Source organism: Eublepharis macularius, chromosome 10 (assembly GCF_028583425.1).
Source record: "Eublepharis macularius isolate TG4126 chromosome 10, MPM_Emac_v1.0, whole genome shotgun sequence".
Taxonomy (NCBI): Eukaryota; Metazoa; Chordata; class Lepidosauria; order Squamata; family Eublepharidae; genus Eublepharis; species Eublepharis macularius.
The window spans coordinates 89,571,962-90,148,677 of record NC_072799.1 but is presented as its reverse complement, the minus strand read 5'-3'; the positions used below and the strand labels follow the sequence as shown (position 1 = coordinate 90,148,677).

The 576,716-nt window shown below is 44.1% G+C and overlaps 7 protein-coding genes and 1 pseudogene across 12 annotated transcripts; 6 read left to right on the top strand and 2 right to left on the bottom strand.

The window, feature by feature from the left end:
- The first annotated feature begins 4,883 nt into the window (after positions 1-4,883).
- Positions 4,884-26,276, top strand: NIPAL1 (NIPA like domain containing 1). Its single transcript, XM_054990011.1, has 6 exons — positions 4,884-4,961; positions 13,506-13,769; positions 15,325-15,381; positions 18,366-18,456; positions 19,878-20,038; positions 25,059-26,276. Exons 1-6 carry the CDS (start codon positions 4,913-4,915, stop codon positions 25,646-25,648), a joined length of 1,212 nt encoding a protein of 403 aa, XP_054845986.1. The 5' UTR covers positions 4,884-4,912; the 3' UTR covers positions 25,649-26,276.
- A 6,655-nt stretch (positions 26,277-32,931) lies between these two features.
- Positions 32,932-114,221, bottom strand: TEC (tec protein tyrosine kinase). Its single transcript, XM_054989987.1, has 18 exons — positions 114,029-114,221; positions 87,439-87,621; positions 66,071-66,172; positions 64,025-64,106; positions 56,942-57,070; positions 56,235-56,275; positions 54,794-54,975; positions 52,546-52,611; positions 50,794-50,848; positions 50,215-50,294; positions 48,221-48,354; positions 43,642-43,716; positions 43,144-43,315; positions 41,930-42,146; positions 38,839-38,903; positions 38,428-38,546; positions 35,036-35,193; positions 32,932-34,023 (listed from the first exon to the last, which is right to left on the bottom strand). Exons 2-18 carry the CDS (start codon positions 87,574-87,576, stop codon positions 33,952-33,954), a joined length of 1,887 nt encoding a protein of 628 aa, XP_054845962.1. The 5' UTR covers positions 87,577-87,621; positions 114,029-114,221; the 3' UTR covers positions 32,932-33,951.
- Positions 114,222-137,481: 23,260 nt separating this feature from the next.
- SLAIN2 (SLAIN motif family member 2) lies at positions 137,482-184,579 on the top strand. Of its 3 annotated transcripts, XM_054989541.1 has the most exons (9): positions 137,482-138,113; positions 148,253-148,401; positions 151,818-151,982; positions 153,833-153,994; positions 156,438-156,797; positions 163,062-163,199; positions 169,222-169,299; positions 180,183-180,498; positions 181,828-184,579. In XM_054989541.1, exons 1-9 carry the CDS (start codon positions 137,680-137,682, stop codon positions 181,892-181,894), a joined length of 1,869 nt encoding a protein of 622 aa, XP_054845516.1. In that variant the 5' UTR covers positions 137,482-137,679; the 3' UTR covers positions 181,895-184,579. The 3 variants fall into 3 exon arrangements, with proteins under 3 accessions (XP_054845516.1, XP_054845517.1, XP_054845518.1); XM_054989542.1 differs by lacking the exon at positions 169,222-169,299; XM_054989543.1 differs by lacking the exons at positions 163,062-163,199; positions 169,222-169,299.
- Positions 184,580-229,110: 44,531 nt separating this feature from the next.
- On the top strand, positions 229,111-233,783 carry SLC10A4 (solute carrier family 10 member 4). Its single transcript, XM_054990533.1, has 3 exons — positions 229,111-229,599; positions 231,036-231,246; positions 232,959-233,783. The coding sequence occupies exons 1-3, from the start codon at positions 229,190-229,192 to the stop codon at positions 233,475-233,477; spliced, it is 1,140 nt and encodes a 379-aa protein (XP_054846508.1). The 5' UTR covers positions 229,111-229,189; the 3' UTR covers positions 233,478-233,783.
- Positions 233,784-235,489: 1,706 nt separating this feature from the next.
- Positions 235,490-239,972, top strand: ZAR1 (zygote arrest 1). Its single transcript, XM_054990518.1, has 4 exons — positions 235,490-236,242; positions 238,083-238,175; positions 238,491-238,565; positions 239,829-239,972. Exons 1-4 carry the CDS (start codon positions 235,490-235,492, stop codon positions 239,970-239,972), a joined length of 1,065 nt encoding a protein of 354 aa, XP_054846493.1.
- Positions 239,973-248,208: 8,236 nt separating this feature from the next.
- LOC129337139 (lysosomal enzyme trafficking factor-like) lies at positions 248,209-248,587 on the top strand (annotated as a pseudogene).
- A 3,913-nt stretch (positions 248,588-252,500) lies between these two features.
- FRYL (FRY like transcription coactivator) lies at positions 252,501-518,395 on the bottom strand. Of its 4 annotated transcripts, XM_054990361.1 has the most exons (64): positions 518,237-518,395; positions 505,632-505,815; positions 423,751-423,950; positions 407,880-407,933; positions 405,959-406,098; positions 405,544-405,640; positions 404,016-404,095; positions 401,877-401,957; positions 400,929-401,097; positions 399,642-399,734; positions 397,073-397,171; positions 394,691-394,792; positions 391,164-391,208; positions 383,580-383,683; positions 382,665-382,773; positions 381,662-381,748; positions 379,867-380,038; positions 378,151-378,283; positions 377,469-377,576; positions 376,027-376,264; positions 375,038-375,223; positions 374,844-374,930; positions 368,750-369,018; positions 367,977-368,172; positions 365,101-365,225; positions 362,874-362,931; positions 361,237-361,328; positions 360,165-360,337; positions 358,107-358,267; positions 356,558-356,668; positions 355,926-356,080; positions 355,523-355,622; positions 348,743-348,911; positions 343,242-343,501; positions 330,051-330,191; positions 323,787-323,955; positions 322,821-322,905; positions 322,437-322,549; positions 321,035-321,185; positions 319,925-320,028; positions 316,183-316,368; positions 313,337-313,538; positions 308,711-308,832; positions 308,203-308,393; positions 305,568-305,662; positions 304,004-304,611; positions 303,646-303,743; positions 299,033-299,203; positions 298,014-298,154; positions 294,437-294,634; positions 292,736-292,897; positions 292,491-292,565; positions 291,939-292,115; positions 289,297-289,500; positions 286,143-286,313; positions 282,743-282,996; positions 280,067-280,271; positions 277,941-278,090; positions 276,312-276,410; positions 264,218-264,286; positions 259,339-259,356; positions 258,369-258,479; positions 254,477-254,673; positions 252,501-254,354 (listed from the first exon to the last, which is right to left on the bottom strand). In XM_054990361.1, exons 3-64 carry the CDS (start codon positions 423,868-423,870, stop codon positions 254,099-254,101), a joined length of 9,096 nt encoding a protein of 3,031 aa, XP_054846336.1. In that variant the 5' UTR covers positions 423,871-423,950; positions 505,632-505,815; positions 518,237-518,395; the 3' UTR covers positions 252,501-254,098. The 4 variants fall into 4 exon arrangements, with proteins under 4 accessions (XP_054846336.1, XP_054846337.1, XP_054846338.1 ...); XM_054990362.1 differs by lacking the exon at positions 259,339-259,356; XM_054990363.1 differs by lacking the exon at positions 391,164-391,208.
- A 26,132-nt stretch (positions 518,396-544,527) lies between these two features.
- On the top strand, positions 544,528-576,410 carry OCIAD1 (OCIA domain containing 1). The gene is made up of 8 exons (XM_054990635.1): positions 544,528-544,624; positions 551,259-551,343; positions 552,980-553,033; positions 553,252-553,299; positions 554,196-554,322; positions 570,581-570,783; positions 572,751-572,903; positions 576,233-576,410. The coding sequence occupies exons 1-8, from the start codon at positions 544,607-544,609 to the stop codon at positions 576,268-576,270; spliced, it is 726 nt and encodes a 241-aa protein (XP_054846610.1). The 5' UTR covers positions 544,528-544,606; the 3' UTR covers positions 576,271-576,410.
- The last annotated feature ends 306 nt before the right edge of the window (positions 576,411-576,716 follow it).

Below are 576,716 nucleotides of genomic sequence, written 5' to 3'. Positions count from 1 at the left end.
AAATTGTCTCTGGGTTAGGTGCAAAATCTTTACATAACCGGAATGGCCTGCTAATTTTGCATCATGACAGGCCTTTAACACTTCCCCTCTCAGACTGGCTGGGACGTACAGTTTATCCTTTTGGTACCAAAGTCCATGCACGCTCTATTCCAGTTCTCCCTTGGGGGCGCCATCTCCTTCTTTTTCCACCTCCTCCTTTACCCTCCTCTCCCATTCACTGGGTTCAGGGGTGGTTTTTGAGCTTTGCGACTGGCTTCTGGTGGTAACCACCGCCCCCCCAACTGGGTGCATGAAAACATGGTATCCACCACTTCCTTTCTTTGGCTGTCATGTTGGAGTAATCGTGATAGGGCATCCGCCAGGAAGTTGGACTTGCCCGAGAGATGTTTTAACACATAGTTGGAGAAAAATTCAGCCCATCGTAATTGCTTAGCACCTAACCTGTGGGGCGTACATAAAGCCTCGAGATTTTTATGATCTGTCCACACCTCAAAAGGCACCTTGGCCCCTTCGAGCCAATGCCTCCATGTACTTAATGCCAATTTAATGGCGGAGGCTTCTTTATCCCACACTGCCCAGTGGCGCTCTGCATCAGAAAATTTTCTAGAGACATAAGCACAAGGGTGCAACCTCCCGTTCTCATCCTCTTGCAATATGACCCCCCCATCGCTACATCACTCGCATCCACCTGCACAGTGAATTTGCAGTTTTCATTGGGGTGTCTTAGGATGGGTTCTGATGTAAACAATTGTTTTAGTTGCTCAAATGTGTTTTGGCAGTCTTTTGTCCATTCTAGTCTAGCTCTAGGCTTCACTCCTTGCGGCCCTTTCCCTTTTGTTTTTAACAAGTCAGTCAATGGCAAGGAGATCTGAGCAAAGTTTTTTATGAAGGGTCTATAAAAATTAGTGAATCCCAAGAAGGACTGCAATTGTCACCTAGTCTTCAGGGGGTCCCATCCCACAACTGCTTGTACCTTATTAGGGTCCATTTTCAATCCCTCCCCCGAAATTCGATACCCCAAGAAATCTAATACTTGTTTATAGAATTCACATTGAGACAGTTTAACCGGCAGGTGGTGGTCCCGCAAAGTCTGTAATACTTCCCATACTAACTTCACATGTGACTCATAGTCTTTTGAATAAATTAAAACGTCATCAAGATAAACCACCATCCCCTTGTACAGGTGCTTGTGTAGAACCTCATTAATTAGGGTCATAAAAACCCCTGGAGCCCCTTGCAATCCGAAAGGCATGACTCGATATTCGAATTGCCCGAATGTTAGAATTTATCATCTTTTTCTGTTTATAACAGGCCTCCTAATTTACAAGTGCAAGGTCATTTATGACCAATGAAGATTGAAGTTACATTGTACTGTATACCACCAATTAGTTTCTGAATTCCTGACTTTAAAATTTGTACAAGGTTGCTTGACTGGTGAAGATTTATACATTGAAACAGGAATGCAACCACCACCCTGTCCCGTTTGCAGCCTGTTTATTCCTTACAGCTTGTGTCCAATTGTAATAATTTATGTTTTTTGTAATTTTGTATTTATAATCCTTTTTACAATTTTTGCTGTTTGCAGCTTGTCAGTTCCTTATAGCATATGTCCAATTGTAGTCATTATGGTTTTTGTAATATTGTAATTATAATCCTTTTTACAATTGCCCGAATTGGGTATTGAACGCTGTCTTCCATTCATCCCTTTTTTTTATTCGCACCTGGAAGTACGCATCTCGTAAGTCCAATTTTGAAAAAATCTTCCCCTGGGACACCACCCGAAATAGATCCCGGATGAGGGTGAAGGGGTAAGCATTTGACATCGAGATTGCATTAATCCCTCGGTAATCCTTACAAAGGCTGAATACACACTTACCAGCATAGCGCTAAACTGTTGGAATGCCAGCATCATCCTAGCGCCATTTCTGATGTCATCGCCCCACAATGCCACTCTTGTGGCACGATGACATCAGAAATTACACCAGGAAGACGCTGGCATTCCGACAGTTTAGCGCTATGCGGGTACGTGTGGATTCAGCCATAGTCTCAATCCGTCTTTTTTCTTGTGGAACAGCACTGGGCAGCATGAGGGAAGCTGGCAGGCCAGATAAACCCTTGAGCCAAGTTCTTATCAATAAATTTCCATAGTTCCTCTCATTCCCCCGGGCTCATAGAATATAACTTCTCCTTGGGGAGTTTATGACCAGGAATCAGTTCAATTGCACAGTCTGTAGTCCTGTGGGTGGGTGGGTGGAGCTAATCAGCCTCTTTTTCATCAAACACTTGGCTCAAGTGTATTCTGGAGGAATTTGCTCCTTTCCCTCCCTAGTCAGTAGGGCCACGTCCTGGAGGGATGGAGCCCCACTCTGGGTTCCATTTATTTTCATGGCAACTCTCCCCAGCAAAACATAATTCCCAGCTTCACCACCTTATGTGTGGGTCGTGATCCCACAGCCATCATATCCCTAACACTAGCGGGAACTTAGTGGCGGCGCTCACCAGTCCAAGCTTCCCAATGATTCCCCATTCCCACTGGAGTACGTTCAGTCTCGTAGCTGGAGGGGTTCCCCTTCATCCGGGAACCGTCCATCTGTTCAAATACAATGGGGTGCTCCAGCTTATGCACACTTAGTCCTAATCCTGTGACTAGCGCGGGAGCTATCAGGTCCCGAATGTACCTTGAGTCAATTAAGACTCGCACTCGGATGTGGGTTCCTCTTCTGGGGTTAACTAGCATGATTGGCACATAAAACAGTGCTCCTCTAATAAAGAAACTTTTACTGGATTCTTGAAGTGTCTTCAGTGATGTAACTGGGGATCTAACTGGCACAGCCTGATAGACTGAGATCCCAGACCTATGTCTATCATTTTTAGGGATTTTTCAATAAGAAAATACAAAATTGTTGCATAAAAATCTTAAAATCAAAAAGAGTCCTGGAGCACCTTTAAGACTAACCAACTTTATTGTAGCATAAGCTTTCGAGAATCACAGTTCTCTTCGTCAGATGCACCACCTTATGTGTGGGTCATGATCCCACAGCCATCGCATCCCTAAGACTAGCAGGAACTTAGTGGCGGCGCTCACCATGCATCTGACGAAGAGAACTGACATGCATCATGACGAAGAGAACTGTGATTCTCGAAAGCTTATGCTACAATAAAGTTAGTTAGTCTTAAAGGTGCTACTGGACTCTTTTTGATTTTGCTACTACAGACTAACACGGCTAACTCCTCTGCATCTATAAAAATCTTATAATCTTATCTCTTACACTTTTATTTCTGCCACAAGACTAGAAATTGCTAGAAAATGAAAAAGAGCCATAAGTTTTTTGGTTGAATCTTGGTACAAAATGTCAATTGTTATCAGCAACATCATCATCCCCCCCACCCATGGCATCCAAAACAATAAACTAGCAAGACAGACAAAAGATTTTAAATAGATTAGCTACTTAACAGACAGCAACGAACCACTGCAAGGGAAGGAAATCGATCTTCCGGTTGGTCTCTAAAGTGTTACCGTACCTGACTCTTGCTCTTCAATTACAGACCAACATGGCTACCCACCTGAAACAATCTTCTCTTTGTTACAGTGGTATTGAAAGCCAGCGTTGCATTTTATTGGTTTACTAACACAGCTGCCCTGGTTTGTAGACACAGGAATATTTACTCTACATCTACACCTCACTGTCTTGGCCAGCAGGGCTGAAGCAGAAGCAATAAAGCAGAAGCCAAAAAGAGGCACACTCCAGCCCACTGATTCTGCTGGGTGCATTTGAATGTCACAGTACACCTGGTAGAAGAGAAAGTGCAGTCTTTTCCAGTTTCCTGAATAAATACTCATGCAAAAAGCCTAGGAGCCAGGTTTTTAAGGGGACAGTGTTCCATCCTCCTGTTCTTCATGAATGAAGAACCCAGCAGACAGGGAAGAGTTTTGTCAAACGAGAGAGACAAACAGAAGGGCAGCTCCTTCCTCGGCCATTTGCTTTCATCCTCTGTGTGACCCATCTACAATCCTGTTTACTATGGCTTGGACGGGGGGGGGGGGGGATCTAAGTGGCAAATCATTTTTGTTGTACAGCTATTTTAAAATAAAAAACAAGATCTACATTTCTGCCAGGAAAATTGAAGTAGACAATGTCAAAATGCATAGCTGATGTATGATGGCAAGGAGATAATAAAAGAACAGAGGAAATGTAATAATTAGAAGCAGCTTTCTTCTTGTTTGGGGGGGGGGGTGCCACCTCCACTGGTGGGAAACCGGGCAAACCCCTGGAAGTTTGCCTGCCGCTGGTGGGCAACTGGGAACCCTACTCTCACCCTCTGCTAGATTACAAAGACTTCCCCCCCTCCTTGTATCTGAGGAACGGAGCGCTGAGTCAGAGCTCAGAGCCTGGAAATCTAGCCGGTCTCTAAGGCGCCGCGGGACCCAAATCTTGCTCATCCCAATCTCTGCTAGCGATTGTGAAAACAACAAGAAGGCTTTCAAAAGTATTTCCCAGCATGGTGTGACGTTCAGAGCGGCTGACCAGACGCAGACAGACGCGGGTTCGAATCCCTGCCCCGCCGTGGCCCGGCGGCTCTTTCTCAGGTTTCCTCGCAGGGTTGTTGCTGCGAGGAGGAAGGAGGAGGGGGAACCGAGGGGTATATCCACGCCTCAGGGCGCTGGCTCAGAGCCGCAGCACGCGCCCCGCCGGCTCCCTCCCGGAACAAGCCTTTCCCCCGCAAACTTCCCTCCGTTGGGCGTCCCAAGCGTCACACCCCGAGGTAACCAGGGCCGGGCCGGTCCCTTCCCGCCCGCCTCTCCGCTAGGATTGGCCGCAGCCGGCGGCGAGGGAGCGGCCGCGAGAGCGGGGCAAGGGTCGCGGGCGCGTCGGGCGCAAGCGGGTGCCGGGTTTGGCAACGCTGCGCAGCCATGGGGGAAAGCGCGGCGGCGGCGCGGCTCCAGGAGGCTTGCCACGAAGGTCAGTCGCTTGGCAGGGGGGTGCCCGAAAGGGCTCGGCTGCGCAGCGCCCTCTGCACGTGCTCAGAGGCTGGCGCCGCGCTCGCGCGCGCTCTCTCTTTGCGCGCGTCCTTGTTTCTCGGCGAAAGCGCACAAAAGCCCTGGGAAGGCTGTTGCGCGCTCGTTTCTTTTTGCGCGTAACCCTAACTAATGTGGGTCCCCCCCCCAAGTCCCCCTCCCCAATCCCGTGTTGAGTGGCAGAAATTCAGCTGGTAGAACTTTCCACGAGGATGAGAATAGACGCCTCGTGTTGACTCTCCTTCTGCTCGTTGCAGAAATAAAAAGGCGAAGTCGCTCTTAAAGACATTCAGCCTTGGCTGAGTGCTGCGGGGCTTGGGCGAGCCCGGGGCGGAGGCAATAGCTTGAGTATTCCCGGCTTGGGTCGCCCACACTCGACCGTGCTAGCGACCGCACGTTGCAACGCTTGGAGCCTAGTTATAATCGCTCGCTGTTGGAGGAACTTCGGTCTGGACGTGCTCAGAGCAAGGCTTGTGCAGTTGAAAGTCTACCCTCTGCTGCATTATCTGTCGTAGTCCTTTATGAACCTTTTATCCATTTGTTCAGCATTTTTCCTATGTTCCTTGGTTTGGGTTCTGGGATCGCACAGGTATAAGATTTCTGCTTGCTCTCAAATTTCTGCACTCCTTATTTACTGAATTCCCCAGTCACTGATTCTCTTGACTTACACTGTACAATCCTCCTTGATAAATAAATAAATGTAGGTATATTGAAGGAAGTTAAATCTGCATATACTGGAAACTGGGTCGGTGACCAAATCCTGGCAAAAACCCAAGCCGTAAGAATTGTAGTTATCATTTTACTTATTTATAATCTGCCTTTTCTCCTAATGTTGCTATGCAGAGGAAGGCAATGGGAGCCACCTCTGTTCATCTCTTGCCTAGGAGCCCCCCCCCCCATGAATTGTAACTCATCAGCAGGGTCCTCTTCTTTCTGCTGGATGGGGGCCCATGAGGCTTCTGTCATTCTGTTCTTCATTTTATCTTCAGAAAATCCTTGTGTGGGAGGTTTAGGCTTAGAGGGCCAAGCTAGAAGTGACAAGTTACACTTGAATGGCAAGTGAACAGACTCACGTGCATTCCTCTCTGTTCATTTGCACTCCACTTGCGCTCCACTCAGTCACTTCGTGCAAGTGGAGTGCAAGTGAACAGGGAGGAATACACGTGAGTCTGTTCACTTGCCATTCAAGTGTAACTCGTCACTTCTCGTTTGGCCCAGAGTGATCCGAGATCACCCAGTAAGCTTCTCAGAGTGAGGATAATTGAACCGGGGTCTCCCAGATCCTAGTCGGACACTCTAACCACTACACCACCACACTGGTTCTCACTTATGTGACTACAGATGCAGAGCAAACAGCTGCTTGAGAGCTTCATTGGTGGGAGAAGGGAGGTGATAAGGAAATAGTTATGGAAGTGAAAAGAAAATGGAGTGGGACAGAAAATCCAGGTGCACGGGCCATGCTTTAAAGGGATCGGTGCATCAGGGCTTAACCCGTACCATGTGCAGAGGGACTTGCCCTCTCTACAGTTCTTGTGGCCCCTTCTTACATGCCCAGGGTAATGCTGATCACCACATGGGGTCAGATAGCAATTTTACCCAGACCAATTTGGCTAGGGATCCCGATGGTGTTTTGCCATCTTCTGGGCATGGGGCAGGGGCTACTCGGGGTGGGAGGGGGAGTTTGTGAATTTCCTGCATTGTGCAGGGGGTTGGACTAGATTCTATGATACAGGTCTGTGAGATGGTGTGGGGGATAGGTTTAATCTGAAATCACTGGTGGGGGGGGGGATATACATTATAACCGCTTTTTGTTGCCCACACATAGCCCTAAAACATGTAATAAATCACACCTCTTGAGTATCTGCAGAGTGTCTTTTCACACACTAAACTCAACCAGCTATCCCTGCCCATCTGTGGATTGAACAGAAGACATTAGAAGGTAAAATACGAAGCGGGTTTCACCTCCAGAGTCTCTCGGTGTGGAAATGAAACAGATGATTAAAGAGGATCCTAATAGCACTGCAATTATTGCCAGATGACTGTCTGGGGATCTGCCACTGAATTAAGCATGCTGTTGTTATTGTCATGGATAGGCATGACTCTGGCTGGTCCATATTGGATGAAACGTAACATTCGTGCGGGGAACAGGTGTCTCAGCAAGGAGAAAGAAGGCCTAAGGCAGTCGGGTGCTGCAGGCAGATAGTTCAAATGTATAACAGTACAATAATAAATTAAGGCCTTGCATCCAGTATACATTGAGGCATTATACTGGGGTGTATTGTGTGGATTGGTCCATTTTTTTCAAGGCAGAAGGGAGATTTCAGATTTATAGGTGCCGTGTGGACTTTGAAGATGAATTTTGTTCATATGTTAACTTCCATAACCATTCGTTCTGGACTTCCCAAACTATTGCCAGTTATCAACCAGTCTTTGTTTTTCTTCTGAGGGAGTTACCCAAGAATGGAAACCAAGATACTGACTTTTTATAGGATGGCTGTTGCTTGTTAAAACGGAATGCCCTTTTAGAGCAACTGAGTGAACTCGTTGGAGTTAATTGCTTAAGAAGCATGTTCCTTTAATGGTTGGGCACAGCATCCATGCGTTGCTGAAACTCCTGGTAGCATTTTCATGCCTCGTGGGTGCTGCACCCCAGCAGTGGATGAGGATGAGATGATGTATGTTACACAGACTTGATCAGCAATTGGGGCCTTGGATGTGAAGCCCAGTTTCGGAGAGTGCAGCACTCTCTTCTGTTGTGGAGGCAGCCTTTGGGCAACAGGCACTCTGCTTGTGCAAGACCAGTGTCAGCTAATGAGCTGGAAAGCACCTAGCTGCAGAAGAACATGGTCTGCGGCAGAGGACCACCTCCACACAAAAAATCAACTGGGATACAAGCAGGGCTTTTTTTCTGCTGGAATGTGGTGGAACAGAGTTCCGGCAGCTCTTGAAAATGGTCACATGGCCGGTGGCCCCACCCCCTGATCTCCAGACAGAGGGGAGTTAAGATTGCCTTATGCGCCGCTGAGCGGCGCGGAGGGCAATCTAAACTCCCCTCTGTCTGAAGATCAGGGGGCGGGGCCACTGGCCATGTGACCATTTTCGCCAAGGGCAATTTTAACTTTTCAAAACTCCCCCCTTGTTCCAACTGACCGAAAGTGATGTCATTGTGCGGTCCTGAGTTCCATCACCTCTTGTCCCAGAAAAAAAGCCCTGGGTACAAGCAAAAAGTAGACTTAGAATCTGACCCCATATAGTCATTGGGGGAGGAGCTCTGGATCCATGGAAGAGCCTCTGCTTCGTATACAGAAGGTTCCAGGTTCAATCCCTGGCATCTCCAGTACAAAAGACCAGGCAGTAAGTGATGTGAAAGACCTCTGCCCGAGAGCATGGAGACTAATATAACAAAAGGGGTGGCAACTTCTGAATAACAGGAAAAAGGAAGATACTGAGAGTCTCTCTACATGAGACGTCTAGGTGCATTTTCATAAGGTCCCAGGAGACACAGTGTTAGCTGGGAAGTGTAATTTTAAAAGACAGAGCTGGCGGAGATCATTCTGGAGGGGACGGATTCGCTTATAGCCCTCCACTGCCTCTGGCATGCTGGACTTTCTCTCCTTCTTGAGCTTTTACCCTGCCGCCCTTGCTGCTTAAAAATTTGAATTAACCAAGCCTCGGCAGAGCACAGGCTCCGGAAGAGGAGACAGTCTGGCACATCAGAGGCGGCAGAGGGCTGTGAGAGAATCTGTCCCCTCAGGAGAGATCTCCACTGGCTCTGTCTTTTAAAACTACGCTTCCTGGCTAATATTGCGTCTCCGACATGTGAAGAATACATGTCAGAAGTCTTGTGTAGAGAGAATCTGCGTACTAGAGGTCTGAGAAAGAATGTGAAATATATAAATAATCTTGAAGGTACATATAATACAAAAATGCAAGAATTGTAAAAAAAAGATTATAATTACAATATTACAAAAACCATAATGACTACAATTGGACATATGCTATAAGGAACTGACAAGCTGAAAACAGCAAAAATTGTAAAAAGGATTATAAATACAAAATTACAAAAAACATAAATTATTACAATTGGACATAAGCTGTAAGGAATAAACAGGCTGCAAACGGGACAGGGTGGTGGTTGCATTCCTGTTTCAATGTATAAATCTTCACCAGTCAAGCAACCTTGTACAAATTTTAAAGTCAGGAATTCAGAAACTAATTGGTGGTATACAGTACGATGTAACTTCAATCTTCATCGGTCATAAATGACCTTGCACTTGTAAATTAGGAGGCCTGTTATAAACAGAAAAAGATGATAAATTCTCACACAATTGAAGCAAACCATAATTTTAAATATATAATGTAAAGTAAATTGATCGACCAGAGATTCAAAAAATAATTCGCTGTCCAGATGGAATATTTAGCTCACACATTGATTTTAAAAAGTATGTTCTGTTGACAGCGAAGGTCTTCATAGCTGGTAAAAAAATGCACTTCTCTCTGAGGCAACTTCTGCGCATTCTGATAAATGTAAACACTGAGCAATTGTGCCGCAGAGCTTGCTTCGACTCCTCCCTTGGCTTTCTCTCTTCTTCCTTGTGTACATAGTAAATGTAAGTTAAACAGATGAGTTTATCATGGACAACAGTCAGTTTGTGTGTTTGTTTTTCCCACCATCTTCTCATTTGCTTTTCATAAACCCTTTCTTACATTGGTTTATGCTGTAATACACTGGTTCAAGCTGAGTAGTTAGTTCCAGGGCTTTTTTTCAGCAGGAACGCAGTGGAATGGAGTTCCAGAACCTCTTGAAAATGGTCACATGGTCAGTGGCCCCGCCCCCTGATCTCCAGACAGAGGGGAGTTGAGATTGCCCTCCGCGCCACTCAGCGGCGCGGAGGGCCATCTCGACTCCCCTCTGTCTGGAGATCAGGGGGCGGGGCCACCAGCCATGTGACTATTTTCTCCGAGGGCAACCCACTGAGTTCCACCACCTCTTTTCCCAGAAAAAAAGCCCTGGTTAGTTCTGTTGCTAGTAGCCACTTGAAAATTGGTAGGCCATAGCACCGTACGTGCTCTTCTATTGTATCACCTGCCTCTTCCCTCTCTTTTCTACAGTACACGAAATGGTTAGCAAGGACAGAAAGAGATGCTGTCATCCATAAAGAATTCAAAGAGATTCTTTGGCTGTCTGTAAAGAGGATGATAAACTGAGTATATGAGAAAAACTTTAGATATTCTACTTTTCAAAAGATAAGAAAAAAATGAATTTTGGTCAAGTAACAGGCATTTTTTTTGAATTTATAATACAGATTATGCATTGCTACAGTCCCCATTTGCTGAAAGTTTGTTCAAATTAAATGGTGTAATACCACTTCCAGAAGACTGTCTTGGTATTTTCACATTTCTGTACTTTAAAGGCGTTCCTATGATTTTTAAAAACCCTTTTTATTGTACTCGTCTTAAAACACAAGTGCTCAGAGAAGCAAATTATGGCCATTGATGCAATTAATATTTGTGGATTTTTTGTTTGTGTATTAAATGACAGTCTTACTAATTAGGAAAGAAAAAACTACTATACCAAATTCATTTTAAAGATATTAAAAAGATAATTACCAAACTATTCAGATGGAAACATACTTGTTCTACATACAACTGTGCTTACATAGTTATTCCAAGAGAAAATCATTGGAGCCCATGATTCTAGTAGGTCTCACTACTATCTAGTCACTCCTTAAGACAAGTTAACTATTTTACATTTGATTCTGCTTGTACCTTTCCCTCATTTGCAAAATAAATATGAATCAGCAAGAAATTTGTTTTAAGCTTATAAACCAATCCTATCTGTTTTGTGTACTAGTAAAACCCTTTAAATTGAGTGGGATTTACTTCCTGATAGGTATGGTTTTGGATAAACAATTTTTAAATTTGTTTTGTATTGTTTTGCTTAGCAAGGTCTGTGGAATAGTGGCTTCTTAATATGCAGTCATAGTCGTAACTTTTATGTACTGTAGGTGATACCTACCACTTAGCTGAGCAAAGTTTGAAGCATTCCTTCATTTTGTGGGTGATGCTGATTGACTGCAAAGTTACACTTATATCCATCCTGTGTAGAATCCTGCCTAAAGTGGCAAAATGGCTGTACCACTTCATTCATAAGAGGTCCACCTATCCAGTATCAAGCAATGTAATCTGTTCTTTTTAGAATGCTTAAAAATCAATATTAATCAATGTAAAATCCGCTGAGTGAGATTGTCAACAAAATTAAGGCTTGATGTTGTGTTCTTTTGACACTTTGATGATAATTTGATAATTGTCTGTGTTTTTGTATTTGCATAGAATGTAGAGGAGGTGTTACTACAGTATAGTAAATAATCTAAAGGTTGTTTTCAGGTGAACAGGGATCTTAAAGATTGCCATCTTTTTAACATTCTCTTACATTGCTGTAATGGACAGCAATAGCTCCAGCTCCACCTTGCCTGAAGAACAGCCAATGAGAGCTGGCAGAATGTTGGGCTTGGGACAGTTGGAATTTGTTAAGGCAGGGAAGGTTTTGGAGCTGCTGAGGAGTAGCCAGTATAGCTGGTTGTTGACACCTGTTAATTTGTAGTATAACTGATAATGCAGAAAATTCTGAAGATGAATATACAATTTAAACCAGGAGCCTTTGTTGGGACTAATGGACAAACAGCTGGAAAATAAACATGGTATCTTATTTCCATATATGACAACAGCAGCTAGGCTTCTATATGCACAAAAATGGAAAAGTACAATATTGCCTTCAATGAATGACTGGATTGTGAAAATGATGGAGTTAGCGGAGATGGGGGCTTTTTACTCTTATTAATAAAACAATAAAGCATGGAAATATTAATTTATAGTATAACAATCCATTGTTATAAGAGTGTGGGGTTATATGTGCACCTCCTAACACCAATATTTCTATGTATTTTAAATCATTCACTCCTATGTTAAACTTATTATGAATAAAATTTTATTCCTGTTTCTGTGTTCACCCTGGCTGGCTTGAAATTGTTGGCTGAAGGGAAATAAAACACAAACATGAACATCAGGCATTCCGGTCATCATGACCAGTGGGCTTTAATTAATTAAATGGTGGCAGCGTATAGAGGGAGTAAACACTGAGCTCCCTTGTCTTAATAGCCTTGGGCTGTAGCTGGGCAAGGAGTTGTGTGAAGATCGGGAGCCTGTCTGCTGGAGCCTCTGGGAAGAGGAGAGGGGAGGACCCCGTGTGGATTCGGGTCACGGCTCTCAACCTGATAAATAGAGGTTAGACAGGTGGTCTGTTATGACTGCTCTTAACTACCTGTGGAGGGAGGTTTAGGTGGGTGGCAGTGTGTAAGGGGGGGGGGTCACAATTGCATTTAAGGAGAGTGGAAGTTAATGCTCAGTAGTAGAGCATGTGTGATGTATGCCAAAGGTCCACATTCAGTGGTTCTCCACAGAAGCAGGGCTAGGAAAGAACCTTCCAAGAGACCCTGGAGAAGTTCTGCCAGTTAAAGTACCCAATATGGGAGAAATGGAACAATGTTCTTTCTCAATGAAAGGCCAGCTTTCTTATATATTCATATGCATCCCTAAAGACAAGTAAAATGCTCTACTTCCGTTGGGAAAAGGAATGTTGAGATTCCCGCCTCCCACCATCATTGGTTCATCTACTCTGCTTCCATAAGCAGTAGTTCTAGAAATGGCTTTAAAAGATTAGTTTCCTTGTAAGGGGACAGTACTGGAAATTTGTGTGTTTTATAGAATGGAGAGTGCTGTCAAGTCATAGTGACTTATGGTGACCCCCCAATGGGGTTTTCATGGCAAGAGACGAACAGAGGTGGCTTGCCATTGCCCACCTCTGCAACCCTGGTCTTCGCTGGACTCCCATCCAATTACTAACCAAGGCCGACCTTTCTTAGCTTCTGAGATCTGACGAGATCAGGCTCACCTGGGCTATCCAAGTCAGGGTATATCCAGGTTAGGGTACCATCTCTTTAAAAATATGTAGGTTGAGGCAATGACTAGCCACTTTTTTATTTATGCAGGGCTGTTGGTGTGTATAAAGCTTTACATAACACAAGATGACTAGCAAAACCAGTGTCCATGTAGGATGGTACTAATCCCAGGCAATACCATTCCAGCATCCCAATGTCCTAGCAATGAATACAGTGTCCGGGCAAGAAATCTCAGCAAAGTTCTCTGACTTCCTCCAAAACATAGATTTTTTTCCCGTTTGCTGTCCTACCAAATAGAAGGTTTCAAAACTTGTCTGTTCAGCCCACCACCAAAGTATATAGGGTATGGGACAAATTCTGGTGAGTTGAAGTTGCTGCTGCCTTGAAGAGCCAAGCTTTACAAAAAGTTGCAGGGGCAAGGAATTGTGCCTTCCATAAAACAGTCTTTGTTGGTCATTGAAACATTTATTTCACAGTCTTTTCAATTTGGCATGTTTCAACAGAATAAGTATTTCTCCCCTCTTTCCTAGGTTATGTGTTTCCTCTGATTTGTGCCAACGCCCACGCATGGTGCCAAATCTTCAATGTATCTGCGCTGCAAGTACCTTTCTTTCCTTATTCTAGTGGATACCTCAATGATACAAAGCTGAATGTTTCTGCACCCACAAGAAGCAAATACAGCTTATTTTTAGGCGCAGCCTTGGCCATAAGCTCCAGTATCTTTATTGGTTCCAGTTTTATACTGAAAAAGAAGGGCCTTTTGCGATTAGCTGAAAAAGGAACCCTTAGAGCTGGTAAGAAATGTTTTCTGGTTTACAACGTTTAAAGAAATATCCTTTTTAAAAATTCAGAAATCAAAAATCACAGTTTCTGTTTGTTTTGAAATGTACCTTTAAAGCTCAAGAGCTGTATTTGTGTCAGGATACTGTGTAACGCGAACACCTTCTGGTTTTTACAGTGTTCTTAAACCCAGCGTTACCTGGTGTTTCTCTGTAGTGGTAACTGGGATTTTGAGAGTTGATGTAAGAAATAGGTATTACTTCCCCCTTATAGAATCCCATGAAGAATGCATTATGAAAGTTTAGCTAGACTTTGGTTCATTCTTGCATCCAGTTTTTTCCCCTACATTTACATACCAATGGTTTACGCTCCAAGACAGAAAAAATCTCACTTAAATATTCCTTAGGAACCAAAAATTAACCTGTTACTATATAAAATTAATATTAAATATACTGGCAGCAGCAAAATTAAATATAGGTCAAGATCTACAGGCGTGTTCTGCTGGCAGAAAGTTTCTTGCTTCTTCCTCCCCCTAGAGCCCAAAATACTGTGCTTGACCCTCGAGAACAGCACTGGGGAACATACTGGGTTGCAGTTAGAGATAAGAAATTTGTACTCCACAGGTGGAAATACTTCTAGCCAGTTTGGTGTGACAGCCAGTTTGGTGTAGTGGTTAAGAGCAGCAGGACTCTAATCTGGAGAGCCAGGTTTGATTCCCCACTCTATTAATGGACTATTAATGTTGCACGTAAAGCACGTTAATCAGTTTTAAAAAATCAATTCTGATTGGCCAGTTTGGTGTCGTAGTTAAGAGCGGCAGGACTCTAATCTGAAGAACTGGGTTTGATTCCTCATTCCTTTGCTTGAAGCCAGCTGAGTGACCTTGGGTCAGTCACAGCTCTTCCAGAGCTCTCTCAGCTCCACCCACCTCACAGAGTGATTGTTGTGGGGATAATAATAACACACTTTGTAAACTGCTCTGAGTGGGTGTTAAGTTGTCCTGAAGGGTGGTGTATAAATCGAATGTTAATTTAATTAGTACCCATGGAAAACCCTCTGGTGGGTCTGACCCCCTAGCCTCCGACCGGAAAATGCATGTTCAGAAACATACGGCATACGGCATACAGCATTTATGATGAAATAAACCTATGATGTAAGAATCTAAGCAGGACAATAATATAGCTAATACACTTAAAAGAAAATTGGTCAAAGATAATATATCAGAATTTAAAAAATAAAATACTAAATTTAATCCAAATATTCTCTTCTGTTAAGGAAGACTCGCTTGGGAGTATTTGAATCTAACTCAGAGTTGTGCATATTTATTATTTTTGCCTTTATCATATGCATTTATTAGGACTGACAAGGTTCACTAGCTAATTTGATTACTTCACAAGCTAATTTGATTACTATTTAAGTTTTTACAAAATATTTCTGAATGACAGTCGTGCTGGGATAAAGAATCAGTTAAGGGCTGTCATTAAAAATGTAAAACGTTCAAGAGGTGCACTTCAGGGCCCTGTTCAAAGTCTTTCTACATTATTTTAATTGAAAATAATTCTTTTGCAGGACAGGGTGGATATTTGTACCTGAAGGAATGGTTATGGTGGGCAGGGCTTCTGTCAAGTAAGTATTAAAATAGCTCCTTTATGTGTATTCATTGTATCTCTGGAAGGGCAGCTGCAGATGTTACAGCGGCTACCCAGTCTTATAAGATCTTGAGAGCTAAGCGGGATTGTTATTTAGTACTTGGATCGTTGGTACTTGGATAAAAGATGGCCAAGGAAGTCAAGGGTTGCTAGCTGAAGTAGTAAATGGTAAACCACCTCTGTTAGTCTCTTGGAGTTGAAAACCCTGTGGCCCCCTTAAGCTTGCTGCAACTTGATGACAGTTAACACACACACATAGGAAATGCCAGTGTTTCTTGCTTGGCAAATCTCTCTCAACCAGGTTTCCCGAACAAGTGTGAAGAAGTGTGTACACATATACCATATCAAAAGGTTTTCTGCAAGAAATCTGTAATGCTTTACTGCAGCCAGGGGTCATTTCGTAGAAAAAGAACTGCAGGAACTCATTAGCATAACTCATTAGCATATGCTACACCCCTTGATCGGGCCAAAATGGCCAGGATTCGGCTGCTGTCAGATGGGGGAGTGTTCCCCCACCTGGCAGTGGCCTGATCAGGGCCTTTGCCCCCAATCCAGGCCAAAACAGGCCCAAAATGGCCCAGATCGGGGTGGTGCCGGGCAAGGAAGGGGTCCCCCACCTGGCACCAACCCAATCCTGGTGGGTTTGGTCCTGATCCCGGCGAAAAAGGGCCCCAAATGGCCTGGGCCTGGATCACAGCCAAAACAGCCTGGACCAGATCAGTGCTAGGCAGGGGAGGGTTCCCCCACCCTGCACCAACCTGATCCTGGCTGTTCTGGCCCCAATCCTGGCCATTTTGGCCCTTATCCAGGCTGAAACGGGTCCAAAATGGCCATTTTAGGCCCGTTGCGGCCCCGATTGGGGCCATTTTGGCCCCAATCGAGGCCTAAACGGCCCAAAATGTTTTAAAGTCAGGTGGTCAGGGCCACTTGACTTGGGGGAACTACCGGAATGGTGTTCTGGTGTGTTCCCCCTCGAAATGAGCCCTGACTGCAGCTATTTGAACATGTGAAGCTGCCTTATAGTGAGTCAGTCTATTTGTTTGTCAAGGTCAGTGTTGTCTACTCTGCCTGGCAGTGGATCTCCATGATCTTTCACATCGCCTGCTTCCCGATCCTGTTAACAGGAGATGCCCAGGATTGAACCTGGGACCTTCCGCATGGCAGAGCAGCTGCTTTACCACTTACTCACAGCCCCTCCCTCAGCAATAACAGAGTTGCCATTAAACATTACCACTTCAAGAAAATATAGAAATGGTCTTGCTTCAGAATTTTTCTGTTGTGTTTAAGTTGGCAAATGAACTTCTGGAGTAGGAGGTATAAAAGGAAATATTATCCAAACTTCTTTTTAGACTTATCCCTCTCAAAAGTTACTTCCTATTTAGGCATGTGGTGGCATTACACTAGCAAGCAGCTTAATTCCTCTTCAGGAATCAAGCTACCCTGAACCCCAATCTACAGGTAAGTCTGTGACAAAAAACCTCCTTCTAATGTGCCTGGCCTGGCTCCCAGGGAGCCAAAGGTGGGCAGGGAAAACCTAGTTAAACTAAATGCACTAATGGGCGGCCTATTTCTCTATAGAATTTAAGTAGAACCTGAACTTTTCTTAATTCCTACACAAGCCTATTAAAGGGGCAGAAAACTCTCTTTGGTCCCTAAAAGCTACCAATTAAGTTTTGCTTTACAAGACCTACAACTAGTCTAGCTTAAAAACACTTTTTAAAAGTTCGCACTTCCCAACCCTCTCAGGATACCCAAAAAGTACACCCAAATACCACTAGGTAATTAAAGCTAAACTAAACCAAGCACCCCAGAAAAACATGCCCACCTCCCCCGAAGAACAACCCTGGACCAACAACAATTGAACACCAAACCAAACTTATGGCAACAGAAAATGGAACCCAGCAAAAAACACGAAGCAAAAAGCAGTGAGCAGCACCCCAAGCCCCAACAATAGGGGGGAACAGCACCCCCCCCCACACACAAAGAACAACCTGCAAAAACAGGTGCATTTAATAAAATTTCCTGGAACTATAACACCAAGCAACCAATTATCCACAACAGGATAAAACAAAAAAGACATATACATACCCTGAAGAACAAGCAACAAAATGAACTGTAACTAACTTCAGTACGCACAAAAGTTCAACCAAAGCGCTCCTCACACAGCTCCTCACACAGCAAAAAACTCCCCCTCCAACCCTATCCCTCCCAGACACCAGGCTAACCCCCTCCCCTCAAAGAGAGAAAAAAACCAGTGAGTCTACGACTCTCAAACTGGGCAGCAGCAGAAGTCCTCCATGAGCAGGTCTCAGCAGGCAGCAGCAGGAAGGAATCCACTGGGCAGCAGGATCCACTTGCAGTCCACATCGAGTCCAAAGCAGGCCAGGTCCAGGCCAGACTCCAGAGAGAGAGAGAGAGAGAGAGTCCATAGGCAGCAGCAGGTAGAGTCTCAGATCTCTCCAGGCAGCCACAAAATGGAGGCTGCTCTGAGACAAGTCTGCCTATTTAACTCCTTTCAGGGCAGTTTTAAAAAGGCACTCTTTTTCTAGAGAATCCCATTGGCCAGAGAAGGAGGGTGCCTGCAAGGATTGGCCTCTCACTCCCCCTTCCTTCCTTCTTCCCCCCTTCCCCCATGTAGTTAAAAAAAAGGCAGGAAACCGTGTTTCTTTGCTGTTCCTTAGCAAAGGGTCAACCCAGCCGCTATTACTGAAGTTTACCAAATTAACCTGGATTTGTTCAGTGAACTTGACTTTGGGAATACCAAAGCTGATTCGGTATTCCCTTTCGAGTTCGGTAATACTGAATTTTACTGAATCAGGTAAAATTCAGTATTTTAAAAGGAATACTGATCCTGAATTGCACATCCCTATATATTAGCACTTCCTTTTTATCTGATGGCAACAGTATGCTTTTAACTATTGACAAATCAACATTTTTAATGAATGCACGTTTCTTTTGCAGTGGGAATAGGAGAGGCAGCAAACTTTGCTGCTTATACCTTTGCACCTGCAACTTTGGTAACGCCACTGGGTGCGCTGAGCGTTCTTGTAAGGTGGGTACAACCTAGTGCCAAAGTTCATTTTTCTTGTCTGCATGTCCAGTACATTATGTTAAACACTATGTGGTTCAGTCCAGGTGGTGGATTTATGAAGTGGATTTATGGTGGAGTTATGAAGCTGATGTGCTAAAGGGTCATATTACCAGTGTTGTATTGACCAATCAATCAAACTTGTGCTTGGACTGCTTGCTTAATGGAATGTTATTGGGCCTTCCAAAAACATTTGGCTGGCCACTGTTGGAAACAGAAGATCTAAACGGATCCCTGGTTTGATCCCGTAGGGCTGTTCCTATATTTTTATTTATATGTTTGTTTCACGTTATTTATAGTTTTCCTTTCTCTCTGAGATTCAAGGTGGATTACACTAAGTCAATGCAATAAGTTATGGAGAGGTGGTGTGCATTTGGTTGTATAATCCCAGAATGCACATTTGTCTTTGCAAGTAATCTACACACACACACATGCTCACACACACACACTTCTTTCATCAAGTCTTCACACATTTGTTCCATACGTCCCCTGAGAGTGCCTTTTGTTTCCTGTCTGAATTAGATCAAGGATCCTATCAGCTTCTGTAATGAAACAAATGTTTTTTCTAGCACCCTTTGCATTCCTTGCTGTGTAATGGAGTATTGCAGCATTAAGCACCACATTAGAATGATGTGATCATCTCAGTTTAGTCTGTATAATTAATATTTGAACTAGAGTACCTAGAAGTCAATGAGAAGGTGAACCATCTGGGCGTGGTTCACACAGGCACCTGGCTCCAATGTGTATGTTAGCAGAGACTGTGGAGGGATCCAGACTAAACTGTCCATTTTTAGTAGCTCCCTCTTTCTGCTGCCTACCCCCGACTTTCCATCCTAAAGAGTTCCTGTCTCCCAGGAGCAGCATTTGGTGGTGAACAGTGAGAGGAAGGAGGCAGGAAAATTCTGTTCAGCTATTGGGAGATGCACATGTGCTCATGCCCACCCGTCCCTTCAATAATTTGCATTTCCTTTTCTTGTTGACAGATACAAACTAGCATTTCTGCAGCTGCAATGATTTTGACCTGAAGACTTTGGTTTTCCCCTCCTCCTGTGGCAGCCTAAAATGTCCCCTGAAATACTGTTTTGAGGGCCCCATATTACAGGGGGGCATTTCAGGCTGCTGTGGAAGAGGGGGACAAGGAACTTCGGCTCCTCGGGTGGAAATCCCTGCCCCCAGGGCAATGCTTGTCTGGATCTAAGCCATTGGGTAGAAATATGTCTGGTCATAGTGTCTTTAAGATGTTCAAGCACATGTTTTAAATAGGATGTTTACTTGGCTCTTAATGATTCTAACAATTCTGAATTTACAGTTTGTTTTATTGTTACGTTTAGTGTTCAGTTTTTGTGTAATACATCTTGCCTTCCTTTCTTTAAAAATCCAAACAGCGCATTGTTATCTTCCTGGTTTTTGGATGAAAAGCTCAATATTCATGGGAAAATGGGCTGCGTCTTATGCATTTTGGGGGCCATTGTAATATTAATTCATGTTCCTAATGAGGAAGAAGTCACATCGTTGGAGGAGATGGAACTAAAACTGAAAGATCCAGGTTGGTCACTTGTGTAGTCTCTTTGGCATGAGTAAATACTGTGAAAAACTTTTACTAAATTTTCTAGCGTCATCCAGATTTGTTCATTCATGTAGAACCAGTAGATGTCCCTACGCTTATTGGACTTGACACGCAGAGCCCAGTTGCAGTGTCATTGTCTGGCATTCCTGATGGCTGGCCAGGCGTATTCCTATAAATAGGCATATCAATGAGGGCTTCCATCTCCCCACCATGCACAGACCTTATGCAGAGCAAGTCTTGTGTGATCCCATCCATAAACCTTTATGCCAGGCACCGATACTGGCCCACAATGTGCTTTCCCCCCATTATATCACCTTCACATCAACAGTGATGTGCAGGGCTTTTTTTCTGGGAAAAGAGGTGGTGGAACTCAGTGGGTTGCCCTCAGAGAAAATGTCACATGGCTGGTGGCCCCGCCCCCTGATCTCCAGACAGAGGGGAGTTTAGATTGGCCTCCGCGCCAATCTAAACTCCCCTCTGTCTGGAGATCAGGGGGCGGGGCCACCAGCCATGTGACTATTTTCAAGAGGTTTTGGAACTCCGTTCCCCTGCGTTCCCCCTGAAAAAAAGCCCTGGTGGTGTGGTATGGGGAGGGTTCTGCCCTGACACCTGAACTTGGCTTATTGGGCAGGGATCTTTCTTAGCCCATCAACTTGGCATTTTTTTAACCAAAGATGCCAAGACCTTCTGTATGCAAAGGATGGACACTGTTGCTGAGATATGGTCCCCTTCCATCTTTGCTTTGACTCTTAGAGCCAAGCTACAAGTGACGCCTTGCACAGGTTGGACACTTGTCAGTTTTGATGGGAAATGTTTTACAACTTGGCTTTCCTTTACAGCTGCAAGACCAGGATGCCTACATTTCCCATCAAACTTGAGGGAAGCTGACAAGTGTCCGACCTGTGTCAGGCATCACTTGTAGCTTGGCTCTTAGTGAGACCCACAGTGCCAACCTAAGCAGGCTCGCACCCTTCTAAGTCCGTTGACTTCAGTTGACTTAGAAGGATGTTATTCTGTGTAGAATGATGAACTGTCAGTCATGTGAAAAAGGTAAATGTAAATTTGAACGAATGTCAGTAAAATAAAATCAAGCAAATTTCAAAAATAATCTCAGTGCCTTTGTATTCAGTGGCCTGAACACTGGAAGATGGGAGCAGGTTTACATTTTACAACATGGGTTAAAGACAACATGCATTTTGTTTGCTTATTTCCATATATACAAGGACTCGAGATTTACACATTTATCAAAGGCTAAATATTCACAGAAGGATCTGGGATCTCTCTGGAAAGTGGACTTCACAAAGACAAGTTCCAAAGAGACAAAATGTAGCATCTGAGAACAGCAAAAATAATGTTTGCTGAAGCGTTTTGGTCAGAGTGGAAAAGAAATAGCTGTGCCAGTCTTCTCAGGCAGCTGCCCCACAAGGGGGACCTTTTGAGATGCCAGCTGCAAATGGCGCTTGCTTTCTTGTTTTATTTTAAATGACTTTATTCTTTTGCAAATTTAGCTCTCAAGATTCTTTTATCAATGGGTGGATGTGGGGAGGGAAACTTCAATCTTATCCTTCCTTGCCATTTTCTCGCTTGGAAAAGCCATGTCCCAGTGCTGTTACCTCCACTAGGGGAAAAAATATACAGGTACCCGCAAGCTCAGGGGTTGTTTTTTCCAGTGAGAAAATTGCAAGGAAGGAAAGGGTTAAATCTCCTCCCTCCAATTTCCTGCTTGACAAAATAATTCTGGCAGCTAAATTTGCAGAAGAAACTATAACTTTGGAGGCCATGAGTAAACATGTTGGCATGACATTTTCAAAGCTGTATGTCAGATTTTAGAAACCACAAGACCAGAGGTTAAGTGCCACAGCATACATATTTTTGGGGGGTGGGGGGGAAACCATCCTGGCTGGGGAGAGTTGTCTAGAAAGAGTTGAACTGCAGATGTGCTCTTGGTTTACAGCTGCTTAAAAATGCTAGCCTGAGGCTGGTTCCACACTATAACCTTTTTGTGTTGCTTTCTCCTTCTCCACATCAAGTGGAATTGAAATGGGGGTTCCACCCAACATTTAATAGGCCAGGCAGGGTAGCCAGAAGATCCCTCAGGAGTGACCAGTCACTCTCCAACCAATTAACAGGAGTTCTCCACCCACCCTTTCCTATTGCTTCTGTAATCACTGTCTTATCCTTCCCTTTAAAGCAGTTGCATCTCTTCTCTTTCTCTTTTTTTATGGAGGAGGAGGAGGAGACAAGCTTAATCATGCACCATTCCTGTGGATGGGGAGACAACAACGTCAGCATCCTTTCCCATCTGCCTCTCCTTTTCCTTCACCCATGCATCCTTCTCTGGATGAGAAGAGAGTATGCTATTAACTCTTTCCCTCTGCCACAAAGCTGCTATTTGCTTTTTCCAGGGGAAGCATAATAGTAAAAAGTCCAGTAGCACCTTTAAGACTAACCAACTTTATTGAGGCATAAGCTTTCGAGAACCACAGTTCTCTTCGTCAGATGCATCTGATGAAGAGAACTGTGGTTCTCAAAAGCTTATGCTCAGGGGCCATTTCGTAGAAAAAGAGCTGCAGGAACTCATTAGCATAAGTCATCAGCATATGCCACGCCCCTTGCCATCACCAGAAGTGCATCATTGCCATAACTGATTTGCATATGCCACACCTCCTGACATCACCTATCCTGGCTGTTTTGGACCCAATCCTGGCCATTCAGGGCCGAAATTGGGCCCAAAATGGCAAAAAGACTGAAAATGGCTGAAAAGAGTCCCAAAATGGTCAGAATTGGGCCACTGCTGAGCGGGGAGAGTGATCCACCACCAGTCAGAGGCCTGATCCTGGCCATTTTGGGACCAATCCTGGCTGTTTCAGGCCCAATCCTGGACATTTTGGGTCAAATCCAGGCCGAAATCAGGTGGGCGGAGCCACCTGTCATGTGACCTCTTTGGAGAACTACCGGAACTGCATTCCTGTGCGTCCCCCCTCTAAATGAGCCCTGCTTATGCTTCAGTAAAGTTGGTTAGTCTTAAAGGTGCTACTGGACTCTACTATTTTGCTACTACAGACTAGAGATGGGCCCGATCTGAATTACGATTTCAAAAAAACCCCGATTTTGGTATTTGCGCCATCGTGACTCAGCTAATCGGTTCCATCCATGGCATCCGATCCAGCGTTCGGGAGTTTGCTTGTTCGGGACTTGATCAGATGGGTCAGTTTCTGTTCGGAATTGCAGACACTCTGGCACCAGTAATTTATTTCCGGGGCAACAGAGTCAGGTGAACGGTGTGGGCAGCCTCCAAGCCACTAGCGCTGCCGCCAGCTCCGCAGCGCACCAGGACAGCCGGCTTGCTGTGTGGGCGGGGGGGGGGCGACCCAGGAGCGTGCATGTTCAAGAGCCTGACTACAGTTTCCCTGGGCGCTGGCAACCATAGATTCGGCCCTGGGAATGTCCCCTCCTTGAGGGGAGGCGGCTCGTTGCCAGGTTAAAAACTCCCCCCCTCTACTCTGTGTGTGTGTGTGTGAATGTCCCCTCCCTCCCTGAGGGGAGGCGGCTCATCACTACCTCCCCCTGCCCACCGGGCCTGGCGGCTGCTGCCACCATCCACCGTTCCTATATCGCTGGAAACAGAGGGGCGCTCTCCCGCTTTGGCCTCCCCGATTCCAGACCGGAAACGAGACTTGATCGGTTAGAATCGGTTACCTGCGTTCGGCAGGTAGATCGGAATTTTTTTTGGATTGTGCCCATGTCTACTACAGACTAACATGACTAACTCCTCTGGATCTATGACCAGAGAAAGCATAGCGGTAACTGTATATTTCCCCTTGCATGGCAAGTCACAGTTTTGGGGTGTGAGAGTGGCTTGGTTTGGGAAAACAGCAGAGGAAAGGTTTCCCCTTCTGAGCACTGCAGACCTACTCTGAAACACTTTACTTTTTGTACATGCTGCCATTTTGTGATTGGTTTTACCTCTGAGCCACTGTAGAGTGACTGGTAGCTTCCTGTGCTTTTGAAGAAAAACTAAGTAGCTCCCAGAAAAATAAACTCTGCCCTTCCCTCTAATAAATATGTCCCATAAAAACCCATGCTTTATGCACATGTGCCTTCTTTGGCTTGGTGCAAAGGTTTTAAAAAATCACTAGTCATTTTTAAAATTGTGCTGGATATTGTTATAACAGTATTTATAAAATAATAATAAAGGGGAAGGAGAAGTTCAGTGATTTGGCTTGTTGCAAAGTATTTCCTTATAAAAAAGGGTTTCACTGTCACACCCAGTTGGTAAACAAGCATTTGTGCATGAGTACTGGGTAAGAACCTGACAAACTCTGGAAAGGGGGAAGTAATTAATCAAATGGGAAAGAGATTTGTTTTGTTAAAGGGGCAGTAGCTCTGGGAAGTCTCAACAGCACTTTGCTCTTCAGACAGAATAGTTTGATGTGGCAACTGTGTTTTTAATAGGAAAAAATCACCACAAATGAAGTCTTCAGTATGGAGAAGCAACACAGAAAACACTGGCGTGTGGCATGTTAAAAGTCTTGCTGCATCTGCATGTTGTAAATATAATACACTGAGATACTGCCTGTGGTCTAGATCCTCATGCACGCACCCAACTCCCACTGCAAGCTGTGGCAAATGTTGCACATACACAAAGCTAGCCAGCTGGGTGACCTTGGGTCAGTCACAGCTCTCTTGGAGCTCTCTCAGCCCCACCCACCTCACCAGGGTGATGGTTGTTGTGGGGATAACAATGACGTACTTTGTAAACCGCTCCGAGTGTCGCATTAAGTTGTCCTGAAGGACAGTATATAAATTGAATGTTGTTGTTGTTATTATTATTATTCTGTAGCTGGTAGTAAGGAAACTTTATTTGTCAGCATGGGGCTGTTTTGCTGTGATGCTTTGGACAAAATGCAATTGCCGTTGCTGGTTAATGTTGAATTCGCATTATGTAACATCCCTTCTCTCCCCCCCTCCCCCCGCTTCTCTTTCTCTCCCCAAACAGCGTTCCTGACATTTGCCATTATTATAATGGTGATCTCACTGGTGCTCGTTTGTTTTGTTGCTCCCAAGTTCGGTCAAACGAATATACTGGCCTACATCTCCATTTGTTCGCTGGTTGGTTCGTTCTCCGTCTCCTCCGTCAAGGGCCTGGGTATTGCCATTAAAGACTTCTGGTCTCACAAACCTGTCTTCCAACATCCACTTGTATATGTTTTGGGGGCGGTATTGGTCCTGTCTGTCGGTACACAGATTAACTACCTCAACAAATCGCTGGATACATTTAATACATCTCTGGTGACACCCATTTATTATGTCTTCTTCACAACCACTGTGGTGATCTGCTCCGTCATCCTTTTCAAGGAATGGAGTAGCATGGCGCTTGGTGATATCACTGGGACCTTAAGTGGATTTGTCACTATAATTATAGGCATTTTCTTTCTTCATGCTTTTAAAAACATCAGTGTCACCTGGAACCAGTTGACTTCTGCTGCTAAAAAAGATCCAGTGTTGCCTCTCAGTGGTTACCATGTTCATCATGCTTTATTGGAGAACACTGAGACAGGTGACGAGGACAATGCCCTGGCTAGCTGAGAAAACGAGTGAGAGGATGTCCACCATTAATGCACCCCTAGCTCCTGAACAGCAACTGGAGAAAATAAAGCCTGGGAAAATTAACGTCATTCCTTTTCCTCCACTGACCCTACAAATGGCAGCACTTGTGTGTATGGAGCAACAGAGAACTAAGGTTTTGGGAATAACGGGGGTTCTTGCTGAGGTAACAGAAAAGGAAGTGTAGTGACGGTTTTCCATATTCTCCCACCAAAACTTTGGCAGCATGTGGACTTTCCTGTTAAAGAGTGGTGCTGCTAAAGAGTTTCTTTAGCCAAATTGTATATAAAGCATCTTGTCATGTAGCACTCTATGGTTTTGCTGTTTGAAATGAGTGCTTTTACAGCTATCTCGGAGGGTATATGTGGAGCGGGGGTGAGGATTATGACCTTCCCAAAACCTTAGTTATTGAATTTTGTGAAGATTTTCACCTAGAAGGTATCTTGAATGGAAAAAAACTTCTGGCTTTAAATTATAGCAGAGCATTGTACAGTCTCCTGAAGAGGATCTTTCATATATCAGGTAGCACTGAATTTTGTATATGTATTCTAATTCTTATTACATGTATATTTTTTACTGGATTTTGTACAACAAAGTTTGTTTTCTCAGACTCCTGCCTGATAACAAATTCCTGGGGCACAGATCTAATAACTAAGTCTCTTGGTGTCTTCTTTGTGGTTTTAGGAATATAGTCCCAAGCCTTTTTTAAAATGGAAATGTATCCTGCTTTACTTAACTGGACTGTTTTGGGTTGACCACAGTTTTCTAAGATTAGTCATAGTATTCTGAAATTCAGTTTCTCAAAGTATTTCTTCTTGCTATTCAAAAAAAAGGAAAATGAAACTCAGGAACATTTTTATTAGATAATGTAAACAAGCTATTTGATGGATACTGGGGCAGAACTCCAGAAATTGCATTATTTCTGGAATATTAAAGATTTCTGGATATGTGCCTACATGAATGAGCTTACAGCTAGGATCAACAGGTATTCTGCAGGGCCGGCGCGCCCATTGAGGCCAGGTAGGCAGTGGCCTCAGGGTGCGAGGGCACTGGAGGGGCGGCGGAAGGGGGTGTTGGGGGCGGAGGCGCGCGCCACGGAGCTGGCGTGGCTGGGCCGCAGCTGCTGCAGCCAGCCAGCCCCATGTCGCCATCGCCACACGCTCCCAGCCAGGTGCAGCAGCCACGAGCCGCTGCCGGGGCGGAGCACAGAGCAGCCTCCACCTGCCACCCCAGCCATCCACTGGTCAATGCCCCCGGCTTGTGCTGCGTGATGATGCCATCGCGTGATGACATCATCACACAGTCCATGGCGCGCTCTGTGTGCATACATGTGGAGGGGTGGCCGCAGGCACCAGAAACCCTGGCACCAGTAGTGGTCTTTTGACATACTTTTTAAAATACCTGAATTAAATTGGAGGTTGGGCTTTGTATATTTGGTTGTAAGAATCTTGCTGTAATTATTCCTATTGCTTATTTGTATCCTGCTGTGGTAATTCCCTACATAATTTGGTTAAATTACTGTTGGTCAGCTTGTTATTGTTAGTTGGTAATGTTCTAGGAATGAGTCATTTATGATTTCTCAGGCTGGATGAATTAAGTTATGAAGTAAGTTTCTGAAGTTCTACCCCCAGCAATTTGAAAGGTTTATATGGAATTGTATTCACATGCTTTGTAGTACAGACAGCCTCCTTTCTTTGCTTTGATCACCTTCTTCACCAGGGTGTGAATCAGAAAGTAACCATAGGTATTAAGCATCAGTTCTTAAGTATAGGCCTGAAATGGCGTTGCATCAGTAAACAGTCAGAATTGTCTGTAATACATTCTGGGCCCTGCAACATTAGTTGTTAAATTCCAAGACTGTTCATAGAAAAAAAGACGCTGAAGGAAAAATCACTTTAGGGTTGAGCAGGTTGGAAGAGTACAAAAGTTATGCTTGCATTATCGGAACGAAACAAGTATAGGCTTTGAAATGTAATTGCCTCAGAGAGCAAAGTCTAGCTACATTAGCTTTATATGTTTGTTTTTGGTGCCAGGCCTTACCAGGAACTGTTTGTGTGACAACCCCATGGGGGCAAGCTTGGCAGTTTCAGTGGAATTTCCCATACTGAGCAGTCCAGAGAGGTACAGAAAAAGCCACTGATGATAACCATATCAACGATGTATGTTTCTTGCTATTGACCACCAGCGGCTCCTGTGCAGCGCATGCCTAACAAGTCTTCTTTTTATGTGATATAAATAGAATTGCCAGCCAGATTCAGTTCAGTTCTATTTTTATGCCAGATCCGGGGGAGATCCTGCAATTTTAGACTCATTTCAGATAATATGGTTGGAATGACTTATTATTCTAAATGGGCCTTAAAAAATGAGCGCACACCGTTGGCGGAACACCAGTGCCTGGAGGCTTGTACCTGCAGGGCCCTTCCTCTCAGGTAATTCAAAGGAGGGCTTGTCAGGAAGCCTTATTACATGGAAGAGGACCTAGTGCATCCTCAGTGATCACAAACGTGTCCAGAGGCCTCCAAGCTGGACACCCAATCTCAAAGTTGAGTCTCTCCCCCCCCCCCAAATTGCATTGACGTGTGTAATTGCGTGGTGGCTTGAAGTGTTCTTGTTGCTTTGCTTTTGGATTGAGTTGTTTGTTTGTTTTTTTAAAGGGATTTCCCCACATAGCCCTTCTGAACAACTCATAAATTACTACTTTCCCTGTTTTTTGGGGGGTGGGGGGAGAAAGGCCGAAAGACAAGGTTCCTGAAATGTGGCTTATTGGTCGCAACTCGCAAGTACTAATCTTACATTAGTTGTTGTGGATTTTCCGGGCTGTATAGCCGTGGTCTTGGCATTGTAGTTGCAATGCCAAGACCACGGCTATAGAGCCCGGAAAATCCACAACCACCATCGTTCTCTGCCTGTGAAAGCCTTCGACAATAAATCTTACATTAGTCTTTTGTTGTGAGAAGTAGCCAGTAACTACGGCCGTTTTCACACGTCTTACTGGCCGCACAAAATCACGCAAAACTCCCAGAATAATGGTTTCTTTTGCGCAGCCAGTAAGACATGTGAAAACAGCCTACCTTTTGTATCTATTTTTAAAGTAAGAACTTGGTATCTTCTAGCTGTTGCCTGCTGAAATGGCAGGCTGTGTGTAAAACCATGAGGCGTGATTTACTGTTATATTCAGAAACTGTGGCATTAGGTCTCAAGCGATGCAGCACAGCTTTTTCAAAATGACACCCTTCGTATGGCACTGGTTTGTGTATGTAAGTGTGTGTGTGGTTTTCATATTTATTTACTGCAATTTGATGCTTGTCCAAATACCCACTAGGCCCTAGGTATATGTTATAGGTTTTTGTGTTGGTATCATATTTGTCTATGTTAGAAACTTGCATATGTTTGTAATTGAAAGCAACATTGGATTCCTCTGGAAAGAATTGATGGTTTTGCCATTTGAATTATGTGCCCAGCGTTGATAGCCATAGTGGGATAAGCACAGAGGAGCATTTTACAGAGCGACCCTCTGGAGAGTCACTCTAGCCCACCCCTGTGGAAATCAAGGGAGTTAGTCTGGAGTAACTCTACATAGAAATGTTCTGTTCATCAGGAAAACCTTTAGCGTTATTTGGGAATGTAACTTTAAATGTTCCTAAAGTATTTAAATAAAATACTATTTTTAAAAACTGTTTCACCCTCTGATGAAAGGGTAAGGTTTATTAATGTTGGACAAGGAATAAAGTATAGGGTTTGTTTGTTTGTTTGTGTGTGTGTGTGTGTGTGTGTGTCCCTTTAAGTGGCATGAGTAATGTTTCAGTGTTAGCAGTCAGACCCTATACTTTATTTCATGCTAATAGAAGGCTTACGAATATGGCAATATAAGCCCCTCCCCTTGTGCGTTTTAAGCACAGGAACGCTGCCTAGCAAGGCGGGAAATGGCTGCCAGTCCTGGCCGGGAGCTGAAAATTACTGTCATGTAAGTCACCAGGCGACTCGCTTTCAGCCTCATACCCCCAGTAATGTGCGAAGATCCTAAGACAAGAGGATCTTCCAGGAGTCCCTGAATTCATCCCCTCAACACACCCTACAGATCCTTTCCTTATCCGCTACCCCATTCCGGGCTGTTCAGGGCTCCGATAGCTGCTCTCATCCAGGCCATTGTGGGTTATCAGTCATCATTGATAACTTTAGTTTCACCTGGAAAAGCTTAATCAAAGCTTTCCCAGTTCTTTATCTCACTCTGGAGACAGCCATAAAGTTGTTTTTGGGCTAAAGAGGCAATCCTGCCCCAGGGTATGTTCTACACTACCCTGCTGCCCTATTCAGTGTGTGTTCTTGACTTATCCCTGTATCCTCAAACTGCATATCTAAGCCCCTCTTTCTTCTTGACCCAAAGCGTTGGACGCTGAAGCTGTTTCCCTTCTAGATTGGTAACCAGGGCTTTTTTTCTGGGAAAAGAGGTGGTGGAACTCAGTGGGTTGCCCTCAGAGAAAATGGTCACATGGCTGGTGGCCCCGCCCCCTGATCTCCAGACAGAGGGGAGTTGAGATTGCCCTCCACACCATCGAACGGTGCGGAGGGCAAGCTAAACTCCCCTCTGTCTGGAGATCAGGGGGCGGGACCACCAGCCATGTGACCATTTTCAAGAGGTTCCGGAACTCCGTTCCAGTGCGTTCCAGCTGAAAAAAAGCCCTGTTGGTAACTAGAACACAAAAACCCTGAAACTGTATCCAACCTCCTCTCTGCTTTTCCTAGGAAATTCTGTATGTGTGTGGTGTATGTTCTTGCATGACTGCTTTTGATACCCTTTAATAAAAATCATTCTTTAAACACCCGCTTGGTCATTTCAAGAGTCCTCTGAGGGAAGGGACCTGGTATACATTGGTGAAGATCCCTGTTATGCCTCTTCTCGCAGTCTCTCGCATGCTAATTCTCCCAACTCACAAGGAGACCCTCATTTAGGGTAACATCTGGAGTGGGGCCCATTTTTTAGAGGAAGAGTCTGTCATTAAAGCATTAGCTTAGAATAGACAGCTAACATACTCAAAATAAAGTGGGGCCACAGTAGGAAAAAGTCCTTGTTCAAGCTGCTCAGATCTAACCTCTCTCATCAAGGGGAAAGTCAGCCCAGTTGCAAGGAGTGAAGCATTCTTATGGGTTGGGGCAGTCCAGTAAGTGTGTGGGTTCTAGTCTATACATGGCTTTAATCATCAAAATCATCACAGAGAACAACCTGTACAGTGCAGATATTTACCTCAGTAATATGACTGGACCTACTTGTTCCTATCAACAATTAAATTGCTGAGTTTGAAGTTTCTGAGTTGCCTTTAAGGTCAGCTGTACGTAGACTATGTTGCAGTAGCCTGTCCTTGGGTGTACAGTAGCAGAGGTAAATGCCGCCAGATCAGCTAAATGCAGGAAAGGGTACAGCTTCTGAGCCACCTGTAAGTGGGGGAAAAATATGCCTAGCAATATGTTGTGCAACCTGTGTCCAGGAAGACGTCGCCAGTTATCTGGATATACCAACCTCAACAGTACCCCATCCAAAATTGGTAGAATAATCCCCATAGCACCCATTTTTCTGACAATCATCCCCTCCACTGTTTCCAACTTAAATTCTTGTTCTCTGTTAGCTACCATCACTTCCATGCAGGGTCCACAAACCAAGACAACAGCAGTTGGTAGCTTCGATGAATGCATCTCATTAATGTATTGATTGTACCCAGTTCAAGAACTATGCGCAATCTCAGTATCTTACACTGTTACTGAATGGCATTGGGGAGAGCTCAGAATCCCGGGGCTTTCTAGGAGTGTGAACTCCTAGGAACTGGTGTCTGAGGACAGGACACCAAGCAGTGATCTAAACATGACAAGGGAACTATTACCAACTTCTATACCAGATCTCTAGAAATCGGTTATGGTACAAAAAGAGATCAAGCGTATGGCTAGGGCTTGCCAGGTCCAGGTTGGGAAGTTCCGGGAGATTTGGGGCAGAGCCTGATAAGGGTAGAGATTAGGGAGAGGTGGGGAGCTCAGCAGGGATGTGATATCATAGTGAAGCTGTCATTTTATCTGGGTGATCTCTGTAGTCTGGAAATCAGTAATAATTCTGAGAAAACTCCAGCCCCCACCTGTGTCCTTTCCCATATCTGATATAGTCCTGTTGCAGCCATGAAGTTCTAGCCTTGGCCTGACAAGGTGGCCTTGGTTCTAGTCCCTCACCCACAACCATTAATCTGAGGAGCTCCAACACTAAAACCCAAGATAATCTCTGTCGGGTTGGCAGAGTATTCCCCCCCACAGAAGCCCTGGCCTGTCCCAGGTACTGTCACAAAGAACATACCATCAATGCCAGCTGCTGTCTGCACTGGGAACCTGGAGAACATGGGATATCTTAGCCACTTCTCACCCCTGTCCTGGGTTGATGAAAGGCCATCTCCAGGTTGGTATTAGTGAGTCAGAAAAACATCATGTGACTCCTTCAGCCAGGTCAACCTGCTCTTCCAAGAGCGGTTCATAAATTACAGAGATCTTATTTTTCATTGCTCTGGCATTGCACAGTATCAAAGTGAAGCCATCCTCCCTCCCCGAGACCAGTCTAGGAAGGAGGTGGGATAGGTCCTCACCTGCCCTATATCGCCCACTGCCACTTGCTACTAATATCTTGCCAGTACTCTCCAAACCCAGACATCCCCCACACCAAATCAAGCAGCAGCATTGTTGCGCAATCCCCACCAACTACCATGAAAAAAAGAGACAAAATTTTAATGCCAGAGCTCCGTACTGGAATTCTGCTATTAATTTATTATTATTATTATTAAACCATTTTTGAGACTTTTTCCCATTGGGAAAGTGCTGTTTTCTTTCAATTAGTTGTTCTGGTCATATGTGTTCTTTAGTTTGGATTGGTGTCTACTTATTTTATTGTACAGTATCTGCAGCATTTGATGCTCTTGGATGTTGCAAAAAATCTTGGGACCTAGAGCGATAGTGTGGAGTAGAAAAAGGTAGCAAGTATTGCTAAGGCTAAATTCTGATGGCAGTACATAATCTGAACATAAAAATGAACAGTGCAGCATGAATCAGGATGTCCAAATGAAACACACTTTGGTTGTATAATATTTTGCTATCAGAGCTATAAAGTGCATGTAATATGCCAAATTTTAAAAAAGAAAATTACAAGCATTCCAGTGTATAGCAAAATTCAAAGTACATTTTTCTCTTATACTTACAAATGCCACATATCAAAGATATGGCTGTGATTTCATATGTCCATTTCATATAAATACATGTTTAGTCCATCTATTTACAATCATCAGGCTATATAAATTGCTTTTAAAACGCAATCAAAGTCCATCCTCTGGTTGCTTCCTTATTGGTTTAAGAGCCCTACCTTACAGCAATGTCTGGTCCAGCCAATCAGAACTTGCACTATGTACACTTTTACGACACTCTGTATATTAAATGAACTGTCACTATGAACTATGAGGCCTTTAGGTTTGCCAGTATCCCACTTAAAAATTTTCTAGGAGACTTTGTGATAAAACATAAAAGCACAATACTTGATGTGAGACGAAGTTGCTGTCTGATCAGTTCCCACGATTTAAAAGGTGCATTTAAAAAGAAGGAAAACTTGGGCATCAAGAACTAGCAGCAATATTTATAGCTTCAACCAGCCACTGAGAGATACTGGATTTTCAAGGCCTCTCCCCAAAGCAATGTTGCAGCCCTAGTTGGCCCTCACATGAGAGTTGTGGTTCTTCATTTTATTTAATTACTCCGTGTATACCCTGCCTTTCACCCCAATGAGGACCCAAAGTGGCCGACATCATTCTCCTGTCTTCTATTCTGTCCTTACAGCAACCGTGTGAGGCAAATCAGGCTGAAAATGTGTGACTGGCCCAGTCTCACCCAACAGGCTTCCATGGCAGAGGGGATTCAAACCTGGGACTCCCAGGTCCTAGTCTAACATTTACTAACCGTTATACCACACTGGTCCATCATGCCCGCATAGTGGTAACTACTGTCTAAAACTAGAACTAGTGGTCAAATAAGGGTTTCTGGCCTACTTTTTTTCCTTCGCAACTCTCATGCACGTCCAGTTCAGAGAGAGTATTTCATAAGTAGTAAAAGGAACTATGGCTCTCTTGGTAAAACTCTTCTTACAAAAATAGTATTTGCTTTGTTCTCTTTGTGGTCCATTCAGCAGCATCCGTGATCTGGCCTCTAACAAGAAAGAGCACCACAACGTCTCGGCCCGGCTCTACGGTGACCTGCAGGGCTTCTGTTGTTTCTTCTCAAGACATATCCTCTGATATAGCACAAATTCTTTGAAGGAGGTCTTGAAATGTAGGACGTTTTTCTGGGTTCTAGAAATTTAAAAATGAGCTTTGTTAGAACTGCTAACTCTTAAACTCTCATTACAATAATGCACTGAAGCAATAATAGGCAAACATAGATGCATTAGAAATAGGCTAGATCATTAAGCTGCTCGACGTTTTGTTCAAACAGAAATCAAATTATAAGTTCAATTTATCATTTTCTATAAAAACAAATTTTAAAGTCACACATGGAATATTAATGGGTGAATAGTGAAAAAAAATCTACGAGAGAACACAATCTGAATGGTAAATAGTTTCTCATATTTACAAGTGCTGACAAATCCTATGGTCCATCCTTCATCTATTGTAAGAAACTCAGTACAGCATTCTTGCAATCATGAGTTCTATCATGTACTGTATTACATCTGTATGAAAAACTAATTAAAATTTAAAATATTGTGATTAATCCATTGACAGCAATAGAAAACGCTATTTTGTTTTGGGTATTTTGTTTTGCTAGTCAGTAACTTTCATTTAGCTAAGACAAAAGATTCCTGACCTTCAATAAAAAGTCCCCAAGATGGCTTACAACGTTTTTTAAAAAAGAGGTTTTCCTTGAGAACAATGTTGGCCTGACTCTGCCTCTCTTAATCCAACAAATAGACTAATTGTTTAAAATCAAAAATGTTTGTAAATAAAAGGTGACCAAGCTGTACTCACAAATGTGTGACAGACATGATTCTAGAATGTAACAACCACACATCTTGAACATCCTTAAAAGTCTCCTGTTGGTTACTCATTTACAAAGCAATTTATTCTCTGGTTCAAAAACTCTTAATTACTACTTGTTTTTCTCATTTTGCATTTCTACCCCACAAAAAAACCCAAACCCTGTTTGTTTCCCTCTCCTCATGCTTGTTTTTTTCAAATGCTCTCTGATATCCAAAAACTGCAATCCTAAACACAGATAGACCCTTCTAAGTTCACTGATGCCCTGTAAATTGCTCCTTCTTTGTGGCTGATATTCTGAGAAAAAGATTGAGAGTATACAGTACTGTACCTCTTGCCAACATATCATCATCACATCATAAACATTCTTAGAGGCTAACTTGGGCCGAAACAGACGATGCCCTTGACTAATCATAGTCACCACTTCATAGTTTGTGTTTGTCTCAAAAGGCATTTTTCCTTCAGTAAACACTTCCCACATGATAACCCCTGGAAAATTAAAAGACGCATAATCTGTCAGGTTAATGATCACAGAAATTTTCAACAAGAACGCAAGATTTGTGTTATAGAATAGCACATATGTTAACATATATTGATATGTTAATCCTAAACAGGGCTTTTTTTTCCTGGGAAAAGAGGTGGTGGAACTCAGTGGGTTGCCCTCTGAGAAAATGGTCACATGGCGGAGGAGGGCGTGCGGAGGGCAATCTCAACTCCCCTCTGTCTGGAGATCAGGGGGTGGGGCCACCAGCCATGTGACCATTTTCAAGAGGTTCCAGAACTCCATTCCACCGCGTTCCAGCTGAAAAAAAGCCCTGATCCTAAAAGTCTAACCGACAGAAAGCAAAGCCAGTAGGACTGAAATAAATAATTAGACATTAGAGAAAAAATTTTGTTATCTCAGAGGAAGTCTGAGGGCCCAGTCACATAATCTTGGGCCGGCTCTGGCCCCTTTTTTGCTCAATCTCATTCCATACCCTACAACTCCCACCCCACATGGCTTTTGTCCATGCAGATCCCATGTTCCCCAGAACAGCCTTCTTGCCAGGCAAAGAAAACCTCATCCTTTTTCACCAGTGGAAAAGGAGGTTGGATTCATCCTCCATATTTCTAATATTACACCTTGGTTGTGTGAAAAAGCACAGGTAGAGAAGTGAAGGCCAACGGGAGGGGGGAACAATTTTTCAAATGGAAAAACTGGAAATTTGCAGGAACACTGGGGGTGGAGGCACCTGAAATTAAATATTTTCTCTTTTAGAATGAGTGCAATACTTTCTAAGACAAATATTTTCTAAAAAATCAATACATAATATGGAGATTTTTTAATGTAAGACAATTACAGTATTGTATCATTCTCATGTAAATATATGATATTTTCAAGGTTATATTTGTTTAAATGTGATTAATGATGTCCACAATTAATGTGCTATAATTGTATGATGATTGACTGTTTAATAGATGAATGTTTTCAATATTATAAATTTGCTATCCCATTAAGCTGCTAGTTCTATTGTGACTGTATGAGACTGTTTCTGTCCAAACAACAAACTTTCTGTTTACATCTTTTATTTTTTTTCCAATTTGTCAGAAGGCAAAAAATAAGATTTATGTGCTAAGGTAGTATTTTGCAACTCTTCTCTTTAGTGCGTACAATTTTATTTGTTCAAACCTAAGGCATTAATACTTGAAATACCATATATTTGTCAAATGGCACAATTTTATATGCTTAAGTTATAGAAGATACATTTTATGTTGTTAAAGCAGTAAACTATAAGCCTCATAAGAAAAGCTTTCCCCCAAATTTCTTTTTTCCCCATGGTTTCAAATTTTGTAGAATCTATTCATAGTTTTAATTAGTATTAATGGAGCTGTATCATATAAATGCAGCAGCTGGTAATGCGAGATGGGTTTTTAAAGTTACCTTATCATAAATAGAGCTGAACAGGGCTTTTTTTGAGGGGGAATGCTCCGGAACACCATTCCAGCAGCTCTAGAATCTGACCACGTGATTCCTTCCTCCTTCGGCCCTGCAGGCTCTACAGAGGAGGCTAAGCTGCTTTAAGTTCATTCTGCTTTCTTGAATGAGTGAGAGAGAGAGCGCGCGCACACGTGCAAGCAGATGCTGCTTGGGCCTGGTGCTGGCTCTGCAGATGGTTTAGCTGCTTTGAGTTCATTCTGCTTTTTTTCCATTCCTCTGTGAGTGAGAGAGAGAAAGAGAGAGCTGGGGCCTGGCACGGGCTCTGCAGAGGAGGCTTAGCTGCTTTGAGTTCATTCTGCTTTTTTCCCATTCCTTTGTGAGTAAGAGAGAGAAAGAAAGAGAGAGAGAGAGTGTGCAAGAAGAGCTGCTGGGGCCAGCTCTGCAGAGGAGGCTTAGCTGCTTTGAGTTCATTCTGCTTTTATTTCATTCAGGGGTTTCTGTGTATGTGTGCTGCTTTGAGTTCATTCTGCTTTCTTTTCAAGGGGGTGGGTGGGGCTGTGTGTGTGTGTTGCTTTCATTCTTTTGTTGACTGAAGTTGACATTGTTATGGTTCCCACAGCTTTTGAATGCAGGTTAGTTCTGTGTTAGTTAAATATATCACTTATGGTAATTTGTATTAGTTAAAATAGCAGTTATGGTTATTCCAGTTTTATGCTAGAAATGGATAGCTGTGTCCAAGTCACAGAAGGCTTTCATCAATATATTCACCAGCATATAGGTGTTCTTATGTCTTAATTGCTGTAACTCAAATGGTTCTCCCCACCCTCAGCTGATTAACATCACTGAAATTGCAGTGGACATATGGGTGTTAAGGAAGTTTTTATGAATATTGTTTGTCTGGGACATTGGAATATTTATGAGCATTTCACAATGTCACCACGGCTTAGCCATTGGTAAGGTAGAGTTGGCAGTCAACAAAAAAAAGAGGCCGTTTTAAACTAAGTATAAATCTAATGCAGCTAAAGTTGATTATCTAATTTTGAATTGCTCCAGTAAACCAAAACCCTCCCTGAAAATTTGAAAATTTAATATTCATTAGATTAGGAATTTCAGACTCTGTAGAATTTTGAGAAAATTTTGGATTTTTTTTTTCTATGCTGGCAGAGGGAATCTGTTAGAATTTAAATTTGTGAGATGAAATGTTTGGGAAAGGGAATGGAAGATTTCACTTTTTTTAGAGAACACAGAAAGGAAAAAAACCCTTTCTCATAAGAGTATAATTTTCCAAGCCTACTAACATTTATCTTGTAATGCATTGTGCTGGGTTCCAGGAAGCAGCGTCACTTCTGGGAGTGATGTCACTTCCGGAAGTGACGTCATCACACATTTCTGGGAGCGTGCATGCGCTTTGCGTGTGCACATGTGATAACAGAAAGTTCCACCACCTCTTTTCCCTGAAAAAAAAGCCCTGGAGCTGGAACAAATGTAAACATTAAAAACATTAAAATACAGCAAAGGAACAGCAGTGTACAAATGTTAAAGCAAATCAAGTTTAAAAATAGGACATGAAAATCTGAAACATGGATTTTCAAATGCCAATGTTCCTGACAAAAAACCCTGAAGTTTAGAAAGCCTTAAACATGGTTTTCCAGTAATGTTCATGCGTATGATTAGCAATTCTCTATTTCTGTTTTAGGACAATTTATTCCTAACTGTATTCACTGACCATTTAAGGAGGCTATAGTTATATGCTATGAATTGGGGGTGGAACCCTACACTATCCTCTTATTTAAAAAAATCCTTACCAAAAGACCAGACGTCTGACTTGCTGCTGAAACGGCTATAATTAAAAACCTCTGGTGGGCACCACTTCACTGGAAACTTAGCACCTGAAGAACTTGTATACTGATCATCAAGTACGTACCTAAAAAATAAAAAACAGCGATGGTCAATCCTGTATGATGTTATTTTAGGAAACACATAAATATCCAATCAAATGCTAAGCATTGCCAGCAGTGAAAATTGTGATATATATATATCCCCACCCCCACCCCGGCAAGATAATCAATCCCCCCCCCAAAAATGCATGAGTAAAATAGACTAGAAATATAAATGCTGAAATAAATAAAATATATATATATCACCTCTTCCGAGACCTTTTCTAGGCAAGTTCTCACAACATAAAATGAGATAAGAAAATAAATATTTTTTTTTACCTTGTCATTCCAAAGTCAGACACTTTCACCACACCTGACTCGCTCACCAAACAATTCCGCGCAGCCTAAAAATAAAAACCTTATTATCAACAATGAGAACTTCCTCAAAGTTCTCACCTTAAAGCTGGATAAAAGTAAATACAAAGCAGCATATAGTGCTATCCTTACTAAAGTTACAGCCTTCTAAGACCACTTAAATTAACATAGAAACGTGCATGTTTGCTTACGATGTGCTGCATTCAGAGCAATGAGATGAAATACAGTTTCTTCACAAAGATCTTGCTTGGCTCCTATTATTTTCAATAAACTCTGCAGGGAAATGCCAAAATGTCTCAGGCCAGATCTAAGGGGGTTTCAGTATTATAGGAAAAATACAAAAGGTAGATTTCTGATTTCTCCCCCTCATTTTAATATGGACAAAGGTCTCATAAGTAGAGATGGGCACGAACAACAATATGAACAAAAAAGGCCACAAACAGCCCAATCTGCTGTTTGTGAGCAAGCTGTTTGTGAGGCCCCATTCCCCACGAACATGTGTTCGTTCCAAGCTGTGTTCATGGTGTTCATCAGCCATTCATAAAGCCAGACAATCTGGCACCATCAATCAATTCCCTTGGCAACGTAGGCAGGTACTGTCTGAACTCTGTCTGAACTCCTTCCATTGCCCTGAAAACCCCAATCTAAGACCAACTTACCTTGATAGGCAGGTCTCCCTTCCAAGCATGGAGCTCCCATTTTGTTACATGGGAGCAAAGAGCAGGGGGAGGGGGGGTCTTCTGAAGCATGAGAACACCAATCTCATCCCTCCAAACCCTGTTAGGCAGTTCTGACCACCAACCACAGACCTCCTGTATTTCTCTATGGGACCTCTGGTTGTAAAAGGCACTGTGCTCCCAGCTCTGGCTTTCAGTTTTAGCAGACAGTTAAGTGGGAGAGAGCTGTTGCTAGCATTTGAGAGAGAAAGGGAGAGTGCATTGGAGCTTGAATTTTTTGTGTGTGTGGTGGGGTGGGGCTCTAGTCCCTCAGGTTCCAGAGCTGCTGCCAGGCTCTGGGGCCAAGCTATTCTTTATTATTATTACCTTTCCTGCTGCCTGCTCAGGTCAGGTTTCTGGGAGTGGTGGGGTAGGGCTGTACCCACCTTCAGGTTCCAGGGCTGCTGCCAGATTCTGGGGCCAAGCTATTCTTTATTATTATTACCTGTCCTGCTGCCTGCTCAGGTCAGGTTTCTTGACCAAACTTGGATGATGGCTGGAGGAGAGCCTTCTGAACACTCCCTGCAAACATGGGCTCTCTAAGTCCCAAGGGGGCCGTTCTGGCGCCAACGAACATCCAACCATGAACATGTTCGTGAACAGGTCGTGTTCGTTGATGTTCGTGAATGGCAACAAACAACAAACATCGTGTTCGGTTTTTTTCCCCCTGTTCATGCCCATCTCTACTCATAAGTCTTTTTTTGAAACCCAACTCTTAAAAAAAAGCAAATGTCTAGTTTGCCTTACAAGTGTGGGCACTTTCCTAGTTTATGGCAGTTTTAGTACAAGGACATCAGAAATTTGATAACTGTTATAGAATTTGACCTCTATCCTATGTAAATTTTTATAATTTCAGAATGTTAGTTTGCTGCAAAATGAAACAGAAGTAGCACCTTGAAGACTAACAAAGTTTATTCCAGGAGAAGCTTTCATGAGCCAGACCTTCAGATGCATCTGCAGAAGTGAGGTCTGACTCATAACAGATTATGCTGAAATAAATTTTGTTAGGCTTTAAAGTGCCACTTGATTTCTGGTAAATTTTGGCAGGCTGTGCCTACCACAACCAGATGCAAAGGAGATCGAAGTTCCTATACTCCACTCATTTATTTGTTTGTGGTCAATGACCATTAAGAGCCATTAACATAAATTTACAACAGTCCCAAATAAAATGGGAACCACATAAAATTCCAGCACATAAAATGTGAGGTATAATAAATACATAATACAATTTAGAATACATGTTAAGAACAAAATCATTGAGATCATGCCAAAAGGAAGGAAAAAGTAGATCTCTATGTATGACCTTGTTAATTGCTATGGTATTTTATCACAGGAACACAAAACTTGGCTATTAGCCTGGAGATAGTTTTCATCTAGTTATTTGTCCCTGGATGGAGAGCGTGGAGAGCACCCCCACCCTTGTTCTTACCTTCATCCCTAGGCAGAGATGGCGGGAGCAGCCTCCACCAAAGCCCTAGGGGATTCCCTGGCCGCAGCACCAGGGTAAAGCAACCCTGCGAGGAGACCCAGGTTGGAGGCAGGCAGGTGATGACAGGTGGCTCCACACCACCACATGCCCAGGCCTCAACAGCGCCAGGAGAGGAGTGATCTGGCACGGCTGGCCTTGCACCATGGCTCGCTGCAACAGGGTCAGCTCTGGTGGGACTTCAGGACACCAGCTCCACTCACAGAGAGGGAGAGGCAAGGCAAGCCATTGGGTTGCTGGAAGGGGCAAAGGCTCCTCTGACAGGGAGAGCAAGGCAGGATGTGCACAAGTCAAGCTAGAAGGGGCCAGCCAGCCCTGCCTTGCAGCAGGGCTTTAGCGGGTCAGAAAGGGGAGGAGTCAGAGGGAAGACCCATGGCACACAGATAGGCCCCCTGCAGGATCAATCAACCAGGGAGGAGGAACCTTCTCCAGGCTACTCCCCGGGAGAATGCTTCAAAAGGGAGTCTCCAATGGACATCCATGGAGGAAACCACCAGCCCAGGTTCCACACTGCAGGGAGCATGGCTTGGGCAAGGGAAAGAAAACAGAGGGTGCTGTAAACAGCCCTTCTTCCTGCTTCGAGGGCTACCTGGAAACACACCTCCGACTCCCTTGCCTCACAATATTTAATAGTTTCACAGAAGAAAATACAACTTGTGAAACATGGCAGCTACTTCAATACTGTCTTCTCAAAACATCTCAAAGGCCCAGACATCCTGTCTTTTTTTGTCTCTACTCACCTTTACTACATAAGAGAAAATTATGAACTGGAAAATGTGTTTGCACAACAGCTTCTAACTCTTCTAATTTATAGATGTTTTAAAAAATAGGAGCCCTTCAGTATGTTACTTACCAGATCTCGGTGGATAAAGCTGTTTCTCTCTAGGTACTCCATTCCTTCACAGACATCCTGGCACATTGTCAGTAGGTTGTCATTAGTAAAATGGCCACGTCTTTGCCGAAGGTAATTCAGAAGGCAACCGTGCTCCATGAATTCGGTCACTATGTAAATAGGTCTCTGCTGAGTACAGACTCCATACAACTGTACCAACTTAGGATGGGTTAGCTTCCTGGAAGGAATTAAAATACAAGTTAATGTTCCTTCAGCAATGAAAAAATACACACGTTGGCATTTGCCAAAATAGCTTTACTTAAAAGAATATTAACAGGGCAATCTATGCAGCAGAGACTGGATTAACTTTGCATAGGACCGCAGTGTAATTACCAAACATGAGAGGGACCAGGGCTTTTTTTCAGCAGGAACGCGGGGGAATGGAGTTCCGGAACCTCTTGAAAATGGTCACATGGCTGGTGGCCCCGCCCCCTGATCTCCAGACAGAGGGGAGTTGAGATTTCCCTCTGTGCCGCGGCGCGGAGTGCAATCTCAACTCCCCTCTGTCTGGAGATCAGGGGGCGGGGCCACCAGCCATGTGACCATTTTCTCTGAGGGCAACCTACTGAGTTCCACCACCTCTTTTCCCAGAAAAAAAGCCCTGAGAGGGACCTTAGAAGGTACTGCACTTAAATTTTCAAGTATCTGCTTTGCTTAATCATTATTTCATTAAATCTAAAAACACAGAAGCTAAAGCCTGAAAGCTGTAAGAGTCACAACAGAATAAAACAGCCAAACGTGGTAACACTCTAGCGATTAGCAGGGCAATCTAAAGCAGAATGACACCTTTCTAAGTCCATTGAAGTCAATGGGCGTTGAAGGGTATAACTGCTTAATTATTTATTAACAAGATTTTTATGCCATGTTTCTGCCTCAACAGGGCCACTGAGGCAATTAACAAATTAAAACATTCAGATTAAAATCATCTTAAAAACTGTTAAAACCAGTGCTTAGAATTGCACTATAAAAGATCCTCACAAATGTGCTAAATGGAACTAAGAAAGGGGGCTGGCAGGTGCATCATAGAAAAGGCTTTCCTTCATGCTCCAGCCAGTCTAATTGCCGTAGGAAAGGGGAAACGGGGTTTCTCCAAGTATTAAAGATCAGAGACGATCATATGGGACAAATTGCTCTCTCAGGTGCAGCTCTCTCAGGTGCAGGCATCAGTTACTTACATCATGACTTTGGCTTCCTCTATGAAGTCCTCCTCGTACATTGCACCTTCTCGGATTGCTTTGATAGCCACTTTGTACTGCGCCCTCCATTTGCCAAGACGCACCACGCCAAAGAGACCACTGCCCAATTCTCTCATAAAGGTGAGCTCTGCAGGATTAATTTCCCACTTCTCTACAAGGAAAGGGGGGGGGAATAAAACAAAGATTGTTCAAGCAACACCTCTGAAGATGCCAGTCACAGCTGCTGGCGAAATGTCAGGAACTACAATGCCAAGACCACAGCGATACAGCCCGGAAAACCCACAACAACCATGGATTAGATCCTATGAACCTTTCTGCTAATGGTGATGATTTCTTTTGACAGAATAGATGCTTGAGCCTGCAGAAGAATCTCTTGTGCCAGTGAAAGGCTCCTTGTTTCAGATGGAATGACACCATGAGTGGAAAAGGTCTACAGAATCCAACCTTATGCCTTTTTCTGTGGACGTGTCAACATACCATAACTGAATCCTGCAGTAGCCGGTGTGACTTTCTTCTTTGGAGTAACTGGATATCGTAGCCTTGCCACAAGTCCTGAGTGCAGAGAAAATTCATATGGAAAATAGTTTACCTCTGAAATTAGGATGGTAAACAACTATTTGAACTATTATTAACACAAACCATATTGAGAATTTCCCTTATTTCAAAAGGCAGAATAATAAAAAAAAAAACACCTTAACACAGAGGGTCAGATCCCATCTAAAATTTCCCGGTATGAAAGGATTTCTGTGTGTGTGGAAGGGCAACTTCCTCATCTCCCCTATCCTGCAGTCCAAAATACCCCTGCAGGACAGGGGATTCACACATTACAGGGCACACAAGTTGCATTGGGGGGGGGGGTCGCCACCCTCTGTTAGACAGGGGTCTTTTCAATTCTGCGCATGCAATATCCAGTTTGGATCAGGATCATGGCATGAGCGAAGGAGTGGCTTTAGCTGCCCTCCCTGTGCCGTTTTCCCAATCTGAATCAGCCGGTGGGGGGGGGTACTATTTAGCACACTGGAAAAACACCTGTTCCCTGGGATACTCATGGGTTTCCCTAACACTGCACCCCTGTACCACTACATTGGAGGGAAAAAGCAAGGGGTGTTGGGAGAGGCGAAGCACCTTCTCCAGGCACATCACATTCCAGATCCAATGTGTGCATCACACATAAAAGAATTGGGGAAAACTCGTGACTCACATCTGACTGTGATATACAGCACAGGGTGGGGACCCAACATCCAACCTGTGTACTTCATAATTCTTGGATTTAAAAAATAAGAGCATTCTGGGTCTCCAAAAATTATCATAATTAAAGAATTAGTTACTAGCAGACAGTCAAAAATATAAAACTTTGAAGGTAAGAAAACAGATAAGGGAAAGCGATATAATAAGTTTATGTGTTGTATTAATGCCAGAACTATAGCAAAGCCTCATGGTGACACAGAGGGCAGGATCCAAACAGATGTACAGCTAGTTCCATGGGTCAAAAACAGCACTTTTTACAAAGGTGCTATTTCTTGAACATTGCAAAAGACATTTGAAACTGAGAGCAGTTGTAACACAAGTCTTTGAACACAAGAACAGAAGCTCTTTCATCCTGCAAGATCCAGGTCCAATAGCACATTTAAGGTGCTACCGGACCCATATCTTGCTCTTCAACATGGCTTCATACCTGAAACTATTTTTCATTCTGATTACCATATTTAGCACACCTTACAGCTGCAATCCTCCTAATATACTTATGTAGAAGCAAGACTCACTGATATCCTTAATAATGTTACCCTGTAGGTAATTTCCCTGGAAATAAATGGGTCTTACTTGGAAATAAATTTGCTTCGGTTTGGGGCGCTTAAGAAACGCTTCTTCATGCAAGTTGTTTCCGGTGGGTAGCCATGTTGGTCTGCAGCAGAACAGCAAGTCTCAAGTCCAATAGCACCTTAATGACCAAGAAGTTTTTTGAGGTGTAAGTTTTCAAGAGCCAAAATGGCCCTCCTCAAGTCTGATGAAGGGAGCTTTGACTTTTGAAAGCTTATGCCCTGAAAATCTTTTAAGGTGCAACTGGATTCAAATCTTGCTGTTCATGCACGTCATAATTCTTTTCTAGAACCCCTTAACATGGGATGTGATAATGGCCCATTGTTTAACTGGGTCTGGGGTCATCTAGTCCAACCACTTACATCATGCAGGAAATGTACAGCTACCTCCCCTACCTCACCTCCACCAGTAGCTCTGCTCTATGCCCAGAGGAAGGCAAAAAACCTCCAGGATCCCTGGGCCAATCTGGCCTGGAGGAAAATTCCTTCCTGACCCCAAAGTGGCAATCAGTATTACCCTGGGCATACAAGAGTGGGCCACCAGAGCCCAGCACCAGCCAATCTCTCCATGCCCTCCCTCTCCTGATCTGCATACATTTATATTGAGAGACATAGAATCATCATAGCTGTCGGGTGGCCATCTAGCCTCTTGTTAAATACCTCCAAGGAAGGAGAGCCCACTCCACTGAGGAAGCGCTCAGTCAAGAAGTTCTACCTAATGTTTAGCTGAAAACTCTTTTGCTTTTAATTTTAACCCACCGGTTCTGGTCCTACCCTATGGGGCAACAGGAAACAACTCCACTCCATCCTCTATGTGACAGCCTTTCAAATATGTGAAGACAGCTATCATATCACCTCTCAGTTGCCTCCTCTCCAGGCTACACATGCCCAGCTCCTTCAGCCTTTCCTCATAGGACTTGGTCTCCAGAACCCCCACCATCTTTGCTGCCCTCCTTTGGACACATTCCAGCTTGTCAACATCCTTCTTAAACTGTGGTGCCCCAAACTGAACACACTACTCCAGGTGTTGTTTTTAATGAATATGAATTTTTATTGTATTTTAATTGTATTTTTAATATGTTGGTATCCGCCCTGAGCCTGCTAGTGGGGAGGGCGGAATACAAATTTGAAATTAAATAAATAAATAAATAAATAAATAAATAAATAAATAAGGTCTAACCAGAGCAGAGTAAAGCGATACTATCACTTTGTGTGATCTGGACACCATACATATGTTGATACAGCCTAAAACTGCATTGGCCTTTTTAGCTACTGCATCACACTGCTGACTCATGTTCCGTGTATGATCTACTAAGTCCCCTATTGCCAAGACATGCCCCCCCCCCCGCATCCTATAATTATGTTTTTGATTTTCCGTACCTAAATGCAGAATTTTACATTTTATCCGTTGTCAAGATCATTCCGAATCTTGATTCTGTCCTCTACTTTATTTGCTACCCCTCCCAACTTAGTATCATCTGCAGATTTAATGAGCATCTCCTCTGTGAGCCTCCGCTGTCGCCGCTGTGCCTGTCGCGTGTTCACCTCCCTCCGCCGTTCTCCCAGGTGCTCTGACGGGTGGGTTCCCTCGGCCTCAGACGTGGCCGGGGGAGGGGTGGTTACTTCACCGCGCCCCTCCGCCTGCCCACCAGGTTGTGTATTTGCGCACTCTCTCTAGCCAGCTCACACCTGACTTCTCCTCCCCGGCCTCATTGGGAACCCTGCCCTTTATAGCACCTGTCCAATCCCACCCCTGGGGGCCAGCCAATCGGCTCTCCCCCCTCATTTCCTCCCTATCCCCTTCCCCACCCTCACCTGAGGGCGTCGTCCATGGTTGGTTTTGCCCTTGTCCCTCATGCCAGCCTTCCTTCCCTCTACCCCCCCTTGGCCTGCCCCTGGCCCTCCCGTCCCTGGAGGCCCTCCCCAGCCATTGGCCCAGCGGCAGTCCCTCGCACCAGGGTTCCCTCCCCTGCTGCTCTGGGCCACTCAGGCGCAAGGTCGGGCCCTCGGCCAGCCCCACCTCTCCTCTGCACTTCCTGGCCCTCCCTTGGCCGGGCGTTGGCCGCGCCACTTCCCGGCTTCTCTGGCGGCCTGGTGCCAGGCCGTCAAGGCTCATCGGGGGTGGCGGCATGCCCCGCTGGGACTGGTCCGGCGGCGGGGTGGTTGTGTCACTCTTCGGCCGCCTCCCATGGCTCGCCTCTTGCCGCGGCGTCTCCGCGCCTCCCAGCTGACTGGCGGGCTTCCTGCCACGGTGGTGGCGGCACGGCTCGGGGTGGCTTGTTCCCTCACGGGTCTCCCGGCTCCCAGGTGAGTGGGGTGAGGCCTGCTGCCCGCCCGTTGGTGGGTCCAGAGGGGCAGGGGGCGCCCCGGCCCAGTCCGGGGCTGGCGGGGCTGGCTCCGGACATCCTCTATTCCTTCATCCAAGTCATTTATAAAGATGTCGAATAACACAGGACCCAGGACAAATCCCTGAGACATTCCACTTGTCACTCCTCTCCAAGAGGATGAGGAACCATTTCTAAGCACTCTTTGGGTGTGATCTGTCAACCAATTACAAATCCACCTAACAGTAACAGGATCCAAACCACATTTTACCAACTTGTCAATAAGACTATCACGTGGAATCTTACTGAAATCAAGATAATAAACTATATCCACTGCGTTATGCTGATCCACCAGAGGAGTAGCTCTCTTGAAAAAGGAGATAAGGCTAGACAAATCTCTAAAAAATGGCTATGCAGTCACCTGATCAAAAGAAAATCCTTTGCAAATACCCTTTGCCAGAGCTTTTTTTCTGGGAAAAGAGGTGGCAGAACTCAGTGGGTTGCTCTCGGAGAAAATGGTCACATGGCTGGTGGCCTCGCCCCCTGATCTCCAGACAGAGGGGAGTTTAGATTGCCCGTGATCTCAACTCCCCTCTGTCTGGAGATCAGGGGGCGGGACCACCGGCCATGTGACCATTTTCAAGAGGTTCTGGAACTCCGTTCCACCGCGTTCCAGCTGAAAAAAAGCCCTGCCCTTTGCCCTGCAAGAGTTCAAGTGAATTGCATTGTGTTATTCACAACAGCTCCTGAGATAACAGATTGATAGATACATATAAGAGAAAGCAGGGCACACACTTTGCATGCAGAAGAACCTGCTTATGGGTACAACCTAGTAAGGTTACTCTTGCTTGCTATTAAGTAATCGATCTGGTTTGTTAAAGCAGTGCACGTTCAAATTAATTTAGACTAATTTACCTGCAGCATTGTGCTTATGATATTCAATCAACTCTGGAATGGAATCAAAGAGATGTTTTTCTGCGAGATAGTATTGCTTTGGTGAGGTCACTGTGTCTTTGATATGGTAATGTCTTATTCCAGATGATCCCTCTCTGAAAAAAAAGGGTTTTTTAAAATATTTGCACATTTTACATATCTTAGACATACAATATTTCATTAAGCATTTTGAGATGTCCAGTGAGCAATGTCCAGCCATTCAGGAATGTGCTTTGTCTTGGAACAGTTACTCAAGTGAAATACATTTTGTTATTCATAATGGCTTGCATCCACCACAGTTTTTCTGCAAGGGCAAGGATATCTGCCCATGGAGTGAGACTTTCTCACCTCCCCTGTCCTGTGGCCACTTGAAATGCCCCCCAATCCTGATCTGGGGGGGAAGGGGGGGAGTCCTGTCCCCACACAACAACCTCTAAGGTTGCCATAGGAAAAAGTTACACTCCAACACTTGGGACAATGAAGATACTTTGGGACATAAACTCACAGCTTCGCTTAAATTGGGATAATCTGCATCTGCCCACACCGTAGACCAATTCTACCCATTGTCACAAGGCACTAAGTCCTATTCGGATATATTCAACTAGTTTTTATGCTGATGAAAAACAGAGGAAGGGTTTCCTTTTACCATCTATTAAGGTTCTGCTATTGATCGTGGGACATGGATGGACAAACCTGTAGTAAGGAGGAAAGCTGGGAAGGACTAAGTAGTAAAGCTGTAGTAAGCCCTCCAGTAATTTCAATAGGACTTACTTCTAAGTAAGCATAGGTTACCAGGTGCCTAAATACATCCTTCCTGGTGGATTACACTGGTAAAAAGACAGGCACTCTAAACAAGACAGCCCGTCTGATCAACGACAATGATCTGAACAGTCTGAAAGTTTTAATAGTACCGGCTGGGGGTGGCTCATTTATTTACAAGATTTCTACCCTACCTTTCCATCCCAACAGGGCCACTAAGGTGACTAACAAATTGAAAACATACAAATTAAAATCTCATCATAAAAAACACTAAAGCCAACACGTAAATGCATCATTAAAACCATTTCAAAACCAGAGTTCAAAATAAATACAAAAGATAAAAGCGACAGTTGGGGAGAGAGGAGAGTAATGAAAATGGTCCCACATCTGAAAGAAACCGCCTCATCAGCATTGTCTACAAATATTATTCAGCAAATAAATCTCCTTAATATCTTGTAACATTAACTTTTGATTTAAGCAAGCATTTTTGAAAACCTGAATTTAAAAAAAATTGAACTTTGAAACCATCCGCAAGTGGAAAGCTTTCAGCTGCGGAATGTAGAGATTTACAGGTAAATGAGGAGAGGCCCAAGTTAAAGAATCTCATGCAGCAGAGCTGGGACATCTCTGCCCCAGACTTTGGAGAGGTGGCAATACTGAGAGTCCCTCTACACAAGACCTCTTACACACGGACGCTCAAGTGAAAGGGAGACTTAGCCAGGAAGCATATTTTCACCTCTCTAAAGCTGGCAGAGATCAGTCCTCAGAGGGTTTGTTAATTTCATCTTCACTTCTGTCAATTTCACCTCCCCTTTTGGTTACTTCCTGGCTAACTTTGCTAACAGTTTGATTCAGTATAAAGCAGCTGCTTCGTATTTTCAGAAGGAAAGCAGATCTCTGATGTGGAGCTTGCTTTTGACCTAGTCCCCACCAAGAAAAAAAGCCAGTTTATTGTATCTGCTTCTGATTGCTTAAGATTTGAACCGTTATTTTTACTCTCTAATAATAAGATCTGAACTAGGCGGTCACTTGATTTAACTAGTTAATCAACATACCTCTTTGGATAAACAGAAGTCCAATCTGTCATTTTACCTTAATCTCCTGGAAACATTTGGGTGGTAAAATATAAGATTTTCCCATGAAAAGATTGGATGCTTGTTAATAAGCAAGAAAGAAAGAGGTAAGGACAGCTATAATCAGTGATTTGAGTGACTTACCCTCCAAATTTTGCATAAAGTGATACTGTATATAAACCTGGTTGACTGGAGTCCCTCACTACAAAACCACCTTCTTTATCCTAAAAATCCAAGAAAAAATGTTTTATATACAAAAAAAATTACAATTCTTAAACCAACATGATTAAGCATATGAAATAATCATCATGAATTATACAAATAGTGAAGTCTACATTCACTGGTTGTTGGGGGTTTTCCGGGCTGTATTGCCGTGGTCTTGGCATTGTAGTTCCTGACGTTTCGCCAGCAGCTGTGGCTGGCATCTTCAGAGGTGTAGCACCAAAAGACCTTTTGGTGCTACACCTCTGAAGATGCCAGCCACAGCTGCTGGCGAAACGTCAGGAACTACAATGCCAAGACCACGGCAATACAGCCCGGAAAACCCCCAACAACCATCGTTCTCCGGCCGTGAAAGCCTTCGACAATACATCTACATTCACTATTTGTATAATTCATGATGATTATTTCATATGCTTAATCATGTTGGTTTAAGAATGTTTTATAGTCTTTTATTCTTCTTAGAAATACAAATAATAACAGCAATACCATACAAGTGCTTACCTCATTTCTCAAGAGCTGTTCCGCCTTACTTCTGTTCAGGTTTCTACAATACCACCTAAGGAGAGAGAGAGAATTTCTGGCACTGGAATGGTTTTTATGTTAACTTTCATCCAGTGGGCACAAGGAGATTACAGCTAAATTGGATGTTCACTTTTTAAAAAAAGATATTTGTACTCCACTTCCCCTTCTCAGTGGAGACCCAAAGTGGCTTGCAACATCTTTCTCCTCTCCTCCATCGTATCCCCACACCAATCTGTGAGGTAAGTTACACTGAATGACAGGGAGTGGCCCAAGGTCACCCAGCAAGATTCCATGGCAGAGTGGGGATTTGAACCCAGGTCTCCTGAATCCTAGTCCAACACTCTAGCCACAATGCAATGAAGGCACTTAACTCCGTCAATTATTTTAACCAGGGCTTTTTTTCTGGGAAAAGAGATGGTGGAATACAGTGGGTTGCCCTCAGAGAAAATGGTCACATGGCTGGTGGCCCCGCCCCCTGATCTCCTGACAGAGGGGAGTTGAGATTGCCCTCTGCACCAAGGGCAATCTCAACTCCCCTCTGTCTGGAGATCAGGGGGCAGGGCCACCAGCCATGAGACCATTTTCAAGAGGTTCCGGAACTCCGTTCCTCCGCGTTCCCCCTGAAAAAAAGCCCTGATTTTAACACAGTTGCCAATATACATGCACAGGGATTTGCAGAGGGTGTCTCATTTTCCCTTTTCCTCGCTGTTTCTTCTTTCCCTTCCCTGAAAGCCCCTATACCATCTCCCTCTTCCTTCTCTCCTTCCCACTCATCAGCCTGCCTACCTTTGCCCCCCTGTCTTCAGATTTCCTTCCTTCCCTCCTCCTCTAAGTCTCTACCTGAGAAAACTACAGTCCAGGTCCAAACCACAAGGGCTTGTGGGGGCACCTCACTTCCCCCTGTATCCTCCTCTCCAAACTATTTCCTCTTCCCCTCCTCCCAGCAACCCCCATATCCTCACTTTTCCCTGCTTCCTTTTCACCTACCAAACAACCTACCTTTTATCTGTCACCCCCATCTTAAGCTATTTTTATTTACTGCATTCATACCCTGCCTTTCTCCCCAAAGGGGACACAAAACAGATTACATAATTCTCCCCCATTTTACTCTTACAACATCCCTGTGAGGTTAGGTTGAGCGTATGTGACTGGTCCAAGGTCACCCTTTGAGCTTCCATGGCAGAGTAGGGATTCAGGCCTGGGTCTCCCAGATCCTAGTTTGAGACTCTAACCACTACACCACACAGGCTTTTGTGGGGTAGCTATTGTTAAACAGTACCAGCCAGTCCTTCTGGGTAACTCATGCAAGCTGTATAGCAGCAAGTCACCCTGTGGTTGTTGCCAGGCTGGGGCCCAATGAGCACTCCCATAAAGACTAAAACAGCCCTAGAAAAGGCCCTTCCCCTTCTGCATGCCTTTTACTGGCAGAAACCAAGACTTGAAGGTTGGCCATTCTGTTGTGGTTGCCTAGCAACATCCACTGAGGGCATTCATTTCTTAAAGCTACAGATGCTGCTTCTATAATTTGGAGGAGGTTTTAACTCCCCAATGTACTTTTTTTCAGATTTCAAATTTTTCTGGGCCATTTGTCAGGTTTGTAGAAAGGTCTGTTTTGTCTGCCCAGAGCTCCAGTCCCTAGATTTAAATCCTTACAGATATGGCCACATTGAGAATTAGATTAACTGATTTGAATTTGTTATAACGATCAAATATAGATAAACGTATACTTACTCATATTGATCAAGATCATTGGACTTTTTTCCTGTTACATAGTTGCTTGGAATATATCCTGTGTTTCTAGAGGTGAGCGAAAGAAATTACATTCTTAGATGACATACATAATTAATAACAACAACATTTGATTTATATACCACCCTTCAGGACAACTTAACATTCACTCAAAGCGGTTTACAAAGTGTGTTATCCTCATAACAATTAGCAAATTAAAATGTCTGGGTAGTGAGATACTATTTGTTATATTGTTTTAATCCTACTCTTCCCTCATGACATTTAAAGCAGCATACATGGGTGTCTCCTCCATTTTGTTCTCACAACAATCCTATGAGGTAGGCTGAGAGAGTGTGCAACTGCTCTAAGGTCACTCAGTGATTTTCACAGAGGAGTGGGAATTGGAGCCTGGGTCTCTCTAGCTTTAATAATAACAATATCAACAACAACAACACTCAATTTATATACTGCCCTTCTGGACAACTTAACACCCACTCAGAGCTGTTTACAAAGTGTGTTATTAATATCCTCATGACAATCACCCTGTGAGGTGGGTGAGGCTGAGAGAGCTCTGAGAGAGCTGCGATTGGCCCAGCTGGCTTCAAGTGGAGGAGTGGGGAATCAAACCAGGTTCTCCAGATTAGAGTCCTGCTGCTCTTAACCACTACACCAAACAGGCTCTCTTATAGTCCAATGTTCTTTTTAAAAAAAATAAAATAAAAATAATTATAACACAACATAAACACCATCGAAACTACAGACATAACATTCAGAGTTACATAAGGGAATAGAAAAAGAAAAACATATATGGTAAAAGAAAAAAGCTAAAAAAATTAAAAATCGAGAGAGAAAAGATAAAAGGGAAGAAGAGAAATAAAATAAACAATGTTAAATCAACCTATTAACGGAGGACTTTTCAACTTTATCTTGTACTAGATAGAACTCAGAGAGGAAATTTTTAGTGACATTTTTCCTTTTTTCAGGTATATTACTATTCTAGTCTCTTTTCCACAGTCTGAGGAAGGGTTCAGAATTCAGGTAAATGTTGGTATTGGGTACTTTTCTGGTTAGTATATGTAATAAAGTCTTGCCACGTTTCATAAAAATCCAACATTTTAGCATTATCTTTGACAGCTCTGAGTTGGTATATCAATTTTTCCACCACTGCAATTTGTCATAATTCAAAGTATCAAAGATGCACTGATAAAGACTCAGCCAACTTCCAGCACATTGCTGTCCCCTTACATGCTGCCATCAGCATGAACTCTATTAGCCCCTTTGATGACACTTTTTGATTTTATTCTCCCAGACTGTTAATATTGCCAGGGCTTTTTTTCAGCAGGAACGCAGGGGAACGGAGTTCCGGAACCTCTTGAAAATGGTCACATGGCTGGTGGCCCCGCCCCCTGATCTCCAGACAGAGGGGAGTTGAGATTGCCCTCTGCGCCGCTGAGCTCCACCACCTCTTTTCCCAGAAAAAAAGCCCTGCTAATCCATAATCCACTAGTGATAAGTGGGAGAATTTATTTAAATGGGATTGGATTTGGATCACAATCTATATTTCACATATACCTTTAGCTCTGGGTGGCTCCTCCACGTGTTTTGTTTTTTCTTTTACTATTGATGCGTCTGATAGCATTGGCTCTAGTCCATAAAAGCTTATGGACTTATCAAAAACATATTAGTCATGAAGGTGCCACAGGACTCCTGTTTATTTTTAAAGGCATAGTAAGTTTCCACTGCTCTCTCATTTAAAGAAAATCAAACCCAGAAACGCGACACCAAGTACTCTTCACATAACAATATGTATAAGTTCACACAGGTAACCAGACAGTATTGTATAACATCCACATTTTCTTATTTCATACTACATTTTATGTTTATACCAATGGTTTTATAGCAGCAATTTATCTCTATAGCAGTATATTAGGTAGGTCAGGCTAAGCTATAATGATTTGTCCAAGGACATTGAGCAAGTTTCATAGATAAGCAAATTTGAACAAGACCTAATCCAACAGCTTAACCACTATATTACATTGCCCTTTCTGAACCTTCACAGAATTGCTTACGAGGCATGATTCACCCATATCGTAAATGTTACGTATCTGAAAATTTTTCAGTTTAACTAGAGAAATACTTTTGATTCTTATCAATAAGCCAACTATGATTGTTATAACCAATCTTATGCACTGTATTGAAGGAGGAACTTAAACCGCTGCTGAAAAGCTAAAAAAGAAGCCCGTGTTCTCACCCTTGTTTATCTCTAGCTTTCCACCAATGAATGTCGTTTTTTTCAATGACTGTATATTCTTCACCTCTTTCTAGCCTTAAGTCATGACCTTCTGTGGGCTGGAAGTCATACATGGCTATGACTATTTCTTCATCTTCCTCCTCTTCTTCTGGGGGAATAGGCGGTGGGGGCCTCCTTGGAAACTTAAAACAAAATTATTATGATAAATATTGTTTCTTAAAATGTTCAAAAATATATTTAACTGAGATTGTTTATTAGAGATTCTGAGGCTGTTATGTTCATGGAAATCGTCATGATTATACAAATGAATGATACAAATGGTCACATACTTGGGAAAAATGATTATGAGATACTTTTCAAAAGAAGAGCCCAGGAGCACCTTTAACGATGCATCTGACGAAGAGAGCTGTGGTTCTCGAAAGCTTATGCTACAAAAAAGTTGGTTAGTCTTAAAGTTGCTGCTGGACTCTTTACTATTTTGCGACTACAGACTAACACGGCTAACTCCTCTGGATCTATTTTCAAAAGAACTCACCATGCCATCTTAAACAGAGATACACTCTTCTAAACCAACTGGCTTCAATGGACTTAGAAGGGTGTAACTGTACTTCCAATGGCATTGTCAGTTACCTTCATAATTGAATGTGGGTATGAATGTGGCCTACCTACTTCTCAAACAAAGAAAGACTTCAGTCATGGTCTCAGCTTAGCTCTTCATAAGTACTCAAGAGACTGCACACTTTCAGTCCAAGCGGTCACACTTCAGTGAGGCCATTAAACTACAGATTATCAATGGTACAAATTGCAAAGGGTTTTTTTTTGATATGTTAGTTCTTTGGCACAATGCCCTTCCATTAATAGACTAGAAACTCTGGATTAGATCCAGACTAAACCGGCAATTTCCACCAATTCCCTCTTTCTGCTGCAGACTCCCCTTGCGTAGTTTCATAGGGCCCCCTGTCCTCACGAGCAGCGTTTTGTGGAGACCAGAGAGCTGCAGTGGATGCAGGGAAGTAGGACCAGTCCCTTCTGCCACTGGAAAATCTAGTCTGGACCCAGTCCTCCTGCCTCCACCTCATAATATGTGGTTCTGCTCTATAGTCAGTGAGACTGAGAAAGCCGACAGGGCTGGATGTAAAGCAAGCCACCATCCCAGTAGCCCACAAAAAGAAATGGTGCTCCTGCTACCTCTTAAAATTGGGGGCTGGACTTTTAATGGGTAACAACTATGGATCTATTTTATTACATAATTAATTGTTATGAGACCTACAATTATGTGGTAAGTAGTGGCAGCACTAGTGGTAAGTGGGAACTTTTCTTTAAATGGACTGGATTTAGATCACCACAACCTACATTTTATTAGAAAAGGAGTCTGGTCTTTTAAAAATACGGAAGGCAATATTATCAGCAGGAAAGCATCTGTTCAGATTTCTCTCCATACCTTATTTTTATCTGGTACTGGTACAGGCAAGGTCCTTATGCCTAAAACAGACAGCGGAAAAGAGGAAGTTAAATTTACAGATTATTGTGGAAAGTTTATAGACATAAAGATAAAATTTTTGAAAGATCATAATAAGACAGGTATTATATACAACAGGGGTGGGCAATTGTTTTGGCTCGGGTGCCACTTTGTGGGAGCGGAGGTTAGTGGAGGGCTGCACCTTTTAAAATGATTGCATTCATTAGTTAACTTTGCATTTCAGAAAAGGTATAAATTGCATCATAAAAGTCAATAAATATAAATTAAATAAAATAATGGTAGTTTTGTTCAATTTATTTATTGTGTGAGGGAGAAAAGCTGCAGAGCGTTGCTCTTTCGGTGCCAGGCACCCGGTAGGTGACTGCCTTGGCGGGCCGCATGTGGCTCTGTAGCGGGCCGCATGTGGCCCGCGGGCCGCAATTTGCCCACCCCTGATATACAGCCATAATATTGATGATTGCTTAGTCACAAGCTCATACTTATCCTCCCCCCCACATCTTCTCATATTATTTGTTTATTTTATTCGATTTATACCCTCCCCTCCCCACAAATGGGCTCAATATCCACAAAACACAGAATAGACAGTGACTAAGCCCCGAGAAGGAGGTATGTCAATAGATGCATGGATGAAAACTATTCTGAGCAGTATAGGAAATATGATTATTTACCATTTTCAAAGAGGTTGTATTTTTCACAGCCAGGTGCTAATTTTTCTGTTTGTCGGCAACACTGGTAGATTCCATCAGTCCAGAATTTAGGATGATATTTAACCACTATATTATTATTGTTCTTTATTTCTACAAAAAAAAAGTAAACATCTTTAAAGTACTAGCATTTTAAAGAATGACAATAATTTCATTATAATTTCAACAAACTGTTAACATTTTAGCCCAAAGGAACCATGTTTTCCATTCATCAAAGATTAACCACATCTTAACTGCTGCATAGACAGACTTTATTCTCCAATTATTTAACAGTCATATGGTTAACACCAAAATATATGTTCACTTGGTTTTGGATTTTTCTCCAAATGCTGTCTTAGTTTGGGAAGGAGAAAGAGTGAAATATACTTTTGTTGTTGTTTTGCTGCTCTCATGATACAAAACTGATTAGATGGGGCAGGCTGTTAACAGTCCCCAAACTTAATACTTAGCAATATCTATACTAGAAGCTTTTTTATCTGTCCTGTCATTTCTGCCATAGAATCTTGGAAATTGTAATTTGACAATATTCTGAGATTTGTCAGTAGGGAATTATTTAGCACTTAAGAGAACTGGGTTACTCTTTTGAGCTTTCTAAGCAACTGGAATACACCTCTGCTATGTTTTGACAAATAGAGCTCTTGTTCAGAGGAGTTAGCCATGTTAGTCTGTAGTAGCAAAGTCAAAAAGAGTCCAGTAGCACCTTTAAGACTAACCAATTTTATTGTAGCATAAGCTTTCGAGAATCACGTTCTCTTCGTCAGATGCATCTGACGAAGAGAACGTGATTCTTGAAAGCTAGAGCTCTTGTTGAAGAGCTCGGGGGATATGCTCCTTGTATTATTTACCTCTACCAACTCCAAAGCTTCAGCTTGCTTGCTTAAGCTGCTAATAGTTCCCAAATGTCAGATTTTATCTTCCAAAGCAAGACTAAAGGCATTGCCACTGGGGGAATTATTGGGTAGGTTTGAAGGGATTCTATTCTCTGAGCAGCTATGTGATTGTAAATTTGGAAATTGAGATACTATTAGGCATTTTTTTATTATTGATTGTAACAAGTACAGTTCCACTCGAGATAAGTGGCTCATGGATTACATTCAGAAATGGACCCCTGCTTCAGAGACAGAGATTGTAGTTAAGCTGTTAGCTGATGTTAGCTCATGTGACTTGCAGTAGTAAAATTTTTGTCTGTGGCATTTAAATAACAATATTTTATAATGTAAATATTGTACTTGTATTTATATACCTCATTTCCTTTTTCCTTATTCTGTATGCTTTTGATTAATTGGTATATAAGCGTTAATAATAAATGAATGAACGGGAAGAAAACAAGGTTGCACTTACCTGTAACTGTTGTTCGTAGTGTGGTCTTTCGTGCAGGCACACTTGGGAACTGTACATGCGCAGGCTAATCGCTGATGTTCTACAGCTCCTAAAAGTGTGAGATGCTCACCCATTCTTTTTGCATGCTTTTCTGCCCAAGTGCACCTATAAGAGGGCAGGTGAGTGGCTCCCTCCCTCAGTTTTAAGGGCCAGTGCTAAAAAGGAAGAAGAGCTCACAGTGGGGTCTGACGGAGGGATGTGTGCCTGCACAGAAGACCACTCAATGAACAACAATGAAACAATCCATTTCGTCATTGTGGCCTCTGTGCAGCCCCACTGGAAGACGAGCAAGCTGACTTACCTGGAGGAGGAAGTGAAGCTCTTCAGTTGAAAAGACTCTTCAGGACTGCTCTGTCTACTGCTGCATCTCGTCCGGAGTCAACATCAATGGCATAATGTTTGACGAAGGCTGAAGGAGTTGACCAAGTGGATGCTTTACAGATATCAGCTTACCCTATCTGAAGGCAGAAGAAACAAACTGGGCTCATGTGGAATGTGCCCAAAGGTGAAGTGGGCACAGCTGGTTAGATGGAGCTAGTCGGTCTTGATGAGCCACTTTGGAAATGGTTTGAGGAGTTTCTGAGTTTTCTTGGATTCAATGAAGGCCACAAAGAAGTTAGGGTCCTCGTGGAATAAAACTGTTCTATTTAATTAAAAAAGATAAGCCATATTTGACGTCGAGCACGTGGACCAGTCTTTCTTTATTGTCCTGTGGTGTTGGGAAGAACACTGACAGTATAATGTCCTGGTTGAGGTGGAAAGCAGAAACTACCTTAGGAAGGAAAGGGAGTCTAGATGGGAGGGCAACTTTATTAGGGAAGATTTTAAGAAATGGCAGCTCGGATGTAAGGGCTTGCAATTCACTCACCGTCCTAGCGGATGTGATGGCTACTAGAAAAGCTGCTTTAGAGGAGAAAAAAATGCAAAGGGCACATAGCTAAAGGTTCGAAGGGTTTATCCATGACAGCAGAGAGGACCAGGAAGAGGCTCCACTGGGGAGGTGGCATGGAGGCCGAAGGGTAAAAATTGGCCAAATCCTTAAGGAGAGGTTTACCTTCAGACTGGGTGAAAAAAGACTGTAATAGGCAGAAATGGCTTCCAAATGAATTTTTAAAGACAAGTTAGCAAGCCCTTCATCCTTCAAGTGAACGAAATAATGGAATCGTTTGGATGGGGAGGAAAAATTTCAGATCAGAGGAGATTTAAGCCAGGCTGTGAGCACAGGGGGGTTCAGGTCGTGATGCAGGATGGCCCCTTGATGGAGAGCATTCAGAACCAGAGGCAGCGAACATGTCCTGCTGCTGGCCATGAGAGAGAGAGTGGCAAACCACGTCTGCCTAGGCTCACAGGGTGCTATTAGGCTTGCTGATGACTGGTCCTGCTGATAGAGGGGGTGAGAAGAGGGAGAGAAAGAAAAGTATAGAAAAGACCATGTCCATTTCCACACGTCTTTAAAGGGACAGCCCACTCACCGAACGCTGGTGGCTTTTCTCCTTCACTCCACATGTCTCTGATTTCAAAGCGGTAGCAGGCTGTTTGGCTTCTGTTTTTTGAATGCCTTTTATGAGAATGCAATTTCCCTCATTTTCCGAAAGACAGGGAGAGGGAACAGGAAGATTCAACAAGGGTGGCATATTTAAACTCTACACAGTAACCCTGACTGATGAGAGACGGAACCCATAATTCTTGAGTAATGAGCTCCCAGGCTTGGAAGGAGAGACAAAGGTTGCCTGAGAGAGGGAGGCCTGGCACACCGTCAAAAATTCTGCTAATTAGGCCTCGGCTGGCCCTTAAGAGAGCAGGTGACATCTTTAGGTTTGCCTCTGAAATATCTCCTGTGAGACTGAGAGGAAGCCGAGGAGATGGCAAAGAATTCCTAGAGCAGGAATGAGGTTGCCAGGAGCCACACCCAGGATATCTGGTATAACTGGAATAGCGATAAGAAGGAACCCTGTGTCTAAGAGGGTTAGGGTAAAGTGGTGTTATACCTAAAGAGTGAGCTGTCACCTTGTCACCTTTAATTTTCTTAAGGGCCTCATCAGTAGTGGAGGCGAAGAGGCCAGAACCTTCAAAAGGGAAGTCCTCTACCCTCATTCTATGGTGAAGCCCAAGAGCTGTGGTTCTTCTGAGTCAGAAATGCCACCTAATAACTACGGCAGAAGCTATAACCCTTGGAGTACAATCCACAACATGCCTGGCTGTATTGGCTGCTCAGAAAGCTTCAAAACTCCCTTTGCAAAATCTTAGCTAGCCTTTTCTTCTTCTCCTCAGGAATAAGATCTAGATAGGTGCCTGATAACAAGCCATAACGGCCTCACAGTTACCAATACTTTATTTATATTGTTAAAAGCCACATGGGCTACAAGAAATGCACTCAGTACAGGGTTGCAAAAAACATTGCCATACAAAAGGTAACATTACAATCAAAATCTTAAAAGATGCCAACTAATCTTAGATTCATTTATCTTACTAGACTCCAGAATTAAAGAAAATAAAGGCAGAAGAAACTTCTTCCTAGCTTCAACTCTGAATGGACAATCAAATACAATATGTGCTACAGTCTCTATTCTTCCTGCAGAGCATGAGCAATTTCTTTCAGAGTAGGAAATCTTCGTGTAATGGCCAGTTTACGCTGCTGATGGTAAAGCACCCATCAGGTCTATCATAAAGGCTCACTGTAGCTTGGGGACCCCATCAATGTATATAAACATTTTGGTATATTGTGCTGAAAAGATAGTCCCAGCGTAATAGGAGAACCAACTCATTGGGCATGGAAACATGTACTATTATAATCCAGTATTAAAATATGATCCTTTATTCTTTTGTAATGCTCATTTGCAGATGAACTGGCAATCACATCCATCGACAAATTCAAAACAGACAATTTGAAGTCCATAAGCTTTTCCCACGATGAGAGTTACCAATACAGAAGGCCAAAGCTGAGGAAGCATACATCTTGCAACCCAGTAAGTCAGGCTTCCTACCTTCCTTAGCAAAGGGTGTTAAATGACAGAACTCTTTGGGCAGCCTTTACTCTGGAGGGCTTCAGAGCTGGGAGGAAGGTGAGTGAACAGAAAACCCAAACCTTCTTGTTTCTTTGATATAGCAGCCGTTAAAGCAGACCTGGCCCAAACATCCTTGGTTATATCAAGCATGCCTTGCCTGATAGGAAATGCAACAGGTCCCACTGTCTCCAAAACACCAGATCCAAAGATGTTGGAGCAGAGCAGTTGACCTCTATCTTTAGTGATGTTGCCATTCTCACCATCTGAATGGTGTACATGCGGAGGTCCTTGCTTGGAGAGACAGAGCAGACTCCTCGGTGACTTCCTTAGGTGGAGATGGTTCGGATGCCAGAGCATCAGACTGGTGGTTGGTTCTAGAGGCGGGTTCTGGATGGTGATGGCCTCGGACACAGAAAGTGGAACTATGGAGGGTTTGTCTATGTCTTGGTTCCGAGCAAGAAGATATATAAGGATCTTCGCCTGATAAGAGTAATGAGGAGGAGGATAGCGGTTTGGAGACCCTTCATATGAGTAAGTGTAACAGCAATGGTAAGGAGTGTCAGGCTATGGATGACAGGATATGGTAGACTGGTCCCTGTACCACTGCAACAAGAAGTCCAAACTCTTGGTTAAATAGTTTTATTCAGAAATCAAATCGTTTCCATATATATATGTCCATAGGATTACTCAGAAGCAAGGTAAGCATCTAAGCAGTAAGAGCAAAAAATTGACAGGAATGGGAAGTTGTGGGAAAACCCTTTCTTTTAACACATACGGTTGCTCCTTCCCCTTCCCGACAATAAACATGATTCTAGCAGGCACTTTGTGTGAGAACATCTCACATATTTGTACTATGTACTATTTGTACTATGAAGTTGAGTAACTGGAAAGCAAGACATAGCAATGAACAGGAGCAGGTAGTATGCAAGGTCATGAGGACTGAAAGCTTCTAGAGTTTGTTAGATAAACACCTGCAATCATTCTGTGAAAGAATTAAACAGAAGAAACATTTATGGCACTGGCAATAGGACATCAAGGTACAGCATGAACCAGCATTAGCACTGGCATGGATGAGGCTCAGACATGACAAGGAGAAGCAAACAGTGAATACTGGAACTGATGATAGTGCCTTTGAGGGTATGACTGCTCTATCTGGTTATTAGGATTGGCCAACACTGTAGACTCCTTCTGAGCAGTGGGGAAATAGCCACAGACGTCTCTATAACCCCAGGGATCTCACCTTCAGACAGTGAAGTTGGTGAGGCAGATCTTCATCTTGGAGTTGAGGAGGGCATTCTAGGAACCATGGGTGGATCCAAAAGGCCCCTTGGAACCAAAATCAAGACAGGTGATTTTCTTTTTCTTTTCTGCTGAAGTGGGCTTCTCAAGATTCTTTGCTTTGCTGTTCATTTTCTTTGCTTTCATTTTCACCTTCTTTGCAAGCTGTTCTGATGGAGCTGCACCATCTTTAGAACCAGCAATGGAGCCATACGATGGACCGAAGCAGTCTGGTCATGGCGCTGTGGTTCCTTGCTGCTGGTTCCTGGTTCCGACGGTGTGGCACCCTTGAGGACTGTCTCCAAAAGGACAGCCTTAAGCCAGGACACCCTTTCATGGCATGTTTTCATTGTGAAATGCTTGCACGCAGTGCACCTCATGGTGTCATGTGCCTCGCCCAAGCAAAATAAGCGTTTCTCACGGCCATCCAATGGGGCCATCTTCATTCCGCAGTGGGAACACTTCTTGAAAAGCACCTTCAGCATCATAGATCCAAAGACCTCAGTTTGCATTCAGAAAGACTGGAACTGAAGAGGAGAGTTGGAGAGGTCCTTCACCAGCAGTGGCAAAAGAAGAACTGAGAGAGAGAGAGCCACTTGCACTCCCTTTGATAGGTGCACTTGGGGGGGGGGAAGTGCACAAAAAGGACAAGTGAGCGAATCTCACACTTTTAGAAGCTGCAGAAGGTCAGCATCTGTCCTGCGCACACACAGTTCCCATGTGAGACTGCAGAGATGCCACAACGACGAACTTCATGTTTCCCTCACAATGCATATGCAGGGGATGGGAGGCCATTTTCAGAGGACAAACAACAAGATGGAAGGGGATGCTTGACCACTCCTGCCATTGCAAATACATCAATCAAATATTTTAATTCCCGCCCCCCCCCTCAGTTCAGGCTCTGATATCAGAAAAAACACAACTGTGATTTAAAAAAAAACCCAGGAAGAACAGAACTTGCAGATGAGAGTCAACAGGAGCAGAAACAATTAATCAAAGCCTACAGATGCCACCCATTTATTAGTGTTAACCAGCAGATAAGTAATTATACCAATAAGCACAAATTTTCTAATGGCGAATTCTGCTGACAGGTTCCCCTAAGGAGAAGGAGTAACTGTGGAACCTTCTAACATCCGGGGCATGGCTTGTCATGGGCCCTTTCTCACTCAGCTGCACACTTATTAAAAAGTCTTCAACCTACTTTTAGCCTGAGAACAGTATACCATTTGAAAATGGTGCCATTCTTGCCTTTATGAATACATAGGCTGAGGACTTTTAAGCATTTATATGTGGGAAAGCTCTTAGTTGGCCCTTTGCATTTAGATCCATTCTCCATCGCCATTCACATTTTTCTCATATAAGCTTCATGTGTAGCTCCCATTACCTTCTTTCAAATGCCGTACCCACAGGTCCCTGCTGTATGGAGTGGGAGCAAAAATATAAAGTGTGCTATTATCGTACACAACCTAGAAAGAAGGAAAGGCAAGACAAAGGTTATTATGGCAACAACTACTGCACCAACATTTAGGTAGTTTTTAGGGGTGTGCAATCCAATTCCAGGATTCCAAAGGAAAGCCGGATTTTTGCTGATCTGGCTACATCTAGCTTTCCCAAATCAAATCAGAGAATCCCAGATCCAACCCAGGAACTCAAATCCACACCACCAGATAAATCCGGGTTAATCCAGGAAATGGAGCTTCAGCCTCTTGGCTGGCTGTTTCCCTGGTATCATCTCTCTCTCTCTCTCTCTCTGTGTTTTTTTCCAAAAGGCAAGGGGGAAGGAGGAGGAGGGAGGCAGGGAGGGAGTGGCCAGTCTCTGCAGCAGCTCCCCTGACAGCCTGGCTTCTGTGAGTGATGCTGGTTCAATTGGGCTAAATTGCAACAGTGTCCCTGTCCCGATACAGACTCACACTGGCAGCATGCGAGGGAAAACTCCCAAGTTGTCCGAGCAGGGCAGCACCCAGTTCCACGGTTCAGGCACCAACTGGGCACACTCACGGCTTCAGGTCCAAAGGGGGATTCCAAAAACACATCCACAGGAACAGGCCAAGGTCAGGGACAAGAGAATCAATTCCAAACACGGCAGCAAGGTCAGTAGTGAGCGGACTCGTTGCTTCCACGCAGCCACTCCCTCTTCGGCTGCTTTTAAGCCTCACAGTGCTCAGCACCTGCCAGCTATCTCAGTCCTGCTCCTGCGAGCACTCATCATCACTAATGATGCTGGGCCGGTGCTGTGCTGCTAGCCTGGCACTGCGCCTTCTGACTTGGAGGGCTCTTCTAGCCCTCCTCTGGCAGCGCTCCCGAGGCTCTGGTGATGAAGGGGGAGAGCTGGCCTGCACCTGGCTTTCTGTTGCCTGCCCAGGGCTGGGAAGCTGAGGAACCGATGTGCTGGGACCTGGCTGTGGATCAGTATCTGAGCCTTCAGAGCCTGCCTCCTCCTGCAGTGCCTCTGCCACTGGCTGTGGATCTGGGTCAGGTTCACCAGCTGCCTCTTCCTCAGAGGAGTCCTCTGAGTCTCTCTGCTCCACTGGGCCAGGTTGGTCCATGACAGTCCCTTGCTTCAGTATGGTTTGGCTGAAATCCGCTCTTTTGACATGATTCTCTGGTTTGATGTTGATCCTCTTGTTCCACTTTGGTTCTGGGGAGAATTTATTCCCTTGCTTCAGTTTGGTTTGGGTGGAATTCTCTGTTTTGACATAATTCTCTGGTTTGAGGTTGGTCTTGCTTCGCCTGGTTCTCAAGGGGATTCCAGTCTCTTGCTTCAGTTTGGTTTTGTTGGGCTTTCTCTGGGTTGAGCTTGCATTTGGGAATGTGCCTCTGGCCAACAGCAGCCTTGCCCCTGTGCATTTCTGCCTGGGAGCCAGCTTAGAAACTTTCCTGCCATAGGAAACAACGGACAGTGGTTGGGCAGCTTGCTCAGCGGAGGGGGGGGGGGTCTTTCCTTTGGCTGTGTTGGGCTTTATGTTTGTTGCACTTGCATTTGGGATGTGCCTTGACCATGGCAGCCTTACCCCAATACGCTTCTGCAGCAGGAGATTGGTTTGACTTTTTCTCACAGGAAACAATGGACAACAGCTGGAAGCATCTTGTACAGGGGCCTATAAAATTAGACCCTGGGGTCCAACCTTCCTGAACGTTGGGGGAAGGGGTCTAATAAAGGACAGTCAGGAGTAGGTTCCCTGCAAATTTGGTGGAGTTTGCTTAAAAATGAGCCCCAGCCCTCCAGATAGTCCTCTCTCTCTCTCTCTCTCTCTCTCTCTCTCTCTCTCACACACACACACACACAGAGGTTGATGCATACCCCTAGCAGTTTCCACAGAGGGAGGGGGAAAGCCACCTCTGCTGTATAACTAACTGAGAGAGTAGTAGAGGCAGGCAGGATGAGGCCTCTGTACAGAGCTGACTGATTTCTTAAACTAAGCAAACTTACCTGAAATGGATATTTATTTTGACAGGGAATAACACCATCATTCTTCACAATTTCTACACATTTAATTTTGAAAATATCAACTGATCCTTTTCGGTACTTTTTCTGTAAAGTAAAATAAAAAAAAATGTGGTATCAGGACGAATAAAAAGAATAAATGCAATGAATTTCAGCACCAGAGCAGAGATATAATCAAGTTCAATCCATTAACTATGCCAGGAGAGGGCGCAGTTGTGCCAGGCGTACTGCTGAGCCATGTGGAAATATTGAGTGGTGCCAGTCCCAAAGGTCTTCGAGGGATCAGAAACAGCAGCAGAGGCGGCAACCGATGGAGCAGAACCCCAGTGGTGGAGGAGAAACTTAGATGAAGGGCACAGGAAAACCACATAGAGCTTTGGTTGTTGTGGGTTTTCCGGGCTGTATTGCCGTGGTCTTGGCATTGTAGTTCCTGACGTTTCGCCAGCAGCTGTGGCTGGCATCTTCAGAGGTGTAGCACCAAAAGACAGAGATCTCTCAGTGTTACTGTGACACTGAGAGATCTTTTGGTGCTACACCTCTGAAGATGCCAGCCACAACTGCTGGCGAAACGTCAGGAACTACAGTGCCAAGACCACGGCAATACAGCCCGGAAAACCCACAACAACCATCGTTCTCCGGCCGTGAAAGCCTTCGACAATACACATAGAGCTTCATTTCTCATTTGGGCCACTGTCTTGTTGCAATTTTCACCCACGGCAGTGCTCTTGCAAGTTCCTCCTGCCAATTAAAACTAATAATGTAGGAAAGACTCAGATATGAATCGTATTTGAAGACCAGCACAGGTTTGCCAAGAAGATATCCGAATAGCCATGTTTGACTCCGAAGCAGTTATGCATTCGACACCTTTCCTATATGCCACAGTTCTACCTACAAATGCTGATTTTTCTAGAATTCAAATCCTAGATGGAATGCAGTCCCCACAAAATGCAAACATTCACATAGATGCTGCCTAAAATCATAACCCATGTTAGTGCAAGGAAGTTGGAGAGCAACACTGAGAAAGAAAGAAAAAATCTGCAGGCGCACACGTGCCCCAGCTTCGGCATAACCACAAACAATGCCCTGTATAGACTCTGTCCACATGATCAGTTTTCCATGCAATAAGTGTGCACTTGTTTTCCGCTCACCACGTACAGTCTGCGCATCTTCCTGAAAGTACAGATGTTTCATTTTCTGTCTTCCCCAAAATAAAATATTTTATACCTGGGAAAATGTGATGTGAACCCTTGAAATTCTGTGGCAGGAGTTCACTTCTGCACTGTACAGCTCCTGTGTGGGAGCATACATTGATCCTTTTTAAAAAGCAATGCAACTATCCCCTTACGTACTCCAGTATTATCATGGAAAAGTCACAATACTGCTAGGGAGTACAAATGTTCTTGTGGCATGGGTGATGGAAAAAAGTTTAGCGGATGTTACTTAGCAGCACTCTAGAATGCAAAAAAAATTAGAATGCCGTGTAGTGTAAGTTCATGCTTTACTGGCCAGCATCAGGAAGAATGTCAGGATGTCTGAATCTAGATAAAGCTAAAAATATGCCTGAGAAACAGTCTACACTTCTGAAAATTTAAACAGTGCTGTTCTGAAGGTAAACACACAGTAGCCTCCTCGTCATCAGAAAACATCTCGTGGCATTTTAGCATTACAATAGATTTTTGACCTAGTGGATTCTGCTTCAAAGGAAATGCTGCACTTTTTCCCCTTGTAAAGTGCTAATATAAATATGCATCCGTCCCACTGATACACTGACCATCTTAATCAGGGCTTTTTTTCAGGGGGAACGCGGGGGAATGGAGTTCCGGAACCTCTTGAAAATGGTCACATGGCTGGTGGCCCCGCCCCCTGATCTCCAGACAGAAAGGAGTCAGGGGCGGGGCCACCAGCCATGTGACCATTTTCTCTGAGGACAACCCACTGAGTTCCACCACCTCTTTTCCCAGAAAAAAGCCCTGCTCTTAATAAATAAGTTTGGGTGAAGGATGGAGGTATTTCTACATGTTCTATACAATTTCAGTTTGCTGCAGAGAATTATAAACAACACAAGGAAGGCTCCCCTGACTGTAGCAATGCGAAAATCCAAAAAAGAACGATCAGGAGTAAATGACCCTCTATGAAAATGTTAATAAATATTTACTTGTAAAATGACTATGTATGTGCTCATGCAAAGTGCCAAGAAAATAAAAATACAATATCAATTCATAGAAAATTCATAGAAAAATAGACCTATATACAAAACTGTAAAGCATCCATACAATAATAAATAACCATGAAAACACGTAACAAGTACTTGTCCACCCGACTGGCAGCATATAAATCTTCACAAACGCTGTCTCTTTATATCTCTCAAGATCAAGCTGAGGAATGAAGCTCCACTGAAGACATGCAAAAGCAGGTGAGACAGATTATACATGCGGATAAAGTTCATACATCTGTATTCTTCTCATGCAGAAACAAAGCGTGGAACTAGAGATGAAGACAGTCCAAGCCCATCAGTGCCCTGCCCAAACTGGGGCCGGTTTGCTTTTCAATTTTCGTCCCAGGTTCAGTTGATGCCGTTCCTCAGAGATGAGTTTGAGTTTGTAATTACATAAATGAGGTGTAGTTTGGTTCCTTGCCCCAGTCTTGGGACTGTCTTCATCTCCCGCACTCTTAAGCACCACTACACCAAACTGGCCCTCTAGTAGAAATTGTGTAAAGTGTTTACACGTTATGAAGGCCTTGTGTTTGTTGGGTGATGATATGAAGAATTTGCATCAGAGGGTCAATGGAAGTTTCTGTGCTTTTCTGACTCACACCTGCTTTTTTCTCCTTGCAATCTGGGCATGTGGGTAGAATTGGTGGCTGCCTTCTTGTGTATGTGTTTGATCCTCCTTGAAGCATCCCATGGAGCTGTGAAACTTATGTGCAGCCACATGACATATGATTTTGCAAATGAAGCCAACAGCAGCTCCACGGGATGCTTTAAGGGGGAAGACACAGCACAGAGGAGCAGTCTGCCACCACTTCTGCCTGTGCGCCCTGGTTAGTTTGGTGTGGTGGCTAAAAACGGCAGGACTCTTATCTGGAAAACCAGGTTTGATTCCCCACTCCTCCACTTGAAGCCAGCTGGGTGACCTTGGGTCAGTCACAGTTTCTAGGAGCTCTCTCAACCCCACCCTCCTCACAGAGTGATTATTGTGAGGATAATAACAACACGCTTTGTGAGTGAGAGTTAAGTTGTCCTGAAGGGCAGTATATAAATAGGTGGTGGTGGTGCAAGAGTCTGGAAGGCTCAAAACTCCCATTGAAAATCTCATTCAAAGTCCTTGTGTCATTACCAGGGCTTTTTTCCAGCAGGAACGTGGTGGAACAGAGTTCCGGAACCTCTTTAAAATGGTCACATGACTGGTGGCCCCGCCCCGATCTCCAGACAGAGGGGAGTTGAGATTGCCCTCCCCGCCACATGGCGCGGAGGGCAATCTCAACTCCCCTCTGTCTGGAGATCAGGGGGCGGGGCCACCAGCCATGTGACCATTTTCTCCGAGGGCAACCCACTGAGTTCCCAGAAAAAAAGCCCTGGTCCCAGAAAAAAAGCCCTGGTCATTACCCAACAAATATGAGGACTCTGTAATGAGTAGAGGGTCAAATTATATATTCATTTGAGTTTGGGCAGAGGCAGAGATGATGGTTGACATAAGTAACTTGGGCTGCAGTTGCTCTCTTTGGGAACCTGATGCAAGATTAGGAGTTGTGATGTCTGGTTTAGGATTCTGTTTGCTCACAACGTGTTCTCTTGTGTATTTCTAAAATAAACAAGTATTACAAAGACAATGTAAGGCTCTAGTGCTCTGTCATCCAAAGGAAAAGACACCCTATAGGGCCTCCCTAGTAATTAAGCACTCAAGGAAAAGGAATGTGTAACAATCACACGGTTTTACAGAAGCACTGCTGAACCTGGAGGAAGTGATTCAACACAACCCTCAGCTGGTATTGTTATTTCAAGGCTTCTTTGCTGTTTTGAAAATATTAGGGGATGCCAATGAATACATATCGGCTGCTTTGTGCCAGTATTGGAGATACAAAGCAGTTATAAATCTGGTTTAATGATGTTGCCATGTTTACAATGCAGTTCTGTCACCAAAACAAAGAAACGTCATGAAACAATTGAATCCATTCCGTGAAGTTTATTGACCAAATTTCTATTAACTGTTGGGTCAGAATTTACTGAAGCAGCCTTGTATATGTCTCTAAGAAGGCAAACAAGCTACTGTGGTTGTGGTTGATGAAAAACATTTCACGATAAAGTTAGTAGCAGACAGCAAGTTGAGCCCGCTGTGGTTACGGCCTGTCAAGTCATTAGAGAAATGTATGTCTTGTTTGTAATGGGGATACAGCCACAATCCTACAGTGTTTTTACAAAGCATACAGACTTTCCTGAATTCTGGCAAGGTGCTTCTGGAGACTGCAGGAGGTGGGGAGGGTAACTTAAAATGTGTGAGACCCATGTTAAGATGACTGCAGCTTGTACCTGGACAGTATTTCGTTTCCAGCCTATTAGGATACCAGTTACATTAATCCTTGCAAATAAGCCCACAAAAACACATATTAGCCAACATGTTCCCCCTTCCACATGTGGATTTAAACATTAAAGAGCCAGTTCGGTGTAGTGGTTAAGAGCAGTGGGACTCTAAACTGGAGAACCGTGTTTGATTCCCCCTCCTTCACTTGAAGCCAACTGGGTGACCTTGGGTCAGTCACCATTTTCTCAGAGCTCTCTCAGCCCCACCCACCTCACAGGGTGATTGTTGTGAGGATAATAACACACTTTCTTTTTTTTTTATAAATTTTTTTTTGGATTAGACACATATAATATTTATTACAAACACATTCCCTTAAATTTTCAATTCCAATTCTAACCCCCTCCCTTTCCCTCCCTTTGGTTGACTTCCAACAGTTTTCCAACCCCTTATCTATCCTCCCTCTACTCATTTCAAACTTATTCTACTTATTATAATATACTTTCAAACTCTTCTAAGCCTTATCTTCTTCAATACTAATAATAATAATCATTTTAATGACCTGTACTCTATCTTACTTTTTCTAATTACTTCAAAATGGGACAAACAAACAATTTGTCCCGCCTTATACCTAACTTCAAATACTTCTATAAACATTGCATACATTTATTATAAATCAATCAATTTGACTTATACTCTATATATTACTCTTTGTTTTCTTTTGTCCGGGGTCAGCAGCCCAGCCCCCGGACTTGCTGGCAGACAGCGGCAGGGGGCAGCCGGGAGACAGCAGTTCAGCTGCTCTGTCTGGCAAACAGAGCCAGACCCTGCCTACTCCAGGGGGAAGGGGCAAAAGGCCAAAGCCTCAGAAGGCTGGAGGGAGCAGGGAGAAGCCAGCTAGTCCCACCCACCATGGGGGAGAAAGGGGGCTAAGCAGGCTAGAGGAAAAGGGCCAAGGCAAGGGGAACAGGGACACAGCAACAGCCCAGACAGAGCCCTTACCTTCCAAGGAGGAGAAGCAGCCACCACAGCCCAGAGCCACACCCTGGCTAGAGGACAGCAGCCTGGCTCAGGAGGTGCTAGGAGCCAAGCCCCTCCAGGTGGAGCTGCCACAGGCATTCTGGGGGAGGAGATGGGTAGCCCCTCCCAGCATCAATGAACAGGCAGCACAGAAGCTGGCCAGGGCAGCTCCTCGCGAGCAAGGCCAGACAGGCTCAGCAGCACAAAAGCTGGCCAGGGCAGCTCCTCGCGAGCAAGGCCAGGCAGGCTCAGCAGCACAGAAGCCGGCTGGGGCAGCTCCTCGTGAGGAAGGCCGAGGAGACCTCAGCTGGGGATGGCTCGCATTCAACCCCACCCTGCCAGCAAGGCAAGGAAGCCAAGAAGGGATTAGTGGTAGGAGGGAAACACCTGAGGGAAGGCACAGCTGGGCCAAGTCAGGAGAGGGAACAAGCCTAGAAGGAGGGCAGGGCGGGGAAAGGAAGCCCTATATAAGGTGGCTAGGAAGAGCTCTGAGGTGGTGGGTGTGAGTGAGGAGTGATGATGTGGAGTGAGAGCAGTAGGATGCAAGGATGGTGGCTTGGAGGAGAGTTCTGGAAGGAGGAGATGAAGGAGGATGCAGAGGGTAAGCAGGCCAGGTTGAGCAGGCCAGCGAGCGGACTGAGAGGGAGTCTGGGTGAGGTATACCGCCCCTCCTTCCACAGAGCAGGGTCCTGCAGAGTCCCTGGCCCCCCTGTGACGTCAGGAGCAGACTGCCCAGTGCCACGCCCAGTGGCAGCCGCAGTAAGCCCTGACAAGTTGGTGGCCCGTACGGGGAAGGTCGTTCCAACGCAGGCGCCAGGCGAGGGGATGCATCCCAATGCCACTGCAGAGCTCAGACCATGGCTAGAGGCACACCTGGACGAGGTGTGGAGGAAGCTGGAGGCAACCTTCCAAGCAGCTCAGGTGAAGTTAGCACAGGCGGTGGAACACCAGATACAAGCCTGCACCCCCACAGCCACTTCACCAGTGGTATGCGCATTCGCGTGGGAAATTAACCCACCAGCCGGCAAGGCGGTGCAGGGGCTGTGCGCCACCGTGAGAATAGGACGGCAGACCCTACAAGCCCTATTGGACTCAGGGAGCGCAGTATCAGCAATTCGTTCCCAACTTATCCCAGCTGACACCCCAGTGCATCGCTGGGTCCCGGTGACAGACGTGATGGGCCGCACCCAGCCATACCCTATGGTCTGGATCACAGTGGAATACCTGGGAGCGCTCCGCCGCCTGGAAGTGGCCAAGGTAGCCCACTTACCGCTCCCTATGCTGCTGGGGAGAGATGCCCCGGGGTTCTCCAGGCTACTTAGGGAGGCAGCCGAGGGACTGGCAAACCCACAGGTTGCCCCAGCGCTGCAAGTGGAGGAGGCCCCCGACCCGGATGAGGGTCCCTCTACCAGACCAGGAGCAGGCCCGCAGGCCAAGGAACCAGCGGGACCCCTGGCTGACCGCCCCTTCTGCAGGGCCCAAGGGGCAGATGAGTCCTTACAGCGCTTGCGGGAGACAGCAGCTCGTGAAGAGGACCGAGTGCAGGATGAGCGGAGGTCCCAACGGCTTCCCCGCATTGAGAAGCAAGGAGGGGTGTGGGTCCGCCTAGCCCGTGCCCCAAACGGCCAGGGAGAGATCCGCCAGCTACTGGTGCCGGCAGCTTACCGGGCAGAAGTCCTCCGCACGGCCCATGAACACGCTTGGGCCGGGCATCTGGGGCACCACAAGACCCTGAAGAAGATCCTCGAGCAGTTCTTCTGGCCCTCTGTGAACGCGGACGTGAAGGCCCACTGCCGCTCGTGCCCCACCTGTCAGCGGGTGGCAGCCCGGCGCCCACCAAAGGCCCCCCACTCCCCGCTGCCCGTCATGGAGACGCCCTTCCAGCGCATCGCGATGGACTTTATCGGCCCACTGCCACGCACGCCCCGGGGCCACCGCTTTGCCCTGGTGATTGTGGACTATGCTACACGATTCCCTGAGGTCATCCCGCTTAAGACGATGCAGACCCCGGGGATGATACGAGCCCTGTCCAAGCTTTTTGCCATGGTGGGACTGCCTGATGAAATCTTGACAGACCGGGGGGGGGGCCGTTCCGGGCCAAAGCCATGCGTCAACTCTGCCAGAATTTGGGGATCCGGCAGGTGTTCACCTCGGCATATCACCCTCAGACTGACGGTTTGGCAGAGCGTCTGAACCAGACCGTCAAGGAAGCCTTGAGGAAGATGACACGGGACAAGCCTCGACAGTGGGACCTATACATCGACCCCCTCATGTTCGCCCTTAGGGAGACCCCGCAGGCGTCCACTGGCTTTAGCCCCTTTGAACTGCTGTACGGGCGCAAGCCGCGGGGGATGCTCTCTCGGCTGGCGGAACAGTGGGGTCCCCGCACCAGCAGCCCTGCTCCCCCCATACCGGAGTACATGAGCCAGCTCCGTGGGCGGGTGCAGCAGTCCCAGGCTGAGGCCAACCGCCAGCTGACCCACGCCCAGACAAAGCAGAAGGCGGCCTATGACCGGGGCGCAAGGATGAGGACCTTCCAAGTCGGAGAGAAGGTCCTGGTACACCACTCGGTGTTCCCACGGGAGGAGGGGGACCCATGGAGGGGCCCTTACCAAATTCGGAGGGTGCTGGGCCCCACCACCTATGAGCTGCAGTGCGGGCCAGGCCGACGCCGACGGAGAACCCTGCACGTGAACCTGCTCAAGCGGTGGCATGAGCGGCCAGAGGATGGGTGCGCCTTGGCCGAAGACCCCTTAGACCTCCCAGACAGCGAGCTGCCATGGACCGCTGACGCCCCGGAGTTCGAGGAGCCGAAGGTGGATCCACAGCTCAACCCTGCACAGAAGGCCCAGCTACAGGCCCTGTGGAAGCAAGCGCCCGGGGTCTTTTCAAGACGCCCCGGGGTCACGAACCTGGTGCACCATGCCATCCCCACCCAGCCGGGGCAATCTGCACGGGCAACCTGGCGACCCATCCCCCGGAAGCAGTGGGAGGCGGTGGATCGGGAGACGGAGGAAATGCTGCGCCTGGGGGTGATTGAACCGTCCCGAAGTGAATGGCGCAGCCCCATCGTGTTGGTGCCAAAGCCAGACGGGTCGACTCGCTTCTGCATCGACTACCGGGAACTGAACAAAGTGGCCAAGTTCGACGCATACCCCATGCCGCGGGCGGACGTCCTAGTGGGGCAACTGGGGCCGGCCCGGTACTTGTCCGCCCTCGACCTGACGAAAGGGTACTGGCAGGTACCAGTGCGCCTGGAGGACCGGGAGAAGACGGCCTTCGCCACCCCCCGGGGCCTCTTCCAGTTCCGCCGCATGCCCTTTGGCCTCCACGGGGCAGCGGCTACCTTCCAGCGGCTGGTGGATCAAGTCCTGGGGGACTGTCGGGACTTTGCAATGGCTTACATTGATGACATCGTCATCTTCCGACTGGCCCTCCCACCTACAGCACCTGGAGAAAGTCCTCACCGCACTCCAGAAGGCAGGGCTGAAGGCCAACCCCAAGAAGAGCCACTTGGGATTCCAGGAGCTCAAGTACCTGGGATTTGTCATCGGAGGTGGACAGATCCGACCCCCGCCTGAAAAGGTGGCCTCCATAGGGGATGTGCCCCAACCACAGACCAAGCGTCAGCTCAGGAGGTTTCTGGGGCTTCTTGGCTACTACGGGCGCTTCATCCCCCATTTTGCGACCCGCTCAGCCCCCCTGACGGACTGTCTGAAGAAGGGCAGCCCTAGTCGCCTCAGCTGGACGCCGGAGCGGGAGGCTGCCTTCCAGGACTTACGCACTGCACTATCGGACACCACCAAGCTCTGGAATCCGGACTTTGAGAAACCCTTCGTACTGGCAACTGATGCATCGGCCTCAGGCCTGGGGGCGGTCCTGATGCAGGAGCAAGATGGAGGGAGGGTGCCCGTCTTGTTCCTGAGCCGCAAGCTCCAGCCAGCGGAGCAGAAGTATGCAACCATTGAGAGGGAGGCCCTTGCCATCAAATGGGCCGTGGGGGCTTTGCGGTATTATCTGGCGAATAACCCCTTTACATTGGTGAGAGACCATGCACCCCTCCAATGGATGCACCGGATGAAAGAGCACAACCCTCGCATCCTGAGGTGGTACCTGTCTCTACTGCCATACCGGTTCACCATTACCTACCGCCGGGGGACCAGCCATAGGGATGCGGACTTCATGTCACGGCTCTTCGAGCCAGACCCCCCCGAGCCAGCGTCCAGGCTAAGAGGGGGTGTGTGTCCGGGGTCAGCAGCCCAGCCCCCGGACTTGCTGGCAGACAGCGGCAGGGGGCAGCCGGGAGACAGCAGTTCAGCTGCTCTGTCTGGCAAACAGAGCCAGACCCTGCCTACTCCAGGGGGAAGGGGCAAAAGGCCAAAGCCTCAGAAGGCTGGAGGGAGCAGGGAGAAGCCAGCTAGTCCCACCCACCATGGGGGAGAAAGGGGGCTAAGCAGGCTAGAGGAAAAGGGCCAAGGCAAGGGGAACAGGGACACAGCAACAGCCCAGACAGAGCCCTTACCTTCCAAGGAGGAGAAGCAGCCACCACAGCCCAGAGCCACACCCTGGCTAGAGGACAGCAGCCTGGCTCAGGAGGTGCTAGGAGCCAAGCCCCTCCAGGTGGAGCTGCCACAGGCATTCTGGGGGAGGAGATGGGTAGCCCCTCCCAGCATCAATGAACAGGCAGCACAGAAGCTGGCCAGGGCAGCTCCTCGCGAGCAAGGCCAGACAGGCTCAGCAGCACAAAAGCTGGCCAGGGCAGCTCCTCGCGAGCAAGGCCAGGCAGGCTCAGCAGCACAGAAGCCGGCTGGGGCAGCTCCTCGTGAGGAAGGCCGAGGAGACCTCAGCTGGGGATGGCTCGCATTCAACCCCACCCTGCCAGCAAGGCAAGGAAGCCAAGAAGGGATTAGTGGTAGGAGGGAAACACCTGAGGGAAGGCACAGCTGGGCCAAGTCAGGAGAGGGAACAAGCCTAGAAGGAGGGCAGGGCGGGGAAAGGAAGCCCTATATAAGGTGGCTAGGAAGAGCTCTGAGGTGGTGGGTGTGAGTGAGGAGTGATGATGTGGAGTGAGAGCAGTAGGATGCAAGGATGGTGGCTTGGAGGAGAGTTCTGGAAGGAGGAGATGAAGGAGGATGCAGAGGGTAAGCAGGCCAGGTTGAGCAGGCCAGCGAGCGGACTGAGAGGGAGTCTGGGTGAGGTATACCGCCCCTCCTTCCACAGAGCAGGGTCCTGCAGAGTCCCTGGCCCCCCTGTGACGTCAGGAGCAGACTGCCCAGTGCCACGCCCAGTGGCAGCCGCAGTAAGCCCTGACATCTTTTACCTATCTCATCCATTTTAATTGACTAATTTCTTCATTATAAAACTATCTAACAAAGATAGACAGTTCATGCACGTTTAGCATAAGTCTATCAATTAGACCCACATTCTGTATGCTAATGTATATTCATTCTCCATTGTACAGTTATCTACCAGCAAATAAGATTAGTTAAATTCTATCCTTATGATCCTTATAATCCTTATAATAATAACGCTATTAATACCCAACTATACATACTAGTCAAATAAAGTAATTGCTTAGAATTTTTCCCTTAACTCTCCCCCCCCCCCGGTATAGTCACTCCCCTCTCCTTTTGTCATATTTCAGTAGTTTTCGAACTGCCACAGTCCTCCCACCTCCCATTTTTTCACCAGATATTGTTTCAGCTTTTCCCAGTCCGTGTTAAACTGTCCTGGATCAAGGTCTCTCAATTTTCTTGTCATTTTATCCATCTCCGCCATGTACAGCAATTTATAAATCCAATCCTCAATAGTTGGCACTTCTTGTACTTTCCACTTCTGCGCATACAAAAGCCTAGCTGCTGCTGTCATATAGAATAACAATGTCCTGTATTGTGCTGGAATGTCCTCTATTCCCAAGTTCAGTAGCAGGAGTTCTGGGTTCTTATTGACTTGAAATTGTAAAATCTCATTCATTACTCTTATTATTTTCCCCCAGTACTGCCTAGCTACCTCACAAGTCCACCACATGTGATACAAAGATCCCTCATGCTTTTTACATTTCCAGCATTTGTTAGACATATTCAAATTCCCTAGCGCAATTTTCTTTGGTGTCAAGTACCAATGGTAAATCATTTTGTAGAGATTCTCTTTGATATTGGTACATGTCGTAATCTTCAATGTATTTTTCCATAAGTATTCCCACGCCTCCATTGTTATTTCTTTATTAAAGTTTATAGCCCACTTCACCATTTGCACTTTAACTGCTTCATCTTCCGTATACCATTTTAACAACACTTTGTAAATCTTAGAGATTTCCTTTTTATCTTCTTGTAAAATTACTTTCTCTAAGTCTGAATTCTCCATTCTTATCCCTCCCTTCACACAGTCCGAGTAGTAAAGATCCCTGATTTGTCTATATTGAAACCAGTCGTAGTTTGGAGACAACTCTTGTTGCGTCTTTATTCTTATTTTAGAAGATTCTATTCTTGTTATCTCCTTATACGTTAAGCACTGTTGTTCATTATCAACCGTTCTCGGATCTATTACTTCATATGGAACCACCCAGGAGGGAAGGATAATAACACACTTTCTAAACCACTCTTAGTGTGGGGTGTAGTGGTTAAGAGTGCGGGACTCTAATCTGGAGAACCAGGTTTGATTCCCCAATCCTCAATTTGAAGGCAGCTGGGTGACCTTGGGTGACCTTGGGTAGGCCACAGCTTTCTCAGAGCTCTCTCAGCCTCACCCACCTCACAGGGTGATTGTTGTGGGGATAATAATGACAAACTTTATAAACCACTCTGAGTGGGTGTTAAGTTGTCCTGAAGGGTGGTATATAAATCGTATGTTGTTGTTATTCAAAATCTAAAAAACCTTGCAATCTCATAACCTGAAAAAATATAATTTTAAAAAATCAATACTATCTTATAGTCAAATCAGACTATACGTAGGAGTGAGGCTACAAACTCTTCTGAAAATCATTTATATTCAATCAAGTAAAACACACAGGCAATGGCAAACCACTTCTGTTAGTCTCTTGCCATGAAAACCCCACCAGGAGGGTCACCGTAAGTCAGCTATGACTTTAGGGCACTCTCCACACACACACACACACACACACACATATACACTCCCAAAGAAAAACTATGACTCTGCTGGTTATAGAAAAAATTTCTGAATTTGTTAGACATGTGATCAGACTCAATATAAGGCAGCTGCACATCTTCACATACAGAACTTACCCGGTTTGGGACTACGTATTGTATGACATGCCTTCCTTCATTGCTGAGTAAACATAGGGCAGAATAAACTAGCCTTTATATAATTCCAATCACCTTCCCTTTTAGGTATGAAGAGCTTCTTTGTTCATGAAGGTAATTATCTTAGGACCTTGACAGTTCTCTTTACAGTAACTGACTCAGGCCTGATCCGCACGTGACTCCAGGGACTTTATGCTTGCACAGTGTCTATTTTTAAATTGGACTCCTAAACTAAACTGCAGGACAAGCAGGAGATATTGAACGAAGGAACGTAACTGAAAGTAGATGCTGCAGGAAAAACAGCATACAAATAACCGTCTGCAGAAAACTCCTGATCTGAAAAGCTGATTTGCCATATTTTTATGTCCCATGGATATTTGCAAAGTGGTAACGTGGTGAAGAGCTGCTGCAAAAGATAAGCTTTGGGTCAACTGGATGGATTAGGGACAATTTCTATTTGCCCCATGAGAGAAGTCAAGTGGTTCATTCCATGCCCAAATTATTCAGAAAAATGAACCCCCGTAAGTGCTTTCTTACTTGCAAGGTGGGGATGCCAGACTTCGGGGTTCAAAAAGGTGTTCAAGACCCAGAAACAAAAGCTGAACATTTTGGAATTAAAATAGGTTCCCCACCCCACACCAGAGGTTTATTTCATTTTTTCCAAAAGGAAAATGGGAAATGCTGAGAAATACTGAAACAAAACTTGTATGAAACATTTTCTCTTTTTGGAATGAGTGAAATATTTTTAAATATGAGTTTAAATAATGTTTGGTTTTATTTAACATATTTTCTAAGAATGCTGTGGAATGAATATTTTTATGTATGGCAAAACATTAGATAATCACAATTCCTCTGATCATACTCAAGCTTATATTCAGAAATATACTCAAATCCTAAAAGGACCTCTGCACCTAGCAGGCACTGCCACCTTCATGAGTGGAGTTTGTATAATGCTGTTTTTATGTATTTAATTATTTATTTTAAACATTTATTAGCCATATTTCTGTTACAGGAACTCAAGGTGGCTTACAATCAGGGCTTTTTTTCATCAGGAACGCGGTGGAATGGAGTTCCGGAACCTCTTGAAAATGGTCACATGGCTGGTGGCCCCGCCCCCTGATCTCCAGACAGAGGGGAGTTGAGATTGCCCTCCGCGCCGCTCAGCAGTGCGTAGGGCAATCTCAACTCCCCTCTATCTGGAGATCAGGGGGCGGGGCCACCAGCCATGTGACCATTTTCTCCAAGGGCAACCTACTGAGTTCCACCACCTCTTTTCCCAGAAAAAAAGCCCTGCTTACATTGTAAATAAAATAACAATAATAAAATGAATAAAAACAAAGTTGTAAAACACAGTTTAGGAGTGTCAATACATATAGAAACAAAGTTAATTAAAAGCAATAAAGGAAAAGTCTAAATAAAAACATCTTCAGCTGCCTCCTGAAGATCAGCAGTGAGGGGGCAGGCGCACCTCCCTGGAGATGCAGTTCCATAATGGTGGGATTGCCACCAAAAATAACCTCTCCTGTGCACACAACAGGGGAGCTTCTTTAGCTGATGGGACAGTCACAAGGGTGTCTCCCTGTGATCTTAATTCCTAGGCAGGAACATATGGGAGAAGACAGTCTTTCAGATACTCTGGTGCCAAACCATGCAGGTCTTTAAAGGCCAAAACCAACCCCTCAAATTGTGCTCAGGAATGGATTGGTAGCTAGTGTAGTTGGGGTAATATCGGTGTCGCATATTCCGAAACCTGATAGCTGGCCTCAAGCACCAGTCTAATCACAGCAGTCTGCACTAGCTTTTCCTGGGATTTGGGGGGAGGGGGGAGAATGCTTTGATTTCCTGTGTAGTATGGAACTTTAGGGTAACTTTGATATGTGATCTTTGAGTGAGATGATGCTGTTCAATGTTTGAGTCAAAACAGGGACTGAAAGAAACAGGTCTATCCTATTTTGAGATTGAAGTAAACCATGAAACTCCATCTCACAGAAGATAGATCAAGATGGGTAGCTGTGTTAGTCTGTTTGTGGCAGCAGAAAAGAAACAGAGTTCAGTAGCACCTATAAGACTAACAATATTTGTGGTAGGGGATGAGTTTTTGTGAGCCACAGCTCACTTCTTCAGATACAGGTACAAACAGACATTTTCTCAACAAATGCAGAAGACTGAACGTTATACTTGTTATGAATTGCTTGAGTAGAACGAAGGCTCCTGATGCCTACAAAGCTATTGGTGTTTGGGTGCCGGCACGGCCAATCAGAACTGTTGCTTTGTAGTCCAATCACTGTGTTCAAAAGTAGATACTTGTATACAGTTAATGCAAACGAAGGATTCTAGCTGCGTACATTGTATTGGTTGTTGTAAAAGTGGGAGTGGTTTCTACAAGTATAAATTGGTTACTGTTGAGCCTGAGTAGGGGTGCCAGACCCCCGGTGGGGGTGGGGGATCCCCCACCCTCACCCCCACACACCCCGCCCCCACTTACCTGGCCAGTGGGGGGGGGGTGCGCACCCTCTCTGCGCGCTCCCCTGTGGAGCTGCGCGCTCCCGTGGATCAGGCCCATTTTGAGGTGCTGCGGAGTGCAGGAGCGCTCCTGCGCTCCATAGTGCCTCAAAATGGCCCCGTTTTGGCCCGGATTGGGCCCATTTTGAGCCATTGCGGAGGAGTGCTCATGTGCAACGCAGCACCCCAAAATGGGCCCGATCCGCACCAAAATGGCTGCAGATCGGGCCCATTTTGGCATGGATTTGGCCCGTTTTCGGACACTGCAGAGCGCAGGAGCGTTCCCGCGCTCCACACCAGCTCAAAATGGGCCCAATCCAGGCCAAAATGGGGCTGTTTTGAGGCGCTGCGGAGCGCTCCTGCACTCCACAGTGCCTCAAAACGGACCCGATCTGTGGGCGCGTTTTGGACGACTGTGGAGTGCAGGAGCATTCCTGCACTCTACAGCAGCCCCCAACACGAGCCCCTGTGGAGCGTGAGCATGCTGGGGGGGGGTGCGTGCACAGCGTAATGACATCACTTCCCGGAAGTGACGTCATCGCATTTCGCGGGAGCGCACCCCCCCCCTCGGAACAGAGGTAAGAGCCAGGCCCCGATCCCCCACTGGGAGATGGAGGGGGCCTGGCAACCCTAAGCCTGGGAGCCAAGCTACAAGTGACGCCTGACACAGGTTGGACACTTGTCAGCTTCCCTCAAGTTTTGATGGGAAATGTAGGCATCCTGGTCTTGCAGCTGTAATGGAGAGCCAAGCTGTAAAACCAGGATGCCTACATTTCCCATCAAAACTTGAGGGAAGCTGACAAGTGTCCAACCTGTGTAAGGCGTCACTTGTAGCTTGGCTTTGAGTCTTCAGTCTATCTGCTTCCAGTTTCCAACAAAGATGTTTATTATATTACAGAGAGCTGTTAATCTCAACATACAATAATACCAAAGGGACTGGGAATAAAATACCCTCTGCAAATCCACTTACCTCACTAACTATGGTGAGAGTTTGTGTCATACATTTTCCAAGACGTTACTGAAACATTTGGCCAGTGTCTTGTACCAGAAACAGAAACTGATCAAGGATCAACTCACTGAACTTCTCTGATCTACAGGATCAACGCTTTCCAGAGCAATTTCACAGCAGGAGACAAGGCATCTACAACACGCAACTTACTTCTCTATAAAAGCAGAAAGACAAAAAACTTTCCAACATTTTACAAGCCACAACTAGTCATAACAGCAATCCTAGCAGCAATATTGTTGACCTTTCCCAGCATACCCTCAGCTTAGCAGAGGATTCTGTTCTTTCAAGAGGATTATCCTTCCATCCCACTAACCCTACACAGACAATACAGCTCTGTGGAGACCTGGAGGCCTTCTTCCGCCACCTACACTTGAAGGAATACTTTCACCACAGCACAGAACAGAACACACTCAGACCGACAGCCTCCTCACAGCTTCCACAATCCACTGCTGAACAGCTGCCTCCTCGCCCTTCCACCAATGAAGAGTATAAGGGTGACCAATTAGCTCCCCCTTGACACTACAGAAAGAAGGACTCCATGTGGACCCCTCCTGAAGCCCTCAATCCTACACTAGATGTATACATAGAATGCGTCTGTCGCTGAGCCCAAGCTGAAATAATTAACAAAAAATACCAGCCGCTCAGAGAGAAATGCCATAAGCAGCCTGAGAAACAATCTGGATATTATAATAAAGAAAGCTGACAAGGGAGGAGCCATTGTCATGATGGACAAGACAGACTACATACAAGAAGCTCCAAGACAACTCTCCAACACCAGTTTCTACAGGCTGCTAACCTCAGATCCCACACATGAATACCAGCAGGCACTCAACAAAATCATGAAGAAAGTCCCAACATATATACAGGAACAAATTTATACAGATGCACCCTGGGAACCGCAACCGGGCACCTACCTCTTGCCAAACAGACACAAACTTTACAACCCTGGATGTCCCATTGTCTCGAGCATAAGCACCATCACAGAAGGAGTATCAGGATTTATGGACTCCAGCCTGAGACCATACGTTATTAATACCCCAGCTATGACCATGATTATCACAGACTTCTCCTTACAGCACAATCCTAAAAACGGAGGCCCGAAAGCGCTCAGGGAGCCGACAAGCCCCTATGACCGTGTATCTGACATTTATGTCACTGTAAACTTCGGTCACACTGGCAGAGTTCCTTGGTGGCACCCTGCCTGAGTCTGACAACCGTGGGGGGGCTGTAGTGGTCTGGTGTCGGCAGATCTGGAGCATAAACTCTGTGCTAGCAGGGGAGGGAGTGGGTCAGGGGATGAGTGAGTCGGTTCCCTAAGCTACTTCAGCCTTAGGAATGCCCCCAACTGCCACAGAAAGTTACGCCATGAAAAAGGTGGCGTAGCCCATAAAAGTCCATGTTATAGAAAAAGTTGGCTGCCACCCCCACCTAAATGGCCCAGAGGAGCGCAGGATAAAGACTAAAACTGCGACCAATCCGTTTGTGACCCTGCAGAGTCCAAGCGCCTTCCTCAGCTCCCAAACACAAACCCCCCCCCCCGGCTCCTGCCAGGGCACCCATGAACTCAGTAAGTAGGGACGAGGCATGAGGTTTTGCCCGAGAGCTCCCTACCATGGAGACTGAGGGCCAAGCTACACATGACGAATGACACTTGAACGGCAAGTGGATTGAGTGGAGGGCTAGTGAACAGGGAGAAATACACTTGCCGTTCAAGTGTCATTCGTTATGTGTAGCTTGGCCCGTAGAGAGCACAGCACCTCAGTGGCAGGAAGAACACCGAGTGGGCACTTTGCAAAACAGGGTGAGCAATTTCCACACACACATGGGCAGTGGGGAGCAAAGTCCAGAATGTCCGACGGACATCTCCTATTACAGAACCTTTACACAAAGCTCGTCTCCAGTGTCTTGCCTTGAAGGGACGAGGACGCACTGACAGGTGAAAACGAGCAGGGCAGCCTAATGCTCCAGCTCACTCATCCTCAGCGGTCTCTCTCTCATTCCCCTCACACATGGGCTGGTGCCTCCCCTCAAATGGTGCCCTCTAGGATTGAAGCTGACAGCAAGGGGGGAGGCCAGATCCTCCCCTCTAGGCACCTTGCCCTATGCCTGACAAAGAGGGAACCACCCAGGCAACCGTGATCAACAGAGCTGCCTTAAATGGGGAGGGGGCAGGGGATGCCTGCAGCTCATGACCGAGTTGCACACAGGCTCCCTCAGCTGGACTCCCACCCACCCTCTGGGCAGAGGACAGAGCATGGCTGTGGGCCAGGGTGCCCAGGTACTGGCTCTCCTAACTTGCCTTTAAAGGTGGCCTGGAGTGTTTCCCTTACAGGCGCTCCATTCAACCACAGCAGCAAGACTGCCTGAGCAGTGAAAGAGCACTTCCTCGCTGGAGGGGTATTAGTCAATCTATTACGGGTAGCCCCTGTGTTGATGGGGCCGCCTCCTCCCATGAGCCATGAACACTCCCCCAAGGTGCTGAAGACATGGCTGTGGCTTGCCATCGCTGCGCATGTCTCCGTTTCCCTTTCAGGCAGCTGGCGATCCATCAGGGAGGCTTGGGAGCATGGCTGTTGTAGCCACCGGCTCTCCTCTAAAACTGCATTTCCAGCCTGGCTCCAGGAGTGGTTCCCCAGGCAAGGAAGAAAAAAAGGGGGGGTACCTCACAAACTCAACCCAAACAAGCAGGGGAACAAAAGGGGTTAAGTAACAACCTAAAAGTGTGTGTATGTGTGTGTGTGTACACACACAGAGAGAGAGAGAGAGAGAGAGAGAGAGAGAGAGAGAGAGGTCATTTCCTAGAAAAAGAACTGCAGGAACTCATTAGCATAACTCATTAGCATATGCCACACCCCCTGACATCACTGGAAGTGTGTCAGAAGGCAACATCCACCCCTCAGGCCCCTTTTCACAAAAGTCTCCAGGTATTTCCTTAACGCAGAATGAACTCAAAGCAGCTTACCCTCCTCTGGGGAGCCAGCCCTGCTTGCACCCACTCACTCACTCTCTCAAGTCACAAATGAAAACAAAGCAGCATGAATTCCAAGCAGCTTGTGTTCCTTTGAAGCTCAGCACCACTCGGCTTGCACTCACTCATTTTCTCTCCCCCCCAGTCACAAATGAAAGTAAAGGAGCACAGCAGAAGAAATCAAAGCAGCTTACTGTTCCTTTGGAGCCCAGCACCACTCATCATTCACTCATTTTCTCTCTCTCTCTCTCCTCTCCACCCCCCCCCCCAGTCACAAATGAAAGTAAAAGAGCAGAGCAGAAGGAATCCAAGCAGCTTACTGTTCCTTTGGAGCCTAGCGCCATTTCACAATAAAAAACAATACAGCCCCAAATAAGAAGACTACTCTCTACTCCGTCCACATAACTGAAGGCCTTTCTTCCAATGGGTTCTTGTTTTTTTACCATAAAGCACTGAATCATGGATGTCATGCTCCTCCTGTCCCCCGCCCCTTATTCAAAATTACAACTTCTAAAGAAGCGTCAAATATTGGAACAGGCAAAACCTTTTCCTAATACTGAATTCACACAGGGGCCTCCACTTCTTTTATTTTAATTTCTTTTTTAATGAGAGAATGTTTACCCCACCCTAGCTCCAAGGAGCATAGGGAAGAGTCAGGGCTTTTTTTCAGAAGGAACACGGGAGAACGGAGTTCCGGAACCTCTTGAAAATGGTCACATGGCTGGTGGCCCCGCCCCCTGATCTCCAGACAGAGGGGAGTTGAGATTGCCCTCCGCGCCACTTGGCGGCGCAGAGGGCAATCTAAACTCCCCTCTGTCTGGAGATCAGGGGGCGGGGCCACCAGCCATGTGACCATTTTCTCCGAGGGCAACCCACTGAGTTCCACCATCTCTTTTCCCAGAAAAAAAGCCCTGGGAAGAGTACATGATTCTCCTCACCTCCATTTTATTCTCACAACTCTGTGAAGTCAGGCTGAGAAAGAACTTGTCCAAGGTCACCTGAAAAGGTTTATGGCAGGTGTCGAACCAGCAACTCCCCAGTCCCTAGTCCAACATTCTAACCTCTACACAGTAGCTTCTGAAGGCCCTCCTCTTATCTCTGTGCTTTTGAACAGTGATAGAAACCAACTTAAGTCTACCCATTTCCACTTCTTCAGCCTAAAGAAATTACCCTCCCTTGTCAAGCTTCACTGCTCCTGTTCCCTTTACCTTACAACTCCCAGACAAAGGGACCTAAGCAAGTCTTCTCAGAAAGAAGTTGCATTATATTAATGGGGCTTACTCCCAGGAACATGTTCTTAGGATTGCAGCCAAACATTTGTACCATGAAGCTGCCCTAGCCCAGATGGTTTCTGAGCGACTCAGGTAACACCAGAAGCCCCAGGCTATGAGAGAAACCCAGGTCATGACTCCTTTTTCCACCAGTCTTTCCACTCCCAGAAATTGGATCGACATTGGTATGGATAGGAACCACAATGTGGATTCCTCTTGCATGTCTTGGGGCTTTTCACATTACCTGAACAACATAAAAAGAGCTGTGCAGCAGCTTCCATGTTGTGAAGATAATGTGAAAAGGGGGGTGGCCTTACTGCTCATGCTCAGAGGTTGCACAACAGGAAATCTGAAACATTTTTTGATATCCGTAATGACATCTGTTTGTAACCGGTGTGCCACAGCAACTTCTGTAATATTCTAGACTGGGGGAAATAGGTTGTGTTTCAGCCTGCATTTTGGAAAATCAAACATAAACGTAACATACTATATTTTATTCCTCTGCAATTAGTAGCAATCCAATTACTATGTATTGGTATGAATGCCATACTGCATGGGAAAAAATTATCCCTGTTCTTTCCATGTTCATATTGATAAATATATTTACAGTACAACCTAGTTTGTTCCAGGGAAGAGGTAAGTTTCCAGTATAAAAATTTTAATTTCTCCCAACTTGCTAAGATACCTCCACCATCAATAAAAAAGTTCAGAAAACAAAATTAAATCAGAGCAAAAGCAACTACAAAAGCAAATCTCCTCTCAAGGACCCACCAAAGGGGAAGTGAAATATAAAACCCGGCCACTTACCTCTGGTCGACCTTCGTAATACGCCAACATGGATTTTGTAAGCACAAAAAGTCTCTCTTTGTAATTTAAAGGAGATGTCCTCTTCTTCTGTTGTGATCTTTTAATCAGAATCTCTTCTAGGATAGTGTTCGTATTCATTTCAACCACTTGCTCAATCTTGCCACAGCCATTGACGATCCAGTTCTGCCAAGGGTAAGCGAACATGTTATGTTTTGCGGGGCCACTGATGCATGGTGGTAAAAATAAGCTTGCTGGTGAACTTAGCAACTTGCAGTGAAGCCCAGGAAATTACATTCCTAACACAGTAACTCGGAAATTAACAAGGGTTAAACATTAGACAAAAAGGTCAACACTTTGTTCAGCTAAGGTCTGCAATGGCACGTCACCTGTAGCCTGGCTGGTATGAAGAACAGGACATTCCAATGTTTTGCAGTGCAGATCTAAGCACGGTGATTATACTCTTCTAAAGTCCTCTGAAGTCAATGGGCTATCAGCATTCTAGCACCTCATTCTGCTGACTGTGTATACCAAGCCTTAGTGAAGCCTCTTTAACAGAAGAATCTAAGAGCTAAACCACACAAGACGCTCAACGCGTGTCATGTTCCCACAAGTTCACCTGGGAAGTGTAGTCAGGCCTCGCTCAGGTTTTCCTCTGGGAGCTCAGGGGCGGGGCCCAACTGCACTTTCCAGGGGAACTTGCGGGAACCTAACATGTGTCAGGCGTCTCATGTAGTTTAGCTCTGAGAAAGACAGCAGCGTCTGTGTGAGTGGGTGTCTCCTTGCACACTCTGTTTGACTGACTCGACTTCTTTCAAGAACCATTTTCTTCAGACATAGAAAAACATCTATTTTGGAACTAATATTTCCAGTTTCTTTGTATGAACTCAGTTAAACACTCCCTTATAAAAATGAAGGGTGGAGCTGAGGATTTGTGGGACAAGGCACATACTTGTCATAGTATATGGTTGGTTGGTGGGGGGAAAGGCACGCTCCCAGGGGCCAGTGCTGATGTCTGCCAGTCCTAGCAGAGAGTGGAATCCAGTGTGAAGAGTTGAGGGACGGAGTCCTAACGGAGAGAGCGGTTTTAACACGGGCAGGAGGACTGAGGAAAGTTGGCAAGGAGGTTTGAGAAGTGAGTGCAGACTCTGAAATGGGGCAAGGAAAAGAGGATAGATCTTCTAAGGAGGGAAGGGCTCCCAAGCTTCGCAAATCAGCTCGCAGCAAAGCACGCACATGCTCCTCAGCCTTGCGCAATGACATCGTTTCCTGGAAATGACATTATCGTGCAAACACAAGGAGTGTCACACAGCACCAGGAAGGTAAGAGCTGGGTCCCCCCATCCCACCAGGAGAGTTAGGGGACATGGAAACCCTACCACCCTTTAACACAAGTCATTTTCTCCAGGGAAACTGATCTCTGTCACCTGGGGATAAATTGTAATTCCGGGAGATCTCCAGCCGTTACCTGGAGGCTAGCAACTGTAAATAGGGGCAATATAACACATACTGCAGTGGTTCTCAAATTGTGGGTCATGATGCAAAAGTGAGTTAAGACTCTCTTACTAGTGGATTGCAAGGCTCAAACTCCTGGGCTGGAGGAGAAAGCTCCGGGCCCCCTTCTCCCAGTACTGGAAAAAAGAGAAAAGACAGCAGAGCTGCCATATTCTCTCTTCCCCTCCTTCATCCTGAACTCCCATTCATTCTCACCAGTTTGCCTCATTCCCAGCCACTTGAGGCACAGCAGGTGACAGGCACAGCCTATGCCCACAGCCTTCCAAACCAATACTGCTGGCCAGCTGCAGAACTATGTCGTCGAGTCGCAAAAGGTAGAATAAATTTAGAAGTGAGTCCCACTTTAGAAAGCTTAAAAACTATTGATGCTGAAATAAAAATCTTCTCTCATAAATACACAATGATGAGTTCTGACTTGGGTGTAGCTGCTCAGCAAAGAGAGATTTTGGGATCATTGCTTGCCATAATAACAAAAAGTCATATTGTTTTATGATGCACCTACAATATACTTTTGCCAAATAATAAGGTAGAATTGGGAACAGCAGGAAAAGACTGAAAAGGGTCAGTTAAAACTATCAAGAGGAATGGATAGGCTTCCTTGTAATAAGGGATTAAATAATACTTATTTTTAAATCAGAAGAAATAATGAGGAGGGACATAATTTACAAAGCCATAAGCTTGTGTGGAGAATATAAAATTTCCGTAAACACAGCACATTTAAGACAAAGGTACCATTTTTATATCATATTTAAACTATGAAACTTATTTCCATATAACATGAGGTCCTCTAGCAGAAGTAATTACCAAAAAGGTTGTACATCTACCTGGAGGACAGGAGTACTGGTAGGTACTTTCCATGACAGCCAATTATACAACCTCCATATTCAGAAACAAGATACTCTGTTTACCAAATTCTGGTATCAACAACAGGGAACAGACATCCCCCATCACAGTTCGTCTCAAACTCAAACAGACATCCACTCCTGATATGCCAAATGTTGAGCCGATATGCGACTGACCTGGCACAGTATGGCAATTCTTATGTCAAATCAGCTTTGCCCTTTATCACAATTCTCAATCTAAGGCACCTGAAGAGCTCATCTCAAACTCTGAGGGAAAAGCAGTTCTTAGAAAATTATCCTGCACAGCCAAACTCACCTGTGGAAACAGACCTCAGTCTCGATACCTCCGTTTCAACAATGCTCACTGCTGAACTATCTCCTCATGTGGCAACAGTACTCATTAAAAACATTCTTTAGAGACTGAGAGGCCAATGGCTCATGTTGTCTGCAATAGCTGTGGGAGTTTCAAACTGTCATCCCTCCCAAATTTCCATAATACCAATAGTCAGAGAGCTCTCTCTGCCCCCACCAACCCTCGCTTAGCCAGTCTGTCAAGCCAACAGACCGAGAAGGCACAATCTCAACTAAAGAGAGAGTTTCAGGCACTCGGCTCTTTGGTTTGTTAGGATATTTATGCCTTTCAGCCTTTCACTCAGTAGTCAGAACAACATTATACACATCTAATGAATTTCCACAAGGCTACCAGTATAATGTTTTAGTAGAGGAATAATACACAAAAGTCACAATAATACACAAATGACACTTCAGCTTCAATGTGGATACCAAGTTCATTAGGCTACTTCTGTAGTAGATAGAAAGGTGAAATTTGGTAGATAGAAAAGTGAACCACACCATTCTAAGCCCATTGAAGTAACTGCTTAAACAGCACTGTCTCACACAAACATTACCATATCTTGATTACTAGAAAAGCCTGAAAACGACTAATTTTGTACCTCTCATACAAAATTTGCAATGTGAAGGTCACCTCAACAGCTTTCTAGAGAATAGATAGATACACCGTAACATATAGGGATCTGGTTAGGATTGCCAGGTCCCCTCATGCTCCTGGTGGTGGGGGGACGGGACCTGGCATTTCACACCAGGCTGATTTGGGCCCCAAATGGGCACGATTCAGCCCACTTGGGGCCCAAATTGGCCTGTTGTGAAGCACAGACATGCTGTCAGGGCAGTGCGATGACATCACTCCTAGACGTGACATCCAGGGCTTTTTTTCAGCGGGAACGCGGTGGAACAGAGTTCCGGCACCTCTTGAAAATGGTCACATGGCTGGTGGCCCCGCCCCCTGATCTCCAGACAGAGGGGAGTTGAGATTGCAATCTAAACTCCCCTCTGTCTGGAGATCAGGGGGCGGGGCCACCGGCCATGTGACCATTTTCACTGAGGGCAATTTAAACTTTAAAAAACTCCCCGCTTGTTCCAGCTGACCCAAAGTACGTCATTGTGCGGTCCGGAGTTCCATCACTGAGTTCCACCACCTCTTTTCCCAGAAAAAAAGCCCTGGTGACATCGTTGCGCCACCCCAGGAGTGCACCTGGGAGGCCTGTTCTCCCGCCTTTTCCCCCTGCTGGCCAGGTGAGTGGTGGTGGAGGGTGGCGGGTTGGAGCCTGGGATTCCCTCGCCCCCACTGGGGGAAAAGCAACTCTAGATCTGACACCTCACACTTTTCAACAACCCTCTGGTTATTGGTGGGGGGTAGTGGTGGTAGAGGCAGCCAGGAACATGCCACACATTCAACAAAATGGGATGGCATGGGAGTCAACTAACAATCCTCATGTTGAAAGGACAGCCAGGAATGTATCTACACTTGTTCACGGCAAGGTGGATTTATAGGCATGATTGCAAATAGAGACAAGAATCCCCCTGACCTACCCGCCCCTTCCTTTCATTAACCTACATACACTATTCATGCCTGAGCTTAAGCATATTCATTTCTACATCTCAAACCCTGCTTTTCTAAAAAAAGATCATATCAGGATTCTCATTTTCCACATGGGGAAACTATACCATCGGGAGGCTGAGTCACCTGATCTCTGTCATCGGGTGAGTCAATCGCTTTGTCAGTCCTCAAAAACTGGTCCTTTTGTCTCCCACTCAAAATATTTTATGAACTACAGCAGAAAAAACAATAGATAAGCCTACTTGTAAATGTACAGGAAAAAATCACTACGAACACATAACAGAGAAATTATGTTAACGAACCTGCCTAGCTCAATATTAAATTCTATGCCTTTTAACAATTATTTAAAAGACGTTAATGAAGACAAAAGAGGGAAGATGGCATGGTGCGGCCAAGATCTCATTAGATCTTGGAAGCTAAGCAGGGTCAGACGAACTTGGGTGGGAGACCACCAAGAACGACTGGGCAAAGGCGAACCAACTCTGCTTCTCGCTCGCTTCGAAAGCACCTTCAGTTGTGACTTGAATGCACGCACATACATAATGAACACAAGAAGTCATTTTGCTCCAATGAAGTCACCATTTTAGACAACGGGGAGCAACTAGACCAGGGCCGTTTTCACACGTCCTTAGCAGCGCAATACTCACGGAAGGCTGCCGGCTTCCTTGCGCAATTTTTGCCGACATCCATGATGATGGCGCTTTCATGGCCGCCTGCCTCTGATTTGTAAACAGATGGTGTCGAAGCTGGCAGCCTTTCAGTATTGCGCTATTTTAAGAATGTGTGAAAATGGCCTAAATCTCGCCCATTGACAGGTGCCGCCAGTTTGCTTTTAGCTGCAGATATTGTGGCTACAAGGTGTGGAGAAAATGGCAAAAGAGGGGGAGCCTTTGCATTCACAGGTGACAACAGAAGGAACACAGAAAATCGTCGCTGTGTGGATTCAGCTTCCGTTTGAATCCTGGTCCCTCTAACTTGGTCAGGAAATGGCTTTCTGTAACAGCCTAGGCAGAAAGATCTTTCTCAGCACCCAAGACCTTTTAATTGGAGACTCCCAGGAACCGAACCATGGACTTCCGGCATGTAGCCACAGATCCTCCCATGGACTGTAACCTAAAAATGATCGTTTATTTTATGCAGGGCTTTTTTTCTGGGAAAAGAGGTGGTGGAACTCAGTGGGTTGCCCTCGGAGAAAATGGTCACATGGCTGGTGGCCCCGCCCCCTGATCTCCAGACAGAGAGGAGTTGAGATTGCCCTCCGCGCCACTGAGCGGCACGGAGGACAATCTCAACTCCCCTCTGTCTGCAGATCAGGGGGCGGGGCCACCAGCCATGTGACCATTTTCAAGAGGTTCTGGAACTCCGTTACACCGCGTTCCTGCTGAAAAAAAGCCCTGATTTTATGATTTAGGGAAGAATGATCACCTGTTAGTATGGTTTAGGTTATTCTGAAAATAAATCTATTTTTCTATAGGAATAAGAACATAAAAGAATCAGTTAACACTGTTCGAAGATTACTCACAACAGAAAACATTGTTCTCTATCTACTGGAAAAGAAACATGTTAAATTAACAACTTCTCTTTACACTGTCCGAAACAAAAAGAAAGTATATATTCAAAACATCTCCTTCCTAGGAAGCATGGGGTATGTTTACACTACAAATATTAACCGGCTAAACTGCCACTGGTCCCACCCAAAGAACATTAGGAAATGTATTTATATGTATGGCCCATAGATAAACCTCTTCCACAGAATTCTCAGGACCTCAAAATTCTCTGCATTTCCTGTGATTTCTTAGAACGGGTGAGGATAAATGAACTAGCATAAAAGTAGTTTAGGTTTGCTGTGTCAGGCTGCATCCGCAAGGATTCTCTGTTTTCTGTCATCAGCATTCATGAATGCAGAGAGCTTCAATAAAAATCTCACACATGAATTTTGAGCATACTTTCCTCTCTCAAATGCCACTTCCTCTGCATTTTGTCCTAGTATGCCAGCAAAAAGCTTTTTAGTGTAGTGGTTTGTGTTAGACTAATATCTGGGAGTCCCAGGTTCGAATCCGAACTCTGCCATGGAAGCTTTCTGGGTGAGCATGGGCCAATCACATACTCTTAGCTTCACCTTCCCCACATGGTAGTTGTGAGTATAAAATAGAGAAGGGGATAATGTTTTAAGAAACCTTGGATCCTTGCTGGGGATAAAAGTGCGATATAAATTAAGAAAATAAATAAATACAAAACAAAATTTAAAAATCAGTAATTGCTTTCGTGTTATAGCACAACTTTATAATAATAATAATAATAATATTTCATTTATATACTGCCCTTCAGGACAACTTAATGCCCACTCAGAGCGGTTTACAAAGTATGCCATTATTATCCCCACAACAAACACCCTGTGAGGTGGGTGGGGCTGAGAGCACCAGAGAGCCGTGACTAGCCCAAGGTCACCCAGCTGGCTTCAAGTGAAGGAGTGAGGAATCAAACCCTGCTCTCCAGATTAGAGTCCCGCACTCTTAACCACTACACCAAACTGGCTCCCAGTTTATAACAATCTGTTGCTACAAACTACTATTTACCCCGAATGTTCAGCTTTCTTTTTAAAAAGGAAAGTTTCTATCTCTTTTTGTTGCAGAGATTCTTTAATTGCCTTTCCCCTTGGAACTCCACAGGCAAAAGACTTAATTTTTTAATGAAAGCTGCGAATTTAGAAGAGCCAGCAGACTGAGGCACTAGATTGCTATACCATTATTGCACCATATCACAATAGCGATTATATATACATATATTTTTAAAATCATATAAAAGGGGCATATGGTGAGGAGAGAAACAGCAACTTCTAAAACTGGCAGCCTTCCCATTCAGACAGCTTGCTAATGTGTCTGGATTGCATTCTTTCTACTAAGATCATACCAGGGCTTTTTTTCTTGGAAAAGAGGTGGTGGAACTCAGTGGGTTGCTCTTGGAGAAAATGGTCACATGGCTGGTGGCCCCACCCCCTGATCTCCAGACAGAGGGGAGTTTAGATTGGCGCAGAAGGCAATCTCAACTCCCCTCTGTCTGGAGATCAGGGGGCGGGGCCACCAGCCATGTGACCATTTTCAAGAGGTTCCGGAACTCCGTTCCACGGTGTTCCAGCCGGAAAAAAGCCCTGGTTCATACCAAACCAAGTTTGAGAGAGTATGTACCAAGAATGAGGAAGACTAGAAAGAACATGATTATAGAACAACATAATGTGTAGGTCCCCAGCTGCAATTTGGAAACCAAGGTGACAAACAACTACCACATGGAACATATGGTAGAGTGTCACACCAGATCTGACAGACCCAGGTTCAAACCCCCAATGTGTCAAGGAAGTTTGCTGGATGACCTTTGGCCATCAGTCTCTCTCTCTCTCTCAACCTAACCTACCTCACAAGGTTGCTATTATGAAGATAAATTGGAAAAGAGAACAATGATGTACACCACTCTGGGTAAAAAGCAAAGGGGCATAGATATCCCAATAAGCAAGCAGCCAAGTTCTGCCAGGAGTCATGGGAGGGTGAACACTGGACAAATTCTGCAACAGAGCACACCAACAGCCCAAACTCTAAAATAACAGCTTGACTCTATACAGGGCTTTTTTTCAGCGGGAATGTGGTGGAACGGAGTTCCGGAACCTCTTGAAAATGGTCACATGGCTGGTGGCCCTGCCCCCTGATCTCCAGATAGAGGGGAGTTTAGATTGCCCTCCGCGCCATGCGGCACAGAGGGCAATCTAAACTCCCCTCTGTCTGGAGATCAGGGGGCAGAGCCACCAGCCATGTGACCATTTTCTCCAAGGGCAACCCACTGAGTTCCACCACCTCATTTCCCAGAAAAAAGCCCTGACTCTATAACACATAATTATAAGGAATGAAAAACATGCTAATTAGCTATCAACTGCCAATTCATCATAAACTTCTTTCTTCTGTTCACTGCTAGTTTGTACAAAAAAATTCTATAAAAATCTTTCTAGCAAAATGTTACTTAAGCAAGAACTGCTGTTATTAACTGGAAGTTCAAAAATGTATTCAAAGGAAATGTTCTAATGTATTATGGGATACAAAAAAGAAGAAGTTACAACACATTCACCTATTTCTAGCAGAAGGAAACACTGTCCAAAAATGTCCCTCATTTGGTACATATGGTTTTATTTTACAAATGAAAAAATTGTATGACTTTTTGGATACTGTTCTGACTTTCTGAGGTGCCATAGAAACAGTCAATATTTCAACACAAGAGAATTACTGCTTAACGTTCTTTTTAAGTATATCGATATATATAAAGACAAGTGTCCTGACTGACTCATCAACGCCCAGCCCAAACCCCTGGACCTAGAAACGTAACATTTGGGGAGAATGTTCCTTTTGTAATGTAGAGGCTCACTCACTAAGAAGGGATTTTAAGAAATTTGCACCCTAAGGGGGTAAAAAAGGGTAAAATGTGTTTTCCCATAGGGATACAGCTTCCCTGTGTGGCTGACAGGCTGCAGCCTGCTCCCACCCCCCACTCCCAACTGCCAGCTCGGCCACTCTTCCCTGATTGGGCTGGCCTTTCAAGGTCATTTGCATATGCGGCCTGATTGGGGCTGAGCCCAACATTCTAAATAGTATGCAGTTACTAAGGGAGTCATTGAATGTGTCCTGAAGTAAAATGCACCTCCCAGTCGACCCCTAAAAGTTCACTAGGGTTGCCAATCTCCCTGTCATGTAGGGTTGCCAGCTTCCAGGTGGTGGCTGGATATTTCCCAGAATTACAACTGATCTCCAGGAGACAGAGATCAGTTCCCCTGGAGAAAATGGCTGCTTCAGAGAGTGGACTCTATGGTATTATATGTGTGTGTGTATGATTATTTTTACCCTGTAATGCAAGTGTATGTGCACGCCATCTTGTTCTTTAATAAAAGTTATCGTTTGACCTCAAGAACCAGCCTTGTTTGCTATTTCGGAAGGGACCTGGTACACGCCGGTGATAGATCCCAGAGTTGCCGGCCTCTTGCATAGCCATTCTCCTTGCTTGCTAACCCCCCACCCCCCAATCATTTATTGCAAGGAGGCCAGTTCTGGTAAAACAAGTGCCAACCCTACTTAGTTTTTGAAATCTGACAAGATTGGGCTAGCCTGGGCCACCCAAGGCAGGGTGAACATAGTTATAGCCAATTAAAATGTTCTGGGAAAAGAAATGATCTTATCTGGATTCTAATATGTAGGATGAAAAAAAAGAAACAACTCCCTACTTATGGAAACACAGCACATCACCTGGTCTTTTCTTTGACATACTAACTTTCTATAGGCAGCGGGATAGATCCTGTGATTCTCTTTGGCGGGAGGGGAGGGACCTGGCACTTACCTCGTGTTGCTTGCATGGTCATTCTTCACGCTCGCCCTGAGGCTTAGGCGATGATGTCACTTCCAGAAGTGACGTCATCATGCCAGCCATGGAAGCACTCCCGTGCTCTGCATGGGGTCGATTCAGCCCGTTTGAGGCCCAAATTGGCCCCAAACAAAGTGTGAGAATGCTCCCATGGCTCCCATGACATCACTTCCGGAAGTAATGTTGCCCCTCCCCCTGGGAGCACGAGCACCATGTGTGTTCCTGTCAATGGAGAATGGCGTCCTCTGATGAGACTTTGCTGAGGGAAATCTCCCTCTGTTGGAGGAAAACTTAAGGCCAAACTAGATTAGATGTGGGTGGAGCCACCATTTTAAAGCCTAAAACGGGTGGTTTAAAAACGATGCGAGGAGGGCCCGTGTTTCCCCCTCTGTCTTTTCAAATACTGAAACAGACACTCGGTAGGGGTGTCGTGCCATTCCAGCACTTGAAAAGTCATGGGGCGGGGGCGGGGGCGGGGACAGGAGCACCTCATCTTAATTTGTCCCTCAAAGCATTTTAAATTGCCCATTTTAGTCTTTCAAATGGCAATAGTAACCCTGTGTGGACCAAAGGACACTATCCTGTCTAGTATGGCCCTTAGTGGAGGGTAGGGCTGCCAGCCTCTGGGTGGAAAGCTGGAAATCTCCCAGAATTACAACTGATTTCCAGGCAATAGAGACCAGTACCCCCAGAGAAAATGGCTGCTCTGAAGGGTGAACTCTATGGAATGATACCCCACTGAGGCCTCTCCAACCCCCAAACCCCGCCCTCTCCAAGCTCCACTTCCAAAATCTCCCGGAATTTCCAAACTTGGACCTGGCAACCCTAGTGGATGGGGGTGTCATAGAATCCAACCCAGTGTATTTGCAGGACAGTGCTGGATGGGGGAGGATGGGGGTGGGGCAAGGTGACAAAAACACAACAGACAACAGTGCTGGAATTGAAAGAGGCCACAACATTATTGATATTACAGTTCGCAGCGCACTGGTGCTGCATAGGGCACTGATCCGAGCATCAGCTGACCCGCCTGCCAGCCAATGACCCCCACACCCCCTCAGACCTCTGCTGAGGGGGGGGACCATGGGATGTCAGTCAGTGGGATGCCACATGGGTGAACCCCCCTGTGTGGATTCCCTGCCACCTGGGAGTGAGGTGGATCTCCAAGCTGGGCATGCACCTGCCATGTCTCACCTGCCATGCTGCCCCAGACCCCTTAAGGGGATCACCATAATAGGGAAACTGAGCTCGTGGGCCCTGTTTCCCCCAAAACGGATCGGTGCCCAATGCCCACTCCACCTGCTCGCTCCAAAGTTGTGACAAAAGGAAGGGCTAGCCGGGATGCCAGCCAAGTGCTAAGGAGCGGGGGCCAGCTCCCCAGGGCTTGCAGTGGATGTGCGCAGCTGTGCCTCCCAAGCCACCTGCGCTTCCCCGCCCCGCACTGCACATGGCGGCTGCCATGCCCTCCCCACCCTCCTCCCCCTGCACGGCCCGTAACCTGGCTCCAAGGTGAGTCTGAGGGCTGGTGTTTCTAATGGAAGAGGGTACTACCTTTTCCCCCCTTGAACCATTTCTTAACACAATATACTGTATTGAACAGGGCCTGATTATTCCAGCAGCTGTTTAGATTCAAGACTTCAGGTCACAATGACTCTATGGAACTAGCAATCCCATTAACTTTATCCTCTTGTGGGAAATGGATTTAATGAAAGAGATTTTATATACCCTTTCTGTGCCTTTCAGTATTATACACTTTTACTATTCTCAGGAGCTAAAGTAGAACTTGTAACGCAACTTGCAAGAAAATGAAACTTGAAACAAAAGACCAAAGCAGAATGATGGTTGTTGTGGGTTTTCCGGGCTGTATTGCCGTGGTCTTGGCATTGTAGTTCCTGACGTTTCGCCAGCAGCTGTGGCTGGCATCTTCAGAGGTGTAGCACCAAAAGACAGAGATCTCTCAGAGATCTCTCTGAAGATGCCAGCCACAGCTGCTGGCGAAACGTCAGGAACTACAATGCCAAGACCACGGCAATACAGCCCGGAAAACCCACAACAACCATCGTTCTCCGGCCGTGAAAGCCTTCGACAATACACCAAAGCAGAATGTATGTAAATCACTGTGAAAAGTAAGTTCAAAGCACTGTGACACTTGCTATCAGTAGATTGTGCTCAATACGCTAGAGGAGCACCTGTTTGATTCCTGACACCTGTTACTTACTCGATATAGAAATCCCCTTTGAAGAACTGTCTATGCAAAATGTAGCAATGAAATCAAGCTAAGATTGGAAACATCTCTCAAGGCTGAGAAGAGAAACCACAAAAATGAGATGGGGGGGGACTTAATGTAACCACAAGCACATTCCAGCTGTTTTCCACCCACAGACCCCAGCTCACTTGAAGCCCCCAAGGTTGCAAGAAGCGACACTGGGGCACCGTTGTTAAATGTTACAATTGACCAAAGGAGTGGGCATGAATGAGAAGCCCATGAGAGAGATGTGTGAGAAAGGAAGGAAGATGTTCCTTCCAGAGATAACACCAAGGACAGATAAGAAATTGCAATCTTGTAATGCTGTAACTATGCTGTTGACCTAAGTTGTATCTTCCAATCAGAATACTCCTAGACACTTGTATCATGACAGGTGGTCCCCCTCCTCTTCCAATGAGGGACCACTGTATTCTTTGAGCCAATAAGATAACAAATATTATAATTAACCAAAAGGTATTAATTAATTACTTTGTACTGCTATTGTAGCTCTGATGAGCTTCGGGCACGAGGAGACCTTTTTATCCTTTTTTAACTTCGCTTATCCATTGTTTAATAAACAATTTTAGATTACTTCATCTACAGGACTCCGTGTGTGTCTCTTATCATGATTGGCTAGAGGGACATCCAGGGTACCAAGATTTGTACCACACGCTAACATTCTTGGAGATTTTAAAATCAATTCCCAGTAAATGAAAAGTTTGCCATAGGAAAAGAGTCACACACTGCAGGTCATTCTTCTTGAAAGCAGAGACTTGTTGAAAACAAGATCTGTACAACTTCTGTCCCACAAAGCTTAACAGAGCATTCAAGTACACATTGTGGTATGCGTTGTTGCCTGCCAGGTGTCTGACAACTGATTTCTACAATCCTGTACAGGAGGCAAAAATTGTTTTCTCAACCCCCACAGGTGGACCAACACAAATGGTTGGTGAGTTGTGGACAGTTTTGGCCAACATCACAAACCCTTCCGTGTTTCTGGATCCCTATCTGTTTGCCTTTCAGCTTGGGTACAATACTGAGACTATCTTCCTCATTTAGTTGAGGATTTAGGTCTGGATACAGAGAAGGGAGCTCAATCCTGTTACTTCTCCTGGACCTCTCAGCTTTTGATTATCGTTGACCATGGTCCTCTTCTGGATTGCCTGGCTGGGATTAGGAGGCACCATAATACATGGTTCTGATGGGTCATAGAAGGTGGTGAGACTAGCAGATTGCTGCAGTTCCCCCAATCTGGTGAAGTTCCTCAAGGCTCCATCTAGCTCCCATTTAGCATCTACATGACAACGCTGGGTGAACCTGCCTGACACCCAACTCTACCTCTTGTGTACATTATATCGTAAGGAGGCAGTGAACTTACTGAACCAGTGTGTAGACACAGTGATGCATTGGATGAAGGTGAACAAACTGAAACTTAACCTAGACAAGATGGAAGCGCTATTGCTTTGAGACTGCGCTATTGGTTGGGGATTGAACAGAACTAAGTGGCATTCAACCTGTTTTGTATGAAGTTTCATTGGTTCCCATTTAATTTTTAGGCCCAAGTCAAAGTGGTTGTTTTGACCTTTAAAAACCTAAACGATTTGGTGCCAGGATACCTTCAGGATTGGCTTCTGTAGCATGAGCCTGCCCATATGCCAAGGTCATCTAATGAGGATGTGATTTGCGAGGGGCTGCCATCAAAGGTTCAGCTGGTGTCCGTATATGACAAGCCCATTTTGGTGGTAGCACCGAGATGACGGAATTCCCTCCCCGTAGATGCACATGCTCTGAATTTTCAATGGACCTTTTGGTTTTGTGAACTTTGTACAGTACAATCCTAAATTCAGAAGCAGGTCCCATTAAGCTCACTGGGACTTACTCCCTAGCAAGTGTGTTCAGGATTTTTGCCTTTATCTAGGACAGCTTTGGATGAGACGCTGGGTTTCTTTTTTCCTGGTCCCGCTGTGGGCTTCTGCCACCATCCTCCTAAGTTACTTTTATCTTGTTTCTTCTTGGTAGCTTGGATGTTGTTGCATTGATTTATGAATTTTGAAGAAGAATGATTTTGCTGATGGTTGGATTTACGGAATCAATTCTAAGTTGTAGCTGAGTTTTTATTATGATACAAACCTCTATGGGGAGCTTTATACTGAAAAGCAGAATCTAAATAGTTTGATTAATATTTTCAGGCATTGAAATTAACACAAACATTTCTATGCCTTAAAGTCCTAAGTATTTTGATTTGGATTCCATGAACCATCAGTGGAAGGCGCTGACAGCTGTGGCCTTTTCTCATGTTGTCTTCTCACCAGCAATCTTTCCAACCCAGGAAAGTTAATTTCTAGGATCATGGGACCCACTTGGTCACATGTCCCAAGGTGCAGCGCAGAGAGGGAACAAAACTGCCTTCTTTACTGAGGGGAGAGCGGAGAAGGTGATTTCGTCACTTGCCACTCCCCACTACAGCCTCCCAATCCATGTGGCTCCCATGAGCCCAGGAAGAAACAGTTAGGGAGAGTAAACGTAAGCATAATCAGTCCGGAAACTGGTAGCATCGGTGAAGGAGATGACATTCACAGTACCTAGGGATGCCCGGTCCCCTTAGCCTCCTAGCAGGAGCGGGAGGTGGCCAGTGTTTACCTTTCATCACTTCCCGGGTGCTCCTCACATGGACTCCCGCACCTATGCAATGATGTCACTTCTGGGAAGTGATATCATCGCACAGGCACGGGAGCCGGTGCACATTTCTCAGCAATTTGTGTCCCAAATGGGCCCAATTCAGCCAGTTTGGGGCAAAAATTAGCCCACTGAGAAGCACAGGAGCACTCTCGGGGGCGGTGCAATAACATCACTCCTGGAAGTGATGTCATTGTGCCACCCCAGGAGGCCTGTTCCCCCATCTTTCCCCCCACTGGGCCGGTGAGTGGAGGCAAGGGGCAGAGGGTGGGAGCGGGGAATACCTGTTTTGGCCTCACCGTATAAATTGAAAATGGATGTTCCTGCAAAATTATTACTTGCAAAAGCCTCACTTGACTATGTCAGGAACATGCACAGACCAAAGCGCTAGTTCAATGCCTGTTTATCACGTAGTGGTAGCAGCATTAAACAACAACATGCATGTTACCTCGTATCATCTCAAATAGTGAAAACGGTTCAAATACTCCACGGACAATAATCAGAGAAATTAAATTATGTAAAATGTACGTGTGTACCAGCCTAAGGAAATGTCCACATGGTAACTTTCCATAGCCTCAATTCAGCACTAGAACAGGAAGTGCCTCAAGGAAAAGGCGGGTATCTTTCCCCAGAGACAGGCCCACAACAGCATCCGGAAGCCAGCTAAACAGAATCTGTCCACTGGATCCTGCAATGACCTTCTGTCTATTGTGTGCAAGAGCTGGGAAACCAGGGCACACGGGAAAACATTCCTGCTCTGCCATGCTTCCCATTCAACCTACTGCTCAGCATCTCTTTTTAATGGCTCCTGAAGACCTTAGTGAACATACCAGAATAAACATTTAAGCTTGAATACGTACAGCAATTAATGTGGTATCATAAATAATATAGGTGAATAATATAGGTTTTTGAACTGGGCTAGTTGCTAATCTACTTTTTGCAAGAACAGAATGTGTGCTACAGTAACAATGTCACTTGTGAAAGGAAGGGGAAATAGAAACAAACATAATGAAAGGAAACTAGCTTCTTCAGAAGGGCTAAAGAACCATTTGGTGATTTTTCTTTCTGTTTCAAAGAAGCTAAAGGCCTGCTGTCACGTAAAAACAAGCTTTGTTTGAATAATGTGAAAAAGATAACATGAAAAAGCTTCTCCTTCTTCCTGCCTTCACCAGAGGCCTACTTGGATAAACCTCTGTGTAAAGTGCTGTCAAATCACAGCTGACTTCTGGCAACGCCCAAAGGGTTTGTCAAGGTAAGAGACACGGAGATGACTTGCCTGCCTGCCTCTGCATAGCAACCCTGGGCTTCGTTGGCCGTGTACCACCATGCAGTTCCGACCCTGCTTAGCTTCTGGGATCTGACAAGATCAGACTAGGCTGGGCCATTCAAGTCAGGATGCAAGATAAACCTGCACCATTCTTACTTGTTCTGTGTTTAATTATGTTGGGCTAACATAGCTGCTTAAGAGGCTTGTCTTGCTTCTTTAGGGGTCCAAATAAAATGGGCGTCATCCAGCCAAAGTTTCCATACAGGAAAGTTAAGCACTGCTTAGTTGCTTCTAAGGCAACCAATTGTTCTTATATAAATTGGATTGTGCCCCAACTAACCTCAAACAACTCTTTTATGGCATTAAATAAAATTACTTCCTAGTCTACTTTCTGCAAGTTTGACAGTGTTATGTGACACTTCACCCACAGAGTATAACACTATTGCATGGTGAGGCAGTACTGCATTATATCCATATATAGCCTTTAAAAGCATCGAGTCCTTTCATGCTGTCCTCTGAAGTGCAACAACCTTGCTACAAAAAATATTATAGACAATCAACAGTTCTTTATGATATTTTTATGATATTTCTTTATATTTCTTCTAGAACTTGCTTTCATCAGCGGTTATCTGTATTATGTATCAGAAAAGATCTGAGAAATCTAAGTTATCCAGCAGCCAAGAAGGGAAAACAGTCTCTTTGGCAAGGTTCCCTCTTGGAAAGTTCCTTTACATTAAATGTTGAGTTCCTTTACATTAAAGCTAAGTAAACATTAGCCAAGTTCTGCTTCTAAATGCTGTCCACACAATTGTGGTAGTGGCAGATAAGCTTAATAGAAGCTGTTTTTCCAAGGCCTTTTTGAATTGTTTTCGTAACAGTATCAGCAAAAAGTTACTACAGACTGCTAAAATACGCTGAAATGACTGCAACTGTAGTTTCCTTGCTTTTTGAAACACGGCTGAACATGTGCACTTTCTCACTGTCCTAAAATAAACTTAACAGAACAGCCACCCACGCACAAAAAAAGTCTTGACACACTTTACAGACCATAACATTTGTATGCATTAGAGAACAGTCCAGATCAAAGACAGCATAAGATACACAGACGTACAGTTTTAAGAGGCATTAGGTATTTCTAAAATATGGAAAAAATGCAAATCAAATATATCACAGGCAAGGCTTCACAGTACATAAAAATATCATGATATTGTCATTACCCTGAAGTTAGTGTTGCCAGCTACAAGTGGGGAAATTCCTGGAAATCTAGGGGGTGAAACCTGGAGAAAGTGGGGTTTGGGGAGGGAAAGGACCTTGGCGTGGCATAATTCCATAGAGTCCACCCCGCAAAGTAGCCATTTTCTCCAGGTGAACTGATCTCTGTGGCCTGGAGACCAGTTGTAATTCTGGGAGATCTCGAGCCACTACCTGGAGGCTGGCAACCCTACTTGAAGTTCAGCAACACTAAATGCAAGCTGAAGCATAGTTTATTATTCAAAGACAAGACAAAGCAGGCACCAGAAAGCATAAGCACCTGCCTTCACAAAGTCTGCAGTTCCTGAGATCCAAGTAAAGTTTCTACTACCAACAGAACCCAAGGTCAGGGTGCCCGCCTTCTGATTTGTAATGTAGTCAATGCATATACAATGGAATGTATATCCAGAGGACTTAGCCATGTTAGTCTGTAGTTGCATTATAGCAAAAAGCCCAGTGGCACCTTTAAGACTAACCAACTTTACTGAGTCATATAAGCTTTCGAGAACCACAGCTCTCCTCAACAGATGCATCATCAGAAGAGAGCGGTGTCAGAGGCATCTTATTCCTCAATAAAGCTGGTTAGTCTTAAAGGTGCCACTGGACTTTTTACTATAATGCAATATACAGCAATTCATCTTAATGAAAGACAGAAAAGCCTGGAAGGCTTAACACCATGAATATCAGAGGGGTGGGAAAGGAGGAAAACGAAGGCTCACTCACCTTTCTGCCGGCCCTTTTTTGCCTGCATTGGTGTCTGAACCAGCAAATCATGAGAGCGGCACATACGGAATGGCCACTCCATGCACAGGGCAGGAGCCCACACCGAGCAGGGTCACTCTCAGCTAAATAAGCCTCATGCAATAGTTCTTCTTCTACTCCAAAAGAGCCATCCGCAAAAGGACATTATAAAAAGGCAGAGCAGATCTCTGCAAAACTGGGATTAAAGGAAAAAAAGATGAAGGGGAAAAAGGAGGAGGAGGAGAAATCATAGAGGAGGGGGGAACCACCACTGGCCTACCCTGTGACTGTGAAAAGGAGGAAGTGGCACGTGACAGACAGAAGGGGAAACAGCTTAATTCAAGACAGACCATCAGCACTTTAGGTATTTGAGGGTCCATATGAAAATTACATATGACGGCACAATATCTCCTTTTCTCTCAAAAAAGAGGAACGTATAAAATACGGACAGTAGCAAACATAACCTTCGATATGCTGAGGAATTTGCATGAAGTGAAATCTAGGAAACAGAAATCTGTAACATGTAAAACATATGACAATGTAAAAACCTAGCTGCAAAATAAGTTTAACTACATAATCTATATATATAAAGACAAGTGTCCTGACTGACTTATCAACCTGGACCTCGAAACATGACATTTGGGAAGCACATTCCTTTCATGATGTAAACATCCACTAAGAAGGGATTTTAAGAAATTCACCCCTTAAGGGGGTAAAGAGGATAAAATGTGTTTTCCCAAAGGGATACAGCTTCCTGTGTGGCTGGCAAGCTGTTGCCTGCTTGGGCCCCTGCCCACTGCCAACTCAGCCACTCTTCCCTGATTGGCCCAGCCTTTCAAGGTCATTTGCATATGTGGGCTGATTGGGGCTCACAACATTCCACACTTCATCTCCCCCCCCCCCAGACGGTTGGAATACAGAGGTAATTTGCATATGCGGCCTGACTGGTCCTCACCCCCCACATTTGAAACAGTCTGCAGTTGTTATTGGGAGTCATTGAATGTGTCCTGAGGTCAAATGCACCTCCCAGTCTTCCCCTAAAAGTTCACTAGGGTTGCCAACCCCCCTAAAAAAGAAAAAAACACAAACGAAAAAAAGTTTACATACCCATAAGTATTATAACTGGATTTAAAGTAGTTAAATACCATAGCGAAGCACAGGTATCAAGGTAGTTAAAATACATGTTTCATCATCTACGCACAAAACGTCTCTCACAGTGGTTAAAAAGGAAATGTCTACAGGGTGCAATCAAAAGAAGAGCTTATTGTCTACAGCCACAGGCCGTCACAATTCACCAAACATCGACTAATAAACAATTAAATCCATTATCACAGTTTGTACAGGTTACTAAAATTAATTAAAACAATACAGTATGTCAAACTATCCCAGGAGTCACTAAACAGCCTCATTCAGTACCACCTTAGATCTTATCTTTTTGGCTGCAAGAGCAAACTGAGAGACTCTATAGGACACATGACTATCCGTGTCAGATAACAAAAACACAATCTTCACAATTTCAGAGTATGTGTTTGTCACTGATAGGATTCTGACCAAAAATTTAGCTCTGGGTACACTATATAACGGACAGTAACGTAGGTAGTGGGGAAGGTTCTCCACTGTAGGTAATCCACGAATGCAGGTGCGATGTTCCATAGGGGCGTGAGAATAACTACAGGGCGCCATCTATTATTGTAAATTCGTAGAGTCTGTGTAATCCACCGCTAGGTGGGCGAGCCTGTTGCAAGCTTGCAGGTCGTTCCACTGGAGCATCCCCACCCCCACACTGAGCCTGTTGCAGCTTAACTAGCCTCTTCGATAGCAGCCTTATATCTGAGGTAAGGTCACTGACCTTCCCTACCATACGTCCCATATTCTTAAAGAGACGTTCAACTGTACTGGCAATTAAGCCAAGAAGGGAATATACAGCAGATGGAGATGCCTCTTCATTTGAAATAGTCAACTGCTGCCTTTGCTGTATCTTTAAGGACCCTGCCCCTGTAGAGGGCTCAGCGTCTTCTACATTCCCCTTGTCAAGTGAACATATTGGGTCCCCATCTCCTTCGGTGGGGGGGGGGAGGTATGTCTTTCCAAAGGAGAAAAGTGGTTAGATGCTTCAATGGTAAATTCAGGATAAGCCAGCTCAAATTTGTTTCTAAGGGGGAAATAGTCTCCTATCTTCATCTGTTTGTTACTAGGCTGGAGGGGCGACTCCCCCGTATCTCTTGGCCGCTGGCCCAAAGCCATTAAGCCCAGGAATTCTTTGGAGCATTGAATAACACCCTTCAGACACAAGCGTCGTTTAGAATGTCTAGCAGCCTGCAAAACTCCTAAGCAGCCGACAATCAAATGTATAGCAATCTGTACATTAAAGAGATAGCATCAGACAAAGCAGTATAGTATATCTTCCTATCTATCTCTATTGTAAGCCCCCTCTGTAACCTGAGACCGGGAACAAGTGTGGGGGGGGGAGCATATGGTCCATCTGCCCCCCCCCATGCCTGAGGAGTTAGAGTTTCACCAGCCCACACCTCCACCCTTTTCTTACCTTGTGTATGGTGGGCAGGGAAAGGTGCCCCATCTGGAACGCAGATATCCATGTTTGCACTGAGATGTTATTTTATTGGTTTTATCTATTGTACCTTATTTATTATTGTAACCCGCCCCGAGCCTGCTTGCGGGAAGGGTGGGCTAAAAATCTAATCAATCAATCACAGTGTACAAGTCTATCACTATTGATGTGACTGAAGTCTGCTCATTCCCCCTTCCAAATCTTTCCAAAGCCGATAGGCTGAGAGGGGTCTCCCTTGCAAGGACCTGATTGGCAGGGAGACATGACAATGCTGTTGCCCAGATAGGGCTAGGAAAAAAATGCACTAATGAGCATTGTGCACATCCCCCCCCCTTCTGCCAACAGAGTTAATTAATAACATAATGGCTCTCTCCCCTTCGGACCCAGCTGGTGAATACCGTTAAGCAGGGCTTTTTTTCCTGGGAAAAGAGGTGGTGGAACTCAGGACCGCACAATGATGTCACTTTGGGTCAGCTGGAACAAGGGGAGAGTTTTTAAAAGCTTAAATCACCCTCGGCGAAAATGGTCACATGGCCGGTGGCCCCGTGCGGCGCGGAGGGCAATCTGAACTCCCCTCTGTCTGGAGATCAGGGGGCGGGGCCACGAGCCATGTGACCATTTTCAAGAGGTGCCAGAACTCCGTTCCAGCTGAAAAAAATCCCTGCCGTTAAGGAATGTTGTGAGCTAAGAGCCAAAACGAAACACACACACTTTTGGGTGGAAGTGTGCCATAATTTGGCTTCCCAGATTTGGTTCACTGTCCCAGAAGCTGCTTTAGCAAAATGAAACAGTTTGAAATACTGAAACAGTATTTTGTTTGTTTCATTTTGTACACCCCTAGTAGGTAGAAAGTGCAGCAGAAGCCTTAAACTCACTCTTCAATTTTAGAGCATCAGTTTTCTTGCTATGTATACTAATTGCTGGAATTAGTAAATCTGTTCATTGCACCGACCTCGCCATCCTTGCTTAACAGAATAGTGTTTTTTTTTTAAAAAAAAAATATCAGATAAAACAACTTTCTTAATACATACTATCAGGGCTTTTTTTCTGGGGAAAGAGGTGGTGGAACTCAGTGGGCTGCCCTCGGAGAAAATGGTCACGTGGCTGGTGGCCCCGCCCCCTGCTCTCTAGACAGAGGGGAGTTTAGACTGCCCTCCACTCCAAGCGGTGCAGAGGGCAATGTAAACTCCCCTCTGTCTGGAGATCAGGGGGCGGGGCCACCAGCCATGTGACCATTTTCAAGAGGTTCCGGAACTCCGTTCCCCCGCATTCCAGCTGAAAAAAAGCCCTGCATACTATTGTCTTGAATTCTAAAACTTATTTTGTCTGGAAGCTAGATCTGGATGACTCATTCAAAATATGGACAAATGTCATTACCACATGTGATGCTTAAATCAGCTTTTCCTTATTTATCTGGAGTCGGCAAAATAGAAGCTGCTGGTCACAGCTGGTCTCTTGAGAGGCACCATTTTGTCCCCTAATCGAGAGATTAAAATGTGAAGAAAGTGACGCTAGAACATGCCAGCTGTACCTTGCTTGCTGTGAAGACAGCAGCCATTCACGCCAGGAAAAAAAACCAGCATAAGAGCAACCAATAGGCTTGTAACTAGCCAAGATTCTTGCTCCTATCCATTTATTAAAGACATGGGAAGCTCTGCCCTGAATTAAGGTTGGCAAACGTTATGTGGGAGACTGAAATTCAGACCCTAATGTAGTTGGTGGCTAATGCAGAGAAGTCTCAGCTTCTGTTCTTAGCTTTGCCCAACAGCAGGGCTTTTAAAATGTGGAACCGGACACACAACAGGCAATTCCAGGTCAAACATGCACTTCAAATAAACACTGCAGTTCAAAAATTCAAGATATGAAAAAGCTGCAGAAGTGACTGATAACGATGTGAAAAGTGGGTAACCCCAGCTCCTCTAGAACCTCAGACCATGGTCAAGCCACTGATGTCTCTTTCCCCTGACTAAGTCAGAAGTCAGTCCCCACAGCTTCCACTGTTCAACAACGTTTCAAAGCTAAATAAATCTAGAACACGATCGGATGAAGCCCGTATGTTCTAAGCAAGTTAGAAATTGAGCCCTTTGGGCTGCTGTAATATATTGGTGCACTTGGGTTTTAATCCCCTTGCTATGATATAAAAAAAATATGTCCCTCACACCAAATAACGTTTGCGGGAGTTTACGGTGCCTCTTCTGCATTACTGTTGCTCATCTTCCCCGTTCTGATGATTTTCTCCCACTCAGTATAGGCTCTTTTAATAGTGCTATCCTAAGCAGATCATTATAATGGATTTAGAAAACATTGTAAATGTCATGGAACGTGAGTCTCATGCAGGGCTTTTTTTCAGCAGGAACGAGGTGGAGTGGCATTCCGGCACCTCTTGAAAATGGTCACATGGCCGGTGGCCCCGCCCCCTGATCTCCAGACAGAGGGGAGTTTAGATTGCCCTCCGCACTGCGGAGGGCAATCTCAACTCCCCTCTGTCTGGAGATCAGGGGGCGGGGCCACCAGCCATGTGACCATTTTCTCCCAAGGGCAACCCACTGAGTTCCACCACCTCTTTTCCCGGAAAAAAAGCCCTGAGTCTAATCAACAAGGCACGTGCATGCACACAAGAAAAATGCACAGGTGTGTTGTAGCAATATGTACACAATGATTACATGCCACTGTTCAGTTCCAAATGTACCTGAAAAAAGCACGGCCCGACAGGTTACTGATCCAGAGAAGTTAGCCGTGTTAGTCTGTAGTTGCAAAACAGTAAAGATTCCAGTAGCACCTTTAAGACTAACCAACTTTATTGTTGCATAAACCTTCGAGAACCACAGCTCTCTTCATCTGATGCATCACAGTCAAAAACTAGTTTCTGATTATCAAATTGCTGGTCTAAATGCCAGAAGAGAGTGAAGAAAGTGGCACTTGTGACAACAGACACTGGCATTCATCAGCTTTCGAGAACCACAGCTCTCTTTGTCAGATGCAGATGCAGTAACCTATTTTGCAACAGGTTACTGTGAAGGTAAACAAGACCCTACCCTGGATACCCCAGGCAAGCCCGATCTCATCAAATCTCAGAAGGAGAGTCAGCCTTGGTTAGTAATTGAACGGGAGATCTCCAACGAAAACCAGGGTTGTGGAGGCCACTTCTGTTAGTCTCTTGTCATGAGAACCCCACCAGGGTCACCATAAGTCCTCTGTGACTTGAGGGCACTCTCCACCACAAACAAGACCAAGTATGATTCCCGAAAAACTAGTTTCTATCAAATTGCCATTCTAAATGCCAGAAGAGAGTGAAGAAAGTGGCACCTGTGACAACAGACACTGTTCAATCAATATACAGGTATGTGGAGTAGCAAGCCACTCCTCGCTCCCTGATTTAGCCATTTTGGAAAACAATTTGCTGATTAGTGATATAAGCTCAGTGGACACTGATGGAGCTACAGAATGAACAGGGAAAATATTAAAACTTCTAAAACAGTCACCATCCCAGTAAGATTCCTTTGGCTTTAACCTCACAGGCAAACATTCAGCTGGAGCAGCTGTTGATCTTCTTTCTGCTGAGCTCTTTGTTTTTCCAACAGACTAAGACGTAGCAAAGGAAGCTTTCCCAAAACACAGAGATGATGAGAAACGCTTCATGTTGAACCTTTTGTCTGTCCAGCAGCTGTTAAAAAATAGGCCTAATATTCGAAAAGAGTCCAGTAGCACCTTTAAGACTAACTAAATTTACTGTGGCATAAGCTTTTGAGAATCACAGTTCTCTTCGTCAGATGCATCGCACCTTTAAGACTAACTAACTTTACCGTAGCATAAGCTTTCGAGAATCACAGTTCTCTTCGTCAGATGCATCGCACCTTTAAGACTACCTTTACTGTAGCATAAGCTTTTGAGAGTCACAGTTCTCTTCGTCAGATGCATCGCACCTTTAAGACTAACTAACTTTACCGTAGCATAAGCTTTTGAGAATCACAGTTCTCTTCGTCAGATGCATCGCACCTTTAAGACTAACTAACTTTACTGTGGCATAAGCTTTCGAGAATCACAGTTCTCTTCGTCAGATGCATCGCACCTTTAAGACTAACTAACTTTACCGTAGCATAAGCTTTCGAGAATCACAGTTCTCTTCGTCAGATGCATCGCACCTTTAAGACTAACTAACTTTACTGTAGCATAAGCTTTTGAGAGTCACAGTTCTCTTCGTCAGATGCATCGCACCTTTAAGACTAACTAACTTTACTGTAGCATAAGCTTTCGAGAATCACAGTTCTCTTCGTCAGATGCATCGCACCTTTAAGACTAACTAACTTTACTGTAGCATAAGCTTTCGAGAATCACAGTTCTCTTCGTCAGATGCATCGCACCTTTAAGACTAACTAACTTTACCGTAGCATAAGCTTTTGAGAATCACAGTTCTCTTCGTCAGATGCATCGCACCTTTAAGACTAACTAACTTTACCATAGCATAAGCTTTCGAGAATCACAGTTCTCTTCGTCAGATGCATCGCACCTTTAAGACTAACTTTACTGTAGCATAAGCTTTCGAGAATCAGTTCTCTTCGTCAGATGCATCGCATCTTTAAGACTAACTAACTTTACTGTAGCATAAGCTTTCGAGAATCACAGTTCTCTTCGTCAGATGCATCGCACCTTTAAGACTAACTTTACTGTAGCATAAGCTTTTGAGAATCACAGTTCTCTTCGTCAGATGCATCGCACCTTTAAGACTAACTAACTTTACCGTAGCATAAGCTTTCGAGAATCACAGTTCTCTTCGTCAGATGCATCGCACCTTTAAGACTAACTTTACTGTAGCATAAGCTTTCGAGAATCAGTTCTCTTCGTCAGATGCATCGCACCTTTAAGACTAACTAACTTTACTGTAGCATAAGCTTTCGAGAATCACAGTTCTCTTCGTCAGATGCATCGCACCTTTAAGACTAACTTTACTGTAGCATAAGCTTTCGAGAATCACAGTTCTCTTCGTCAGATGCATCGCACCTTTAAGACTAACTAACTTTACTGTAGCATAAGCTTTCGAGAATCACAGTTCTGTTCGTCAGATGCATCGCACCTTTAAGACTAACTTTACCGTAGCATAAGCTTTCAAGAATCACAGTTCTGTTCGTCAGATGCATCGCATCTGATGAAAAGAACTGTGATTCTCGACAGCTTATGCTACAGTAAAGTTAGTTAGTCTTAAAGGTGCTACTCGACTCTTTTCGATTTTGCTACCACAGACTAACACGGCTAACTGCTCTGGACCTAATATCCGAGTCTCCCTGGCAGTGCATGTGAATCCACACTGGAAGAACGAGGGTAAGATCTTTCACTTGAGCATCCCTGTGCTGTTAAGGGGCCGACAAGCGGGACACAGAGGCCAAAGGGCTCCCCCTGACGGTGCGTCCTGGCACCGCAGCTCCAGAGGCTTCCTGCCGCTCAACTGGAAGGTTCCCCGCAGCCACCAAAGCTCGAAGACGTTGCCGGGCCGACCCCTCGGCCACGCCCTGCACACCTTTGGGAAGCCACCTGTGATCGCGGCCTTCGTTACCTTAACTGGGATTGAATCCCGCCATTGAATTACCCACCGAGTTCAATCAAGATGGGCAGCCGTGTTAGTTTATCCGTAGCACTCAGAAACAGCAAGAGTCCAGTAGCGGCTATAAGACTAACAACATTTGTGGGACGGTGTGAGCTTTCGCGAAGCACAGCTCGCTTCTTCACTTCTTTTGAAGAACTGAGCTGTGGCTCATGAAAGCTCGTCCCCTGCCACAAATGTTGTTCGTGTTACAGGCGCTGCTGGACAGGACTTTTCTGCTGCCACTGAGTTCAGAAGTGTTTTCTTGGGTCTTGCCTGACTATCGCCCATCGCCCTCGCTGGGCGCCTCCAAGTTTCCCGGGAGAAGGAGAACAAGCTCTTTGGCCCGCTCGCCGTCCCGCGCTCACTCACGCGCACACGCCTTCCACCTTCGCCTCTGCCACGGCAAAAGCGCGACAGGTCCGCGCGTCCCCGTTTGTGAAAAGGCGCCCGGAAGGCGCCCCGAGCAGCCCCGAGCGTGCGCCGCCGCTGCCGCCTTCCTCTCGGCTGCTTCAAGGCTGCGCTGCCGACTGGCCCGCCGTCGCCCCGCCCCGCCGCGCTGCAGCCTCTGCTCTTCGCAAGGCCAACCCGCCGGCCCTCGCCTTACCTGGAAAGGTCTCCGGGGCAGCTGGGGCGCGCCAGCCCCGGGCGCCCGGCTGGCTTGGCCGAGGCTCCCTCCGAGGTGTCCGGAGGCTGCCGCGAAACCAGCCGCCGCCCCTGCCCCCTTCCGCCCGCGGGCAGCGAGCGAGCGAGCGAGCGCGGCCTTCCTCTTCGCCCTCTTCTGGCGCGCCCGGCGAGGCTCGGCGCTGTTGCGCTCCGCTCGGGGGCCGGACGGAGGTTGCTGCAAGAGGCGAGGAAAAGGAAGCCGCTGCTGCAACCTCCTGGGCGCCTGGCGCGGCACGCTCCGCCTGGCCCCCGTTTTTAAAGGGACGTCCTGGGAAGGGTCCCGAAAGAGGGCCGGGCCAGGCCAGGCGCGCGGCGGGAAACGCTCCGGGGAGCCTCGCCGGGGAATGTTGGGGGGGGGGGGGAGAGGTCACTCATTTGCATTGGGTGAAAAATGAAATCCTGCGAGTATGGATGTGCCAGAGTCACGGAGGCAGGCGTCTTTCTTTTTCTTTCTTTCCTTTGTTGGCCGCCTTTCTCAGTGAGACGCGAGGCAGATTACACAGTATGAGTCAATGCGATCCATAAACTGCATTCAATAAACAATACGATAGGAATTTCAAATAAGCAGAAATGCCACACAGAGCTGAAACGAAACCTAAGCAAATTGACAAGCTCTATTAAATGACAACCTGTTGTATATGGCAGGGCTAAAATATAAGGCAATCATGAGCCTGCTTGTAAACGTGTGCAGAAAGCTTTTCTGTAACCACAACCAGTTCGATGGCTGTTGTGGATTTTCTGGGCTGTATAGCCGTGGTCTTGGCCTTGTAGTTCCTGACGTTTCGCCAGCAGCTGTGGCTGGCATCTTCAGAGGTGTAGCACCAAAAGACAGAGATCTCTCAGTTTGACACTTTGGTGCCAAGACCACGGCAATACAGCCCAGAAAATCCACAACAACCATTGTTCTCCAGCCCTGAAAGCCTTCGACAATACAACCAGTTCCATTACACATATGGGATTAGTCTCTCTCTACACAAGACATCTGACACATGATCTTCACCTGCCAGGAGATGCAGTGTTAGGCAGGAAGCATAGTTTTGAAAGACAGAGCCAGTGGAGATCTCTCCGAAGGGAACAGATTCTCTCACAGCCCTCCACCACCTCTGGTGTCTCCCCTTCCAGAGCCTTTGCCCTGCTGAGGCTCAGTTAATTCAAAGTTTTAAGCAGCGAGGGTGGCAGGGTAAAATCTCTGGAAGGGGAGACCGTCCGACACAGAGGGCTGTGAGAGAATCTGTTCCCTCTTGAGCGATCTGTGCCGGCATTGTCTTTCAAAACTATGCTTCCCAGATAACATAGCGTCTCCGCCCCCAGACCTCTCATGTAGAAAGACTCTTAGTGATACGGGTTTGCTGAACAGTTAAACTGGCTTCTGGGTAGGCTTGAGAATCAATAGGGGTGTGCAAACTAATGCCAGCTAACCCAAACTGACTATGCCCCAATCTTGAATATAGTTGTTATATCAAATTCCCCTCCTGCCTCCGCAAAAGATTTCTGTGTGCTCCATTTCGGTCAGACACTGCACTGCTTGGAAGACTTGGTGAATTCCATTTAGAAAAAGGCAATATAACCATTATTTTTTCCACAGGGACTTCTTTCTCTGAGGGACTCTGCATTTATAGATTCTTGGTCAATTCCTTCACATGGCTGTTGTTTTGTAATAGCTAACCTGGATTTTAAAAAAAAAATACAGTGGGAATATTTCTTTTTATTATTATTATTATTTTACTAGCAACAAAGACAGTTGTGGGGGGGGGATACAATGGCCTCTAGAAAGGGGATGGTGGGCAGGTGGGCATTGCCTCCTCCTCTGTGACTGATCCCAGCCAGGTGAAGGGGGGGCAGGCATTGCCTCCTGCTTCACGCCTGATCCAGGGTAGGTGAAGGGGGATGGGCATTGCTGCCTGCTCTGAGCCTAATTCCGGTGGGTTGAAGGGAGAGCCGACATTGACACCTGCTCTGCTGAGTGAAAGGGGGAGCAGGCATTGCATCCTGCTCTGCGCCTGATCCCAACTGGGTGATGGAGGGGGGCAGGGATTGCCACCTGATCCATGCCAAGTAAAAGGGGGTGGACATTGCCACCTGCTCCACTCCTGAGCCCATCTGGGTGAAGAGGGAGCAGACATTGTGTCAGGCTATGGATGACAGACAGATCTCTGGCCGTTTTGCAGTAAGATGCAAGTACTTAGTCAAATGGACTGTATTCAGAAATCAGATCATTTCCATATACAGTTTCATAGGACTACTTAGAAGCAAGGCAGACATCTAAGCAGCATGAGTAGAAGTTGACAGGTATGACATCATGTGAGAGAAACTTCTTTTTTAACATTATAGTTTACTTCTTTCTCCCCCCCCCCTTCCCAACTGTAAAGAATACTTTGGCACTCTCTTTGTGTGAGAACACTTCACATATTTGTGATAACACAATGAGTTACACAGCACTGTCTGGGAATGAGCACAAGGTCATAAACACTGGAAGCTGTTACAGTTCAACAGACGAACACCTGTGAAAGCCTGAGAAAAGAATAGTTATGACACTAGCAAAGTGATATTGAGCCATAGTTAGATACACTCTGTTCAGCAGAATAGAATCAAAATTGGAATGGATGGGGCTCAGACATGACACATTGCCCCCTGCTGCACGCCTGACTCCAGCCCCGTGAAAGGGAACGAGTATTGCCGCCTGCTCTATACCTGATCTCAGCTGGTGAAGAGAGTGAGCTTCCTGCTACAGATTTACACATTAAAGGTAATTTCAGTATGTATTATAAAGATAGATTATTGTTTTATTATGCAGAAGTGGCCCTAGATAAGACAATGCTTTCTTTCTGAAGCAAAGCAGGCAACGTTATTGTTTCCAAATTCATGACATTGCAGTGAATTAGATTTTCACCTCTTTTAATACTCAGTGTGCATTTGATTTCCGTAAGTGAAACAACAAGAAAGGGAACTTGCTTTTTAGTATCAAGTTCTTAGTGCAGACACTCTGCAATCAGCTCCTGTGGTGTAATTATTTTTATCTCAGTGCTAATGTTTTTATTTTGTTTATTTAAAATATTTATATGCCCACCATTCTCCAGAGCATCTCAGGTAACAACATTCTGCATTTGATAGTTTTATAACTGATTCACACCGTAAAAGCTGTTCTTCAAATAGCCAACTCCTTAAACCATTTAAGCCTTTAAAATTCAACACTAGCATTTTGAATTGTGCCAAGAAAAAACTGGAAGCGAGGGAAGGCCTTTGAGTACCAGAAAGAGATGCCCAGTGTGGCAAGTCTTTGTTAACAATGCATGCTTTCCTCTCTTTCTACAGATCTCCATCCCCAGGTTCCAGTTATAACCCTCTTTTTCTTATTCCTCTCTCACAGGTTACTCCTTGTAATGGGTTGCTGTTTGTTTTTAAACTTTTTTAAACCTTTGCCTTTGGACCTTTAATCCAGCTCGTCCTTACTTTACCTTAAACTTATACCTCGGGAAGGCTTCAGTCACAACCAACACTCCTTTTTATTTCCACCCAGACAGAGCTTCAGGTGTTCTCTACTTTATCCAGCCTTATACCTCAGGAACACCTTCCTTTTTTTGTTTTTTTGTTTATGTGGCCTCCCTAAAGTTTTTTGCTGCCACAAAAGGCTTTTTGCCTTAGATCTCTTCTGCTTAACTGGTATTATAGGAAAGCGTTGTTGTAGATGGTCGTTTGACAATGGGAAAGGGATTGTGAGGTGAAAAAAATATCTTTTTTTCCCTTAAAAGTAGAATATATTCATAAGTACAAAAGCATGATGGTTTCAAAATAGTTCTTAAGCTTGGTGGTTTCAGAAATAATTATATCTTCTTAAAGGAATATTCACAGTCTTGGTCACACAGAGTAGTTTTCCACACAGATCTTCACCAACGAGATAAACTCTAATCTCATTTACACAGACGTAGATTCACTCAGGCCCTTCCACACAGTTTCCCTGCTGTAGATAGATTAATCTCTCTCACAGAGTCTATCTACACAAGTCTTCCGACGTGACGAACATGTGTCGGGAGATGCAATGTTAGCTGGGAAGGGTAGTTTAAAAAGACAGGGCCAGTGGCAGGGCAAAGGCTTTGCTGTACACTGGAGCTGTGTGAAGGGGCTGTGAAATGCCAGAAGGGAAACTTCAGCCCATTAGAACCTCTCCAGGTCCAAGCCTGGCTCTGGAAGGCAGCTCCAGCCCATTTCCATTCCTTGCTGCCCTCTGGTTGCGATCCCACACAGTTTTAGACAGGAGAGGTGAAATTGACAGAGCCTTTGGGCAGGAGAAGATGAATTGACAAACCCTCTGAGGAGTGATCTCAGCCAACTCTGTCTTTTTAAACTACCCTTGTGTAGAGAGATGAAATTGACAGAGCCTTCAGGGAGGTGAAGATGAAATTAACAAACCCTCTGAGGTTGTTTTAAACTATGCTTCCCGCCTGACATGGCGTTGCTCTACACTTGATAAACACGTGCTGAGGCGTCTCATGTAGAGAGAGACTCAGATAAACACAGACTTTTAAGGCAAACACACAGTTTGCCTGAATTAGACTGAATTTCTCAAAACACCATGCAGATTCACTGAACTTGCTCTGCCTGGGACCGACTGCTCTGCCTGGGACCGACGTATCTGCGGGACCGTCTCTCACCATATGAGCTCCAGAGGACTCTTCGATCTAGTGGAAAATATCTTCTAAATGTCCCTGGCCCTAGGGAGGCCCGCCTGGCGTCGACCAGGGACTTTTCGGTCCTGGCCCCAGCCTGGTGGAATGCTCTGCCTTGCGAGACTAGGGCCCGGCAAGATTTGCTTGCATTTCGCCGGGCCTGTAAGACGGAGCTATTCCACCAGGCATATGGCTGATGCCGGACGGTGCACCCCCCCTCCCCCCGTGGAGGGGGGCGGTTAAACTATTCCCCCATGTGAACGCAGATGCTGCTGCCACAAGGGGTATATTTTATTGTATTTTAATGGATTAATATAGTATATTTACAGGGGAATATAAGTATGAGTAATAAGGTTATAGGGAGTATATGTGAAATATAGATAATATAGTTAATTGGTATGTAAGGAATAGTATGTTACATATATATATATATATATATGTGTGTGTGTGTGTGTAGGGTTTTTTTTAGTTAGTATATGTACCTATAATTACTTATATAATTCTTATATTTTTATCTAAGACAAGTAATATAGTTAGTGTAGATAGTTAAGATAAGTAAAGAGATTTGATTAGTATGTATAATATAGATATACATTATAGATTTTAAGAATTTATATGATATACTTTTTAGATTAAGTTGGGTATGGAAAACTGCTGGGAGTCACCAGAAAAAAGGGGGGGAAGGATGGGGGGAAATGCAATGGGGTGGATAATGATGATGATTTTTATGTCTATGTTTGTAAACCCATCCAATAAAAATTCTTTAAAAAAAAAAACAGATGCTGCTGCCACACTTATTATTACAGTATGGATTTGCTCTGGTAACACTGCTGTGTGATACACTAAACATTTGCTATGTGCTGCTTTTATAATTTTTTAAAATTATTTATATGTAATAGATGTAGATGAGATGATTGTGTTTTTAAGGTGTTTTTAATGATGTGTATATTTGTATTATGTTATCCGCCCTAAGCCTGCGAAAGCGGGGAGGGCGGAATATAAATACAATAAATTAAATTAAATTAACTTGACAGAATGAGACCCCTTTCAGCCTGAGCTTCCCCACAATTTGCCTGTTTTGACCAAACTAAACACTTTTCTCTCAGCTCCCTGACCAAAACTGCACAATTCACTCCATCCCCTCGGGTACAGCTACTGTCCAGTCAGATTACGCTTCACTCCCCTGTCCAGCCCCCCTCCTCCTTTCCTTAGGGGCCTGCATTTAAACTCACGGCAACAATTTTTAAAAACCCACGTTAGCAAGCAGAAATAAAACACACAAACTAAATTACCTGCAAAACATTACATTCTCCTTTTCTCTCTGGACTCCATAGCACTCTTCCCTGCGTCCCCTTCAAATACCGTACTGCTTGCAATTTCCCAGTGCCGTACAGCTGACCCAAACTTGGCCAGGATGAAAATGACGTAGTACTGCCAACACCAACACCTGCATAGCTAATGAGAATTACTATTGATCTCTATAAGACCCTTTTAACCCTTTCCCCTATTTGAGGGGAGCAACATAACAATGAGCAGAGAGAGTACTGGCTGGATGACGATGTGCACAGTGTGCACAGCTCTCTCGTTCCCTGCCACGGCCTGTCACTCTGCTTGCATGGGCAGGTACAGAACAGGGCTGCATCGAGCCCAATGGCTGAGCCGCATTTGGGAACTGAGCACATCGTGTGAAGGGGCAGTGAAATAAATGGAATGATTCCAATTTGAACATAATAGGTATTTGCATTTCGGTGTTTGTTGTTTCACATTGATGTGAATCATCTCACACAGGTTTCTTGGTTGCTGCCTGGCTTCATAATAATAAAAACTCTGAATAATCCCACTGTAAATTAATACGCGTGGTAAGCACTCAACTGCCCTGTGGTAAGCAGTTGTACAAAATCCAGACTAGATGGCTTGTGGTTCCAAAACACTCCCACGTTTCTCTCAGATCTGGATCTTTTAAGGCTGAAGACTACCTCCTCTTAGGAGCCTGTGCAACTCTTTATTTCCTCACCAACTCTCCTCTCCTGACACTAGGATTGCCAGGTCCCTTTACCCTCTGGGCGGGAGGCGAGAGACCTGGTGCTCACCTTTCCAGAAGTCTGGGTGTGAGCAAAGTGTGTGTGTGGTCCCAGGCCACACAATAATGTCACTTCTGGGAAGTGACATCATCACGCAGGCCATGTGCTACTCCCAGGAGTGCTCCCACGCCCCACAGCAGGCTGATTTTGGCCTATTTAGAGCCAAAATCTGCCCACTGCGGAGCACAGGAACGTTGCCGGGGCAGTGTGACAGGCCCTGGAGTGCTCCTGCTCTCCTCAGTGGGTTGATTTTGGTCCATTTTGGCACCAAAATCTGCCTGCGGTGGAGTGCAGGAGCATTGCTGGGGTGCCATGATGGGCACTGGACTCCTGCGCTTCGCAGCAGGCTGATTTCAGCCCACTGTGGAGCACAGGAGCGCTGCTAGGAGGGCCCTGGCAAGCTCCTGCACTTCACAGTGGGCCAATTTAGGCCCCAAACAGTCCCAAAGTGGACCCCTGTGGCATGTGGGAACACACCACACCTCCCAGGAGTGCACCCTGGGAGTCACGTCCCCCTGCCTTTTCCCCCACAGGCCAAGTAAGCAGAGGTGGGGGTGGGTGGGGGTGGGAGTGGAGAATCCTCTGCCCCCAGCAGGGGACTGGCAACCCTAACTGACACGCAGATACCTACCTCTGGTTCCTTTGTGATTTCTCTGCATGTTTCAGGAAAGCTTTCAGCTTTTAAAATGTTTTATTTCAAGCTCCCAGCATGTCTTTCTATTTAAGCATAGATTTGGTCCTTTTTTAAAAAAAATGTTCTAAAACTTGAAGCCTGGCTCTGGACAACTGGGAGGGGGGAGGAGTGATTCGGTGATCACTACAAGAGCCAACCAGTCGTCCCTTTGTACAGCCAGAGTGGAGGTGGCAGGAGAGTGACCTTAGTTATCGCAGGAGCTATGTAGCCAATCAGCACCCTGCTCAACTGGCTTCTTCAGAAAACAGAATCAGCAGCAGCTCAATTCAGTTCACAAACGTGTTCCTTTGTCCAAAAAGGGGTGACAGCAGCTCTTCAGTGGGCACGCCACCCCTCAGTGTCTGTCTGTCTAATGGCAAAGGCTTATGCCAAAATAAAAGTGTGTTAAGGTGCTGCAAGATTCCTGTTTATTTTTGCTGTAACATACTAACATGTCTACGCTCTGGAATTATCACTTTTCAGTCTTTCTGCAATTACAGAGCTAGCTAGGTGTGAAAGCCTTATAACATGCATATGTGAATTATTTCACCAAGCTATATAGAATCCACATATGATTTTTCGTACAGTATAGATATCACACACAAAAAATACTTCAGAAGAGAGAAGGTTGCAGCTTGGTAGAATCAATTTTTTCTGTTAAACAGGCAGCTTAAACTTATTATTTCTTCCTGTAGTGTAAACAAGTAGAAACATTTGTATTTTGTTAGTAATTTGTTAAAGATGAGAATGCATTCATTTAGCTTTATATAATTATTTGCAAGTCCTGTTTTGTTATTTAATATACAATGAAATCAAATGTAAACATTCAGTGGACAATTTAAATATACACTAGACTTAGTTCTAAAAGCAATTTCAATATTTTCTGGTAACCGGGCAACTAAAAACTGGTAAATGTGCATATGGAAAAAGTTAATTATATGCTGAATTTCAATATAATCTCAATTTCAGTATTAACTCGCATGCCTTTAAAGATCATATATACTATTCAGACAAGTTGACAGTAATGTAGTGGGAACATTGCCATATGTTTCATTATTGCCCCAACAAAATTTCTGCACTTTAGTAGAATGTTTAGCTTTGAATCAAAATATTCTCCTCCTTCATTGTTTAGCATTTATCAAAGGCTGTAATTAGAAGCAAAACTGCTCAAAGATAATGAAGTGGAACAATTGTTTTGTACTTACAATTCCTCAGAATGTTAAATATAAGAACCCTGGAAAAAGTGCTCTTTAAAATGGTGCGGTGGCTTCTCAACTCCGTGTGATTCTGGATAAGACAGATTATCTAGATTCTTTCCATTTTCAGGTTCAGGTTCAGATAGAGGACAGAAACCATCTTAGTTTCTCTGATTAACCATCTCATGTCAAATCTTTTCCCTTGGTCATCCAACAGGGGTTGTTCATCCCTGTTAGTTCTCCTGGATCAGTCAATGGCTTTCAATACTGTTGGCCATAGTTATCTTTCTGTATTCTGGGAATAATAATAACCTCGTGCTTATATACTGCTCTTCAGGACAGATTAGTGCCACGCTCAGAATGGTTAACAAGTCAGTGTCACTATTATCCCCACAACAGACACCCTGTGAGGTAGGTGGGGCTGAGAGAGCTCTGAGAGAGCTGTGACTGACCCAAGGTCACCCAGCTGGCTTTAAGCCAGCTCATACACTAAAGGATTTACCTCATTATGTTCTTTTCTGCCCATTTCTGACCCCAGATCTAAGTTTCTGGCAGGAATTTTATTTGGCCTAAGCTTATACACAGACGTGGAGAAAATCTCTTTTACTTTTTTATTTTTTATTGTAAAAAAGTTAAAAGACAGAGCAAAGAAAAATCTCATGTTTACTTTCTGATGTTGATGCATACGTTTCATATAGAGTTTCACTTTTTGCCCTTACTGCTATGAAGATAAGGTCTAATGAAGCAGAGGACATTAACTGAATTTGCCATTAGTTTTAGTGGAATTCTCCCCATATTTCTGTAAATCTGTACTCTATATATAATACCATTTTACCTAATTTTTATCTCATTTTATGGGGATTTTGTAATTTTGTGATGGCCTATGGCTATACACAATAAACTGTGAACTGAAAATTCTCTTGTTTTGATATGCAGTTGTGTTGTTGGTAGCAGATATCTGTAGCAGTCCTTGAGTAGCTAGCTTGTAAACAATAGTAGGAACTTAACCCAAAGGAAATACCTCATTCTTGCCAACTTACTCACATTGTTTGTGCCGGGAAATCTTGTAAGAAGGAAAAATGGCAAGATTTTCATAAAAATAAGAGCAAGCTTTGCCTTTGATTCTGCTACAGAGAGTTTGGAGTAGGGGTGTCATTTTATCATGTTATTTTAAATTGTATACTAATTTTGGAATATAATGCTTTGATCTCCCTCCTGAGGAAGAACAACAAAAGATGTCTACAAATTCCACTGAACAGAATGTTATATTCCCTTTCCCACATTGGCATTGGCTGTTTTCACACGTCTTACCGGCCATGCAAAATCACGCAAAACTCCCGGAGCGACAGCATCTTCCTGGCGCGATTTCCCGTCATGACTCCAGTTTGTGGCGCAATCACCACAATTTCCCATCATGACTCCGGTTTGTGGCACGATTGCGCCACAAACCAGAGTCATGATGGGAAATCGCGCCAGGAAGATGCCGTTGTTCTGGGAGTTTTGTGCGATTTTGCACGGCCAGTACGACATGTGAAAACAGCCATTATTCCATTGTTTGTCAGAGGCACAATATAAATTAAGGCATGTCGAGGGCGTCATTGAGCCACTCCGATCTCTCTCTACTAATTTCCTAGGATAATGATGGAGTCCACACGACATCCCCTGGTTGCGTTTGCTCTTTGTTTCTGGTTTGAGGGTGTTGTGTATGAAAACACGTTACTCGTGAAAGAGGTCAAGACTTTTCCCATGACCAATCAGAAGCATCACCTTTTCCAAGATATTGCTCCACACCTTCATAAGCATAACCTTGTTCATTTTTATTATGGTGAACATAGAACCGTTTATCACTAAGACCTTGCTAATTCCATCTGTTAATTTATTTTCAACTTCTTTTAGTGGAAGTCAGTCACACTTTTAGGACTTGGGTACTTGCAAGTCCATCTCGGGTCACCCCCACTTCCAGCATCTGGTAATATAGGGCGCTGTAGAGCACATATTCACATATTGAAAGCACTGGAGCATGTTCTATCTAAAATTAAGTATGTTTAATACTTCTTGATTTCTGTGCAAGTGTTGCACACTGCCATTCTGCACTTTTCCTGAAACTACCTTTCTAAGGCCGTTGACTTTCCTTGATTCAGCTCCCCAGAGCCTCCATTTCTCCTTGCCACAAAAGGGCTTCTCCACCTTTTAAAAAGTTGGTAATTGCTAGATAGCTATAGCACAATAACGTTATAACAATCTATTGCCATGATCTGCTATTTCTTCTGAGATTCCAACTTTCTTTTAAAAAGTAAGCCTCTAACGCCAAAGACAAATAGATTGCTATAACGTTTGTTTGTTTGTTTGTGATATTTCTATGCAGCCTCTTCAGAGTCCTGTTGAAGGTGGCTTACAATTTTAAAAAATGTAACAAAATAAAACCAAGCTTTAAGAACAAACCATTGGACATAAACAGCATTGAAATTATATTAAAACCAGAAGCCAGCCATAATATAAAACCCCTAATTTAAAAGCCTGGGTCAAAAGACGTATTTTGACCTGGCACTTAAAGTAAAGCAGATGCCAGGCAGGTGTCAAGGGGAAGGACATTCCAAAGGTAAGACCCTGTCTCTAGTTGCCAACTGCCTTACCTAGGGTTGCCAGATCCAGGTTGAGAAATTCCTGGAGATTTTGGGGGTTGAGCCTGGAGAGGGTGGGGTTTGGGGAGGGGAGAGGCCTCTGTGGGGCATAATGCCATAGAGTTCACCCTTCAAAGCAGCCATTTTCTCCAGGGAACTGATCTCTTTGGCCTGGAGATCTGTTGTCATTCCAGGAGATCTCCAGCTACCACCTGGAGGCTAATGTGAAAGAGAGTAGAATACTACACATGAAGGATACAAGTTAACTATATACATATAATAAAGATGTGGTTTACTGGCTATAAAGTTGAACGGTCATTCAATATCTATCAGTGTCAATTTCAATCAAACATTAATAAATCCCAAGTATAATGAACAAACGCCTCAAAAACTCAAGCCGCTAATGTGCTTGGGAGTCGGGACCTTATAAATGTATACCTTCTTGTCCATGTGTCATGCAAAGATACTTTGGCTGTGATCTTTCCAAGAAAAGTGTGTCAAATAATGTTTTGGGAAAGATTCCAACAGAGAGGAAAACCTGGAAGGTGGATGATTAAGTAGACAAAGATGGAAGATGCTCCCCCCAAATGCTTCCCTGCTTTGGAGGCCAAAAAGAAGCAAAACCTCTGTACGATTCAGCAGCATATTGCCACAGGTATACCTGGAATCTCACCACTCTCTCCTTGTAGAATAGGTCTATCTATTAAATGAACGAATACATTCAAGATGTTTTGTCATGGAACTAAGTGAAATATATGAGATATAACTCTACGTTGCTCATGTTACATTTTGCAATATAAACTTCTACATACTTCTACATGTATAAAATTTGACCCCCTAATGGCAGCATTGTTTCAGGATGATAGGGAGCCTTCCAGATTTTTTACTGGGGGCCAGGGGAGGCAGGCAATAGCTATCTAGGAGGAATTGAGACCAGGAAGACAGCATGGGGAAACAATGCTTCCTGTTCTGTTGAGAGAGTCTGTATAGTGACCAGAGTTTTGTATTAGAGCCTGAGACACCTGCTGGCCACCAAAAATCACTGGGTGGACTGACCTATCCAACAGGGTTGTTGTGGGGATAAAATGGGGACAGAGAATGTATATCGCTCTGAGTTTTGTGGCGGAAGGGTGGGATGATAATGTAATACAAATGTGTGAGTGCTCCTATTTGTAAAACGTTGGAGACTGTTAGATAGAGGCCGAATCCACACTACCATCGTTCTCGCGGCAGTTTTTTGCTTCTGCAGCGCCATTCCTTCATCTGTTCACATGCATCGTCTCCGAAGCTGTCATTAATTCGGCATGGCGTCGCCACTGTCAGATCTGTGGCTAAATAATAATTGTAATCCAGACTACCTTCTGCAATCAGACAAGAGTCCGTTGTTTCCAAAAGAATTTACTGAAAAAGCAATCATTATAGTCCACTGGCCCAGATGCAATCTCTGGTTTGGTACACGTGTATTGTTACGAATGACAGGCAAAGCATGAGGTACAAAGTATCAGATCCAGCAGACCCAACCTCCCCCCATAGTTCTCAAAACAATCTCTTTGAAGCTGAGAAAGCGAAAGTTTCCCAAGGCTGGAAAAGCGATAGCCAAAACAATCCTCCTCTGTGAGATAGTTGCGTGGAACATCTTGGCACCTGTGAACAAAGCACTTAGAATACTGAAAGAATTAATATGGAGTCTCTTTGGTTACATATTCAGGGATAACATTCTAACCCTGACAGCCACAGCCCATTGCACTTTCGCCGCAGGATATTTTTTGATGAATAACTGCCCTCCGTTGAATTCTGAGCCTCTCTTGACCCGCCTCCCAATTAAGGAGTAATTCTCCACCTTTGTCCCCACCCCTTTTTTTAAAAAATAAAAGAGTACCGTGTCGATATGGCGACACCTCATCATATTAATCTCATTTTAAAAAAGCGGGCAGACCTCAAATATCAGAGGAACAATTTCATATGTTAATTCAATTTATATATTTGGGGGGGGGCATCCACATGATACTGAAATCATGGCTCATGTTACGCCCCGACACAGACTGTGCCGACGAGTTAGGCACAGATGTCAATTTTCCAAAGACAAAATGAAGCTCTGCTGTGGGATGCTGCTGTAGGTGATATTGACCGCTCACCCATTTCCGGATAATTTCAACCAGCAAGCAGGCTGTGATGTTCCGAGCGCTCATCGTAAGTGTCTCGGGTGATTTTTTAAAATATATTATATTAATGGTGTCGTTGTACCATTGAACCAGGATGCTTACTCGTCGATATAGCGTCAATTTGTCCTTTAAAAAAAAAAAACGCAGGGCCGTTCGGGTTTTTCCCGCCCCTTTACTCGTCTTTTTGAAAGGGGATGTGATCAACGGATTGCGCAGGAGAAGCGCTATTCAAAGGGTGATGTGGACAAACAAGCAAAGAATGCACAATAACAGATGGAGCAATCATTGCACAAGAAAAGCGAGAGCTAAGGTAGTGTAGAATCGGCCAGAAAGATCAATAGACAGAATTTGCAAACCCTTATTGGTGCTTTTAAAAATCAGAATTCTCATGAATCTCCAGTACTATTTTTGCTTTAGAACTTATACTGTGTTGAGCTTAAAAGCATTAGGATACAAGGAAATATTTAAGATGAGTCATTCAAGTCCAGGCAAAACTCTGAAATCACAGGCTTTGCAAACGAACATGCTACTATTTAGGACTGATATGTTACCAATTATATCAAAATACATTATCACTGGATTATGATTGCAAGAAGTTTCTCCATATTTCATCATGTAATGCATTGAGATCCAGTGTGCCATAGTGGGTAGAGCATCTGGCTAGGATCCTGGGGCACCTGGGTTCGAAACCACACCTCTGTCATGGAAGCTTTCTTGGAGACTGTAGGAATGTGACTATGTTCTTTGAGCTTAACCTACCTCACATGGTTATTACTGCAAAAAATGGAGGAAGAGAGAACAACGCATCTCCGTTGGTATGAAAAGCAAAACATAAATAAATGCAAAATGTAAAGTGTACGTCAGATTCAGCTGTCAGATATAAATTCTATAAGGTTTTAGGCAGGCAAACTTCAGAAATGTATGATACTGAGCAGTGTGTTTAATCTAGAAACCTGTTTATGATTTATTGGCTTATATAAAGCTCACACTAAACAAAATATTTTTTCTTCTTACGGTACATCCTTCAAATTAAATTATTTAATATCAAATAAAGCTCCCTGTTGAAAATCACCATTAATTTCTGTTGCCATGGATATGTTACTACTGGAAAAAATATATAACGACATGTTTCCTATAATACAATGCCTTACTTTTACCTCCAAATGTCTTAAAAGGTCCTAGGGATTCACTTTTGTCCCATCAATCAAATATGCAGCGTCTTGATCTTAACTTGACACAAGAATAGCAAGCTTTGGAGGGAAGGGAATCATTTGATCTATAAAGAGGAACGATTATAGTTTCTTATTTTAAAAGACTTTATTCCTTCCTTTTCGTATCATTTGCAGGCTGACACATGTGCATGTGTTGCAGTCTCTGTGCATGCGAAAAAGAAGCCCACATGCTTCATCTGGTTACAATGGTTTAACAGTAAGGGTTGCCATATTTTAACAGAGCCATCCTGCCATTTACTTTGCAAGGCGTGCCAAACAAGCATAACATCAAGGGACTTGTTGGGGTTGCTATATAATAAAAGTATCTAGTCACCTTCTAATTAGTTTAATTGGAAATATGAAGTTGGAAAACAGATCACTAATACCCAGTGGTCATTATAGCCCCCTTACTAACACACACCAATTTCAACTTTCAACAGAATGATGAACAGAATAACATGATCTCTTATGTTAGTCTACTAAACAACCTGGCCACTCTTAAGTGAGTTTTTTTGACAGCAAGCTGGCTGTTGTTCTTTACTGCCTCCAAGAGGTCTTTCCCATAAATATATATTTAGTCTGAAGACAAACACACTTAAGTTTGTTCTCACAATTCTACCTTCCTAAAAATATGGACAAGTTCTATCCTTGTGGTTTACCTAGGGTTGTCAGATCCCCATAGGCTCCCAGCAGGAGGAAGAGCCTGGTATCTACTGGAGGAAGTGACAACATTGCACTGGCTTTACACGGGGCTGATTCCTTTAGAACTTGGCCCCTGCGAAGCATTGGAGCATTCCCACAGCCAACACGATGACATCACTTCAGGAAATGATGTCGCCAGGAGTGCACATGCCATGTGCTGGCCTAGATTGACTGCCAATGGCAGGCAATTGACAGAAGCTTACCATCTCCCACCAGGACAAACCGCCAGGCACTTGCCTGCTATTGGTCGGCACCTGGGAACCCTAAGTTTCCACTTAGGGTGGAACTCCTGTAACATAAGCTATAAAAATGACCAATCTGTGTAAATCTTAGTACCATCTTGAAACATCATGATTTGTGACAATGGTCTGAAGCAGTGGTGATAGAGTTGCCAGGCCTCCTAGGCAACCCGCAGGTGGCACTTACCAGAGCTCTTTTCTTCGTGCACGCAAAATGTGTGTGCTCGCCCAGCCTTGGCTGGGAGACCTCACTTCTGGAGATAGGGTTGCCAGTTCCTCTTACTCTCCTGGTGGTGGTGGGGGGGCTGACACTCACCTTCTGAGTGTTCCCTCTCACACGCACTCCCAGTGCAAAGGAGCAAACTCTCCTCCCGCACCACATTTCAAATGAATCTTCTTCCTGTCAGCTTTCTTCAGTGTTCAGCTCACATCCATACTTGGTAATGGAGAATAATACTATAGTGCGGATTATCTTAATCTTGGTCCCCGGTGACCCATTTTAGTGATTTTTTCTAGTTCCTTCATGGCTTCCCTTCCAATTCTCAATTTCCTTCTGATTTATTGGTTGCAGTCTCCATTTTGGTTGAGTCAAGGATTAAAAAAATCTTTTAACAATTTCAGTTTCTTCATTGTCCACCTTGTGTATGTGTGGTGCCTTCAAATCAGAGTTGACTTATGGCAACCTCTAGTGGGGTTTTCATGACAAGAGACTATCAGAGGTGGTTTGCCATTGCCTGCCTCTGCAACCCTGGGCTTCAGTGGAGGTCTCCCATCCAATTACAGATCCTTTTGGGGAAAACATGGCTTGTGTGCACTAGCTGAGGATCCCCTTAAGGGATATTGGGAGTGAAGCAGAACAAGGATAAGACCAGCTTGGGGGCTGACAGGGCATGCTTTTTTCTAGGTGACAAGGAATACTACACAGAGGCGGGATTCCCAGGTGGAATCCCACTTACTGTCATCTCATGGTGTCCCCCTCAGTTGGCAGGCTAAAGAAGAGAGGGTGTCATTGGCTGGTTGGCAGGCCAGCCAATCTTGGATCCATGCCGTATATGGCACCACAACTTTAGTGAAATGTAAGCAATAAAGTTGTGGCCTTTTTAATTCCACCTGTGATCTCCGTGTCTTCCTAGCCCCTGCCCTACCTTCACACCTTGAGCTGGCCCTGCAAAGATCTTTCTGTTTAAGAAGGCTGTGTCAAAGCTCATGCTTGGCAATCTGCATGTGCTCAGAGGCTCACCAGTGCCAAACTGTTAGTGAAAATCAATTTGGTGGCATCAGGTCCAAAAGATACATAGCCAAGGGGAGAGAAGGTGTGGGGATTTGCTGTCTTACAAGTAAGCAAGCGTACTCTCTGCTGTGTCTGTAACAGTTGCCTTTTCTAATTTATTATGGTGAAATTTAGTACCCAGTAAACTTAAGTATTAACCTTTGTCTTGTATCCATATGGGCAAACATTTCATACTACTTTGTACTTCAGCCTGTTCTCTTCCACTATCAAATCTATTTTTTTATCTTTTAAAAAAATTCCAACATTTTGTACATGCTCTCTCCTTCAACAATACATTTTGATAACATTCATGTTACAACCCCTTTCTTTCCGTTGGGTAGATTTGGCCTTTAAGCCTTTTATTCTTGCCTCCTCTTAGTAGATTGCTGCCACCAGGAATTAAATTCCAGAATAACTTAAATTTCCCCTTTTAGTAGCGTGCCTGAGGGTCAGGCTTTTTTGTGGTATTATGTGGCCCTGAGGATAGGAATGGGATATAGGAATGACAGATATTTTGGGACATAAAAAACCCAAAGTGAACTTTTATTTTTATAAGAAGTGTATCGGTTTGATATTATTTCCAAAACTTGATGGTTGCAAAAGAGTAGTTCTCGGTTCTTAAAGTAACTTTACTTAAACCCAGTCACACAGATCTTCTCTCAAGCTTCACACACAACGTGCCTGCTTTTGATATTAGTATCTCTCTCAATTACCAGTAAGACCTTTTCTCAGGCGCACACACAGTTTGCCTGCTTTTCCCTGACTGAATGTTCCTCCACAAACACACAGTTCAGGCTTCCACACAGGTTATATTTCTCTCAGACAACAGACTGCTTGCCTGCTTTCTCCTGACTCAATATTTTTCTCAGAAATGCTTAAACAGGCTAAGGCTGCACACAGCTGGCCTCTCCTGCCCTAAATATTTTCTCTCCCCTCTCAGTCTAAAACTGCCTTCACTCCGCCCACACTCTCAGTCATCAGCCAATCATATCACTCACTCATCCCTTTCTTTTGCCCCCACTCTTCATCTACATCACACCAAGCATTTAAAGACACACACACACACACTTACTTAAAATCATTACAATTCACAACTTGGTTCTGTTATGGAATATGATGGTTGCCAGGTATGTCATTACAGTTAACATAAAGAACATACTGGTAACAAACTATATCATATTCAAACTAAAACCAGAAAATGCTTTTTATTCATATAATTTTTATTAGTGGTTCAGGGTAAATGACACTATAAATTCTTCCCACTGGGTGGTGCTGGGTTGCTATGAATGTCATATTTGTACAGGAAAATATGAGGACTCCTCCTAAATTATCAGGTTTGTTGTTTGGGAGTGTAGATGGACTCTTAAGTATTGTCACACTAACAGCACAATCCTAGGCACATAGTTTCAGGTGGACAACTGCGTTGGTCTGTGGCAGAGTATATGACAAAGAGAGATCTGGTTTTTAACGTGCCACTGGACCAGTCTAAGCCCACTAATTGTAATGGGCTTAGACTGGAGTAACTCTTTTTAGGATTACATGTAAAATAACCTATCTTGGGAAACATTTTCACAGTTCAAAATGTTCAAGTTGACTTGGATATCATTAGGAATAGTTGACTGGGCACATTATCCAGCTTAGATAAAGAAAAATAATTCTGATTGAAACCAACACCCCAATTCATGTGATTTTCCAGGTGGTATAACCAAAACACGCACCTTCTACAATAACATAGCCCAAATTTTCCTGACGAGAAACCAACAGTGATTTAAAAGCTATAATTTGACTTATGCTGAAGCAGCCATCTCACCTGGATTATCTCAGAATGCCTGTAGATGTGTTTGTGGAGAGATGTCATTTATTTGAAAGCACTTTCACAGCAAAACCACATGGCAAATGAAAAAATTACATATCAGGAATGAAGACTAAGTTAAAACGTGTCTCTGTGATGCCAGGTTTTCACATAATTTTCATGCACGTTCACTCAAGCAGCATTCACATGGGTTCTGACGTGATAGCCATGTGAGAGAATTGTACCACATCAATGTAAAACTCTGTATATTTGAATCGGCCATAAAAGGCTACAGAAATGTAATCTGCTAAGCTTCGGCAGATGTAGGTATTTAACCAGCATTTACATTAGTCTGAATTCAACTCCACCTTATTACTTTACAGAATAATTATTTAGATTTCTGATTAAGACACTGTTGCTTCCCAACCCTCCAGGGAAGTTTTCAACATGCCAGTACTTGTTCTTTTATGCATATGAGTGTTTAGCTAAATCCCCAAGTAAAACCTATTATGAATTTCAGAATACATCTGATTTATATCTGCTTTTATACAACTGAATGATCTCATTTAGCACTTTACTGTTGGAACTTGTACAAGACCCCACCCTTATGAAGCAACTTTCTGATCACACCCCATGTAGGCTTCTAGTGTTCTGAGAAAAAAGGAAGACCTAAAACAAGATAGCTGGACTCAATAAAAGAAGCCATGTCCTCCAATTTGCAGAATCTGAGCAAGCAAGTCTGTTAATGATAGGACGTTTTGGAGGTCTTTCATTCATAGGGTCGCCATATGTCAGAGGCAACTTGACGGCACATCACACAACACACACATACCTTGAGAACACTTTCCCTGTTTTGTTTGTGTGACCTATATGTTGCTGTCTTCTACAAAAAGTGGAAGACAGCAGAAAATGATCTTATCCTTGGTAACCACTAACCTAATCTCAGGTGGGTGTACCCACAGCAGGGTAATTGGTGAGGATATTCACTCATGGACAGTTTCATATGAGAACAGGCAGTCCCGCAAATCTCCGTATCAGATCTTTTACAGCTTTCTAGCTCAAAATCAACATTCCAAATTGTGTCTGAAACACCCATAACCAATGAAGTTCTTTAGGAGCAGGGCTTATTTCGAGGGGAACGTGCAGGAATGCAGTTTTGGCAGTTCCTCAAAGAGGTCACGTCAGGTGGCCCCACCCACCTGACTCTCAGCCATTTTGGGCCCATTTCAGCCTGGATTGGGGCTGAAACGGCAGATCAAACCTCTGATGGGTGGTGGATCACTCTCCCACACAGCATTCCGGGCCATTTTGGGCCCCTTTTCAGCCATTTTCAGCCCCCTTTTGCCATTTTGGGCCCAATTTCAGCCCTGAATGGCCAGGATTGGGTCCAAAACAGCCAGGATAGATGATGTCAGGGTGTGTGGCATATGCTAATGAGTTATGCTAATGAGCTATGCTAATGAGTTCCTCCAGCTCTTTTTCTATGAAATGACCCGTTTAGGAGGTACATGCATTTCTAGGCAATCCAACAGAAAAGAGCAAGAGTCAGCAGCATCTATAAAACTAACAAAATTTGTGGTAGGGCACGAGCTTTCATGAGCCACAGCTCATTTCTTCAGATACCTGTATCAGTTACCTGTATCTGAAGAAGTAAGCTGTGGCTCATGAAAGCTCATATCCCACCACAAATTTTGTTAGTCTTATAAATGCTACTGAACTCTTGTTCTTTTCAGACAAGTTAATATGGCTACCCATCTTGATCTAGGCAATTCAGCATCTGCATATTCTGGAAAAGCTGAAGTTTCTGGATGATCCTCAAAAACATCCCCCTAGATTACACCATACAGTAAACTAATCTGTAAGGTACCTAAACATGGATAACTGAGGTCAGTTCTGCCCCACCCAGCCCCCTCCCCAGGAAGGGCCATAGCTAGTGTACAGTGCCATCCTAAGCAGGTCTACTCAGGTCACAGTCAACACACTTTTTAGTCCCACTCACACAGAGCTTAGGTGTACTTTACCCAGGTTTATACCTCAAGAACACCTTACCGGTTTTGTTGTGTGATCTGTATCTTGCTGTCTTTTTGCTGCCACCCAAGACTTTTGTCTTAGAACTCTTCTGCTTAACTGGTACTACAGGAAGGCATGGTAGTGTCAGATACACCCCAGCATTATCTTCCATGATTGTTTCTAATGTTCTGATCTTCTGAGAATGTGTAAAGGGAACTTAGTTGCTGCTTGGCTGTTAGTTGCCTATCTTGCAGGTGTTTTGCTTTCACTTTCCCAGCTGGCTTGAGAACAAGGCCTTGGAGTGCCGGCTGGAGCCGGTCCTCCCTGAGAACTGTGATGAACTCATTCCTCCCTTCGTGACAAAACCCTATCAGTCTCCAATTCCCAGGGGTGGGAACGTTCCCCTATAATTAACACTGCTCACCTACCTTGCGTCACACATCACTTCTGCCAATGACCTTGTCTGAGTACCTTGATACTGATAGATCTCTTTAATAAATTAACTTTAACTCTTACACCTGAGTGTCTACAGTGAAGTGCTTGGGGGATTTATCTGGCAAGACCTGACAGGTAGTTTGTCAGAATGGTCAGCACATGAGGGTGGTTGTGAGCAGGGCTTTTTTTCTGGGAAAAGAGGTGGTGGAACTCAGTGGGTTGCCCTCAGTGAAAATGGTCACATGGCTGGTGGCCCCGCCCCCTGATCTCCAGACAGAGGGGAGTTTAGACTGCCTTCTGTGCCACAGTGCAGTGCAGAGGGCAATCTAAACCCCTCTGTCTGGAAATCAGGGAGCGTGGCCACCAGCCATGTGACCATTTTCAAGAGGTTCCAGAACTCCGTTCCACCACGTTCCAGCTGAAAAAAAGCCCTGGTTGTGAGGTAAACAAGGAACTCAGGTCTATTCCATGGGGCTTACTATTAATGTGTGCATTAGCAGTATAATGCATAACAAACTGTGGACCATCCTTACTTAAGACAATGATTATTGCCGGTACAACGTGAGGAAAGATGGAAGGCAGCAGGAAAAGAGGAAAACCCAAAAGAGGAAAACCCCAAATGAGATGGCTTGACTCAATAAAAGAAGCCACAGCCTCCAGTTTGCAAGATCTGGGCAAGGCTGTTAATGGCAAGATGTTTTGGAGGTTATTAATTCATGGGTCACCATAAGTTGGAAGTGACTTAACAGCACATAACACACATACACACCAGTTTTTACTGCATTGTCTTATACCTTGTAATCCATCTTCTGTTTTGCTTCTAGCATACCTTACTTTAGATAATGATACTGCTTGCGTTGTTTCCTCATTCTGTAATCCTAGTTCTATTGCATTGTACATTGGTTGTTTTATGATGTCTGTCTACATTGTAATCCACCTCAAATCTCAAAGGACTATAAACAAAGTAAAATAAATAAACCAGTCATGGAAGAGTGGTCTTATGGTCACAGGAGCAGAAACTGTTGGCTTACTTTGATCTAACGTTAAGTCTTAATGCTTATTGAAGAAATTATGAATGCTAAGTACCAATATAATTTTCCTTTATTCAACATATTTATAATTGGCAATGTTGAAAATAATTCACAATAGAAGATTATCGTGTATTACATTTATTATCCTGCCCTTCTTCCGCCATGGGACATGGCATACATTTGGGTTCTACGGGGGTCTTCCATCCAAGCAATGAAATGACCTGACCCACACCTGCTTAGTTCAGGCACAGACTGGAACCAGTCTGGCAAATGAGGGAAAATGGGAATTATATAACAATAAGAAAACATAAAAAAATTCATGGTGTTAAAATAAAACAAACTTTTATTTTAAAGTATTGGGGATTTATAGTGAACAGTTGTGTTCTGTGGGGCTTGGCTTTCCATGATAGGCCTTGTGGGGATTAGAGCCTATTACAAAAGAATGTTAAGATTCCTTAATGGCTTCAGAGCCTAGTGTGGTGGGGTAGAGGGCTGGACTGGGATCTAGGAAGACCCAAGTTTGAATCCCCCCCCCCCCGTTGCCAAAGAAACTCGCCGGGTGACCTTGGGCCAGGCATACACTTTCAGCTTACTGTATCTCACAGGGTTGTTGTGAGGATAAAATGGCGTAATGATGTACACTGCTTTGGGTCCCGACGATGAAACAGAGCAGGTGAATGAAAGGCACTTGGCACATGTTCTGACACCACCTTACCTCTGCCAGTGGTATCCATCACCAGGGCCCTTGTGGAAACCAACACAATTGACGAAGCGTCTAATAATATAAGGGAGTGCCCTCAAGTCACAGCCACCGTAGGGCCGCCCCTGGGGCAGTTTTCGTGGCAAGAGGCTACCAGAGGTGGTCTGCCGCTGCCCAGGTCTTTCGTGGAGGGCTCCCATCCAGCTGCTAACCAAGGCGGCCCCCGTTTGACTCCTGAGATCTGACGAGACCAGGCTCGCCTGACCAGGGCAAGAACCTGAGCGCGAGGCTGCGCGGGGGGAACCAAGCAGCGGCGGGCAGGGCGGCGGTGGGCGCGCGGCTGCCCTCCCTCAACGGCCAACAGCCGGCCTCGCGCGCCCTGTGTGAAATCACCGCCGCGCCCGGCCCCCATTGTCTCCCTGGCGCCGCCCCTCACGGCCCGGCCTGGTCGCCCCGGGGGAGAAATCGCCGGGGGACCGGGAGAGCGAAAGAGCCGCGAGGGAGGGACGGACATGGCGCCCGCCGCGCTGGCCGAGGCCGCGGCCGGATATGCGTGTCTGCGACGGGCCGCGGCGGCGGGCGTCGCTGACTCGGCGAGGCTCAGCCCCTGAGCCGGAGCGGCGGCGGCGGCGGCGGCAGGAAGAGGCGAAGGCAGAGCCCGAGCTGCGCTTCCCCGCCCGGCCATGTAGAGGGGGCCCGCCGCGGAGACGCCCGCTCGCTCGCCCCGGCGTGAGGGAGTAGAGAGGCAGCGGCGGCTGAGCGGAGGGGCCCGAGGAGGGTCGTGGCGGCCCCTCGCCCGCCCGCCATGGAGGACATCAACTCCAACGTGAACGCCGACGCCGAAGTGCGGAAGCTGCAGGAGCTGGTGAAGAAGCTGGAGAAGCAGAACGAGCAGCTGCGCATCCGCAGCGCCGCCGGAGCGCCCGCGGGCAGCCCCAAGCGGCTCCTCGGCACCGGCGGGGCGTCGGGCGCTTCCACGCCGCCGGCCGCCGCCCCGCCGCCGCCCCCGTCCCCGCCGCCTTCGTCGTCGTCCCCCGCCGCCCGGAGCAGCCCGTCGCTCTCGGGGCTCGAGGGCCGCTGCCCCAGCCCCAAGGCCGGGCCCCGGCGGCCTGGGCCGGGGGAGGAGAGCGGCGGGCGCGGCGGTGCGGCGGAGAACGGCGGCCTCCTGGACGAAGTGGAGCCGCTGAGGCCCGACGAGCTGGAGAGGCTGGCCGGCGGCGAGGAGGACGAGACCGGCTGGTGAGCGGCGGGAAGGGGTGGGGGGCTTAGCGGAGACAGCCAGGCAGGCCGTGCCCCTGGGTGGAAGGGAGTCGCCCCGGAGCCCGGCCGGGGCTGGGGCTGGCCTGCCCCGGGGAGTGGGAGAGGCAAAACACGTTTAAAAATTGTATAATTTTTCATTATTATAAATGGAGAGTCCCTTTGTGCTCTCCCCACTCCGCAGCGGCTTCGGCGTACTTTTGTTATAACAACCCAGAATCACAATGGCTAGCTCGGGAAGGAGACCCGTGCGGATTGGTTGGGCCGCGCTTTCTGAAGCATCCAGGGTTTGTTTGTTTGTTTGAACGTCATGAGACCTGGGCGTGTTTGGAAACCGAGGACTGAAAGAACTGCCGTAAATCACTCCTGTATTAAGTGCAAGAGCCCAGGAGCACCGAGAAGACTAACACAATTCCTGGTAGGGTATGAGCTTTTATGTGTCACAGCTCACTTCTTCAGGCATCAGGTATCTGAAGCTGTGACTCACAAAAGCTCAAATTTTGTTAGTCTTATAGGTGCTCCTGAACTCTTGCTCTTTTCTGCTGCTACAGACAAACATGGCTACCCATCTTGATCTGTCTTCATGTATTAAGTGTTCAGGTGTACTTTTTGAGGCGCTGTGATATTTACCTGGTTTCTGTATTTTTCAAGAAAGCTGTTAAAATCTTGTCTTTAGAGATATGCTCATACTTTGATTACTTATCCCAGCATTGAGTTTTACTGCTATTTTCTCATAAGTCGTAACTACTTTGTTTTATGAGCTTCGGGGTATCTGACCCTTTTCTGGATCAGAGATCTTGAGAAAATGCTGAGCCGGTATTATGTAAAACATTGGATTTTAGTGAGGGGAATACTCCTGAGGATTAAGAAAATGTCTGTAAGGGATCTTGAAGATAAAGTAATAGACTAAATCAGTTTTTCTTTAAGACTCCCCCTGCAAAGAAGTAGCGTATATATTTAAGTTATTCTCAAATGGTTGCTGTTAAGTATGTTAATCCTGTCTGTCTGTCTAAGACATAGACATATAGAGATGGGCCGGGTAGGTAGTGCTTATTAGGATAACTTACATTTTATACTCCAGTACAGACACTTTCTCTGCAATTCTAGTAATATTTTCCTGTTGAGTAAACACCATTGAATAGACCTGAGTAGGATTCTGAGGAAACCTGCTTAGGATCGCTCTCTTTGTCTACAGAATACCATGTAGGTTAACAGGAGTGCATGCATGTATAAAATAGTGGCTTTTCACTTTAAAGTATGTGTCTCCCTTCTGTCTGCAATTCCACTTGTATATATATTTTAAGGGAAGTACAATTTGTGGGTATTTTGAGGGAAGTGCAACGTGTCTGTATGTGGCTTTTATGACTTGTTCAATACTTGTACTTGGTATCTGTACCAGAATACAGAACGTAAAAAGTGATCCTTAGAAGGAAGAAGTAAGAAGAGAAGTTAACTTTTTGAACAGAGAACTGTTTCTAGAACAAAGTTTAATAGTTCGTAGATACATGACTACTCTAAAACTGCGTTGCAGATTACACAGAATAACAAGCAATTGCATAGTTTAATCAGGAGGGAAGATTGAAAAACTAGCCAAAAAGTCATGCTACATTTGGAGCAAAATTATAGTCAACTTTATGTAGCATATGTTTGTCTCCAGTAACATCCTCTTCTTTAGCTGCTAAGGCAACAGAATCACTCATTAAATAGAATGATTAGAAGTGTAACTACGTAGATCAGTGGTGCTGAAAGCATGAGGTGAATTTCTGGGCATAGATGGTTGCTGTAGTGGTACAAGTTCTTACTTCCCCCTATCTAGCCCTTTCAGTGGGAGCAAGAAGGTTATGTGCGCAGTCCTATGCAGAAGAGCAGGATTTGGGTCCAGTAGCAAAGGCCAACTAGATTTGCAGGGTATGAGGTTTTGAGAATCAAAGCTCCCTTTGTTAGACAACAGGAGCTTTAACTCTCAAAATCTCATGCCCTGGAAATCTAGCTGGTCTTTAAGGTGCTCCTGGACCGAAATCTTGCTCTTCTACTACAGATCAACATAGCTTCCCTCCCCCCCGCCCCCGAAACAGTTATTCCAGTCTAAGCCCACTGATTTCGGTTGACTTAGACTGCAGTAACTTTGCATAGGAGCACTGTAAGTCTTTTGAATCTGACTGTCCAGCAGTCAACTCTCATCTCCCCCCTCCCCGTTTTTTCCCCTTCCCTGGTGAATCTTCTTCACCATCCCCATACTGTTCCTCTCCTTTCCTTTGACCCCCATCGCCTTGGGCCCTGACTAGAGGGGTGAAGTATCCATACTAATTGCAGGTTTTTATCTTTGTTTCCTGGAGAGAAAAATGTTTGTTTTTAAGTATTTCTAAGTGGTTGTGATGATAATGCAAATCAACGTGTTTAATTGAGGCTCTTCCAGATTTGTTTCAAAGACTGCTGTGCATCTTCTACCGAACCTTCTAGTTCATTTGGCCCAGTTCCTGTATGAATTGTGTGTGTTGGGTGCCCTGACGGTGACAGGCCTCTCAGTGTGAAATCCCTGTTGAGATGCTTATTATGGATGATTGTGCCAACTCCCTAGTATAGATAAGTCATTATCCATTACAAGTAATCACAAGTATTTTGGAACATGTTAATTGTACCCAAATAAAATAGTCCAGTTTTCTTTGAGTAAGACCAAATCATAGCTTTAGCGGAGCGATATGTGCAAACTTTAGTGGGAGGGATACAGGTAAATAGAATTCACCAGTTCTTAATCCAATTTAAGAGCTGTGTGGCCTGCTTAAACAGAAGTTGCATTTCTTGGCCTCATTCCTAAGTATAGTGAAATAACTGTTCAAACAACAATGCCAATATAACAGCTATCCTCTTAAAAATTACATATTTTTAAATTTGTCCACCTTCTAATTAGACAAGTTTATAGTTTGGGTATGGGAGAAACTGTCCTGTCTTGATAGGTCATGTGTAAGATGACTCACTCAGCTAATTTAGGAGTTATGAAGTATATGAGGATAAGTTTAAACAAAAAAAATTCTGACTCTTTGCTTGATGGTGGTTATCAGTGTGGCTTGAACCAGGTAGTATTAAAAAAAAATTATACCCTGTTAGATTTAACACGTCAAGAGGAACATGCAGTGGTAACTGTCAGAATAACTTTAACTTTTTGATGTTGGTTAAGAACATATTTGCTTTTAAATTAAATTACCTGTATGTGTAGTGATGTCACATTATCAGAACTTTTTTAGGAAAAACAAATCTATGTGACAATCAGTTTCGTTTAAAAAAGAAGCAGCAGCAGCAAGTTTCTAGCTGGGGGTGGGTGGGAGATGAAATTGAGGAGACGAGACCTACTGAAATCTCAGATGCTAGCCCCACCTAAGTGGGATTTCCAGTACTCTGAAAGAAGAATGTCAGGGCTCTGCATAGCTCCTGGATCTTTTGTAGGACTAGCAGAGACAGACAAGGTAAATGCAGTTATTTACACTAATCAGAGATACCGAGTTTAGTTGCCTTAGATGTGAATTGACTTTTTTGAGCACACAAACATGTACTTAAGATATCTTAAAAATATAAGATATCATTTCTGAAAATATGATTCATAGTGCAGTGTGCCTTCAAGAACTGCATTAAGAGATTTGCTGTTAACTTTTCCTTCTCCCCACCGAATACAATGTCCATTTGTCCTGTGTACATCCATCTCCTAAAGAGGGTTCAATCTGTACAATGGCAGTGGAAAAAGATATCATGGAGTTCTCTCACACCCTATTTTTCTGCTCTTAGAGAAGATAACTTCCCATTTTGTTCACCTGTGACTACAAACTAAGGTGGAAAATTTGTTACCCTCCCCTTGATGATACAGATAGTTCTGTACTATGTTATTATATTATTTTATTTTTTTGTAATTTATAGTCTGACTCACTGGGACTCAAGGAGGATTACACAGAGTATGTCAATATACTCAACAGGATGGGACATCCAATAAACAATGCAATAGGATTTAAATTTTAGAAATCTGGAAATCTGAAAACAGAACTGAAACAAAGCATAAGTATTAACATGACATGTTAAATGATGCAAAAATTACATAGTAGTATCCTACATACAGCAAAAGGCAGTATGAACTATACACAATAGTATATAGACCTCTGTCCCTAACCACATCGGACGAAGAAAACTGTGATTCTCGAAAGCTTATGCTACAGTAAAGTTGGTTAGTCTTAAAGGTGCTACTGGACTCTTTTCGATTTTGTCCCTAACCGTTTACCCAAGTATCTAGCAGAACAATTTTGTTACAGTATATCCATGTTAAAGGTAAAGGTAGTCCCTTGTGCAAGCACCGACATCCCCCCAAGAGCCATGGGGGGGGGGAGTTGCATCACACCGTTTTCTTGGCAGACTTCTTACGGGGTGGTTTGCCATTGCCTTCCCCAGTCATCTACACTTGACCCCCAGGAAAATGAGTTCTCATTTTACCAACCTTGGAAGCATAGAAGGCTGAGTCAACCTTGAACCGGCTATCTGAACCCGGCTTCTGACAGGATCGAACTCAGATCGTGAGCAGAGCTTGGGCTGCAGTTACCTGTGTAGAAAAGTCCTCTTGAGTGATCAACCCAGGAGAGTGGGAGCCTTCCTGACCTCATGAGGCCATACCATAAAGTAGGAGCCACAATGGAGAAAGTACATGTATGGGCAGTTGTTCACTTTGCCCATTTGCATTCTGTTCAGATGAGTAACCAATGTAAAGTGCATTACAGTAGTCTAGTCTGTGTTATTGTGTCATGGATCCAGCTGGCCATATCAGCCATATCAAGGTAAGGGGCCATCTTCTGGGCTAAACTGAGTTGGAAGAAATCTTTATTGCAGCTGCATTTACTTGCTTCTCTAGCAGCAGTGCTGGATCCAGTATAACCCCTAGGCTCTTAACTGAGTCTGCAAGGGTTAACTGAACCCAATCAATAGTGGGAAGCATAATGTCCTTCAAGATCTGCGGCTTCCTCTCACTTTTGTCTTGTCTGGGTTCAGTTTCAGCTTGTTTGCTTTCAGCCTGATTAGAAGCCACCTTTACTGCTCAGCAAACCTGTATCACTAATCTAGGACTGCCAACCTCAACAGGAGTCAGCTGAAGATCATCAAAAGTGGGAGCACAATGTCTTCAAAATCTTGCCTTCCCAGTTTGTGAAATAAATCACAAATGTGCACATTCATTTTACTTTGACTTCGGTTCTACGTTGGCCATCACACTTAACTTTATCTAGCACTGTAATGCTCCAGATACTCTAATATTAATGTGGAATGTGGAAAATTCTTGAATAAACTATGCATAGGCAGTATTATAATTAATAATATCAATTGTTTTAATCCAGTGATGGATAAGTTTGTTCGGGAACTTAATTGAATAGTGCCACTTTATAAAGGTTTTTCTTATTCTTTGCTAATATTCAGTATATCATCTCAGTATTAACTGGAATGTTGTATCCATGTTTAAAATCTTGCCATTGCCTTTCTTGAGCCCTTAGAAGGAGGAGGGAGAGAAAACATATTCAAGCTACTCTTTGGTTATACAGCCACACATAAACAGGTTTTTTTATTTCTTGCAGCACTGATGTTTGTAGCTTTTATGTTAAAGCACTTCATAAAAGTGCATTTCTCTGTCGTTAATACTTTTATCTCGACATATTATCTGTGCTTTAGCTCCGTGGCATTTTCACTCATGAGGAAACCAGATGGCACGGTCTTCAGCATAATAGAAAGTGAAATCTAGTAAAATCATAGCTAGCCAAGAAATAGGATTATTAAAACCATGTTTTTAAGGTTTGAATAATAACTTTTGATAAGATGGTAGTATATGGAAGCAAGTCTGGTGACACCTTTATGGGATAACTAGCTGGAGCCTAGTAAAAGTCATGAGTAATTTCTCCTTTGTTACTTTGGTCTTCAGTGCAGCGAAATGCAGTGAAGCATTTATAGGGACAGCTAATGCAGATTTTATAGTTGCCTTCATTATGTAACAGCATCATCATCTTTGGGGAGTCAGAAAGTATTGATTCTCTTATATGCAGATGACATGGTATTGGTGTCCTTAACTTGTATCTGTTTAAGGAGGATGCTGAATAAACTGTAACAGTGAGGTCTTGAACATCAACTTTGCCCAGACTTATGTAATGGTCTTTGGGAAGAGGCCTCGAGGATTTAAATATTCAATAAATGGCAGTCCCACTGCAAAATGAAGAAAAGTGTCTTAGGGTGATGTTTAGTGAAAGCCCACTTGGCAATAACAGAAGCCTCAGTTTTGAGAACTACTGGGGCCATCTTTAAATTTTACACTTTGAAAGGAGGATTTTTAGTTGAGCCGGCCTTGAAACTATTCTAGTGTAAGGCCATCCCACTGCTTCTGTATGGTGCGGAGATCTGGGGTTGGAATGAATCTTGACCCTGGAACCAACCCAAATCTCTTTTTAAAGAGAATTCTAACATTTCCTCATGGCAGGCCCTCCAGCTCCTTTAGTGCGGGCTGATCTTGGGTTGCCCTCTATCAGAGACCGTTTGCACTTGGCCTCTTTTTGTGAGTCTGCTCTTAAGGCAAAGCAATGCAGTGCTGCTTTCAGATGCCATTTGCACACCTGGCTTTAACAGTATCCTTCGTCATTATTCTCTAGTGGATGACTTTCAGGGTATCCCCTTGCCTGGTCTCAATATACGAGACTGGATCTTTAAGATCAACGCTGCATCAGACAGAAGTACAACACTCTGTTCCAGATTTTCTCTCTGGTTCAAGTTGTTCAAGAGGGGCCATGGCAGAGCCTCTTATTTGACAAAAATAACTTTTCCTAGTTTCAGAATGTCTTCAACTTCTCTGAAGTTTCAAACCATGTTCTCAGCCATTCTAGACCATCATTATACACAAATACCGATTGCTGCCTGTTTTTGTATTTGTGGAGCTTCGGTCCCGAAAGACCTTCCACACTATATTTTGTACTGCACTTTGTATACAGAAAAGAAATTTCTTGATGGTATTTTTAAAAGCATTGATTCTTCTCCTGTAGTGGAAAAACTAACACCCCCCCTTCCTATTTGGATCAATACATTTCTTATAAAATAAACACAGTTTGCCCTAGCTGCTAAAAAAAATCCATGTTTGAGTTGTGCTTAACGTTTGAGATTCCTTCACCTGTGAATAACAAAGGTGCTAATGTATTTTAATGTTTTAAGTACTAGCTTAAATCTGCAATGCTTATATACTAGTTTTAATGCCTTAATTTGATTGTTGGATGTTATTTTCCTTATTTATGCAGCAGTGTGTCCTCATAAAATTAAATTAGGACTGAGCTAACCCTTTTCCTTGTACATGCACGTAAGGCAAGTATCAGGTCAAATCTTGCAAGAGTGGGAAGGACCTTCTTTGAGGGCTTTTCTGCACAGTCGACTTATTCTTGGTTTTCTTAGCAGTCAGTCCCCAAGAGTTGGGATCGGTCGGGTGTGGTTCTTCTGCATGTCTGTCTTCCCCTTGCATTTTTACAGTTGTGGAGTTGGTTTATTTTGTTCTGCGTATGCTTTAAATAATGATTTTTCAAGTGAGAGTGCTGCCATCATTGGTGATGTCACAGCACCTCCCCCTTTTATATTTTTTCATGCTTATGTTATGTTGCTTATGGGCTACATTTTTGAAGAAGATTGAAAATGAACTCATAGAGAAGTCTTTTTGTGGGGAAGCCTAAAAGGGGATCAGCTCCCCCACTTAAGCCCTCCCCTCTGCAGTTCAAACCAGAGAGCGCTGCCCCGGCTAGGAGGTGGAGGCTGGCCCCAGCTGGGCAAACTGTTGGGATGGAGCCTGGAGCAGCAGTGGCTGTGCGCTTTCAAATCACACTGTTTTTCTGGCACCAGAAGTGGCTACTCCCCCTTCCTTGGGTCCTAGGCCTTTTGCAATTTTTTTTAAAAATCATAATATTTATAGAGTTATATTAACCTAACACTGTAGTAATACATGCAGCAGATTCTCTAAATTCCTAGCTTTCATTTTTTAAAAAGTAAGTCTCTGGCCCCTTCCCTCATAGAGATAGAAGGAGAGAGGCATATCTCTGGAAATGAATGGCTAGAGATTTTTTTTTTTTAAGAAATGAATCTACTGCAAGTGTTGTTACAACAGTGTTGAAATAATGCTATGAAAATTACGATTTAAAAAAAAAACAAAGCTAGAAAGGGGAGGAGAGGAGTGGAGGGAGGAGTGGTTTGATGATGATGAACATCCAATCGTTGAAAAGTGAATTGGAGGTGGGTGGGACAAACAAAACTGAAAGAAACATTATCCATGAGGAAAAAATCTGCTCAAAATCAGCTTCCACAAAAAGATTGAGGTTAAAGTGGTCTCAAAAGAACTGGGGGGAAACTGGTGCAACTTTTCCTCCTGTTTTGTTTACGTATTATGACCTGTCTCTCAGAACATGGAGTTGTCATAGATTAACTGCTGTGGATTTATACAGTCGTCATTTACATCTTCTGATTTTGTAATCTATTAACACATTGCTTTTATGTATTATACTGTTTTATTACATGTTTTTTTTAATTATGTAGTTCTGTCTTGAGTCTCAGCAAGATAGGCAGGGTATAAATGAAATAAATTTGTCTGTGTTTATATAATGTAGATCAGTAATAACTGATCTAATAATGATTGTTATATGAAGAGAAAAATATTCAATAAATCAAAACAGTATCTTTAAAGGAACTTGGCTAAAGCCCCAAAGCGTATTTTTTTGTATCATTGACTTTAAATGGGAAGTCTTTTACGCTGCAATTTAAAGAATATGATCAGGTAAGACAAGTTCCCACTTGATTGTTTACTTTTCTGGGCCTGTATTTAAAGCCTCACCACACAGACAAACCACACTCAGGCTGCAGTTCTAAGCACGCTTACTAGGGAGTTTCCCCTGAGTAAGGTTTATTTGAGTAAATAAACTATTTGAGTAAATAAAATAAATTGTTGCAATTTAGATCCTGTAATTAGATCCAGTTCGGATCATGCATCTGACGAAGAGAACTTGATTCTCGAAAGCTTATGCTACAATAAAATTGGTTAGTCTTAAAGGTGCTACTGGACTCTTTTTGATTTTGCTACTACAGACTAACATGGCTAACTCCTCTGGATCTATGTAATTTCATAATTTGTGTTTAGGAGGACTCATTGTGACATTCTCTTATCTGAGCTCAAAAACCAGGCTTGTTTTGAAGGTGCATGTACTTGATACTTGTTTGAGGGTTCCTAACTTGGAAATCGGACTCTATTTCTAATTTTTTATGTGCCTTTTTTAGTTTAATGTACTTCAGCTTCAAGTAAACATTTCACATCAAGATTCTGAAGCTATAAAAATCCTTAATATAGTTTCAGTGCTCCATTTTTAGGAGTCCAACACTTGATGCATGCAGGATTTAGTGCTACACACCGGATGGTTTGGGGTGTGGTTAGTGAGTTACTAAGGTTCACTGTGTGTGTGTGTGTGTGTGTTCACATATAGTTATGGGATCTTCGTAACATTTTGTATGAATTAAGGTTTTGTGTTTGATTTGATTTATGAAACCTAATAATTTTTAATACTGAAATTAGTATTGGATCTGATTTTTTTTCCTGGAAGAACTGCAGCCATCAACTTGTAATATACAACAATTCAGAGGAATTCCTTTCTGTCTCAAATCAAAGTTGCACAGAGAACTCCTTAAAATGCTGATTAGTCTGATCAGAACCATTCTGAATCACAAATCCATAGACTTTTGAGAGTTACATAGTTAATGAAATCACCAAGATTCAGATTGTTTGGGTACATTTCAATCCATCTGTATCTGGGCATTTTTCTGGTATGGGAATTTTGTGTTGTCATCTGATACTCTTCCAAGATAACAGGAATGATTTACTGCAGTCTTAAACATCATTTCTTGCCTGTGTTTGTGCTGTGACAGTAAATATGCTCTTGTATACTTGACAGTTAACTTGTTGGCTCAGGAAAGCACACTTTAAAATTAGCAAGCTTAACCTTTGTGCCTTTTTATGGTATTACAGAAAGCTATAATTTAAACCCTTTAGGGTACTGGAGCTTATATATCGTAATTTAACAGTATATGCTTTTGGTCTTCCTTAGGTTATATACCTCACCAAAGAAAAAAGTTACCCCAGTCCAGAAGTCGGTTAGTCCTCTAGTTTGGTGCAGGCAGATATTGGATTACCCAACTCCAGATATCGAAAGTGCTAAAAAGTCATTGATCCACAGGCTTGAACAAACAATGTCAGGTGAGTTTGTGCATCAAGTGATTATTTATTTATTTATTTATTTTATTTCTAGCCCGCTAGGGCAAGGTACAACATTGATTAAAATACAACTTAAATTCAGTCATAAAAACAGCAACAGATAAAATACTGTACCCCTTTCGGGGCAGCCAGCATGAGTGGACTCTCCATACCCCTTGTAGAGGGAGACCGGTGGAAGGCTCGGCAGTGATGGACTAAAATTAGCCTCGACCATATGCCTGGTGGAACATCTCTGTCTTACAGGCCCATCTAAATGATACAAGATCCTGGTGGGCCCGAGTGTCCTCACACAGAGAGTTCCACCAGGTTGGGGCCAGGACCGAAAAGGCCCTGGCCCTGGTGGAGGCCAACTGAGCCTCCCTAGGGCCAGGGACCACCAGTAGATGTTTTCTGGTTGAACGAAGTGCTCTCTGGGGCACATACAGGGAGAGACGGTCCCTTAGGTATGCTGGTCCCAGTCCGTTTAGTGCTTTATACGTCAGAACCAACACCTTGAACCGGATCCGGAATTCTACTGGGAGCCAGTGAAGCTGCTGCAAGATAGGCGTAATGTGTGTCCTACATGAAGCTCCAGTTAGGACATGCGCAGCAGCATTCTGGACCCATTGAAGTCTTTGGATCAAGCCCAAGGGCAGCCCTGCGTAGAGCGAGTTACAGTAGTCTAACCTGGAGGTGACCGTTGCCTGGATCACTATGCTTAAGTAGTATACAGAAGTGTGGAGTTTGCTAACAGTCTGTTTTTTAAATCTGTATCTTGTGATACCTAGCCAAAGGCGTTTTAAGCCCTATTGACATTTGTAGTGATACTAAGCACATTCTTGATTTTTTTCCATCAAAATAAAAAACGAAGTGTTTTAACTTTGACTGTATCTTATTCATTACATTTAAATTTTAACAGGGATTTGAGCAAGGCAGTTCTCTTGGGGCTGCCTCATACATTACCGTTTTGGCCTGCATGAATTCCTGTTTAGGGGTGTTCACATGTATTGTTCGGTAACATGTGATGTGGGATGTCTGTGTTTTTTCACCTGAGTACTCAGATCAGACAACTACCTGCTTTGATCTGCAAACATAAAATTGTATTGTATAAAGTAAACGTCAGTTGTAATCCTTTTCTTTGAAAGAAAAATTGTTGTTTTCAGACCAGGCACATAACTCACGTAGTAGAGCCAATGAACGAAACTTTGCTGCCAAATTGTAAATGAAATGTGGAGGTGTGCAGTGATGCATAGTGGGGCAAAACAAAATCTTTTTACTGTACTTACACAATGGTGAGGTTTTAACTGGTGATGACTAACCAGTGATCTTGGATAATGGTAGATTATCCAATGAAGCCTTTAGCAAACTGCAGGAGAGTGAAATAGGAAATTCTATGCAAGATATTACTGGGAAAAGAATTTAAAATAAAATGCTTAGAACTGTAACTCCACTTGGAATACTTTGTACTGTTATAATCACAACATTTCAAAAAGGATATTGTAGAGCTGGGAAAAGTGCAGAAAAGAGCAGCCAAAACGATCAAGAATTTGGTACTTTCTTATTAGGAAAGACCTCTGGGGCTTTTTAATTAGGGACAAGATCACTAAATGGGAGAGCAGGGGACGTGACAGTTTTATCAAGTGTATGCATGATGTAGCAAAAGTGGATAGAGAAAACATTTTCCCCCTCTCCCAAAATACAGAAGCTCTGGATTATAAATCCAGAGGAGTTAGCTGTGTTAGTTTGCAGTTGCAAAATAGGAAAAAGCCCAGTAGCACCTTTAAGACTAACCAACTTTATTGAGGCAAAAGCTTTTGAGAACCACAGCTCTCTTCGTCATATGCATCGTCAGACTGTGGTTATGCCTCAATAAAGTTGGTTAGTCTTAAAGGTGCTACTGGACTTCTTACTATTCTGGATTACCAAATTGTTTCGCAGTAGACTCGGGGCACCCTGACATGGATGGCCTAGGCTAGCCTGATCTTATCTGATCTCAGAAGCAAAGCAGGGTGAGCCCTGATTAGTACTTGGATGGGAGACCACCAAAGAAGGCCAGGATTGCTACGCAAAGGCAGGCAATGGTAAACCACCTCTGAAGTCTCTTCCCTTGAAAAGACTATGGGGTTGCTATTAGTTGGCTGCAACTTGTTGGCACTTTCCATCACCACTACAGACTCAGAGTAGAGAAGGGATAGTTCTTCATGGAGTGCATAATTTAAGGGAGTTCCCATCCCATGATGTAGTGATAATAAATTGCTTCGATGGTTTTAGAAAGAGAATAGGTAAATGTTCAATGGCAGTGTTTCGCAGAATACCAGCTGTTGCTGGCATAAGCATTGAATGGTTACTGCCTTTATTTTTATTAATTGAACTATTGATACCACACTTTTTTTGCGGCTTAAAGTTCTAAAGTAAAACTATCCATAATAACATCCCATTGGTTCCCCCCCCCATACATAGTGGCAACTCAGACCCCATTTTAAAAACCTTAGCAAAGTATGGCATCCTCCTCAGGCAACATGTTCCATGAAGTGTGAGCCACTAGAATAAAAGAAGGGGCTATGATAAGTGCCAGCTGGGAAACGACAAGTGGGGGGGGGGGGGTTAGACGGTAATCATTAGAACAGTGTAATTGGTGTATGGGGTGAGACAGTTCTTAGGCTGTGCTTGTGGGTTTTCTGGAAGCATCAGATTGGCCACTGTTAAACAGTATGTTGGAATAGATAGGTCTTTTGTTTGATTCAGCAGAGCTTGATTTATGCCATGGCTGTGTGTAGCTATTTCACCTTCTGGTCTGGGTCTCACTAACAGCAGTGTTTCCATATGTCATGATGCAACACAAGAGTTCTAGACGTATGGCACACAGTCATGTGATGTTGGAGCAAGAAATAGGAGTCTTTGTATGAGAGGTGCATGCTCTGGATGCTTCAGAACAGGATTGCTTAGTGATGCTGACCTGTAAAATCTTAGATGAGCATGACTAGACTAGAGGAAGGAAATCCAGTCTCAAAGTAAACGTGACTTCCAGAGCAACTTGTATTTGTCGTTATAGATTAGGCTGTGCGTGATGCAAGATATTTTAATGCCACTGTTACAGATCACTGGGCTAATGGGGAGAGGTTGGTACAGAAACTCCAGTGTGTGTGCTTGGTGATGGTGACTGGAGTGTGCCTAAAACTATGGTACACTTCCTTGGTATTATTGGCTGTGCAGCTTCTGTTCCAGGTGTAACCAGGATCCTTCATCCTTCTACAAAGTTTCTGTAGGTTTTCCTCCAAGGCAATGCAAATAAAACTGCAAGCAGTAATCTTTTTTTTAAAAAAAGGTGGAAAATCATTTATACTTGCAACTGCAAAGCATTTAAAGTAAACAGTTTGTGCTATAACTTATTGTGTACTGTTTTCTGCTTCTTCATACAGCCCTCAAGAGACACAGTCTATACAGTAATCCATTCAGCGCTGTCAATTACACAAACTCTTACAGTCCGAACACTGGCAGTCCCTACAACAGTAGCTACAACTCCCCTTCCGCCACACCAGTGAAACCTCCTTTAATAAAACAGCTCATTCTTCCTGGAAACTCAGGTAAGCATCTCTCTAAATAAAATGGCCACATTTTAAGTTGCAGGTGATGTGTGTCAAGACAGGCTTATAAACACTTAACATTTGTTTCATTAAATGTATTGGATTAAAGTTACAGTCAGATTATGGTAAATGCTGTGCCCCTCTGCAAACTTATTTTCTGTGATGTGACAGAAATCTCTCAAACATCAGTTGGTGCCACAGCCAAGTGAAAAAAAAAAAGATGATTTATGTTGTTCCACATGGGTTGGTCTGTGGCTGTTTCAAAGACCAACATTGTCAACTTTTTATATTATGTAGCTTGCGGGGCTGTTTCCTGGGTTATTCCCGTCAAAAGAACATTGCCATGTGTTCTTACATGGTGGAAGAAGCCTTAAAAGTAACTGAGAGTGACTGTAGACACCATGACTTGGAGACAGTGATATGCTGAAGTGAGCTTCCTATGAATCGGGGCATCTCCAAGTCCAGCCCCGGCGCCAGAGCATGCGCGCGCCGCAGGCTGCGTGATGACATCATCACGCAGTGCTGCTGGCGGGTGGCAGGGGCGGAGCGAGGAGGCCGCCCATGTGCCACACACCGCCCCGGCCGCCTGTCGTCCCTGGCCTGTAGCTGCTGTGCCTGCCCAGGGGCGGGCGGCAGCGGCACAGGGCTGGCCGGTGGCGGTGCGGGGCTGGCCGACGGTGGCGCGGGATGTGCACCTCTGCCCCCGGCACCCCCTCTGGCGGCCCCGCGGCACCCACGGCCCCTCCTCCAACAGTGGCGCCAGCCCTGTCCAAGTCCAATACTGTCCAACCACATGAGCACTTTTAGAGAAATAGCACAAAGCTGCTCTCTGTGATGAAATACAAGTGTGAGGGGGAGATTTGATGCTTATGTATTCATTTTTTTGTCCTGTGGAATATGCATATTCCAGTACTGTTCTCCCATGGTGGCAAGCAATGGGAGTGGAAGACAGTGGTACTTGAACACAGTTTATGGCTAGGAATGGATGGAGCTTCAGAGTTAAACTACACGAGACGCCCACTATGTATCGGGTTCCAGCAAGTTTACCAGGGAAATGTAGTTGGGCCAGCAGCAGCAGGGCCAGAAGGACGAGAGGGAAAGAGTCAGTGAGGGGAGCCTGAAGAGTGCTGAGCCCAAAGCTGGCAGGTGGGTGGCAGTGGTGGAAGGAGCTGCTGAGGCCGCTGCTGCTGCAGCTGCTAAACGCAACCATCCCTTCTCACAGAGAGGAAAATCTCAGCAGCTCCTTCTGCCGCTCCTAGCCGCCTGTCAGCTTGGGGCTCGGCAGTCTTTGGGCGCTGCTTGCTGACTCTTTCCCTCCTGTCCTTCTGGCCCTGCTGCTGGCCCGACTACACTTCCCAGGTAACTTTGCAGGAACCCAACATGTGTCAGGCGTCTCATGCAGTTTAGCTCTATGAACCATAGATCCAAACGAGTAATTTATGACTCTGTAAAGGTAGATCAGTTTAAAGTGTTTCCTGAGATCAAATTAAGTGATCTTTAGCGCAGTCCTAAACAAAGTTGCTCTTCTAAGCCTGTTGACTTGAATGGATTTAGAAGGGTTTAACTCTGCTTAGGATCGTACTGCTAGTGTTTCAGCCCACTTTCTTTTATTTCTTCAGTGACAGTTCAGTTAAGTCCTGTTTAGATGTCCTAAGCTAGGTTAATGTTATCTGACAGATTGTCTATTTATCTGCACTCAGCCAAGGAAAAGAAAGAGGGTTGTGTGCGCCAGCTAGCTTGAGTTGCTTCTTATAGCACAGTTCATCTCCACCCGTTCCCAATGTTAAATTGTTTATACAGGTAAGTTGTCTTTTGGATTTCCTCCCCTATTTTTTCCCCTTTCTTTTTAGGTCATTTCAAAAGTTCATCAGATAGAAATCCTCCACTTAGCCCACAATCCTCTATAGACAGCGAATTAAGTGCTTCAGAAATGGATGAAGACTCAATTGGATCAAATTACAAACTAAATGACTTAACAGATGTGCAAATTTTAGCACGGATGCAAGAGGAAAGTAAGTATTTTTCACAATAAAGGGCTGACACTTTTTTTTCAGTCTCCAGTCTTGATTACTTCTGTTGAAGGTCTGATTTTTTTTTGTTAACTGTAGAAAATTAACATGAAAAACATCTGTTATTAAAAGAAAAATGGTACACAGTTGATACTTGTAGGCACATCAAATACTGTAGATAAAATTAAGCCTCTCAAGAACTTTGATTTCTGTTTCCTTTAAGCAATCAATATTGTGCAATAGGACATCAGCTAATCCCTGGCCTGCCAATTTATGGAATGCATTACTTTGTCCTATATGCTCGGCAACTTTCTAGTACCTGATAATATTCTAGTGCGTTCATGGGAGGGCGGGGGCTTCAGTCTCAGGTGCCTTATGGGAGAACTTCAAAGATGAGATTTGCAGGGCAATCACATGGGCCTCAATACCTATAGTCCCCAGGCATTTTAAGATAAAATTTACCTCAGTTAAAGCTACCTTCAGTAAAGTCTTGCGTAGCCTTGTTGGATAAACAGGTGGCAGCTTTGGTGAGCCTGCTGTGGCCCTTCCTAGGAAGGAAAGATTTTGCCACTGTGGTACACGCCCTGGTAACATCTATAGTAGATTACTGCAGTGTGCTGTATGTGGGGCTGCTCGCGAAGTCTGCCCAGAAGCAGACAGAATGCTGTGACCAGAATGCTGACTGGAATGGGCCAGTAACATAGAGACCATGTCTTGTTCCATCTACACTGGCTCCCAGTTTGCTCCTGGGTTCGTTTCAAGGTGCTGGTATTGACCTTTAAAGCCCTATATGGCCAGCATACCTTAAGGACCGCCTTCTGCCATGTGAACCTCCCCGTGGTGGCAGCCTGAGAGGTCCTTCTCAGTCATGCCGCTCACTTCCCAGAGAGATCTGTCTTTCCCTCTATTGTTGTCTTCTGTCAGCTGATGAACACTTTTTTGTTTTGTTTGGCATATCCCCAATTACTGTTATTGTCCTCTTCCCCATTCTTGGTGTTGTGTTGAATTATTTTATACTCTTTTAAATGTTGTTTTAAGTTTAAATTATTTAAAATGTTTTAATTTTTTAAATATTTGCTTACTTGGGCACCCTATTTGGTAGAAAGGCAGCATACAAATGTTTTAAATAGATGATGCCATGGGATGAGTGGCGTTAGGGGGGATGCCTTCCTTGGGATGTACTGCTTTTTATCATGCCTGATGCCCCGTTGACCTCAAAAGGAGGAAGAGGAGTTCTAGAGTTAGCTTTGACTTTCTGTTCTTGAGAGGAGGGTGTCTGTGCCTTCCCTTTCTTTTGCTGTTGGGAGGGATGAACATTTCTTCTGACCATGGAGATGAAGAACTATGTCTGGGTTCAGCCCCTTTCTCCTTGAAGCAGCATGGCTCACGCGTAATTATTTTTACATGAATGAGCCTGGAAGATCTTCAGGCTAGGGTGTTCCTTACCTCTTTCCTTTGCATGTAGCTCAGTAATAACACCTCTACTTTCATAAAAAGCGATAGTTTCATTCCATCCAAACCACAAGTAAATCTCCCTATTCCTCCAAAGAGGATTCAACACAGGATTAAACCAGAGTTGTCATCTTAGTTTGGAGGGAGAAGAATAAACCATAGCTTCAGATCAACTGCTTTCCTGTGAAAGCAGAAGTGTTTAATTTGGCTGCCGTGTGGGAGGATGAGAGATGTTTGTGAGGCTTAAGATACCTCATGTAATGTAATGATGAGCAATCAAGTGTTTTCTTCTCAATACCGAGGGTACAGGAGTTGGTTGTAGTGTACAGAGGTTGAGGACAGAGACCCTTCCTTCACACGTCTGTTCTGGCATATAGGAGGGGTCTAATCTCCAAGATTAGCTCTCCTTTTATTATAGTAACAACAACAACTGTGCTTCTGTGCTGCTCTTCTAGACAGATTAATACCTCACCCAAAGCGGTGAACAAGTTAGTGTTATTATTATCCCCACAATACAGCTGGGGAGCCGGGGCTGAAAGGGGTGGCTTACCCAAGGCCACCTACAGACCTCGTGGCAGTAGTGGGATTTGAAACATTTCTATTTCACATTATCTCCTTAGTCTCAGTGTAGCTAACAATGCAACAACCAGGTTGTAAGGACATAAATTATAACAATCTGGATTAACAAAATAAAAGTACAGTTTAAAATTCACAAATTACATATTTAAAAGCTCTCAAGATGTAAAACATATAGGAAGAACAGAAATTCAGTGAGATCCACATGTCCTCCTTTGTACTAATTTAAGATGTATTACAGAGCACTCCTAAGCATGTTTACTCAGAAGTAAGTCTCTTGTTATTCAATGGGGCTTACTTCCAGGAAAGTGCGCTTAAGATTGCAAATGTGATCATACTTGCAGACATGTTTTGTTCATTTTAAATACTTGTAAATTTAAACAGCTGAATATCAAATAACGTTCCTGATTTTTGTCAGGTCTCCGGCAAGAATACGCTGCTACTGCTTCTCGCCGTAGTTCTGGTTCTTCATGTAGCTCTATGAGGCGAGGCACATTTAGTGATCAAGAACTTGATGCACAGAGTTTAGAGGATGACGACGACAGCTGTCATCACACCGTGCACCCAGCTGTGAATCGGTTCTCTCCATCACCACGCAACTCACCACGGCCTTCGCCAAAGCAGTCTCCGAGGAATTCTCCCAGGTCTCGTTCGCCTGCTAGAGGAATAGAGTACAGTAGGGTGTCGCCTCAGCCAATGATTAGCCGCTTGCAACAGCCTCGTCTTTCACTTCAAGGTCATCCCGCTGATTTACAGACGACCACTGTCAAAAATGAAGGTAAAGGGCTTTGTCTCAAACGTGCACAAAGCATTGGTAGTGATAGTGGCCTAGTAAGTACTTCGCTTAGTAGGTAGTATTTAAAACCAGCTGCATGGTGTGGCATTATTGCTGAATTGCTGAGGAATGTGCAAGAAAAAAGTAAGATAAGCATCTTGACCATTCTTTTCATTAGGGCATCCAGAAATCAATAAGCTGAGTAAGTTATATGAACCTTACTGAGTTAGGGTTAGAAATGTAAACCACTGCCATTCTGTGGTTGCATAATATTCAGTTTGTGCAGATGTGGAAAATTCCATCTGAAAGGCAGAATACCATTCTAAGTTTCAAGGCTATGAGAATGGTTGTTTGTGTCAGTACAATTTATACTTCTGTTATAATTTTTGTCCATTTAGTGTTTCATTAGGAACAAAACTTGCAGCATGTTGCTGTTCTGAGATGGGATCCATGAAGAATGTACTATGTGATTACTTGGAAAAAATGTGTGAACTGCTGAACTATTCTAGTGGAGTTGTCATTTTCTAAAACATACATACAGGAGGGGGTCCTTTTAAATATGTTGTTGCCTTACAGTGTTCGCGGATTGAACAAATTATTCTTTGTAAAAATAGAAAAACCTGTTAGATATGCCATAGGTATGACAGCTTCAATACTCTTCATTTAGTTTTAAGTCACTTTACTTTAGCATAGCTTTAAAGACAGGCTAGTGTAACTGGAGTAGCTGTAAGATCCAGGGCTTTTTTTCTGGGAAAAGAGGTGGTGGAACTCAAGACCACACAATGGGTCAGCTGGAACAAGGGGGAAGTTTTTTAAAGTTTAAATTGCCCTTGGTGAAAAGGGTCACATGGCCGGTGGCCCCACCCCTGATCTCCAGACAGAGGGGAGTTTAGATTGTCCTCCGCACCCTCGGCGGCACGGAGGGCAATCTAAACTCCCCTCTGTCTGGAGATCAGGGGGCTGTGTTCATTTTTAAGAGGTGCCGGAACTCCTTTCCACTGCGTTCCCACTGAAAAAAAGCCCTGGTAAGATCTAAGTGTCACACAGTCTAAGGTAAAAATTTCAGTCTATATGTCCCTTTGGGAAACATTGCATGAAGGTTTAAATTATACACTGACCTCATTGAATCTGTTTGTTTAAAAAAATGTAGAAATGTCGAGTTAGCTAAATGTATCTTAATGCAAGGAGAGACATTAACTGACCAGATCTTATTTATAAGTCAGTCTCTAAAATGATCCTGTAGCTTCCTAAATAAATTTCTCAAATAGATTACTCCAAGGAAAGCATAGAAGTAGTATACTCGTGCTAGTTTAGAACTGGCTGTGCTATCCTTAAAACAGAATTTCATTAACAACAAAAAGTACGGTGCTTTTTATGGCAACATTTTTATTTAATGGACGTTGCAGTTTTATATGGTGCTTAATGAACTATGTAAAACTAGCATTTTCTTGGTGTCCACTGAATTTGGCTATCTACCTGTTGTGGAGGATTCCAAACTGAGTCTGCAGAAGGAGGTCCTGCAAACAATATTTGGCGCTGTTGTCTTCCTGTTGTTGTTGTTGCATGTGCCTTCTGGGCTGTTCACCTGCTCTAGATATCTTGGGGAATGTCTTCAGATATCTTGCATTGCTAGCTCCGCTTTGTATAAGGGGGTGGGGAGGCAGATCAGCGTGCGTTCATTCACTCGGCTCTTTAAAACTTTTCACATTCCTGCTCATTCCCATTCTTTGTTTTAATGCTTCTCCTGAGTTGTGTACATCCTGCGCACCAATACACAGCTAATTCTGCATGTTGCTAAACGGCCATTAAGGCAGGAACGGCCTCGATAGGTGAGACCTTGTGAAGACTGGTTTTTCTTCCTCACGCTAGTGCCCATATAAGCCACTGATTAGTCGACTGCATTTTTTTTAACTGATCTGTTGATCCTTTGAGTACAAGACTCAAGCTGAGGCGATCTGATTGGAACTGTTAACCCAGCGAGCACTGCAAGAGAGCTAGCATGTGCTAGCTCCACCAGATGCATGTTCCAATCTCCCTGGAGTGGTATTCTACCAGGAAGCACCTATGCAGGAAGGCCATGGCCCTCCTCCCACGTCTTCCTTTTTCCAGTCGGAATGGGGGCGGGCAGCCACCTGTCCAGACCCCCACTTTCACTCTTTAACAGAAGAATCCCACAGGGGGCAGAGAACTGCCCCCCTGCAGGCATGTGTTCATGGCCTGTGGATGCCTCCCTCCCATCTTCACACCCCTAGCTACTGTGGCTATCTGCCTGTCATCTCAGACCCCTGCAGCTCTGAGTGGTTGCTGATAACCCCTCCCCCTGCACGTGGGCAAGACTGTGTCCCACCCAGTTTACCTCGCCACCATGTGAGGGGGGGCAACCGTGATGGAGGAAGCATGTGGCGGCAGCCCCCATGGGTTCGATGGACCCCCGCTCCATTCGGGAGCCTAGTCACCCACCAGGGCAGAGCAGCTGGTGGATCCTCAGGGCTGCCTCTTCCCTGGTGGCTCAGGGTTGGGGATCATCCCCAGGGATATGCTGTGGGGCTGCCCTAGGAGGGAGTGGGGAGTGGGGAGTAGGGGGGAGGGGTGAGCAAAGAGGCAAGAAGGGACCAGTTGTTCAATACAGACTTTATTGAACTGCCAACAGTGAAGAGGATGTCTGGCCATGTGTTGCCAGCTGCCCTCAGCTAGGATGGGAGTTGTGCCTGTTTGAGCAGCAGTCAGATCCATTCCTCATGCAGCCTTTTCAGGAATGAGGTTGAATCGTGGGCTGCCTGGGGAACAGCTCCGTGGGCAGGGCTTGGAATGATAGCCATGAAAGATCACTGAATGCTGGAACAGCCATGCTCTTTGGCCTCCCTGACAGGTCGCAACCTGCCTGAAAGAAAAACAGACATGTGTGTGGCAGGGGACTAGGCCACTTGCAGATCACGGGCCAGGTCTGCCACGACCTGGGAGATGCTCCTTGGCTAGGGGTGGCAGCAGTGGCTCCATTGTCACAGGTGCTGCTGGCAACCAGATGATGGATGCTCTTCTGGCGGAAAAGAGTTCCTCGCCTGCATCTGCTTGGGATTCTGATCCTGTGAGTGAGACTGTCAAGGGGTCATGTGGTCCCCATCACAGGGGAGTTGCAAATGTGAGTGCCCAGTCACCTCAATCCACGGCTGAGCTCTCTCCTCTGCCTGAGGGGGAGACCCCAGCTAAGGGCTCTGAACAGGGGTTGTTAAGAGTCAACCCCAAAAGAGCTGCGTTGAGCACAGCTTCCTGGGCAACTGCCTCTTTGGCAAGCTTGAGCTGCACTGGCTGGAGGTTATGTAGGGAGGGTGGGGGACTGATTCGCTGCTGCGGGGGGGGGGGGGCGCTCAGCTGCCACAAGGACATGAGCAGATTGGTCTCCATGGTAGTTGGCTCTGCTGGGCTGCTTGGGTGGGGTCAGGCGTGGGGGGGGCAGTTGACTTCTCCCATACAATGGGCACCTATGGGCTTCTCCGTCTCTTTTCGTGGCTTAGCTTTCTGCCGCTGCAGGGGGCGTTCTCGTGCCTGAAATGGAGTGGGAAGCTAACTAAATTATGCCCAGCCCCCTGGGCCGCTGGCACAGGGACAGATGACTCAGTTATACCTGCACCCAACCACTGTGGTTGGGTGCTGCACCCAACCACTGCTGTGTGTGTGTGTGTGTGGGAGGGGGTTATGATGGTGTAAGTTCAGGTGTAAGTTCAGGATATGCCGGCGTAACTCCCAGTCAGCTTCCAGGGCACTTTCCCACCCCCCACCCCCCCCAGGATTGCGCTGTTTGTATCTTTTGTAGTGCTAGCGCTTCAGAAAACTATAGTTTTTCTGAGGCTTAAAAGCTGGCTTTTTTCTGAACACAGTCTCAGCACAGAATGGAATAACGTTATAGACTGTAATAGAGGGTTCTTGCAGAAGTCCAGTAGAAAAGGTTTCATAGTTACGGAGTGTGCTTATTCTTTTCATGGATCCTTGGAAAACCCATCCACTTATAGTGGGTGGGGCCTTTCCAGTCCCTTCGTTGAGGAATGGTTCTCCCATTCTGCACTGGCTGGCTTTCTTATTCTCTTGCAACCAGTCGTTTGATGGCCTTTTCAGACGTGCTGCTTGTGATTAACTTTAGTAGCCTTTGCTATAGCGCCATGAATGAAGAGAGCCCAGGGGTGTTTGGAACAGAGAGCTGGAAGAGAAACAGCAGAAACTTTGGGAAGGTAAATAGGAGCAATAGGGCAGCCCTAGGTGTGGAAAGGGACAAGTGTTCGTGTTCTGCAAAGGCCATCAAAGCTTGCTGCGTTTTATGGCTCTCAGCAGCTGTGTTGTAACAAAAGTAATAGTGTGGCTGAAGAGCAAAGCTTTATCACTCTTCTGTAAGTTTGGCTAGCATTTCTCATGCTTTTCTGCATGCATGCATATCCACGTGCCAGAACTAAGTGGTTGGTTGAAAAGGAAGGGGGAAAGTGTACAGGAGGCTGGTTGAAGACCTTCAGTCTTGAGAGAGCCCCAAAGGCAGCAATGAAGTTTGCTTCCTTCTCCGCATTTTCACTGGATTCAGCACAAACGAGATGACATGTTGCTTGCATTATCATTTAGTTAAAATCACGAAGTGCCCAGCATGCTGAATGCTGGACTGAGAGGCAGTTTCTGACCTGGAAAAGATGGGATCCACTGCCCAAAGGCCAATTCCTCACCTATCGCAAAAATAGAGCAATGGAATGGAAACCGCTTCTGCTTTTTGCCCATAAAGGTGTCAGTATTCTCTCAATTGTGATGTTCCCAGATGTTTTCCTGACACTGCTTTTGTAAGTGACTGTCATTTTGTTTTAGCAGTGTTTCATAGTTGTACAATTACATGGGGCAAGAAAGCTACCAAGCGAGTGGGCTAGGTTTATGTGCATGCTAATTAAGTGCTTTTAACCTTCTAAAACAAAGCCTTAGCATATTTTCTTACCCCAGATGAATGGAGCTATTTTCTTGCCCTTGCTTGCATTCTTTTCCCTTCATTTCTTTTTTTGTTCTCAAAAGTATGGAAATGCCAACAACCAACAAGACACATTGCTAAGGGCCCAAACGGACAGAGTGCAGTAAATTGGTGATAGGACTCTCCAGCATTCTAGTTTTAACTTAAAAGCAGGGAAACATGATGGACTATTCCAATTGGATTGGAATAGTCATACTAGAGAGGTTTTTTTAAAAAAAGCCAGTTCCTCCTGTGCTGCTTCCTAATCTAAATTGTATTCTCCCTTTCACTCCACTCAGCTGCTATTAGAATGAGTGTGAAAAAGTCATTTTTCCTTCTATAGGAATTAATAGCAGCTTCAGGAGAGATTTAGATCAGGAAACTGGTGCAAAGGGAAAGAGCTAAACTATCCTCCTCTGATGTCTGTATCCCCCCCAATCCAATTAATTGGCCCACACACCTGCATCACATCTGGTTTGATCCAAACTCAAATCACAACTAGTATATTGCAAAGCATGTGTTATCTGTTTGAAGAAAATAAATCCTCTTTAGTCTTAGAGCTGTATCAAAAGCTGCCAGGGAAGCTCAACTCCTTTACTATCAGTCTGTTGAATAAGAGATAATCTGCATTCATATACCTTAATTAGGATGGCTAATTTGGTGGCAGCCGCCTATCTTGATAAAGCAAGATCCATCTGTTGCTATTCTTGGTACAGCTTGAACTGATAGAGGCTCAGGATGCTGTGTTCTTCAGAAGGATGTCATTTTAATATTATGCCCTCCTATAACCATCAAGATCAGGTTATTCAATTTGTTATCAATTAGTTGATCAACAAGACTTTTTAATGCATCGCATATATTATTTAATACCTAAATCATCCTGAGTATCTACATAGTGTGATCAGCTTTCTAAGAATTTTCACATGGCATACAAATATGTTTGTATTTAGCCATTCAAAGGGGCAAATGCCATATACGAGCCCGCTGAAAATCACTTCTCTTAAATTTAATGTAATGTTCATTGGACTATTCATGTCAAAAATGCTTTTCAGTTTCAGCCAGATACAGTATTTAATACACTTTAATAATTACAGAAACAAAAAATATCACACTTAAATATTAGTTTCTTAAATATAATTTTGGTAATATATTGATGGACAATCATAGTTTTTGCTACGAGTGTAGCAATTTTGCTTTTTCTCAGGACCTTTGGACTTCGGATCACCAAGGTTGGTATTATAGTTGAGTCTTCTGCATTAGATGGTATGTTGTGGTGTTCTTATCTTTTCTCAATACAGAAAAACTAAGGCGTAGTCTTCCAAACCTGTCCAGGACATCTAACATCCAAGTTGAGTCTGTGAAAAACAGTAGAAGTGACTCAAACTTTCAAGTGCCAAATGGAGGAATACCTCGTATTCAACCTCAACCCTCAGCCAGTAAGTATCTTTACAGTGATGCTGTAAACACAGCTTCTGAAAATTGGCTGCAAACAGTAGCTGTGTTTACAGTTTCATAGTAAAGGAATTAGGCATTTCATGCTGATGTTGATCCCTTGGCCAAATCTAATGTATTTTAAGCAAGTGAGATGTTTTCCAAGTGCAGCTCTTCACTGTGGTTTCCGGTGGGTAGCTGTGTTGGTCTGCAGTAAAACAGCAAGATTCGAGTCTTGTATCTCAGGGTAACCTGCTACAAGAGAGGCCCAAATGAAGCAACAATAGAACATCACTGGTGGTCACATACAGCTCAAACCAGTTCAATGCATCATTAACTATCTGCAGCCTATGCCAGACAATGATACTCCTCTCTCACAAGCATAGAGAGGTAAATCTTTTCTTGCCCATGACAATTTCTCACTCACAATAATGTACTGCCTAACATGGACATAAACTTTGGGACCAAAGCCTGCAGTAAACTAAGATTCCAACTCTGTCTTGATACTCACTCTAACACACAATTGCTGGACCTGACACAAGTTATACCATCTCAGTGTTATAAATGCTGTCTAGTGACCGCAATGCCCTTCCACTCTCTACATTGATCAAAGAGGTCAGTCCTTATGCAAAAGAATAAATGGGCATAAATCTGACATTAAAAATCACAGCACTCAAAAACCAGTGGAAGAACATTTTAATCTTCCAGGACATTCCACTGCTGACCTAAAAGTGGCTGACCTCAAACAGAGAAGCTTCAAGGGGAGATTACAATGTGAGATTGCTGAATTTAAGTTCATTCACAAATTCAAAACAATGACACACACACGCCCAGTGCTGAATAGGGACATGGGCTTCATCCTGACTCACTTTCAGGGATCTACATTCCTACTTGTATCTGACAAAGGGAGCTTTGACTCTTGAAAGCTTATATCCTAAAAACCTTGTTGGTCTTGAAGGTGTTACTGGATTCGAATCTTGCTGTTCTTAATGAAGTGTGTATAGTGTTGTCCCAAGTACTTATCATTTTTTATTTATTCCTTACAGTCTGGTTTTCTTTGTGGAAAATAGAAGTAGAAAGGTTATTCCCCAATTATAGACCTTTCCTCAATCATTCCATAAGCATTGGATTTTTAAACAAGTGTGACTGTCTCATTTTTATATTAATTTTCATTATCATACGCTGTCTCGAAGCAAGGAATTGTAAAATACAGTGAATTGCCTCCTGCTGTGTTTCAGTTTGCAGCAACACACTATTTTATTCCTTTATTACAAAAATGAAAATGTATTGATACATTTTCAGATCTCCGTCTTATCAGTGCTCAGTTTCAGTGTTGCATGCCAGCTGTTGAGCTACACCGATATAAAGAGAAAGCCTTGGTTTTTATTGGCTATGACACCTTCCCTTCAGCAGGCGGGAGGTTGAAAATTCTGATGTCAGAACTTGAGCTTAGCTGCCTTGTGCATCTGTCATACCGGAAGATGAAATACACATTTTAAAATAGTTGGGATATCATATTGGTCTTCAGTATTTATGTTCGAGAACTGATTGGAACAGCCCCTCATCAATCACCTGAATGAGAGATTATTATGATTTCATTTCCATCTTGAGTCTCTGTGGGAAAGGTAAACTATAAATGAAGCAAATAAAAATTAATATTTTTATGAATGTAGTGTTTTCACTTTTTAAACTTCTTTCCAGCAAGGGAGAAAAATGCTATTCCTTCTTCCCCTGAGACAAATTTTACATTATTGCGTGCAGTCTTTTGGGCTGAAGGCAGTAATGTGACTGTGGGATCAGACAGCAGGCTCTCGTTCAAACGTGCACTTTGCTAATAGCCAAGACGGAAAGGACTCGGGAATTTTGCATAAGCTTGTACTACAGAGAATCAGCCTGTCCTTAAAGGGATTTGTTTTACGGGTGTATTATCAGAAATACCAATCTGACCATTCAGTTCCTTGTCATAATTTATTTAAAAAAGGGATACAAGTCTTGTTATACAAAAATTGTAATATGCCTGTATATTATAGGAGTAAGTTTTTCTTTGGAAGGAGCACACAAATATGTCCTTTGACTGTATACATTTTTCTTATATGTGTTTTCTAGGTCCTTATTAGATTTGCTTCTGCAAACACTACATGTGGTGGTCTTTTTACTCTTTTCCTAAACTGCCACTCTGCATGAGTTTAACTTGGCAAGGTTGCTTTTGTTTCCATCTAAAGCCACTTTTGCTTTACTTGTTAACCCCTAATTTACACTTTGGGAAGCTGCAGTTATTAATGTTTTTAGTGACCAGCCTCTGTATAAAATACAAAGTGTGTCAGTATTGCATGCTGTTTTAAACACAAACATATTTCATTAACACATCTTGTAGTGTCCAGAAAAACAATTTTCAAGCTTCTTGGGGCTTTTAATTGACAATAGAGTTCAGTTTCAGTGTTTTGTGCATTGTTTACCTTTTAATTATAACCAGTTATAAATATTGCTACTTCCTAAAGTCATCTCCCCTATTTTTCCTCTTACTGAATGCTGCCAATCTGAAAGCATTGATTAATTCCATGTTACTTTATACCCCCTTGAATTTCTAAGGCAGAGAGGGGGTATTAATTCATCTTTTGAAACTGATTTGAGTTCATAGAACGAGGTCTTGGTGAACGGTGTGTGTTAGTGTAACCTTGCCCTGCATTCCCTTGATAGTCCTTAAACTTACATGGAAGTTACTGCTAGGGTTGTTATTTTTTCTGGGAGTGGATAAAGCAGTTTGCTGTTCATTGCAGTGGTTTAGAGCCAAGCAGCTTTCTGGAAAGATGGAATCCCTTTTGATTACCCAAAAAGGCTATAATGGGGGGGGGGTCATGGGACCTCCATAAACAAAGCCATGTGGGATGGGGGCTGTAGGAAGGAGGAAAATTGGGCAAGACTAAAAAGCTGGCTGGATTCAACCCAGTGAATGGAAATCAGCTTATATGGAGGCAGAGGTAAAATAACCCTGACTGCTGCCTACCATCTCTAACCCTGGTCAAGCTGATTTAAAGCTAATGCAAATAATTATGTAATTATAGAACATATCAGTGCCAGTGCCAAGAAGAAAGAGGAGGTAATTGGATAACATGCCACAGAGAATTTTCTGGGAGCCTTCTTGGTAGTATGTCATAAAGCTTCTGTTTTATTTTTTAAAAAACACTGACTCTGATAGGTAATTGAAGTGGGGAAGTCCTGTTCTTGTCATGCCAGTACATTTGATATTCCCAAGAGTGATTTATTTTAAAACTCTGTTTAAGGTGTTAAATACAGGAATGATGCACAAATTGTGCCGTCTGCCACCAACTGAAGCTTGTGGTTGGCTGTGCCCAAGGAACAGCTTTGATAGAAAGAAGGCTCTCTGAAGATCAGGTTTGTAAACTGTGACAGTTCAAAGGACAAATTCAATGCTAGGAATTAATCATAGAATCATAGGGTTGGAAGGGACCTCTAGGGTCATCCAGTCCAACCCCCTGCCCAGTGCAGGAACTTCACAACTAACCCCTGCCCCAAAATGCCCCAGAAGGGTTTTAAAATAGAAGTTATAAAGCAAAATATAAATAGAAAATATAATGCAATATAACACACATTTTTGAAATACATAAAAGGTTTTAGTTGCTCCTTCACCAGAGTGTGCTTCAAATCTAGAATTGGATGACAAAGATGATCAGAATTGGACTTTTTAATGAGTTCTTACTAATTGAGAAAAATATTAAGGAAAAAAGTATGACGAAGAGCCATAAATTGGTGGTATGGAGAAAGGGAAAAGAGAATTATTCTCTGTCAATGCACCAGAATTTAGGATTACTTGCAAGTTACTGATTTACCAATAGGTTCAGGACATACAGAAGGATGTATACATTCATGCAATGTGCCATTCATTTATGTAATTGTCTCAGGATGGCCTGCTGGATGATTTTTAAACTTGTATGCACACATGAGTCCATGGAAGATAAATCCATCTGGTTTTTATAGTGATAAAAAGGAGCCACTGTCTTCAGAGGCAGTAAACCTATGCATATCAAAGAATGGAGGGAAATGAGGCAGCCATTCCAGTCATGCTGGAGAGTTGCCTGTGTGAATCTGTTGAAGGCAGATTAGTGTACCGGTTGGACCTTTAATTTTGTCCAACAAAGCTACCCTTACCCTCTAATGCTGGATTATGAACTGTTTTTACTTGTTACTTAAAAAGAGAAGCCGTTGGCTGTGTGACATGTTTCTGGCTGCTTGTGCTGGATAAATGTAGACTGTGGATCTTATGTTCTGTATTTGTGATAGGTTGTTAGGGACTGTGCCATATTAATATTAATGTTAAAGATCTAAAAATGGATTTCTGAAAGATAATATTGTGTATCTGAAAAACGCATCACTTTGTACTTTACCATAACAGTAGGGTTTTCACAGCTTTTTTCCTGTAGTATGTTATTTGTATTTTTCTCAGTTCTCCATGTAAAGAAAGTTTCTTTCTACCCTTGTTGAAGAGAAATCAGAGATAAATGAGAGGTGCCTGGTATAAACTCTTTAGCATTTTCACAAGCATAGCACTAGCCAAACCTAATTTTTGCTGTTAAGTTTTACTGAGGTGTTCCTCTTCTAGCTCTATGTAGCATTGCTTGATGTAAGCATGAATCTAGGGACGTGAGGGGCAGGTTTAGTCTCTGAGGTCTGGTTCAGACTGAACCCAGGTTAAAGGATCATGATCAGGCTATGGGATCCGCCCCTCTTCTCAAGTTGGCTGTTGTGTGAGCAGTGCTGTGTTAAACTTAAACTGTATATGCTCATAAAACCATGTCAGAATTTTAGTCAGAATTTTCAAGGTCTAGGAGTGCCCCCAGTTTCATTTTGAAGCAGGCTGTGCCCACAGGTTCTCAGTCATATCTAAATATTCTTCAAGATTTAATATGCCTGTATAATCTTGACTTTCCAAATAGGCAGGTAATAGTTTGTTGGATAACTTAAAGACACTGCCAGCAACATTCTACGAATACTTTCCTTGAAATAAAAGCCCCACTGAATTAGACTGAGTAGGATTCTGAGTAGACCTGCTTAGGATTTCTCTCCACACCTTCTTTTGGTTTATTATTTTACTTTTGAGGCTTTGTGCCTTCCTCTCCTCTATGTGGTGGAGAGTGCCCTCAAGTCATAGGTGACTTATGCCAACCCCGGTAGGGTTTTCATGGCAAGAGACTAACAGAGGTGGTTTGCCATTGCCTGCCTTTGCAACCTTGTTCTTCATTGGAGGTCTCCCATCCAAGTTCTAACCAAGGCCGACCCTGCTTAGCTTTTGAGATCTGACGAGATCAGGTTCACCTGGGCTATCCAGGTCAGGGTCCTCTCCTCTATAGAGGAGGTCAAAACCATTGTTCCATTTTACAGTTCAATGAACTGCAGTGCTAGATTATTTGTCATACACTTTAAGGAAGAGAACATCAGGTAAGGAAGCATGCCTGAAAAGCTAGAAACCCACTTTTTTAAAAAAGTCTTATTTTTAAAGAGACTTTTGGGGAGTGAGGAAGTTCTGAAGAAAGAAACTACTTTCTAAAGATGGTTCTCTGGAGTGAAGCTGGGGGTTGTCTCTTAGGTTGGGAATTAAACCTGGCAGCTCATTGCGTTGAGTTGTTGAGTGTCCTCTTGCACTGACCTGGCTGTGGCATGCTTGGCTGGTGTTTTGTGCTCCCTTTGGGTGTGTGGACATTTTTGCCTTCCTCAGTTTTGGCCTGCAAGAAGCTTTTTGCCTGCTAAAACACACAATGCATTTTGTTCTACAAAGCTTCTGACACTTCCCTTTGCAATCCTTTTTAGTGCGGTGAGCATCACTTCTTTAAAACAAAATTTTTTTCAACTGCTACTGCTGAAGCTATAACAGCTTTGGAAAACTGTTCTGCTGTTCGTCAGTGTTTTGCTTCTGCGGCAGATATAGTCCCAAAATCTTTAATGAATTTTGAATTGTATCTCAAAGACCTTATCTTCTCTTTAGACAAATATAACATGTCTTTGTTTTGACAGCTCTGCAAAGGCAGAAAAATTTGCCCCGTGTTGCCTTCAAAACCAAACAGCTACTTCATGCTCCAACTACCAAAGGAGGTAATCAGTTTATAGCCAGCAAAACTCAGAAAAAAACTTTTTGCCTAAACTTCTGCACCTCAAATAATGCATGTGGAGACTAACAGCGCATTTGTTGGTGAATGTAATGTCACAGGTTATTAAAGCGATTGCCCATCAATCTAACGCTTTCTTGATATGAGCCAAGTGCAAGCCTGCTGGACCACTCTGCTGTTAATGATGCATATTTACAGAGTTGGAGCTAGGCATCCACAAATGTCACAGCTGTAATAGAACGGAGTTGTGCAGCCTTCATCTTCCTGTTATCCCACCCTACCTAAAAGCCATTCCTGAGTGTCAGGGGGCCTTTGAGAACAGCATATGGAGGCATTGACAATATATCATTTCACAACTCTTGTTTCACTAGTGACAGTAACTAAATAACAAGGAGAAGCAGAATTTCCGCCAGGTTTATTGTCCTACTGCAGCTACCCCTGCTGCAGCTCATAGTATTCTGAGGATTCCCCTAACTACTGCAAGCATTTTTTTCAGTGGGTGCAGAAAGAAGGGAAAGGTGGAAAAGATCCTTTCCACAAGCTCTACTCAGCTCATCTTACCCAATATGCATAATCTCTAAATGTAACTTGTTTTTCTCAAGGTTATAAGTAAGATATTTTAAAGGCGCTTTGTTTGCTGTCGTTCTTCTGTGCAGCCCTTCATTGGGGGGGCCTGCTCCGGAGAGAGATTTCTAGCTCTGTAGACCTCAGAAGGGGCACTACTGTCCGACTGCGCATGTGTGGCTTTTCCCGCCCAAAGACTGCTCAAGACTCGGAGCGCCCCTTCAGCCCTCAGTTCTCTTCTCGCCGCCAGTGAGAGAGGTCGTATTTCTCTCTGATCCTCCCTTTCCGACCGTTATCATTAGACTTAGATAGTTGTAGTTTTTATAGTTATAGTTGTAAGTTTGTAGTGATAGTTTTCAGTTGTGTATATAGTTCTATAGTATAGTATATTTAAGATAGATAAGCGGTTCGATCCAGAACTGTTCGTTCTTCGGCCTACTCATCTTCCTAAATACTGCCTTTTTTCCCTTATGTTCACTGCCGATATGTCACAGAAGGCACTGTTTACAAAGTGCGCTAAGTGCGAAATGAAGATGCCACACTTCGACGAACATGCCTTGTGCCTATTATGCCTGGGCGAATCCCACAATGTATCCACCTGCCATCATTGTCAGAGGTTTACTTCCAAAGGCACACAGTGACTGGGCAGCATGCCTGAAAACGGCCCTGTGGTAAATGGTGTTGTCGGCCCCTTCTAAGCCAACAGGGCTACCGACCGCTGATTCGTCTCCGGCCTCCCGCTCTGGAACCGCCCATCTCGGAACCGGGCCAACAGGAACCTGCAAAAATGCCGGTCCCCCTCCCCTTCAGATCCAATGGTCAAGGGAACCGAGACTCAGTGTTCCGACTCTACAACGAAAAGAAAGTCGGGTTCATCAAAGCGCCACTCACCGGATCCGGCTGGCATCGAACAAACCTTGTCGGAACCCGTTCCAAAGAAAGCCAAGGCCAAGGCTAAACACTTGAAGAGGCTAGCCTCCACTCCCTCTCACAAGGGAAGGTAACATTTGGTGGCGTCTCTCTCTCATAATAGAGTAGGAAATCCTTCAACCAGCCTTCACCCCTTCTCCCCCTCCCACTCCTACCTTTCAGCCAGAGTATGGCGGAGGTAGTCTTACTGGTGACCCGGATCCAGCCTTTTCAGCAGCTCCCTATTCCACCCCTCTTCAGTTGGATCCGAGACCCGTTATCCTGCCTTCCGTTCCAGTAATGCAGTCTACCTACTTGCAGCCGACTCAGCAGGACTTGCTATACCCTTGACCTCCTCAATCTTTGGCTCCAGTGGCATCGACCACGTTCCAAGCTGGCCCTACACACCAGCTGTCCAGCATCCGGCATCTGTCTGGCACGAGTTCATGTCCTGGCTGCAAACTGCACCAGTATTGCATCCTCCTGTGGCTCAGCCACCCATTGTGCATTGATCGGTAATGGAGGCTCCTGGCCCATCCTTGCAACAACCTCCGATCCAAGTACATTCTGCCTCTGAATCGGAGGACTTAGACACTATCTCCCAATATGACAAAGCCTCAGATTTGGCTTCAGATCTGTCTCCAGAGGAGACTGTAGGGGACCCTGTTTCATCCTCCCCTACAGAGGACTATAGGTTGTTCTCTGAACAGATGTTGTGGATGGCCAAGGCTCTTGAACTGGATGTCTCTTCTGTTGCCTCCAAGATGCCTTCCAAGTTCCATGGGACAGGGGGCTCTTTTATGCTTTCCCCCCATTACCTCTTTTGCCTTGGGTGTTACGCCGGGCCTGATACTATCAGACACATTGCATTCTCATTGCACCTCTTTGGCCCCACAGAGAATGGTTTCCCCTCCTCTGGCGGTTGGCCAGGGGCCAGTGCCTCAGATTACCATCAGCTGCGGATCTTTTACACAGGGGGCGTCTCATGCACCACAATGTCAAGACCCTCAATCTAATGGCTTGGCTTCTGTCCCCAACTCATTAACATTCTCCAGGGAAGTCACACAAATTTTACTGAACGCCAAGAAACCCTCTACAAGGTTATCATACTATTTTAAGTGGAGCCAGTTTACCACGTGGGCAACAGAAGGGGGCTTATCCCCTTTCTCCTGTCTCATACCCTCCATTTTTTACTATCTTCTCGCCCTACTACACAAGGGTCTTTTGGCTTTGTCTATTAAGGTCCATTTAGCTGCTATTTCAGCCTTCCATGAATATGTGGACGGTAAGACCCTCTTTTCTCATCATGCATCCAAGCAGTTTTTAAAAGGAGTGCTCCATACTTTTCCCCCTAAGAGGGCCCCTACTCCTCAATTGAGTCTTTCTCTGGTCCTGGCTCAACGTATGCTTCCCCCTTTTGAGCCGCTGAGACAATGCCAAGTGGCCTTTCTGTCCCGGAAGACAGCTTTCCTGGTCGCCATCACTTCTTTGAAGAGGGTTGGGAGAGTTGGGTGCCCTTAAGATGGACAGACCCATTCTGCAATTTTTTTTCACAGAAGGTGGTGCTCCATTGTAGTCTTAGGTTTACACCCAAGGTAGTTTCGATTTTTAATTTGAATCAGAGAACTTCCCTCCCAGTCTTCTTTCCCAATCCCACTTTGGATGCAGAACGCACACTGCCCACTTTAGACGTAAAAAGGGCTTTATTGTATTACATAGACAGGACAAAACCATTCCACAAGTTGAAATCCCTGTTCATCTGTTACGCTGGTCCGAGGAAGGGACTACCCACATCAAATCAGTCCTTTGTCTTGGTGGATAGTAGCAACTATCAGAAAATCTTATGCCACAGCAGGGACTCCATACCCAGGGACAGTCAGGGCACATTCGACTAGATCACAGTCCTCCTCAGCAACCTTCTTTCGTGGGACCCCCCTTTGGGACTATGCCAGGCTGCTACATGGTCATCTAAGGACACCTTTATTAAGCATTATGTGGTGGACGCCTACTCAAGATCAGATGCAGCTGTGAATACTGCCGTGCTCCACTCGTTGTTTTCATAGGAGTCTCCTCACACCTGCCTCCACTGGTGAGTAGCTTTTTATACTCTCAATGTGGGGCTGCACAGAAGAACGATGATGAAAACACACATTCCCTCCCTCCTACCCCGCTGTGAGGAGAATAATATCTCTGGTACCCTCTGGTGGCGTAGGAGAACTGAGGGCTGAAGGGGCGCTCTGCGTCTTGTGCAGTCTTCGGGTGGGAAAAGCTGTGCATGCGCAGTCGGACAGGAGTGCCCCTTCCAAGGTCTACAGAGCTAGAAATCTCTCTCTGGAGCAGGCCTGCGCAAGTGCAGTCCCCAATGTGTGTCTGCACAGAAAGAACTCGACGAACAACAGTTACAGGTAAGTGCAACACTGTTTTCTGACAAGCATTTGCATTTGCAAAAAAATCACTTGTGATTTTTGATCATTAAGGGCCATATGAATTATTGGCATTATTTTGAATTTGATCTTTTCAGGATACTTCTAGGCTTCTGAAAGCTAATATGTAAATATCATATCTTGACCATTGCAGCATACATTTTTAAGTTTCAGGTGGTGAGAAAGTTTTCAGATATTTCCCACACTGTTGGAAGAAACAGATGATAGAGAAAAATATTAAGCAAGAAGATAATGATTTTCCCTGTATCAACTCTTTAGTTGATACAAATGTGCGGTGAAATTGTCATCCATTCCCATTCATATAACTTAACAAATAGAAAATGACTTCTCCAGTGTTCCTACAGTAATCTCAGAAAACTCTCAGGTCCAGGGTTTTAATCTTTATAAAGTATCAACTATCTTTTGATAGTTGCTTGCCGCTTAATAGGGGCTTGCCACTTCGGGATTCTGGTATTCAGCTCACTTCGGTATGCTCCGTAAAGAAGTGAAGTGAAGGGGAGCAAACCCCCCCCCCCAGGGCAAACCCCTACCCCACGCCCCTACCCCACTTACTGGCAGGCAGGAAGAAGGGAGGCTGATGATCAGCTGGGCGATATGGAAGCGCGGAGCCGGCTCCTGCGGCGCCCGCACCGCCACTGCAATGGCCCTGCAGGGTGGCGGGGAAGGCCGGAGCTGGCTCCTGCAGGACCCGTGCCGCTGCCTCAACCACCACAGTGGCCAGCTGGGCAGCGTGGAAGCACAGAGCCAGCTTCTGCGGGGCCCGCTTCACTGTTGCAGCAGCCAGCTGGGCGGTGCGGAAGCGCAGAGCTGGCTCCTGTGGGGGCTGCGCTGCCTCCTCTGCTGCTGTGCGGGGCAGCGGGGAAGGCCGGAGCCACTGCCTCCACCACTGCTCCACCTCCTCTGGGCCTGCAGTGGCCCTGCAGGGCAGCGGGAAAGGCTGGATCCGGCTTCTCTGGCCCTTTTTGCCCCTCAAATGGCCGCCGCAGATGAAGAAGGAAAGACCTTCTCCATCTACTCCGCTGCCGTGCAGCCCCGCAGGGCAGCTGGGAAGGCTGGATCCAGCGGTGTGCGGCCCTGCTGCTTACAAGCAGCAGGCTCCTTTAAACTATCGGCTGTCAGGCATAGGGATCCCCCCCCCCCCCGGCCGCCTGCCAGCTGAAGTTTAAAGGGACCTGCCACTTGCAAGAGGCCAGGAAAGGGCCCTTTAAACTCAGCCCGAAACAACCCAAATGCTTCGGGGAAGCTTTGTTTCGGGATTTCCGAATTGGGGGCAACATTCTGGCCCCGATTCGGGAGTCTCAAATCTTTACAAATCGGGTCCGATTCAGGCGTTTTATCTGAATCGGAAACCCAAAGCACACATCCCTAATTGTGTTCTTGCTGTATGCTTGGTGATTAAATATCTGTTGCAGCTAAGGAATATCTTTGCTAATATTCTTTCTAGGGTTCTATTATTATATGTCTTTTTGTATCTTTACATTGTCTCATGGAGAATAACTAAATTAAATTCTTAAGGAATAAGGTGGCCTTGTTCAAGGTATATTAGAATGAGATTCTGTATTTCATTTTCTTTTTGCCTAAAGCTTGCACACAACCATTTAGTTTATCACTGATATTTTGAACTAAAATGGAGTTGTTTGTAAAATATCTAGAAAGAGACTAGGAGTGGAGTTGATTGAGATTTTTGTAGGTTACTGGCAAGTAACTGAAATTTTCTTTTAAAGCTCAGCACTACATACAACTTCAGAAAAAAATAAATGTAAATTCATTTAGCCCTGGTTTTGCAGGGATACATACCACACACACACACACACACCACCTATATTTATACTCCACAGAGTAAGATATTTCTGTTCTTCATACTTCAGGAGTAGGGGAACTGAATTAAATTCCATTGTCTGTGGACAAAGGATAAAAATGTGTTTATGATATGGCTTACCAGGTTTAAACCAGACACATTTTTCTTTAGATTCCAGCTATAGTTTCCTCCACATTTGCCATTAGCTTTGATCTTTTGCTTGGTGTAGAATTTAATTTTAGGAACTCAGCAAAAATAACCTCTTTTTGCTAGGGTCATTCACAAACTTATGATATTGGTTCTTAAGCTGGTATCTAGCTGTGATTGTTGGTGCTACCATAGCACAATCATATATTTTCTAGGTCAATGAAACAAATTTAGGGGCTGCATTAAGCCATACAGCAAAACCAACATCCCAGGTATTGTCGAAGGCTTTCACGGCCGGAGAACGATGGTTGTTGTGGGTTTTCCGGGCTGTATTGCCGTGGTCTTGGCATTGTAGTTCCTGACGTTTCGCCAGCAGCTGTGGCTGGCATCTTCAGAGGTGTAGCACCTCTAGCACCTCTGAAGATGCCAGCCACAGCTGCTGGCGAAACGTCAGGAACTACAATGCCAAGACCACGGCAATACAGCCCGGAAAACCCACAACAACCATCCCAGGTATTGTTTACCAGACTGCTTAAAATCATAGTTTAATGAGTGGGACTAGAAATCACATTACTAGAAATGATACTGTTTTGGGCAGCTCAAACCCCCCCCCCCCCCAAGCAGACTTGAGATTCTTGACAGTCCTGTCCACTGACTGCATAACAAGTAAAAATATATTTGGCTTTCCCATGCCTAAATTCTGTTATCATGTAGTTTTGGTCTGTTGTCGAATTGACAACCTAGTTAAATAATCTTTGGAGAGGCTTCCATCACACGTGCATTTCTAGGCCTGTTTTAAGAGGATCTCTTAATCCAGTATGAAATTTAGAAGTTGAGGCTTAAAGGTGCTGCTTAAAGCACCTTTAAGACTAACCAACTTTATTGAGCATTAGCTTTCAAGAACTGCAGTTCTCTTCGTCAGATGCATCTTAATGCAGAAGGTCTTGAAACCATAAGCAAAAAGCTAAAGCTAGTCTTCAGACTATCAGCCTAATGAATCAGAGTACTTCTAGTAATCTCCCATTTTTCCTTGGGATTTTAACTTATATTAAACTCTTTGAGGTTCTGAGGTTTAAGCAGACGTACTTGGTCGTTCACAAAGCATCGTCACACGTTTGCCGTTTCCCTTCCCATAACAGAATTTTATTCAGGTGTTTGTATTGTCATAGCAACTGAAGCCTTCTTCCTTTTCTCTTTAGAATGGATAATGGGTATTAACATTGCTAAGGTTCTTGGTATGGTATTAACAGAAGATGTCCTAGATCTTGTTGTTCCTTCCTGTTTTGGGAAGTTGCTTACTGCTCAGTAGTGTGTGGGGTATGAACACAAAGTTTGCTTCTTGGTTTTGGATTATTCAAGATGTCCTCTGCACGCTTCTCATATTCCTTTTGGCAAGTCCTGCCTTCAGCAAAGCGCCACAGCCCAGTGCGCCGTGTGATTCTTGCCTTCAAGTCAGTGGTGCTGAAAAGGAGCAGTGTGGACATGCAGATGTTCTCTTTACAAATGTGCGTATTAATAGATGTTTCCTGGCAAAGAACGTGTATTTTGAATGGAATTAACTAGGGAGTCTGTTAATAATTACATCATGCTGGTCATGGCTTGGATCTCAAAGAGATTCTTTTTTGAGCCATGCGCCGCCTCTTGCAAAGACCTTTTTGTTACAGCAAAGTTCACAGCTGTACACAATAAGTGGGCAGTGTGGTATGAGGATAACTGAAGTGTTATACAAAGTCAGATCAAATGTGAAGGCCTATTGAGAGAATAGCCTGGGTCATATGAAAAGAAAAGGGAACAGAAATCTAAATTTTTATTTTAGAGGCTACATTATCCAGGAAAAATCTCAGATTTTTATCTTGATTTTTATTCAGTCAGACCCTTTATAAGTATTTGCTGTATTGTTCAACAAGTTTGTATGCTTAATCTTTTGTGAGAAATCTCTTTGTATGGTGGTGGAGGTCTGTGTCATCTCATTACAGATGCAAGAGTTTAATAAACCTGCAGTTACATATGAGAACACTCAGACATACCACTTTCTTCATTCAGAAGTTCCTGTAGTTCATGGAATTGTCTCTTCAATAGCACCTCATCGTGCTTGGCTTTTTCTGCCTTAATCAGTGTGATATTTCATAATTCTGCTATAAAATAATTCCCCCAGAAAGACTTACCATCTACACTAATGTCTTTCTACAAGATTATTTTCTCCTTTAATTGATGTTTTATTTTAAAATGGTAAATTCAGACTTCCTCGTGTGACGTCCTGCAGAAGGTGCTCCTGGAGCTCAGCTCCTAAGCGATTTCTGTGTAGGCGTTTGCAGTGTGTAGCTCACTTCCCTGGAATGTTGGCCAAATAAACCATGGCCATTCTCAGTGGGCGGATCTCTTAAAGGGGCGGTGTTCCATATTGTCTTTGTGATTTGTCTGCTGCACTGTGGTAATTGTCAAAGATCACTTTAAATTTAGATTGTAAGTATCCTGTGAGTCCCACCTCTAGTCACAGGACTTTTACAATCTAAATTTAAAATGATCTTTAACAGTTATACCCACCATAGTGCAGCAGGCCAACATTCACATATTTATACAGCTTCTACATTGAATTTAGATGTCATTAATAGCTGCAGCTAATTCTGTACACATAATCAAAATTTCTGGAGTACATTAAAAATAAAAGCATCTAAATTTACTACATTACCTTGTGAATATATAGTTCTTTGTTTTTCTGCCACCATAATCACATCATAACAGGTAATACAAATAGCAGGAAAATATCCAGTATTGATAAAATGTTGTGGAAATGGTTGAATTATGCACTTCTAAGACAGTGGCCACATTTGCTGAAATGAAGCAGAGGACCCTTCCGTATGCGCGTCTGGTGTACTCGGGAAATGTCTCCCTTTAGATCACGTATGAAAGGAGCAAATGAACTGCATAACCAAGTCCTACACTAATCTACGTAAAGCCGCTGTTGAACTATCAATGTAAGATCATGACACAGAATGAAATAGTAGGGACTAGAGATACGAATCGTAACCATCTGCTAAGCTCTTTTTTTGCAAGTTAAAACTGCCTGGTTCTTCACGGTCTCTCTATGCAGGCACACTATATTTGGACTCTGCTGCACCATTTGCCGAGCGAAGTTCAGAGCCTTTTAGCGCTAAGCTAAAAGGAATCTGGTGGCTAGTTGAAGGGAAGAAACACCCACAGGCAGAGCCATGCCTTCCAGCTCAGTTTTTCAACCACTCTGGCAGCATCATTATTGGGATTTTTTCCTGTTAAGAACTCAGCTATTCGTTGTTTTTCTTTTCTGAGGGTCCCTTTTCGTCCACGAGATGGGTGTTGCAGTGTTGCAGTCCACCTTTATGATTTATCTGTTGTCATTGCAGTGTGCTTCCTTTTGAGTGTTCCAGTACCGCCAGAGTTTTCATGAGATGCATACTGATTAGAGCCATGTACCTCCAACACTTGGGGGATATCAGCCTTCCTCTACAGAGATGGCTGCTCCTTGTAGCAAATTCCCATCCTCTAGCAATACATGCTTAACACTCTGTGCTTGCTTGTAGACCTGAAGTTCCATTTTGATGCCACCAAATCCTGTCCTTGCCCGCCTACCACATACTGTTCATAGGAGTGGTCCGCAGTTCAGTTTGGGCCAGAGCATTTTTATCCTTTGGCACATGGCATTCACCTCCATATTGCTGCCAGGTTGAGCTCCTGAACCTGACAGATCAGGTCCAGCACCTTCTGGGTCTTACAGCTGCTACCATTTGGTTGTCCCCTTTGATTTGTCAGATGAGGGCTCTCCAGCACCCCCACATTGGTGGGCAGAACCCTTGAACTTAGTGCAGGAAGGGTCCTCCCCCCCCCCCAACTCTTCATCCCACTGTTACAGCCACACCTCTTGGTGAGGTGGTGCTGACAGTGTGAGGTCACGGCCCCCTCGTGAAGCTGTCACCAACACCAGTGCATTGGAGCTTCCTGTTTTTTTGCAAAGCCTTCACATGAGATATTCACCTGCTATTTCTAAAGACAGCATTCTCAGTTGCAATAAAGTTTTCTGCAAGGCAGCAGTTACCAGCTTGTGTACTTGAGCCAGAACAAGACTACTCTATACTCTGGTATTTTTCTCCCTAGGATCTCCCACTTTCATTTTAATCATTTCTCGTTAGATTTTATAATAAGTTGGCACATCTTCCATTCCTCAGTTCAGTTTGGGCTCATTCTAGAAGGGTAGTTGCCCCGTCGACAGCCTTTCATAGAAGCAGCTCCTTACCAGATGTGTGGTTTAGCGGCTTGGCCTCTGCCACCTTATTTTGTCAAGGACTGTGTTCTAAATGTCCAGGCTGAAACGAATGCCATCTTTGGCATGAGAGTGCTTAACTCTCTGTCTTCGTCTCCCTAAGTCTCTTGCCAGGTATGTAAGCTTAACTGTTTCCCCATTGTCGAAGGAATGCCACGCTGCTTAACTGTAACTGATCATCGTTGAGTCGTCGCATCCTCCTTCCACGCAGCCGTTGTAATCGGCTCGCTCTGTCGCTCTGGGGGGAACTGGGCTGGGTGGGCGTGCGTTTGGGTGCGCCTTCCCTCCCTCAGGTTGGGCAGGCTGGCTTCCCAGTTGCTTTTAGCTTAGCTCTGAAAGGGTCTGAACTTTGGTTGGCACAGAGTTCCGGCAGTGCGGCTGCACAGGTGACCGCTCAGAAACCACCCCTTACAGGTAAGGAGCCTGCTCTTGCTGAAACCGTCAAGTCAGACTGCAGCTGTGACTGATGGACACTCCTCTTTTGGTACCGCCTTACATCAGTTTGCTAATCCTGTCCAACTGAGCTCTGTAAGCACAGAGCAGACCGAATGCTTCTTTCTCAAAAGATGGCTAAAACTATTAACCCCTTTATGTTGTGTTCTGTGTAAATATGTAGCATGCTGTAGCTGCCTTTCAGCTTCTGCTGTTTTTTAAAAATGTTATCTTGTTGCTCTGCCTAGGAAATGACTTCTTTATTTAATGATTTTTTTCAGTACCTTCTCCCAGTAAATTCCGGTCTCCAGCAGCACCATCTCCTCTGGCTCTGAGACAGCCGGTCAAAGCATTTAGTAACCACGGACCTAGCTCTGCTGTTCCAGAAGCCACCCCGTTTACAAACAGCAGTGCTTCACCAGGGCCTTCAGCAGCTCCCAGTTCAGTCTCTCCGAGCCCAGTCAACAACATCAATAATGCGACGCTTACTAGACCCGCAGGAACAACAGGGATGAGGAGTGGTTTGCCAAGACCTAGTGCCCCCTCCAGTGGGGGCATACCAGTGCCTCGCAGCAAGCTCGCCCAGCCTGTTCGCAGGTTAGTCTGTTGTGCTCGATTGGCCTTTTCTCGTCATAGAAGCAGTCTTTCAAGAGAAGTGTGTGTGCGTGAGAGAGACAGACTGTAGTATGGCATATTAGCCTACACTCCCTTCCCCGCCTTTTCTTAAAGCACTCTTGCATAGAAGGTTGATCCAATCAGCTCTTTGGCTGAAGGGAGTCACCTTTGACTACCCAGGAAGCCTGTGCTGGAGACCCTGTGGAACGGTGGTTGTAGTAAGGAGGACAATTGGGAAAGATTGAGCTGAAAAGTTAGCTGGATCCAACGGGGGATTGTAAATATGAGTTCAAGATATAAATTCCAGTATATTAGATTTCCTGCTGAACTGGGGACTGACAAAATGAGTCGGTGTAGCTCATGGATCGTGTAGAAGTCTCTGGATTATGGCCCCTCTTAATATCCTCCGGGTTATTTAACTGCATACTGTTTGCTGTACGCTTTGGGTACAAAGTCTGAACTAATTTTGCCAGATGTGAAAAGTAGGTGGTATATATGGATTCCTTAAAGCCGCATTCCAGAGCAGTAGTCGGGCTCGTCTGCTGCAGCCAAGACCACAGTGTCTTGTGATACCAAAAAGGCCAATAAATTATTTGTGGTTTAAGCATTCATGAGGCAGAGCTGATGCATTTAATGAAGTAGGTTCTAGCTTATGAAAGATTTTGTCACAAAAAACTTTAGTCTTTAAGGTGCCACAAGTCTCTCTCAGATGCCCTAGCAAGGTTTTGTTTTATTTTTTTTTACTAATAGCTCAGCTATAAAACCTTTCCAGACGTCTGTTTCAGATGTCTCAGCACCTTAAAGGGAGTCTCCGCATGTTCTGCTTTGAAATGGCCATCTTGTAAAGGAACTTAGGACACAATGTCTGCATGGAAGATCTGGGAATCCAGTGAAAGCTTCCTTGAGTCGCACAGAGAAAGGAAAAGTAGGAAGCATTTTAATGCTTGGGCTAAGGGAAAAGAAGCGGAGCAGCCTCTCTCCTCCCAACCCGAGAGGAAGCTGCCTGCCTGGTTGCTCACCTGTTGGGGAAAATGTTATTTGGCAATATTGATAAGAATTCTGTTGCTGGTACATCTTGTCCTGCATTCTGTTTCCATTTGTAACCAGCAGATGGCTCTAAATATTAACATTGATGAAATCTTAAATATTACGTTTGCATACCTGTCAAGATGTCTTGTTAAATCAGACTAGGCATAACTTCTTGAATTAAAAAGTAGCTGGTGCTGATGTGTTAAAGTAATTGTAACCTCGAAGAAGTAAGCAAATACACTTTTCATGGTTATGCTTTCATATGAATACGTTCCGTTTCAGAACATTGCCAGCACCCAAATCCTACAGCAACATGAAAGACGAGAGCTGGAAGGACGGCTGCTACTGAATTGCAAATGGCTCAGCAAGAACTCCTTCACCAGGCTGAATGACAGGTCAATACACGGACCGATCAGTTAAGACTTGGGGGGGATTGTAAATCCCTAGACCTCTGTCCTTAATTAGCACAAGCTGGCAGAGATTATAAAACAGCACTTTAATGACATTAACATCAGATACTTTGTGATCACTCAAATCATTTTTACATGATTTTACATTTTTTCACCTCTCGAGAGCCCCTCCACCTCTTCTTGCTTCTTAAAAATTGTTGTAAATGCTCACATGGATAAAAGGGCCAACATCTGGGTGTACACCTCACTTAACAAAATGCCAAAGAAATGTCCATCCTGGGGGAAAAAGCAGCATGCAAAATAGGAAACTAAATTTTTTCAAAACATCACATGTGACTTGGTTTGGTTTGATTGCAGCAAAATGCGTTGTTTGGAGACATAGCGTGTACACGTTAACATATTAATCAAAGCAAAAAAAATTTGAATTGTCACATATTACTGTGCTAACGAGATGGGTTAAAACCATTGTGGACAGTTCGGGTAGCCACAATAAAGCAGTTGCCTCTGGAGCCCCACTGCAAGGGTGGTAGGGAAGCCATGCTATTGTTTCACCTGTTAGAAACAGTTTGGGTGCCGTTGGTCTTGCCCTAACCAGGGTGGGATCTGTTGCACCCTTTCACGTTAATGTATCTGGTTCTGTGCTATTCTATTTAGATTGCCAAAAGGGCTTCCTATCAGTTGTACAATCGTTCATAACTTTACAGTTCCTGGCTCAGGAAAGATTGCCTTTGCTGTCACAGCCGCATTCTTTAACACATGGCTTTATGTTGTTTTGAAAAGCAATTTTTTTACAGGGAGTTTCCTTGAAAAAGAAAAAAAGTGTCCATTCAGAAATCACACCACAGTGCTTGTCGCCTGGAAGTCAACTGAACATGCCTATTGTTTAACATGAAGAAAAGACAACTATGCACTAGTAATCTAGAGGCTCTAAGGAGATAAGCTGTACTGTTGATATCAAATGATAGATTCATGTAGGTATCGTTTTGTGGTATGAGGGAGTTTTCTGTACTCTTAAAATTTTGGTTTCCTACATTTGTTTTTTTTATTGTAAATACTTCTACAAAGTTAATGCCCTTGTTAGTATTTTTAACTATGTACTTTGCCTTACCTGTATTTTACATTGCTGGTAAACCTGCCACATGTGTTTACAAGGTGTTCATTTCTTCTAGTGGCTTTCCACACTAGCCAATACTTACCACTGTCTTTGCCTATCCTTGTTGGAAGGATACCCCATCTAGCAGAAAAACTGCTCCTGTTAATATCCAAAGCCCCCAGCCCTCCAGTTTGTTGTTCCTACCTTATATGGTGGGTGACTGCAGGCTGGGCAGTTATCAGTTTCAAAGAGAAAATGCCTTCGATTTAGAGGCTGAGAGGGCTATCTCTCTATAACTGCAAGTAAGCAGAAGTCACAACGTACATAATGAAACAAGTAGCTACTCATGCGATCTTTTATGTACTGACTGACAAGCATCCCACTGGTATGTTTGGTAGGTCTTTATCAATGCCTGCCTCTTAAAATGAACTTCTTAAATCTTTACAAAGAGGGTACTTGAGATTGAATTTCACAGCACTCAGATTTTTATCTAGAGTTCATAGATTAGTGGATTAAAAGCCATGCAGTTCTACTTGAATTGGAGACGCAGTTGGGAATGCTGTACCACTTTCTAGTTTTCTGCATACACAAATCTTGAAGGTAGAAAGAAATTCTTCCTACGCTACATTTTTATGAGTGATTTGCAGAAGCATTCTTGTAGATCAAAAACATAGTGTGCAAAGTTAATTATAAAAAGTTCTTTTGATCTTCACACCCAGTGAAATCTACTGATCAGGGATGTCTTCCAAAATTTATGTAACTAGTACCATGGGAGGGAGGGGTATGATGGAGACATGTTGTGCAATTAGTCCCGCGCATCATATTTAAAGTGCTGAGCAGAAAACAATATGAGGTACCCAGTTATTTTGGGTAAATCTACCCAGCCTTATTAAAGACTTGGCTCTAACAAATCACATGTCCCACTCTTCAGAAATGAAGAACTTCTTCTAATTTGTCATTTTATTAGGCAAATATTTAACTGGTTTGTTTTACTCAGAAAACACAGATGTTGCCTTCTTAACCAAGCTACATAACCGTATTTTATAAACCATTTTTATAAAACTCAGCCATTGTGATCATTTTGAATTTAGGCATATTACATTCTGCTGCTACATTGTAACAGACATTCAACAAATAAAAAATTCTGGAAAAAAACCTGCCAGTTTACTAGGGGAGACTTCTTGATTACTGGGACACCTTAGGGCTTTCTGTGTTTAGAGGTTTGGGTATGCTGAAGTGTGGAAACATGAATTTGATAAACTAGTGCCTATGATTTACTTTTAATTCATGTTTGATAATAGTAGTAAGGGTTTTATGAATGTGGATTTTTATTTGTTCTAACAGCTCTGAATTGTTGTATGTATGTAGGCAGAAAAGAGAAAGTTCTGCTTCCAAAGTTATTTAATTTTTTCCTCAGTGTATGAATGTTTTTTGTAAGTGTTAATAAAAGTTAAAAGGAAAAAATATAGATATTATTTACTACAACACCCTGACTTCTTTGTTAAAGAAAAAATAAAATTTGTATGCAAAAGGAACTTCCTGAATTTTCTTGAGGTAAATAAAACTCTGTTCATCTGCACTGTTTAAAAATGGAACCCATTCTCTCTCTTTGTAGCATCAGTTTCAGATATTGGTAGAATATAACCACACTAGACACAGCAGCAACCTCTTTTGAAGATGTGGTTCTGCCCTGGTCAGGTGTAAAGTATGGGTTTGGGATCCACAGTCTGTCCCACAGTATCACTTCTCTCTTAGCTGAGCTCCAGTACTAGTTGGGTCTTGCTGAGGGAAAGATGCCCATGGTGTACTCTGTGCCTGGGCCCCTTTGCTCTCTTCGTGGTATTCTTTAGCAATGAAAACATCTAATTGAGTGGAAATTCCTTTGCTCCTTTTTCAGCCATCAGTGATCTGTTTGCCTTCATTTATTCTTCAGTGCAGGGGATAAGGTGATTTATTTAAAAGCCAGCTTTAGGCTTCAGTCCTAAAAATACTTAGTTGGAAATAAGTGTAACTGCATTCAGTAGAACTACCTTCTAAGTGCTTTTAAGTGCTTGGTATGTAGGCCCATTTCACCTGTGCAGTTTAAAAAAACAAAACAGCCCTCTTTCTTGTGTCAAAGCTGTAGCTGGAAGTAGAAATATTTAAATCAGTTGCATGTATGCCAGTACTTCAGTTGTACAGATGTTACTGTGTCACGTGCATTGACATGTTTTAGCACACTCTCTCCTACAAGAGCTTGCCAGGTAATAACAAACTCTTTCCGAGCATTTATCAATATATATGGATTTTTTGTATTCATTTTGGAATTTGCTGCAGAACATCAGAGTTTATGCACTTCCTATAACTTATCGAAAGATTCCTATCCCTTTGACCATGTTTAGTTGTTGCACTGATGTTTATATTCTTGAACTATGCGGGAAGACACTGTCTGCACACCTATCTATAGGCACCATGGTCGATACTACCCATATCCTAGCTCTCCACTAAGCAAAGTTTACTTACTTACTTAATACAATGTTAGTGACTCTTCTGTTGGAGGAAAATGCACATAAGTGGGAGGAAGGCAGGAGGAAGGCTACTCGGAAGATGGTTAGATCCATTCCACCATTTGTGTAAGCAAGAACAGATGGAATGGGAAGCGCAGAGCTTCTGATCTGTTATTTCTTTTATTGCAAGTTAAACAGTGCTCTTTTTCAGCACCCGGGAATTTGTGTTCTGAAGAAAGCAAAAGCAACAATGTAGCTGGCATGCTGGGAGAGCCGCTGGCCAAGAGTGCTCATCTTAAAGTGTAAAAATGGCTGCCCTGATGTAAACAAAGATTTGGAAAATTGGCTGTCCTTTGGGTACCAACAAATGCCAATAGGCAATTCAGAGAAAGGACTCTTCATATATTGTAGATCCAGAGGAGTTAGCCGTGTTTGTAGTAGCAAAATAGAAAAGAGCAGTAGCACCTTTAATGCATCTGACGAGAGCTGTGATTCTCAAAAGCTTATGCTACAGTAAAGTTGGTTAGTCTTAAAGGTGCTACTGGACTCTTTTCTATTTCATATATTGTAGTTACCCTTGAAGAATACAGCTGAGGTTCTAATGGAAGTAAAGACTGTTCTGAATGTGGATGTAAATGGACCCAGTCCAGAGGAATGGTCACAGTTGCTACCTCTGGAAAAGTACCAAGTGTCTTAAACCATATTGAAGACTTTCATATTTATTGTAAACTAGCAATTTTTGATAATTCCTGAAGTGTATTTAAATTGAGTTTGTGTATAAAATATTCAGACCTAGCATTTTATTTGCTCCAGCTCCATAACTGTCCAGAAGTTTTGGATTCAAGAGTAAAAGCCAAGAGGAAGCTATTTTAATTTAGGGATATTTCCTTTGCTGTACCTGGTTTGCTGTACTTCTCTTTTATTCAGAATGGATTGAAACTTAATTTATGAGACTTAATCTAAACAGTTCCCTGCACTTTTACAGTAGAGGATGTCCTGGGAGAAAAGCTACTTACCTTTTCTTGTAATGTTTTCAGTTGGGTGGGGCAGGACTGAGGGTTCTTACGCACAACGGTTCTTTAAAGAGGAAAGAGGTGCTGCTCTAGAGTGACACCTGCTGGTGTCTTTGGTCTGTTACTTTGATAATGTCAAATTGAACATTTAATAGAGACTCAAAAGACATTTCTCATTATTTGTATTAAGTATATGAACAGTAAATAAATACTTTGGTTGACTCAGAGAAGATGGAAAGCCTGAAAACGTGTCCTGAATTGAGATGTACATTAATAGCTTAATCATAACACAGTTTCTGATTTTGCAGAGTGAAGCAACGATGAAAAAAAATACTTTCAGCCACCAATTGAAGCTTGCAGAAATTCTGTACTCCTTATTTTTATTCCAACATAGTATATCAAAAGTAAAAAAAAAAAAACCCTTCTGTGTCAGTCAGAGTTTATCATCTAAAGCCATAGGCCGTCACAAATTTTCCAAACATCATGTCAACTAATAAACAGTAAACTTCCAGTATCGGTAAAAACTTCCAGTAAAAGGTTAATTAAAATGAATTAAAACAGTACAGTATACCAAACTATCCCAAGAGTCCCGAAACAGCCTCATTCAGCACCACCTTAGATCTTACCTTCTTGGCTGCGAGTGCAAACTCGGAGACACTGTAAGACACATTCTTTCTGATGTGGAGATCAGTTTGCTTCTGTAAAGGTTCAGAGGACTTAGCTGTGTTAGTCTGTAGTAGCAAAATCAAAAAGAGTTATCTGTGTCGGATAACAAGAACACAATCTTCTCGATTTCAGAATATGTGTTCGTGGCTGGTAGGATTCTGGCCAAGAATTTAGCTCTGGGCACACTGTATAATGGACAGTAAAGCAGGTAGTGGGGGAAGGTTCTCCACTGTAGATGATCCACAAATGCAGCTGCCGTGTTCCGTAGGGATGCGAGAATAATGCCCTGCCGAAAGGGCTGATTGCATCGTCCGAAAGCGCAGAGCGGTGAAAGACACTCAGATTATAATGAGAAATGCTGGCTAGGTAGGTGGATCTTAAATGATCAGATTTAATTAATTTATACCAAGGAGCTGCCTGGGATTTTAATATTGATAGCTGGTCCATCACTGCATCTGACTTGTAAATCCACTCCCTAGGTGGAGAGTTGTTGGCTGAGACCCTTAACAGGTCATCAGGGATGGTATACATTTGGCAAATGGTGGAAAGAAAGCCAGGGTGTGTGGGGTCTTTAGATAGTAAGAAATTTACTGATTGGCAGCTTAGGGAGTCAGAACTGGTAAATTTGATCCTTTTCCGGTACTTTAAAACTGCAAGGTGTACCCACGCCCTAAGGGAGGGGAGTCCTGTTTCGGTTCTCATCAGAGCAGCAGGAGCGCCTTTGGGTAAAGCCAAAATCCGTCTCAAAAATGGATTTTGGATTACCCCAAGACTGGTTAGAATATCCTCCTTCCAGCCCCATACTTCAGCTCCATATAGGAGGTGTGGAACAACCTTGCTCTTAAATAATTTAAGTGCTGGATCTATCAGTCGACCCCCCCCCCCCCTTTGTATGAAAAAAATGTATGATTGTCCCTACAATCCTTAACGCTGAGGATTTAACCATCGCCAGATGTGTCTTCCAACTCAAGAGTCTCTTTAAAGGTCACCCCAAGGTATTTAAAGGAGCTGCATTGTTGGATTGGGTTGCCAAGGATGCTCCAGAGTATATCAAAAGTAAAAGAAAAAAAAAACCACCTGTGAAGATGAGTAATCTCAGGGAACAGCTATATGTGTTTAATAGAAAATGTCTAGAAGGCTATATGGCACTATAAATGGGTGTCCAGAATGCTCAAGCAAAGTCTGGTACAGGGGAGACTGTTACCAGAACTGCTCTTTATTATAATGGGGAATTAGCTATAGCAGTCTGTAACTAAATATTAAGCGCGGATCATAACCTATGTTTACGGAGGTCCCGATCCCAGACACTCTAGTGAAAAAGAGGCAGACAACAAATAAGTTCCAAACACGTGTATTTGGTGTGGCGTAAGCCTAACTTGCACAATCATACAAGGAACACACAAGATCTAAGAAATACAGAGTAGGAAATACAGAGACGTTCGCATTAGCGGGTTCCCAACGATGATAAGGGAAATACTCACAATCCTGGAGCGAAGCAGAGACTCAGCAGCGAGGGTGATGGTCCAATGCCAGCACTGGAACCACAGACGGACAGCAAGGAAGTCTGGATAGGGAATGGCCGAGGCCACGGACAGCAAAGGGGGGGGTCTGGATAGGGAATGGCCGAGGCCACGGACAGCAAAGGGGGGGGTCTGGATAGGGAATGGCCGAGGCCCCGAGTGGTCTGGGAGACCAGCTTAAATACCCCAAAACGTACCCTGGGGCTGGTGCTGTACTTGGTGGTTCTCACAGATTAAAACAAAGGGTCTAATGGGCTACTGAATGGCTTAGATGGGCCACTTTAGTAATCAGATTGTGATAAGTGACACCTCAGGAAGAGGGGACAAAAGAGGGAGGGGGAAATCCAAGTGGGTTGAAAGGATGTTCCAGCGGACAGGGCTTGTCCTGATGTCATCAGCTTCTGGAATGCGGAGGTTTCTTTGAGATGCATTCTCTAAGTGCTTGGGATGGTCAGCACTTAGTTCTTCTCCGGGGCGGCTCCTAAGATATGCAGAGCGGGGCGAGGGGCTCTCGCTGCGGACGTGGTGTGCCCGCTTCGCCGAAATGGCTTCCCAAAGCAGTCTTCTTCCCAGGGTCTTCTGGCTGCCTGAGAACATGGATGCCGGCTGGGCATAGCTGGGACTGGATTGCAGGCTGCCCGGTAGCGAGGGCAAGCTCGGGGACCGGCTCGCGGGAGGCTCCAGGCGGGAACTGACCAGGGAGCGCCTAGCCAGGCTCGCTGGAGGTTTCCCCGGCAGGCGCCCGGCTGCTAGCAGCGGCTTGGGCCCATATGAGGCAGGCTTCCATGGAGGCAGGGGGAACAACACTTTAAAACGCAGTTCAAAGCAGGGAACAGGCACGGTCCGTGGCAGATGGCAATGCAGGCACGGGGCACACTTGTAACACAGTCCAAACACACACTGGAAATCCAGATACAGGTCAGGGCAGGGCTGCCCAGAAAGAGAGTCCTTTGTGCAGTTAACCAAACATGGAGTCAGTAAACTACACAGTCTATAACGGCAGCAAGGCAATTGACACGCAGGCAGGAAACTGACATGTGTATTAACACACACACGTGTAAAGCAATCTTTGATGTAGCAGTGAAACAGCAATGCAGGAAACTTTAACACAGTTCATGGCAGGCTTTAAAGCAGGGGAGGGGGCCTACTTGGCAACAATTCCCCCCCTCGGAGACCCCGTGACGTCAGGCGCGCGGGTCTCCGAACTTGACTTCAAAGGCGAGGTGGTCGGCAATGTCCGGTGGTCGAGCTTCGAGCGAGGAAGGAGTGGGAAGGGAAGGGGGAGGAGGCGTCACTCAAAAATTTAGTTTGGAGAACCACCTAACCGAATAAGTGCAATTTAGATCAGCCAATGGGCTGCAGGTCTCTGGGTTCACACCAGGGGGTGTGCTAAGTGCAATCGTCAGAATAAATAGCAGTAATTCATAGGTAATAGCAATTCATAGTGATACAGGCAGCAATGAGCAATTCATGCATATAAATAGCAATAATTCATATTTGTGTACATCGATTAATTCATGGATGAAGGTAGTTCATACGTAATTCATGATGGGTTAAAAGCACTAAAAACCAGGAGCAATTCATATACATGGATTAATTCATAGGCATAAGATTAAAAGCAAAGGCAATTCATGGGTCAATTCATGAATGCAGGATTAAAAGCAATTCATACAAGGTAAAAGTGAAATGTGCAAGCAAGGCATAGACCAATTCATCGAGGGTGGAACAATTCATGGGTGATTAAAACCATAAATACATATATATAGGGTTAAAACAATAATTCAGGAGGTTAAAACCAAATTCATAGACGATAGCAGCAATAGTAAAAGCAAGTGCGGGGGAACAATTCATGAGGGGGGGGGAGCGACGGAAGGGCTCATGGGGGACAGAAAAATAAACTTCGCAATTAAAAAGGCTAACTCATGCAGCCAGATTAAAACCAAATTCATAGAGTCTAAAATCAGGAATAAAATAACCTTTAAAAGAGACTGCTCAGGAGAAGTCCCGGATAAAACCCAATTCATACAATAATAGATAGACTAGAATTACCTCGGCGGAGGGAGTCAGGTTAAAAAGGCAATTCATAAGGTTAAAATCAAATCCATAGGGATAAAGTTAATAGGGGGTGATAAAAGGGTCCCAGTTCATGGGAAGATCATGGGCGCACTTGCAGTAAATAGAGGGAGGGACTAGTTCGGGGCTAAATTCATGGGAGTAAAATTCATAAGAAGCAATGGCAAGAAATTCATAAGACCATAGAGCAACAAAGATCACAGATGGCTCAGTCCGCAGTACAGCTGCTAGACTGGGTTGCATATTTACAAGAACAAGCAAGCTTAGTCCATGTGTCCCAAAACACGCTTCCACCCCCCCTTGCTGTCTGCGTCAATCCGCAGAGCAGGGTCGGTGAGCGGCGAGAAGGGCTTCAGGCACACAGTTCTAGTCCTCATGGAGGTAGTGCCGCTAGCAGTCGTTCGTAGGCGGGCCGTGGGCTGGGAGGCAGGGAACTATGTCCCCCCCTAGTCCACAAGAGGGCCTCGGAGCGGTGTCCGGCAGCGGAGCGTCCATGGGGCCGGTGCAGGATCCATACACACAATAAACATAATCATAGTTCATAACACCATAAACAACAAAATAAGCAAGGAATAGAAATGGGGCGCCAAGAACAAACATTAAGGCAAGAGGAGGTCGGGGTTGTAGTGATCCAAACGGTAGGACAGTTGGAGTTGCTGGAGCTGTCGGCGGCTCCAACAGCCCAAATAAAGCAGTGAGGCGCACAACAAAACTTGAAAGGCCAAAATAACGATGATCGGGTGCAAAGCCAAATTGTAAATTCCAGTGGCAGTGGGGCTCCAACCAAAGAGGGTTTCCCACCACGAGTGCTCTCCGGTGGTCTTAATCCGCTGGACAAGATCCAAAATTTCCTTGCCGTTGTGGGACACAACCAGAGCAGTAGTGTCCCCGTCCCTCTGGATGCTCTGGAGGGTGCGGTGGAGCTGCGGGTGGGCCAGGAGCTCGTGGATTAGCTCCAGACCGATGCCGAGGGAGATGGGCTTCACATGTCGATAGATGGAGGGTGCCACCAGGATCTCTTCTTGGGTCCAGACCGGTACCGTGTAGGTGAAGTCGCAGGCTGCCACCGAGGACAGGTTGCAGAAGCAGCGGTTGACTCCCGGGATCACGGGCTTGAGCTGGAACGAATTCAGGACCACAAAGTCGCAGGCCGTTCGCACGCAGGCACATCCTTTCCCAAGGTAGACCACAGCGGAGCTGTTCTCCCGGACGACCTCGAAAGAGCACTCGTTGAGGGCGTCGACTTGCGGGGCTACACAGGGGTGATGCGGTGCAAAGGCTTGGTCCTGGCAAATGAAGCCGGTCTGGTCTCGATGCTGGCACCCTTGGAGGCTGACAAGCTGCCATCCGGTCGGGGTGAAGCGGGCCCAATGGTCAGGGTGGCGGGCGTAGAGGACCTCGGTGTCGCTAACTTGGAGTCCCAGAGGCACGACTGGATACACATGGAATGACTCGTGCGCACTGGCCGTTAATAAAAATAATTTAAGCTCCTGGGTGGTCGGTGAGAATGAGGAATTTACGAGAGACCACCAGGATTCAAGCTCCAGTTCAATGGGTGACAATTTGGGCGTAATCAATCTTTTAATTTCCAGGGGCAAGTGCCCGTCTGTGGCTTGCCGAATTAGCCCCATGGCCACAGCCTGATTTAATTGTTGGGCTTGCATACATGCCATGGCTATTGACACGTTGCGTTCCACAGACTGCGTTCCTTTGAGCAGCAGAGAAAAATCTCTTTCAATTTGACTCTCCCAGTTAACTAAAATGGAGCTGATCTCGTGTTGCCCATTCGAGATGGAATTTAGGGACTGCACCACCGGTTTACCTAAGTCGGAGATGCTAGTCGTGACATGGGCAAACTTATTAGCGAGAGTCTCAATGTTGACCGAATCCATGATTGCTAAGCCTCCGGCTGCAGGAGCAGTCCAGTCGGCAATGCTTCGTCTGGCACGCGAGAGAGAAGGAGAGGGATCGATCCACAGTTGTAGCCATGCATTCCAACCCTTGCTACCGGCCTCCAGATAGGGAGCGCACTGCGGCAGCCTCTGGGTTATATTTAGCTCAGCTAAGTCTATGCGGATCTCTTTTAAAGACATTTGCGGGCGGACTAGAACTCTCTCTCAAATGTCAGTTTTCAAAACATGGGAGCCCACTATATGCGTGCCGCCTTGGCTTAATTGTTCATTGCTAGCAATCAAAGGGTCAATTTGGATGGTGTGGGTCTCCTGGGTCCGGATCAGCAGGGAATAATTGCCTGGTTCGTGAGTCAAATTTACAAAGAGCAACCCAAGCCGGTGAAATTTCTCTACTAGGGGCTTGGTTTGGCATTCGGGCGTTTGTTGAACCAGTATCCAATCGGGTGGGCCATGTTTGGCTAGGTCTTCCTCTTTTACAATCCAGGTCAGGTTCTCCCAGCGTTCTATAGTAAAGGAGAGAACTGTGCCTGAAGGGGGCGTGATAGTGACAGATGCAGACTCAGTGGTAGTAGTGCCTAGTAGGATGGTCATTCTAAAGGGGTCTCCTGCCTTCCATACTGCGGCCGACACTAAAATAACTTCACAGTATGGTCCGAAAGCCTCAGTGACAAAGGGCGAGGTTTCGACATTGGCAGGGGTGGTATATTTGTCTACCACCGGGACTGTGGTGGGGGCTGGCCTTATACGGGGAAGAAACATACATGGAATCGGAGCGAGTGGTGACACTGTGTCAGTAGTTGAGTAGCACACTAATTCTTGGGACATGGTTTTTACTCCCACACATAAAATAACAAGCTCTGGGGGTCGGATCCACTGCTCTTCACAACTGCGGAAGTTTGTGCGATCCGTGGGGGTGGTCATATTGCTCTGCTGCACAACCTTGCAGACCATCATTTCATTTCCTGACAGGGTATTAATACATCTCCAATGGGGGTAGGGCATTAATTTGGACGGGCGTCCCTCTATTAGGGTGCCTGCCAGCACAAGCAAACACAGGGTAGCCAGGTGCCTCATCTCCTGGCCTTCTTTTCCTTTCTGTAGTGAAAATATCCTGGGGAGACCTGTGGATATAAGTACAGGCTCCCTGAGTTTGTTGCAGCAAAAATAAAATAAAGTGAAGTGGGGGGAAAAGGGAGGGTGTTTTTCTGCCAGCACTGTCTATTAGGCGGGGTTCGAACGAGAAGTCCCAGGGGCACTAAGCGAGCCTTCCAGCTTGTTGCTCTGGGGAACTCCTGTGCGGGGGCTTCTTCCTAAAGCATGTATATTTCAGGGGAGACGTCTTTACGTCGAGCAAGGGTCAGCTGTACGTTAGGCGGGATTATGCAAACTCGCCCCAGGGGTCCCTGGGTGCCTAGACTATGTGGCCTTCAGGTGCCCCTTGCTCGGTGGCGGGCTGCTTTTATTTTGCGGGCTGAGAGTTATCGGTCCGGCTCGGCCTGGCCTTGCCGTTTTAAAAGGAAAAAAACTAGAGAGCGGTATCCAGCAACTATACGGGTTGCTGCAAACGGGGACCTTCGCTTAACTTCCTAAAAATGGGCTTTCATCATATGTTTGCAGGACAAGCAATTTTTGGAGGGACTCCCTCGGGAGGCCCCATTTTCTGGTTTAAAAAAAAAAGATACACCAAAAAGGAAAATACACCGAGCAAAAAGAAAAATACACAGAGCAGAAGCTCCCGGATGTGGGATGCTTTTAGGTTGCCCCTACTTGGAAGGCCTGGCATGGCTTCATTATATCTTCAATATGTCTCCCCCACTTCTTTTCCCTTATACGGTACGGGCAAGGGAAAAGATTACATCGGACGGGGTGGGCGGCTGCTGGCGGAAAGGGCCGAAGTGGAGCCGAAGGTGCTCGGCGGCGTTTATCGAAAAGCGGCGGAGGCGGCCGAGATCTGCCGGCGCCACTGGGTCTGGGTTATTCGGGGGTCATCTTGGCGCGGGGGATCCTGGCTATGTAAATGAGGCACGCTGCCCCTTGTGCGTAGCGAACGCACCTCAATAACATATTCCAGAGGTAACATATTTACAGAATACTGGCGGGTCTCTTACCTTTGCACTAAAGCGTACTAGATGGTGGCGCCGTATAGCAACTCACCATGACGAGTATGAGCATTAGTAAAAGAGGGATGTTGGGCTATCTGGGGGTCCTTTTCCAGGGGAGGCACGGCCCTCAAAGCCAAAGCCGACCATCATGCGAAAGCGTGGGTCTGGCAGGTGAGACCCCGAATCTACGTAGATGCGGGATCTTCACCAGCACGGCGGGTGAAATGTTTTCAAACAAAGAAATCACCTTTTTTGGTGGTTTCAACGTTGGAAGACTACATTCACTTTTGGGCTAAAGCCTCTCCAAACACTTTCACACACAGCAAATCTCTTTTGCCTGTGCAATTTTTTTCCGAACATGCGGCTTACAATCCAATTAAGAATCACTCTCGGTGGTGGTCCTATTTGGCTTTGGTTGCCGTGTCTTCCCCAAGGGTCCCAACTGTGGGGCCCGCCTAATGAAGTTAAAGAATAGAACTGGAAAAACTTTTGACATTCACACCTATATCTACATATTCTACTGTTTCTTTTATACTAAGGCTACAAAGGTCTGGTCTAAGGGGACACAGGGTATCTCCGGCCCAGGGTGAAGGGATATCTGGCGAATCACTGGGCAGAGGGGGGCTGGGCTGGTGGCGGCTCCCCCAGGGTCATACACAGGAGGGGCGGTTTGCAGCGGCTTCCCTTTCCATTCTTTTAACTGAGAGGCGTGAAAGTATTTTAGCCATGTGCCTCCTGTCTTTCTCTGGATAGCTACCTGATAGACGGCTGGGGAGACTCTTTTCGTGATGGGGACTGGGCCTTGCCATTTGGCTGCTAGCGAATGCGCCTTTTGCGAGAACTTCCTGTACAGAACGAGCTGTCCTTCCTCCCACTGCCTGGGGTTCCTGACCCATCCTAATTTGCGGTCCATATCTTTCTGAGCGGTGCCCAACTTCTGGGCCACTTGCATGTGGACAGCGTGTATGGATGAGAGCAGATCCTGGACCCAAGCGTCATTAATCACTACGGGCTGCATATCAGAAGGGAGCTGCGTATCTAGCCAGAAGGCTTCCGGAAGCTGCATTCTTCGCCCTGTCATTACCATATGGGGTGTGAGCCCGTGAACTGCGGTAGTGCCTCTAATGGCCATTAGGATTATGGGGAGTTTTTCATCCCAGTCTCTCCCGGAGGAGCGAACCATCTTGCGGAGAGCCTCCTTGAGGGTCCGGTTGGTTCTTTCTATGGCGCCCGAAGCTTGAGGGTGGCCGGCTATGTGGAAGCGTTGCTGGATGCCTAGCGCCTTGCAAAGCTCCTGTGTGACTTCTCCGATGAAGTGTGAGCCTAAATCAGAGTCCATGACTCTCACAATGCCCCATCTTGAAAAGACATTGTTGAACAGTAGTTTGGCTGTGGTGGCTGCATTGTTGCGCTTGCACGGAAACGCTTCGACCCATTTGCTAAAGGGGTCTATGACAGTGAGACAGTAGCGATTGCCGCGAGGAGTGGGGGGAAGGGGGCCGATAAAGTCAATTTGTATGCGAGCCCATGGTCCGTCAATTCTCTGATGCTGGAGGGGAGCTCTAGGTCCGGTGGGGTCTGCATTGACCATAGCGCAGGACAGACAGTTGTCTACCCATTGCGCTACTTCGGTGCGCATGCCAGGCCACCATCCAACCTCTTTTACCCTTTCCAGAGTCAGGTCCTTGCCTCGGTGTCCCTGCTCGTGGACGAACTGAATTAGGTCGGCCCTAACTTCCAATGGCACTACCCAGTGGCGTTCACCGGCTGTATCTACTGCCCAAACTATGCCTTCTTCTTCTCTGATCATGAGTCTCCCTGTCTGATCTCTTCCTGCGGCTAGGAGGTCGGCTATTTCTGGGTCAGATAGCTGCAGTTGTGCTAGGTCTAGTGTTTCCGTAGTTCCCTGAGCCTGGCTGCGGGCTTGTGCGCGAGTGGTGACAGGGTGTAAGGGGCAATCGGTAGCTGGTTCCGGTAGGGGAGCATTTTCAGTGGCGGCTGCCTTGGCTGCGAGGTCTGCCTGGTCATTCCAATAAGCGGTCTCTGAGTTTGTCTTCTGGTGTCCCTTGACATGGGTAACCCGCGTTGGGCCTGAGCGGGACTGAAGGAGTGCTGCGACTTGCTGCCATAGTTGTAGGTGGGCTACGGGTTTCCCATCACTTGCTCTCCACCCCTGATTCTGCCACACTGGGAGCCAGAGCGTGGCGGCTTTGGCCGTCCAATCCGAGTCTGTGTAAATGGCAAGCGGGCTTTCTGGGGGCTCAAACTCAAGCACTGCCAGAAGCGCTTGCACCTCAGCCGCTTGGCTGGAATGGGGGCGGGCTGGACCTTTGAGAGTATGGGCGTCGCTCACTCGCACGGCGCCGTAGCCTGTCCGAGGGGAGCCTCCAACGTGAAAGGAGGAGCCGTCACAGAACCAGCATGTGAAGCCGTTCTGTCGGGCTTCCTCTAGCGGGACTCCCCAAGTGACTGGCCACACAACCTGCGGTGGTGGGTCCAGGGGGCACTCGTGCTCGGTCCCGGTTACTAACAGGCCATAGGGGGCTGGTGGCTCAGTGGTTTCCTTTTTGAATTCTACTCCGCGGTTGACCAGGGCCAGGGTCCACTGTGCTATGCGGGCGTTCGAGACTTGTCCATCTTGTATCTTGCCAGACAGAATATATTTGAGGGGCGTGTGAGTCGTCTGAACTATTGTACGTGAACCTCCTATGATAAATTCCCAATGGGTCAGACTCCAAACTAGAGCAAGGCAAGTCTTTTCGCATGGGCTAAACTTGGTCTCTACTGAAGTTAGATTGCGAGAGGCATAGGCTACTACTCTAGCGGTTCCCGCTTGCTGCTGGGTGAGCGTGGCTCCTATGCTCTTGTCTGACACTGCTAACTGAATAAAGAATGGCTGGGTGACATCTGGATGGGCTAGGGCCGGGGCTGCGGCCAGACTGCGTTTCAGCTCGGCTAAGGCTGTCTGTTGCTCCGGTCCCCACTCCCAGGGAGTGTTCTTCTTGAGGAGGGCGTAAAGGGGGCGAGCTTTGTCTGCAAAGGACTCGATGAAGTCTCGGGAAAAGTTAAAAGTTCCTAGAAGGGCTCTGAGGGAGGGGACATCGGTGGGTGCAGGCAGCTTGGAAATGACCTCCATTCGCTGGGCATCCGGGGTGCGACCCTCGGGTCCCAGGGTCAGACCCAGGTACTTGACGCTGGTCTGAACCAATTGGGCCTTTTCCCTGCTTGCCTTGAACCCAGTCTCGCGGAGGAGTTCCAGGACTTCCCTGGTGATTTGGCGGGCTAATTCTTCCGTGGGGGCGTGGACTAAAATGTCATCCACGTAGCTCAGTACGTGGGGCCTCGAGGAGGGTTGGAGGCGTTCCCACATCTGAACTACATGGGCATGACAAATACTGGGGCTGGAGTGGAATCCCTGGGGTGTCCGTTTGAATGCGTATTGCTGGCCGCGGAAAGTGAACGCGAACTTGTACCAGCAAGACTCATGCAACCGGATGGAATGGAAAGCGTTGGCCAGGTCTATGACCGAGTAGAACCGGGACCCAGCGGCAATGGCCGTTAGGATCTCATTGTACTTGGCCACAACCGGGGCAACTGGAGGGGTGGTGGCATTCAGGGCACGGAAGTCGACCGTCATTCTCCAGGTCACTCCATCTGCCTTTAGAACTGGCCACAATGGGGCGTTGCAGATGGACTGCATCGGGAGTATGACGTCCCACTCAAGGAGTCCTTCTATAGTTTTGGCTATCCCTGCCTCAGCTTCCGCTGGGTACTTGTACTGTTGTTGGGGAGGGGGGTCCTTTCCTTCAATCAGGACGCAGGTGCCCTTCACTATCCCACACTCGGCCTTGTCTGTCACCCACACTTCGGGAAAGTCCTGAACCCAGGGGTCTCCTGTGATGGGGGCGAGAGGAAGGGGGGCCTTAAGGGCTGCGCACCGATGGATTGCATTGACGAAGTCTGGGCCTCCTGGGATGCGCCACAGGAGCCCATTTGCTAGGTCGATGGTCAGTCCCTCGGCACGGAAAAATGGCATGCCCAAAAGTCCATCATCCTCTCCCCGGTTTGCGCATGCCGAAATCCGGGTGGCCAGGTTCCCAACGGAGAGGGGGATATCCTGCCAGACCTGTGATTCCTGCATGCCGCCTCCAAAACCGGCGAGCTGCATGGTGGTGGGGGTCTGAGTTCCCTTAGTGACTAAGGTGGGCCGGAGTATATTAAGTGAAGCTCCGGTATCTATGAGGAGAGTGGCAGGCTTCTTCTTTTCCCCGGGAGTCCCGATCCCTGCCTTCACTGTCGGTCTCCCCCATGTGTCCGGCTTTAGTTTGGCAACTATGCCCACGGAGGGAGACTGGGACTCGGGGCGACCCTATTCTGATCCTGCACACTGGTCGGTGGAAGTGGCGCTTCCTCTAAAGGGGTTGTTGGGGCTCGGGCGTTCCCGGACCGCAGCTATCGGGGGACTCGAGAAGGGAGGGTCTGGCGGTAAAGGGGGCGCTGACGGAGGTACTGGGGGCTGCTGCTGGTCTTCCCACTCCATGATCGCTTTCATTAGAACGGACGTGGGCTTTCCATCGAATAGCTCCATGTTCGCTCCAATGTTTTTGAGGCGCATCCATAGTTCCCAACGGAGGGGGTCCCTGGACTGGGGCGTGCTGCCGCGGTCCCGGTAGCCCTCGTGGTCGCCCTGCGATGCTCCCCAAGCGTTAGACTGATCTGGAGGCGGGTAGACCTGATGATTGTACGGGTGTGATGCTCGAGAGTGAGAAGGGGCTAAGGGCGCATCCTGTAATCGGGGCTCGTGGGGTCCCTGCTGGGAGGAGGAACTGTAACTCGGGGTGGGCGCAAAGGAAACTCCTGGGCGGTAGTCCCTTGGTCCTCTTCCCCGGTTAAAGCTACTGCTCCTTCCCCTCAGGATCCCTCCCCTTGCCTCCGGGTACGGGCTGCGTCCCTGCGGTCGGTACTGAGAGTGGGGGCCATGATTGGCATAGGTGACTGCACTTATCGGCTCGCTCTCCTTTCTACGAGAGGCCGGGGACTTCACATGGCGGATGGCGCCGGTCTCTCGCAACAGGCCAGCAATGCTCCTGATGCGGGATTCCAGCTCTCCCCATGTAATGCTCCCGGGCTCGACTCCTGCTAGGGCCAGGCGAGTGGTGCTGTTGATTCCATCTATGACTGCCCTCCTAAATTCTAAGTCGTCGAAGTCCGGCATGTCGCTCAAGTCTAAATCTACCTCGTCTGCTAGTTCGGCTAGGAGCTGTTTCCTGGCTAAATATGCCTCTGGGTCCTCTCCGGGTTTTTGAGATTCTGCTATGTATAAGGCCTTCAAGCTCTTGGTAGGCCATAGGAAGGCGCACAACTCTTTCATGGCACCATACTGACTGCGGGTGGCTAGTCTCCGGTTACAAATGTATGCATTAAGAGAGGTGACTATTTCGGGGCTGGCACAATGGCGGGCCAGCTGAGCTACATCGGAGCCACTGGCGGAGGGCTGGGACATGGTCACGTGTGCAAACCATTGTATAGCTGAGTCTCGGTTCAGGGGTCCCATGCGGTCAGCTATGGCTTGGAGCTCATCGGGCCTCCAATTGCGGGTCTCTTTAACTATTCGGTCTGTCTTCCTGCCATCATCGTCTGTGGTGACAATTTCTTTGGTAGCTATCGGATGGAGGGGCTGTGGAGCTTCCTCGGGCTGGGGCGAAGGAGGTGACCAACTGTCGGTACTCCCTTCGGGGAGGGCCAAGAGGGCTGCGGGATGCACGGCGGAAATTACGGCCTGCTGCATCCCCAGGTGCTGTTTTAGGGCATCTAGCTCCCTCTTACAAGCGGAGTGGTCTGCTGCGGCTATCTTTGCAACTTTCTGCTCTGCCATGAACTGGGCGGCATGGGTTAATTTTGCAATCTTCTCCTGTCCTTCAATTACTGCGTGCTCAGCCATATCGGCACGAGCGGTGGCTACTTCAGCCTTGTGCTGGGCGTCTTGGAGGGCAGTGGTTAGTCCCTGCTTCTCCAGCATGAAATTAACGCGTTCTGATCGCCACTCGGCTGCTTTCGCCTCATGTTCCTTCTTTTCTTTCCTTAACTGCTCTATCTCCTGTTCCTGCTCTTCTTGAGCTGCCTGTAGCTTATTAATTAGGGACACGCTGTCCTGTAGGGCGGTGAAAAGTGCCCAAGCTCCGTATCTATCTTTCTTACTGGACCTAGGTTTCTCCTTCTCACAGAAATCCTGGAAGGCACTTCTGACTATCTGGAGCGGGTCGGGTCCCTTGAAGGAACCGGCTTCCCAAGGGCAATCTCCCTTCTTCACTAGCCACTTCTCCAGGCGGGGCACGGTGGGGGCTGCCCGGTACATTTTACTTTTTAGTTTAAGGCTGATCTCGGGGGAGGTAAAAGAGTGGATCAGCGACACCAGTGGTGGGGCGATTAAAGCTGCTCAAGGGTTTTAACAACTTCTTCCTCTCTATGTTCCTTTTGGGAGGTTTATCCTTCCCTCAGGTCCTCAAGGGTTTTTACCAGGGGGTTTTAAGGTTCTACTTTTAGGTTCACAAGGGGATTTTTAAGGGTTCTACACTCGGCTCTTCTCCACCGGGGGAGAAGGAAAATTCCTATTCCCGTTTCAAGCTTGCCTACAAGCCACGGGACCAGGAAAAGTTTACTGGCTCAAAGGGTGCTCTCAAGCTCTCTCAGCCCAAGAACCAAAACGCTCAGTGCTTCCAAGCCTCTGCTCAGAAGCCAAAGCTCAGGGGTCTCCCAAGCCTGTGCTCGGAAAACCAAAAAGTGTTCTCAAGCCTCTGCTCAGAAACTGCAACTAAGGGGGTCTCCCAAGCCTCTGCTCAGGCAACCAGAAATGCTCCCAAGCCTCTGCTTAGAAGCTACAATGCTCTCAAGCTCTCTGCCCAAGAACTAAACTCAAAGTGTCCCCAGGCCTCGTGCTCAGAGACAAACGGTTAAACTGTCTCCAAGCCTCGACCAAAAGACTAAATGCGCTCAAGGACTGCCTCTGCAAGTCCCCAAGCAAAAGTGCCCAGGAGTAAAGCTTACTGTACTCCCAAGCGGAAAAAGCGCTCAAGAGTTCTACCAACTCTCAAGCGAAAGTGTGCCCAAGAGTCCCACTGACTCCCAAGCGAGGTGCGCCCACGAGTCTGACTTAAAACTCGCAAGCGGAAAAGCGCCCAAGAGTCTACCTTAAAACTCTTAAGCACGGTGCGGCCGGCTGCCGCGGGGCTTCAGGAACCTGGCTTTAGATTCCCAAAGCTATACTGACTGAACGAACGGACTATCGATCCTTCACGTTTCCTCCGGAGCGGGGATTGAAGCCTAAGTGCTGGCAGGAACGGGGTTTGGACGGACTTAGGAGAGACGGGGGAGGGCGGAAAAGAATTTTATATGTGCTGCTTCAGGATGTATATATATGCGTATATATCTAGAGCCTACTTCTGGGATCCCACCCACATAGACGCATTTAGGCGGCCCGGAAGGTGGCCAGGAACTTCACCAGTTCAGAGGTCCTCACCCACAGTACACCGGTTATAACGGCTGGAGGGCCTCGCGGTGCACCACAAAAGGCAAGTAGTCCAAAGCTGGCTGAAGGAGGAAATGGGGGAAAAGCCAACCCACAAGATAGAAATGCTCACTAGAGCCACACACACTCACACTTTTAATTCCCTGAGCTAAATTGCGCTCTTTACACTGAGGTCTGGAAAATTTTCCTCTAAGTCAGTTCGCTGAAGACACGCGTGTCGACTCACGTGTATTCACACGAACCGGGTTATGCCCGCATTCTCCACCAGTAAACTGTTACCAGAACTGCTCTTTATTATAATGGGGAATTAGCTATAGCAGTCTGTAACTAAATATTAAGCGCGGATCATAACCTATGTTTACGGAGGTCCCGATCCCAGACACTCTAGTGAAAAAGAGGCAGACAACAAATAAGTTCCAAACACGTGTATTTGGTGTGGCGTAAGCCTAACTTGCACAATCATACAAGGAACACACAAGATCTAAGAAATACAGAGTAGGAAATACAGAGACGTTCGCATTAGCGGGTTCCCAACGATGATAAGGGAAATACTCACAATCCTGGAGCGAAGCAGAGACACAGCAGCGAGGGTGATGGTCCAATGCCAGCACTGGAACCACAGACGGACAGCAAGGAAGTCTGGATAGGGAATGGCCGAGGCCACGGACAGCAAAGGGGGGGGTCTGGATAGGGAATGGCCGAGGCCACGGACAGCAAAGGGGGGGGTCTGGATAGGGAATGGCCGAGGCCCCGAGTGGTCTGGGAGACCAGCTTAAATACCCCAAAACGTACCCTGGGGCTGGTGCTGTACTTGGTGGTTCTCACAGATTAAAACAAAGGGTCTAATGGGCTACTGAATGGCTTAGATGGGCCACTTTAGTAATCAGATTGTGATAAGTGACACCTCAGGAAGAGGGGACAAAAGAGGGAGGGGGAAATCCAAGTGGGCTGAAAGGATGTTCCAGCGGACAGGGCTTGTCCTGATGTCATCAGCTTCTGGAATGCGGAGGTTTCTTTGAGATGCATTCTCTAAGTGCTTGGGATGGTCAGCACTTAGTTCTTCTCCGGGGCGGCTCCTAAGATATGCAGAGCGGGGCGAGGGGCTCTCGCTGCGGACGTGGTGTGCCCGCTTCGCCGAAATGGCTTCCCAAAGCAGTCTTCTTCCCAGGGTCTTCTGGCTGCCTGAGAACATGGATGCCGGCTGGGCATAGCTGGGACTGGATTGCAGGCTGCCCGGTAGCGAGGGCAAGCTCGGGGACCGGCTCGCGGGAGGCTCCAGGCGGGAACTGACCAGGGAGCGCCTAGCCAGGCTCGCTGGAGGTTTCCCCGGCAGGCGCCCGGCTGCTAGCAGCGGCTTGGGCCCATATGAGGCAGGCTTCCATGGAGGCAGGGGGAACAACACTTTAAAACGCAGTTCAAAGCAGGGAACAGGCACGGTCCGTGGCAGATGGCAATGCAGGCACGGGGCACACTTGTAACACAGTCCAAACACACACTGGAAATCCAGATACAGGTCAGGGCAGGGCTGCCCAGAAAGAGAGTCCTTTGTGCAGTTAACCAAACATGGAGTCAGTAAACTACACAGTCTATAACGGCAGCAAGGCAATTGACACGCAGGCAGGAAACTGACACGTGTATTAACACACACACGTGTAAAGCAATCTTTGATGTAGCAGTGAAACAGCAATGCAGGAAACTTTAACACAGTTCATGGCAGGCTTTAAAGCAGGGGAGGGGGCCTACTTGGCAACAAGACTGGCAAGGGTCTAACATCTGAGAGACCAGCTGAAATGCAGTGTTTTGTACCACCATCTTTCCATGCCAGGTGAAACTTCACCTACAGAGTATCTGTCTGTTGCACAGCTGCTAAATAATAGAAAATCTGTCAGAATAAATAAGCAGCCCTATTGCAAAAGAGCGTTCTGTTTTCAGTGTGTGTGTGCTCTATGTGATTGCACCTTTTGCATATTTTTAGTTCCAAGTTATCTTGGTGTATGAAAAGTAACTCAGTGGCTGCCCCTTAATACTCTGCAGAAGAGTTGGCAAAAGGCTACTGTGTATATTGAATCTTTGAGTTTCTACTGTTTTTTTAATGGAGCTTTGCAAATGGCAGCAGTGTGCGGCCAGGGAGAGCTTATGGGTTCTTCAAACCTTTCCAGAAAAAAAAGCCAGAAAATAAAAAGGAAGTGAGGAACTGTAGTAGAACAAAAAATAATAATTTACCTATGTTGATGGGCTAGACACATCTTTGGCTGCATGCAGGGAAAAGAGTTCTAGATACATTAGCTGGACACAGAATGAGAACACAGCAGAGTTTTAAAAAACAGTTCTTAGCACATAGCCAGTCTGTACAGCTTAGAGGTTATAGGGGCCAGGAACACCCGAGGTCAAGTCGCTCTACAGACATGGCTCGCCAGTCTCAATTAGAGCAACTCCAGTACTGATCGTATAATTTAAAAGAGGGCACACATTGAATGTTTAAAATGATCAAACACAGTAGAAATAGACCTAAGGATAAAACAACATGGAATAATTACAGGTGACAGTTTTCATTCCATGGCCTTGTGTCAATGTTAACCTGCAAGTGGAGTGAGTGTTTGTGACATGCAGCTACCCTTTTCTAAAACATGTAAATGTGTAAATAGTTGATATGGAATGTTTTTTTCAAAGGCTGTGGCTGCTTGTGTCTAGGATGCAAGAGTTCTGTAAAACATCTGATGTTAGATTTTCAGTGCTTAATGGTCATCTAATGCATTTGTTGGAAATGAAAAAGTAGCATTGTACAGATACCACAGAGAGAATGAATGCCTGTGTCTGTGTATATATGGTGTGTACGAGAGAGAGATTTTTATTTTATTTAGCTTTTTATATTCCACTTTTCTCCCCAATGGGGAATCAAAGAGGCTTACACCAGTGCCTGTCCTTCCATTTTATCCTCGCAACAATCCTGAAGATAAGTTAGGCTGAAAGAGAATGACTGGCCCAAAGCATAGGTGTTTGAATGAAGTGAAGCGTGTTATTCCTATTCAGGAGTCTTATACCATCTTTCTTCAACTGTCTGCAGTTTCTGTTACCTGGTTTTTACCTCAGAATGCAAAGTTCAACAGCTGACCAATCAGAGAGAGGGGGGCATAAGCAGGTAGGAGCATGCCAGCTACACAGGAAAGCCAGGCCCCACAGGGAAATTGGCAATCCTAGGGAACTTTGAGGGGAAGACTGGGACGGGCATTTTACCTCAGGACACATTCACTGACCCCCAATAGCAACTGCATACTGTTTAGAATGTGGCGGGTGAGGAGGACCAATCAGGCCACATATGCAAATGACCTTGAAAGGCTGGGCCAGTCAGGGAAGAGTGGCCAAGCTGGCAGTGGGCAGGAGCGTAAGCAGGCAGCCTGCCAGCCACACAGGGAAGCTATATCCCTTTGGGAAAACCCACCCCCTTAGGGAGGGAATTTCTTAAAATCCCTTCTTAGTGGGTGTTTACATCATTGAAAGGAATGCTTTCCCCAAATTTCATGTTTCTAGGTCCAGGGGTTTGGGCTGGGCATTGACAAGTCAGTCAGGACACTTGTCTTTATATAATACTAGCTTGATACCTGTGCTTTACTACAGTATTTAGCTACTTTAAATCCAGTTATAATATTTATGGGTATGTAACATTTTTTGGTTTGTGGGGGAGGGGGTTTCTCCATCCCCTATGCTCCATCCCCTATTTTTAGTAGGAGTTCAGAGAATTCCCCAGTGGACACATCAGCTTTCAAGTGGACCCTCATGTTCTTTCTTTGTGAGTTTCCTTATGAGGGGCCACAGATAATGACGCCTTGACACACACAGTAATCTTGTCAGCTTCAGTTCCCTTTGGGACTACTGGCAGAGTCTGCCAGAAGTCTCCAGCCGGTTGGAAAGAAGAAGGGAAAATTCCCTGCAGGAAGCAACAACACTCAATGTGCAAAATCTCTCTTATAATAATAAATATTTGATTTACAAAGTGCACGTGCCTCTTACTTCTTCAAACAGTGTTACAAATCCATTCATAACTACAATTCCTAAACATACAATAATCCAAAGACGGCGCAGTATACAAATGGACTTAGGTTTGGTAGAAACTCAGTCCAGCTACGAACACAGATTTCGTGCCACCTTCTTCAGGAGCGTGTCACACTCCCCCTCCGAGGAACCATCACCACTTCATATCTCTCCCGTCCTGGACAATGGCTAGACCTGCGCTCTCTTGCCAGGTCCAGAGAGCGCAGGTCTAGCCATTGTCCAGGTCTTGCCAGGTCCAGAGAGCGCAGGTCTAGCCATTGTCCAGGTCTAGCCATTGTCCAGGACGGGAGAGATATGAAGTGGTGATGGTTCCTCGGAGGGGGAGTGTGACACGCTCCTGAAGAAGGTGGCACGAAATCTGTGTTCGTAGCCGGCCCCAGATTGAGCGTGGCGGTCCTTCTTTCCCCTTAACATTGAGAACGGTATCACCTACCTGGAAGAACCTGGGATTGAAATAACAACATGAGAAGAATGAACAAACTAACTAAAGGAAGTATTTGAAGGACTGGAGCTGGACTGAGTTTCTACCAAACCTAAGTCCATTTGTATACTGCGCCGTCTTTGGATTATTGTATGTTTAGGAATTGTAGTTATGAATGGATTTGTAACACTGTTTGAAGAAGTAAGAGGCACGTGCACTTTGTAAATCAAATATTTATTATTATAAGAGAGATTTTGCACATTGAGTGTTGTTGCTTCCTGCAGGGAATTTTCCCTTCTTCTTTCCAACCGGTATTGTTGCAGGAACAGCCATTTTTGGGTTACATAGAAGTCTCCAGCCAGCAGCACTGTGACTCCCCCCTATTGCTCTCTCTTTGCCCCTAACATCTTTTGAAGGTTATGCTCAGTGCCTCAAAACATCCCTTAAGTGCCATGGTGCTCTCATCCCAAACAATGAGTCCCACAGCACTTGGGCCATGTTTCTTTGTTTTGAGATGCTGAACAGGGATGTTTCTGCATGGATGAGGTTAAGAGGTAGCGAAGGATCATATGCCATGCCTGAGTGAGCCTTGACCTTCCATGGAAGTGAGCGCCTCTCTACTCATCTTCCAGGATTGCTTTGCTCATAGACTTTTATATAAGATTCCTATTCAGGAGTCTTGTGCTGTCTTTCTTCAACTGTCTGCAGTTTCCTTTGCCTAATTTTTACCTCAGACCACAGAGTTCTACAGCTGATCCATCAGGGAGGGGAAGGGTGCAAGCAGGCAGGAGCCACACAGGAAATCCAGGTCCCACAGGGAGATTGGCAATCCTAGAGGGGAAGGCTGGGAGGTGTATTTTACCTCAGGACACATTCAATGACTCCCAACCTCAACTACATACTGTTTAGAATGTTGGGGTGATGACCAATCAGGTTGCATATGCAAATGACCTCAGGGAAGAGTGGCTGAGTTGGCGGAGGTGGGGTGGGGAGAAGGCTGCCAGCCACACAGGGAAACTGTATCCCTATGGGAAAACACATTTTACCCCCTTTTACCCCCTAAGGGGGCAAATTTCTTAAAATCCCTTCTTAGTGAGCTTCTACATCACGAAAGGAACGTTCTCCCAAATTTCACATTTTTAGGTCCAGGGCTGGGCGTTGATGAGTCAGTCAGCATTCTTGTCTTTATATAGAGAGACTAGCTTGATGCCTGTGCTTCACTACAGTATTTAACCACTTTAAATCCAGTTATAATATTTATGAGTGTGTAACGTTTTTTGGTTTTGCGGAGGGGGGGGAGTTTGAGTTGGTTTTGTAGTATAATAACCCGAGCTTCACAAAAGTGTTTGAATAAAGTGAAGCATGTTGATGCTGAAAACTGATGAAGTGAATTTCAAAATGTAACATTTATTGAAGAGATTTTTACAAGGAAAAGTTTGTAGTGCAAGAAATAAAGTGAAAAATACGTACAACCTTTTTTTTCTACTGAAGGACCTCTTTGTAGACCACATTGGTGGTTTTCCCATCAGGTGCTAGGATCACCAGGCTGCTGGGTTGAGCTCACTCTGGAGCAGGCCACATAGAACTGCCCATGTGAGAAGCAGTCCTCCCTCAAGTCAATTCCTGCCACCTTCAGTGACTGACCCTGGGACTTGTTGATGGTCATAGCAAAGCAGGCCTTGAACTGCAGTCTCTTGAACTCGAAGAGGTTATCTGATGGTATGAATGGTATGCGTGGTATGAACACCGACTCCCCCCGAACACTGCTGGTGAACAATGTGGACTCGATGATGTTCCTGTGGAGGGCTTTCTCTCGTAGTCTGGTGTCATTGCAGAGTTTGGGTGAGCTGCGGTTCTGGACCAGCATCACTGGAGCCCCCACTTTGAGGAGAAGCTTGTGGGCTCGGAAGCCAGGAGGGTTGAGCATGTTGAGGAACTCCACAGGGTAGTGGACTGCATCGTCCATTTGCACCACTGAGTCCACAGATCTGTACTCCATTTCTGCCCCTTCGAGGGAATTAAGTTGTGTTTCATTAATGACGGCAGACTTGTCGTTCCTGGAGGTCAGAATGGCACGTTTGCACAGCCTGTCCATGGACTACTCCCTGATAGTGGCGATATCAGGGTATATCTTGGCTGTTAGGTCTGCTAGGGTCGTCACTGCTGTGCCCAGGCCTTCAGGGATGGTTGCCTTTCCCTTGGACTCAGGACTTGCCAGTACTTGGCCACTACTGCTCAGTGCACTGCCGGAGTACGATGTGCATATTTCTTTGCCGCATCTCTAAGTTGCTTTCTCCTTTTAGCATCGGTATATCTTGCGCAACATCTGCCAGGAGGCTTCTTGGGGGCAGTAAGAGATTATGGCTGCAAGAAGTGTGAGGTGGAGTTGGACTGAGGGAGGGGTGATGTGGTGGGCACTTCAGCAGGTTCATGTGAGAGGTTCACATTGAAATGACTCCTAAAAAGGTCGTGTGCCATCTCCCCGTGAACATTTAAAAACTCAGCTGCCATACTGACTTTTATATAAAATCCCTATTCAGGAGTCGTGTACTGTCTTTCTTCAGCTGCCTGCAGTTTCCTTTGCCTGATTTTTACCTCAGAACACAGAGTTCCACAGCTGACCCATCAGCCTGCCAGCCACACAGGAAAGCCAGGCCCCACAGGGAGATTGGCAACCCTAGACTGGGAGGTGTATTTTTTACCTCAGGACACATTCAGTGACTCCCAATTGCAAGTATATACTCTTTAGAATGTTGGAGAGATGACCAATCAAGGCCGCATATGCAAATGACCTCAGAGAAGAGTGGCAGTTGGCGGGGTGCGGCGGGGAGGACCCTGCCAGCCACACAGGGAAGTTGTATCCCTATGGGAAAACACATTTTACCCCTTTTTACCCCCTTAGGGGGCAAATTTCTTAAAATCCCTTCTTAGTGAGCCCCTACATCACAAAAGGAATGTCCTGCCCAAATTTCAGGTTTCTAGGTCCAGGGGGTTGGGCTGGACGTTGATGAGTCGGTCAGGACACTTGTCTTTATTTATAGAGATAATCATACTTTTGGAGAGAACCTGTCTCTGCTTCCACAATATTTATGCAGAATACAAATCTGTACAGTTTGTATGTTCATAGGATCTGTGCAGAAGATAAAATGGATGCACAGAGGTCCGGCGGGGGTGGGAGCCTGAAGGTGCAAGCTCACCTTTTATGTTCATGCACCATGCTATGTTGCCTGTGCAGGGTTTTTATTAGCTGCAGTGATACACGGCTACAGTCCTATACAAATTGATCTGGGAGCAAGACCTGTTGAACGCATTCAATGTAAACATGCAGAGAATTAAACTGCAATCCTAAGAGAGTTAACAGTGTAACTCTGCTTAGGATTGCACTGAAAGTATGCTGTATAAAACCTTCACTTTTCTTTGTAGTTAAAGGATCCCATGCAACATTCCATTCCACTGTATAGAGGAGGATTCCAACATACTAAACGGACTGAAGAGTTCTGCAGCAGCATCTTAATCCGGGCTTTTTTTCAGCAGGAACGTGGTGGAACGGAGTTCCGGAACCTCTTGAAAATGGTCACATGGCCGGTGGCCCCGCCCCCTGATCTCCAGACATTGGGGAGTTTAGATTGCCAGCAATCTAAACTCCCCTCTGTCTGGAGATCAGGGGGCGGGGCCACCGGCCATGTGACCATTTTCTCCGAGGGCAGCCCACTGAATTCCGCCACCTCTTTCCCCAGAAAAAAAGCCCTGATCTTAATACTGGTGTATGGAAGCAAAAGTGTTAATAGCAAATTCTGCCTGGCCTGGGGAAGCGCTCAATGACATCACCAATGTATGATGCATCCCAGCTAGTCCAGAGTCCCTTGAGAGTATTGCTGCTATTTATTAGAAGGAAGAGAGGAGCGATTAAGGGCAGAGTGATGTATTTCTAAAGGAACAAAGGAGCGGGAAAGGTTAGTCATAGCTCTCAGCGGTGAGGTCAGGAGGCAGCTGTCTCAGCTATCTCCGAGGCTGTGCTATGCTGAGCTGATGGGCATTGCTCTGAAAGAAGCAGCCGTAACTAGGGTGACCAGCGCTCCTCCGGTAGCCTTAGCAATGGTATAGAAGAAGAAATCTTGGCAGGTTCAGTCTAGCATGCACCTGGTAAAATATCCTCTTCTGCACAACTATTAAAGGTTTTCCTTTGTGTTTGATCCCCTAGCAATAACTAGGTAAGGCGGAGGATTGCGTGCTGTATCCAAGCTGTACAATGCAGAACGCAGAAGTGAGCCCAAGAAAATCTCACCTTGTGATTTTTATGTGGCGTTACTATTTTGCCTATAAGCACAGTATGTTAGAAAGTTGTTGCTCTGCCCTCAGAGGAGACCAGAGAAGCAACGTAAAGTGGGATCGCATCATTGGATGGCTTCTGCTTTGTTTGGCATCAGTTGTCCAAGTAGTCCAGATGCCCACTGGCTCAGTTCTTCTGTTTCAAGGCTTTCATTGATTAGGACTATTTTGGCACGGAAGGACTGGCTTGACAGTTTGTTTTGTACCTATGATGAATTATGTGATTTCATGGCACTTGCATAATATTTTGTCATATTCTGGGCTCAAGTAATAGGGAAAATGCTTTTTTCTGGAACACCATCCTGATATCTAGTAGCCATGAGTGGGCTCCTAAGTGGATGAAAAAGTCTGCACAATGGGGCAGCCCAGGAAAGTCAATTTAAAAAAAAAATGGTTAAAACCCTCCAGAATGATAAAACATGCTGCAGTGGTTAAAGGACTAGGATCTGGGAGAAAAGGTTCAAATCACCGCTCTGCCATGGCCACTTACTGAGTGAGTTTGTGCCAGTCACACAGTCTAAGCTACCTCACAGGGTTGTTGTGGGGATAAAATAATGGAGAGGAGTCCCCAATGGGTCCTCATTGGAGAGAAAAGCAGAGTATAAATAAGATAAATAAATTCAGTCTGTGTATGCGCAGACACGGGGGGGGGGGGTTCAGGTGTATTCCGGGTGACCGTAGTACCTGGCATTGCATGACTACCTCCAGAAAGAGGTGAGTGGGTGTGGGACTTAAGGACAGGAGAGGGAGGACAAACCAGGGAAGGAACTGGAGCCAGAGTCCGCAGGCTGAAAGGGAGGGAAATTGGAGCTAGGGGAAGCAAAGACAGAGAACGTGAGATGGAGCTCGTGGAGGGACGCAGGGTGCAAACTGCAGGAACTGACAACGGGGAAGGGGAGTCGGCACAGGAATGGATTTCACCTTCTCCACAAGTCCTTGTGGGTTCCCCTCTAGTACCTTTCTCATTCATTCATGTTGGAAGAGGAGGATTCAGTGCCGTCCCTTTCCTCAGGTTTCAGAGGGGGACAAACCAAAGAGTTAGAAAGATAGAGAGGTCAGGGCACTCTGCTTACTGTTTACTGCGTTGACTATCCCTTGATATGTAGATTGCTATTCTCAGGATTCCCTTCTCCTGACTTCCTCCCTCTCACTTCTCTCCCTGGCATTGTTCCAGGCAACACCTCTCTCTCTTCTCCTCCCTCCATCTTGGCAGCATGGGTGCAGGCCTTGTCCTGGCATCCATGCCCATCCATAGACTAGATAGGTAGTTAGGATCTGTCTCTCCTCCTTTCCTATCAGAGTATGGAGTTCCTACAATGAAGAACTCTAATTTCTTTTCTAAATATAAACCAAGTGTATGATTTATTATTTTCTCTCCCGCACACACACCAGCCAGCAGAACGAGCTCACAACCACTTATAATCACACTTCCTATGCCAAATGATAGACTCTGCTAACGGCCCAAACATAGAATCCTTTAATTAGGTTTCTGGGGCCTACATAATGATTTATTTATAAATTCATTCATTGGGCTTCTAGCCTGCCCTCCCTGCAAGCAGGCTCAGGGCTTTTAAATTTCAATAAATTTAAAGTAACAATAAAAACAACATCAACACCAATTATTGTAAAACACCAGTTCCAAAACAGCAATCAGTGCAGTCCACCCCTGCCAACAGTGCATGGGGGTGGGGAGGGAGGGGCCTGTCATTTCTGCCCCCACTAAAACTCATGTGAGGGGGCCAAGGTAACTGTTCTACTACTTCCCACTTTCATTATAGGTTTAAACAGGTCAGGTGGTGGAACTCAGTGGGTTGCCCTCAGAGAAAATGGTCACATGGCCGGTGGCCCCGCCCCCTGATCTCCAGACAGAGGGGAGTTGAGATTGCTGAGCGGCACGGAGGGCAATCTCAACTGCCCTCTGTCTGGAGATCAGGGGGCGGGGCCACCGGCCATGTGACCATTTTCAAGAGGTTCCGGAACTCCTTTCCACCGCGTTCTTGCTGAAAAAAATCAGAACAGCAGTTATCAAACTGTCTTCATGTAGCTATGGGGAGTGGATACGGCCTTCTCTGGAGTAACTCCTTCCTTCATGTGTATCACACACAAATTATTACCGATTTCTCTACTAAATTTATTCCTTCGGAAGAGCTGTGCAGTGCACAGCATTGCCAACAGGCCTGAGAAAAATATCCTGTCCTTTGATAAAGGATAAATGGGATGCTATTTACCAGGTTGTTATTGCTTAGCTCCATGCCATGAAAAGCTTCAGCTCCCCTTTTTGATCTTTTATTAAAGGGGCAGGATACTTTTTCTGGGGCTGTTGGCCACCTTACGTTTTCACAACATAAAAATAGTGTATAGTCTTACGGCACGAACATGCTGGCATATCACATTATATTAACATCTCTTTTCCCAACAGGGAGCTTGTCTCCATGTATGAAAATGATAATGTGTGCAGCAGTCCTTAATATTGAAGCAGATAAAGCTATTTCCCTAAAATGCAAGCTGTACTGTAATATAAAGGTAAAGGTCCCCTGTGCAAGCACTGAATCATTACTGACCCATGGGGGGAACGTCGCATCCCGATGTTTTCTTGGCAGACTTTTGTTAAGGGGGGGTTTGCCCTTGCCTTCCCCAGTCATCTACACTTTACCCCCAGGAAACTGGGTACTCATTTTACCGACCTCGGAAGGATGAAAGGCTGAGTCAACCTTGAACTGGCTACCTGAACCCGGCTTCCACCAGGATCGAACTCGGGTCATGAGCAGAGCTTGGGCTGCAGTACTGCTGCTTACCACTCTGCGCCAAGAATGCCACCATTTTGGGGGGCTTTGGGGAAGGATCAGATGTTAGCGTGCTTGCATGGACAGCCAAAGCCCTACCCCACCCCCAGCGCCTTTTTTTTGCATCCACGGAGAGACACTCGGTGGCAAAGAAGATACCTTTTTCGCACAGGCAGGTTCCGAGAAGGGCTCATCCTGGCACGTAGCTGTGATGCTATGTGACTTCTTCTCACACGCTTGCAGTTCAGTGGATCTTACCCTGCCACCTGGGAGTTAAAGGTTGATTAAAGATCATTTCTAAGAAATTGTCAGTATTTGTACATTCTCTGTCTAAAAATCATCTACCTCTCCAACCACATGAAACATTTAATGCAGATGTTTTATGATGTTCATCTTACAGTCAGGCCACCCTATATTCTTGTTGCGCTTAATGTGGGCTTTCCCAGCAATGAATGTTTTATACCTCTCAAATTATTTTCATTTCTTACATTTCCATGTGTGTGCTTAGAAAGGAAACAACAGGGGGCGCTATTGCTTTCCACTCACAATCTCTTTCCAGAGTTCTAGTTAAATTTGTGAATAAAAGCTCCCAGCATTTTTCTTTGACTGTTAGATGCACTTCCAGTTGTGACCATGACAGGGGGAGGTGGTGGGGGGAGGGGTTCAGTGCTTTTAAAAATGTTTTACATGTCTTGTTTGGCCATTATTTGCCCCTTTGGGAGAGGCACACACACGTATTGATCCAAGATGAAGTATGCTTCTTCATTTCACTCTTTCAAAGGTTAGGTGCTATCTTGTTTCATTTAATGTGCTGCAGATTTTTCATTTGTCACAGTAATGTAGCCATTCTTTGTTTTGCAGCCATGACAGAACTATTCTCCTTCAAGAAATTCATTCTTAACCTAAAACACAGCTGCAATTGGTTACACTTATTTATGTACTGCCAGGGCAAGAAAGCGTGTACATGTGCGTATGTGCGTCTGAATGAGTGGTGGTGGGGGTTAGCAGGGTCCTAAGGACTACACAGAACTCCCTAAGGAAATCTGAACTAATCCTTTAGCGGTATTTATATTGTCTTTGCTTCCCTTATAGTCTGAACTAGGTTCAACCTTCTCTGTCTGTTGCTGCTTTTTAAAGGAGCCACTAGTGATCTTTCTTAAGCCAACATGGTGTAGCAATTAAGATTGTCTAGGATCTGGGTGATGCTTGTTCAAGGCCCTCCTTTGCCACAGAAACTTGCCCGTCACCAGGGCTTTTTTTCTGGGAAAAGAGATGGCAGAACTCAGTGGGTTGCCCTCTGAGAAAATGGTCACATGGCTGGTGGCCCCGCCCCCTGATCTCCAGACAGAGGGGAGTTGAGATTGCCCTCCGCGCCGCTGAGCGGCGCGGAGGGCAATCTCAACTCCCCTCTGTCTGGAGATCAGGGGGCGGGGCCACCAGCCATGTGACCATTTTCAAGAGGTTCTGGAACTCTGTTCCCCCACATTCCCACTGAAAAAAAGCCCTGCCTGTCACACACCCTCCGTCTAACCTACCCCAGCGGGGTCGTTGCGAAGATAAAACAGAGGAGGAGAGAATGTTGTGAGCTACTTCTGGTCCTCATTGGGGAGCATGCTGGGGGTATAAATGAAATAAAATAAATACATAGTCTAAGGGGACCCCTGACTCCTCAAGCTGGTCCCGTGTCCCCCCCCCCCATGCCTTGTCCAACGCATGGTTGTCTAGTAAGAATTTAGGATGAGGGAAAAAGAAAATCCTTTGTGCAAATACCACAAAAGTGGTACCCCCATTGGAAACTTGCCTTCTTTAATGCTTAGGCATCACAAAAAAAATAATGCTGTCTCCTTAGGAAATTTTATTGCACTTGAGAACACAATCTGTTCATATTTTCCACTGAGCTTTCTCGCTGTAATCTGTTCTTAACATATGATAATTAACCTACTCTTTCTAACTAAACACAGGCTGGTTTTACTTTTCCCAGTGGAAATTTAAAAGATAACCTGACTGATTAGAATAGCCAGGAAACTCTCTGTTCTTTATAAAAGCATTAAATTATGGGTCCCCTGAAAGCCTCCTTAAAACCAGCCATGCTAGATGACTTTTCCTATTACCATCTGTCCATGCTGTCTTTCAGATGCCCTGGGATATATGGAAGATTTAAAGAAAATTTAATGATTAGGTTAAAAAGGGGGCAGGGGGGAGGAGAAAGAGGAAAACAATTGCCTGTCATGTCTACAAGTATGTTTTGCATGGCTAGGTTCATCTTATCATCTAGAACGTGATTTATTTACAGCATCCAGGTTGAGCAGCTGGGATTGTACACAAAGGCAGGAGTGCTTCCATATGTGAGTGTTGGGGTAAGCCAGTCGCAGGAAGAGCTCATTGAGAGACAAGGCAAATGCACACCAACTGTTTGACAAAAGTGAAGAACAAATAAAATAATTGAGGCAGGTGGGACATTTTAGGAACAGAGATTCACAGCAAAGATGAAAGGACTGGTCTTGCATGTGTTCTTGGCAGGTTCTCTAGCCATGCCTCCCCCTCATGGAGGGTGTCTTGAGTTGCTCCCAGCCACGCAAGGGATGTGTGAGAGACAAACACTATGGCCATGTGGTATGCTTGCATTTTTCTGTGTCTTGTTCATCACCTTCACCCTGTAAACTTATGTTTTGTGTAAGTACACCTCATTGCCAGATGATATAATAGCAGCACTTCTCCGTGTTTAAACAGTAACTTGCAATGCCCCAATGATGTTTTAAAAAGGGGGTGGGGTCAGGTTTTAAGGACATTTGTCTAGGAAATGCAGAAGCTGTTATTTTTTAACTTTCCCTTATACAGACCCAAGGCTCTTTTGGTGTAGTTCTGTTTCTAACCACATAACTCTATATCACGTTACGTTTAGCAATCACACACTACTGGCATATTGCCGTGAAGCCCAGGAAGTGGGGCTTTTTTTCAGCTGGAACACGGTGGAACGGAGTTCTGGCGCCTCTTGAAAATGGTCACATGGCTGGTGGCCCTGCCCCCTGATCTCCAGACAGAGGGGAGTTGAGATTGCCCTCCGTGCCGCATGGTGCAGAGGGCAATCTAAACTCCCCTCTGTCTGGAGATCAGGGGGCGGGGCCACCAGCCATGTGACCATTTTCTCTGAGGGCAACCCACTGAGTTCCGCCACCTCTTTTCCCAGAAAAAAGCCCTGCCAGGAAGAATGGCTTGGCAACTTGTTCTGACCCACCAAGTTGAATACAGCTCACCAGCTAGGTCTGGTGGTTTCATGAACAGCCTGTTTTTACCGCCTGTCTGCGAATGCAAAACCAGATGGATTTATCACCCCCCTAGCAAGCTTCAAATCGTGTTGCCCAGGGCTGTGCTTAGCTTGGTCGGCTGCAAGCTACACAGGCCTCTTTATACTGATTTCTCTGCAAAGGGTTAAACCTTCGGTCCCCGGGAAGACCTTTGTGAATGAATCTTTGGCTCGCATCCTGTGAGTTTTAAATTTAATTCAGCACAGGTATGTACAACCTTTATGATGACTGCAGATCATCTGCCATGCAGAGAGTCCTGCCAGAAGCTTCTCAGCCCTCTGCCTTTGTATTCCCGTGGAAGCAGTAAAACAAGAAGTTGCCCAAACCTGATGGGAGTCACTATGCAGGAATTAGGGGTCATTCTCCATTTGGAAGGTCACCTGCCCTCATTTAATTGCATGGACCGTTGATGAGTAACAGCTGAAGTTTACACAGCAAAAGTGGTAGCAGCACTCCACCGAAGATAAAAAATTTGGAAACCACTGCATTACTTTGTGGCAGGTCACTGTTAAAAGGAGTGGATTAAATACATTATGCTTTTAAGGGCCTGGTGGAGCCTAAAGAGGAAGTCAATGGGCATGTGGCCATGGATGTGAATGGGAAATACTATCAATTGAAACTGATGATACAGTTGGTGGAACACTGGGTCCTCCTTAGTCACTGTGTTCTCATTTGCTGATTAATGGTACCATTACAATAACAAAAAAGAAAAAAGAAATACTTTATGTGACAGCAATTTTTTATCAGCTGCGTGTCAGTAGAGAGCTAACAGCATGCCGGAGACTGTGCAATGATGTATGAGAACAGAATTACAATGTTTTTATATATAAGAAGGTACAAAAAGGAAAGGGGGAAGGGGAACCCAAGTTACAATTAAAAGAAATTTAAAGATATGCATTACAGGGACTGTCAAAATGTAATAAACATATAATTTTCAGGTATATATCACACAACCATCTACAAATTACACACTAGACGTGTGCTAGCTACAGTCACACACTGCATTTCATCTAGCAGTAGATTTCTGTCAACAGAAGTTGGATGAATTTTCCGGATCCTTCTGTTCTAGTGCAGACTCCCAAATCATCCCTCATGCTGTTTGTTAGGATCTCCAGTCTTTCAGGAGCAGCATTTTGGGAAGCAGGAAGACAGTCTTGTGTAGTGGTTAGGAGCGAGGGACTCTAATCTGGAGAACCCGATTTGATTCCTGCCTCCTCCACTTGTAACCAGCTGGGTGACCTTGGGTCAGTCACAGCTCTTTCAGAGCTCTCTCAGCCCCCCCCCGCCCCACCTCACAGGATGTTTGTTGTTGTGGGGATAATAACAACATACTTTGTAAACTGCTTTGAGCGGGCGTTAAGTTGTCCTGAAGGGCAATATATAAATTGATGATGATGATGATCCTCTGATGGAAATCTCGTCTATCAGTTGGCATTACCACTGGATCCAATCAATTTTTAAGATGAAACTAGATGGGATGGGTTTAATCGGAGGAAGAGCGATTTTCCTGGTTCAAAACGTCCTCAGTTGCTTTTCTGCCCACCAGAGAAAAGGTAAGGCTACCCCGATGTTTGCCCTGCAGGCAGAAAAGTATTGGGGAGGGGAAGGTGAGCAGAAAACTATTAGGCAGAAAAATGTTCAGCAATCCATTCCGTTCCCAATCTTCTCTCCCCACCCAGGTATTTCATTATTAAAAAGCCAGGAAACTGTTACACAAACCTGTCTATGTCTAGAACTAAAGTTAGTGCTGATGAATTTCAAAACCTGCCTCTAGGAAAGCAAATGAAGACATCACCCTTCCTATCGTGTTAAACTGAGAGGCAGTGATTGATGCTGCAAGCTCACCTAGGAAGTTTCATAGCCAGGCAATAATTTGAGCTCAGGTGTCTCCAGTCCAACCCCCACCTTCTAGCCATGACGTTATATTGCTTCAGCAGCAGATGGAAGAGAATTCCTCATCTCACCCATCATCATGTATAGGACACTGTTACCCAAGTGTGTGTGTAAAGTGCCATCAAGTCATAACTGACTTACAGCGACCCCAGCAAGGGGCTCTCGAGGCAAGTGAGAAGCAGAGGTGGTTTGCCAGCGCCTTCCTCTGCAGAGTCTCTACAGAATCCATCAGCATCCCGAGTACTGACCCTGTGTAGCTTCTGAGATCTGACAAGATTGGGCTATACCATGTCGCCTTCCCTCCCATTACCCAATTAGAAGAAAACAGAGAAGAAAACAGTGTTACAAGGAGGCAACCTGAAAACCATAGCTAGGCAGTTGGTTTCTCCAGCACATGGGAAAATGGTCAAAGATATGATTAATGGAAAAGAAGGGGTGGGAATGCACCAAGTCAAAACAAAGAAGGAACAGCAAACGATTCAAGGAAAGAATTCTTTAATGTTAAGTGACCCCTAGTTGTCTACTCCGTATGTGCACATACGGAACAGACATCTAAAAGAATTCTGAAGATCCCCCTGAGGCGAAACGCATAGGGGTTATTCAATATTAAAGAATTCTTTCCTTCCACCATTTGTTTTCCCTTCTTTGTTTCAAAGGTATGATTAGCAGCAATTGCGTTTTAGAGAAAATGGGCATACATGTGACGATAAGGATGGAGAATAAACTGGGAACCCCAATAGAAGGCAATAGGCCTGTATAGTTGGGTAATATTGGTAAGAAAGAAGCAACAGGGATATCCTGCATTCCCTGCTGTCCGATAGGTGAGAGGAAGCTTCAAACCTACATGCTATTTCGATATCAGTGCCCCGTTAAGAGAACGAGTGGCTGGTGTGTGAATCTGCTATTCCACAAAACTGGAAGAAACTGTGATATTTTTAAAAGCCTTCTCCATACATCTGCAGGAAAAACAGGGTTTCTCACCTGTAACTGTTGATCGTTGAGTCTCTTCTGTGCAGACACACATTGGGACTGCGCAGGCGCAGGCCAGCCGCGGAAAAGATTTTTCTAGCTTTTAGAGATGTGAAGGGGATGTTCGGATCCACCGCGCATGCGCGCCGGTGTTCCCGCCAATTTTGAATGTATATATATCCGAACATCCCCGGCATTCCCTCAGTTCACCTGAGCCGCTGGAGAAAAACTCAGTTAACCAAGCACTCACAGCGGGGTAGGTGGGAGGGAATGTGTGTCTGCACAGAAGAGACTCGACGATCAACAGTTACAGGTGAGAAATTTGAGTATTTATACTGGGAGCTAGAGATAGATTAGATATCTTGCTTGCGTGGTGTGACAGTGTGCCTTTCCCTGTATTTTGTCCTCTCTATCCCTTTTGAATCCACTCACCCTTTCCTGTTTTTTCTATAATAAATCTTTCTATAAAGGCATTTTTGGCACTAATTTGTCCAAAAGAGTGGTACACAAATGAACTGTTGTTGTTATTGTTACTACTATTTTGTTCTTCAGTATACATTTCACCAGGGCTTTTTTTCTGGGAAAAGAGGTGGTGGAACTCAGAGCCAAGCTACAAGTAACGTCTTACACAGGTTGGACACTTGTCAGCTTCCTTCAAGTTTTGATGGGAAATGTAGGCGTCCTTGTTTTACAGCTTGGCTCTCTATTACAGCTGCAAGACCAGGATGCCTACATTTCCCATCAAAACTTGAGGGAAGCTGACAAGCGTCCAACCTGTGCCAGGTGTCACTTGTAGCTTGGCTCTCAGTGGGTTGCCATGTGACCATTTTCAAGAGGTTCCGGAACTCCGTTCCACCATGTTCCCGCTGAAAAAAAGCCCTGCATTTCACACACTTTGCTTTATTATACTAGCTTATTTGTTAATACTGGCCTCATACGTTGAGCCGTGTTTTTCAGCATAATGTTTTTCCTCCTACAAGATGGGAAACAACTGGAACAAAAATGGGCTGGGAAGTGTGGAAGAGAAGGCGACTTCCTCCTTTGGGTCCACACAAGGGAGAAAAGCAGGGTATAAATAAAAAAGAAATAATGTAAGAGGCCATTTAAGAGTCCGTTAAGAGTTCAGCACAAACGGGTTCTGTTATAACTCATTCCACAGAGTATGAGTGTGTGAATATCTTTCGAATACCAGCCCTTGTTTCTATAGTTACATTTGTCGATAGGGTGGGCTGTACTCTTATCTTATTTTCAAGAAGACTGAAGAAAGTATGTTTAGCCTCGAAAAGCAAAGATTAAATGGCAGTGGTGGTGGGGGATGGACATGGGTTGTCAAAGATCTAAATGATTTCCAGAAAGAAATGCCAGAACCTCTGGTTAATGATATCAAACGCAAGAACAACAGTTTACTGTGTGACAAGACAAGCTCCCTGGGCACTTTATTTTACCACTGGGGAGAAGGGCGGGGAGAAGATGCAATTTAACCATCTGGCCCAAATGCCAAACTCCTCTAGCCTTTCATGAGGAGTTCCCCTTTAATACTTGTTTGACCACATCCCCTGCTATGAGAGTCCTGGAGAGCATTTCACTTGTCACAATAAGGGCTCTTACAGTCCTGACACCAAAAAAGGTTAGGACAGTTTTGTACCGGAGCCATTTCAATAGCAGCTGCAGTTGTCTAGGGCTGCCTACAGCAATGCAGGAATCGTCGTATGTAGTGGGTGGGCGGTGGGGGAGGGGGGGATGTAAGCCTGAACCTTTCCAAAGGCCTTTGGGAAATGGACCTGCTGCAGTGCTGATTGTCTGGTAATTTGTTTCTGCTCGTTTTAATGTCTGTGGTACTATCTGTATATATGGACATGGCTTTGAAAGTATGAGAGAAAAGCAATATAAAATATTTTAAATAAACAAACAATAAATAAATATTTTAAATAAACAAACAACCTTCAGACCTTTTATTTATTTAAAATGTTTTAATGCCACCTTTCCATTCAAATAGAGCCCACCCAAGCTAGTGAACATGCTACCTGATGGAAAATCAGGGCTTTTTTTCAACGGGAACACAGTGGAACGGAGTTCCGGATCCTCTTGAAAATGGTCACATGGCTGGTGGCCCCGCCCCCTGATCTCCAGACAGAGGGGAGTTTAGATGGCCCTCCACGCCACTGAGCGGTGCAGAGGGCAATCTCAATTCCCCTCTGTCTGGAGATCAGGGGGCGGGGCCACCAGCCATGTGACCATTTTCTCTGAGGGCAACCCACTGAGTTCCACCACCTCTTTTCCCAGAAAAAAAGCCCTGTGGGAAATTATATTTAGATTTCTGAGGCCTTTTATCATTAATCCTGAGGGCCAAATAGACGAAAGTCTCACTTTACTTGCTGCCATTTTGTTTATAAAAGGCCCTGTTCCACACAGAGACAGACAGATAGAAAGCTAGCTTCATCATTCCTTTTTCTCTATCTCTGATCGTTAACATAGTTCAGTTTAAACACCCGCCCGCCAAAGTTGTGATTTTCACACAGATACCTGTGTGAAGAAAGCTGACAGGAAGAAAATAGATTAATTTGAAATGTGGTGCTGGAGGAGAGTTTTGCATCTGCATGGACAGCCAAAAAAGACAAATAAGTGGGTTCTAGATCAAATGAAGCCGGAATTCTCCCTAGAAGCTAAAATTACAAGACTAAAAGCTGTTGTACTTTGGTCACATCATGAGAAGACAAGATTCTCTGGAAAAGTCAATAATGCTAGGAAAAGTGGAAGGCAGCAGGAAAAGAGGAAGACCTAAAACGAGATGGCTTGACTCCATAAAAGAAGCCACGTCCTACAGTTTGCAGGATCTGAGCAAGTCTGTTAATGATAGGATGTTTTGGAGGTCTTTCATTCATAGGGTTGCCATAGGTCAGAGGCGACTTGATGGCACATAACACACACTTCAGTGGGTGGAGTGCATTGTATCACACATTGTACCCTTGGAGGACATCACAGAGCATTGGGTTTAAACTGCAGGAAGACAGTAAAAATTAGGATAAACTGGTGTCTGGAAGGTATCCACGGCTATTCATAGCAACCAATAGAAATATGCCAGATAGTCCTTCTGCACAGTCTTAGAGTTGTTTCACGCGTTACATATCTAAGTTTGCCACTGAGTGTATATTCAACAGGGAGTAGCAACCAGTCCCAGCTTTCTTGAAAACATACCCAAATGAAACATGCATTTGCAAATATCCTTTTGTCATGTTATGTATTAGACCAGAACTTCAGATATACACCTAAAAACATAATGTGAGAAGTGACCCTAAGGTTGCAGCTTACACAACAAAAGATCACTTTGCTACGTTCTACAGACATGCCATGAACACTTCTAATAATAATTGCCACCCAACTTCTGAGGTTAGGTGGCTACCCAAAAGATGGCCTTCTTGGTTGTAGCATCAAAATTGCGGAACCTGCTTCACATAAATATTCATCTGTCCCTTTCTATCAGCCAGTGGGTGAAAAAACACAGTTGCACCTACCTGTAACTGTGGTTCATTGAATGATCTTCTGGGCAGGCACACATGGGAACTGCGCATGAGCAGGCCAGCCTGCGCGTGCACAGTTCCCATGTGAGAGTGCACAGAAGACACAATGATGAACTTGTTTGGTTCCTCTGGTGTTCCTTTACTGATTTCTCCTTCTCGCTCTATGTTTTGATTGCTTGGTCTATGTTTTTAATATAATTATTTCACTTTGGGTTTTAAATTGGTTTTACGAGGCATCTGGATTTTGGGGGAGGCCACTCGAGTGCAAATTCCACAACTACCCAGCCAATAGAATCATGCCCCAGTTGGGTTTCCCACTGGGCTTCCCAGTACGGCATCAAGTCCTAATGACCCCCACTCAATATTATGCTTCTCTTCCGTCTCCACTGAGAAACAGGAAATTTCTCTTGCAGTGTAAACTTTAAAGGGAAACTTTGGCTCATCCTGCTCAGTATAACAAAATACATTTGAGCTGCTCATTTCCATGTATGACACAGAAAACTGGGGATGAAGAACCAAGATGCCTAAAAGAAAGGCCATGTTCAACACTCTTGCTGTTCACTTTGGGGGACCGGGATTAAATAGCTTTTCCTAGTCTCTCTCTGCTTCTGAACTAGCAGGCAGAACTAACATGGCTGTCTCTCTAGCCTTTACGGTCTGGAAAAATAGGCCCTGTTAAAAATTAGTAATTGGCCACAGATCTAGTTTCCCTAGAATAGATATAGATCCAAATTACATATGGTCCCCATGGATCTAAACTGTATTGCTGTAGCACAGTGGTTAAGTAGTTCGGCTGCAAATCGGCACTCTACTGGTTCAAATCCCACTCCTGCCATGAGCTCAGTAGGTGGCCTTGGGTAGGCCACTCCTCTCAACGCGAGCTCCCCAGCTGTATTGTGGGGATAACAACACTAACTTGTTCACCACTCCGGGTGGGGCACTAATCTGTCTAGAAGAGCAGTAGATAGAAGTGTGTGTGTGAGAGTGTGTGTGTGTGTGTGTGTGATCCTGCACAATAAGCACTATGAACAGGATAGTATGGAAGGACCTAAAGTGGACTGGCTCATCTCCTTATAAAGTTTGTTGTTATTATAATACATAGTAGAAACAAAGGAGCGTTGCTTGCCATCTTCCAAATCCTAGCAGAAAACTGTAACTCAAAGCCTTTTGAGTCTTTACTAGCAACAGAGCCTGTTTAAAAAAAATGGGCCCTAGAAAAGGGAGCGCAGGAATGCTGGGCTTGCCACTGTGGCAGTGGCCTCCGGAGGGACGGGACGGCTCACATGGCCTTCCCACCTCCAGAGGCTGTATTGGCGACAACTCAGGTTTTATCCTGGTGCTCCTGTGCAGGCGCACCAGGATAAAAAGTGTGTTGTTGCCAATACAGCTTGCCTTCTATATAGAAAGATACCACTCTTCTCGATGGAAACCCAAATCTGCTAATATTGTTTTCCTTTCCTCCATTTGTTTGCTCACAACAACCCTGTGAGGTTGGTTAGGCTGAATGAGAATGTCTGGCCCAAGGTCACTCAGAGAACTTCCACAGCAGAGCGGGGATTCAAACTCAGGCCCCATAGATTCGAGTCCAACATTCTAACCACTATACAATGCTGTCCCACAAACATAAACTGCATATAGTATTATTTAAAAAGCTAGCACCTATAGTTGTCCAAAACTTACCTTACATTATGCACCATCAAGTCGCAACTGACTTGTGGTGACCCCAGCAAGGGGCCTTCGGGGCAAGTGAGAAGCAGAGGTGGTTGGCCATCGCCTTCCCCTGCAGAGTTTTCCTTAGTAGTCCTCCATCCAAGTTCCGACCCAGCCTAGCTTTGGAGATTAGACCATATATACTATGCTGCCTTCACTCCCCAAACACACCTTACTCAAGATTAAGTCCCATTACTTTAAATAGGATTTCCCAGGGCTTTTTTTCAGGGGGAACACGGGGGAATGGAGTTCCGGAACCTCTTGAAAATGGTCACATGGCTGGTGGCCCCACCCCCGGATCTCCAGGCAGAGGGGAGTTGAGATTGCCCTCCGTGCCGCATGGCGCAGAGGGCAATCTCAACTCCCCTCTGTCTGGAGATCAGGGGCGGGGGCCACCAGCCATGTGACCATTTTCTCTGAGGGCAACCCACTGAGTTCCACCACCTCTTTTCCCAGAAAAAAAGCCCTGGGATTTCCTAAGTAAAATATTCATCAAGATCTGTGCCTTTCATCTTTGTTCATTTATGATGCCAATTGTCTGCAATCTTGACAAGGTCAAAGGCCTCTTTTTAAAAAATTACTTCTTGTTCCACATGCATTGCAAGTAATTCCTTTGCTGTGGTACAAATTATTTTGATTCTCGCTCCTCAATAAATGTCCCCAAACCTGAACTGGCTAATACTATTTACAGCTGAATGGCAGCTTCTAAGAGTGCTACAATAAATCCATAAAGATGCTACTCAAAATGCATTATCCTACGATTTCAGTTCCAATGTTTTTTCCTCCAGGTGGAATGCAGGTATCATTCCAAAATTACTCTACGTTCCCTCACAAACAAATTCACTCCTGGGTTTATATCTATTGCTATCACTTGGGAATTGCTATAAAAAAACTGTTTTCCATGGGCTTGCAACTGCAAAATCAGAGAAAGAGGAAGATATTGGTTCTATCTCTACTCTACTTACAGCCCTTTGCAAGGACAAAACCAGACACAAATTTCTGCTACTAGAGTTTGTATTAAGGAAGATGAAAGATCTGGTAATGTTTTCCTTTGGCTCCTTTCCTGTCTTTTTGAAAAAAAAAGGGAAAGGAAGTTACCTAGGCCAGGCCTTGTAGTTTGAGCACTAACTATTATGCTATTTGCATTTTCATTCAAACAGAAAATCATACTGGAGGCTCCATTTTGCTGCTTACAATTGCTCTAATATAAATAGTGAATATATATATATATATATATATATATATATATATATATATATATATATATATATATATATATATGTCTGAGTACTTACAACAAAACCAACAGAATTAAATATGTAGTCCTAAGAACAGTTTCCTAATAAGCCCTGTTGAATAAAATGGGACTTACTTCTGAATAGATCTGCCTAGAATTGCTCTTTAAAATGGGTGCTGTGTATGTAGCTTGCAGTTTCCACTGCTCATCCTCCTCAATCGGCTCACAACAAATGTGTGAGCTTGGAAGTCTTGCCTCTTGGGCAAAGGCAACCCTATCATAAAGTGGCTCAGTAGCTTTAGGTGCCATTAAAGGTGCTCAAGTGGCAGAATGACATATCTGACGCATGGAGAAATTGAGAAATTCATTCTCTATAAGACCCACTGAACTGAATAGCATTGTCCTCTAGTGCAGCTTCTTTCCTGGTAGTTCCTCAGTTGTGAAGCTATAATATTCTCCCAGCAATCACACACAATATTTGCTGAAGGAGTGGTGCCACCTTCTCTTCCCACATGCAGCCCCTGCAAAGACTATTGTTGTTCACTGCTGTTGACCAGCAGGGTCAGCTACTGGATTGTGCCTGCCTTGTGAGTAATGAACAGTGATATTTGCTCATCTCATTTAGTCAACTTCTAATTATTTTTGAGAGAGCATCTCCTCCCCTCTCCCAAACTGCACAGCCCAAATGCAGGAAGAAGCACTTACCCATACTTCTGCTGTGAGCACCTAATGTGTTTTATGCTTAGGGTGAAATTTGTGTACATTTATTTCAGTTGATAATTGTGGTTTAACAGAGCCCCGTGGCGCAGAGTGGTAAGCTGCTGTACTGCAGCCCAAGCTCTGCTCATGGCCTGAGTCCGATCCTGGCAGAAGCTGGGTTCACATAGCCGGCTCAAGGTTGACTCAGCCTTCCATCCTTCTGAGGTCGGTAAAATGGGTACTCAGTTTCCTGGGGGTCAAGTGTAGATGACTGGGGAAGGCAATGGCAAGCCACCCCGTAACACAAAAAGTCTGCCAAGAAAACGTCATGATGCAACGTCCCCCTGTGGGTCAGTAATGACTCGGTGCTTGCACTCGGTGGTTTATGTAACAATGGATGGAAGGAAGGATAGCCTTGCTCCAGAGTAATTGTGTTTGACTCTTTTTCTATATAAGGGGTGGTGTGTACATTACCACTGGACAGAGTGCACACTCTGCTAAGAACTAATTAAAATTCAAAGAAATATTAAAATAATTTCCAAAATAAAAAGCATTTCCCCCAAGAGAGAGTAAGATCACATTAAAAAGAGTCCAGTAGCACCTTTAAGACTAACCAATTTTATTGTAGCATAAGCTTTTGAGAATCACGTTTTCTTCGTCAGATGCATGGAAGGCAGAAGGAAACTGGTCAAATATAGAGGAGGAGAGGGGAGGGGAGGGGGGGAGGAGAGGGGGGATGTAAACAACTCCTTTGATATGGAGATGCAGACAGCTCCTTTTGGTGCGGGGATCAGTTTGCTTGAGTAAACTCAAAAAGAGTTCAGCAGCAGCACCTAGACTATCCAATTCCACTGCAGCACAAGCCTTCGATAACCACAGTCCTCCCCGCCAGATGCATCTGACCAAGAGAACGTGATTCTCGAAAGCTTATGCTACAATAAAATTGGTTAGTCTTAAAGGTAATACTGGACTCTTTTTGATTTTGCTACTAGGACTATCACGGCTAACTCCTCTGGATCTAAGATCACATTGCTGGCGTTCCTGTTTAACCCCCGTCTTAACTGGTGCCTATGGGTACAAGGGCTTCCCTTGCAAACAGATTTACACCATTCTAATCCAGTGGCTTGGATGGGCTTAGAAGAGCCTAGCTCTGTTCAGGATTCCCGTCAGCCGTAAAACGCCACCCAGTCCAACGAGGTCCCTCTCCCGTGCCGTTTGCTGAACTGCCTCCCTCACGGCAACTGTGGCACCATCCACATGCAGTGGCTGCATTTCCCCAAGGATAAAGCCGTACCCTTTAAAGAAGGGAGAAATGCAACATTCCCTTTGAACACGAGCTTGGAAGCCTTGACCAGATGCGCAGCTGGAACCTGGTCTGGGAGGAGGCAGCCGAGGCAAACGCGTCCGCGGGGTTTCGAGGGCCGCTTAGCGAAGGGAGCCCAATGCGGGCAGCAGCCTCGATGGTGGCGAGAAGCCAAGCGGCGCTTGGGGGGCGCCTGCGGAGCGGCTTGCGAGGCGCGAGAAAGGAATCGCGGGGCGCTGAAGGGAGGCGGGCGCGCCACGGACCTCCCGCCTGTGGGCAAAGGCGTCCCTCCCTCCCTCCCTCCTCCGAAGGCGCGAGAGGCGCCCGCCCGCCCGCCCGCCACACGCTCCAGCGCGGGCGACTCACTGAGGCGGGCACCTCCGAGGCGGCGGCCACCCGAGGGGCTGTTGGGGGCTCCGAGGGGCGACACGGGGCTGACGGACGGCGCCAGAAGCCGGGGCGTCGCCACCGCCCAGCGCCTGCCTGCCTGCCTGCCTGCCTGGAGAGCCTCCTTGGCGCGCCCCTCCGCTCCGCTCCGCTCCGCTCCGCCCGGCTTCTCCGGCGCTCGCCAGGCTCAGGGAGCGCGTCGGTTTGCCTGCAGCTCCGCCGCCTCGACGCCTCCGGCCATGAACAGTTCCCGGGCGCCCAGCCTGTTCCCCTCGGCGCCGCGCCCCGGCCCCGGCCCCGGCCTGGCGCCTCCGCAGGGGGCCGCAGGGCCGGGCCGGCCGCCCTTCTGGGACAGCCGCCTGAACGCGGGCCTGAGCGTCTTCGTGGCGCTGGCGCTGGGCGCCACCATGCTGGGCTTGGGCTGCACGGTGGAGCTGAGCCGGCTGGGCGCGCAGCTGAGGCGGCCGCTGGGCTTGCTGCTGGCGCTGCTCTGCCAGTTCGGCCTCATGCCGCTGGTGGCCTTCCTGCTGGCGCTCGCCTTCGCCCTCGACGAGGTGGCCGCCGTGGCCGTCCTGCTCTGCGGCTGCTGCCCGGGAGGGAACCTCTCCAACCTCATGTCGCTCCTGGTCGACGGGGACATGAACCTCAGGTACCGCCGGGTGGGCCGGGGAGGGGGGCGGGCCGGCCGGGAGGCCAAGCCCGAGCCCGCCAGCCGCGAGCCTTGGCTGCGGGCGCGGGCTGCGGAAGAGCGCGGGCGGACGCTTTCTGCCTCGGGGCCGGAGGGTTTCCTGCGGGTAGAAGTTCAACAGGCGCAGCATGTATTGCTCGAGGGAAGACGCGCCTGTGGAACTGCAGCCGGCCGAGGCCTGCTATGGAAAAAAGATTTCGCGGCGTCGACCTGTTGCCGCAAGAGAGAGCAAGGCGCTGCCTTGCGTGGCGCTTGAAAAACTACCCGTTGTTTGAAATACCCCGCGCCGAGTGTTCGTGGCCGAGAGCCCCGGTCTCCAGCCACAGGGCAGGAGGCAGGAAAACAAGCCCAGCAGAGGCTCCATCTCCGCGAGGCATCTTAAACGGGGTCGCGCAAGGGAAAGGTGGCTCTCCCGTGGGGGGTGCGCGTGCGCTGCCAGGGAGACTCCGATATAAGAGAGCGCCCAGTGCAAGATGTCTTGTGTAGAGAGGCGCTGCGAAATGGAATTGCACGGAACCCAAACAAGGAAAACAGCCCTTTCTCTCGTTTTGCTAAGCCATTTAGAAACGCCAGGGGTGCGGCTCCTAGAGGTTGATGCGATGGTGAAACGGGATTCCCAAAGCAGGACTCTAAAAGGCCGGCTAGTTTCCGAGAGCTCAAGTGGGAGTTGCTGCCGCACAAGCTCTCCATTCACCGCTGGGCTTTCCCCATCACTGCATCTCCAGGATGGAGAAAGCTACACCTGCTGAACGTCTGCCTCCCCCCAACACACGCGGATCCGCAGGTTCTCGGGCACTCGAGCATAGGAAGCAATGTTCTGTGCAGGCAGATAATAGGCAGAGCCTCCAGAGCAGAGCCATATCCCTGCATAGACTTTAGTTATCCTTCCTCCTCAGTTCTGGGGAGCCACAGCTTCTCCCTCCCCAACAATTCACCTCTCCCAAATGTCTACGGCTGGGCAAGCAAGGTCTGGCTAATGGAAAGCTGTCCTGGGTTCCCTTTCAGGCCTGGGGGAACTTGACTGCCAGGCACACCCTGCATGCATCAGCCTGGAAAAATTTGTTTGCAGGGAACCTGTGGATTGGGAGGGGTGCAAAGCGGAGAGAGGAGTGTGCCAGAGCAGAGCTTGCACCGGGGAGGGAAGGAGTGCCAGACACCCCCCCTCCTGCAGTTACTGTCTACTCAAAGGGGGAGGGTGTCCCAACACTGCCTGCCACTGAGCTCCCAAAATGCATGTGCATGCCAGGTGCAAAGAGGGGTGTTGTCTGTACCAGCGAGGGAGGCAGACTTTTGCCTGAGCCTTTCAGGAGGAATGGAGAGGCAAGAGAGCATGTCAGGGCCACGGGGCCACGGGCCTTCCGCCTTGGGAATTCTGACGCTTCCCTCAACCCTGACAGCATCATCATGACCACGTCCTCCACCTTGCTCGCTCTGCTCTTGATGCCTCTTTGCCTGTGGCTCTACAGCCGCGCCTGGATCAACACACCGTTGGTGCGCCTGCTACCGCTGGGTGCAGTCACCCTGACCTTGTGCAGCACGCTGCTCCCCATCGGCCTTGGAGTGCTCATCCGCTACAGATACCCGCGGCTGGCAGACATCCTGCTGAAGGTAAGCCCAGGGGCTCACTTGCCCTGATGCAAAGCCTCTGAATAACACAGTGCTTCTGCGTTATTGGGCCCTGCCCAAAGTGATACGGCTTGCTTCAAATGCAGGCTGCAGCCCAATCCCTGGCTCTGCTGTAACTTACAAGCAGACAGAGGACAAGAACTCAGAGAGGCCCAATTTGGCACTGAAAAAAGTCACTGTTGTCCACACGCCTTACCCCCTAGGCAGTTCTTCTGAGCACCATTGATCCTGGCCAGCTGTCCAGTATTACAAATTAACTATTAAATAAGCCTATGTGTGCCAAAGGTTTTGGACAGGGTAACCTGTAGTGACGAGACTGCTGTGGCACACTCTGTTGACCTCACAGGCATTGTGGGCCATATGCAGAGGATCCCTACAGGGCTTAGTGGACTGCTCTCTACATGTACACAGTCACACATGCAAATAATGTGCCTCATTGTTAATGGGAACCAGAGACCTGTGTCCACATCCCAGTATCCATTTAGCCCTCCTTCTCTGCTCAGTGCAACTCATTCTGATGGGCCAGTGGCAGAACATATACTTTGCATGTAGAATATCTCAGGTTGAGTCCTAAGAAAGGTCAGTTCAGTTATCTTTGTAGTAGGGTTGGGAAACCTCTCTCCTTGGGGAGCAGTTTGGATGAGTCAATGCAGTGACTCAGTTTAAACCACAACAAATGCTCTTAATTAGCATGCCATTTTTGCAAATTAACTTTCAACATCATCAAGTACCCCTCTTTAAATTTTGCTGAGACTTAGTACTTCTGCTACAGAAATCTCCCTGTACCCAAACCCAACTGAAATCTGAAATGGAAGTCCTTGGATCTGGACATTGTAATATTGCAGTAGAACATCGGGGCGGGCGGGGGGGGGGGGGTGTTCGCTGTTTGTAACGGACTCCAGAGAATCACAGGAGCCGTTTCATTTCTCAGCCCCACCCAAGAGAACACCACTCTGGACATAAATGAACAACAGCACATTGGCAGAAGCCCTACTTAAGTTCAACTTAAGATGAGCGTAAGGACAGGAAGGGTTACATCAGTGCTTAGTTCTTGTGCCCAGGGTAATGCCAATCACCACCTTGGGGTCAGGTAGCAATTTTCCCCAAGCCGGTTTGGCTAGGGATCCTGACGGTGTTTTGCCATCTTCTGGGCATGGAGCAGAGGTCACTTGGTGTGTGTGTGTGTGTGTGGCGGGGGGAGGTAGTTGTGAATTTCCTGCATTGTGCAGGGGGTTGGACTAGATGACCCTGGAGGTCCCTTCCAACCCTATGACTCTATGATCAACAAATATAAAAATCAGAATTGCAGCATGTTTCTCCACAGACCTCTCTCAACAAGGAGGACTTCCACAAAGCAACAACTAAGCCAGCATAGCCAAAATTCTACTCTGTACTTTGTAGCTATCTCAAAAAGCTAGGGGCACTCACATCTTTATATATGAAGCATTCAGACAAGTGTTGATGGATGTCATCTACTACTTGAATTCCACAGGCTCCTTGACATAAGGTATTTTCCTGAAATGACTAACCAGAACAGCCAAAGGCATTTTCTGGCTGTGACTGTGATGTCAATAATACATTTTAAAAATCCTTGATATAAAGACTTAATATAATGATATAAGACAATAATGCCATCGATATATTAAGTACAGCAGTATTCCAGAAGCCCATTCATCCGTTCCTCTCCTTACCAGGTTTCCCTGTGGTCTCTTCTGGTGACCTTGGTGATCCTTTTCATTCTCACGGGTACCATGCTGGGTCCTGAACTCCTAGCCACGATCCCTGCCACTGTCTACGTGGTAGCTGTGTTGATGCCCTTGGCAGGTTACAGCTGCGGCTATGGTGTAGCGACGTTATTCCGCTTGCCGCCCCACTGCAAGAGGACCGTGTCCCTGGAGACTGGCTGCCAGAATGTGCAGCTCTGCACTGCGATACTCAAGCTGACTTTCCCTCCGCAGCTCATTGGAAGCATGTACATGTTCCCCTTGCTCTATGCCCTCTTCCAGGCTGCAGAAGCTGGCCTGTTTGTGTTAGCCTACAAGATATATGGCAGGGATTTCTACAAGCAAGATACTCTAGGTGGGGAAGAAGATGAGACTGATATTTCTTACAAGAAGCTCAAGGAAGAGGAAGTGCCAGATACTTCCTATGGCACAGTGACTGCGGAGGGTCAGGGCTCAGTCCTCATGGAACCTTTACAGACTGCTCTCTAGGGCAAATGAAGGCATTAATGGGAAAACACCTTTTTAAGGATAAGTGATGTAGCAAACTGGGGGACGGGGGTGCCAAGTAGTCCCTGTAACTTTGATTCCGTAAGCAGCTTCAGAGGAGTCTATGGACTGCAACCATGTAAATAAATAACAGGTTCTCTGTGACCATCTTCTTACCTGTCAGTACGAAGTATCAGTGTGAGCTATTGTCATAAATGTGGTACAATATACATTGAAATGCAAGCAAGAAACAGGGTTGTACGACTGAAATGACAGTAAGACAATATTGAGAATGGGAGGGATAAGAAGGAAAACAAGCTTATTTGTATATCTTGCATATCATTCAGTATCTAGGTATGTGGAAAAGTTAAATGATGCTGTATACTTACCATCAATTAAATTTCTTCCAAAGATAACCAGCTCATTAAAAATATGACTGTTGACTAGACTGTTTATTTCATCTAGAAGAGATCAGAGCTGCCAGACCTTTCTTGGAAAAAAGTAATGCAGAGACCTCCTTTGGTTTTGGTCTTTATATTCCCTGCCACTCCCTGCTGGGAGGAAACCTCTGCCAATTGGGCGGTGGCTTTTTAAAAACAAACAAACAAAAGAATCTCTGGTGTTGTTAACTTTTAGGATGGGTATTGGAAAAAGTTTCAGGCAATCTTTCTTAGCAAAGGTGTCAGACTTAACAGATAGTAAAGAGTCCAGTAGCACCTTTAAGAGTAACCAACTTTATTGTAGCATAAGCTTTCAAGAACCACAGCTCTCTTCATCAGATGCATCTGAAAAAGAGAGCTGTGGTTCTCGAAAGCTTATGCTACAATAAAGTTGGTTACTCTAAAGGTGCTACTGGACTCTTTACTATTTTGCAACTACAGACTATCATGGCTAACTCCTCTAGACTTACCAGAGATTGTTTGTAGGCTTGTAAATGAAGATGTATGTAATGTGTAGATTTGTGTTCTCGCTAAGCATTGTAGCTTCAAGAGGACATGACCCTTCATGGGATGTAGGCGAGCCTACAGTGCAGTCCTAGAGAACACAGTCCTGGGAGTCAGCCCCGTTGAATAGCTGATTGCTGAGTAAAACTGCTCTGGACTGCATGGAAGTGTGTTCATTTCGCCTGTGCTGACAGGCAGCGTTTCTCCAAGGTCTCGGAGGTCTCTCTGCTCTGCTGCCTGAGTTCCTTTAACTGAAGGTGCCAGGAACCGAAGGAGGTACCTTATGCATGCAAAACAGTGTGGGTTCTAGTATAAAGCATTGCTCCTTACTGCAAGTGTGTTATCACATTCCAACGTTTGGAATCTAATGAATTCATTAGTATAGGGGTTTAAACAGAGCATCTTTAGATCAAAAGCTATTTTTATTATTGTTAAATATTGCTGAATTCTGAACTGTAATATCATTACAGTTCACAGGAACACCGTAGACCCTAAAGCCAGTTTAAAACACATTGTTTATTGGCTGCAGATGAGCAGTGACATCAGTAAATCACATAATTGGTATAATTAAGCCAGCTAAAGTTAGTCAAGGGGTTCCAGTTACAGCCCACCCGTAATGCACATTTACTGGGATGTTTATACTGACTTCAGGGGGGGCTTATTTGATGGAAATGTCTGAAGATTTCCCTTCACTTTTCAGTATGTTTACAGCTGGTGTGAGAATCTGAAACAGTAATCCAGATGAACCACTTAGTAATGTGTGTTTTTGTAAAGTCAGAAAGCAGGTTGCAGTAACCCCTGTATTCAGGGGGATTTGCTCCTCTGTAAGGATGCAGTTCTGTTCTATCTGCTTGAGTGTAAACCTCTCCTGAACTGCGGGGCTTACCATAAGGCAGGCCCATTAGGAGAACAGCCGCACGAAAGATGCCCTCGGAGTCAGCCCCGGCTGCTCACTCCTCGCCAAGTGCGCGCAGGACCGCAACCCTCCCGCGGGCGGCCCGGGTGAGGGGCTGGGTGCCGCCCCGCGGGGTATTTAGGGGGCGTCGGCGGGCGCGGCGCGGGGCGCACACGATGGCCGCCTTGGTGGACGAGGCCATGGAGAGCTACGTCTACCCTTCGTACAGCCCCTACTCCTACCGCTACCCGCCCGCCAAGGGGAAGGCCGGGCCGGGCGCGTGGCGGCAGCGGGGCGGCTACTTCGCCAGCTACGGCGAGAGCGCGGCGGCGGCGGCGGCGGCGGCCGAGTACTTCGACAACTACCAGCGGGCGCAGCTGAAGGCCATCCTGGCGCAGGTCACCCCCGGCCTGACGCCGCGCCTGCGCCGGGCCAACACCAAGGAGGTGGGCGTGCAGGTGAACCCGCGCCAGGACGCCTGGGTCCAGTGCTCGCTCGGGCCGCGCCCGCTGCTGCTGCGCCGTCGGGCCGCCGGCGCGCCGCTGGAGCAGGAGCAGGGCCAGGGCAGCCCGGTGCGCGGCGCGGGCAGCCGGCCCGTGCGCTTCCCCCGCACCATCGCCGTCTACTCGCCCGTGGCCTCCCGCCGCCTCACCGCCTTCCTCGAGGAGCCCGAGCCCCCCGACAGCGCCAGCAAGGCGCCCGCGCCCGGCCCCGCCCGCGCCAGCTGGGAGAAGCCGGCCGACAGCTCCGCCGAGCCGCAGAAAGACGAGTGGCCAGAGGCGCCGGGCCCCGACGGCGCGGCGGCGGCGGCAGCAGCCCCAGCGCAGGAGAAGGCGCGCGAGGGCGAGGCCGAGGGCAAAGGCGCGCCGGAGAAAGAGCCGCCGCCGCGGGAGGAGCCCGCGCAGAGCAAGACCCGCGTGCGCTTCCAGGTGGGTCGGCCCGGCGGGGCCGCGCGCCCCCTCTGGGCAGCCCGCCAGGCCTCGCGCGCCGGCGGCGAGAGTCGCGTGGCGCCAGAAGGGCGCCCCCCCAGGCCCCTGCCCCCCGGCCCGCTTGTGCTGCTTGGGGCTGGAGAGCTGAGCCCCTTCTGTGGCCAGGAAGAGAAGGGCTCGTTCCTGCTGCTGGCCAGAGTGGCGCGCTCCGCCAACGTTTTCAATAACACAGCCAGCCGTATTGGTTTGCATGGCTTCAGGACGGCCCGTCTTTCTCCCCTTTGGGACCCCGAAGCCACTTCCATCACTCGCCACATTTTATCCTCACAACAACCCTTTGTGGTCGGTTAATCTGAAAGAGCGAGAGTCCAAGCTCACCCAGCGAGCTTCCACAGCTGAGGGGGAATTTGAACCTGGGTCTCCTGGAGGCAAATCCTCTGCTGCAGCCGCTCTGCCGCCAGGCTGGTTCTCTGAATGTTCCCTAACCTGCAGAGGTTGCGAGTTCTGCAGAGGGAGACGCGGCTGCTTCGCCTCCCTCTCTGCTTCAGACGGCTCTCCTTTCCTGTGGGGAGGAAAGAATTCCAGAGGAGCTGAAACAGCCGCCTGGTTCTTTGGGGTTGCCTTGTTTAGGGTTTTTTTTTTTTTTAAAAAAAGCAAAGGTGCCTGTCCGGCGTAGCCTTCTGTGCCAGAAAGAACGGTGGCTTTGAGTTCACTCCTTGTTTGGGGAGGTTTGCCTTGCTAGGTGTAAGCAAGCCTGGAGTCCCTTGTAGAAGGTACACGTTTGGATGAATTCGAACTATCCAACCTTGCTTGATTGGGAGAGAATGCCAAATTATGTGCTCAACCATCAGCTGTCTGGAAAGAAGCAAAAGTTTTGCTTCCGGGAAACTAGTGGGCTCATGGGAGTCATTGACCCTTTCCCACAACACAAATGTGTATGTATACAGCAGGGCTTTTTTTCAGCAGGAACCTGGTGGAAGTTCCAGCACCTCTTGAAAATGGTCACATGGCCGGTGGCCCCGCCCCCTGATCTCCAGACAGAGGGGAGTTGAGATTGCCCTCCGCGCCTTGCGGCGCAGAGGGCAATCTCAACTCCCCTCTGTCTGGAGATTAGGGGGCGGGGCCACCGGCCATGTGACCATTTTTGCCAAGGGCGATTTAAACTTTTAAAAAACTCCCCCCCTTGTTCCAGCTGACCCAAAGTGACTTCATTGTGCAGTCCTGAGTTCCACCACCTCTTCTCTCAGAAAAAAAGCCCTGGTATACAGTAAAGAATGTAGGAATCTCAGGTATTCAAGGACTGTTACAGTTTTACATACCTCTGAACACACACAGATCGGTGGGGTCTCTTAGTTCAGCCTCCTTGTCCCAAGGCGTGAGCGTCTGAATGTGCGGCTGCGGCTGCGGCTGCTGCTTTACTGACCCACCCTTTTCAACACAGGTGGCCCAAGCAGGTGCTTTATGGCCATCTTGAGAGAACCTACCTTTGATCAAATGAGTCCTCATGAGAGAGAATATTGTGGAGGAAGTCATTTGCTGAGGCGGCCCCTCCTCCTTTGGAGTGGGGGTGTTAAGGGGAAGGGAATGGGCTAATTTTGCTTTTAACAGAGTTGCTGTGGCTTTGGTTGAGGGAATCACATTTCTTGGGGTGGGGTGGGAGCAGCATCGGACCCCAGGTTCTTTGAAGCAGCTCTCGGTTGGGCTTCGGTTGTTTCATGTTCTCCAGATCAGCTGCGTTGCTGCAGCAGTTTTTTAAGCTGAGCGAAGGGTAACTCTTGATACGTGCTCTTGTACTAAGATGGTTTCCCTGAGCCTGGGCTTTAATCTCTGTGCTGTCTAGTTTCTGGAGCAGAAATACGGCTACTACCACTGCAAGGATTGCAACATCCGCTGGGAGAGTGCCTACGTCTGGTGTGTTCAGGGCACTAACAAGGTACGTTTGTGACTTGGTGGGGAGGTGCACGATGTACTTTTTATTTTATTTCATTTATACCCCACCCTTCTCCCCAGTTGGGGCCTAAAGTGGCTTACATAATTCTCCTGTCCTCCACTCTCCCCTCCCCCTCACACAATGGCCCTGTGAGGTAGATTAGGTTGCGTGTGTGTGACTGGTCTAAAGTCACCTACCTTGGCAGAACAGATAATTGAATCTGGGCCTCCCAAATCGACAGTCTAGCCACTGTACCACACTGGCTCGTAGCATTTTGGTGAAGTGTTTCCTTCATTATTGTTTGCTATTTATCTACAGGTTTATTTTAGGCAGTTTTGCCGAACTTGCCAGAAATCTTACAATCCCTACCGTGTGGAAGACATCACCTGCCAAGTAAGCAGTGATGCTTAGAAAGCCAACTAACGCAAAATTCTTCAGAAATCCCAAATGTTTTGCTAAACTCAAAGCCAGACCTCAATTTACTGTTTGTACTTGAATGCGTGTGCCCTATAAATACGTATGGTTTTAGAAAGTAGGGAATTTAGAAGCAGAATTCTGTTTGCTCGACGGCTGCCGAGCTGCTATCAGGGCTTTTTAAAGAGATGCACATTCAGTTGTATTGACAACATAGGTGAGGCATTGCTCAATTTGGTGTTTGTGCCACACTTGATGTGGCTCATGTGTGCACTCTTGATCCGTTCCAGTTCCTATATAGCAGGCCAGTTACTGATACTTTTAACTAGTACTGGTTAACAATTTATTGCACTTAATTTTGTTCCCAGAGGGCAAGAGGTCATAATGGTAAATTGCCCCCACTCTTTCAATGTTGGCTTTGCCATTAATGTCTTCTGTATTGGCTTCTTTCTTTAAGAAACTCAGGGTGGTATAAATATGGATTCATGGTATCTGTGAACCCTGTGAAGTTTTGTTCTGAGCCTGGCTCAAGGTTATCCTGGTAGCTCCATGGATATGCAGGGATCTGAGCCCAGTCACCCTTTATGCAAAGTCCAATGTGTTTAAAGCAGGAATCCTGATCTATGTTAGCCTTGATACAGAAAAGGTTTTTGTTCTACATCAGTATGGGAATTGGATATGAGTTCTGTTACAGAGTACAGCTTTAAGGAGTCTGCCATTTGAAGCTTTAACTTGACTTCTTTTTTGAAATTACTCATATTTAAAACCTTTTTGAGGAGTAAAGGGGGGATGCCTTAACCTTGGAATGGCTAAATCTGTTCAGCTTCTCATCTAGAGACATATGCTACATTCCTGTCAACATAGAATTAATCCAATGGGAATGTTACACCATCTTGTCTGTCTCTGGTCACTAGGACAACTTCTTGGAGAGTAATAGATTGATATTCTGCATGTCCGTGGAAGAGAAGTACTTGGGTCTGCTATGTGTGAACAAATACAAAGGAGTCGTTGTGAACTAGCCCTTGGCAAAATTACAAAGCACATTTATTTAAATATTGTATAATCCCTATCTGTTCTAAACTTTACAAAGAGTTTCGTCTAGATCTGGCGCTAAAGGTAGTTGTATATTCTAACATATTTGCAAACGTGCAAGACAATCCACAGTATGGATGCTGATACTTGGACAATGCAGTAACCTTGGTGATTATAACTATTCCTTCAAAGATTGCCTGTCTGTTGCAGAGTTGCAAGGAGACACGGTGCACCTGCCCTGTGAAACTGCGCCACGTGGACCCCAAGAGACCCCACCGCCAGGACCTCTGCGGAAGATGCAAAGGCAAACGTCTCTCGTGCGATAGTACATTTAGTTTCAAATACATTATTTGAGCAGGGGGGTGGGGTGGAAGAATTCTGAATATGAAGGTGTAAGGAGCAGCAATTTTGTTTGAAAGTAGCGAGCTGTAGTAACGGAAGGCTTGCCGATAAAGCTGCAGTAAAGCAACTGCAGGTCATAACGCAACCGAATGTCTACCTCGTCTCTTAATTGTATTAAGAATGAGAGAGAATCTGCTTGATACACTGTGGTGAAACAAGATTCTCTGTATTGTATCTGGGTGAGAAAAGCAAATTCAGCAATTTTGGTTTTTGTTTTAGGGAAGGAGCTTAGTTAAACCAGCCCTGTCCATCTAGGTGAGATAAATAACATACAGCAGCCTTTTGCTTGCTCGTTTTTTCCAGGGATGCTTTTTCTTTGCTATCTAGCACATCCTGAATGGTCCCATAGTGGAAATTTTCACCGACAGTCTTTCTGATCAGGGAGATTAAGTTATAGGAGTCAAATTTACTTGTGGAAATGCTAGTTCTGAAGCCTTAATGGGCAGATACAGAAAGGGAGAAGTAACTACTAATGGTAAGTCTTGGGGCCAGTAGCACGTCTATGCTACTTTCTGAACTTCTGAGCAGTCTATTAAAGGAGCACACACAGGTGTTTGAAAGGCATTTGGTAAACTAGACAATGATCCTGAGCCAGTAAATTGGATTAGAGTTGTATGCATAATTGTGGGTTACCAGTAAGCGGAATAGACACATTGTACATTATCTCAGAAGTTGACCAGTTGAAATTAGAGGGACTGATTTACTTGTAGGTTAGTGCTAGAATAAATGCATCTGAACTCTTGTCCTGAGCCAAGATGGTAAATGTCATTAAGTTCTTGATAAACTAGTATGTGATAGCTAAATAAAATGATCATGACTGTACATTTCTGTTTATATCATTTAATGGAAATATCTTAATCTGTCCAAGTTTAAGATGTCAGTTTCTTAGTCTTTAGATCGTGTGCTTTAAGTGTTTCACATTCATCTAGACAACTCTCAGCAGTAGGCCACTACTATCCAAACAAGAGCAGGTATAAGGATTTCCCTAAAACAAAGTCTGATTAAGGTGGCATTTGAGCCTCACTGTCCAGTCCCCATTCTTGACTACTGAGCTTCACCAGTTCTGAAAACAACTTTTAAACTCTGCTTAATCAATTACTGTCCTGTATGTCTTGACAAGACGAGCACGACTCTGTATATTTCAGCTGCCTAGTTATTTTGCTTTTGCATTAAAGTTACAATTATGTCTCCATTTCAGATGTGAATTCAACAACTTTGCTTTGTGTGTTTAATGCTTTGCAAGTAGAATGCCTGAACTGTGTGCGAGTGCTCCAGCGCTGCTAAGGGACTCCTGTATGTTGATCATTAATTGTTTATTTATGTAAATATAACCAACCTATGAGGTCCGTTTCATTGGATGCCTTTTAGACTAATAAGAGCTAGTTGTTTTACATAAATTACTCAATAAATGTGGGCAGGAAAATCATAATTAGAGAGTAAACAGCCAGTAACCTTTTCAAGAGAGTTTTTAGGGCTCCTTGTTTTGACATGTTGTCTAAACCTTAGCAAGAATTTCACTCTTGCAGTCTTGGGCAACAACATTAGAAGAACATGCTCTGAACTTTAGACTCAGGGCACAAAGAAGGATCTCTGAAGAAGATCTTAATTGGGGGAGGGTACTAAGTGATCCTTCAGGGACCCTGGGCCAGGCTGTTTAAACTTCAAAGGATTAAGACAGTTTGGTGTAGTGGTTAAGAGTGCTAGAGACTCTAATCTGGAGAACTGGGTTTGATTCCCCACTCCTCTGCCTGAAGCCAGCTGGGTGACCTTGGGTCAGTCACAGCTTCTAGCTCTCTTAGCCCCACCCATTTTACAGGGTGTTTTGTTGTGGGGATAACAACAACATACTTTGTAAACCACTCGGAGTGGGTGTTAAGTCATCCTGAAGGGCGGTATATAAATTGGTTGTTGTTGTTATTAACAGTAGCAGTGTAACGCTTAGAAACCGGCTCCCAGAGATACCAAAGTGACATCACTGAGCTGAGTGCTTCCAGTTATAAGTCTGGTTGCAGGGTTCTAAACCAGCTAAAGTTTTTAGATATCCATGATTTTTTATGGTTGTTGTGGGTTTTCCGGGCTGTATTGCCGTGGTCTTGGCATTGTAGTTCCTGACGTTTCGCCAGCAGCTGTGGCTGGCAGCCACAGCTGCTGGCGAAACGTCAGGAACTACAATGCCAAGACCACGGCAATACAGCCCGGAAAACCCACAACAACCATCGTTCTCCGGCCGTGAAAGCCTTCGACAATACATCATGATTTTTTAGTTAGGTATTTTAACCTTCGTCCAATAACCCCTTAAAGACCAGTTAGATTTCCAACGTATGAGCTTCCAAGCTCCCTTCATCAGCTTTGGCTCTCAAAAGCTCATACCTTGGAAATCTAACTGGTCTTTAAGGGGCTATTGGACTCAGATCTTGACTGCAGACCAACACAGCTACCCACCTGAACATATTTTAACCTATTTTTCATGCCAGTGGTCAACTGAAGCAGCTTGCAAGGCTGGTCTCTTGTACCTTCACAACAATCCTGTCAGACAGGCTAGGCTGAGTGTGTGTCACTGGCCCAAGGTCACCCAGCCAGCTTTCATAGCGCAGTAGGGATTTGAACCTGCGTCTTCTTGATGGTAGGTCCTACACCATAAGAAGGCTGTTTTAAAACAACTCCCTACGGAACATGTTGACTTAAATCTAGCTACTGTAGCATAGGGGTTAAGTGATTGGGTTGTGAGTCAGCACTCTGCTGGTTTGACTCCCATGAACTCTGCAGGTGGCCTTGGGTAAGCCCCTCCTCTCAGCCTCAGCTGCCCAGCTGTATTATGGGGATAATATTACTTTGTTCACTGCTCTGAGTGTGGCACTAATCTGCCTACAAGAGCGGTATATAAGCACATGGTTATTATATAAACGGCGTGTGCTTGATTTCTCTAGGAAAGGATGTAGCTTTAGAAGGGAATGCATCCCATCTAGTGCAAGTTGTACCTTGTTGGTTCAGATTTATTCTCAGTGTATTTAAGCTTCAGTGAGCTGTCATTGGTCTAACATAGCTTCTGGACTCTGCCTTCCTGGAGTCAGAGAGAAAGGGGAGAGATGTCACCAGCTTCCTATTGACTCTCCATCCCAAATCCTTGGGGCTTCCATGACTGTCTGATACGGCTGCTCTGGGTATCTTAGAGGAGCTGGACTTGCTTAAACTTGCACAGCTCTGCCTGTTCAAATGATGTTATTAAAATGCTCTATAAACCACTCTTATGTAGCAGTAAATGGTGGTAATACTGAGTTCTTATAGGAGAAGCAGACTGTAAGCTTAGGCAGGAATAAAAGATTATTAGTCTTTAAGGTGTCACAAGACTCCTCTGTTTCCTGCAAAAGACGAATACTGCTATCCTACTGGAATTAATTCCTTTCACAGGCTATTTTTCCTCTTAGTCTGCATTTGGTGAACTCCTTTCTTACTATTGGAGTGCTGACTGGTTTTACCCCGCTAGATTGTTCTAGGATTGGAGGGGCCAAGTTTAAATCTAAAGTTTCCTAAATGAAGAGCTGCATACTATCAGGCACATGCCTGACCCTTTATATTTTAGATATTCTTATTTACTGCATTTATTCCTGACCTTTCTTCCCAGTGAGGAGTGAAAGCTGCTTACCTCATTCTCCTCTCCTCCATTTTATAAAATGGTTTGTTTGAGAGTTATCTGCAGGTCTGGTTTCAAGAGTGGGCGAAATATCCTGCCACTGTAGGAGATACCCCATACAACTGTTGATTTGAACGAAACAGTGGTGGGTTCTCTTTCAAAAACAGTTTTGAATGGGGAAGTGGTATGGAGTTGCTTAAACTCTTCTCCGTGGGGCTTTATTTGGGGAGGAAGGCATGATGGGAGCGGCAACCGAAAGCAGAGAAGCAACAAAGGAAAAGTTAAGTACCCTGTTTCCACTTTTCTTAGTAATTTCCTGGAAAGTGGGGGAGGGGAATAGGGCCTGGGGCTTCTTCACAGATGTCTGCATGTAATATGTACTTAGAGATGCTCTGGTATACCTGAGGATGGGCAAAAAATACATATTCACAATTTAGTTCCAATCCCTAATTTTTTAAAACAGAAATAAAAAATGTTTGAATTAGTATACCACGTTTACAGTAACCTGAGAGGAGTTCATGCACTTTTCCAGTCCCTCCGTGGCGGAGAAAAATAGACTTGGGTTTATTTAGAAATAAACAGTAGTATCATAACATTTTATTAGGATCAGCCACAACAGTGAACACGTTTGAATTCCCAAGAACTCTTTATTAAACTAAATGTTAAGTACAAAAAGGTGGGGGGGGGGGTTGGAAATAATAGAGCAGGATATTTCATGACTGGGGTGTGGGGAAAAAAAGACCAGAGAAAGCAGATGAATTAAATAAAGTACTGAACACTTAATGAGTTTTGTTGTCACAATAACACTGCTCACGTCCAGCACTGGTCTCAAACCTGGCCTCCTCACTCTTTCTCTAGCCTGGGTGCTGGCTTACACGCATACAGGAAGAGGGGGGGGGCTTGTGCCAGTTTTGAAAGAAGCACCTCCTTTCCGCTGGTACTGCATCCCCAAGAAACTAGCTATAATTTCTTCAATAAAATCTCCTTTTTGCTGGAAAAAATGCAGAGAGGCAGGCTCATATGCCCACTGCTGGTGGAAGTGCAAAATGATAGAAGAATTCTGGAAAGAAGTCCTTAACCACCTACACTAGCAAATTGATACACAAAGGTATGGGACTACTACACAATAAAATGTAATTTTATGATTCCCACTCCATACCAAAAGTGAAGGGAAAAAATGAAATAAAGAAAAAAGCCAAAATAAAAACCTGTGCTTCCTGGATAAGATGCCAGAGATCGCCACAATACCGACCTCTCCCATCTGTCTAATTATATAGATATAATTATTTCTGGGGAACAGATGAGTTTTGTCAATTGTTCCACTGAGGAAACTTACAAGTCTTTTTTTTTTAAGGTACCAAAGTACCAATATTGCAATGTTTACAATTTTTTTTTGAAAAAGCCAAAAGAGAACGGACTAAAAAGTACAGGCAGCAACAAATGGAAACTTTAAAATATCAAGTGGGTTTCAGGGCTCTGCACATTTTTGTTAGCCATATCGCAGATCTCCCCCCACCCCATCAGTTGCAAGGGTTTGTTTTAAAGGCACCAATTTCACAAAATTGCCATTTAATTTTTTTTTTTAAACGGGGAAAAAACCTGAATTGGTTACTGTTCAACCAATCTAGATACAGGGTAAGAAATATGTGTGTGCGGAGCACAGAAGACCCTTATAGGTGAGTGCAATTCTGTTTTCATCATCTTGTCTTCTATGCAGATCTGCATGGGAGATTAGCGAGCTAAGCTCTTTAATGGAAGAGACTCTTGAGGATGGCCTTGCCCACAGCTGTGTCCCTTCTGGAGTCTACATCAATGGCATCATCATGCCTTACATAATTCCACTAGAGGGATGCACAAGTTGGAGGCTGAGGAGGTGCATTTAGCCTTTGTAAAGTATGCTCTTGTGTGCAAAGGGCATGGTCATTTAGATTGATTAAACAATCCTTAATGAGCCAAACTATCCAACCTGAAATGGTCTAGGCGGTGACCTTCAAATACTTTTGGGGTTCTTTGAATGAGATTGGGGTCCTTTTGGAAAGAAGTTATCCTGTCCAAGTAAAAGGACAAAGCACGTTTAACATCAAGGGTGTGCACAAGTCTCTCTGAGTCAGTCGTAGAAGTGGGGGGCAATGCCAGTAAGACAAATGTCCTGCTTTAAGTGAAAAGCAAAGACGACCTTTGGCAGAAAGGGGAGGCTCCGACCTTACCTGTGAACAACTTAAGGAAAAGAGGGTCATGTTTCAGGGCTTACCAGTCACTTACCCTCCTAGCTGAGGTTAGAGCCACCAGAAAAGCTGTTTTAGGTGTCAGAATCTTAAGGGAGCATGTAGTTAGGGGCTTGGAAGTTTTATGCATTAAAAAAAAATTAATACCAAATACAACAAAATCAACAGCTATAAATTTCGTACAAGGTAGACCACCCACAAGCCAATCCAAATCCAAATAGACAATCTAAATACAATCAAAAATAATCAACCATCTACAGAAAAAAACACCCTTAAAAAAGATCATATGTATTATCCTGAATAAAATCCTGTTCAGCCACAAATTGCACCAATGGGCCCCATATTGCCACAAAATTACTGTGGGCCTTCTCAGAGTATGGTTGTGTAGTACCTACAGTAATCTTTGCCATAACAAAGTAAGATCATATGCGACCCATCCAAGTATCAAGGGATTTTTCCAATGAGCAGCAACAGCATTTCTTGCTGTAGAAAGTAAAATAGAAATTTGCTCATTATGTTGCTTATTTTCTATTAAGGGGTTTTGATATTCCAGTAGAAAAATCTCTGAAAGGAAATTTAACTTTACACCCGTAATTGAAAAAATATTTTGGTGAACTTGTTTCCAAAAAGATGCCATAATTGGGCAAGTCCACCACATGTGGAGGAAGTTACCTATCTGACCACAATTCCTGGTACATTGAGGAGAACTTATAGAATTTCCCCCCTATCTTCTGGTTTAAATCTATTTAAAAATATCCTGTTGCCAACTCTTTTGAGAAGGCAACTCTTCAAAACTAGAATTTGTAAGTAAAATTTTATACATCTTAGAAGTGAGACCTTTTGAATTTCATATTGTCGAAGGCTTTCACGGCCGGAGAACAATGGTTGTTGTGGATTTTCCGGGCTGTATAGCCGTGGTCTTGGCATTGTAGTTCCTGACGTTTCACCAGCAGCTGTGACGAGCATCTTCAGAGGTGTAGCACCAAAAGACAGAGATCTCTCAGTGTCACAGTGTGGAAAAGAAGTTTGCAGGTAATTTATATCTACTCAGGAAGGTAGGGTTGGGCTGAGTCATCCTGTAAGAGTTTCCCAGGGTGTGGAATACTAATGGAGGGAGGCTTCACTGTACCTCCTCAGGATACAGTGAAGCCTCCCTCCATTAGCATTAGCGAAACATCAGGAACTACAATGCCAAGACCACGGCTATACAGCCCGGAAAATCTACAACAACCATCTTTTGAATGTTGTTTAATATCTATCAAGATGTGTTCCAATTCTGAAAGAGGTGGTGATAAGGCAGCTTTGACTTGAGGTAAAGATAAGGCATGGTTTAGGTGTAAAGTAGTGGAACCAGTTGACCTTAGAACCGAGTTTCCTTTCTAAATGAAAAGAGTCCAGTAGCACCTTTAAGACTAACCAACTTTACTGTAGCATGAGCTTTTGAGAACCACAGTTCTCTTCATCAGATGCATCTTTTGCATCTGCCTTAAAGGTGCTACTGGACTCTTTTCTATTTTGCTACTGCAGACTAACATGGCTAACTCCTCTGGATCTTTCTAAATGAGTTTTTTCAAGTATATTATTTTTATCAGCTAAGTCTCTTAACACTTTAATACTTTTCTCTTTCCAGTGTTGATATATATTGCTATCATACTGAGAAAGCCCTCGGAGGGAACCATAATTGGTTTGTCAATGGCGAGATAGGAGAAATATTTGGCACTAAAATGTGTTTTCCATATTTTCCATGAATGTACAAATATGGATTAGAGTTGGCTAAGATAGCAAGTTTTTGTTCACGATCCCAGAAAAAATCTTGTATGGGGGTTGGTGAAGTATAAACTATTTTCAATTTGCAGCCAAGGTCGTTTTAAATCATCTGTTAAAATCTTAGTTGTTGTGGCAAGAGCAGAAGCTTCTAAATATAGCCTGAGGTTTGGACAATCAAAATTTGGTAAAATAAATGATTTGATTAACTGGAGTCTATCTGGCCAAGAAAAGTTCTTTGTGTGCCAGTTTTTAAGTTGAATCTGAATTTTTTTAAACAGACGATCAAAATTATTTGTATATCTTAGAAAAGTCAAATGACGCCAATTTTTTGTGATCCAATTAAAAAACATTCTGTTGAAGCATGGTTTGGGTAGTTTGGCGGGAGGTCGGGCCCTTCGGCTGATGGAAGGGATGGCAGAGCCCCAGCACTTAGCCAGGCAGCGGTTGCAACTGTGCGATGCCCGCTGCCCTTTGGCTGGGAGTGGCGGAGTGATGTGACCAGGTTGCTTGCCCTGTCTCCTGGCTCTCCTTATTTCCCGGCAGAGAAAGGTGCAGAGCATGGAGAATGATGAACTTCCTCCAGAGGATGGGATGGATTGGTGTGGGATTAGATCTAATAGCAGGTGTTTTCAAAATCAATGAGCCTTTTAACAGACAGGCACTGGAGCATATTAAGCAACCCCCTGAAAAACTCAAGAGATGAAAGCACCTGGATGCACTCCTTAAAAACACGGTTACTGTCCTTTCCTTTTTGGCTATGGGACATTATCTTTTTAGTCCCCCGTTTACAGATGTTCTTGTTCCTTTATTCCTGTATCAGAGCTGATCCCAAAACAGTGGGGTCTTGCATCCTTCCTACCTGCTTAGCTGTTGTTTGCAATTGTCACCAAACTTTCATGAAGGCCTCCAATCAAATCAGCAGACTACAGTTGATTGACACTTAAAATCATTCTGAATTTTCTCATGAGCTGTTTTAGATAATCATGAAGATGTTTGGCTGTGTCAATGAAATATGTGAATGGAACTTGGGAGTCTTTTTGTCAAAGTGTTAACTTCTGAATAGAACTACCTTCTATTTTTTTTAAAAAAGTTGATTTTAAATATGGCTAATTTATATTGGGTAGAGTGACAGAGCCCTCTTTGAGACTTGAGAGGGACATTCTTCATATTGCCTTATGACACAGCATTTCTACACTCTATCTGAATTTTTTTGGGGGATACATATATGAAACCTTAATTCATTGTGCATTCCACACCCCAGTTCTTTCAAGCCTACTTTTAAGAAAGAAATCAACTAACAAGGACTTGTCCTTTGTACTGATGTGTAAAGTTTGGAATTATTATAAAAGTAGGAATTAAGACATGGCTGTGCTTGCTCCAGTGTTGCACTCAATAAACGAGGGCTCCATTCATACAACATTTTTATGCACGAGTGAAGTGAGAACCAAGGAGAGACTCCGCTGGGGGATCAGCCTGGATACTGGAGCATGTAGGTTTGCTAAACCTCTCGAGGAAGGACTTGCGTTGTGGCTGGGCAAAGAGAGATTTCCTGTTTATATTGTCATAGTAGGCCGAAATGACTGCTAGTTGAACTTTAAAGGAGGAATTAGCCAAGCCATATGAGGATAGGACCAGGTTCAAGTTGTTGCCTGTGGCCCAAAGTGAAAATCTTTTCCATTTGTCTAATTTTGATTTCCCAGTGGATGGTTCCTAGTTATTTCTTAAAACATGCATTAGGAAGCACATCCCCATCAAGTAGCCAACAGTTATGTACACATAGTTGATCACAAGTGGAATTGAAAAGGGTTTTTTTTGTTTTGGCAATAAAGGAAAACCACAGTAAATTCAAGCAGAAGGTGGATTGCCCAAATTTTGGAGTAGAATTGTGAACAGGCCACCTTTCCATTCTATCTGATAAAGAGTTCTTAGCCACTAACTAGGGTTGTATGTGCAGTCATTAACTGATGAAAATCCAACCCAAATAACTTATTTAATCTATCAAATGTGATTGCTTCAAACAATGACAGGCAGTAATCTACAGCCGCCTTCACCCAGGAGTCTTGCTGGTGTGTCACTGTCTGCTTTTCACAGATGCAGGTCGGGGGAAAGAGGCACTCAACCGATAACTTGGCTGATGGCCTATAGGGGGGGAGTTTTGCTTAATACATCACTTTCCCGCCAATAATTGCATGGTTGGGGAATAGTTTCTTGATTTTATATAAGCTGTAGGTCCTGTTTGTTATCCCATTCTCTGCTGCTGGATCTGCTAAGCAGGCACACACATTTTATTTGTACTTAAGTAAACATACGCACTGAATAAGAGGGAAGGAAAAATGGAAGCAAAGACTTTATCTCCCCTCCCCACAGGCTACACAGTTGCAGAGGACATTGGTAAATATTTTGCTTGGGCAACTGGAAGGCAGGCCGGTTGGCTGCTGCAGCTGGGGTGGGGGTGAGCAATAGAGACAAATGCTTTCTCTTATCCTGATGAAGTAGTATAGAGGTAGCAATAACAGAGACATGGAAAGAAGTGTGATTTTTATTCAAAAGTAGGTATGTGAAGCTGATTTGGATTGGACTACATTAACAGTAGAAAAACAGGAAACATTTTTTAAAATATTGAGAAAAATCCCAATGGGAAATAGTAAGAATGGGACAATCTTCATACATTTATCCTCGCTCCTTCATCCCCACCCCCCACCCCACGGGACGCAGGGAGGAACCACCTTTCACATGCTTTACATCATGGCATTTGACTGAGGGATTTCTGCAGTTTCCTTGCAGCGCAGCCTAGACAGCAGCAGTTAGCTGCACTGGGGGGAAATGCTGAAGGACAGAAAGTGCAATTAGACAAGATGCAGAGAGAGAGGCCAGGTTTTTTTTTTTTTTTTGGTGGAGCCGTACAGTGCAAGAATGGGGGGGATTTAAGCAGGGCCTTCTCCCCACTTGCAGCAGAGAGAAGACTTGTATACATTTTTGACGATCACAGAAAAGAAAAATTCACTAACCGATGTTACAATATTTTTGCCTCTCCTCTGCAAGCAAGAATTTTAATTGTTTTCTTCTGTCTGAAAATTATCAAGGAGGAGGTTTTCTTGGATCAGAGGGGAGCTACAACCCGGAGACTTTTACTCTAATTGGATAGTCAATAAGGCAGCAGCTGCTTCAGAAGACCAGTTTGATGGGAACATGATGAAATAGTGCTTCACCCAGGCCTTTGTCCACATCTTTGCCACTTTGCTTTCTGAATGCTGGGAATGCTCAGAGGCTCAAACTGCCTTTACGGATAATCTATAGCCAGTTCTCCTTCTTCCGCCACCCTTTCTCAGTTTCTTCTGAATTCCATGTTGCAGAGTTCGGTGGCTGTAAAGTATCTAATAGCCAAGGGGCCTTGATTTGAGGATACTGAAGTCCTTAGGGAAGACTCGTCGTGGCCAGGCCCAGAAGCAACCACTGGGCCACTTGATACCACATGACTTGCATGACTCCCCCAGGCCTATTGTTCAAAGCAGCCCCTCTGCCCACCAGTGTAGTAGTTAAAGAGTTTTATATCTGAGTCTGGGACACCTAGGTTCGAATCACCACTCCATTATGGAAGCTCACTGGCTGACTTCGATCCAGTCAAACACATTCAGCCCAACCTACTTCTCAGGGTTGTTGTCAGGATAACATGGAGGCAAGGAGAACGATGTAAGCTGCTTTGGGTCCTCATTGTGGAGAAAGACAATATATAAATGAAACAAATTAATATAGATGAAGGTGGGGGCAGGTAAGTTGTTTAGAAGGTTTGGATGAAAGGAGGACATAGGGAAAGGTGAGCATATGGAAGCTACTAGGAGGAGGGGGACAGGAAACAGTGAAATACCCTCCACAGATCCTTGAGGCCTGCCACCATGCACCTGGGAACCATGTACCTGGAGGGCATAGGGGACAGGCTGCTAGGGAAGGTTGAAGACGGGGGCAAACAAAGGTGGGTAGGGTGAGGCTATGGTGGGGGAGGGGAAATGAAATGACACCCCCACCCCGCAAGTCCTTACAAGTCCCCCACTTGTCTTATTTACTAATAGCTAAGTGGTCCTCATCTGTGGATACTTAAAATCAGAGATTGGAGGCATGAACGGATAAGACACATGAAAAATCCCCAAGGTTGCAGAAATATCTAAAATCTTGAAACTGGAGATGTCAAGGACTGCATCTGAAAATTAAGGTCAGCCAAGAAAGTTCTTTGCCACTGAGTTACAGGCTCTCCCCACCTATGATAGAACAAGGATGCTACTAAAATTGGGCACATTTTGAGTGTTCAAAATTAGCTATAGTTCTGCCACTCTGTGCCACCTCTAGCATTCCAATCCAAATCCTAAAGTATGTCGTTTGTTTTGTAATTGTTACGTATATCAACAGACAGCTTGGAAGCACAGCTCCCCTCTTGTTTTGCAGAGGAGGCCCCTTCCTGTTGTTCCTTATATAAAGTTAAACTTACCACAAAAATCACACAACACCGCACTGTGTGTTGTAGACATGGCTAGGAAAGCTGATAATCAAATATTTGGCATAGATATTAAAGCACGCTAGTGTTAGAATGTATGCAAAATTCATTAGAAGAAAGCATGTGAACACAATCATGTAAGTGACATCCCCACTGAAGTGTTTAGATGCACGTTCTATATACATACACACCAAATCCTTCTGAGAAAATAGACAAAAGAGCAGGTAGGTTTTTTTTTTATTTTACCAAGCCCTCCCCTCCAAAACACCCCCAAGACTGATAAAATATGAAAAAGTATAATGCAGCACTAAAAACTACATATCCCTTTGTAAAGGCTTATGAAATAATTAAGAATACCATCTACAGTACCATAGAGCCTTCAAAATAAAATTTTATCAGGGTCAGAAAAATACAGTGATTATGCATGTGCCAGGTCTAGTTAACAGAGTTTTTGAAAGATAACAGAACTTCTTCCAGCAGTCCAACGGTATGTACAGTGCCTTCAATTAATGCATTTTAGCATAATTACATATTGGGGTGTGTATGTGTCCAATTTCCCTCCCAAGGGAAAAAAGACCATTCTAAGAGATTCATGTCTACATTCTACACTCTGACATTTAATACAGAGCCCCATTTTATTTTAAATCACAGAGAGTAGGAGAGATGCATACAACATAGAGCATTTGTTTCTTTTGAGTTACAGAAATCGTGAGACTACATTCATACTTTCTGCTTTTATAAAATGCTTTTGGTAAGAGAATCAGGTTTGTGCTCAAGATTTTAACGAGTTCTAAAGTATATCACTGAGTTTGGTAGCTGGCGATCCCCTTTTTCTACAGTCCCGAATCCCTCATGAAGATGAATTTACACCTCTCTTGAACTCCACGGAACACAAGAGGGCAGATCATGTACTCCACACACAGTCATTATCCCATCCCCCGCCGCACTATTCTCATTTTACAGTGCATTGCACAATTCTATGAGAAAAATACTGGATTTTACACTTTACAAGCTCTAGAATATGTACAGAATAAAATAAGTTAAAGTTTTTTCCTACTATGTTGCTGAGTGGCAACATACATCTTTTAATATACATTTTAAAGTCTCTGCAGGCAGCTACTGTTTGGTTAGTTGTTGTCGATATTTGTACTAAGCACTGATCAGAGAACTGAGCAGCATTCCCAACAAGTTAGATATATTATTTATTTGAAAACTGGACATTTCCAGTTTAAAATATTATTAAATGCCATAACATTTACAGGCTAGGATTTAGTTCTAATAAAATATTTTTTTCCCCAAAAATAATCTTGCAGTGCTTTTTTTAGGCATGCTTAGACTTTATCAAACATCCATACGTTCAAAATGCAATTTTAAGAGCCATTCATTCCTACTTTCACACCTAACTCACCACTAGACAAAAAGAGTAAATAGTAAATACAACATTGATAATGGATTTTGCAGTCTTTCCTACTCCAGTATGATGGCACATTCCTCGGGGCATTGTGAAATGTGTAAATTGGGCATTATCTGATGATCACTCATGTGGGCAAGCCGAGAAAAAACACAGATCTTCAGCCAAAATAACCAGCTTAATTTTAGCCTCATTTCATCTGCTTTTTATATTGTCTCAGTATAACGAGGCCTTTATTGCAACAAATCTTACATTTCTGGTTTTTAAAGAAAATAATGCATTGGTATGCATTACTTTTAGCCCTTTTCCTTTAATGCAGTTTTGTATGTTGATGTTTAAAAAAAAAGTCAACCTGCCCAACAGCTAATATGTAAGACACAAGAGGATGATGACTCAAGTTTTCAGACTCTTGCTTTTGAATTATGTAGCTTGTTCCCAGGAAAGTTCCTTTTCTGGTCCTCGTAAGCATGGGTTTTGCAAGAAAAGTTTAACAGTTTCCACAGACATGAAAGGTGTTTGATAATATCGAACCCCAGTTCCTTTCTGTGGTACAGCAGTTCAAAATCCAGTGCTCAAACTTCCCACCGGTGTGTGTTTTGCAAGAAGTTGATAAGAATGTACCATGCGCAGTGACTCACGGATTTCCAAGTTCAGCTCCATGAGTTTTGAGTTGGCTTCTGACATGTCTTGTTTTGAACCCACTATTGCGAAGCTACCAGTCTGGCCCAGGGTCTGGTGACGGAAATAAATGTGCAACAGAGTTTGTACTGGGTCATCTTCAGAGCTGCCAAAAATATCATTGGGCCAAATGCATCTGGGAACATAGAAATCACACACTGAATGGCCTCTCTCTTAATGCATGCACACAACATGTAATACAAGATGACGATCTTTGCATTTTAAATAATGTAGCAATATAATTTGGTCACACTGTACCTGAATGTTTTGACTTGTGCTATCGCAGACATAAATTCCTTGCTCCTCAAGGTTTCAATGAGAGAATGAATGGCAGTCTCAGCGCTGGCATGGGAAGCTTCTGCAATTTCTATTTCTTCAATACTACTGTCACAAACAGTCTCTGCTTCCTTCAGGCAGGCTTCCAACTGGGCAAGTTCCTCTGACATGTTTATTACCTAAAACAAAATAAGAAAACCTAAAGTTTGCGGACTAAAAGCAATCTGTTCAGGCAGTGTATATAAGTATTTTCAATTAATGTTTGGAATCTTTTGTACAGAAAGATTTAAAATGATAACACTGAGGATACTGGAACTGTGTGATATGCATGTATATTACTGGAAAATATACAGGAAAGCAGAGAGGGATGTTTGTTGTTCATGGCAAGCATGCGTGTTCTTAACGAATGTCTATCATTTTAACCTGGACAACAGCTGAAAGAATCTGTCATCAAGATAAAGAGTAAAATGAGTTTAGGCTTAATAAGAAAGTAAATACTGCACATATTTTATTTCTCCCACCTCCCAGATTTCATTTTTTTCTGAAATAAAAAGTGGGTGAAATCCAGTTTTCCCTTATAGCTTCAACAGTTCCAGGAATTGGAATATAAGTCTCTGTAGAAGTGAATCAAATTAAAGAGAAAATTGAGACATTACAAAACAAAGTAGATTCTCATGATAGTCTGATTGAAAAAAAATTAGCCTGGCACTATTGGAAATGCAAGAAAAAGAATTTGCCCTGAGGTTCAGATCCATCCCATAAGAAGATGGTGAGGACATTGTAGACAAAATGACTGTGGCTTTGGTGGAGTTTTTGGACTGGGATCAGGATGCAGTGCAAATGGAAATTGATATCATATATAGAATTAACTCTAAATTTGCTAAAATGAGAAAACTCCCAAGGGATGTGCTGGTCTACTTTGTAAGAAGAAAGGTGAAGGCACAAATTCTACAACAGCACTCTACCACAAAATTAATAATTGGTGGTGCCCAGATTATTGTTCTGAAAGAAATTCCCATCTGATTTCTGCATAAACGCAAGGATTATAGCTTTCTGGTGGAAAAGCTAAAACAAAAATATTGCTTTTCGATGGGATACTCCAGAAGGTGTGATTTTTACATTTCAAGGGCAAAGATTTAGACTGAACTCAGTACATAAAGCCAGAGACCTTTTTGAAAAATATAGGCATCAATTGGAGAAGAGTAAAGAGGAGGAGGAAGTGGAGGCCCATACTTAACTCTGCTCTTTACTTTTCCATATGCTGGGATTTTTTTCTTCCCCCATTTTATTAAATTTTAAAATTTCACGGCACTAAGTTTAACATGGAATATCAATGGAGCAAATTCAGCCCAAAAAAGGAAGAAAATTTTTCACTACTTAAAGAAACTAAAATATGATATGATTTGTTTGCAAGAAACCCATATTAGGAAAAAAGATATAAAAATTTTTACTTATAAAATTTTGGGTGAAGAATTTATAGCAGCAGATACCAAAAAGAAGAATAGAATTGCTTTATACATCAAGCCACATTTAAAGCCTAAATTGATAATGAGTGATGAGTATGGAACATATGTGGCAGTAGAAACTGATGTACAGGGGACAAAAACATTGGTGGTGGGTCTTTACGCTCCAAATGAGAATAAACCTGGATTTTATAAAAAAATTGGGGATTGTTTAACACATCTAGCATATGAAATCTATTGTTTGATAGGGGATTGGAATGGAGTGATCGATCCAAAGATAGATAGATGCTCTGAGAAACATATTAAGATGAACCAGGGTAAACTACCTAAAGCTTTTTTTGATCTAATGGAAAATTTGGATCTCAATGATTTGTGGAGACAGAAAAATGGTAACGCAAGAGAGTATACTTTTTTTCAGAAAGACATAGATCTTTCTCAAGAATAGATATGATTTTGACATCAAGGGACATTGCCACCAAGGTGGTTAAAATAGAGGTCCTACTCAAGACATTTTCAGACCATAATCCAGTATCCAAGACATATAGGGGGGAAAGGGGTACCTTTAGGTGGAGGTTAAATGAAACTCTATTACAAAATGAAGGGACTATCAAAGACTTTAAAAATAAACTAAAAGAATATTTTGAATTAAACTTAATCAAAGGTACAGATATGAGAATGGTGTGGGATGAAGCATATATTAGAGGTTACCTAATTCAATATAATACTCAACTGAGAACAAAGAACCAAGAGAAAAAGCAACATATTTTGGAGGAGATAAAAAGCAAAGAAGAACTCAAGAGAGCTCCTGGAATTACTAATATATTGCAACATATTAAGATCTTACAATAACAACTATCGATGTTAATGTTGAGAAATGGAAATCAAATTGAATTATGCTAAACAAAGAACATTTGAATATGCAAATAAGCCAGGAAAATGGTTGGTTTATAAATTGAGAAAGGAGAGAGAAAAGAGAATGATATTGAAAATACAAGAGGCGGATAAGGCATTAACAGACAGTGTAGATATACAAAAGGCATTTTATCAGTACTATACAAATCTGTATAAGAGTTGTGATGTGTCAGTGGAAAAAATAAACATATTAATAAACAGAAGTTACCTAAGATCATGGAACAACAAATTATGAATGGACCTATAACAGTAAGAGAAGTGGGTGAAGCCATAAAAAAGAGTAAGTTGGGAAAAACTCCTTGATGGCCTCCCAAGTAGCTACTATAAGTGTTTTGAGGATGAACTTCTTCAGCCTTTACAAAAGATGATGAACTCTATTTCAGAGGGAGGGAAAATGCTGGACTCATGGAAGGAGGCCAACGTAACACTTATTCCAAAAGAGGGACAAGATCACACATTGACAAGAAACTACAGGCCAATATCACTATTAAACAATTACTATAGGCTGTTTGGATCGATCTTGACAGGAAGACTCAAAAGTATCCTACGGGACATTATTCATGAAGACCAAAGTGGATTCCTACCTAAGAGGCATCTAAAGGACAATGTAAGAACAGTATTGGATATTCTGGAATATTGAGAAAAACATAATGAAAGACAAGTTGCTTTGATTTTCCTAGATGCCGAGAAAGCCTTTGACAACTTAAACTGGAAATTTTTGTTTAAGATATTGGAAGATACGGACATTGGGGACAATTTTATTAAATGAACTAAGTCAATCTATATCTATCATCGATGCAGAAGATTCTGAAGATTAAACTTCAGCTGAAACCAGAGACTTTCTGTTGCCTGTAGTGGAGGAATGGTTGACAAAAGTTTTGGAGTTTGCGTTAATGGCAAAACTTACGGCATTAATTAGAGAAAGGACATCAGTTAACTTCTTGACAGAATGGAAACCATTAATAGACTTTTTGCATGAAATGGATAACAAGGATTTGTGGACATCTGGATTTATGGAGTAAGAAACATGAACAATAGAAAAAAGAGGGGTTTTGTGACTAACTTAGAAGTGGGACTCTAGAAATGATATATACTTGTTGCGGAGAAAATCGGAACTCAACTTGTAGTGTAATTTAGTGTTTTTTCTTTTCCTCTTAATTTTATAGATACATGTATTGTTAGTGTGTCATGTTTAGAATTGTGCGTTTTTTCTTATTCTCTATGTTGTTTGTTTATTATATCATGGTGTATAGTTTATAGTTTAAATAAAGAAAATTCAAACAACAATTCCAGGAATTTTACATCTCTGCTTAGACCCGTCACAAAGGATGTAGGAAACCTCAAAAGTTTAGAAATTCTAAGTCCATCCCTTGGTAATACATTCACTAGAAAAAGGCTCTGTCTATATAAATAGACAGAGAATTTACAAGATACAAAAATGCCAAATTCCCATTTCTAGAAAATAGCAAACAGCAAAATAGAACTCTGTATTTCTTTACCTCTGCCTCTTTTTTAACCACATCCACTTGGCTGATAAGCTTACAATAGGCCTGGAACAGAAGCAACAACTGGAAATGCAACTTATATAGCCTTCGACACAACTCTAACTCCTATGAATGAAAGAACAAATGCATTAGTCTCTTCTCCATTTGTGTAACAAACACATTATTGTAAAGGACACCATATTCTTAACTATGTATATGATAATCAAACAATACAGCTTGTCTAGTGCACAATTTGCAATATGAAAAAGTAGTTCTTTGCTTGCTGAAGAGAAGGAAATGTCAACAAGATTTACAAGTTAATGTTGTAAGAAACTGATGAAAGGCAGATGAAAGCTGCAGTTAAGTCCAGATTTATAATTAAAAATAAAATGGTACTGCCCTTGCAGATTATATGTAACTGTACCTTTTATGAAGGGCAATCCAACAAATTCCAACAAAGGAAAGAGACAAAGATTCTCATGACATTTCAGAAATAACATGCTCTAGCAGGGAAGAAATTACTTCTATAAGTTTATTTCTAGATTACATTACCACAATGATAAACAATGGCTGCATATATTGTTCCCTTCCCATGGTTAATAAATTTATGAAAGTATGTTATGTTTTTGATTATAGTAGTATAGCACAACTTTAAGAGCAATAAATTCCTCAACAGAATTGCAGTTTTAATTCTGTACATATTTTCAGATGTAAATATATCAGACAGAAAATTGGTGTTAATATTGCTTTAGAGTAAGAAAGCAAAGCAAATGGGAATGGAATTGCTTGCTATTAACTACAGGAGTCTACTATCTAAAAAGGGCTGGCATTTTAGAAGTTAGAACAATACACAAGTGAAACAGACTACTTCCACAATCATCTACAATGAGACACAGCTAATATCACAAATGGACAAGAGGAAAGTGGAAACCAGTTTTTATACTGCCATGGTTAAATATTTGATAAATCAAGAACCATCACTTACTGCTAGAATTTCCAAATGCTAAGCAAGAAGGTGTGCAGGTCACAAAAAATACAAAAGGAAAAAAAGATCAAGAATTAGTATAGAAGACCATTTTAAATAGGGTGTCAGATGTCCCGGGTAAACTTAAAGAAAAAATAACTCATAAGGAAATGTATAGATAAAAATACCAGGCAGAATTCAAGGATGATAGAAAACTGACAAAGGGTTCTTTCTACCTGCCTTACTACTATGTAAAATGACCTAAGTAAGTAGTACATATGAGAGGATATTTGGAAAGTTCTGATATTTAAGCACAAGAATGTAGAATTGGAGACAGAGAGTTGCAAGCATAATGAACTGGGCATATATCCAAAATTTGACACATCTGTATTAGATATATTGTCAAAGGCTTTCACGGCTGGAGAATGTTTTCTGGGCTGTATGGCCGTGGTCTTGGCATTGTAGTTCCTGACGTTTCGCCAGCAGCTGTGACTGGCATCTTCAGAAGAGCAATCAGAAGAGTGAAATCAGAAGAGAGATTAAACCAAGGATAAATCAAACAACTAAGGAAAAACAGTCCCGCACAGGAAACGTGTTTTTGCCATATATCAAAGGAATCACTGATCAGATGGAAAAACTCCAGAAGTAACTTTGTTTTTCTATGTTTCTTGTATTGTGAATATTGTGCCAACTGATGCCAATAAAGGTTAACTGAACTGAACAGATGGGAAAACTTACGAAAAAGCACAACCTACAAACAGTATTCAGACCCACCAGAAAAATACAACAGATGCTATGATCAGCAAAAGACAGTAGAAACCTCCTCACCTCTGCAGGAGTATACCGCATACCCTGCAGCTGTGGACAAGTTTACATCGGGACCACAAAGCGTAGCATCCAGACAAGAATAAAAGAACATGAAAGACACTGCAGACTTGGCCAACCTGAAAAATCAGCAGTGGCTGAACATAGCCTAACTCAAACAGGACACAGTATCTTATTCCAGGACACTAAAATACTGGACAACATATCCAACGACTTTGTCAGATTGCACAGGGAAGCTATTAAAGTTCATAAGCATAAGCACAATTTCAACAGGAAAGAAGAGAGTTTAAGAATGAATAGGGCATCGTTTCAAGTCCTGAAAAATACCAGACTAACAAAATACTCTACATCTTACAATAGCCCTGCAGATAAGATTAGCATATCAACCACCAATCCATATGCAAAAGAACCTCCTCAGGATACAGTGAAGCTCCCCCACTTAGCATTCCACAACCCGGGAAACTCTTACAGAATGACTCAGCCCAAACCCACCTTTCTGAGTAGATATAAATTACCTGCTAACATCTCCTCTGCACATTGACACTGAGAGATCTCTGTCTTTCGATGCTACACCTCTGAAGATGCCAGTCATAGCTGTTGGTGAAATGTCAGGAACTACAATGCCAAGACCACAGCCATACAGTCCGGAAAATCGACATCTCTATTAGGATTGATTCTCAATGGTCAATCATTCCCTTTATTAGTAAATCAGTGCCCCAAATCAGAACCTGTCCTTGTAGGGGGTCTGAATGAGCCCCTTGAATTCTCAGATAGCCGAGGGCTCTCCTCATGCCCTCATAGTACATTGACAGCAAAGTGCGGGCACAGGCACTCAGCTTGCCTATTAAGGAAATACATCAGAGCAAGTGTCTTCCAAGCACAATTTTTCCTTCTAAAGGAGCCTTTAAACTGCAAGAGGTTATGTCCCTCCTTAGATTATAGGACATCTGGGGCGTGGGGGAGAGACCATTGACCATGGAATACACAGTCTATCAATTGCCCTCTTTCATCCATGATTTCTCCCCCCCCTTCTAGATACTTAATGTTTGTTTTTATTAACACAACACATGCCCTGCATGTTGTACAAAAGGAAACTTTAGCTGTACGGTTTTCTGTGTTAGAAGCTGACAGACATTTCCACTCCACTATCCCACCACCGTCCACCTTATATACTTTTTTGGTTACACAACTGTGTATTAATGTTAGATGGACAGGGCAACTCCCACCAATGTGCTGTGTTAGTGAGCGTGGGCAGCCTCACTCACTTTTCCACACCTTTCCCCACCCTATAAAAATCCCTTGCTTGATGCTCCTGTATGGCAGAGGTTCTTTTCCACTGCACGAATGCAGTTGTATACTCAGCATGGTAAGAAACTATTCTAAGATTTTGCAAAGAGTGTTTTGAGAGAAAATTGTTTTTAAAAATACAGGCTTTCAGGGTACAAGGTCTTTGAAAGCTTTCATACATGAACCTTTGTGCCAGCTACACAAAAGTCAGCCTACATACAGAAGCTGATACTGTCACAAGCAGTTCCAGCAGCCTGGAGTAATTACATTTTATATCTTATATTCTTACACAGCAAATTGGATATGCTATTTATACAGACCAATGCAAGTGCTCTTATTACTTCAACCACCAAACATAGTGGCTAGCTGGGAAGAGCAGATGTTTGGACTCTGAAGAAATAAGCAGCCTGTAAAATTTTAAATATAACGAATAGATTGCTACCTGCTACTGATAAAATAAGGAAAATGTTCTCTTTCCCAGTGATTTTATGTTAACATTTACTTAATTTATTTAGTTGATTGTAATCACAGTTTAAGATCTCAAAGCAGAAATTCATTCACCCCAGTAAACTTATTAACAATTCTGTAAACCACAAAAGCTATAGAAAAATTTTTAATGTGCTATAACATTTTTCTCTAGGGTCTGGGAGTGCTATTGCAATTTGCAAATTTTGTGACCTGTATTTAACATTGGTTTTTCACCTAATTAAATACCTAACTGTGATTGTTTGAAGCACCACAGGATACCAGTTTCCACGAAAAAGTTAGAAGGGTGCAGATACTGGTTTTCTTCACCCATTCTTCTAATAGGGCCTGTCATATGCACTGCTATTACCATGTTAACTCTTTACTTGCTCAAAGGTCTAAAAGTGTGCTTGCTAGATGTGCATTTGCTGCATGTGAAATCACACAAGAAATACAGAACTAAGGATTCCCATTGTTAAGGAGAATAGCAACATATGACTTCTTTAGCAAAAGACATGGGTGGCGGTAGTGTTGCATTAAGGGAGATCTTCATACAAAGGGAGATAATACTAAAAAATCTTCTGTGTGTGGTAGGTAGGTTAGAGATTTAGGACTCAGTGACATCTAGGCTAAAGTAGTCAAACATGAGTGAAGTACCTTCTGGTGGAACCCAAACTGTAGAGAAGGAGACCCTGGAAGCAGCTTATTGTGTGCCCCATTGCTTCAACGAGGATACCTTTCTTTCTGCTGAAAAAAACCTCTCCTGCTTACTTCATGTATCTCCAGCAGTTGTCACATCAGACCCAGGTAAAACTGAGCTAGATTATTTGGACTCTTATGACTGCTGTTCTCTTACCTCTATGCCTAGAATAAGACTTGGAACAGGACTTGTTACTAGGAGAGACAAGATGTTGTCTGTATTTGGAGCAGTCACAAAAGCCGCTCCAGCATCCATACTGGAACTTACAGCAGTGCTTGCTTTCTTTTTTGCAATGCTTATTTTTTATTGCTATTCTCCCCAGGGCAGTCCCCCATTAACTTAGCCAGGTACACTATAATCTCTTTGGCCATTAGCTGTATAAACCTTAATGGGGGGGGGGTACTGTAGTGATTTGCTCCTGACTTGGGTGTTTTGGCTTTCAAGAGCATGCCAAAGTTTCTACAGTAAGTGGGCAGAATTCTGATGAGTTGTTGGCTGCTTTTCCAAGGTCCCCATTCCTTCCTGTGTAAATAAATAAAATAAACTAGTGCCTCAGTCATCGGTTTCATGGCAAGGAGCAGGAAGGAAAGGAAGGCAGAATTTCTCAGAGAGAAGAATCTTCATGACGAGCCCTCCCTTTTTGTGTACCCGTAAGTTCTTTACAATGGGAACAAAAATATATTCTCTTAGAAAACTACATTAAAATAAAAAAATAAAATGTTCTCTGCTAAAAACCCTGCTTCCTGTTTGAAAAATAAAAGTGGTCTGGAAGGATATGGAGCTTTTTCCTTGATAAAAGATTGGGTCATTCAGGAGGTGTTGATATCCCAGACGGACACCTGGAAGAGAATGTCTGTTTTCTATCAAGTTTAGTTATGAAAATAGGACTTAAAACAGCTTTGATAACCATGCTATGGTTGTACATCTCAGCTTTTTGTAATTAGGAGGACAGAATCGCAGTATTAATACTATAAACTACAAAGTATTAATACTGTAGTATAATACTACAGTAGCAAGCATTAACAGACTATTTTCATGTTATTTTTATACTCGGTATCAAGCCATATGTTGTTTGGCGGTATGGAAAGTCTCACCACAATATGAATTTCAACGACTGTGACTGTTTTGTACTAGATGTAGCCCTTTGCAAATGTAACAGGCAAGATTTTCATCGCTCAAGTCATTGTTTTAAATGTACCCTTCTAAATGGGTCATAGGTATGTACCCAAGACTAATTAGATTAGATCAAATGTAGCTTCTGGGCCAGACAGTAATTTATCTGATGAGCAGAGGTTCAGAATACCAATTCTCTTGCTTGCAACTGCAGCTGCATGCAAGACAAAACGCGTGTGGGTGCTCAGATGCTATCTGTTCTGCTTATCTGCTCAATGTTATTAAGCCCAGGCCCAGAGCCCAGCTCCTCACTTTAATAAAAAACAGAATCCATTATTCTGAGGCGAACACTTCACGATCCCCACAGAGGGCTGCAATAACTGAAATGAAAAACTTAACAAGCAATCTTCAATCTGTCTGTGAATCTCAATACTACTTCTGTGCACAGCAGTGGGGTTTCATACTAATATATGACATCAAAAGGACCCAACAACCCAAGGAGAGAACTACCTGTGCGTCTGTGGTGGCTCCGTGAATGCCATCATCTATACCAAATGTCCTTTTGCAGTCTTTTAACCACTACAAGACAAAAGCAGAAACAAGCTGAAAGCTATTCTGTAAAGCAAAGCCATTCAAAGTACAAACAAGGTCCTGAAGTATTAAGAAAACAAACCCAGATAGACTTGCAATAAGGGTAGCTTGCAGATTCAACATATATTCTGAAACTATCTGACAAATTTACTTGCACTATAGGATTTCAGATTCTTATTCGTAGGAGGGAAAGATACATTAATTAAAAAAATTCTTTTCCTGCACAGTCCTAAATAAATTTGGCATATCATATGAAATGATAAATGGACATTCCTTAATGAATTACATATTTATGACAAATTTGTACTTTTGAAACATTATCATGACTCGAGGTACTGTCACTTTATATGTATAAGCACTGGTCACTTTCTTGCTATTTATTGTTATTTATTGTTATTAGCTATTAGCAATTAGCACTTTACTGAAATATTCTACTCTTGCAAGCTTGTGACTTACAATGTTTATCATTCATTGGCTGATTATATGTGCTGGCCTCTGAGTCTTGTTTGTATATCCCTGGCAGCCATTTTATATGTATTATACAATATATAAAGGAGCCCCGTGGCGCAGAGGGGTAAGCTGCAGTACTGCAGCCCAAGCTCTGCTCACAACCTGAGTTCGATCCTGGCGGAAGCTGGGTTCAGATAGCCGGCTCAAGGTTGACTCAGCATTCCATCCTTCTGAGGTTGGTAAAATGAATACCCAGTTTCCTGGGGGTAAAGTGTAGATGACTGGGGAAGGCAATGGCAAACCACCCCATAACAAAGTCTGCCAAGAAAACGTCCTGATGCGACGTCCCCCCATGGGTCAGTAATGACTTGGTGCTTGCACAGGGGACTACCTTTACCTTTAAACAATATATGAGGATTGAAGACACTATGTTATAAGTTACTCTTTATTGAATATTGTTACATTGTAATCGATTTTGTTGCTTAGTTTTTCACGGCGCCTTGTGCTTTTTTTCCTGGTTCCTTCCATGAATCTCTCTTTTTATGTTTTGTGATTCTCTACACTATAGCATAATATTTTAAAAAGTTATATATGTCTCTCTTTAAATATACTATCCAATCAAAATTAACCATGTTAACATCCATTGACATCACTGGGGAAAAGTGAGTAACTTGTTTAATTCTCCTACTGTTAATTGTATTAAATTTTGGTTGGCTGATGCCATAAATTAGCAGAATGTACAGTTCATCTCAACGGATGTTATAATGACCTATCCTTTACCTTTGTATGAAAAAAAAAGAAAAATGAGATTTCCTTTCTGCTTAATTTAATAAGGAATACTTAGTGAATTAACTTGGGCTATTTGTTTATCTGCAGTGCAACTGGAATTTTCTAAATGTTGTGTCAGTTTCAATTAGTGGCATACATCCCAATGTGCATTTTCACAGCTGTTTATCTGATAACATCCCTTAATAATGTAACAGGCTGAAACAGAGTAATGAATATCAACAGAAAGATAGGACATGATAGCCCATGCGCAGAGGACAGGCCTTAAGAGAGCCATATTTTCCAGTCGTGTTTGGACACAGAGGCCATCTGGGGAATTAAGGAGGTCCAAGATATTCTCACTACTGCTCCATTATGCTGTCTGCACGTGTGTGAGTGCTGGCAGGACTTTTGAGCCTTCTGTGTGCATGGGCACAGTGCCTCCAGTGCAAGGGGATTTATGTTGCTGGCATCTAATTCAAGCTCAAACTCCCTTACATTTTATAGCCACGTAGTTTCCCTTATAAGAAACATTAATAAGACAATATATAAAAGGGAAGATCAGTATAATTTCCCCTATATATAAATAACGTTATATTTCTTTGACGTTGGTGGATCCATTTTCACTTAAGTGGTTTCATTTCATTTCAAGGAAAATACAGTCAATTGGTGTATCTTTGGACTCTCTCTTTATGTTAGATGAAGTTCAAGTATTTAGATCTTTAAAACAGAGACTCTTAGACATTGAGAAACAAACCCTCTGGCCTCTTGCAGACAAAACTTGTTCTCCTCTGCAGTTAGACAGGAGCTTCCAGCTCATTATTTTACACAGCTCACAGCCCCACATTACATTAGCAAGATTTAATGTTTTCCCATCTGCAATTCTTTATGGAAGATTTGCCAAACTGCCCTATCATGAAAGAATCTGCCCATGCAATAATAGGAAACCAGAGTCGATTGCTCATATTTTGCTCCGATGCAAATTTTATGTCCAAATACGGGAAGTGTTAATTAATCCTAGTTGGCATTATAGGCATGGCCTCCCAGAAGTGAGGCTTCTTTCTTTTATCAGATCAGTGTCCCCATACTAACCCTCTCAGTAGCAAGATTTCTTGTGACTGCTATGAGAATTATGGACTATAGGATATATGTTCTGATTATATTTTCAGAACGAAATTAAACAAATAGGTTTGTTTAATATCGTTTTATGCCAATAAAAGTATTGGCTGACTGACTGAAAATAGAATGTGGCTGTAGGAGTCTTGCTGTGAAAGGGAATTCTATATCTACATCTTTAGGCCAGTATTACGTTGTTTTACTGTTATTGGCCCTATTATTTTTGTTTCTGGTGTTTCCCTCCTTCGGCTCTTCCAGGCGATGTTCGTAAGACCTTTTACTTTATAATATAATTTTCATTTTGCATGTGTCCAATGGGTAACAGTAAACCAGCATGGAAGAGTAATATAATGGAACTACTAGGTCCTGCCCTAAAATGGAGTTGTAGCCAAAATTTCAGTGTCAATAGCCAAGCGCTAGTCATCGGGAGACCCTGCCCTATCTCCAGGCACATGGCCTCATAACCTACGCAGTTTGGAATCCTGATACGTTGCAAAAATATAGCCTGAATCTGCTCAACTTGGGAATTAAATGAATTAATCCAAATAGTAATACCATAAAGTAGTTGGGACATAACTTTGGTATTAAAATAGTTGCAGGGACAAATTGGTTTCCCTTCACATAAAACCTTTTGGCCGTCATTAGTGCTTGTTTCCACTGGGCTGTCCAGTTATGCTGGAAGAGAACTCGCCAAGTATTTCAAATATTTTACTTGTTCTATTAAGTTACCATTAATGTGTGCCAATCTAGGCATCTCCAAGACCTCGAAAACACCAAAATTTTTGATTTTTCAAAGTCAACAGAAAGCAAGTTAGTCTCACAATAAGATGTAAATGCAAGTAGAAGGTGCCTAAGGCCTTTCTGAGTTCAGGATAATACAACTGCATCATCTGCATACAATAGGGGAATCTCTTTTGAGAGCTCAGTTTAGGAAAATGACCATCAACCAGATGTAAAATGGGATCTAAGTCACTCAAAAATAGGTTGAATAAAAAGGGAGCCAAAATGCAACCTTGCTTAACTCCATGATTTATGGGGATCTTAATCTGATCTGAGTTCCTGTATCTGACATTATACATATTCTATTTTGTGCTACCTGCTCCCCTTCTGCACATTAAGTGGAGTTGGGAGCAAAGTATTCTTGCCTCAATCCCAGCCTACCTATAAGGGATGGAAGCATTGGGGGTGGGTGGGTTTGAGCAGTAGTACCACAGCTGGGATTCTCTCTAAGATGATGCATCTGTCAGGGCTTGCAGCAGCCACCGCTGGGCGGGGCACTAGGCGGTCTGCTCCTGACATCAAAGGGGGGGGGAGGGATTCTGAAGGACCCTGCTCTGTGGAAGGAGGGGCGGTATACATCACCCAGACTCCCTCTCAATCCACTCGCTAGCTTGCTCAACCTGTGCCACTCACCCTCTTTGGCCTCTGCCATCTCCTCCTCCTTCATCCACTCTCCTCCTTGCCTTTGCTCTCGGCCTGCTCTCCCTCCACGCCATCACTCCTTACTCACCCCCACCACCTCAGAGCTCTTCCTAGCCACCTTATATAGGGTTTCCTTTCCCCACCCCGCCCTCCTTCTAGGCTTGTTCCCTCTCCTGACTTGGCCCAGCTGTGCCTTCCCTCAGGTGTTTCCCTCCTACCACTAATCCCTTCTTGGCTTCCTTGCCTGGCTGGCAGGGTGGGGTTGAATGCGAGCCATCCCCAGCTGAGGTCTCCTTGGCCTTGCTCGTGAGGAGCTGCCCCAGCCGGCTTCTGTGCTGCTGAGCATGCCTGGCCTTGCTCGCAAGGAGCTGCCCCAGCCGGCTTCTGTGCTGCTGAGCTTGCCTGGCCTTGCTCACGAGGAGCTGCCCCAGCCGGCTTCTGTGCTGCTGAGCTTCCCTGGCCTTGCTCGCGAGGAATTGCCCTGGCCAGCTTCTGGGCTGCCTGCTCATTGATGCTGGGCGGGGCTACCCATCTCCTCCCCCAGAATGCCTGTGGCAGCTCTACCTGGAGGGGCTTGGCTCCTAGCAACTCCTGAGCCAGGCTGCTGTCCTCTAGCCGGGGTGTGGCTCTGGGCTGTAGTGGCTGCTTCTCCTCCTTGGCTGGTAAGGGCTCTGTTTGGGCTGCTGCTGGGTCCCTATTCCCCCTGCCTTGGCCCTTTTCCTCTGTCTTGCTTAGCCCCCTCTCTTCCCCCTGGAGGGTGGGACTGGCTGGTCTCCCCCTGCTCCCTCAAGCCCTCTGAGGCTTTGGCCTTTCGCCCCTTCCCCCTGGAGTGGGCAGGTTCTGGACCTGGTTGCCGGCTGGGGTGGTAGGGCCACTGCCTCCCGGTTGCCTCCCACTGCTCCCTCCTGGCAAGTCTGGGGGCTGGGACCCAGACCCCGGACAGCATCAAAGCACAACTTGGATTCTCCCAAATGACCACAGCATTCTTGTGCCTGTGTTACAGTAAGACACCCATGATCAGAACAATCTAGGTAATGGTCTTGATTTGGTCCTGTGCCAGTATAAGCTAAACACAGTCTTTTCTGTGTGCACTTCTGATAAAGTATGCATTACCAAAATGGCTCCCAGTTCATAAAGGCTGCACTGCTGTGACATATCACCTTTGTTTACTGACCCCAATTCAGCGCTTTACGTTTGCCCATATTGAGCTTTTTAATGAGTTGGTGCCCTCATAGCAGTAGGTGCAGGGAATAATTGTGTGTAGTACAAAACTAGGAAAAGGCATTCATCTCTCTCTCTATGTAACTTATATGTCAATACCTGTGGGACCGTCTCTCCCTGTATGTACCCCGGAGAGCATTAAGATTGGCAAATAAGTACCTACTGGTGGTCCCTAGCCCCAGGGAGGCCCATCTGGCCTCAACCAGGGCCAGGGCTTTTTCAGTCTTGGCCCCAACTTGGTGCAACTCTGTCGGAGGACACCTGGGACCGCCAAGACCTTATATCCTTTCGGCGGGCCTATAAGACAGAGATGTTCTGCCAGGTGTACGGTTAAGGCCAGTCCTTGATAGTTTTAGGAGCCTCCCTGCTGGTCTCCTGCCAGGAGGGCAACATGGTCATCTGCTTCCCTGTAAGTGCAGTCACCAGATTATTATGAATTGTGGCACCACCGCACCCCTTCTGTTCTGCTTTGTATATACTATCATTGGGGAAACTGGAAGGGGCCCGCCATCCGAAATGCTTTTATATGTATTTATGAAAATCAAAAAGAGTCCAGTAGCACCTTTAAGACTAACCAATTTTATTATAGCATAAGCTTTCGAGAATCAAGTTCTCTTCATCAGATGCCTGATCAGGCATCTGTTTTGATCAGATGCCTGTTTTGATCAGGCATCTGATGAAGAGAACTTGATTCTCGAAAGCTTATGCTATAATAAAATTGGTTAGTCTTAAAGGTGCTACTGGACTCTTTTTGATTTTGCTACTACAGACTAACACGGCTAACTCCTCTGGATCTATGTATTTATGGTGTTCTTTGGTTTTTAATTGTATTTATATGTTTTTAATGCTTTTGAGCATTATACTGTAACCCGCCCTGAGCCCATTCATGGGGAGGGAGGACTATAAATCGAATAAATAAATAATAAATAAAACTATATGTCAATTTGCTTGTCTGGCAGTAGCTGCACATGATTAGAATTAGATTTTTGGTACTCTGCAGCCTACTCCGTGCGCAATCAATTACACAAACTTCAAAGATAGCCTGTATGTTGTTTATAGATATAAAAAAGAACAGGGTGGTTAATAGCTTTAGAATGATTCTTGCCATTCTGTTGTGATGAGCACTCACAACACAAGCTCTCTGTAGAGATGCTGTCAAAGACAGTCAACCTGTCTTTCACAGCAGTATTTGTGAATGATTAGGGCAGGGCAAAAGGTTTAAGTGGGTTACTGAAGTATTTTTGAAGCAGCTGAAAGCCCTCAGCTATGAATTAATTTCATGGTTTGCATCCAGAAAAATTATCTTTACAAAAACTCTCCATTGTATTAGAATTGCTTAACATGAACACAATCTCTCTCAATGAAGTTGTGTGGTTTTCTTCTAGCACTGCCAATTAAAAAAAAACCCCAACTTCCTTATCAGATATGAACAGACACATATTTTTTAATTTTTATCCTTAGCTTACTCTACATATTTGCACGTGCTTCAACCCTACATGAATCAATGCGGGTAGGATGAATACTAGAAAGTGCATTAATTGTACTTTTTGCCCCACCCAAGAATGACATTCCTCCTTGTCTTGAGCTCCCCAACTCATGGCAGTGGTAGGAGTGTTATTATACAAAGGGGGATGAGGTGTAGAAATGCTTGGACACCTTTGTCCCATCTCCAGGAAAGATGGTGCATGGGCCTAGAGGTCTTCCCCTTCTCCAACTTTGATGTTATGTAATGCCAGGTCGGTGAGAAATAAGATTGAAACCCTTTGGAATATTATCCAAGAGGGTAGATTTGGCCTGGCATGCTTGAGGTGAGACCTGGTTTGCTGAAGAGGAGGTAGTGCCCCTTATTCAGTTAACTCCTCTCTCTTCCGATTACTCTGTCTTTCATCAACCTGAACAGGGAGAAGGGAGTAGCAATTCTTCTCCGGAATTTTCCTTTTGGAGGACCCCTGCACCAGAGATCACCAGCACTAAACGTGTGGGCCTAGTGTGGGATGCCAGGGGAAGGTGGGTGTTCTGATGGTATATCCTCCACCCAGCTCTCCAGTAGGTACCCTGATGAGACTAGCAGAGGTTTGGGCTGACAGGGCATTGTGCTTCCCCAGGCTAACAGTCTGGAGGATTTCAACATACAAGTGGAGACTATCAGGAATCACCTCAGATTTTATGGCTGCCATGACAACATGGGGTCCTCCAAAAGGACCTCATCCTGCATTGGGCAGGGGGTTGGACTAGAAGGTCTGTATGGCCCCTTCCAACTCTGTGATTCTGTTCTCTCAGCTTGTATTAGCCTGCACACATGAAGCTGGCTACACGATGGATTTAATGTACTACACAGAAGTGGATCTGAAGTATGTGGTATGTTGTAAGGTCAGATCATTTCCTACTGAGAGCTAGTTTGAAGATCTCTACTCCCCCGTCCACCTGCAAGGGCAGTGAGAGTATTTTTGCTCACCCACTGAGACTTGTGTATCTGAACATTTTCCAGAATGCTTTGTGGGATTTCCCTGGGCCTAGCAGCAATTCTCTTGGATGAACTCACTGAGTCCTGGAACAGGTGTCTTCAACGGCCAATCGGATTGTTTCCTGACACCATCTTTGTCTTTGTCTCTCTTTAGTCCCTTAATTTAATGAGGAGCTGAGAGAGTCTAAGAGGAGACTTAGATGGCTAGAGGGAGATTGGCATCAGGCCCCTGGTGAAACACTGGGGGATTCCGCATGATCAATTTTGATCAGACTTTCTGAGTAGTCATGCCGCGGTGGAGTCCTACGAATCCACTTCTCCCCGATTCCACATTAGGCTTTTGTTTTGCACATTTCATCGGCTCAAAGTCCATCATGCGGAATTTTTGACAGGATAAAAATTGATTCCTCATCGCTTTTTCCGGGGGAAGTGTCGAATGATGCACATTTTCATTTTTTTTATTTCCCCCCCCCCCAAAAAAACGTTGTTACACATAAACGTTGCATCAAACCAACACATTAGAAAAAAAATTCTCACCAAAAAACGTTGCTACACATAAACGTTGCATCAAATAAACATATTGGATAGGCCAGAGCACTTCCCGCTGATATTGTGGAAGAGTATTGGCTATTGACATTTGGAGGGAAAATTGTTACCAATGACCCCGCGTCTATCTTTCCCACTTTCTTCGTGAGCGGTGTGGTTTAGTGATAGGTGTTGTGTTGAGGACGGTCTCTTTCTCCCTCCATGAAATGCCTAGACCACTAGTTGAACGCTGAAGTCCTTCCATCACACTTTCACTCTACCTCAGAAGCTGTTAGCTGTCAGCGAGCAACAAGTAACAAATTTGGCGTGTTGTAAAATGGACCTGTTATTGGTCAGCTGTTGTCATGTGACACAGGATATGTTTCTGCATAGATTTGTAGAAACGTTGCAACGTTTTTTTACATTTTTTTTAAAAAAAAAAGAGGGGAAGGGAAAGGGTAGTGGGTGTAGCTTAGAAAACATGATTGGCCAATCAAATTAAGTTGATTCGAAGGGCGAGAGAAAAGGGCAAGGGTGGGGAGAACATCGGATGAAGAATTCCGCATGATTAAAATCCCTAATCTGCTGCGCATGGACAAATAAGTCAGGGGAAAGCAGGATGGAAAAAAAACGGACAAAACGTGCAGTGACTTCGAATCTGCTGCTAGGATTGCTTTCCCACGTGTGGAAACACAAGAAAAAATCGAGGTCATTTAGAAGCTGAAGCAGGGAAAACCATTCGTGCGGAATCACTGTATGAGAACATGCTACAGAGTCCATTTGAAGGCCTATGAGGTGGCAGTGAAGGCGACAAAGAAATCTTAATTCTTTGCCTCCATTGAGTCCACATTCAGTGCAACTGTCTAGATTGATTTAGCAATCTAACTACTCCTTCTATGGAGTCTAAAGTAAAGGATGATTTACTTGCAATTTTTTTCCACAGACAAAGTCTCTAAGCTCCACCTGGACCTGGTGGCTAAAATTGGAATCAGTAGTATACTGAGAAGAATCAGTCTTCTCATGTTCCATTAGGTCCACTTTTTTATTCCTTCAGCCCACTTGGCCAGGGTGATGGGAAGCACATTGGGGGTGGGCTTGTGGGAGGTAGGGCTGGGCTGGTAAGGAAGGGAGGGTACTTAAGGAGGGTTCCAAACCCGGGCCGAGGAGGAGAGCTGAGAGAGGCTGAGCCCTGCATAGCGGGCCAACCTTACCTCTGGTGGTACAGGACCTCGGAGTGGCGCAACTCCTTGGCCGACCACCCTTTCTGAGGCCTCTGGGGGGGGGACCCTCACCCAGAGCACTGGAAGCCCAGGGGGAGGAGTTGAGGTTGATTAGGTGGCCGCTGCTAGGCGGGGGAGGAAGAAAGACTCACTTGACGCACCCCTCCCAGGGACGAGATGAACCCACTTGATGCACCCCTCCTGGGGACGGACCCGCCCGCATCAGCAGGGGGCGCCGCAGATCTCGACGATGTGGTGGAGAATGCAGGCATTGCGCCTGCAGTGAGGAGGCTGCTGCCCCAGCTGCCAACTCCACTGGGGTGGTCCCGAAGTCACCTGCTCCTTCGGCCAGCCATCTTCTCAGGCCTCTCTCCCAGGAAGGGGCACACCTTGGAAGTGACAGAATGGATCTCAATGCCTCTCTGGCAACCGAGGTGGCTGGGACTGACGCAGTTCGGCCAATGGATGGCAGAGCTACAGGTGCGGCTCCTGAGTGACATCACCACCCAACAGCAAGAGTCTCAAGCCTCTCTTATCCAGGGGTTGTGCCAGTCCCTGGGAGGGTCTGCCACAGGAACCAGAGCAGCCGGGGCCACGCCCAGCCGAGGGACCCCCTTTCAGCTGACAAAGCTGGGGCCCAGTAGTGACATTGATGCCTACTTAGAAACATTTGAGCAGATGGCAGAGGCCGCCCAGTGGCCCAGAGACCAATGGGCTTTTATCCTCAGACCCTACTTGATGGGGAAAGCCCAAGCAGCTTTGAGGGCGCTTCCCAAGGAGGAGGGTGCCAACTATCAACAACTCAAAGCAGCCATACTGGACTGACGAGGGAAGCAAATGGAGACAGGGGCCAACAACAACAACAACAACAACAACAACAACAACAACATTCTATTTATATACTGCAACTTAATGTTCACTCAGAGTGGTTTACAAAGTATGTCATTATTATCCCCACAACAAAACACTCTGTGAGGTGGGTGGGGTGGGGCTGAGAGAGCTCCAGAGAACTGTGATTAGCCCAAGGTCACCCAGCTGTCTTCAAGTGGAGGAGTGGGGAATCAAACCCAGCTCTCCAGATTAGAGTCCCGCGCTCTTAACCACTACACCAAACTGGCTCTCAACTGAGGTGGGGGTGTGGCCGCACTTGGTCAGGGTGATGGGAAGCACATTGGGGGCGGGCTCGTGGGAGGTAGGGCAGGTCTGGTAAGGAAGGGAGGTTACTTAAGGAGGGCTCCAAACTCGGGCCGAGGAGGAGAGCTGAGAGAGGCTGAGCCAACCTTACCTCCAGTGGTACAGGACCTTGGAGTGGTGCAACTCCTTGGCTGACCACCCTTTCTGAGGCCTCCGGGGGGGGGGGGAGCCCTCACCCAGAGGCACTGGAAGCCCAGGGGGAGGAGTCAAGGTTGATTAGGTGGCTGCCGCTAGGTGGGGGAGGAAGACAAACCCACTCGATGCACCCCTCCTGGGGACAGACCCGCCCGCACCAGCAGGGGGTGCCGCAGATCTCGACAACAATTATATTACAGATGAGACTTTGGTACTGTGAATCCTACCACCTGCTCATTGGATCCTTGCCCCTCCTAGTTTGTAAAATTCTACCCAGGACATCATGGGAAGCCCACTGTGGGAGGTTATTAATCTATTTTTCTCACAGGGTTGGTTTCCTAGTTCACCCAAGGAGGACATAGTAAAAACCGCTTTTGAAAAAGGCCTCCTCGGATAAGAATGAGCAAGCAGTTTACTACCCAGTTTCAAATTTACTATTTCTGGGCAAAGTAATTGAGTGAACAGTGGCAGAACAATTCCAGGGCTTTTAGATGGAAACACCTGCCGGCCTTCAGGCCTTGATTTGGTGGCACTGGTTGACAATTTCTGATTCTATCTTGATAAAGGTGGGCATGCACTGCTGATTTTGTTATTTATGTCATTTATAGTCTGCCTTTCTCACTGAGACTCAAAGTTGATTACATAGAGTTAAATTAGTATAGTCAATATCAAGGACATTTCAATAAACAATGCCATAAAGTATATAAATGCAAATTTGCAAAGATAAAACATTAGCAGCTGCACTGGTTTCCAATTAGTTTCAGAATTAAATTCAAGGAGCTGGTTTTAATCTCTAAAGCCCTTAACAGTCTGGGACCCTCATACACACAGGACCCCTCTCCCCGTATAACCCCCATGCCCTTCGGTCTGCAACTCATGGCCTGTTGGTGGGTCCTAGTCCTAAGGCTGTTCGACTCTGACTAGAAGAAGGGCTTTAATGGTTGTGGCTTCTTCCCTTTGGAACGTGTTCACAGAAGAGACTCGCTCCCTCCAGGATTTAGTGAAATTCTGGAGGGCTTGCCAAGCAGAGATGTTTCGACTGGCATTTGGATGCTGATTTTGTTATTGTCATTGGCTTGACTGCCCATGACTAATCCATTATGGACAATGGGCATGATTACGACAGAGTGATGATGTTTTTCTTTGTGATTTATGAGTTTTAATGTTTGTACTGGCATTATATTGTATTATTGGTTTTAATGTTTGTATTTGTGCTGTTTTAATATTATATTGTTTACTGTATTTTAGACTATTTATTTTAAAGTATTGGTTGTTTTATATTTTATGTTGTAAACCTCCTTAAGCACTAAACAATAGTGGAGAGGTGATATAGAAGTAAAAAAATAAACAAACTGTTAATCACATGGACTCTGGCCTCTCATTTCAACTTCCACAAAATGATGGAATTGACCAGTATAACCCCCTACTAAAACCACAATCACCATCATCTTCCTGCTTCACCACAGTATAATACAGTATTCATACATTACTGTACACTTGCCTGCTCTGCTGCTTCTTTTTTAGCATTGTATGTATCCAGATGTTCTTGGAGCTCAAGAACACTAAACTTCAACGTTTCTAGTAAGCCATAGGACATCAACTGCAATATAAAATAATATGATATACAAGACTGGTCATAACATATAAACTGCATTCACATTGCACATGCAAACTTAAAATTTTGTATAATTTAACTCTTGATTAGTGCATTAATTTAATGGCTTGCCAGAATCTGTTTGCTAAAAGCTCCAAGGAAAAAAGGAAGCTGAAGAACTGTTACTCCCATGGCAGTTCTTTGAATAACTTTAAACAAAACCCATACCCACACTAGTGCCAAGGATATCTGGGGCAAAAGGCTGAATAAGCACTATCACCACAATAGCTGCATATTCTTGAATGAGAATATTTAAGCATTGTTCAAAAGGCTTTGCGGAGACACACTGCTCCCTCAGTGGGCTAATCAACTCTGCTAAAGAATGTTCTGTAATAGAGTGGAGCCAAATTATATTGAACCCACATTACAAAAGCTCCAGCATCTTATTCAGTTACTCGCACAAACTGGACTTGCCTACGATGTGTTTTCAAATGTCACCGATTATACATGTAGAGTACAGCTTACTGGCAAAATGACCAGATAACATTCAGAAGATGATTAGGAAATGCAAAACCATTCATCAGTGATGTCCGTGTGAAATAATCCTATCTTGGAAATTATTTAGACGTAGAATAGTCTGCAATAGATGCCAAACCTGCCACAGCGCTATTTTAATATCTTGACTACAATAAAGTACTATTCAATTCAAGGGAGGGTGGAAAGCCTTAGTTGAGTATATTAAATAATAAGGAAAAGTGAACGATCTTTACTAGCTAAGTTGAACAGTACATACTACAGAACAAAGACAATACTGTTTAAAACAATTGTTAATTAGATCATACTAGTTTTCTTATTTAAGAACTACTCTTCTCTGGCTTGAATAAATGTATCTCCACAAGGCAACAACATTATTGGCAAAACACTGATAATGAAGACAATGTAACAATTTGGGAAGCATATAGGAAGGGAATAGTTTGATACTTTTCCAAATGTATCAAGTGATCATTAAGAATGCCTAATTTTGAAACATACTTATTAGTTTAATGACATCACTGAATTAACTCTTTCAGATCTTAAAAATGATTAAGGCTGCAGTCCTGAGTAAGCCCCAATAAGCACAATGCAGTTAAACGTATCCAGAGCTGCATAATAGCTGAGAAGGTTCTGGACATGTGAAAGGAAAATCTGCTCTTTATACTTTTTGACATGTGTGAAATTTAATTTTATATGCTAAGTTATAAATGGAGCATGTTGTTAAAGAAAAATGAACTTAGGCTTGATAAGAAAGTAAATATTGCAAATATTTTATTTCCTCCCCCCCGCCCACCTAGATTTCATTCTTTTTCTTTTAATAAAAAATGAGGGAAATCTACTTTCCCCCACTGCTTCAACTATTTCAGGAATTTTACATCTCTGCTTAGAGCAATCACAAAGATTACACAAAACCTCAAAAGCTTGGAAGTTCTAGGTCCATACCTTGGTAATAAATTCACTAGGAATACATTTTGCCTATATGAATAGATAAAGAGATTTTACCGTTTCAGCATCCACAAAAACTGTTGGGCATTCTGAACACGTCATCATAACTTCTAATGAACTTTTAAATTTTTTTCCAATTCGTTGTAGATTCTCACCCAGAAAACTGACAGATTCATGTGTTATGACCCCAAATTTCCTTTGAATGGTCTGTAAAACAAAATGATAGAAAATATTTAATTAAAATACTTTTGTTTTCTGTAGATTAATTTTGGCTAAATATGAAGGTGAGTTACAAAACAACAGTGTGATCTTTCAAAAGGGGCTTTTCTGCCATTACAGAGTAGCTGAGGTGTGTATCAGATTATAATGCAGTTTCATCTGCCAAAAGAATCCAGGAACCAAAGATAAGAGCAACGTTCCCTTACAAAAGCTTGAAATATTGGACAGCATAGTTCTAACTAATATGTTTTGGCTTTATACAGATTTTTATTTCTCATTGCCTATTAAGATCTCACACATTATGAAGGAAGTTAACTGATGAAACACTTCTTGGCAGCAAATAAGGCTATGATGCAAATTAAACAGAGGAGAGGGGCTTCTTCCAACTCCCTCAAAAGCCCCTGAGCTTAATGAACACTGCTAAGAAACCCATGATATAAACAGTTACAACTAGTATTTATAAACTTACTACAGAAAACAGCATTGAACTTACCTGTAACCATTGTTCATCGAGTTGTTCTGTGCAGACCTACATTGGGACTGCATAGGCCAGACAATCAAAAGTTTCTCTTGGTTCCTTAAGGCTCCATTATGGCCTGCTTCTCCTGATCACATAGGAGCTTGCTTTCCTACTTAAGTGGTCACATGATATGTGGGAGAAGTGGTTCCTTTCCTCAGTTCTCCTGACATTCCACAAGCTCCTACTGGATATCTCACACCAGAGTTCACAGTGGGGCAGAAGGGAGAGAATGCATGCCTCCACAGAAGAACACCACAGACAGCCCTCTCGTTTCTAGCCTTGAGGTAAACTGCTGACAGACTTTATAGGCTGATGCACTGTGGCCCTCACCCAAATACAGCAGACAAAGTTCATGTTCATCATTTTGAGTGCCACATTTGGCACATTTCTTGAAGAGAGCCTTCTGAGACATTTTAAATCTCTGAAAACTCAATAATGAAACCAGTAAAAGGTCAGTAGACAGAAAACTGTAGTCAAAGGAGAAAAGGTAGTCAAAACATGAAGACTAATTCAGAATGAATGGAGCTCAAGCAAAGTTCGTCTGCTTTCAGCAGCTCAGACAGAAATGAGGGAAGGGGTCACTTCTCCTGGATATCACATGAGTGTTTAGGTCAAAAGTGGGCTCCTACATGACTGGGGGAAGTGGATCCTAATGGAACTTTAGGGAAGCAAGAGAAACTTCTCCGTTGGCTGGCCTAAGCATGAGCAGTCCCAATGTGTGCCTCCACAGATGAATGAAGATGAACTTGAACTCACAAAGAGGAAAAAAAGGAGGAAGATGAAAAAGTATAGTTTTTTATATTATCTAAAAGCCCTACCTAAAAAGTATCTAAAAGTGACTTGTCAAGTGTGTGTCCCCCACCACTGTAGGCCTAATTTTCCCTCTCTCTCACCATAAATCTATCCTTCATTTTTCAAGGTGGTTAGTTGCCTATCCAAGTACCACTGAAAACAATAATTTCCAGATAAGGCAATACTTCTTCTCTGGCAATGCTGGTTTAGGTTGTTGACTGATGGGATATAGAAAAGCAATGCACTGGCAGGGGAGAATCAAGTATGAGACTTGTTCTTTAGGGTGTCACAACATTCTCCATTCTCCTTTGTTTACAAGCCTTTGAGACAGCAACCTGTCCAGGAATGGACACCACATAACAATGATAATGTTTCTTTTTCTTTAAGCAGGTTTGGAAGGGTGGTTAGTATTCGTATAGTAAGAATCCATGGTAATTCCTTTTTTGGGAGAACAGACATTTTGCACAGAGATCTTGTTCTGACCAACAGCCCTCTTGGATGGCTGCTATGGAAAAGTAACAGCTTTCTTAAAAAGGAACACTAGCCAGTATCAATTCAACATTTCTTCTGAAACAGGAAAACACACAATTACATTTTTTTGTGTTTTTTTTTAAAGTTTGTGAACTCAAAAGAGGGAATGTTTGATAGTTACCTGGAACAACCTAGAGAACACGTGAAATGTATAAACAGCACAAGAGCCATCTGTGTCTGACAGCATCTGATTGACATGGCAACGCCAAGCTTCCTCTTCGTCATCATATGATGCTGGCTGGAAAGCGGCCAGTATGGCGGAAAGAAACGGGGAAGGTGGTGGGGATGCCTGTGCTTCTGGAAAGCCATCCTGCTCTTCATCTTGGCTATAAAAAAGGGAATGCAAAAATTAATGCCAGCACATGCTACTTCAGACCTTTACAACCACCCTGCAATTACTGTGCACATCAGGATGACTCTCTAAAACAAGGGAATTAAGACTTACCTCAAACTACGTAAACAAGCAAGCAAGGAAGGAGCAACTTTGGTAACATGTATCTAAATCTTCAAATATCCAACAAGTTTTATAGAGGAAGCAGAGTACAAATCTCTTAAAAACATTTTAAACATTTTACTTAGCCAGGATTCACAGAAAAAAAGCTGGCACCTTTCTTCCTCATTGTATATAGGTTGTAAAAAAGTTACTGTACACTCACCGTGTACAGTGTTACTGGAGTGTATAGTAAAAGTGTTCTTCCAGCTTCTTGCTTGCTTAGCAGACAAAGTTATTAATATTTCTACAAATAAACTGTCCCCTCCCCACAAATCTTGTTCACATATACATCTTCATATTTCCATTAGCTTTTTATTTGTGTTACATAGTTACTAATTTTAGTGTCTTTGTCCTTGGGGCAGAAGTGAAATTGATAGCAATGGAACATTAAATGGACATGGAGATTAAAAAAATTTTAAGCAAAGGGTTCTCTGCAAGTCGCAAGTACTCATCTCGTATCTTCTAGTACCATAAACAACTATGTGAAGCAGGGGAAGACAGAAAGCTCAGATTGATGCACAGTTTACAGCTGCAGTAATTCACAGATTCACAGAGCTGGAAAGGATCCCAAGAGCCATACAGTGCAAGCCCCTGCACAATGCATGAAATTCACAGCTACCTGCTGCCCCCCCCCCCCCGCATTACACCTCCAGTGACTCTTGCTCAATGTTCAGAGGAAGGCAAAAAAACCTCCAGGTTCCCTGGCCAATCTGGCCTGGAGGAAAGCTCCTTCCTGAACTGCAAAGGGATCACTGGCATAGCCCTGGGCCCATAAGAAAGGGTCACAAGAGATTAGCACCGGCTCATCCCTTCCTGCCCTTCCTCTCACAAACTGACTGAGGAAACACTGAGTCACAGATTCAGCACTGGTGACAGATGGCCAACTACCCATTGCTTAAAAACCTCTAAATAAAGAGAGCCTGCCGCCTCCAGAGGAAGCCTGTTCCACTGAAGAACAGTTCAGTAAGGAAGTTCTTCCTAACATTTAGATGAAATTCTTTTGGTTTAATTTTAACCCATTGGTTCTGATCTGGAGCAACTGAAAACTCTGTTCCATCCTCTGTGTGTTATGTAATGTTGAATTATTTCTGGCTTACGGTGCCCCTATGAATGAAAGACCTCCATAATGTTCTATCCCTTCAAATATTTGAAGATGGCTATCGTGTAACCTCTCAGTTGACTCCTCTCCAGGCTAAACACATCCAACTAGTTCTCCACAGGACTCCTCACACCATCTTTACAGGCCTCCTTTGGACATGTTCCAGCTTGTCAACATCCTTCTTAAACTGCGGTGAACATAACATTACAAAATACGACGTTTCCAATGTGGATAGATTTGAAAATTGCCACAATGATCTGCATCCAACCATTCTGTGCATGAAATGTAGATGTCTCCTGTATTCCTGCTGCCCCTCCTCACCCCAGAAAGATCATTCCCAGGGTTCCGGTACCCAGGGAGGAACAGCCATGTGGGATGGGCAATGAGAAATGATGAGGGGATGAAACTGCTGCTCCTTCTTCTTCTGCAGGTGCATCTCCACTGAGAAAGCAGCCAGGTTCATCCTTTTGTCCCTCTTCACTCCAGGAACAGAAATCAATGTGGGAAAACTTTGTGGTCCTTCCCTACAAGGATAGTTGGATACAGTCCAATATTTCTATTGCAATTATGTGTGTGTAGAGTACCATCAAGTTAGAGCTGACTTACGGCTATCCCAGGCGGGGTTTTCATGGTAAGAGACTAACAGAGATGGTTCTGCAACCCTGGTCTTCATAGGAGGTCTCCCATCCAATTACTAATCAAGGCTGGCCCTGCTTAGCTTCCAAGATCAGGCTCACCTGGGCTATCCAGGTCAGGGCATTTTAAATACTTTAAATCCCTATTTGTTTAACATGTGGGCAACCCTCAAAAATCCTACAACTGATTGAGGGCCATCCTGCAACACCCCACCCCCACTCATTACTTCTCAGTTAACCTGGAAAGGATTCTCATATCACTGTGGCTTACCAGAAGTCAACAGTTTCAAGAGCAGCCTTAACTGTAACTTGAACATAGTTGCTAACCATACTTTCTTTTGCAGTTGCCTCTAGAAAGCACATTAAAGCTGAATTTAACACAAAGTGTTTCCTGTGTAAGTTAACATGGCCCTGGAGCAACTTGAACAATGGTGCTTCCAGCCACTGGCTACTAACAGACTTCCAGACCTCCCCTAATTTCAAAGATCTCTTTCTAGGCCCATTAACAATGGAGTAGATATATGTGAGAAAAAAATATGCATCTGCAGCTTCGAATCAAATTCACTTTACCTAGACAAACCAGAAAAATCAGCTTCTTCTACTTCACATCTTTCATCTAGCTCCTTCAAAGCAAGGGTAACATCGTCTTCACAGATAGATTCTGTGTAGCGCTCAGTAGCTGGATCCTCTGGAATTTCGGGAGTTTCTTCCAACTCTAGAGGTTCTTGGCAAATCAAAGGCTCCTGCTGCTCTTGCAACGCAAGTGATCCTGTGTCTTCACTAGCAGTACTAACTTGTTCATCCTTCGTAGGTGAACTTCCATCCTGGAAAACAAACAGCACATTTTTTTTCCAGCTCACATAGAGCTTTGTCTTATAGAGACCTACCACAGTACAGGCCTCTCTACTGGTACAGGTACAAAACCCAAAATGTATTTTACAGCATCCAATTGAAAGTTTTAGGTTTGCATACCACGTTGAATCAACTACTTTTCTATTTTTAGTGAAATATTTGATTATTTTCAGTGTTTCAACTTTTTAAAATAAATTTGAGATTGTTAGTTCCTTTTATTTAAAAACAAAATAATTCCCTTCTTAAACTAATTGATTTAAAGTATTAAAAAGCATGCAGAGGCCACACAAAATATTGTCAGGATCTTCATTACTCTGTAAATTGCCTAAAGCATCAAGCATCTATGTCAGAAGCTGCCTCTTTTCAATTTCCTTAAATAATCCTTGAATCATAACTGAACAGCCAAATGCAAAAGCCAGTGCTTTCCATCTTCTGACACCATACAGGGTAATATTTCTTGAAAGAAAAAACATACACAAGGGACAAGATACTGAATGGTTAAACAAGAGCTTAAATCTCCTATACTGAAATGAATGGAGCTCAAAAGTGATTCAAGTTAGTTGGATATTACCTCTTGTTCCTTTGCTTTCAAATACAAGTTATCACCCCTACAGTCATAGTTCAATCAGAGTATTTAGAAATGCAGGATTATTCCAAAATAGTTTAAAAGTATCTATATATAGGGGCAGGGAAGAAATATTTTAGCTTAATAACATAAGCAGAACCAAGCCAAATGTAAGGCCCACCTTGTCCACTGTCCCACTGGGAGGTCTAAAGGCAAGACACAGAAATGCATGCCTTCTCCTACTAGTATCCACCAACAATTCTGGCATTTAGAGGTACTTTATGTAAAGATCAGACTTCAATTCTAGCTTATCTTGCCCACCCATCATATTTTCCCTTTCCCCTTCATCTTGCTCTTTCCTCTTCAATTTGTTAACAGTTCCTGATGTACTATATAATTATGTATTAATTAATGCACACATCGTTCCATTTGAAAATACATCATGAACCAATAACAAAATGCTATGGTGTTTAAAAATAACTGTTGTCATTTCTACCATGATATTCTTAGGGGGTGGTTCACCTTATTCACCTAGTGCAGTGGCATACAAAAAAACCTACCCGCGATTGAACTGGACTCTAGTCCTGACAGCTAGGATATGTGGCAGGAAAGGCCTCTTCAAAAAGGAGTCCCTGCTGTCAGACGCTCATTTTCAAACTGCACCAACCAGCATTTCTTTCTAGTGAGAGCAAACAAATTGCTACCCTGGCTGTTTTCTTTACGTTCACTGATGGCAGCTGCTCTTTCCTACTGTTAACCCAATCAATTCAAGGCAAGAGGAACCACTTCAGAAAGAGAAAAGGATTCCTTATTCCTTCTAGCAAAGGAAAACTAGATGATGATATTTATTTACCTCTTTGTTTGGAAACAGATCAGTCCCTATGAGCTGCATAGGGACTGACAGCTGTGGTTGCTTATATTAACTAGTCCAACTAGAGGCTTAGGCGCCACTGCCAACACAAATGTTTCTAACCCTCAGACTGAAGAAAAGAACAGCTATATGCAACATAATTATAAAGGTACAATACAGCTAAAAGTCAAAATGTGAAGAACCTGGACATTTGCTGATGCCCCTGAAATTATGTTATCACTTAATTCCCTTCTGAAACTGAAAAGGCTGTGGTAGATCAGCAGGTGCACTGAGTACGTTCAAGCTATTATCCAACATATGCCATATGTCCCCTAACAAGGGTGGGAAAGGAGGAGCTGCACAAACTGTCTATGGCATGCATAATATCAGACACATTCTGTGTGGTGCTCAGATGTTTGAGGATCCACACATTTACCGGATTTCCATACTAGGGAACATTTATGCAAGCCTTCAGCCTTGGTGACAAGATCCAAGCATATCAGAACAAAGATCCTGATGACTTCAGAGATGACTATACTCCTAGAAATGCTAAGAACTTCCGCTGTCTTTCAATTTCATGCAACCTGGAGTTTAAAAGGCAAGTATAATTTTCCCAAATACCACACACAAACTGTGCTCACCCTGTATGAAAGTATATGAAAGTTTCAACAAAACCCTCCTACATACAGATGATGAAGCTCCTCATAATGCAATGCAATGAAGTTAAAGAAGTAACACTTCAGCTGTGTTCGACTGTGATCCATTTCTAACTCTGCATTCTCATTCAATGGGTTATGCACCACTGCTGTGCTATCACCTCCTCTGGCACCCATACAGAGAAAACATGGGGATATGTTCATTGCAGCTGTTTGGCAACAGTAGGATGAAAGGCCCGATCACCTTGGGACAAACTGAAGATGCCGAGCAGAAGGCCCTTTTGTCTGGCTCCATTAAAATGGTTGATACGGCCTAAGGTGCCTGGGACCTACAGCAGCAAACTCTGTCCCCTACAGACTTGCCCTATGCTGATTCAAAATGACCTCAGATAAAAACCAGTTCACCATTCTTTCATATTACATTTTTCCTGCAAAAGTTATAAAATCATAGAAGAATCATTTTGTTATCTTAATGGTTATTACATAGATCTTTCTGTCTGTGAACAGCAAAAACACAGGTAAAATACTCACTGGTTTCTTAGCCATTAGCTGGGAATCTGTCTTAATTCCATAGGCATTTCCAAATTGGAAAAAAAGAGGCCTTGCTGAATTTAACCAATTGCTAACACAGCTGGCCTGAGGTTCAAGTCCCAATTAAAGCACCAATCACAAATGCAAAGACAAAATCAAACATTCAGTGGGGGAAGGAAGAAGAGAGAGCAGGAGGATGTATTGGAAAGCAGGAAGGTAATTAATGTACCCAGAAAACCATCTTGCTTAATATTGTTCTGCACCATAATATATTCATTATTTGCAGTTCAACATTGCTTTTAACCCGTTGTGAACACCTTTGGTCTATCAAGGAAATGATTAGTTTCTAGAAACATTTTCATTCCTTCGTGCCAGCACAACAGGTTAGAAATACTAAAATTAAATTACAAAATCAATGTGACAGATGAAAATGCTTTCAGAAAGGAAGCAAAAAGCTATTGTACAGTGCTAGAAAGAGCCCAGATCAGCCATGCACCAAGCCACATTTCTCCCCACCTCAGGCAGCTGGTTGCTAGCGTTATCTAGAGGGGAAACGTCCAAACTTGGACTGTCTGCTCTGATCTGAAGCACCTCTTCTGTCCCCACACTGCTAGTTGAGTCTTGAGACTGTAGCAACAATCCTGCATGATCTAGTGCTGTGTCATCAGCAGCTGCGTCGTTGTTTAGCTGAGATGGACAAAAAATAAATGCAGTTTCAGATAAGTAGAAAAACCCAACTGCATCACAAAGAAAAACACCAATAAAATACAATCACACATACCATAGCAGTCACATTAAATTTAAGATCCCCTCCCCCCTTTTAAAGGCACATTTCCCTGGGGAAAAGGCTAAGAGACTTGCTTTCCTGATCAGGCACGCTGTTTCAATACATCCCATTTCCATCGGTGCAAATGGCCTGAGTGCTTAGCCCTGTACTGTTCCCTGCCAGTCCACATTGCCAACTGGGATCAGTGTGGAACCAGTGGAAGGTAGGCTGACCCAAAAGAGCTTACCTTCAACCAGAACACTGCCTATGTACCTGGCTGTGCATGTAAATAATGGTACTCCACTTAAGAAGCTATTGTTTAGATGTGTTTTACAGATTCCAGATCCCCAAAGCAGAAGTACAAAGTTACTTGAACAGCTATGTATGTATATATGTGCTGTCAAGTCACAACTGACTTGACAGCAAGGGGATATTTAAGGTAAGTGAGAAGCAGAGGTGGCTTGCCATTGCCTTTCTCAGCAGGCTCTTTTTTGGTGGTCTCTTGTACAAGTACCAACCCAGCTTAGCTTCCAAGATCGGGCTATACCATGCTGCCTTCTCTTCCCAATTTAGTGGCAACAAATGAAAATTATAATGGGAGCACTATCACCACTTCTTCCTGCAGCCATCCATATAAACATTACTTTTGTTGTTCTCTGGACTGGCTCCCCATATAATCTCTCTCATATTTTCCCTTCTTATTTGTAAACAAAACTGGTCAACTCCGTTTCAGAATAACAGCAATCTGGTTAATTTTTAGATTCCAAATTCCTTGTTAGCTACGGAAAGGAGAGTATTAGTTTTGTTTTCCATATTTTAATGTTTGTGATTTGAAATTCTAGAATTTAATTATCAAGTCTGAGGAGACTATTTCACTCTTTCCATTATTGTTCATTTGCTTCCCATAATTACTCCAGATGACACTTCTCTATTACCACTAAACAGTTCTACTATAAAATGGTAAAAGCCACACAGCAGTGTTAGTAACTTGTATAGTTAAAATATGGGAAGCATTCAGTAACAGTGTTAAACACATTTGCCAGAAATCCTTATTTGTTTGGTTTTGGAAAAACTACTCTCGAACACAGGCCATTTTAAACACTGGATGCAATCCACACATTTCTGTGCAAAGTTCATTGACAGCTGAACATTTGTAGTGCACAGTGGACCATGACTAGGACTAGAAGCCGAACAGGAAGTCAAATGGCTACTGCTGGGTTCAGAGTCGCCCCCTCCCCAAAGAGCACCATTTATTTATTTATTTATTTATTAGATTAGATTAGATTAGATTAGATTAGATTAGATTAGATTAGATTAGATTAGATTAGATTAGATTAGATTAGATTTTTAGTCCGCCCTCCCCGCCAGGCGGGCTCAGGGCGGAGTACAACATTTCAATTTACACAAATAACAGTTAAAAACAGATAAAACATTATACAAATAACATTAAAACAACTTTATACAATAAATACAGTACAGCTTCTCTTCAGATGGCGACAATAAAATACTACATTTCCGGGCCTAGCTCATATATAGGGTGGTGGTCAGATCTTTAGTGTGGCTGGTAGGAGCCCAACCTAGCCTCCACCAAATGCCTGGCGGAACATCTCTGTCTTACAGGCCTGGTGGAAAGATAATAAATCCCACCGGGCCCTGGTTTCCTCAGACAGAGAGTTCCACCAGGTTGGTGCCAGGACCAAAGAGGTCCTGGCTCTGGTTGAGGCCAGGCAGGCCTCCCTTGGGCCAGGGACCACCAACAGTTGTTTATTTGTTGAACGAAGCATCCTCTGGGGTACATATGGTGAGAGGCGGTCCTGCAGATGTGCTGGGCAGAGTCTGCAAAGGGCTTCATAGGTCAACACCAAAACCTTGAACCAGACCCGGTACTCAATCAGCAACCAATGCAGCTGGCATAGTATAGGTGTTATATGTTCCCTAACTGGGACCCTTGCAATAAATCGCGTAGCTGAATTTTGGACCAGCTGTAGCCTTCAGATCAGGCCCAGGGGAAGCCCTGCGTAGAGTGAGTTGCAGTAACCGTCTAGAGGTAACCGTTGCTTGGATCACTGCAGTTAAGTCATGGGTTGATAGGCAGCTGCCAGGCCTGTCTTAGATAGAAAAATGAAGACCGGGCAACTGCTGTGACCTGTGCCTCCATAGTCAGGCAGGCATCCAGGATCACCCCCAGGCTCCTAACTCTCGAAACCGGCGCAAGTGGCGCTCCATCAAGAGCGGGGAGCCAGAGTCCCATGCCCATGGCACCCAGACCTCCATCTTTGTGGGATTTAATTTCAACCAACTCTGCCCAGAAATGGTGGTTCAAAACTGGGCGGTAACTGACTGGGTCAGTGGAGTCCAAAGATGGCTTCTTCAGGAGAGGCCTAACCACGGCTTCCTTCAAGGCTTTGGGAAAAATCCCGGAGCTCAAGGACATGGTGACAATGGCCTCCAAGGTAGTCTGTAGCCCATCTACGTTGGCCTTCACCAGCCATGATGGGCACGGGTCCAAAGAGCATGTGGTAGGTCTCACTGCTTGCAGGGTCCTGACAATCTCATCCCAGGAGAGTGGGTTGAAATGATCTATTATCAGTAGATGGCCAAGGGGCCTCTAGCTCACGTACTGTGTCCATTGTGGCTGGCATGTCACAGCAGAGAGACAAGATTTTGTCAGCAAAAAAGCTCCCCAAAGCCTCACAGCTGATAATCCGAATTCAGAATTTGACGGTCTCCCCCTGATAGGGAGACCAGCAACCGAACCACATTAAACAATTCTGCTGGGCATGAGCTAGCTGATGAAATGGAAGCTATGTAGAAATCTTTCTTTGCAGCCTTCACTGCCATCTCATAGTGAAGGTTAAATACCAAGGCCTCTATTATAAATCTTAGAACAAAGAAAGTTTTTACCATCTGCGATCGTGATAATATCTGACTTGCAGTCAAAGCTTCTTCTTCTGAGGATTCATCAGTATCTTCTTGATTAGTTAAATTCAAGCTGGGGGTGCTACCAGAATACTGATGATATTCTTGAAGGGATGGTGTGTCTGCCTTATCAATACTGTCTAGGGAGCGCCTACGGACCCCCCAGTTGAAGTTGTCCATGCTTTCGCCCTGCAATAAAAAGGAAGTTTATTCTAAAGCTCTCAGAACACACTACTGAAATAAACACAGCAACACACAGCCACACTAATAGCGAATTCCATGAAAGCAGAGTTTCAATCAGCCCTTCAAGTTAATTGGACCTTTAAATTCAGTTAATGTTTCTTGTATTCAAAGGGTTTTAGATACAGAGCAAGAACAGTTTCCTGAACATTCTTTTATTTAGATACCTTACATTTGGAACTAGCTCAATGAATGATTGTCTATAATCATATATCCGTAGCAAAATGAGATATCTGACTACTAAGCACAGACAGACAAGAATACCACAGATGAGAAAAGATGAAACAAGCCACTGCACCAGGCTGCAACTTACCTGCAGCTCCTGGTTCGCAAAAAGAAAAACACACATAATTAGAACGAGGACAAACACTTAAAGATACTTTATAATGGGGAGCATTTTCTATTATGTATGCCTGCCAACAGTAAAAGACTGTTTCAAGCTCTGGAAAAGCTTTTGCCAAAAAAGGACTAAATCTTAAGTTTCTCCATGTTTTTGCAGAATTGAAAAACCCATTATGAGACAAACACTTAAAACAAAATGGCTATGGCACATTTTTTCAGTGTAACATGTATTAAATCAAACCATTCAGCGAACTGCTTGAGAACATGACAAATGAAGTCTTAAACTGACTTTATTCACCATTATCATTATCATTTATTTGATAAAACATACAAGGCATAATTCTATTTACAGTGCAGGAAAGCATAAGTAAGTGTTTAAGCTGGCCAACCTTATGATTATCTCATGTTTACAGATATCCTCTAAAAATCGACTTTGGTTGACTTAATGATGAAAAATGCTTTTTGATAACTTTTAAGGATTCTCTCCCCTTTACTGTATTCCCTTTCAAAGACTGTGAAGTGCCTAGTTAGACTGCCTACAGTTAAATTCAGCCCAGCACCTAATAAAGGGGTGAAGGAACTTCTACCCATCCAGTGCTGCAAGACAGAGTGTTACTGGGTCTGGGCTTGTCTATGAATGAGTTGCCATGGTTTGTCCTGGAGTTAAGCGAGAGAAGACAGGCAAGCATACAACAGTGGAGGCAAGGGCAAAGGCTTGAAAGAGTCTTGTTCTCTCCTACTGCTACCTTCTTGGCAAGACTGCTATGTCCCCAATTATAAACATAGCTGAGGAAAAACTGCAACTAGTCAGCAATTGAGGACCAAGATAGTATGGCACCAGGGCTTGTAGTTACCTGCAGCAAAACCACAGGTACTGCCAAATGGTGCTGGAACCCCACAGTACCCATGCCTAAAAACCCTTCCCGAAGTTATGTTTCTAAAAGGAAAGTGATTTACAGCACACTTACGACTTAAAATTGTAGTATGGCTGGCAGATGTTTACCAGAAACCCTGTGCAATATGCAATGCTTTGTCCCTAATCTCATAAGATGGCCGTAACAGGCTGCATCCTGCCTCTCCGCTGAGCTAAGTCTGAAGCCTTCTGCTCCAACCTAAGGAGGCTTCCTCCAACTTAAGAGGCTGTTCTGCCAGAGGAATGAATCTTAGGCTGGAGGAAGGCTTCAGACTTGCTGAGCAGACCCTATGAGCCAATATGTTTATTCTCGCACACGCTTGAGATGTTATGCAGAATACAGTAACATTTTAAGAGAAATGATTCTACTTCCCTTTGGTGTTTATGTTGGTCCAATTAAGTTTCCAAAGGAAATGTGACATATACAGTATAACACAGCATTGATCTCTAGTCATGATTTCCATGCACTGCAATGATATCCTGTATACTGCAAGTTATTATATTGCTTTAAATAGAAAAATGCAGATAAAGATGACAAATGCACCATGAAATCAGATACAATGGGCATGGCTAAAGGTGAAAGCAATTTCAACATAAACTTTGCACCAAGATTACAGAATTGTGAAGAACTCCACTGCTTTTTCATTTAAAATGTTCAATCTTAAGAGTGATGCACAGTGTTTGATGGCAACATTCTGGTACCAAAGGATATACTTCATGCTATATATAAAATCTCATTGGCCATGCTTTCTACATGTTTTCTACAGCACTCCCAAACTACAAAATACTGAAGTTATACTCCTTCACCTGTAAGATGCAGTATGGAATTGATAAAAAGCAAATATTTCCTCACTAGTACTTGATCGAAAGAAGAAATAGAGACTCATCTTCTGTCCATGTATTTCAGAAAGAATCTCTATATGAAATCTGTGATGAGTTGCACTCCTCTGAGGAGGACATCTTGGTTTGGCTAAACAGTGGCTTTTGATGGATTAAACAAAGACTTCAATAGTACAATAAAGGCCAATATCCAAAGGAAATGAATGAGTTCCCAAAACTTTTCCTCTCTCAAAGGATAGCCTTGTGGGGAAAAAAATAAGCCATAAACATAATTACAAACACAGAGACTTACCTCTGCATCTTCCAGCTCGACATCTAAAAAGTCAAAGTCTTTAAAAACTCCAAACTGTTGTTCACTTGCATTATCTTCCACAGCCACTTCTTCCTCCTGAATTACTTCCTCAGTTGCTGAAATAAGAGTAATTTGCTGGTCTCCAACTTCCAAGTCTTCATTAGAGGAAAATACAACCTAGAATGGAGGAAAATAACACATAAAAATATTGTTTTTAACCAAATAATTGAGAAGTATAATCGTATTTAAATGTTTCACTGTTGTTATCCGCCCTGAGCCTGCTTGCGGGGAGGGCGGAATATAAATACGATAAAATAAATAAATAAATAAATAAATAAAATTAATCGTCTGTCTCTAAAGGACTGGCAGTACTGCAGCAGCCTTGACCTACGCTATTCACCACAAGATGGTGAACAATTCATTTTATCCCACAAAAAATCTAGTTCCTAAACAGCCAGGTCATAAACAGAGGATAAACAACTATCACTGGCGGTCTTCAAACAATGTTACTTCTGAACACCACATTTTCTGTTGGAATCTACAAATACTTACAGACGGATTCTTAGGAAGACCCGATTCTGGACCACACAGAGAAAGTACATTCATTAGCTTTTCTCTAGTTCTTCTCTGAAAAAAAAATCATAACATTAAGAGACAATCCTTTTGATTATCGCTACATCTTTCATTTTGCCAATAGTTAATACTCCCCAACCTGTAAGTCATATTTGTTGTTACCAGTTCATGCTAATTTTGTTACAAGACATAAGGGAAGTAATGTTACTTTACAGCTAACGCACCTGAGATAACTGCGGCCTTTTCCAACTGACGGGCACCAAGGCATTAGAATTGGATCCTGAGGATGTTGAGGAAGTACTCCTAGTGACAGCAATGACTTTTGGCTTCCCGTTTCTGCCAGCTGCGCTGTGCTGATCACCATACTTATTCCCAATAATTGGTGTCTACAAAAGAAAGAAGCTTAAATTTCAAATACTTCATTTAAGCATATCAACCCCAGAGCTATCACAATGATGGGTTTTATTAATCAGTAGGCAGTACCGGCAGAAAAGAGTTAAGACCTGAAACAACTACTGATGAAGGTTAAGGGAGAAAGTACAGCTGAACATCAAGAAGACTAAAGTAATGACTACTGAGGAATTACACAATTTTAAGCTGGCCATGAAGATACTGAAATTGTTAAAGATTTTCTATTCTTTGGCTTGCTCAATAATCAACCAAACCAGAGACTGCAACCAAGAAATCAGAAAGAGATTGAGACTTGGAGCCATGAAGGAACTAGAAAAGATCTTTAAGAATAAGGATGTGTTGCTGGGGCCCAAGATGGATGATTCATTGTCCAACTTTCACATCCTTATGTAGTAATGAGGATATTCCTCATTACTACATATGGATATGAAAGTTGGACAATGAAGAAAGCTGACAGGAAGAAACTGGATTCATCTGAAATGTGAGAGGATAGTTTTATGGATACCATATAGCGTTAAAAAGACAAACAGGGGAGGTTCTAGATTAAATCAAGTCTAAATTCTCCCTAGAAGCTAAAATGATGAAACTAAGGCTGTCTTTCTTTGGTCACATAATGAGAAGACAAGGCTCATTGGAAAAGACAATAGGGCTAGGAAAGGTGGAAGGCAGGAGGAAAAGAGGAAGTCACACAATGAAATGGCTTGACTCAATAAAGGAAATCACAGCCTTCAGTCTGCAAGATCTGAGCAAGGCTGTTAATGATAGGCTGTTCTGGAGGTTGTTAATTCATAGGCTCACCATAAGTGCTCACAGCACATAACACACACAGAGGCTGTTCAACAGCAGGAGGAATATGGGGTAGTGTTGGAGGGCAACTTTAATATTCAGGAGAAAACATCTTTTAACAATTTTATATGAGATAAAATGATTCATTAATCACTGAAGCAGTAAATGCAAAGGTTAAGCAAAAATAATGCAAAAGTCTGCCTTCCAAGGGAGTGTAACAGCAGCTCCGTTATTGATCTGTGTGGATAGCTATGAATGGAGATTGGAGGCTTATATATAAACAGCTCCTTCAAGTCTCCTCCCCCCACTCACTTCAGCTTTACTAGACTTTGCCTTGGAGCCAAAACCCCCACAAAACTGTTTCTACATGCCCCGAAGGGCCTTAGGCTACTGTTTTTGGTATGCCCCCCCCCTGCCATACACTCCTGAAACAGAGGGCACATTGAGCAGCAAACCCTCATTTCATTATCTGAAATGAACACAAAAATAAAAGATTTCATAGCATATATTAAAACCCTTGGGGTATCTTAAAGTAGTTCTTTGGATCCCAGCCATTGTCATACATCATGTTTGATTGGCTAAATACACAGTTCAGATTTACCCACACTTACTTCTGAGCCAAGCAAACTACAGGGGAGTTCAGTCACATTTGTTTTGATCTTCCAAAATGCATCCCATCATTCAGTTTCAGCACAGAAAATGTTTTACTTGTATTACAATATACTTACCTCTGATATGTCAAAATGAAAATCTAAGGTTTTCCCAGGGAGCTCTTTCGAAACATTATTAAAAATTTTTGTGAATGAAATTTCAGGAGAGCTTATATCACCACCATAGGACTTCGGAATGTCATTAGGTACAACAAGACTTGCTGATCGAGAGACCACCAATTTCAAAATATTAAGGGCTTCCTTCCAGTATGGACTCTAATGGGGGAAGGACAGGCATGATATAGTTAAAACTACTAAAAAGAGAGCAATAAGAAAGTAATTATAACTGAACAACCGCAAAAGTATTTCCACCTTAAAATATGACCATTAGCCATTTTAAATTTTAAAAAAATGTTGCTAACACTGTACAAGAAATGTTTGCAGAAAACTTCACACAGTTCTAACAACAAAAAATTGGTATTCAGAAGCAGTAAAGTACTGAATTAAGTCCAATAAACTGAACATCAAAGCAGACAAGATAATAATAATATAATCTAGCAACCAGAAATTGAGGTATCTGCTTCTGCTATATGGGGTTACACTGCCCCTAAAAAGGAGTTAATTTGCTGGTAATGGATGACATTAAATCTTTTTCTGAAAAGTTGCATCTCTGGCATGCTGCATCTTTAACCCGCTTTGGTTCGTCTTGTCAGCTGCATTGCTCCCTGGAAAAGCAAGATCTAGCTAAAGTCATCCATGCTCTGATCACATCCCAATTAAATTACAGCAATGCCTTTTATACGCCGTTTGTTGGTCGGCACATCTAGCCTCGACCACAGCCCAGGCGTTTTCCATCATGGGCCACGTTCTGTGGAATGGGCTTCCTGCGGAGGCGAGGGAGGACCCCTCCTTAGAGATATTCAGAAGGCACTGCAAGGCTTGCTTATTTGCTAGGGCTTTTGAGGGGGTATGAAGCACAAGCATCTCTTAAGGGGGAAGGCCAGGGAGAGATTTTATCTTAGTCTTAATTTGGAAATTTTAAAAAATCAATTTGTAAGCCTCTGTGAACTATGTAGAGAGGAAAGGTATAAATACTTTAATAAATAAATTCTATGAGACTGCCTCTGAAGACTGTTCAAAATGCAACTGTGAGATTGCTAACTGGTACCGATCCTTTGGAATACTCTCACCAGTTTATAAGGAATGTTACTAGCTGCCAAAATATTTCTGAGCACAATTCAAAATTCTGCTTCTTACATATTAAGTCCTAAACAGACTGAGGCTAGGGTATCTTAGGAATATGCCAGCTAGGATATCTTAACAACAACAACATTCGATTTATATACCACCCTTCAGGACAACTTAATGACCACTCAGAGCGGTTTACAAAGTATGTTGTTATTATTCCCACAAACACACACCCTGTGAGGTGGGTGGGGCTGAGAGAGCTCCAGAGAGCTGTGACTGACCCAAGGTCACCCAGCTGGCTTCAAGTGGAGGAGTGGGGAATCAAACCCGGCTCTCCATATTAGAGTCCCGCACTCTTAACCACTACACCAAATTTAAGAATATGCCAGCTGCCATATTAATCTGTCCAACTATAAAGATCTTTACTAGATTTCCTTGTTTGTGTGCCTTCTAAAACTATATATATGGCTACCAAAATCTAAAACATAAGTTCAGTGGCAACTTAAAGGCTAATATTTATTTCAGCATGAACTTTTGTGAGTCAGAGTTCACTTCTTTGTTCTGAAGGGAGCTCTAAATCATGAAAGCTCATGCTGAAATAAATGTTATACTTTAAGGTGACACTGGACCTGTGTTTTATCTTATTTCAACAGCTACTGATGCAGCTATACCACTTTATAGTGTTTTTATGGAAAATTACTCAAGAAATTGGTGGGATATGAAAGTCTTACACAAGCTCTGATGTTTCTGTAAGTGATAACGCAAACTCTTGCACAAGCAGAGTATCTATGAAGTTAGTATCACTTTTCTTGTGCAATGCTGCAATATGAGGGGTAAGTCCACATGCACAAAGTGCACCTTGGGTTCCAAACCAGTGTATTAATATAAATTCTGTAATAATGAACTTTGAAGGAAGAAAACAGTGTCTAAATGAGTGTTTCTAATTTACTGTTCCTTATGCTGCTGTGTCAAAAATCACGCAAGTTTACTACAATAATTTTAAAAACCTCCAATTTGTGAGTTTTATTTTTACAGTAAGCTCACAATTGAAGTAAATGGATTTTTGCCTAAACAGCCACTTTAGTTTATCTAGTGTGGTTTTAAAATGCACACGTAGTTCCATGTGGGGGGTCAAACAAGTTTCTCTCAGAGTAATCAAGACAACAGAACACAACAGGAAGAGTCTGGGCTAAGTGCATTCTCTTTAATTTCATTGTGACAAGATTCAAAAGAGCAAATATATCCATAGAGGTCAGTGAAGAGGGCGGAGAGCAAAAAAAAATTCAAACAGCAAGGGAAGGAGGAAACAAACACAGCAGGGATTGTTTACAAGTTGATGGAAGAGTTTAGAATTCTACTTGATTGCAAAGTCTTTGACCTCAGGTAAAAAATGATAGTTAACAAGACCCTTTTATCACAGCATGCCTTGCTATGGTAAAAAAAAAACCCAAGGTAAACTCAATATTCAGTTTTCCATAATATTCAATATTATCTATGAAATTAATATTTTTCATCACTGACATTAAGTATTTTTGCTTCTTTTTACCAAGAAGAAAAGACATCCTAACAGTTTTATCTGTATTTATTCAACTCTCATTTTTCACTTATTAATCAATATGAAAATTACAAGCTTTATGTAGTTACAGTATTAATTAAAATACAACCAATGAAGCAAAAGTCCTCAAAGCTCCCATTATAAGGATCAGGGGTGAAAAGAACAAATGGCTACATTTGATCAGTTACTTTGCTTAATGTCTCCTGACAAGACAACAACTTAAGTGCCTATCTATCAACTGCAAAAATGCATGATGATGGACCCTGACATATTTTTCTGGTTAATTAGGATTAAGCCCATTTAGTTGTACTGTAGTTCAAAGGTAAAGAATAAAAATCAATTATTTGGTAGCATGCTCCAGGCATTCTGAAAACCCTTTTGCAAAAAGCCTAAACATCTTCCAGGAATTATATTTTCAATGATCTCTGTTAAAAGCCAATCTCCTAAACATAAAACAGTGAATGCATTACCAGGGGCATTATATGAATATCTGTGCTGTCATACAGAGCAAGGCACTCAGATTAATCACAAGATCTCTAGTATTATGTGTCTATACTCATAGGAGAAATGGCAGAAAGCAGCAAATATTTCAAATGCGAAGTGAGCTTAAATGACGCAAAATTTTAGTCAAAGCATATTTCTTTTGAAAAGCTGTGATGAAACCTTGTACAAATGAGAGTTGCCAGATGTACAGACCTGGCCCAGGTATTATAAGATGCATACATGTAATATTAATATTACATGAGAAGGTTTGCAGAAGTTACCAAATAGACATACAAAGGAAAGATCATTATAAACCATACTATAGGATTCTGTTCCACATTGTTCATCTGAATAAGTTTAAATATCATTGCTGCTTCTCAGTGAAAATATAGTTAAATGTTTTTAGGTTATATACTTCAGCATACCTACCTGAACATATTTCCCAATGACCTTTATGATTTCCAGATTGAACTGCTTCACCGGTGTTGCAGGCAAGTCAATGTGACTCAAAAGGCTGTAAATTATCTGCAGTAAAGACTGCTGCATGCTGGATAACCCTTTCTCTAACAGCTGAAAATAAATATATGAAATGCATATAATCCACTATCTACAAAACCCAAAATATAAGTATTAAATATCAAATAGTTTTGATGTGACCATTTTCATAAAATGCAAGTTGTGTTGTAAAAAATAAATAATAAAAACATCAATTTGGAAACAAAAAGCAATTGAACAAAACTATATATACAAACCCCATATTCTTCAAGCGTTTCTGACCGCTTCCAATGTAATAGCTGAAGTGGAAAGTCCTGGACTTCACCCACAGTGAGATTTGTGTGCTTGAGATTGTCTCCAGAGCACACAGATCCTTCTGGGAAAAGATCCACCAGAAGCGAGGATTTGGAACCTTCACAAGACCATTCAGCTCAATTTATGTTAAACAAGTTTTCAGAAGCAGGAACAGAAAAGGATGATCACAGAATATTTACTCCATCTATGGAAGAGAGGAAAAGGATCCCCTGGAAAAGTGGGGGTGGGATTGCCAGCCTCCACGTAGTGGCTGGAGATCTCCCGGAATTACAACTGGTCTCCAGGCCACAGAGATCAGTTCACCTGGAGAAAATGGCTACTTTGGGGGGTGGACTGTATGGAATTATGCCAGGCCAAGGTCCTTTCCTTCCCCAAACCCCACCTTCTCTAGGTTTCACCCACAAGATCTCCAGGCATTTCCCAATTTGGAGCTGGCAACCCTGGGGGGGTGGGGAGAGAATGTGCAGAGGAGGGGAAAGGATTGGGGGAAGAACACATATCTGTTACCCTTGAAGAAAATCTCTTTTAGCAACATTTACATATACTTTGATGATAACAGGCAGAATGCTCAGCTTTATTTTGAAGTGGAAAATGTTAGCTATAACGAGATGCTCTTAAAGTATATATAGTTTCATTACCTCTGCAAGGTATGTTACAAGATTAAAAGTTGTTTCTGAGAAGGAGTCATGCAAATATCTACACACTACATTAATCCAGTTGGAGCAGTCCCTGGAATAGCTGTGTGTACTGTATAAACTCATCATATGAGCCAGATTAGCAAGGGTTGGTGACTTATCTTCTGCACAAACCTATAAAACACAACAAGAAACCGTTATCTGAATATCTAAGTACAGTCATAACATTGATAAAATTAGTAAAACTGAAGATATTATTATAAAAATCTACAGGATTCTGCTATACAGTAAAACGATTAGAAAAGCAAGTTTAAAAGGCTTCTCCCAAGTTTACATCTGATGAGATGCCTAGCAAGAGAAATGTCTCACAGGGATCAGCAAGAGTTTGCATAATAAAAGACAACAGTCAAATCCTTAATGGTCATACCAAGTAGAATGGTGACTGAACTGTATTTTAAACATTCACCCGATGTGCCCTCCTCCCACTGAATGAATGATAAAAGGCACAAGACCAACATTACATGTCAATGAACCATTTGTTAATTTATATATCCAAAACAGGAAGAAATGGTGCTGGTGGACTGGGTCTGGCAGACAGCACACGCCTCCCCAAGAGAGGGAGAGGTCATTCCTGTCTTGAAGCAGGTGGGGGGTGCATCCATTCCTAAAGAAACCTAAAGGAGATTTAAATAACTACTATCCAATCTCAAATGTGCTACTCTTGAGCAAGATGACTGAATGAGTGGTAGCTGTCAGTTGGCCAGCTCCAGGGATTCCTGAATGAAGCTGATTATTTGGATCCATTCCGATCTGGTTTTAGGCCTGGCTATAGAACTGAAACAGAGTTGGTCACCCTGGTGAATGACATGTGCTAGGAGACGGACGGACGGGGGTGGGGGGAGTGTGACACTGTTAATTCTCCTGGACGTCTCCTGTCTTTTGATACCATTAATCATGGTGTCCTTCTGGACCGCCTTTTGGGACTGGAAGGCTCTGCTCTGCAGTGGTTCCAGTCCTACCTTGAGGGTAGTTTTAAGAACGTGGTGCGGAGGGACTGCTGCTCTGCCCCTTGGCCTCTTGCCTACAGGGTACCCTTAAGATTCCATCTTGCTTTCCAACCTCTATGTACAGCTGTTGGGAGAGGTCACCCGGAGGCTTGAGATGAATTGCCACCAATATGTGGATGACACTCAGCTCTATCTTGTGCTACCAGAAGATAACAGGGAGATTGTGGAAAGTGTAAACAGATGCTTGGAGGCAGTTTTGGGACAAGATGGAGGTGCTACTGGTTGGAGGAGGTTCTGACCCAGGAAATGGGTTATTTCCTGTTCTAGGCAGAGTTTCACTTTCCCTAAAAGAGCACGGCCATAGCTTGGGGGTACTCCTGAACCCAAGTCTCTTAATGGCTAACAACAACAACATTCGATTAATATACCGCTCTTCAGGACAACTTCCATTCACAGTGGTTTATAAAGTGTTATTATTATCCTCACAACAGTCACCCTGTGAGGTGGGTGGGGCCGAGAAAGAGCTGAGGCTGGCCCAAGGGCTTCAAGTGGAGGAGTTGGGAAGCAAATCTGGTTCTCCAGATTAGAGTCCTACCACTCATAACCACTACACCAAACTGGATAAATGGGAGGCAGTGGTTGCCAGGGGTGCCTTTCACCAACTTTGGCTGGTGAGCCAGTTGTGGCCCTTCCTGGGCAAGAAAGATTTTGAGACTGTACTATGTACCCTGGTAACATCTAGATTAGACTACTGCAATGTGCTGTACGTGTAGCTGCCCTTGATGAATGTCTGGAAGCTGCAGTTGGTACAGAATATTTCAGCCAGAATGCTGACAGAAACAAATCAAAGGGAACATATCACTCCAGTCTTGTTCCATCTGCACTGGCTCCCAATTTGTTTCAGCACCGAATTCAAGGTGTTGGTAGTGAACTTCAACGTCCCACAAGACCAGCATATCTTAAGGACCGCCTTCTCCCATATGTACCTACCCATTCACTTTGGTTATCTTTAGAGTCCCTGCTTTGGGTGCCCCTGCAATATGAGCTAGACAGGTGGCACAACCCAATAAAAGGGCATCTCAGTCATGGCACCAAAACTTTGGAACTCTCTCTCCAGGAAGATTTGCCTCTCCCTTTTTACTGTGGATTTCACCAGCAGGTGAAGACTTTTTTGTTCTGTTCGACATACCCGAATAACTATTATTGGCTTTCCTCCGTTATTTGTGTTGTGTGTTTGTGGCTGTATTTATGGAATTGTTTTAATACTATTTTAAATGTTGTTTTGGATTTAAATTGTTTTAAAATGTTGTTTTAAATTGTTTGTTAGTGTTTTAACATTCACCACCTTGGGAACCCTGTTTGGGGTGGAAATGCAGCATACAAATGTTTTAAATAAATGAAATAAAAATACCTGGACTTCTATATGAATAAGAAGTTTGACTCAGGCACCTTATCATTTGCATGATAAGAAGGAAGGGCAGATATGAACTATGAATGATTTTCTTTCTTCTACAGAGCAATGCGTCAAAGGATATCACGGAGTTATGCTCTAAATGTATTTTTGTATTTGTAATACAGCAATCTTTTAACTTTGTTCTTTCCTTTTGTAAGTGGATAACTTGAATTGCTGCTATATGCCAATAAAGGCTAACTTGACTTGACTTGACTTGACTACAGAGCAATGGATTGCATCCCATGGATCTATTCTAATTAGGGGTGTGCACTCCCCAAAAATTCGGGTTTTCTGCTTTGGGTTTACCCAAAGCAGGAAAAAAAATCCAGAATTACCAGAACCCCAAAGCGGCAAGCTGCTTCGGGATTCTGGTATTTAGCTTGCTTCAGTATGCTCCGTAAAGATTTGGAGCATACTGAAGTGAGGGGGAGCAACCCCCCCACCTCCACCTCACCCCTCACCCCCCTGGGGCAAACCCACCCACCTCACTTACCTGGCTGGCAGGGAGAGGCGGAGGCGGAGCCCGCACCACCTCCTCTGCCACCACCACAGCGGCCAGCTGGGTGGTGGGGAAGCCGAGAGCTGGCTCCTGAGGGGCCTGCGCCACCTTCTCTGCTGCTGCAGCGGCCAGCTGGCCAGTGGAGAAAACCGGAGCTGCCTCCACAGCAGCCATTTGAGGAGCAGGAAGGGCCGGAGGAGGCAGCTCCGGTCTTCTCCACCGGCCAGCTGGCCGTTGCAGCAGCAGAGATGGTGGCGCAGGCCTGCCCCTCAAATGGCTGCTGTGGCGGCCATTTGAGGGGCAAGAAGGGCCTCCTTCTGCCTTCTCCATCACTGCGGCGGCCATTTGAGGGGTGAGAAGGGTTGGAGCCAGCTCCTCTGCTGCCGCGCCACCACCTCCAGGGCCCACAGTGGCCAGTTGGCCAGCGGGGAAGGCCGGAGCTGACTCCTCCGGCCCTTCCTGCCCCTCAAACAGCCACCACAGAGGCCTTTTGATGGGCAGGAAGGGCCGGAGGAGGCAGCTCCGGCCTTCCCTGCTGGCCACCTGGGTGCTGGGGGCCCTGGAGGTGCAACAGCCAGCTGGGCCACAGGGAAGGCTTGAGCCACTTCCATGCCTCTGCCTCTGGGGCCTGCAGCGATCTGCAGCAGCCAGGTGGGTGGTGGGGAAGGCTGGAGCCGCCACCTCCACCGCTGTGGAGGCCAGTGCTTGCAAGTGGCAGGGAAAGGGCCCTTTACACTTCAGCTGATAGGTTTAAAGGGCCCTGCCATTTGTAAGCGGCAGGGAAAGGGCCCTTTAAACTTCAGCTGGCAGACAGGAGGGGATCTTCTCTGCCTGCCAACTGAAGCCAGCCCTTGCCCGAAGCTTCCTGAATCAACCTGAATGCTTCAGGAAGCTTTGATTTGGGATTTCCGAATCGAGACCAGCAAGGTGCCTTTCCTACCTTAATTTGGAGGAAGGCACCAGCAGCTGCAGATCAGATTTGTGGGATCCAGCCCAAATACGCTGACAGTCTTCTGCAGATCAGTAACTTGAGTGACATTGTTAAGCACTGCTGTGCATCTCCCAAAAATGTTAATCACTTTAATTATGCTTTTCAAAAAGTCTGTAGCAATTTTATTTCTTGTCAGATAGTTTCTCCTTCAAGAGGTTTTGTGATTTTTCATGAAAGTCTGACTAACATTCACTATATAGTTACAAGTTTGATAATCTGAAAAATAATATGCCCCTTGGAAGCAAACTTAGTTATATTTGGTTCTATATTTTTCATGTAGCTTCTCATTAGTACTCTCATTCCTTTAGGCAATTATAAGTAATTGGCAGTTCTACATACTTGAAGAATCGCTTCTAACAATAAATGCATTTTAAAATTAAATTTTAATCACAAGAAAGGATAGGTTTGCTTTTTAAACCACGTATCTGATTTGAGAAAAAAGCTAATAGTCTATTATAGAAAAGTTCTGACTGAACAAGTCCAGGCCTCCTGAACCACTGAATTCCTTTTCCTCAGCAGTAAGAATAATCCCGCCAATCTATTGGACTGACTCTGATACTGATATTGGAGATGTTTAATCAAGTTTCTATCTTTGCCTTTGCTATGGAAGCAAAGTCAGTTTCCAAATGCTTTCATTATAGCTGGCTTGTTTAAAATATTACATACCTTTGCTATCCTGTCGGCTGTTTCCTTGCAGAACTGAGTTGGGTTATCAAAATGTTGTATTAGATGAGGCAACAAACATAAGATATTAAGAGGAAATCCTGCACAGAAGAGAGATACAGAATTTATCTCAACACAAACACCTCCACTTAATTCTAAGTGCTACTGGGCATTGTTATTTAAAATGACGAAGAATGGGACTGTATTCTGTTAAGGAGTCCTACTGTATCAAGACATCACTTACAAATCTTCAATATATTTCTGCTCTCTCTTCCACACCTGTTGTAAGAACTCTATTTTTCAAATCAGTTTAAACTCTGCAATTCAGTACAGCATCGCTATGTATATTCCAAAAGGATACCTGCTAACTGGGAAGGGTCCACCAGTGTATGTTTGGAGACTGTGATGAGTTTGCTTAGTAAGTGAACTGTCATTTCCTGCGTTGAAACTGAGGTAAAGCCCTTCAGGAACAACTGCTGAAGGCCTGGAAAGTTATTCCATTTTAATTTACTCTGCATCTTTTCAATCTTTTCCCTACTTTCAGATTTATCCAGAGGCAGATGAACCAGAAGTTTGTTGAGCAGCCTTAGAGCCAGGAGGTATTCATACTCATAATCAGATTCTAGCAAAGATGCTGCAATCCAAAAGATGGTGGCCATCAGGTTCATAGGGTCAGTAGTGGGCTGCACATCATGCATTCCTCCCTCTCTCAGGGAGGAAAGGCTTCTAGTCCTCGCTAAGCTGCTGGAATGATTTATTCGTACATCCACGATATCCAGTGTGTTGCTCCTCCGCCGGTCATTCTTCCGATCACCAATTAAACTTAGTTTCAAAGAACTGCTTCTTGTGTTTCTGTAGTATCCTAAAAAGTTTCCACTGCTAATGGGACTTGTGCTTAGATTTAGCTGTCCAGTGCTTTTCCTGTTAGCTGCATATTTGTTTCCCATTAATGGATCGTAGTATGAAGCACTGAAGTGAAAAGAGAATACAAAATTATATTCTGAATTCATGGGACAGAACAAGAAAAGAAGTTACTTCGAGAAACCACCTCTGATTTCAGATGAACAAGCAACATATCAGGATGTTGACACCTTAATGAGCTGTGCTTCAACTTCCCCTCTTTTTTTTAAGCACTGGCACAAAGCTTCCTGTCACAGAGCAAACCTTTTTTTTGAGGCCAAATAATGCTATTTTAGAAACGTGTCTACTCAAAAGGTAGGCTCTCAAGATCCCTAATACCTGAGTGGAAGTCTCTTGTCTTTTCTCTAGTTTACAATGCTAACTCACATCCTGCTCCAAAAGGTCCTGTGATCCTCTGGAATAGGATCTCAGCGCATGTGGCACGTTACAGCTTGACAGGAAAAGCAACAATGCCTCTGCTCCCCTTTTGTGAGGGGAAGCACTTCTTTTCACGCATGAGGATCTTGAATCTATTTGAGAATTATTTGGGCATGACATGGATCAGCTGTACAGGTATGGTTGAATGCACTCTGGAAGCTTAAATCCAACATTCTGAAATTATAGAACAGGGTTTAATGTGCATCAATTACTCTGACTCTTTTCTTTCAATTATTCTGACTACTTTAGAATACTTTGGCCAGCGGAACGGAGGATGAACAGCAGGGAGCTGTGAAACACACACAGAAACTCAGTGCTCAAACCCACATGGAAGACAGAGTTTTCCCTGAGTTTAAGCTCATTTTTGAACTTTTCTCTGTAAAAGTGACAGTGTTCTCTGTCACAATAATTAGTATCATCAGCAGCCGTCCAATCCCTTCTCTATTCATTAAAAATAAATTATGGTGTCTCAAAATTCTGTAGATTTCAGATTCTATACAGTATGCTAACTCCTGTATATAATGAAATAGGGCAGACATTTAAATCATTTTGAATAGAGAGTACAGTTAACTAGGATCAGTTCTTACTGGGAAAGTGCAGTGAGAAGATCATAATGCTTCATGGTGTCTGCCAGTGTATCAATGGCTGACTCCAAAGTAAGAAGTAGTTCTATGACAAAACCCTAAGAGAAAACAAAGTTGGTCAACAAGATCTAAAATGTCATAAAAAATGGACAGGAAACACACATGAAAGGAAGCCATGCTTCAGCCCCCACAAACAAAGTATTTACACTACCCACAATTTATGCCTCTTCCTTTAAGATATCACAGTTTTTTCAAAATATGGAAACTTCTGCCTTGGAAGCAAAGGGTTAAATAAACCAGCACCCCAGTGTTTTGTTGCCAAACCTGAATGAGCTTGGCCATTTTCCCTCCATGTAAGGTGTACAGAAGGCTCCTACCTTATACTCTCTGATCTGTACATGAAGAAAACAACAGGGTTCCACTTACCTGTCCCACTGATTTTGTAGATAAGACACCCTCTGGTAGTTGAGAACCACGAGCAATTAATTTAGCCCCCTGTCAGTTCGCCATGTTTCTTTTTTTCTTTAAATGTAGTTTTATTCTTCAGTAGAATGACTATTAATGGTTAAAAACTTTTAAGAGAAATAAGATTCCCCAGCCTCAAAGATGAGGTAAGGGAAAAATAGAGAACAGCAATGGAGATTGTCTCCTTGTGGCAGCAAAAAGAACTGGGAGAACAGCGCCCCTCCTCCTGGTCATGTGATATTTTTACTAGGAAAGTACCAAAGGGAGGAGGGGGCACTCCTAGTCTTCTAGAAAGCTCTGGAAATCTTCTCCATGGCTGGCCTGCACAGGCACAGTACCAATGTGGGACTGTATAAAAGCCGCAAAGATGAATTATCAGTTATATTCAGTGGTGTTGTTTCAGGAACATGGATGCACTACGTTGAATCCAGAGAGGCACCAGAAGAAGGGATTGATGGATGTGATTCCTCCTTGTTCCCTCTCCCCATTAGCCCTTTCTGACTCCTGCCAAGTTGGATACTTTCACTGCGGCAAACGAACACGGCAAACTGACTCCACACCAAAAGGAGATGTTTACATTTACAAGCAAAGGAATGTTTTGATTGCCTTCACACTAATTGCATCCTGTCCTCTTGTGATATATGTCCCCTTCTTTCCCCTCCCCTCCTCTTCTGTATTTGACCAGTTCGGATCAGGCATCTGATGAAGAGAACTTGATTCTCGAAAGCTTATGCTACAATAAAATTGGTTAGTCTTAAAGGTGCTACTGGACTCTTTTTGATTTTGCTACTACAGACTAACACGGCTAACTCCTCTGGATCTATTTTCTTGAAAAGTGACACCTCCCCCCCACCCCCCTTGGCCGCCACTGCCAATAGTTTTCCCCATAGGGAATAATGGCTGGGTAAACTGGAGATTCTATCATCTGGTGAGGAGTTCAGGGAGACTCAACTTTTATATACTACTTTAAGGAGAAGTTGAAGGCTTGGTCTAAGTACTACCTTTTCTGGGTGTACTTTAATGAAAGGTGGGTCCATTCTTAATGCACCCAACTTGCTTACACACTTGGCCAAAGTAATGACCTAAAGAAATGCAATCTTTACAGATAGTAATTTCAGAGGGCAAGTGGCAACGGGCTCAAAGGATCTGGTCATCAATTTGGATAGTAACAGTGACAGGGACCACCATGATACTATTGGTTTCACCAGTAGAAATATATTATTGAAGCCCTTGAAGAATACTTTAGAGGTGAAATGAGAAGGAAAGTGTTTTCTTTTCAGCCAAGATATGAAATGTGGATATAGCAGCCAAATGAACCCTAATAGAGGAAATGGATAAACCTTCTTGCTTAAGGTTTAGCACGAACTGAGGAAATGGGGCAAGTGTGGGGAATCTCTCCCCATTTCCTGGTATGAGACAACCTGATGTTTAGCTTTCTAGCATTTAGAATGACTTCAGCTACCCCATCGGGAAAGCCTGTTCTTAAGAGAAGACTAGCCACACTGAGAGTCTGCATCTGAGTATATTGTGATATTTTGTTCATCCATCCTGCAAAAGGTCTGGAACCACTGGCAAATGGAGAGACCAATTCTGGGCCAGAAGCAGCAACAGCTGAAACCACAGTTAACAAGGCCAAAAAGGTGCTCCTACAATGAACATGATTTCTTCAGTCTGCATCTTGCTAACCATACGGAAATCAAAGGTATGGGTGGGAAGGTGTAAAGCAAGAGTTCCAGACCATCTGATCTGTAAAGCATCATCTATAGACTCTTGATCGGTTCCCCCTTGGGAACAGAACACTGGAGCTTTTGCTGTTTTCTAGGCAGGAAACAGCCACGTAGGTGCTCTGGGAGGGAAAGGCACCCTCTTTTCAGTCTTAAAACTACAGAAATATACATATCAGGAGGCCTGCACATGCACAGTTGACTGACAATAAACAAATCTTATGCTACATCATTTCTTTCTAAAAGACTAAATGGAAACCATTCCAAAAGAATGTATTAATATTTGCTGGCTGTGGTACAACGGTCAATACCATCCATCCAAAATAACATTCTGATACTGAAATCTTCAGTTAAAACTGCATACAGACAATACACACGGTTTTAATCTGTAAGTGTACAAGAGAAACAGGTGATATGCTGAAATGTAATTTTTTTTTTAATGTAAATACCTGAGCTTCTTCTCCTGCATCGCCAACAGTTTCTACAAGCCTAGACAGAATGTCAGAAAGTGTGGCTGCAGATAGAGGTTGCTTAAGTGCTCTGAAAATCTGAAAGGACCTCCCAGCGTAATGTCGAGAAGAGCAAGAAAGTGCAGTTTGCAGAGCAACTTCACTGAGCTGGTGCTCCAGCTGAAATCCAACTGCAACAAGAAGAGAGATCAGAATACTTGGGGGCGGAGGGAGGACTGGGACTGAGAAAAGTTTTTAAAGATTTTAAACAATAATATGCTAATAATTACATTACACTCTTATTTCAGCAGAAATTACGAGAAGCGCACTTGACATTTATGTTCATTCTTTCGCCCCCTCCTTTAGTGTAAATCTCTGACGTGAACTAATATAGTAGCTGGGACAAAACAATCTTGGAAACAGGGAGGAACTCTAGTTGAAGAAATGTATAGTACAAAGAATTTTATTTTAGTGAAATTACACTGCACATTACAGGTTCCAAACATACCTGAATTTGACTGTTTAAATGCAGAGACAACATGCTTTAGAAACACAGTTAGCTGCTCAGCACTCTTTATGCTTGGATTCTTTGCTGAAACATCTTCGTGGTTCCAAAGCGGTCCTCGTTTCCTGTGAGAAGCAAAGGCCAAAACTCATTTCACAGAACAGTTCAAGAGAATTCATCAATAAGACTGAAGGTTTCCAAATCGACCCCCTCCTATTATTCAGGCATTAAGAAACACACATTATTATTTAGAGCTATGCTGTCATAGAAGAAAGTTCCAATGGCTAATAGATATGATGAGTAAAGGGAACCTTCATATTGCAAGGCAGAAAACATCTGATATTATGTATGTATGTATGTCATTTATAGTCTGCCTTTCTCACTGAGACTCAAGGCGGATTACATAGCATGAGATTAGTACAATCAGTATCGGGAACATTTCCATATAGCATCAAGGACATGACATTTCCACAACAATGTCATAGGATTTTACAAAGACGTAGCATTAGCAAGGATCCAGTACAGAGCTGAAGAATTGCTGAAACAGAACATAATCAATTCTAGGACTGACATTAGATAAACATGAAGCACAGGTAGTATAAGAGCAACCAATAATATGCAAGGCAACGTAGTGGTGAAGTCTATGGTCCCTAACTCATTAGCGAAGCATTTGAGACCTTTCCCTATAATGCTTCCCTCTGATCTGAGTAAAAAGCCTTTTGGAATTATAGTGACAGGAGGCAGCATCAGGGCTTGGCTTCCATGCTCTGTTGCTGGCCTTTGGGGGCAATTAATTGACCAATGAGCAAAGCAGTCTGCTGGATTAGAGGGATAAAACAAGATTGCACTTGCCTGTAACTATTGTTCATCAAGTGGTTGCATGGGCCAGCCACAAAGAAAATTTCTGGAGCTTTCTAGAAGGCTAGGAGCCCCCTCCTCCCTTTGGCACTTTCCCCCCAAGCCATCACATGACCAGGAGGAGGGGTGCTATTCTCTTAGCTCTCTCCATGCCACTGCTGAAGTTCCTCCAGAAACTAAGGTTCCAGAGAGTTCACAGTGGGGCAGGAGGGAGGGATGTGTACCTGCACAGAAGACCACTCAATGAACAACAGTACAGGGAAGTGCAACCCTGTTTTCATCTTCATGGCTTCTGTGCACTTCCACATGGAGTAGCAAGCTTACTTACTGAGGGAGGCAAATGCGAAGCTTTCAAAGTAAGACACTATGCAGGACTGCCTTCCCAACAGAGGTTTAGCATCTCATTGAGATGCTTTTTAAAAAGCAGGGAGGCTGCTACAAACGTCCCTGCTGAAGTACAAGCAGGAATGTGGCAAGGAAAGAGTACTCTGGTGGAGAGAGTTGTGCGAGATAAAGGGCACTGAACAGCACAACATGGAATGTGACACCCACTACCAACTTACAAAGTAAGGGCTGTGTGAAGATACTGGCTTTCTTGGAGCTTGAGTGTTGTGAGAAATGAGGGCTGAAAGCCAAACCCTAATAGGGAATCCTGTCCAGGGCCTTGGAGACATTAACATTGTAAAACTCTATGAATTTTTTTTTGGGGGGGGGAATAGGGTTAGAAAGCCACAATGTCCTCATTCCACAGGTGGAAATGCTGCACACTAAAAATGTAGCACCAGGGAGGCACAAAAAGTTAACAAGCAGTTACATGCCTGCTTTAAATGTCTTTGGAGATCCAGTAAGGAAGAGGAAAGTTTAGTGTTTGAGCCCGAAACATAATCAATAGCACAAGAAGAAGGGTCCAAGTCCTGCTACAGCCTCAGTAGAGATGCTTACCCACCTAGAGATGCAAAATATGGTAGTCTAAGAGCAGCAGTTGCCGCTCAGAAAAAAACTGCGACTTTTTAAAGATTTATGCTTCCTTCAGAATCTCAAAAAGTCATCTACACAGAGGCTTTTCGTGAGCTGCGTTGGACTTTGTTTTGAAGGGAAAGTGGAACCCTTGTTTTCAAAATGAAATGAAATAAATAAATATGCCTAGTAATGGAAAGGCAAAAAGAAAAAAGAAAAAAACGGAGACTACTGCTATAGTGCAGGAAAAGGAGCTGATCAAAACTGCCAAAGCCATTAGTGGGAGTGAAAACATAGCAGATCCACACCAGAATAATGAAAACAGTGAGGTAGGCATGATTGGGCTAAAGAACGGACAGACAGTATGCACCATCAACTAACCTTGGGCTGCTAGTAGAACAATCTGCGCAGCAAAAAACAGCCAGAGGATAAAACATAAAAACAGATTAGGTTGCCAGCGGATTAGCAAGGGCATTCCCCAATGACAGGGGTCTCTGGCAGCAAAGGAGCAAACAAATGGGTGTTGCAAGGCCAAATGGCCCATGCCTCCAATCACAGTATCTAGGAGCTGGCACCAGTTCGCTGATGAAACATTATTGCAATGTATTGCAATGACATAGCATTTGCAATAAAAATGTCAAAGAAAGGTAAGATATGTCTAGTATCCTTGGTGAAAATAGTAGCAATATTTTGCAGAAGACCAGGAGCCACCTGGAGGCACACCCTCACAGTAAGGCCCCCACACTGCAGGGGCAGCCTCTGACATGACACTAAATCTCAGAGTCACAGCAGCACAAGAGTGCCCTGGGAAGAACAGAGCACTGAAAGTATGAGAATGGTGCACATATGCTCTGTCTAGGAAAGAAGAAAACAAATTTGGGTATCCCATCAAGCATGAAACATAAACTTAAGACAACATACTGCCAAAGTGACACATTCAGGTATATAAGAACACAGAACTAGAATTGCACTAGGACTGCACAGAAGCCACAAAGATGAACTGGACCGATCCAACAGGGCTCTACTTATTTACTGAGTTCAATGTAGATGGTTCCTACAACCAGGGTCATTTTGTAGAAAAAGAGCTGCAGGAACTCATTAGCATAACTCACTAGTATATGCCACACCCCTTGATTGGGCCGAAATGGCCGGGATTTGGCTGCTGCCAGATGGGGGAGTGTTTCCCCACCTGGCAGTGGCCTGATCAGGGCTCTTTTGGCCCCAATCCAGGCTGAAACAGGCCCCAAATGGCTCAAAAGGGCCATTTTGGGCATGTTTTGGCCTGGATCGGGCCCAAAACGGCCCAGACGGGGGTCAGTGCTGGGTAGGGGAAGGGTCCCCCACCAGGCACCGACCCAATCCTGGCAGTTTTGGTCCTGATCCCAGCCGAAAAGTGCCCCAAACGGCTAAAAAAGGCTATTTGGGCCTGGATCAGGGCCGAAACAGCCAGGACCAGGTCAGTGCCGGGCAGGGGAGGGTTCCCCTACCTCAGCCCGATGAGATCTCGGCTGTTCTGGCCCCGATCTCAGTGGGAATGGGGCCAAAATGGCCAGAAATGGCCATTTTGGGCCAGTTTCAGCCCGGATCAGGGCTGAAATGGCCAGGACTGGGTCAGTGCTGTGAGGGAGAGGCTTCTTCCGCCCGGCACCGACCCAATCCTGGCCGTTTCCGTCCCAATCCCAGCAGAAAATGGCCCAAAATGGCCAAAATTTGCCGCTTTGGGCCTTTCAGGCCCAGATCAGGACCAAAACGGCCTGGATCGAGTTGGAGCTGGGCGAACCCTCTCTGGCCTGGCACTGACCCAATCTAGGCTGTTTTGGCCCTGATCTGGGCCCAAAAATGCCACTTGGGCCAGAATAGGGGCCGAAATGACCGGGGCCAGGTCGCTGCTAGGCAGACAAGGTTCCCCTTGCCTGACACCAACTTGATCTAGTCCCATTCGGCCCCGATCTGGGCCCAAACGGGCCCAAAATAGTCGAAAATGGCCATTTGGGGCCCGTTTCAGCCTGGATCAGGGCCCAAATGGCCGGGACCGTGTTGTTGCCGGGCGGGGAATGGTTCCCCCACCCGGCACCGACCCAATCTGTGCCATTTTGGCCCAGATTCAGGCCATTTGGGCCGCAATCGAGGCCTAAACGGCACTAAAGTCCGGTGGGCGGGGCCACCTGACTTCGGGGAACTGCCAGAACACTGTTCCGGTGTGTTCCCCCTCGAAATGAGCCCTCCCTACAACTATAAAACAACACTGAAGTGTATGGCCTCCTAGGCAGGAACTGGGCCATGTTTATTCTTAACAGCACCTAGCTCATTTATGCTGCTATGAGATTTAACAAATAAAAACAGACTTCTAAGGCAGCATGAGAAATTCAAAAGGGAGAAGGATACTGAAGGGGTTTTGCATAAATCTGCATTACGATGATCTTTATGTATAGAAGGTCAATATTAATATATTTAGTGGTTTTGGAATAACATTAGCTCTTAAACTCCAGGAGGCAAGATGGGACCAGGCAGCTGTTCAGTACTGCATACAGTACTTTCACAGCTATGAATAAAAAGAATCTTATAGCTATTTAGAGTTCAAAAGTGAAAACATAGCTGATTTGGGGATGGATGCAACAATGAAATAATTATGGAAAGGTTATTGAGAATAGCCATTTGCTTTTTTCCATTTACATCTGGTTTGCCCATGGTAGGCACCAACACATAATTTTATCACACTTGTGTAATTTCTCATACAAGAGACTGCAAATGAGCGTTTATTGAAAACATTGTTTTCATGCAATTAAACAAAAGTAACTGAGACTTAAATGTTACCTTGACGTAATAAACTCCATAAGCGATTTCATTTTTTCATCTTGCTCTCCTGAAATGTCAACTTCATTGAGGATGGTGCTATGCATATGAGAAATGGCAGCACTGGTATTTCCTAAGCTGATGCTAGAAGAGGTAGAACTTGAACTGAGCCCTGAGTCTGTCATTGGGGAGGGCTGGTGATCGGGTATAAAATCATTAACACCTAGTTGCAGAAAGACATTATTTTACATTAAATAAAACCTTATAAAATTACAAAATGTGGAAATGAAGACGAGATAGTCAATATAATTTAACATAAAAAGCTAATGTTAAAACTATTCTATGAGATCAACTACCCCACACAGAACTGTTGTAAGGTTGGATGCTGCCATCTAGTGAACTCTAATCGAAGTGCCATTTATTTATTTATTTATTTACAGTCTGCCTTTCTCATTGAGACTCAAGGCTGTTTACATAGTGTGAGATTATTACAAGCAGTATCAAGGACATTTCCATATAGTATCAAAACAGCGATTCACATTCCTATTTGTTTATTCATGCAGTTTAATTGAAAGCCTTCCACAGACGTTCCATTCCATTCACATGAACCGGCAGCCCACAAGCCAGGCATATCAGGATCCTCCATGATTCGTCTGATACGTGCAGTCACCACCACTAGTGTGAACTGGCAACACATAGATTTCTCATGTGCATACAGCTTCTAGTCACATGAACCAGATGTCAAGAAACTGACTATGAACAAGCTATAAGAATATGCTACAATGGCAAAATTAACATCTTATATACATAACAGGCCAATTTCAGAATTTCAAGAAAAATGGAAAGTATTTTTTGATTATATAGCTGAAGTGAAGATTAATAAATAAGAACAATTGTTATTAGATATGAAAATAGATAGAAAATATTTGAATAGAAGTGAAAAAACTATGAACATACATAAGAAAGTTTCATACAGGTACATGATATAATTGACCTTTTTTTTATATACATGATTTGGATTATGTGATTAGGTTTTATGTAGGATCTAGATGATTATTAATGATTGTGTAGTTGTGGATGATGGTAAAGACACGGATGATTGTTTGATCATGCCAAGTCTGTTTCTTGGCCTATTCACACTTTGGTTCAGACTTCTGATACTGAACCCTGATATTCTGGTTTTATCCTTCCTGAGGATCAGATCCTGGCTAGGAACCAGATCTTTGTCCTTGGGTGCTATTCTGGTTGAGATGGTTGCTGGTGGAAGCCTGTAACTATGCTCCATCTTGCCTTTATTCTCTGGACTTGGAACTCTGAAACTTGGACTTGGACTTTTGTGCTCTAGCTGAAAGGTAACATCTGGTTTAGGACCCAAAGTCTTTACTGTGTTTGTTAGCTTAGTTATTTAGCTTGTTATTATTTTCTTCTCCTGTTTTGCACATTTCTATCATTTGCATTTTCTTGCACTTCTTTTAATAAAACTATTAATTATATCTTTGTGGAGTTATTTGGGTTTGCAACACTTCAATCCGAATCATTAGAAAAGAGCAAGAGTCCAGTAGCATCTATAAGACCTTGATATAGCTTCAATCTGAATCCAGCACCTTGGCCAATTTGCCATAGTTACCCAAGTAATTGTTTTGTAGAATTCAATCTGCAAAGCATCCTACCTGGCAGGGCTGACTTCTGTTTTGTTTAAACCTTGTAGGACATGAGATCTGCCTCTTGATCACAAGTCAAGGTTTAGTCCAAGAGGCTGGCGATGGCATTGCTACTCTGGAGGTGATGATTCACATCCAGCGTTGAGTGTTTTGCTTCTTGCCCCATACAAAAACAACTCTGTGGGACAGGGAGGTTTTCCATACCAAAATCTTGGAAAAATCAGGATTCTGATTCATAGGAGTGGAAGCTGAACAGGCATGGAAAATCCACACACCACATTCACATGAGAGCATATGGCTGGTGGGCTCCCAGTCTGCATGAATGGGACAGTTCATGTACGGTCTATAGTTACAAAGTGGCAAGAAAACCTGAACATTGATGGTTTCAGTATAACAACCGAATCCTTACATTCTTAGTATACCTATACAAACTGTAAGTAAATCCTGCAATCTTTTGCTGAAAAAAGTGATGCTGAATCTTAAATACTGAAAATACAGAATGCACAGCAATTTTCTAGAGGAAGTACTATACTATATTATAACCAAAATTTTCTAAAACCATGCATGTAATGGAATTTTGGGCTCTTATTTTTCAAATACTATTCCCCCAATACCACGTGGCAAAGCGTTTTTGAAAATAAGGGATGCTTCAAAAATATTCGGCTGTGTTGCACAGTGGTAATCCAGCAGCCTGACGTTCAAAGAAAAAAGTTTTTAAAAATCCAACTGTGGTTGTACGCAGGTCTTGTCTAAGTAGCTCTTTGGATCCTGGCCTTTTATATTGTAAACTTAAACAGTTTAGCAGCTTTCTGAATGATCAGCTGTAGGCCAGTTCCTAGAGTACATCCCAAATGTCTGACTACATTATTTTCAAAAACATTAAATTAACTATTCACTGAAATGTTACTCCATGAGCGACTCAGAGAAAAACATAATTCAGTGTCTTCTGCATTATCTACAAACTATAGTTTGCCAATTTGACTGATAAGGATGAAACAACAAACTATAGCCTGTTGGAAATATTTAAGACTTCAATTCCCAATCCTGAGAAATTCCAAGACTTGCTCCCAGAGCAATAAACCACGACTTGTATCATACCTGAATGCAGCCTGTATAACCATGGACAAGGTACCACATTAAAAAATAAGTTTATACTTTCTGACTAATTCATATTAATAAAGTAACTACAGGCATATATAAAGATACCTGTAAAGATGTAATCCAAATGTGCTGCTTGTTTGACCGTAAGCACCCGCGGTTCATTAAACTCCCTGTTCCTGAGAAGGACAGAAGCCACAGACTGGACGTTACTATCAGAACCCATCACTATCAATAAATGCAACAACAGTCGTTTACAGTGTTCATATACTTCAGGATGGTGATGGTCAAATCCTGCAAGTAAAGAAAATAATACCAAGTTAGATATAATGCAGTCACAATGATACACCCAATCAGATCTATAATACTAGTGTTGAGTTAGAGTTTACAGCAGGGGTGTGCACTTCAGGTTTCTGATTTGGGTTTTTAGACTAGGAGTACAAGCTTTGGGGCAGCCAGCAGCAGCACTTTGCTGGCTGTTTGCATTTACAAACAGCTGGCAAAGTTCTGATGGAAAATTCAAGCTTCCTGCTCTTTCTTAGTAGAGGGGAGGGGGAGAAGGAGTGAGTGACTCACTACAACCTCCTCCTTCCCCCTTCCATCTTGTAAAAAAAAAAAAGGGTGGGAAGCTTGAATTTGCTTCAGAACTTTGCTGGCTGTTTATGATGCGATGCAATGCAATGCAAGCAGTCAGCAAAGTGCTGAGTGCAGAGATTCCCGCCTAATTTACAGGATGGGAGGAGTGAGTGACTAAACTAGGAGTACAAGAGGGAGAAGGGAGGGGGATCAGGGAATTGAACAGGGAGTTAGGAATGTCCAGTCCCACTGCTGCATCCTCCTTCCAGCCAATGGATTATCTGGAAGGAGATGCAGCAGGGGATTTAAATTAGAAGCTGGCCTTTGGGCCAGCTTCCTTTCTGTTCCTGGCCTAGAGAGACTTTCAGAGAGACTCCCACTGCTGCTGGTAGAGACTCCATTTTGGCTGGACTGACTTCATGTGGAGGACACCTGCCTGCCTGACTGTGTCATATATGTCTGTCTACATATCTGCCATGAGTATTTTTTTTGTATTCTGTGCTCTGTACTGATCTTCTGAGAGTACATGAAGTTGCGTATCAGTGGCCTGTTTGGCTGGGAGTTGTTCATCTTACAGGTACATATTTTCATTTTCGGAGGTGCTTGAGAATGTATCCTTGAGAGCCTGGGAACAGAAAATGACTTCACTTTTTGCTTCTCTCCTCCTTCTTTGTTCCTATCTCAACACCCCTTGCCCCCCTTCTTGGCTCCTTTGCGCCAGAATCCTAACCGTCCATATCCTAAAGGCGGGAACTTTCCCTATAACTAACCCCTCCAAACTTCTACACGTCACTTCTGCCAATACCCTTGTCTGTGGTTGCTGATACTGATGAATCTCTAATAAAGTACCTTTAACTCCTACACTGGAGTGTGTGCAGTGGAGTATTATGGGGATCTAACTGCCAGAACCTGTCAGACTGACTCACCACTGGACTTCAGGACTGGTGAAAGAGTCAGTGACCTACCGGGTTTTCTCAGGGGGGGTGGGATTTTAAGAGCCTGGGGGTGATCTTGGATGCCTCCCTGAAAATGGAGGCACAAGTCACAGCGGTTGTCAGGTCCTCTTTTTTCCATCGGCAGCAGACCAGGCAACTTGTCCCTTACCTGTCAACCCGTGACTTAACTACAGTGATCCAAGCAACGGATTACTGTAACTTGCTCTACACGAGGCTGCCCTTGAGCCTGACCCGGAGATTACAGCTGGTACAAAATGCAGCAGCATGTGATATTACGAGAGTGCCAAATCGGGCACATATAACACCGTTCTTACGTGAGCTGCATTGGTCGCCAGTGGAGTACCGGATCAGATTCAAGGTTCTGGTATTGACCTATAAGGCCCTATGCGGACTGGGACCAGCGTATCTATGGGACCGTCTCTCCCCATATATTCCCCGGAGGACACTCTGATCAGGGGACAAACAGCTGTTGACAGTCCCTGGACCCAAGGAGGCCCGCCTAGCCTTGACTAGAGCCACGGCAGGGCTGGCGCTGAGGCTGCTGCAGCCTGCGTGCGGCCTGCACCAGCTTCCAAGCTGGGAAGATGGGCTGCGCAGGCCCAAGCGGCCCAGCTGGCTTAGGGGCTGGCACCAGAGGCCACCACAGGCCGTGGGCCACCTCGACCAGCCTGCAGGCCGGGAGGTCAGGCTGTGCAGGCCTGAGTGGCCCGGCTGGCCACAGAGCTGGCTCTGGAGGCCACCGCGGGGCCACGTGCTGCCTCGACCGCCCTGCAGGCTGGGAGGATGGGCCCCGGTGCACTCCCCCCAGCTTCCTACTAGGGAATCCAGGTGTTGATGGGGTGGTGGTGGTGGTGCTGCTGCTGCCGCCACCTCTGCCTGTTGCTAAAGACATGGGCAGCAGGGAGGAAAAGGAATCACATGGGCAGGGCCACCACCCACGTGATCTCTTTTTGTAGGTTCTCGAACAGTGTTCCAGCACGTTCCCCCTCAAAATGAGCCCTGGGTGGAATGGATGTGTGATACTATGGTTCGGTTCCCTTTGAGTCACTATGGTTCTGTTGGGGTGGGGAGTTGGTAAAGGTTGTACTACTGTTGTTGCATATTGTTTCCCACACTCAGCCCAGAAAATCCAAGAATTAAAATGTTTTTGCAAGTAATTCAGTGTGTGTGTCTGTGATTCTCTGGTGTGAGGATGGCTGTGGTACTATCTAGGATACTGTTGTGATGTATTGTGGTGTGCCTTCATGCTGTGTAACTTAAATCAAAGAAGTAAAAGGGGTGGTTAATTTTTTGGGGGGTGGAGGTGTGCTTCTGAGGGGCTACTTAGGGTGTGTAGCTGGACTGTGGCTGCGGCCATTGGAAGCCACAATCCATGTGTTTCTGCTGTGTGGGAGTCTTCTCCACAGTAGAAATAAAAGGTGTGATGGGAGAACCAGCTTTGGGGGGCCATACCCAAAGGTATGTCCAATCTCCCTGAAACTTGGGAAGGGCATGGTAGGACAAGTAGGAGCAGGTCCTCTGAAAATTGGGTGCGTCTTCCTTGCAAAACGCCACCCCAAGCCACCTAGAAAGCTCCCTTGTTTTTCCCCACAGGGAATAATGAAGAGTGGAGGAGGATAGGGGCACCTTCTTTGGGAGGCCATAAAATAGCCCCCCAAACTGCAATCTCCCTGAAACTTGGGGGAGGGTGGGAGGAGAGGCAGCAGGAGGCCCCCTGAAAATTGGGTGCATTTTGCTTGCAAAACGCCACCTCAAGCCACCTAGAAAGATCATTTGTTTTTCCCCATAGGGAATAATGGAGAGTAAAGGAGGATGAGGGTACCTTCTTTGGGGGGCTATAACATGGCCCCCTGAAATCCAATCGTTCTGAAACTTGGGGGGTCGTTAGAGGAGAGTTACAAGAAGGTCCCCACGAAGTTTGGTCTGATTTGTAAAGAAAATGCCCCCCCCCCAAGCTCCCAGAAAGCCGGGAGCATGTTCTCCATTGAAAATAACGGCCGAATCTTTACAAATAAAACCTGAAGCACCCCGAATCGGGAATTCTGAAGCAGCTTGCCACTTCGGAATTCACTTTATTCTGAAATTTTCCCCCAATTCGGGTAAACCAAATCGGGAAAACTAAATCACCCTAGCACTGCACACCCCTAGTTTACAAATGCAACAAACTCAAATGTTGTACCTGTTGTTCCTGGAATTTGCCTTATGATTGCTGGATTTGTGATTATTTTAACACAGTAAAATCAACAAACATAAAAACGGCAAGACCACAGAGCTGTGATAGTTAATATGCTCCTCCATTTCAATAAAAATATAGTTACCCATAAAAACTGCATGAAGCAAGAGGTGCAGGTAGCTTCCCCAGTCAACTTTCACACTGTGATCAATGATCAAATCGGTCAACAGGATTACTGCTATATTACATCTGCAAGAGAAAAATCTGGAATTGGTTAAGCAATCAAAATATACCAGCTGTTAATTTCCTGAAGGTATATACTAGCCCGTCTTTGTAGATTGCTGTTAGTACCCTAGTTACAGATTTAATAGATCACCATCTGTCAGAACAAATTATGGGCTCAAGAATATTGACGGGTAAAAATATCAGCAATGGTAATACAGGAGATGCTGGTGAGTGCTGGAGACATACTTTATTGTCGACTATATAGTATTTATACAGAACCATTCATTGCCATGTGCTTTACAGAGTATAGGACAACAGATTGTTGCCCAGATAGGCTAGAATTTGAAACAAGATGGACAAAATCTGTTTATTCTTCAATCCAACTATCATGATCGTGCAGGACTAAAGTCAAGGACTGCTGACTGCAATTTCACTGTCCCCTGAAGACGACCACTTGAGTCTAAGGCAGCCTGTTTGCCATCCCATAGGCTGCTGTGAAAATACTAAACATCAGAAGCCAAGGTTGTTCTTTTCCAAAGCCTACATCCCAGCCTAACGAGACTCAAAACAATACTATTCAGAGTTCACTGCTGTAATGCCCATCTGGCATCGCCCTGCGGCAACCAGTGCCTACCGTATACCACCAGAAATGTGGGGTAGGTTATAAATTAACATGTGGGATTTAAAACCTGTTTGCTAAATATAAATCAAAACAAACATGCTAAATCCTATTGAGGGCATTGGATGATTTTCCTCATTTTTCCAGAAAACCCACATCTGCGCATTCCACTCAACGAGTTCAGTCTGCTAGTGAGCACTGAACCGAAGATGGACTTTTTGCCATAGCCTGCTGAGCAATGCACACCCCCAAGCCCACTCATAATTTGTAATACTAGATCCTTTCCATTGCTCAGGAGAAAGGCACAAATTTATATGCTTATCTCCCAAGTGGTTCAGGGGAAAGATAAACTATGCTACAATATCTCTTATTTATAGTGAATGCATACAAAGCTGTGTTACTATTCCTTACCTATGAAGAGACATGCCTGGTGAGGATGTTTCAGGCAAATAATCCACCAATGGTGACCAACAGCCCCCTGAAGGTGGAAAAGGTAAAGGTTCTCCTTCGTTGTGTTCCATCACTTTCAGTCGCCAGTTCGAATACAGCGGCATTGAATCACCTATTAAAGCGTTCATTTTATAGTTAGATATTTCAGGGTAATGTGTTTATGTCAGGTGAAATAATATTTTTTCTAATATGCATGCAGTACCACATATATTCTGCATAGCACTCATTGTTGTTTTTCATTTTACTTTACATATATTGCAGTACACCAATTATTGTCCTGATCTGGATAGCTCATGTGAGCCTGATCTCGTCAGATCTCAGAAGTTAAGTAAAGTGGGCCTTGGACAGAAATTGGATGGGATACCTCTAACGAAGAACAGGGTAGCAGAGGCAGGCAATGGCAAACCACTTCTGTTAGTCTGATAATATATTTTAATTTTGTGTAATATTTTTAGTAACGTGGGAGCTAATAATTTTTACCTTTGAACTCTTGAGAATAAGGATGCTGTTACGGTTTATGCTGGTCTAGGACTATTTTAATAAAGATTGATTGAAGACCAGGGCTGCAGATGCAGGCAATGGCAAACTACCTCTGTTAGCCTCTTTCCTTGAAAACCCCACTAGGGGTCGTCATAAGTCAGCTATGACTTGAGGTCACTCTCCACCACCACCACCACCACTCCAATTATTGGGAGAGTTGGTCTGATTGCACAGAAAATCTCCATGCCACAGCCACGTGATCCTGAAAGCCACTGGCATGAAGACTCTCCCGTTTGAAATAATTTGGTGCACAAGATGAGAGGTTTACAAATAATAGAGCCCCGAAGAAGGTTGCCACTATGCAGATGTGAACATTGGCACACCCAAGAGGGGTCTGGAGTGCATGAAATGGCCCCCTTTGCCAGAGTGCAGATCTAAGTTGTTGGCCAAAAAGGCCATTGTTGCGCATGCTAAAATCCTGCAAATAAAGGAAAGGCAGTTTCTAGTACAGAATGTATGCTGGAAACATAGAAATATTCACCTGTTTCTCCTTTCTTCCCTCTTCCAGTCATTAGAAGGAGGAATGAAGCAGTTGGCTAGTAGTCCAGCAAAGTTATTTTTATCCCTGTACTAGAAAGATGAAGCAATCTCCTCCATAATATAATGCACACAGAGTTTGGTACGATACTTACACAGTTAAGAACTTTGATAACCAGCTTGCTATACCTTCTTAAGAAAAATAATGGAAGCAAGCAAGAGAAAATACTGGTCTGATCCCCACAGTCCTTGTTAAATTGAATGACTGATTTCCAAAAGCTAAAATGTATTCATATAACCAACTTTTAGATAGATACTACTGAGGCAGAATAAAATGATGAATTACTTTTCTCTTCTTCATAAGATCCTCCAGAACTACTGCTGTAGCGAGATTCCAGCCTGTGGTGTTGGCGGTTCAAATTACTATTCAGACCACTGTAGATATCTAGATGTACGTAGCTAAAGGAATAAAAAATATTAGCATTAAACCAATGCTTAATACTTTGCTTTGCCTTTTTTGTTCAGAGTGTCTATACTATGCAACTTTAATGGATCCTATTACTACTACTCTTACACTGAGGAATAGTATCCATCCAATACGATTAATGCATAATGAGTCAAACACACACATCAGTTGCCTCCTTCACACTAAAACTTGGTACTTGTAAGAAAAACAAGGTTAGTATTTCAACTCTTAGTATTACTACTCTTTGAAGCACCTACTACTTACTTCTCTTCAATACTGTCTTTCATATGCTTATTGTCAGCATTACCATCCGTGGGCGCCACCATTGTATTGCTACTAGAAGTAGTACCTGCAAATTTAAAACAGTATAGGATAGAATATTTAGGAATGGCTTGTGCGATGTATGAGAATTTCTGAAAGAAATACTTAAAGATTATTTTATTTTGATCTGCACATCAACATTACTTGCTATGGAAGGAATTTATATGAAGATTCAGAAGAAAAATCAGGACAGCCAGATTCAAAGAGTCAGGAAACTAATTTTTATTTATTAAAACTTTTACTCTGCCTTTCTACATGGTTCAAGGTGGATTACAATAATAGATTGAAAACATTTATCAAGTTAAAATCAAAACAAAATAATCCCAAGGAGTTTTGGATTTCTGTTCTTTGAAGAGATACAAATCCATGTCACACTGGATTTAAAAGTAGAAAACATTTCAGAAATGGTCTTTGGTATGGAAAGGTATGGACAGGTTTGAATGGAAAGCCATTCAAACAAAAATCCATTGGGCTTGGGTATGTTTAGCCAATCAAATGTTCCAGAGTGGAGTCCAATAAATAGTTTCGCCAATTAATGCTCCTAAAACACTGTTTGGGTGGAAAACACGTTATCTCAATTGCTCTTTTCTCATTGATTATTTCAATCATCCTAACAGCCATCTCTTGTTCTCCCCTTTAGTAATTGCTCATATTGGAGTCTGAGCCCAGAGTGGACAGTGACTGCCTATATAACTTTAATTTGCTTCAGAACAGACCTTCAGAAAGGCTTACACATTTTTAGCCAGAATGAAATTCTCACTCCTGTTCCGTAATTTAAATTAAAACAATTCAGTCTTTTAAAACCCTTTTAAATACATCTTTGTAATAAATTTGGCTTGTATTAGAATTTTAACTAACAATAAAGCTTAGATTAAAATACAACCACAAACTGATCATATTCATTCTCACCTGAGGTGACAGAAGGGATTTTGTAGCTGGAAGTTATGCGGTAATATGGTGGATTATCCATATGAGTGACTCCAGAACTGACTGGATCAGTAAGCTGAAGCTCACTCATCAGCTCTTCTAAAAGCTGCATGGTTTTATCTCTTCCTAGGTACACAATCACCTTTTTCACCTGTCAAACAAGCAAAAAAGTAGATAACATTGTTTAGATTTTTAAAAATACGGATGTTATTTCATTAGTATACGAATGATGAACAAAACCAACAAAAACAATTACTGTGACTGAATATGGTTCACTCTCTCTACCAGAAATGTGCTTTAGAAACAAGACTAGAAAATAATGGAGCATAGCAGAAAAAATGCCTGAGAAATCGCATTCCTTCCCATCTCCCCCCGCCCCCCCCCCCCGGATATTTAATGTGCTAAAGGCTCAAACAGGCCAATTTTCTTCTCTCCCTCCATTTCCCTCCCTCTGATTTGCATTCTCAGTATTCTAAAACACTGAGCATGGACAATCTTCATAAGGTTGAGTGTGGGGAGCTCCCCCAATAGAGTACCAGCTAATCTTCCATTTCAGAAACCCCAGTTTTGTTTGTGGTGGCCCCTTTTACTGCTTTCATGATCAGCATCTGATCAGTAAATCTGGTATTAGACAAAAGAACCTGAGGTCTTCAGGCATCATGTTTGAGAGGAGGGAATAAAACAGGGTTGTGCTTACCTGTAACTGTTGTTCATCGAGTGGTCTTCTGTGCAGGCACACATGGGATCTGCACATGTGCAGGCCAGCCACAGACATTCTAAAGCTTCTAGAGGCCTGAGGCACTCGCCTAGCCTTTTCACACGCTTTCCCCCAGGTGTTGCTGTAAAAGGCAGGGTGACCAGCTTCCTCCCTCAGTTCTCTCAGCTGCCAGTGCAGAAAGAATAAGGTAAAAAGAGCTCACTGTAGGGAGCAGGAGGGATGTGCGCCTGCACAGAAGACCACTCGATGAACAACAGTGACAGGTAAGCACAACCCTGTTTTCATCGTTGCATCTTCTGTGCAGTCCCACATGGGAGATTAGCGAGTGAACTTACCCAGGAAGGGAGTGTGAAGCTCTTTAATGGAAGAGGCTCTTCAGGACGGCCTTGCCAACAGCTGCGTCCCTTCTGGAGTCCACGTCAGCCACGTAATGTTTGATGAACGTGGACAGCATCGACTGCCTCACACAATCTGATTACAGGGATGCCGAATTTGAAGGCTGATGGAGGTGGACTGAGCCCTCGTAGAATGTTCTCTTATGCGTAATGCGTGTGGTGGCTGAGACTTAATGAGCCACACTATCCAACCTGAAACAGTCTGTATGGGAACTTCCTGGCCTTTTTTGGACCCTTTAAGTGAGATGACCAGATTAGGGTCCTTTCAGAAGGGAGATGCCCGTCTAAATGGAACAGCAAAGTAAATTTAACATCCAGGGTGCGTAAAAGTCTTTCTATGTCATTCTTAAGTGTAGGGGAAAATACTGGTAAGACAACGTCCTGGTTCAAGTGAAGAGAGGAGACAACCTTTGGCATAGATAAAGAACGGCCTTCTCTGCGAACATCTTAATGAAAGAGGACAGTATCTAAGGATTTTGCAATTCACTTACCCTCCCAGCCAAAGTCATGGCCAACACAGGGCAGCTTTACCAGCCAGTACCGTGAGGGAGCAGGTAGCTAGGGTCTCGAAAGGTATATGCATGACTGAGGTGAGAACCAAGGAAAGACTCCCCTGGAGAAGAGGTCTGGATGCTGGAGGATATAGGTTTGCTAGACCTCTAAAGAAGGACTTGCATTCTGGCTAAGTAAAGAGAGATTTCCCGTTTATGTTGTCATGGTAGGTGGAAATGGCCACCAGATGGACCTTAATGGAGGAATTTGACAAACCTTGGTCCTTTAACTGGACCAGACAGTGTAAAAAAGAGAGAAATGCAGAAGAGACAGGGTTCTGAGGGTTTTCTTTGTTCCAAAGAGAAAATCATTTCCTTTTGGCTCAGTATGATTTCCAGATGGATGTTTTCCTAGCCTCTAACAGGACCTTTTGAACCAGGGAGGAAAAAACTAATTCAGGGGACAGACAAACCAGGCTGTCAGTTTCAGAGTGCCCAGGTCGTGGTGGAGGAACCACGTCATCCTGTAGCAGATTTGGGGTTGGAGGAAATGGTGGATGTTGCCCTGTTCCATTTGAAACAGAGTTGGAAACCGAGCCTTTGGTTTGCAATACACCAGTAAAGGCGTATTACAATTGCTGAGGAACTGGCCCTCATCATCTTGCTAAGTGTTTGAGTCATAAGAGGTAGAGGGGGAAATGCATAAAGGAGGGTACCTGACCAAGGAATCTGAAAGGCATCTCTGAGAGAGGTTTCCTCTTCCCTGCCCTTGAGCAATACTGTGCATACTTCCTGTTAAGGTATGTGGTAAAGAGGTCTATGGTCAGATGTCCCCATTTTACAAAAAAGGTGGAATCGATGATGATGTGGCTGGACCTGCCTGGTTCTTCTGAGCTGTGTCAGGTGCCAAACATCCAGTGGAATTGAGGACTGTTCTGGGCTCTGCAGTTCTTTATCTGTGGCACTGTGATCAGAGTCGGTAGAGCTCTTCAGGGCTGACTCCCAAAGAGCTGCTTTAAGTCACAACACCCTTTCATACTATGCTTTGGGTGTGAATTGTTTGAAGACTACACCCCACAAGGTGTCATGGACTTCCCCCAGACAGAAGAGGCATTTGTCATGCCATCTGGTGTGTTAACACAATGGGAACACTTCTTGAAGAGGGCCTTTGATGCCATGGAACTGAAGGCCCTGACTCGCATATAGTTTGACGGATCTGAGGAGCAGAGGAGAGAGACATCCTTCTTCCATAGTGGCAAAAGAAGAACTGAAGGAGGGAGCCACTCACCCACCTTCTATAGCCGCACCTGGGGGAAAAGCACGCAAAAGGCTAGGCGAGCATCTCACTCCTGTAGAAGCTTTAGAATGTCTGTCACTGGCCTGCACATGTGTAGATCCTATGTGGGACTGCACAGAAGACACAACAATGAAACAATCTGAAATTCCCCATGATCTAACACCAAACCTCCATTTCCAAGACCTCAGCTACTCTCAACCTTCCATGCCTCCCGGTCATGTTGAGTCCTCATCAAGCCTTTTAATTTTTCTCCCTCTCTCTTTTGGACAGTTTTCAAACTCATATTTTTCTAAGCATGTAATCTGTAACTTGACAGTTGCCTGCATTTGCTGCTGTTGTCTGTGGCACAAGTCACCCCACTTTGATACTAGATACAGCAGTAATAATTCCTTAGGCACATCTCAGAAACTGAGGAACAGTTACGCATGAAATTTTTTGAACAGTTTATTTAAAAATTTGTTATTTCAATCTTGAAAAGGTTTTTCACCATATGGTTTGAGCACTCTTTTACTTGCATTTTTAAACATAAAGATCAATCAATGAGAATTTGGAATTGACCAACAAGATACTGATAAATTGATTATATAAAAAGTTTAAAATGCGGGCAATTTTTGTACCTAAGCTCTCATTCATATCTTATATACAAATAGCCAAGTGGCTGTGTAGATCAAGGCCACTTGGTTACAAAGCAGACAATTCTGCAATTTTGGGGGACCCCCAAAGATTACAGAAATAGCCGAAAACCATCTGAAATACATGAGGGGGTTAAACCCCAGCTAACACAGTGTGAGGGGGATGGAGGGAGAAAAGGTAACAGGAAAAGGTTGGGTTGGGTTGGATGGGGGACAGAGTAACAGGGAAAGGTTGAGAAAAGGAAAGGTTAACAGGGACAGCTTGGGTGGAGGGGGGGCACAAGGTTAACAGGGAAAAGCTGGGTGGGCAGAGTAACAGGGAACAATCGAGGAGGCAAAAAGTTAACAGGCGAAAGTTCAGTGGGAGGGAGGGAAAGTTTGGTGGGAAAACAGTATCAGGGGAAAGCTGGGGGACAGAGTAAAAGGGAAAAGCTGGGGGGAAAGTTAGCAGGGAAAGGTTGGGAGGGAGGGACAGAGAAACAGGGAACAGTTTGGGGAAACAGGGAAGGGTGAGTGGGAAGAGGGAAAAGAAACAGGGATGGGTGGGTGGCAGGAGGGAAAGCAAAGCCAGGAAGAATGGAATTCCATCTCCCTGCAAGTCTCCCCCCGCCCCGCCCATCAACACCACCACCACCCTGGGTCCAGTGCACTTCTCAGCATCGCTACACCTGCCTTGGCTCCCCGCATGCCCCTACCACCTTCAGAACACCATCCATGATATTTGTTGCAGGACCCTGCTTGTAAATAATATACTGCTTAGTCTATGGATCTCATGAACAGGCTCCCTATACCAGTACACTGTTGTGTGTCATTGGGTTGGTTCTATTGAAAGATATTACATAGATTGTGTTCTTCTCTATACTGAAGCAGAAGTGAAGAGCAAGAGGCCAGTAGCACCTATAAGACTAACAAAATTTATGGTAGGGTTAGAGCTTTCGTGAGCCACAGCTCACTTCTACAGACACCGTGAGAACTTGAGTCCATCTGTTCTTATACCTTGGAGAGTGGAGTGATTACAGAAGCCAAATGATAACAGCTGGTGAATGACAAAGTTAGGCATGATTGAATAGGGTGGGGTATGCAGAGGGGCAGTGAGTGTGGAGAAATTAGCACTGGTAATGAGGCAGGAAGTCAATGTCTCCATTCAGTCCAGGTGGATGCATTGTCTTGAGCTTCGTTATCATTCCAATTCAGCAGACTTCATTCCACTCTCCAAGATATAAAGACAGATGGACTCACATTCTAGCTGTATCTGAAGAAGTGAGCTGTGACTCATGAAAGCTCACACCCTACCACAAATTTTGTTAGTCTTTTAGGTGCTACTGGACTCCTGCTCGCATAAGTAGTTATTCGTACTGCTACTCCATCACTGGGGAGAAACTGAATGGCAAAGCACCACTGTCCTCTTGTACTTCATCTGAAAGGCCTTAAAGACAAGAAGGGTGGAGGGAGATGGGTGTGTTTTAATCATACAGGATATTCTAATGTTTATTCCTTCGTTTCTGCAGCCCTCAAGTTATATAAGGCCAAATCACTGGTACAACTGTTATATGGAATGTTTTTAGGGCTGCCCTCCTCATGCTTTGCCCAGCAAGAAAGTGTCCAGTCTAAATTTTTGAGAGCTGTTCTGCAAGTCCCAAATAGTGTATCCAATGCCTGGATACGATTGGAGTCAGGTACTCTCAGGTATAAAGCCAGGGTATGCATACAATCCATTTATATGTGACTGAAAGGTCATTTTAACCCACAAAGTTTGTCTCCCCTGATCCTTCATGATGACTTCCAATCCAGCTGGCTCAAGGCTGTTCACAGCTATGTTAATAGAATAGGCTTTTCTCCCCACGTACTCCTAACTATATTATAGAGTCGAACAAGCAAAAGGGCTAATCAGACAAAGAACAGAGGCTATTGAGCATCAATCTGACATCTCCAGTGCATCCAAACCTGGGTTGCTGCTAAGCACTTTTGAGCCGGCAGCACACTTGGCTTCTGTGGAAGTATAGAGTTTCAGAAGGGTGTATGCTGTAGCCAGGTGTTCCGCTCTTCCATCTGCGGTTATCAAAGGCAGGTATAATAAAATCCCATACCTAGAAAGGTTGTGCTCATGCCCCTTAGGAGAGGTCGAGTCTGTAGAGCATACATTTTTTAGCTGTCCATTTTCTAGGGAGGCTTGTCTTAGATTTATTACTCCAGTATTTGATATGATCCCTGGTCATATAACTACCAATAAAGCAAGGCTTCACTGGTTTTTATCTGATAAAAATGTTATGATTGCATGTCAAGCGGCTAAATTCTGTGCACTAATTCTTAAACTACAGAATTTGCATCTCAAAAGCTGTTAAAATCGATCTCTTCTTTTAAACTGTATTTTCTTTCTGATTAATCTGTATGCTGGTTTTAGGACCATAAAAAACAAACAAACAAACAAACGTTTATTCTATTCATCCTTCAATGTTGGACCAACCTCCTTTATTTTTTTCATAACAACCCAATGAGAGGGTCTGGGCTGAGAACAGTGACCACTTAATGAGCTCTTTAGAGGTTTGAGATCACATCTGTATAGTACATCCAAATCTACCCAGAATGCTACACGTGTCTTCACACTGCCTTTGCTTGTCCCACAAAAGCTACAGCCAAGAAAAGGATTTGCCTGAAAATTATTCTCAAGTGAAACAGAGAAGCAATGTAGGGATTCAATGTCAAATATACTCACATAAGGCAAGAGGCTGGGTTCACTATTCACTCCACAAATGCTGATCAAAAAGTGCAGAATTATTTTCAGATTCTTTGGCCAACTATCTGCTAGAGTAGTCCAAACGTTTTCAATTTCAGACCAGGCCACCTCATCACCATACTAGAAAACAATGCAAAGTCATTGTATCCTGTCAAGTTTTACAATTTTGTACAGTACTCAAGACAATAATTTACTGTGACATATATTTCAAAGCCTTTCACTTAAGGAAGCCATCAATTTTATTTAGTAATTTAACTTTCCATGATTACCAAGCAAAAGAAAGCTTGATTAATAGAACCCAATTTCAGAATGAAGCAAGTGGATTCATTTCCAATCCACCTATTGATCTGTCACTGTTGCTTCTGTCCAGTAGTTGATTTCAATGTGTATGATACTTTAAAAGGGACTAAATGAAATCCAACACTGGGCTTTATTATCTTTAAAAGAGACTAATTTTGTTGGAGGAAAAACACTATTGCTATCACAGGTAATTTACAAAGTTGTTTTAATTACTGTGTATGTGTATTAATTATGTATGCTTCTAAGAAAAATGTCTGAAGCAGCATGCAGTAAACATACAAAGCTGCCTTGTACTGTTAGACTCTTGTTCATCTACTGTCTTCTCAGACTGCAGCAGCTCTCCAAAGTCTCTAGAAGAGAAACAACTTGCTACCTGAAATCTTATAAGAGGACATGCCCAGGACTGAACCTGGACCTTCTATCTGAGAAGCAAATGCTTTAACCTTGAAATAGCACCCCTGCCGAAGCTTTGTAGCTGCCTTCAACACTTCATGGATTGACAGTTCAATATCACTGTTACTGGAGCAGACTCTGGTCTTAGCTGTCTAGATGACTTTCAGATGGGTGAGGCCTGATGAAGCAGACAAGGGCCTTCAAAGTGTGTGGTCTTCCACAGCTGGTCTTGACCCTGCCCCCATGGTTAATTGTTTTATGCCAGGCTGGGTTGGTTGGCTGGGTCCAGAAGATAATACATGGTTCTCCGTGGGAGGGTTTAGTCTCAATCACTTTAAAAGAGGCAGCTCTGAGGAACCTCCTGAAGAAGACATCCGTGGACCCAAATGACCTAAACAAATACCACTAGTGGCTTATATTCCATTCTCTGGCAGGGTGCTCGAGCAGGTGGTGGCTACACACCTTCAGGCAATCTTGGAGGAGATAAATTACCTTATCTAGATTCATTTCAATCCTGATTCAGGCCTGCTATGGGTATGGAAACAGCCTTGGTTTCCCCGATGACCTCCGTTGAGAGAGTGATAGGGGAATGTGTCCCTGTTGATTCTCCTGGACCTCTCAGTGGCTTTTGATCAACCACAGTACCCTTCTAGAGAGGCAGGCTGGGCTGGGATAGGGAGTAGGAGGCACTGTGCTTCTGCTCTTACTTGATTAGCCAATTCCAGAAGGTGGTGCTGGGAGACTGTTGATTAGCCTCAGGCATCTATGCTATGGGGTCCCATAGAGTTCCAATCTTATCCGTTATGCTATTTAACATCTTCATGAAACTGATGGGAGAGGTCATCTGGGGATCTAGAGTGAGATGTCACTAATACACGGATGACACTCGCTTTATATCTCCTTAAAAGCTAAGCCAGATGGGTCTGTGGAAATCCTGAACAGGTTCCTAGAGAAGTTAATGGGATGGACAAAGGCCAATAAACTGAAGCTCAATCCACTGTTGGTGCTGTTAGTCAATGGAGAAGCTGATCAGGGACAGCAGAGCCAGCCTGTGCTGCAGGGGGTTGCACTCTCCCTGAAGGAGCAGGTTCATAGCTTGGGGATACTAGCAGATCCTGGCCTATGATCGAAAGCTCAGGTCTCCTTCATGGCACATAGCACCTTTTATCACCTCAGGTTGGCTTGTCAGCTATGGCCATTTCTCAAAAGGCATGATTGGGCCACAGTAATCTACACTCTGATCATATCCAGTTTAGATTACTATTATGTGCTCTGCTTGGGGCTGCCTTTGAAAACGGTTCACAAACTTCAATTGGCCCAAAATGTAGTGGCCAGGCTACTGCCACGGGTTGGTTACAGGAATCATATCAACCCTGTGATGAAAGATCTGCACTGGTAACCCATCTGTTTCTGGGCACAATTCAAAGTGCTCGATCTTACCGTTAAGGCCATAAATGGCTATCCCACAGATACCTTATGGGTGTGGAGTGTGGATTGAAGGTGTATCCGACAACCTTGACACCCCTCTACACACATTTTTGAGGGAGATAGCGGCAGTCCCGAGATGCGTAGCAGGTACTGCTCTTAGGGTGGAATTCGCCCAACCCTCAATTGAGAAGAGAGCATGGATTACAGCCTTTAAGTTGTTCTTGAACAAGGAAATTTACAAGGACAATTCAGGGAAAGTAGGTTTTGCACATTTGATCTCGCAGGATACCTATAAGAGTAGCCAAACTAATTTAATTAACCAGAAACTAAAAATTCTGGATATCGATATAACATCTTTACAGACAAATGAGGCCCTAAGAGTTATAAAATTAAAACTAAAGGATCTCGATTACAGCAGTACTTTCCAGAGAGCCAGACGTACATGTTCGGGCTTATCCCTGGGACTTTCACCCCCAGAGGCTATTCCATCTTATTGCTGTTCTTTAAAGATTCCAGCTCAACGCAGAGCCTTCACATTGGCTAGACTTAACTCCTTCCCCTCTAAAGTGCTTTCTGGTCGTTTCTCCGGACTCCCTTATTCTGAACGAGTTTGTGACTGTGGACAAGGAAAGTTAGAGACCTTGGATCATATAATAGTTTTTTGCCCTAAGTGGAGTAAGGAAAGAGAGAGATTTATTATTCCTATTATGTTAAAAGAAAAGCTTCCCTTCCTTCCTTGGGCAATCTCAGTGTTATTGTCTGATAACTTTCCTGACAATCAAACCTCTGCTATAGTGGCTTCCTTTTTAGCCACGGTGATAAAGAAACAAGATTTTCATGAGTTTAGATAGTTTAAAGTGATAATGACGAGTTATGTCTATGTGAATTGGGTATGATCAAGTGTATAGTTCATATTTTGTTGGTGTTTGTATGGCTTATGGCTTCGGCCGGAAAAGCAATAAACATATTATAAATGGCTTGGGGACAGAGTACCTGAAGGACCATCTCCTCTCATCATCATTATTTATTTATTTCATTGGATTTCTATTCCATCCTTCCCACAAGCAGGCTCAGAGAGCTTGCCTCAAAGACCTTCTCCCTGCTCACCTCTGCCTTCAGAGATGAGGTGGGTGTCACTAGAGATATTTGATACCTACTTTACTTTCTTTTAGGTACCAAGATGGGCAGCCCAATCCTAAGAAGGGCGGGGAAAGTGAACAGGAACCGAACTAAGGCTTGCGACGGCGCATCTGGCCCGTACGCCCGCGTAAGTGGCCCTCCGCCCGCGCTGGGACGCGGCGCTGTCCCGCCGGCGGGCCAGCACCGGTGCAAGCCACAGGCGCCTGGGCGGCAGCGCAGGAGTGGCGTAGAGCCCTACGCCGATGCAGGGGGGGGGCGGGGAGCAAGGCGGGGTCAGAGTTAGTCCACTCCCTAAGCTCCTCCAGAAGCGGGAACGCCCACAGCGGCGCAAAAAAGCTACGCCATGGAAAAAGAAGGCGTAGCCCATAGGCGTCCATGGAACGGCGAAAAATCAGCCCCCTCTCTGAGCGCCCCGCCCCGCCCCTATGGCCCGAAGGAGCATAGGATGAGAACTATACCGGGGACCAATCAGCGTGCGCGCCCGGCGTGGACGAGCCCCCCTCTCTGCACCCAATCACCTGCGACCGCGCCCTACAAAACATCCGGCCAGCGCCGCCCAAACCCCCAGGTAAGTGAGCACTCGGCCGGAGGCTCTGCCCGTCTGCTGAGTGGCATTGCCCCTTTGAAAACCGAAACGGGCTGAGGGCATTCACGTTGGCAGGCGCAGAATGCACTCGGGGGACTTTGCGAAAAAAAGTGGGGGAACTTCTCGTAAAGCGGAAGAGGTGCAAATGTCTGCCTAACTCTCTTTCTACCGTGATAGAAAGAATGACTCAACAGCTAACTGGACTCATGCATGCTAGTTGCTTCTAACTAAGCACAAACTAACCCTTCCGTGGCAGAAGGGAATGACACTTTGCAAATTAACCGCATGCTCTCCCGTTTCCTTGCAGGTGCCCTGACTCTGGCGCTCCCACCTGGTGATGCCCGACGGAGCGCTGACAGGTGAGGAGGAGGTGGGAGGGGGCGTTCCGCAGATTAGTGCAAAGCGCCCATTCACCTGAACCCACCCGCTCACTTGCCGCTTTGGGTGAGGCCCAGCAGGGGTGGGGGGCAACCATGGCCGCCCCTGGCTGCCTCAGAGGCAGGCGCCTCGAAAACCACATGTGGCCAGGTGTTTGTTGTGACCAGCTCATTCCCTCCCATAAAGGTAAAGGCTTCCCAAGGCTGAGTGCATCCTCGCCAGACCGTCAGGCATCAGCTGCTGCCCTCGACCATGTGCAACCCCCCCCGGATGGCGGAGTGTGGGGCTTGCCTTGCCAGTGGAACGAGGCAAAGCCCACACGTGTCTTTTTCCCCCACAGGCACGTCCAGGGCATGGCTGCTCCCCCGCGCCCCGCCCTCCCCAAACATCTCTGACGGACGGTTGGCTGCAACCCAGGAAGCACCGTCGCGCCGTGGCCTGCATCCCAGCCCCGCCCCTCCGAGCGGGAAGGAGGGCTGTGTGGAATGCTCCGGCTCCCTCGCCAGCCTAAACGCAAGCCCGCTCTTTCCAGTGCAATAAAACGAGATGTACAACAACTGTCTTCTGTGTCTGCGAGTCTGACTTCATCCTCCGCCCCTCCCCCAACACTCCCGCCACATCTCCCCACCTGCACATTGCCACAAATGTATCCGACACACCCCATCTTGCCTCCCCGCCCCCTCCCTCCCTCCTCCTCCCCCCCTCCTCCTCTGTATTTGACCAGTGTCTGTACCACCCATCTGCCGAAGAGAACTTGATTCTCAGAAGCCTATGCCACAATAAAATTGGATAGTTTTAAAGGTGCTACGGGACCCTTTTTGAATTCGCTACCACAGGCTAACACGGCTAACCCCCCTGTATCTATGGCCAGGTAGAGGGTTGGGGCGGGGCATGTGAGCAGGGAGGGGGATCAATCCCCGGTGGGGAGAGTAGCTGGAACCGGATAAGCCAGGGAGAGGGTGGTGCGAGCTGCCGCTGCAAGGGGGCAGGAGATGGTAGGGGAAACGGTCCGCTCGCTGGAACCCTAGCCCCCACCAATGGAGAATCCAGGGTGGTGGCAGGCGGATGCCATATCCTGGGCAGGAGGTCTCGCGCGCCTGGGGAGGGTCGCCCCCATCGCAGCCGCAGCCCCAGCAACACAGTCCCATAAGCGGCTGCCTCCCAGAGTGGGTCCAGCCCCTCGGGCGTCTGCAGCAGACCCATTGGTCATTCCAACACCTTCCACCCCAGGGCGTCCTGCCTCGCATCCAATCCCGTGGAGCAGTTGCCAGCCTCCCACGCCAACAGGCCATGGTTGTTGGGAGGGGTGTGTCCGAGGCTGCGCGTGGCTCCGCCCTGGCTCGGCGCCGTCTCCTGCGTTCAGCAATTGTGGCCGCTCGCGTTGCCCTGCCGGGGGGGGGAACCACTCCAAGGCTGCCAGCCCCGCCAATCCTGCAGGGAAGGCTGCTGGCCCCGCCCACAGGGGCAGTGGAAGAGCGCACCAGCTGCGCAAAGTGGCTAAAATGCGGGAGCCCGAGGCCCCCCGGCTGGCTGCCACAGCGTGCCCCTCCCCCGGCCGGGCCATGCAGGCTGGGTGGCCACCCCAGGCCCCGGGAGGGCCCCCCGATGGCAGGTTGCGTGACTGCCCCAGCTCAGGGCGGCATGCCAGGCAGGGCAGGTGCGTTAGGGCAATATGGAAGACATGCCAGAGCGGCCCCTGGCCAGTCCTTGTGCATCCTAAGCACCCCCCCTCTTGGAAGGGATGCGCTGTCACCGCGGGCCTGGTCATGCGCTCATGGTGCCAGGGCAGGATATGGCTGGCAGTTCACCAAAGTATCGCAGGCAGACACGGGTCCATGTGTAGATGAGCATTATTCCCAGTCCCACGGCGCACCGTACGGCCAGGCCCAAGGGTTCGCGTCCCGCAAGGATGCACCTGAGCAGCACAGCATCCCCGAAAGGGAAGAGGGCCCTGGGGCCATAGGAAGCCAACCACCACGGCCCCCTCCCCTCCAACCCACAGGTCTGAGACGGGGGGGCCTGTGCTGAACCTATCCATGAACTATGCAGCTGCCAGACAGAAGATAGGGAATTGTTACATCTCAGACCCTCCAAGGTCATGCCGGCGGGCGGTGTAGTTCGGTGGGCAGCACAGAAACACTATACCCACAGCGGTCCCGGCTGCATGGAGGGCGACGGGTGGCGGGAGCAGTGGGCGGCCAGGCTCGGGGCCCAGCTCATTGCCAAGGCAGCCGGGAATGACCTCCTGGCAGATGAGGGTGCGATGACTGCGCGGCCAGTTTACCTGGAGGAGCTCTTCCCTGGCCGTGCGGAGGAGGCCCACCTCATACGAGCGTGGCTAGACACGGCGCTGTGCGAGGTGGAGCATGACCTCCTGGAAGAGGAGGTGGCTGCGGGCCCCGCGCGCAGTAATTCGGGGTCCTCGGCGCCATCCGGGGGGCCTCCTCTGCTGCCACAGAGGGCAGGCCGTAAGGGCCCGGAGGCGTCCCAGCCACTTCCGTTGAGGCGCAGGTTGCAGGTGCTTGCAGCAGATGCCGGGCTGCCACCAACGGGTGCCCCCCTCCCTCTCTCCCCCCTCTGCAGGGACCATCAATGACAGGTGGATGGCTGCCATGGACCGGGTTCACGGGACATTCCAGCAGGCGCGGGCAGCGGCACCATGTGAGTCTCGCCAACAGGAGGGGCATGGGCATGTGGGGTGGGGCGGCCTGCGGCCGCGACGACAACCCCAGAGCCCACAGGGGCCCTGACGCTCCCATCCCCCACCTCTTGCCCCCACAGCGGCGCCCGCCCGGAGCCCCTCGCCAGATGAGGAGGAACTTGGGAGGGGCTTCACCGCCTGGTCTCCACCCCGCTACCCGCCACCCGCTGAAGACCCAGAGGGTGACCCAGTGGAGGGGCCTGGCAGGAAGCGGCCGAAGCTGGAGCCCGTCCCCACGGACGGCTGGGCAGCTGCCGATATGCCATCCCAGGCACAGGCATCTGGGACCCCAGCCGGGCCCCTGCTCTGTAACGGGGATGCTGTGGCGGGGCCGCTGGCCTCCCCCTGCTCCGACGCGCTACCTAGCCCTCACCCTCCTGGCTGCTGAGGCCGGGGTTCTGGGTTGGCAAGCTGCTCTCTGGGCACCTGATGCAGCCCTGGAATCGATTGGGAATAAAGCCAAGTTCGTTAACCGCTCTTCCAGTGCAGCCCGTCCATGGGGGGCGGTGGCTGCTGGCCGGGGCAGCTTTCCCATGCTCTCTACATGCAGGGGTTGAGGGAGCGGGGACTCGGAGGGGCCGCCTGGGACACCATAGGGGCGTAAAGGGCGAGTGTTTGGCCGGCCGAGCCCCCCATGGCCAGGCATGGCCCTCAGCGCGCAGCATGCCACAGGTGCTCCGTGACCCTGTCTCGCACAGCTCGGTCATGCTCCTGGGGCTCTGCAGGGGCGTCAGGAGAAAGGGGACCGGCGGGCGGCAGCCAGGGGTCCTCGCCTGGGCCCTCTGTGGCTGGCAAGGGGAGCTGCTGGCGCACGGCAATATTGTGCAGCATGACACAGGCAGCCACGAGCTTGGCGACGGTGAACGGCTGCATGGCCAGGCGGCCGCCCGTGTTATGGAGGCATCTGAAGCGCATTTTCAGCTGACCGAAAGCACGTTCGATCACCATCCTCGTGCGCCGGTGGGCCTGGTTGTAGTTGGCTCTGTCGGCGGGCTCATCCGCAGGGTATGGCGTCAGGAGGTAAGGCAGCAATGGATAGCCACGGTCACCTGCAAGGGGAGGCGGAGTTAGGATCTCCCTTCCCATCCCCGTCCCCTCGCAGCTCCCCCACCAACTCCTGACCTAGGAGCCAGCCTCTCCCCTCAGGCCATGATGACAGGAGCCTGTTCAGGCCGGAGGTGGTGAAGATCTGTGCGTCGTGGACACTTCCCGGGAACTTGGCAACGAGGTCCGTGAAGATTCCCTGGTGGTCACAGGCTGCCTGGACGTTGATACTGTAGAACCGGTGCCGATTCCTGTAGACCTGCGGCTCCTCTCTGGGAGCGCATATGGCCACATGCGTGCAGTCGACTGCTCCAATCACATTGGGGAAGCCTGCAAAGGAGGAGAAGCCAGCCCGGATGGGTGCCAACTCTGCCTCCGAGGTGGGAAAGTGGATGTGCTCGCGGATCCGACCAACTAGGGCGTCCAGGAAGGCATGCAGGCAGCGGCTGGCGGATGACTGGGAGACCTCCAAGGCCTCAGCCATGACTCCCTGGAAGGAGCCGGTCGCAAGGTAGCGGAGGGACAGCAGGACCCTCTGGAGGACGGGGATGCCCCGGGGAGCCGCAGCTTGCCCCTGAAGTGCGCGCGCGAGCTCCTCGCACAGAGCCTGTATGGCTGCCCTGTCCAGGCGGAAGCGGTCCAGGCAAGTCATGTCGCCCAGGAGCAGGGATGGCACCCTGGCCTGGAACCGGCGTCGGCGTCTGAGGCAGCACCGCCTGAGGGCCGCTCGGACAAACACGGCTGGCAGGAGGTGGCTGGTCCGGATGGCTGGGAGCCGCGGCGGCAGTGGCGGGCACCAGGCGGGGATGATCGAGGTCCTGCCTGGAAGGAACGCAGGTTGAGTTCCAGCACCCTGAACCCCCCCCCCCCACGCACCTGGAAGCAGCATGCCTACCGGTCTCAGCGGCCCGTTGCAAGTGGTGCTCAGGAGCAGGTCCTCTGTCCGCTGCATGGGCCGTCCCAGCCACCCTTCCCGGTCCTGCACCCCCTGTGCCCTCCTCCATCTTGCCGAGGGGATGGGTGAGCACATGACTAGGTGGCTGGTTCCCACCACTTATCTCGGGGACCGGACATTCCAGCGGGCACTACCCCCATGTCTGCTGAGAGCACTAGTGGCAGCGGAAGCCAACGCCAGGCAAACTGGACAGAGGCCGAGAGAGTGCTGCTTTTTGGGCTCGTGGTGGAGAATGCGGAGGTCGCCCTGAGCACGCACAGGGGCGCCTCATCCCGGTCTCGACGACGGGCATTCTGGCAGATGGCAGCTGACATGGTCTCAGCTGTGGGCAACGCGCCCCGCACTGCTCACTCGGCAATGAAGCGCTGGAATGATTCTTTTGGGCCCGCGCGCAAACGAGTGCGCCTCCTCATGTCTCAGGGGGTTCCTTATGAGCGGGCCCTTGACGAGGGGCTCCCAGGCCCAGAGGCGGTCATGCGAGCGGTCATCCCGGAGGCGGTGGTGGGCGGCCTGGGCGTTGAGGTCCTGCCCGGTTAGTATTTGTGGATTCAGGGAGGCGAGGGGGGGGAACGCATGGATCGTGGCACATGTGTGACAGGGCCTCTCCCGTGACTAGGCACGGCCCCTGAGGGTCCAGACCCAAGCCAGGCGGAGGCAGAGGCAGCGGAGTCTGTGCCCCCCCTGGCAGAGAGCGGGGCCCAGGAACCGGCAGCCCTTCCACCGCCACAGCAAGCCCCTGCTGCCAGCGACGAGGAGCCTCAACCGGGCCCGTCGGGGGGCATGGATCCGGAGCACGGTATGTATCTGTGGCCCTGCTGCTGGTGGGGCCAGGGACCGGCTCGGCCGCCGGCCTCGGCCACACATCCAAGGCCCCTCATGGCGCCGACCAGTCTCAAGACGAGGGGCTGCGGCCGCAGCTGGAATGGCTGTGCTTGGCCCGGCTCGGTGGCCTGTGGCAGCCCATGTTGGGCCGCTGCTCTTCCCTCCCTGGGGCCTCTTCCCACCCATGTCTCGCTCCAGCAGGGACCATGCGCCTGGAGATAGGCGGGGAGGTGATTGCCCAGCTGCGCGAGCTGCCACCCTCCCGGAGGACCTCTGCTGCCGGAGCGGCTCTCCTGCAGTCGCTCGGCTTCCCTGTGTCGGTGGAGGATGAAGGTGGCCCTGGGACTCCGCCGGTTCAGGACACCGCATCGACAGAGCCGCTCGAGGAGCTGTCCCAGCCTGCAGCACCATCCCCTCCAGCCCCCCCGCCCCCGGGTGCCATGGGCCGTGTGCGGGAAGGACCTGGCTCCACCTCTGAGGGGGAGGGGCCCATGGAGGGGGTCCTTCCAGGCGCACGGGCTCGCGGCCCCCGCCCTGCCCAGCAGCTTCCCCCGACACTAGCCGCAATGTGGGCGGCGATCGAGAGGGAGCGGCTAGAGGTGCACGCTGCATGGGAGGAGGCGAACAACCGCGGCCGGGAGTTCATGGCTGCGGTACTGGAAGTGGGGGAAGGGCTCCGTGCCTCTCAAGTCCGTGTCGAAGCCCTGCTCGGGCGGCTCGTCGCCATCCTCGACCCTCCGGCCCCACCCGCTGCAGCAGCTCCACCCGCCCCAGAGGCACCCCTCCCTCGGGCCCAGTTGCGTGCGAGAGGCCGGGCCCGTGGACGGCCAAGGGGGTCCGGCCGCCGGCCTCGCCGGTGACCGCTGCTGCCGCCTTGGGGGTGGGGTGGGGTGTTTTGCTGCACAGGCGGCTCTCCTACACGCCTCCCCTTCCTCACGTCTGCTGGGGGCGGTGGGATGATATAATAATAAAGGCTGATTTCTGTGCAATGGGTGTCTGTGTTCTTTGCCTTGGGATGGGGACGAGGGGGCAGGCCCGCTGTGTCTGCCTCTTGGTGGCGGCCTCAGGCCAGCCCTCCCCTTCGGCGCCACTTGGGGGCTGTCCCCTGCTGCCAGAGACTGGCTGCTGCCCTGGATTCCTCATGGCAGGGCGCCTGCCAGTCCCATGCCAACCTCTCTGGATGCGGCCGCCACGGACTTGGTGCTACATTGGGCAAACGGGGGAAAGGCTTCTCAGACTACACCCACCCCTCTCCTTCCCGACTGCGAGCCCCGCCCGACACACGAGCCGAGGCAGTCTGCCGGCATGGGCGCGGTTTGCCTGCTGCTCTGGGGCCTGGCCGGGATCGCGTGCTGCCCATAGGCTGCGCCTTTCCTGGCCCCTCCCCCTGACGCTTGTCAGGAACAGTGCCCTTTGGCTGCGCCTGGCGGCGGCCGTGCATCAGACCCGCCCACAACACTTTCTGGTTCTCCAAAATTGCATCTCTGCGCCGCTGCGGGCGCCGCTGCGGCCACACTTTGCTGGCACAGGATCCGGCCCGGCGGCGCCGCCACACCACCAGTGCAGCCGCGCCGGCGTTGGGGCCGGCTATAGGATTGCGCTGAAAATGCATCTTTTTACACCGGCTTTAGGGGTTTGTCTTATCAGTTTTAAATGATCTGCTTCTGTTTTATGGATAGCTTTTATACTGCTTATGTCTGATGGCTGGTGTTTTATATTGTGGTTTTTAATTGAAAGCCACCTCCTGCAGGACTCTGAAGAGGTGGCATAAAAATATTCTAAAACATATGCTCCTGCCACCTCTTTTCACAGATTTCACCCCCCTCCCCTCAGGCAAAATAGTATACAAACAGTCCCACTGTAGTTTTTGTGGAAAGGAGAGGAACACTCCTCAGCTAAAACCAATGTACAAAGGGAAGCTTACCAGGCAAGTCAGTACTGTTATAATACATTATTCAGAATAAGAAAGAGGAAATAAACAGATGAAAATCTAACACAGCACCCAAATTTTACACAGAAACAAAGTTGCACTTACCAGTAACTTCTGTTCATTGAGGTCTTCTGTGCAGGCCACACATGGGGCTGCGCATGCACAGACCTGCCAAACAGTGAGGTCTTTACAGCTTTAAAAAGTACTCAGGAGGCACCTGTCTCCCAGAGGGCATGCGCGGGCGCTTCCCACTGAAAACGTCCGCCCTCTGCAGAGATGACGCCACCTTACCCTCAGTTCCTCCTGAGCTGCTGGCTCCTCCAGAAAGGAAAGAACCTAGCGGGGTAGGAGGGAGGGCATGTGTGCCTGCACAGAAGACCTCAATGAACAGAAGTTACTGATAACTGCAACTCTGTTTTCATTGTTGGTCTTCTAGTGCAGTCCCACATGGGAGATTAACAAGCCACTTACCCTGGATGTGGGGCAGGTTCTTCACTTGAATAAAGACTGGACACTGCCTGGCCCACTGCTGCCTCCTTTCTGTTGGCCACATCCAGTGCATAGTGCCTGATTGAATGTGTCCAGAGATGTCCATGTGGCCGCCCTGCAGATTTCTCGAAGTGGTACTCCTGCTAGAAGTGCAGACGACAATGCCTGTGTCCTAGTAGAATGGGCATGTATGTCCAAGGGACATGGTAACTTAGCATATTTATAACTCAGTTTGATGGTCTGGATTACCCATCTAGAGTCTGAGTCTTGGCTGCCCTTCCTTAATTACACCCTGCATAGCAAATGAACATATGTCTGTCTTTCCTGAATGTGGCAGTCCGATCTAGGTAGAAGAGCAATGCTCTGCGAACATTCAGAGTGTGTAATCTCTTTTCTGCCTCTGATACAGGTGAAGGAAAAAAAATTGGTAGTATGATCTCCTGTGACATATGGAACTTAGTGACCACTTTAAGTAGGAATTCTATACTAGTTCTCAGCACTACCTTCTCTCTATGTATTTGCAGGAAGGGTGGATTTGTATGAAGGGCTGCAAGCTCGCTTACCCGTCTGGCAGATCTAACAACTACCAAATAGGCCACTTTTGCAGAATGGAACCAGAGGTCATTTTGGTGGGACATTTTATGCATCTTTTAAAAAAGAGCCTTATCTGCCATCTTGTAGGCAAATTCTTGAATTTCTCCATTGAAAAGAAGACGAAGACTGGAACGCAAGAGGCGAAAGAGGAACTGAGGGTAAGGGGGCATCATCTCCAAAGAGGATGGGCGTTTTTGGCGGGAAGCGCCTGTGCATGTGCTCTGGGAGATGGGTGCCCCTTTGGTACTTTTTAAAGCTGTAAAGACCACGTGGGACTGCATTAGAAGACTGGCAATGAATAAAAAGTATCACAGTTAATAAATATGGTCAATGAACTCAAGTATCTCTTCTGAAAATGTCACACATCAAAATGAATAATCTATTGAAGGTAACATTTGGCATATTTTTACCTTTGCTGTCATATACATGAGGTTGTTTAAAACCAAAGCGGTAGCCTGCGGTGATCCCCAACCTTCCCCTCTTAGCCAGCGCCTGCTGTTCACCATCAGCTCTCTGTCTTTTAAGGGATCCTCTTCATCTTCATCTTGCCGACGAATTGTGGGTAAAGGTTTCAAATCCACCAATTCGATATTATTCATCCATGGTAGCAAATAGTGTAACATCACCTGCCTTCCAGAAGGGTGTGCTGTCTGAATTCTCTGGCTGACTTCTGTGTCAAATGAATACAATTCCAAGTTCAGTTATAATTTTTAAATTAGTTTTTTATGCTGTTTCAGGTACGTTAAATAATATTATTGTACTGAACAGCAGCTCTTTTTCTTTTTTAAATTTTTAAAAATTAAACTAATACAAAGTTCTAAACTGCAAATTACAAAGCTATTAAACAACATCAATTATACAAGCTTGGAATTAGTTTCCCATTCTGGACAGAAAAGCATTCTACTTTCCAAACTTATCTGACATTTGGCAAACAACCTAATTTACATAGATGAATACATTCTACTAATTTCTCTAACCAATCCTCTTTCTTTGGAATTATATTCTTCTTCCAATTCTGTGCAAAATTAATCTTGAAGATGTTATAGCATTAAGAACAAATTCACAAACATCTTTAGAAGGGAATTCTACATGATTTAACAAAAAAAACTTTAGGGGATAATGGTAGCTCTTTCCATATACCTTTAGAGATAACTAACAATCATATTCCAGAACTCTACTGCTCTCCTACACTCTCACCATATGTGTATAAACTTGGCACTGGTAGCCCCACATACCCAACAATCCCCTTTAGTCTCTTGGTATATTTTTGCTAATTTGTGGGGAGATCGGTGCCACTGATATAACATTTTTATTAAATTTTCTTTGGCAGAAAGCTTTACTGAGACGTTTAAACTGCTTCTTAATACTGCTATCCAAACCTCGGAGCTTACTGAGGCTTTCAAATCTTTCATACAGAGTTTAACAAATGTTTTCTGCTGTTTACTATCAGCATCTAATAGAATATATATCTTAAAGAAAGTATTCCTTTCACTACTTATAATAAATTTTTCAAAACTTGTATATTGGGTTCTTATTTCACTTTTACATAATAATATTTGTAGAAGACTTTTAACTTGTAGATACTGAAATCAAGGAATTTGTCCAATGCTTAAAGATGATATTTCTGAAAATGAAACAATTGTTTGCCCATTAGAGATTAAGGATCTATAATTAGACACCTTCAGATCTTCTCAGATTTTAAAATTTCCTTCTTTTGCAGCTTGGCTAATCTCTTTAGATCTTATACAGAAGCCAGAAGTCATATTCCAGGAGCTAATTTTGGTCTAATCTTTATCCAGGCATTTTCTATGGCACTGATAACAAAATTGTCCTTAGCATAATAACTGTATTTATCTCTTTTATTCAACCAAATCCAGATTCTCAAAGGTACTGACACAAAAGATTGCTCAACTGGAGTTAATGTTGTGTCTTTATCTTATTTTATCCCTTTAGTTATCTAGCCTATTCTAGCCAAATAGTAATACTTTTGAACATTGGGAATTCCTTAGCCCCCTCTTACGATCTTATCCTGGGCATCTTGAAAATTTATTCTAGGTCTCTTATAATTCCAGATAAAATTAGATAAATATTTTTGTACGTATTTTTAGCTCAGGAACATTCCAAAACAGAAAAAAATAGTTTAGGCAGTACTGATTTTTTAAAGTAAATTTATCTTACATAGCAACATTAATTTTACTAAAAAAAAAAAATCTATCTTACCTAGCAGCTAGCTGTGGCTGGGCAGATTTTTTTAAAAAGGTTTTTAATTTCCTTCATGAGTACAAGTGACACAAATGTTTCATGCTTTTTGAAATATAAATACTGAGATATTTAACAACGCTGGTTCACTTAACTTTTGTTTAGCAGACCACATACACAATAATCACTTTCTTTAATATTAAACAAAAGAGCCTCTGATTTAGCAATTTTTATATCCAGAAATTTCCAAATTCTTCTATCATATCCTTTAAGATCTTGCTTGAATTTTTAATATGAATTAAAAACATTGCAATATCATCAGCATATAAATGTAATTTGTAGTAACACTAATTTATGGTTATTTCCTTTATATTAGGTGTTTGACAGATTAAAGCTGCAAAAGGTTGTAAATAAATAGCAAATAACAATGCTGATAGAGGGCACTCTTGTCTTACTCCTCTCATTATATTAAACTGTTGGGAAAACTCTCTGTGTATACACAGTCTGGTGGTAGAACCAGAGTGTATTATACCTGCACAGTTTATGATGTTTTCACCAATGCTAGTAATTAAGGCATTTAATTAAACATCTAGGTTCTATGCTATCAAAGACCTTTTCAGCATCTAAAAAGAAAAAAAAACAGCAGAGATATTGTGTTTTTTGACATATTCCATTAGTGCCAAGACTTTCTATATGCTTGAATTTAATTGCCAATGTTGTATAAATTCAGCTTGATATACTTATTTTCATGAGCCTGCTCAAAAGAATAGTAGTAAATATTTTATAATCACAGTTCAATAATGTTATTGGCATATCAGTTTTCCTTCCCTCTAGGTTTGTGGTAACTTTCTCACTCTTTTAATTTCATTAATTGTATTCAATAAAGGTATACCTATAATTTTATTAAATAATTTATAGAAATTTAATTGTTTATTTGGTGCATATGTAGAGCCCACTGTCAGCTTTTCCCCATTAAAGATTCTTTTAATAAAAAGGAATCTACCATCAGAGTCCTGTAAGAAATCTTTGAAAGTTTTTAAGATAAATGGCAATGCCCCTTGATTTTTTGCTGATACTCAGCCCAATTTTGTGAAATTTAAAATATTAGCTTTCCTTAACTGAACACGTGCTTCTTGCAATAAAACAATATTAGCATTCGGTTTATGAAGATGATGAAAGATTTGTCTTCTTTTTGCATGGCTCATTCAAACGGTTGACATTTAAAGAGATTATTTTCAAAGGCATTCAGCTGGCCTGGAAGGGCCATTTGTCAGTACTGATGATGTTCGATTATCTCAGTTAATTCCATTTTACTAGTTCCGTCAACACACACATTAATAAAGGAGTGGATTATGGTTATTTCCTGTTCTAGTGGTACTTCCTGAATGTTCCTTACAAGCTCAAGAGCTTTCAAATATCCAGGTTCGACCTGGTCCGTAATATTCTGAGACTTTGGATTTGGATATGGGTAATCAGGGATCTTATTGAAAATGTCAGGAGTATGCTCATTAAAAATACATCTGAACTCTTTCTATATCTAATAAGGGAAGATGTTGATCCATTTTTCCAACTTTTATATTGCCACCAGAATCTTTATCCTCTGTTCCTCTCATCGCTCTCTTCGAAATGCCCCTAATTTATCAATAATTAACTGTTGCTTGTCACTCTGCAAGTTTCTAAATATCGATCCCGTGTCCTCTTCAAGCTGCTGTGTTCCACAGTCTCTAAACCCGACATGAAGGAACACACAATTGAATCTTTACCTGACACTCTTGAGTTGCGTTCTCTCTTGGGTCATCTTCTTTCTTAATTAAGGTTTAATGAGCAAAACACAGCTGCTCTTTTTCATTCAGGTGGCAAAGCCAATGTATTCCTAATGAAGAGTGCCCTTTGTGCTTCTCTCACAAACAGAACATGCCAAAATGGTATAAGGAACCTATTTACAGAACTTTCAACAAGATGCTACAAAACACACATGACACTTGACACAATTTGAAAAACTGAGAAACTCAAATCAAAAGATTTGACTCTGCTCCAAGCAATATATCATGTCTGCTGACATTAACAATCCAGATGAGAACAGACGTGCATGCTGTCAAAAGAAAAAAAATTGTGCACCAACTGCAGGATTGCATGTAATTGTAACAAGACGCAACATTAAATCATTTAACTGCGTAATGCTCTACTTAGACCAGAGAACATTGAGGAGAGGAATGAATTTTTTTTTTAATCCCCCATTTTTTCAAGGTTTTTTTTCCCTTTTGGAATGAGGGAAATGAAAGACAAGGCTTTGCTGAGAATATGAAAATAGTTGCACAAGGCAATCTACATCATTAGAGGACCAATTTGGTGTGGTGGTTAAGAGCAGAGGGACTCTAATCTGGAGAACTGGGTTTGATTCCCCATCCCTCCACTCGAAGCCATCTGGGAGATCTTGGGTCAGTCATAGCTCTGCCACAGCCGCCCCCCCTCCCCACCTCACAGGGTGATTGTGGCGGAGATAATAACAACATACTTTGTAAACCTTTCTGAGTGGGTGTTGTCCTGAAGGGCGGTTTATAAATAGAATGTTATTGTTATTATTATTAGATAATTATAATTCCTATGTGTAACTGTAGAGAGATACACGTTTTCAAGATTTTTGTTTAAATGTAAATTTTGCCAAAAATTAATATGCTTTAATGGCTTTAATAATGCACTATTAAAGAATTCAGTATTTTCAATGCTATGAACTTTAACTTGGTATCAAAACATGCAGATAGTTTTCATCATTATCATTAGTTCTACTTGTGCCTGAGAATCATATGATTCTACCTGGGAAACCAACTATATAAATACCCTGTGTCTTAACTAGCATGATGGATTGTTCTGGCTCGCTCAAAGTCTATAGACTGCTGAACGATTCCCTTCATGATGTAACCGAGAAGGTGGCTGAGTTTCTCCATTCTGCCTTGAAGTTGCGTCAAAGGATATCACGGAGTTAAGCTCTAAATGTATTTTTGTATTTGTAATACAGCATTCTTTGAACTTTGTTCTTTCTTTTTGTAAGTGGATAACTTGAATTGCTGCTATATGCCAATAAAGGCTAACTTGACTTGACTATATAAATACTGTATATTGATAAGGCTACCCTGGTCCCAGCAATCTGTTGCCCACTACAAGTTAAAACCAGCAGGCAGCATACATAAGAACATCTACCATTTAAAACCTACATACTGTAACCCACCTATAAAACCTCAAGTATCCTTTTAAAAACCTCAGCCTTATAGCTTTCTAGAAACACTTGGTTCCTTGTCCATTAAGCTCTAGTTTGCATTTGCCTGAGCTTTTAAATAAACTTGTTCTTGGTGGTGGTGGTTGTTTTATTAGTTGCAGTGGCGATTCTGCTTTTGATTTTATTCTGGCAGGGTCCCCCTTCCTACTGCAGAGCCCCTCCTCCCACTTGGAGAGCAGCCTAACACTCAGCAAAAGACTTGGCATGTGTGTACAGGGGGCCATAGGAAGAAGGGAAAAACAATAAAAATCGCTTCCATTAACTTGGAAGCATTGAGACCAAACCTATATTGCTGTATTGCATCATTAGGGATCTCCTGTGTTACCAGAAGTTGGGAAAGGCTATTGTTAACGAGAAGTTAACCAGAGCTTAATAGCAAAGTCAAGTGCCTTTGGATGACTTAATTAAAAAAAACATCTTTTCATAATCAAAGGATACCTGAAAATATTGCAAGAGTTAATTCTGGATATGTCCTTGCTAATTCTTCAGAGAGTTGGTAATAGGAAACAGAATACAAATGTGGCAAAGGCGAAGGCTGGCTCAATATCCCATCAGTTCTCTGAACTTCTAGTTTATGAGCATAGCGAAACATCTTCAGCTCTAGAATCTAAAAAAACAGAAATAACCTGTGTAAAATGACCTTGAACAAATGAGTGGACCATAAGCTGCAGAATGTTGTTTTTAAAAAACAGGGTTGTACATACCTGTAACTATTGTTCATCAAGTTCTTCTGTGCATCCCCACGTTGGAGACTGTGCACAGACAGGTCTGCCGAGGGAGAAACTTATTACCTTCTTTCGAGCATTGTTAGGGGTTATTTCTCCCTGGTCATGTATACTAACTGTTTTTCCTGCCTAAAACTGGTCCCATGATCTAGGAAGAGCGACCCCCTTTCCCTCAGTTCACCTGAGCTGCCGCAAACCCAACTAGTTACTATTAGAGAGTTCACAGTGGGGCAGAAGGGAGGGAGATGTGTGTCTGCACAGAAGAACTCAATGAACAATAGTTACTGGTATTTACAACCCTGTTTTCATCTTTGTTCTTCTGTGCATCTCCACATTGGGAAGATTACCAAGCTAGACACAATAAGGAGGCAGGGTGAATCTCTCCAACCCAATTTTATTTGCTCACATTATAAGAACTGTACTGAGAAACATCCTCAGCACATCAAACTATGAATAAATAATTCAACATCATTCTTTTTTTATTTTTTAGGCAGATCAACATCACCAACAGGGAATCATCAAGCAAATATATACATATAGATGTTTTGAAAATACAAGTATAATAAAACTCTACCATGGTAACAATAACACTTTGTGTTCATTCACTTTCATTACACATATGCATACACCAAGACATATAGTTATTGTTCTGTGTATCACACAAACAAGGAATGTAACACTGCCCTTGCCACAGCAACATCACATGTGACATTCACATTCAATGCATAATGCTTAGCAAAGGTCTCTGAAGAAGACCGGATTGCCGCTCTACAGATATGAGCTACTGGCAATCCCCTCAGAGAAGCAGATGAAGATGCTTGCGCCCTGGTAGAGTGGGCTCTGACTCACAGCAGGCACTCTATCCCCACCTGCTGGTAAACTCTCTGGATTGCTGACACAATCCACCATGATAAGGTTTAGGCCGAATCTTGCTTCCCTTTATTGGGCCCCCCAGAACAGACAAAAAGTCTGTGCGAAACTCCTTCATCCTATCCAAATAAAAGGATACGGCCCTTTTTAAATCTAAGGAATGCAATGCCCCCTCTGCTCCAGACTCAGGAGAGGGGTGGAAAACAAGGAGGACAATATCCTGTGAAACATGGAATGGTGACACTACCTTGGGTAGGAACTGCAGACTAGGTCTGAACACTACTCTATCAGAGTGGATTCTTAGGAAGGGAGGGTCTGCTCTGAGTGCAGAGAGTTCACTCACTCTCTGTGCCGAAGTTATTGCAACTAAGAAGCAAACCTTCCAAGACAGCAATTCCAAGGGACATGTAGCCAAAGGCTCAAAAAGTTTTAACAATCTCTGAGAGCACTAATGATAATGACCATTGGGGAATCAGAGGTGTGACAGGTGGATTAAAGTTAAACATCCCCTTCAGGAATTTTTTAGAAGTTGGGTGAGAGAATACTCTCACGCCCTTCAACCTGCTCATGGTTGGCTGAAATAGCTTCCAGGTGAACTTTCAAAGAGGTAGCGGTGGGCCTGCAGACTTAAAAAAACACAAATAATCCACAATGTCATATAAGGAACATGTAGCTAGCAATATGCCTTTTCTGTCAGCCCAATACACAAAGTGTGTCCACTTAAAGGAATAGGACCTCCTAGTAGAAGGTCTCCTGTCATTTGGGATCACATGCTGCACCTCCTTAGAACAACCTAAGGGTTGGGGTGTATACGCCACGCTGTCAGGTGCAGTTTCTCCGGGTTGTGGTGAAACAGATCTTCCCACAAAAGAATGTCTGGGACTACCGGCAGTGTAATGTTTATTTATTTATTTATTTATTTATTTATTTATTCAATTTATATACCGCCCATCCCAGGGGCTCTGGGCGGTGAACAGTTAAAATTGATAAAAACAAAACTAAAATCAATATACAAATAATAAAACAAATTAACAAGGTGCAGTGGTGGGGAGAACCTTCCCCACCCCAAAGGTGGGAGGCCGACATGGCACCGCCCCCTTCAATCACCAAACGCCTGGCGGAACAGCTCTGTCTTACAGGCCCGGCGGAACGATAATATGTCCCGCTGGGCCCGGGTTTCCATTGACAGAGCGTTCCACCAGGCTGGGGCCAGGACTGAAAAAGCCCTGGCCCTGGTTGAAGCGAGGCGGGCTTCCTTAGGGCCGGGGACCACAAGTAAATATTTATTCGCTGATCGGAGCGATCTCCGGGGAACGTACAGGGAGAGGCGGTCCCGAAGATATGCCGGTCCCAACCCACTCAGGGCTTTAAAGGTAAGAACCAACACTTTGAACCTGATTCGGAATTCAACTGGAAGCCAGTGCAGCTGGCGCAGGACAGGTGTGATGTGTGACTGGTAAGGTATACCAGTCAGGACCCGTGCCGCCGCATTCTGGACCAGTTGTAGTTTCCGGATCAGGCCCAGGGGTAGCCCAGCGTAGAGTGAGTTACAGTAATCTAGCCTGGAGGTGACCGTTGCATGGATCACTGTAGCCAGGTCCTGGGGCGTCAGGTAGGGGGCAAGTTGCCTGATCTGACGAAGATGGAAAAATGCAGACTTGGCAACCGCCGTGACCTGGGCCTCCATCGATAGGGAGGCATCCAGGAGCACACCCAGACTCTTTACCACTGGCAAAGTTGCCAGTGGTGTCCCATCCAGGGCAGGGAGCTGGATCCCAACATCTGGCAGCCCCCGTCCCAGCTGCAGGACCTCCGTCTTCACTGGGTTCAATTTCAGCCTGCTCTGTTTCAACCATGCCGTCACAGCCTCCAAAGCTCTGGCCAGATTGTCTGGGGCCGTGTCTGGCCGGCCGTCCATCAACAGAAAAAGTTGGGTGTCATCCGCGTATTGATGACAACCCAGCCCAAACCTCCGCACCAACTGGGCGAGGGGGCGCATATAGATGTTAAATAACATTGGGGAGAGTATCGCCCCTTGGGGAACCCCGCACACCAAAGGGTGACGGGCCGATAGATCTCCCCCGAGCACCACCCTCTGTCCCCGACCCTGGAGAAAGGAGACCAGCCACTGTAAGACTGTCCCCCTAATCCCCACGTCGGCAAGGCGGCTGGCCAACAAATCATAGTCAACCGTGTCAAACGCTGCTGTGAGATCAAGTAACACAAGCAGCGCTGACCCGCCTCGATCCAGATGCCTGCGAAGGTCGTCTGTGAGGGCAACCAAGGCTGTCTCCGTCCCATGGCCAGGACGGAAGCCAGACTGGAATGGGTCCAGGACTAGAGCATCATTCAGGAATTCCTGCAGTTGTACCGCCACCCGCCCGCTCAATCACCTTGCCCAGGAACGGGAGGTTCGACACTGGGCGGTAACTGGACGGGTCAGTGGGGTCCAAAGATGGTTTTTTCAGGAGGGGCCGCACTACCGCCTCCTTTAACACTCCTGGAAAAACCCCAGAGCTCAGGGAGATGTTAACAATGGCCTCCAGATGGTCCCGTAGCCCCTCCGAGCTGGCCTTCACCAGCCAGGATGGGCAGGGGTCCAGAGGACAGGTGGTTGGCCTCATCCCCTGCAGGATCCTGTCCACATCGTCCTGAGAGAGCAGGCTGAAATGGTCTAATACGGACCCAGAAGACGGCCAAGGGGTCTCCAGTTCCCTTATGTATGTCTGTTTTGACAAATCTAGTAACTTTGGCAACCAGATTGTCTTGGCCAAAAGGGGGTTACTAGAATGCAGTTCGTGTTGTCTTGTTGCTTGAAGAGGGAGGGCCATGTGTCTTGCTTCACCCTGTACATGGCCTCTACCCTCTTAGAGGTTGCCAGAAACTCCGCTGCCTTCTCCCATGTCTTCAGGGTTACCTCATCCAGGCCTTTAACAATAGGGAACCCTACTGAAGCTGGAACATCACTGTAGAGTCTGCCTAGAAGCTTGCCCAAGGTCTTGGGCGCAGAAGATGACACATCCAGGTCAAGTGCCTGTGCCATTCGGGCCATCTGCTCAGCATACAAGCAGAGATCTTCATATGGCGAATCCAAAGATGGAGCCATGTTCTTGTCTGGTGACGGTTCCGAGACCTCGGATCCATTATCCGACAGGTCTGGGCAGAAATCAAGATCCTCCTCATCAGAGTCATAAGATTGCTGAAGTTGGACCGGTGACGGTGGTGGAAGCCATGCCCTCCCAGATGAAGTCGAGGATCTCAGATCTGATGTGTCGAACCCATGAGGGCCTCCTGTCAGGCAGGGTAGCAAGCGAGCCTGCCTACCATACATGGAGGTTTCTTACTACTGGGGGGGGGGAATAAAAAGAGCTACTCTGTGGTTTCTCTGCCGTTTGTTGTTTCTTTGCTGCAGTCTTGTTACTGCTTTGCTGAGCTGTCTTATCAGTACAGGTGGGAGTGTATAGAACTACCAGACGCCTGAGAACCAGCCGGCCGACCTTGAGGTCCCAGCTCTGCATCTCTCCCTGGCTTTTCCAGCTTAGGAGCTGTGCGCCAACTCTTACGGACTTTCATTTGAAATAGGGGGAGGGGAATGAGGGGTATTTCTATACTGGGAAGACAGCTCTGGCATTCTAGGCAATTATTTTCTACAGTACAGTGGGGGGGGGAAGAGAATCTCATAATAAAGACCTTTAACTCATGCAGCTGTGTCTGGTTAAGTGGAGAGTCTGAGAGAGTCCTCTAGCCAGGCCTGACACCTCCAGCCCAATGGCAATGATATGGTGGGGGAATGCAACAGGTTGGGCGATGCTCCTGTTGAGTCGCTCCCCTCAGGTACAAAGAGCATCTCCGCTCAGATCCATGCTCTCTCTGGTGACTCGGAGTCAGTGGGCAGTCTCTCGGGATCACAGAATGCCTCGGAGTCGATGATCGTTCCTTAGAAGTTGTAGATCTCCTCACAGTCTCACCTCAGATTTGACCCGACTCCTCCTCCACTGGAGCAGGCTCAGCAAAAGAAGCTGACTTGAAAATGTGCTCTGTCGTCCAAAGGCCTGAGTCGGTTGCTAGTGATGTTGGATCCGCGCCTCTTGATTCCCCCTCCGACAGAGAACGGTTAGATGAGTGTAAGTGACGTGACAGAGTCCTGCAATGGATTAGGATGACATCCTCCTCGGATCTTAGACCGACTCCGATGTTCTCAACTCCAGCAAGATTTAGACAAATATTTCACCTTCTTCATCTTCTTAGCAGGGGGCTCCGAAGGTGGTCTCGGTTCTGAGGAAGAATGCGGAGCCAGAGATTTCAAAGTGGTCAGATCTGACCTCAGAGTCGATCTTACTGAAGCCATGGATCCCACTCTTGAATGGCAATCCGGAGTGGTTAAGGGCTTGTCACCTTTCTGTGTAAAAACAGCCGAGTGCCAAGAAGAGCCTAACTTCTTCAATGACACAGATTCGGCAAACTTCTTATTCCATAGTGTGGCCATCAATCTCTGGGCTCTTTCATTTCTGGCCCTTGGGGTAAAATGCTGGCAGAAGGTGCAAGAGCCAACCTTATGCCCTTCACCCAGGCACAGAACACACAGATCGTGTTGGTCGGACCCGGTCATTTTAGTACCACACCGGGTACATTGCTTAAAAAGGAACTTTTCTGATATACTATCCAGACTCACCACTACCGTATGCAACTGTTACAACATGGGAAATGTGGTTCAGATACACCATAGCCAAATCGAAAGATGAATAATGAAATCCAAATCCAGTCCAGAAAATCACACCCAAAATTCTCACAATACAAGACGACACAGCTGAATAGATAAACAGAATAGTGAAATCCAGGTCCAGTCCAAGTCCAAGTCGTAGATCGATAATCAAGAAGAACGAACCAGCTCTGAAGCAAAGTTCCTCTCTTCACGGCAGCTCAGAGAGAACTGAGGGAAAGAGGTCACTCCTCCTAGGTCACGGGACCTGTTTTAGGCAGGAAAAATGGTTACGTGATTGGGGAGAAGCTGCCCCTAATGGAACTCGAAAGAAGCTAGTAAGTTTCTCTGTTGGCAGGCCTGCACATGCGCAGTCCCCAATGTGGGGATGCACAAAGGAACAAAGATGAACAATAAATCCATACATACAATATTACAGATGGCCAACATGGCAATTCTGCATTAAAACAACGCTCTTAATCAATGATCACTGAGTACTGTACTGCATGAGATGTGTAATACATGAATTCTTGCTTCTTACACAACATTTAAAAATATGTACTCTAGCCTCTAGGCTCCAGAGGTAGGGCAGCCAATGGGAAGCATTAAAAATGCAAGAATTCTAAGCTTCAAGAAAGAATTCAACTGCAGCCTGGTAACACTAATGAATTTCTGCTGGCAAGTGAAGACACTGGTAGAGCTAATCACTATCCCATCGCAGTAAAGAAGGGTATCAAAAGAATGTTTATATACCAATATGGATATAAGCACTGAGTTGTAGAAAACTCATTTAAATGAATAGAGGCACCATAAAATACACTTAATGTTCTTATTTGTGTAATAGTTTCCTGACAAATACATTTTGTAATAATTTCAAAAAGGATATATATTTTGAAACTTCCGAATTAAGATTCGCACACAAACCTGTAAGAGCTGCATAGCAACTTCATAGATAGCCCTGGAAGAATCTGCAGCTTTAAATAATATAAGATTGAGGAGAGTAACTGTATCACACTGGTAATCCCTGTGAAGGGGAAAAGAAAAAAGGGAACAAAAATTATGCTTGTGTATAGATCTTGTCAGATGTCAGAAAAGAAGCAGCGTTGTTCTTACTAAGTGGATGGGAGACCTCCAAGGAAAACCAGAGTCGATATGCAGGGGCAGACAATGGCAGACCACCGCTATTAGTCTCCTGCCTTGAAAATTCAAGCAGGAGTTGCCATAGATTATCTATGACTTGATAGCACTCTCCATCACCATATACATTCATACATACTTAAAATAAATGTATCTTGGATGTTTTTGTTTAAGGAATTTTCTCTAGCACCTGTTTTGGAACACACTGGCTATGGCTTTAAAACATCCAGCTGCTACCCGCTTCGAGCCTGTGTAACAACGATCAACAGCCCAATACATGAGGTTACTCTGGTCTGGGTTGAGCTCCAACAGCAGCATAACCGCCTCACAGCCCAGCTGATGAACCTAAACAAACAAAAAATAAAGAACTCAGAAAACAAAGGTTGTTTTGTTAAGGTTGTTTTGAAGTTATAAACTGTCACAAAAGTTTACATCTTTATTTTCAATTAGGCTATTGCTCATATAATCACATAACCCAATTAAGCAAGCTATATTTTAAAAATCAGCAGACTCATAACAAAGCTACAGCAGTCTTGAATTCTAGTTTTCAAAGATCTTCAGATTTCTAGATTAAGCCATGTTTTAGATGTTGGTATCACATCTAAAACAGTAGTACAGTAGCACATTTTCATTCAATCTGTTTATTCTTTATAAAGGGTCTACTGATACAGGCCCAGCTCTGAGCTTGCAGCTTTATGATGGCAACTTTTAATCATGTTAAAAAATTTCCACAATTTGAGAAGGCTTTCCTGTATCTCAATTATCTTTGGATTATTTAAAGGCAAATAGACATTTTAAGGGTTGTTGATGCTGTATAATTACCTTCTTATCCTGTGAATCCAAAATATTGTCCAACCATTTGTACAAATAGCCATCTGATGAGAGACCTACATTATCTGCAACAGGGCCACAACATAGTACAGCAGACATAGCCTTTGAAATGGAAAAAAATTCACAGACAGATCAGACTGCTGGATGTAAAGATTTATAAACTCACTCTACAAACCTACAAGCAATCATATTGTCATGGATGTGGCTAGAACAATAGGGGAACAATTGCTGGATATGACCAAGAAAGTTGTTCAAAACGTCTATGCACCACAAAACACAGCTAGCCGGGCCCCATAACAAGACAGTCCACAAAGGGAGTCCAGAGGTCTAGAATACAACAACCTTGGAGAGGGGCATAAAACAATTGAGTTACACAGTTGTATTACCATGAGTAGATTAGAAGCCATCTAACTCATACTAATACATACAATGTACCAAGGCCCAGAGCTTCAAGAGAGAAGCCCATCTTTTTTAACTTACTCTCAGTCTGCTGTAGCCACTTTGGCTGTTAGCCACCCTGAATTAGTAAATGGAAAAGACCTTTTGGATTCTTATGTGTCCTAAGCCATAGACGAACCGAGGCAAGAAAAATTCTCATTTGTCCCATTTCTAATCAGAGTAGGGAATTGGGCACTCCGGATGGAACTTGTAAAATGGATTGGAGAAATTTAGATTGAATTTTCTCCAGAGAATGTAAACCATGATCTTGTTTAAGTTGTAGACCAATCCTAAATCTACTATTTGTATAAGTAAGTATAAGCCTCAAATTAATCTCAATGTACTGTTTGTATAAGTTTTTATGCACTTTCTATTGTTATATCTTATCTTGTCTTTTCAAATAAAATTTCTATACTAAAATAAAAAAACACCCTCCAATGACACAGGGGGAAATGATGGCAATAAAATGGTGGAAGGGCGAGAGGTTAAAAACAGTGTACAGTGCTCTGCACAAACCCATTTTGACTGCAATCTTTCAGGAAAGATCATAGCAAAGTAGGTCCAAAAAAAAATGGAGCAAAGCAAGGGAGAACCCAGACAGTGGACAACTAGAAGATAATGCCATGTGGATGCTCCAAAAACCTCCACTCAGATTGCATCGGTTGCAATCTTCATCTAAAGATAAACAAGAAACAGTAATCCCTGTCAGTATTCTTAGACTTATCAACATCCTTTGAGCCAGTTTGGTGTAGTGGTTAAGAGCCGGGTTTGATTCCTCACTCCTCCACTTGAAGCCAGCTGGGTGACCTTGGGTCAGTCACAGCTTCTAGCTCTCTCAGCCCCCCCCCCCACCTCACAGGGTGTTTTGTTGTGGGGATAATAATAACATACTTTGTAAACCACTCTGAGTGGGTGTTAAGTCATCCTGACGGGCAGTATATAAATCAAATGTTATTATTATTGTTATTACAGAGTTGACCACTCCAATCTTATCTGCTGTTTGGAATACTGAAGATAAAAATCAAACAAGTTCCAGGAGATAAAAATATTGCTTCAATCATTAAAAACATTTATTAAACTATGTTCTTAAGATGGCCATTACCTTTAATGCACAGTACTGATGTCTATTTATTTGCATGTTCCTATCACTGTATCTGTCAAGGGGAGTAAACATGATGCTGAAGGGTCCCGCCCAGTGACTGAACAACATGAAGAGACTGTGACGTAGGCTCTGCTGCGGGAAGACGCTTCTTCTCTGGTGCACTAAGAGACAGATTTGTAAAAGACACCTTTTAATAAACTAAACATACCAAAGATACCTAAACTTCAGTCTTCTGAAAAGCAAGCAAACTTAAAATGAAATCTCTTCAGCAGTGTTGTCAATTATATTTTACACACAGTATTACAGACCTTCAGCCAAAAACATTTTGCATCCCTTCCCCCAAATTCAGCTCCATTAAAGTTGCTTTCCATTTCCGAGATGGGAACTGACTGCATCTTTGCACGGCCTAGACTAGAGAACAAGACTTCAAGGAGAAGCTAAATACCACATATCAATCCTGAAATGCTCAAAGTTGTCCAGAACCACCAATGAGTATGGTTCTTCCAAATTACAATGAATCGTGGTAGCAAGTGTTGAGTGTTTTCTACAGCTGTCTCAGAACGATTTCTTTGCAGAATGTGATCCAGCAGAACCTACAGGCTTTAAAACAGTTGTGTCCAGGCTTAGGGATATGCACTGAAAAAACCTGGTATTATTCAGATTCAAGTATCAGGTATTGGTATTCCCGATATTCGGGTCCTTAGATTTTGGTTTGTTTGGTTTTGGATCTGAGATTTGAGGGGGGGGGGGAATTCTGAAATTAATTGGCTTCACTATTCCTTACGGGGGAATCTTTCCAGGGTGCTAGAGGGGTTGTTTTTGTGTCAAATGCACCCTGCTTATCTGCCATGTATGCTTATATTCTCTGTATTGTAGTCTGGGCCTCTGAGAACGCGTAAAGATCTATCTGTGTAATTGTCTAACTGTGTAGCTGCGAGTTGCTTATCTCACAGGTGGTTGCTTTCACTTTCTGGGTTGGCATGGGAAAGTGTCCTTGAGATGCCAGCCTGAGCCATAACTCCCAGAGACAAGTAATAAGCTCATCTTTCCCTTTCCTATCCATCCCCGCCATTCCCCTCCTAGGCCCTGCATGCCTAAACTTTATCGGTCCTTATCACAGGGCTGGAATTTCGCCCTATAACTAACATTGCTTTCCTCCTCTACGTGACTTCTGCCAATGTAGTTGTTTGAGTGCGCTGACACCGATGGATCTCTAATAAAGAAACTTTAACTGGACTCTTGAAATGTCTGCAGAGAAGTAACTGGGGATCTAACTGGCAGAGCCTGACATTTTGTAGCAAATTAAACCAAAATTGCAGTGGAATGAAGTTTGGGTCAAGTGGTCCAATTCTATGGGCCCCTGAACAAGGTGTTCCCAGCTACTCTCCATTGTTTTCTATGGGGGGGGGGGAATCTGCTTTCTCCAGGACAAGGAAGCCTTAGTCAAACACACAACAACCATCACTGACCCAAAAGAACCAACAAAGCCCAACAGAACCAATGCCAAACCAGAGAATCTCAATATAACAGGCAGCAGAATGTGCATACATCTTGATTAGATAGTGAAAATCTGGGATAGGATTGGGATTTCCAAACATTTTGGGTGTATTTTCAGACTGAATATACCAAAATACACATCCCAATCCAGGCCAACTTTTAAACTTTCCTTCCTTAAATCTAAAGAGATGTTGTGAGTTGCTGGAGTGGGATCTATATATTGTGTTAACTTTTAAAGTATCAGAAAGATTTTAATGGTGTTTTTAGAATGCTGCAGTACGCTTTATTTCCATCTAGCTGTCTCGAATCTATATAAATCGAATGCTAATCGAATGCTAAAGATAGAATGAAACTTCTAGAACGAATAGAAAAATAAAGTCATTATGGATTTTAAAACAGGACTATTAATCCCTTTCAGAAACACATGATTTTGATTTTAAATATGATCAAATAGTCATTGGCACATTTAACTATAGAAGTGAAAGCATGCTTGCTTATGAGCAGCAACAATTTCTTGGGCTTGACATTTCAAACTGTAATTAATGAGATATTTGTGAATACCTGGAACATTCTGAATGATATTAGCCACTAAGGCACTAAAATGGCATCGGATATCCTTCAACGTGTCAGAGTCCTTTTCGTTTTCTGCTTCTAGGAGTTGCCTGGTTAGATCCACATATTCCAACAATGTGTTGTTAAGGGAATGTGTTTCATTATCAAGGCCACCACTCGCACTACAAAGAAAACATGCAGATTGCAAATGAAAACACTGTGTAAGTACAGATTTCTACTGCGTTGTTCTCAAAGTAGTAGATCCAAACAGCATTGGGCAGGAGCTCCCTGAACGACTAAGTACCAAATCTTATATTTAGCTACACCGACGCAACAACTAGCAGCTCTGCAAATAAAACTGGATCCAGTGTTCGCCTACCCCACTTGCCAATTATTCTTTGGTAGTATAAAAACAGCTATGGCTGCACTGGGTTACTAGACTACTTAATATGTCTTAGCACAGGGATTGGATTGAGGTTCTTGCTTTTTGATTAAAGTAACTAGTTTAGAAGCTTAATTACAAATTAATCATTATAATAGCATTTTCAGAATTTTCAAGTGCTTGAAATATTGAGGTGGTTCTCTTAAACCTGCCCTCATGAACAGTAATTGGAACCATCAGAAGAATAGCCCCATCACGCGTGGATGCCTCAGGATCTGAACTTAAAACTCTACTTGGAGAAGATAGCAGACAGAGGGGAAAGCAGAAGATAAACAAGGTTGCACTTACCTGTAACTGTTGTCCATTGAGTGTCTTCTGTGCAGGCACACATGGGCCTTCACCTGCACAGTCCCATGTGGGACTGCACAGAGGACACAAAGATGAACTAGTGGGTCTGACAGAATCTTGCACTCTGATTCTCATTGGGGTACTTCAGGATATCAATTAAGCCCCTTACATGGAAGGGGCTTAAACAGCTCAGTATTCACACCTCCCTCTCCTATACCTGCACTCCTATCATTACAAAGAGGCAGATATTCTTATCCTAAAAGCTGTTGCCCTAGCAAGGTTTGGGCCTTATTCTGTAGCTTATAAATGAAACTCATTTGGCAGAAATATATGATCATATCTCATGCTTACCTGTGACTAATGACCCCTGCATCAGCCAACAGTTCAAATATTCGTACTAGCTGTACGCGTAAAATATCTCGACGCCTGCGCCGTTTCATATTCTGTTAGAGAAGATAAAGTGGCATGCTGGAATCACACTTAAGCCATTCTCATGATGGTATAACACCTGTCAGATTAGTCATATCACTCTAAAGCAATAAGACGGAACTAAAGAACGATTAGCAGAACTTCTCATGGAATGGATTGTTCCTACATCCCCCTCCATACTGCAGCCTCCTATGCTCCCGATAAAACTTGTTTCTGAGTTATCAGTGGATCCTGAGGAATAGCTTTTGGTGGGAGTCTGCAATATGATGGGAGGAACAGGTAGAAATGCTCCCTCTCCCACATGAGCAAAAATAACATTTTGATCATGCAACAATGCCTTGGATCTGACCAATAATAGATTTCCAACTGATAGCCAAAGGCAAATCAAATAAACTATGACTCTGAAAAATAGCAATTTTTATACATTAAAAGTTATCTGGAAATGGGGGTTGAAAGGGTGAACTAGTCTACTTAAATTCAGTACAGGACTGCCAAGACAAAATGTTTGGCCAATGATTTAATTTTTAGAACAGATAAAGTTTTATTGGAATGGGTGGTTACTTCCACCAATTATTGACCAAAAATGCTATACAACAAATCCAAAGTGATTCAAGTACGTGCTAAAATATTTATTGCAAAACCATCCAATGCATGCCAACACAGAAATCGGACACAATACAGCTCATCTTGGAGCAGAAGGAGATTTTTGGTCAATCAGTGTTTTCCTGAGGAAGAACTCTCATACCTCAAAACACATTGGAAGATGCTGGAGAATTTTGCAATTTAAAACAAGAACAATTTGCCTACAACCACTAGAATAACTTTGGTAAGTATTTGTCTATTGTTATAGACAACTACAGTGACAGCTTTCCACCTTGTTGCATCTAACTGCAACTTTTTGCACTTAAGGAAGAAAAGTTAGAATAATTTACATATCCTTCAGCAAGAAATACACACAGTACATAATTACTGCACTTGCTGGCCAACAACATTTAAAAAAAAATTACTTCATTTTTTATCCTACCTTTCTCTCCAACGGGGACCCAAAATGGTTTACATCATTCTCCTTTCCTCCATTTTATCTTCACAACAACCCTGGGAGGTGGGTTAGTCTGAGAATGTGTAACTAGCCCAAGGTTATCCAGCAAGCTTCATGGCAGAGTTGGAATTTAAACCTGGGTCTCCCAGATCCTAATCGGCACTCTAACCACTATACCACACTGACTCTCAATAGATAGCCAGTTGGGATAGACAGCAAAAATTAGATCTCTTTCCAAGCATAACAAATATTTTAAAGTGTATACAAAGTTCCCTCTCCACCTGCAGCTACATGAGTTAAGTTAAAGAGACAACTGGATCATTTTGCTTGCTGTTCTTTGGATCACAGTCATCATGCTTAGCCATTTGAAAAACCTTGACTGTGGTATACTTTTGTCATTAATTTACTTTACTTTTTAGCTACAGATATCAAATGTATATTTCATTCTTTAAGAACTATTTACAAGATAAAGACCAACAAAAAAAGTACATTAATCACAATTTTTTAACATCTTCATTACCTCTGGCCTTCTTTCAAGTGCTTCTTTAATTATAGGGTGCAACTCTTCTATTAATTCCCTGGGTGAAGGATACAAGTCAATTACTTAAGTTTCCAATTATTACTAGGGAAAAATATTCAAGCAGTTTCAATTGATTTGTATTGACTCTTAGCCATAACAATGACAATACAAGATGTAAAGTTATTTTAATATTTTAATAATTAAGTGTACTACATCAGTTTGATGTTCAAGCCAAAGCATTAAATTAAATTTGACAAAGTTCTTAACAGACTTTGACCAAAACAAAATTTAGTGGAGGAAAAACCACGGGCGGCCCTGGAACAACTGTTGCAAAGAGACCACACAATACCAGGAAACCACTGTAGCAAATGTAAATATATTCCTATCCACATATAAAAGTACAAAGTGCGATGTGTTCAAATATACAATACAGGAATACACAGTACAATTATATACAGCACATATATCATTCAACCAAGTCTTTACAGTCCGTATAGTTCCTTGCCAAGCAATCAAGCATCAGGAATTTCGACAAAAGGAGAGGTCCATCTGTAGATGTGCATGCTCCAAGTTAGACACTTCCCAATCTCCAGAAAGAAGCAAGAATAATCGGAGGAAGCAAGGAGAGGAGCAGAACTTGGGAAGATTGATCAGGAGATCTGTAAATACAACACACCAGGATTTTCTGGCTGCCTGTCTTGAGTACAGTTCAACCAGATTGCCCCTCTCAAAGCAGCTCTGAGATCAACCAACATCTCTTCTCGCGTGCATATAGAAGGTCAGCTGGTAGAATCCAACTGTGGTGCCAACCCACTAACCATCCAACCAATGTCTTCTGTGACAAACCCTTGGCATGCAGATTCAGTGTATCCAGTCTGAATTTTTTCATGCCCAAGATGAAGTGAGCTTTCTCTCACGAAACGGGTTAATGACAATTGCCTGCACATCCCCGTCAGCGTTGTTGGACAAATCTTGAATTTTGGGACTGGGAATGTTAGAACATCTTCCACGATTCTCTCCATGGGCTTCCGTATAAAAATTTTTGCATGTTGCACTTTAAATGAAAGCAAGGAACTATACGGACTGTAAAGACTTGGTTGAATGATATATGTGCTGTATATAATTGTACTGTGTATTCCTGTATTGTATATTTGAACACATCGCACTTTGCACTTTTATATGTGGATAGGAATATATTTACATTTGCTACAGTGGTTTCCTGGTATTGTGTGGTCTCTTCAAAACAAAATTTAGAGCAGCTACTTTCTGTGTAATTGCTATAGTCCTACTAGCAAGGAGGAGATTCTCGTTCATAAACTTGACCGTAAACTTGGGCTGAATCCAAACTAGCCCTTGCCTAGAGAGAAGGCTTGCAGTGGGAAGATCTGAGGCACCAACAGTTGCCTGCAAAGACATTAATTAAGAGTCCCACCTGAACCTTGGAAGCAACTGCAGGAGGGTGTGGGACAAAAGAGAACACAGGAAAAAATTTCTGTGAGCTGCTTTGGAGCCAGTCCATAATTTCTAAAACTTCAAGGAACTTAAATTGCATTGATAGCACATGTTTTCAAGTTTAAACTCTTGGACAAACAGCTGAAAATATTAATTCATTATTCTCAAGGTAAATTTTTAGCATACGTATTTAAATTCTTTTATGGCAACTTTACAAATGCTTTATAATTTAAGACCTCTGTGACACCTCTGTAACATTCTTAATCAGCTAGACAGGCATAACAGATCCAGCCAAGCAAAGAGTGACGTATGGCAAAGTGTTTCTTGTTCATCACTTCCATTAAAAAATGGGGGAAAGGGGCAGCAGACCAAGAAGTAGCACTATCTAGGACTCCGATGATAGGTCAAATGCCCACATGGTGTAAGTAGGAGAAGTATTTATTTCAGGCATTCAGCAAATACTAAGATAAGATAGCAGGAATTTGTCTCTATGCATTACTTTGTTTCTCCAAATTAAAAAAAAAACATACATATGCCTGCTAATAATCTACAGTACTAGAACCCTCACGTTAGGATGTAACACTGTGGGTTATCCAAAGACACTCAAAATGTGAAGAATGGTAGTTACCCAAAATACTTAACTTAGGGGTAGACAAACCCAGCAGGCAAACAGCTCAGACGGCATTATTTATTTATAAAATACGTCATGCTGTTTTCTCCACTGTTTTCTCCGTGTTTTGCTCCTTGCTGGATTAATGGAATATAAACTGATTACCTGAAAGCACCTGGGCTGGTCCTGCCAAGGCCCAGCACAAGGGATTCTGTAATTTCCATGCTCTCAGAGCGCATCATTGGAACAATGTGCTTAAACAAGGATGAAGGGGACGGACTGCCAATTATCTGAAAATACAAGCAAGGTATCATTACCCACTGAATATCATGTTCAAATATCACAATTAATTTAACATCAGTATATCAACATTATCACAAAAATATCATGAAGTGGCAGCTAAGAAAGATGTAGAAAAGAGGTTCAGAACATTCCCCAACTCCAAAGATTATGAAGGACTGCCAAAGAACTGAGGGAGATTTTCTACGTTTTATTGTTTATAGTACAGTCTATAGGAGGACCTTAATATTTTTTTTCTCTAGAGATACAGGCACAAATATTTCATGTTATATTCTAATTTTGTTACCTTTGATTTGAATGAACAAATGAAATCCTGGTGACCTATAAAACTTCCCAGAAATTAAGCTACAAATAGGTCACAATGAGATAATGGCAGTTTAGAAGACTTTTCTTAGTAGCCTCTGATGGTCTAATGATCCATGAAGGTGTCTAATCATTTTCTGATATCATTACTATTTTCTAAAATAATGAGATCGCTGTGATTATATTTACTGTAGGAAATTTTTACATTTGTCTTTTCAGTGTGTTTTTTAAAATGAAATCATCTAGGTTTTCTAGTGTTATTTTAAAAAACGAGTACACTTAAAACTTTTATGACAACACGATCACATACACACAGGCAGTTTCTTTTCTAAAGTGCAGTACTATTTAGGAGAAACCACATATACACTCACGTATTCATAAAGTTATTATTTTGTTCCAATAATTATAAAAATCACCATGTATCATACCATAGCAAAAATTTTATTCCATACATTCAAGATAAATTGATTTATGTTTTCATTTCAGAAAAAAGTTTACTAGCTTACTCCATACATTATTACATCAGTTTGCCAGTACACACTCCCTGCACATGTGTGGCCTGAGAGAAAGACAGAAAGACAGCTCTAAAGAGCTCCTCTGGGACCCTCATTATGTGAACAGTGAACTGATAGTAGGCTGGATCATGCCTCTCGTCTTTTGCAGCCACACTGCTATTCCCTTTGCCATCTTCACTGTCTTATTGTTGTAAATTGAGAAGGGGGGTGTCTCTAAGTAGTCACCATGCAAATTGCAGGCATTTTACCTTTCCATCCTTTCCCTTCCTGTCCTTCTCTTGTTTATTCTATCCCTCACTGGTTTCTCCACGTCTAAACCATGGACTGTAAATTCTTGGGGCATGTCTGTTTATTTGCTTTTTTTGAAGCATCAGGCACACCTGTTAGCACAGTATAAATAAAAAAAGATTACTATTTCTTTTCCACTTCCATTTCTCCATATGATCTGCTACATTGATTGTGAGAAAGCAGAAGTGCTGCGAGTTATATTTTTAAAAAATCCATAATGCCCTTGGCATGGCCAACTAAAGATGGGTAACAAAAGTTGTTTCCTATTAAGAGTTAGTGCTTTTTGGTACCTCAGCTTACCTTCAGCTTCTAAAATATTTAACTTTCCTACATGAAAGACTAAGAAAGAAATTCCCCAAGCGTTTGTGTATAACTCTTTGGCTTAATTTACACATCACATTGAACCAAGCTTTGAACTTCCAAATGTCCAGAAAACAGTGGTTTAGCACCACTACTCAGCAATCTTAGTACAGGTACCTCTGGAGATGGAGCAATGGCCATACCTATGTGTCAATTCAGATATCACACTGTGCCATAATTACTACAAACAACTGCTTCCAATCAGGGATTCAGCATATAAACCATGATCTGTCAACTCAGGCATCATGCTAAACAATAGCTGATTTCATAACAATGGCTTGGTGCGATCCATGAATTCAGTCTCTCAGTTAAAAAGCCCAGCCTAAAATGTTGTTAACCCAGAATAATGGAATCCTCTCAAATATTTTGTTATGCCACTAGTGAAACATACGATCTATGTTGACAGAGGAATGATGCAAGAAAAATAATTCACAGGGCCTCCAAGAGCAACCTTTCCAGTTTTACCAGTGGGAAAAAGGTAAGAAAGAGGAGAAAAACACAAGCACAAATGTATTGTCGAAGGCTTTCACAGCCGGAGAACGATGGTTGTTGTGGGTTTTCCGGGCTGTATTGCCGTGGTCTTGGCATTGTAGTTCCTGACGTTTCGCCAGCAGCTGTGGCTGGCATCTTCAGAGGTGTAGCACCAAAAGACAGAGATCTCTGTCTTTTGGTGCTACACCTCTGAAGATGCCAGCCACAGCTGCTGGCGAAACGTCAGGAACTACAATGCCAAGACCACGGCAATACAGCCCGGAAAACCCACAACAACCACAAGCACAAATCTTTAGAAAGTGATGGAACTGCATTTTAGACTTTTTATATCACATCCTTCCTCCAAGAAGCTCGCTGGAAGGACAGTAATGGTTGAGTGATACTAGTTGATTGAAGGGGATGAAAATGGCATGCCACCATTTAGCATTTGAGGGAGGAGTCTGACTTTCTATTTGCAGCAAGAAGGCAAGCCAATCTATTATTTTGGATGACAAATGACCTCATCTGCTACAATAGCCAGTAGCCGCCTGCTAAGAGGTAAAATATGAAACAAAGGCCCACACAACTTCATTTTACTTATCCCAAATCAAACAGAGCACACCTCCTAGTAGGCTCAGATGATAGCTTTTTATGATTAAAAAAATAGCCTGAAATTCTAGTGAATATATCTTGTATTTTATTTCATTTTAATAAAATGAAAGTAAGGAAATGAGACAACAATTTCTGTGCATTTGTAACTCAGGAAAATACTTCGATTGGCTGAGAAGATGTTGATTAACATACTTTTGAATCAATGCTGTAGCCACTATCTGGAGTAGACGCCAGCGTCTCAGGAGGGGAACATCTTACAGAACCTGCAGGTACAGATGAGGATGTAGAAGTTGCTGCACTGCAGCAAAGAATTAGGTAGTTTCTCCAGAGCCCAACATAGGAGTCACTGCTTATAGTAGTATTTACTTTCTTGGCATTGATAGGGCTGCTGTTAAAAAAAAGAAAATAAAGTAAACAGGTTCTTATTTAAAAGAAACAGCATTTCATGATATATAGAATGACTTTGCTAAAAACTGTGTTAATAGTGTTTCATTATGTAAGCCACACTATGAACAGCTTTTTGAACTCTGCATGTTACACAGGACAAAGCCTAATACAAGGCAGGCTTTGCAGAAATCTCCATATTCCCTTTAGAATGAAAATATTGCTGCTAGTCCTCATGGAGGCAGAGGAAAAATAGGAGTAATATACTTATCCTTCTACAGCACAGTTTTTACAAATGTTGTGAATGTTAATATTACATTCACTTATAATTTTGGAAATTTGTTTTAGTGTACAGTATGCTTACTTTTGGGTATAAAAAATGAAAATACACATTAATGCTGTCAAGGCAACTTTGCTTTTGTATTCAAAATCTTTCAGGAATCAATTTGCCGTCTTTTACTCTCCATTTGCATCATATTTAACCATGCAGCAGGTGACAAATTAAACAAGGGGATCGTTATCATGTTAAATAAGCATGAACAAAAAGGACTTAACAGACTCAAATTAAGAAGGGCACTTACTTTATGTCAACTTGTGGAGACAATAGTTGGAGTCTGATATAAGCAAACATCCAAGCATAGCTCACAGCTGTAGGGCAGTGCTTTGGAAGATATTCTTGTTTCATGAAACTGGAGAGGCTAATAATCCAGGGGTCTTGGCCCTGAGTTACATGTGCAAATATCCATATATGTGATGGACTGACAACATCAAACTGATGGCTGATAGGGGAGGAGCTCCAGTCAGCTAACATCTGTAAGTCTATTGAACTGGGACAGTACAGTAACATAGTCTGCAGATACAAAACAAAATAGATTCATTTTGTACAGCAAAAGTTATTTGAATAAGTCACTGTGGCCAAAGGCAGATATAATACTGCAGTGAGAAGGCTTTTCCATTCCCTACTAACCACTACCATGTTAATGTCCCCCATGTCAGCAATCACAGTACAGTACACAAACAATTGATCATGATTAAAAGTAGAATGAAGCAAAGCCACAATTAAGAGATCAGCTGCCTCAATATCTGTACCATCAGAATAACGAGACATTTCTTCAATACCAGAAAACCAACTGTAAACCAACCCCTGGTCGAGAATCCTGGTCAGGGCCCAGAACACAATAACATTGTGAAACTTTATAATGGGGGGATGTAGGTTAGCATAATGTCTTCATTCCACTAGAAGAAGTGCTGCACACTAAAAAAGAATCACCAGAGAGGCACAAAAAAATTACCAAAGGGTTACATCCCTACTCGGAATCTCTGGAAATCCAATAAGGAACAAGAATGTTTAGAGTGTTTATGTTTTGGCCACCGGTTGGGACTCAATCAACAGCACAAGAAGCAGGGGTCCAAGTCCTGCCATAGCCTCAGTATAGACCCTTATGCACTAGAGGAGCAAGAGATAGCAGTTAAGGAATGGCAGCTGCCACACTGAGATTCCTGCTATAGTGCAGGAAGACTACTGGAGTTGTCAGTGGGAGTGAAAACATAGCAGATCAGCACCAAAATAATGAAAGCTCTGAAGAAGGCCTAATGGATTCTATGGGTGGAGCAGCGCCTCAACTCTCAGTTCCCTGAGCCATCGGGCCACTCAAGATAAGTACTGAAGAACAAATAGATGGGCAGGGGGGAGGGTATGTGAACCTGCAAAGAACAATTACAGTTAAGTGCAATCCTGTTTTCAGTGTGTCTTCTCTGCAGTCCCATATGGGAATTTAGCATAAGTGGCGGGAGAGGCTCTTCACAGAAACAGAGACTGGAGAATGGCCATTCCAGCTGCTGCCCCTCTCTTGTTGTTCATGTCCATGGTATAATGCTTACAAACCTGTCTGTAGAGGACTATGTTGCAACTCTGCCAATATCCTGAATTAGTATTCCGATTAAAGATGCTGAAGATGACTGGGACCTGATGGAATGTGGACACACCTCCAATGGATGAGGTTCATAACATGATCTAATAGTTTGGATTGCCCTTCTAGATAAAATTTGGGATGAGGCTCCCTGCCATTTCTTTGCTCCAGAGTAATGGTGAAATAGTTGCACATCTGATCTGCAGGAGGCTGTCCTATCCCTATCTAAATGAAACAGAATGGTCCTTTGAACATCCAGGGTTCTCTCTGCGTCAGAGGTAGGTGTTGGGGAAAAGACTGGTAGCACTACTTCCTGATACATGTGGAACTTGGATAATAACTCTGGTAAGAATTGCAAACTTGGCCTGAGAACAATCTTCTCTGAATGTTATTTTTAAAAATGGTGGGTCCATCCTCCGAACCACTACCTCACTCACACGTCTAGCAGAGGTGACTGCCACTAGGAAGGGCACCTTCATGGTCAGGCACCTCAGAGGACAATTGGCCAGCAGTTCAAAGAGTTTGGCCATCATCTTAGATAGTACTGGTGAAAGGGACCATTGTGGAATGATTGGTGCAGCTGGTGGGAACACATTATTAAGCCTTCTTAGAAACAGTTTAGATGTGTAATGTGTAATGATGTCTACTGGGGTGTGGAACACTGATGTGGCAGCCAAATAGACTTTAACAGAGGTCACAGGGAGCCCTTCACACTTAATACTTAGGAGGTATTCTAGAACCTTAGCGATAGAGCATGATTGTGGTGAAATCTTTCTTATCTCTACCCGTTCTACAAACTGTTTCCATTTTCCAGAGAAGGAAAGCCTAGAGTTAAATTTACTAGCATTTAGCAGAACTTGTGCCACCTCCACAGTGAAATCTGTCCCTAAGGTGAAATCAGCCATGCCATGATTGTCAGCCTGGGTATGTTGTGATATTTCGCTCGACTGTGGTGCAACAGATCTGGGGCAAATGAATATACCAACTCTTAGCTAGCACAAGTAACCGTTGAAACCACAGCTGACAAGACCAAAAAGGTTCCATCATAATGCATATGGTACCTTCCACTCACATCTTGGTAAGGGTTTTGGGAATTCGTGGAAGAGGCAGAAACAAGTAAAATATATTCCCTGACCACTTGATTTGAAATGCACCTCCCACTGGTTTCTGATCTGTCTCTACTTGAGAGCAGAACAGTAGAACTTTGTTGTTGTCCTTCACGGAGAATACGTCTATTTTGAATGTCCACCATTGGTCAAATATCTGACTGATGTAGGAATCCTTTACTGACCGCTTGATCCTAGTCTACTTGACTCATCCGCTATGGTTCTGGAGGATCCAGGTATGTGCACAGCTTGGAGAGTCACTCCATGTCAGACTGCCCAGTCCCAAATTAGCAGAGCTTCTTTGCATAGTGTCCATGATGCAGTGTCCTCATTTGTTCAAATACATGGTTGTACAGTTGTCTGTGTGAATTTGAACCATTCTGTCTCTTACCCTAACTGCAAGGGCATAACGTATACCACATAACTCTAATAAATGGATATGCAAACATTTTTTTCTTATCTAACCAAGCGCCATATATTGAGGAGTGTTAGCAGTGTGCCATCAGTTAAAGGATACATCTGTAGTGAGTGCAAGCACTTCTTGAACAAAGCCTTCTCAGCCATGGGAATAATGAAGAATTTCCCTTTTCTTACAGATTGTATTGCAAGACGACATCCAGAGGGCTGTGAACAGCGAGAATTCTTTAGATGTTCCTCTTCTACCGACAGCAGAAGAGAAACTGAGGCTTGGGGTGCTGCCCCACCCATAGCATGGGCTTTTGGGTGAGAAACAGCTCAGCAGTCTCTCTGGGAAGGGAAAGCGACCCCTTTACAGTCTTAAAGCTACAGAGATCTACTGATTGGCAGGCCTGCACATGCGCTGTCTCATGTGGGACTGCAGAGAAGACTGAAAATGAAAAGAAACTTTTCTTCATGAATGTACTTTTATTTTTCACTAGAATGACAGCTGATAATAAAAAAAATCTTTTAAGATAAATAAGTCTCCTCACCCTCAAGAATGAGGTGAGGGGGAAACCCCAAGAACAGCAGTGGAGATCCTGCAGCAGGAAGAAGAGAACGGAGGGAATTAGCACCTCTCCTTGTGGTTAAGTAATAGTTTTGGTGGGAAAGAGCCATGGGGAGGAGGGGCACTCCTAGCCTTCTAGAAAGCTTTGGAAATCTTTTCTGTGGCTGGTCTGCGTGTGCAGAGTCCCAATGTGGGACTGTACAGGAGCCACAAAGATGACTCACAGGTACAGATGTCTCAATTCTTGACCAGATGCAGAGCTTTAAACTGATGCCGCAAGGGGAGGGGGACAATCAACATGGGGATTTCAATGATGAAGTGAAAACAGTGGGGACCCACCTGGGTAGGAAAGGTCAAACAAAGGTGTCTATATACCAATGCCCAATGCTACAAGTGTCTATATACCAATGCCCAAAGTACGAGTAATAAGAAAGAAGTGCTTGAGCTTCTATTGCAAATAGTGGGCTATGATATAGTAGGAATTACTGAGACTTGGTGGGATCATTCCTATGACTGGAATGTGCTAGTGGATGGGTATGAGTTGTTCAAGAAAAACTGGAAGGGTAGAAGAAGAGGTGGAGTGGCGTTGTATGTGAGGAGAGGGCTTGATTGTCAAGAAGTTATGGAGAATGGGGCGAACAGCCCGGTGGAAAGCATATGGGTAGAAATAAGGGGAGGAAGGACAAAGGGTATTATTGCTGGAGTCTGCTACAGACCACCTGATCAGCAAAAATAAACGGATGCTGCCCTCTTTGAACAGATTGGTAGAGTATCCAGACATCAGAACCTTGTAATTATGGGTGACTTCAACTTCCCCGATGTGTGCTGGGAGACAGGCTCAGCAAAGCGTCATGAATCACGCAATTTCCTGACCTGCCTGGCCGATAACTTCCTTTTTCAAAAGGTAGAGGAAGCTACAAGGGGCTCGGCCATACTAGACTTGATATTAACCAACAGGGACGAATTGGTAGATGAGGTGAAGGTGGTGGGGACCTTAGGGGGAAGTGACCATGTCCTCCTTGAATTCCAGTTGCTGTGGGAGGCCAAGGAAGTTCGTAGCCAGACTCGTAGGTTAGATTTTCGTAGGGCCAACTTCAATGAACTCAGAGGCTTGATGAGAGTCATTCCGTGGGGGAGTGTGCTGGAAGGGAAAGGAGCGAGTGAAGGGTGGGCCATTCTCAAACACGAGCTTTTGCAAGCTCAAGCCCTCACTATCCCAGCAAGACGGAAACATGGTAAGGGCTCCAAGAAACCGATGTGGATGCACAGAGAGCTCCAGAATAAGCTAAGGGAGAAAAAGATTCTATGTCTCCTGACACAACACAGAACAGTATCTATACCATATAAGCAAAATGGGAAAACACTCCTTATACAACACTTTTTGGGGCCCCAGAGATTACAAGTACCAGTACCACAGTGCACCATCCACATGCAGCAGTATACTGAACTCCTTGTATTTCTAATGATTTCACTCAGGTTTTTTGCTGATTCTCACATAGACCTCACATTCTATGTCATATTTAACCAGTTAATGAGCTCCTTCAATGCTATCAGCCGCATGATAGCAGGGAACCACATGGGAACGGGAATCACTGCCTTTCAGAGAAAAAGGAGGGCAGTATCCTGTTTTCTCCAAACAAGGTGAAGGTGTGTGCCTTATGCAAGTTCTTTGGCCAGTTCAGTGGGGAAAATGGCAAATGCCCACCACTAAGAGCATCCCAATCATCCAAGAGTGGGCATTTTGCCAAGTTCTATAAGAACTTTTGTGGGCGCAGCACAGGAGCCAGGCAGCGCCCGTGTGATGTGGTGCCCTTGCAGGAACATGTGAAGTACCGAACTTCCAGGAATGAGAGAGAGAGATATGTCCAATACAGATAACGAATAATGTACTTTAGATGTGTGAGATTTGAAACTTTTTTTTTCTACCTTGCTGGATATTCTTCCCTTTCGAGCCATTCTTCCTTCACTGCCATGTTCCCCCTTGCAAATGTTTTCAAAGAGAGTGAACATATACCAGGATGTGGAGTTCTCTTGTAACATTTTTATAGCCTTCTGTAATCTTCCCTGTCCCAATAAAGCTTGTTTTATTTCCCTGAACTCAGCTTCCAGCAAGTTTGCCCATTTCCTAGTCACTCGTGCTTCTGTTCTCATGCACCTTTTGGATTCTTAGCCCTACTCTTCAAATGGGGATGGGAGCTTTCCGGGTAACTTTCCATTTGTAGCAAATGGGGTGGGATGTTACCTGACCTCGCTATATCTGCCCTGTATGCCAGCAATGGATCCATCTTTAGCAGCAGACACATGGAAAGCAATTACATTATAGCTTCTGAATCTATTATATTGAATTCAAACTGGAATGGAATTGAAGGAAGATACAAATAGACTGTTGTGCTTTTGCCTTTGGCTTGTAGTCCTCAGCCCTGGGTGAGCTGAACCACTGAAATCAGCACCACCCAGTATGCTGGAACTTCATACTGTTATGTTTTTGTTTAAGTTGCATTTTTGCATTTACTCTGTATGTCACTTTGCGTTCCCAGATGAAGAAAAGAGGTGGGTATCATGCATAAGTAAAATAAATAAATGAAAAAAATTGGGATTCAGAAGTGTTGCACAGCATTCAGCTCAATATAAGCCATATAAAAGTACATTTTTAGTGAAGTAAAGCAAGAAATTACAAATGAATAAATCTTACCTGATCAGCACCAGTGAGATGTATGAAGCTTTCAAGAATAGATGAACTCAGTCTGTCCATTACATCTATAGCCAACTCATCATCACCCTAAAAATCATAAGTATCAGGTGCATGAGAAAGTTGCGGATTGTTAAGACAGAGCAGTTAGTGTAGTATTAACAGATGGCTATGTAAGATGAACGAATCCTTCTTACCTTAGAGATGTCCAGAACTGTGAACAAGGCCCTTATTTCTCTAAGACAACTGACAGCTAGTCTTCTAGTGGCAGGTCTCGTACTACAAAGAATGACCAATGCAAAGCCTTCTACCACATGGAATACATTTGAATAAGGGGTTCTTTCCAGGGGAAGAGTAGGAACATTTCCATTGGTGGCACCATGCTACAAGAGGGGCGGGAAAAAAGAGGAGAAACTGAAATGAACAGTGTTGAGCAATGGTCAGATTATGACTGAGGTGATCTGGGTTCAAGCCCCCATTCCCTTAAAACTCCCTGGGTAACTTTCTGCCAGTCACTCTCTCTCAACCTAACCTACTTCAGGAGTTTTTGTGAGGATAAAATTTCTCAAGGGACTGCCCTGAGCTCCTGGGAAGAACAAAATTAAAATAATGCAGTAAGAATGTAGATGAACAAGTTCTACTTTTGATAATAAATACAGCAATATAAGCAATTGTATATTTGTTAATTCTTCTCACTTCTCCTTTTGGAATTATTAATGCTGGGCAAAGTCAGAAATGATAAAATCACCATGTACAATATTGTCCAGGGCAGCTGAAACCCAAGAGAGTAAGCAGCAATAAAATGGTTGGTGAACCCTATAGAGAAGGGGGGATGGAAGAAAATAACCTGCCTACCCCTACAGTTGTCTTATAAGCAAGATACTAGCCCCTTTTTAAAATAACCCTGAATTTATTCCTAAATATATTCCAAGTCACTTCTTACAATCCTCCTTTATTCTCTCAGTTCTTGTATATTAACTTGCACAATTCTCAAAGGTTTCTCCATTTTACTAATGTTTTCATTTTGAATAATTTCCAGTAATTTTTCTATTCGCTTGAAAATGATTTTGTGACAAGGTGGTGATCTGATGAATAGTGACAGTCTTCTGTTGTTTATTTCCAAATAACAGAGTCAATCGTTAAGATATAATAATTAACAGTAGAATCATATCATAGAAGACGATACCTGAGCATCTTGGTTCTTATTTTGCATCTGAACAGCTTGTTTCCACTGATTGATTAGCTGCACTAGCATTTTTACTGCATTGTCAAGAAGTGTTGGGTGAACATCAGTCACTTCACGGATGATAAAATAAACAAATCCTGATAAAACATCTTCCCGCCAATCTGGAAAATCAAGCATTAATGCTTGTAAAGTATTGAAAGCCAGCGCACGCAGTTCTTCATCCATGTGAATTGTCAACCTGTTAGGAACATAAGTGATTGTTCAGAAATCATGCATATTGCTCAGAATTTTCTCCTTTTTCTGGTTAATTTACCTCTATCTAGTTGTTACTTTCCAGTAACAATCTATCTGAGATCACATGAACAATTTCCCCTTTGCTCACTTAATTTTACAGTCAACCACATAGTATGTTTCACTAGGATGCCTTAAGGAGTCTGATTCAAGGTCATGATATAAGTTCAGCAATCTTCAAACCATTTATTTTACAAAAAGTGCCAGCATCTCAAAAGCTTGCTTTTTCCTCATGAATTCCACCAGATGGTAATTCTACTTTCAAGGACAGGCTACTATTTTCTAAATCTGATGAAGTGATCTGCCTCCAAATCACCCCTGCTACTTCTATTTGAGTTGCCAGTGCAATGTCAACTTTATATGGGATCCAAATATTAATCCTACACTCAAACTAGAAGGCTCCTTCTCCATTAACTTCCTGTAGGTCATGTCTTCCTGTTAGCATGGCAATCCACTCTCAGACATCAACCACCCACTGAAAAGTTATGGTTAAGAGATCAGGAGCATCATCTGGGGTCATGATGGACAGGAAAGGGGCTAGATGGAGAATTTCCCCACCCTGTTATTTCTGGCCTTCATCAACTATGTTACATTGACAGAAACATTTGTGGTGACTAAGCTACCAGCTTTCTTTTTAACCAAGCCCTGCTAACTATCATTAAAGTCCAGTTTTCAGGTCTACTTAAGGAAGAATCCTGATTTACAGTTAACCATGATTAAGTCTTATTGTCAATGTAATACTGTGCAGTTAAGAGAAACAAGGAGAACTTGTTCTGGAAGGGGAAGGGATCAGAGAGAGGAAGTATGCAGTCCTGTGGCCCACTCAGATTTCTTAAATAGGATTTAAGAAAGCCAAACTTTGTCTTAACACTCAGATTCTCAAACTAGTTCAACAGCTGAATATGTGAACAGAAACAAAACAAATTATCTATAAAATTTATTCTTTCACAATTTTTATCCGGAAATCTGGTATATTGAGTTTACCATTAAAGTTATCCTCCTTGAATCTTGTGTTTCATTGAGATGTTGCAAGAAAGATCAGACATCTGTTTTGTCATAATGCAAGCAAGATAGTACTCTAAATAATGCCTAACAATACATGAAACTTCGCTTTTAAAATGATTCTTCCAAAGGAGGTTTCGTTTCTTTACCTTGCAAGTAGTTCAATTAGGTCAGTTCTGCTCATGCCATCAGGAATTAGCCTTGGGATAGCAGCAATACAAGTTCTAAATAAATCAATTTTTGGTTTTCTTTCACCCCTTTTAAAAGAAAATGTGTACAAAATAGTCACAGATGAGCTTGTATTCAAGCAGCAGTAAATACATGCATTAGGAATTCAGTAACGAATATATTTTTATTCTGGATATTAAAATGACAAATTTTGGTTTAATATGATCTCTGTGAGTGCAATACAAGAAAAACATTGTTAGGTCATATTGAAACAGACCACAAACCTTTAAATGAACATTAACCCCTTAACTGCAGCAGAATTTAACACCGGGCTTTCTCTCAAACTTGGCCCAGCATTTTTTTTTTACAGGCATAAACAGCTGAACAGAATAAAAAAATATTTTCTAAAGTCAACCAGTGTGGCATAGTGGCTAAAGTGCTGGTCTACAATCTAGTAGACCCAAATTTGAATCCCCACTCTATCATGAAATCTTGCTAGGTGACTTTGGCCAGTCACATACTCTCAGCCTAACCTATCTCATAAGGTTATTGTAAGGATAAAATGGAGAACAGTAGAATGATGTAAGATGCTTTGGGTTCCCATTGGAGAGAAATGAATAGAATATAAAAATAAAACAAGGATAGGATTAATGTATTACATACGTGATCATGTCTTCAGGTTCCTTGTTAGACATCTGTATACTGGTCATGCACATTGGTCTGCCAACTTCTTTGTCTAGATGCCTAAGGATGCTGTCCAGTGCTTTCCTTACTTGAGGGTAGTATATTGACATTCCTGAAAAGACAAGGTTGAATGGCACTTCGTTGTCAAAGCTGTACTACAGTTTAATTTCTATGTCTCAAATCATATTCGATATTCATTTTGCTCCAGTCCAGGCTGCGGCTTACTTCAAGTAATAACTTTAAGGTTTAACTGTATGAGAGGCCTTAAGACTAAGATCCACAAATGTTGGATAAATAAGTAAAAAAATATTTATTTGCTTTGTCAATATAAATCCTGTTTCTGTTTGGAAAAACACTCAAGTTGGCTACAACTGAGCTTGACACTGAACCCACTCCTCTTTTAAGGAGAACCGTCTTGTCTGCAAAGTCAGACTGTGTTTCAGAGACACAAATCCACTACTCAGTGCTGAGTTCCACATTTGAGTTTTAGGTCAATTTCAGGGAAGAGCAAGGCCTCTTGCAAGAAGTTTAAAATAAATTAGGATGGTAAAATAGTAAGAGCTTTGATATGTATTACCTTTTAATCTTCTGATTTAAGCAATAAAATGAAGAACATTTATCAAAACTCTATTACGTATTTCTTTGTTAGATATGATGCTCAGTCTTACAATCATTCAGCATAATGGTCCATAGGCAACATAATTTTTATATGTGGTCCTATAACAATCTCACAATGGTAGGTGGGGAGGAGGGGTTGCTATTATCCTTCCTGAGTCCTTCCACTTCTGCAGACTTTTAGTACAAATTATAGCTGGTGTTGACCGTATGCTCCTTTCATTGGGAACTAAAGACAGACAAAGTTTTCTGCTTATTTTCCAACTGTCCAACTCTCAAGTAAGCATCATTTCTGAGCTGGCAGAGGTCATCTCAGATGTGGTGTGGGAGGCACCTAGAGTGATAGTTCTGGGGAACTTCAACAGCCATTCTGAATGCTCCACATCAGGGCTGGTCCAGGAATTGTATAACTTCCCTGGCAGCCCTGGGCCTCTCTCAAATAGTAACAGGTCACACACATGAAAGAGGCCACACTTGGGAATTAATATTTTGCTCTGAGCCTTTGAAGGAAGGTCGTGTCTCAGGGTTGGAGACTGGGCCTGAACCATGGTCTGACCATTAGCTACTAAGGACAAAAGTGATCACATCCCCAACACCGCCCCCCCCTGCAAGGGGGGCTGTTAAAATGGTTCATCCACAAGGACTCATGGACCCTTCTAGATAACAAAACACCCTGGGGAATCTTAGGATTCCAAATGCATGCTCTACTGAGGCTGTGGTAAGAGCTTTGAATGTGAAGCTCCTCAAAGCTCTTGTCAACACAGCCCCGCACCGACCTCTCCCACCCTTTGCAAGAAAGCTGTGAAGCTCCTCTCTTGCCAGCACCCCCATCTGACTGCCATCCTGACAGCTCCCCAGGCAGGTGGCCTCTGGACTTAAATGGGCAGGGAAGAGGGTTGCACCACCTTGTTCCTTCTCCTGCCGTGTCCAATTGGGAGAAGACCCAGGGAGGTGGGGCAAAGGGAATCCTTTAAAGGCAGGTTCCTGTGAGGGCCAAGGAGGAATCACAGGGAGAGGCAACTGGATTGTTCTGTCACTCCTAGGGCACAGCCATTTATTCCCACAAACACCATAACTGACCTATAACTTTTGCTTCTTCATCTGTCAAAGTTTTATTGAGAAAAATTTTCTTGACACGGAGAGTGTTTCCTGAGGGAAGTACAACTCCTGTTGTTGGCATAGGTGGTTCGCCATCCTTCTGTTGTAAACTGTCTGCTATCACAAGGAAGACTCTGAGACCTATATTCATTCTCTTAATTAAAAAAGAGGGGGTATTAGCAACCCAGACAACATAGTACAGTATATGACTGATACTTAAATCTGAAAATGAATCGCACAGGAAAAGAGTTCAGCAGTGTTCAGGCTAACAAACCATTGAAAATCAACCACTGCAAGCAGTCAATCAACAAGCTCAGAGCACAGTTAGGACTTACAGTGATTTTGCCAGTTTTATAAATATTTTATTAGTTTATATAGAGAAGTATTGTTTTAATTTGTTGTTACCTGCCCCTGGTCCCACTTTGGTGTGGAGAAAGGCAAGCTATAAACATTTTAATAAATATAAAATGTTTAAATGATTATCTTGCAAAATTGGGTGCTACATGACAATTGCAGCTTGTTAATCTCTGCAAAAAAACACACTTTAAAGCAAACAACCCCATCCAGATTCCATAATAATGACCCAGTTAACGAACCGTGGTTTGATTTAACTCAAGTTTAGGGTGATGTCTGAATTTAGGCTGTCCAACAAACTTTGGTTTCTTGGTGAGTGTTAAACTGGAATTCTAAACCATGGTTTGTACTTGGTTTGCTATCTGTGATCAGCAGGTGAATCCAACCATCTTTCAAGTAGCCTTCTCCCAGCCTAAGGAACCTGCTTCCAAACTAAGAGGCTTTTCCTCCAGTGGGGAAGAAGACTTCTTAGATTGGAAGAAGGGGGGGGGGGTGGAGATATTTTAATAAATAAACTTTGCATAGTGTAGTAAAAGGACAGGGTAGGATCCATCTCACTACTAAAATGAATACATGTTAGTAGTATGAATACAGAAACCCCAGTTTGCTCAGTAGCATTGACCAAGAAGCACACACCAACAGCTAACCTTTTTGGTCTCATTGCATTTGGTGTTTTCTAAGGATGCTCTCTTTCTCCCTCCCATTCCTCTTCTATCCCACCCCCATCTGCTACTGATAAATCATCAAACAGGAATGTACTTCAGAAACCTGAGCTTTTTCAAGGGGAAAACCCAAAGAGAATGCGAGAGAAGAGCTATAAAAGTTCTATTTTGTTTCAGAAATTAAAAGTTCAGGAACTGTGAAGCAGCTAGGCAGAACAGATAAAAACAAGAAAGAAGTGACTTGCTTTGCTCACAGCATTTGTCATTTATTATAGTCTTAATAATGACTAGTCTTAATAATAGTGATCTTTTGCCAACAAACGCAATGAAAGGGAGCTTGGGAGAGCATTCAGGGATTTTGCCTAGAGGAAGGAAAAAAGATAAGCAGCAGATTAAGTGGAATCTCTGAACAAAATGTAGTCTATTGTGAATGTCTGGTAGATTAAGCAGGGTTTACATAAGGAACTGTGATTTAAACAAACCACTGTTTGTGACGCTAACCAGCAACAACTGCATGCTTGCAGCAACCCAACATGTGATGGACAGAGATGCCACTAAATCAGTTTTGCCAAATTGATAAGGAATCTAGTCTATGCCCAAATCTAAAAAAATTACAGTTGTTTTGGATGTTTGGTGACTAAACAAGTAGGTAAAATTCAAATGTTTCCAGGGTCTTTACATGTGTACCTTTTTGTACACATGTTTTAACTGATCATCAACACAAACATATAATAATTTTTCAGCTCAAATTTTGTTTTTACCTCTGGGTTAATAGTGAAGGTTTTAGGTGATTTTCCAACACTCAGAAGGTCAAAAATTATTTCTTTCATTGCAAAATCCAAGCGTTCCTAAGAAGAAAATCATGTCTACATAAGAATCCTAACAAAATATAGTACATTAAGTCCAAGGCAAATACTCCATCCTTGTACCTTATACCTAGTTCTATATAACTTTTGGGGGGAATTCTAAATTTCACTACTATCCAGAGTAGAAGTATGCAATATATTTAACAAAAACTATACAATAATCTGTTGAACTGATAAACCTCCCAAAACAGGTTGCCTTATACAATTACTGATTATTTTTATTTCTGTTAGAACAGTAAAAAAATTGGGGGTACTGAATCAATAGGGTATTTTTTGGTAACAAATCAGCCAACTCTCCTGGAAAATAGTTACACTGAAGATGGATTTAGTTTTTACTCTGCACAGTATCAAAGAGCAACAACATGTAACAACTTGAACAAATTACTCTGTCAAACTACTGTAATCTTCGGAGGCAACAAGAATAGCAGAGGCAGACGAACTTCCCTGAAAGACAGCTTTCCCACCACTACCATACTTTTCCTCTTACAGAAAGATACAAGGCAGTGTTGGATGTGCTTTAGGCTTCGCTTTCAACTAATGTTCAACAGGATCAATGAAGTGTGTGCAGAAGAGGTCTCCAAATACCTTGCGATGCACAGAGGTTTCTTGGCGGACCAATCCATGTGGAGTCAGTTACTTTGAAAATCAAAGAGCTATAGTGCTGGGTCTACATATGGAAATTTGAAGTTCAAATGTCCTATTCAGACAGAACATCAGTAGGTGAGGTGAGTTTCTGCCTTTCCATTTAAATGGCTTTGCATGGATAAATTGAGAATACCATATATGCTGCCCTGTGCTTCTCCGGGAAAGCACGTTATAAAGGATTTAAAAAAAACATGAGCTAAATCTTTCATGTATTATCAAACTTTCACTTAAATACACTAGTGAGGAGATTTACCTGAGCAATGAACTGAATAATCTTTACAAATATGTTCAGAGGCGTATCTCGAGGGACGACACTGCGGGAGCCTTTGGGAAAAAGTGCTGACACAATGCTCATGAGGCGGCTGCATGGGAAAGGATGTGAAAAGTGATACTGAGCAAACTCAACAACTTTATCAAAAAGCAGCAAGAGTGTCTTTTTTTTAATACAAACATTCTGACTAGGGCTGTGATATTCAGGTTTCGCTTCGGGTAAAGTTACCCGAAGCGGACCCAATTTGGCAAGCCTCGGCATTCCCGAAGCAATTTGGGTCACTCCGGTAAGCTTCAGGAGTTGTTTAAAGGGTCCTGCCGCTGCTTGCAAGCAGCGGCGGGGCCCTTTAAACATCAACCCCCCACCTCCCCCCCACCTACTTTGCAGTGGCTCCGGGCCGGCTCCTCTGCCACTGCTGTGCCACTGCCCGAGCTTGCGGGGTGGTGGGGAAGGCCGGAGCTGCCTCCTCCGGCCCTTCCTGCCCCTCAAATGGCAGTGGCACGCTGGCGCCGTGGTGGCCATTTGAGGGGAAGGAAGGGCCAGAGGAGGCTGGCTCCAGGCTGCGCTGCCTTGTGCTGCCACCACTGCCACCATGGTAGCGGCGGCGGTGGCCCACCACCCAGCTGATAACCCTCCCGCCACCAGGTAAGTGGGTGGGGGTTGGAGGGGTCTCCCCAGGGGGGTGGGGGGTAGAGGGGTTGCCCCAGGGAGGGTGGGTGTTGGTGGTGGGGAGTTTCCTCCCCTCGCTTCAGTATGCTCCGAATCTTCACGGAGCATACCGAAGTGATTTCCGAAACCCGAATCACCGCTTCGAATTTGGGAGTGTCCCGAATATAGCCACCTGTGCACAGCCCTAATTCTGACAAAAGTTTTAGCTTGTTAAACCAATTTGCTTACCTTTGTGTTACAGTGTTGCTTTCACATTTTATTCTAATAACATAAACCCATAATAATCTGTACAGCGATTCCAGTGCAACTCGAGACATTTTGGGATCTTTATTCTGTTGGGAACAGTTTCAAATACAGCAAATATTACTACATACATAAGAGTGAAGTTCCATAAAGACATTTCTAAACACCTGAAACTATCTAAAACAGTAGCCACACAAATAAACCCATTTATCTATTAAAAATACAGATCCAGCTCAGATGTGTTTTTTACTGCATTTGTGGCCAAGAAGCCTCATTCTAAGCAGGGTAGCAATTACCAGCTCTAACATGTTTTGCTTTTCCCTGACCCCTTTCCAGATTCATGGAATCCCAAATCTGTTTCAACCACAGACTCCTTATTGGCCATCACATGGGGCAGTAAGTACTTCCAGTGAGCAAACGCTTGTGACTATGACAGGGAAAAAAGTGATTGTTCATTTATTCAAAAAGAAAGAGAGGCGAATCAAAAGCCTCTAAATTAACCAGAGATTTTTTCATCATTATCAGCTTGCTTCAGTTTTATGAATTTAATGTATATCATCTGTCAGATAAGTGAAGAGACTCAGTCAACCAGTTTTTCTATCTAGATAGTTGATCATACAAGTATTAAAGAGGTTAATCTTAGACAAATCTTCTAGCCAGATACTACATTTGTGGTATTATGAAACAAGAAATTTGTTAGTGAAATTCAATGGAAATAGTTAAAGTCTCCAGAGTATTCTGTTAGCACAGTATAACTGCCAGATATCTCTCTCTTTTTACTATACTGCTCAGGAACAACAAGCCTTTTTGGCACACAATCAGTCTGCTGTTAACATGCTTTCACTCTGCTTTGGCTTCTATTATCATCATGTGTTGAAAAAAATAGCTTTCCCTCCTTCACAGGCATCTTTCACATCAACAACCTATCAGAGGCATCACTACGGTATCCAAGCAGCAAGTGCATATGTTTCCTGCAAAGAGAGAGGAATTATAGCAACTGACATTTATTTATTGCTTTAGAAACCAAGCTCTCAAATCCCAAACTCTCACTAGCATCCAAACATGATTAACAACAAAAAATACAGAGTGAACAAATATCCACATCTTTTAATATTCAATGCAGTTTTTGGATACTGGTGACTATCAAACATTATCAATCAGCAAGAGAGGGAAGTCGGGGAGAGAGGGAGGGTTTGTAAGACACAATGGCCATTTTCACTCAAGACTGTATTCAGTGCACTTCACTCTTACAGTAGGAACTTAGTAATAGACTTTTTTTAATGAATCAATTTTTCTTATCATATTGTAACATGGTATAGACCAAGACAGGGAATATCATAAAAGGCTTCACAGATTCTGAAGATTTTTGCTTCGTGCAAATTTAACATCTCCTTTGATATCCCTTTAACAATTCTGTCTTAAGTTCCTAAAATTATAAAAAGTGTCAAACTTTACCGTGCCATTGCTCTGAGAATTTTTTTCATGAAGACAGAAAGCTGACTAGCAATTTGACTTGGTTACTAAAATGTTGTAATTATTTTAAAATATAATTTTGTTCTAATGCTGTTACAATTTATTTCCTGCTATGATTTAAAACTGTCTACAGAATAAACATTATATAACTTAACAAGTGGGAACCTACAAGGACTTCAGGGGGAACATCTAATTTCCTCCTCCCTCATGTCCTTTTTCCCTTCCCTGCCCCCCATAGCCTCTCACCCTGTTTCTGCTTCCTTCTTTTCTTCCCACCCACCTTTATCTGCCCCCCTATCTTCATCTTTCCTCCCTTCTCAGCAGCCTTTCCCCTATGGCCCAGTTGTATGGTGCTGGCTGAGCTGGGCCCAGTTGAATGATGGGGAACCTGCAAGGACTTGCAGGGGGGGGGCACTACACTTTCCCCTGTATCCCCTTCCTGACACCATTTCCTCCTTCCCTCCTTCTAGCTCACCTTTCCCTATGTCCTTTTTCCCTTCAAACCAACTAAACAATTTATCTACTACCTGCCCCCCACCTTCATCTATATTTATTTACTTCATTTATATAATGCCTTTCTCCACAATGGGGGCCCAAAGCAGCTTATTTAATTCTCCTTGCCTCCATATTATTTTCACAGCAATCCTGAGAGGTAGGTTAGGCTGAGAGTGCATGATGGATCAAAGTCACCCAAGTAAGCTTTGACAGCAGAGTGGCACTTTGAACCTGGGTCTCCCACATCCTACTCTGAAATTCTAACCACTATACTACACTGGCTTTTATGAGGGAGGGGCTACATCAGCCAGGCCTGGGTGTGTCATGGTTGCCTAGCAACAGCCACTGAAGGCATCTGGTTAAAGCTACAGGTGCTCCTTTTACCATTTTGGTTTTATTTAAAACCCCTAAAATAAATAAATAAATAAATAACACGCAAATTTGCATCTAAAGCTAAAATCTTTATATATATATAAAGATTTTAGATTTAGATGCAAATTTGCGCGATATTTCAAGTGTGTAGGGAAATCTGCGTTGTTCATTCATGGCTCCAGTCTTCAGTTTAAGTATCCACAGATTAGGGTCACTTGGCTATTAGTATGTAGGATTGTGTAAAGTGCCATTATTTGTAGCCTACTGCAAAGTAGGGTTCTGTACTAAAAAAAATTACGATCAATCCAGATCTGAGTATGAGGGATACCATAAAAATTTGTTCTCTCTGATATCCAGGTTAGATTTTCTAATATGCTTCAGTAAATTTAGAGAATTCCAAATTTATCCAGCCTTTATACACTATGGGGAAAATTATCCAGGGGGCTGAGGGTGCATTTTCAAGCAAACATCACCAAATTTGCAAAGAACCAACTCCTTCTGGTCCACTAAAGACCCCAGAAGTTTCAGGAAGATTGGACCCCAGGTCCAACTCTGTGGGCCCCTGAACAAGGTGACACTTATTAATTTAGAATTATGTAAGCTGCTTTGGGCCCCCATTGTGGAGAAAGGCATTATACAAATGAAGTAAATTAATAGGTAAAGTAAATTAAATAAGGTGAATTAAATTAACAACAATAGAGCCACACTCTATTGTTTCCTATAGTGGGGCAAAAATTCCAGACTGGCTCTTGTTAAAAAATAAGGCAAAAATACACAGATTCTGTGCAAGGCAGCCACTGGCCAAAGGCACAGTGCCCAATGCAAGCTGAACCAAGAGAAAGCCCAACAGAACCAAACTGAAGTAAGGGGACCAACATCAAATCAGATAATCATGACAAACCAGCAAAGTCCACCAAAACCAAATTAAAGCAAAGCCAAACAGAACCAGTGTCACTCACAGAAGCCAGGCAAAGCCCAGGGCCAATGGGGGAACACCACAGAACGAACTAAGTACCTACATCATCAGCTGCAGAGCAGGAGACCCACCAAAAACACCACAATGGCAAGCAAACACAGTTGCTGTATACGATGGATCCCTCTCCCCAGGAGGCCTCAGAAAGTGAGGGGGGTAATTTTTGGAAACCCAAGTTCTCCTCTCTCTAGTGTCTGCAGTCTACTCTGCCACTAACGTTGGCTCACAGGAGCCTCAAGACAGAACTGCAGGCTGCACCAGCCCTTCATCCCTGGCCATCCTCCTTCCTTCCATCCCTATAATGAAGGAAGTTAACATTACATAAAGCACCACAACAGAACTCTCTAGCTTCATTTTGGGTGTTTCTGTAGGTTTTCCTCTACTTGTTTCTGCCACTTACATAGTGTGTAAAAATTATCTACTTTCCTTAACATCTCTTTCTGAATCTTTCTGTTCCAGAGGCAAGAGAACAACATTTCTGCTGCTGTTTGTAATGTTTTGCATTTAAATACTTTAAATTTTATTTCAGCTTGCTAATATGGGTTTTTTAAAAGTTGTTAGTTAAGGAGGAAAGCAGAAGGGGGGCTGGATGGGTGAGTGCAATGGAATCTGACTGACCGGCAGCTGTGCCTGGGGAGGCAGAACGCACTGCAATTTTGAGAGCACGTGCTGAGAGAAAGTTAATTCTGATTTAAACAGGCAAGCTGTGTGCAGCCCGAAAGTGTCTGTGTGTTTCTGAAACAAAATATTTATTCTAGTTATGTCAGGCAACCTGTGTGCGCACCTGGACGGTCTATGTATATCTGAGAGAGAAATTATTCTAAGTCAGGCAAACTGTGTATGCCTGAGAGGGACTATATATCTGAGAGAGAGAGTGATCTATCCACGTTAGGCAAGTTGTGTGGAAAGGCCTGAATGAACCTATGTCTGTGTGGATGTGAAGAGAGTGTATTCTGTTAGTGAAGACCTGTGTGGAAAATAACGGTGTGATTGAGTCTGAAGATATGATATTTGAAACTGCAAAGCTCGATAACTATTTTGAAACCAATATGCTTACCAAAACTTTGCAACCACTATGCTTATGTACCTATAAATAAATTCTACTTTTTGTTTAAGGAAAAAAAGACATCTTGGGAGTAGCTGTAAGGGGGACCCTGCCAAGAAGGGGCAGTGCAGAGAACAGCAGTGCTCTTCTCCCTTACCATCACTTCTGCTAGAAGAGTGTCACTCTTGACCTCTGTATGCTGCACCCACCAAGACAGCTTGTTTTCCAAGTTGGAGAGCCTCCCGGCTTGCTCAGTGATGCTGCCATTGATGCACAGGCTGCTCATGTACATCTTGTTCTTGGTAAGAGGTTACAACCAAGATGTGATGTCCTGTTGCAGCCATCTCACGAGTGTGCTTGCACTGCTGGAGCAAGGTCTGCACACCCTGCATCTGGGTCCAGGAAGGAGGCCATCCTCCTCTGAAGCATCTGGATCATGAAGCATCTAGAAATGACCAGACCTAGAGTCACCGTGTCAAATGAGACCATGACAGTGAAGTCCTTAAAGGGCCCAAGGGCCTCCAGCATCTGGGAGATGGTCAACCACTCCTCTTGGCTGAACTGACTCTCCCCCCTCACAGTATCACTCTCAGAGAGCCACATCATGAGGGTGGCCTGTTGCTCCACCAAATGGTCAAGCATGGCATGGGTGGAGTTCCAGTGAGTGCTAATCTTGCTGATCATGAAATGCTCCAGCATGCCTCTCATTTGTGTTTGTTTGTTAAGGCTTACATCTAATGTATGTTAAAAAAAATTTTTTTTTGAAAAAACAAGAGCACCCCAAAGGTCCACTAGTGGCAAGAACAATACTAAGAATAACAAATGCAGCACAGAACAACACACCTCTTAAGCAATTTCTTCCCCCAAAACCAGATTAGGAACTCTCAAAAACAAACAGCAAGCAGTCTGGCGTTTAAACCAGAAGACGCAACAAGAGAAAAGCTACACCCCCCCACAAGAACAGCAAGTCTCTCAGTAGAAAACAGCAAGCAGCAGCAACTCTCTTTAAACCAACATGCAAGGAACAATATGAGAAAAGGAGACACCAAGAACAGTCAGCAAATAAATGAACAGCAACAACTGCAAACAGTTTAGTAAACACCAAAGCACCCCATCAAAACAACAAAAGCTATTTTTAAAAAATAAAGCTTAAGTAAAACTTTGACCCTCCCCCCTTACTCTATCCAACTCAAAACACGAGGCCAATCCCCCTCCCCTAAAAGTCTGTACAACTCTCAAACCAGGCAGAAGTCCTCCAGGCAGGCAGCACAGGTCCTCACTTCAGATCAATACCCAGGCTAAAGATGGGCACGAAATGGGGGGAAAACGAAACAAGAGTTTCGTGTTTCATCACATTCCACAAATCACGAAACATGAACTTCCACGAAATTCTCCTGTTTTGCGATGCGATTCGTTAGTGTCTTAATTCATCAGAACCCAGGGTACTTCAATGCCCCCCTTCATACCCAAAGATGCCAAACTCGCAGGGAGACTTCAGCAGGCTTTTTTCCAACCACCCTCCCAGTTTGGCCACGATTGCAAAACTTTGACTGGAACCCACAAAGCTGGGCCCCAGAGCCAGGCAGTGGCCCTGAGACTAGGCTTGGGGGGAGGGCTCCAAAACCACCACACAGATACCTGTCCAGGCGGGAGAGGTGCACAAAATAAAACCGAAGGAAACAACAAGAGTGTGAACCCTCAAAAGAGCAGATAAAGAATTAAGAAGAAACAAAGACAAGCAAAGAAAAAATAAGAGAGGCCTCAGTCAAGCTAGGCCCCAGAGCCAGGCAAAGGCCTGAGACTAGGGTGGGGTGGGGTGGAGGAAAAAAGGCACCCTCACCCAAAGACCTTCCCAGCAAGGACAAGTGAGGAAAATAAGAAAGAGGCTTTCCCGTCTCTTTTGAAGCAGCAGCAAATCCAGTCAAAAGCTCCCAACTCCACTCTCACTCCAAATCCCAGCAACAGATCCTCTCTCTCTCTGTGTCTACTGGAACTAAAAGCACGAGGCAGAGAGAGGTACTGTATATAACAAACACTCACATAGAGCAGAACAGGAGGTCTGTGGTTGGCAGACAGACATGCCGAACAGGGTTCAGAGGGATGAAATTGGTGTTCCCATGGCTACAGAAGGCCCATCTCCTCAGCTGCCTAGGGGATTAACCCCCCTGCTCCTCGCTGTATAAGGCAGAATGGAAGCTCTCCAGTTGGCAAGGAGAGCTGCCTTTCAAGGTTATGTGGGCTAAGATTGGGGTTTCCAATGGTAACAAAAGGTCTGCAGACATTCCAGGCTTATGTTGCCTAGGGAATCAATGGATTGGCACCAGCCTGTCTGGCATCACAAATTGTTCGCCAATCGAACAAATTGGGCCAAAAAGTCATGAATTTTGTGAAAACCGCAGCCCTACATAACGCATTTCGTGAAACACGAATCGGCCCAATTCGTGCCCATGTCTAATCCAGGCAGGCAGCAATTCGCAAGATCCTGGCAGGCAGTGAATCAAAGGCAGAGAGAAGCCTGAGTCAAAGCACTCACAGCACAGTCTCGCCAGTCTCTGACTCAAAATGGAGTCTGCTCTGAGCAACCACTGCTTTTAATCCTTTACAGGATTTGAAAAAGGCTCTCTCCTGTCAGAGAATCTCGACTAGCCAGACAACTAAACTCTCATTCACTGTCCCTCACCTCTTGCCTCCCATCCCCTCCGGCTGGAAAAAGCCCAGGAAAGGTCAGTAAAAAGAAAAAAGGCCCAGAGAAGCAGCCAACTTTTGTAGGATTAAACCAAATTAATCCCATTTAATCAGGCCCATCAGGATGCAGCTTCCTGGATCCGATCTGGGATTCTATAATGAAAAGTCATAGCTGGATTATACTGAATCAGCATAAATCTAGCTATACAGCCAGATCAAGAAAGCTGGATTGCATACCCCTAATGCAAAAGAAATAGAAAAGCTTAACAAGCTGAGGCAACAGCTTGTTACACTCACATGAAGTGCTTTGATAAATCCAAAGGTGCAAACATATTGCAAACACACACATTATTTTTCTTCCATCAACTGGCATTAGATTATTAGGAAGCCCCCTTTAAGAAAATCAACTATTCCTCGTGCTCTTGCCTCATTAAATTACTTTTGACCAAACAGGACATATAATGCAACAATAAGCAAAAAACAGGAGACAAAGCTTTTTCTTTCTTATTACAATGTATTAACTCACCTGAAAAGTTTCTATTTGTTTTCTGATACTGTTGTTAGATGGCATCTAAATAAAGCAATGCAAGACAGCAAAACATAACAAACATGAGAATGGGAAGCACATGCATGTTAGATGAAAAATAAAAAGCACAAACAGAAAGCAGTTCTACTAGGGCTCTATTCAGCAGAAAGGCATATTTTGACCCTACTTTAAATATGCGTCATGTTACTAATTCACCATGTTCAGAAGAGCTGCCTTTACACATGCATTCTCTGTGATGGCCTCCACTTTATGGAGTGGTCTCCCCAGGGTTTTTTTCTGAGAAAAGAGGTGGTGGAACTCTCAAGAGGGAAATCAGGAAGAAACACACAATATTCTTTGAAATAATATTATTTTCACGCACTATTGCTGAGTATTTTCAAGAGGTGCCAGAACTCCATTCCACCGCGTTCCCGCTGAAAAAAAGCCCCAGGTCTACCTGAGGAGGCTAGCAAAGCTCCCTCTCTCTTGGCCTTCCACAAATGATGCAAAACTGAATTATTCAAGAGGGGTTTTCACTCAGACAAGAGGGCTATACTGTAAGAAAGTGGTCTCAAGGGAGCCATCACTAAAGGGTTAGGGAACCCATCAGTAAAGGGATAAGAAGGCACCACAAAATTTACTAGTATTGCTGTAAATACTGAGGGACCACAGACTGCACAACTATTGCTATAAGTATGATACTATTGGGTCGTTCCTATGTTGATTAATATGTCAGTTGAAGAATTGCTTATGCCTTGTTTCAACATTTCTTCAGCTCTGTATTGGATTTCTGCAGATTAAATCTTTGCAAATTTGCATGTCTTTGATATTAACTGTACTGACTCACACTGTGTAATCCACAAGTCTCAGTGAGAAAGGTGAATTATAAATAATGTAAATAAATAAAATAACATCAGCTGCATCTTCAACATTCATTACCAGTTTCTGACAATTAGATTTAAGACATATTTTCTATGGCCCACAGCCAAAGAACTAATTTTCAAGTGCAGAAGAGGTTTTGTTGAAAAGGAACTCCCTCTCTACCCAGCCCGGCATGGCAAACCGTTTCTTTTTAAGCTGGACATTTCCAAAGGAGAAACTGTGATGATCTTTTCAAACATATGATGAAGTGAACTCTGACTTATGAAGCCTACCCTAGAATAAATGCAAGGAATGTGCCACTGAAATCTGTTTTATCATTAAACAAATATGCCTAACACAGATCGTTGGGCCCCAGCCTAGAACCTTACTAAATCTTAATATGTTCTATTACAGTTTCTATTATCAGCTCTTACAGTATCGATCAAGTAGTCAGATTAATTGATTACTATTGTGCAAAAGCATGATCTCCTACTTAGCAGCTTATAAAACATTCTGCCTCTTTTGTTTTCTCAAAAGCTGCCAATACACTTTCACTAAAATACCATAAATTGTCATGTTTACACTGGCAAATCCTAATATTCCTTAACTAGTATGAATTCTCCACTGGAACAGGATATGTAACCTTATGAAAAGGTGCACCCAAAGCTACTGTAAGTTTAGTCTCATGAGGTCAATTTGATTTAAACAAATGTGGTATTTTCTAGTTTAGCTGCTTACTTCTATATGTAGTGAAGTGAGTACAAAAGGCAATGCCCAGAATCAAGGTCTAGTCCCAATCTCCCCAGAAACAATGGCTAGCAGAAATCTGAATGGTAATAGTATCTATGCTTTTAAAATAAAATAAAAATACCTACTATTTTGCTTATCTCTTCCTAATTGAAGCCCCCTTAACAATGCTAAAAAATAAATTAGGACATTTAAGTGGGGACTAGTTTAGGCTCAATAACTAATGTGTTATGCAGTTTTATTAACAAGTCTCTCAGTCAATCCAGAGATGATGTAGGAGACCCACAAACAGCTCTCATGGTGTTTTCACTTTTACAAGAAGGCAGCTTGTGGAGAGGTTGCTAATCTTTCCCCAGCAGGGCTCATAGTTTTGGGAGCAGGCAGACTGAGAACATAGTGTAGCCATAAAGATTACATCTGCATTTCACTGTTTTTCTTTTTAAAGTCTCATCTTCTTGCAGTATGATGCATGAACATGTCCATCAAAACTTATTCAGAATGACTCTGACTGAACTCTGAATGTACCAACAGTGCTATATAACTAGTATAGAAAATTTCTATTGAACAGAGCCCCCTGGTAAGGTATTATGCTGTTAAGGGTCAATAAAACTATATTAAACTATAAAAATACATGCTGTATGATTACTAATTAATTCTCTGACAATGGCAGTTTTTTATCCATTGGCAGCAGTAGAAAAAAATCCTAAATAAAACAGAACTGAAAGAGGTATCAGCATTCCCCTTCTATGTACTACACAGAGAAAGCTTCAATAACAGATACAACACAGACAAAAAAAAGGCAGACATTGCAAAGGAACTGCAAATGTGTTAAAGAAATATACACGCTTGACAAATAATATGGGAAAGAATGTGACCCATTACCAAAACCCAGGTTTTCTACTTTTCACTTTGTTGCACATAAGTTAAATTGTAGGGATAATTCAAAGTTGTTACAAAGATAGCCAAGAAGAACATTAGCAACAAAATTAACTACAGGTATCCTACTGGAAAGTAATAGGTTAATGTTAATATATTTTATGTACAGCAGATATATAGCAACATTGTATCAGCACCAACAGAAATTAAATAGTTGCCAGTAAATTTATAAAGTAAATTTATCAACTGAGGAAGAGAAATCAAGGAAAATCTATAAACCCCCTTCAATTAGCATAATCCACATACCATAAATCAGCCAAGTCACTGAAATTAATATGACTTGTGGCTGCCCTCATAAACAAGGGCTTTTGCCAAATTCTTACATTATAGGAGTGGCACAGTTGCCTCTCCCCCATATCTCTACCACATACCACTCCCTATAATAACATAAAAATCAGCAGAAAGGGCAAGATTATATCAGAAAAGCCACATTACACATAGCCCCTTCTTTTAAGGTCTTGCACTGACATTTTTCTTCCCATATAATCATACCCTTTTCCTCACAGATGAAGCACACCCCATTCACAAGCACATGCACTCATGGGGAAGAAGATAACATTTCCTTCCAGTAGTAGCCCTCTGAACGTCATTGTTCATCTTTGGCTGAATTTTTCAGGGGGCTGTCAATCTAATGGAAAAGTTAAAAGTCTATTTGAGTAGACCACCAGTAGTACTTGGGATCCTGTCCATTGTTTCAATATTCTTATGTTACTGGATAAGGCATGGATCTATAGAAGACCACACAATTCCTATAATGTGAGAATCTGATCTTAATGACATACTGTTTTCATATCTGGAGCACTATATGCATAGGTTTCTTTTGTGGGCTGATCCATTCACACCTTTGTTCAAATCAGATCTGGTTTAATTTAAACCTTTTGCTATATTTCTATACATTTGTGAAGCGTCACATCTTTTTAAAAAATAGCGAGTTTAACAATTTTGTATTAATTATACACAACAGTAAAGAGAACGTTCCTTACCTTTAAATGAGACAGACAGTTCTGCAGGAAGATATGCCAGTTATTTAAAAAAAACTGTTTTTGACTAACGCAGAGCAAGCAAGTAATCAATGGATACAAGGCCTATGATAAGAAGAAATTCAGCTTTTAGAATTATACAGATAACCAAGAGTGCCTTGAAAGCTCTTTACATACACAGTTATGAGTTACTAAAACCATGTTTTAGTCATACCTGATCTTTAATGAAAGAGGCAATGGCTGAAGCAGACATATAGTGAACATACTATGTGATATAATAATATATACATGAAGATGTAATCTAAAACTTTGATGCAAATGTTAAACAGAGGCAGCTTTAAATTGTCAACAGACATGACAGTTCCCTCAATGTCAGAGAAAAAAAAGGACTGGGGGAATCTTTAAAATTCAGGGGTACCACCCTATATAATCATGAATTTACCAAGTTTTATTAGTAAGTTAATAACAACAAATAGAAATCATTCATCTTTATCTCTCAGTATTAAGCTTTTTTAAACCAAAGCCTGAGATTTTTCTAGGACAGAATTTCCCGTACCAATTGGCTCTTACTAAAAAGCTTGATTGCATTATGAATTCAAGTCACCAAAATATTTCCAAGCTGACAGCACAGGATTTAATTTTTGTTCACTGAAAGCACAAGACAGTCACAGCCCAAATAGCAGCAACCAGGCCTGGCCCCAATGGTGCGATTCTCAGTTCTCCCTTTGTAGAATGAGCATGTTGCCGCTTTGTGCAGAGCATGTGCAAAGTTGGGATGCTATCTTAGACACTACTTTCAGCTTGGGAAGCACTGCCCAATATAGCACATCTTCCAGCCTAGCAGATTTCTCATGCAAAAATGGTATACCAACTAATGGCATGTTCTTAGCCAATAGCCCTGTCCTTTATGTTCACATTCTGAAGGCCAAACTAGGTGTGAGGATGGGCATCCAGGCATATTTGTGAGGATCTGTTTACATGACAAGCAGGGGCGAGGTTCATTTTCCCACAGAATACAGAGTGTGCAGGTGAGGAAACCTAAACTCTGATCCCCACCCCAATACACACATCCTTTACCTTACTGCATTCTACTGTTTGAAGCATTTTTGTTCTGGCCTAACACACTTCTGGTATGAGAGTCAGGCTGTAATAAAATACGTTTCAAACACCGCACAAAAAGGCAAGGCATAGCATGAAGCAGCATTTAGGTCCACTTAATCAACACAGTCTGATTTCAGTGAAAAATAAACCACGTACTTTATTTATTTTTGAAAGGACATGTAAATAATACATGAGCCTCCCCTCTATAGCATTATTTTGGCACTGAGTAGGCCAAGCGATTGAAGAGTATTTAGCTGATTACAATCATTTGTCCGTAAAATTGTCTGTACGGCTATACCAAGGCCGCAGGCCATTTCGATGGTGGGCCCAAGTCCTTTGGAACAGTCTACCAGATTGGGTGGGGAAGGCACCTTTACTTGCTATATTTAGGAAGGCATGTTCAGCAGTCTTATTTCAGAGAGCATTTGATGGAGGGTTAATTGATTCCAGCAATTTGACTGTGAAAGTGCTGAAGCTGTGTTTGAATTTTTGTCTTGTAAATGTGAGTGATTTTACATTTGAAATTTGTGAGTTTAAATTTGTTTTAATTTTGTTAATTGGACTATCAGCTACATCCTTGCAACCTGGCTGCTGCATTGTTTACCACCTTGGATTAAAAATGACAAGGCAGGATAGAAATGTTAACAACAAGGAAGAAAAAAGGGGGTGTGGGGGAAGTCCCCACAAATTCAACCCAAACAAGCAGGGGAACAAAACAGAGGGGTTAAGAAACAACCTAAAATATATATATTAGAAAGTATTTATTATAAATGTGCACAAATGTAGATTAAAAACAAGTTTAAAACATAAGGCCTGAATGGCAGGCTATATGTATATGCTAAAACATCTCAAGGTACAGTGCAATGACCAACATAAATAGACCATGGTACAGTAAAAAAAAAAAAGACCAGACGCATTTTGGCCCTAAGGCCTTCCTCAGGGGTCAATGTTGTCACAAATAAATAAATTGCCCAAGCTTTTAAAATACATTTGCATATTACCAGATCTTCAGTATAGGACCTTTGTAAGAACAATGATTTGCAATATAGTCTATAGTCTAACAATGAATTGTGAGTTATTAATATTTTCCAGCAACTGTCAATCAATTAATTAAAACTTTAGCTAAAGCTTGTAACCATAGATCTTGGGCATCTAGCCTTCCAGGTCTAAGCAGTTGGCCATCTTTAGTATATATGTAAATTTAATGAATTTGTTAAACCATATTAAGAGTTTAAAAGTTCTATTCTGAAAAACATAACGAACTTAAAGAATTTCTTAAAATACCAATGAGTGCTTCTTTCTTGAGCTCAGCTCAAAGGTAGTCTGGTAAAGCATCTCCACAAAGTTTTTCAAACATGGCACATTAACTTCATTTTTAACAGCCTAGTACAAAATAAAGAAACAGACATAAGTATCTTCAAAAAGGAAATCAATAATGACATTTAAAGCATAAAGCTCTTGAGAATTAAATATTATAAATCACACATTTTATTTAGATCATGTTGCTGTGATTTTATTTAGATTAGTTTGTACACACCCAAAACAGCAAAAAACCCAACCCCTTTATCTATTTAAAGCCTTTAGAAGATTGTGACACACACTCACTGGTACCACTCCCGGGACTGCACAATAACGTCACTTCTGGGAAGTGGCATCATCACCCAGGGCGGAGCCACCCACCCAGAGCATATAAAAACAAAAGATAAGGAGGCCAGGCTTAGCTCCAAAGAATCAGAAGCAAGCCAGCTGGGTTTAAATGCCCCTTTCTGTGCCACTGCACAGCAGCACGGAAAGGGGCATTTAAACCCTGGCTTCAGCTGCCTGGTGGGGACTTCCCTGTCAGGCACCTGAAGCGAGCCAGCTGGGTTTAAATGGTAGCAGAGAGGGAGAAAGACTGAAGGGGTGGAGAGAAGAGACAAGGGGAGGGGGCATAATGAGAGAAAGAAACTAAATGGCCTGGGATCAAGGAGGTAAAGAGATGGAGAACGAATGGGGGGTTAAGAGGGAAACAGTGTGACAAGAGGTGGAGGAAAGGGAGAAAGAGTAAAAGAGTGAAGAGATAAAAGGGTTTAAAGGAATTAAGAGACAGAATGGGTTCGGGGCAGGGAGGTACAGAGATGGAGAATGAGTGGGTGGATTAAGAGGGGAAGAGTGACAGGAAGTGAGGGGGAAAAGAGAGGGGGAAAGAGTGGTGGACTGGAGGAAAGAGTGAAGGAGTGGTAAAGGAGGAAAGAGACAGAATGCGTTGAGAGCTTCCCTCCTCCCAATGCTTTCTGTCTCTTTTCCCCTTTAACACCCCTTCTCTCTTTCCTCCACCCCTCTATTCTCTCTCGTTCCCCCTCCAATCACTCCTCCTATTTTTAATCCACACACCCATTCTCCATCTCTCTTCCTCCCTCCCCCTCAATCCATTCTGTCTCCTTCCCCCTTGTCTCTTCCCTCCACCCTTCCAACTCTTTCTCCCTTTCCTCCACCTCCTCTCACTCTTTATCTCTTCACTCCCCTCACCCATTCTCCACCTCTTTTCCTCCCTCTACTCAATCCATTTTGTCTCCTTCACTCTTGTCTCTTTCCTCCACCCCCTCACTCTTTCTCCCTTTCCTCCACCTCCTGTCACACTCTTTCCCTCTTAACTCACCCACCCATTCTCTGTCTTTTTTCCTCCCTGCTCCCAGCCCATTCCGTCTCTTTCCCCCATTATGCCCCCTCTCCTTCTCTTTTCTGCTGGCCCGGCAGCAGAAGCGAGTGGGCTGGGTTAAAATGCTCCTTTCCGTGCTGCTGTGCAGTGGCATGCAAAGGGGCATTTAAACCCCTGCATCAACTGAAGCATGAGGGGGATTTTAAAGTTTAAACTCTAAACTCCCTCCCTTGCTCCAGCTGACTGTCGGCAGTCAGTTGGAGCAAGGGGGGAGATTTTAAAGCCTAATGGTCATGTAACCATTTTCTAGAGGTGCTGCCGCATTCCAGCTGAAAAAAAGCCCTGCGTATGTTTAAATACAACATCTTCTCCACTCTCCAAAACTGAACCAGGAAAGAATAGGATTTTTCATCAATCGTGCTGCCAGAGTAATACATGTCAGTATCTCGGTGATAAAAATGTGGTGAATATATGATCTTAAGATTCTTACTAGCTTCAGATTTTGTCCCTAGCAAACACTGGACTAGATATGAAGGTTTCATTCTACTTGTGATGGTGCTTTTCTTTGATGGACAGTTCACTGCCAATGTATTAGATCAGTGGGATTCAGCCTAGGATCTAAAACATACCCCTAACTCAAAATCAACAGTTAGAAGAAAAAGGTTGAAAAAGTCATTTGGCTGCTTAACTATCTTGATTTTAAAAGTCATTAATCAAAATCAATATACATATAAATACACCTTAATGAAGACAGTTAACAACGCACTGTTAAAGTCATTATATAAACTCTACATAATAAGTAGCAAAGGTTTTCATTCATGATCTTATGGAAATAAAAAAAGCCTAAGTTTTGTTGTACCTTAAAGACTAACAAGATTTTAGCCTAGTATAAGCTTTTTTATCTATTACGTCAACGTTAAAAAGATTCAGTGCTTGGCTTATAAGTTTAATGCATGGTTTGAGGTAACAGAGGTAACAAACATTAATTCTAATCTCCCCAAGAGCCAATACCTTGAGCATAAATTTTAATTCACACCTAATTGTTAACCATGGTAGAAAAATAGATCTTATTCATGGTGTAAGCAAGGACGGACAAAAAATACCAATGTGTTCAGAGAGGAAGTCTTCTTTATGTGAGTTCCATGTTCCATTAAGAGGAAAGTGGGAAGAATACCAAAGACATGCTTCATTTGTGGAAGAATGAAATCTACTTACAGCAGCAACAGGAATGAGAATTTCCACAAACAATCCAGCAAGCGAGTGCTTGATGTCTTTATCTTTCACTTCCAAGAAATACTGGGCACATTCCTACATGTATGAGAAAAAGGTTATCAGATTTTTGAGACTCGGCATCTTGTTCAGCTACTAAGTAATAACAACTCTGGAAATACACTAAATTGCAGAAGATGAAGTAATCACATTCTGAACTGAAATGAACATACAAATTATATTATTCTGCAGTCACATTTTCAAATAAAAGAAATCACAGTACTGGACCTTTGTGGGGGAAAGCAGAACTTGTTAGAGACAACATTATGCAGACAGCAGCCATGTTCAAGCAAGCACAATGGACGTGGCATAGTAAGAACAGCAGGTCCCCTGGGCTACCTATGAAGTTGATTCTCAACAGGTATCTTAGATGCAGCTCCCAGCGACAGATACCATCCACTGTCACTTGCATCTCTAGACTGAAGCCTTTAACATTCTCGTGCCTATAAGATTATTAGCTATGTAAAAAACACAGCACATTCAGTTTTACTCTTTATCTGTCTGTGTGGATGTGCCATCAAGTCACAAATGACTTATGGCAACCCCAGCAAGGGGTTTCCAAGGCAAATGAGAAGCAGGGGTGGTTTGCCAGTGCCTTCCTCTGCAGAGTCTTCCTTGGCAGTTGCCCATCCAACTACCAACACTGCTTAGCTTCCGAGATCTGAAAAGACCAGGCTATACCCTTTCCTGCCCAGTACTCTTTATAGAAAGTGAAAATATGTAAATACAAACTCTAAATTGTTCATGTATTCATGAACGGAAACAAAGATTTCATTCCCAACATGATACATATACACGACTAGACCAACCGAGCAAAAATAGTATATGATATATGTCAATTTCATTATATTCAAAATTTTGATAATTTGCATTATTAAAACATATTATCTTGATATTTAAAAGATCTGTATTAGCAAATGAAGATGGCCGATTTCGCTTTTATATTAAGACACCTTCACAGACAATTGCGCAAACATACATAACGGTTGCTGGTATCATGTAGGTACAAAACAAAAATCCAAAGACAAAAGCCATGTTATACCTATTTTTAAAGCAGATACCTTTTTAAAAGCATATAACCTAATGAATATGTTCAGAGAGCTCAGAAGTTGGCACACAGGTGTTATTCTGGTTGATCCCAATAACATGTATTACACAGCTTTTGTGCATAGTAATGCATACCAGCATGACCCAAATTCAAAGTTTAGCTCAAAGTAACAGGAGCACATTTACCTGCATGAACTGAAATGATGCTTCAAAATCCTCCACAGGATACATTTTTACTCTGAAAAACTTCATCCCCATAATTAAGCTGATGATACTTTGTACCACATGAGGACTCTGTTCTTTCTGTCTCAATTCCTTTAATTCTGTGACAAACTTCTTTCTAACAGCCTGAAACCTACATCATAGAAAAAGCAAGATATCAAAGCTATTAATTTTTTTGTAAATTATTCCTATACCAAGATTTTCCTACCCATATTCTAACACCATTGTATGGCAACAATTATATGGCACCTTCCAAATTACCTGGATTATGATCACAACAGCTGCTATTCTGAGTTCATACATTCCCCTACCATTCCATACTATGCCACTTTTGGAGGGTTTTTATCAGGTAGTAAGTCAGCTCACTGAAGCTCATCTTTCCCTACTGAAAATGGGGATGAGGAAGCACTTTCACAGAGAATGTTCATAAACAATGAAATATGACAAAACCATGGAACACATGAGATACTACCAGGGCTTTTTTTCAGCAGGAACGCGGCGGAACGGAGTTCCGGAACCTCTTGAAAATGGTCACATGGCTGGTGGCCCCACCCCCTGATCTCCAGACAGAGGGGAGTTAAGATTGCCCTACGCGCTGCCAAGCGGTGCGAAGGGCAATCTCAACTCCCCTCTGTCTGGAGATCAGGGGGCGGGGCCACCAGCCATGTGATCATTTTCTCCGAGGGCAACCTACTGAGTTCCACCACCTCTTTTCCCAGAAAAAAAGCCCTGGATACTACTGTCTCTTTTCTGCTAATTTTGCAATGAACCATTAGAAGATGGAAGTTTTTAAGATGTGACTTAACACAGAGGTGCATTTGCTGTAGTCTTTCACTTAAGTTTATATACGCAGAAGGATCAAAAGAGGAAGATTCTGTATCTTGGAAACCAAGTTTAAAATGAGCAACTTACTTTGATTGTGCAAGAACCCCTATCACTTCTGCATATAAATCTGCAATAACATGCACATTCCCAGTGTTGGTTCCTGAATACCTGTGATGAGAAAATAATGTACAGAAATTAAAAGCCACCAAGATGCTATTTCTCACTAATAACTTTAATCTACAGCATTGTACATACATGTAAGAGATGCACTGTCTGCTAGAAGGCGCTGTGCAATAAAGTAGAAAAAGAAACCCCTAAACATTTTGTTGACCTTCACACTGATGCCAACATTTAGTCTTATGCTTACAGCTCAAACCTAGACATATGGCAGTTCCTTTCCATTGGCGTAAACAGTACAGCAAAACAACAGAAAAGAGCAAGAGTCCAGTGGCACCTATAAGACTAACAAAATCTGTGGTAGGGTATGAGCTTTTATGAGTCACAGCTCACTTCTTCAGATAGCTGAAGAAGTATCTAAAGAAGTGCACTGTGACTCACGAAAGCTCATACCCTGCCACAGATTTTGTTAGTCTTATAGGTGCCACTGGACTCTTGCTCTTTTCTACCGCTACAGACAGATCAAGATGGGTAGCCGTGTTAGTCTATCTCCATGGCTATTTTGGTGTGGGCCGGAGCCCTTTTTCGAGTTAATGGGGGTGACTAGTCCCCGATGGCCTGTCCATCTTGAGTCGTCTTCAAAGTGACAGCGACATGACTCTTGGCCGTGCCAGATGACATAGCACGAACCAAGGAAGTAATCATTACGAGATCCCTCTGTTGGGTGCAACCCAGTGATTATTTTACAGGTGAATACCACAACCAAGGAAACACATGTGCGGTTGGGTAGGGAAAGGAGAGAACTTAGGAAAAACTGTTAAAACCGACGTGCAAATGGATGCTCAAATTCCGGTAAAGCAGACCCAACAGGGTGGATCTCGCTGACCAGTCCAAGGTAAACTCATACTCCTCCTTCGGTGGCCAATGCATGCGCAGAGGACAACAGTCCTTCAAACTTTCCAAAACTCCCTGGGCGAGCAGATGGCATCCTTCTTTACATCTCCGCCCAGGTCTTGTGCAAGCACTCCTTTCAGCACTTCCGGCTAACATCTCTCTCACAGATGCGCTAATCGATGGCTGGCTCTCACCCAACGCTCGACTCGCCGCCTTAGGTGCACCTCCAGTAGCAGCCTCACAGTTCTCTCACTACTGTGGGCATGCTACCTTCAGCCGTTTCAAACCATCTTCAAACCAACAGGCACATTCACAACGAATGTGCCACCGTTCAATTCCAATCCAGTTTGAGGGCCACTTCCCTCTCAGCATCATACAAACATCCAGTAAAGCGCCGGGGCTTGGGGAGCCACACCAGCGTGTCAGTCCTTGTGAGAGGTCATATCCAATCTGGGCTCCAGCCCAGACCAATCCGGTCTCCCCAGCATGGTAAGCCCAAGGAGAGGCCCCCTCGCCCCGACGCACGCGTTTCCGGTGTTCCCGGGGGCGTCGCTTGGGACATAATAACTGATCGAAACTTTCACACAGGTTCGAGCCTCTCCCAGACTCCATTTGATGGTTTGGCGTCACGTCGGGAGGGTGGGATGTAGCCAGATCACACTTAGCCGCTCACCAGCTCTCATCTGATGAGCGTTAACCAGCGGGGCCACGAGGAGGCGGTGATCTACTATAGGCTACCCCCAGTAACCAGAGCGCAAGCTTTAAGAGAGTCATAGTTACTCCCGCAATATCTTAAAATGATACAACAGACTGAGGATAGAAGATGATCTTATTTTAAATGGGTAGATGACTTTTTGGAAGCTGCTGGTGCATGTGCGCATTGCATGTGTGTACAGTGGAATCGGCTGCCTAGGGATGTGGTGGGTTCCCCCTCACTGGCAGTCTACCAGGACCGCTTGATGAATACTTGTCGGGAATGCTTTAGGCTGTTCCTGCAATGGGCAAGGGGGGGGGGTTGGACTGGATGGTCTGTAAGACCCCTTTCAACTCTATAATATAAATGACCTCTTTAAGATGCAGTCTTTTTGGTCTCAAACCCCTTTCATGAACAGGCAATTAACTTTCAGTTATCTAATCAAAGAAAAGAATTTGTTGGCATCTTGAAGGGAAGAAATTCTGAAATACATTTACAACAATAACAAAAGATGCACTTACCCTTCCTTATGTTTAAAGTGCTTAAAAGCCAAATTGAGAACCTCATGAACTAAAGGATCTGGCACGGGATGAACAGGTATCTGTAACAGACGGCATATTTTGCTTGTTCTTAGTGTGTAAATGTTCTATCACAATGCAAATTACACAAAGATTGGACAAATATACATTTGCCACACAGACAACTGTATAAGGTATATATTTATCAGTGTACTTGAAAACTGGAGTTTTTAATAAATGAAATAAATCTTACTACTGAAAAACCATTTATAAGTTTCAAATGTATTCAGATAGATTTGATTTCACCAATTGATATGATCTGAAGATTTCAGATTTAATTTCTGACATACCGAAAACTTTGGGAGCGCCTGATTTTGTTCAGTTGTTATTCACTCAGAACATATTAAAGATGATTCAGTTTATACTTTTAGAGAATAATTCATACACCATGATTACTCGTGAATTACAAAGACTCCCCTTGTGCCCCCTCATCCCCTGATTTGACCCTTCAGGGACCTGGCAACCCTAGCATGGGGTGCAGTTGACAGATTTAGCCCGACTGAGCCCCTTAAGGGACTATGCCACACATCTCAATCCTAATTCTTTTGCAAATTCCAGATGATACAAGCTTTTAAGGCTTCTTATCCTTTTGAAGCTAGAGAATTCGAGGCATGGTGGCTATGGATTTAGTAAGATCAGAGGAAAAGCTTTTCCTTAGATCATAATTAACTACTGCTCCCCACTACCAAACAAAAACAATTTCAGCTGTGAAGAGGGGAGAGGTTCGCTCAATGTAGTCTAGTTCACTATGCTTTGAAGCTGGGTTTCAAATAATGGTTTGGAAACAAGTCTGAGTTAGCATCAACAACTGGTGGCCTTGAATACCCTGACCGACGGTGGTTATGCAACCCGGAAACGGAGAGGAAATCTGCACAGGAGGAGGAGCTCATGGCACTCAATATCTGAACTGAATTAGAATCCAGAGGACAAAACACAAGTGAAAGGATTCCCCAATACAGGAAGTTTTAAGACACACAATTCAAAAAACTGCCATTTTTAAAAAAAAAATTCCCCTACTGAATCTACAATTTCTCCCTAACAGGAAATAAATATTAAAAAAGAAGACAACCACCAATGCAGGTTAGGTATATTCAAAGGCAGTGCTACTCTTTGTTGTTGTTTTGGTAAACAAGTTTTGTCTTACTGAAACCTCAACTTTTTTTTTTTTTTAGACAGTGCAGCTTCCAAATTTTAATAACAAACATTTGGCTCAGTGGCATCAATATCTCAAGCATCTTTTTTTCCCCACCGGAGTATAAGCTTTGATTTAATGGATCTAGATTTTATCAGAGATTTATGGGAGGTAATAAAACTAGAAAGCTAAGAACGTTTTAGGGCAGCTGAAAGGATTATGCCTCAGCTTTGCATGTAAGAACTTAAGCAGACTATGATAATATTTGTTTGTTTAAACAATTAAAACCAAAAATATTACCAGGGAAAGTATATATCTTGCAGAAGATAAAGAGCTTACCTGTTTTAGAACTTCTACTAAAACTAAACAAAAAATAAAATCTACAGCTAAGTCCCTCCTTTCAAGTAGATAATCTCTCTCACGTTGCTGCTCATCCCTGAAAAAAAATGTGGCATAGCATAAATCTTCTCAAACAGAAATCCATATATTCATATTTTTCATCGCTTTGCATAAATAACAATATTAAGTGATTTCTTCACTCCTACCCAAATATACACCATTTCTGAAATTTCTTGGAATAGCAAAAACAAAACTTAACAACTAGAAGAGAATTCTCAAGAACTTTTCCACAATGCTTCCAAAAGCAATGTCAGGAACTACAGCAATTGACAATGGTATTGTTTCTGATGAACCATTCATTGTTCCATGCCGTACATTTTTAAGACTATGCAATCAAGATGAGACACCCACTCACCCCTTAGATTTTGTGCTGGATCGTGGCCTGTACTCATAAGACTCATCTTCAGTTCCATTTTGGCGCTTGTACCAATCAAACAAGGTGCGTAGTAAGGAGGGGAGACAGTGCTCTGCTACTGAGCTCATGGAGCTTATCAACTGTAAAGAAAAAACTTTCAGAGTTCCATATCTTTTCTCAACACTCCCTGTTCTTTTTCTTTTAGGATATAATAAGTATTATTATAATCACCGCCGGTGCCAGGGTTTCTAGCACCTGTGGCCACCCTCCCATGCACGCGCGCAGAGCGTGCACACGCCCCTGGGGCCATTGCCAGGGCCATTGGCCAGCGGCTGGCTGGTGCAGCGCAAGGAGGCTGCCCGCACTTCGCATGCTGCCTCGGCCGCCTGCCATGCCTGGCCCACAGCTGCTGTGCCTGGCCGGGGGGGTGTGGCGGTGGCGCGGGGCTGGCTGGCTGCAGTAGCAGCTGCAGGCCAGGCACACCAGCTCTGTGGGGCACGCCTCCGCCCCGGCACCCCCTCCAGCACGCCCCGTGGCACCAGCCCTGATTATAATACATGACAATATAAACATTAAAGTGAAAATCCAAGATGCATCTACACACGTCTCCTTAAGCTCTGCACATTTATCTAGATGTTTGCATTACTCTAATGAATGGAAGTCTGGTACTTAGAGTTAGTCATCAGTATACATGTATAAACATGTGTAGGTGCCTTAGAGCCAATTCCAATGGTGACATCCATGCTGAATTTGTTTCAAGGTCACACAAGGAACAAGGGAGAGATTAATCTTGCTTAAGTATAGAGGTTCAAAAGGTAAGCAACATTAAAATTTATGCTTGTGATAATAACAAGCAAAATTCAAAGTTTTGATTGGGGGATTTATTCCATACTTTGATATTAGCAAGGGATAAATAGCTACACATCCCTTCTCTACTTTAGTTCTATTAAGATGTTAAACTCAACATGTAGAAGACGACTTAAGAATGGTACAAAATAGCCAGTTCCCAGCCCACTCAACATCAACAAATTGGCTTGGTCTGATCCACCAATGGTCTTCTTGTTGTTGTGTGTGCGCGCGTGTGCGTGCATGTGTAAGTGAGGGGTGCAATGATATGCTACTGGGAGGATTTGCTATGGTTCACAACTCCAGTTTGTTGGTTATCTGAAGGCTTAAGTAGTGTAGACGTGCTGTTCTTCATAACGCAAGAACACATGTTTTAGAAGGAGAGGATTTCTTGAGTATGTAAAGAGCCTGGACTCCACAAATTACCACATAGTGTAGTAATGTATTTCTATTTTAGTGAAGATAATAGATCATTAATGAAATTTGAAAAACTACAACATACTTTCTTTACAACTTAATTGTATGCATATGCAGAACTGATCACTCAGTTAAGGTCAACTATTATTTCTTTCACTGAGTTACTGCCCTAATTTAAACATTTTAGAGAAAATCTTATAGAAACCCAGATTACTCAACTGTGCAATCACTCATGTTAACATGAGCTAAAATTTCCTGAGTTACAAATCATAAGAATTCCAAACAAAAATGAACAGGAGCCTAGAGACATCTAAAGGACTTACAAGATTTTATTTTAACATCTAAAGAAATGAGCTTCAGTCTATGAAAACGCATTCTGGAATAAAGTCTAGTTAGTCTAACAGCTTCCATTGGCCTCCTGTTTACCTCTTAAGAATGTGTCTATAAAAGATATATGACTTCTGCTGTAATTTACCTACACAAGCCTTACCAAATTGGAAATTCAACCTCTAAATTTCCCGTTTGAACTTTCTATTTGCAGTTTTTTTTAATTAACTAACCCTTTTTATTTGTTTGCTGGCTTTCTGCCAGCATAGGCTACTGAGAGATTTTGTGTTAATAATTTTAACCACTATAGAAACAAAAATGCCTTTCTAACCTGGTCAAATTGAAGATCTTCACCCCTCTGAAGAGATCTGGACAAAAGTTTTTCCTGTAATTAGAATAATAAATTAAAGCATCATGGCTCACCTGACTGTAGCTCAAGCTTTTACAATATTCAAAATGCCAAGTAAATCAGGTTGATTTTTGCTGGCTTCTTAGGTGATTAACAGTGCAATCCTAATCGGAGGGTGGAAAGTGCATAGGAAGAGGACTAAGACTTATGTGGGCGGAACTTGTACTTACACGGGTGTAACCCCCCTTCCACCAGTGGGCGGGAAGGCATACCACCACCGCCTCCTCCTCCAGCTTCCAATGCCGGGACGGAGGGACCATGCGGCAGGCACGGTGGAGAGGCCGCGCAGACACCCGCTTGCCACCACTTCCTCCAGCTCCCGATGCCAGGAGGGAGAGCCACCTTCTCTGGCTCCCAGTTCCGGGACTGAGAGGCCACTCAGCGGGTGCAGAGGAGAGGGAATTCCTCCGCACCAGGGCCAGAGGCACACCAGGCCCTCCAGGTGGGCCTGCCAACAGAAAGGAAACAGGAGAGGCAGGGCCCAGGGCAACCCTCCGTGCGCTGGGCTTCTCAGCTGTGCGCCAACGTGTAAAAATTTGTGTGCCATTGCGCACGAACTCACCTGTCCTGAGCCCGCTTGTGGGGAGGGAGGGATATAAATTCAAATAAATAAATATATAAATATATAAATAAATAAGCAAGTAAGTTTAGGCAGGCAGAATGATTGGCTGCATTCCCCCACCCAAAAAAACAGACCTACATTTTCCCCAGAAGTTTTCCCTTTGCTGTGGGGACAGGCAGAATTGTTTTTGAAATGGGTTTGCCACTAGATCCAGAAAAAGAGAGTCCTGAAAGACTGTGGAAGCAATTCTAAACAGGTCTACTCAGATGTAAGTCCCATGCTATTCTATAGTGCACAGCCCAGAGAAGTGTCTTTCGAATTGCAGCCTATGAATGAAGTCTCCTTTCAAAACATTTCTAAAGCTGATAGGTGAGGAGGGTTCTCTCCTTGCAAGGACCTGATTGGCAGGGAAGAAGAAAATGCCATTTCCCAGGTAACAACAAGGTGGTGTGGGGAGATACATTCATGCACACTGGACTCATTCTCTCTTCCCACCAACAGAATTAATTAAAAATGTTAAGGTCTCTTTTGGATTCTGACTGGCGCTGTGGGTGAGGCAAGCCTGTTCAGAACTAGCCTGCAAAATGAAACACACAAACTTTTTAGTGGGAGGGACTCATTTCAATTTAGTTTCCTGGTTTTGGTTCAGAGTTCTGAAAGCTGCTTTAAATGAGCCAAATCAGCAAGTTCTGTGTGTAATTTCAACTCATTTTTTCCATTAGGCACACTCGTACTTGTAAGTCTACCCACTCCATTGGGAAACTATGACAATTGTATGCGACACAACAGCTTAAGAAGCATTTCTCATAGGTAACAAGGATTATGTTTGCAAAGCAACAAAGATTTAATGACCAACAGCCCCCAGTGCAAAGATGATGAAATAAAGACAGTTAGAACTGTTAGTAAACTTGAGTAAAACTGAAAGCCAGAATACAAACTCAAACAGCTCATCTTGTTTGCACTGTGCTAATCCTCCCATTTATGGAGTAATGCAGAGTACCAGCGGTACATCTACAAGGAGATCCTGTTACTTATTAAACACTGGAATATGAGAACACTTTTTAGAACTGGAAAATACAATAGAACTGGTAGCCTTGAAAGTTAATGATTTTGGAAATCCAACTAATCATGAAATGTATTTACACATTATACCTATAGCTCTGTGTACGGTGATAGGGTCCCATAAACCCACTTGCCAGCTCAACAGCAACAAAAGCCTTTCCTTGCCAAGGCAGTGACCCTCCCTTACACGTTCAGAAAGATAATCCACCACTGGGAGCCAAAATTCTTGGAAAGACCTTTGATATGATTCCAAATGTGGCCTAGTTGAAGTACTCATAATTTTGCTTTGAATGAAATGCTCCCACAAGCTATTATGCCACATTTGTAGTGCTAGGTCCTGTTTCTCCTTCCAGTTTTCCGCAATTGCAATTCTAGCAATGGCTAGGAGAGTTGTAATTAATGTAGCTTTTATTTTGGAGCAACTCAACATTGGACAGTAAGATAGCAAAACTGTTTCAGGTAGGGGCGGCAAGTTACATCCTGTAATTTTCCTTATCTCCAATAAAATCTGTCCCCCAAATAGCTGGATAACTGGGCAGTGCCATCAGCAATGTAAAAAATCACCACCTGACCACAGTCCTTCCAACATTTAGGGCTAACAGTTGGATGGATTCTATGAAGCCTGGTTGGGGGTCAGTACCATCTGTTTAAAACCTTAAACAAATTAAAACATATGCTGAAAATTTTTGATTTATAATTTGATGCATTCATAATTTTGGGCCATTCAGTTTCCGGAATTCTGTATTGGCAGTCCATTTGCCAAAGCACTTGGCAATTCATCCTTTTTTCTGTTTTCTGCTTCACCAGGATTTTATTAATATGGATATAAGACCTTTTATATTACCATCAGTATTCCTAATAAGACACTCAAACTCTGTAAGGGGCTTCTCACAAGTGTCAACCAGTTGATCGGACCGCATCAGATGTTATATTTGTAGAAAACGAAACCAGGGTATTCTTTCCCCTAATTTCTCTTTGAAGGCCCCCTTATCTAGAGGTCTTCGATCTTTCATGAGTCATGCAATGCCTGCCTGCATCCACTTAGTGAATACATCCCTTTCTTGCTCTGGGGAAAACCCTGGTTGATTCAAGAAGGAAGAAAGCTGGGTTGTACCTGGCACAAGGGACTTTTTCCATTTGACCCAGACCTTTAAAGAAGCTTGCAACATAATTCCTGTAAGCAAAGTCTTTGGTCTATAGTGAAGTAGAGACAAATATATGTCAGCTGAAGTTGTTGGAAACAAAAAGTGGTCTTCTATGGACTGCCAACCAGCACCAGAAGTACTGGATAGTGTTCTGACTATACCTGCCAATATAGTAGCTTCATTATACAGCCGCAGGTCAGGCTGGGTAATTTATGTTAATTATCTTTATACAGATTATCATTTTGTCCCATCACATATCTTCTCAGATATTCTAATGGTTTTCTGGTAATCACACAATCTGTTATTTTTTCTATCTTCTTTTGTTCTTCTTTATTTATTGATAACAACATTTTCTTGGTGGTCTTCTTATTCAGTTTATATCCAGAAAATATTCCAAATCTTACTATTTGTTCCATTACAAATTTCAAGGAGTCATTTGATTTTGTCACAACATTGTCTGCATAGCTTTTAATTTTATATTCTTCTTTGCCTTCTTTTATTCCAACAATTCTGGCGTCTTGCCAGATTTTCACTTTCAAAGCAAGAATAAACAATAATGGGGATATCAAGCATCCCTGTCAAGTTCCTTTTGCTATTTCTATTTTCTCCGTTAAAGAACCGTTTGCCAGAATTTTTGCTTGCTGATCAGGATAGATGCTTTGCATCCAATTTAAAATTTTTTCATCAAAAATTTCCAGGACACATTATCGAAAGGGTTCTCTACATCCAAAAACATAAATGCCTTTTTTTCTCCTTTCCTCCTTGAACGTTCAATTGCATCAATTAAACATCTAATATCTCTCATATCTCTTTGGGACAAATTCTGTTTGATCTTCATGTATTAAATCGGGAATACATTTTCTTATCCTCTCTGCCATTATTGTTGTGAAATTTTTACAATCCATGTTCAACAGGGAGATTGGTCTGTATGATTGTGGCAGAAATGGATCATTCTCTTCTTTCTATATCAGAGTTATATTCACCTCTTGCCACGTTGGTGGTATATTCTTTCTGTTTTGTATCTCGTTCATTACTTTTTGTAGAGATATTGCTAATATATCTTCAAAACACTTCTAATATGTTGCACTCACCAGGCATCCGGACCACGCACCTTAACAATTTTGAATTTTCTTATAGCAGAGTTAATTTCTTGTATTGTTATTGTTTGATTCAAAATTCTTCTATGTTCCAATGTGAATTCTTTGATTAGTACCTCAGATAAGTATTTCTCCTCTCTTCTTCATTTATAAATTCTTCTTTATAAAGATTTGAAAAGAAAAAATGTATTTGCGCCTTCATTTCTTGTTCTGCAAAGACTACTTGATTCCAGGTATTCTTTTTTCTTTCTTAAGCAATATGCCAAATACCTTCCAGGGTTATTAGCTGTTTGAAAATGCCTTTGTGTTAACTACTGTAATTTATTCTGCACTTCTTCTGCTTCCAATAAATCTAATTGGGTTTTTTAATGGCTTCGTTTTCAAAATAGTGGACAGTATCTAGATTAATTCCTCCAATCATAGAATGGATGAATGTTTATCTACTCAACTCTTCCTGTCATTTTTTTACAGATGTATATAGTTTTATTTTGTAAGTTGGATATGTCACTTTTTGGCTAATTAGAATGTTATACAATAGAAAATATGACTATTTAATTAAGCATTAAACCAATCATAGTTTATCTATGCAATCACATGAAAAAGATCTTCGATTTTTGCATAAGATAACCTATAAAAATGCCAACTCAGATAGTTTGTCAGAATTATGACTGGAAGAAATCTAATGAGGACTTAGGTGAGAATTTTATCATTGCTATGGGAATCAATGCATTTCATAGAAACCTTGATTGTTTTAAATTTAAAGTTAATTAGGAATATTAGCAAACCTCATTGCTTTTCTGTGTTTGATATCTTGCCTCTTTAAAAGACTAGAGTGTATTTCAATAAAAAGAAATAAATAAAAAATAAACTCTAGAAGGACTGTGTGTGTCTTGATGGGGAAAAGTTTTGCAAGAAGAACGCTACAAATAATTTTGTACTGATAAACAGCACTGTTTAAAAAAGCAAATTCTGTTTTGCAGTTCTTAACTAAGTGCTGAAAGCTGTCCAAGAGTTAGATAAATCTTTAAACTAAGACAGTGGAAGCTTTAGCAAGATATGAATTAAAGTGTGTCACAATATGGCCTGTATTATTATGGAACTATAACACGCCTCGAAATTACCAGTCAAACGAAGCAGACAATATTAAGGATGCCAGCAGATTGCAAACACCTCCAGACTTCCGACTCTGGAACAATCAGACCTCCCTTTGGCTGTTCAGTTAGATTAGATACGAAAATGAGTCCAAAAAGGACACTGCTGCTGGGGTCGGTCTGCCCACAAGGCTTCATCCCTTGTCGGAAACAACAATATCACCATAGACCCAAGTCTGGATGCCTCTGAATGCACAGTACTCAAACGTGTTACCCCTAATTGAATTGCAGGTATAAATCCAGTGATCTGCATTCACAAAGAATCAGTGCAGACACAGCAGCTAAACGTGAGCCAGGGCTTGGGGCAGGATGCCGAATCAACCACACCCCCACGCACTTTGCCTGCCTGCCTTCCTTGCATGAGTAACTTTTTTCTTTCTCCTTATTCTGGGCTGACTTTGCAACTGCCCACTGCAGCCTGCGATTAAGGCAACGTCTAAAAGCTAAAGCATAACCAGGATGAGCATTTCCTTCACTTGAACATAATTTTTAGCATTTCAAGCATTGTGCCATTAGACACTCAACCTATACTAAAAATAGCCATAGAAAATGCTCCCTCTTTGGCCTCCCTCCTTTGCCTTAACAATCTTTACTGGATTCATTTGATTATTAGACTACTTATATAGCACAACTTTTTTTTTAAAAGGAGCTGTAGTGCACTGACTTTTTTTTGTCCATCATTTCTGATGCTTTTATGAAGAAACAGTTTTAAAACTATTTCCCAGTACAGAAACAGGTGGCACACTAAAAACTATAATGCCTAAATCCATAATATTTTATTACATTACTGTTAAAGATGTTAACTCAGGCCACAATAAATTGGGTCATACAAAAAAGTCATAGAAGGTGAGTAAACAAGTCATGCACCTATTTCCCATGAAAATGAGTCACATCTCCCAGCTTGCTTATCGCTGAAAAGTCCACCAAAACTTGCAACAAGAAAATAATACTGGGTTTTGATTGGTTCACAATCCCAGTGCAAGGCAATCGATGCAAGACTTAAGTTCTGTGAAGTACTCTAGATTTTAACTTCACTTTGTTGCTTAAGGGTGTTCTAGGCCCAGCAGCTCCCAGAGGCCCCATGTGTTTTTCCAGGAGCCAGAGAATTTGAATCACTAGGATAGCCAATTGGGGCTATGCCTTGGGGCATAGCCTGACCAGCAAACCTGGGTTACACAGCTCCCTATCAGGTCTACTGGGCAGGCTTATAAAGGCCTGCCACCCAGGCCTCATAGAAGCTCGAGTGCAAACAGCATCAGGTGCACATTGTAGAGTGCATCATTTTCAGCACATCATGTAGAAGGGACATCATGTAGAAGGGACGCCTTGTCTCACTTCCAGACAGAGAGGTTCTTCATCCTCATCCCAGAGGAACAAAAAGACCTGGACCTCTTCCCAGAGGACCTGTGCAAGCTTGGGAATGAGTGATAATGCAGGAAGTACTGGCTTTGTTTGCCCCATCAACCTTGCAGGCCTACTGAGTGGCTTTAATGAGTTTCCTGGACTTTTTCTCCAGTGTGTGAGGGGGCACAGGCCCACTTACCAATTGTTTTCATAGTACTGGGCCTCTTCAAGGGAGTGGGGCCTGGCTTCCAAGAATCTGGAAGCTATTTCCTTTTTCAGCAAGGTGAGCAGTTTCCTGGGATGGGGAACTTGCTTTTCCATAGAGTCTTCTTCATTAACGCCATGCCTAGTTTGTGCACTGTCTACCCACCTCTCAGATTGCCCACTTGGACAGAGCCCCGTGCTAGTCCATGCTGATGGATCCCTCCTCACCTGCTTTCAATTTGTCAGTGTGCTCTGGTCGGTTCTGCCTGGAGGTCCATCCATCAGTGAATTTGGGACCTATTCTTTCCAGATCAAGGTGGCCACAGTGGCTGCAGATCTTGGCCTGCCCCTTCCATGGATCCAGGGAGTGGACAGATGGAAGTCTGGAGTGTATTAATCCTGCATATGACCAGGGCTCTCTCATAATCCTTCCTGTTTATAGTTCCCATAGGACAGCTGAAGATGGTGTGGATCTGTGAGCACAGCACTGTGCACTGGGTGAACCTCTACATGGCAGGATCCAGAGCCACTTTGGTTTTCAGGGAACTATCTGTATCAAGTGGATTGGTGTGAGGGGGATGCATTGGAGATCCTTCATCTCTACAGCCAGTTTGGTGTAGTGGTTAAGAGCACAGGACTCTAATCTGGAGAAATGGGTTTGATTCCCCACTCCTTCACTTGAAGCCAGCTGGGTGACCTTGGGCTACTCATGGCTCTCTGGAGCTCTCGCAGCCCCACCCACCTCACAGGGTGTTTTGTTGTGGGGATAAAACAGAGTTGCGCTTACCGTAACTACTGTTCATTGACGTCTTCTGTGCAGACACACATGGGGACTGCGCCTGCGCAGGCCTGCCGACCGGATTTTTCTTTCTAGCAAACGTCCACTAGGGGGCGCACGTCCGACCCAATGCGCATGCGCGGCCATTTCCCGCCCGAGCGACATTGGGCGACGTCGCCCCCTTTCCCCTCAGTTTCTCCTTTGCCGCCGAATGCCTTCACATTATCTGGAAGAACACAGCGGGGTAGGAGGGAGGGTTGTGTGTCTGCACAGAAGACGTCAATGAACAGTAGTTACGGTAAGCGCAACTCTGTTTTCACTGTCCGTCTTCTGTGCAGCCCCACATGGGAGACTCACAAGCCACTTACCCAGGAGGCGGGCATGTGTTCTCACCGAAAAAGAGACTGAAGCACTGCATTACCAACAGCAGCCTCTTTCCTTTCCCACACATCTAGTGCATAATGTTTAGCGAACATGTCAGAAGACGACCACGTTGCAGCCCTGCAGATGTCTTGCATGGGTACGCCCCTAAGGAAGGCCGCAGAAGCAGCCTGTGCTCTGGTGGAATGAGCTTTCAGTTCCAAAGGGCAAGGTAACTTAGCATGCGAGTAGCAGGCCCTAACCGTCTGAGTAACCCAGCGAGAAATTGACTGGGCTGTAGCAGCCTTTCCCTTTCTGGGCCCATAATAGCACACAAACAGTTGTTTGGCACTCCTAAACTGTGACGTACGTTGTAGGTAAAATAAAATAGCCCTTCTCACATCCAAGGAGTGTAAGGCCCTGTCAGGGCCACTGGAAGGGTCAGGAAAAAATATAGGTAGGACAATGTCCTGTGAAGTATGGAACTGAGTGGAGACTTTAGGCCTAAAACGAAGGTCCGGCCTGAGAACCACCTTATTTTGATGGACCTTCAAAAAGGGGGAATCCCACCTCAGGGCAGCAAGCTCGCTAACCCTGCGGGCAGATGTAATGGCAATCAGGAAGGCCACTTTACAGGATAACCATTTTAAATCACAGGTAGCCAGTGGTTCGAAGGGTGATTTCATAAGCCCCGTCAGCACTACCTGCAGTGACCATTGGGGAACAATTTCCTTGACTTGTGGAAACATATTATACAACCCTTTCAAAAAAGACTTCGACAAACTGTGGGAGAACACTGTTTTCCCATCTATTTTAGGGTGGAAGGCTGAAATGGCAGCCAAATAGACTTTAATAGAAGAATTAGCTAGTCCCCCGTCCTTTAGGGACAGGAGGAACTCAAACACAGAAGACAACTGGCAATCCCAAACATTAACTTCGTTGTCAGCAGCCCAGGCCTCAAAGCGCTTCCATTTAGCTGCGTATGACCTGCGAGTGGTGTCCCTACGGGCATTCAGCAAAATTTCAGCTACTCTGTCAGACATCCCCTCCGTCCCCAAATGTGCCAAGCAGTGAGGTTGAGTTTGGGTAGGTCGTGATACCAAACCCCTTTGTCGGACAGAAGGTCCGGGTTCAGTGCGAACCGATAATATGACCCCTGCGAAAGCTGCATGACATGTTGGAACCACGCTTGTCTGGGCCAGAAGGGCGCCACTAGAATTAAGTGCGGCCCATCCCTCTGGATTTTGCTGACGACCCGAGACAGCAGTGGGAACGGAGGGAAGGCATAAAACAGGTGCCCTGTCCAGCGTATCTGGAACGCGTCCCCCAGGGAGCGGTGACCTAGCCCTCCCCTGGAACAGAATTGCGGGGCCTTCTTGTTGGCCTCTGCCGCAAAGAGGTCTACGTCTGGGAACCCCCAGTCCAAAAAGATGGCGTTCAGGTAATTGTCTGCTACGGTCCATTCGTAGTTGTCGAATCGCATCCGACTCAGCTTGTCCGCGACGACATTGGTGGTGCCAGGAATATGGACCGCCTGAATAAACACGCCTCTGTCCATGGCCCAGTTCCAGATCCGAACGGCCTCGTCGCAGAGGGCCTTGGATGTAGTGCCCCCTTGTTTGTTCAGGTAGAACATCGTGGTGCAATTGTCTGTGAGCACCTGAACCGCTTTCTGCTGCAGCGTGTCTGCGAACGCGATAAGGGCATAACGGACCGCTTTCAATTCTAGCAGGTTAATATGATCTTTCCTTTCCTGCTCCGACCAAACCCCATGTGCCCTCAGGGCACCACACTGGGCTCCCCATCCTACCGTGGAGGCATCAGTCGAGATTGTGATCTTAGTTTGGATGGACCCAAAGGCAATACCCCCAAGAAGGTTAGCCTCATCAAGCCACCAACGTAAGGCCCGGATAATCCCTCTGGGGATGGAATATCGTTTATTCTGGGACTCGTGTTCAAAATCATGAACCGATAGGAACCACAGCTGGAGAGGTCGCATGTGCAACCGGGCCATAGGGGTGACAGCTGTAGAAGAGGCCATGAGGCCCAGTAGCCTCTGGATAGCCATTACGGATTGGAACCTGCACTTAGAAAAAAGGTTCACCATCCTGCCAATCTTTAAAGCACGCTCCCTGGGCAGAAAACCTCTGTTTACGCCACCGTCCAGTTCCATACCGATAAACAGTATCCGTCTGGACGGGGTAAGGTTAGACTTTTGTAAGTTAACCAAAAGTCCTAATCTGGAGCAGGTGAGCATCACAGTATGAATCTGGGCCAGGAGTGCATTAGCAGAGGGTGCTGCTAGGAGCCAATCGTCAAGATAGGGGTAGATGGTACAACCCCGTTCCCTCAAATAAGCCACTACCACAGCCATACATTTAGAAAAAACTCGTGGGGCTGTTGAGAGGCCAAAGGGAAGTACCTGGTAATGGTAGGCCCTATTGTTACACAGGAACCTAAGGTATTTCCGATGATCAGGATGGATGGCAATATGGAAATATGCATCCTTGAGGTCCAGGACAGCGAACCACATGTCCTCAGGCATTAACTGGAGGACTGTGTTCAAGGTAAGCATCCTGAACCGCTTGACGAGAACGAATTTATTCAGTTCCCGGAGGTCTAAGATGGGTCGCACACCTCCATCCTTTTTGTCTACCAGGAACATCCTGGAGTAAAAACCTAAGAGGGGGTCCTGAGGGAGCACCTCCTTCACAGCCCCCTTCTCCAATAGCACTATAACCTCAGCCTGTAAGCTATCAGAAGAGGATTGTAATGAGTGGTCAGGAAGAGACAACACTGGGTAAACATCAAACTGAATTTTATATCCAACATTAACGATTCTAAGAACCCAACTATCGGAAGTAATTTCTGCCCATGCAGAGGCAAACTGAACCAATCTGTTCCCAAACACGACAGACTGTTCGAATTCCAGTCAGAACTGCTTTGGCTGCGTTGCTGACTCTCTGGCATCGTGGGCTTGTGGACCGCGACGAGGGCGGTAGTTAGGCCTCCGGCATTGGTAGGAACTTGCAGGCGGCTGGAATTGCCTGTAGGACCCATAGCGCGGATACGGCTGGTACCGCTGCTGCTGTCCCCGATAGCCCTGTGAAGGGCGATACTGGACGCGATTCTCGGTGGCTGGTCTGGCCGTAAGAATGCCGTAAGAACGGGCTGTCATCCGGTCTTTGCGCTTCTGCGACAGGTAGTCATCCGTCTTGGCAGAAAACAGGGATTGACCCTCAAAAGGCAGATTCTCAACTTTATTACGCGTCTCGACCGGCAACGCAGTTGTGCGGAGCCACGAGTGCCTGCGGAGGACGACGGAGGATGCTAACGCCCTCGCAGAGGTATCAACCATGTCACGGCCCGCATTTATTTGTTGCCGAGACAGCCGCAGGGCCTCATCGAGGATCACCTTTGCCAATACTCTCTGGTCTGCTGGGAGTTTTTCCATGAAGGCCGCCATGCGGTTCCAAAGGAATATCTGGTACGCCCCCATGATGGCTGAATAGTTAGAGATTTTCAGCGTCAGGGCAGCAGAGGAGTATAATTTCTTGCCCAAGGAATCCAGCTTCCTGCTCTCCTTGTCAATGGGCACCGCATAAGACCCCTGGCGTGGGCGGGTCTGCATTTCCTCTGTAATGAGGGAAGAAGGAGGCGGATGTGCAAAGAGGTATGCACAAACATCATCCCGCGTCTTGTACAGGGCCTCCAGCTTGCGGGATGTCGGGTACACAGAGGCCAGCTTCTCACAGATGTCGTGAATGATCTCCACCAAGCCTTCGGTGAAGGGGAAAGCAATAGTTGGAGGGTTCCCAGACTGGACATATTGTAGAATTTTGTCCTTTGGCTTAGGATCCACAGCCGATATCTCGATGTCGAGAGAACGGGCCATTCTGACCATCTGCTCAGAATAGAGCCAGTAGTCCTCAGAGGGTGACACACGACCAGTCCCAATGATGATGTCATCCAGTGACGGGTCAGATGGAGGGCTGGGACTCGGGCACTGATAAGGCTCTGCGCGTTGGTAAGGTGAGACGCGCCTGGGAGAACCATAGTGGGAGAACTCACTCCGAGTGTCACCCCAATACTCCCTGCCCAACGATGTAGAGCTGGCATACAGGGAGCCCTCTCTGTCATAGCCACTCCGAGGAAGGTGATAAGGTCGGTCCTCCATATAGGCACCGGCATGCCACGTCTGGGCAACCCGAGGTGGAGCGTCAGGCAGGTCACCATCGTCATCAGTGGAGTGGAGCAACGGAGGTGACAGGTGCGCTGACGGGGTCGAGGGCTTCTCCCAGCGGACCTCATCCGTCTGGACCGACGTCGACTGCCTGTGCTTCGATTTTTTCTTCGACTTCTTTTCGCCCTTGGCGGCCGAAATCGGATCGGAGCTTCGGTTCTGGTCAATCGGAGCCGGCGACATGGGCAACGGATCCGAAACCTCTGGATCCGATCGAGAGCCCGTCTTCGGAACAAGGCCGGTGCAAGCCGATTCAGTGGGCTTCGGAGCCGACAACCTCGGAGTCGGACTCGGATCCGACGGCTTGGGAACCGACCCAGCTGGGATGTTCGGATCCGATGAAGTCCTCGGCACCTTCGGAGTCGGTGTGGCGGTCGGTTCCGACCTCGACGGGGACCTGGAACGATGCCGCTTCCGAGTCGGATCCGACTTCGGAGTTGAGTGCTTGCGACCCGACGCGGAACTCGCAGCCTCCTTCGGATCCGGAGTCGGGTGCTGGGCTTGTCGGCGATCCGGCGAGCGGGAATGCAAGGTGGTAGCGGTGCTCCGGACAGATCCCATCTCTGGGGGGGTGTCAGCCGTCCCACCAGCCGGTGGCGGCCCCCCCCCCCGGGGTACCCGGAGCCCCCGAAGCCCGCATCGCCCTTCTCCACAGCAGGGCGTTCAGCCTATTCGCCCTCTCAGCCCTAGCCTTCGGGGTGAACCGTTGGCAATGCTCACATTTCCCGACGATGTGCCCCTCGCCCAGGCACTCGAGGCAAACGGAGTGACCGTCCGTTCTCGTCATCTTCGTCGAGCATGTAGAGCAACGCTTAAAAAGCGACTTCTCCGACATCTCTCACAACTTCAAAAAAAGGTTCCTCACAAAGTTTCCTCACAAGCGGACAGCTAGGTCTTTACCGGTCGGCGGCAAAGAAGAAACTGAGGGGAAAGGGGGCGACGTCGCCCAATGTCGCTCGGGCGGGAAACGGCCGCGCATGCGCATTGGGTCGGACGTGCGCCCCCTAGTGGACGTTTGCTAGAAAGAAAAATCCGGTCGGCAGGCCTGCGCAGGCGCAGTCCCCATGTGGGGCTGCACAGAAGACGGACAGTGAATAATAACATACTTTGTAAACTGCTCTGAGTGGGCATTAAGTTGTCCTGAAGGGTGGCATATAAATCAAATGTTATTATGTTATTATTATTACAGCATGTGGCTTCATCCTGTTCAGCATGTGGCTTAGCGTGGGCCTCCAGACGCTTTGGTTGTCCAGCTAGGGGAAAATTACTTAAGCTTGCAGCCAGGACCCGGAATTATCGCGGGAAATTACGCAGGACTTGGGAACTTCGCAAAGATGTCCCAGGACCAGCATCTGTTACAGCTGGACTTCTAGGACAGACGCTCATGGTGGTGTGCCATTTTCCTCAGGTAGGTGGACAGATAGGAGGAGAGTGGCTGGGGGCGACTCTCCTCCTATCTGAACAGATGAACAGACATCTCCTTTTGGCTGGAGGTGTCGTACTATGCCAATGGGATGCATCTGTTCATCTGGGGACAGGATATTTCGTTGCAGGGCATACAGGATAGTCTGCTAAGTTGGTTGCAGCTTTAGGAGCTTTGGTGGGAGCCATTTTGTGGCTTCTGTGGGCATTGATCATGGATCCTTTTGCGGGAAACACAGCCTGCATGCTCAGCTTCCCCATGAGTGTTAAGGCATCCTGGGGCCAATGCAGGGCAGGGCAGGAGGCTGTCAGGGCACGCTCACTCCCAGGTGACAGGAGAACCACACAAAGGAGTACATCTATGTGGTTCCAACTTACTGTCATCCCATGGTGCCCTCCCCTCAGCAGGCAGACTTGAGGGGGCAAAGGGGTCATTGGTTGGCAGACGGATCAGCCAGTGTTGGAGATCTGTGTCCTATGCAGCACCAAGTCTTCTGAAAGCTGTCATCGATAAAGTTGTGGCCTTTTTAACTCCACTGGTGGTGTCTATGTAATCTTGCTTTGCCCCGCACCCCTCAAGCTGGCCCGTAAAATAGAATTTCAATTGTAAAAATCTGGAAATTCCGTCCACTCACAAGTATTGCGCAAATTAATCTAACATGCAAGTTTTCCATTGCCACGTTTTTCATATGAACTTATGAAGAACATGTTTTTGTAGTGGTCATATTTATTGAAGCGGTACACATGGACACAAGGATTCTGAAGTGTTACATTGTTATCTCAAGCCTATTCAAGCCACAGATGCTTCAGAATCAGCCACAACTCATATCTCAGTCCACTATGAACCCTGTTCCATAGAAAAAGCCAATAAAAACCATCACCCTACACTGTATGATAGGAGTTATAAAAGTGGCCATAAACCTGGAGGCTTCCTGAAGTACAAGGTTGTAATGGCTAGAGTAGATAGTTGGAAGTGTTTTGTCTGCTTTAACTTAGCTGGATTTTATATTTTATTATTCATCTGGACTGGACAGGCCTTGTCACTCTAACCTTCCATTAACAGACACTATTCTGTGCCCTGTTTGAACTTAAGCTTTTTGAATTTGTCCCTTCTTAACTGACTTAACCTTGTAGTTGTCAGGTTCTGGCAGTTAGATCCCCATAGTACTCCACTGCACACACTCCAGTATATGAGTTAAAGTTACTTTATTAGAGATCCATCAGTAACAGCATACACAGACAAGGGTATTGGCAGAAGTGACGTGTGTAAGGTTGGAGGGGGTAGTTATAGGGAAAGTTCCCGCCTTTAGGATATGGATGGTTAGGATTCTGGCGCGAAGGAGCCAGAAAAAGGGGGGGGGGGTTGAGACAGGAGGCGAAAAGAACTGTAGGAGAGATGAAGTTATTTTCAGTTCCCAGGGAGAAGCTGGCACTCAAGGACACATTCTCAAGCGGCTGTGAAAATGAAAGTAGACATCACAGCAGGAACCTGTGAAATAAGCAACTCGCTACTAAATAGGCCCCCAAAATGCCACTTCCCATACTCTCAGAGGATCAGCACATAATACAGAGCACAGAGAATACTCATGGCAGATATGTAGACAGACATATATGACACTAGTTCTCTTTCAAACCATCGCTGATCTGGTATGTATATATCCCTAGAGCATTTCAAAGCTGAGTACAGTTTACTATTGAATGAGAGGGTGTATAAATGGGACAAACAAATATTACTATTGCACCTCCATACCAAGATTCTGGCTTTAAATATCTAATCTTTGTGTTATCATTTTTACAGTGCTGTATCTACCAGGCCAGCAAATACACATGAACCTCAACAAGTATGACAAGCACGCAGAATTAGTTACATATGTCTCTCCTCAGAAGCCTCAGCCCTCACTCCTCAGTGAATGAACTCCAAATCTATGGAGGAATGAGAAATAAAGGTGGGGAACTGGGGAGAAGCCACCTGTTCTGCTGTTCCCTTTTCTGCTCCAGCCAATGTCCAAACAATACTGTCACTGTTGAAGCAAAGAAGTCAAGCTAAAAGGGAAACACGTAACTAATTTCTTGCAGCTCCACCAAGTCCTACACAACAAAGAAGCCCTAAATCTAAACCCTTTCTTGATAATAGAACAAACTAAACAATTTCCATTAAAGACAATTGAATTGTGCCAGTTATTTCCAATAAGATATGAAATAATTTTATACTTAAGTTTGATAGCTTGCCATTTTATGACTTTTACATCATCAACTGTTTCGGTATCATTGTATATTTTTAAGTCACCATGATCTCATACTGTTGGTGGGTGGGGGGAGTGTTTCCACCTATACAGCCAGTTCTACAGCCATTCTGTTATCAAATAAAATTAAACTATTCCAGAAGAGCAGAACAATATAATAAAGGCTCTGTAAAGGGACTCACCAAGGGTTCTGCCATTACAACTTCAATTTTCTTTTCAGCTTGAATAGCAAACTCAGCAAAGAGGCTCTTGATGACATATTCACCAGGTTTGACATCTGGATCAATGGTAATATTAGACATGATGATACTTCTCTTTTCCCAGGTAGAATTGACAGTGGAAGAAATTCTACGTTTAGCAACAGTACAGGATGGTGCTGATGCTAGAGAGAAAAGGAATATGGATCATTAATAATAAATCAAACCAGCAATAAAGTTTTTCTTAGAAGTAGATTTAGAAGTATGACAGCATTTAACAACATACATGCCTGTTGCTACTTTTTATTGTTTACTTAAAATAAATTCAAGGGTATAAATCATTGGCAAGATTAGGCAGGGAATATTATCAACATTCCCATTCATTTGCCTACAAGCCTTGTCTCTCTTGACTGGAGTATGGGCCTTTATAACCAATTATTTTTAGTATGTGATCATCAAAGTGACTTGTCCTATAGTGCAATTCTAAGCACACCTCTCTAATTTCATTGACTTCAATGGACTTAGAAAGGTATAATTCTGTTTAGGAATTTACTGCAAGACTCAAAATAGAACCAGCTACATTATTTAAAAGAAATGTAGAAACCCAGCAACTTTTGAAGCATATTCAAATCTCTACATTCATTCATTTCTGCAACCACTAGAAAATAGTTATAGGGGTTTTTTTTGCACTATATACTTGCTATAAAATAATCTCTGTAGAGAAGGAAGTCATGGATCTGTGTATACCTAAGGGGTGGAAAGGGGAACCCAACAGGGAGTTTAGCAAAATGACAGTAAAATCCGGCAAACAGCAGAGTAAGCAGCAGGGCCCAGATCGCATGTAAACATCAATTCCAGGGTCAAGGACAGGCAATTTGTAACATTTGTGTTCTCTGTAATCCAAGCCATGTTATCTATTGAGCTGTCAGTCAGTGCATAAAACACAAAGCAAATACAAATCAACAAGGGCACAGTCAAGCCAGGGAGAGAAAAAGAGACAATCAGGTATTTGCTAGATGAAGAGAAAAGCCAACCAGGGACAAATCAAGTAGTATATGCAGCGCTGAAACTCAAAAATGTTGTTGAAGCTATTTTTTCCTTAAATAGCTGCTGACAGTTCTTCTTTGAGAATAACAGAACTTGTTTGTTAAGTGCTTCTCCTCATGAAAAATGTTCAATATAAAAAAAAATGCTGCATGACCTTCCCTGTAATATGCTTGGCAACAAAACAAAGAAGAAATACTATATACAAAGGAATGGTTCTTCCACACAAGTCTTTAGACTAAGGGCCAGCTTACCCAATCATCATACTTATTTTTCCAGCTCCAGAAAATAGCTAAAATCATAAACTCCCTGACTATGACCATCTAGTTTTGTGCCATCACTACAGCACACAGAAATATGTTTGGATCACCACTACAAGGGTCCTAAGAATGCAAGGTTCCTGATGAATTTTACAGTACCTTTGCACCATGCACACGTACACCATACAAACAACAACAACTGTGCTTATATACTGCTGTTCTAGACAGATTAGTGCCCCACTTAGAGCAATGAACAAGGTCAGTGTTATTATTATCCCTTTAATACAGATAAGGCTGAGAAGTAGTTTAAAACAGTGTTGCACTTACCTGTAACTGTTGTTCGTCGAGTATCTTCTGTGCAGACACACACTGGGACTGCGCACGTGCAGGCCAGCCGCAGAGAGATTTCTCTAGCTTTTAAAGTGTGTAAGGGGGCACTCCGCCTCTACTGTATATGTGCAGGAATTCCCGCGGAAACGCAGGTAGAGAGGCAGAGTGCCCCCACTTCCCTCAGTTCTCCTGAGCTGCCAGAGGTATGATATAATACAAGCAAACACACTCACCGTGGGGCAGGAGGGAGGGAATGTGAGTCTGCACAGAAGATACTTGAACAACTGTTACAGGTAAGCGCAACACTGTTTTTTGTTGTCGTCCTGTGCAGCCCCACGATGAGAGTATAGTGAGCTACTCACCAATGGAGGAGGGTGTGAGTGGATCAGCTGAACATCAGATGTGGGACAGCTATTTCCACTGATGACTCCCCTCTGGCATTTTTGTCAATACAGTAGTGCTTTATGAAGGTGTCAGCTAAGGACAACGTGACAGCTTGACAGGTGTTTCGAAGAGGGACTCCTCATAGAAGTGCTGCAGACGAGGCTTGTGCCCTAGTCAACTGTGCTCTGATCACCCTGAGGCAAGGGAACTTTGCCTTCTTGTAGCAAAGTCTAGTAGCTGCCACTATCCAACTGGGTTAAGTTTGAGAGGATGCTGGTAAACTCTTACGATGTGCAAAGTAACACACAAAAAGGGGTTCTGCATTTGTGAAAACCCTTTGTTCTGTCTAAGTGAAAACACTAAAGACCTTACAACATCCAACTTGTATAAGGAAAATTCTGCTTCCAAAGCAGCATTGGAAAACACAGGCAAGGCAAACCTTTTGATGTAAGTGAATTCTTGACACACCTTAGGGAGAAATACAAGGCTAGTATGTAAGGCCACATCCTCCAGAAAAATTGAGTAAGTAGAGAGTCAGCCTGAAAGACCATGAGTTCTACCATTCATCTGACCAAAGTTATATCAACCAGAAGCACCACATTCCAATATAATAAAAAAGGGGGCAAGCATGCACGCTTTCAAGTAGCGGTAATATTAAGAGAGTGAGAACCAGAGGGAGACTCAACTGAGGAACAGATGGAATTCTCGGAGGGAAAGTATTAAACATATCCTTGAGAAACTGTTTAGAAATGTGGAGGGAGAAAAAAACTGTCTAGTCATCAACCCTCACATGAAAAGCTGATATAGCAGCTAAGTGCACCTAAAAAGAGGACAGTTTGTTGCGTTCATTTGAAGTAATAACAAATATTCAGAAATAACTGACAATGGCAAGAGAAGAGTCAAGACCCTTTGGATTCTAACCGTGTCATGAAACGATTCCACTTGTGCCTATAAGAGGTGTGTGTGGAACACTTGCGGACATTTGGAAAAATCTGGGTCACCTCTTTGGGGAAAAAAAGAGGATATGGCGGGTTCAGCAACCACAGTTGGTTTCAAGGTTGCCACATTTTAGAACTATATTTGACCCTTGTATAGAGGGGCTGGCACTATTGGAAGTAGAGGCATTGATCCTTGGACAGAGTACTCAGATTGGAAAAAAACATTTCTGGTCTGGCCAAAAAAAGGGTTAGAAGGATGCAGTGATTTCGAAAATGTCGAGATCTGCAAAGTGCCCTGTTATGAGGGGTGTAGGTGAAAAAACATAAGAAACCCTTTGGCCCAAGGCATTTGGGAGGCAACCCCTAGAGAAAAGGGTCAGTGCCTGTCAGGGAACAACAGCATCTAGCCTTATGCTGAACCAGGTTGTACGAAGGTTCACGGTAGGGAATCCTCACTGTTGAAAAGAAATCGGCAGGATGTACTTGGTATTGGTTGTCCAAGACATGGTGAGTGTGAAAAACCATGTTGGGTGTGTCTGCTCTATTGTACTTCACAATCAGTAAATGTATGGCCTGTGGCAGGATACAGATTTGTATAGCCCATTCCCACAAAGCTGTAGCCTTGGTACAGAGAGTTAGCAATGCCATTTCCCCTTGCTTGTTCAGATAATAGAGAACTGTGATGCTGTCTATCTGAATCTGAACCCTTTTATTGCCCAGTAGGCCTGCAAAATAACAACAACAACAACATTCCATTTATATACCGCCCGCCCTTCAGGACAACTTAATGCCCAATCAGAGCGGTTTACAAAGTATGTTATTATTATCCCAACTAAGCACCCTGTGAGGTGGGTGGGGCTGAGACAGCTCCAGAGAACCATGACTAGCCCAAGGTCACCCAGCTGGCTTCAAGTGGAGGAGTGGGGAATCAAACCCGACTCTCCAGATTAGAGTCCCGCACTCTTAACCACTACACCAAAAGAAACAAGGGTAAAAGGATCACTCTAAGTTTCAACACATTAATGATCTTGTGGGTGATCCTGTACCCTGAATCAAGGAAGGATCGCATTGAGGACCCAAGCCTAATGCTGAAGCATCAGTGGCTGTAGAAAATGTCGGTGTAGGCTTTCCCAAAAGGGCACCCTTACGGTGGGGTTTATTATAATAACAATCTAAGTACAGATCTGGATATAGACAATTTCATATGTTGAGGAGTATTCATAGGATTATAGTGAAATAAAAACCAATTTTGTAACAACCTCATTCTCAGCTGAGTAAAATACAACAGAGGTAGCAGAGGCCATGAGACCAGTAGTTTGAATCAATAAGCAGACAAGCCAATGACTGCAGCCTTCGTATTCTGACATTAGGAAGGCAGGCCCTCTGCATAGGGAAATCAAGTTTAGCCCTAATGACGTGAATAGTTTTGCTGGGGTAAGGATAGACTTTTCCCAATTCACCAGTTGGTGTTATGAACAACGTACAGTCATCAAATAGTGGTGCAGATTCCTCTAACAGAAGCCAATCATCCAAGCAGGGGCACCCAAAACAGCCCTTGGATAGGAGGAGTGCCACTACTATTGCCCTATACTTGGTAAATACACAAGGCGCAGAAGCCAGGCTGAAGGGAGTTACTTGTGTACTGAAACATTCACCTCCACATTTAAAGCGACAATAGCCCCTGCGATTGGGGTGTATAGAGATGCAGAAGTATTCATTGCAAGAAAACTTTACTAAACTTATCATCTTTTCTACCAAGAACACCAGAGAGAAACATTAGAAACTCTGCAAATGGCACCCTCAGCCAACAAACCATTAAGAGCCTCCTTGAGAGCAGGAGAACACGATTTTGCACTGAAGGAGCAAAGACAATGGTGGTTGCTCAAGAAATGTAAGTGATAACCTTGTCTAACTATACAAAGCACTCAAAAGTCATTAGTGACAGCATCCCACAGAAAGCAAAGAGATACAATCTATTCAGAAAGAGCATAGGAGTGTTCGACTCAGCATCGTATCCCAGAGGAACAGGCTTGCAAGAATGCAGCGGGGTTAGTTTCGCTGTTGACTCTGACACCCTGCCGGTGGTATGGTGTTAAGCTGGCAGACAGGGCCTTTGAACAGGCTGATGGTAGGGATACCTTCCAGGACAAAGACAGTAAGTTTGAGGACTTTGGTTGTTGTGACAGGGAAGAGGTAAATCAGCCAAGAGACTTTGCAGTCTGGCAATTTTCTTTATTTGGCTCAAGGAATGTCAGTTTTCCCAGAAGCAGCAATGTGCCCTGAAATGAAATCTGGCCCTCAAGTCAAAGTTGACTTACGGTGACCCCTGGTGGGGTTTTCATGGGAAGAGACTAACAGAGGTGGTTTGCCATTGCCTGCCTCTGCAACCTTGGTCTTTATTGGAGGTCTCCCATTCAATTACTAGCCAAGACCAACCCTCCTTAGTTTCTAGAAGGGAAGAAAATCCTCATTCTTTTATACTGAAGCTGTTGAATGTAAGCAGGTGTGATGCCTGATAAGAACAGCAGAAGCCATGGATCTGGCTGAGCAATCCGCTTCATGTCACTTGTTATTTGGCTGATTTAGTAGCCTCCCTCTGAAGAAACTGCACAAGGGCTCTGCTGTTATCAGGGAAAGCTTGCAATAAATGGAGAGCCTCTGGCAGAGAAAGTAAATTGTAGGAGCTCAAGGATGGCTTGAAAGGTTGTCATTTTAAAGTTGAGAGCTGCAGGCAAGTATGCTTTGTGGCCACTACATCCAGCTATCTGCCCTCTCTGTCAGTCAGGGCCAATAAGAAACCATGAAGGTATCAGGCTGCACCCCCTTGGCCACCAAAGAAAAAGGAGTGGTTAAGAAGAAAGGGGCAGAAACTGGCTGCTTGAGCTCGTAATATTTTTTGATCTTTAGTGAAATAGCAGGAGTGGAGGATAGAGTCTCCCCCACACACGCTGTGAGTGATGTCTAACAGGTCCTTTACTGGTGGGGAGGCCATGAAATCAGGATTCAAAATACAAGCCTGTAAAAATACCTTACTGCCAGGCTTTGGAGTAGAATTTTAAAACGTCCAACTCCAGTGCTCTGGCCACACATTTTCATCTGTACCAAGAGCAAGCGATACTCCTCATTTGGGGAAAAAGTGGTATCACTTAGGCTCCTTGGTGGAGGCACTGAGGCTAGCTCACATGTAACATCGAATTGTGAGATCAAATCCTCCTCCTCATCCGAAACGGCAGACAACTGGGATCAGAACCAACAAGTTAGGACAGATGAAGCTCCCGGAATGGCAATGGTTGGAACTGAAGAGGTTGAAACCAGTTGCAGTGCTGACACCGGTGGGAAGAGCGCCAATGACTTACAGCCTATGAAACTGGAACCGGCTGAGATGGGTAGCTGCGTGAATGCAGGAGCAGATTGTAGCCAGTTTACCAGGTCCTACCAGTTTTTTACAGTTGCCAACATGGGACTACAGACCAAGGCGCACACCAAAGTACGGCAGTGAGGAGGTAGCTGCCTGTGGGGCCAGAAGACAAAGGGCAGTTGTTGGAGGCCCATGTCTTGGAGAGGCCCCTGAGTTATTGTAGAACCACTGCTGTCTCCATGGGTAGCTAGAAATAGTAAAGTCATGTAATGAACTATAATCCCCCTCATCTCCCTGTAGAGATGGAACGAGGTGGTGGAGACCTCTGAGGTGGATTAATGACCTCCTCCTGCATAATAATGGGCAGAGCTCAGGCCAGTGAGTGGCTACGCTTACTCCAAGTAGCAGAAGCCAACTGCTTTTGTTGATTAGATTTGCTTCTTGCCTTAAATTTGGTGTAGTGGTTAAGAGCACGGGACTCTAATCTGGAGAGCCGGGTTTGATTCCCTAATCCTCCACTTGAAGCCAGCTGGGTGACCTTGGGCTAGTTACGGCTCTCTGGAGCTCTCTCAGCCCCACCTACCTCACAGGGTGTTTTGTTGTGGGGATAATAATGACACACTTTGTAAACCATTCTGAGAGGGCATTAAGTTGTCCTGAAGGGCGGTATATAAATCGAATGTTGTTGTGGGGGGTGAGGTGGTTGTTGTTGTTAACAGGCAGTTTAGGGGTAGTCAGATCCGATGGTCGGATCTGCCAGGTGATGTTTCTTGCATTCGGGTGAGTGACCAGGAAGAGTACTGCTTGTTGTTGAATGGGAATCCGACAGGAAAAAACAGTTGGAACCGACATCTGATGTTTGTTCAGATCTGAAAATCTGGCCCCTCGGAACCAATGGTTGTGCTTCAGATTGGGCTGATGGCTCCATTGCAGCATATAACTTTACTGCCGGGTAAACAAGCCTGAGGAAACTTTCTCTTGCAATGCCGTTTTACTCAAAAAAGCTCTGTCACTTCTGGCATTCCAGCACAAATCAAACTGGTGGCTCCATCGCAGATGACTTTACTGCTGGGTAAACAAGCCTGAGGGAGCTTTCCCCCATACAGCCGATACGTTGTGGGTTCCAACCAGAAACAGCATATAAAGATTATGCTCATCAATCTGCAGTATTTTATTTCATCTTGTGATCATTTTTCTTTCTTGAAACATGAGAAAATTGAGAGATACACAGTGAAGAAAAACACAATAAGCAAAGAGAAGAGCAGGCCAGCCGTGAAGAGCTATGAACTATTTTTCTTTCACACTCCTTCCTCAATTCCAAGCAGACAGACCACAGCAATTCAAATTCTACTTCCACTTATTGTTGAGGATCCTGCATAATTGAACTATAAACACCTTAACACTTAATCTAGGCAAGTATATAAGTAATCAAATATATAGACTACTATGAAAAAAAAATATTTTCCCTCTGTCAACAATGAGTTAATTCATTTTATTTGGTTATTTATCTACAGTTAGCAAACTAATTTAATATTGAGTAAAAGAATTAGCTGTTATTTATTTAATATATTAATCCATTAGCACAGAAAGTTATAATAAACTATTAAGAAACAGGGTATTTCACACAAAAAAGAAATGATATTCCAACAAGGAAAAGGGGGAAAAAAGAAAAAGAAAAAAAGATTCTTTTGAATTTTAGCTTTATCTAAAGGGAAGATTCCCCATATTTAATTCCAGCATTTGCTCATTCTAGAAAGCTTTAATATCATAAGTGGCTATTTAATATTATTTTAGTTATTATATGTGAGGCAACTGATGACAATTTTGCACACAATAGAATAAAAAATTACTAAGAAAAATGTTATTTCATAAAGAAAAACGTAATGTTTCAGAAGGAAAAAAACCCCTAAAAATTAAAAGAAAAAGGAGGGAAATTAACAATTACTTAAGAAGATATTTAAACGAACTGGCAATCAAATATTTCCCATTCCATCAAAAACCAGTTGGATCTTAGTAAAGTACCCAAAGCGGCCTTTGGATATCTACTCTATCTGAGAGGGGAATACCAGATATCTTAGTTCCAACATTTACTCATTCTAGGAAGCTGTTAGCCTCATAAATTGCTATTTTTTTGGTAAAATCTTTATTGTTATATTCCATGAAAAAAAACCCGTCACCACAACACCCGTGTAGGGACAGCCAGGCGGTAGCTACATAAATATTATTCCATACCATATTGTATCATATTCACAATTACTCCCAATACAATTCTATAGCCCTATACATCATTCCACATAACCTTACAATCAAATATACTTCTCAATTTCCTATTAACCGACTAATCATCCCAAATTGTTGAAACAATTCTAAATACCTCACTATCCTTCTAAACCAATTCTCCTCTTGTTCACTACCCTTTAACCCATTCATTCTATGTATCTTCATCGTAAGTTACTCTAAAACTATTATATTATTCATTTTATCCCTCCAGTGATTAATCATCAATTCCTCAGCTTCTTTCCAATTCCTTGCTATCACCTGTCTTGCTGCTACTAACATCAAATTTATCCACTTAGATTCCTCTCTTGACCTTAACCCTATTCCATCCAAATTAATAACATAAATTGCTATTTTAATTCGTTTACCTCTTAACCTAATTTTTATTGTTTGTTATATATACCAAATCGTCTACTACTTTACAGCATACTTTGCTCATTATATTAAATTGATGGCAATTTTGCAAGATTTGCGTATAAAAGAATGTAAGCCTTCAACATTTCCTTTACATCTGTAATCCTTGGAATCTTGGTGGGGGGGACCTCCTGGGTCGAAATCACCATGGATCTTCACAGAGTCTTCATGGAAGCCTAGATTGTTTTTTCTGAATTCCAAGTCTGCTTGTAATGAATATCGGAATTCAGTTCCCTTTCCCACATCAGTAGTATTCTCCCACTGTTTCTTAAGTTCTTGAATGCCTTGATTGGTTCTTTGGGATGCTTTATTTATTTTGTACAGTCCAGAAGATAATTCAGATCCATGATCTTCAGGAACTCCTTCCATAGCCTGATCAGCTTGCTGCGATAAGAATGCTGGTTCATTGTCTTATGAATTTAGTTTTGGCATACCTTTCTCCCCTTGACACACGTTGGCCAAAGTAGTTCCATAATCTTGCTTTACTTTGCTTAGCAAACTTTCAAGCTTCTTTGTGAGGGAGGAAGAGAGCCTCTGTATAAATTCTTCTAGAAGCTGTTTCATGACTGCAACCATTTTTTAGTCCAGCAGGTGGTGATAGACGGTGTGTCTACGCAGTTCCAAAATCCACCATATCCCCCCTTTTTTATTTATATCCATAAATTTATTAAGTCTTTGATGTAAAAAGTCTGAAATCTTTGCCTTTAAATGATTTACAGTCCAGGTCAGCCCAATAATGTAATGTGCTAAAATCAATTGATTGTTTACAAAAACACTGTCATAGTCCTTTTAAAAAAAAGTTTAGTAAAGCAAGTTCGAAGTGAAAGGAGAGAAGACGAAGATCTGGCAACATTCCCAAAAATTAGAAGAGCAGAATAATAATAATAGTAATAACAACAACAACATTTGATTTATATAGCGCCCTTCAGGACAACTTAATGCCCACTCAGAGCGGTTTACAAAGTATGTTGTTGTTATTATTATTACCCCACAACAATCACCCTGTGAGGTGGGTAGGGCTGAGAGAGCTCCAGAGAACTGTGACTCGCCCATGGTCACCCAGCTGGCTTCAAGTGGAGGAGTAGGGAATCAAACCCGGCTCTCCAGATTAGAGTCCCGTGCTCTTAACCACCACACCAAATACCAGCTGAATTCCCAAACTCATTTCTTATTCATTCATTCATTCATTCATTCATTCATTCATTCATTCATTCATTCATTCATTCATTCAATTTATATACCGCCCATCCCCAGGGGCTCTGGGCGGTGAACAGTTAAAATCGATAAAAACAAGAACTAAAATCAATATACAAATAATAAAACAAATTAACAAAGTGCAGAGGTGGGGAGAACCCTCCTCCACCCCAAAGGTGGGGGAGGCTTGCTACTAGCCTCAGAGGAAATTATCAGTAACTTGCTGATCAGAGAGGAAATCCCAGTTATTTTATATCTCAGTCAGTAAGTTCCTGAATGCTAAGCTAATTAGCAGACATCTTTGTAGTTTTCCAGCGTTGAAATAGCTTTCGTCCAGAGCACAGATACAGGATACAAAATAAAACTTCGCAGTCTCTTGAAGGGGGGGGGGGGGAAGGAGGAACAAATCACTTAAGAGAGGAAAAAAATAAGGTCCTAGCAAGTCCCAAATCCAGAAAAGAGAGATAAAAAGATATTAGCAAGGCTGACTTACTCGGCATCCACCGGCTTAAAACGGTTTCTTTGCTCAATGTTGTTGCATTAGAGAACATAGATCGTTAAGCCCCTAATTAAAAGGGCTCAAAAATCCTCTGATATTCCTCAGCACGCCTTGCTGAGACATCTCCTATCTTTGGGAGATGGGCTTGGGGTTTATTTTCATAAACCAGCCTTCACAGAAACAGCCAGCATAGAAGCACACAAGCCTATGTACTACCAGTCCATTGCCATGTTGCTTCTTGAAACTTCAATTGAATTTTTGAACACAATAATGGATTAAAGATTTTGTTGTACTGATGACTACCAAGATTACCTGAGTGTTGAGAACCAGCAAAAGAAGGAGCAGCAGCATGAGGTGTCCTTTTGGGGTGGGAGTGGGGGGCATAAGTTTCCTCAAGCTCACCCCAGGGACCAGGAGGATACTGGAGGAACTGGCAGAGCCTTCGCAATTTCCTCTGAGGCTAGTAGCAAGCCTTTCAGGGGGAGAGGATGGTGAAAGAGACTCCCACATCTCAACCTCAACATGCTCGGCCATCTCCTTCTACCACCCTCCAGATACAGTGTGTCTTCTGTCTCAAAGAAGGAGGTTCCTGAAGTGCCCACAGGGCAGCACAGGTACCCCTACACCTCCAACGTCTGGGAGCACTTTCAGAGGATGGAGGACCCCCACTATACACAGTGCCAGCAATGTAGGATCCAGGACAGTTCAGGGAAAGGACTCCATCATCTCTTGACAGGCAGCGTCAGCAACCACTTGAAGAAGCACCATCAGGCCAGTACTGCTTCAGGGGGAGAATAAACTGGCACCACACAGCCGCCAGCAAGCCAGGAGAGGGGTTATTCTGCAACCACCTCTGGTGCTGTCCCGCCTGCCCCCGCCCCAGGTCTCCTTCAAGAAAGGGACACCAAGGCATCTCTGTTGTTCAGTGTAGGTGGCACTAATGTGCCAAGAAGGGAGATCCAGTGGGCATCTAAGCTTATCACTCAGCTGACTGCCAAAACGATCAACACAGATCGCCCTTTTCCATGGCTGATGATATCAGCTTCTGTGAGCTGCTCCAAGAAGTCTGTCCTTGGTACATGCCCTCAGTTTCAGGTAGGTAGTAATGTAGGTCTGCAGTCAAAGAGCAAGATCAGGGTCCAATAAACACCAACTAGATTTCCAAGGAATGAGTTTTCAAGACTCAGAGCTCATTGTTTAAGATATGTTCCAGACATAGTTCATATTGACTTACACTACATAATCTACCTTCAGTCTCACTAAGAAAGACATCTGGCAGGGAGAGCTGTGGTTATCGAAGGCCCATACTGCATTGGAATTGGATGGTCTAGCTGTTTGGCTTCTACAAAACTAACAGGGCAAACTCCTTTGAAGCCAACTGATACACACACTAAAAGGAGATGTTTACATATACTAGCAAAGGAATGTTTTGATTGCTCCCTCCCCCTTCCTCCCCCTAATTGCCTCTTCTCTCTCCTCCTCTTCTGTATTTGACCAGTCTCTGTATCAGGCATCTGACGAAGAGAACTTGATTCTCGAAAGCTTATGCTACAATAAAATTGGTTAGTCTTAAAGGTGCTACTGGACTCTTTTTGATTTTGCTACCACAGACTAACACGGCTAACTCCTCTGCATCTATGTATTTGACCAGTCTCTGTATCAGGCTTCTGACGAAGAGAACTTGATTCTCGAAAGCTTATGCTACAATAAAATTGGTTAGTCTTAAAGGTGCTACTGGACTCTTTTTGATTTTGCTACCACAGACTAACACGGCTAACTCCTCTGCTTCTAAGAAAGACAGATTATATATAACTTAAATACATAAAATTAATAAAGAGCTGATTTTAACCTTTAAAGTTTTTAAAGGTCTGTGATGTATATACTTGTGGGAACAGGCTACTTGTAGTCTCAAAACTGAGAGGGCAGGATAATTTGGCCTCATGTATGGATTCTTCCCCCAGAGGCAGCCCCAGTACATTAGAACAGGCAGAGAAGTATCACCTCCGGCAATCTTTAGGGTAAAAAAATGAAAGCCTGAATTATTTAAGAGTGTCTTTGAAAACTGACTTGCTGTTGTGCTGATTGTTTGCATCTATTGTTATTTCTTTTAAGTTTGACATTCAACTGCTTTGAATGTATGACAGAAAAATTATACATAAATATTTTAAATAAGTAAATTAGGCAATTCTAACAAAACTGCTTATAATCAGGTGTAAAAGACGGACCTATCTATGTCCTCAAGCCAGTTTTCATTTATTTTTTAAAGAAAACTATTTACAACAAGGCCATTTCCTGTTGCAGTAACAAAGGAACACTCCTGCAAATTGTCCCATGCCCCCAAATCCTCATTTTCTAAGAGACTCTTGTAATTTTAGCAGTGACATATGACATTAGTGTCAGCTACTAAATACTTATTTGGGATTTTTCAGATGTGCAAGCATTATCTTTAAACTGCAATACAAGCAGAATCTCTCGGCTTAAAAACAATCAAAGATTCAGGGACAGGCATATACAATGTAATTCCTCACAGTACTGAATGCATTCTTTTACCAAGATAACTGGCCTGCTCTTTTCAGATGACTGTGACCAATCACCCCCTCCCCCAGAAAAAATTGGGAAATTAAAAGTTCTTTTATGAGACAGACCTTAGAGGACAGCAAAGCAGGTGGAGATAACCCCAAGCCTGTTCCAAGAGGTGGAACCAACCAAATATTTCTAGATAAGGAAGCCTAGAACAGGCATGTAGAGAAATGGGCAGAAAATCTACCAAGCCTCACAAACAGCAGCAGTCAAAATTCAACAGACCTCCCCCGTGAACATTCCAGCTGTGGCAAGTTGAACACTGCAAGCAAATCAGAGAGATCTATAATCAAGAAGCAATTCTGCCATGCACATTATGTCAGTGGACCACACTCCCTCAGAATCCAGTTCTCCATTTACTGTGGAAGCAATGGTGAGTCCTTAAGGACTTAAAAATATATTAACAGCAGCTGCAGCTTGGCATTAAGTTTAACAGTAATTCTCCATCTGAGTCTAACATAAGTAGTATTCACCATTAATGTGGCCCTTGTCATGCAATTAGTAAAACTAGTCACCAACCAATGGCAAAGAATGATAAACAAGATAACCATTTATCTTGTTTTATATTTATTATATTAAACAGAAAGAGGCAGGAACTATAAAGGACAGCAGCAGCATGAGATATGGTGTTCTCTCTAAAAATAGGCAGTTCTCCAAGAAAATACTTTTTTGGGAATCTTCCTCTAGTTGCATAAGTAGGCTGTTCTTTTGCTTGTGTCTATTTGGGGGACAATGACTTCCTAAAGATTTCATCTGTCCTGGAAATTAAATACAAACATAAAATGTTTTTCCTTCTTCCTTTTAAGTAACTCACAAATGAAAGTGTCACTGAAATTGTGATAGCAGCTGTTTCAGGAAGACATATAAGAATGTCTTAAGTGTAATGCTAAGGCTGACTTCAATTGACTTACTAGTGTGTAACTGAGCTTAGGATAGCACCATTTTAAAACAAGCATGCACACATGCACACACAGACAGAATGGCTCATGGAAAAAAGAGTTTCAGATATGGCAGAGATCACTCTATAAAGACTGTTGCTGTAGCCTAGTTATAAATAAACTATTCTGGGTTAATTGAGCGAAGTTTGGAATCATGGGTACCAACAATGCCCTTCTGCTCTCTCTATATTACAAATCAGCCCCCATAAATAAACTATTCTGGGTTAATTGAGCGAAGTTTGGAATCATGGGTACCAACAATGCCCTTCTGCTCTCTCTATATTACAAATCATCCCCCATACAAAGGAAAAAAGGGCACAAAACTGACATCAAAACCCACAATATTGGACTTCCGGTTTGGGATTCATGGAGGTCTAACGCAGCTCCATTTGCGGAGCTGACCGGACTGCCGTTTTAACCGGCCGGAGGGGTGAAAATAACCCGCGGCCGACTGCTCTCAGGCGGGGAGCAGGCAAAGAACGCTCAAGACCCTAGGGTGAGCTAGATCTCGGATGAGGGGGGGCTCTACTCAAGGAGTCTCCCCCCCAATCCTTGAGGTCCCACCTTGCGACGGGTCGGCTATAATCTCTGCGGCAGTTCTGGGGCCAATTCGGCTGGCATAAGACCTACATACCCAAGCTTCGATCGGGGAGGGAAGTCGAGAGGAGAATTTAAGATCGAAACAGCGATTACAACCCGAGAAAGTTGAAGAGAAGGTAAAGATCGCTATCTCTTGAAACGGGACAGATTGATAAAAACAGAGAGGAAAGAAAGTAGATTTTTAAACTGCAACAGACTAGTGAAAAGGAGGTGAAGACTCGGCAGGAGTTGTATTTTAAAAGAGACTAAATTTAAAGAAGTTATTGCAAAAATCGGACTATTGTTTTGAATACCTGTGGTTTTGGAGCTGTGGGAAAAAGACACCATCGCGAGACCTGCTGTGGGAAGACGGGAGACAGGAAGTGCGTAACAACAATAGAGTGGCTGGAGGGAAGCGACCCTTGCCGACGGACAGGAAGTAGGGAATCGCCATTTTTGAAAAGGGAAGGGTCGCGGCTTCAGCGGAAGAGGAAGTAGGCCATCTTGGATTACAATAACATAGAGAAACCATAGAGAAAAGACGCCCGACATTTTGGATACAAAAAATTAATTTTGGCAAAGATTGGGACATTTGAAAAAAAGGAAAACGTTTAAACATACGCCACGGAGCTAAGGAAGAGAGCAGATTCGTGGGAGCGAGCTAAAGCAAGCCCCACGATGTCGAAAAAAGAGTGGCAATCGGCAATAGAAAATTTGGACAAAAAGCTTATAGACATGATGAAAGAACTTAAGGACACGAAATTGGAGCTTATTAAAGAGGTCAAAGAAGTTACACAGACAGTAAAGTCGGAGCTGTCAGAAGTGAAAAAAGGCGTGGAAACGATTAGTAGTGAATTACAAGGAACGCAGCAGAGAGTTAAAACAGTAGAAGACGCGATGGAGAATTTAATAGAAACGCAACAAACAGAGATGAGACTGGTGAAGGGGAGGATGTCAGTTGCAGAAACTAAACACATGGAGAAGCAGCTTCGTTTTCGTGGTCTGCCAGAAGTGGAAGGGAAGTCAGCGCAAGAACAGATGACTGAGGTGTTGGCTGATTACCTGGGGAAGGAGGAGGAGGAAATTGTGGCTATCCTAGATGTGGCGTACCGTGTGAACTCGAGAATTGCAACCCAGAGGAAACTACCAAGGGATGTGATTGTGCAGTTTACAACTAGAAACATGAAAGAGAAGATTGTGACAAAACAATTTCAAGATCCATTGGAGATTGATGGCAAGACGATTATCATAATGAAGGAACTGCCCAGATCAGTGTTACTGGACAGGAAAAAATATAGAGTGCTAATTCAAACTTTGAAGGACATGAATATCAGATACAGATGGGAGTTACCGGAAGGAGTGTCCTTTGAGTTTGGAGGGGCAAAAAAACGCATCAGATCTGAGCGGGAGATGGAGAGATTTATCAAGGACAATGAAAAAGACTTACCAACAAAACCATGAATATGGAGTGTAATGTATTATCTTGGAATGTAAATGGACTAAACTCACCGAATAAGAGGAAAAATATTTTTCATTGGCTACTAAAACAAAAATGTGATATTGTTTGTTTGCAGGAGACCCATATTAGAAAACAGGATGTAAAATATTTAAAATCTGGAAAATTGGGCAAAGAATTTGTAGCGGCCTCTAACAAGAAAAAAAGAGGAGTGGTGTTGTACATAAAAGAGGAGCTGCAGCCAAAATTTGTTATGAGAGATGTGGAAGCTAGATTTGTAGCGGTGGAATGTAATTGGAATTTAAAGAGAGTGTTGGTAGTCGGACTTTATGCACCTAACGGTGCAAAGGAAAGCTTCTTTGAGGATTTAAGGAAGCATTTAGACGATCTTGTATATGACCAGATAATTCTTGCTGGAGATTTTAATGGAGTGACAGATTTGGAACTAGATAAAAAGACTACAACAGCACAAAAGAAAAGAGGACTATTGCCAAAGCTTTTTTTTGAGTTGATTCAACAAGAGACTCTCGAAGATGTATGGAGGAGAGAATATCCTAAAACCAAACAGTTTACTTTTTATTCTGCAAGGCATCTTACATTATCAAGAATTGATATGATCTGGGCCTCAAAGGACTTAGCGTTATGGACTAAGGAGGTAGAAATAATGCCGATGGTAGGCTCAGATCACAATCCAATTATGTGGAAATTTGGAAAAAGGAGAAAAAGGAAAGCCTGGAGAATAAATGAGGACTTGCTACAGGAAAGTGAAAATATGGAAATATTGAGAAGAGAGACAAAGTTTTTTATACAATATAACGTGAATAAAGAAGTACCAACCAGTAAAGTTTGGGACGCGTACAAGGCGGTTGTAAGGGGCATACTAATGGACTTAAATGGCAGAGCAAGGAAAAAGAAAGAGGAGAAAAGACAAGAGATTGAGGAGAAAATAAAGGCCAAAGAAATACAGTTAAAAAAGAGACCAGGGAAAAAGAAAATACATCAGGAAATTAAAATTCTTCAAGAACAGTTAACAGCAATGAGTAATAAAGAATTGGAGTGGAACCTTAAAAGACTGAATCAAAAAGCTTTTGAGGGTGCTAATAAACCTGGGAAATATTTGGCATGGCAATTGAAGAAGAAAAGGGAAAAGAAAATAATAAATAAAATCTGTGAAGAAAATAAAACGTACCTGGAGCAGACTACCATTAGTAGAGCCTTTTATAAATTTTATGCTAAGCTGTATAATAAAAAAGAAGTAACCAAAGAATCAATAGCATCATATTTGGAGAAAACCAAACTTCCAGAGATCTCGGAAGCTTGGAGAAATAAGTTGAATAGTGAAGTAACTGATGAGGAAATAAGTAAGGCAATACAATCTGCAAATCTAGGAAAGGCGCCAGGGCCAGATGGACTTACGGCTAAATTTTATAAGACAATGGCCAACGAACTGGCACCATTCCTAAAAGAGGTGATGAACGGAGTTTTTAGGGATCAAAGAATTCCAGACACTTGGAGCGAAGCGAATATATCATTGATCCCAAAAGAGGGCCAAGATTTGACTAACGTGAAAAATTACAGACCTATATCACTACTTAACAATGATTATAAAATTTTTACGAAGATATTGGCGGAGAGACTGAAGGGGTGGCTCTCGGAAGTCATAGAGGAGGAACAAGCAGGCTTTTTGCCAGACAGACAAATAAGAGACAATTTAAGGACAGTGATCAATGCTATTGAATATTATGATAAGCGTTGTGACAAAGAGGTTGGTTTCTTCTTTGTAGACGCTGAAAAAGCGTTTGACAATTTAAACTGGGATTTTTTGTTTGCCACTATGGAAAAGCTACAATTGGGAGAAAGATTCATCAGAGCAATTAAAGAAATTTATAGAGACCAGACTGCAGCAATTGTAGTGAATGATGAACTGACCAAGAAATTGACGATTAGTAAAGGAACAAGACAAGGTTGCCCGTTATCTCCATTGTTGTTCATTTTAGTATTGGAGATTCTGATGATACAAATACGACAAGACGAGGAAATACGAGGAATAAAAATAAAGGACTATTCATACAAGGTTAGAGCATTTGCAGATGACATAATGTTAATTGTAGAAGATCCATTGGAGAACATGCCAAAAGTGATAGACAAGATCAAGGAGTTTGGTGACTTGGCAGGTTTCTTCATTAACAAAAAGAAGTCAAAGATATTATGTAAAAACATGACTAAGCAGAAACAACAATTGTTAATGGAAACAACGGACTGTGAAGTAACTAGTAAGGTGAAATATTTGGGAGTTGAGCTGACTGCAAAAAATATAGATTTGTTCAAGAATAATTATGAAAAATTATGGACTCAGATAGAGAGAGACTTGATCAAATGGAATAGACTGAATTTGTCATGGTTGGGCAGGATTGCAGCAGTTAAGATGAATGTGTTACCAAGAGTAATGTTTCTGCTACAGACAATACCAATCATCAGAGACTCTAAACAATTTGAAAAATGGCAGAGGAAAATATCAGATTTTGTTTGGGCAGGCAAGAAGCCTCGAGTGAAAGTAAAAGTTCTACAAGATGCAAAGGAAAGAGGCGGAATGCAACTGCCCAACCTGAGACTTTACCATGATGCAATCTGCCTAGTTTGGTTAAAAGAGTGGATGACATTAAAGAATAAGAAACTATTAGCCCTAGAGGGATATAAAAAAATTTTTGGATGGCACGCATACCTATGGCATGACAAAGTAAAGGTCAACTCGATGTTCCTGCATCATTTTGTAAGGAGAAGTTTATATACAATCTGGAAGAAGTACAGAATTTACCTACAAGAAGGAACCCCTTTGTGGGTGGTTCCATACGAGGTGATAGATCCGAGAGCTGTTGATAATGAACAACAATGTTTAACGTACAAAGAAATAACTAAAACTGAAGTGTCTAAACTTAGAATAAAGACGCAAGAGGAACTATCACCGAACTACGATTGGTTCCAGTATAGACAGATCAGAGATTTGTATAACTCGGACTCTGTAAAGGGAGGTATACGAACAGAGAATTCGGAACTAGAGCAGACCCTTTTTAAAGAGGACAAGAAAAGAATATCCAAGGTATACCAAGTACTGTTGAAATGGTATACCGAGGATGAGACAGTTAAAACACAAATGGTGAAATGGGCTATAAATTTTAATAAAGAAATAACAATGGAGGCATGGGAATACTTGTGGAAAACTACAATGAAGACAACGACATGTATTAATATTAAAGAGAACATTTTCAAAATGATCTATCGTTGGTACATGACACCAAAGAAGATTGCGCTAGGAAACTTGAACACTTCTAATAAATGCTGGAAATGTAGAAAGCATGAGGGCTCCCTCTATCATATGTGGTGGTCGTGTGAGGTAGCTAGGCAGTTCTGGGGGGAAATAATAAGAGAAATGAGTGAAATTTTACAGTTTCAAATAAATAAGAACCCAGAACTCCTGCTGCTAAACTTGGGAATGGAGGGAATCCCAGCCCACCATAGGACGTTGATATTTTATATGACTGCAGCAGCTAGACTTTTGTATGCGCAGAAATGGAAAGTACAAGAAGTGCCAACTATTGAAGATTGGATCTACAAATTGCTGTATATGGCTGAAATGGACAAGATGACAAGAAAACTGAGAGATCTGGACTCAGGGCAGTTTAACACAGACTGGGAGAAGCTGAAACAATATCTGGAGAAGAAGTGGGAGGTGGGAGGAAAACTGTGGCAGTTTGAGAACTACTGAAGTACAATAAAAGTATAAAAGAGAGGGGTGACTTTACCGGGGGAGGAAGAGAAATGTGAATTTATAAGCAGTTAGATTAATTAATTGATTGAGATATATATAGATATGTAAAGGTTAATTGATAGAATATTGATAGAGAATAATTAACGGTTTAAACATGAGGATTGAGTAATTAACAATATTTTTTTTTACTTCATAAGACTTATATGCACCAAACTGAATGTATAGAAGAGTTAAAATGACTGACTATGTGATGAGTTATATAGAAATACTATAAAAAGAAGAAATGATTAATATAGAGAGAACAAATCAAATTGTTTGATTTAAATGTGGGAAATTTTTATGGTTTATGACATACAGAAATATTCAAAACTGGAAAATGGGATAAATTGTTTATCTAAAGAAGTATAGTTTGGATGTTTAGTAAGTAAAAGAGTTAAAGATGTACTGCTTAATATAATGGAGAATATATATTTGTTTTAGATAGAGGAAATTAATAGAAGTAAGGGAAAAGGGACAGAGGGTGGGAAAGCTGTTGGAAGTCAACAAAAGGGGGGGAAAGGGAGGGGGTTAGAAACGAAAAATTAGGGGATAATTGAATGCAATGTAATGTAAAAATATTAATGTTCTAACCCAATAAAAATTTTACAAAAAAAAAAAAAAAACCCACAATATTGAAAAACAGAAGGGGAAAAAATCACTTTTCTGCTGTTGATTTAAATGTCACAATTCCCAGCAACAGAATTTCAATCAAAATCAAAAACCAGATTAAAAGTGCTGAATTCATTTATGTTTCAGACCCCCACTCCATCTTAAAAAGAGATTTTTCTCTGACAGCAGATGTTAACTATCTTAGCCAAACCTGGGAGGGACATACTGCCTGCACAGGTGCAAACAAAACCTGATTAGATTTGAATTTTACATAATTACAATCATCTTGCAATTCCTGCATTTCACGGCCCAGTGACCTTGCCTATTTCTTTTCATATCTTCTATGTTGAAGACAGGTCGGCCTCTTGGGAATGCAGTCATTGATTCTGAAAACTGGGCTTGTCTCTGAAAGCTCATCCTGCGGAAAAATGGCCAGCCTTTAAGGTGCTACAAGATTGTGTTTGTACCAACCAGAATTCTTATTTCTTAATAGCAGCTATATGTTTAAAATTTAAAAGGAGCACTCTGCCTTTGGGGACCCATGCCACAAGATGGGAGTCATGAGAGAAAATGTTCTTGAGCAGGCCACGGAGTAACATGCCACTTGCAAGGAAGGCATCGCTAGAAGGAGTCATTGAGGCAAACAGAGTTGGCATGCAGCCATATACATGTTGAAAATGGTACCAAAAACCATAATATGGCTACACTTAATGAATTGCTTCACACAATAAGAAATTAAAATGAAAAACTAACAGCCCACAACAGCAACTCACAAAATCAATTTCAACACCTGTCTGGTAAGCTAGACTTCCCGCAAGAACCCACATTAAAAATGAAAGGAAGACAGGCTGCTGGTTTCAATTAAAAATCAAATGTGTCAAGCTAGCTGGTCATTTCTGTGAGCACTATTGATTCAAAAAAAAAGGACTGGGAAAGCATGAGAGAGGAGGTTGGAGAATTATGAGTTTGGAAAACACTCATGCCTTTGGGAGGTGAATTCCTCTATCTAAGAATGGTAAAAGAACTAACATATGAAACACTAGGCTTACAAGGTGTTTTAAATAAAACTGATGTCAGAGTTGTATACAAAGGCTGCAGAACAGCTACTGTTGTACCTACAATTAAGAGCTAAAGGTATGTGGCACATGTGGATTAAAAGGACTATATTCAAGGTAATTATACAATTTGTACATAAAGCACTGTATGGGAGAATTCCAAAGCAACAACCCCATTCTCCTCAGTCCTAGTAAGGAATCTTCAGTATCAGCCCAGGTTAACACTCCCTGATTATCAGATGCTGAGACTGCTCCTCTTCTCAAAGTTCCACCCATCCATGTTTGATTAGGGTTAGTCATGATTGCCTGTGCCGACTGACGCTGACTGCTGGCAATTCTAACAAAGGTTCATTGTTAATGCTGGTTAGATATCCTGGTTAAAAGCAAACCATAGGGGTGCTAACCATTGTGAAAATGAATATGCTAGGTACTACTATTAATGAGCAATGAAGTAAATTGGGGGTTTGACTTCTGGGTAGGTTACAACCAGTAAGGCACATTGTTTGAACGGCTTTGTCTTCCCCTTGTACTCTCATAAAAAATCACTCCGATGGTACAAGGAACCATCTTTTGTTTCTCATTGCAATTCAACACCAGCCCAATGAAAATTACTTAGGAGATAATAAAAGGTGAGAAGAGGTTGATACGTTGAGTTATCAGGAAGGCTGTAGAAGCAGGCATGCTTACCTTGCAGAAAAGATTTTAAAAGAACATGTTGACAAATCTTTTTTGAAAGTGAAAAAGTTTTCATCTTAATTGGCAGGTCACTCATAATATAGAAGAGGAAATTCTGGATAAGGGTGTTCAATTCAGTATAGTTGGTCTGAATATATACCTGAAATATACCTTTTTGGTATTTTTTGGGGTATATTTGAGAATCCCAATGAAATTCGAGATCCTCAGATGTACCTGTATTGACTTCTCTGAATTGCATGCCTTTTCCAGGATAAAGAAGGCTTACTCAAATGCTTCCACAAAAGAACTAACAAAGCCCAATAAAACCAGAAAATCCCAGCAGAACCAGCCTTGCAGAATTTCTCACCCTGAAAATGCAGCTTGGGTCTCCTCCTTGCCTTTCCCCCCCTTTTTCTTTGTTTTCCTGGCCAAGGAGAGAAAGAGGATGGAGGGGGGCAGAGGTGACCTTCAAAGAAAAATGGCATTGCATGTTAGGGAGAGATACTATGCTGCCTGTCCAACCAAGATTATTCTCTCATGAGAAAACTATCATATGATTGAACACACATATAGAAAGCATGTGACCCCCCTCCCCATAAGCTACAACGGAGTGGCTGGGGGGAATTTGTTCAGAGACCCATAGAATTGGACTCCTGGTTTTGATTCACTTGATTCTTAGTGGGTCTTTAAAGTTTACCACACTGCAATTTTGGTGTAGTTTGCTTTAAAAACAGACCCTCCGGCCCTCTGGAAATATCCCCCCATAGGAAATAATGGACAGTTTGGAGGTTCAGCCCTAACTGAGAGCAGTTTAACACAGACAGGAGGAAAAGGGGGAAAGTTCGAAAAGAAGTTTGGGAAGTAGGTGAAGACTCCCATTCTGGCCCCAGAAAGAGGATAGATCTTCCAGTGTGAGGAGAATTCCCCAACCCAGTCAAACAAGGAGTTCGCTCTGAAGAGTGAGGGGACAGACAGGCTTGTAAATCTTAGTAATACTTTACAAGCTCGATGAGAGTGATTAAGGAGCTCAACTGATTTCAACTTAGAAGACTTTATTCTGTTGCCAAATGAATTTTGTTCAGCATGGAATTTTGTATTCCAAAGGGGGATGTAGCCATTGGATTGACAGATGTTCAATCAAACCTTGTGAGGCTGGAGAACTAAATGTGAGAAACCTCCCCCCAGCTATCAGACAGGAAAAAACAGGAATGGCTCCCAAGATCTTTCTTTGTCCACTCAGTTCTCCTGGATTTTAAGGGGCCATGGTTGTTGTTCTTAGTTACTATGTGTATTAGACAGTCAACCTCTGAACTCACCAGTTGTAGCTGTTCAAAAATAACTTCCAGTGTTTTAGCAGATTTGGAACAGTGATTACAACCCGAGAAATCGACTAAGAAGGTAAAGATCACTATCTCTTGAAACGGGACAGACTAACTCAATAAATGAAGTATTAAAGTTAATTTTAAAACTGCAACAGACTGAGTATAAGGAGGGGAAATCCCGGCAAGAAAATTTTTTAAAGAAGGACTAAGTATAACGAAGTTGGCTGTTGTGGGTTTTCCGGGCTGTATTGCCGTGGTCTTGGCATTGTAGTTCCTGATAACGAAGTTATCAAAGAAATTTGATTATTGTTTTACAAATCTACGGCGACAAAGAGATAGTGGACTGTGAGAAAGTTTCAACATCGCGAGAACTGCTGTGTGTGGCTGAGGAACAGGAAGTACGTCACAACGATAGAGAAGCTGGAGAGAAGCGGCCGTCTCCGTGTTACAGGAAGTAGAAGAACGCCATTTTGGAAAGGGGAAGGGTCGCGGCTTCAGCGGAACAGGAAGTAGGCCATCTTAGATTACAAATAAAGGGGGAATAATCATAGGGGGAATCAAAGGGGGAATAATCATAGAGGAACCATAGAGAAAAGACGCCCGACATTTTGGACTCCGTAATTGGGTTTTTTTTAAGAAACAAAGTGATTTTGGGACTTTTAAAAGTAAAAGTATAGAAAGTAAAACGCCACGGAGTTGAGGAAAAGGGCGGACACGTGGGAGCGAGGCAAAGCTAGCCCCACGATGTCGAAAAAGGAGTGGCAGGCGGCAATTGAAAGTTTAGATTAAAAAGTTTCAGAAGGAATTAAGGAGCTTAAAGACATGATACCTGAGATGGCGAAAGAGTTTAAAGAGACACTCAGAAAAGAATTGGCGGAAGTGACGAAAGGTATGGAAAAGATACAAAATGACTTGCAAGCCACACAGCAAAGAGTTAATGTGGTAGAAAACGCGGTGGACACTCTAGCAGACACGCAACGAACTGAGATGAGGATGATGAGAGGTAGAATGGCAGTTGCGGAAAGTAAACACATGGAAAAGCAGTTAAGGTTTCGTGGCTTGCCAGAAACCGAAGGAAAGACTGCCCAAGAACAGATTACAGAAGTGCTGGCTGAGTACCTGGGGAAGGAGGAGGGGGAAGTTGCGGCTATCCTAGATGTGGTTTACAGAATAAACTCAAGATTTGCGACCCAGAGGAAACTACCAAGAGATATAATTGTGCAGTTTACGACCAGAAACACAAGAGAAATGATTGTGAGTAAACAATTTCAGGATCCATTAGAGGTTGACGGCAAGACTGTTATTATCATGAAGGAATTGCCCAGATCGGTGCTGCTAGACCGGAAAAAATACAAAAATCTAGTCCAGATTCTGAAGGATATGAAAATAAGATACAGATGGGAGATGCCTGAAGGACTATCCTTTGAATTTGGTGGCGCTAAAAAACGCATCAGATCTGAATTGGAGATGGAAAAGTTTATTAGGGACAATGAAAAGGACTTACCAACAGCAAGATCATGAGTATGGAATGTAAAATTTTATCGTGGAATGTAAATGGACTTAATTCGCCCAATAAGAGAAAAAATATTTTTCATTGGCTAATAAAACAAAAATGTGACATGGTTTGTTTGCAAGAAACCCATATTAAAAAGCAGGATGTTAAATACTTAAAATTTGCAAAATTGGGAACTGAATTTGTGGCTGCTTCAAAAAAAAAGAAAAAAGGTGTGGTGTTGTATATAAAAGAGGAACTGCAGCCAAAATTAGTGGTGAGTGATGCGGATGCTAGATATTTAGCTGTGGAAATTACGTGGAATTTAAAGAAACTGTTGGTGATTGGAATATATGCACCTAATGGAGCAAAAGAAAGTTTCTTTGAGGATTTGGGAAAACAACTTGATGAATTATCTTATGATCAAATGATTTTAGCCGGAGACTTCAATGGAGTTACTAACTTGGATGAAGACAAAAAATCTGTAACTGCACAAAAGAAAAGAGGACTATTACCAAAGTCTTTTTTTGCAATAAAAGAACAAGAAACCTTAGAAGATGTATGGAGGAGCCATAACCCTAAAGGTAGACAATATATATTTTATTCTGCAAGGCACTCCACTTTGTCACGAATTGATATGATTTGGGCCTCCAAAGATTTAGTGCTTTGGACTAAGGACGTTGAAATAATGCCAATGGTAGGCTCAGATCACAATCCAATCATGTGGAGGTTTGGGAAAAGAGTAAAAAGGAGAGGTTGGAGAATAAATGAAGATATATTGCAAGAAGAGGCAAATATCGAACTGCTGCGAAGAGAGACTAAGTTCTTTATACAGCATAACATGAACAATGAAGTATCAACAAATAAGGTATGGGACACATAAGGCGGTGACTAGAGGCATACTAATGGACTTAAATGCTAGAGCTAGGAAGAAAAGAGAGAAGAGATTGGAGATTATGGAGAAAATAAAAGCCAAGGAGAGCCAATTAAAGAAGAGACCAGGGAAAAAGAAGCTATATCAGGATATTAAAATCCTTCAAGAACAGCTGATGGCAATGAATAATAAAGAAATGGAATGGAATCTTAAGAGAATGAATCAAAAGTCGTTTGAGGGTGCAAATAAACCTGGGAAATATTTGGCATGGCAATTGAAGAAAAGAAAGGAGAAAAGAACCATAAACAAAATTTGTGAGGAGAATAAAATTTATCTGGAGCAGTCAGCCATTAGTAGAGCCTTTTATAAATTTTATGCAAAGTTGTACCAAAAAAAAGAAGTTAATAAAGATTCAATAGCGAATTATCTGGGAAAGATGAGGCTCCCTGCAATCTCTGAGGGATGGAGAGAAAAATTGAATAGAGAAGTGACGGAGGAAGAAATAAAAGAGGCAATACGGTCGACTAAATTAGGAAAGGCACCAGGCCTGGATGGACTTACAGCTAAATTTTATAAAGTACTGGCAAATGAACTGGCGCCTTTTCTGAAAGAGGTGATTAATGGAGTTATGCAAGATCAAAGGACTCCAGTTACTTGGAGTGAAGCCAATATTTCATTGATTCCTAAAGAGGGACAAGACTTGACCAATGTAAAAAATTATAGGCCAATTTCGTTGCTGAACAATGACTATAAAATCTTTGCGAAGATTTTGGCGGAAAGAATAAAAGGATGGATGTCTGAATTTATTGCAGAGGAGCAAGCCGGATTTTTGCCAGATAGACAGATTAGAGATAACCTAAGGACAGTTATAAATGCTATTGAATATTATGATAAACGTTGTGATAGAGAAGTTGGTTTTTTCTTTGTGGATGCTGAAAAAGCTTTTGACAATTTGAACTGGGACTTTATGTTTGCCACTATGGAGAAGCTGCAAATGGGAGAAAAGTTCATTCGTGCTGTGAAAGAAATCTACAGAGACCAGAGTGCAGCAACTGTGGTGAATGAAGACGTAACTAAGAAATTGACAATAGGTAAAGGTACGAGACAGGGTTGCCCGTTGTCACCATTGTTGTTCATCTTAGTATTGGAAATATTGATGATTCAAATTCGAGAAGACGATGCAATCCGAGGAATAAAAATAAGAGAGCATTCCTATAAGGTCAGAGCGTTTGCGGACGATATAATGCTAATTGTGGACGATCCAATTGAGAATATGCCAAAGGTGATGGAGAAAATTAAGGAATTTGGCGATTTGGCTGGATTTTATGTAAACAAAAAGAAGTCCAAGATACTATGCAAGAATATGACTAAACAGAAACAACAGGAACTAGAGGAGATAACAGACTGTGAAGTAACAAATAAGGTAAAATATTTGGGAATTGAACTGACTGCGAAGAATATAGACCTATTTAAGAATAATTATGAGAAATTGTGGACTCAAATAGAGCAAGATCTGATTAAATGGAATAGGCTGAATTTGTCATGGTTGGGAAGAATTGCAGCAGTAAAGATGAATGTATTGCCGAGAGTGATGTTCCTGCTACAAACAATTCCAATCATGCGTGACACTAAACAATTTGAAAAATGGCAAAGGAAATTATCGGACTTTGTGTGGGCAGGCAAGAAACCTAGGGTGAAAATGAAAGTATTACAGGATGCTAAAGAAAGAGGTGGAATGCAGCTGCCCAATTTAAGATTATATCATGAAGCAATTTGCCTGTCTTGGATAAAAGAGTGGATGACGTTGAAGGACTGCAAGCTACTGGCTTTGGAGGGATATAAAAAAACATTCGGATGGCATGCATACCTGTGGTATGATAAAGTTAAAGCTGACTCTATGTTTTTGCACCACTATATTCGGAGAAGCCTTTTTGCTGTTTGGAAGAAATACAAAAACTATATGAAGGACGGAATCCCCTTGTGGGTGGTTCCGTTCGAAGTAATAGACCCAAGAACTGTTGGAAATGAACAACAGTGTTTAACATATAAGGAGATAACATTATTGGAATTCTCTAAATTAAGAATAAAGACGCAAGAGGAACTGTCCTCAAGTTATGGATGGTTTCAATATAGACAGATAAGAGATCTCTATAATTCGGACTGTGTGAAAGGAGGACTGAGAATGGAGAATTCAGAATTAGAAGAGGTGATACTTCAAGAGGGCAAAAAGGAAATTTCAAGGATCTACAAAGTACTTTTAAAATGGTATACAGAAGATGAGACCGGCCCCTTGGATACTCACCGTGAAGGGTCCTTCTCCTCTGAGGACAGGAGGACATCTTGGGTGTTTCCCACCAACCAATCGGGGAGGCAGGAAGTAGAATCTTTCTTCCTCTTCCTTGGTATGTGGGACCACCCTCTCTTTCCTCAGTTCGGGTGACTCCCCTCAGCAGTATCTCGTGCTTACTAAACCTATACACTATTATAACTGTAATCTGAGAATAGAAGAAGAAAGAACAACATGCAAACATGCAAACACTCTCTACAATGAAAACACAGAACAAACTCCGGTATCAATAACTAGATTTACAGCCGGAACATGTATAATGACATGAGTAACAATGTGAAGTACAGAACTGACAATGACAGATGGACGAAGCTCCAGGGAGGGCAAGATGTCCTCCTGTCCTCAGAGGAGAAGGACCCTTCACGGTGAGTATCCAAGGGGCCGTTCTCCCTCTGAGGCGGAGGACATCTTGGGTGCTCCCAAAGCAGTTTACTAAGTCCTGGGTGGGACGGAGTCTTCGTCCTCTACTACATGCTGAAGAACTCTACGTCCAAATGCTGCATCTGCCGAAGCATAAGTATGGATATGGTAGTGCCTGATGAAAGTGGATGACGACGACCAGGTAGCTGCTTTACATATGTCTTCTATGGAGGCATTCCGTCTGAGAGCTGCGTTTGTAGCTGCGCTCCTTGCCGAGTGTGCTGTGATTCCTGATGGAACTTCCAGCTTCATAGTTTTGTAGGCCTCTTGTATACATGATTTGATGGCGTATGCAATGGCAGTGGATGACATGCGTTGCCCCAATCTGGGATGTGAAACGTTGACGAAGAGAGAATCCGATTGACGGATCGATTCAGTCCTCATCATGTATGCCTTAAGAGCTCTCCTAACGTCAAGATTGTGCCATTCCTTTTCTTTCGGATGAGATGGCTTCGGACAAAAGGAGGGCAAATTGATTTCCTGTGACCTATGGAATGTGGAATACGCCTTAGGCATAAAGGAAGGGTCTGTCCTAAGGACCACCTTGTCCCTATGAAAAATGCATAGGTCTGGACGGACAGAGAGAGCGCTCAACTCGGAGATACGTCGAGCCGAGGTAATGGCCACAAGAAAAATTGTCTTCAGCTTCAGCCATTTCAGTTGTACATCCTTAATGGGCTCGAATGGAGGTTTTGTCAATGCTGAGAGAACGATACTTAAGCGCCAAGTAGGAAACCTGTGTACCGTTGGAGGTTTCAACAATGTAGCACCCCTCAGGAACCTTCGCACATGGTGATGTGAGGCCAGAGGTACTCCATCTAATGCTGGTAGAACAGTGCTAATGGCTGCCACCTGTTTCCTCAGCGTGGCCGGGCGTAAACCTCTGTCTAGCCCCTCTTGCAAGAAACTCAGTATCGAAGCCTTGGTGGGTTGAGTTGGATCGACTTGCTTGTGTCTACACCAGCGATGAAAAGCTTTCCAGGACGCGTTGTATATCCTGACTGTTGACGCCTTCCTGGAAGCCAGCAGGGTGGTTATAATGTCTGGAGGGAAACCCTCTAGTCGGAGATGGTCCCGCTCAATTTCCAGCCTGTCAGAGCCCACCACTCTGGACGGGGGTGCCAAATGGGCCCCTGCTGTAGTAGATCTGGGTGGCTTGGCAGTCTGAGAGGAGAGGCTATTGACATCCGGCGCAGAGCTGCAAACCACGGCCTTCTCGGCCACCAAGGGGCGACCATGATCACTGTCGCTTGCTGTTCTTTTATTTTTCTCAGAAGCTTGGGAATCGTTGGTAGAGGAGGAAAGGCGTACAGAAGGCCCATTGGCCATAACGCATGTAGGGCGTCCGTCCCCTCTGCTCGTGGATGGAAGTACCTGGAAAAGAATCTCGGGAGTTGATTGTTCCTGTGAGATGCAAACAGATCTACCTCTGGTTTCCCGAAGTGTCTCACCAGCATCTGGAAGATCTCTCTCTTCAAGGTCCACTCCCCCGGGTGCAGAGACTCTCTGCTCAGCCAATCTGCTTGGATATTGAGAACTCCTCGGATGTGCTCTGCTTGTAGGGATTTGATGTTGTGTTCTGCCCACCTGATGATTTTGTTGGCTTCTCGTTGTAGACGGGACGATCTCGTTCCCCCTTGTTTGTTCAGATAGGACTTTGCTGCGATATTGTCCGTCCGTATCAGTACGTGGTCGAGAGTCATTTGGCTGCTGAAGAATTTCAGAGCTAGGAAGATTGCCCGCATCTCCAATACATTGATCGGGAGTCTCCTTTCCCTCGCTGACCACTCTCCCTGCGTCGGAAAACCCTCTAGGGTTGCGCCCCAGCCTGTCAAGCTGGCATCGGTGAATATTTGAATAAGACGATGGGTGAGGAAGCTCTTGCCCTGTAGCAGGTTCATTTCGGTAGTCCACCAGCGCAGGCTTTCCTTGATCGGGAGTGGCACTTGGACTTTGAGGATCGTTTTGTGGACGATCTGGGACTGGAATGGGCGTAGAAAACCCTGTAGAGGTCGTAGATGGAATCTGCCCCAGTAAATTGCTTCCGAGTGTGCCACTAACAGGCCCATGAATTTGGACAGGTCCATTAGTAATGATGATGGTTGTCTGATTATATTGGATGCCATTCGAATTAGTTTTGTTCTCTTCTCTTTCGGAAGAAACATGCAACCTTCTTTGGTGTCTATAATGAGACCCAGGTGTTCTAGACGTTGTGTCGGCTGAAGGGAACATTTGGCTCGATTGATAAGGAAGCCATAAGTCTCCAGAATTCGAATGACTTCTGCTGTTTCCTCGATCGATGTTTCCAGGGAGACAGATCTTATTAAGACATCGTCCAAGTAGGGATGTAATTGGAATCCCCGCTCTCTGAGTTTGACTATGGGAACTATCAACAGTTTTGTAAACACTCTGGGAGCCGTTGCCAGGCCAAATGGCATTGCTCTGAACTGAAAATGGCTGTCGTGTATGCAGAATCTCAGGAATTTTCGGTGGGCTGGGGCGATGGGCACATGGAGATATACTTCGGTGAGGTCGATCGACGTTAGAAACTCCCCTTGCTGTAGAGCCTCTGCAATAGATCGAAGAGTTTCCATCCTGAACCGCTTCAGCTTGATGAATTTGTTTACATATTTTAAGTCCAGGATGGCTCTCCAGTCCCCGTTCCGTTTGGGGACTGTGAAAAATATTGAGTATACGCCCTGACCCTTTTCTTCTGCAGGAACTGGTTCCACTGCCCCTATTTGTAAGAGGTGTTGTATGGCTTGAATGGTGATTCGCCTCTTGTGTGGGTCTCTTTTGAAGGGCGAGATGATGAATCGCTCCGGTGGAAAGGTACGAAATTCTATTGCATAGCCTTTTGATACAATCTCCAATGCCCAGGCATCCGCCTTGGACTCTGCCCATATTTGTTGAAAACTGAGCAGTCGTCCCCCCACCGGAGCGCTTTGAGAGTCAGGGCTTCTGGCCCTTATCCTCGGACTCGTGCCTGTTGCCGCGGAGTCCTTGTTGTCTGTTGAACTTGGCTTGGAAGGGGCCTCTCCGAGGTTGTGGTCTAGTCGCAGACCAGTTACGTTTATGATCCTGACGATTCCTAGGCAAGGTATGGTGCGATCTGAACGTTTGGTACCCGAAGGATCGTCTCTCTGGTCTCCTCAGGGACTTTGGGAGTGCCTTTTTCTTATCCTTGGTTTCCACTAATATTTTTTCCAACTGATCCCCAAAGAGTTTGTCGCCTTGGAATGGGTAGGCCATCAGAATAAGTTTGGCCTGGAGATCCGCTTGCCAAGCCCGGAGCCATAAAAGTCGCCTGGCCGAAGAAGAAGACGCCAGTGCTCGAGAGGCCATGGTCATTGCGTCCAGTGTGGCATCTGCGGTGAAGGTGCAGGCCTTCAATATTCTGTTAGTTCCGTCCAGGAGCCTCCTGTTATTTTCTGGCAGTAACTGAATTAGTCTCCTGGTCCAGACTACTGCAGCTCTGGACACCATGGAGGCTATGGAGGATGCCTTGATAGACATAGCCAGGGCCTCGTGAGCTCTTTTTAGCACCGCTTCTCCTTTTTTGTCTAGGCCATCCTTTATCATCCCTTGGCCATCTTCCGAAAGAAGTCCCTGGGACTGAAGAGCAGCAACAGGCGCGTCAATCACGGGTACCTGCAGGAACTGATTGGCAAAGTTAGGTAACACGTATAACTTTTTCATCACATTGGGAACCTGTTTGTTGGCTGCTGGCGTCAGCCATTCTGCCTTGAGCTGCCTCTCAAAATACTCAGGAAAAGGGAAGACTCTAGGGTTGTTCTCTGATCTGGGGAAGAACTCCCTATTCCCTTTTGGTCTGCCTTGTGATCCCTGTGAGGGGGTTTGTTCTTCCTCCCCCTTTCCTGACTCGTTCAGATCCAGGGCTGAAAGAGTTTTGGACAATAGGTAAGTATAATCGTCCATTTGAAACAGCCTATGAGACTGTTCTGGAATGGTGGTACTTGCTTCTTGTTCCTCCTCTGAGAGAAACTCCCCCTCCTCAGAAGCCTCGCTAAGTGAGTGGTCCTCCTCCACGCATCTAGGGGTTTTGTTTTGCTGCTTTCTGGCTGCTTTTGTTGGCCAGGATGCAGGCATGTTGCTCTGAGCCTGAGACAATCCTGTGGGCTCATCTAGGGAGGAAGGGCTAGGCCCTGGGCTTTCTGCTTGACAAAGGGACCTTAGTTCTTCTCTAAGGGACCTTCGAATAGCTGCTAACATCTCGGGGGATACGGAGGAAGCACTTACATTGTCTTCTGGAGTGCTGTGTCTGGAGCCCTGCGCCGGTATAGGTGAAAATTGCCTCGACTCCCCCGCCGGGAGGTTGGCAACCTCGGCGATGCTTTTTGGCGGGAAACGGGCCGCAGCGGCTGTTCCCGCCGAAACAGGGCTTTTTGCAGCCGCGCTCTCTCCTGGCGTCTGCTGACGACGCGCGGCTCTCCCCGGCTCCGTCTGCAACAGACGGGGCCGTTTCTAGGTGGGCTGTGCTCCGTCGTCGCGCACTCTTCTGCCGGGGGGCCGATCAGGCCTCAAAGGCGAGTCGGACCCGGCCGGGCCTGTTTCCACCGTCGGGAGGACGGTTCCTGGAGAACAGCCCTCAGCCCTTTCCAAAAAGGATTCCTCCGAGTCCGATGACTCCTGTTCCCTCATCTGTCTCTCCATTCCTAATTAGAGGGATTTTTCCCTCTGTCTTCCCCTCTTTTTTTTTTTTTTTTGAGAGAAAAAAGGAAGAAGAGGAGAAGAAGGACAAAGGTGGAGGGGTGAACAGACGAGGTGGGAACAGAGGTAATGACAGGTAATAGAGGAAAAAACACTAAGACAAAGATATGATCAAAAGGTAGCAGAGCTAGCCTATTGAGAACTGCTCTCCCCTGAGGCAGGAAAAGAACTGAGGAAAGAGAGGGTGGTCCCACATACCAAGGAAGAGGAAGAAAGATTCTACTTCCTGCCTCCCCGATTGGTTGGTGGGAAACACCCAAGATGTCCTCCGCCTCAGAGGGAGAAAGTTAAAGTTCAAATGGTGAAGTGGGCGATAAACTTTCATAAAGAGATAACAATGGAGGCGTGGGAATACCTGTGGAAAACGACTTTGAAGATAACGACTTGCACAAATATCAAAGAGAATGTTTACAAAATGATATATCGCTGGTATTTGACACCAAAGAAAATTGCGTTAGGGAATACTAACATGTCAAATAAATGCTGGAAGTGTAAAAAACATGAAGGATCTTTGTATCATATGTGGTGGACTTGCGAGGTAGCTAAGCAATACTGGGGAGGAATAATAGAAGTGATTAATGAGATTTTACAATTTCAAGTTAATAGAAACCCAGAATTGCTGCTACTGAACTTGGGAATGGAAGACATTCCAGCACAACATAGAACACTGTTATTTTACATGACAACAGTGGCTAGACTTTTATATGCGCAGAAATGGAAATTGCAAGAAGTACCAACTATTGAAGATTGGATTTATAAATTGCTGTACATGGCTGAGATGGACAAAATGACAAGGAAGCTCAGAGACCTCGATCCAGGACAGTTTAATATGGATTGGGAGAAACTGAAGCAATATTTGGAGAAAAAATGGGATGTGGAAGGGAAACTGTGGCAGTTTGAAAATTACTGAGACTTTATAAAAGAAGAGAGAAGTGGCTTTACTGGGAAAGGGGGATTTAAATATTAAATTCTAAGCTATTATCAGGGTTAAGATGAAAATTCTGTTTTATTACACATAGTATTAAATAGCAGACGTATTATTCTGAATAGATATTATGAATATATATGAGCATGCTAGCTGGGTATTTTTTATTGTAGTTAAGTTCTTAGTATAACAGGTATTTTATATAACTAAAATAGATTGAGAATAAGAATAAGAAATGTTTAAAGAAATATATAGACTATAAATTAAATTAACTTATATGAGGGAGAGTAAAGAGATTAAGTAAGGGAATAGAAAATGGATAAAATGTTATACTAATAATATAAAGGTTATCAAAATGCTAGCAATGTGTTATTTAGAATATAAGATTTAGTAAAGGAGGGGTTAATGGTAGTTCTGTGTTTAAAAAAAAAAGAATAACAAGCTTAGAAGAGAGTTTAAGTGTATGTTTAATAGATTACATGAGGTATTATGTAAGTAAGTAATAAGATAGATAAAGGGTTGGAAAACTGTTGGAAGTCAAATAAAAGGGGGGAGGAAAGGGAGGGGGTTAGAAACAGATATTAATAAAGGGGGAATGTTTGTATTTTATGATTATATAATCCAATCCAATAAAAAATTTTATTAAAAAAAAAACAATTAAGGTGTCCCCATTACCGCAAATCAAAATTATTCCCTAAAGATCGCAGTAAGTTGTCTGAAATGGTATAACAAGAGAAAATACTTTTAAAAAATAGTGTGGGCTTTGGTCTTACTTTGCAACAGATTTTTGAATTGTTTCCAGACTTGTATTTGTTCCAATCCCATAGCTGAAAAGTAACTTTACTAATGTAAAGTTAGTACCAGCCTCCCCTGGTACAACAGAATCTCATTGTTACTCCGATAGTCTTAAAGACTGTGTATTTTATAGAAGCTAGATGGACATTCCAATTCAAGGTTTCACAATATATTAAACCTGGATATTTACTGGTTTTGCATTGCTCGATGTAAGATACGTGACAAGATGGAAGGAAAACTAGTTAATATGACTGGTACAGGAGAGTCTAGAGTTGAAATGATGAGAGAGAAGTAGTAGGTTGAGGCAAATACTCTGACAGCATGCACTATGTATGGTTCATAGTCATTGCTAAACTGTATGTTTGGGATGCAATCACCTTGTGATGCACCACAAAGTCACAAAACACCATTTCAGCCTTCTGTACTGTTGAGTTTTCTGATGAGAATAGCATTCAGTTTGGGGCCTTATAACAGTTGTTTCCCTAATCTTACATTATGTTCTAATCAGTTCACATTCTAGCAGAACCAGCTGTATTCCACTTTCCTAGACAGTTAGTTATATAACCTTCCCATTTATATATATGTAGCCACAACTTCTCAATATCTATTTGGCAAAACTACTGAAGTCATTTTAAAATTCTAAAGAAGGCCTTCACAGCTGTAAGAGACCTTGATCAATTTTTCCACATAAGCAGTGAACAATATCAGAAAAAAGAAACAGAAAAAAAACCCAGGTCTTTCTTATAATGAATAGATATTCAGGACGGTTAAGGAAAATACATAATTCTATCTTGTTTTTGTTGGTAGCAGTTTTCAGACTGAGTTCGATGACAATTCATTAACATTAACAGAAATTAACCAATGTGTGCTTCACTATAAAATAAGGCACTGTTCTCTTGTAGTGGGATGCCAGTGGAGCTAGAACATCTAACATATTCATAGGACAATGTTTCTATGCTCACTTTGGAGAAAGAACAAATTACTTCATAGTTGGAAACTGAAGCCAATATTTTGTTTACGATCTTAAGAATGTGGTGGCCTGGAGCAGAAATACAACACACTGAACACTGAGCAAGACATTTCACTCTGTGAGCTAGAGAAAATAATGTGCAACATTTTATACAGATTGTGTATTTTTAAAGAAAGAGAGGGACACACAATAGTTACTTATGTGACATATAGATGCTTTCAAAATCACTTAAGCAATTTGGGACCCAACAATGGGTCATTTGCTTCTTGCAACCAAGGCCAGGATCAGTGAAAGCTGAACTTATTTCTAGGAATTCTATGTTCATATGAATACACAATATGCTTTTTTTTATTTATTTAGGGTTATTTATACTAAGCTATAGAAATTTGTATCTACAGCACTTGAGAACATTAGGTATAGATATTTTCTGCAATTTTACTTGAAGTTCTGGACCTCAGAATAGGCAATTTTTTTTTCTTTCATAGAAGGAATCTACTCATGTACTATGAAATATGTCCTCCAGATGCTCACTGATTTTGGCTCAAGTCAGATGCACCAATTTCAGTCCAGAGTCAATATATCAAACTCAACACCCACACATGCCATATTTCCCTAATCAATTCTCAAACATAAATTTGCTTGCTAACTGTGAGCTCTTTCTTGTATCTATGAAACTGTAGGGGAAAGACACTTTTCATTATCTCATTAAAAGTTTGCCATTTTTTCTTTGCTGTTTCATCATTATGGTACCTTGCTATGACTTTTTTAGCTTTTTCTAGAATGTGTAATATGATTCTAATCCAAAGTAAATAAATAAAATAAATAAAACATGGGACCAGTTCACTGGAATTAGATGGCAGTATAGTAAACTTGACAATTAAGGTATCTACTTTTGAAGGAATGACTTCATTCCCCTTGCACCACCACCAATATATATAACTAGCAACAGAGACCGTTGTGTAATGGTTGTAGCAGTGGGGCAATGTCTGTAGCTTTAAGGAACAAATGTCCTCACTGGCTGTTGCAAGGGAATATAAGGTCACAGTTACCTGTAACTGTTCATCAAGTGGTCTTTTGTACAGGCACACATGGGGAGCTGCACATGTGCAGGCCAGCCACAGATGTTCTAAAGCTCCTAGAAGTGCAAGATGCTCACGTGGCCTTTTTGCGCACTTTCCCCCCGGTGCACCTATAAAAGGACAGGAGAGCAGCTCCCTCCATCAGTTCCCTAGGCAGCCAGTATAGAAGGAAAAGGAAGAGCTCACAGTAGGGACAGAGGGAGGGATGTGTGCCTGAACAGAAGACTGTTCTGCTCCAGGGATACAGCTCCATCTTTGACAACTGAAAGGCCATTGAAGATTGAGGGATACGATGCAATCATCGTAGGTCTGAAATAGATCTGACCAGTGCCGGGCAACACATCTCCCCACTCAGATCTGGCTGTGGGAGGGATGTAGTAGGGACACTCACAATGCAATCCTATGCAGAGTTACTCCAGTCTAGGCCCACTGATTTCAATAGGCTTAGGCTGGAGTAACTCTGTTTAGGATTACACTGTAACTGTCACATCTATGGGAGCAGCAACCCTGGTGTAGTAAATGCCTGACTGTCTTTGGAATAGGATCTGAGAGGGGGTAAACTGCCCTTCCTCCTCCAAGAAACAGACCAAGGGAGACTTGGGAGTGAGCTGATGGTGTGTGGGGAACTCCAATGATCTCCAAATCATTCGCACGCAGAAAGGGTGCAACTTGGTGAATGGAGTGAGCTTTTCTCCTAGTAGCATACTTAGGCTTCAATTGCACCTTTTTCTTAGATGGCTAGAAGCCTCTCAAGCAATATTACTCATCCTTGGTGTCCTCGACTTCTCTCTGTTAGGATCTGATTCTGAACCCAATCATGTCGGGATCAGAGATGGGGCTCTTGATGCCAACTCCCAGAGGTCCCTCAAAGTTGAATGCTGCTGGATCCAGGTCGGGTCTGTTGGATCTGATGCTCTCGTACTCAAGTTAGAGGCAGTTTACCGCACCAGCTCTGATCAGTCTGTGAGTTGCACCAGAGTGGTAGACCTTGCTGCCAGGCATTAGGCATGAATACTTGGCAATGCTTGCAGGCACCTATGTTATGCCCTTCTCCCAAACAGATGAGGCACAACATATAACCATCTGTCTTGGTCATCTTAATGCCATAAATTTTCTCTCTCTTTCTTCCTCTTTTCAGGCAATGCCAGCAACACCACTAATGCAAAGCCCTTAAAAGGAAGAGCTTCGCTATAGGCATTCCTCCTTGACCAGTGGTGAAAGAGAAACTGAGGGTATAGGGCACTGTCCCTCCCAGAGCACGGGCTGTTTGGGTGGGAAACAGCTGCACAGGTGCTGGGAGGGCCCCCTCCTCTTCAGTTTTCAATCTACAGAACTTACCAATTGGAAGGCTTGGGTGTGCATTGTTCCATATGGGACTACACAGAAGACCAACAATGGACAATTACTAAAATTTAGCCAAGGTCACTGAAACCTGCAACACATTTTTATTTATTGTGATATATACCCCCTATGAGGAAAAACATAGCTTCACACAGGACAGTGATATGTGCTGTACCTCCCCAATGCTTTAGGATGCAGAAATATATAGAAAAAATGCTACAAATCTAATTAGGAATATCACTTCATATGACACAAGAACAACTCATTCAAGAGAAAATTTGATCACAATATAGGCTAAATATCATCATCTTATGTACTAATAGCCAAGTGGCCCTGATAGGTGGATACTTAAACTTGGAGATGGAGTCATAAAAGACAAGACAGATCTTCCTACACACCTGAAAAATGACCCAGATTTGCAAAAAAAAGTCCTAAATCTTTTTATAAAAATGGGGAATTAAAAAAAACCCAAATGATAAAAGCAGTGCCTATAGCTTTAAGATGCCTCCAGTGGCTGTTGCTAGGCTAGGTTTCTGTCAGTAAAACGCAAGGGGAGGGTGCAGGGCACTCTCAAGGGTTGCTCTGGCCTTTGATGGAGGACTCATTGAGGTCAAGCCCAGAAGTAACCACCAGGTGACTCGATACCGCATAACTTGTTACTGTTCAACAGCAGCAACCTCCACCCCCACACACAAAAGCCAGCACAGTGTGATTAGAGTTTCAGAGTATGATCTCGAAGAACCAAGTCTGAATCACTACTGTGCTATGGAAGATCACTGGGTAATTATAAGCCAGTCACACTCACCCTAACCTACCTCACAGGGTTGTTATGAGGATAATATGGCAGCAAGAAGAATTATGTAAGGCTGCTTTTTGTCCCCATTGTGGAGAAAGGTGGAATATTTATTTATTTATTTATTTATTTATTCAATTTATATACCGCCCATCCCAGGGGCTCTGGGCGGTGAACAGTTAAAATTGATAAAAACAAAACTAAAATCAATATACAAATAATAAAACAAATTAACAAGGTGCAGTGGTGGGGAGAACCTTCCCCACCCCAAAGGTGGGAGGCCGACATGGCACCGCCCCCTTCAATCACCAAACGCCTGGCGGAACAGCTCTGTCTTACAGGCCCGGCGGAACGATAATATGTCCCGCTGGGCCCGGGTTTCCATTGACAGAGCGTTCCACCAGGCTGGGGCCAGGACTGAAAAAGCCCTGGCCCTGGTTGAAGCGAGGCGGGCTTCCTTAGGGCCGGGGACCACAAGTAAATATTTATTCGCTGATCGGAGCGATCTCCGGGGAACGTACAGGGAGAGGCGGTCCCGAAGATATGCCGGTCCCAACCCACTCAGGGCTTTAAAGGTAAGAACCAACACTTTGAACCTGATTCGGAATTCAACTGGAAGCCAGTGCAGCTGGCGCAGGACAGGTGTGATGTGTGACTGGTAAGGTATACCAGTCAGGACCCGTGCCGCCGCATTCTGGACCAGTTGTAGTTTCCGGATCAGGCCCAGGGGTAGCCCAGCGTAGAGTGAGTTACAGTAATCTAGCCTGGAGGTGACCGTTGCATGGATCACTGTAGCCAGGTCCTGGGGCGTCAGGTAGGGGGCAAGTTGCCTGATCTGACGAAGATGGAAAAATGCAGACTTGGCAACCGCCGTGACCTGGGCCTCCATCGATAGGGAGGCATCCAGGAGCACACCCAGACTCTTTACCACTGGCAAAATTGCCAGTGGTGTCCCATCCAGGGCAGGGAGCTGGATCCCAACATCTGGCAGCCCCCGTCCCAGCTGCAGGACCTCCGTCTTCACTGGGTTCAATTTCAGCCTGCTCTGTTTCAACCATGCCGTCACAGCCTCCAAAGCTCTGGCCAGATTGTCTGGGGCCGTGTCTGGCCGGCCGTCCATCAACAGAAAAAGTTGGGTGTCATCCGCGTATTGATGACAACCCAGCCCAAACCTCCGCACCAACTGGGCGAGGGGGCGCATATAGATGTTAAATAACATTGGGGAGAGTATCGCCCCTTGGGGAACCCCGCACACCAAAGGGTGACGGGCCGATAGATCTCCCCCGAGCGCCACCCTCTGTCCCCGACCCTGGAGAAAGGAGACCAGCCACTGTAAGACTGTCCCCCTAATCCCCACGTCGGCAAGGCGGCTGGCCAACAAATCATAGTCAACCGTGTCAAACGCTGCTGTGAGATCAAGTAACACAAGCAGCGCTGACCCGCCTCGATCCAGATGCCTGCGAAGGTCGTCTGTGAGGGCAACCAAGGCTGTCTCCGTCCCATGGCCAGGACGGAAGCCAGACTGGAATGGGTCCAGGACTAGAGCATCATTCAGGAATTCCTGCAGTTGTACCGCCACCGTCCGCTCAATCACCTTGCCCAGGAACGGGAGGTTCGACACTGGGCGGTAACTGGACGGGTCAGTGGGGTCCAAAGATGGTTTTTTCAGGAGGGGCCGCACTACCGCCTCCTTTAACACTCCTGGAAAAACCCCAGAGCTCAGGGAGATGTTAACAATGGCCTCCAGATGGTCCCGTAGCCCCTCCGAGCTGGCCTTCACCAGCCAGGATGGGCAGGGGTCCAGAGGACAGGTGGTTGGCCTCATCCCCTGCAGGATCCTGTCCACATCGTCCTGAGAGAGCAGGCTGAAATGGTCTAATACGGACCCAGAAGACGGCCAAGGGGTCTCCAGTTCCCTTACTGTATCAACTGTATAAAATATATAAATAATAAATATAGATGAAGATGGGGGCAGATAAAAGGTATGTAGTTTAAAGCATTTGAAGGAGAGAAGGATGTAGGGAACAGTGAGCATATTGGGAGCTACCAGAAGGAGGGAAAGAGGAAATAGCATGGGGAAGGGAGTACAGGGGAAAGTGAAATACCCCCAAGTCCCTGCAGATCATGTAATTGGGCCACAGGGCAGAGGCTGGGGGGGGGAAGGGAAAGCTGAAGATGGGGAGGGGGCAGGCAAAGGTGGATTGGAAGGAGAGAAGGAAGCAGAAAAAAAAAACTATGGAGACAGCCAAGGAAAGGAAAGAGGACAAGACAGAGGGGAAAAAATGAGATGCCCCTGTAAGTCCTTGCAGGTCCCCCACTTGTCATCAATTAACAGATTAAGAAGATTCCTTAAATAGCGAGTCAAAGCAAATATGCACCAAAGCGACTTTTCTTCACTAAACCATTGTACAAGTTATATCTGTAGAACAGCAAGTTTAGACACACAGTTGAAGACAATTACCCAGCAGAAACACTTGCCGGGGGGCGGTGGGAGTACTGGTTTTGATTTTGCATCAACCTAGTTCTTACAGACTAGGTTAAAAAACTAAGCTTTTTATGCATATTATTCTAAAATAGAATGGGCAAGCTGCATCACCACTGGCTGGACCACACATATATAATGAAGGCAAAACCAGGCCACCAACTGGCACAGCAGGGACTCTAGGCTCTCTATACTCAGGAGTCTCTGCAGGTATACAGGGGAAAACAGCTTAGTAAATTAATCGGGGGAGGGCTCTTAATAACTAGCCTGATGAACTCTAAAAAGGGTAAGTATGTTGAAAGCAACTGAACATCAATTAAAGGGAGGAAAATAGGGAGTGAAGCAATCAAGACCACAGGAGAATATTACATGTGAAGTCTTCAGTGGATAGGATTCCCAAATTGTCCTCCATTCCTCACTGGCCCCCAGCTCGTAGACCCCAGTTACTACCATGTAGAGGGAAGTGGCAACCATTAGCTGAATGGGCTGTTGGAAAGAAGGCTGTCCACCACACAAGTAATGACATCGCCATTACATAACCAGAAATAGCTCTTTATTTCTAGTAGATCATTTTTCTGTTATTTTCCCGAACATCTGCAATTAACATAATATGTCCTACATACAGCTTGGCTAAAATCTCTGCCTAGGTAAATGGACAGCTCTGGCACACCGATGTCTTTTGATGGCATCAGTATGCCAGGCCTTGGCCAACCACCAGTGCTATAATTTCCACATAAGATAAACATTGTCAGAACAACCGGTGGTTACATCTGGTTTTCAACAGCATACCTAAATGGAGACTGCAGACACATTCCAACTAATTTGGTGGCTTTCAAACTGAGGGATAAGAGCAGCACCTGAAAAGGGGGAGAGAGATGCACACGCTCAACGCAATGAAATTCTGAAATGTATGAGCTTGCCTCCTCCAACCTGTTAGGACAGGGCTGGGTTGAATACCAAGGAAGGCAGAGGACTCATGCTGACATGGAGTGATTTTTAGATGTCTGCATCCTCACTATCCCATCATCCCAGATCACAGGGTTCAGAAAAAGTTGCTGCTTTGTTCTTAATTATGCTTCTCTGTGCATCACTTCAGAAGGGATATCCTGTTATACTCAATTGTGTGTGTGGGGGGGGGGGTTAGAGACATTGCCATATAGTTATTTGATCAGGCTTCTTGCCCCCATTGCTCCCTCAATTTTCTGTTAAAAAGAAAGCATGGAAGGTTTTTGACATCTCACCCAGCCACATGCCTTCATTCTGGTAGTGCCTTCCCTTCCTTTGCTTCCCAACCACACCGAGACATCAGCATCAAAATGATGTGTCAGTTCCAACCACTTAACAAAACCAAGGACTTTCACAGAGACAAACTGACCAGCAAATTCAAAGTGGAGAATACAGTCAGGATTGGGCAAGGGAAACCACATGCTTTAGATTAGAAAAAGGCATGAACTGAAAAAAAACGAACCACGCGATTTGTGGTTTGTCATATTCTGTGAACCAGAAACCACGAACTTGCACAACCTTTTCCCAGGTCACGAATCAGCTCATGGAATTTCAAATGCTCAGTGCTGGCAGCTGAAGCTGGTGCTGGGCGTTTGAAACAGACAACCCCCTTCTCCTGCTGCTCGCAGGAGAACGGGGCTGTCAGCTTCACTCACCCCACACCGGCTTCAGCCCTTCGTGGGGTCTGTGAACGCAGCATGGGGTCTTGTGAAACTGACTGCCCTGTTCTCTTGCCGCCCAAACGAACCACGTTTTCACGAACTAGCCTGGTTTGTGTGTTTTTTTGCTTTGTATTGTGATTCATGCTCATCTCTACTTTAGATAAAGAACAACTCAGGAACAAGTCTATAATACTTGTGCCAAGCAGATTGATAAGATGTTTTTGAGGACTACTATGGTACCCTTTTCATTTATGGTCAAACATCTTCAAGAATAGCACATACCATAGGACTCAGAAGCCACCACCTCTTTCACCTTTTGTCCCCTTTCTATTTGGGTCCCATTGGGTAGTAAAACAGAATACAAAATGGAGAAACAACAAAAACAAGCAACTTTTGAAGAGGAAAGGACTGAGGAAAGTTTGTGTACTTGAAAAATATGACTCTGATCCCACATATATATAGGCTAATCATGGTTGCTCAGAAGTGTAGAAAATGGGGGTGCACACTTTAAATGTTTTCCCACAGTCTAAAACAGTTGAAAATATCAGAAGTAGTCAACACTTAATGTAAGAAGGAAAGAAAAGTGAATGACCACAAATTTCTTTGTATAACCTCTACTGAACATAATTTCCAACATCTTTGACCTTGGTAGTAAATTTTCCTTCATATCTGACAGCCAGCATCTGTCTTTCAGAGTCTGAAGACATCCATAATCTGCTCCACTGACTACCGATATGCTTCAAAGGAGTCAACACCAGCTTATAGAGCTGATCTAAGTGAAAAAAATCACCAACAATCACCAACACCATCAACTCGCAAAGAAAAAAAATGTGTTGCTAAGAGCAACTATCAATAAATGGGGCTAAGTAATAGAAATGCCTGAACCAGCAGCATAGTTTATAGCTCATTTCAAGAAGAAACATCTTAGAATTTATTAATTAATCAAGTCACAATAGATTAAAAAAGTAGTTCCATAAATGAAGCTGTCTGACAGCAAAAATTTTACATGGACATTTAGGACAATGGAAGAACAATTCCACAGCCACCTTGTGTTACCCAATGAGGTCTCCTTGCGAGCTGAGGGAATTTGCGTGCAAAGAGAGGCAGCAAGAGGAGGGGCAACATAAGGATCTTTTTACCTATGTATACGAGGATCCCTTCCTCTAGAGAACTCTTTCAATAAACAAGCAGATGTTCAACCGAAAGGGTTTTTTTATTTATAACAATCAAGACCTATAGCATAAAATAACACAGCAAATATACATACAGCAAACACAGAGAATTAACTAGAGAACGTGGAGGAGCAGCATGGACGGCCAGCATCTCATGAAAGGGGAGAGAGGAGACTCAGGCATAGTCTGAAGGTGCAAAGGGGAGGGGGAGAGATTCCAGAACACACACTGAGCACATAGCAGAACAGTTAGATATACTATGAAACATGCTCTGAAGCAGGACTGAAGAGTCTCTGCCCTAACACAATAGCTTGAAGGTTGTCTCCAGACGTGGGACAATAGGACTGGGAAAATTTGATTGTGCCTTCCTGAGAGGAACTAAAGGTATAAAAAGATGATTGAGGCCTCCCAATGGCTGGATGAGTGAGGCTTATCAGTCCTTGAATGACTCAGGTGGGGAAACGGGATCAGGAGAGTGAATGACGAGATTAATTCAAGAGCTTCTGGAGACCGTTTTGTTATTCAGTTCTGCATATCTCCAGGGTGGGGGCTGAAGCTAGTCTGACCTCATATTCACATTCTAGTAGTTTTCCATCTAAGCCAGGCACACGCGCGTGCGTGCGCGTGCACAGACAGACAGACACACACACACACAGAAGAGGGAGACCGACAAGGCCGTGCTAGGGGCACCTAATCCCTCCCACTGTTTCCCTTCCCTAAAAGCTTCTACAGTCTCTCTCCCTTTCCCATTTCCATTTGACTTTCCCATTCACCAGGCAACCTACCTTTATCTGCCACTATGTCTTCACCTTTTCCTCCTTCCCTCCCTCTGAAAACATCTTCCTGGGAATCCTCTGTGTGGTTCTAGCCACCAGACTGGGTCAGACTCACTTGCATAGTAACTGGCCTAAGGTCACCCAGTGAGCTTCCACAGCAAAGTGAGGATTTGAACCTAGGTGTCTGGGGTCTGGGGCTCCACTCCCAGACTCACTGGGAGCAGAAGGTGGGAGGCAGCCAGGAGACAGCGACCCAGCTGCCCCAACGGACACGCAGGTCCAGAACCTGCCAGCAACAGAGAGGGGGAAAGAGGCACCCAAGCCTCAGAGGGTCAGATGGGGCAGGTGGAAGCCAGCTAGCCCCACCCTCCAGTGAGAGGCGAAGAGCCCCAGCAGGAGGAGAAAGGACAGCCAGGAGGGGACCAGGGCAGAGGGAGAAGGCCCAAGAGATAGGGACAGCCAGCCATCAGCCAGCCAGACAGCAACCTTACCGGCAGGGAAAGAAAGGCTGCAGAAGCAGCACTGGGCCATGCCCCAACCTGCAAACAGGGAGGAAGGGAATAGGGACCAGCTGAGGCTGCTGGAAGCTCTGAACAGGAGAAGCTTGGAAGCCAGCCAAGAGAGCACAGCTGTAGCTGCCCAAAGCAGCCAAACTAGCTACCCCAGGTGCAGCTGCTTGAGGCAGACAAGGCCAAGGCTAGAGGGCAAATGAAGGGTGTGGCTTGGCAGGTGGAGCCAGGACTGAGGGAAAGGATATAAGGGAAGTCCACCCACAGTGCGGGGTGGGTTGTTGTGGAGGAGAGAATGAGAAAGCAATGGAGAGGTGGTCGAAGAAAGAAGACGAAACAGAGGAGCAGAAGTAAGATCGACAGCTGGATGGGGACAGCTGTCATGGAAGGCAGCTGGGACAATTTCAGGTTGAAGGGATCTGCAAGTGGACTGAGAGGGTGTGAGATTGAAGAATTTCCCCCTCCTTCCACAGAGCGGGGCCCCACATATTCCCTGAAAGTCCTTCAAGGCTGAAGTCAGGCATGCCAGCGTCTCTCAGGGCGGTGCCCTTGACAGAACCTGACACTAGGTCTCTTAAGATCCTAGGCTGAAATTCTAATTACTACACCACATTGGTTTTCATGAGGTGGCTGCTGTTGATCAGTAGTGAACAGCTGGGCCTGAGTGAATCATGGAACTTGTACAGTATTATCAAGTTGCCCAGTGGCTGTTTCTGGTTCAGGCCCCGAAGAGTCTTCCCTCAAAGGTCAAAACAGCCCTGGAAATGGCCCTGCCCCTTGCTGTGGGTTTTACTGACAGAAGCTAAGGTTTGAAGTAGGCTTGGCAATTTCTAGGTGGGGCCTAGAGTTCTCCCAGAATTACAATGATCTCCAGACTGCAGAGATTTTCTCAGGTTTGTAGAAAGATCTGTCTTGTCCATTCTTGGCTCCAGTCCCTAAAATTAAGCATCTATAGATTTGGCCACATTGAGAATTTGATTAATATTTTAGACAAAGGTAAACAGAGTCTGAAAGTTACACACTTGTGGAAATCAAGTATGACATCTGTTAATACACTAGCCAAAGCAATTCAGTATGATACCATCCTTTGAGAAAATTATGAGTGTAATAAGGATAGCTTACCTGCTAAGCATCCTTGCTACACAGCTGGTTTAACAGAAAGTTACTGACGCAGCGTAAAAAGAATGCCTCAACTGCTGGCCCAGAGACAGAAGCCTGAATCTAGGCCATATGAATGTCAATTCATTGTTGCTAGTGAAAGAAAAAAGTGCAACTGCAATCAAACCCTAGCCAGCACTGCAACAACATTCTGCCAGCTAAGCAGGCCTTTCAAAAAAACTGGATGAAGCAGTCTTGCTGAGTATATATGTTCAATCATTTAAACATGTATAATCATTGAATACACCAATAAATTTTAGTTATAGTTTTCAGATAAGTACTTTGGGATTTTAATTTCTAATAATCTCATGAATGTAAGTCATAGGCTGCATGACTCTCTAAACTACTGAAGCGCATAAATTAAATAAGATATAATAAGTTATCAAATTATACTATTAATGGGAAATGCTGTACACTGATTTATTTAGTAAATTTTTATCCCATCCTTCTTCCAAGGAGCTTAATATCACTTCCTCTAATTTGCACTCACAGCCCTGAGACAGAGGTGAAGCTAAGAGGGTGTGACTGGTCCAAAGTTACCCAGCAAGCTCCACGGCTGAGTGGGGATCTGAACCTGGACTTCTGAGGTCCTCGTACAACCTTAACCACCAAACCATGCTAGCTCTAAATGGAATATTTGTGGTACACAGACTGCCAGTTAACATTAGCGAACAAGTCATGGAACAAGTAATGGAAGTTTCAGGAAGCAACATTACCACCAGCTCCTTTACTTAAAAAGTAACTAGACAAGACTTACCAGTGTGGCATTTTGTATTTAACAAGCTACTTCCCTTTAACCTCCAACACAGCACAGCAAACAAGATTCACAGCATGGAACCATATGGATCCACAACAGATTTTAAGATCAATGAGAGAAGGAATGTCAACAAAAAATACAAAGCCCTCACAAAGGAAAGTGGCCCCGCAACAGATCAAAGGATAAGGTGCACCACTTCCTATAAGTTTATTAACTGGAAATAAACCCAAGTTTGTACAATGCTCTCAGATAGCTTTCAGGCAGACCCAGGTAACAGAGCTCTTTCCGCCCCATCCCCCTCTAGGAATCCTACAAGCGAGATCCCCCTTCCACCCAGCCCCAACTGAAATCAAGTAACCAAAATACTGGTAAATGAATTGAATTGTGTATATACATGAGCCCTCTTGTGCAAACCTTTGGAAGCTATACGGTTCAATCTGAATCCAGACGAGCGTCCCAAACTCAAAACATTGTCTGAACAAACTAAAGAATAGGTATTTAACACACAACAGGGTATAGGGCAACATTTAATCATGTGTTCCTAATTTTATTAAAGCAAGCAGGTTAGAATTTATTTCAAGCTCAATTTTTTGATAGGAAATAAATTTGCCCTTATGGTTTGTAACAAAATGAATCTAAACAGTGAAAATGTTGCCAAGTTGTAACCACTGCAACCCTGCATCACTTTTAGCTGCACAGTAGATATCTCTAACGCTCTATCTTAGTGGCTCCCAATAATCAGCAAGGCATAAGTGTTGAATGTCTTTTGAAAAACTACTTATCTACAGGGCACAGAAAGACATTTTTAAAAATTAGAATGAAATATATTCGAACCAGCAATCATTCTGCATATTGCTCAACTCCTTTAATACTAAATGGTGAAAACCTCTTAAGAATCTGAAAAGATGTTAGACTAGAAGCTCAGCATGTTTAAAAACAAATTAATGGAAACCTTCACTCGCACAAAGTTCTGCAGAGTGGGGTATTATTAATCCCAACACTGGCATTAGAAATCATCAACCCCTTTCTAAAACTATTCACAATTAAAAAGGCAGCAACCTTTTCTTGACTTCCATCTCTCTGAATCATTGAGCAGGGAAGATACTATTATCCTTTAACTCTTGTGTAGGTCATTAAGTGTCCTCTGCCAGGTGCATTTAACCTATCCCAGGCCTTGACTGGTCAGGGTGATAGGCGGCACCATGTTCCTATTGCTTCCAGAAGTGTTATGACAACCTCCTTCAACCATCCATGTTCCCAAGAGGGGCCTCCACCAAAGTGAGAGTTCAAGACCAGACTTACAGCCAAGAAATAATTTGTTTTTGTTCATTTGATTTCCAGAATTTCAAGATAGACCAAAGAGATGACATACATCTAAATGAAAAAAGTTCATATTTATCTTACTACAAGTATATTATATAGGCTTAGCAGTCCCAACTTAAGCATATTAATATACAGAAAGTCCACATAGGCTATATCCATTATTTATGGTCTGCAGAAAATTGATTTTGCTTCAATAGAATATTTTGTGCTAGAGGGAACTATGGAATAGTACTGGTAACATCCTCTGCAAAGCCTGGAATATAAACTATCAATTCTCCTTTTCCAAGGAACTCTACCAGAAAACAAACACACAAACAAAAAAAAATCATGGATTTTCTTACATGGGAACAAGGAAGCAGATATTGTAATTGCCTTTGCTATATATATCCCATTTATCTTAAACAAAATAGTCTGTCTTTCAGAATCTTAAGATCCAAAAATTAGCATGCAAGGAGGAATACCCATGATGTGGCTGCTTCAGCCAAGATAAACAAACTTACAGTTGATGCTCCATGACTTTAGCAAGGATTTAATGTTAATTTCAAAAAGCACAGAATCCTGCAGGCTCAACATCGTGCCTCAGAGAGCTGCAGTAGCAGCTACAGTGTTGTTGGTGTGGCTTGTCTAACAGTCATCCCCTTTTCGTTCTCAGGCAACAGAGTTTTGGCCCACAGCACCGGTGCTTCATTACCATGCAGTCGCCGAGTGACGCACAACTATAGTAGAAATGCTGCTGAATGCAGATGAACTCTCCAGTGAGGAAAATAAAGCTTATACGTTTGTCATGATGAGTTCCCTGAAGGACGTCTCCATATTTCCTAAAGCTGGCACATGTCATGCCCACATGCCAGAAAAAAATAGGGAAAAAAGCAGAGTCTGGAACTTCAGTAGCTCTAATTGCTGCTTGGAGAAAATTTATAGAAGAGTTATCTTTAGAATAAAGGCATTAACTCCATATAGCCAGGTAATAAACAGCAAGTTCTCAGCATGTGTGTGAAGATGGAAAGTACCCTACTTAATTCATTAGGGGAAATGCCAGCTAATAGAATGGGAGGGACAATGGCACTATAGCTATTACCTTTCTAAAATTACTCAGTGTAAAACAGGGTTGTACTTAGCTGTAACCATGAACATTTCTTCCTGACTCTTAAGTATTTAATGCCTCACTTCATAAACAGGGTGCCCACTCAAGACACACACAAATGGAAGTATTTCACTTCGCACCAAACAATATTATTTATTGTTATGGTAACTCCATATAAAACTGACGTAATGTTTCATGGAAAGTTTATTTTTTAACCTTGTGTGGGCACTTTATAACCTTTCTGAGCTCCCCCATGGCAAACAAATAAACAATACAGTGCACATAAAATGCTAGAGCAGATTGTACATCTTTAGTGACTTTTCTGATTTAGAAATAAAAGAATAAATCATTTGTACCAGATCCTGACTCAAGGAAAAGGGAGATCACTTGAAGAAAGGTAATGTACAATCTCATGATTTCCTTGGCCAGATGAAAAAATAAGGTAAGGCAGGTCTGATTACAATGTAGAAAGCTCACCTGCTCTTCTTGCCATAGTAAAAGTTACTAAAAAGACAGTCTTGACAGACAGTAGACAACCATTACATGTTGTTTGGGTTCAAAGGCACTTTTAATTAACAGTGGAAGAACCATGCATAAATTTGGTCTGTGGATAAGTGAGCAATTTAAAAAAATGCTGAACCTGTATTCACATTCACTCAAAGAACTGTTCAGACTTTTCAGAAGACATTTTAGAAGTGTTGGGTAACAGCTGTAGAATCCAGACGGTAACTGCTACTATCTCAGCTGTAGCATGGTGACTAAGTAGCTGGGCTGCAAATCAACACTCTGCAAGTTCAACTCCCTCTACTGCCATGAGTGTTGCAGGTGGCCTTGGGGAAGCCACTCCTCTCAGCCCAGCTTCCCAGCTGTATTATGGGGATAATAACATCACTGACTTTGTTCACCACTCTGAGTGTGGCACTAATCTCTCCAGAAGGGCAGTATATAAGCCCACTGCTGCTGTTATTCTTTTGTTAAGAACAGTTTGTTGTTCTTTTTACATTAGGTGGGTGAACTTAAGCAAGCATTTATGCTGTTTTATTAGGGGTTGAGAAAACATAAATTCACCCCATCAAGTAACTGCTAAATGGACTATCAATGATGAAATTGCTAAACCAGATGTGCAAATATGAAGCAAATAGCCCAATACAATAGGCAATGGACAATGAATAGGATGGATACCAAGGGCCAAACCATATGTCATGAAATGCTTCAATTCAAAAGCACACGAGTGTCTTGTTGACATTTCCCTGACATTTAAAAACATATGATTCTCTTTGGCTGAGCAGGAGGAAGCACAATCCACCATACTATAAAGATGCAGCTTGAGTACATCCAGGTGAAGTACTCTACCCCCACAATTTAGGTGCAAAAAAAAAAAAGGAACATACAATTTTTCTTGAGCATCTTTTGTAACTTGCAAGAGCTGGCAACATGGCTATGAATGATTATAAGTGAGCATGACTAAGAATCAAATAACTCAGACACAGGATCAGAATCAAGCAGTGACAACTGCTTAATGTTTGGCTGAGTGTTATTGTAGCATTCCTTTCAGCTCACACCAATCTATTCACAGAAAGAAGCAGCTAAAGACCCACCATGCATTTAACTGTATAACCCTTGAAAAATTTTACACAATAGATTTTTCTGCCTGTTACTGAAAGATCAAACCAAAATATAAAACAGTTTTTGGCAAGCTAAAATAAGGCGACTACTAGTACAACTGCTATTTTTATCCTAGCAAAGAACTCTTCAGTTCATCACTGGATATTTGTAAACTGGATATTAATTGCTGCTTTTTAGAATAAAAATGAGTTTGTACTGCATCTCATACTTTTATGTTACATGCCCCCATCTAAAGAGATCATTTTAGTCTTTTAATTCTTCATTAGGTTCAATCTCCCCCTCAAAAAGTATTAATGACTTACAGAGAAATCCTAAGGAGGTTTGCTTAGAAGTCAGTCCAATTTTATTCAGTGTGGCCTACTCCCAGGGGAGTTGCAACATTATTCACCCAGTTGACACCACAAATGGATTGTCAGTGCAATTCTAAGAATGCTTTCCCAAGAGTAAGCCTCATTTTCTAGGCAGCAATAGGATTCTTAGATATGCTTAAGATAGCACTGAATGTGAAATCAGTCTGGAAGTATGAGCAACCTAGGGTTGCCAATCCGCCAGCGGGGGCAGGGGATCCCCCACTCCCAGCCTCCAACGTATCCCCACCGCTCACCTGGCCAGCAGAGGGGAAAGGCAGAGGAACAGGCCTCCCAAGATGCACTTCCAGCGTGACATGACAATGTCACTCCCAGGAGTGACATCATTGTGCAGGACCCGGGAAAACTCCCGTGCTTCGAGCCAGGTCGATTTGGGCCCCAAATGGGCCAATTCTTAAATCAGCCTGGTGCAAAGCACAGGTTTTGCTACTGGGGCCTGTGCAGTGACTCCACTCCTGGAAGTGATATCACTGTGCCATGCCAGGATCATGCATTCATGAAGAAGTGAGTGCCCGGTCCCTCCTCCCACCAGGAGAGTAAAGGGATCTGGCAATCCTAGAGCAACCCTGCCATGTATGCAGGATCCTATCCTAATTAGAGATGTAAAATTTCTGAATATTCTGAAGCCCTCCTGAGGGAAAAACCTGAGATTTGGGGAAAACTGAAATATATACAATACCTACAGTACTAAATTAAGTTTACCGCTTTAACAACTTAAATGCAGTATTCATAACTAACAGTATATAAAATTGCAGTATTTGTTGTATTTATGGAATTTAAGTTATTTTTTTTACACGCAAAACTGCAAATATACCCAACACCTGAGGAAAAAAATTGTAAACTAATGGACCCTATGCTACCTTAGCACTTGTAGCTTAGTTCCAGCTAGATGCGGCCTTCTTCCTTCTGTGGCTACTGGTTAGAAAGAAATCAGTTCTCAATGTAACTTTCAGGGTTTTCCTTTGATGCTTTGGTGCAGTTTCTGCCCCACTCCCTTCTGATCTTTTTTGTTCTTCCAGCAAGGTAGGGCAATAAATTACTTGCTATCCAATCTGTGAGTATACATCACAGTGGTTTAAGGCAGAGGTGAAAAAGTCAAGCACAAAGGAAGTCAGGTCAAAAGGACAAGAGAAGACATGTAACAGCTGAGAAGCAATTAAAGCCCTACATACTCCCCTCACGAAGATTAGATATCCTTCAAGGTGCAGAAATGCATCTTGAATTTAAGAATTTAAGAGCTGTATATGTCTACTGCATGCCAACCTTGTCCTTAAAAATATTTCACTCATTCTGAAAGAGAAAAGCTTTCTAATGGTACCAAAATTAAATCTAATTCATCAATACTATTTTAAACTATCTGCAGTGCTGCTACTGCTTCCCTATGGAACCCATTTTACTCTAGTAATATCAGAAGGGTAGAATCAAGGGTGCATAAGTGGTTTCCATGTCAACACTGCTGGCCTGACACAACATGGCAAGCACACATATATGAATCTGTTCAATACCAAGTCAACAAGAATGCCAAGAATCCTATTACAGTTTTCATCATAGAAATGACCCATAAGAGCACTCCTAGAAAATTAAAATTAAAACTTACCAATGTCCATTCAATAAACTCATAATGTAAGGCATAATATGACCTGGATAACCCAGGTGAGCCCGATCTCATCAGATCTCAGAAGCTAAGCAGGGTCGGCCTTAGTTAGTAATTGGATGGGAGACCTCCAATGAAGACCAGGGCTGCAGAGGCAGGAAATGGCAAATCACCTCTGTTAGTCTCTTGCCCACCAGGGGTCATGACAAGTCAGCTATGACTTGAGGGCACTCTCCACCACCAATATAGAGATATATTGTGGTCAGTAACCACTATCTTCTCACAGCGGACAAGAAACTGAATTAAAAAACAATACTGACTACAGCTGTAATAGGAATAGTCAAACCTAAGTAATGAGTACTTCTAAGTGCCTAAATACACCCTGGAATAATAAATGGATATGATTATCTACATCTCTCTACATCTCTCCACTTCCTTTCCAAAAGACCACACAAATTCAGATATGCATCTGTTTAGCTATGCAAGCATCAACAGACACAACTACTTATATATGCAATCAGTGCACTACATTTTAGAGCATTCAAAAGACATTTCTCTGTGTTTCTCAGGCTTTAATCCAATCCTGCTCTTATACAGCTCCTGTGGTGGTAGAGGTTCTTATGGGCTGAATCCTGGGACAACTTCTAAAAATAGTGGTGCTTATCCTCACTGAGTGCAGCCCTGCTCCTATCGACAATGCAAAAGACTTGTTGTGTGCCTTGTGTGTGAGGGTAGCCTTCCTACACTGATGCAGACCCACAACCCTGTAGATTTTTTTCTTCTCACTGTACCCCTCATGTTAACTCACATGCCAGTGTGTCTCCTCAGTCTCAAGAATTGAATGGGTGGATCAGAGGCTGCAAGAGGAGGCGGAAATTGGGAAGCAACATTGCACTAGTACAGCTTGTCTTAGTTGGATACAAACCATGGCTTATTTCAAGTTTTTGAAAATGTATCTGCAAACTAGAGAGCCATCACGCACATTTCCAAGCCACTTGCTATTTACATCCACTAGAATGACCCTGATTGTTTTTTACACAATGCTGAAATTTATAGATTAGATTATTCACTATTGCATGAGCAGAAAGCCATAGCAGCAGTACAAGATAAAATCGAATATTCTTTAAAACAAAATGTTTTGGACATTTTTATAGAAAAGCTTAAAATACAGAATAACAATTTAAAATATCTCATAATAAAAATACCATACAATACAAAGGCTAATGACCCAAAATAGAGCTGTTAGTGTATGGGTAAATTGTTTATATGAATTTAAGGCCTTTAACCGAAAATTACTGTTACAAGATTTAGGTCACATTCCCTTCACATTTCATAGAGATGAACATTTTTCTATCCTCACAGAAGAGTAAAAAAAAAAACAACCCTTTCCTTACATACTAGAAAGCTGAGAGTCTTTTAAAAAAATAAAGGTATTCATGCAAAGTAGTATTAGAAGTAGCACCCTACTTTCTATTTCAAGAAAGCCAAAATTACCAGGGTGGATTTAAATCACTAGTTATTCAGACTCGATTTAAATCATGGTTTTCTACATAAAGGCTCATTCTAGCTGGTTGCTATAACCTAAATATTTGCAACCCATATGATGGTTTCATTTTTTTTAACAATAACTTCTCAGGTTAGTTTTACAGTTATATCAGAAAACAAACGATTATTTGGGTATTTACCATTTGAAGCAGACAATTATGAAATCACTGCGAGCTGAACTCTCTCTAGTTTAATGTTACTCATTCATATTTGGATGTTTCTGCTGTACTTTATTGGAGGGATAAAAATAATGATTAAGAATAACCATTTAAATTGTTTTAATTAACTAAAACAATAACATTATATAGCATATGTATCCTTATATTTGGTTCAACATCCATGTTTGTTAACTAATGCGGTTAAACAAAAATATTCCCAAACTGAGTCCTGCCCTGCTGCCATTACACGTCCTCTCTTCGAGGGAGAAAATAATATGATCAGACTCAGACTACACTCAAAGATTTTAAGATTCCAGGAATATTCTGCTCAAAAACTTTCAGTTTCATTTGTACTGCTTGCCCCTCCCTCCTCATACTTAACTCTTAATATCTCCTTATCCAGATCTTTCCCACCCCAAACCATCTTCTATTCGTTGAACTTCTTGAAACTTAGCATTAGTTGATTCTCTGTACACAGATTTGCAGAGGAACAACAGGATTGAGTTCTCAATGTTACATATGTTTATTTTAAAACATTTCTGAAGTTAAATAGAGGCATGTTATCTCTGCAGACACAAATTCACGGTCTTCAGAACTGCAAAACAAAGCATCTACGACAGTCTAGATAGAAAAAATACCCAAAATAAACTTACAGAAAGCTCTGGGAGAGCATGACACTGGGGCCCCAATCAATGAATTAATGGAATCCGTTTACTAGAATCCATTTTTAAACATGGCATGAACATACAGTCTCATACTGCATAATTAAAAATTACATAATTAAAAATTAATCCTTATTTCATGTTGAAAAACTTTTGGACTATAATGTATCTTAAATAGAAAACTATCTTTATATAAAATGCTTTTTGAGAAAAATCTATCAAACAAATTCTGATTTAAATAAAGAATCTTTAGTGTAAAAAAAGTTCTTGATTTTTATGCACCCTGAAAATTATTTAATCAAACACACACAAAGTGGACTCTGACTTATAAAAGTTTATGCCACAATATATTTGTTAGTCTTTAAGATGCTGTAAGGTTTTGTTTTGGCTGCAGTAGACTTAATATGGTCACCAGTATGACAGGAAAGGTATGACAGGTTGAGGTACTGAGAACTTTATTTACATTAATACCAAGTTCTACATTAACAAAATCAGTTTTTCTATTTCTTCAGTAGGAACAATTTATAAACCTTTAAAAAATCAGTAGCATGTACCCATTGCTGCTCATACACAGAACAATCAGTCAAATAATGATACAAATGCACACCATCTTTACACAACGTAATTACTGGTATTGTCACAGTTACAGGAATCTTTTTCATCAACAACCTCATTGTATATAGCATTGTGTATCTCATTTTACCTGCACTGAAAATCCTCTGCCTTCTACTGACATTCCATTGGCAATTCTGTGCTCTGTGCTATAAGAGAACTTCATTCCATTATCAGGATACAAAAATAGAAATAAGCAGATAATTTAAAGAGGATTCAGCTGCTGTCCTCTATTGTAAAAAGCATGATCCTGGGAGACTATAAATCTGCATTTTACAAAATGCTACCTCACACAGCTCTGTGATTAGTAGCAATGTAAAAGTGATTTGTGGAAATTTCTTATGTCATAGACAATATTTATGCAGTTCAAATACAGGATTAATCTTCAACTGCAGAATCAAAGAACTACATGCCTATTATATAAATTGTTTAACCAGTTAGAACACAACCAATACAAATGTCAAAGGCCTCTCTCTCCCTTTCACTGCTGAAGACTGCCATCTAAATGTGATTGTGTCCCAAAGTGAACAGCAGTAGTTCTTCAAATCTTATAAATAAACTATAGTTAATAAGATTCACAACCAAATATAAGTAAATGTGCTCAATGTTTAGTTTCTGGCCTGCTAATCTATCAGTGGAAACTTTGATGAGGTTTGCAAATTAGTCCTAATTGTTAACCTTTTTTTTAGTTATGTGGGGCTACCCTTGAATAATTTAATTATAATATCTGAAGAACTGAGAGATGAAATATTAAGTGGCTGCCCTCTCAAAAGCTGCTCTACCAGCTATTTGGATGTTATACTTTGTATTACACTCATCTTTCATAGTTAAATTGTGTGTGTGGGGGGGGGGGGTTCCACTCAGAACAAGTTGCCTATTCCACTTAAAATGCAAATGTCCATTTTCACTAAGCTACTATTGCAAACTGACTGAGCTGTAACCTGGAAGCCCCTGTTCTGATGTTACTTCTGCCGCATCCTGAGGCTAATCCCTCACTACAAGGATTATTCTGACCTTCCTTACTGGGCTGATACAAAGATTACCAAGAAAATGTGATGCACAGACATTCTAAAGTGCTAAATATTGTCTCAATCTAAACAACTTCATTACTTGGCCTTTCTTGATATCTAATAACTCCACAGCTCCAAAGGAAACTAAGCACTAATGGCATCAAAGAACTGTTTTGCTGCTCCTCAGCAAGGAAAAAACAATTGTATCTTCTCCATTAGCCAACGTAGCAAAAGATGTTGCTGAACTACAGCAGACTGAACTCTCTCACTTATCGGGAAAGTTCTTAACTGACTTTTAACACTGCACACCAGATGCACACGCACATGCTTAAAAGTAAATGGATCTCACCTGCAATTAAACTAATTGGCCCCTTCTACAGAACACGCATCTCCATTTACATAACCAAAACACTGTTTGCTGCACCCAAGAGTTTCATGGTCCAACTGGGAAGTCTCAGTAGAAATGGCATTATTTCAAAATGTACACTTGTTTAAAAGCTTCCAAAAATAAGAATAAAAATACATACTGTAATTAGAGTTCAAGAGACCAACACTGTCTTCATCTATAGTCTGTCCTAAGGAAAGCAGGCTGACACGCCTCATTTTCAATAGCTTTGGAGAACTTTCACGGATAGTACTTCCAACATCCAGTACTACATCTCCTGACATGACAGAAGGGACAACTTTTTTAAGAAAATCCATCTTGAAATCTCTCTTTTCTTCCACACTGATTAAACCTCCAGCTAAACTGCCTTGAATGCACGCACGTCCAGGTACTAATGCATACTTCCTTGAGGAGACATTAAAACTGGCCTGGTTGTGCAACTTTACAGAGTGATGTCATACCAAACCTGGGTGGTGCTCAAACACTAGTAAGGCAGCTGCTGCCCTCACAGATAACACTTATCACTCTGAAATGTTCGTTTATGGGCCCTGCAAACATAGTTACGGACTTCCAATATTACATGTTGCTCAAGCTAAGTTCAGTGAGACAACTGTAAGTTTAAAAATAGTTCCTGTATTTTATTTGCCTCAAAAGGAATGCCACTGAATATCAATTTCAAGTTACAATTTTCTGTACTAAAGAAGCAGAAGTTGCTGGTATTCCTCAAAACACTCTGTTATCCAAAAAAAAAATCACATTTATGCATAAGGAAACAACAGACACAGCTCTTATTTCTATGCTACCTTTCTATAGGAATGGCCAACACACTTGCGAACACAAATTTTAAAAAGAGCTATAATCAGCCAGATGAACGATAAAAAGCCAACAATCAATGAGCCATTAGATTTCTTTGAATAAACTTTTGTTATTAAGCCTTACTACTTAACAAAGCAAGCAGCTGTTAAGTTACCTAATATTCTCACTGCCTCACCAGCAGCAGGAAAAGGTAGCAAATCCATTACTACATCAGTGAGTTTACGATCCAATTTTATAAGAATGCATAACAAAAATATTAACTATTTCACTTTGTTAACTATTTCACCTTATTAATAATTTTTCACTGTATACTGCAATGTCTTAACAATGCTATCCCCCACAAGTTTTCTTTAATTAAATTGTTGTATCCCCCCCGCGCAAAATTTGCAAATTTCTCCATTTATTTTTCAGATTCTTTATTTTCACTGTTGCATACTCTCATTGACAAGAAAGAATTAGGAAAGGTATCAATTAAAGGCTCCCTCTCCCACCTTCCAAAAACTCTAGCCATTATTCTTCAGCCTATTGATGATGAACATGAGCGTGTTCCAGCTCCACTAAAAAACGTTTCAGGTGATACAACAACAACAACAACAAAAAGAAAGAGGCCGGTATCCAACCACGCAGTTGACTTCAATTCCCTGAGAGGGAGGATAGCTATTTCTCCCACTTAATGGACAAAATCAGTAGAAATTGTCACTCCCACTGAAGAAAACTTTTAAGTATTCAGCACTGCATCATTTGATACAAGTCACTGTTTGATCTTCAAGGATTCATATACCACACACAAGTTACCCATTGATGTACATGCACATCAACTCAAAAGTGCTGAACACAATCCTTTACAAGGACTGCGAGTATACAAATACTCACAGCCTCTAGTCACATTTTTCCTGTGTAATTACACTTGTAATTCTTAACCATATTTGCATGTCTACCAAGCAGGAAACTATCACAAGCTTAAATCAATCTACAAGGCTATGTTAACAGCAATATGTAAACAGTAAAAAATGCATGTACTCCTTTTCATATAACTGCAGCTTTTCTAATAACCACATGTTCATCATAGAGACACAACACACGTACAAGAAGTGGATATGATTGTTTCACACTACATACAGAACTTGCAATTTTAGCCACAGAACATCTATCTAGATTTATGAGTGCTGGGTTGACTGGCCAAGCTGAAGTTCATGATAAGCACCATTAGACAGCAAGATGAATAGTTTTAGCTAGGAGAAACATACAATATATTTTAAACACTTGCTCTAGCTACTTGCACCCACTGAAGTACATTGATATCTTTGCATGTTTAATCAAACTATTAATTTGTATTCTTGAAGTATGTTTGCCATCTTTAAACAATAGATCTTAAATACAATGATGACCCTATTGCACTTGAAGACAGGTTTCCATATCTGTCCTAATATTTAGCATTCTGTGATTATCACTGAAATTCACACAAAATATCACATTTAATTAAAATTAATATGCATGATTCTATTTGATTGCAGACGTACACATTACTTGCCTGTCCATAAATTTACATTGCCTTTTGCCTGTACCTAATTCATGTTAACATACATTTATATAAAAGGTAATTGTTTTAGAACACAGCATTTATTTATTTTCTTAAATTTATAGTCCGCCCTCCCCAAACAGGTGGGCTCAGGGCGATTTAAACCATAAGTTTCTCTCACATGCAAGTCTTTTCACTTTAATAAAACTGAACAATTAAGTAGCCTTAAGGAGATATGTGAGGGTGCAGAAAAAAATGGGAGAAAATGTTTTTCCCAAGCCTTCCCCCACCCCACCCACAATTTTTCCAACAAGAAAAATGGAAATTTCAGAAAGTACTGGCGGGGGGGAACTCCTATGAAATATTTTCTCTTTTAGAATGAGTGAAATGCTTTTAAAAACAAGGTGGGTGTGCTGTAGATATATACAGCTCTTAAATCCAAGATGCCTTTCTGCACCTAGAAGGTAAGAACAGACATACTTGTTTCAATTCATGCAACCAAGCCTCACGTTTTTCAAAGAGCTGCAAGAGGATAAAAATGATGGCTCAGAATTAGAAGTTTCAGAATCTGATTCTGATTAGAGACTTGAGGCGCTGATACTTTTATTTTAAAATGTGATTAATTTTGTACATAATTTAAAACACTATAATGGGTATGCTGATAACACACTACCGAATAGTTCTATGCTTTAATGTTATAAAGTTTAATACATATCAATACATACATGTGTGTGACTATTTTTCTGATCTAATAATATTAGGTTCTTTACCGCAAATACTGTATTTTCTGTTTAACTCCTATTTTGTTCTACTTTTCAGATAGCAAAACTTGAGATACGTACGCTAAGGTAACAGGGCACATCAGCTTGCAGTTTTTTCTCAAATATTGGGTATATTTTCAATTTTGCTTGAAGAAAACTAAGGCATTTCATAGAATCATAGAATTGGAAGGAGCCTCACAAATCATCAAGTCCAACCCCCTGCCCAATCCAGGAACAGCTTTAAGCATCCCCAACAAGTATTCATCCACCCACTCCTTGAAGACTGCCAATGAGGGAGAACCCACCACATCCCTAGGCAGCAGATTCCACTGCTGAATTACTCTTAATGGGAAGTTTTTCCTAATGTCCAACCAGTATCTTCCCTCCTGGGAGTTTAAACTCGTTATTGCAAGTTCTATTCTCTGTTGCCAACAGGAACATCTCCCTTTCCTCCCCTATGTGACAGCCCTTTAAATGCTTAAAGAGAGCGATCCTGTCTCCCCTTAACCTCCTCTTCTCCAGGCTGAGCATTCCCAAGTTCCTCAGTCTTTCCTCATAGGGCTTGGTCTCCAGGCCCCTGATCATCCTGATTCATAGAATCATAGAGTTGGAAGGGGCCATACAGACCATCTAGTCCAACCCCCTGCCCAGTGCAGAATCAGCCAAAAGCTCTCCTCTGCACCCAATCCAATTTGTCCATATCCTTTTTGAAGTGAAGCCTCCAGAACTGGACACAATACTCCAGGTGGGGCCTGATCGCACAGTATATAGTGGGATAATTATATCCTTCAGGGCCAACTCCCGAAGTGCTGCTTTCAGCTGTGACACCCTTTCATGGTGTGCTTTTGGCGTTAACTGTTTACAGACCAATATTGTAATGTGTCATGGCCTTCGTCAAAGCAGAACAGGCATTTCTCATGCCCTTTGGATTGGGCCCATCTTCGTCCTGCGACAGGAACATTTCTTGAAGAGGGCCTTCGGTGCCCTGGAACTGAAGGCCCAGCTCGCATACAGGACATGGATATGAAGAGTTAAGTGAGGAGATATCCTTCTTCAGCAGCCGCAAAAGAAGAACTGAGGGAGCAGTCCAGTCCACATTTTATCGCCATGCCTGGGGGAAAAGTGCACGAAAAGGCTAGGCCTGTGCATGTGCAGATCCCATGTGGGACTGCAGTGAAGACAACAATGAAACGAGAGTTTCCTGTACATAAGAAGCTTCTGGATTCTCTAAATAAATACGGCCCTCCCAAGATCTCAAGAGGAGAAAGACCTTTCACAGCACCGGCTACCTGATTCTTTAGTGGGACACGCCAGGGATTTTCTGCATGGACAGTGCAAGTTCTGCCACTGAGCCACTGCTTGAATTTTGACCCTTGCACCTATCCAAGGCCCACCCCTCCTTTCTACTGGGAAAAAACTCTCTGGGGTTGTGTCATATTTTCATCAAGCATGCATTAATTCAAAAGACATTATACTGGTTCACTTTTATTATTTTGTACCATCTACATTAGCCAAAAAATGTTTTAATTAGATTTGAATTTTTTATTCTTCCCTACTCATAAAACATGTATAATTTCTCTTTTACAGAACATTATTTTAATCTTGTATTTGTAGCTCTGACCTTACACCCATTTCAGATACAGAAAGCTAAGAGATGTATTATGCTGATTATAAAAACAGATTACAGCATACCATCTGCTAAAAAGGGTTCTGTAAAATGGTACTGAACTGTAACCATCTCAGCTGAGTATCACCTGCTAAAGTCTAGATCTTTATGCTGATAAAGCAATGTTCCTTATCTACAGTTTGACTTGCTAGAATTGTGCTGAGTATACATTTTAAACAGGAACTGCAACTATATTCATTGTGCTAAGGATGCTGCGAATTTGCCATTCAGGAATTGGGGAGAAAAACACAATGTCACCTAGCCTAGTAAACAAAGGACAACAGCACATTGCTGATTACAGAAAAGAAAGCATGTTTTGTGACTAGCACAAAAGAAGATGAAATCAACACACATTTGGTGGTCCAAAACAGGACTTGAATATAATGAAATACGTAATTTTTTTTTTACTGCAGGTTCCCTCCCACTCTCTGTTCCTAAGCCAAGGAATGCTCTCATCTGAAGCACCAACTGCATTGCAAAGATTTTATTCCTGTGTGTTTTATCAACCCCGGCCTGTAAAATCATTTTATAGCTTCAAATATCACCCGTGTTCTTTTAAAACAGACATCTCTCATTTAGGAGTGGCATATCATAGACTTTGATTTTTATGACAAATTTCTTGTTTGGAAGAAGTTATATGGAAAAGTTTTATCTAGAACGACAAATAACTAAATTCACTCAGTAATGTATAGTTTTTTGTGACTTGAGACCCAGTCAAAAGAAGCAAAACACACTATTAATACAGACTTGCTTTAACTGAATCCACTAGTATCCATGATATTCCCAAAAAAACTTTTGTAAGGGCAGAATAGATTATTTTAACACCCAGAATAGTTAAAGCACAAGTCTGGTAACTAATCCAAATTAAATCACTAAGCCTTCAAGGAACACAGCAAATTTCACTGCACTCTGAAAAGACCTGTGTGAGACAGCAAGAGACGACTCTCTCTATTCAGAGGCTTCCTAGACTGACATCTACTGGTAACAGTTTAGAATGCCCAAAGCAGCTTCAGGGAGGTTGTTACAGGGGCAGAAAAGATGATGGAAGGGGAGGTTGTTCAAAGATGAGATTCTTATCTCACTTTTCAGCCAAAATGGACTCTCACAGGAATAAAATTAATGAAACCAAATAATATGCCACTGAAAGCACAGAGTGATGGTGTTCTATTACAGAAGCACAGCCAATTCTTAACACGTGTTGAACAAACGACAAACAAGCACATGGCTTTATATTGAAACACAGTACATACAGTAGCACAGCACATACATAGCTCATTCCCACTTACGTAAGACTGTCTCTATCTTCCTAATTTCAAAATGTCAGTTCACAAACCCATGATGCCAGAACATTGGTCTAGTAAGGTCAGTACTGTCCATTGCCCGACTCTCCAGGGCCCTCATGGAGATTCTTTTTAACATCACCGAGCTCTTTAACATTAACCATTACCTGTCTTTTTAACTGGAAATGCTAAAACTTGAACCTGAGATCTTCTGCATGCAAAGAACTGACCCACATGCAAATTCCACACAAACACTCCAGGCAAAAACAAAGAGCTTAGAGTGGGGGGCATAACATGAAGTATAACAAGTTGAATAAAGGGGCCCACTTGTACATGACAAGATAAAGATCAAGACAGCATAAATTTAAAGCCAGGGCTGCAAATCACAAGATCTCTCAAGTACAATGTATTAAGACAATATGAACTCAGTTACAAAGCTAACCTAGTGAAAGGAGTTTTCACTGTTTAGAAAACATGGTTATTATAAAGATTAAGATATTCAAGTCTGATTCTACAGAATTTAAGGCAGAAAGCCAATCTGAAGTAAACAGCCTACGCTGGTCATAATAAAAAAAAATTCACCATACTAACAGTTGAATTTGTCAGTAAATGCTTATGGTCAATCCTTGAGGACACAGGAAATACATATCAGAAAACAGGTAAAATCAAAGACCTGAAAACATTTCAAGATTGACTGTTTCCACTCCTTACCTCTGAACAGAATTCAGTGTAAAACTCATCCTTCTGACAAGTTAGCAATTTGGAAGGGCAGTTTTAGATATACAATTAACTCAAAATGCAAAGCAGTCTGTGGACAGACAGCACTTAAAAGACTCCAAATTTAAATAAAATATTGCAACTATAATCTCATATATAGTGTAAGACTGGGTCTATAAATGTTTTAGAGAACAGGAATACAGAGCAGTATGAAACACTGCCATGAGCTTCAGCATTGAATTCAACTATTGATAACCTCAAACTTCAGTTAAGCATATGAAACAAGTATACATATGAGAGAAAATAACATCAAATAAGGGTATTATTTAATATACCTCTTGCTCCATAAATGCAAAAGAAATATGGTGTTCTACTTCTACATTTGCACTATCCAACAATATATTCTAAGCCCTATGTTAAGTATTCCATAAATACAAAATGTATTTGCCCATCTGCTTGTGAAAATAATAGGATCATAAATATGTTCTGCTTTCCTCATTAAAAAAGCAGTTTCCTGCTCCTCCTCTTACTAGCAGAACACAACAGGATGGTGTTAACCCCATACCTCACTTAGATTCATAGAACATAGCATACAGTCCAGGAAGTTAATTGTTCCTCTTCACTTCACTGGCTTTTCAGACAGTTCTACCTACAGTCTGCACATAGACTATGACCGACTATGTAAACTATTATCAATCAGCAATCCAGAAGCATGAAAATATGCCTAACAAAAAATAGCATCTAAACACAACCCAGGGGAGAACCACCAAGAGACAACCCCTCCTCCAATCAGAGTTATACCTCAGCCATTTTGAGACCAAAGGTTTGGTTTGGTTTTTACGTTCTTCTGCCTCTCCCACATAAACAGTAATTGGATATGTCCTTCCTGTATCAAGGCCGCACAGAGAGACTTTCAATTTTCTTTCCCATCCATCCCTTCCTATTAAGGAAAGCTCTCTCAGCTGTTATGCACTCTGATACTTTAGCCAGGGAACTGAGGCATAAAAAAAACTTGAGGAATAAAGGGAACTGATCTGAAGAATAAAAACAAAACAAAGCCTTCTAGAATGAGCAGAACAAGTTTAGATCACAGAAAGGTTGTAAAGAGCTCTGAAATCAGCATTAAGTCCCCACTAATCCCACAATCCAAAAAAAGCTTTTTAGGAGGACTCCAATATAGACCAATCAATTTGAGTAACCAGAATCAGGCACAGTAAAAACTTTTAAATACTTGATTACATGTAAGAGAATAGTTGATGATATGCTTCTTCTAAGATGCAAAAAAATACCACTGCAGTTAGTAACTAAAACAGAAGTGTTCCCCCCCCCCTTTTAAAACTAAGATCTCTTTAATCTGGCAACAGTGCTCCTTTTTAGTATTTATATTGCTCCCCTACTCCTGCAAAAAGCAAGGGTAGGGGAGCAATATAGGGGGGGCAAGGCCTCGTGTCTGGTAAAAACCAAACTTGATGTCTTCAGACACTCTAGGATTTACAAGAACTCCATGGTTCTACCATAGAGTTTTTGTAAAATGCTAGAGCATCCCCATTAACATGTAAGAGTTTTTACTGGAAATGATGGAAGTGTGCTGGTGCATACACCCCCTCATGTTCTCCCACCAGCACCTGAGGCACTGGCAGGCAACAAGGCTGGATATCAGATGGCCTCCCACTACAGCAGTAGCCTGACATACCTAATTTATGGAAAAAATAAAAACTAGCTACAAATTGATGGTTGTTGTGGGTTTTCCAGGCTGTATTGCCGTGGTCTTGGCATTGTAGTTCCTGACGTTTCGCCAGCAGCTGTGGCTGGCATCTTCAGAGGTGTAGCACCCAAAAGACCCAAAAGGTGTAGCACCCAAAAGTCTTTTGGGTGCTACACCTCTGAAGATGCCAGCCACAGCTGCTGGCGAAACGTCAGGAACTACAATGCCAAGACCACGGCAATACAGCCCGGAAAACCCACAACAACCATCGTTCTCCGGTCGTGAAAGCCTTCGACAATAGCTACAAATTATTTTAGACCATACAAAGATGCAGTCTTGCAGCATGGAAACTTTAAAAAGCAACCACCCCATGATCTTCAAGTTCAGCCACTACTCAAGTATTAATAAATAGAACTTTGGTGGCATTTATATTCAAGCCTATGTGATGCAATGAACAGAGCATCAGATCAAAACTGCAGAGACTCATGTTAAAATCCCTGGTCATTGGGTATCTCTGTCAGTCTAATCAATCTTATAGGGTTGCTGCAAAGGTAACAGAAGGAGAAAGCCACATATGCTTCCATGAGCTCTTTGAAGGAAAGGCATGATAGAAATGAAATAAGAAGCCAAGGAAAAATAAAATTCTACTTGGCTTCTAAAGTCATCTATAGAGGATGCAATTTTCATCCAACTTTCCTAACCCATCAAGTCTTCAAATGCTTATTGCCACACACAGCTATTCCCATTCATGTCAGATAGGGAGAGTCACATTACTTTCATCATGTAGCCATCTGCCACAAAAAAACAAACACTGATTTGTAACCGAATCAAGCATGCGAGGAAAGGTCAAGTCTTCTTTGGTTCTTCATTACATTTGGGAAGGGGAAAAGACAACCCTGTTTTAATGTCTGTCCACTCCAGCCAAAAACCTGAAGGTGGTACAATTTATTGCATCTCCCTGAAGGAAGGGGGGGAAACCTAGAATGTTTTCAGCCATTGCCAGTCTACGTTCTCTTCATCTTTCTGCTTTCCCTTTCACTTCCACAGTCCGCAACAATAATTCCTGCTCTCCATACAAGCTGTGGTATATATGATGTTTACAGTACAGCTGTAAACAGAATTATTCCCTTTTAAGTCCATTGACTTAAATTTGTGACTATCCTGTTAGGCATTTATATTTGGCCGACGTAAATGGCTCAAAAATACTTATAAAAAAATCAAACTATAGCTGTTTGCTAACAGGCTGCCAAGAGCTACTATGTTCCACAGATGGAGACACAAACCAACAAACTAGAATAAAACAAATGACATGACTTTGTTAGCATAGAATAGGATTATTATTATATAGGCTGCCTTTCTTGCTTAGACTGAAGACAGATTACAAAACATAAAAAACAATACAATCAGACAACAAAGACTTCTAATTAAGAATGCAACAGGACTAGGATTACAGATCTAGAAAACAATGAAAATGAAAACCAATCCAATGAATTGCCTGAAGAACAGCATACCATAATGAAGAAGGGGGGTTACAGAGGTAGAAGACGCAGCAGTAGCAAGGGAGTACAATAAACACTACAGACAGACAGACTAATAGCAGCGGGAAGTACATGGCAAAAGTAAATTCCTCACTGTACATTATTTCCTCACCCTCATTTTATCCTCACAACACAAGTCTGTGACATAGGATGGGATGAGCCACACAGATTGGCCCAAGGTCATCCTTCCTCCTCTTTACCCTGAATTTGTCAAACAATGGTAGCTGTAGCACCTCTGCACTTGTTTACACAGATTAATATACAGTTAAATATTATACATGTTTATTAAGAAGTAAGCCCCACCAAGCTCACTAGGAGCTCTCAAGTGTGCTTAAAGCCTAAAGCTACCAATTATTTATTTTTATTTATTTACATTATTTATAGCCCACCTTTCTCACTGAGACTCAAGGTAGATTACACAATGTGGGTCAGTACAGACAATTTCAAAGACATTTCAGTAGAAAAGTCCAGTAGCACCTATAAGACTAACAAATTTGTGGTGGCAGATGAGCTTTTATGAGCCACAGCTCACTTCTTCAAATACCAGAGTGTGAGTTTGATGTAGTGGTTAAGAACGGCAGGACTCTAATCTGGAGAACTGGGTTTGATTCCCCACTCCTCCACTTGAAGCCAGCTGAGTGACCTTGGGTGATCACAGCTCTCTCAGCCCCATCCACCTCACAGGGTGATTGTCATGAGGATAATAACATACTTTGTAAACTGCTCTGAGTGGGCATTAAGTTGTCCTGAAGGGCGAGATATAAATTGAATGTTGTTGTTGTTATTTGATTTTAAAAGCCCTCTTGAATAGTTCGGCTTTACATAATTTGCAGAAACCAAGGAGAACCACTTCAAGTAGGCTATTCCATAAAGTGGGGGCCACCACTGAGAATGCATGTGTACAGACAGCTGTTGATTTTGCCCATATGCAAGGTGGTACCTGCAGAAGGCCTTGATCAGAAAAGTGAAGCTGCTTTAGTGGAACATAGAAAAAGAGGCAGTCCTGTAGAAACGCTAGACCAAGTCCATGAAGACCTTCGTATGTGACAACCAACATCTTGAATTGAGCCCGAGTAACTGATAGGTAGCCAATGTAGTGACTACAGAACAATGGTAATATTCATGGTCCTCCTAACTACCTATAAGAGCTGAAGTGCAACATTCTGTACCAACTGCAGTTAAAAATAATAAAAATAAACCCCTAATTTAAGCTTATTTAACTAATGGCAGTGCCTTGCTATCATTTAATTTTTAAAAACTGAAAGTTGAGAGAAATCACTGCCCTAAAATATGAACAACTAAAATTCATGTGGAGTTAACTACAGCATTCTTATGAAACCAAGAACAATACTCTTATTGAATTAAGCTACCCCCACTAAACAAAGTACAGAATACATAAAGAGCTCTTTCCCCTTAATCACTGCTCCAAATGTCTGGCACATCATTATGGATTGCCAAAAAGCAAAAACAAATTTTCGCTTCCTATGGTCTTGGTTTTTTTACCTAATGCTTTAGAACTCATTGCAAGCTTTAATTTTATTATTTTTTTAAAAAAAACATAGATTAAACATGTTTACACAGTAAATACAAAGAGAAGTTTATTTTATGTATTGTCGAAGGCTTTCACGGCTGGAGAAAACAGGGTTAACATACCTGTAACTTATGTTCATCGAGTTCTTCTGTGCTGACACACATGGGGACTGCGCAGGCGCAGGCCAGCCGCCGGAGAATTTTCTAGAGCTTCCATGGCTCCGAAGGGGCCGTTTGTCGCGCGCCTCAGCGACCGTTTTCCCGCCCAAACGGTCACGTGATCCTCCAGCGACCAACGGCCCCTTCCCTCAGTTCTCCCTTGCCGCCGCTTGACCAACACACTTCAGCCATAACACCTTAAAAACACCAATTTCCGTCACAGCCATCACAGTATTGTGCATTGGAGTTCACAGCGGGGTAGGAGGGAGGGTTGTGTGTCAGCACAGAAGAACTCGATGAACATAAGTTACAGGTATGTTAACCCTGTTTTCATCTTCGTTCTTCTGTGCCTCCACACATGGGAGTGTACCAAGCTTCACACAATAAGGAAGGCGGGGGTGAAGTCCAACACAATTTTATTGAACAAACAAGAACAACAATAAATAGATAAGCATATATACATCTATGTAAAAAAACTGTGTAAGGACACATAAATACTCAATATTTACATATATACACACCCCCAGGTACATATATACACACTTTCACTCAAGGGTACCCAGCAGGTACGCCAAGAAAGTCATTCCAAAACTCCCTCAGGAAAAAAGGGAGTGTAAGACAGCCTTGGCCACAGATACATCCTGCTCCGCATTGACATCAACGGCGTAATGCCTGACAAAGGTGTCTGCAGAGGACCATGTGGCTGCTTTACAAATGTTAACCAAGGGCACCCCCCTGAGGAGTGCCGAAGAGGACGCTTGGGACCGCGTGGAGTGGGCTCTGACATGAAGCGGGCAAGCCACCCCTGCCAGGGAATAGGCCTTGCTAATGGCCGTCACAATCCACCTAGACAGGGTCTGTGAGGAAGCCCTGTTACCCTTGTCCTTGGCCCCAAAACATACAAACAGGTGAGGACAGGTGCGGAATTCCTTTGTCCTATCCAGGTAATAGGCTAGGGCCCTCTTCAAGTCTAGGGAATGAAGGGCCTTTTCCCCCTTAGAGGAAGGTTGAGGAAAGAATGCAGGCAGTGAGATATCCTGCGAGAGGTGGAAGGCGGACACCACCTTGGGCAGAAACCCGAGGCAGGGACGCAGGACCACCTTGTTGGGATGAAACACAAGAAAGGGAGGGTCAGACCGCAGTGCAGACAGCTCACTGACCCTTCTGGCCGATGTGACGGCCACCAAGAATGCTACCTTGTAGGATAGCATATCTAAGGGGCATGTAGCCATAGGCTCAAACGGAGGCAACATGAGACGTGAGAGCACCAAGGACAGCGACCACTGAGGCACTGGAGCCGACACAGGTGGGTAAAGATTGTACATGCCCTTAAGGAACTGGCGGGATTGTTGATGGGAAAACACTGTAGCACCCTCAACTCGGGCGTGAGCAGCTGATATCGCTGCCAGGTGGACCTTGAGGGAGGAAACCTTCAAGCCCAGGCCACGCAAGTGGCACAAATACTCGAACACAACCCCCAAGGGACTGCTCTCGGGCACCACTCCCTTGGCAAGTGCCCAAAGCTCAAACCTGCGCCACTTGGCCGCATAAGCGCGCCTAGTGGAAGGCCGACGGGCATTCAGGAGGACCCTCTGTACCTCGTCAGAAAAGCCTACAGTGGAGGAACGATCCGCCAAGCCGTTAGGTGCAGCTTCCTGGGATCGTGGTGGACTAGGCTCCCGTTTAGGAGAAGGTCTTGCCGAGGGGGCAGACTCACATATGTCCGTTGGGACATCCGCAGGAGCTTCGGGAACCAAACCTGCCGGGGCCAGAAGGGGGCCACCAGGATGCAGTCCGTCCCGTCCTCCTCTATCTTGCACAGGACCCTGGGAATCAAGGGGAATGGAGGAAACATGTAGTGCAAGCCCTGCGTCCACGTAAACTGGAAGGCATCCCCAATAGAGAGGGGGTCGCTCCCTGCCCTGGAACAGAACGTGTGGGCCTTGGTGGTCGCCGCAGTGGCGAACACGTCTATCACCGGATGACCCCACATCTGGAAGATCGGCCCAACGCACTCTACGTTCAGCTCCCACTCGTGGTCCAGCAAAGGGACCCTGCTGAGGGCATCTGCCCGGGCATTGTCTGACCCAGCCACGTGTATAGCACGGAGCGACACGCCGTTCTTGATAGCCCACTGCCAAGTGAGCGTGGCTTCCCGGCACAGGGCCATGGACACTGTGCCCCCCTGCTGATTCACGTAGTACATGGCAGTCGTGTTGTCTGTCTGCACCAAGACCTGACGATTTCTCAGCAGTGCTGTAAGAGATACAAGTGCAAAACGAATGGCCCTTAGTTCAAGCACATTAATATGGAGGGTCTTTTCCCTTTCAGACCAGACATCCTGCACAGACACATCACCACAGTAAGCCCCCCATCCCAACAGAGAGGCATCAGTGGTAACCGTGATGTCATGGTGCCGATACCCAAATAGGGTCCCTTTAAACAAGTTGTCATCAGACATCCACCAGTCCAAGGAGGAGAGTATGACCCTTGGGATAGAGAATTTAAGGGACGGAGGGTGCAGCAGAGCATCGTACCTCCGCACAAACCAGTTCTGGAGAGGGCGCATACGCAGCCTAGCAAAAGGCACCACAGAGGTGGCTGCTGCCATATGCCCTAGTAAGCACTGGATAGTGCGCACAGACTGGAATCGGTTCCTTTTAAACATGGACACCAGACCCCTTAGGGACCAAGCCCTCTCCAAGGGGAGCAGGGCCTTACCCTCCACAGAGTCTAACAGTGCCCCAATATAGGACACCTTGCAGTTGGGCACCAGTTTGGATTTCTCAAAGTTCACCAGGAGCCCCAGGCGTTGGCAAGTGCTAAGTACCAAGCCAATGTCCTGCACCAGCCTAGCCTCTGAGTCAGCCACGATGAGCCAGTCATCGAGGTACGGAAAGATGGTACAGCCTTCCTCCCGTAGGAAGGAAACCACAGGGGCCACACATTTAGTGAACACTCGTGGGGCAGTGGACAGGCCAAAGGGGAGCACCTTATACCGGAAAACCCTTTGCCGGTAAACAAAGCTCAGGTATTTCCTGTGCTCCTCCCGTATGCCCACGTGAAAGTATGCGTCTTTTAAGTCAAGAACCGCAAACCAATCCCCCTGTTTCAGCAAGGCGATCACAGCCGCCAACGTAACCATCTTGAATTTGGTCACCTTGAGGAAGGCATTAAGGCCCCTCAGATCTAAGATGGGACGTAAGCCCCCATCCTTCTTAGGGACCAGGAAGAACCTAGAGAAGAATCCCTTAACAGAATCCTCATAGGGCAATTCTTCCACAGCACCCTTGGCCAAGAGCGACACGATCTCCGCATCCAGCTCGGCCATGGTGTTATTCACAGCTGTCAGGGGTGAACAGCATCTAGGCAGCTCAACGAACTCCAGCCCGTATCCCAGTTCAACAATAGTTAAGACCCATGAGTCAGATGTTATTGACTCCCACTCAGAGAGGAGTGGACTCAGTCTGTCCGAACAGGTCGGGGATACGGCTGGCGTGACCCGTCAGTACTGCCTCCCGGCGCCCTGCTGATCCCTCTGCTGGGCCGGTTGTTGTTGTTGCGCCGGACGAGGCTTGAAGGGCCGACGCCTCCTTTGCTGTTGTGCGGGAGGGTGAGGCTGCTGCTGGTAGGCAGGATACTGCTGGTAGCCCGGTCACTGCTGGTGGTATCTGCCCTGATAGTGGTAAGGGCCGGACCGGGGAGCGTACCGTGACCTGGAGGAGGGCTTGTCCGCAGGAGCCAGACCCAAGGACCGCACCGTCTGCCTGTCCTCTTTCTTCTTTTTCAGGGTCTCGTCGGTGGACTTGGAAAACAGCGAGTCCCCTTCAAAGGGCATGCTCTCCACCCTGGAACGCACCTCTTGGGACAGGGCCGTCGACCGCAACCAGGAGTGGCGCCTGAGGACCACTGCCGAAGCCATTCCCCGAGCAGCAGTGTCAGCAGCGTGGCTCCCAGCATTCATTTGCTGTTTAGACAGCCGGACAGCCTCTGTTTGAAGCAGGGAGACGACAGCCTTCTGCTCGGGCGGGAGGTCTCGAGTGTAGGATGCCAACTTCTCCCAGAGGTACAGTTGGTACCCTGCCATGATGGTCTGGTAGTTGGCAATCCTCAGACCCAGCGAAGCCACAATGTACTGGCGCCTGCCCATGGCATCAAGCTTCTTGCCCTCTTTATCGGCAGGCACCGAGGAGTGACCCGATCGTCGGGGGTTGAATTCCTCCATGACCAAGGAGGAAGGTGGAGGGTGCTTCACCAACGCCGGCCAGGTGCCCTGCTTGATCTTGTAGAGCTGCTCAATCCTCTTGGATGTTGGAGGCTGATCACAGGGCACCTGCCACACCTTCTCCACGATCTCCTCAATACCCTCGAGCATGGGGAAGCCGACGTACGCTGGATTATCCCCGTAGATCCGCTTGAGGAGTTTGTCCTTGGTCTGGGGGACTGCGGAAGAGATATCCATCTCAAGAGCCTGAGCCATCCTAGCCATCTGATCGGCATAGATGCGGAGGTCCTCGAATGGCAAGTCCGCAGATGGCACTAGCTCCTCAGCCGGCGATGGTTCGGACCAGGACTCCGACTGGTAGTCAAAGCTCTCCACTTCCTCCTCATCGGAACCGAGCTCGGATTCATGAGCCTGGAGTGGAGGGGGAGCCCACGCCGACCTCGATGTTGAAGGCCTCGGATCCGACACGGAGAAGCCTGCAGGTGCCCCTTCCCATTGGCAACGGTATGGCGAGGGGAGGTAGGAAGCCTGCCGATGTCGGGACGCAGTGGATCGGGCTGATCGGACACTGTCCCCGGAACGACGCCGCTCACGACCGACTGGAGGTGGAGACAGACGGACAGGCGACGGGCGGCTCCGACGAGGAGACGGGCTCGGTTCCAGCCTCGGCGACCGAAGGGCAAGCGATGGTCGGCTCCGACGGCGCGGGCTCGGCTCCGGCCCCGATGAGAACTCTGCGGGCACCGTCTCGAAGGCCATCGGATCCGACACCGGCACGGAGATGTCTTCTGGCTCGGGGGAGCCCAGATGAGGGGAAGGCGTGTGAGGAAGCACGATGACCTCCTCCTGAGGAGCGGGATGCGGCGACCGATGATGTTTGGTCTTCTTCTTCTTCTTTGCCGGTTCCGAAGAAGACCTCGGAACCGACGCGCTCCTCGCCTTCGAAGGGGACCTCGGCTTCGACCTCTTAGGCTTCATCGGAACCGATCCGGACGTCGGTTCCGACCGGGGACTCGGTACCAGGATCCTCGGTTCCGACGTCAGTCTCGGATCCGACCTGGTAGAAGACGCGCTACGGGGCGGCCGCACCGGTCCCTGCGCTGGAGAGGCCGCTCTCGACGCCGAGGTACTCGGGGGACGCGGTTTCGACCCCGACCTCGCGGAGGCCACTGAGCCAGCTCTTGATTGCCGTTCGGCAGAGGGGCTAGGGCCGGCCTTGGGGGAAGGCAACGGATCGCCTCCGGACATGACCTTCTGCCACAGGGAGGAGTTCAGTCGGGCCTTGCGCTCCTGCCGGGCCTTGGTAGTGAAGCCCTGGCAAATCCTACAGGCCGACACGTTATGGGTCTCCCCCAAACAAAACAGGCACAGTTCATGGCCATCGGTCTTGGCCATTTTCGTGTGGCATTGGAGGCAGTGCTTAAAGAGTGCCTTGGCGGCCATCTTCAGGGGCACGCTAGAGAGAGGTCAAACAATCCGGGTCGTATTTACCGAGTCCACGTCAAAGTCCAAAACGAGATCCGAAGAATAGTCAAGGTCACGAAGTCCGAAGTCAAAAGCCAAGCAATCAGTCAGAATAAAGCACGAAGCACAAAAAGCACAGAGCAACGAAGCTCACGTTCTCTCCAAGCGGCGGCAAGAAGAGAACTGAGGGAAGGGGCCGTTGGTCGCTGGAGGATCACGTGACCGTTTGGGCGGGAAAACGGTCGCTGAGGCGCGCGACAAACGGCCCCTTCGGAGCCATGGAAGCTCTAGAAAATTCTCCGGCGGCTGGCCTGCGCCTGTGCAGTCCCCATGTGTGGAGGCACAGAAGAACGAAGATGAACGATGGTTGTTGTGGGTTTTCCGGGCTGTATTGCCGTGGTCTTGGCATTGTAGTTCCTGATGTTTCGCCAGCAGCTGTGGCTGGCATCTTCAGAGGTGTAGCACCAAAAGACAGAGATCTCTCAGTGTCTCTGTCTGAGAGATCTCTGTCTTTTGGTGCTACACCTCTGAAGATGCCAGCCACAGCTGCTGGCGAAACGTCAGGAACTACAATGCCAAGACCATGGCAATACAGCCCGGAAAACCCACAACAACCAGAAGTTTATTTTGTTCCGTTAAGCTATTATTGTTCTAGTATTGCCAGATTCTAGTTTAGGAATCGCTATTAATACAAGTAAAAAATAAAAATCACCTTATTTCAGGCCTCTGTGGCCTGAAATGGGGCCAAAGTGGACTGTATCATGTCAGGCTGTAAGTAACAGGAAGTTGTTTTTGAATGTTCATCCAATTGCTACAAGCATCTGAAAGACCGCTCAGTGATCCGGGGAAGTCAGCATGGTTTTGTTCCTAACAGATCTTGCCAGACCAACCTGGTTTCCTTCTTTGATCGAGTGACCAGCTTACTGGATCGGGGGAACTCTGTTGATATGATTTATCTGGATTTCAGTAAAGCTTTTGATAAGGTCCCCCATGACATTCTGATGGGCAAACTGGAAGACTGTGGAGTAGACTATAGGACAGTTCAGTGGATAGGGAACTGGTTGGAGGACCGAACTCAAAGAGTGGTGGTCAATGGCATTTCATCAGATTGGAGGGAGGTGTCCAGTGGGATGCCGCAGGGCTCGGTTTTGGGCCCGGTACTTTTCAATATTTTTATCAATGATCTGGATGAAGGAGTGGAAGGGCTGCTCATTAAATTTGCTGATGATACCAAATTGGGAGGGGTAGCAAACACCCAAGAAGATAGAATTAAAATTCAACAAGACCTGAATACTCTGGAGAAGTGGGCAGTTGTGAATAGGATGCAATTCAACAAAGACAAGTGCACAGTATTACATCTGGGCCACAAAAATGAGAAGCACAAATACTGGATGGGGGATACACTTCTGGGCAGTAGTATATGTGAAAGGGATCTTGGGGTAAGAGTGGACTGTAAACTGAATATGAGCAGTCAATGTGATGCGGTGGCAAAAAAGGCTAATTCAATCCTGGGTTGTATCAAAGGGGCCATAGCATCGAAATCGCAGGAGGTCATAGTCCCTCTCTATACTGCCTTGGTCAGGCCACACCTGGAGTATTGTGTGCAGTTCTGGAGGCCTCACTTCAAAAAGGATGTGGACAAAATCGAGAGGGTGCAGAGGAGAGCGACGAGAATGATCAGGGGTCTGGAGACTGAGCCCTACGAGGAAAGGCTGAGGGCCTTGGGAATGTTTAGTTTGGAGAAGAGGAGGTTGAGGGGGGACATGATTGCTCTCTTTAAATATTTGAAAGGCTGTCATTTGGAGGAGGGCAAAGAGCTGTTCCAGTTGGCAGCAGAGGGTAGGACGTGAAGCAATGGGCTAAAACTACATGCACAAAGGTACCGACTGGATATTAGGAAAAACTTTTTCACGGTCAGAGTAGTTCAAAAGTGGAATCAGCTGCCTAGGGAGGTGGTGAGCTCCCCTTCACGGGCAGTTTTCAAGAAGAGGCTGGATGAATACTTGTCAGAGATGCTTTAGCCTGATCCTGCACTGGGCAGGGGGTTGGACTAGATGGTCTGTATGGCCCCTTCCAACTCTATGATTTTATGATTCTAAGTAGAAAACCAACACTCTGGAGGGCAAGTATAGTAGGATTAGAAACTAGTTTTCAATTTGTGAGGTGTTGTTTTAATTTGTAATCCTCCATATGCAGTTTGTAGTCCATTCCGCCAACAGAAGTGAGGTCTCTACCACCTTATTATCACCTAACCCTGCCACATGTGTATGATCATATGCCTGTGGTCATACAGGCATATTCAGTACTGGATGGTGTCAAGAGATGGATCTGCACATGCAAAAAAGCTATCAGAGAGCCTACAGTACAACGTTCCAGTACCACTTACAGGGGTAGTTTACATGTTCCTCTGTTAGTAGAGTAATGGACATGCTTGTCAAAATCACATTTGACTCTTTGGTATCAACACTGAATCAAACATTCCAGACATCATCAGGCACTTCATAAGAATTAGAATTCAGTGTTCTAGGACACCATATTAAAAGGGATGAGTAAGAACATCCATCTCTTCACCTTTTTTTTGTTTATCTTCATTATACTCAATAGTAAACTGGCTGTCTCTGTTCAGATGATAAAAGCAGTAAAAGTGGATCAACCAGAGACAATGCAGGGGTCTCTACCCACACAAAGGATTCACCAGTATGCAGAAAAATATGGCTGTGAATTAACAAAAGATAAAAAAGGAAAACAGACCTGCACTCCAGAATGCATAAAATGCTGACAGCAACTAAAGGAAAAATAAAGAAGAGCTAATGGAGAAAATAAGAGAGGTGGAAAATTTGGTCAGCTCAAACCCATGAAAGTTTACAAAGCCTGGAAGAGGAGAGGGGATGGGATGCAATTTCCAAATTGTTACTCCTGAGATTTCTTTAAGACCCCAAGTTTGTTCCCTCTCAACAGCAAAATGGCAGCCCTGTGCCAATTAAGGTAGTATAATGATATTGTCCACAAGAAAAAGGGAAATATTTGTATAACTAGTGGGAACACCCATGTATGGGAGTCCAGATTCAGCTTGCAGAGAAGGGGAAAAAATCCCACAATATTTAAAAAACAAACACACACCTATGCAGTGCCAAGGAAATCTTTCAGCATGAGTGCCCAACACAGGTGTAAATCCACAGCAATCCAAGCAGCTGCTGTTTAAAGCATAAATTAGAATTGGAAGGCGGGTCCTAATAAATACTCCTGTCTTTAAGTGGCAAAGGAGAAGGACCTTGATGGACACATCTAGGCTTGCCATCCCATCGCCCCCACTCACCTGTCAGGCAGGGAGAGGCACAAGGAAGGAGAGAGATATATGCACACAATTCCCCATAGTACCAGTGACAGAGGGATCATGGTGTGTGTTGAAGCCGAGACCTGTGAAAACCACCATTCTGGAGTCGTTTTTTTTTCTGAGCTACACTTCAGTGCACACAGCAACTTCTTCATCGTGCTTATTTTTCAATGTGAAAGAGGAGTTGCAGTGCGCACTAAAGCAAAGTTCAGTGAAAACTGCCTTCAGGGGAGAAGTTTTCAGTGTGCTCAGCTTCAGCACACACTGTGATTCCTGCATGGAAAATGACATGTTCTGGCATGATGAGGGAGCATGGCTTCAGTGGGTGCAATTGGAAGTGACTACCTAGCTGAGTCCTATGACTCATTCCACCAATCCACTGAGCTATTGGGCCAGGAAAAGACACAGGCTGGCCAGACCTCTCTGCTGTAGCTCCTAGGCACCTCTCGCGCCTTCTGACAAGCATGCAGAGTGAGTGCAAGATCAGAGAAACTCTCAAGGAGTTTGTTCTCTGGACTAGAGGCTGTGAAGCTCCTTTTGAATTTTAAGACTTACTTGGAAAGTAACATCTGGTTTAGGATCGAAAGTCTTATAGCGTTTGCTAACTTAGCTAATTAGCCCATTGTTATTTTCTTCTCCTGTTTTGCAAAATTATATAATTTGTATTTCCTTGCACTTCTAATAAACTTTAATAATTTATTAACTATAATTGTGTCCAGTGCAGCCAGACCTGGCCACAGGGCCACAGGTGCTACCCTTCCACCATCCTGGTCTACAGGAGCCCCAGTCCGGCTGTCCCCCTTTCCTCACAGGGGGCCAGCCCATGGCCCAAGGAAGGGGCACAATGCTGACTGGGAGGCCTGGCCCAACAGCCGAAGAGCTGCGAGCAGCCGGCCCTGAAGAGGCCGCCTGCCACTGCTGTTCAGCTGATGTGCGGGGCGGTGCAGCAGTAATTTCAGTGGCAGAAGCCGGAGGAGGCTCTGCTGACTACGCCCACCGTCTGGCTGCATTTCCCGGCAGCCAGCCCAGCAGGAAGGAGCGCGCTGAGCAGGGCTACAGCCCCTGAGGTGGACGCCCCGCTTGACCAAAAAGGGCTGCGCCCGGCTGGAGAGGGGCAGGCCCAGCCAAGATGGAGAGCGGGATGCGGGAGGTTGTCTGAGAGAGTGCTCAAGGGAGAAGAGAGGGCACAGGAGTGGAGTAAGGGGAGAAGGACAGGTCGGATGGGGGGACCAAGCCTATCAGAGGAACAAGGCGCAGGGATTTCAGTGGAGGGAGGAAGGGCTGAGGGCGAAGGAGGTTTACAAGACTGGCTAAAGTGGTGGGGGGAAAGGGAATATAAAAAGCCCCCCCAATGAAGCCAGGGAGGAGATAGCTGGGGCGGCTGGTGAGGGCACAGAGAGAGAGCAAAGTGGCCAGAGCCCAGCAGGGGAGGGGGAGGAGCTGGGTGACTTCAAGCCCCTCCCCTCCCCATATCTGAGGCCGAGGGAGCGCCCGCAAGGAGCAAGCCATGGCCGAAGACAGGACTAGAGCTGCAGGCAGGGCCGGGGCTCACAAACCGTGTGGAGTTCTTTGGAGCTTAAATATGAATCCAGCACCTTGGCCAATTTGCCATAGTTACCCAAGTAATTGTTTTCTGGACTCAGCCTATAAAGTGTCCTACCTTGCAGGGCTGACTTTTGTTTGCTTAAACTCTGTACAGCTTGAGAGTTGCCTCTTGGTCTCAAGTTGAAGTTAGTCAAAGAGGCTGGTGTTGCCATTGCTAATCTGGAAAGTGAAGACTCACTTCCCAGCTTTTGAGCTTTTGTTTCTGATCCCTAAAAAGAAAAGCACTCCTGAAGGGTTTTTTTCTACATTCCCAAAATAAGCAACAGTTTGAAAACCACCGCCTTGCTAGCAGATTCAACCAACTGTATTCCTAAATGCTTATAAAAGACTCTTCCCTTATGCAATTGTGGAGAGCAACTGTTATACCAGCTGATAAATTCAGACAACTATTTGTAATTTCACAGTGTTTCACAATCACAACAGTGTGAAGAGTTAAGTATTCAGCTAAATAGTGAAGTGTGGTGTAACAGTGGCACAATGCTCACCTGCCATTGGAGACTTGGTATTTGACATGGGATTTGGTTTATATTATGATCTTTGAACAACAATAAACATGTAGGTAATACAGGTAAGAAACCACTACAATTCCCAGCATATCACAGCAGTCACAGTGAGAAGAGTTCTGTCCCCACTAACTTACAGTTCCAAACACTGGTAGACTAATTTAGTTTCTAGAGAAGGTATGTTTACTTTGTCATGACATACAGCAATGGGATATCCTTAATGTACTATTTTGGGACTGAAAACAATATTAAAAACAGAAGAGGAATTTATTTAATTTATTTAATTGATGGCAACACTATCAAACTTGGCCCAGTGTTAGAAGAAAGAGAACATCAGTGCAATTACTTTGATGGACTAGTATATCCAATTTAGGCTGCCAGTCACCTCTTCCAAGTGCCATTTCCCATAGTTACATGAGACACAATTTGCATTTGCAAATGTGTGGATTAAAAAAAATATTGCCATGCAACAGTTACTGGCAAACCAAAGACATAACTTCTTTTCAATACTTTGCAAGCATTAAGAACTATGACATTAAGGAAGAACAGGTGAAGTACTAGATCATAAATAATATTCCAGCAGCAGAGTTAGGAAAAGATGCAAGGGGGGAGGTTAAAACAAGCTTACAAGTTCTAGAACAGACAATTATTCAAGAGGATAAACACCCTTACCAATGTGAAGCCATTTATGATCAATAGTGCACAATCCAAGTTGTCTGCAATGGGCCCATCATGATATTTTTTCCTAGAATCAGAGCTTGTGCTTTGAATATGCAAAAGTGGGCACAAAGATGAAAGAAAGCTCTTGGTCACTAGCTTCACAGGCACAGAGTACAAGGAACAGATGTGTAGAAACCTAGGGAGGAAAGAGGGGGGAAAGACAGATTAGTACATTGTAACATTTAATTTGTAACCTACCTTTTGCCTGAAAAGGACTCTGAAGTCAGCTTCAGCAGCTTCTTAAATTGGTCAGCAGGTTTGACAAAGAAATCGACAACTTATGTCATGTCTGAGCCACATATCAGCCATGCCAATATCAATGCTGTTGTCAGCAATGCTAATTCTAATGCAAACCTGTTGTCCTGAACCAATGTTTCATGCTGTACTTGCTATAACTTGATATCATATTGCCAATGCCATAACTGTTTCTCTCACATGCTTAGTGCAGGTGCTTATCTAACGAACTGTAGAATCTTTCAGTGTTCATGACCTTGTATAATACTCCCATGTATTGCTATGTATTGCTTTCCCAGCGACTCAACTTGATAGTACAAAGATGTGAGACATTCTCACACCTGGTTCACGCCAAAAATCCTGTTTACTGTTGGGAGGGGGGAAGGAGCAAACACGTAGGAAGGATTTTTCCACATAGCACTATTCCTGTCAATCTCACTCTTACTGCTCAGACGCTTACCTTGCTTCTGAGTAATCCTATGGACATATCTGTGGAAATGATTTGATTTCTGAATAAAAGCCATTTGACCAAGAGCCTGGACTTCTTGTTGCAGTGGTACAGGGATTTGTCTGTCATATCCTGTCATCCATAGGCTGACACCTTACCCCTTTGTCAAGCAGGAAGGAATCTTACATCAGTCCATGGTATCAACAATCTACTTTTCTTTCACAGAGTGAATATAATTACTCTATGTACAGAGTGACTAAAAATTACATTATTTTAAAAGGACTCTTTCCTACAGATGTTTATACATGATGGTAGGTGTGTAATCTGCACTGACAAGATTATACAAGGATAGAGTGTCCTAATGGGAATGAAAAAGGCTATGTAGCTTTTGTTCCTTTGCCCCTTTATATGTATGTCAAAAAGGGAATCCAAACTCCATCTTAAAAATTAACGCTTGTTTTCCCAGAGAATAATAATTATTTCTGTAGCACCAATCATGCTACACATAAGACAGTGAAGCTGTAGGGGTTTTAAACGTAGACATAGCTGTACTTCTTTAGCAACCCATTGAAAAAGTTTGTGAGAGCACTAATGTCAATTATCATACTTGCTTTAACTTGCTTAAACTGCAAAAAATGTCCCCCTGTTCCCATCCCCTACCAGGCAGCTAGAGAAAACATTTTAATGTTTAAGAGACTTATAGTGCAATCCTATGCAGAGTTGCTCCAGTATAAACTTACTTAAATCAATGGACTTAGACTGGAGGAACTATGTAAATGATTGCACTGTTATTAATTTCACCCTGGAGGCCACTCAAGCAAATTTTAACTGCTTACAACAATTCAAGTCTCAACATGCAACGAGATTGCTTACATCTTGTTTAATACTCAAAAAGAATATTTAGTTATCACAGTATGAAAAACTCTAGACATAAACAAAGCTGTACTCAAAACAGTTTTATCAGTGTTCTGATACAAGACATTACTAATTTCCTTTAAGCAGTAAACAATGAGAAACCAGTTAAACATGGGAAACCCACCCCCCTCTTAATCATCCTCCACATTTTATGCACAATTGATTTTACTTCCTGATCAGAGTTGTCCAGAAGCACAAGATAAAAATCACTGTTCAGAATACACAAGACAGACAAGAACAGATGCAGACCACAAAACCTTAATCATAAGTACGGCTTTGCAATACTTGCTGTAAATGTTCCTGTTGCAGATGATGGGGCTTTAATAAACTTAATTACTACAACTACTTATCTACAAAATAAATGAGGGAATCTTCCCTTGCCAGTACCATAACTGAAGTATTATATTTTGACATTTTTACTTAGATGGATTTTGACACAGTCCATAGGAAATTGCTTCAGCACAAGCGCCACTGAAATAAATGGGAGGTGGGACCTATGCAAACAAGGTTTGTTTTACAATTTCACATAGACTCTCCATTTAATACCGGTATCTTTACTCAACATTTTAAAATGTTCTCTCAGGTAAACAACCCAGGCAGACAGTGAAGCAAAGAACTGGGTACTACAACTTCAGACAGTAAAGAAGAATTCCTGTTTTTGTACCTTTCCACCATTCTTTACATAATGTTGCTATCATTCTATCAGCACTTCACATTTATTGACATTTCCCTCAAGATACAAGGACAAGATCCACATATTTGTTGCTTAAAGTTCCCATCCTGAGACTGCTACAGTTTGGCTTCCATACTCAATATGTACAGTCTCCTAAAGGACCTCTACATCTAAAGGCTAGCTGTTTACAAGTATAGCTGCTGGACCACAGCAAAGGAAATTCAGATTTGCAAGGAGGGAGATAAGCCTGGAGCTTAATTTTAAATCTGCATGGCCACTTAGTACTATAATTCTCACCCTTGGCATAGCCTACTACCTATTTAATTTTTAACATCTAAGTAAGATTAGAGAAAATTTGTATCATTCACACCAGCCCAGATTTATATTGGGCAACAATATATGGTTATAGAATAGCCTCATATCCTAAAATCTCTACTTTTTTAAAACCTGCAGGCCCAGTGTGTAGTTGCCATCCCAAGTAGACTGCCATTCCTAGCCAGGAAACAATGTGAACATAAGTAGCCTAAAGATAAACTATAAAAATCACAAATGAAACTGCTGACTTTGGAGGGACACAAAAAGTTGTTTGGATGGCATGCCTATTTGTGGTATGATAAAGTTAAAGCGGACTCTATGTTTTTGCATCACTATATCAGAAGAAGCCTTTTCACAATCTGGAAGAAATATAAGAATTACATGGAAAGTGGTATCCCTTCATGGGTGGTACCATATGAAGTAATAGATCCGAGAACTGTTTATAATGAACAACAATGTTTAACTTATAAAGAGATAATGTCGATAGAACACAGAATACCAAAAATAAAGACACAAGAAGAGTTATCTCCTCACTATGGATGGTTTCAATATAGGCAAATTAGGGATCTTTACAACTCGGACTGTCTAAAGGGAGGAATAAGACTAAAAAACTCGGAGTTAGAAGAAGTGATTCTACAAGAAGGCAAAAAAGATATTTCTAAAATATACAAAATACTTTTAAAATGGTATACGGAAGACGAGACAGTCAAAGTCCATATGGTGAAATGGGCAATAAACCTTCATAAAGAAATAACAATGGAATCATGGGAATACTTGTGGAAAAATACTTTGAAGATTTCAACTTGTACCAACATTAAAGAGAATGTATACAAAATGATGTATAGGTGGTATTTAACGCCTAAGAAGATTGCGCATGGAAATGCAAATATGTCAGATAAATGCTGGAAATGTAAAAAGCATGAAGGATCCTTTTATAATATGTGGTGGACTTGTGAGGTAGCTAAGCAATACTGGGGAGATATAATAGAAATAATTAATGAGGTTTTGCAAACCCAAATAAATAAGAACCCAGAGTTGTTGCTACTGAACTTGGGAATGGAAGAAGTTCCAAGGCAGTACAGAACATTGCTATTTTACATGACTACAGCAGCAAGAATTTTGTATGCGCAGAAATGGAAAGTGCAAGAAATACCAACTATAGAAGATTGGATTTACAAATTGCTGTACATGGCTGAGATAGACAAAATGACAAGAAAACTTAAAGATCTTGATCCAGGAGAATATATTGCAGACTGGGAGAAATTGAAACAATATCTAGAAAAAAAATGGGATGTGAAAGGAGGATTGTGGCAGTTTGAGAATTATTAATATGTGACTTTATAAAGGGGAGAGAGAAGTAACTTTACCATTAATGGGGAAACTTAGCTATTAATTAATCTAAGCTAATATTAGTAATAAGGAGATTGTATTAAAAATACATAGTTTAAACAGTGAAATGTAGATTGATATATTAGAAAATTGGAGATATAGAAGAATTTGAACATGCTTAGAATAAGTGATATAACATATATAGGATTTAGAAAAATTATGGTTAAGAGTAATTTGAGTAATAAGAGGGGTTTGGGGTTGGAAAGCTGTTGGAAGTCAGTAAGGAGGGGGGAAGGGGGGCTGATATAATTTAGATAAGACGGGGAATTTGTGTATTGAATAACGTATGTACTCACCAATAATTTTTTTTTTAAAAAAAGGAGTGAGCACAGCTTGCAGAACCCAGAATGTACAGATTCACCAACCAAGCACTGGAGCATACCAGATAATGACCAACCCCCTTGTTTTTTATACCCCTACACTCAGACCCCAAAACAAACTTTTCCCCAAGCATCTGAAAGGCTGCAGTATGTGGGCTGTTTGTGGAACATACTGCCCAAGGTTTAAATATAGAAAGAGCTACCTAGTTGACACACACACACACACATCAATATTTTAAAACTTCTCACTCTCATGTCAATTGCTATACCCTACTAATAGTTTACCTGGCCTTTATCCAAGGTTTTCAGGCAAGTTAAAAATAATCCAAAATTAAACAGTGGTAAATCTCAAGGACTCATAAAAAGCTCCTGCTTACCCTATGGAAACTTTTGGAAGATGTTCAGTTTGAATATACAACACACTCACCATGACAAGTTCACAATACAGCTCATAATCCTAACACATTAAAAGTGCATGAACAATTATCATAAAAAGACTATAAAAAGAAGGAAGCAGAGCATGCACCACCCAAGCAACTGCTATTCCAAATTTATCAGTGGAATAGCCTTGCAGCAGGACACTACTGTTCCTCCCCACCCTGATTATTATGAAGTTAAAATAGCTCTGCAACAATGGTGAACAGCAGCCTTAAAGCTGTCACCAAAGGATGATGCCTTAAAGCTCTAAGCAGTTGGGGCTACATCTGCAAATAACAATTTGGAGCCAAGAATTTAATGGTGTGAACTATCCTTAATAAGTTACAAAAATATGGGGGGGGGGGGAGAGATAAATCAGTGGAAACAGGACTACATGCTTCACTGTGAGGAAAGAGTTAAAATGATAAAGTGCTGTAAACTACAAAACCACTCCCATTTGTCTGGAGTAAAGAGTAAAATACAAACCAGGGAAAATATTGCTAGTCTGCAAAGCCTTTCCATTAGATGTTGGCATCATACATTATTTTGACCAACTAAAAATCAGTGGGTGGTTTAAATTTAGTGTGGAGTTCTTGAGAAAAGCCAGAAAGTTCAGCAAGTTGTTTGAGATAGCTAAAGGACCTAACACTGACAAATTTGGGGGTTGGGGATTGTAAAAGCAGAACTTTCAATAATTTACTCCATTTGTGGTAGTGCAGAAGGCAACTCTATCTTCACAGAAGACAAAATTAAGGCAACACTTAACTTCACAAGTACACAATTACTGGAAACAAGGGCTATGCTTAAGATGTTCATTATACTGTGACACAAAAACTATTATTTTAGAGCAAAATAAAATTTAAAAGTATTTTAAGTCACTCCGCTTATTCACTATCAGTAAATATAACATACTAGCATAAAGTATAAGCAGGCCATGCTTTTCAACAAACTTATTTCCCTAGAACTTATGCAATTTTAGATGTAAAACTTAAGTTTTAATTTCTTTAAAAGGATGTCTGATATTAAGTCTCACAATTATATCATCATGTGAAAAGCAAAATATTACACAATACTGGTAGATTTCTTACAAATTCCAATAGTAGAGATGCAGACAACCATTCTATAACCATGCATATTTCTAGTTGTTATGCTCTCCTACGCCAGACTGTTGATGTGACATATACTATCATTGATAGAATGGTAGTTCCCTGAAACACTGTTCATTACATATGACCTGCCATATCCGCTCACTACAGTTCATATTTAGATGCTCTCCAGCAGGGCTTTTTTTCAGCGGGAATGCGGTGGAACGGAGTTCCGGAACCTCTTGAAAATGGTCACATGGCTGGTGGCCCCGCCCCCTGATCTCCAGACAGGGGGCACGAAGGGCAATCTAAACTCCCCTCTGTTTGGAGATCAGGGGGCGGGGCCCCCCAGCCATGTAACCATTTTCTCTGAGGCCAACCCACTGAGTTCCACCACCTCTTTTCCCAGAAAAAAAACCCTGCTCTCCAGACTATTCAAACACTTCCCCCAAAATGAAGTCCACTCATGGACTATCAGGCAATATCCCAGGAGCTAGTATTGTAATAAACAAGCTACTAGTTTCCCATCTACGAATAAGACTCAGAACTAACAGAACACTTATTATAAATTCAGCATCAAAAACGTGTAAAATGCCTACACCCAATCTCCCTCATTCTCATTTCACTGTCCTGTGTTTAAAACACACACACTTAACCTGAACTAATTGGATGGGGATCTCACTTGCAAAGTGTGGTAGGCATACTACAATCCAAATCTATAGGTAAAGGTTCTCTGGCTCATGAGATAAATTACAGTACATATATCAAGGAAAACTGGAGGAGGAAAAGATCAGCTCTGGCAACCAAAACATAGGAAGAGATCACTACAACTGGAACACTTGGGAGTTAATCCAAATGCATCTATGACATCTAGGGTTGCCAACAAAAATGTCCTACCCTTTAACAGAAGTTTAATTTGTGGAAACGGGTGACCGAATCTCTATTAACGGGACAGGATGGAACAGGACTGTTTTCCTCCAGACAGTTGGCAACGCTGGTAACAGCACATGAAACCTAAAAACCCATTACATTTTATTAGTGGAAGTGCTTTGCCTAGAGGTATGCCATAATAGAGAGTACTTGTGAAATATGACAGTTACTAGTGCAGCTATTACAAAGAAGGGGATGCTCTGGTGAAGCACACTGCTGCAAACATTTACTTCCTTACATAGTACCTCTCATCTGCACTACATCTTCCTTATCTGTGTTCTCCATTCTCATTTTCTGTACAGTTTTGTTTGTTCCTCCCTGTCCCACTGCATAAATATTCCTAAGTGTATGCATACATGCATAGATATGTGTACGCATGCTCTTATAGCTATGCATTAGGAACGGAGTGGAAAACAGAGGAAGTTGCGATAAAGAAAAAACTTTACATGTCCTTGGGGGGGGGGGAAATATACAAATACAGCCACTCTCTGGAAAGCACATACACAGTTCTTCAAGTTGATTCCATTTTTAATAGTTACATACTTCTCAGCCACAGGAAAACTTCTTTATGATGGTAGAGGTGTAAGACATTCTTTGTCACATACTGAGTCTTCTAGCTAGTTGTGATGATGAGGAATCAGTACTGCTTGTTTTTTAGAAGATGGAGTCAGCAACCTTTTATGATTAAAGAGCTAAACTACATCAAAATTCAGAGAAAGAGATCAAAAAGAGCCAGTGTAAGAAAGCCCATTTGCATGTGAAAATCCATAACTAAAGATTACTGATAACTGGTATGTTGATGAATAATCCATAAAGGTTTTGCAGCTCAACACAATTTGTTCTTGAGTCCTTTATTAGGAAGTGGCACACAAGGTTTCACAATAAATAACAAGTATACACAGGAGCTCCACGCTCAGTAGTTTAACTGCATGTGTTTTCATCTGTATATATTCACACTTGGATTACTGGCAATGGCTCGTGTATCTCTTTCTATAAACGTCTCTGAACTACTTTATTCCCATGAGCTCTTTGTGTGCCATTCAGGTTCACAGAACTAACCTGGAAAAACTCTTTAAAACAGGACTACCTTGCAGAGTTTTGAAAAGCTTGTAAAGAGGGAAGACTATGAACTTCCAGAAGTTTACTCCCCTCTACAGGGGGACCAACACTATAAATCAGCATATTCTAGTCAGAGAACTGTACCTGGTGGAATAGGTCACCAGCTGAAGCAACTCAAGAAAAGACCCAAGTTCACATGTGAATTGTTGATACAGCGGGAGGAAGCTACGATGGCTCCACGTTGTGAAGCGCTTTATAGATAAAAACCAGGACCTTTAACTGAGCCAGGCAATAAGTAACCAAAGTGGTTGCTCCAGGATTAGCATTGTGTTCTCACCACTCCATACTCAACAAAAATCAGGTAGCTGCATTCTGAACTAGCTGAAATGTATCTTTGAGGACACCCCTACACAGTAGATTACAGTAGCCCAATCTCAAAGTTGCAGAAATGTAAATCAGAGTCACTATACTGACAGATTCCAGATAGAATGACAGGTTACAGGTCAAATGTAGATGACAGAATGATTTATCAATTCTTGATCTCCCACCTTTATCACATTCATCTTATTGGAACTTAATTTCAGCTTGTTTCCCCTCATCCACTTGACCACAGCATATGGAAAAGATTCAGTGCAGAGATCAAAGCATATGGAGGCTGAAACAAAGAGCTATCTAGCTGGGTGTCATCAGTATCTTAATGATGCTCCACTATGAAGCTAAAGATGACCTCACTTAAAGGGCTGTAAGAGCATGGGTAAACACAGTATATTGGGACACACCACACTATAAACCCCAGGAAGATGACCAGTAGAAACTCTTTGCCACCAAAGGCTGACCTTATCACAGGCCACAAAAAGATCTAACAAAATCAACAAGGAAAAATACACCTTGTCATATCACAGCAGCAGATCATGCACTAGTTATACCAAAGCAATGGCATAACCAGGCCAAAAGTCAGTCTCAAAAAAGTCACAGGAAGATATGCCACTCATCTAGGTTTGGAATTGTTCTGCCAACATTGTATATCTTGATTTCTAAAGTTTAAATGTATGCTTTCATCTTTATAATCACTCTAATGAAGGCCAAGATTTAAATCCCCAATTCATCTATATGACCCTAATCTTTTCTCTGCTCACCAGCTTTAATTGACCTGCATCGGAATAAAACAATAAACAACTGTAGTGAAACTGAAACCTTAACGTGAATCCTAAGCACAAAATTCCAAACAATGCTTAACAAAGAACTTTCTCACCTTCCCTTTCCTTCTCTGCTCCCCCCAGATCCTGCTCCTAGGATTGGTGGAGGGAGCCAGGAATAGTGGGAAGAGCCTGTAAGTGATCTGCAGGGGAAATCAATGGAAATCCAATGCAAGCAATCTTTTGTCTCTATCATATACCATTAATAAGACAAGTTATAGACTTATTCACAGAAATCTTTCTTGTAGCTCGTATCTAAAATAACAGCAGCTGCACCAGATATGCATGGCTGAAATTTTCTAGTACTTGTTCCTTGATCTTCTGAACTTTTCCCACATAACTTAAGTTGCAACTGCAGGAAGAATATTGTAACACAGAAACAAAAATCTACCAGAATACAATGTAGCTGGCCCGCTGGCAGTACTCCTGTCTTATTGTAACAAATGCATTGTTTGGATAATTTGCTTTACTTACTTTCCACAAGTACAAAGGTTACATAGAAATTCGATTATTCTGTGTTGTTTGGTCACTGCCTGCACAGCAACACACCTAATATGAAGGAATGTATTCTCATTTGGTTAATAAGCTTCTGAAGCTTCAGACACATCTGCTCTTCACCCATGTAAATATGCCTTCATTACACAGGCCTTATAACCTTGTGATCAGTGCATTAGCCATCAACTGAGCAAGGCAAGGAGGGCTACAGATACTGAGATGGAGGAAAAACTACTTCTATTCTTCATCACCACAAAAAAAACGGACATGACAGGTGGGGGGAGCTGCTCATGCTGCACGGCAGCAGTACTACAAATACTGGCCATCTAGTCAAGCACAGTGTTTCACATAGCAGCGAAGCAGATGCCCCCCAAAGGCATACAAGTAGGGCATGGAAACTAAAACTTCCCTTGTTGTTGCCCTTGTTGGTGTTCGGAGAATTGCTCTCTCCAAGCATGAAGGTTCCATTTGGCTGCTGCAGCTAATAGCAATCTATAGACTTATCATCCATGAATGAGTCTAATCTCCTTTAAAACCAGTTAAACTTGTGGTCAACACTACACCCTGTGTCAAGCTTTTTGTAAGTCAATTACTTTGAGTGAAGTATTTCCTTCTGTCTATCCTAAATCCATTGCCCTTCAAATTCACTGGGTGTCTAGAAGTTTTAGAGTTATAGGAGAAAAAGTTCATTTTCCTCTACTCCGCACATAATTTTATGTCATGTTCCCTCTGAACTTCTCTCTAAACTAAAAAGCACTGATCTCCTTTGCCTTCTCCTGTAGAGAAAGCAATCCCGTTCTTTGATCATTTTGATTGTCCTTTTCTGCAGTGCTATACTATTCATTCTGCTTACACTGTGAAAATCTTGTTGGTCTCTAAGGTGTCACTGGACTAAAATCCTGCAACAGTTAGAACTGTGTTTGTGCCATAGATGTACACCAGAGTACTACAATTCTGGCCATTTTGTTTTCCTAACTATCTCTATCATAGATTTTGTCTCGAGCTCCATGGCCACAAGACGTTTTGTATTTGAGATTTGTAATGTGTTCCCAAATTGGGTGGCATTCCACAAAATAGCCTGGGGAAAAAGAAATGAGTGAACCATACAAACCACCTCCCTGAAGAAAACACTTGTTTTTCTAGCCACGATGCAAGGACAGAAGGGTACAGGAACATATACCACATCTTCAGTTCCCACTCCTTGAAGGCATGCTGACCATACTATGTGATCACCCAAATACAATATCAATACTACCAATAGGAATTTTAATACTAGTAATTTTTATATAAATTCTATTGAGCCCTAGCCTCCACTATACAACACACAGTAATATTATAGCCAGGAAATCCTCAGAGGTTGATTTCAAATACAAATTTCTATATACTGCCCCATATTTGAAATTCTTCAAGGTATCAATGAAGATAAATTGCAATTCATAGCCCTGATATTAATGTAAGTAAACATTTTGCAACTGGACGTGTGTCATTTGGACTTAGCAGTGTATTGTTTTCCAAACAACATCTACATGCTACCACAATAGTTGAGTTCCTAGCATCTTTTTGCTGGGCCAATACAAGTTTGCAAGACATGCCTGACTTCATCCCATCAGTCCAATAATCCATCACAAAAATTCTGTATCATTATAGAATTTGTAAAAATATGATGGTGGACTTACTACCTAGGCCACGTCCCCCATGCTCTCGTAAAGTGTACTTAATTGCTTCCGGAGTCCCATATTTGGGTCCTGATCACAACAGTCCAGAAATATATATATGTAATGAGAATGTTTAATTTTACACAACAAAAGATCATAATTTTCTTAACACAGTTTATTTCTGCAGCTCAGAGACAAGACTCAGGACTAGAGACATTAACTAAAATCAAGTGGCACCCTGCCCAAGAGACTTTGCTGCACTGTCCCCAAGCATGAACAGCCTCAAGTACAACAACGGAATGCATCCCCCCCCCCCACATAACAGAATTTTGGTAAGCCTGTTGGGCCTGCAGGGCAAAAAACACAAGAGCTGGCTGGCACAACAAAGGCGCATTGCCTAACTTGTTCCATGCTCCTCCTCAACAGAGGGCCCTTGTTGTCCTACCACACGTGGAGCTGGCACTCACACCACGGCCCCTCCTCCTCCTCCTCCTCCCCCTCACGCTGCTCTCCTTCGAGCCCCCGGCTGGCAGCGGCTAACCTCTGGTACGTGGGCAGAGAGGAAGAGGTCACGCCCACGCCCCAAGTCAGCCCTCTGTGTACGCGTGCAAGGGCACATGCGACCACCATAGTGGAGATCCCAGCATCATTTTGCTGGAGCCAATACAAGTTCGCAAGACACGCCTGACTCCAATGATACACACACACACACACACACACCCAAATACATTAAATTCTGCATCATTACAGATTTCTTTTTAAAATCATGATGGTGGACTTAGAAGCCAGGCCAGGTCCCCGGTGCTCACGTGCACGCGCCAGAGTTCCTAAAAAGAGTTCGGAGAGACCCGAGCGAGCATCGCCGGCCAGGAAGTGGGCTGCCTGCGGGGGCACGAGGGGAAAGGCTCCTCCCCGCCTCCCTGCGCGCAGTCCCCTCGCCCGGGGCAGAGGAGGGCCGGCCGCGGCTTATCCCCCCGTCGCGTGCCCCGGAGAGGGGCGGCAACAGGGCCGGGAGGGCCTGCCCCCCCTCCCCGCGGCGACAAGGGATGCGCCAGCGAACAGCTGGCCGCCAGGCAGCCAACGGGGCAGGTCGGACATGCAGCGGGCGGGCGGGTGACCAGAGGGGGGCAGCGGCAGGCAATTGGGGGCGACCTCCCCCCCCCCCGCCGCCGCGGGGTTTCTAAGGGCGACCGCAGGGAGGGGGGGAGAGGAGGGACTGACGCCCCCCTTCCCCCTCGGGCTGTAAACAAAAGAGGCCGCCTCGTGCTCCCGCCCGCGGTCGCCGAGTCCCGCCGTTCATCCCGCGGGGCTCGCGGCGGCCTCCCCGAGCGTTCGATTTCAGTTGGAAGAAGCGCGCGCCGCCCAGCCTCCCTCGCCAGCGCCTCATCGCCTGAGGGGACCCGGCTCGGCTCCCAGGTGGGCTCACCTCCTGCCGCCGCTCCTCCTCCCGGCTGAGGCGGGCGTCGCCGAGGCAGCAGCCCGAAGACTTCCCGCGCCGCCGCCGTCTCCGCCTCACAGCCGCCTGCCTTGTCAGGACTCCTTCCGACCCAGACCGACAAACGGCTTCGGTCTCTCTCCCCCGCCCTCTCCGGCTTTCTCCCGACTCCGTCTCCCTCCCCACAAACTCGGCAGGCAGCCCCGTCCCCCTCCCCGCCTCAGCCCCGTCCCCATTGGCGAGTGGCTCTCAAACAGGAACAAACGCCTCGGCCGCTCATTCGTCGACGCGAGTGCCGCTCCAGCGTCTCTTGCCCAGTTCTTCGTCCTGAGTGGCGCCCTCGGGGCTCAAGGCCCGCCTCTCGGACGGCGCGCGAAGGCGGGCACTCGTCTCCGCCAATCGGCGCGCCGTGAGGGAAATCTTTCCCTCCTAGTGGGCTGAGGGAGGTGCCTCTGCTCACTTTCAGTGGCCGCGCGTCACGTCACTCCGCGGCCCTCGCCAGCCTGTCCTCGGGAGCCCTCAGACGGCCGAGCCGTCGAGAGCGCGGAGGCGAAGAGGGGAGGGGGCCGGCCCTTGAAGGCGCGCCTGGCAGCTTAGGAGCCCTGTGGGAAAAGCTCTCTTCAGTCCGTTTGACACGGGAACCGCAAACACGACTAAATTAACGGCTGAGACGCGCCCGTCGAAGGACGTTTTAGTCTGTTATGCCTCCAGCCACGTACATAAGTACAGGTGTTTCAGCGGGCACACAGTCAAGTTCTCACCTAAGGCAACGTGAAATATCCATTAATTGCCGCATAGCTCCGCTGAGGCTCCGCGGGAGCGTGAACTGGCCCATAATAGCAGAAAGAGCAGCAGTAGAAAAGAGCAAGAGTGCAGTAGCACCTAGAAGACTAACGAAATTGGTGGTAGGGGGTGAGCTTTCATGAGCCGCAGCTCACTTCAGAAGAGCCACAGGGATGGAATGATTTAACATGCTTAGGCCCTCCTGCAGCAGGCAGAAACCAAAGTAAGTAACAACAAAAATATTAGCTACACGGTAAATAATCCTCTGTAAAATCCTTAAATACAATACAAAAAGTGTATTTTATTGTAATTATATCCTGCGAATCCTCCCTGCAAAAGGGCTTAGGGTGGCTAACAATAAATTACAAGTTTTAAAACATCATAAAATTCAGAGTCAAATCTGAGAGTCTGATTTCCCAGTTAATACAGACAAGCTGGCACCCAATCATACAACCTTTAGACAGATCCATAAAGAAGATTGCCAACACCAAGGGGCCTGGAGCTCTCTTTGAATCACAGCCATTCTCCAAACTACAAAGATCAGTTCTTATTAGGGTTGCTAGCTCCAGGTTGGGAAATTCCTGGAGATTTGGAAAGAGTGGAGCTTGGAGGGCAGGGTTTGGAAAGGGGAGGGAGCTCAGCAGGGTATAATGCCATAATGTTCACCCTCCAAAACTCTCATTTTCTCCAGGGGAACTAATCTCTGTCGCCTAGAGATTGGTTGTAATTCCATGAGATCTCCAGCCACTACCTGGAAGCTAGCAGCCTTTGTCCTTATAGAGAAAATCAATACTTCAGAGGTAGAATGCATGGAGCACCTCTGCTGAGCTCCTGTCTCAAACTCCAGCCTGCACATGTTCCACCTAGAGTTAGCAACCCTTTCCTGACAATTCTGTTTTACATTCATGCTGAAAGACCATAAAAGCAGGTTCCTGCGTTACCTTCTCCAGGAGATTGTATCACAGGAGTAGACAGCTGAAAAGGCAGGAGCCTGGGCAGTAGCAGATTATATCCTAGCCAAGGAAGGAACCATTGAGAGGCTTTGCTGAAAGGAGTTGATGGATTTGCAGCAGAAGAGAGTTCTTCAAGTATGTGGGCCCAGGCCATGAACAGCTTTAAACATAAGCACCAGCATCTTAACAGGAACTTGGAAACAAATAGGCAGCTAACAGGCTGCCTAATGGGCCGACCTTGATAGCAAATCAGCCCGGTGCTTTTCTTCTTTAAAAATGCAAGAAGACATGCGGATACTTATGATGGTTTCCCCTCTCAGCCCAAGTCCCAAATGCTCAGGAAGTGCCAGTACTCCATATGGGTGCATAGCTGCTGGAAAAAAGGTCCTGTATGGTCCAGTGTGTTTTGCCTTAGCTGAAGTTTCAAACTAGTCTTTAAGTGCAGTCCTACGTACAGGACATTACACTATTTCAGTCTTGAGGTTGACATAACATAGGATCAGCATGGCCAAATCAGCTGTATGCAAAACAAGGTCAGCTTCCAAGCTAAATGCAGCTGGTGGGAAAAAAGCTCGCTGACTTATTTACCTGTTTCTGAAACACGAAGTCTGGGTCTAATAAGACATTGAAGGGTATAATTCTACGTAGGATGACACTACTAAGTTCTTTAAAGTTCTTCAAAGTTGAAAACCTTCAATAGGGAGAGTAATCCTCTTTTGTGCAGATACCTTGCCAACCAGCATAACCTATGGCTTACCTAGATTCAGTGATACTGGTTGGGAAAGCGGAGATCTTGAAAGACATTGTACTCCCCTTTTGATGGCGTTCATCTGACTCTTGCAGACTCAGTTAAGAGCTTAGAGGTTATACTGGACACGTTACTACTAGTAGAAAGGCAAGTGAAGGCAGCTGCAAAAAATGCTTTCCATAAACTCAGTCTAGCCTGGAAGATGGCCCCCACCTTGACATGGCCAATTTGGCCACCTGGATCCATGCCATGGTAACATTGAGAGTTGACTACCATAGTGCACACTACAGAGGTCTCCCTATACTCTGGTTTCTCTTCAGATTGCATTAATAGATCTTCTTTCTAAGTTAACTCAGATACTCCAGTTGGTGCAGAATGCTGCAGCATAGTTATTATTGGGAGTTAAGAGGACCATGAATATTATTCCCATTCTGTAGTCATTCAATTGTCTACCTATCAGCTACCAAACCCAATTCAAGGTATTGGCTATCACATACATTCATCTTCGTTCTTCTGTGCCTCCACACATGGGGACTGCGCAGGCGCAAGCCAGCTGCCGGAGAATTTTCTATAGCTTCTATGGCTCCGAAGGGGCTGTTCGTCGTGCGCCTCAGCGACCGTTTTCCCGCCCAAACGGTCACATGCTCCTCCAGCGACCAACGGCCCCTTCCCTCAGTTCTCTTCTTGCCGCCGCTTGGAGAGAACGTGAGCTTCGTTGCTCTGTACTTGTGCTTTGTGCTTTGATTCTGGATTGATCTTTTTGGCTTTTGACTTTGGACTTGGACATCGGACTTCGCTTCTTGGATTCTGATTTGGACGGTATTTCAAAAAATGGTATTTTACGACTCAGACTGGTTGACCTCTCTTAATAGCGTGCCCCTGAAGATGGCCTCTAAGGCTCTCTTCAAGCGTTGCTTAAAGTGCCACACTAAAATGGCACAGACCGATGGCCACGAGATGTGCCTTTTTTGTCTGGGGGAGACCCACAATGTGACGGCCTGCAAAATCTGCCAAGGGTTCACAAACAAGGCCCGACAGGACCGGCAGGCCCGGCTGAATTCTTCCCTTTGGAAGGCGGTCATGTCGACGGCAACACCGATGCCTTCACCCAAGACTGGCCCTAGCCCGTCTGCTGGAAAACGCTCCAGAGCGGGTTCTGTGGCCTCTTCGAGGTCGGCGCGCCCCGCAAGTGCCGCGGCGTCGAGAGCGGCCTCCCCAGCGCAGGGTTTGGCGCGGCCGCCCCAAAGCGCTTCTCCCGCCGCGTCAGATCCGAGGGCTACCGCCTCGGCGCCGAAGATCATGGTTCCGAGTCCCCGGTCGGAACCGACGACCGGGTCGATTCCAGTGGCTAAACCACGTTCGGCGAGAGGTGTGTCAGTACCGAGATCGTCTTCTTCGGAACCAAGGCCGTCTTCGGAACCAGCGGCTAAGAAGAAAAAGACCAAACACCGTCATCGTTCTCCACGCTCGGTTCCGACGGAGGTGGTCGTCATACCGCGCACGCCATCTCCTCATCTTGGCTCTCCGGTTCCGGAGGATGTGCCGGACCCAGGCGCTTTCGAGGTCGTGCCGACTGAGCTTTCCCCTGTGGCGGATCCGGGCCCGCCTCCGAGTCACCGGGATCGGTCGCCTTCTGTTCGTCGTTCCCCGGCCGCTGCTTCGTCCCGCGAGCGTCATCGGTCCGAAGAGGGTAGTGTCGGATCCGTTCACTCTTTGGCTTTTCGTCATCGCCAAGCTTCGGATCTGCCTCCCGCTTTCCGCTGCCACTGGGAAGGAGCTCCTGGTTTCGCCTATTCGGAACCGAGGCCCTCGACATCAAGGCAGCCGTGGTTCCCTCCGCCGGTCCGGGGAGAGGAATCACACAGTTCCGAGGGAGAGGACGTCGGAAGCGTCGGAGATTACCGTTCCGAGTCCTGTTCCGAGCCTTCGCCGGATGACAACGTGGCGCTGAGCAGTAGTTCTCCGTATGAAGATTTAAGAATCTACGCGGATCAGATGGCTCGGATGGCTCAAGCCTTAGACATGGACATCTCCTCAGCCGTCCCCCAGACTAAGGACAAGCTGCTCAAGAGAATCTATGCAGACAATCCAGCAACCATCGGCTTCCCCATGCTTGAGGGAATAGAGGAGATTGTGGAGAAGGTGTGGAAGGTGCCCTGTGACCAACCAGCCACCTCTAGAAGGATTGAGCAGCTTTACAAAATTAAGCAGGGCACCTGGCCGGCGTTGTTGAAGCACCCTCCGCCTTCGTCTCTGGTCACAGAGGAGTTCCAGCCTCGCCACTCTGGACCACCCTCGGCGCCACCTGACAAGGAGGGACGGAAGCTGGACGCCCTTGGTAGACGGCAGTATTCCATCGCATCCCTGGGGCTTAGGATTGCCAACTACCAGACAATCATGGCTGGATACCAGCTCTACCTCTGGGAGAAGATGGCATCCTATGTTGGCAACCTTCCCCCTGAGCAGAAGGCGGTGGTGTCGCTTCTGCAGACCGAGGCTATCCGCCTGTCAAAACAACAGATGAATGCGGGGAGCCATGCGGCCGACACTGCGGCTCGTGGGATGACTTCTGCCATCGTCCTCCGGCGCCACTCCTGGTTGCGGTCTACTGCCCTTTCCCAGGAGGTGAGATCTCGAGTGGAAGGCCTGCCTTTCGAAGGGGAATCGCTGTTCTCCATGTCAACCGATGAGGCCTTAAAGAAAAAGAAGGAGGACAGGCAGACTGCACGTTCCTTGGGGCTGGCTCCCACCGACAAACCCGCCTACAAGCCACGGTACGCTCCCAGGTACGGCCCTTACCACTACCAGGGCAGGTACCAGCACCAGCGGCCGAGCTACCAACAGTTTCCGGCTTATCAGCAGCGGCACTACCCTCCTCCGCAGCAGCCCAGGAGACGTAGGCCTTTCACGCCCCGCTCATCGCAGCCTCCGGCCCAGCAGAAGGAGCAGCAGGGCCCTGGGAGGCAGTATTGATGGGTCAACCCAGCCGTAACCCCGAACTTCTCAGACAGACTGAGGCCATTCCACTCTGAGTGGGAGTCGATAACATCTGACTCATGGGTCTTAACTATTGTTGAAAAGGGATACGGGCTGGAGTTCGTTGAGCTGCCTAGATGCAGTTCACCCCTGACAGCTGTCAATAACACTATGACCGAGCTGGATGCGGAAATCGTGTCGCTCTTGGCCAAGGGGGCTGTGGAAGAATTGACCTATGAAGATTCTGTAAGGGGGTTCTTCTCTAGGTTCTTCCTGGTCCCCAAGAAGGATGGTAGCTTACGTCCCATTTTAGATCTGAGGGGCCTTAATGCCTTCCTCACAGTGACCAAATTCAAAATGGTTACGTTGGCGGCTGTGATCGCCTTGCTGAAACAGGGGGATTGGTTTGCGGTCCTTGATTTGAAGGACGCATATTTTCACGTGGGAATACGGGAGGGGCACAGGAAATACCTGATCTTCGTTTACCGGCAGAGGGTTTTCCGGTATAAGGTGCTTCCCTTTGGCCTATCCACTGCCCCACGAGTGTTCACAAAATGTGTGGCCCCTGTGGTCTCCTTCCTTCGGGAGGAGGGCTGTACCATCTTTCCATACCTCGATGACTGGCTCATCGTGGCTGACTCAGAGTCTAGGCTGGTGCAGGACATTGGCTTAGTACTTAGCACTTGTCAACGCCTGGGGCTCTTGGTAAACTTTGAAAAATCCAAGCTGGTGCCCAGCTGCAAGGTTTCCTACATTGGTGCACTGTTAGACTCCGTGGAGGGTAAGGCTGTGCTCCCCTTGGAGAGAGCTAGGTCCCTAAGGAGTCTTGTGTCCATGTTTAAAAGGAACCGCTTCCAGTCCGTGCGCACTATCCAGTGCTTATTAGGTCATATGGCAGCGGCCACCTCTGTGGTGCCCTTCGCTAGGCTGCATATGCGCCCTCTCCAGAACTGGTTTGTGCGGAGGTACGATGCTCAGCAGCACCCTCCGTCCCTCAAATTCTCTATCCCAAGGGTCATTCTGTCCTCCCTGGACTGGTGGTTGTCTGATGAGAATTTGTTTAAAGGGACCCTTTTTGGGTATCAGCATCCTGACGTCACGGTTACCACTGATGCCTCCCTGCTGGGATGGGGGGGCTTATTGTGGTGAGGTGTGTGTGCAAGATGTCTGGTCTGAAAGGGAAAAGACCCTCCATATTAATGTGCTTGAATTAAGAGCCATTCGTTTCGCACTTGTGTCCCTTACAGCACTCTTGAAAGATCGCCAGGTGTTGGTACAGACGGACAACACAACTGCCATGTACTACATAAATCAACGGGGGCACAGTGTCCATGGCACTCTGCAGGGAAGCCACGCTCACTTGGCAGTGGGCACTCAGGAATGGCGTGACTCTTCGTGCTATACACGTGGCGGGGTCAGACAATACCCGAGCGGATACCCTGAGCAGGGTCCTTCTGCTGGACCACGAGTGGGAACTGAACGTAGAGTACATTGGGCCGATCTTTCGGATGTGGGGTCATCCAGATATAGATATGTTCGCGACAGCGGCGAATGCCAAGGCCCAAACGTTCTGTTCCAGGGCAGGGAGCGACCCCCTCTCTATTGGGGATGCCTTCCAGTGTACGTGGACTCAAGGCTTGCATTATATGTTTCCTCCGTTCCCTTTGATTCCCAGGGTCCTGTGCAAGATAGAGGAGGACGGGACGGACTGCATCCTGGTGGCCCCTTTTTGGCCACGACAGGTTTGGTTTCCGAAGCTCCTGCGGATGTCCCAACGGACATATGTGAGTCTGCCCCCTCGGCAAGACCTTCTCCTGAACGGGAGCTTAGTCCACCACGACCCCAGGAAGCTGCACTTGACAGCTTGGCGGATCGTTCCTCCCCTATAGGTTTATCGGAGGAGGTACAGAGGGTCCTCCTGAATGCTCGCAGGCCATCCACTAGGCGCTCTTATGCGGCTAAGTGGCGCAGGTTCGAAATATGGGCACTTGCTAAAGGAGTGGTGCCTGCCAGCAGCCCCCTAGGGGTTATATTCGATTACTTGTGCCACCTGAGGGGCCTGGGCTTGAAGGTTTCCTCTCTCAAGGTCCACCTGGCAGCTATCTCTGCTGCTCACACCCGAGTTGAGGGTGGTACAGTTTTTTCTCACCCAAAATCCCGTCAGTTCCTTAAGGGCATGTTCAACCTATACCCACCTGTGTCAGCACCGGTACGTCAGTGGTCGCTTTCCCTGGTGCTCTCACGGCTTATGTTGCCTCCGTTCGAACCTTTGGCGACCTGCCCCTTGGACATGTTATCGTACAAGGTGGCATTCCTGGTGGCCGTAACATCGGCCAGAAGGGTCAGTGAGCTGTCTGCGTTGCGGTCTGACCCTCCCTTCCTTGTGTTTCATCCAAACAAGGTGGTCCTGCATCCCTGCCTAGGTTTCCTGCCTAAGGTGGTGTCCGCTTTCCATCTCTCGCAGGATATTGCATTACCTGCGTTTTTTCCTCACCCTTCCTCGAAGGGGGAGAAGGCCCTCCATTCCCTAGACTTGAAGAGGGCCATAGCCTATTATCTGGATAGGACGAAGGGATTCCGGTCGAGCCCTCACCTGTTTGTGTGCTTTGGGGCCAAGGACAGGGGTCACAGGGCTTCTTCACAGACCCTGTCTAGATGGATTGTAACGGCCATTAGCAAGGCCTATTCCTTAGCTGGGGTGACTTGTCCGCTTCATGTCAGGGCCCACTCCACGAGGTCTCAAGCATCCTCCTCGGCGCTACTCAGGGGTGTGCCCCTGGCTAGCATTTGCAAAGCGGCCACATGGTCCTCTGCAGACACCTTTGTTAGGCATTATGCCATAGATGTCAATGCGCAGCAGGATGTTTCGGTGGCCAAGGCTGTCCTACACTCCCTTTTTTCCGGAGGGAGTCTTGGAAAAAGTTGCTTGGCGTACCTGCTAGGTACCCTTGAGTGGCAGAGTGTATATATGTATATTTTTCTGTATATATATGTAAATATTGAGTACTTATATATCACTACACGGTTTGTATAGATGTATGTATGTATATCTATAGTGTTGTTGTGCTTGTTCTTTAATAAAATTGTGTTGGATTTCACCCCACCTTCCTTATTGTGTGAAGCTTGGTACACTCCCATGTGTGGAGGCACAGAAGAATGAAGATGAAAACAGGGTTAACATACCTGTAACTTATGTTCATCGAGTTCTTCTGTGCTGACACACAACCCTCCCTCCTACCCCGCTGTGAATTCCAATGCACGATACTGTGATGGCTGTAACGGGAATTGGTGTTTTTAAGGTGTTATGGCTAAGTGTATTGGTCAAGCGGCGGCAAAGGAGAACTGAGGGAAGGGGCCGTTGGTCGCTGGAGGAGCATGTGACCGTTTGGGCGGGAAAACGGTCGCTGAGGCGCGCGACGAACGGCCCCTTCGGAGCCATAGAAGCTATAGAAAATAGCTTCTAGAAAATATAGATAATAAGTCATCTGAAATCACTCTTCTGTGACTAGTATCAATTTGAAAATGTTTGTGTAGGAAAAGCTGTTCACACAGTGCCAGTGATTTTAGCCAACTATTGTTAAAATTATCAGAATTGTCGGGAGAGTTGCTCACACCAAGTGCTTAGCGTGCACATCTGCCTCTGCATTGAAGCAGCTACCATGCAGACCTTTTAAAACAGTGAGATATGCTAGACTAGATGGCTTTAAAATGGACTTAAAGGAATTCACTAGACACGATGATTAAGGAATCTATAGGGTGGCTCTGAACAGGAGTTGCTGGAATGCCTCAGCAAGGCACGCTGCAGAGATCAGGGAGATGTTGGGCTGTGCTGTCATTTGCCTGTTGCGTGTCTTCTGAGGCTTCAGTTTCAGTAGACATATTGTTTACAGCTGTGTCAGTCCAAAAGTAAGAGCCACAAACACAATCCATGTGTAACGTCTTTTGTCAGGATCAACCCAATGCACCTGATAAAAGGTATTACAGATATTGTGTTTTGGATCTCAGTGCCCTTCTTGCCAGCTTTTCAGGGGCATCTGGCTAGCTGCTAGGAGAAACAAAATAGTGCATTAGATGGACCTTTCACCTACTCAAATAAGAATCTTCCTATGTTTTTATGATTGCACTTCTCTTAAGCTTGCAATCCTTCACAGTCCCCACTTTCTCTAACACACTGACATCAATCATCACTTAAGCATTAACTTATTCCTGATGAATTTTATCTTAGAGGTGAGTTTCATGATTACATAATGCAAATAAGTTGTCACCCAATACCTTTAAAACCTCCCGGTTATTATCACAGACATGGTAGTAATTGAAATGAGAGGCCCTCTTCAGTGCCTAACATATGGGTGAAGTGAAGATCCTTATTCATGTTTCATATGGTGAATAAGGCTGCTTATAAATGAATGATTAACCCAGATATTGTTGCACATCCTTCTCATTCTGGGCAAGGTTGCCTGTTCAAAGTAATTGACAGATACGTTTATCAATGAATTTTTGCCCTTCCTACATACTTGAAACATACAGTCACTATTTATTTCTTAAAACGCAACATTTTTAAAAAAAGTTTCCAGTACAGTGCACCAGCAGATGCTGTGCCTGGCCTGTTGGAGGCGGTGGCTGGCTGGGCCTTGGAGTACCCCAGGCTTCTGGTCTTGGGGGACATCAATGTCCATGCCGATGATGCTACCTCCTCATGGGCCATGGACCTGATAGCCTCCATGGCGGCATTAGGACTCTCTCAGTTTGTATCAATGCCCACACATCAAGCAGGACACACGCTGGATGTGATCTTTGGGATGAGGATACAGGTGCTCTCCTACTGGAGATCCAGGCCCTGTGGGACCTGTTACAGTTTTGCAGGGCCTGTAAAACGGAGATGTTCTTCCGGGCCTTTGGCTGAGTGCCAGTGGGTGTCCTCCTCCTTCCATCTAAGACCACCACTTCTGGGGCTCCCCTCGGCCATCTGCTATGCCCGTATACGGTCTCCCAATATTTGTTTAAATAGCCTGCTCCTGGACTATTTTAATGACTTTTTAAAAATTATTATTGATTTTATGTTTTTGTGACTTTTAATGTATTTTTGAATGTTGTTAGCCGCCCTGAGCCCATCTGTGGGAGAGGAGGGGGTATAAATCAAATCAAATAAATAAAATAAATAAATACTTGGGGTTGCAATAGGAGGTGAGTTCATGATGTAATAGGCTAATCAGCACTGCACAGAGTTACAAACTTGGAACCAGATTGCCCTGAGCTGAGCTCCAAATTGCCTGGAGACAGAACTAGGCATTTGTATAGACTACTGTGAATGCACAGAGCATCCTAATCAATCTATTTGTCTATCTGAACATTTAAAAAGTAGCTACACAGGATTCAGAAGATCATTTTTCTCATTGAACCATATTGGACAGAGCATCAAAAAATCACAAATTTTAAAGAAGTCATAGTTGAAACATTCAAATCCAACTGGAACTTAAATCAGCAAAATCCTTCTGCTTTTATGACTGAAACAAACTCTGCAGCTGGAACAGAAGATTATAATCTTCATAAGTAGTTAGGAAGAAATATAGGTAATTGTCAAGAATACATCACTTAAATTTTTCTTGTTATTAAAATCTTTCTTGCTACATAAATCTTAATCTGTTAATATGCACATGTTCTTAATTGTTCCTGATCATATCTGTTACTATAGATTATATAATTTTTACTGCTTTTATTCTTGGAGATATTTCAAGTAAGGAAGTATATGTTTTCCATCCTTTCCCTGTGTCTACTGGGTTCTTTCTGAATGAGTTGAGGCTTGTGTTAGCTAGTTTGTATTTCCCCCCTTTTTTTTCTTCCTGTGACTGCTGATTCACCTGACTGCCAAGTAAGGTAAGTCAGAATAGCATGTAGGTGGTCAGGCTCCTTGTTGGGCAGCGCCATGGGGACGGCATATCCTCTCCTGTGAGAAAAAGAAGAAGAAACAAATTACAACAATATAAAGCATTCAGCAAGGAAATGAATTACCTGTTGACAGCTTAATTGAAGACATCACCATATGGACAATTGGTTATAGATGGATTTGACTTGTATTTATTTTTGTATCTATTAATTTATTAACACTTTGCACTTTATATTGGACACTAAAGCATTTGTGGAAATTTACAGCCTTTAGCTGTGACTAAACTGTAACCTGTTTCAGGGTATGATTCCTGAGTGGTACATTTATTGCATTTTGGATTTAACTTTTTAGTCATTAGATAGTTGTGGTGATTTTTTGCTTGCTATTCTGATGTACTTCCGTGATTCTCCTTTTTGTTGTTTAAGTAAGGTAAGTCAGCTGACTTGAGTTGGGGGCAGGGTTTGCAATTACACAACTGTATAAATAGGCTCACATACCTAGGAGCGAGTGAATAGGATGAGAAAACAGGGAGTTTTGTCTGGGAGGTTGAGGGGAGTGCAGGAAAGTCTGGTTCACTTTTTATATGGATCCAAGCACCATGGCTGATGAGGGAACTGAAGTAGTGACCTGCAATGTCTGTACCATGTTTGTATTTTTAACGAGGGCAGTGGAAATTACACTTGTAGCAAATGAAAGCTGGTAGCTGTACTGGAGGAGAATGCTCCAGCTTATCAGGGAAGGTGAAGAGTTCTTGGAAATGTTGCCAAGTAGGCCCCCTCTCCTGCTTTAAGGCCTGCCAGGGACTGTGCCAGAGTTTCCTGCATTGCTGTTTTACTGCTACACCCAGATTGCCCTGCACGTGTGCGCTCTAATACACGTGTCAGTTTCCTGCCTGCTTCTTAATTACCTTGCTGCTACAATAGACTGTGTTAGTTTCCTGACTCCATGTCTGGATGACTCCACAAAGGACTCCCTTCCTGGGCAGCCCTGCCCAGACCTATATCTGGACCTCCCAGTGTGTATTTGGACTTTATTACACGTGTGCCCCGTGCCTGCATTACCATCCGCCACGGACCGCGCCTGTTCCCTGCTATGGACTGTGTTTTACGTGCTGTTTCCCTGCCTCCATGGAAGCCTGACTCACCTGGGCCCAAGCTGCTGTTAGCAGCCGGGCGCCTGCCGGGGAAACCTCCAGCGAGGCTGGCCAGGCGCTCCCTAGTCAGTTCCCGCCTGGAGCCTCCCGCGGGCTGGTCACCGAGCTTGCCCTCGCTACCGGGCAGCCTGCTAGCCAGCCCCAGCCATGCCCAGCCAGCAACCATGTTATTAGGCAGCCAGAAGACCAAGAGAAGAAGCCTGCTTTGGGAAGCCATTTCAGAGAAGCGGACACGCCACATCTGCAGCGAGAGAACCTCGCCCTGCTCTGCATATCTTAGGAGCCACCCCGGAGAAGAAGCTAAGTGCCGACCTTCCCAAGCACTTAGAGAATGCATCTCAAAGAAACCTCCGCATTCCAGAGCCGCTGACATCAGGACAAGCCCTGTCCGCTGGAACATCCATTCAGCACGCTCAGATCTCCCCCTCCCTCCTTTGTCCCCTCTTCCTGAGGTGTCACTATAACACAATCAGATTCCTAAAGTGGCTCATCCAAGACATTCAGTAACCCATTAAAACCTTTGTTTTAATCCGTGAGAACCACCAAGTACGGCACCAGCCCCAGGGTACATTTTGGGGTACTTAAGCTGGTCCCTCAGACCACATGGTGTGTACGCCTTCCCTGTCCAGACCCTTTGCCATCTGTCTGTGGATCCAGTGCTAGCATTAGACCACCTCACTGCCGTGTCTCTGTTCCACTTCAGGATTGTAAGTATCGCCCTTATCATCATGGGTACCTGCTCATGCGACCGTCTCTGTATTTCTTACTCTGCATTTCCTAGTTCTTGTATGCTTTCTTGTATGTATGTGCAAGTTCAGGCTTACACCACACTATTAGTAAATACACATGTTTATTTTTTTATATATAATTTTTTTATTTTTAATTACTAACCACAAAATCTACAAAGAAGGGAAAAAGGGAACGGGGAAAGGGAAAAAACAACATATAAAAAACACAGACTACATCTACAAGTATTGCATTCCCTTCATAATACAATTATTTAAAGTTAAACTTTCTAATATGCTATTAGATTGGTAGATCTTATAAAGTACGAACTACAGTCAGGATCAGGTCTTCTTCCCTCCCCTGCGTCTCAGTTGCAGCTCTCTCTGAACAGCTACAGTAGCTGTGCTCACTTCCTCCTCCCCATTTCCCCCTTCAGATCCTAAATCTTCTCCTTGCTGAAACTCTTGATGATTAAACACAAAGTCCCTCAGCTGTGCTTCTGATATTATCTTGTAGGCTGGGTCTTTATAACTGAACCAGATGCCTTCCGGAAATAACCATTTGTATTTTATTTCATGCTTCCTCAGAAGAGCTGCAAACCTTTTATATTTGAATCTTCTTTTCCGAGCTAAAAATGGAACGTCCTTCAATATCTTAACCTTGTTACCCAGAAAGTCCAAGTCCACATTGTACGAATTATATAAGATGGTGTCCCGAGTCTTCTTAGATGAAAAATCAATAATAATCTCGCGAGGCAGCTGATGCTTCATTGCATATTTTGAAGATGTCCGGTGGACTTCCAGAATATCGCTTTTTAACTCTTCTTTAGTTAACTTTGCGAATAACGCCAAAAGTTCCGACACCAAATCCTTTAAGTTTTCACTTTCCTCCTCCACATTCTGAAGACGCAATACCGTCTAAGCACGATCCACTTGTAACCCTATCAATTGATTCTCCAAAAGCTTTACTTCTTTGTTTGTTACTTTCATGAGTAGTGCGTTTTCCCAAGCAGACTGCTCTGCCCCAGATGCTACGTCTTTAATGGTTTTCACTTCGTTCTCAACTGAGCCAATCCTTTGAGCGATTTCATTTAGCTTATCAACAAAGGGCTTCATAGCTTCAACGACTGACTGTTTAACCACCTCTTCAAGAGACTCTCCTTTCCCCTGCAAAGCAGCCGAAACAGATTTGCCCACAGCAGGGCTCTGCTTTTTCGTCACCATCTTAGGCGGGGGGGGGGGGAGTCCGCCAACTAAGTTCCAAAACTCAATGAAGGGGAAGATATCCGAACCTTCTTAGCTTCAACTCCCACCAATCCTTCGCATACGCTTAGAATAACAGAAGGGATTCGCTTACTTTCAGGTTTTCACCTTAAATCTGCTTGTTGCCGTTCTCCATGGCCTGGCAGCATGCGATGTGCTGCACAAGTCTGCCGGCCTCCGTAGGAGCAAACGGGCAATTTACCCCCTGCATCGACTTCAGGGGGCTCTTCCCGCAGCGCTCCGGACCCTGACCCCCTCACTGGGAGTCCTGGGGGTTAACCCTCGCAGGCCAACCACCCGGTCAGGCTGCTTGGGCGCTTCCTCCCGGACCTGCGGAGAGGAGCATCCGACATGGCCGGGAAAACGCAAACGAATGGAAAACAAAACCGAATCAGTAAATACACATGTTTATTGAATCTACTCGTAGTCTGCCTCTTTGTCACTAGAGTGTCTGGAATTGGGACCTCCGTAAACGTTGGTTAGATCTGCGCTAATTTTAGTTCCAGACTGCTGAGCTAATTTCCCCATTTAAAAGAGCAGTTCTGGTAACAGAAAGGACACATGGTACACTCTTGGTAAGGCAAAAGGAGGAGGAAAAGAAGGTATCTCAGGAAAAGGAAGAGCACCAAATACAGGAAGAGGGCAAGTGGAAGAATGTGACCCTCAGGAGCAGGAAAATCAGGAGACATTCTGAGCCTTTATTGCTGAGCAAAGAGTTCCAGGTCATCCCCACAGACGCTGGCTCTGTCTGGACTCCTGCAACAAGGACGGCTGCCCAAGGTTCCACAGTGTAAAAAGGAAGTTCTACAGGCCCCTTGGATGAGAGGGCTTGTGCTTGTGCCCCCCACATTAGGAGACATGTGGGGGGGACTGGGGATTCCCTACTGAGCGGGCTAGAGGCTACAGTGCGCCAAGCAGACCTGTCATCTCGAGAGCTACATTGTCTGCCAGGGCATGCACCTGAGATGTGACAGAAAGGCTGGAAAGACTCATCAGGCCCACAGATTATTACTTCTTTTTGCTCATCCACGTGGGAACAAATGATACTGCCTGGCACAGTCCGGAACATATTAAAAGAGACTATGAGGCTCTGGGTAAAAAGCTGAAGGAGCTGGGAGCACATTTCGTCACTTCTTGTTGAGGGCTGTGGCTTAGGAAGAGAGAGCAGAATACTGAAAATAAATAACCGGTTACGCAGATGGTGTCGTCAGGAGAGGTTTGGTTTCCTGGACCATGGACTCTGCTTTCAGGATGAAGCACTTCTGTCGGGAGATGGTTTGTACCTCATGAGGGTAGGAAAAGGTGTGTTTGGCAGGAGCCTCACAAATCTGATGAGGAGGGCTTTAAACTAAATCCTGTGGGGGAGGGAGATAAAAACCCCTAAAACTAGTATGATACCAATTGTTGGTGATAAGAGCACTAATGATGAGCTGGGAGCAGCGTATGTGCAGGGGCTCATCAATTTGCAGGTAAGGAAAAATATGAAGCCCTCCAGGCGCATAAACCACGGATTCCAATGTCTCTATACTAATACACAAAGTATAGGAAACAAACAAGAGGAACTTGAAGTCTTAATACAGGAAGGGAACTATGACCTAATAGGCATTACTTGACACTTGGTGGATGGGGATGAGATGCACAATTGAAATGTTAGGATTGGGGAGAACAACTTGTTTAAAAGGAATAGACCAATAAGGAGGGGGAAAGAGGATGTATATACTTGTGAGAAAATATGTGAATCTGAACACAGAAAATCAATTGAGAGCCTCTGGGTAAAAATAAAAAGGAGAAAGAAATAATAGTAATATTATGGTGGGGTTCTGCTATAGACCGCCAGGCAGAGGACTTGCATAATAGACCAGATTACAAAATTTTCAGAGAAGGATATAGTGGTCATGGGAGATCTCAATTACCCTGATATTTGTTGGAAGTCAAACTCTTCAAAAATATGAGATCTAAAAAAAATCCTGACTTGTCTTGCTGATAACTTCATCTTCTAGAATGTGGAGACGAAGACAACGGGGCCTGCTATCTTGGACTTGATCCTCACCAACAGGGAAGGACTGGTTGATGGGGTGAAAGTAGTGGGCACCCCGGGTGGTGGTGGTGACCATGTGATTTTGCAATCTTGGGTAAGGGAAAAGCTGAATGTAGTCAGACATATAGGTTGGATATCAGAAATACTCAAGGATAAGGGACATTCAAGATGGGTGGGAGTTTCTTGAAAGTGAGATGTTGAAGGCACAATCACAAATAATTCCAATGAGAAGGAAAAATGGGAGGAACGTAAAGAAACCAAGATGGCTTCATAAAAAGTTTTCTAAAGTTCTGAAAATTTAAGAAGATAAACTATTTATTTAAACAAGATTATAGCAACAACAACAACAGTATACTTATATACTGCCCTTCTGGACAGATTAGCACCCACTCAGAACAGTGAACAATGCTGGTGTTATTATCCCCACACTATAGCTGGGGCTGAGCAGATTGGCTTACCCAAGGCCACTACAGACCTCGTGGCCAGCAGAGTGCTGATTTACATCCCAAACACTTAACCACTATGATGTCAGTGGTTTCAGGATAACAGCAACATACTTTGACTTAATAAAGTAAGACAAAGTAAGACACACAATTAGCTGTCTTGGAAAAGAAAATTCTTGAGATATTTATATCAAGCAAATCTGCCTAGTGCTTTCTTTCTCAGGCTATTTATAGGTGCTCCGGAAAATATGTCATTGACAATTACTATAACTGGTTCCTTTCTGGGATTGCATTTACAGACATTTTCATCCATCTCTTATAATGTTTCCACATGCCTTGGATGTTGATTAGTATATTTATAATATTCAAAATACAAAACCACAGAAATAAAATGACAAATTTCAAAGTGGCCACTTGCCATACTAGTATCCCTATGCTGTTTTCACAACTCATCAGACATCAGTTTAATTCTAAAAATGCATTAAATAAATAATGTAACTTTATTAATCACGCCCATATAGCTTTATTCAACAGCTACAATTGCAGTTTACTTCAGCTCTGTGGATCATTGGGTCAGTTCAGATACCATGCACTCAATGAAAATTCTGTCCCCAAGAATAAGCAAGATGCTATGTGCTGAGCCAATTTTGGTGTAAACTGGTCCTTAATTATTTAACTAGAGCTGAGAAAGGTTATTGTCTAATGCTTAGTGTTAATTCTGTTCCCAATTTATGTATTATAACAAGGGTAAGTACCCTTGCAATAACACATACAAGGCTCTTCACAGCTTCGGTCTGACATACCTATGGGACCGCCTCTCTCCCTATGCCCCTTCACAGCAGCTTCACTCATCTGTACAGGGTCTCCTGCAGGTGCCACCCTGCACATGGGTGAAATTGACAGCTGCCCATAGACATGCATTCTCTGTGGTGGCCCCTGTCCTATGGAACGGCCTGCCTGAGGTCAGGAGAGCCCCCACTCTCCAACTTTCTGCAAATGATGCAAAACTGAATAATTCAAAAGGGCTTTTTACTCAGATAGAAGGGCTGTATTGCAGGGAGGGGGTCTCAAAGATATGCTTCACTAACGAGTTAGGGGCCATAGAGTTCACCACTTCGTTGCCTTACATCCTATCTGTTGCTTTAAGTATGTGCTCCTATGTGCTATGAGTTGCTTTAAGTATGACCCTGCTGGGTAGTTCTATGTTGTCTAATGTCAGTCCTAGAATTCTGTATGCTCTGTTTTGGCATTTCTTCAACTCTGTATTGGATTTTTTTGCTAATGTTATGTCTTTGTAAACTATGGCATTGTTTATTGAAATGCCCTTGATATTGACTGTGCTAATCTCACACTATGTGCAATCAACCTTGAGTTTCAGTGAGAAAGGCAGAAAGGCATAACATAAATACATTAAAATAGAAGGAAATGCTTCTGCTGTAAGCAACAGTTGGCTATAAACTTTCTGGCCCATGGATCGCAGTGGGCTGGTAGGAGTTAATTCTGCACAGGATTGTACTGTTAAGAGTCGGTTCACACCATCCAACCTCTCCCTGTGCACAGTATCTTGGGTACCTACACCTGCTGTGGAGAAAATCTTGATACTCGTTAATCAGGGGCACACTGTTAATGTAATAATTTTGTCACTCCATGGATGCTTTGCATCTTGCTGTGTGGTATCTTGGTTTCAGAATAGTATAGTAATTGTATCTACCAGAGAAGCCATAGGAGGCAGCTAACCCTACAGTTACCAGATCAACATTTAAGAATTAAAGACCTTACGGAAAAGTTGTGTTGTTATTTTCTAGGGATTGCCAGAAGTAGTAACCTATAATACAGGATGCCAAAGAGAATATAATGACATAATTACACGAGATTCATTCTTCCTCTTTCACATCTGTAGGAGGTCTGTTTTTTGTGGAATTTAGAAACATGACTCATATTGTCACATGAATTAAAAAGCATTTTGAGCAGTTTTGTCCCTGTGCATAGATGGCATTCACCAGGCCAATTAGATAGTTTGGTGCATGCTCATAACTGACTGGGATTACCTGTGTCCCATGTCATAATGTGTAACTTGGTGGGATTACCTATGTGTAGGTCATGCAACGTTTACAACCAGCTACATTTTGAGTGTATGTGCTACTTTGGGGCCTGTACAGTTAGGAGCATTAAACAATCAGCAGCACTTATCATGTTGGTGCAGACTCAGAACTTACTGGACTGAGCTATAGTTCCCAAGAGGCTATGAAATAACATGCTCATTATTTGCAATCCTGTTTGGGGCACCCAAGAATGTGAACACGCCTAGTTTTGAGAGCAAGTAAGATGGGAATTGTTCAAGAGAAAAGTCACATAGCTGCTCTCCTACCCCCCAAGAATAACCAAGAACAGTGCCTTTTTTATATATTATTATTTTTTCTTTCAGGTGAGATGGAATGGGTTGATTAAACAAGGAGTGGGGTTACCTATTTTGGCTTGGGAAAATCCTAAAGACCTGGAGACAGTTTCTGGAGTGGGGGAGGTGTGTGTGGAGGAGGCTCAGGGGGGACGTGATGCCTTAAGTGTCTGCCCTCCAAAACTGCCATTTTCCCCCCAGGAGAACCAATCTCTGTTGTCTGGAGATCAGCCGTGAGTCCAGGTGAACAACAAGCCCCACCGTGACACTGGTGACCCTGTTTGGGAGACAGCTATGGTAAAACAGCTTGAGAACACATACCACATCTACCGTACAATTTAAAACACTTCTGAGTGTTGGGGGGAACAAACTTTTTTTTTTGGAGTATTTGACTGTGTTGCTCACAATTTCCAAACAAACTTTTAATTTTAACAGAAGAATGTTTGCACATCATTGAACAGCACCATCATGAACCATATTCCTAGGCCACTTCAAAGTCACAAATGCATTCTAAGGGCTGCTCAGTATTGTCCTTTTTAATACATTCCATTTGCGTTGAAGGTTCGTACAACTCTAAGAGTGCCTGTTGTACAAAATTCTTAAGCCTTGTTCCACAGATTATTTATTTGTAGAAATATTTTTATCACATCATTCTTCCAAATACTCAGGGTGGCTAACACATTCCCAAATGGCAGTGAAAAAAAATAAATCCACAGAATGTTAAACAGTCAAAAGCTACAAACTGGGCTGAACATATAACATGTGTCAGCCTCAGTATCCTTAGGCAAATTCACAAAAGCACTTTATGCTGAGGTCTCTACCTAAAAAGGCTTTGCATGTCTTCCTAAAAATAGACAGTTCTAGTTCCCTCTGGACTTCTTCTAGCAAATTGTTCCATCAGATTTGTCCAGTGGCTGAAAAGGTCCTGGACCAAACAGAGAAGAGGGAGAAACACATTTGTGAGAAGGGACTGTAAGTAACTGGCCAGAGAAACACAACTAGCATTTGAGTTCATACTGAAAGATGTAGACATGTGGCTCTCAGATCATGAAGGGCTTTGAAGGCAAAAATCAGAGCCAAACTACAAGTGACGCCTTACACAGGTTGGACACTAGTCGGCTTCCCTCAAGTTTTGATGGGAAATGTAGGCATCCTGGTTTTACAGCTTGGCTCTCCATTACAGCTGCAAGACCAGGATGCCTACATTTCCCATCAAAACTTGAGGGAAGCCGACTAGTGTCCAACCTGTGTAAGGCGTCACTTTTAGTTTGGCTCTCAGTATCTTAAATAGAGCCTGGTAGCAAATAGGTAACTGATTAACCAATTTGTATATAGTCAAAGTAGTTCTCCATGGTCAAGAGCTAGACTGCCATAGTTTGCACTAATATAAGCTTCTGAGTTGTCTTTCTGGACATATAGAGTACATCACAATAGTCCAACCTAGAAGTTACAGTCATAAGGATAAGCATGATTATATTGGAAGAGTCCAGATAAGAAGACAATCTCTATACAAAATGTAATTAAAAGACAATGTTCTTGGCAGCAACACCAACTGGCTTCTCTATTAGGAAGGCTGGATTCAAGAGCACCCCTAAATGCTTTACATTATCAAGTCAAAAAAGATTCACCAGATCCAGGATTGTCGGATAAGTCATATCCAAGACATTAGTATTCCCAGTCAGCATCACATCTATCTTTTGTTCTCAACCACCTAACCACTGCTTCAAGACCCTGTTTCAGGACATCAACAGCGGTTCCTGAAGGCTTACATAGAGAAATGTAGTGGTGAGTACCAGTCTGTGCAGTGAAGAAAACCAAACTCAAAGCTACAGATGATCTTACTCCAAAGTATTTCTATGTTGTCCTCAACCGTATGCAGGCATTTCTCATGGTCACCAGAGCACATCTTCATATCAGTAGTCTCTCAAGTCTCAGTAATCAAAAACAGGATGTTGTTGCTACAATATGAAGATGTGCTTAGTCACACAGTACATCCATGTTACAACTGGGAGTCAAAATTCAAAAGGGGGTTTCATGCATGCTGCTTGACTCTATGAATATTTATTTGGAAAGAAGTTCTGTTTCAATGGACATTACATCCAACTAAGTATGCATAGGACTGCAGCTGTGCAGTCTGATCTGTTTTTCTATGGTTAAAAGCAAGTCTCATTTCTTCACTGAACTTACAAAGTAAATGTATATAAAATTGCAGCCATGTAACCCAATCCCAGGCAGAATTAGGCCTAACCCTGCACAGGATTTCAGGTATTTGCTTCTGGGGCTGTGCTTTACAGAAGGAAAGCTCTAAGAATGCATTAAACGCCAAAGCATTGTTTTCTCAATGGCTCTGAAATCACATGAACTTCTAGAATTGCTTCTACTCTTTTTGGGGAGAGGCATTTGATGGTGAGAGACTATGATGCTGTCAAAGCACTGTGCTGAAAAGGAGCCTGTAAGACTTACCTGGGTACGTACTTACTTGAATACTGATAACAGGGGGAAAGAAGTTTGCTAGTCAGTTCTCAAGCCAAAGCTACGTCATATTCTTATGTTATAATTTGTAGTTGTTTAGTTCTCTCCCTCCAGGCCTAGGTGTTGCCCAAGCCGCATATATCCATGGGAGCGAAGAATTCTTATCACTCCGTTCCGGCTGACCTTGATGTCCTCGCCTTCCCAGGCCTTCTAGACAGGACTAAGGGGGGAGGCTGGGAATGGGTGTTTGAAGTGTTGTTACTTTCACTTTGTGTGTCATTCTCAACAAAGCCTTTGTTCAGCCAAGACTTTCCTAGTCCTTGGAATATGGATAACTGTATCCTGAGCATTGCCTTTCCATAAACCTTTTGGAATCAAGAAACTTGTGCTTCTTGCAGAAGGGGGAGGCAAACTCTAGATAACTGGGGTTCCATAGTCTGACAGTCAACCTATCTGAGCAAGTCAAGCAACCTGAAAAGTATGAGAACAACCAATAACAACCAGTTCACTGGTTAAGGAGGTATTGTTAATCCTACAATATAAAAGGCTGTGTTCCAGACAACTCACTTCCTACCCTCGTGCACTTCCAGAGGGTGATGCCATGGCGAGAAGCCCAGAAGAGATAGCCCATCCAGACAGGATCAGATGTGGAACAGGCAGCAATGCCTGCCCCCCCTTCACCCGGATGGAATCAAGCACAGAGCAGGAGGCAATGCCTGCCCCCTGCCTTCATCTGGCTGGGATCAGACATGAAGCAGGAGGCAATGTCCAACCCCTCTTCACCTGGCCGGGATCAATGCCTTCCCCCTCCCTTCACCTGACCAGAATCCAGCGCGGAGGCCACTATGCCTGCCCCCCCTTCACCTGACCGGAATCAGGCCCAGAGGAGGCAATGCCCACCCCACTTCACCCAGCTAGGATCAGGTGCAGATTAGGTGGTAATGCCTGCCTCCCCCTTTTACGCGGCCAGGATCAAGCCCGGAGCAGGCGGCAATCCCCGCCCCCTTCACTGGCCAGAATCATTCACAGAGCAGGTGGTAATGCCTGCCCCCCCTTACCCTGCCAGGACCAGGAGCGGAGCAGGTGGCAATATCTGCCTCCACTGCCTTTACCCAGCCGGGATCAGTCATGGAGGAAGAGGAGGAGGAGGAGGCAATGCCTGCCTGCTTGCGCTTCCTTTTCTAGAGCCCATTTTATTTTTTCTCACAATGTGGTTTGTTACTAGTGTTCTGTATTTCACATACATCTTAATGGTATTTCTAGTGGATTTATTGAATTTATATCTTTCCTCACTAGTTCATTATCAGCTTTTCTCAACCTTTTTGGCTACTGACATTCTTACTTGGGTGTAAGAGCTATTAAATACAAAACAATCATAAGCAATCTTAAATAGGATCAGACCACACATTTGCTTCCATGGTCTATACTGGGTCTTCCTATGAACATCTATTACATTAGACCAACATAAGGAAAATTTACAGTTTCAGTTGGAAACATGAAGTGAGATTAAAACTTGAATGCTACTGCAAAGAGTGTTCCAAGTGGCTGTTGTGTTAATGGTTTTCTGGTACAGTATTTTTTAGCCTTTCCAGAACATTTAACCCAACTGTAGGGTTGCCTGCAGACCTGGAGAAACATGCCCTGTCCCTTTATGTGTGGAAATGGCAGAAGGTAAATAACATTTCATTAACCCTCATAAAAGAGGCATTGGCAACCCTACCTAGGTGGCATTATAGAACACAGTCAGATGTAAGCATATAACATCATGATAGTAAGCAGGGCTTTTTTTCTGGGAAAAGAGGTGGTGGAACTCAGTGGGTTGCCCTCGGAGAAAATGGTCACATGGCTGGTGGCCCCGCCCCCTGATCTCCAGACAGGGGGGAGCTTAGATTGCCCTACGTGCCAGCAGTGTGGAGGGCAATCTAAACTCCCCTCTGTCTGGAGATCAGGGGGCGGGGCCACCAGCCATGTGACCATTTTCAAGAGGTTCCGGAACTCCATTCCACCGCGTTCCTGCTGAAAAAAAGCCCTGATAGTAAGAGCTAGAGTTGTGACAGGACAGTGGGCATAACACACAGCAACAAAAAGTACAAGCCAAGCTCCAGGTGGTGTAATGTGTTAAGGAACAAGCCGTGGGTTAGAGCCAGAGTGAAATCTTATCCACCAGTGAGTGACCTTGACTTATCATTGTGCTGCTCCTCTCGGCTCCCGCGCCAACAGAAAGAAGAATGGCATCCTCACTCTCCAAATATGTGCACTAAGCAGCAGGTCTATTCCAGAACAGCTAAGCGGGACAAGGGCAAGGGCAATAGAAATACTTAGAAACCGATATTAAAAAATTAAGCAGGCATGCTTACTATGGTTGCTTCTTTGAAACAACTGCACCCTCTACCCAGAGGAACAAAATAACCTAAACAAGACCCTTTTTACTTTTAAACGAAATTTTTTCCTGGCTGGGCTTTTAAATGCTTCTTGAAAATAAGAAATTCAACAGAGATGCATAGATGAGCAGGTGTTGCTTCTTGCATTTTCTGTCATTAATGTTTGAGAGGCAAGAGCTTCTTTTTCACAGTGCACTGAAAGCATAATGCCCTCTACCCTGAATACTAAGAGAAAAAGTTACATAGGATTAAAATATTTGTATGACAGGCAGAAATTCAACAGCTACACCCTTCAGGAATCTCTGGGACCAGGGAATACTGCACCAGTTGAATTTCTACCTGTGTTGTAACCTTTTAAAGACACAGGAAAAATACAACACTACATGTCTAATGCTGTAACATATTCTGGTAAAGGCATGATAAAATTATTCTAAATAAATGAATTTAAATACATTTGATAGGATGTAGGTACAGATGTGAATCTTAAACCCTAATCATGTGCAGAACTGGGTGCATCTAAACCCCTAGAGGGCAAAGGATTTACCACTCCAAGCACCGAACAAGATTGCAGTCTCTTAAGTGTTTGACAGTTTCCTGTCCCTTTTTTGGGCCAAGAACTTACTGCTGTTTTTTTCTGCTATTGCTAAGTAGTCCAATTGTGTATGTGTATATGCTGTCAAGTCACAACTGACCTCTGGTGACCCCACCAAGGAACTTTCAAGGCAAGTGAGAAGCAGACATGGTTTGCCAGTGCCTTCCTCTACAGACCCTGCTTAGCTCTCGATGAGCCTATCCCATGCAGCCTTCCCTCCAAAAAGTCCAATTTTCTCTTTGGCAAAGACAAAGCATACTATATGGATAGAGAGTAAAACGTTGCTTTACATTTTATCAACGAGATATAATTGTTTGGATCAAGAAGAGTGAGAGGCATTTAGTTTCTAATGCTGCCACTCTAAGAACACTTTCTTTGGAATAAGCCCCATTGAAATCCATGGAGTTTACTTCTGAGTATGCTTAAGATTGCTCCCTGCAACTCTTATTCTTTGTAAATACATTAGTAAATACATATGTGGAGTACTAGGGGAGCGGGTTTGCTTTAATTTGATCCCTCCGTAGACAGAGATCCCACACAGCGGTGCTAGCCTGTTGAGGGCGGTAGGAGGAAATCCCGAAGCAACACAAAAGCTTTTATTAGGCCCGACTAAAACTGAATTTTCAAGGTTAACACAACCCCTCTGAAGAAAAAAGTGAAACAACAAACTGGGAAGAGAAAGGGGAAGGATGGATGTTCCTAAGTACGATGGGAAAGCTCCAGTCACTTATTTCGTCATACTGTTTTGGCTGGTTTTAACCTAGGAGTGCCTGATCTTCTCACATCTTGGATTTTCAGAAGCTTCATCAGATGCAGAAGAAAACCGGACTTCCATACCTTTAAAATGCCCTGACCTGGATAGCCCAGGTGAGCCAAATCTCAGAAGCTAAGCAAGGTTGGCTTTGCTTAGTAATTGGATGGGAGACTTCCAATGAACACCAGGGAAGCTACTCGGAGGCAAACCACCGTCTCTTGCCATGAAAACCTCACGCGGGGGTGAGGGTATTTAACCACAAATGGGCTATGACTTGAGGGCAGGATTTCGTTTTATGGTTAAGCACAAGAAATCATCGCCTCTACTATTTTTATAATATAACATATTTACTTTTGTTTCTAGAGATATTACTTCACCATGAAATAAATGGACCACTCAACAAATTATTTAAACAAAGTCGGTTCTGACTGGACGGCACTCTCCCCACCCCCACCCCCACCCCCGAAGGCAGGCCCCGGCTTTGCTTTTGGGACTCTATCTAGCAGTCCAGGTCGCGAGGCTCCCTGTCGGGTTCAAGTCCCGTAACTACAAACGTCAAAGTTTAACCGGCCTCCGCAAAGGACTGTGAGCCGCCCTTGCGCATGCGCCGCTGCCTCAGCCCGCCTTTGTTTCCGTCCCATTCCTCCCCGCCTCCTTTCCCCGCTCCCTCCCTTCTGCTTCCGGGGTGGGTTGTGGTGATTGGCGGAAGCGTGCGCCCTTCCGGTTAGAGATGCGGGACTTCCGTAAGTGTTTCCGGCAACCTTTCAGCGGGCGATCTTGGACTCCCCGCTTGGCCGAGCGATGGACCGTCCCGGGCAGGTGAGGGGAGATGCCCACCGGCCCGACCTGGGCGACCTGGGCAAGGCATGCTTGGCTGGGGGCGGGGGCTACGCTGAGCCGTCCCTCCCCCTGAATCCTCGGCGTCCGCTCCTGATTTCATGAAATACCATTTAAAACTCCGCTGTAGAACCCCTTTACTGCCTTCATGCCAGTTTGTGTTGCCTTTAATTTTTTTTATCCCCTTTACAGTCTGGAGAGAACTACTTGGCAGATCAAAACTAAATACTGCCCAAACTGAATGTGATCCAAGAAGTACATTTTTAAAGCCGATTAAGTAACATTAAAATGGCTAAATAAGTTTCTGCTGTCTGAGATAGAGCGGGGAGAATTACATGTTTGTGTGTAGGTGTGTGATGTGCCGTCAAGTCGCCGCCGACCTATGGCGACCCTAGGAATGAAGGACCTCCCAAACGTCCTATCAATAACAGACTTGCTCAGACCCTGCAAACTGGAGAACTTCGCTTCTTTTATTGAGTCTAGCCATCTCGTTTTAGGTCTTCTTTTCCTTCTGCCTTCTATTTTTCTAAGCATTATTTACTTTTCCAGAGAATCTTGTCTTCTCATGATATGACTAAAGTGCAATAGCTTCAGTTTTGTCATTTTAGCTTCTAGGGAGGAATCAGGCTTGATTTGATCTAGTACCCACTTATTGGTCTTTTTGGCTGTCCAAGATATCTGCAAAACTCTCCTCCAGCACCACATTTCAAATGAATCAATTTTCTTCCTGTCAGCTTTCTTCATCGTCCAACTTTCACATCCATACATAGCAATGGAGAACACCATAGTTTGGATTATTTGATCTTGGTTCCCAGAGAGACATCTTTATCCTTAAAGATCCATTACAATTTAACAGGAAGAATTTCTAAAATTCATCTTGGAGGGAATTGAGTTTGCTGCAGCTTTCACTTTTTTCATTTGCATTTACTCCTCAGAGTTACTGATGCGTGAATGAACGAATATAGATAGGAGCCTCTAATTTTGCCAAACTGGATTAGAGAATTTGATTCAGAAATCAGGGATGCCAGATATTTATGGTATTCCTGATACCCAGATCTGGATCAAACAAATAGAAAACTGTACCCAAATTCTTTTTTGGAGGTGTTTGACTGATGAACACACATATTCCTGGGTAAAATACAGAAAGATTCAGAACTGTACATACTGTAACAACAAGGATGGTTTTTGCAGTGTTTTTACTAATGGGCATATAAATAAAAAATGACTGAAGGAAATGCAGAGAGCAGCAAGTTGCGCATACCGATCATCCAGCACAAAATTCAGAAATAAAAAGCAACTCCTCAGTTATCACTCCTCATCAGAGCCTGTGATTTTGGGACGTTCCTTCTCCACCAGCGAAGAGAATAATTGTTTTAAATCAGGAAGGTGGTAGGGAAAGAAACTATAATCCCAAACTACTGAGACATGGTTTTTTTAAAAAAAAGTTACGTATTTTTTTGCAGTTAAATGCATTTTGCATAAGTTTAGTGGGACCTAATCATGTGCCATAGCGATGATGCATTATATATATGATTTTTTGCCTACAAAATTAATTGTATTTCTCATGGAGAATTAGTTTTGTTACCATGCATTCCTTTGCAGAGTCAGTGCAGCCTAAGTACATTGACAAATTGGCATAGATTGGAGTAACTTGCAGAGGTTTCCACCCTTAGTCTGCTAGAACAAAAACAAAGAGGTACCTTAAAAGCGGTCATACTAGGTGTTCTGAAGTAGACAGCTTTTGCACATGAGGGTTCCAGCCTTTGACCATCTTTGTCTTCTCCATTACTCTCTATTCTCTTTTTAGATTCTAACAGCCTCACTCTAGTAACCATTAGGACACATGTGATTCTCTATCAATCAGTATGTATATTCAGTGAAGAAAAAAATACCAACTAATGTATGACATGGAAGATACTAGGTCCAGGGCTAGGTCTTAGTTTTCAAAATATAGGTCTAAGCTTTGCCTCAAGTTAAGCACCAAAACACCTCTTATACAAGCCACTTCAGTTGTGATTTTCCTTCAGATATATTGTTCTACATAGGAAAATGGATACCTGTAAAGTTACTAGCTGCTGGATTACTCCCCCCACCCTCACATTCTTCTTGCAAGGGGTGGGGGGAATAAGAATATGAAAAGCTGGTTTGGAAGAAGAGGACAGAAAGAGAGCACTGCAAAGAGCAGGGACGGCCATTAAGGAGGGCTGGCCTGCGACCCGCTTTTGGGTCCCAACCCACTTGTTGGGAAACAATGATTTAAAGAACCAGAGTAGGGTACTAGTCTTAGACTAACTAAAATATGATAAAGTAGCAAGCAAGTTGTTGAGTTTATTAGCATTCAGTCTGGATGTTAAGGGGGGGGAAGTGAGGGAGGAAGAAAAATTATTCTGTGTGTGTGAAGTAAAAGCCCATCTTCAGCCTTAAACTGGAAGGGAGGCAGTGTTACACAGACCAATGCAATACTGAACAGAGTTGCACCCTTCGTGAAATCCTTTGAAATCAATGGGCTTAGAAGGCTGTTCATGTTCACGCTGTCAGTTAGGTTAGGTGTGTGCAGTTAAAATCATCTCCAATTGCACAAAAGTAGACTACTTGGACAAAGAAGCAATGAAGGCTGTCCTGTTCAGACTGAAAAAACCAACAAGCAGTTAATCAGATCTGCTATGGTCCTTAGCGGATCATGCAAGTCACTTGTCAGGCAGTGGGTAGACAAACATTATAGTCTTTTGCAACGCTGAAGATCCGGGACCAAAAGTACACATTGGGACCTGTGACTGGATTCTTTAACTTTTTTTTTGCCTATGTCCTATTTCTCCAGCTGGAAATCTTCATTGGGCAAAGTGATTGAGAGTGCAGTAGCTGACCAACTCTAGACCTTCTTGGATAACTCTAGCGCTCTGGATCCTTTCCAGTCAGGTTTCAGACCAGGGCATGGGACAGAGACAGCACTAGCACTGCTGTCTCTGTCCCATGCCCTGATCTGAAACCTGACTGGAAAGGGTCCAGAGCTCTAGAGTTATCCAAGAAGGTCTAGAGTTGGTGATCTCCATCTGAATATAGACAAAGACCATGCCTCATTGCTTCTATTGGATCCATCTTCTGCCTTTGACACAGTAGACCATGCCATCCTGTTGAAGTGTTTAGAAACAGAAGTGGGTATGAAAGGATGTGCCCTGGACTGGTTTAAATCATTTCTCTTGGGGTGGACTCAAAAGGGTGGCCGTTGGAGATCAACTATCTCCAGAATGGGAACTATCTTATGGGGTTCCGCAGGGCACAATCTTATCTCCCATGTTATTCAACCTTTACGTAAAACCCTTAGGAGAACTCATTCGCAGCTATGGAGTTGGATGTCATCAATATGCAGATGAAAATTCAATTCAATTCTTTATTACAGCACTTAGCCAGTACATTTACCATAGAAATTTAAGTGATATGCAGATGACACTTAACTCTCTATCTCGCTATCCAAGTCCCCACAGGATGCAGTAGAAATCTTAGATTGCTGCCTGACAGCCGTGGTGAAATGGCTGAAAAAGAACAAACTGAAATTGAACCCAGACAAGACCGAAGTGATGCTTGTTGGGAAGGCAGAGATCTTGAAGGACACTGACCTCCCCGCTTTCGATAGAATTCATCTGACCCTTGCAGACTCAGTTAAGAGCCTAGAGGTTATACTAGATCCAGCGTTATTACTAGAAAAACAAGTTAAGGCAGGGGCAAAAAATGCTTACTACAACCTCACTCTAGCCTGGAAGATGGCTTCTTATCTTGACATGGCTGACCTGGCCACTTGGATCCATGCTATGGTAACATCAATGTACATTGGAAGTAAAAATCAGCTTTTGTCCATTTCATAAGTGGAACAAGGAAGGTCACCTGGTCTATATTTTGTTGAATGAGAATTTGCACATAATTGTGTAGAAGAAAGAACAAACAACAAACGGAACCTAGTACTCTTTCACCAGTTTCACTGGAGTATCTGCAAACTGTTTATTATGGAAATTTGTATGGACTGTTTAGTGCAATATGACTACTCAGTGGCTTGTATATGATATTTTGTAAATTATATATTGTTGGTTTATAATATTGCACATATTTAGCACTTAGCACCAAGCACTTTGAATAAGGATTAAATTTACTCATTATAATTGTTATCTAGTATCCCCGGAGACCGTTGTGGTTCTATTGCTGTGTGTATTTGGCATGGGGCATTTTGGATGAAACAGCGTGGTGTCCCCTTTCTACAGCATTGCAGGCACAATCCATACCCCTCCCCTTGCTGGCACCACCCTGACTTGGATGGCCCAGGCTAGTGTGATATTGTCAGAACCTGAAAGCTAAGCGGGGTTGGCTCTGGTTAGTACTTGGATGGGAGACCACCAAGGAAGTCCAGGGTTGCTATTCGGAGGCAGGCAATGGCAAAGCACCTCTGTTGATGTGTTGCCTTGAAAACCCCAGCAGCCCTGTCCATTGCCATCACCAGCTGGCAGCTTCTTTTTGTGGCTAAGCTATACATTAATGAATATGATAATTGATTCCCAATATCACATGTAATTTGTATCAGTTGGAACATACAAACCAGGGCCACAGTCCATAAAAGGCCAACACTCCAACCTATTGGTTGGAAGGAAAATCCCTCATACTGACAAAGTCCCACCATCAGGTAGTAAAAGATCAGATTTCTTCAGTTCTTAGATGGTCAAATTTAATATCCTTCAAAGAAGGTAAAATTGGAGGTAAGCTGTGTTGGTCCACTTGGGGGAAAAGACAAAAAAAATAAAAATAGAAGAAGCAGACCTTTGTTAGGACTACCTGAAGAACAGAGCAAGCTAGAAGACTTCTTCAGGCTAGAAGCTTCCTGTATCGAGTCCTAACAAGCTTACATTGCAAGTTAACCGTTGTTCTTTATGGTGCCATGATCTTGTGTTTGCTTCACAACTATATCAGTCTAGGAAAGGATTTCAGAGAGCTGTTGGAAGGATTCCTTTAGTGGCAAATACAACAATCATGTAATGGTGACAACTATAGTCAGAATTGGCCATCTCTGTGGGTTTCTGTATGATGACCCAGAGAACAGTTCCTGGCGGAAAAATGATTATCTTGCCCACCGCGTCTTTGCAAAAACATGGAATGTGACAGTGCTAATTAAAGATTTGGAAGTGGTATCTTTTTTTCCTTTCATCTGCATGCTGCTGGAACTCATCCTTTCAATCAACCAACAGCAAAAATTAGTATATACACCAAGATTTCTCGCTTGCAGAAATACTGACAATAGCTTTAGCTTTTCCATTTTTGCATCAGTGTTTTGAGGCTCAGAATCAACAAGTGTGTCTTTAAACAGGATATTTAAACAGGGTAGTTAAATAGAATATTTCAAGTTCTAAAGAGCATGTTGTTGGCAGACGCACAACTTGAGGTGCAGATCATTCCCTCTGTCCCGATGAGCAGATCTTTATAACGGAATACCCCTATGCTGCAAGCATTTCTAAAAATCGTAGTAGCGTGATGTATTTTGCATTAGGGTCATGCAGGAGGCAAGAGACCAGAGATGTAGTTTTGCATCTGATGTACAACCAAGTACTTGACTCAAGTAGGACTTTGGACACTTACAAATTACAAACCACTTTTGAAAATCACAACTTTCAAAAGTAGTTTGCCCTACAGCACAATGCGCTGTTTTAAACAATCCAAAGTGCCTGTATGAAGAATAGCTTTTGTATCCAGAGGAGTTAGCCGTGTTAGTCTGTAGTTGCAAAATAGTAAAGAGTCCAGTAGCACCTTTAAGACTAACCAACTTTATTGTAGCATAAGCTTTCGAGAACCACAGCTCTCTTCATCAGATGCAACCGTCAGGTTGCATCTGATGAAGAGAGCTGTGGTTCTCGAAAGCTTATGCTACAATAAAGTTGCATCTGATGAAGAGAGCTGTGGTTCTCAAAAGCTTATGCCTCAATGAAGTTGGTTAGTCTTAAAGGTGCTACTGGACTCTTTACTATTTTATAGTTTTTGTAGCCACCTCAGGCAGGTTCCTGGAGAGGTGACATAAAAATGTTGAAAATAAATATTTTTTGCAAATATGGGGAGAATATAGTCTTAAAAGTAGCATAATCATATACCTGGTGTACAATTTCCCAAAGTGTAAAAAGAAGTCTGTGAAATCAAAGTCTTCCAAGGTCCTTGGGGCATAAACAATTATGAGTTATTCTTACTTTGTGAATGTCTGAGAAAATACAAGAATAATAAGTATGTTACAGTCCTATGTAATATCAAGGTGTTTATCAATGAACATGGTGCTAGTTTTTCTGATATAATGCTTCACTGTCATGTACATGTAAAATCTTCGCAAACAATGTTGTAAATTTCACAGTATTACTAGTATATAAAGGTAAAAGTAAAGGTAGTCCCCCGTGCAAGCACCGAGTCATTATTGACCCCTGGGGGGGCATCGCATCATAACGTTTTCTTGGCAGACTTTTGTCATTGTCAGTAGTTTGTCATTGCCATTGCTAGTATATATGTACATGTAAAATCCTGGCAGACATTCATGTTGAATATTTTACAGTATTGCTAGTATATTTCACACCGTAAACTTACTCTTCTTTCTTTTAAAAAGAGAAGAGCAAATGTGAATTACATACTAACAGATGAGGAAAGGAGAGTCTTCAGAGAATGCAACGAGGAAAGCTTTTGGTACAGATGTAAGTGAAAGGTGCCGATGCTTTTTCCTTTTGATTTTCTTGCGTTGTCTTGATTGCATTTTGCCAACTAGCGAGCAGCCAAGGCTGCAAAAAAGTATTACAGTTTGTGCCAAGAGCTGCATATAGTTGACAGTTAGCAGCAGCATGTGAAGGAAAATTCACATAATTCTACATTCATGTGATACAGTAGTATTAAAAAACACTACTCTTGTGGGGATTGTGCTACACATTCCAAAACTTCATAGAGTAGTAACAGTCGCTACAGAGGCCAATAGAGTGTTTCTTAGACCGTTCAGGGTAACAGATTTGGTCATTCCAAGCAGCTCCGTCACACAATCTCACAGATGTGCCCAGGATTCTTTTGAGCTGTAATAGGGGATGCTAGGGTGCAACTCCTTGTTTGTGGTCTGAGATTTTTACTCCAGCACCTGCTGTTGTGGCATTGCATCCTCACATTAGACACTATGTTCGTCACATTTCTATCCCTTCCTTTCTCAAGAGAAGCATCAGGACAGAGCACAAAAATGTGTCGCTCTATGCTTGCAACAGCACGATGAGTTCATTTAGAATGAAAGTGATAGTGACTGGCCCAAGACTGGCAAATACTTTTGTGGCTGAGCAGGATTTGATCTCTGTGGTCAAGGTCAGGCATTCTGCTCACTTTCAAGTAGGAAGTCAAGTCGGTCCGTAGTAGAAGAGCAAGATTTGGGTGGAGTACCTGACCAAAGGAGCTTTGACTCGAATGTTCATATCTTGGAAATCTAGTTGGTCTTTAAGGCACGACTGGACCCAAATCTTGCTAATCTGCCCGTTCACAGTCTTAGAACATTGGCAACTCTATTGCGGATGCAGAAGTGCTTTTCTTGGCACCTCTGTGCTTTCTCTGACAAGGGTGGCAGTTACACCTGCAGCTGTACTGACCCACACACCCTTGTGCACTGGTGCAGTGATACTGAATTGGCTGCTGAATCTTTCACTCAAGATAATGAAAATATAAAGCTTTCTATCTAGTGAGCCTTTCTTAGGAAATCTGTGCCACTATGAAAGCTAATCAATTTCCAGAATAATAATATTAAAAAGATCTTGTTTGAAAGGAATGGAGCACTTTATACATATATGTGCATTTCTAAGGACTTTTAAAACAGAAGCTAGGATTCTTTATGGTAAAAAAACAGACTTGAGCCTTGCCAGAGTGCTGTGGACTATACATTGTGCCTGTTTAAAAAATATGTTGTGCCCGGGGCTTTTTTTATGGGAAAAGAGGTGGTGGAACTCAGTGGGTTGCCCTCAAAGAAAATTGTCACATGGCCAGTGGCCCCGCCCCCTGATCTCGCTGGCACAGAGGGCAGTCTAAACTCCCCTCTGTCTGGAGATCAGGGGGCGGGGCTACTGGCCATGTGACCATTTTCAAGAGGTTCCGGAACTCCGTTCCCGCACGTTTCTGCTGAAAAAAAGCCCTGATCGTGCCTGTTTAAAAAATACAATGTGAACTTCTCTGTGGGGTTCCGTAAGTCTTAGTGTAGGTGTTTGTGCTGAGGATCCCTTTCCCGCCCCCCCTTTTTTTTTAAAGATTAGGGGGCGGCTTTGGTATACATTCATTATCAAAATAACTTATTTTCCTTTCTTTGCCTCACAGCTGTACCAATGTCTGCTATAGGTATGCTGGTCACTCAAATCTTAATTAAGAAAGGTAAGCTTCAAACATCTTTGAAGTAGTAAACATCTTTGTCCATAGTAGTCTTTAGAAACCATGTTTCTAAGAAAATATTTACTTATTTATAGTCCATCTTTCTCACCGATATCCAAGGCAGATCACAAAGTACAAATGTTCAGCAAATACTAAAAACTGAATGCTGTTCTGATTGATGTTTAGTTCATACTTTTTACAGTTATTCTTCTTGCTTTCAGGAATACTTACCACTCATTCAAGATTTGGCTCTGCTCCAAAAGTTGCATGTGAGTTTGACCCCTACGCCACATTTCAGCACTGCTTAATGGATCGTAGTTGAGAAACTTGGGGAACACCAGATTCCACGACAGTGACTCTGCGCCCTTTGACAACTGCATGACGAGTGTGGGGGTGGGAGATGGGGGTCTGTTTTGATGACATCTTGAAACTTCACCTTGAGTCTGTGCTAACATTACACTTTCCTGCAAAAGAAGCAATATTATAGGGAGCCTCTGCCAAATGGATCTCTGGGATGTAGTAGCCATTTTGCTACTACAGACTAACATGGCTAACTCCTCTGGGATGAAAGGATATCTGTATTGTAAGAAGTATGGGAAAGGCCCAGAGTTTTCCCTGAGGGGGCTCTAGAGCAGAGTTTGGAAGATAGAGGTCCATACAGACAGGGGTTAGAGTGGATTTGGAAGAGATTTTCCTCCACCCTGAGAAATCTGTGGTGCAACCCTGTGCAGAGTGATTCCAGCCTCAGCCCAATGGGCTTTGAAGGGTAAAACTCTACTTAGGATGTTGCTATTGATCTTGTAACAGTGGGACCTGGCCCATTGTTGGAAAATGCAAACATTTCTAAGGAATAATGGACTGTTCACACTTTCACACTGTGCTTTTAAAGCAGGCAACTCTTTTTTTGTTCTGATGTATGTATCTGGTGCTGATTGGTTATCCAGGACATTTTATAACCCCGCTCTTGCTGCCACGAAGACACTGAATACTTTCCTTCATTTGAAAAGCTCTAGAGAGACAAGAATTGGTTTTGTAGCTGAAAGCTAAATATTGTTTTACTGTGTTTGTGTGTATAATATGAATTCATTTTCTATACTCTTTTAAAATATATATTACATCTTCTGAAACGGCTTAAATCAGTGGTTTGCCTTTCTTTGAAAACAAGTCGCTGGCTTCTGTGGCTACATGGGAGGAAAGCTGTCCTATATGAAGGCGTGCCAAGAGAAGTTTAGGAAACTGGAGAATTCACCCCTGGGAGAGGCTATGAGGCAACGTGCACCCATTTCACACGAGTAAGAATTTTTTTAACTGATTTGCTATTTAAGGCTCTGAGAAACTCACATAAATATTAACAGTTCTTCTGAGTGGCACTCTTTTTTTCTTCGTATGACTTTAGAACAAGCTGTGGTCTGTATCTGAGCTGTGGAATAAGCAGGGCTTTTTTTCAGCAGGAACACAGTGGAATGGAGTTCCAGCACCTCTTGAAAATGGTCACATGGCCAGTGGCCCCGCCCCCTGATCTCCAGACAGAGGGGGGCTATCTCAACTCCCCTCTGCCTGGAGATCAGGGGGCGGGGCCACCAACCATGTGACCATTTTCGCCAAGGGTGATTTAAACTTTAAAAAACTCCTCCCTTGTGCCAGCTGACCCAAAGTGACATCATTGTGCGGTCCTGAGTTCCACCACTGAATTCCCCCACCTCTTTTCCCAGAAAAAAAGCCCTGGGCATAAGCCTGACATTTTGCAACTTTTCACATATAATGGTCAGTTTAAACCATTATTAGAAGCTGGAGTTTGAAATCTATTTTTAAAAAATCTTTCCTAAAATCAAACCTGGATTAAAATGTGTAATTCTATGGGTTAATTCCATCATAAGACCATTACTAAGGATAGGGGGGAAGGAGGGATGTAAGCTGAGGGAAAGGGAAGCCCCACTACCGTCTTTTATTCGCAGCACTTCTTTCATGACTGAAGAGTCAGGACTATTCCGTGTGTACCAGTCAGTGTGTGAGAGTGGTTTTCCTTTTGCACAGGGGAAGAAGGCTTTAGCCAGGGAGACAAGCGGTATGTGGGAAAAGGTCAGCTCTAGAGTTTGCCCTGCAACGAAACTAAGGAGACAAAATAGAACATGCAAATCCATGTGTGAAAACTCTATATTTGCATAGAGTGACCTGGTTACGCTGTGTGTGTGTGTGTGTGTGTGTAGGGGGGAGGGAGTTATTTCTAACAGCAACTTAAACTTAATTTAACCTTTAAAGCCCTAAACGGACTGGGACCAGCATACCCGAGGGACCGTCTCTCCCAGTATGTGCCCCAGAGAGCGCTTCGTTCAGCGGGTAAGAACTTACTGGTTGATCCCTAGCTCTAGGGAGGCTCATTTGGCCTCGACCAGGGCCAGGGCCTTTTCAGTCCTGGCCCCAACTTGGTGGAATTCACTGTCTGAGGGCACCCGGGTCCACCAGGATCTTGTGTCATTTCGGCGGGCCTGCAAGACAGAGATGTTCCTCCAGGCTTACGGTTGAGGCCAGCGCCAGGACCATCATTGAGCCTCCCACCAGTCTCCGGTATTCGAGTACAGCTTGTCTGTCTGTCTACCTCCTCTTTGTATTCTGAGGGCAGGAATGTTTAGCCAACCGTCTGAGGTTTTTGTATATATATGATTTTAATTGCTGGATTTTATTGTAAAATTTGCTATGCAATTGTATTTTATGATTGTTGTACCCCGTCCTGAGTTTGCTTGTGGGGAGGGTGGGTTAAGCACCGAATAAACTAAACTAAACTAGATAATTACTTTTTTTTAAAGTTGCATCAAGAGGGGTAGCCATGTTAGTTTGTCTGTAGCAGTGGTAAAGAGCAAGAGTCCAATAGCATCTATAAGATTAACAAAATTTATGGTAGGGTATGAACTTTCGTGAGCCATAGCTCACTTCTTCAGTTACCTGTAAGCACCTATAAGACTAACACAATTGGTGGTGGGGTGTGAGCTTTCGTGAGTCACAGCTCACTTCTTCTGAGTTTAAGGCTCACAAAAGCTCGTCCTGTTATAATATATTTTCTGTTGATGAAGAAAGTGACAGTTCCTAAGGGAAGGTCACTCAGAAGAGCTTTCAAGCTTAGAATAATTTCTCAGTGAGGAGGGACAAGTAGAGACCTGCACAGACTTGCAGGGGGCCATCTCCCTTTCCTCTCCCCCGACATGTCCTCTTTCACTTCTCTTTCCCCCATAGCCTTTTCCCCTTTTCCTGCTTCCTTCTCTCCTTCCCACTCACCTGCCCCCGCCTTCACCTTTCCCCCTCCCACTGGCAGCCTCCCCACTATGGCCCAGTTGTGTGCTGGGGAACCTGCAAGGACTTGTGGGGAGTACTTCACTTTTCCCTGTATCCCCTTCCTGACATCATTTCCTCTTTCCATCTGCCTGGTAGCTTCCATAGGCTCACTTCCCTCCATGCCTTTCTTTCCTTCAAACCCACTAAACATCTTACCTTTTATCTGTCCCTATCTTTACCTATTTTTTAATTTTTTCTTCATTTATATACTGCTTTTCTCCAAAGCAGCTTACACCATTTTCCTTGCCTCCATATTCTCAACAGAAGTAGGACAGGCTGAGTATGTGTGACTGAATCCAAATCACCCATTGAGCTTCCACAGCATGGTGAGGATTTGAACTGTCTCCCAGATCCTACTCTGAAACTCTAACCACTACACTGCACTGACTTTTGTTGGGGGGGAGGGGGCTGCTGCTGAACAGTAGCAAGCAGCCTGGCCTGGATGAGACATGCAAGTCATATGGTATCAAGTTGTCCGATGGTTCTGGGCCTTTCCTCAACGAGTCCTCCCTCAAAGACTAAAACAGCCCTGAAAAGGGCCCTGTCTCCTCCCCTGCCTTTTCCTGACCAAAATCACGCCTGGAATACTGGCAAAACTGCTATAGTTGCTATTCTTTTTAAATATAAACAAAATACAGATACAAAATGTGAATTATCATATACATGCAATATAGTTATACAAAAACAATATAATGCTATAGATATTAATGCTGATAATTTCAAGGAAGGGGAACAACTTTACTTTAGTAGTTAGTTAAGAAGTTAGTTAAGAAGTTTACAGAGTTCAGTGTGTTGTAAAATTGGATCTGTCTATAAGTAAGATAATAGAACAACATACCTTTAACATAATATAAAACTCAGTTTGTAAGATCTCTCTTTTCTGTGTGTTTAAAATGTATTATTAATTTTAGGGTATAAACAGGTCAGTACAAGCCTGGTATTAAGTTACAAAGCACATTCCTTACTCTAAAGATTTTTAATATATATAAACATTTTTTGCAACAGTCAATTAAATTCCCCTCCTCTAATTGTGTTTTCCTAGCAACTTTCATATATATAAAGAGAGATGAATAAACAAAACGGAAAAACAGCATTACTAACACTAAAGAAAACTTATACATGACTACCCTGACCCATTGGAACCCAGGAGAATTTTCCTCTCCTGGATTTTGGAACACTTTCCGGAGCTATTGAGTCATTTTGTTGTAGGAGCTACAGCCAGAGTGGGAGACTGCCAAAGGGAACCGTTGGCGGGATCAGAGGGTTACTGGCCATGGTGTGGAGTTGTGCCTGGAAGATGGAGAGGTGGACTGCGAGCAGAGACAGAACCAAGAGGAGGAGATGTTTGGGGTGGCAGGTTGCTCCAAACCCAAGCTATTTCTCCTGAGGTCCATAGAGCCCGACCTCCCCACACACAGAGATACCTGACCTGAGCAAGGAGGACAGGCGCAGAACAAGGAGAGAAGAAAATGGTGGAAGAAGGTGACTCCTCAGCCGAGGCAGCCACTTGGCTTGGCCACAGAGCCTGGCGGTGGTCCTGAGACCAGGGGGGTAGAGCCCGACCTCCCCACACACAGAGAGACCTGACCTAAGCAAGCAGGACAGGTGCAGAAAGAGGAGAGAAGAAGAAGGGCAACCCCTCAGCCAAGGCGGCCACTTGGCTTGGCCGCAGAGCCTGGTGGTGGCCTAGAGACTTTGAGCCCACAGCGGAGAAGCTTGGAACTCGAGAACCCTATAGACTGGGGTGGCTCAGAGCCCAGATAAGTCCAGGTCCAAGGAGGGATAGCTAAGCAGGTGGAGGTGGACCTTGATGAAAGACAACATGTCCACCAGGTCCGGGTGCAGGTGTACACGGCAGAGACGGAGGAGGTCTCCCAGGTGGGAGAACACCTACTCGCTCTGGACACTGGTGGGAGGGCAGGACAGGATGTTAGTAGCCATGACGGAGAGGTCTGGCCAGACAGCAGATTTTGGGGCCCAATACTCCAGGGGGTTCAACTGGGGGGGCTCAGTGGGCTCGGCAAGGTACTCGCACACAGAGTCCTCCACCGTGACAGATGCACCTGCTCTGCTGCTGCCAACCGCCCAGCCAACCGACGAGGACCAGATTTCAAATGGGCCCATTTGAAGTGCACTCTGATGGCCTGGATCGTTTGCCTCCTCCCCCCTCCTCCTCTCCTTCGCCCCTGCCCTGTTCCCTCCATCCTGCCTTTTCGGTCTGGATCCTGCGCACCTGTCTGCGGAGCTCCTTCTTCCATTGTTGTAGCTTGCCCTGCTGCATGGCGATGCTTCCCTTGATACTGGGGTCACAGAGGCAGGCCAGTCTGTATGGTGCCTCCTCACAGAGAGGATGCAAGCAGGCCGCCTGCAACCTCCTGATGAGGTCCCTGACCCTGGGCAGGAAAGCTGCCTCGTGCTCCAGCTCTTTGTTCAGCACCTGGTCCAGCCTGTGTGGATCAGGGAGATGACCTGACCCAGGGTGGCCTGGAAGGAGCAGAGGACCTCGGTGGCATCCTTAAACGGTTTAAGGACATGCACCATCTGGGACAGGACTAGCCAGTCCACAGAGCTGAGGCCGAACTCCTCTCCCTTCTGCAGAATGGCCACCGATGGCATTATGTCCTGGACTGGGTTTTTTTGCTCCACCAGATGACTGATCATGTCATAGGTGGAGTTCCAGCGGGTGGACATGTCCTGGAACAGGTAGTGCTCGGGATCACCTCCCTCCTCCTGCCTCTGGAGCAGCTCGCGAGAAGAGTTGATGCTGCGAGAGAAGTGGGCAGCCACACGCTGGCAGCTGTCCAACAGTTGGTGCAAGGCCAATGTTCCCTCGTCCCATGCGTCCCTAGGCTTGCTACCTAGCCTGAGAGCATCCCTCATGACCAGGTACAACTTATGTGCCAAGCAAACGTGGCCCGGAAGGGAGGCCTCTTTCAGGGCTGCCAACATGTTGCTTTCTGCATTGTTGACCATGAAGACACACTCCACCACCACCACCACCCCACCTGGGTGCCCTCTCCTTTAGACCTGCCCTTATCGAGGAGGTGATGTTCTTCCCCGTGTGCACATTGTCCATCCCCCGTGCCTGGAGCAGAACCACCCTGTAGCCCTGCCCCAAGGGTGGCACCTTGTTCGGAGGTGCCTGGTCTTGGTCTGGAGCAGTGGAGGTTTTCCGGTTGCCACAAGTGGGCTGTCAGGCCAAGGTAACCATGATGGCAGCCGCTCCACATATCTGCCGTGAAGTGCACGGTTCGGCTTTTAGCACCCGACAGATCCTGATACACCATGTCCCGCGCACACTGGTAGAGAGCGGGCACGACTCAATGGCCAAGGGTGCGCCGCGAAGGCATCTGGAACCATGGAGCGAAATGACAGAGCAGCCTGCGAAAGCCCACTCCCTCCACGATAGACAGAGGGAGTCCTTCCAGGGCAATTGTCTCCGCCACTACACAAACGCCCGCCTCCTGAGCCTTCGACCTCACCCTTTTCAAGGGCTCTGTCCCCAACCCCAAGGGAACAACCTCCGCAAGGGTGGCCTGCCTGGGCGTCCCACTCCCACCTGCCACAGCCTCGGGGCAAGGCTTCTTGATCGGGGTGGACTTCCGTTCCTCTCCCACTTCTCCCTGATCTGAACTGGAAGATGCCCTCTTTCTTCCCCCAACGGATATTTCGCGGGGCAAGGCCAGAGGCAACAGGCTTGAGTGGCTCGGGTGGTGCCTCTGCAGGTGCTTGCGCTGGGCCATGGATGACAGGTGCTCCACAGACCCCCCCAGGCAGATGTTCTTTAGAGGGAGTCTCTGGTGCCACTGGGTCTTGCCCCTCACCAGTGCTGGTTGATGGGTAACCACGATAACTTTTGCACTTCCCCCACGACCACCCTTGTCCCCTGCTCTAAGCCTCATAGTGCTGCTAAGCATGTATAAATGGGAAGCAGAAGAAGAGTGAGTGTGAGCCCTCCTCAAGATGGACCCCCTTTGCTTGGCCCCCAGAGCCTGGCAGTGACCCTGAGACCAGTGAGTAAATCCCTACCTCCCCACACAGAGAGACACCTGACCCACCTGAGCAAGGAGGACAGATGCTCAAGATAAAAAAGAGCTGAATAATAAACTCCAAAAGAAAGGTGAGGTGACCCCTCAGCCGAGGTGGCCACTTAGCTTGGCCCCAGAGCCTGGCAGTGACCCTGAGATCAGTGAGGAGTAGATCCCTACCTCCCCATGCAGAAAGACACCTGACCTACCTGAGCAAGCAGGACAGATACTCAAAATAAAATAGAAAGAGCTGAATAATAAACTCCAAAAGAAAGGTGGCCCCAGAGCCTGGTAGTGTCCCTGAGACCAGTGGGGAGTAGAGCCCTACCTCCCCAGCACAGACACCTGAGGTGCACAAAATTTAGAATTAATAATTAAACAAAGAAGAAATGAAAAGAAAGAAAATTCCCCCCAAAAGGGGGTAGTAGGCCTCAGTCAAGCTAGCCCCCAGGCCAGAGCCAAGTGGCCCAGGCCCTGGGTGAGACTGGGGTGGGGTGGAGGAAAGAAGGCACCCTTCCCAACAATGCAGACTGAAACAGAAGAGGCTTTTCAGTCTCTTCAACCAGCCAGCAGCAGCCAAGCTCCCTTCCAACAATCCACTCCCTCTCTCCTTCTCTCCCTCTCCCTCCAATTCTAGCAGCAGTCCTCCTCTCTCTCTCTCACTGCCTGCAGAAACTGAAAGTAAGAGCCGGCGAGGTGTGCCTTTTATAACAAACGCTCTCATAGAGCAGAGAAGGAGCTCTCTGGTTGGCAGTCAGAGCTGCCTAACAGGGATGAGGGATGAGATTGGAGTTCCCATGGCTACAGAAGGCCGGTCTCCCCCCTGTTCTTTGGCTACTAGGAAACAGACTGGGAGCTCCATGGTTGGAAGGGAGACCTACCTTCAAGGTAAGCTGGGCTAAGATTGGGGTCTCCACAGCAACTGAATGTCTGCAGACATTGCAGGCCTCCGTTGCCTGGGAAATTAATGGATCGGCGCCAGCCTGTCTGTGCTCACGAACCGCTCATAACCTGACGAATTGGGCCTGAAAAGTCATGGGGGTTTGTTAACACACGGCGCCACGAACTGCATGTTAACGAACCACAAACCAGCCCAGTTCGTGCATTTTTTTGGGTCATAATTCAATTCGTGCCCAATCTCTAATATAGAATAAGAATAAGAAAAATGTCAATTAGTTGTATCTGACTGGAATCTTGCTATTCTTTTGAGGAGTAGGTGGTTGTGATCTTTTCCTCTTGTTAGGTGCATTCTCAAAGTCCCTAATTGGGTTTAGGTTGATGTTGTGCTGCAAATTTAAGCCTGACTCCTGATCTTCTGCCAGATAGACTTTTCCTTTGTGTTTAACTTGAAGCTTTGTGAAGTTTGACCATCTGTAGTCTATTTTTGCTGTTCTGAGGGTTTCTGTTATGTCTGAGTTCGTTCCTTCTGCTGAGAATTTCTTTAGGCAAGTCAGTGTGTACAGCGATAGGGGTACCTCTGTAGACAAATGAATTCTGTGATCTGGCCATTTCTAGGATCTTCTTTCTTATCCTCCAGTCAGAAAATGTTTCCAAAATGTCTCTAGGGCCTCTCCTTTGTGGATTATTTGGAAAGCCAACTCGGAATGCTTTTGTGATTAACGGGGCAATGTCATCTTTTAACTTCAAGCATTTTGTTAGCCAGTTTGCTAGAAATATAATTATATTTTCATTTGCTGTTTCTTCTTAATCAATCCCTCTAAATTTAAGATTTAATTGACGAGTTGAAAGTTCTAGGGATTGTCTCTTATTTTTCATTGAGTCATTTTCTTTTTGCAAAACTTGAATCTCCTTTTGCAATGTGCTACTGAGATCCATTTCACAATCTGCCTTTTGGATAGCTTTGGTAATGTCAAGTTTTATTCCATTAATCTGCTGTGTTAGATTTGTAATTTTATCCAAAATATTGTGCTCCATATTTTGGATTAGTAAAGGCAGATCTGGTAGAGATTTACCTGCCGGTTTTGCCTCCAACGCCATTTTAGCTGCATCTTTTCCAACCCTGCTCTGAGATTCAGTCAGCTGCATTGGGGAGAAGTAGTCCTGGTGTCTTCTGGAGATTTTATCATTTGCTTTCTTTTCCTCCGAGTTTTGTTTACCCATGTCAAGGGTGATTGTAACTCAGACTAGTACCCAGAAACAGCCTGCTCCAGGACAGACCTAAAGGAACTAACAACAGAACACCACTGGTTGTCATCTATAGTTCCCAGCTCAAACCCATCCAATGTATCATCAGTGAGCTACAACCCATCCTGGAAAATGATACCTCTCTCTCAGAAGCCCTGGGTGGAAGACCTCTCCTTGCCTACAGACAGCCCCCCAACCTGAAACGACCTGACCCAGGGTGGCCTGGAAGGAGCAGAGGACCTCGGTGGCATCCTTAAACGGTTTAAGGACATGCACCATCTGGGACAGGACTAGCCAGTCCACAGAGCTGAGGCCGAACTCCTCTCCCTTCTGCAGAATGGCCACCGATGGCATTATGTCCTGGACTGGGTTTTTTTGCTCCACCAGATGACTGATCATGTCATAGGTGGAGTTCCAGCGGGTGGACATGTCCTGGAACAGGTAGTGCTCGGGATCACCTCCCTCCTCCTGCCTCTGGAGCAGCTCGCGAGAAGAGTTGATGCTGCGAGAGAAGTGGGCAGCCACACGCTGGCAGCTGTCCAACAGTTGGTGCAAGGCCAATGTTCCCTCGTCCCATGCGTCCCTAGGCTTGCTACCTAGCCTGAGAGCATCCCTCATGACCAGGTACAACTTATGTGCCAAGCAAACGTGGCCCGGAAGGGAGGCCTCTTTCAGGGCTGCCAACATGTTGCTTTCTGCATTGTTGACCATGAAGACACACTCCACCACCACCACCACCCCACCTGGGTGCCCTCTCCTTTAGACCTGCCCTTATCGAGGAGGTGATGTTCTTCCCCGTGTGCACATTGTCCATCCCCCGTGCCTGGAGCAGAACCACCCTGTAGCCCTGCCCCAAGGGTGGCACCTTGTTCGGAGGTGCCTGGTCTTGGTCTGGAGCAGTGGAGGTTTTCCGGTTGCCACAAGTGGGCTGTCAGGCCAAGGTAACCATGATGGCAGCCGCTCCACATATCTGCCGTGAAGTGCACGGTTCGGCTTTTAGCACCCGACAGATCCTGATACACCATGTCCCGCGCACACTGGTAGAGAGCGGGCACGACTCAATGGCCAAGGGTGCGCCGCGAAGGCATCTGGAACCATGGAGCGAAATGACAGAGCAGCCTGCGAAAGCCCACTCCCTCCACGATAGACAGAGGGAGTCCTTCCAGGGCAATTGTCTCCGCCACTACACAAACGCCCGCCTCCTGAGCCTTCGACCTCACCCTTTTCAAGGGCTCTGTCCCCAACCCCAAGGGAACAACCTCCGCAAGGGTGGCCTGCCTGGGCGTCCCACTCCCACCTGCCACAGCCTCGGGGCAAGGCTTCTTGATCGGGGTGGACTTCCGTTCCTCTCCCACTTCTCCCTGATCTGAACTGGAAGATGCCCTCTTTCTTCCCCCAACGGATATTTCGCGGGGCAAGGCCAGAGGCAACAGGCTTGAGTGGCTCGGGTGGTGCCTCTGCAGGTGCTTGCGCTGGGCCATGGATGACAGGTGCTCCACAGACCCCCCCAGGCAGATGTTCTTTAGAGGGAGTCTCTGGTGCCACTGGGTCTTGCCCCTCACCAGTGCTGGTTGATGGGTAACCACGATAACTTTTGCACTTCCCCCACGACCACCCTTGTCCCCTGCTCTAAGCCTCATAGTGCTGCTAAGCATGTATAAATGGGAAGCAGAAGAAGAGTGAGTGTGAGCCCTCCTCAAGATGGACCCCCTTTGCTTGGCCCCCAGAGCCTGGCAGTGACCCTGAGACCAGTGAGTAAATCCCTACCTCCCCACACAGAGAGACACCTGACCCACCTGAGCAAGGAGGACAGATGCTCAAGATAAAAAAGAGCTGAATAATAAACTCCAAAAGAAAGGTGAGGTGACCCCTCAGCCGAGGTGGCCACTTAGCTTGGCCCCAGAGCCTGGCAGTGACCCTGAGATCAGTGAGGAGTAGATCCCTACCTCCCCATGCAGAAAGACACCTGACCTACCTGAGCAAGCAGGACAGATACTCAAAATAAAATAGAAAGAGCTGAATAATAAACTCCAAAAGAAAGGTGGCCCCAGAGCCTGGTAGTGTCCCTGAGACCAGTGGGGAGTAGAGCCCTACCTCCCCAGCACAGACACCTGAGGTGCACAAAATTTAGAATTAATAATTAAACAAAGAAGAAATGAAAAGAAAGAAAATTCCCCCCAAAAGGGGGTAGTAGGCCTCAGTCAAGCTAGCCCCCAGGCCAGAGCCAAGTGGCCCAGGCCCTGGGTGAGACTGGGGTGGGGTGGAGGAAAGAAGGCACCCTTCCCAACAATGCAGACTGAAACAGAAGAGGCTTTTCAGTCTCTTCAACCAGCCAGCAGCAGCCAAGCTCCCTTCCAACAATCCACTCCCTCTCTCCTTCTCTCCCTCTCCCTCCAATTCTAGCAGCAGTCCTCCTCTCTCTCTCTCACTGCCTGCAGAAACTGAAAGTAAGAGCCGGCGAGGTGTGCCTTTTATAACAAACGCTCTCATAGAGCAGAGAAGGAGCTCTCTGGTTGGCAGTCAGAGCTGCCTAACAGGGATGAGGGATGAGATTGGAGTTCCCATGGCTACAGAAGGCCGGTCTCCCCCCTGTTCTTTGGCTACTAGGAAACAGACTGGGAGCTCCATGGTTGGAAGGGAGACCTACCTTCAAGGTAAGCTGGGCTAAGATTGGGGTCTCCACAGCAACTGAATGTCTGCAGACATTGCAGGCCTCCGTTGCCTGGGAAATTAATGGATCGGCGCCAGCCTGTCTGTGCTCACGAACCGCTCATAACCTGACGAATTGGGCCTGAAAAGTCATGGGGGTTTGTTAACACACGGCGCCACGAACTGCATGTTAACGAACCACAAACCAGCCCAGTTCGTGCATTTTTTTGGGTCATAATTCAATTCGTGCCCAATCTCTAATATAGAATAAGAATAAGAAAAATGTCAATTAGTTGTATCTGACTGGAATCTTGCTATTCTTTTGAGGAGTAGGTGGTTGTGATCTTTTCCTCTTGTTAGGTGCATTCTCAAAGTCCCTAATTGGGTTTAGGTTGATGTTGTGCTGCAAATTTAAGCCTGACTCCTGATCTTCTGCCAGATAGACTTTTCCTTTGTGTTTAACTTGAAGCTTTGTGAAGTTTGACCATCTGTAGTCTATTTTTGCTGTTCTGAGGGTTTCTGTTATGTCTGAGTTCGTTCCTTCTGCTGAGAATTTCTTTAGGCAAGTCAGTGTGTACAGCGATAGGGGTACCTCTGTAGACAAATGAATTCTGTGATCTGGCCATTTCTAGGATCTTCTTTCTTATCCTCCAGTCAGAAAATGTTTCCAAAATGTCTCTAGGGCCTCTCCTTTGTGGATTATTTGGAAAGCCAACTCGGAATGCTTTTGTGATTAACGGGGCAATGTCATCTTTTAACTTCAAGCATTTTGTTAGCCAGTTTGCTAGAAATATAATTATATTTTCATTTGCTGTTTCTTCTTAATCAATCCCTCTAAATTTAAGATTTAATTGACGAGTTGAAAGTTCTAGGGATTGTCTCTTATTTTTCATTGAGTCATTTTCTTTTTGCAAAACTTGAATCTCCTTTTGCAATGTGCTACTGAGATCCATTTCACAATCTGCCTTTTGGATAGCTTTGGTAATGTCAAGTTTTATTCCATTAATCTGCTGTGTTAGATTTGTAATTTTATCCAAAATATTGTGCTCCATATTTTGGATTAGTAAAGGCAGATCTGGTAGAGATTTACCTGTCGGTTTTGCCTCCAACGCCATTTTAGCTGCATCTTTTCCAACCCTGCTCTGAGATTCAGTCAGCTGCATTGGGGAGAAGTAGTCCTGGTGTCTTCTGGAGATTTTATCATTTGCTTTCTTTTCCTCCGAGTTTTGTTTACCCATGTCAAGGGTGATTGTAACTCAGACTAGTACCCAGAAACAGCCTGCTCCAGGACAGACCTAAAGGAACTAACAACAGAACACCACTGGTTGTCATCTATAGTTCCCAGCTCAAACCCATCCAATGTATCATCAGTGAGCTACAACCCATCCTGGAAAATGATACCTCTCTCTCAGAAGCCCTGGGTGGAAGACCTCTCCTTGCCTACAGACAGCCCCCCAACCTGAAACGACCTGACCCAGGGTGGCCTGGAAGGAGCAGAGGACCTCGGTGGCATCCTTAAACGGTTTAAGGACATGCACCATCTGGGACAGGACTAGCCAGTCCACAGAGCTGAGGCCGAACTCCTCTCCCTTCTGCAGAATGGCCACCGATGGCATTATGTCCTGGACTGGGTTTTTTTGCTCCACCAGATGACTGATCATGTCATAGGTGGAGTTCCAGCGGGTGGACATGTCCTGGAACAGGTAGTGCTCGGGATCACCTCCCTCCTCCTGCCTCTGGAGCAGCTCGCGAGAAGAGTTGATGCTGCGAGAGAAGTGGGCAGCCACACGCTGGCAGCTGTCCAACAGTTGGTGCAAGGCCAATGTTCCCTCGTCCCATGCGTCCCTAGGCTTGCTACCTAGCCTGAGAGCATCCCTCATGACCAGGTACAACTTATGTGCCAAGCAAACGTGGCCCGGAAGGGAGGCCTCTTTCAGGGCTGCCAACATGTTGCTTTCTGCATTGTTGACCATGAAGACACACTCCACCACCACCACCACCCCACCTGGGTGCCCTCTCCTTTAGACTTGCCCTTATCGAGGAGGTGATGTTCTTCCCCGTGTGCACATTGTCCATCCCCCGTGCCTGGAGCAGAACCACCCTGTAGCCCTGCCCCAAGGGTGGCACCTTGTTCGGAGGTGCCTGGTCTTGGTCTGGAGCAGTGGAGGTTTTCCGGTTGCCACAAGTGGGCTGTCAGGCCAAGGTAACCATGATGGCAGCCGCTCCACATATCTGCCGTGAAGTGCACGGTTCGGCTTTTAGCACCCGACAGATCCTGATACACCATGTCCCGCGCACACTGGTAGAGAGCGGGCACGACTCAATGGCCAAGGGTGCGCCGCGAAGGCATCTGGAACCATGGAGCGAAATGACAGAGCAGCCTGCGAAAGCCCACTCCCTCCACGATAGACAGAGGGAGTCCTTCCAGGGCAATTGTCTCCGCCACTACACAAACGCCCGCCTCCTGAGCCTTCGACCTCACCCTTTTCAAGGGCTCTGTCCCCAACCCCAAGGGAACAACCTCCGCAAGGGTGGCCTGCCTGGGCGTCCCACTCCCACCTGCCACAGCCTCGGGGCAAGGCTTCTTGATCGGGGTGGACTTCCGTTCCTCTCCCACTTCTCCCTGATCTGAACTGGAAGATGCCCTCTTTCTTCCCCCAACGGATATTTCGCGGGGCAAGGCCAGAGGCAACAGGCTTGAGTGGCTCGGGTGGTGCCTCTGCAGGTGCTTGCGCTGGGCCATGGATGACAGGTGCTCCACAGACCCCCCCAGGCAGATGTTCTTTAGAGGGAGTCTCTGGTGCCACTGGGTCTTGCCCCTCACCAGTGCTGGTTGATGGGTAACCACGATAACTTTTGCACATTTTATCATTTGCTTTCTTTTCCTCCGAGTTTTGTTTACCCATGTCAAGGGTGATTGTAACTCAGACTAGTACCCAGAAACAGCCTGCTCCAGGACAGACCTAAAGGAACTAACAACAGAACACCACTGGTTGTCATCTATAGTTCCCAGCTCAAACCCATCCAATGTATCATCAGTGAGCTACAACCCATCCTGGAAAATGATACCTCTCTCTCAGAAGCCCTGGGTGGAAGACCTCTCCTTGCCTACAGACAGCCCCCCAACCTGAAACGACTTCTCACTTACAATCATGAATTGGCTAGCAGAGTCACCAGCACAGGTACCAGGCCCTGCAACAGACCCAGATGCCAGCTCTGCCCTTATATCTACCCAGGGAATACAATTACAGGACCCAATGGCATCAATTACACTGTCTCTGGCTCTTGCAGCTGCTCATCCTCCAATGTGATATATGCCCTCATGTGCCAACAATGTCCATCTGCTCTGTACATTGGACAAACCAGCCAACCTCTACGCAAAAGAATAAATGGACACAAATCTGACATTAGAAATGGCAGCATCCAGAAACCAGTGGGAGAACACTTCAGTCTACCAGGACATTCCATCAAAGACTTAAAGGTCACTGTAGTTCAACAGAAACCTTTCAAAAACAAAATCCAACAGGAAGCTGCTGAATTGGAATTCATATGCAAATTTGACTCTGTCAAGCTGGGACTGAATAGAGACTATGAATGGTTATCTCATTATCAAAAGTAACTGATTTCCTTTACAGAAGCAAACTGATCTCCATATCAGAAGGAGCTGTTTGCATCTACTCCGCCCTCCCCTCTCCTCCTCTATATCTGACCAGTTTCTTCTTGCCCTCCATGCATCTGATGAAGAGAACTGTGATTCTCGAAAGCTTATGCTACAATAAAGTTGGTTAGTCTTAAAGGTGCTACTGGATTCTTTTTGATTTTGTAACTCAGTAGTGTCTCTTAGATATTTAGTTAGGTTCAGGGGGAAGTGGAGCTCAGATTTCTGCATCCTTCTTCCTCCGAAGCAATGCCACACACCTAGGGTTTTTTTTTTAAGATTTGATATTTTTCTGCAAACCTAGGGCATTTTTCAGATGTGTAGGAAGATCTATCTTGTAGGTTTATGGCTCCAGATTTAAGTATCCTCAGATCACGGCCACTTGGCTATTAGTATACAAGATGCTTTAAGGGAACTTCTTAAGTTCAGAATTCTAGAATCAATCAGAACAAATCTTGACCAATTGTTAGCAGTTGATTGGATAGAACCTTTCTCAGAGGGTATACAAGAGACAGTTGTGAGATGCAGAGGGGAGAGGCAACAGAGAAGTGGCTGGAAAGCAGGCTGAAAATCTTCAGGAAGAAGTAAGGAAAGATAACAGCTGAGCTCTTCCAAGAGATGGATGAGTGAGAAGGAAGGAGGATTCACACAGAGCACAGAGCGCCTAAGAAGAGGTTAGAAGGTCTGTGGCTGTGGCTGCCTGAAGTAGGCTCGCCAGCTTCCTGCCCGCACCTGCCATCCTCCCAGCCCTGCTCACCTGGCCAACAGATGGGGAAAGGGGGGGGGGAGAGAAGCTCACGCAAGTGTGCTCTCATGCTCCCCCATCATGCTGGAAAATGACATCATTTTCTGTCACGTTGGGGGAGTTGTGGGTCGTTCTGAAGCCCGATTAATTAAAAGTTGTAATGTTTAATGAATAGGGCTTCAGCATGACTTGCAGCTCCCATTGTGCCCGAAAATGACGTCATTTTCTGTTGTGATGCAGGGGCATGGGAGGTGAGTACCCCATTGCCCCCCCGCTTGCACCCCAGGTTTGGGTGACCTAGCAACCATAGTCTTAAGAGATGAGAAGAAGCAGTCCTCTACTAGCTTCATCATTAAGCTGCCAGGCCAAACAGGACATCATCTATCACCAAGCCTGTGAAGTACTAGCTGGGGTGGAGGAGTAGGGAAATTTGGCCTTTTTATTTCAATAGAGAGAGTGACTAATAAAGCCTCATTTTGGTAACAGACCTTTACCAAGGGACAGAGTGCCTTATACATGTGATTTGCAGTAGTTTAAAAAGTGTTATTTTTTCCATTTAAGATTTCAGTTTTTATTTCTAGGGGAGATGACTGACAAGGTCAGTCTTGGTGAGGCTTGCAAACCTTTGGTGTCTTATCAGGTTGTCACCAAGGCTGCTACTTAGCAAATATTGTTTATGTTCCTCAGCTTCTGTGTTGAATTAAAACTTCTGCTTAATAGAGCCATAACAATGACTCCTTTGCTTGTACGCTATTTCTAAATATAGAGTACTCAATTGTCTCCCTCTCTGTTTGCATTCTCTTCCCCCCATACTTTCTCCCCCCCCCCTATAATTGGTTCAGGTAATTTAATGAAGTTCTCCAGCTACCACCGGCTTTGGTTTATTATTGTTCTGGGTGGGATGGAAGTCAGGACGATTTAATGTTGAGTATAGATATCTGCTGAAAAAACTGATCCGCTTTTTTCTTTGGAAATTGCTGCTATGATCTCTTTTTCAGATATTCTCAAAACCGAGAATTCTCAAACGTGCCTTCCCCGTCACCTTTTGAAACTGCTCCAGCAGAAGCAGCATCATTTCCTTCCATGCGCTCTGGGGATAATCGTGGAACTGAATATTCTCGCTCTAAGTATGAACCAATCCCCTTTAGTTCTTCCATGAATGAATCTTCCCCTACTGGGATAACAGACAATGTCCCTCAAGGTAGAGGTTTGTTTTTTTTATGATGTCTTTTCTGCTCAATGCTAGAATGGTTTAATATTGTGCAGGCTTACAGTTGTGACCACTTTCAGTTTTAAAAAGATAGTATTGGAACAGAGTTACACGTTATACTGGTGAATACATACTTTCCAACTATGTCAACCCATTAGTGCAAGTGCAAAGGATGATGGGTAAGGTGAGGGGTGTTTTCACCCTTCCAGTGTTTGCTGATCCTTGTCTACAAATTACCTCCAGGTAATTTCTTTCCCTCCCGTAAGTGCTTTTCCTAATCTTGGAGTTTTGCAGGGGGAAAACAGTAAAAAATAGAGGTGTGCACCAAAAAAGGTCGGTAAATTTGAACTTTTTAAATCTAATCTGAGAAAAGGTTTGGAATCCCCCAAATTCTGAATTGATTGGTAGGTTTGATTATTTCTGAAAAATTTGGCCATTGTTTTCTATGGGAAAAATCATTCTGGGGGGCTATCTGGGGGTCATTTTACAACCAAACTTCACCAGATTTTCAGGGGACCTACTACTAACTGACCTATAATGACTCCCCAAGTTTCATGAAGAATGTTGTGAATGACACCAGTTCTGTAGGGCTAACTTGCTACAGTGTGATTCTCTGATGGGGTGTTTCCCCTCCCTTCACTTTGGTTCTGGGGAGATTCCATTCCTGTGCTTCAGTTTGGTTCTGTTGGGCTTTCACTGGGATGATCTCAGCTTGCATTTGGGAGTGTGCCGTGCCCATGGCAGCCTTGCCGCAGTGTGTTTCTGCAATTGGAGTCGGCTTTGACTTTCTTCTCATAGGAAACAATGGAGTGGCTGGGGGCACCTTCCTCAGGGGCCCATAGAATTGGCCCCCAGGGACTAATCTTCCTGAAACTTTGGGTGTGTGTGTGTGAGGCATTAGAGGATAGTCAGGAGTAGGTCTCCTGAAAAATTTGGTGGAGTTTGCAAAAAAGATTCCACCCCCAGCCCTCCAATAGCCACCAGATATTTTCCCCATAGAGAATAATGAAGAATAGGAGACACCTTCTTTGGGGACCTGTAAAATTGGCCCCCCTGGGTCCAATCCTCATGAAACCTTTTTAGAGGACACCCAGGAGTAAGTTCCCTCCATATTTGGTGAAGCTTGGTTGAAAAATGATCCCTCCAGCCCACTGGATAACTCCCAGGGTGATGAATGAATTTTACCGATTTTTTTCCTGAAAATTCAGTAAAAATTCAAGATACCTGTTTTTTTATTTAGAATACCTGGATTTTTCCGAATCAGCCAAAATTAGGAATTTTAATCCAAATTCTGAACTGAACTACATACACACTGCTAGTAAAAAATATCTGGAAGATGGATTTGCACAGGATAATAATTAGGAAGTGTTAGGAACCCCTTTCTGCCAGCAAATTCTGTCTTGCAAATGGCCATGGTGGTTTATTTGGGTATAGATAAACGTTCCCGTCACCAATGCTACAAAAGCTGAATTCTTCATGCTCTTCCCAGATTAAAGGTGATTTGACATCTGTTTTCAGGCAACTGTATTAAACTGTATAGCGAATTAAACGCATCTAGGACTCTTTACAGCTTAAAAACAGTAAAAAGTCCAGTAGCATCTTTAAGACTAACCAACTTCATTGAGGCATAACCTTTCAAGAACCACAGCTCTCTTCATCAGATGCATCTGATGAAGCTTATGCCTCAGTGAAGTTGGTTAGTCTTAAAGATGCTACTGGACTTTTTACTATTTTGCAACAACAGACTAACGTGGCTAATTCCTTTAAAACAGTGAATAATAAATAGACCATTTGAGTCTGCATAATTTCAAACCCTTTCATTCCACAGGTAAACGCTCCATGAAGTCAAGAGGATTACTCTAGATTAAAGGAATTCTCTTTAAAGGTTCCTTCGGCATTTGATGTTGTTACCCATTCTCTTACTCTACGTTTGATTTTTTTTTCTTTTGTCTCTTCAGAACCTAGTCCATTTCTTGAAGCCAGTCCAAAGGGAAAAGGAATCACATATGATGAACTGAGGAGCAGAAACAGAGAGTTATACGAAGCTGGAATAACACAGAAGTCAGAACTCCCATCAAAGTCTTCACAGGAAAGACTTTCAAAGAAAGAAGGTAAATTGTTAAACAGTTTGGTAGTGGTATCTGCTGCAGTTGTGATAAGGACAGGGAAGTTCCTGTTTGCCTTGTGGAACTCTCAAGGAATAAACTGGAAACTTTCTTTCCTTCTCAATTTTTTTATGGTGGGGAGACGGGGGGTGGGAAGGCCTGTACTTAATTCACATTAGACTTCCTTTCTTAATGGATAAAGAGAATATGCTGATGTTATTCTTCAGATGCTCACTGGAGAAAAATGGGATAGTATGTATTGTAGTAAGGTGAATATACATTTTACTAGAATGTTTCTGATATGTAAATTGCTGTCAGGGAATGATGGCCAGATTAGGAAATGACAGTGATATTGTGGGAGGGAAGGTGGCGTGATACAGCCTGATCTCATCAGATCTCAGAAACTAAGCAGGGTTGGTATTTGGATAGGCAACCACTAAGGAAGACTCTGCAGAGGAAGGTGATGGCAAACCACCTCACTTGCTTTTCAAGCGCCTTACTGGGGTAACCATAAATTGATTGCGACTTGATGACGCACACACACTAATACGTCATGAAAAGCTACTGCACAGGAGTCTGTCCCCTAATGGTTGTTCATCCCTGGGCACGTTCATGCATGTATGTTCACTTGTGAATGACTGCCACTTCAGCAGTTACCATGTGTGAAATAGCCTTCAAAAATCAAAATCAGAGCGATTGCTTCAGGTGTGATACATTTCTTAACACAGACAATTCACAGGTTCAACTGAGATTCAAAAAGGGATAGGCATGCATTACCCCAGCTAGTTGGTGTAAATATGGAATAGGTGGGGGAAATGTGTTAACTGCGTTTGTAAAATTGTACAAAACAAAAAGGCATTACAGATACTATTAAAAGGGGACTGATAGGATATATTGAAAATCAGAGCTGGAAAAAAATAAAGTTGTCTTTTGCCCAAGCGCAATAAAAGTTTGGAAAGATCAAATGCACAAACTGCATTACATGAGCTAATGGCAGAAGTCAGAACAGAGTTAATTACTCAAGATTTGCAACACATGAGGAAAATCTGAAAGGGTATGGTTATTTTTTTTAGCTTCTGCCTAGGAATAATTGTGGTGGAGAGTGCCCTCAAGTCACAGCTGACTTATGGCGACCCCTGGCGGGGTTTTCATGACAAGAGACTAACAAAGGTGGTTTGGCATTGCCTACCTCTGCAGCCCTAGTCTTCATTGGAGGTCTCCCACCCAATTACTAACCAAGGCCAGTCCTGCTTATCTTCTGAGATCTGACGAGTTCAGGCTCACCTGGGCCATGCAGGTGAGGGCAGGAGTAATTAGGGATCTGATAGATGTATATGAAAGGACAGGGCTTTTTTTCAGCAGGAACTCAGTGGAACGGAGTTCTGGAACCTCTTGAAAATGGTCAGATGGCTGGTGGCCCCGCCCCCTGATCTCCAGACAGAGGGGAGTTCAGATTGCCCTCCGTGCCGCACTGGGGCGCGTAGGGCAATTTGAACTCCCCTCTGTCTGGAGATCAGGGGGCAGGGCCACCGGCCATGTGACCGTTTTCTCCGAGGGCAGCCCACTGAGTTCCACCACCTCTTTTCCCAGGAAAAAAGCCCTGTGAAAGGATATGGTGACTCAACAGGAGAGGGGTACGTTCTTTAGATTGGCAAGGTGAAGAAGGAAAAAGTCATTGAATGGGAACGTGGTTGTGGTGGGTAAGACGTTGGGCAGTGGCACACAACGCCCGGGGCATTTGTGAGACTTCACTGGCTGCCAAAACGTTATCTGCTGAGGTGGGCTTAGGGTCATAAAAGCATCTGCCACAATAAATTAATTGGTCTTTAAGATGTCAACAAGACTCTGCTGTTTTGGTTGCACCAGACTAATGTGGCTACAATTCTGGAATGAATCTGGTGCAGAAACTGAGAAAATTAAGCCTAGGTATTGTATTCAGTTCTGTGGACCTTTAAGAAACTCGTATAATAAACAGTTCTCAATCAGATGCTTTCAAACTGCTAGTACCTTCAGAAAGCTGTTCAAGATCTCTCCCCCCACCACCCACTAGCTTATGAATGCAGACCCTAATGCCAGAGGATGTGCCATTGTGTTCGTTTGTTTACCTTTCTGCTGGAAGGAAATGGCACTTGGCCCTAACCTTGAGACTGTGTGTTTCTGACTGGAAAACAAAACTGTACAGGGAAAACTAAGAATGAAATAGTCTATAAAGAGAAATTAACTCCCTTTTAGTAGAAAATACTGTGTGTAACCTTGAAGAATAGTTTATTCTGCCTTTCAGTGCACTTTCCAGGTATTGTATTTACATGTAGAAAAGAAATCCATTGAAACAATGCATAAATGCCACGTAAGGTTACACTTAAGACATTGTATGGAAGAGTGTTTTGTCTGCTGAAGAGGAAGGAAATCCACGAATATATTAAGTGTTAGAACCGATGGGACCATCTGCCCCTCTGCCATGTTGGCTTAGCATGACCATAGTCTTACCATGTAAACTCACTTCAGCAAACTTTAGTATTGCAGCATCCTTTGTGACCCAAATTGGTTATAGCCTGAGAGTGTCAACATAGAAAAGAGCAAGAGTGCGTAAGTCTAACAAAATTTGTGGTACGGTATGAGCTTTCATGACCCACAGCTCTCTTCTTCAGATGTCTGGTATTCTTCAAGTATCTGAAGAAGTGAGCTGTGGCTCACAAAAGCTCATACTGTACCACAAATTTTGTTAGTCTTATAGGTGCCACTGGACTCTTTCTCTTGTCTACTGCTACAGACAGACTAACACGGCTACTCATCTTGAGTGTCAACATACTTTGTTTTGATTATCAGAATGGATGGGCGGTTTATAAATTGAAATATAAAAGAATGCGGTTAAGATGTCCTGAAGGGGAATAAGCCATAGCCATACTTGATGCCTTTTTGTCACGCTGGTTTGAATCTCCACTCTGTCATGGAAGTTCTCTGGGTGACCTTAGCCCAGTCTCACACTCTTAGCCTGACCTACCTCACAGGGTTCTTCTGAGGATAAAGGGGAGGGGAGCATGGCAGGGTATAAATTAAGTATGTTTTACACAGCAGTCCTAAACAGTTACTCCAGTCTAAGCCCATCAACTCTGGAGACTGTTAGGATTGCACCATTAGATTTTTTTTGTGATGAACTCAGCCTAACAATAGCAAGTATAGTATTGGGAATGTATGTTGTTGTGATAATCTGAGCCAGTACTGGGTTGAATCATGACCTTCTGGCACAGCAGTTCTGCCCTATCCTAAACATTTAGTAGTATTATTTGTTCAGCAGATCAGCTCTCTCTTAAGTCTTTTATTTTATTTTTTTGTAGTTAAAGTTAATAAGTATGGAGATGCTTGGGAAGAGTGAAAACCTTTCTACCACCAGATGACATCTCTTCAGTCAAATATTTCAGCTTTAGCAGCGTTGGTCAAATATCTGAATGTCCTGCTGTACTCTTTGGAATACAGATATACTATAATAAAAAAAACTATACATTTGACTACTCACTTGACAAAGTGTAAAAATGGATTGTTGCCCCAACAGTGTTTAGCATACAAAAATGGATAGCTTATGAAAGTATCACAATGGGAATGGGAAATAATTGAGAGTTCAAGGGGGGAAACATAGAGTATTGGGGTGTATGCTTGTGATATGCTTGCAGTGAAGGGTCCATAGGTCAGAGAGAGCACGTGTTCCTCCACCGGGCAGTGGCCCGATCAGGGCTGTTTTGGCCCCAATCCAGGCCGAAAGGGGCCCAAAATAGCCATTTGGGGCACATTTTGGCCTGGATCAGGCCCAAAACAGCCCAGATC

Bases quoted from the DNA above. Each gene is read 5' to 3' on its own strand.
- FRYL (XM_054990361.1), bottom strand. From the start codon at position 423,870: ATGTCTAATATTACCATTGATCCAGATGTCAAACCTGGTGAATATGTC. The intron at 358,268-360,164 runs GTATTCACAAAT...TCTGTCTCTTAG, and splicing joins TATCATTCAGAATGTTCCAG to TGCACCAGAGAAGAAGCGTC. The intron at 343,502-348,742 runs GTATCCTTTGAT...CATTTGACACAG, and splicing joins AACTCTTGCAATATTTTCAG to AAGTCAGCCAGAGAATTCAG.
- NIPAL1 (XM_054990011.1), top strand. From the start codon at position 4,913: ATGGGGGAAAGCGCGGCGGCGGCGCGGCTCCAGGAGGCTTGCCACGAA. The intron at 4,962-13,505 runs GTCAGTCGCTTG...CCTCTTTCCTAG, and splicing joins CCAGGAGGCTTGCCACGAAG to GTTATGTGTTTCCTCTGATT. The intron at 15,382-18,365 runs GTAAGTATTAAA...TTTCTTTTGCAG, and splicing joins GTGGGCAGGGCTTCTGTCAA to TGGGAATAGGAGAGGCAGCA.
- OCIAD1 (XM_054990635.1), top strand. The intron at 553,034-553,251 runs GTAAGCTTCAAA...TCTTGCTTTCAG, and splicing joins TCAAATCTTAATTAAGAAAG to GAATACTTACCACTCATTCA. The intron at 572,904-576,232 runs GTAAATTGTTAA...ATTTTTTTGTAG, and splicing joins AAGACTTTCAAAGAAAGAAG to TTAAAGTTAATAAGTATGGA.
- ZAR1 (XM_054990518.1), top strand. From the start codon at position 235,490: ATGGCCGCCTTGGTGGACGAGGCCATGGAGAGCTACGTCTACCCTTCG. The intron at 238,176-238,490 runs GTACGTTTGTGA...ATTTATCTACAG, and splicing joins GTGTTCAGGGCACTAACAAG to GTTTATTTTAGGCAGTTTTG. The intron at 238,566-239,828 runs GTAAGCAGTGAT...TGTCTGTTGCAG, and splicing joins TGGAAGACATCACCTGCCAA to AGTTGCAAGGAGACACGGTG.
- SLC10A4 (XM_054990533.1), top strand. From the start codon at position 229,190: ATGAACAGTTCCCGGGCGCCCAGCCTGTTCCCCTCGGCGCCGCGCCCC. The intron at 229,600-231,035 runs GTACCGCCGGGT...CAACCCTGACAG, and splicing joins GACGGGGACATGAACCTCAG to CATCATCATGACCACGTCCT. The intron at 231,247-232,958 runs GTAAGCCCAGGG...TCTCCTTACCAG, and splicing joins TGGCAGACATCCTGCTGAAG to GTTTCCCTGTGGTCTCTTCT.
- TEC (XM_054989987.1), bottom strand. From the start codon at position 87,576: ATGAATACGAACACTATCCTAGAAGAGATTCTGATTAAAAGATCACAA. The intron at 56,276-56,941 runs GTAAATAATCAT...TGTCTGTTTTAG, and splicing joins ATACAACCTCTTTGAAAATG to GCATAAGGACCTTGCCTGTA. The intron at 50,849-52,545 runs GTAAGTATACGT...CTCTCTCCTTAG, and splicing joins AATGATCTTGATCAATATGA to GTGGTATTGTAGAAACCTGA.
- SLAIN2 (XM_054989541.1), top strand. From the start codon at position 137,680: ATGGAGGACATCAACTCCAACGTGAACGCCGACGCCGAAGTGCGGAAG. The intron at 151,983-153,832 runs GTAAGCATCTCT...CTTTCTTTTTAG, and splicing joins CATTCTTCCTGGAAACTCAG to GTCATTTCAAAAGTTCATCA. The intron at 153,995-156,437 runs GTAAGTATTTTT...GATTTTTGTCAG, and splicing joins AGCACGGATGCAAGAGGAAA to GTCTCCGGCAAGAATACGCT.